The sequence below is a fragment of the Globicephala melas genome, chromosome 11, assembly GCF_963455315.2.
Source record: "Globicephala melas chromosome 11, mGloMel1.2, whole genome shotgun sequence".
Taxonomy (NCBI): domain Eukaryota; kingdom Metazoa; phylum Chordata; class Mammalia; order Artiodactyla; family Delphinidae; genus Globicephala; species Globicephala melas.
In genome coordinates, this window is record NC_083324.2 from 97,351,684 (window position 1) to 97,928,399 (window position 576,716).

At 45.7% G+C, this 576,716-nt stretch overlaps 6 protein-coding genes and 1 non-coding gene across 26 annotated transcripts; 2 read left to right on the plus strand and 5 right to left on the minus strand.

The window, feature by feature from the left end:
- Positions 1–67,772: 67,772 nt before the first annotated feature.
- On the minus strand, positions 67,773–83,867 carry SNRNP48 (small nuclear ribonucleoprotein U11/U12 subunit 48). The gene is made up of 9 exons (XM_030881479.2): positions 83,661–83,867; positions 80,828–80,941; positions 80,518–80,578; positions 79,082–79,156; positions 74,290–74,478; positions 73,709–73,830; positions 71,776–71,864; positions 71,296–71,460; positions 67,773–68,381 (listed from the first exon to the last, which is right to left on the minus strand). Exons 1-9 carry the CDS (start codon positions 83,814–83,816, stop codon positions 68,333–68,335), a joined length of 1,020 nt encoding a protein of 339 aa, XP_030737339.1. The 5' UTR covers positions 83,817–83,867; the 3' UTR covers positions 67,773–68,332.
- Positions 83,868–87,483: 3,616 nt separating this feature from the next.
- Positions 87,484–130,006, minus strand: DSP (desmoplakin). 4 transcript variants are annotated; one of them, XM_060307791.1, is made up of 24 exons: positions 129,684–130,006; positions 117,598–117,697; positions 116,098–116,246; positions 115,219–115,393; positions 112,101–112,229; positions 110,283–110,333; positions 109,224–109,385; positions 108,604–108,708; positions 106,647–106,742; positions 106,193–106,318; positions 105,499–105,651; positions 104,165–104,319; positions 103,237–103,363; positions 102,259–102,460; positions 101,580–101,806; positions 100,746–100,912; positions 99,934–100,072; positions 99,228–99,421; positions 97,998–98,160; positions 96,825–96,908; positions 96,157–96,264; positions 95,482–95,580; positions 94,216–94,713; positions 87,484–91,415 (listed from the first exon to the last, which is right to left on the minus strand). In XM_060307791.1, exons 1-24 carry the CDS (start codon positions 129,875–129,877, stop codon positions 88,179–88,181), a joined length of 6,840 nt encoding a protein of 2,279 aa, XP_060163774.1. In that variant the 5' UTR covers positions 129,878–130,006; the 3' UTR covers positions 87,484–88,178. The 4 variants fall into 4 exon arrangements, with proteins under 4 accessions (XP_060163774.1, XP_060163772.1, XP_060163773.1 ...); XM_060307789.1 differs by having other exon boundaries at positions 92,419–94,713; XM_060307790.1 differs by lacking the exon at positions 129,684–130,006 and adding an exon at positions 129,570–129,588 and having other exon boundaries at positions 92,419–94,713.
- Positions 96,669–96,770, minus strand: LOC115866250 (U6 spliceosomal RNA). Its single transcript, XR_004044610.1, has one exon. It is a non-coding gene; the product is annotated as a U6 spliceosomal RNA (small nuclear RNA).
- A 67,032-nt stretch (positions 130,007–197,038) lies between the features above and the next one.
- Positions 197,039–317,871, minus strand: RIOK1 (RIO kinase 1). 6 transcript variants are annotated; one of them, XM_030881486.2, is made up of 17 exons: positions 227,487–227,785; positions 223,902–224,106; positions 220,899–220,989; positions 219,949–220,018; positions 218,724–218,766; positions 215,692–215,784; positions 214,250–214,362; positions 214,058–214,138; positions 212,936–213,022; positions 212,388–212,525; positions 211,869–211,972; positions 211,545–211,651; positions 208,784–208,849; positions 207,655–207,774; positions 206,768–206,821; positions 204,756–204,923; positions 197,039–203,690 (listed from the first exon to the last, which is right to left on the minus strand). In XM_030881486.2, the coding sequence occupies exons 1-17, from the start codon at positions 227,555–227,557 to the stop codon at positions 203,580–203,582; spliced, it is 1,722 nt and encodes a 573-aa protein (XP_030737346.1). In that variant the 5' UTR covers positions 227,558–227,785; the 3' UTR covers positions 197,039–203,579. The 6 variants fall into 6 exon arrangements, with proteins under 6 accessions (XP_030737346.1, XP_060163643.1, XP_030737347.1 ...); XM_060307660.2 differs by lacking the exon at positions 227,487–227,785 and adding an exon at positions 317,850–317,871 and having other exon boundaries at positions 197,040–203,690; XM_030881487.3 differs by having other exon boundaries at positions 197,040–203,690; positions 224,018–224,106.
- Positions 227,601–271,543, plus strand: CAGE1 (cancer antigen 1). 7 transcript variants are annotated; one of them, XR_009565768.1, is made up of 12 exons: positions 227,601–228,285; positions 231,873–232,396; positions 242,867–243,925; positions 245,977–246,126; positions 248,002–248,112; positions 250,038–250,118; positions 250,331–250,438; positions 266,761–266,865; positions 267,460–267,530; positions 268,620–268,688; positions 270,015–271,036; positions 271,432–271,539. XR_009565768.1 is itself a non-coding variant. In XM_060307654.1 (12 exons), the coding sequence occupies exons 1-12, from the start codon at positions 228,273–228,275 to the stop codon at positions 271,474–271,476; spliced, it is 2,400 nt and encodes a 799-aa protein (XP_060163637.1). In that variant the 5' UTR covers positions 227,601–228,272; the 3' UTR covers positions 271,477–271,543. The 7 variants fall into 7 exon arrangements, 6 of the variants coding, with proteins under 6 accessions (XP_060163637.1, XP_060163640.1, XP_030737342.2 ...); XM_060307654.1 differs by having other exon boundaries at positions 270,015–270,078; positions 271,432–271,543; XM_060307657.1 differs by lacking the exon at positions 231,873–232,396 and having other exon boundaries at positions 227,601–228,331; positions 270,015–270,078; positions 271,432–271,543.
- On the plus strand, positions 282,077–301,974 carry SSR1 (signal sequence receptor subunit 1). Of its 2 annotated transcripts, none has more exons than XM_060307663.2 (8): positions 282,077–282,317; positions 285,034–285,146; positions 288,318–288,405; positions 289,704–289,966; positions 291,887–291,963; positions 292,727–292,805; positions 295,071–295,164; positions 295,436–295,630. In XM_060307663.2, exons 1-8 carry the CDS (start codon positions 282,239–282,241, stop codon positions 295,507–295,509), a joined length of 867 nt encoding a protein of 288 aa, XP_060163646.1. In that variant the 5' UTR covers positions 282,077–282,238; the 3' UTR covers positions 295,510–295,630. The 2 variants fall into 2 exon arrangements, with proteins under 2 accessions (XP_060163646.1, XP_030737348.1); XM_030881488.3 differs by lacking the exon at positions 295,436–295,630 and adding an exon at positions 300,929–301,974 and having other exon boundaries at positions 282,086–282,317.
- Positions 317,872–326,107: 8,236 nt separating the features above from the next.
- RREB1 (ras responsive element binding protein 1) lies at positions 326,108–476,466 on the minus strand. 5 transcript variants are annotated; one of them, XM_060307515.2, is made up of 13 exons: positions 476,408–476,466; positions 396,978–397,095; positions 393,308–393,433; positions 392,489–392,701; positions 388,534–388,623; positions 387,664–387,827; positions 359,300–359,444; positions 358,573–358,709; positions 345,072–345,261; positions 341,129–344,021; positions 334,502–334,666; positions 328,411–329,226; positions 326,108–327,147 (listed from the first exon to the last, which is right to left on the minus strand). In XM_060307515.2, the coding sequence occupies exons 4-13, from the start codon at positions 392,657–392,659 to the stop codon at positions 326,636–326,638; spliced, it is 5,283 nt and encodes a 1,760-aa protein (XP_060163498.1). In that variant the 5' UTR covers positions 392,660–392,701; positions 393,308–393,433; positions 396,978–397,095; positions 476,408–476,466; the 3' UTR covers positions 326,108–326,635. The 5 variants fall into 5 exon arrangements, with proteins under 5 accessions (XP_060163498.1, XP_060163497.1, XP_060163496.1 ...); XM_060307514.2 differs by lacking the exon at positions 476,408–476,466 and adding an exon at positions 461,638–461,759; XM_060307513.2 differs by lacking the exon at positions 476,408–476,466 and adding an exon at positions 460,159–460,257.
- Between the last annotated feature and the right edge of the window lie 100,250 nt (positions 476,467–576,716).

Consider the following 576,716-nt stretch of genomic DNA (forward strand, 5'->3'; position numbering starts at 1 on the left):
TTCACATAGTCACCATGCTATTATCACACCTAATAAAATTAACAATAATTCCTTGATATCATCTAGTAGGCTGACTATAATTAAAGTTTGCTGATTGCCTGAAGGGTGTGATTTTGCGGTTGTTTTGTTTGAATCAGGGTTCAGATAAGGTCCACACATTGCATTTGACTGCTATGCCTCTTAATGCTGTTTTATTCTCTAACAGCTCCTCTCTGTTTGGTTTTTGTTTTTTCTGTCTGTCTTGGTCACTGTTTTTTAGGTTTTTTTAATTTTTATTAGAGTATAGTTGATTTACAATGTTGCATTAGTTTCTGCTGTACAGCAAAATGTATCAGTCATACATACACATATATGCACTCTTCTTTAGATTCTTTTCCCATATAGGTCATTACAGAGTACTGAGAAGAGTTCCCTGTGCTATACAGTAGGTCCTTAGTAGTTATCCATTTTATACATAGTAGTGTGTATTTGTCAATCCCAGTCTCCCAATTTATGCCCCTCCTCTGCTTTCCCCCCGGTAACCATATTTGTTTTCTACATCTGTGACTCTATTTCTGTTTTGTAAATAAGTTCATTTGTACCATTTTTTTTAGATTCTACGTATAAGCAATATCATATGATATTTGTCTTTCTCTGTCTGACTTAACTTCACTCCATATGACAGTCTCTAGGCCCATCCATGCCGTTGCAAATGGCATTATTTCGTTCTTTTTTATGGCTGAGTAATATTCCATTGTATATGTGTGCCACAACTTCTTTATCCATTCCTCTGTCGGTGGACATTTAGGTTTTTTCCATCTCTATTTTATTTATTTTTATTTATTTTTTTAGAAGATGTTGGGGATAGGAGTTTATTAATTATTTTAATTATTAATTAATTTATTTATTTTTGCAGTGTTGGATCTTCGTTTCTGTGCGAGGGCTTTCTCTAGTTGTGGCAAGCGGGGGCCACTCTTCATCGTGCTGCGCAGGCCTCTCACTATCGTGGCCTCTCTTGTTGCGGAGCACAGGCTCCAGATGTGCAGACTCCGTAGTTGTGGCTCACGGGCCTAGTTGCTCCGCAGCATGTGGGATCCTTCCAGACCAGGGTTCGAACCCGTGTCCCCTGCATTAGCAGGCAGATTCTCAACCATTGTGCCACCAGGGAAGCCCCATCTCTGTTTATTTTTAATGTCTTTGATTTGATGAGGAAACAAGGTCATTTATCTTGTAGAATGTCGTGCATTCTAGATCCGGCTAATTGCTCCTTTGTGCTGTTTAACTTGTTCCTCTAGCTGTCGTGTTTCCTGTAAGTTACTTGTCTGATCTAAATGTTTGAAGAGATTCAGGATCAATTTTTGGACAGAAATATTTGCTGAGTGATGCCGTGTCACAAGGTTCAGAATTCTGGTTGCCCCACTTTGAGAACTGCCCAGACTGGTTATTAGATTCACAGAGTGTCAGCCCGAACTCTCCAGCATGAAGTTCTTCACCAACTTTTCAGCTAAAGACTTTAGTATCTGTAATATATTGTCTCCAAAGATCACCACCAGTAATTCCTCCCACCTCTGGCCCCAGAATTGTGGGAACAGGTATGTGTCTGTCTGGGTTCAGAATTGTTGTGGAAGAGTGACTGCCATGTGGTTCCCATTCTTCCCTCTTTCAACCAGGGGTGCCCACTGCCGACTTGCCGTTGCACGTTGGGCATATGGAGTGGAGATAACTTATCTCCTTAGTTCGTAGTTCCCAGGTCAGTAGGAGTTGCACTTGAGGACCTGGTTTAGATCACAAAATCCTAGACTTTGAGATGATGACAAAATGGAGACATTCGGGGGAAACTGAGTGTATTTTGCACGTGGAAGGGATGCAAACTATTGTGGCTAAGAGGCAGACAGTGTTAAACTGTTCCCAAGGCTGGCCATGCCTCTCGTCAGCACTGGAGTCTGTTTCCTCTCCCTCTGCACCTGGAATGACTTTGTTTTTTGCTTCAACCAATAGAAGGCAGCAGAGGTGACACTGTGTCCCTTGTGGGTTTAGTCCTTAAGAGACCCACCAGCTTTGACAGCTTCTGCCTCCACCCTCGTGGAAACCAACCACCACGTGAAGAAGCTTGGGACAGTCTGTGAATGAAGAGAACCCCCTGGAGGATACTCAAGGCTCCCTGGTGACAGCCCCCAATGTCAGTGGAGCCATCTTGGACATTCCAGCCCTGGCTGGGTTCCCAGAAGAATGTAGCTACGTTAGGGACCCCAGCTGCCCAACAGGATGGTGGTTTGTGATGCATCAGCAGATAGTTGAGATCGATGACGATAGATAGATAGATAGATAGATAGATAGATAGATAGATAGATAGGGACATCAATCCATTGATGACCTATTGCCTGGACTCATTAGGGGTTGCAAAATGGGATTTTCTAATTTCTTCTTCATTGAGTAACTGGAAATCTGCTGAGAAAGGAGACGTTTTCCCCAAACGTCTTTATTTTCCCTGAGAGGATAAATATAAGAAAGGAAGGACAAACACTTGATGCTTTCCTTTCCTTTTGAATTTTCATTGGGCCCTGTAATTCCAATTGACCGTTGACGTTCGTGGGCTTTTTGCTTTTACTGTTTTCATTTTCTTTAGTGTCATTATGAGCCCTTGGATGTTTATAAGTTTAACCTATTTCGATCCTTTGCAGTTATTAGCTTTACTGATACTCAAATTTTCCCTTCTTTGGCCCATGGCAGCCTCCTCCAGTTGGATCTGTGTCCTTGTGACCTGACCCCATTTGTCTTGATAGCTTCCTTTCCTTCTGGCGTAACAAGATGACCCAGGTTCACCATATACATTTCCTGCCCCAGACCTGGAGTCGGCCATTTCTCCAAGGAGTTCTAGTTCCTTTAGTGCGAAGTGGAAACTATTTATTCTTAATTTACATTCCATCCCAAGAAACTTAGAAATTAGATTTCCCAGCCCCAGATGCTTAGAAATATCACATTAGAAATGGGCTGCTAAATCTTGTATTCAACATCGAAAATTTATGTGATCAGGAGAAACATACTTAACCCTCTATGGCTGTTCTTCTCATTTGTAAAATTAGGGTAACGATGGTACCTATCTCATTTTTGTGAGCTAATACTTTAAAAATTCTTGGAAATAATACCTGGAAAGTACTGATAAGTACTGGCTGCTATTATTATTGTTGTTGTTGCTATTAATTTCTCCTATTTAAGGAGAGCTCATCACTCAGGATTTTCACAGGTATTTGAACATTCTGTGCATTTAACATGTTCTTTTAATTAACTGCCACTTTATTTGCATATGCCTTTATTTGCATATAGATATTTGTGGACCGTATGTACAGTTCCTCTGTGTGTGGTCTTACATACGTCTTGTTATACCTTCTGTTTTGCTTACGTTTTTAATTCGTCATGTTTCTGAGATTTATTATACATATATAAGCGGACCTAGTTCATTTCTTTCTGAGTTCCAGAAAGATTTACAGGCATGTACCTTCTTTTTTATGTTCTCCCTTTGATGTCCATTTAGGTTGATTTAGCCTTTTGCCTTTCCCAACAAAGCTATGACGAACAACTTTATATTCCTTTGTGTACCTATGTGAAGGTTTCTTGGAGATGTGTACATAGAAATAGGAGGACCTACTTGGAGGATATATGTGGTCTCAATTTCATTTAACCCTGCCAGATTGAATATCTCTTGGAATGCTCTTTTGCTAGTCTAGGTTAAACTGATAAATTTCTGGTCTTAACAATTTGCCTGTTTTTCCTTTGGGGATGTCTGCCTCTTGCAGATGGTAGGAATTCCTTATTTATTCTCAGTAGGAATCCTCTGTCAGTTATGTACATTAAGAAGCACTGACGTATGCCATTATTAGCACAGTGTTAAGGCAGACTGCCGTGGCGCAAACACTTGGCTCCCCCAAGGTCACTAGCTTTGTGACTTTGCTCAAATTCCTTAACCCTTCTGAGGTTCAGTTTCCTCATCTATAAATTGGGATGGTAACAGTGACCTCCCTCATGGAAAACTATGAAGACTAAATGAGTCAAAGCATGCAAACTACTTAGAATGGAATCTGCACAAAGAAAGAACTCAGTTGTCTTTTGGAAATTTTAATATGCCTACAAACATTTCAGACATACACAGACATTTTCACTAATTTTTTTTTAACTCTGTTCTAATCGTTTGATCCTACCCTTATACTCACTCAACTCCCCTCATGCTCCCTGATGGAATTTTGTGTTCTTTGGGTCAAGAACCATGTCTTGGTAGATTTTTGTTTCCAAGTGCTTAATAAACAGCCTATCCCATAAAAAAGAAAGAAAGAAAGAAAGAAATGGGCTGCTAGAGACATACACTCATGGCTGTGAGAGGGAAAGCTAATAGCCTATTAATAGGAGAGAAAACTGGAAAAAAAATTATGAAAGGCAGACATAAGAACTCAAAAATTTCAGCCATCTGGCCCAGCTCCAAACTTGCATTCTCCAAAAAGAGATCTTTGGTGTTCCCATTTGAAGCTAATCTCGTCTTCCAGCCTTTCCTTACATTTTATTTATATCTCTATTATAATATTTATCAAGTTGTTCTTGTCTAGGTCTGTTTGTCTAGATTAGTATCCCAGACGCCCATTCAAATCATCTAAGGAGCTGTTTATTTTTAAAAATATTCTAATTGAGATATCATTGACATATAACATTGTATTAGCTTTAGGTGCTCAGCATGGTAATTTGATGTATGTATATATTGCAAAAGGATTACCAGAATAAGTCTAGTTAACATCCATCACCACACATAGTTATAATGTTTTTTCTTGTAAGGAGAACTTGGAAGATCTATTCTCTTAGCAACTTTCAAATATGCAGGGCAGGATTATTAACTGTAGTCACCACGTTACATCCCCAGCACTTAGTTATCTCATATCTGGAAGTTTGTACCTTTTGACCCCTTCTCCCATTTCATGCAGCCCCACGCCTTCTGCCTCTGGCAATTGCCAATCTGTTCTCTGTGACTATCAGTTGGGTTTTTTTTTTTTTTTAGATTCCACATATAGGTGAGCTCATACAGTTAAAAAAGAATAAAATAAAATTTAAAAATGTTATCTGGGTCCCATTCCCAGAGAGTCATATTTAACTGGTCTGGGATGGGGTCATCTATATATTCTTTTTTATTTTAAATATATTTATTTATTTATCTTTGGCTACGTTGGGTCTTCATTGCCGCGCGCGGGCTTTCTCTAGTTGCGGCGAGCCGGGGCTACTCTTCGTTGCGATGTGCGTGCTTCTCATTGTGGTGGCTTCTCGTTGCGGAGCACGGGCTCTAGGCACGCTGGCTGCAGTAGTTGTGGCACGAGGGCTCAGTAGTTGTGGTGCATGGGCTTAGTTGCTCCTCGGCATGTGGGATCTTCCTGGACCAGGGCTTGAACCCGTGTCCCCTGCATTGGCAGGCAGTTTCTTAACCACTGCACCACCAGGGAAGTCCCCTCTACATATTCTTAAAACTTGCCAGATGATTCTGATAGACAGCCAGGGAGGGCTGAGAGTCACTGGTCTAGCCCGTAACCCTGGAAGGGCGGAGACCTGCCAAGTCATCCTGTATCTCCCAGTGCCACATTACCCAGAACTGCCATTCAATAAATGCTTGTTGTGAGTAGGAATCTTGAATCAAAAATGGTTAATCAGGGAATTCCCTGGTGGCCCAGTGGTTAGGACTCTGTCTTCCACTGCCAAGGGCCTGGGTTCAGTCCCTGGTTGGGGAACTAAGAATCCTGCAAGCCGCATGGCGCGGCCAAAACAAAACAAAAAAATGGTCAATCATTTACAAGGTAACAAATCGGAGAATGTGTCCCGTCCCATCCCCTCAAAGGACTGGACCCAGAGCCATCTGAGAAATCTGGCTATTCAGAGCAATGTGTTCAGATAGCTCAGTAATTTTTACTTAGGAAAAAATTACTATACTGTATCGCTGAAGGCTTTATCCCGAAACATTAAATCTCCAGTTAGAAGGGTAGTTTAGAAAGACTCCCACAGGTGCAGTGTTGGGATCCACATGTAGACAGTATAAAGTGGGAGGCATGATCATGTGGCTTGAGGATGAAGCTACCGTGATGCGACTGATGACCAGCAGTAGGTTTTCTGAGCCATGGTAACTGTCATGGTGGCACGTAATCCCAGCTGCCCCTGAATGTGGCTCATTGGAACTCCTGGTGGGAAGGGAATAAATGTAACTTGTGCAGCACACATTTCTGTATTCCCTCAGCCCCTAGCAGTGTGTTAGACGTAGGACATAATAAATAAGTGTTAAATCTTTTAGAAAGGAACTGCTCGTGTGCCTTCTCGTATGAGGACCGTATCTAACCTCAGTGAGGGCCACATATTTTGACTGTTCTCATTAACATGATACAGCTACAAAGGCATTGAAAATATGATCCTTTCTATTTTAGGCATAACAAAGAACTACAATTTTCTCTAAAAATAACCTAGATTGGAATTTTCTTCCACCCATGAGAGCGCTATGTTTATGAACACACAGTCCCAAGACCTGTGTCAACAACATTCTAAAACAATGCTTCACTTTGATAATCACATATAATAAGCATTTGGTTCCTTAAGCTTTCGTTAGTTTGGGAAATTTTTTTTTATCCTAACAAAGCGAGGATCTTTTTTTTCCCCATAAAACACAACCCATCTGATCAACAGCAGTCCAATCCTGGGTGCCTACAGAGGGACAAGATGTAAATTATGGAGAATAGCACCCCATGCCCTGAAACTGGCCCAGGCCAAGAGGGTCCAAGACTCCAGCATAAGCGCCATACATATCAGACCTGGTCCTGAAAACAGCCCTATTTTCAACGCATATATATATATACATATATATATATTTCCAATCCCTAGATGCAGAATAGCTTATGATAAACTCTAGAGCTAAAGTAAAGCCTTGAAATGAAATTGAGCAGCTGTGGCCTTTTAGAAGAATTTTCTGGAGCTATTCTGTGTGTGGATCAAGAACATGACCTGGAGATGAAACTTGGTGCAGTCGCTGTGGAGAACTGTATGGAGGGTCCTCAAAAAACTACAAATAGAGTGGCCATGTAGCAATCCCACTCCTGGGCATATATCCAGACAAAACTATAATTCAAAAAGATACATGCACCCCTATGTTCATAGCAGCAGTATTTACAATAGCCAAGACCGGAAACAACTTAAATGTCCATCAACAAATGAATGGATAAAGAGATGTGGTGCATATATACAAGGGAGTACTACTCAGCCATAAAAAAATGAAATAATGCCATTTGCAGCAACATGGATGCAACTAGAATTATCATACTAAGTGAAGTCACAAAAAGAAAGGCAAACATTATATGATATCACTTATATGTGGAATCTAAAATATGACACAAATGACTTATCTGTGAAACAGATAACAGAAACAGACTCACAGACATAGAGAACAGATTTGTGGTTGCCAAGGGGGAGGGAGGGTGGGGGAAGGATGTATTGAGAGTTTTGGATTAGCAGATGCAAACTATTATATATAGAATAGTCCTACTGTATAACACAGGGAACTGTATTCAATATCCTGTGATAAACCATAATGGAAAAGAATATGAAAAAGAATATATATCTAACTGAGTCACTTTGTTGTACAGTAGAAATTAACACAACATTGTAAGTCAACTACATGTCAATAAAATAAATTAAAAAACAAAAGAACTTGACCAATCTAAAGTCCAAGTCACATGATGCAGAATGAGCTACTTCTAAGTGGAGAACGAGAGCTTTATTTATCAGTTATCTATCCTTCAGGAATCCTCAGGAAGGTGAGCATAGATTTGCCATGTGACTCCCAGACACTCTCTTAAAAGCAAGTCCTTATTTCTTTAGTGCCCTTCAACCAGGTGAGGTGTTTGACAGGTGTAGGAGCTGTCACGTTACCTGGTAGGGTGGGGCTCAGGCTGCTATACATCCTGCAGTGTATAGGACGATCCCTCACACCAAAGAACTGTCTAACCGACTTACTGGTAGCACCTCCTCTGAGCTTAATAATTAAGTTGCTTAATTACTGAGTTGGAAATTAAGACATTAAGACCCCCACTGCTTATTTGCCTCTTCTGCTGTATTTAGTACATTATTGAACAGACAGCCAAGCCCACCTGGAAAAAGGAGGGAACAATATATTTATCCCCCAAGGAGAGGACCATCCACTGGTGGGACATACTCATCAGGATCTGTCTTTAGCTGAGGCCACAGTTTAGCATTTAGAGACATTTAGGGGATATAACACTTAATTCCACCTTCTACTCAGCCCGTAGTCTGAATTTGAGGATGGCGATAAGAAAATCTAGAAATTAGCTTCAGCAAAACTATGCCAACAAAAACAAAGTCAAACCAAAAGCAAGTCCAGCACTAGGCAAATGTAATGGAGACAGTCTGGAAAATTATCAGATGAATTAAATGACTGAATGCAACGACTATTTACATGAAAAATACTTTTGGTAATGAAGGAAATTGGTCTAAATTCTCTTCTATGGTTGATAGTTACTAAATTGTTCTGCTTATGAGGCAGAAGCTCTTGGTTTTTTGGTACCTTCAGTTTGTACCTAAAAATAAAAATGAGCGCCTATAAAATCAAATGGAATTGCTGTCAGGAAGATACAACCCAAAGTGCAAGTCTTGAGATGCAGCGCTTTTGAGAGACTTGCCTCTGTTGGAATCCTACATTGTTTTCACCTGGTTCAGGCACAAATGAGGAGGAATGTCCCCAGGGCGGCCTTCAGGTGGGAAACACATCCAGGATCCCAGCTAAATTCTGGGTTTTAAGGCAGTGCCCCAAGTGTAAAGAGGTGAGGTGCATTTTGACTAAAGTACTCGAAGTCTAAGAATGTTATAAAAGTCTGCCCAAAATATGTAAACAAACACATCTTCATGTATTCATCGCATATTTGTTGAGCCCTCCTGCATACCTATGCTAGGATGGCAATAGAACTAGAGGCTTTTTCCCAGCATGCATTCTGATTCCATCGAGCTGAACAAAAGGATAAGGAATGGAGGATGGGTGGCGACGGAGCAGACTGGCAGAAAACAGGAGAGAACGGACCAAGCAGGATGCAGGTGGATTGACTGCTTCCATAATACAAATCGCCCTTGGAAACAGTCTTCCAGTTCTCAGCAAAGGCAGGTGGTTTAGGTATGTCCATAGGAAAGCCAGCAACATCTCCTGTTTTCTGGCACCTATGCTTTGAACAGCTTCTTGGTGCCCTAAAGGGTGTCCTTCAGCTCTTCCTTGTTGCCCTACGAGATTCTGTGTTACAGAGAATCTCTTCCTGATTCTGTGTCTATCGTAAATACAGCTGTTGAAATACTCTTCCAGGATATATCTGAGGACATGGTGGAATTGGGATAATACTTTCCAGGACCAGGATATAAACTGCAGGCCATAATAAGATGGCTGGGATGCTCTATGAGGCAGAATCTATTATCTGTGTACAAGAGGCTGTGACTGAAATGAATGGAGACCCAGCACAGGGCACTTCCATCTTTGGAAGTGTCTGACGTTACTAAATGCTCTGTGAGTCCAGGAAGCAGCATGGAGTCCATGTGCATGTTTCCCTACAGAGTTCAGGAATCAGGAATGAAGCTGACTCTCTGGGTCTTCCATTGTCCTGGGTAAAAATGTCACAGTTATTGTAACAAAGGGCATCATCCTAGACACAGAGCTTCCAGAAATCTCTGCAGACCACGAGCACTATTTTGCAGAGTAGGGTCATAGCGGAAATGCAACTCAGAAGTTTGGGCTCTCCTTTTTCTGGATATGTTAACTAGTTATTTTGGCAGAACAAGGCCTTCCTAAATGCTGAATCCTTTGGGGGAAATAGAAGAATATTCTCAGGACTTGAAATAGTTTGGTTAAATGCCTAAAATTGGTGATGGGGGTTAAGGCTGTCTTGGATTAAAGGGGCCTCTGCCCCTTCCTACTCCCTCTTTAGAAGGGACAGAGAAAGACAGAAAGGGAGTGATTTAATGGTACAGGAGATACCATATACTTCTACTTCATGACGAGGTTTTTTTGTTTTTTGTTTTTTTTTTCACTAAAGACAAAACATCTCTCATGGCAGGATGTAGTTGCTTTCACTCTTACTGAGGCCATTTAAAAGCAAAAATATTCAAACAATTAAGCAAAGATACAGCCAAGGGGCTGTGTCTACTACTTCAGCAGTGGCATCTGGGAAGGTTTGGCTAGCAGTGAGAGGTCATCTGGGTAGGAGGTAGCCCAGTAGGTCTGCACAAGGGAAGATCTCGCTTTAACACACACACACACACACACACACACACACACACACATTCTCTCTCTCACTCACTCTCTCTCTCTCTCTCTCTCTCTCTCTCAGTCTATTTCCTGTCTGCTGTCCCACTGGCCATTTACCCAAGGCAGTCTCTACACCGTAAAATTAAGTTATCACAGACTTGTAGTTCAGATGCCTCAAGACCCAAAACAATTGGAGGAATGATCCCATCAGTTAACAGATTTCACATCCACTCCCCTCCCACACTTATCTCAAGGAAAAGACAGCAACAGATATATGTGGTTGGCCAGCCAACTGTCAGCCAAGTTAGCCTCCAAAAATTTTTTTTAATTTACTGGTTAATGATTCTACACATAGGCATACACAATTACCTATAGATTCTGAGAAGAGATACCCATTACGTGATTGTTTTCCTGGAGGAAGGAGCCTAAGGAAGAAGTCCTCAGGTTATGTCCCTACATTCTGATGTGGCCCCTCTCGACCTGGCTTCCAGCCTATATTAGCAGAGATTCGACTTGGAATTCAAATAGGTCAAGGATTAGACTGACCTCATCCACTGTAAGTGTTAGCTGTCCTGGCTTGTCTCAGGTTCTTGAGAAGAGGGTAGTCAGGTTCCATGTCCACTGAGTTCTGGATCCATCCAAGTTTGCATCTTGGCTGCTTAAACTTCTTTGATATTTAGAAAGGTCTCACATCCCACTGGCAAGTTCACCTTGGTCAAACCAAAGGTAGGTGTAGGAGCAGAGAGAAATTGTTCCGGAGTCCTCTTATGAAGAGCTGCTGCACCACTGTGGTATTGGAGGCATCAATTTGCTGATTTGGAAGAGTTACATTGGAAGAGACTAATCCCAAGGTAGGGGTAAGCGGGTTCTTCTCTTCCTCCTGCTGATTTAAAGAGGTCTGTTATCAGAGGAACTTGAAAGGAAAAAATGGGAAGTGGGTCGTGTAGCTGACACTCGCGGCACACCACGCCACATCCTTTGTCCACCTAGCTTTGGCACATCTGTGATGAACGGGTCTGTGCATACAATTTCTCAGAGCCCCTCTACTTTGCTGGTTTTGAGTTTTCTCTAAAACTATGGAAATCTGCTCCAAAATCGTTTCAACTATTTGCAATCCACATGTATGCTGGAGTTAAGACTCCTAGGGTCAGCCTTCAAATAACTGGGAACCGCGGCCAGCGTATAAATGGCAGGCTCCCCAACTCCTGGTGGGACAATTTTGAGTTGCATTTCACACAGTTCATCAGAGGTCCCCACTGGGATGGACCCTTCCTGTCTCACTTTCCCCACTCCCTCATTTCTGCTTCCAGGAATCACCTCCCGAATCAACTACGTGCACCCGAGCGTCCTTGGCCCTGACTCTCCTTCAGGGCATCACCGTCACGGCATCTCCAGGAGTGTGGCATTTGTTCAGGGTATCAGCTGAGACTCCTCCAGTTGAAATTGGCAGGGAATCCAACAAAATGTATATATATATATATATATATATTTTTAATAAATTTATTTTTGGCTGCGTTGGGTCTTTGTTGCTGCGCAAGGGCTTTCTCTAATTGCAACGAGCGGGGGCTACTCTTCGTTGCAGTGAGCGGGCTTCTCATGGCGGTGGCTTCTCTTGTTGCAGAGCATGGGCTCTAGGCACGCAGGCTTCAGTAGTTGTGGCACACGGGCTCGTAGTTGTTGCTTGAGGGCTCTAGAGTGCAGGCTCAGTAGTTGTGGTGCACGGGCTTAGTTGCTCCGCAGCATGTGAGATCTTCCCGGACCAGGGCTCAAACCCGTGTCTCCTGCATTGGCAGGAGGATTCTTAACCACTGCCCCACCAGGGAAGTCCCCAAAATGTATATTTTGATAGATTGGAATGTATTGGCTCATTTACCTGAAAAATCTAAGGCTAGAGTTGATTTCAGGTACTGTGATGTAGAGATTTAAAATATGACATCAAGATACAGAATCGCTATCTTTTTGCTGTGTTCTGCTGTCCTCCGTATGTTGGCTTTATCCTCAAATAAACTCTCCCTCTGTGGTCAGAAGGGGGCTATAGCAGTTCCAGGCTTTCTCTTACTTAAGCTTCAATTCCAGCTAGAAACAGCAGCAATATCTTTCCCAGAGATTCCAGAAGTCTCACTGTGTTTCTTTGGCTTCGCCTGGGTCATGTGCAGATGGGGAATTGGATGCCCCAACTCTACATGTGGATATGTAATCAAGGGAGTGGGGAAGGGATGACCTCCCAGAGGGAAGTCACACATGGCTGTCAGAATAAAGGTAAATGGTTGCTGAGTGGCAAAAAAACAACTGAAATCTATTACCGTCCACTCCTCTGGGCTGACCAGAATGCGCGCATGTGCACAGCCCCACACACGCACGTGCATGCGTGCGCGCGCACACACACACACACACACACACTCTTCCTCCCATACTTTGTAAAGTCGCCACGTCTACTTAAAATACATTCACCACTTCTCCAAAAGAAGATCATCTAAATCTAATCTAGCACCAAGCCTAGAATCTCTGGAAGATATGCAGTCTTATCAGTCAAGGCAAATTGTCTTGCCTTGTAACCTGATAGTCTACAGCTAAATGATCATTTTAGCAACCCCTGACACACTCAATACTATACAAAGGTGGGGAGAGAACAAGATAACTGCTGTGAAACCACCTTTTGAGAAAGGCAAGAATTGGAAATAACTCAGTGTTCACCAATCTAAAGCACATGTCCTGTCCAGCTGGACAGGGGTAGCAAGGCTCCCTTCCTGGCACTGGACTTTGATCATCGGTTAGTCAATCTGGATAGCCCTGGGAGACCCTTCTTCACCTATTTTCTTCCATGGCCCATGCTTTCTCCCTCTTTTTTTTTAGGGAAGTATAGTTAATTTACAATGTTGTGTTAGTGTCAAGTGTATATCAAAGTGATTCAGTTATACATATACATATATATATATTCTTTTTCAGATTCTTTTCCATTATAGGTTAGTACAAGATATTGAGTATACTTCCCTGTGCTCTACAGTAGGTCCGTGTTGTTTACCTATTTTATGTATAGTAGTGTGTGTATGTCAATCCTGAACTCCTAATTTCTCTCCCCCCGCCCCCCTTTCCCCTTGGTAACCATAAGTTTGTTTTCTATGTCTGTGAGTCTATTTCTGTTTTGTAAATAAGTTCATTTGTATCATTTTTTTAGATTTCACAAGTATGCGATATCATATGGTATTTGTCTTTCTCTGTCTGACTTCACTTCATATGATAACCTCTAGGTCTGTCCATGTTGCTGCAAATGGCATCATTTCATTGTTTTTTATGGCTGAGTAATATTCCATTGTGTATACGTACCACACCTTCTTTATCCATTCCTCTGTTGATGGACACTTAGATTGCTTCCATGTCTTGGCTATTGTGAATAGTGCTGCTGTGAACACTGGGGTGCATGTATCTTTTTGAGCTTTGTCTCTCTTGGAAGATCTCCTTGCCTGTTACTGTCCATAGTCACATCTGAGAAGGTCTTAAGAGGTAAAGCCTGACTCAAAGGCTATACCCTATCAACTCATTTCTTAGTGACATGAATTTAGGTCTGGGGAGTATCTTCAAAATTAAGCAATCACCAATTGTACCTGGACTAAGCTTGTACTTTTATTGTAAGCCCTCGCTGTAGACCACAAAAAGGAACCAGTACGCTCCAACACCTGAAACTGTTCCTACCAAATCTCCTGGTGTTACCCTTAGTTGTCCGTGGTGTGAGGGTCAGCACACAGCAGGCAAAAATGTGATCAGCACTCACTACCACTTAACAAGTACTGACACCTTTACAACCTGGGAAAGAGGATTCCTTATGACTTCCACTCAACATTAACTCAGCCAATTCCCTGTTCAAGAACCTGCTACTTGCTAATTCTTACTCCTGGTACTAATTTATCTATCGCTCATTTATTCAACAAATATTTCTTGAGTACCTATTATGTGCCAACCATTTGTTGTTAGTTCTATGGACACAGTGGTAAATCAGGTAGACAAGATGCCTGCTTACATGGAATATATAGTTAGAATTCAATCAGTTCCAAAAGGCCAAATATCCAACCCAAATAGGCGTACGCAAAAAAAAAATGTAATTTATTAGCTAAGATAACTGAAAAGTTCAGGGGTAGTACTGTCCTCAAGCGTAGCTGGATGTAAATGCCAGACAGTGTTGCCAGGACCCAGTTTCTCTTCATCACACAGTTACTGGACATAGCCTATTCTGTGTTTTGGCCTTATTTTCAGACAGTCTCTCTCTTCCTGATCACAAGATGTCTACAGAAGATCTAGACTGTATATCTTCCAGGCTTTCAGCCCAATAGGATTTCATTTTATTTACTTTGATTGAGTCATATTGGGTCCCTGGCCAGGGAACTGAGACACCCTGATTGGCCAGACTTGAGTCATATGTTCTGTACCTCAAAGGAGCCAAAACCACCAAAAGTAGATGGAATGAAAGTGGATTACGGGTGGTTCCCCAGAGCAGTACTGGGGTGTGGTTATCAGAGAAGAGTGAATGGATACTGAACGGCAAAACCCATCCACCAGATCCAAAGGAGTGTGGATGTCCTGACTCATGTACACATCCGACCCAGGGTCTCCAGGAGTTGACCAGGAGTTGGTGGTACTCCGTCCAGCTGAGAAATATCTGAATCAGTGATTCCTAAGAGGCCAGGAAGTACATGAAGTTCAAGTCCCGATTCTGGAAGCTGTTGAAAGAAGGTATGGGCATTGCATATGCCAAAGAGCCTGCCAACTGCCCTGAGCTTGTCTGCAGAGCCCTCTCCACTCATCACTCCCTGAGATCTGGGTGAGGTTATGTGTCCCTAAGATTCAGTTTTACAAAGGCTTGGGCTCTCAAAATTGCTCCAGAAGATTGGAGATTGGAGGGGAGGGGAGAAGAAAGGCTGTAATTCCATATTACCCGACTTCTCAAACTTACTGCCAAGAATTACTCAAAGCTAGAGAATAACAGGATAACAAGATATGGATATGACACATCTTTTCATAAAATATATTTTGCTCAATAAAAAATAATTTAAAACATGACTTATATAATAAACAGATGTATAATGGAATAGAATGCAAAATTTACATTCATTTTTAGATCAACCATAACACTTCAAAGACATTTTCAAGCTTGCTATGAATACTCAAAGGAAAATAACTTGCATAATGGAGAGAGAGTAAAAAACAAAACAAAACAAAAAAACCTCTTTTCCCCAGACAGAGATTAGGAAGCATGATCCTTATCTAAGAAGTTAATCCAGTCTCTCTAAGTAGAAAGTTCAGCATACTGGCAAGGTCTTTTTAGTAGCCAAGGGAGCAGCCCCTGAGTACGGCTGAGTAATGGCCCTGTTTATTATCCCCAGCAGACTCCCTGGGAAACAATTTGAAATCCAAAGTGAACTTATTCCTTTGTGAATAAGTAGGCCTTTCAATTACAGAACCATGAGGAAAGTATTAATCTCTTTCTGCTAGGCAATCAGGAAAATAAATATGCACTTTCACAACTCACACCGGTGGCAGGGCACAAAGGAGAGCTGCCTTGGAGAGTCCGCCAGGACTGTCTCATAGAAGACTCTGACACAGGATATGGTGAAGCCATGGTATCAAAGTCTATTGCCTGGGCAAGTCTGGGGGCTTGGAGTAGCAAAGACCCAGAGCCCCTAGGATGCTATTTCTAGACTGACTTACTAAGGCTTTGGGAAGGTACTGCTGGGAGGAGAAAGGTGTATTCTGGGGCATAACAATCCCTGTGATTGGGTTTCCCAAATAGCAGGCAGAGAGTCGAGGTGGAGCTTGGAGGGAGGAGGCATAGGGCACAGAGTGCTGGGGGCCTGAGGGCAGAAACTGGGTGCCTCAGAACAGAGCCCCCTGCCGGATGCTGACTACCTTGCATGCTTGTCCTTAGACCATGGGCAACGTCAGCACACGGTTTGCAAGTCTTTTCACTATATGTTGCCATTCCCTTTCGTTTTCCCCAGTCCTGCAATAAAAGTTGATCTGCCCAGATAGCAACGTGTGAAAGGCTGTAAAGAGAAGCTCCACAGAGCTACAAAGAGGGGTGTGAGGCCTGTCTTACTAGAGTAGAAACAGATGGAGAAATGAGGTGGCCGCCCAGCTCCCAATTCCCACTGTGATCATGTTGGCCCTCCTTTCTTCTTTGGGAATGTTGCTTTGCTCTAACAGGTGGTCCACATGTGAGATGCAGGGTGCCACCCCCATGTCACATGAGTCCAAGGGGAGCTCTGGCCCAGGGTGCAAGCCAGGTCAATCAGAAATCTCTCCCAGTTTTGATCAGCAGAAGCTAGAAGAAGCCCTTTCCTCTCAGAGGGAAAAGAGGGGAAGATGTGTGTGAGAGCGGCAGCCATGATTCAAACCCTAAGGAGAAGAATAATTTAGGAGAACGAAGGGATGCAGGAAGAAGGAGGGGAAAGAGGGAGCCCTCGTTCTGGGCATCCCTGCTCTTTCTACCGTTTGCTTATATGATTCAATGTATTCCACCTTTTCCTAGGCTGGTTGGTATTGGATAATTATCTCTTAAAAGCAAAGATCCTGTTCAATCAGTGTCCTTTACACAACATGCACACATGCATGCTTACATACACACACACTCATGCACACTGCAGATAATGGGTGTCTGAGACCAATGGTGAAGTAATTAGAGCCTAAAGTAGAAAAGATGGCAATATAGCTTTAAGAAGTCAGATGAACACCTTGGGAACAGATAGGAGACATCCATCCCTCTTTCCCAAATATTATGAAGGGGAGAGATTTTTTAAAGATGGGAAAATTGATAGTTTAGGTCTGCAAGTTCCAGAGCCGGAACTAGAACACAAGCTTTGGGACATCTAGACTAGAACTCTTTCTACAACATCAAGTGGACTCCACAAGTTAAAAGGAATTTTGAATGGTAATAAAAATGTGTGTTTATAGTAATAATTTCTCCAAAAAATGATAATAATCATTAAAATATACCTCAGGCTAACTTTTACATCTAAGGCTTCAGAGTAGATTTGGAGTTTTACAACATGGAATCATCATCTAAGTAAACTCTGACATTCCTGAGAAGTTGCTTAGAAGAATCACCTTTCAAATATTAAAACCAAGATATCGATCTCTTCCTGAATGTTTCCCAGGAAATCAGAGCTCAGATTCTATTACAGAAGAAAGGTAACTAAGGGAGGCTACTATGGATTGATTTATGCCCCTCCCCAAATTTGTATGTTGAAACCCTGACCCCCAACATGATGGTATCTGGAAACGGGCCTTTGGGAGGTAATTATGGTTAGAGGAGGTTATGAGGGTGGAGCCCTCATGATGGGATTAGTGCCCTTGTAAGAAGAGGAAGAGATCTCTGTCTCCCTCTCTCTCTCTCTCTCTCTCCCTCTTTCTGCAGTCTAAGGACAACCCAACAAGACAGCCGTCTACAAGCCAAGAAGAGAGTTCTCGTCAGGAACTGAATTGGCTGGCACTTTGATTTTGGACTTCCAGCCTCCAGAACTGCAAGATATAAATGTCTGTTGTTTTAGCCACCAGTCTGTAGGACTTTGTTCTGGCAGCCAAGCTGACAAACACAGAGGCCAAGATCACAGATACTGCAACCCCCTGTCCCAGGTTTCCTAATTTCCAGTCTGGATTTCCAGGAGGCTATCACATTGTCAGGTAAGGCTCCAGTCTACATGCCCCCTCTTCTTTGTTTCAGAAAGGAAACAGATAGAAATGGATTGTCCCTGAGGGTCTGGATGTGGTAACCTAGGAAGGTCCTTACAGAACCCTGAGACACATCTGGTATAGAACCTTGAGTCCTCAGTGGCCTTCTTCCTAATAATTCTTTACGTAGCTAATAACTTGAGCAGTTAGATTTTTTTTAAATATGAGACATTGCTATAGACAAGATCCATTCTCATGGGAAAGGAAAAATCTATAAAATTAGAGCCACAACCTCCCAGTGCAGAGTTCCTGGTCACCAGCCTTTTCAGAACCTGTCAGAATACTACCTTATATACCAAAAGGATGCTTTTTATTCTATTGTGGAGAAGTGGGAGGTTGATTTTTTTAAAAAAAAGGATTAAGTACTAAACCATGAACAAATCACTTTAGTCAAAAGTCTTCTTTTTAAGACATGAAATAATTAGAATGGTATGGGTAGCCTGCTCTGCTAGCTTAAAGCTTGAGTCACTCTCCTGACCTTGAGTGCTCGTTCGGAAGTGCAAAAATTATTTCTGAAAATTGACTGCAAACACAAGCAACAGAGGGGTAATGAACCATGAAAGTAATTCATTAAAAGAGTTCCCACTTAGTTGCACGTTTCCTATAGTAAAACGCTTTTAGAAAATTGCTCACATTATAGACTCAGATGCACTATTCGTTAAATCTTAATTTTAAAAAATTACAACCATGTACAGTTACCCTAAGATGCTGGCATCAGTGCAGTGTCCCATCCCCATCCATGAGAGCTAGTTTTCTGAGAGCCTAGGGCGTGGTTTAATTTGGAGAAATGTTAAGGCAAAAATAAGATGGGAAGGGAGAAACTGCAAGTAAATATATGAATGCCATTATAATAAGATTTTATACTCACAAAATGTAAGCATAACAACAACATAGGGAGTAAATAAATTACCAGTGATATTTTTTTATTGTGGCAAAAAAACACATAACATGAGATCTACCCTCTTAACCAATTTTTAAGTGTACAGTACAGTATTGTTTGTTTTTTTTTAAGTCTTTATAGAATTTGTTACAATATTGCTTCTGTTTTATGCTTTGGTTTTTTTGGCTACGAGGCATGTGAGATCTTCACTCCCCAGCCAGGGATCAAGCCTGTACCCCGCAACCCCCTGCCCACATTGGAAGGCGAAGTCTTAGCCACTGGACCGCCAGGGAAGTCCTAGTACAGTATTGTTTACTACAGGCATAATGGTAGTCCAGCAGATCTGTAGAACATTTTGTTTTGCAAATCTGAAACTCTGTACCCATTGAACAGCAACTTCCCATTTCCCTCTCCCCACAGCCCCTGGAAACCACCATTCTACTTTCTGTCTCTGAATTGTATTACTTTAGGAATTCATATAAATGGAATCACACACTATTTATCCTTTTGTAACTGGCTTATTTCACTTAGCACACTGTTCTCAAGGTTCATGCATGTTGTAGCATGTGTCAGAATTTCCTTCCTTTTTAAGGCTGAATAATATTCCAATGTGGGTGTACACCAGAATTTTTTTTATCCGTTCATCTGCAGATGGACATTTATGTTGTTTCCACCTCTCGGCTTTTGTGAATAATACTGCAATAAACATGGGAATGAACTATGTTTCCCAGATCCTGATTTCAATTCTTTTGGAGAAATAACCAGAAGTGGGATCACTGGATCCTATGGTGGTTCTGTCTGTAACTTACCAATGATACTGTATACATATGAAATCTTCATTTATGGTCTTCTGCTCTTAAGTTTCATTTATCGTGCTCTTAATCTTTTACAATCTCCCTTCTTCTGGTTTTAGTAAGATATTTGTTTTCTTTATTATGGATAATGAGCATGCAAAGTTTTTTGCCTTTTTTGTAACTAACGTTACAACATGGAATTTTTCATTCTTGCTCTGATTCTACAGACACGGAGTTACTTGGATGTTTGAGAAGCTTTGCATAGCCCTTATTCCCCCCGCAGCATGGGTGAGTGGGTGTTTCTTCACATCCTGTCCCGCTGCCTGAAGTTACACAATTTGACCTGCCCAGCAGCCTTTCAAGGCAAATCAGGAGCTGTCAGCAGCTCTGATTAATACCGCAGCTCCCCCCTCCCAAAGAGAGCAGAATTTGTTTCAAGTCCCAATTACATGTTCCTCATCTTCCTTTCTTTCTCCCGAGTTTTAGTGGAAACTTCCTGATCTTTCATTCACTTTATCTTCCTTTTCTACTCCCAACTTCCCAATTTTGTCCTTTTCTAACTCATAAACATGAAGAACAAAGTTCTTGCAGTTGAAAAAATGGTCCGCAATAGTAAACCCCTGTGTGATGCAATAGTGGTGACGAAGGAATTACTCCTCTCCTCTGAAACCATATTTTAAAGAGGTCGATTGAAATGTGGCAGCAGCGGCAGCTAGGGGGCTCCACAAGCACCCGTATAGGCTACTTATTAGGGGTTAACTCCATTGCAAAGATCTCGAGAACCCACTGATAACAGAGGTGCAGACATTGTGCAGATTGTATGTACCAAAGATGGCCACAATGGTATCTCGCATCCCACACCATTTACTTGCAACTGACTTTGACATTCCTCCCACAGAGAGGTGGCGGTCCATGTTTCCAACCCGTAACATGGGCAGGTTCGTCACTCTAGTGAAAGGGGTGTTGTGTGACTTCAGAGACTAGGTCGTAAGAGGTGGTAAAGACTCCCCCTGGTTCCCTTGGGACACTTGCTTCCGGAGGTCTGAGTGACCATGTCAACCGTCTATCGGCCACCATGCTAGAAGGAAGCCCACATTAGCCCATGCAGAGCTACCAGAGGGAGCATCTCTGAGAGTGAACAAAGAGAGATGTCTGGCCAGCCCCAGCTGTTCCAGCTTCAGCCCCTGCCTGACCCCAGCCACCTGCGAGCCTGGAGTCAGAACCACCCAGCCATTCCTTCCTGAATTCCTGACTCACAGAACCCACAAAAGATAAGCCACTGAATTTGGAGATGATTTGTCACACTGCAGTAGGTAACTGATACAGAATTATTTATCTTTTCTCCTTTTAAAATATTCTTTCACCTAGTCTTTTTCAAAATTGCGTATTGAATGGACTTTATGCTCACTCAAGTAATTTTTATTAGAAAGATATTTAGGGCCTTCCCTGGTGGCACAGTGGTTAAGAATCTGCCTGCCAGTGCAGGGGACACGTGTTCGAGCCCTGGTCCCGGAAGATCCCACATGCTGTGGAGCAACTGGGCCTGGGTGCACCACAACTACTTAGCCTGCGCTCTAGAGCCCGCGAGCCACAACTACTGAGCCCGTGTGCCACAACTACTGAGCCTGTGTGCCACAACTACTGAAGCTCGCACGCCTAGAGCCTGTGCTCCACAACAAGAGAAGCCACCGCAGTGCCCATGCACCGCAACGAAGAGTAGCCCCCACTCACCGCAGCTAGAGAAAGCCCATGCGCAGCAAAGAAGACCCAACGCAGCCAAAAATAAATAAATAATTTTTTTTTTTAAAAGGTACTTAGATATGTATTGTAAGGGTTAAAACAGCCGACCCTGGAGACAGTTCTGCTGGACTAGAAATCTAGGTGCCACTAATTAACCACAGGACCTTGGGCAACTTACTAAACAGGGTGACAATTGTGATTACTTCTGCCCTCATCTCCATGTCAGCAGGCGTCCATCGTGTATCGACCACGGAGTTTGTGCGGAACTACACCTCCCCCAGCTCCATGGGTAGGTTTTGGTGGATCTATGGAGCCAATTGTGATAATTGCATCCCCTGGCACGTAACTACCTCAAGCCTAAACCAAGCAGTGCAGGATTCGCCTGGCCACAGAGATTAGTTGGAAGCCACCCAATCACAGCAAAGCCAGCAGAAGTGGTGAAAGTGATTCTTTCTCCCCAAATGCAAATGAGGAAACATGTGGCCCTGGCAGAAGAAGGCAGCCCTCTTGTGATCCTGACAGAAGCCAACCAGCAAATGAAGCTGACACACAGAAAGGGTTGAGCCAAAGTAATTACAGACACACTGAGCCAGCGTCCTAACCAAACCGTACCTGAAGCTCACGCTACCTCTGGCCTTTTCAATCATGTGAGTTGACAAATCTCTATTGTTATTTAAGAAATTTTGAGTTGAGTCTTCTGTGCTTTAGCTTTACCCTTCTGTGCCTCAGTTTCCTCCTATACAATATGGAGATAACAGTAGTAACTTCTTCACTGATGTGTGGGGAGCAAAGGCAATAATTCATGCAGTTTTTTGACTAGTGCCTGGCACAAAGAAACGTGCTTAATAAAGTAATATATATGTAAACATAAAGCTAGGACTAAAGGGGTGCAATTTTACAGTGATGCAAGTTTATAATTTATAGTTCTTATGCAACTATAAATTAAAAACAAGTTTATAAATTAAATTTGAACAAGCAGAGGCACTGAAATTATGTGGCAGTGCTTGATCTAGGATATGCTAATACTGTCTTATAGTGTCATAGAAATTAAAATAGAAAACAGAAAATCTTCATCGAGAACTCCTGAGTCTCCTAGAATACACACACGACTCTAACAGAAACCCAAATGTCAATTCAGTACACACCCAGGACATTCCTACCGAATGAAGGAGCATAACAAATGTGATTTGAAATCGTTTCTAGGGAAATTAAACCAGTTGAGTTTTTAAAATTCTATCCAGAAATTCCCTAAATCAAAATGTCACCATTCAGAACAGAAAAAGCCTCAGAAAATGAACTTCAAAAAACTGATTGAAAAAAAAAAAAAAAAAACTGATTGATAGAAAATCCAGTTTCATGCTACATCTACCAGCGGAAAAGGAGTTGTTATAATCCTTAAACAGAGTTTGTTATATTAATCAATTTAACACCCTTTTCCTTAGTGAGAGAGGAAATAATACTGGCCCTTTCGATTTTTTCACAGTTTCATAATAAGTCATTACATTCAGAGGATCACCTGGCAAACACGATCCAGCTAAAGGCAGCTGAAATTCTCTGTTATGCCCATGGCTCTAGAGCCAGGAGTTACTCATGCTGACTCAATAATGTTGATTTTGTTTATTTTACTGTCTGTGTGCTATATACTAAGGCTTCGGCAGCTGGGAAATTGTGTAACTTAAGCTATTTTTTATCCTATTTACAAAGCTGCATTCTACTGTGTTCTTTTCTTTCCCCCAACTATAGCTGTACTTGTTATGAGAATTCTCATGGTGAAAACTCCCAGTTAAAGACAATTGTGGGGCTTCCCTGGTGGCACAGTGGTTGAGAGTCCGCCTGCCGATGCAGGGGACACGGGTTCGTGCCCCGGTCCGGGAAGATCCCACATGCCGCGGAGCGGCTGGGCCCGTGAGCCATGGCCGCTGAGCCTGCGCGTCCGGAGCCTGTGCTCCGCAACGGGAGAGGCCGCAACAGTGAGAGGCCCGCGTACCGCAAAAAAAGAAAGACAATTGTGATATGGATTAGGGTTACATTTGATGGGAGACCAACCTCACCCATCACTCTTTCGGCAACACTGTAATGGAGAAGGAGTTATGTGGTCGATCGGGAACACTGGACGGAAAGAGATGGGGCCTGGGGTACTGGAGTACAAGTAAGATACCGTTTTGGCAGCAGGTCCTGGCTTGAGCCAAGGCTGCATGACCAGGAAGATTCAGACCTGCACAGTTAATAGACGGGTAGCGCCTGTCCCTTGAAAATTTATTTGCAGGGAGGCTGAGACTTAGCAGAAAGCACAGAGACTTAGGCAGACAGGTAACCTGGCACTAGTCAGATCTGGGCCTCTCGGAGGTGTCTGTGACTCCCTTCTGGAGAGAGGAGAAATGTTTACAGGAATCCTTCTTTCTGGGTTTTTTTTTACAGTGCAATCCACAGGAATGGGTTTCATCCAGATGCATCAGAACAATGCCTGAATTCTCTGCCTGTTTCCTGGGTGTCAGCCATTCCTGTCCCAGCTGTTCGTTGCCATATAAATAAACTATCCAAAATGTAGTGGCTCAAAACCTCAATTATCACTCACAGTTCTCTGAGTCAGGCATTTGGGCAGAGGATCCAGCTGGGCAGTTCTTCTGCTGCTTGTGCTGTTGCCTGGGGTCACTAGCGGCTGTTCAGCTGGAGGCTGGTCTGGAGAATCTAAGAAGGCTTCTCTCATATGCCTGGTGTCTTGACAGAAAAATCTGGAAGCCTGGGCTCAGCTGGATCCCTCTCCCTCTCCATGGAGTCCCAGGGCCTTTCCATGGGGTCCTTCCTGCAGGCTGGAGGGACTTCTTCCCTGGCAGCTCAGCCCTCTAAGAGACTGGAGTGGAAGCTGCAATACTCCCCAAGCCTAGACCTGGGAGTTGCCGTGGTTCCCTATGGTACTCGGTTGTGGGAGCAGCCGCAGGGCAGCCCAGGTTCAAGGAGAGGGGAAGGAGATCGTGCCTCTCAACAGAGGTCCCAAAGAAATGGCAGCCGTCACAATACTCTCCCTCCGCTGAACAAGACCTGGAGCTGTATGAAGACAGGCACCAAGCACATGTTAGCTCAAGGTTACCCACGATGGAACGAAAATTGAGGTGGATCTCACTCCTGAGAAGCCGGGGGGTTGGCCGCGGCCAGAGCCCACATCTGTGGATCTCACTGGGATAGTCTAAACAATCAAAACTATAGTGAGGTACCACCTCGCGCCGGTCAGAATGGCCATCATCGAAAAGTCTACAGATAGTAAACGGAGAGGGTGTGGAGAAAAGGGAACCCTCCTACACGGTTGGTGGGAATGTAAGTTGGTGCCGCCACTGTGGAGAAGAGTATGGACGTTCCTTAAAAAACTAAAAATAGAACTACCATAAGACACAGCAATCCCACTCCTAAACATATATCTGGAAAAGATGAAAATTTTAATTCAAAAAGATACATGCACCCCAATGTTCACTGCGGCACTATTTACAATAGCCAAGACATGGAAGCAGCCTAAGTGTCCATCTACAGATAAATGGATAAAGAAGATGTGAGATAGATATATAGAGATATATATATATATATATAGCATACACACACACACACTCACAATGGAATAATACTCAGCCATAAAAAAGAATGAAATATGCCATTTGCAGCAACATGGATGGATCTAGAGATTATCATACAAAGTGAAGTAAGTTAGACAGAGAAAGACAAATATCATATGATATCACTTATATGTGGAATCTAAAAAAATGATACACATGAACTTATTTACAAAACAGAAATAGACCCACACAGAAAACAAAATTATGGTTACCAAAGGGAAAAGCGGGGGAGGGATAAATTAGGAATTTTGAATGAACAGATACATACTACTATATATAAAATAGATAAACGACAAAGACCTACTGTATAGCATAAGGAAGTATACTCAATATCCTGTAATAACCTATAATGGAAAAGAATCTATCTATCTATCTGAATCACTTTGCTGTACACCTGAATCATTGTAAATCAACTATACTTTAATTAAAAATTAAAAATAATAAAAAATAAATGGTCAGCCAGGTCTTACCCTTATGCTGCATCTGTCATTTTCCACTGCTCATTCAAATTTTCTCTGAGTTAAATCATGGCTCTCTCCTGCAGTCTTTCATCCTTTAGAGGCTTAACCAGTGGAACAAGTCTCTAGTGTCTTCTAAAAAGCTTCACAAATATTCAAAAAAGATTTAATGAGGTCTCATTAGAAAGGCAGATTTTTTTGACCACAAAAAAAAAAAAAAGAGAAGGAACTTCATGTTTGAAAAATATTTAAATATTGGGTCAGCTTCTGCAGAGAGCTTCAAAGAAAGAATGTTATGTCTAAGTCAGAATCTGAACATAAAAGTTCGAAAGATAACATGATAATGCTCGCTTGGCAACCCCATCTTCCTGACGGAAACGCAAACAGGCAAAGGCAGAGACTTTTTTCAAGATGGATTGTAAACACTAGGCCCTACCGCCATGCTAATTTGAAGATTATTTTATTACTGTGTACTTTTCAAGGCTAAATTGGAAACATCTGTCTTCCTGACAACTAAAAGGAAAAAGATTACAACGGAGGCTGAGATGGCAAAGTCCATTTTAATTGCCTCATGCTGAAGATGGGAGCATCTCCTGGGTGCAGGAAGCGTCTCCTTTCATGCACCCCAGTATTTCACGAACTATAACTAAGAACCTACCACAAGTACATAATGCGCTCCTATTTATGAAACGTAAGTTAATTCTCTAAGTTGCTTTTGAAAAGAAAACATTTTCCCGAAAGCATCTGGAACCAGATGACCACAGGCCTTCCTGACTTGCATGTTCGAGTCAATCATGTTCTATTCCCTCCACATCTAGATGCTCTGATTCTGATTTGCTTCCTCATTTCTTTTTTTTTTTTTATTTTTTGTTTTTGTTTTTGGCGGTACGCGGGCCTCTCACTGCTATGGCCCCCCCCCCCCCCCCCCCCCGCTGCGGAGCAACAGGCTCCGGACGCGCAGGCTCAGCGGCCATGGCTCACGGGCCCAGCCGCTCCGCGGCATGTGGGATCTTCCCAGACCGGAGCACGTACCCGTGTCCCCTGCATCGGCAGGCGGACTCCCAACCACTGCGCCACCAGGGAAGCCCCTTCCTCATTTCTTGAATCACAGGAAGGTGTGTCTTTTCCCAGGATCACCTTCTCCAATAGTCCTCAAGGGCCTCATGAGAATTATGCACGTAACCAGATTGTTCCCTAGGCTTTCTCTCTGGGCTCCAAGTGAGCTCACCTATAGTCAGGGCCGCTGCTTGCTCTCTCTAGACCCTCCCATCCGGGGTCCGCTGCCCCGTCCACCCTTCTGCCCCACCACTGGGGCGTTCCCCCACTGCGATGTCTCTGCCTCCCCAGCCCCGAGTGCCACTGATCTTGGAAGCCCTCACCTCCTACTTCGCAGAAGCCTTCCACACCTCCGACCTCTGAGGATGTCCTTCTCAGATCTCGGGGAAATGCTTTCTGATCCTCAAGGCCAGTCCACCCTCAGACACACTTCCCACACCAGAACTGCTGTGCTCCTAAATTAGATACAGTTGTTTTCTTTATATTAGAGCCCGTTTCTTCCCGGCATGCACAGGCACCAGAAGTTGGGGTGAGGGCTGCTGGAGGGGGAACCACTAGGTGGTGAACTGGTCAAGCACAGCCTCACCCTATAGCTGGAACCACTGTACCCTGGTCAGTCGAACTGTGCCACTCAACCTGTCAACTCTTCCAGCCTTCCTTCTCACCCATTGTTGATCTTTTTTTCTCAGGAGCCAAGATATCCTTCCTAGAAATATGGCGTCCTTTAGGGACTCCCCAGTCAAGAATGGCCATTAGACTCCTGGAAGAAGACCCCTAGCTTGAGCCCCATGTTTTAGGGGTTCTGCTTTAGCTTTTAGGTGTGTTCCATCTCATAGGGCGAAGAGTCCACAGGCCCAAGGGAAGAGTCCAGGCACCCAGGATCCTGGAATCCCTGCCCAAATGGCCCCAAGATCACTTCTAGAGTCTGCACACCCTCTTGTCTGGGGTCTGTTCTCCCAGGGGCAGGCTGCACCTCCAGGACATGAAGCCTAGATCTGGGAGGTGGCCCAGGGGCAACTGTTTGGGGGATTCTGAGGAAGAGCTTAGGAATGAGGCCTAGAGTGTCCACACACATAAACTTGAATCTTCTTTTGCTCCATCACAGATGGAGCTGATGTGCAGGGAGAAGACAGGCAGATCTCAGGCCGGGGACTTTTCCCCTCACTTCATTTCCCTCACTGTAAGCCTAGGGAAAAGGGCTTTAGTGGAACCACTTAGAAAACATCATGTGTGTCCCCTGCTTGCGGTACCCAGAGGACCAATGTCTGACTCATGCCTGATAAGTCTAAACAGGGCAGAATTGGGTGGTTCCTGAACTGTGGGCAGAGGCGGGGACAGGCTGCTGCTGGGTTTGGTCTTAGCAACCTCGCAAAGGATGTTTAAGGGCCAAAGGATGGGCCATGAGATCAAGCTGGGGAGGGACTGGCTTAGATCCTGCCCTGAAAGGGCTTCCCTAGAGGAGCAAGGGGACCCTAACAGAAAGAGACCAGAATATTACAATTAGACACAGACCGTGCATAAATGGTGGTGTGTATGTGACAGGTGAAAAATAACCCTATTTTCTCTCTCATCCCCATGACCTGGGCTGGGAGAATCCAGTGAAGGCGGAGCTGCCAGCCCACAGCTCTCACTCACTGCGCCTCTCCCCCAACCCCTGAGGCTTCCCTGCCTGCAGGTCGCCCTTCACCCCCTGCTAAAACTGGCCAACGATCACTGAGTCTCAGACTCGGCTACTCACACACCAGGTCAGAAGTACCTGCAAGCCCTCAGTGTCTGGTTTCTACATTTAAAAATTATCCAAGTCACAAATGTATTCTCCTACAAAATCAACAATTCAAAGATTTATAGAGTAGAAATGAAAAGTCTCCCTGCACCTGCACCCCAGTCACGTGTCCCTTAGCAGGTGCGACCTCTAAGAAGGGTCTGTGCGTTTCTTCCAGTTTGTCCTCATCCATGCATTTACATACACACAACATAAACACACACACACCCCACACACACCCCACACATACACAACACACACACACAGTTTGTATATTTCATAAATGGGATTACACTGCCACCTATTCATTTCATCTTACAATAGTCTTGGCGTTCCTTATAAGGATGTCCTGTGGTTTACTGATTTAATCAGTCCTATTCTGAATGCAGGTTGTAGAGCAAGTGGTATAGAGCACAATCTCGCCAGCCCACCGGGAGTCAGATCACATCACAATTCCGCCTCCTGGTAGCTGTGGGACCTCAAATAAACTGCTTCACCCTGTGTGTCTCGGGCCCTTCATCTGTATAATGGGGATAATAAAAGTACGTACAGGGGTGTCACAGAACATTAAGTGAGTTCATTTATGTAAAGTGCCCAGAAAAGTACCAGCCCACAGAAGGTCTTGTATAAGTGTTAGCCGTTATTCACAGTAATAGCTATATTTCCAATTTTGCAACGAGAATATTTTAGCAAACAACTTGTAAACGTGTGAGTATTTCTATGGGGCAGATTTCTCTTCCTAGAAGTGGAATTGCTATATTAAAAAGCATACACATATTAATTTTGCTCAACCCTACTAAACTGTGTCTCCAAAAGGGAGAAAATATGTGTGATAGTGTGTTTTTATTAGCACCTGCACCAGTACTGGGTGTCATCTCTGAGACTTCGGCAACCCATGGGTTGAAGTGGCGTTGTGATGATTTATTTGTACTTTGCTGGTTACCATTAAGGGTGAGAATCCTTTCACAGATTTGTTTCACACATTCGTCCCACCCCGTCCCCTTTTTCTTCTTCTGTGAATCCACGAGCCATGGCTTTTGCCTGTTTTGTCACTGCATTACTTTTCTTTTTCTTATTGATTTGTAGTTGCTTTCTCTATATCATGGCTATTAGCCATTTGTGATTATATGTGTTACAAAGATTTTTCACCCAGTAAGTCATCTGCCTATTATTAGTTTGTCATGCAAAAGTATCACATTTTTGGCGGTCAATTCTGAAAATCTTTTCCTTTGGCATTTTATGTCTTGCTTAGGAAGGTTTTTTCCCACCCTAACATCATGGAAAACAGTCCTCATTGCTGGAGGATAATTTGTACCAAGGAAATAATGAAAAAAGGTTTGGGTTGAGATTTTATCTGGAAAAAAAATGAAATTAAATAATTGCTTTTATAGTATATCTAGCAACATTTCCATTACAATTTCAACTTCAGCTAGTTTTCAAAATGAACTAGAAATAAATCAAGTTTTACAGAGGAGAATAATTTTTCAGATAAAATTCTATTATTGTGCAACATAGTCTCCAGTTTTTACAGAACGGTCATTTTTACAAAAATATTTGCAGGTGTCATCAACTCTCCCAAAGGTTTCTCTGCATCCTTTCATGTCTAAATCATCCCATTTTGAAGAATCTATCCTGATTATCTTGTAAACTTCCCCGTCTTCTTTCCTTAACTGGTTCCATGCTTCCAGAGTCTTGTTTGCTGACAGCTTTGCACGAGATCTGAGCAGTGAGCTGCCAACATGTTCACCAACTTCGTGGAAAATTCTACCTCTTTGGCCAGATTTGCATTGTCATCATGCAGTCTGTTTATTTCGCTCGAAAGTTTTGAGTGTCTCTAACACCAGACTCTAATCAGAGATCTTTGGTATCTGGGACAGATGTTTGAGCAGAGGAAGATTTTACTGTGGCCAATTCATTACTTACGATTTTCAGCATGTGTATAGTTTTGCTTTCTGGGGAACTCTATAACTTCAGGAACTCAGATCATGAGTCCTGGGACAATAAGGACTCCTTTGCCTGCCATGCCATTCAATTCACCCAATACTGAGGGTGTGTGTTGGGCACTATTTTAGACACAGTGAATAAGGTACTGTGTTAGGGTTGTCCAAAGAAACTGAACCAATAAGATACATATAATATTTATATTAAATATAAGTATATTTATTATGAGAAGTTGGTTCATGTGGTTATGGAAGCTGAGAAGTCCCCTGATCTGCTCTATGTAAATTGGAGGCCCAGGAAAGCCAGTGGTGGATTTCCAGTCTGGGTCTGAAGGGTGCGCACCCCAGTCGGAGGGAAAGAGAAGACACATGTCCCAGCCCTGCAGTCTGGCAGAAAGAGTGAATTCTCCCTTCCTCCGCCCAAGTGTTCTACTCAGGCCCTCGCAGGTTGGCTGAGGCCCTCTCACATCGGGCGGACCACCGGCTTTACTCAGTCCCCTGATTCCAGTGCTAACCTCTCCTGGAAACGCCCTCACAGGCACGCCCAGACATGATGCTTAACCAGCTATCTGGGCATCCCATGGCCCAGTCAGGTTGACACGGAAAATTACCCATCGCAACATCTTTGGCAGTTGTGTTTCCTATAGCTGCAGCATGTATCCCCTTTTCTACTGAAGAACTGGACACACTGAACAACTACCCCCTTAACCTCCCCCCTCCATCCCCTTCACACACACACATACACCAACACCACCTGGCCCACTTCCTCCTAATCGTTCCCATGAGAACCTCAAAAGGTTGTTTCCAGAAACATCAGGGACAAACCAAAATGAACACCTGTGAGAAAGTTAAACCCTGGTCTGGACGAGAGGAAAGTTCAGAAGTGAATGATGTAAGGAACACATGGCCTCATCCTCTCACCTGACAAATGGTGGATGGCAACAATCTGGGAAGAAGACGGACCCCGCTGCCTTCCAGCTCTAGAACTCCATGACTCAGCATCGGGCTGTCTTGAGCCAGGACTGACTCATGTTAGCCCAAGCTCCCCAATATATTATGTGAAACAACTGTGTCAGAGCCTCTGACAGTACCAGACACGATGGTGAGGGAAGAAGATGAAAAGACCATGGTCCATGCTCTCAATGATATTCCAATACAGTTGGAGAAGAGGTAACATTACAGCAAAGGCCGTGAGGGTCGCTCCTGAGTGTGTGAGGGTGGGGTGGTGGATTCACACTGGGTTCCGTGGGGTCCCAGAGGCTCCAGGAAGGTTTCCACGAGGCCACCACAAGAAGAGCCGGGCTCTGGGCTGCCCCCCCCAACCCGGACTTTGCTGGGGGTAACGACTTTCATCAGGTTTACATTTGGGGTGTGATTAAAGATGTTATTTAAAGAAAAGATTGCTTTTAAAGATTAAAAACCTGTGATCTAGAGCAAGGGTCAGCCTAGGGACCAAGTCTGGCCCATCCTCTATTTTTGTAAATAAAATTAAATCGGAACCCAGCCGTGTTCATGTATCCATCGCCCATGACTGCTTTGTGCTCCAAGAGCTGAGGGGAGTCGTTGAGACAGAAACCGTATGGCCCACAAAGCCTAAAATATTTCCCCTCTGGCCTTTGACAGAAAAAGGTTGCCAATCCCCGATTTAGAGGAAAGACATCTGGAGTCGGACCAGCTCAGATAACTGTTCATCCGTGGAGGCAGTGAGTCATGAGGCAGAGGCAGGACAAAGCCCCAGTGGCCAGAGCTCCCTCCCACGATCACCCAACATCACCATTAAGGTTTCATTCCCTCAGCCACCAACTGCAGTGCAAATCCGTCTGCCCTCCCCAGGGACGCTGGGCAAATGGCCTCTGTGCCCTCCTGTCCCACCCGCGCTGTCCTCGAGGTGATTCACTGCGTGGAAATGAAGCATGGCTTCAGGGCCTCTTCTGCAGCCTGGTGCCAGGTTTTGCATTTTTTTCTTTTTTGTTTTTGTTTTTGTTTTTTTGTTTTTGCGGTACGCGGGCCTCTCACTGCTGTGGCCTCTCCCGCTGCGGAGCACAGGCTCCGGACGCGCAGGCTCAGCGGCCATGGCTCACGGGCCCAGCCGCTCCGCGGCATGTGGGATCTTCCCGGACCGGGGCACGAACCCGTATCCCCTGCATCGGCAGGCGGACTCTCAACCACTGCGCCACCAGGGAAGCCTGCCATTTTTTTCTTAAAGAGGGCTCCAAAAACATGGAATCTGCTGCCAGTTCTCTTTAATACATTCCAGGTAGTACCTGCCCTGTCCAGCAGAGCCTTTGCCTCTCACCCCTTTAGACCCGTGGAGTTCAAAGGACAGTGAGCTCTCCACCCCCTCTCCCCCGTAGGGCAGGCCCCTCCCTGCCAACCAGACCCCTTACTGGGGAAGGGGGATTGTTCCCCCACTGATGACTGAGGCTAGGTGGGCGTGATGATTCATCTTGTGTGTCAGCTTGGCTGGGCTGTGGTACCCAGACATTTGATCAGACATTATTCTGGATGTTTCTGTGAGGGTGCTTTGTGGGTCAGTCTAACATTTAAATTCATAGAGCTCGAGGAAAGCAGATTGCCCTTCCTAGTGTGGACGGCCCTCACCTCATTAAAGGCCCACATAGAACAAATGCCTTCCTCCCCTGAGCAAGAAGGAATTCTGCCAGCAGACGCCCTTGGACTTGAACTGCAACCTCATCTCCTCCCTGGGGGTCCTGCCTGCCAGCCCGTCCTGCAGATTCTGGACTTGCCAGCCTCCATGATGGTGTGAGTCAGTGCCTTAAAATACAATACATCTCTCTACATAGATATCTCGATGTGTATCTCTCTACACACATCCTATTGGCTCCGTTTCTCTGGAGAACCCTGACTGATCCCATGGGTAAACCAGGCCTGGCCTTCCTGTCCATCCACACAGGGTCAATTTGGGGCAGGAAGTGGGAGGTCCAGAACATTCTCTGACCTGGCATTTCAGGGCCAGGCACTTTGAAGGTCACTGGGTACTTGCTTTGTTACCATTAATAAAATCAGCGCTTAGACCCCATTTGGACCCCTTAAGTCTGTTCTCCATCAAATAGAGAGGGGAACGGGACCAGCAGTTAGCACCCTTAACCTTCAACATTTATCACAGTCAGTTTAAAAGGGATCTGAAATTCATCCAGTCAAAGGTGTAAATGGGGCTTCCCTAGTGGCGCAGAGGTTGAGAGTCCGCCTGCCGATGCAGGGGACAGGGGTTGGAGCCCTGGTCCGGGAAGATCCCACATGCCGCAGAGCAACTAAGCCCGTGTGCCACCAATACTGAGCTGGTGCTCTAGAGCCCGCGAGCCACAACTACTGAGCCCGTGCGCCACAACTACTGAAGCCCGTGCACCTAGAGCCCATGCTCCACAATGAGAAGCCACCACAATGAGAAGCCCAGGCACCGCAACGAAGAGTAGCCCCTGCTTGCCGCAACTAGAGAAAGCCCACGTGTAGCAATGAAGACCCAACGCAGCCAAAAATAAATACATAAAATAAATAAATAAATAAATAAATATAAACTTACTGGGTTTCACTGCTTCCTGTCCCCCAAATCACTGTCATTTTCTACTTGCGTCTGATATTGAGGTGACCTGCATTGTAAACTCAAGCTGGAGTTCAACCCCCCTGTTTTTGCAGATTCATTTATTCATGTGCTGATTCACTCAACACATTTTCACTCAGCACCTATGTGTCCAGGCACCGTAACAGGTGCTGGGCCCCTGGAGTCAACTGGCCTGAGTTCACATCCCAGGTCTGCCCCTAATTAGCTGTGTGACCTCAGCCAAGTTACTTCATCGTAAAACGAGACAAACACTGGATGAAACGGGTCAGCAGGTGAAGGGGTTAAGGCAGCCTGAGTGGCTATACGCTCTCAGTACCAATCAGCTGTTACTATTTTGGATGCTGATAAGGGAACAACTTTGGTGGCAGGAGTTTCTGTCGGCTGGTTTCTGCTTTCAGAGTGAAAGGGGCAATGGTCAGGCGGTCATTTTGAGGGAAGCAAAGAAGATGTGAAGAAAGAGGGAAGTGAACGGGATGGATGGTAGTGATTGGGGTCCATACACCCCTAGCAGCACTGGGCTGGGGTCTTGTGATGTTCTCCAGGGCACAGCGTAGGGGCAGAAGGAAGACCTGGATTACTCCCAGCCGGGTTTCACCTGGGTGTCATGGAAGGTTGTAGGATCCAGGGACATGGGTGATAACATGGCCATGTGACAGAAGAAGCATACGCAGGAGTGCGGTGCCCAGCCTGATGCCATAGAGGACACCAGGCTGTTACTTAACTAGAAGGGGCCTCCCCATGGCTCAGGGCACAAGGAGGGCAGCATCACTTGTATTTTTCAAATTGAACCCGCCTCAGGCTCTAACACACCAGATTAGTAGAAAGTTAAATATCCCCGGCTTGCGGTTTCCCACCAACCTCCTATCATTGTCCAAAAGCGCATGGGCTTATTAGTGTCTCCAAGGCCAGTCCCATCCAATCATGAAGCAAAAGCCAGACAAATGCCCTTGGGGCTGAAGGAAACCACAGTCACCCCCAGAACGCAGCTGTTCCAGAATTAGCTGCCCGGCCAGGCAGCGGGGATCACAAGAGCTACAAGCAAATAACTCATCTTGTCTGATTCAAAGAAATCATTGATGCTACTGTGGGTTTCAAGATGGAGCAATTCTTCAAGCAGAATCCCACTTTCCAAGGATAACTCTACTCCCCAAACCAGCCCAGATCCCCAAGGTCCCACTGCAAACACACACCCTGTAGCTGGCAGTGAGGTGTCCCCACCCAGCACTACTTCAGGACCATCTTCTCCCCATGACACCCTAGATCATCCCACTGAGTCCAGGACCCCTTCTCCTCGTGGCTGGGGGCTGAGGAAGGCCTTGGAGAGATCTCTCCGTTGACCTGACTCAGGAACCTTCTCAATCGGTAAAGATCCAAATTACATTCAACCTCAAAAGAGAAAAGACTAGAGTTTCCGTTGCTTTCCGCAAGGGAAGTTCTTTATCTTCCTCTAGTTTGCTGAAGAGAGGGATGGGTGGCCTCAACCAAGTCACCACAAAGGCCTGCCCCACCTCCACAGGGCAGAAAAATAACTGGCAATGGCAGCTTCTCTCCACGGGGAAAAAAAAACCCACTAAACTAAAAATTGATTAAAGCTCAACAATAATAAACACTGCAACTAAAAGATGGGCCAAAGACCTGAACAGACACCTCACCAGAGAAGATATACAGATGGCAAATAAGCACGTGAAAAGATGCTCCACATTACACTGTTTACTTTGCAGGGAAATGCAAATTAAAACAACAGTGAGACACCACTGCATACCTTTTAGAACAGCCAAAATCCAGAACACTGATGACACCAAATGCTGCTGAGGTTGTGGAGCAACAGGAACGCTCATTCATTGCTGGTGGGAACGCAAAAGAGTACAGCCGCTTTAGAAGTCACTTGGGTAATTTCTTACAAACTCACATAGTCTTAATATACAATCCAGCAATCATGCTCCTTGGTAGTTACCTAAAGGACTTGAAAAACCTGCATATGATGTTTATAGCAGCTTTATTCATATTTGCCAAAACCTGGAAGCAACCAAGATGTCCTTCCATAGGTGAATGGATAAAAAAAACTATGGTACATCCAGATAATGGAATATCATTCAGGACTAAAAAGAATCGAGCTATCAAGCTGTGAAAAGAATGGAAGAACCTTAAATGCCTATTCCTAAGTGAAAGAAGCCAATCTGAAATGACCACGTATTATATAATTCCAATTATATAACATATCAGAAAAGGCAAAACTATGGAGACAGTAAAAGGATCAGTGGTTGTTAAAGGTTAGAGGGGAGGGATGATTAGGTAGAGCACAGAGGATTTTTAGGGATGTCAAAGTATTGTATATGATAATGATGGATACGTGTCATCATACAGACGGTCCCTGACTTACGACGGTTCGACACGGTTTTTCAACTTTACGATGGCGCAAAAGCAAATACACATTCAGTAGAAACCATACTTCAGATTTTGCATTTTGACTTTTTCTGGGCTAGGGATATGCAGTGCGATCCTCCCTCATGCTGTCAGGCAGCAGCAGCTCCCCATCGTCCATGCGATCACGAGGGTAAACGACCTAACCGGTACATTTAGACCATTCTGAGGCCAACCATTCTGTTTTTCACTTTCAGTACAGCACCCAATACATGACATGAGAAATTCAATGCTTTGTTATAGTAGAGGCTTTGTGGTAGACGACTTTGCCCAACTGTAGGCTGATGTAAGTGTTCTGAGCGCATTTAAGGTAGGCGAGGCTAAGCTGTGGTGTTCAGTAGGTTAGGGGTATTAAGTGCATTTTCAACTTGCAATGGACTTATTGGGACATAACCCCACTGTAAGTCAAGGAACGTCTTCTGTCCATTTGTTCAAGGCCTTAGAATGTACAACACCAAGAGGGAACCCTAATGTGACCAATGGCCTTTGGGTGATGATGACGTATCAACAAAGGCTCCTCAGTGTAGGAGACTTACCACTCTGGTGGGCTACGGGGGAGACGGTGCATGTGTGGGGAAGGGGGTCTAGGGGAAATCTCTGCACCTTCTCAATTTTGCTGTGAACCTAAGATAGCTCTAAAAAAAATAAAATCTTGAAATGTTTTAAATAAATAAATGATTGATTAGTAAAGATACCGTTGCCATTGCTTTATTCAAGCAGAAGTAGATGAGTTAGAGAGAGTATATTTCTTCTTTCAGAATTAGATTTACCTTGGACAATGGTCCTCATTCATTCAACCCACAAGTAGTTACTGCATGCCTACTATGTGGCAGGCACTGCTCTAAGCACTGGGGATGCAGCACGGAGCAAATAAACCAAGACCACTGCGCTTGTGAAACTTACAATCTCATTAGCTATGTGAGGTCATGAAGCGCAACAGAGGAAAATATCAAGTTGGGGAGGGAGCGAACAGCCCAGTGGTCCATAGGGTGGTCTGGGAAGGGCTCTCTCCTAAGATGACTTTTGAGTAGAGACCTGGAGGATAGAAGGAATGCTTTTCAGGTGGAAGGAGCAGGGAGGGCTGAGGGCAGGACCCCACAGAATGTGCTTAAGGAGGCTGGAGCAGGGTGACGGAGGGCCACAGTGACGGGAGGTGAGATCAGAAGCTTGGGGTGAGCACAGAACGTGCAGGGCCTTGATGTGAGAACTTTGTATTTTACTCTGTGTCATATGGGGAGACACGAGATGGTTTGAGCAGGGAAATGATATGGTCTTGCTTCCATTTTAAAAGGACCATGCTGGCCCCTGGCTCCTACATGGAGAAATAAGCCTTAAGGGGGCAAGTTAGAAATATGGAGACCTTAGTGGGAAGTTTTTTCCAATAGTCTGAGGGGGATGTTGGCTTGGACGAGGCTGATGGTAGTGAGAATTGGTAAAATGCTAGATAAAGTCATTAGGATTTGCCAGTGGGTTGGATGTGAGTACGAGAAAAAGACTGAAGGATGAGCCTTTGGAAAGATGATGTGGCAATTTACCGAGATGAGGAAAACCAGAGAAGGGCTGGTTGGGATGGGGAGTTGGGAAGAAACCAAAAGTTTGATTTTAACTGTGCTTGATTTGAGATCCCTATTAGACATGCAGGGTTGATGTCGAGTCTGGAATTCAGGGGAAACGGCTGGAGTGGTTTGGAGTGGTCAGCATATGGATGGCACTGAACATGGAGGGACTGATGAGACGGCCTAGGGAGTGGATGTAGACGGGGAAGAGTGAGCCATGGGCATCCTAGTGCTTAGAGCTCAGAGATAAAAGGAAGAACGGGCAGTGTACACTCGGAAGGGGTGGCCTGTGACATAGAAGGGAGAACCAGTGGAGAGCAGGGTCTTGGAAGTGGGGAACATGTTTCAAGAATGGACTCAGCAACGATGTCAACCACACTTGGTCAAGATGAGGACTGAGACTTGGTCATTGGATTTGGAGAGTGAAAGTCACTTGTGGCCCCGACCCAGCAGTTTAGATGCAGTGTTAGAGGCAAAAATCTGATTGGAAAGAGACCCAAGAGAGAACAAGAAAAGAGGAGTGAGGACAGCAAGTATAGAAAACTTTTTTTTTTTACATCTTTATTGGAGTATAATTGCTTTACAATGCTGTGTTAGTTTCTGCTGTATAACAAAGTGAATCAGCTGTACATATACATATGTTCCCATATCTCTTCCCTCTTGCGTCTCCTTCCCTCCCATCTTCCCTATCCCACCCCTCTAGGTGGTCACAGAGCACCGAGTTGATCTCCCTGTGCTATGCGGCTGCTTCCCACTAGCTATCTACCTTACGTTTGGTAGTGTATATATGTCCATGCCTCTCCCTCGCTTTGTCACAGCTTACCCTTCCCCCTCCCCATATCCTCAAGCCCATTCTCTAGTAGGTCTGTGTCTTTATTCCTGTCTTACCCCTAGGTTCTTCATGACATTTTTTTTCTTAGATTCCATATATATGTGTTAGCATACGGTATTTGTCTTTCTCTTTCTGACTTACTTCACTCTGTATGACAGACCCTAGGTCCATCCACCTCACTACAAATAACTCAATTTCGTTTCTTTTTATGGCTGAGTAATATTCCATTGTATATATGTGCCACATCTTCTTTATCCATTCATCCAATGATGGACACTTAGGTTGTTTCCATCTCCGGGCTATTGTAAATAGAGCTGCAATGAATATTTTGGTACATGACTCTTTTTGAATTACAGTTTTCTCAGGGTATATGCCCAGTAGTGGGATTGCTGGGTCATATGGTAGTTCTATTTGTAGTTTTTTAAGGAACCGCCATACTGTTCTCAACAGTGGCTGTACCAATTCACATTCCCACCAGCAGTGCAAGAGGGTTCCCTTTTCTCCACACCCTCTCCAATATTTATTGTTTCCAGATTTTTTGATGATGGCCATTCTGACTGGTGTGAGATGATATCTCACTGTAGTTTTGATTTGCATTTCTCTAATGATTAATGATGATGAGCATTCTTTCATGTGTTTGTTGGCAGTCTGTATATCTTCTTTGGAGAAATGTCTATTTAGATCTTCTGCCCATTTTTGGATTGGGTTGTTTTTTTGTTATTGAGCTGCATGAGCTGCTTATAAATTTTGGAGATTAATCCCTTGTCAGTTGCTTCATTTGTAAATATTTCCTCCCATTCTGAGGGTTGTCTTTTGGTCTTGTTTATGGTTTCTTTGCTGTGCAAAAGCTTTGAAGTTTCATTAGGTCCCATTTATTTTTGTTTTTCTTTCCATTTCTCTAGGAGGTGGGTCAAAAAGGATCTTGCTGTGATTTATGTCACAGAGTGTTCTGCCTATGTTTTCCTCTAAGAGTTTGACAGTTTCTGGCCTTACATTTAGGTCTTTAATCCATTTTGAGCTTATTTTTGTGTATGGTGTTAGGGAGTGTTCTAATCTCATACTTTTACATGTACCTGTCCAGTTTTCCCAGCACCACTTATTGAAGAGGCTGTCCTTTCTCCACTGTACATTCCTGCCTCCTTTATCAAAGATAAGGTGACCATATGTGCGTGGGTTTATCTCTGGGCTTTCTATCCTGTTCCATTGATCTATCTTTCTGTTTTTGTGCCAGTACCATACTGTCTTGATTACTGTAGCTTTGCAGTATAGTCTGAAGTCAGGGAGCCTGATTCCTCCAGCTCTGTTTTTCAATCTCAAGATTGATTTGGCTATTCGGGGTCTTTTGTGTTTCCATACAAATTATGAAATTTTTTGTTCTAGTTCTGCGAAAAATGCCAGTGGTAGTTTGATAGGGATTGCATTGAATCTGTAGATAGCTTTGGGTAGTAGAGTCATTTTCACAATGTTAATTCTTCCAATCCAAGAACATGGTATATCTCTCCATCTCTTTGTATCATCTTTAATTTCTTTCATCAGTGTCTTATAATTTTCTACATACAGGTCTTTTGTCTCCTTAGGTAGGTTTATTCCTAGGTATTTTATTCTTTTTGTTGCAATGGTAAATGGGAGTGTTTTCTTGATTTCACTTTCAGATTTTTCATCATTAGTGTATAGGAATGCCAGAGATTTCTGTGCATTAATTTTGTATCCTGCTACTTTACCAAATTCATTGATTAGCTCTAGTAGTTTTCTGGTAGCATCTTTAGGATTCTCTATGTATAGTATCATGTCATCCACAAACAGTGACAGCTTTACTTCTTCTTTTCCAATTTGGATTCCTTTTATTTCCTTTTCTTCTCTGATTGCTGTGGCTAAAACTTCCAAAACTATGTTGAATAAGAGTGGTGAGAGTGGGCAGCCTTGTCTTGTTCCTGATATTAGTAGAAATGCTTTCAGTTTTTCACCATTGAGGACGATGTTGGCTGTGGGTTTGTCATATATGGCCTTTATTATGTTGAGGAAAGTTCCCTCTATGCCTACTTTCTGCAGGGTTTTTATCATAAATGGGTGTTGAATTTTGTCGAAAGCTTTGTCTGCATCTATTGAGATGACCATATGGTTTTTCTCCTTCAATTTGTTAATATGGTGTATCACATTGATTTGCATATATTGAAGAATCCTTGCATTCCTGGAATAAGCCCCACTTGATCGTGGTGTATGATCCTCTTAATGTGCTGTTGGATTCTGTTTGCTAGTATTTTGTTGAGGATTTTTGCATCTATGTTCATCAGTGATATTGGCCTGTAGTTTTCTTTGTGACACCCTTGTCTGGCTTTGGGATCATGGTGATGGTGGCCTTGTAGAAAGTGTTTGGGAGTGTTCCTCCCTCTGCTATATTTTGGAAGAGCTTGAGAAGGATAGGTGTTAGCTCTTCTCGAAATGTTTGATAGAATTCGCCTGTGAAGCCATCTGGTCCTGGGCTTTTGTTTGTTGGAAGGTTTTTAATCACAGTTTCAATTTCAGTGCTTGTGATTGGTCTGTTCATATTTTCCATTTCTTCCTGATTCAGTCTTGGCAGGTTGTGCATTTCTAAGAATTTGTCCATTTCTTTCAGGTTGTCCATTTTATTGGCATAGAGTTGCTTGTAGTAATCTCTCATGATCTTTTGTATTTCTGCAGTGTCAGTTGTTACTTCTCCTTTTCCATTTCTAATTTTATTGATTTGAGTTTTCTTCCTGTTTTTCTTGATGAGTCTGGCTAATGGTTTATCAATTTTGTTTATCTTCTCAAAGAACCAGCTTTTAGTTTTATTGATCTTTGCTATCGTTTGCTTCATTTCTTTTTCATTTATTTCTGATCTGATCTTTATGATTTCTTTCCTTCTGCTAACTTTGGGGTTTCTTTGTTCTTCTTTCTCTAATTACTTTAGGTGCAAGGTTAGGTTGTTTATTTGAGATGTTTCCTGTTTCTTAAGGTAGGATTGTATTGCTATAAACTTCCCTCTTAGAACTGCTTTTGCTGCATCCCATAGGTTTTGGGTCGTCGTATCTCCATTGTCATTTGTTTCTAGGTATTTTTTGATTTCCTCTTTGATTTCTTCAGTGATCACTTCGTTATTAAGTAGTGTATTGTGTAGCCCCCACGTGTTTGTATTTTTTACAGATCTTTTCCTGTAATTGATATCTAGTCTCATAGCGTTGTGGTCAGAAAAGATACTTGATACAATTTCAAGTTTCTTAAATTTACCAAGGCTTGATCTGTGACCCAAGATATGATCTATCCTGCAGAATGTTCCATGAGCACTTGAGAAAAATGTGTATTCTGTTGTTTTTGGATGGAATGTCCTATAAATATCAATTAAGTCCATCTTGTTTAATGTATCATTTAAAGCTTGTGTTTCCTTATTTATTTTCATTTTGGATGATCTGTCCATTGGTGAAAGTGGGGTGTTAAAGTCCCCTACTATGAATTTGTTACTGTCGATTTCCCCTTTTATGGCTGTTAGTATTTGCCTTATGTATTGAGGTGCTCCTATGTTGGGTGCATAAATATTTACAATTGTTATATCTTCTTCTCAGATCAATCCCTTGATCATTATGTAGTGTCCTTCTTTGTCACTTCTAATAGTCTTTATTTTAAGGTCTATTTTGTCTGATATGAGAATTGCTACTCCAGCTTTCTTTGGGTTTCCATTTGCATGGAATATCTTTTTCCATCCCTTCACTTTCAGTCTGTATGTGTCTCTAGATCTGAAGTGGGTCTCTTGTAGACAGCATATATATGGGTCTTGTTTTTGTATCCATTCAGCCAGTCTGTGTCTTTTGGTGGGAGCATTTAATCCATTTACATTTAAGGTAATTATCGATATGTATGTTCCTATTCCCATTTTCTTAATTGTTTTGGGTTTGTTATTGTAGGTCTTTTCCTTCTCTTGTGTTTCTTGCCTAGAGAAGATCCTTTAGCATTTGTTGTAAAGCTGGTTTGGTGGTGCTGAACTCTCTCAGCTTTTGCTTGTCTGTAAAGGTTTTAATTTCTCCATCAAATCTGAATGAGATCCTTGCTGGTTAGAGTAATCTTGGTTGCAGGTTTTTCTCCTTCATCACTTTAAATATGTCCTGCCAGTCCCTTCTGGCTTGCAGAGTTTCTGCTGAAAGATCAGCTCTTAACCTTATGGGGATTCCCTTGTGTGTTATTTGTTGTTCTTCCTTTGCTGCTTTTAATATGTTTTCTTTGTATTTAATTTTTGACAGTTTGATTAATCTGTGTCTTGGCGTGTTTCTCCTTGGATTTATCCTGTATGGGACTCTCTGTGCTTCCTGGACTTGATTAACTATTTCCTTTCCCATATTAAGGAAGTTTTCACCTATAATCTCTTCAAATATATTCTCAGTCCCTTTCTTTTTCTCTTCTTCTTCTGGAACCCCTATAATTCGAATGTTGGTGCGTTTAATGTTGTCCCAGAGGTCTCTGAGACTGTCCTCAGTTCTTTTCATTCTTTTTTCTTTATTCTGCTCTGCAGTAGTTATTTCCACTATTTTATCTTCCAGGTGACTTATCCATTCTTCTGCCTCAGTTATTCTGCTATTGATCCCTTCTAGAGTATTTTTAATTTCATTTATTGTGTTGTTCATCATTGTTTGTTTCATCTTTAGTTCTTCTAGGTCCTTGTTAAATGTTTCTTGCATTTTGTCTATTCTATTTCCAAGATTTTGGATCATCTTTACTATCATTATTCTGAATTCTTTTTCAGGTAGACTGCCTATCTCCTCTTCATTTGTTAGGTCTGGTGGGTTTTTATCTTGCTCCTTCGTCTGCTGTGTGTTTTTCTGTCTTCTCATTTTGCTTATCTTACTGTGTTTGGGGTCTCCTTTCTGCAGGCTGCAGGTTCGTAGTTCCCGTTGTTTTTGGTGTCTGTCCCCAGTGGCTAGGGTTGGTTCAGTGGGTTGTGTAGGCTTCCTGGTGGAGGGGACTAGTGCCTGTGTTCTGGTGGATGAGGCTGGATCTTGTCTTTCTGGTGGGCAGGTCCACATCTAGTGGTGTGTTTTGGGGTGTCTGTGGACTTATTATGATTTTAGGCAGCCTCTCTGCTAATGGGTGGGGTTGTGTTCCTGTCTTGCTAGTTGTTTGGCATAGGATGTCCAGCACTGTAGCTTGCTGGTCGTTGAGTGAAGCTGGGTGCTGGTGTTGAGATGGAGATCTCTGGGAGATTTTCGCCATTTGATATTACGTGGAGCTGGGAGGTCTCTTGTGGACCAGTGTCCTGAAGTTGGCTCTCCCACCTCAGAGGCACAGCACTGACTCCTGGCTGCAGCACCAAGAGCCTTTCATTCACACGGCTCAGAATAAAAGGGAGAAAAAGGAGAAAGAAAGAAAGAAAGAAAGAAAGAAAGAAAGAAAGAAAGAAAGAAAGAAAGAAAGAAAGAAAGAAAGAAAGAAAGAAAGAAAGAAAGAAAGAAAGAAAGAAAGAAAGAAAGAAAGGAAGGAAGGAAGGAAGGAAGGAAAGGAAGGAAGGAAGGAGGAGGATAAAAGAAAAGAAAATAAAGTAAGATAAAATAAAAAGTTATTAAAATAAAAAATAATTATTAAGAAAAAAAAATTTTTAAGTAAAAATAAAACAGCAAAAAAAACCGGACAGATAGAACCTTAGGACAAATGGTGATAGCAAAACTATACAGACAAAATCTCACACAGAAGCATACACATACACACAAAAAGAGGAAAAGGGGAAAATATCATAAATCTTGCTCTCAAAGTCCACCTCCTTAATTTGGGATGACTCGTTGTCTATTCATATATTCCACAGATGCAGGTACATCAAGTTGATTGTGGAGCTTTAATCCGCTGCTCCTGAGGCTGCTGGGAGAGATTTCCCTTTCTCTTCTTTGTTCGCACAGCTCCCAGGGGCTCAGCTTTGGATTTGGCCCCACCTGTGCGTGTAGGTCGCCGGAGGGCGTCTGTTCTTCGCTCAGACAGGACGGGGTTAAAGGAGAAGCTGATTCGGGGGCTCTGGCTCACTCAGGCCGGGGGAGGGAGGGGCTCGGAGGCGGGGCGGGCCTGCGGCGGCAGAGGCCGGCGTGACGCTGCACCAGCCTGAGGCGCGCCGTTCCCGGGGAAGTTGTCCCTGGATCCCGGGACCCTGGCGGTGGCGGGCTGCACAGGCTCCCCGGAAGGGGGGTGTGGACAGTGACCTGTGCTCGCACACAGGCTTCTTGGTGGCGGCAGCAGCAGCCTTAGCGTCTCATGCCCGTCTCTGGGGTCCGCGCTGTTAGCCGCGGCTCGCGCCCGTCTCTGGAGCTCCTTTAAGCAGCGCTCTGAATCCCCTCTCCTCGCGCACCAGGAAACAAAGAGGGAAGAATAAGTCTCTTGCCTCTTCGGCAGGTCCAGACTTTTCCCCGGACTCCCTCCCGGCTAGCCGTGGCGCATTAACCTAGAAAACTCTTTTGAAGAGGTTCACCACCAAGGAGCGCAAAGAAATGGGGTGGTAACTAGAGAGAGGTCTAGGGTTAATGTAAGGTATTTGGTTTTTCCTTGGTTTTGTTTTGTTTTGTTTTAAGATGGATGATAAATGACTTAATAGAGAGAGAAGAAATGACAATGCCAGACAGAGGGAACTATTTCCAACACTGTCTCTGCGTGAGTGAGAGAGGAGAGTTTCAGCGCATAGCAAGAGGTAGTGTTCGTATTTTGAGCACAGAATAATTCCTCTCCTGCAACAGCGGAGATGCCTGGGAGTTTCTTTTCAACTTTTTGCCATAAGGTGGCAGTAGACAGCTTCGTATAAACCCAACGAGCCCTAGAGAACACCTCTGGGAAAATGGCAAAAGCTGAAGCCAATTTTAAAAAAATGTAAGACTCGCTCTGAAGGAGCACACTGCCCTCCAGCCTTCCAGCTTCTTGAATAGCATCTTCTCGGTCAGTCCTTCCCTGTCCAGTCTCGCCCTAAGTAGGTCCTCAAGGCTTTCTGGAGGAGGTGATACCCAATCAGACCCAAGGATGCGTGGTGCTCTCCGGGGAAGAGCACGGGGGAGGGTAAGTGCCAGGCGGTTACTCAGGCAACTGCAACTGGGACTGATCTGAGAAGCAGGCTGAGGGCAGAAAGAGTAGGATGGTGGCAGGAATCTAGCCAAGAGATGCTTGCCCACCCTCCCCCCCACCCCTGGGACTAGAGCAGGGTGGTAAATATAGAAAGGACAGGAGGGCTTAACACATACTTAGGAGGTAATAGGAAAGGGACACCTGGAGACTGGCTCTCAGGTCTCTATTGTGGGTGAACAGGAGGACGCTGGCGTGAAAAGGATGCAGACAACCAGAACGGGGGTGGCGGAGCCAATTTAGAGGAAAGGTGACAAGCATGGTTTGGGACAGTGGGGTCTGAAATATGTGGAGAGTATTCAGGGAAGATGTGCAATTTTACACATAAACATGGTGCCTGGAAGAGAGGGCTAGGCGGAACTCAGTAATTATTGTGAACATAGTTAAAATACAAGAGAACTGGTTACTGTCAACATAGTTAAAACCTAAGAATAAGTGACATCTGTTGGGCAGAGCCTATGTAATAAGAAGGAACGTCAACACTGAGAACAATCAATATTTAAGGATGAGCAGAGGATGAAAATCTCTCCAGAAGGAGAGTGTGGAGTGGGGATCCAGGCCGTAGTGAGTTTCAGAAAGGGAGGCTGTATTTGTCTGCTAGGGCTGCCATAACAAAGTACCACACACTGGGTGGCTGAAACAATAGAAATTTGTTTTCTCATGTTTCTAGAAGCTAGAAGTCCAAAATCAAGGGGGTGGCAGAGTTGGTTTCATCTGCGGCCTCCTTGGCTTGCAGACAGCCGCCTTCTCCCTATGTCTTTACATGGTCTACCCTCGGTGTCTGCATCCTAATTTCCTTTTCTTATAAAGACACCAGTCATCTTGGGTTAGGGCTCACCTTCATGACCCCCTTTTTTGTAATTTTTAAAAAATTTCTATTGGAGTATAGTTGATTTACAAGGTTGTGTTCTTTTCTGGTGTAAAGTGAATCAGTTATACATACACATATATCCATTTTTAAATGCCTCTTAAAAGTTCTTGTCTCCAAATAAATAAGTCACCATCTGAAGCACTAAGGGTTAGTACTTCAGTGTATGAATTTGGGGGGGACACAATTCAGACCATCACGGTGGGTATGATAGAGTCAAACACAGCACAGAGACGCAGTAATTTAAAGATGCATAGTGTCCTTTGGGTTTGGTGATGCAGAAATCATGGTTGACCTCAGTGGTGCTTGCTAAAACCAGATGACAGTGGGTTATGGGAAGTTCTTCAATGGAAACCAATACTCTTTGGAGAAAAGTGGATAAAGGCATATCCCTAGAGAGTTTGGAAGAGGAACTATTAATATCTCTGCCCACTTCTTTCATTTGGGAAGCAAGGTATTGATATAAGGGTATTGGGTACCAAATAATTGAAATATTATGAATACTATGATCTCTAGAGTAGAATAATTTCATTTATTGAGCACTTATTATGTGCTAGAAAAATTCATTTTAATCCTCACAACAAATCTATGAGGTTGTGTTTGTTATCTTCATTAACACGTTGAGGAACTGAGGCTTTGGGAGTTTAAGCAATTTGCCCATGAGGACACCACTTCAGATGGCCTAGCTGGGTCTCAAAGCTGTTTGGAAGCTCCAAAACCCTCGTCCTTACCCACTTTGTTATATTGACTGTATTTACAATAGACGGCAAATTTGAGACAGGTTATTTACTAAAAGTTTGTAAGTCATTTGCTTAGATCTTAGAATACATTTTCCCATGGAAATGTGATTGGTAGTGACTGAGTTCCCACCAGCCCACAAATGTAGGTTTAAAGTATAATGTATGAAAAGATGTTTTTTATAAACTACCAACAAAAGAAACATCTATGGCCTTCTGCCATACTAATGATTAAATAAAACAGCAAAACAAGAATATCGCTGAGTAAGAAGTTTTTACAAGTTATCTTAAGTGGCAGGACTTGAAAATGTCAATTAGGAAGTAAGGAGGAGAAGATTCTGGAGCGTTTTGTTTTTGAACATTTGGATTTAAAACCCAATTTATCTTTATCGTGTCCAATTTACTTCAAACACGGTTTCCCTCCACTTTCCTGAATTCAAGTCATTCATTCACCACGATTGGGGAGTTTCTTAACGAATAAATGTAATTTTAAGATGGTTAGAAATTTTTCTTGAAAATTAGTTCATATTTGTAAAATTTAGAATAGTGCCTGGCATAAAGTAATTAGGTTATAAGTGCCAAGTACTCTTCTAGGTTCTTTGAATGTACTATATTAACTCATTTAATCCTTATTAACAATGCTACTGTTGCCCCTGGCTTATATTGGGGGAAATGGGGCCCCAGAGAGACAAGGAACTTTCCCAAGGTAACACAGGTAGCCAATGGCAGAGCTAGAGTCCAAACCCAGATTTTTAATGCCTTTAAATGGTAGGAAAGAGGCTAATGAAGATGTGTGTATCCATTTGTGAAGGTTAGTTTTACGTGTCAACTTGGCTAGGCTAAGGTATCCATTTGTTTGGGCAAACACCAGTTGAGATGTTGCCATAAAGGGTTTTTTTTTTTTAGATGTGACTTACATTTAAATTAGTAGACTTTGGGGAATTCCCTGGCAGTCCAGTGGTTAGGACTCACGCTTTTACTGCAGTGGCCCGGGTTCAATCCCTGGTCAGGGAACTAAAATCCCACAAGCCATGTGGCACAGCCAAAAACAAAAATTTACATCAGTAGACTTAGGATAAAGCAGATTACCCTCCCTAATGTGGGTGGGCCTCTTCTAACCAGTTGAAGGCCTTGAGAGCAAAGACTGAGGTTCCCTAGAAGCTGCCTCTAGACTGCAACAGAGGAATTCTACCTGAGTTTCCAGCCTTCAGACTCAAGACTGCATCCACTCTTGTGCATTTCCAGCCAGCCTGCCCAGCAGCTTTCAGACTTGCTAGCACCAAAAACCTGTAGAAGCCAATTCCTTAAAATAAATAAATCTCTCTCTCTCACATTATACCTCCCTCCTAGTGGTCTGTTTCTCTGTTATCTAGCCTGAGCACCCTGATAGCACACAGGTCATAAATATTGCCCAAGGTCAGCAATAAAGCTGTGAGAGTGAGAGGCAGACACGAAAGGGAAAGCTCAGCATGTGCGGCTCCCCTGCCTCAGGGGAGGACTCACGGGGAAGGGCTCCCATTGGCTCACGTTGGACTTCGACCCAGACAGCCTGGCTTCCGCAATGATGGCTTCTCTTGTTGCAGAGCACAGGCTTCAGTAGTGGCACGTGGGCTCAGTAGTTGCAGCACACGGGCTCTAGAGAGCACGCTCGGTAGTTGTGGCACGTGGGCTCAGTAGTTGTGGCTCATGGGCTCTAAAGCACAGGCTCAGTAGTTGTGGCGCACGGGCTTCGCTGCTCCGCAGCATGTGAGATCTTCCCGGACCAGGGCTCGAACCCGTGTCCTCTGAATTGACATGCGGATTCTTAACCACTGCGCCACCAGGGAAGCCCCTACTTTCATCTTTATTCCTTCCTCCCTCATGATTTTTGTCAGCTTCTTTGATATAATTTCTATACAATAAAATTCATCAATTTTAAGTATCCAGTGTGATGAGGTTTGACAATTGTACAGTCATGGTACCAATCACCACGCTCATGCCACAGCACGTTTCCAGCTCTCCCAAAAGCTCCCTCGTGCCCCTCTGCAGTCAATCCCCACCGCACTCCTGGCAAGCACTCTGCTTTCTGTTACTGTAGTTTGCTTTGTAGAGAATTTCATATAGTGGAATCATACAGTACGTACAGCTTTCCACCTAAGCTGCTTTCACTTAGCATTATACGTTTGAGCTTCATCCATATGGTCGCTTGTGTCAATACTCCCTTCAGTTTGCTGAGTGCTCTTCCAGTGTCTATAAATATACTAAATTTGGGTGCCATTTACCAGTGGCACGTTTGGATTGACTCCAATTTTTGTCTATTGCGTAAAGTTACTATGAGCGGTCAAGTACAGGCCTTTGTCTGGACATACGTTTTCAGTCTTCTGGGTCAATACCCTAGAAGTGGGATTGCTGGATCATGTGGTAAGTGTATATTTAACTTTGTAAGAAACCGCCAGACTGTGTTTCCAAAGTGGCTGTATATGATTTTTAACTTACAAGAGGAAGGGGGAAAAGAAGAGCTATATCTTGCTATTGTTTAGGAAAGATCAAGCCCCCATTAAAGGAGGAAAAGCAGTTTGGGATTAACAGTGGGGTCTTCTATGTGCTATTCCTTCCCAGGGATCACAAAATCCAGAGCTGACTGTACCTTGATTTCTGCAAATTAACATAACGCGAGATGGAATGACTACGCTCAGACCTCAAATTCAAGTACACCAGAGAAAACGGATTCTGAAGTCTTTCTTTAGATCAAATTCATTTTGACTTGGTGCCCACATTCCCTGGGCTGGAGGGGAACTTGACCTCTATCCCTAGTAGGGCGCTCTTCCCGTCTACAGGGAAGTGAAAAGGTGGCAGGTCTTCGCTGGACCAAGGCAATGGGATGGGTCCTGCAGTGCTTGGTCACCAGCACCTCTGGGACAGCGAGTGACCAGTCTTCGGGTCACCTGACTGCACTGGAGAGTCACTAGGCTATTTCTGCTAATCTTAGAGGACTGATGACAGGAAGCCCCTGTTGGTCTAAGCAGATTCCAGATGTCAAGCACCCTAATGCGCCTACGAAATTCTTGGGGCACGGGGACATTTGACAAGGCTGGGGATACTGTAGCCTGTTCCCCTCTGAGACGTTGCCGTCCCTGAGAGCAGGACACAGTTCCCAAAGAGGTTTGTAAATGAAAAGCAGAAAGAAAATTTCTGGGCGATCAGGTCTCCTTTCCACCCAAGTAACCTCTAGCTACTTGGAGAGGAGAAAGAAAGCCACAAGGAAGGAAAACAAATACTACAAAACATCCTGCCAGAGTATCGTTTGTTAACATGGTTCATAGTAATTCCTGTTTTTAAAAGATGACAAAATGAACACACAAAACTACTAGAAATACTGTTGCCAAATGAAAAAGGATTAACCTTTTTCTCACATTCTGCCTTCGAGACGAAGACACGTTTTAGGAGACGCCCCGCCCCGCCGAGTGGCCTTCAAATCGCTCCCCCAGAATCAGCCAGCTTCCTCAACCAGGCCTGGTGGAAGCCGAGGGGGGAGGCGAAGGCAGGCAGCCCCTCCTCAGAGCAGGGTGGGGTCATGTCCACGGCCACAGCAGACCGGGTGGGGCTACGGGGCTTCTCTCAATAGACTCGTCCTTTTAATCTCAGATGTTCAGCTTTTTCATGCAACAGAGAGTAGAAGCCAGACTCAGATGGAGACGATGAGGAAACTACAGGTACCAGGATGGTGAGGCTGCGTCGTGCGGTGCAGGAGGCTAATCCAACTCCACGCTCACGGTGATGACTGGGACTCATGCGGGTGAGACTATCTCAATGGACAGTCGCTACGTATCTCTGCCAACCATTGTGGATGGACGGCAGTGGGACCTCCCCTGGCCAAAGCACTGGGTGTCATCCGCTGGAGCATCTGACTCTACTCAACCTGCTCGTGGTGAGGGAACCATCACCTCCATTTTGCCACAACCAGTGACAGTGCCCAGAGCTCAACCCCAGAATCACCCAGGGACTCACCAGCTCATCCCAGCAGATGCGTCCTTCCTCCTGGCACACCCTCTTCTCCTGGCTTCGTGATATGACCTGGTTTTCTGCCTTGTCTCTGGCCACTCTTCTCCCTTGCTGGCTCCCACCCCTACCAGACCTCTCAGTGGCGGCGTCTGTCCAGCTCAGCCCTCCCCCTCCACTGTCCTGACAGCCTCGTGTGTAGGTCACCTGCTGGGGGCACCGTCTTCTCCTGAGCAGCCTCTCTTCTGCCGCTCTACAGTTTGGATATCACCTGTAATGATCTGTCCGGGTCTCACGTGCTCATTCCTCCCAGATACTGTTTCTGGGAGGGCGGAGTTAGGCGTTGCTGGGCAATAGGACAGAGCTGCTCAGCTGTGTCTTGGATACTCATTTCTTACCTCGATTAACAATCAGCTCTTTCCTTTGTTTATTGCAGCTGGGGATTTTTGCAGACTCTTATTATCCTTTGGTTGTTCACACTACTAGGTTTTAGAGGAAGGTTTTAAGATTGATTGAAATCGACAGAGGGAAGTCCGAAGGTCAGAAATCCAATGAACGTTTTTTTTGTTTTGTTTTAAAATCTCATGAGAAGAAGTATATGTTTCTGTTGTATCACAACAAGCCTATCTATAATTTTCCTTTCCAGCCCTTATCACAGCTTATATTTATTATATGTATGTATTTGGGAAGTTATGTTTTAATTTCTTCTCCATCAGAAACTCCATCAAGGACCTACTGTATAGCACAGGGAACTATACTCAGTATTTTGTAATAGCCCATAAGGGAAAAGAATCTGAAAAAGAATATATATGTATATAACTGAATCGCTGTGCTGTACACCGGGAATTAACACGACATTGTATATCAACTATACGTCAATTAAAAAAAAAACAAAAACTCCATGAAGGCAAGTACTATATCTGCCTTGTGGCCTCAGTCATTATCAAACTGCCTGACATATGACAGGAGCGCATGAAGTATCTGCTGGGTGAATGAATTATTTAATCAGCCAATCAGTCAATCAATCTACGACTCGGGCCAGGTTATCCCTTCTCACTCACTCACAGTAACAGTCAGTCACGCCCCCTACTCTGACTCTGGGGAGTCTGTGTCAAGTTAGCCTTGACGGGCCTATTTGAATAATAAGTACTTATGGTAGGCTGGATACCCTGCCACAGGCCAAGGTGAATGGATTTAAAGTTTGAATCCTTCATGTCTTTCTGTCCCCATGCAGCTTACAAACTAAGCGACAGCAGCTAATAAGTGCTAGATTAAAAATACAGGCCGAAATACACTCTAGTACCCACAGGGAACGGGGTACGATTTGGCCTGAGAAAGGAAAGGAATTCCAACAGATGCCACAACACAGACGAACCTTGAGGACGTCACGCTAAATGAGCCAGACGCAAGGGATAAACACTGTATGTTTCCACTTAAATTGGGGACCCAGAGTAGTCAAATTCAAAGACAGAAAGTAGAATGGTGGTTGGCAGAGGGTGAGGGGAGGGGGGCACGGGGAGTTATTTTTAATGGGTATAGAGTTTCAGTCTTGCAAGATGAAAACAGTGCTGAAGATGGATGGCGGTATGGTTGCCCAGCAACGTGAATACACTTATGCCACTGCACCGTACACTTAAAACTGGTTACAACAGTAACATTTATATTTTACCACAATTAATAAAAAGCATAGCCCAAATGCTGTGGGAGCTCAGAGGAAAGGCTTCCGTGCCTCCCAAGAGGGTTCTGATGCCAGGTGCTAAGCCTAGTAGAGTCTTAACTAAGATCACGTGGGGGAGGGGGGCTTATGAGCTTAATGAAAGATGGCGTAAAACGAGAAGGAAAATGTCTTCAAGTGTTTTTCGTGTGAAAGGACGTTTGGAAGCTCTCCCTGAGCAGGCTTCCAGCTTCTGCACGGCAATCTCAAATCTGCTCTTGTGTCTGGGCCACCACCTCCATTTCAACGGGGATCCCAGGACTCCTCAGTTGTCAAGGGAGTCACCAGGCAGGACAGAGCTGCTCAATTACATGAGCTGCTTCCAAATCATGGGGTGTGGATTTTTACCCCCATTTTTAAAAAGCAAATTTCATATTACTGCCAACTCCAATCAGCACTTAACCACACAATGATCTCAAATATCCCAACTGTTCCAAAAGGATGGAAACATTGACCCTGTACGGAGTTACGCGGCTCTGAGGCAAATGGGAAACACCGAATAAGGGATGCGTCAAGGGGAGTGATGGAGGCCTTGTGGGTCCCTTTATGAGAGCCAGGCTGTGGTGGGAAGCGTTATTTAGAGTCATCTCCGCGGAGCCTGATAAACGCCGCTCTTACCTATCATCTCTTTTTGGCTTCCTCTCTCCCCCACCCGGCATGGGCCGTGGTTAGTTCCACCAAGATGGTTCTGGGTTTCCACAGCCGCAGGAGCTGGAGTACCCTGGTTAAAGGGGCTGCCCCACTGGCGTGAACCACCAACACAGCTCGGTCACTCTGGACGCTTCTCACAGCGAGGGAGCCGAAAGCCATCAGCGGCGATGGTTGCATCTGATTCCACAGCACTCCAGTGACGGGATTCCCTTTTAGCTCGTTTTTAGCGTTCAATGCCTCAAAAATACAATAAAAATTTCCTTCTAAGGCGCTCAGTCCTATTAAGAAGCACAAAAGAAGCCACAGATTTACAACCTGATCAATTTCTTTAGATATAAAATCAACGTTATCATCTTTACTGAACTGGAGGTCTCTTTTTTCTCCGTTTTTAATACATCTAGGATAAAATCTGAGCACTTACCACTTTTCGTAACGGAGCAAAGGCTCCCTGTCTGCCTCGCATAAAAGCCAACACTACGGCACCGGCTCTTGAGAAAAGAGCCTTCTTGTAAGCTTGGCCAACAACGCGCTTAAATCCGTCTCCGTGACCCAGCGCCTGGGGCGAAATTTAAGGAGATAGGGGAATTTCAAACTTGGAAGCTGATTGGTTAGTTTTCAATCATTCCATATAAGGTCCTCATGCTGTTGGAAGCCAGGTTTTCCTTATTGAAGGACCTCTTGCTTTGTAAAGGGCTCCAGTGGCAACGCTTCTTTCCTTTGAGTTCCAGGAACTGAAGGTTCTTGGTTCCTGAGTTCCCGTCTTGCACATGTGCAGTGCTGTCTCTAAAATAACTCGAGGTTTGATTAATCAACCTATTTAAGGAGCCAAGAACCGTTTAAGCTGGGCAATGTTTTACATGTTGTTTCACTTTTACATGGGAAAAAGCTTTTTTAGAAAAAATTTATTTTATTGAAGTATAGTTGATTTACAGTGTTGTGTTAATTTCTACTATAAAGCAATGTGATTCAGTGATACATATATATTCATCTTTTATCAAATGAAAAAAAGCTGGAAGGTTTGTTTCCCTCCTGTCTTTCCTTTGCCATTTGTGGCGCAGCAATCTTGGAGGTGCTGGGATCAGGGAGATAAGAAGGCAGCAGGCAGAGAAGAACCAAGCCTTCTAAGACTCTGCTGGTGATTGGCCTGTTTTTAAATAATTAGGAGACAGAGTACTCTTCCCACAAACCATCTCAGTATTGCCGAAAATAGCCAACCATTACCGTTCTTGATTAATGACTATCTCATCCGCCAAATATGGTACAGCACTCTAAGTGGGCGAGCAGCCCGCCATGGTTCATTGAAAATATGTTTTTAAAATAGGTGATCCGTGTTTCATTTGATGCTGGATCCGTGGATGAGGAATTGAAGTACCACGAGTTACCACACAGCCAAGGGGTACCCCAGAAGTTCGCACAACCTGAGCTGCCCCAAAGACTGTTGTGCTCTACAGCTCCCCAGCCAGCCTGGCAGGATGTCTGGGCATTGGAAGAAATGAGTGTACATTAATTTGTCCAAATCCCATTGTTTTTAACAAATGCTTTTATCTGTGCATATGGGAATTCCGTTGTTCTAATAACCCAGGAACTTCTGAAAGAATACCTGGGTCAGGTGACTGAGCAACTCCAACTCTTGTGAGTTTCAGCTGCTCCTTGGAGATCTTTTCCTTCAAGTATCAATGCCTCCACCACTAGTGTCTGCTGCTCCTAGAGCACCCAGATCCTTGCTTACTCTTAGCATAGCTGAGACGGGATGGTAAGAAATTTTTAAAAGATTATAATACAACATAGGGTCAAACAAAAGGGAGCGTATAATTAGCAGAAAAACAGTTCAGCTTCAGGTAGAAAAACAGAGAGTGGAGTGAAGGTTACCAAGGGCGACGGGGTGGGGGAAATGGGGGGATATTGGTCAAAGGGTACAAGCTTCCAGTTATAAGATTAACAGGTTCTGGGGATCTAATGTGCAGCCCCGTGATTATAGCTAATAACACTGAAATACACTTGAAATTTGCTAAAAGAGTAAATCTTAAATGCTCTCACTACAGAAACGAAATGGTAATTATTTGAGGGGATGGAGGTATGAGCCAGCGCTATGGTGGTATCCTTTTGCAATACATAAATGTATCAAATCAACACACTGTACACCTTAAACTTACACAACGTTATATGTCAATTATACCTCAATAGAGCTCGTAAAATATTTTTTTAATTTTTAAATTAAAAAAATTTTAAATGTTGGGTTAACCAAAAAGTTCATTCGGGGGCTTCCCTGGTGGCGCAGTGGTTGAGAGTCCGCCTGCCGATGCAAGGGACGCGCGTTCGTGCCCCGGTCCGGGAAGATCCCAGATGCCGCGGAGCGGCTGGGCCCGTGAGCCATGGCCGCTGAGGCTGCGTGTCTGGAGCCTGTGCTCCGCAGCGGGAGAGGCCACAGCAGTGAGAGGCCCGCGTACCGCAAAAAAAAAAAAAAAAAAAAGTTCATTCGGGTTTTTCCATAACATCTTATAGAGGTAAGGACATTTTATCTCACGTATTAAGAAGTCCAGGTGTGGGGCTCTCCCAGGGTTAGTTTATTCAGTCTCAACAACGTCATCAGGATCCAAAGTTCTCCCCACCCTGAAGTCTTCAGCCTGTTGGCTCCTCTTCTTCTGTTGATTCCACTCGTGATCAGAAATGGTTACCAGAGCCAAGCATCACACTTCACACAGCCATGTGTTGAGGTAAAAAGTGGATTTTTTTCCCCACAAGATATCTCTTTTTAGAAGCAAGGAAAGCCTTTCCCAGGAAGCCCCCAGGGAACTGACTCTCATGTACCGTTGGCCAGAACCTGTGTCACATTTTCAGTCCTAAACCAATCACTGGAAAGAGGGATGAGATCACATGACTAGCTTAGACCAATGAGGATTTACCTCTGAGCTCAGGGAGGCCCTATCCCTGAGCACATGGGCTCTGTAAGCAAGAGAGAAAGGGTAAGGGATGGGTTTAGATATGCAACAAATGGTGTCTGCTAAGTGACCTTAATGATCTCTAAGGGTCTTTGCAGCTCCAACACCCAGTCACTATGTGAAAAAGCAACATGAAATCCTGGCTAAGTAGTGCTCCTTATTTCTAATGTAAGATGTCAGAGGATTTCTCTCTTTACACAAGGCTCAGATCTTCCACCAAGAATTTCAAAGTCATCAGATTCATTCAGGAGCCCAGTCCAGGACTGGTACTTAGCTCTATACTAAAAAAGGACACAGAGGCACTAAATAGGGTAACCGAGGATGGGCTGTGGTAACAAATTAATCCTGAACTATCAGTAACTTAACATAATGAAAATTTAGTTCTTCCTCACGGGGCACGTCCAATGTGGTTCAGTAGAAGGCTCTGCAGTCACTCAGGAACCCAGGCTGACGGAGGCTGTACCATCTTGTGATGCCACCATATTAACATAGCTTCAGCGTTTAATGGGACATGGAATATTCACACCTGCTCATAAGTGCCTCTGATTGGAAGTGACACTTGTTCCCTCTGCTTACAGCCCATTGGCCAGAACTGGTGATATGGTGCTAGCAAAACTGTGAGCTATCGGGGAAGTCTTCCCACATGCCCAGGAAGTAGAGGAAAATCCTGTATGATGAGCACAGCCATCATACACACTTTCTATCGTATACACTTTCCTTCTCTAATCATCAGAATCTGGACACTTTACCTGAGCATTTCTAGGTTCTAGTTCTACACCGACAACTGAATTGCCTTTTAGCTTTTTTTTGCCAAGCAGCCTTTCGGCTAAGATCAAATGTCTACATTGACATCTGCCATTGGAATTATCAATGATTTTGTATTTATACCTGATGACTTAATTTTTAAAGCAAAAAAAAGAAAAGAAACAAGAAAGAATGAAGGAATGAAAGAACTCCTTCAGTTTCATTTGCATGTTGTTTTTTTCAAGTCACGAACATACCATGTGAGTAGATGACCAAAATAAATGAGCAGCAAACTGTGAAGCTGCAGTGTCCATGAACAGTCTAGGACTGTAGTCAAATAATTGTATATTAAATAAGTCTAAGTTGACATATTCAAATACAAGTAGTATTCAGCTCCATAGTAATAAGGCATAAAGCGTGGGCAGTCCATGTAATTATAACTCATATTAATTCTAGGCAAACGGGGTTCTGAAACCAAGTCTCTGACACCATCTGGGTGTCCTGCAGCACAGTTCTGACGCTGACTACCTGGGGTGAGCATCGTACTCCACAGGCGTCAGGGCTGAGTCCACAATACAACCCTCACTTCAGACTCCAGCCACAAGTGGGGTCCCCAGGCCACCTGCACATCTGATCAACCAGCTATATGCATTTGGGGGGTTCCCACAATCCCCTCAGTCTCAATAATTTGCTAGAATGACTCACAGAGGTCATTTAAAACTTTACTTGTGATTACAGTATATTATAATATAAAGGATAAAATTCAGAAAGAGCCTAATGAAGAGATGCACAGGGCAGGGTCTGTGGGGTCTGGGGGAAAGCAGAGCTTCCATGGCGCCTCCTCGTGGAAGCTGGTCATACCACCCTCCCGGCCACATGAGTGTGTTCACCAACCAGGAAGCTCCACCCAAATCGGTCTCCAAAGCTTTTATCGGAGCCTCATTACTATGCATGATTGATTAAGTCAATGGCCACAGGACTGAACTCAATCTCTACCCCATCCCCACTCCCTGGAGGTCAGGCTGGCCCAAAGTTCCAACCTTCTAACCATGTGGTCTTTCTGGCGACCAGTCGCCATCCTGAAGCTTTCTAGGGGCCCACCTTGAGTCACCTCATTAGCATAACAAAGACACTCTTGTCTCAGGAAATTCCAAGCATTTTTGAGGCTTGGCCAGAAACTGAGGACAAAAACCAGGTATACCTTTATTACAGCAAACAAACAAAACTATATCTTCAATTTTTCTCTTCACGCTCTGTTCATTTTACAGTATTTCTAATCAGTGGTGACAATGACTGTCTTCCTAAGAGCATCAGAGACCCAAGACATATTATTGGGAAGGATCTTAGAAAGTCCCTTTTTTTTAACAGATAAGGAAACTAAGACTCAGAAGTTACAGTACTTGCCTAAAGCCACAGCTGGTTGGTGAAAGAGTTGCGATTAAATCTTGAGTCTTCGTTTTTGAAATGTGGGCTTCACAGTCGACCATAACATCGCTCTCTTTTTTTTGGCCGAGCCACGCGGCTTGTGGGACCTTAGTTCGCCGACCTGCGATCAAACCAGGGCCACGGCAGTGAAAGGGCCAAGCCCTAACCACTGGACCACCAGGGAAGTCCCAACCATAATATCTCTTAATGCCATGTAGCGAACTCACATTTTTTGAGGGGTTCAACTCCTCCAATCCAGAGTTCCCTAGAAACCTACCTCCAGAGCCCAAAGTTAAGCTTCTCTTGGTCACATTTGGTACCAGCCCTCCATCCTCCAGCCCTAACTGGCCTGCAAGCCAAGTAAGGCACTCTCCCCACCCTCAGGCACAGGGTGGGGAAAAGATCCAGGCTCAGCTTCAGGGAGGATAGAAGGTTGGATTCACAGCGGTTTCCTAAAGCTGCGGAATCATGGTGGAGGGAGGGGACCTCCGTGCTCAGGTAGGGCAAGTACCAGGTCCCAGCTGGCTCTGAGAAGAGCTCTTTACTTCCTGATGTTCCAGCCCCCAACTTCCATCCCCGTCTTTTCATGGAGGCAGAGAGATGACTGAGAGAAGAAACCTCAGTCCCTGTTCCAGCCCTAGAATGACAAAGCAGGCTCAGAGCCAGACTAAACAAGGGTAGCATGATTACTGGGATATCAGAAAATCCCCCTCAAAAAAAAATAAAAAATAAAACCTTCCCCATCATCTGCATTCTGAGACTTTCAGTTCCTTTAAGGTAAACAAATCCTTTCATTCTATGAGAGATACGTTTCAAAATTTCAAAACCCAGCAGAGGGAATATATTTATGCAAACTCTCATTAGAGTGACTGACTGCTATCTGATTTGGGGTTTTGTCTGCATTTCATTTTAAAGTCAGAGAGCATTAACAACCACAAGGACACTGAGTACATTCAGTGCATCCCCAAATTATACATTGAGCAGATCACAGCAACACTGCATGTGCTTGTATTTCATTGCTAATCCCTTGCTCCTGCTTATGGAGGAGATGTTTAGGAGAGTGAAACGGGCTCTGGGGGGAGAGGCAGGAAATGTATATCAACTGTAAATTGACTAATAAGGTCTTGAATTGCCTAATAATCAAGAATGATTGCCCAACTGCCTAATAATCAAGAATAACCAAGAATCCTCATATATCATTGCCTTCTTCCCTGCAAGACCAATGAATAAAGGAAGATATGAACTTCTAACGTAAGAGTAAAACTCAATATCAAAATTATTCAGAAATGAACTCATCTAAACATGTTTTTAAAAGCAGAAACCTACCATTTTATTCACGTAGGTCTTTTACCAAAAGAAATCCTTTCTGCTCATTATATATCCCTTCCCCTCTAAGAAATAAATGAAATAAAATTTCTTCTAGACAATTCCAGCCTCATGTTCCCCAAACCACTGATCAAACAATTGCCTCAAAGATCAGAATTTCTTAAGACCCTTGAAGGAGGATGAAATGTATTCGACCCTGACTGCGTCAAGCCAATGGATCGGGCGGGAGTTCTCCACGGCTATGAACTAGGACCAGGCCGGCTTCATCAGAATCACCTGGGGGCTCCGTGACAAAGAGACTGGGGGGGCCTAGTATCTACACGTATAAATGTGCTGTGCTCCTGTTTGGGGCACTCCATTTGATCTGTAATATATCAAAATTGTTATTAAAAAACAATTGCCCTTCAAGGGATGCATAGTTTGTCTCAGCAAAACTGACTTTTTAAAAACTTTATGCATTTTTTCCTCAGAATAGTACATTCATCTAACACTTGGCCATCCTTAGATGGAAAGACCATAAAAAGAAACATTCACTAAGTATCTGTAATATGGCTAAACTCTGCACCAAACGGAAAATTCATAACTTTTGACCATGTTAGCCTTTAATTCCGGAACGAATGCCTTGTTTCCTTGCCAAATAGATATTAAAGAATGTTAGTACATCAAAAGAGTGATTATCTTCAAATGCTGATACTGGGAGTGAAAATAAAAGAGCAAAGACAAGTGCCACCTCTCTCCCTTTTTATGTACTAACAACACTCTCTAATGCAGACAAATAGATCCGTATAGTTATTCAATACCACCAGGCTACGGGTCAGAAGAGCAGAGCAGCTACATAATTCACAGGGCCCTGAACAAAATAAAAATGTAGGGCCCCTTATTCAAAACGCAGGAAAACAAAAAAGGCTTTTCCTTTCTTCCATGATCTCTCCTGACCTGTCATGGTGGGTTTTATTTGTTTTTAATGTCACGCTCCGACAGGCATGAGGACGGTCACAGATGGAGTGTCGGACACCCACCGGACACCCCGTCCCCGGGGGTAAATGTGCCCAAGCTCCCCCCGCCGAGCAGGGACGAGGAGTGGGGACTAACGACCATCCCTGGGAGGTGGGAGGGGGAGGGGGAGACGCTTCACCCCGTCACGTGCTCCATTAGCCCATCTGACTGCACTCCGAAGACACAAATTCAAAGACAAATCATTAAGAATTCCAAGACGGCAAAAGCAGAGCATTGGATCCCAAGCCCAGGCTCCCTTCTGAGCACAGACCTGAGTGGGACATGTGAGAAGCGCCCCATAAGAGCCCCCAGGTTATAGGACTATGCTGCATGGTACTAGGACATCCAAAAATTTGTCAAAATAAAAGCTGCAGGATGCTGTCACTCACCTTAAAATACACACACGATTTATCATTCTTTTAGAAAAGAGAACAAAACCGAGGCTTTCTGATCAGGGGTGGGCAAGTTATTTTACATAAAGTGGCAGACAGTACACATTTTAGGCTTTGGAGACCACAGCATCTCAGCCGCAACTACTCAGCTCTGCCCTTGTAGCTCCAACCCGGTCACAGACCATATGTAAACAAATGGGCATGACTGTGCTCTAAGAAACATTTTTTATAAGTGCTGAAACTTGGATTTGATATGATCTTCATGTGTCATGAAATAGTATTCTTCTTTTGATTTTTTTTTTTTTTTTGCCCAACCATTTAAAAATGTAAAAACCATTCTTAGCAGCTGAGCAAAAACAGGTGGCCAGCTGGACTTGACCTGTGGACCGTAGCTTGCCAACCCCTGCTTTAGAGTATAGTAGATTCAGTGTGGAAAACTAAAGAAGCCTCTAATACTCCCTCAAATCTGTAAGTGTGTCACTTCAATAGCAGGGTCAAGAGAAGCAATATTTATGAGTATTCAGAAAAGGGATTGGGAATAAGAGTTAGGAAGCTTGGATTCTAGACCAGGTTCTGCTATGCACCAGCTAGTGCTATGGATTGAATTGTGTCCTCTCCAAAATGCATATGTTGAAACCCTAGCCCCCAGTGTGACTGTATTTGGAGATAAGGCCTATAAGGAGGTAATTAAGGATAAATGAGGTCATAAGGGTGGGGCTCTGATCTGATAGGATTAGTGTCCTCATAAGAAGAGGCATACATAGAGGTGGTGTTTTAAGGTTTCCATAAAAAGTGAGAGCTGGAGTAACCAGGGAAGATTTCCAGGTGGGACTGAAAGGATGAACACGATTTCCTTTAAAGGAAAGAAGAAATTTAAGTCAGGAGGAAATGAATCGAATGTATTGGTGAAAAAGTCAAGAGGCCGGGGCTTCCCTGGTGGTGCAGTGGTTGAGAATCTGCCTGCCAATGCAGGGAACACGGGTTCGATCCCTGGTCCGGGAAGAACCCACATGCCGTGGAGCAACTAAGCCCGTGTGCCACAACTACTGAACGTGCGCTCTAGAGCCCACGAGCCACAGCTACTGAGCCCGTGTGCCACAACTACTGAAGCCCGCACGCCACAACTACTGAAGCCCGTGCGCCTAGAGCCCGTGCTCTGCAACGAGAAGCCACCGCAATGAGAAGCCCGCGCACCGCAACGAAGAGTAGCCCCCGCTCGCCACAACTAGAGAGAAAGCCCACGTGCAGCAACCAAGACCCAACACAGCCAAAAATAAAAATAAAAAATAAATTAAAAAAAACAAAAAAACCCCACACACGTGCTTTAAACTGCCTTACAGAGTCAAAGAAGAACCCAGAGTCCTTCCAGATGGAAAAAAGTGAGACAGGAAAGCCTGCCATGACTTGTTAATAGGAAAGCCTCAGTGTTAAGTTCCTTCCCTGAAGGAAACTGGAATTGCTGTTAATTTTCTTAACAGTGTCTTCTGAGGAGCAAAAGTTTAATTTGATAAAATCCAACCGAGGGATTTTCTCTTTTATGGTTTATGCTTTCTGTGTCCTATTTAAGAAATCTTTGCCTAACCAAAGGTCACAGAGAATTTCTGCTACGTTCTCTCTTAGAAATTTTATACTTTAGTTCTTACATGTAAGTTTACGGTTCACTTCAGACTGTTTGTATATCACTGAAGGTAGAAGCCAAGGTTCACTGTGCTCCATGAGGATGTCCTGTTGTCCCAGCACCGTTTGCTGGTAGAACTACCCTTTCCTCGTTCAATTACCTCAGTGGCTTGTCGAAAACCAACTGATCACATATCTGTGTATCTGTTTCTAGATTTTTTTTTTCTGTTCTATTCATCGACATGGCTACCCTGGTGCCAGTACCACTCGGTTTTAGTTACTGTAACTTTGTAATAAATCTTGAAATCAAGTAGTATAAGTGTTCCAACTTTATTCTTTTTCCTCCCTAAACTGTTCTCTTTCAGATCCACTGCATGTCCATATAAATTTTTAAGTCAATTTCTATCAAAAAAAAAAAATCCTGCTGGCATACTACAACATTGGGTGAACTTTGAGGTGAAGCGTGCCAGCTAAAGATTGGTACTTGCCGTCTGCCTCTACGAGGATTAGGTCACAAGCAACTGCAGCCACTGACCTTCAACACGCCCTGAAAGGAGTTCAGGGTGGAGATCAGGAATGAGGCCCTCTGTGCTCCGAGAAAAACTGGCAGAACAGGCCTTCAGATAGATATTTTCAGAAGATTTTATGAGCCCACTTCTTGCATTTCCTCATATTTGGAAAAGCACTGAAGTCATTCATGGTGACATCTGCTCCTCGTGACCAGCAGCCAGCATCTGCCAACATATGTGACTGCACAGAGTCCCCTTCACTGAAATCACATATAATGCTGACCTGTCCCCCTACCTCTTTGGAGCAGTTTCTCAGAGCTATCTGAGATGCTCTCAGGCTATAGTCTTCATTTTGCCCCGAATAAAACTTAACGCACAACTCTCATGAGATTTTTTTGTCGACAAATAAGCCAAACACAAAAGGACAAACATTGCATGGTTCCACTTATGTGAGGTCCCTGGAATAGTCAGATTCATAGCGAGGGAAAGGAGAATGATAGTTGCCAGGGGCTGGGGTGGGGAGGGATGGGGAGGGATGGGGAGTGTTTAATGGAGACAGAGTCTCAGTTTGGGAAGCTGGAAAAGTTCTAGTGATGGACGGAGGTGACGGTTGCACAACAATGTGACTGTACTTACTGTCACTGAACTGTGCACTTAACACTGTTTAAAATGATGTATTTTATGTTATGTATATTTTATCAGTTTTAAAAATGCATTATGCTTTCAAGAAAGAAAGAAAAAAAAAAAAAGCCTGCTGGGAATGTACCGCAATTGCATTGAAACTTGTTCAATCTAGAGAGAACGGGTACCTTAAACATGTTATCTTCTCATCTGTGAGCATGGTGCTGTTACCAAACCAGGTTTGTTTGCCCGACACGCAGCCAGCCAAACGCTGAGATGCTGAGGTCTGCAGTGGAGAAGAGGTTTATTCACGAGGGGCCGGGAGAACAATTCAAATCCACCTCCCCGAAGGCCAGGGCTTGGGATACTTACAGGATAAAGCTGAGGCATGGGGAGCGTGGGAAAGGTGACTGGCAAGAAGAAAAAGGTGAGGTCATCGTGGTTATGCGCAGGCGCCACTAAGCTACAGGCTTCTCCATGGGACTCACACTCAGAAAACTGCAGCATCTACACGCTCCGAGGGTGGAGTTTTCAGCTCTTTGACGTCAAAAGGTCACCGATTGGACATTCACCCAAGCTGGAGGGTCTCAAGGGTCCCAACCCATCTTAACCAGCTCGAACTTGAATTGGACGCAGCTGACACCAAGTTCCTGAAAACCAACTCGGGCAGACATCTTACTGTCCAGGCTACCTGATGCTTGGAAGGCAGGGAGTTTTTCTTAAAGTTAAAGCCAGCTTGATCAGTGAAGGCAGTTACAGTTCATTATTTATTAAGCAAGCTACAGTTTAATGGGTCTAACTGATGACTACCCTCAGTTTCAGCACCTCTTCATTTATGTCTTTAATTTCTCTCAGGAAGATTTGTGGTTTTCAGCATGCAGGTCTCACACATACTTTATTAAATTTCTTCCTATGTATTTTATGCTTATTGATGCTATTTCCAATTTTCATTACTAGCATATAAAAGTTATAATAGATTTTTATGAATTGACCTTGCTAAATTTATGAGTTCTAGTAGGGTTTTTTTGGGGTAAATCTCTACATAGGTGATTATGTCATCTGTGAATTTAGACAATTATTACTTCATTCTTTCCAATCTATACACACTTTCTTTCTTTCTATTGCATTATTGTACCAGTTAGGACCTCAGTACAATGTTGAATAGAAGTGGCAAGAGCAGACATCTTTGCCTTGCACCCAGTCATAGGAAAAATTATTCAATCCTTCACTTTGAAACATCTACAATGTTTTGTAGATGTCCCTTTGCAAGGTGAGGCAGTTCCCTTCCATTTCTAGTTTGCCGAGAGTGTTTTGTGTTTTTTAAGCCCTAAACAGGTATTGAACTTTATCGTGTTTTCTCTGCATCTATGGAGGGTCATAGGGTTTTTCTTTAGCACATCAATATGGTAAATTACATTGACCGAGGTATGTTTCTTCTTGAGTAAACTTAGGTAATTTGTGTATTTCAAGGAATTTACCCATTTCATCTAAATTGTTGAATTTACTGGCATGATATTCCCTATCATTTTAAAGTCTGTAGAATCTTTAGCAACACCTCCACAGTCATTCTTGATACTAATTTCTTTTTTTCTTCCTGGCTAGAGTCATCTGCCCAGAGGCTTATCACGTTTATTCACCTTTCTGAAAAACTAGTTTTTGGTTTCTTTCACTCTATTGCTTTCCAGTTTCCTATTTCACTGATTTATGTTCTTTATTGTTTTCTTCCTTCTGCTTAATGTGGGCTTAATTCAATCTCTTTTTCTATCTAAGTTGACTCAAGAAGAAACAGATACCTTGAAATAGATTCAGTATATTAAATTCATAGATAAAAACCTTCCCACAAAGAACACTCCAGTCCCAGACGGTTTCACTGGTAAATTCTACCAAATACCTTTTAAAAAGGAACAGTATCAATTATTCACAATTCCAGATAAAAAAAGAGGAAGGAAACTTTCCCAGCCATCATCATCTTGATACCAAAACCCAGACAGACATTACAAGTAAACTACAGACCGACATACCTCATGAACGGAGACACCTTAACAAAAATTTGGCAAATTTTTGCAAACAAGTGAATCTAGCAAGACATTAAAGAAACACTATCCTATTTTTCCCCGATCCCACCACCCTATTCCTTTCCCCTTCTCTCTCTCCTACTAAAAGCCCAAGTCCATCTTCTAGTTAGTAAAGTCATTGAAATCATAATGAAAAACAATATTATGAATTAAGTTATACTATATGAAACTGCTGATCATTCAAATGGATTTGACCTACAAAGGCAGCAATGTCACACAGCTCAACATTATGGTAACTCCGAAGTCCTTGTTTTTGACTTTTCAATCTGAATTTTATATACTTAGAAATTAAGTACAACGGCACTAAATAGGGCTTCATACTGGCAAGCGACCCGTTGATTCTCACCTTATAAATTGGAGAGCTTCTTCCACACCTGAACCTAGCAGCCAATCTGATCTAAAACCAGTCAACCTTTCTGGAGTTGTCAGTTACTTACTCACGTAATCAAGGTTTCCTTTCTATTTGGAACCCACCTTGGAATCCTTCACCTGGGTTTCGCAGATACTGCTCTTCAGACATGAGATGTTTAACATTCAATGCCAAAGTTTCAACTGAATAATCTGGCATACGATAGACTATACTATACTACTAGCAACGAGAAGGAACAGACTACTGACACACACAGCATGGATCAGTCTGTGAAGAGGCAAGTACTGTGTTGTAGCACTCCACTTACATGAATTCTAGAAAAGATGTATCTAATCAACAGTAACAAAAAGAAGATCTGTGGTTGTTTAGGGCTGGTGGTAGAGAAACTGATTGGGAAAAGGGGTATAAGGGAACTTCTGAGGGAGAAGGAAATGTTCTCTGTCTTGACTGAGATGAAGGATACATGGTGTGGGGGGGTATCAGTTTGTCAAAACTCAATGAAATGTACACTTAAAATGAATGTATTTTACTGTATGTAAACAGTACCTCAATCAACTTTATTTACAAAAAACAAAACGACAGTATATTTTTAATTAACAAGTGAAACACATATACTACCTTATTTTTTAAAAATTAATGCATAATGAATAAAGCTAAAGTTCCCTTTGACCACCCTCCCAATCCTGGTTTCCATCCTTTCTCTCTCCCATTTATACCTCCTCCCTCAAATAATCACCGTTGGGAGTTTGGGATGAGTTCTTCTGAACCTTTAGAAATATATTCACATACATATACAGCCAGAGAAGATGTACAGTATTGTTTTGTACATAGATATAACTTGTACATATGTTTCTGAAACTTGTTTATTTTCATTTAGCATGTCTCTGAGATCTAGTCATGATGATACAGTTTCTTTAAGTCCAGTACAGTAATCTATCGTGACTACACCACATTTTATTTAGCCAGGCCTTTCCCCTTTGGATGAATATTTGGGTTGCTTTTCCCTTTTACAGTTCACCTGTGGTTACCCCCTGGGGTGGCCACAGGGATCACAGGTGGTGCTCCAAGCATTCTTTAGCCTTATCTGTAAGGATTTTCTTTTTCTTTTTTTTTTTTTTTGCAGTTCGCGGGCCTCTCACTGTTGTGGCCTCTCCCATTGCGGAGCACAGGCTCCGGACGCGCAGGCTCAGCGGCCATGGCTCACGGGCCCAGCCGCTCCGCGGCATGTGGGATCTTCCTGGACCAGGGCACGAACCCGTGTCCCCTGCATCGGCAGGCGGACTTCTCAACCACTGCGCCACCAGGGAAGCCCAAGGTTTAATTTTTTACAGTAAGAATGCATTTATGTATTAGTTATATAGTTTAAATATTCACTTTAATTAAAGAATTTTCTGAAACATAAATTATCAAAAAAAGAATGAAACAAAATCAGTAATAGGAGGCAATCATCCATTAAAATATAAGGAAAACAAATTTCTAGGGCATAATCAATGTACTCATGGTTTGAGATGTAAGTATTGGTTGAAAAATAATGATCTGAGCACTGAACAGTTCATGTAAGCACATTCTCCTACTCAAAGCAATTATGATAAAAACATCAGCATACTGGTTACCATGGCATAAGCATAATTAATACACGCACAAATACTTCGTTTATATTTTTTGCTTTCTTCTTTTATGACTATGATGTCTTTCCCCATCCCTGAAATGAAAGGGGTGAAAAAAAAATTATAAATGACAGGCATTTTAATATCAAAGCTTTAAAATAATAATTCACAGTAATATACTGACATCAGATATAAACCAGAACAAGTTAAAACATGCCCTTAAAACTGATCAGTGACTTTTTTTAGGAGTAGATATAAAAAATGCTTCATTAAAACTACAGGACAAAATTGAGATGGGGATAAGGAAAACGGATTCTTTACCTGCGTTTGGAGTTACACTTTAAAATTAACTCTGACTATGTGTACCCGGTCGATGACCTGAGAGTTCATTGCAAACAGGATGCTAGAGTCATAGGAGGAGTTCAGATGTCTGATCTACTCACCCTGGCCCCCATCTCAGCTCCCACAATTCATTCCCTCTCAAGGGTGGCCCTCAAAGACTATCCTAGTGAGAAGTGTTTCCTGCTAATACTCAGTTTATCCTCTCTAAAGGAAGATTACTCATGTTTAGATTTTGAGGTTATCTAACATATGTAAGTCAATAGGGACTGACTGGACATGTCAAAAATTACTTAAGTGGAAGAAGCACTGACAACCAGAAGAAGTGAGACAGCACAATTTCTGATAGCTAATCAAGAGTTAACGTGTGCAGGGGCTTCCCTGGTGGCACAGTGGTCAAGAATCCGCCTGCCAATGCAGGGCACATGGGTTCGAGCCCTGGTCCGGGAAGATCCCACATGCCGCGGAGCAGCTACACCTGTGTGCCACAACTACTGAACCTGTGCTCTAGAGCCCGCGAGCCACAACTACTGAGCCCGCACAACTACTAAAGCCCGTGCGCCTGGAATCCGTGTTCTGCAATAGGCCACCGCAGTGAGAAGCCTGCGCGCTGCAACGAAGAGTAGCCCCCGCTCGCCGCAACTAGAGAAAGCCTGCTCGCAGCAACAAAGACGCAATGCAGCCAAAAATAAATAAATAAAATAAATATATTTTAAAAAAAAGTTAACGTGTGCATAATTATCACAGATTATCATGCATTAAATGAATCAAAAGGGTTTACTAAGTAAATATTTCATTTTTATAAGAGGACTAAATCATAGCTAGCTTTAACTCCATGAACTGAATGATAATAAGATGAGCAAAATTATTAAACCAGTAAGTCTTACTAATATCCTGATCACCACTGGCCCTGGAGAGGTGTCACTTAAAAGCCTACTGCTAGGGCTTCCCTGGTGGCGCAGTGGTTGAGAGTCCGCATGTCAATGCAGGGGACACGGGTTCGTGCCCCGGTCCGGGAGGATCCCACATGCCGCGGAGCGGCTGGGACCGTGAGCCATGGCCACTGAGCCTGTGAGTCCAGAGCCTGTGCTCCGCAACGGGAGAGGCCACAACAGTGAGAGGCCTGCGTAACGCAAAAAAAAAAAAAAAAAAAAAAAGCCAATTGCTAGACAAGCACTGTGCAAATAATACTAAATAAGACATGGACCTGCTTTCAACGAGCTCAGTCTAGTAGAGAGAGAAATAACTTATGTTCAATAAAAAGTAGGTGCTGGGTAGAGTGGTAACAAAATGGGAAAGATCAGCTCTGTCTGAATGAGTGAAAAAGGCTTCATGGACATGACTAAGCTGGGTCTTAAAGGATGAGTTTACCGAAGGCTTAAAGGACTCCCCAGTGGCGCAGTGGGTAAGACTCCGCACTCCCAATGCAGGGGGGCCCGGGTTCGGTCCCTGGTCAGGGAACTAGATCCCATGTGCATGCCGCCACTAAGAGTTCGAATGGCAGCGAGCTGCAGCTAAGGAGCCCACATGCCGAAACTAAGACTCGGTGCTACCAAACAAACACATAAATAAATATTCAACAACAACAACAACCACCAGGCAGTGGAACACGAGGTGGAAAGGCACGGACGAGGCCCAGTGCGGGTGGGGAGTTGTGAGGAATGCGGGCTGGCCAGAGCAGAAGTTGTGTAGTTCACGGGGCAGGGGCAAATACAAGGTAGGTAGGCAGGCGCCCTGCTCCGGGAGGGCTCGAGAGCTGTTCCGAAGAACGTGAACTCTACCACTGAGGAGTTTTAAGAGGTGCAAGTCCACTCTGGCAGCAGGGCGGGGATGGATCCACGTGGGACAAGCCTACAGAGAGAACAGTGAGGAGCACAGCCATCGTTTTCCAGATGACAGCCTTAAGGACAGAGAGAGGAGGTGCATGTGAGGCATCTTCACACAAAACGGACGACTAGGACCAGATGGTAAGGAGTAAAAGGGAGCTTCTAGCATGAGTCCTCGACTGCTGGCTTAGGTGAACAGATGATGGCCGTCCATTAACCAGGACAGGAGTACTGGCGGAAGAGGAGCAGACCAAGAAAAAGTCAAGTTCAGGCGTAGACCTGACAAATTTGAGATCCACGTAGATGCCCAGTAAGCAGCTGGATACAGGAACAGACCTCGGTCTATCTGAATTCACTATTTCAGTATTACTTTATATCTCCGCAGCTTTCAGAATTTTATCAGGAATACCAACAAGGGCAAAACTGACTGCCATTAAAGCTTAGACCTCCTCTCTGACTTTATAACATCCTTTATCTGATGAATTAGCAAGAGAAAGAAAGGATGAGAAAGCGAAACAAGAAAAGGAGGGAGGGACACAGAAAGGACTGGAGAAAGATCTAGGCAAACACCTTTTTAACATGGTTAACTTTCTACCTAGACATTACTTTCCCATCTCCTGGTGAGGAAACAAGTAATAAAAAAGGGAAACCGTACCAATCAGGCAGGTAGAGCTGTGGATATTTGAACTGAAACAGGATGAATGTTAAGAATCTTCATCAATTGTTTACTCTCCTCACCTTAATTTACTTACAAGCCATGTCCTCAGCATGGCCTGTGAGAGAAGGGCCTTTTGCTTCTCAAGCATCAACAATTCGACAGCGAATGACGCAGTGCCGGGCTTACCTCTCTTTCCTTCTTCTTGAGTCCCAGTGTTTGTCCTTCTCTTTGTTTCTTTTGCGTTTATGCGGGCTCCTACTCCGATCCCTTCTATGTCGTGAACACTCCGCATCCAGATAGCTTCCCCCAGACTGCCGTGAGTCTACTGAAGCCGACCGCCTTTCTTCATTCCTGAAACAGAAAGAACATTAAACAGTTTTAACTGTGGTCTCCAGTACAGACCAGCCTAAAGCTCAATATTCTGTATCAGACCAGTGACAGACAGAGACTAAATACGTGTAACCCTGCACTCCAGATAAGAGGGCGGGCAAAGAAACGTAGCTCTTAATGGCATGTTTCACAACTGTGGTAAAATCAAGAACAGTAAGCGTTCTGATGAATTACAGCATGCTACTAATGGTCTCGGAGGTGCTAAAGTTCAGTTGAACGATTACAGGTGACAGAATAAAAACAGAACTATTTTCACCAACTGACGCACTGACGTACTTCTCCGCATCATCCTCTGCATTCTCCTGCTCCTCCTGCCACTGGCTGCCGAGTTCCTCCATGTGCACGTTGATCACATCCCGAATCACCTACAGAGAGTTAAGTACCGAAATTCAGATAACAGAGCTACTCAGGGACTTCCCTGGTGGCGCGGTGGTTAAGAATCCGCCTGCCAATGCAGGGGAAACGGGTTCGAGCCCTGGTCCGGGAAAGTCCCACATGCCGCAGAGCAACTAAGCCCGTGCACCCCAACTACTGAGCCTGTGCTCTAGAGCCCGCGAGCCACAAGTACTGAGCCCACGTGCCACAATTACTGAAGCCCATGCACCTAGAGCCCATGCTCCGCAACAAGAGAAGCCACCGCAGTGAGAAGCCCTGTGCACCGCAACAAAGAGTAGCCCCTGCTCGCCGCAACCAGAGAAAGCCCATGCGTAGCTACGAAGACCCAACGCAGCCAAAAATTAAGTAAATAAATAAATAAATTTATTTTAAAAAAAAAAAGTTAACCATAAAATTGTAAAGAGCACTTAGCAACGACACTGATACTTGAGTTCAAGGTTATGAGACCAGAGAAGAAACAAGTGTTGAACCACCAAGGATTTGAGGGACTGTAAGACTCACTAGGGCGATGCCCGAGTAAGGTAAGTCTAAAACATGTACTTTAATTGTAAAAAGCACAGCATAAAACCAAGTGCTAAGCTGTCGGTACAGAGCATGAGTGCAGTAAGCCAGCAGATGGCTCAGAGCCATCAACACCTCATGGAAACAGTGAGTGGGCATCAAGTTTCTAAACAGCAAAACAAAAGGCACCACAGATGAGACAACGTGTATTAGGATACTGAGGTAAGAATAAATACGTGTGGTCAGATACACGTTAACAGACATGCTTGACTAAAACAAAAGAAAACGCTTGGTAAAATGAGGCCAGATTATGGAAGGTCTCTGAAATCATAAAAGGAAGGAAGAAATAACATGGGAACAATTAGAGATTCAATGAGGAAATTATTTACAGTGTTTAGGCAAGGTGATTCGTGTACCAAAATTCATCAACTCTACCCACTAAATGACATCTGAAAATAAGTCTAGATATACATCAAGAGGTTAATGTACTTAAATTTTATAATATACATAAAATTATTTTATAATATAAATTACAAATAATTTATACCAAGACATTTCTTAAGCCCAAATGTTTAGTAAAGTACATAAACGTACACTAAAATTTCTGCCAAAAAAGATATTCACTGAACAATTTCTTTGTCCATAAGCATTATTTCAATTACTTCTCACAATAACCCTGCAGTCTGTATTACTATAAAATGAAAAAATCTGAATCTTGAAAAGCTCAAATAATTTGCCCAAGTCAAAGAGCCAATGATAAATTGCAGAATCAAAACTCAAGCCCAGGTCTGTCTAAAGCCAGAATCTATGTCCTCATCGAGATGTAATACCACTTTCTCAAAAGCAGTGTTTTTGTAAGATTGCATAACCTTTTCTTTTTTTTTTTTTTTTTTTTTTTTGGTACACGGGCCTCCTACTGTTGTGGCCTCTCCTGTTGCGGAGCACAGGCTCCGGACGCGCAGGCTCAGCGCCCATGGTTCACGGGCCCAGCCGCTCTGTGGCATGTGGGATCCTCCCGGACTGGGACACGAACCCTTGTCCCCTGCATCGGCAGGCGGACTCTCAACCACTGCACCACCAGGGAAGCCCTGCACAACCTCTTTATAGAAGGGCTTTATACCCTGAAAAGCCTTTGTCTGGTAAAGGGTGGGTCTGAGAGTGATGGAGCAAATACAAAGCAGGTGTGGCCACCGTGGAGCCATTTCCACTCAGAAAACCTCTAAGGAACTGTGGACATCCACGGGACAGAGGATAAGTATCTAAGGGAAATCTCTGTGTTCGACAAAGCTCCATAAAGTTATGCCAAACATACCTCAGTATATGACTTCTTGGTTATGTGAACATTCTTAGCTCTATAGGACTGGCGTCTTCTTTTATAATCTCTCACTTCTGCCAGGATTTCAAGGTAAGATTTTGGACTTTTTCGACTATTATCTAATAAAAGAACAAAATAAAATTATTACATCCTCAGAAGCTATAAATTCTTATGAATTAGTGGGAAGGCACACCATAATCATCCGACATTTCAACACGCTTTAATGTACTGTAATAATAGAGCACTCAAAAATATTCTGAAAACTCTGTTATATAAGTGGACTGAGGTTTATATCACTCCTTTTCTCTAACCATTAATTGAACATAACAGTGCTTAGGTACAGAGATTAAAGTAATAGCCCAGCTCAAGGAACATTCTTACAGAAGTAAGGTATGCTTAATGTAACAATCAGAGAGCAAAATTTCAAGTACTAAGTAAACATCTTAATATATATGTGAATGACAGATGATACAAAACCATCCTATTCCAACTCAAAGTGGCCTGACAAGTCATCTTAATAACACTCAAAGGACGGAATGACAATTAAGAAATAGAAAACTATGATATTCGTCTCAAACCTTGATTGACTTTGGCAGCCAAGTCTACAAAGAGATCGCTGTCATTTTCAATAATTTGAGAATCTGACCGTTTTTTCTTTGTCTCCTCGATTACAAAATCATAGAGGGCAAGACGATCGGCTTGGGTTAGATCACAAACAAACCGTTTGTGATTCAGAGGAACTTCAACAGGCAATGAAGAATACATCCCTAGAGTAAAAATAAAATCACAAGGATAAACAATACATGAAGCTTTGTGGATTTATGATCTACTATACTTATCTTTAAACATGCGCTGTAATAATGCAACATTAAATTAACACAAGCAATCTGTTTTCATAGTAATCCCTAAACATACAAAACATCAATCTGTGTGATAACGGTCAACATTGACTCTATCCTGAATGCTACATCCACAGAATGTTTGCTGTTGTGGACGTTTGCTATTCTTTCCAACAATGTTAAGACAGATCCCATGAAGGCAGGCAGTAATAACTATGAGACAATTTGCTAAGAAAAAAAACTTTGAAAAGGCTACCCATACTGTAAAGGTAGATATTAACTTTCTTTCTGTCTATATGCTTTTCCCCATAAAAGCTGGGAAAAAAATGTTTTTAATAGGTAATACACATTACAGTCCCTTTGAAGATAAATTATAGAAATATGAAAAATGTGTAAAAAATATCATTTTTTATGAGAGACATCAAGCTAGATGTTCCATAGTCAAAATGCATCCCATTTGTGCAATGACTTAGAGCTAGGGACCAAGAAACAGTTAAGTAGCAGAAATCCCAAGAGAGACCAGAGAAAGACAGACTGAGACTAACCCTGATTTAATTTTCGGAAGCAGCAGCATATTGACTTCACCAAATTAAGTGAAAAACGTTAACAATACCCCCCCCCCCACCAAAGTCATAGAACTTTCTAAAATCTGCTCATTAATGAAAAAAAGTAAATACAATACCTTGATATGATGTATTAAACATTGAAGAAAATTTGTTTTGAGATTCAAATTTTCTCAAAGAAACAAAAAAATTACTGTAACTGTAAATAAAGCAATTTAAAATGATTCTTTCTAGACTTCATTATTCACAAATGCAAACAAAGAACATGAGCTACTAAAGGAATCCTTTTAATGTTTGCTAGTTACCCTAAAGTAATAACTCAGGTTCACAGAACAATGTAAAATCAGTAGCTCTTCTCAAATACTTATATTTGATAAAGTTTAATCTCACTGACTTCCTAGGTAAAGAGGCAAAACAAAAATTCAAATGAGAGCACCCTATGAACTAAGCATTACCACACAAGAAAAGAGATGACTTTACATTTGTCTACAAATTAAGACGAGGGCTACACTGAATCTGAGTCCGTGGTGTAACAGCTACAGATAAGCATCTGTACTAGCAGAAGGCTTCTGAACTAGTGCGGAAGGAGGGTTCCCTCCTTTTCAATCAATCTTACTCTAATTCTGGTAGACGCTAGGGAAAGCCAGATGTTAAAACATTTAATTTTATAATATAAAAATGAGATGGCTTTGATAAACCGAATTTATCTGAATATAGGTTATATATTCTAGGAGAAAAATACAAAAGATTAGAAAACACTGATGTATTATAAACAAGCTCCACATAAACCTCTCTCTGCTCTTTTTAAACAAAGAAGTATAATTTCCTCCTTAAAATATTTTGGAGTTTTCTTTATTCATCTTAAATTCCTGTATGGTCAAGACTGATAGTTAAATTCTTTGAAATTCAACTAAAATTCCAAATCAAGACTATAATATTGTGACAGTGATTAAGATAAAGTTTAGAAATTTGAGTGATACTTTTAAAAGGATATCATTTGCAAAAAGGATACTGCATATCTTTAAATAAGGAGTACATTCAGGTTCCTAATTCCTCTTTATACTCACCCCAATTACTGAAAAAGAAAAAGTACAGGAAAAGTTAAACAAGCTGCATTCAAATCATTCAGAACATAGATATTTCCGACACACAAAAAAATAAACACACTTAAATAAGCTTACATTTCCACAAAATGTAGAAGTTCAAACGCAAGTTTCTATACAATTTAGAGGTATATCTGAATGAGCTGTAATCATACTAATTCTGTGACCCTCTATCTACCTTTTTTTATAGTAGTCTTTAAAAACTGTGGTCAAATATACACATGAAATTTACCATTTTAACCATTTTCAGGTGTACAGTTCAGTGGCATTTAGTACATTCATACTGTTGTGCAACCATCATGTCTATCCATCTCCAGAACTTTGTCATCATCCCAAACTGAAACTCTGATCTACTTTTTCAATAACTTGAACTCTCATTCTTCTGTGTTAGTCCTTTCTGCCAACACAGGACATCTCAAACGTGTGAGATACAATATTAAATATTAATATTAAATAATAATATATTTAACAATATTAAACATTAACTCGTGTTAAAGGTACAAATTCAGAATTTTGCAAAGAATTCATACAGAGTCAATTTCCTAACGCTGGAGATGAAGAAATGCGGTCCTTGGAAGTAAAACGATTTGCCAACATCTCACAAGTGGTAGGAACAGATCAGGTCTAGAACCATAATCTCCTGTCTCTTTGGGGTTCTTTATCATAGTACACTGACGTTCAAATCACGGCCACCACCCAAACAGATGCCATGAAACTGAAGTACAGAAACTTGAATTTTTAATATTGAAGGAAAAGGATAAACCACCAACTATATAAAATGACTGTTTATGACTGAAATTAGTATCTTGGTTATAAAATTCACCAAAGTAACTATATCCGAAAAGAAATAAGTAGATCTAATGGCTGTTCAAGCTTTGACAAAGATTAATGAATTGAGAACTCTATACCTTGAGTTTAGACCTGATGTGACTGATGAAATGAAAACATAAAAAACTGACAATTTAGTATATAACAAACAAAACATTAATGAAATGGAAAATGTAAAACTATTAATGTTAGTTATTCTTCCTTCAAAGTAAACATCAATAAGAAAGTATTAAAGAGATTTTTGTCCTGGGGTAAAAAATTTTAGATGTGTAAGACATAAGTGCGCCACAAAAATTAATCTCTATTGAGAAATTGCAGAACTCTACACAGATGAAAAAAAGTTTTAAAAAGAGGGTAACAGATCATATAACATGTTATTCTTAACAATGAAGTCTTAATTTAAGATAATACAAAAATTCAAAATCAAATAGAAGTTCCTCTTAACTATCTATTGAAAGAACTATTCATTCAAAGTAATTATTTGCTTTTGTAAAGAATTAAACTCAATGTGCAAATCTGCAAAATTCAGAACTTGGCTCTCAATCCAGCTTTCCTATATTATAGCAAAGGGGTGTTAATTCACTTCTGTGTGTCTCTATTTCGTCATCTAATATGAAAGAGCAAATACTTGTTCAACCTATCACAAGTTTGTTGTCAAAGGGAAATGAAATGAATAAGAGAGCTTTGAAAAATAAAAAAACTCTCTTCTAAAATATAAAAGCACTGAGAACCTTTAGAACAAGCACCCCAGAACTTTATCATCTCTATCAGACAGGATTTGTTTCCTGATCTGTAAAAAGCAGAAGCTGGATTAGATTATCTCCAAGTTCTCTTTCAACTCTAAAATAAATTTAGTAAATCTATCTAACTAGCTAAGGTCAAAAAAAGTCCTTTAACTAATAACCCCTCCAAAAAAAAAAAAAAACAAAACCAAAATCCTTTACTTTTTTAATTGGTTCAAAAAAGGCTTGACTGACTATAGCTCAGTAATTTCAAATAAGATGAGAGTCAAATGTCTCCCTCAAAGAATAAAACCTGCAATTTAGCACAGAAAGTACTAAATGAGATCTTCAAAACAGGAAATACAAGCAATATGCTTCTGGCTGTTCCGAGGAACCAATCTAATGCACACTAAGAAGACTTCTTCCTTCTGCAGCCACAGGGCAACTGAGGGAGAAATGAAGCCCAGATACTGGCTTAGAACAATGGGATTAAGACCCTGAACATCAACACAGGAGAAAAGAAATCCTAACTATGGGCTAGTGAGTATCATTCAGCTAAAAAGAAGAGTGAGGGAGAAAAAGGTAAGATGTCCAGAGAAAGCTACCTTCAGGAGGCTTAAGGAAGTCAACTGAGAATTCTTATCAGAGCCAGTCAGCTTTGGCTGGATGGTCTACCCAGAGTCAGAAATCTGTTAACTGCATTTACTTGTTTTCTTCTATGATTTTGAAGGATTAAGGTTTCTTTCAATTTCCTAGAAGCTCAAACTTAAAAATTCTAACCTAGTCTCTGCTGAAGTTAAGTCCCAGGCAGAAACTCTTAAGCCAGCCTGGGCATGCAGGGATCCACAAACCCTCTGAAATTGTATATAAAACCGCTGTTTGTGCTTCACCGAGGAGTAGCTGTGGGGACAGATTAGCCCGAGCCTTTCCTCTTACGTTGCATTTCGACATTCCTACATTTAACACTGGGTTAATTCTCAAGAGAGAGGGGAAATGTCAGGGTGAGACAGTCTACTCAGTGGGATTTATTTACTAAATAATCATAATTAAAAAAAAATTATCTACGAGGCAATCTCACCTATTAGGTAATTCCAAAGCATGAATCCCTAGCTAAAACAGTGTTCTGGTGAGATTGGTGTATCTCAGTGGAATATATCTAACAAATGAAGCTGACACCAAGCACTGAGTCTAATGTCAAATATAAAACTTAGCCTTTCTCATAACTGTTCTCGTAAGATTTCTCTTGAAAATTAGTAACATGTGCTATGGAAGAAAAACAGTTTTATTAATTAGTTCAAACTTTGATGCCACTTACTTTGATTATAATAATCACCATCGTTTCCAACTGCATCTCTAGCTTGTTTAATTATCTGGAATTGTGAGTCCTTATCTGTCAAAAAAATCCATAAATACAATATGAATCGTCAGTGTCCACAATGAAATTAACTGGGTTCCAATCCAAGCTCCTTGGGCACATTGAGAAACCTTCCAGAATCTTAACACCCACAGTGCTGCCAAGGTACTCTGAATGCAGAATTCTTTCAGATCTACCTAGAATCCAGTAAGTAACCAGACTTCAAGCAATTCAGAAAACACTATAATCAAGCATGCAGCAGTAGCTGCTACAAATTTTATCAACCAATATAATATCTAACATTTCTTGAATCCCAGCTAAGTGTCAGGCAGTATTCTAACCGTATTACATATATCATTACATCATTTAATCCTCATAAGGGTGCTATTATCATCATCTGCATTTTATAAAGAAATTTAGGCAACTAACAGGTTAATTACCGTACTGAAAGTCACACAACTATTAGTGACAAAATTACTTGACTCAGGGCATTCTGATTCCAAAGTCCAAGATTTTAACCTCTATGTATGCTGTGAACACTTGGAACACATTTCCATCCTCAGTTCTATCGTCAAATTACGTGTGTGGCCAGATTTTTGTTATAATCAAAAAGGAAGGCATCTGTCCTATTGTACAAAGCTTTGGAGGATTTTCATTGCCTATTATAAGCCTGGTCTCTAAATTTCAGATTGAGCAAACTAGTGTCACTATAGGAAATATCCTTCTTGGGACTTTCCTGGCAGTCCAGTGGTTAAGACTTCGCCTTCCAATACAGGGGGTGCGGGTTCGATTCCTGGTTGGGGAGCTAAGATCCCACATGCCTCGCAGCCAAAAAACCAAAAGAACATAAAACAGAAGCAATATTGTAACAAATTCAATAAAGACTTTAAAAAACGTTCCACATCAAAAAAAAAAAATCTTAAAAAAAAAAAAGAAAACCCTTCTTTATCAACCAGAAGTATACATATAAAGTCCATTCTTTTGATAATTCAAAAATGAAACATTAGGACTTCCCTGGTGGCACAGCGTTTAAGAATCCGCATGCCAATGCAGGGCACACGGGTTCGGTCCCTAGACTGGGAAGATCCCCATGACAAGGAGCAACTAAGCCCGTGCGCCACAACTACAGAGCGCTCTAGAGCCCACGAGCCTCAACTACTGAAGCCCACGCGCGTAGAGCCCGTGCTCCACAACTAGATAAGCCACTGCGACGAGAAGCCCATGCACTGCAATGAAGAGCAGCTCCCGCTCGCCACAACTAGAGAAGGCCCGCGCACAGCAACGAAGACCCAATGCAGCCAAAAATAAATAAAAATAAATAAATTAAAAAAAAGAAATATCAATACCTATACAGGTACAGCTACACTAAGATATTTTAAAATTATATTAATACTTACTCAAGGTAACTGAAGGTATCTTCGCATTCTCATAGAAAAAGTCAGAATTATACATTTTACCCTAAACAATAAAAAAAACAAAATCTTAGTGTTTTTCAGTATCATATGACTATTTTAAGATTTGAGATAAACCAACAATAGATTAATATCATTTAAACATTTCTTGCAATAATCTGAAAAATGAGGCAAGTACCATTGCATCCCTCAAATGACTATTATTTTGTCAGAAAACATCACACTGTACCTTCCAAATACTGTGAATTTATTAAGGCATGAATTACACAACATACACATAATAGATATATGGTACCTCTTCTTCTTTGGTATAGCCCAGTTTCCTCAATCTACAAGATACCATGTGCTTTGCTAGAGACGACTTAGGCATGCGATGATTGGAATCATAAGGGCATATGGCAACTTCATCCTATAAAGATCAAACAGAAGTAAAGAAAAAAGGTACATAATTTTTAAGGAAATAATTATACCATTAAATGTTTTTATATCCTCTTCCGTAGGCCTCTCCCAACGCCCCTGTGTGAGTGTATGTACACAGAAAAAAAAAAAAACCCTCCCTCATTCTCACTCCCCCTTACAGTCTCTGCCCCTCTTCAACCCATCAAAGCCCAACTCTTGGAAGATGTGTTTACACTCACTGCCTGGACAACCTCACCTACCAATCAGCTGGTCTTTTTTCCTCCTAACGAACTCTGAAATCCTTCCACATAATCCATGCCCACTGCCATGTCCCCATGCAGGAGATCTTCACCTCCCTCCTGGGTTACAAGGGCCACTGCCTAACTGCTCTCTCCACTTCCGGTCTGGCTGTTCTCCATTCTCCACACTGCAGCTAGCTTGAATCCCAGGCCTGCCACTTACTGACTGTATGAACTTAGTCAAGGTACTGAACCTTACTTTGCCTCAGTTTCCTCATCTATAAAAGGGGTGTAACAGCAGGACCTCTCTCACAGAGCTATGAGTTTATACATAAAGCAATTTGGACTGGACCTCGTAAACATTCAATAAATATAAGCAATTATTATTTTATTAAAAGGCAAGTATAATCATGATATGCCTTGGCTTAAAATACTTCCATTCGGGGCTTCCCTGGTGGCGCAGTGGTTAAGAATCCTCCTGCCAATGCAGGGGACGCGGGTTCGAGCCCTGGTCCGGGAAGATCCCACATGCCGCGGAGCAACTAAGCCCGTGCACCAACTACTGAGCCCACGAGCCACAACTACTGAAGCCCACGCGCCTAGAGCCTGTGCTCCGCAACAAGAGAAGCCACCGCAATGAGAAGCCCGCGCACAGCAACGAAGAGTAGCCCCTGCACACCGCAACTAGAGAAAGCCCATGTGGAGCAACAGAGACCCGACGCAATCAAAAATAAATAAATTAAAGAAAAAAACAAAAACTTCCATGCCTCCCCCACTGTTCTCATTAAGAAAAAAAAAAAAAATCCAGATTCTTTAACACGGCTGACAGAAGGATCTTTAAGGTCTGGCCCCTACTGACCATCATTCCCCTCCTTCCCCATAGCCTGTGCTCTTAGCTATCCTTAACTACCGGAGGTTTCTTGATCTGCTCACCACACCCTTGTCTCTGGATTTCTACACATGCTGTTGATGCTTTCTCTGTGCTTCACTAGCTAATTCAGCTCACTTTAATTTATCAGCTTAGAATTCACTTTACCCAGGAAGTCCTGGCCATCCCCTCACAGCCTACAATAACCGGCACTACAGCAATTCCAACCCAGCCTTCACAGACTTTATCACATTACAATTTAGCGGCTGATCTCTCTGTATTCCCCCTCATCACCACCACCAGCCGCTGAGCTCTGTGAGGATGGGAACTGTGACGCTGTTCACTCAACTTCAGTATGAAAACACTCCGGCAGAAAAGTGAAGATTCACTGCCTATCTGGACTGCACCTGGTCTAGGAAGTATGAATGTCACTTACCAGGATGTTTAAGCCAGTTCCTCTCCTGAATATCAGACACTGGTTTTGCAAAGGTCAGATACACACCCACAGCCGATTGTCCGAATGTTGGAATTTCGAGAGGAGTTTTAGAGCAGCAGCGTACCAATTAGGCACAGGGACTCTCAGAGCAGAATGCCTGGGGGTTCAAATCCTAACTGCCACCTCTCAGCAATGTGTCCTGGGACAAAGTATCACCTCTTCTGGTTTGTTTCCTCATCTGTAAAAAGTGGCTAACGGTACCTACCTCATAGGGTAACTATGAATATTAAAGGAGGTAATTATAGTAAGTGGCATATACAAAGCTCTATTTAACTGTTAATAAAAGAAATCTAAATTTACTAAATCGCTGGGTAAACAGTGGTGTGGAAAGGCTTGGCAGGCCCCACTCAACGGAATTCGCAGCTTCAAATATACCTCTAAACAAATAATAAAAGTGTTGCTGCTGTTTTCTCCTCTGGCCGGGCAGCACGCCGGATCTTAGTTCCCAGGCCTGGGGTTGAATTGAACCCGGGCCCCCTGCAGCGGAAGCGCGGAATCCTAACCACTGGACCGCCAGGGAATTCCCAAAAGTGTTTTTTCAAAATGGTAAACCCAGAAAGAATAGTCGACCGCATGAATAATGATGCCACACTGGAGCACTTCCCTTCCTCCCATCCCATTAAAAAGAAAAAAAAAAATCAGGATTGTTCACCCCAATACTCCTGCCTACATCTCTTCCTAATGTCGAGGAGAGCTGCTAATACCGACTCTAGGTTGACATCCTTTAATAATCGTGGAATCGGTGCACAGTCTGGAGGCTGAGAAAGATGACCTGCACTCCCAAGCCCTCCCGACACCGAGTCTGGTGGAAGTGCGGAATCCACGCGACAGATGACAGGGCAAGCCGCCGCCGCCTCCGCGAGCAGCACCCCGAACCCGCCCGCTTATCTCCTAGTCACACCCCAGCCCGGCTATCCGCTCCGCTCTGCACCCGCCGCGATCCCTCGGCTCCTTAGGGCGAGGTTCCGCAGGGGTGCGCAGCCCGGGGGTGGGTGCGAGCATCCCGGGGGCGTCGGGCGCTGCAGGCCGGATCCCGCGCCGCCCACAGCCCTGCAGACGCGGGGCCGCGGCCGCCGCCCGGGGCTCCGCAGGCTGAGGGCCCCCGGGAGGACCCCGCGCCCCTCACCTCGGCCGCCTCCTCCTCCCCGGGGTCCAGCCGGTCCAGGCTCCAGCCCAGCGACGCCGTCACCTCCTCCAGCGTCCGGCAGCAGCTCTCCACGAACTCGCTCAGCTCCTCCCGCAGCCGCCGCCGCTCCTCCACCGGTGGAGGATCGCCATCCATGGCCGCGGCACGACCACTTACCCGCCTGCCAGCCCGGAAGGAGCGGCCCAACTGCCGGCGGCGCGCGCGGGCCTCTGGGAGCTGTGGGCGGGGCCACGTGACTGGATCCGCCAACAGGGAAGGGCCCCGGGAAGGGCGGAAGCTGTTCTGAGAAGTCTCTTCCGTCCCTTCCCGACGTCGCTACCTTCGTAAGGCTCGTGGATGCCTTTGCACTTGGCCTTCCCTGAACGGCGTTCCCCGCCCCAATTTAAAAAAAAAAAAAAACGCTTATATCTACAGAAAAGTTTAAAGAGTAGTACAATGAGCATTCGCATAGCCGTCCTCCAGTTCATTAACTGCTTAACATTTGGCCTCTCTCCCACCGTCTCCATACACACAGCCCCGCACACTGATTTTTGACGAATTATTTGAAAGTTGCGGATACTTCACCCCCACAGACGTCTGTATGCATCTCCCAAGAATAAGGACATAGCCCGACATAAGCATCATATATGATCAAACCTAGAAAATTAATGATTTCATAGTATCATCTAACATAATTCGTATTCAAATTTCCCGAGCTGCCCCCGAAATTCCTTTGATAGCCGTTTTTATTATTTTTTTCAACCCATGAGCTATAATCGGCTCTTTTACTGCAGAACAGTCTCCTCCACTCTCCTCTGTAACTTGTCACTGAATTTTGTCCCGACTCCCCGCCAGTTGTCTGGTAGAATGTTCCTCCTTCTGGACTTGTTAGATCTTCCCCTTACGACTAGATTCAGTGTTAAGCATTTTTTGCAAGACGTGTGTACCTCTTTATCACACCTCATAGAGGACACATATCTTAGATTCTCCTGCTGTCAGTAATGCTAAATTTGATCACTCGGTAAAGACAGTGACTGCATGGCTCCATTGTAACTGTACATTTTCCTCTTGGTATTTGGTAAGTAATCCGAGGGATGCTACTTTGAGGCCATGTGAACGTCCCGTTCCCAGCAAACTCACACAATCCTTCACTGAATCTGTGATTACATTACTGATTGCATACCCGATGATTCTGTAACTCTGTCATGCTCCCACGTTTATTAGCTGCCATTCTTACCACGCCTTCATTTTTTCTATTGTTTGTTTCACTATGGAATCACGAGTTTGGTTTTTTAAAAACCATTATTAAAGGTTTTAAAATTCGTTATTACATACTCCATTACCATCATAATTCTTGTTTTATAAGCAGAAAATGTGTTTGCAGAAATTATAAAGTGAATACAAAATACTGATATTTTTGAGAAAATTGAATTGGATCAAATCAGTAATAAAAATTTTTCCATGGTTCCATGGACTTCTGAATAGTAAGATCACTGGTATTTGACATAGCCTAAATGATGCTGTCAACACAAAGTGCACAATGCAAGAGGCATCTACTAAAGACTATGAGTATTTGTTATATGGATTCAGCCCATTAATAATCAATGTCCATTTCCATCCTGTATCTTGGACTTAATTTTTTTTTTTAACCATCATAATTCTTGTTGATGCTCAAATGGTCCCAAGTTTGACCAGTGGAAACCACTATAACCACCTGTGTCTCTTTGACACATCCCTGTTAGTCCTCAAGTACTTCCCTGCTTTGATTAACCCAAGTTTACTCTGTACATTTCCTACCCAAGACCTGGAACCAGCCCTTTTGGTTTCCCCAAATGGTTTTAACTACCAGAATCTAATCCCTCTTATGTTTTTTTTTTTTCCAAGCCTGATGCCAAATCTTTACTTTCCTTTGCACTTGCTTCCATCAGGCAGTATACAGTGGAGTATACTTTTGTGAACAACTATTCTCAAAGGCAAATAGCACAGTTCTCACACACACACACAAATAAAGGTGATAATATGGAAACAGGCCAGTAGCTACAAGTGGATGTGTGGCGAGAAGCAGTCTATTCATACTCTGCTCACAGCATCCTTACTTTTTGTTTGCCATTACATAGTTTGCCAAGCCTCCTGGAAAATGTGAGTCTATTTTTGGGTGTGAAGTGATGACTGTTGTTGAAAATTTACATATACAGTTCCCTTGTCTGTGGATGTACAGTATACGTGAACCAGATCAAAACTCAGCCCGGGTCAAGTATGCCCTCTCTCCAGGATCCAGCTCTCTCATTTCACAGCTTAATGACAACTCCGGCAGCAGCTTGGAGGGGGTGTACCATATCAACCTGAAGAACTCCTTTCCATTGATTCATGTTAATCTGTCCAATCACCATTTTCCTAAAGAGGTCTCCTGACCCCCGTTCTAGGTTAGGCCTCCATTCTGGGCTGAATTCTGTCCCCTCCAAAATTCAAAGTCCAAACCCCCAATGTGACTGTATTTGGAGAGGTAATTAAGGTCAAATGAGGTCATAAGGGTGGGGCCGTCATGTGACAGAACTAGTGTCCTTCTAAGTTGAGGAAGAGATGCCAGAGCTCCTTCACTGCCTGTTAGCCCGGAAGAGAGCTCTCACCAGAAACCAACCCTGGTGGCATCTACCTTGACCTTGGACTTCTGACCTCCAGAGCTATAAGAAAATCAATGTTTGTTTAAGCCACCGGGTCTGTGCTATCTCGTCACAGCAGCCCGAGCTAATGCAGCCCCCCCAGCTCTGGCCTAAGGATCCTCCTTCATTTCCTTCAACATAGCATTTCCCAGGCACTTTCCTTCCTTTTAAACTACAAGGGCTATTTTTGCACCAGGTACTTCTCCCATTAGATCCACAGCTTCTGGACCATGTGTGGCACACAGAACTCAATATTCAGTGAATGAAATTAATAACAAATCCTCCAAATTGGGAGGGGGCCAAGAGGAAGAAAAAGAGAGGCGAGGTAAGGAAGAAACGAGTGCTGTTTTCACCCTAAGTACCAAAAGCCCCCCCCCACCAATAAGTTAAGGATTATCTAGAGTATGATCGTTTTTGTTCTACACAATTAGCATTTCATTTGTCTTCCTAGTTTCTACTGTACCATCAAATGTGTCTGATTGTATTAATACATGCTTCTGATATATGAAAGTTGTCCCACTCATTGTTTTACATGTGTCTTCTGTGCCCATCCAGACTGTACGCGCCTTGAAGTCAGGGTCTTATAAACTCTACTGAATCCTCATTGTACCCAGCCCAACACTAGACATACCAGGCATTGAGTAAAGTATTATTAATTTAATAGCAAATGTCCGAATTTCAAAAGTTTTCTTTGATCCAAAGAATAGGCTTATATTTCGTTGTCCTTCAACAGAGAACCAAGAACTCTTCAGGAATCAGTTTCATAGATTCAAGGTCAATTCCCTTCTCTTTGGGGACTAAAATGCAACCATGTAGTTTAAGGCTACCCAAAATGGAATCTTAGCCACTTCATGTTTTTTAAAGGGTATGACAGTGACTTCTCCCCATGCTATTCACTGTCCAGAATAAGCCAGAAGTGGGTATTGACCTCTTGCCTGGCCTCCTTACACAGGCTTCTTTCAAGGACTCTACCTGGTACATAAATGTTGAAAAAACTACCTTCAGAAGACCAGCTTCTAACAAGAACTCAGAACTAGAACAGTTTTTTAACGGTCTTCCTTAATAGATGTTTAGTAAACAGTTTCAGACACATTTTACAATAAAAAGCTTCTGCTAAATGCCCTTGTGTGTAGGAACATATTATTAAATCAAAACGCAAAAACTTCAAACGTCTAAAACTTTATTGCCAGAATAGCAAACTTCATAAAGACACCTTTGAAAGTACATAGAAAATGACAAGCAAAATGAACAGAAAACTTTGACTAAAGGACAGCAAAGATTGCTACTATCATGCACATACAGTCAAATTAATACCAAACCAAACAGGTACACTTAAGAGTATATGGGTCATGCAATCCGAGGAGACGCATTCCAAAATGCTGGGGTTTGAGGGGGATTCTTTTTGTGTGGGGGAGTGGGGGGATAGGGTAATTTTCTCCTCATACAGAAAATGGAAATATTTAGATGAGACGCAGACTGATGACTACAAGGTCAATTTCATTTTTATCTCCAAGAACAGAAATCTGGGTTATAGGCCATAAGAAGTTCAAGAAGCATCACTCAAAAATCTAAAGACAGAAGAGAAGAAACAGACTCTAGATTCAATTTGTGTTTTCCTTACAACTGATTACTACTTCCTATACGCTACATCCAGTGTATGACATTGGTTCAGGTAAGCTAAGAAGATAAAAAGCCAGAACAGCCTTTACCATTTGATTCCCCCCATGGCTACGTTTTCTTAAGCCTAGAAAGTTCTATCACTATCCTACAAGCACAAGGTTTTCTTTCTCTATTATTTAGTAAAGTGAAAATTCATATAAATGAAAGCCAAGGTCTAGCAACCATTTCCAACCGACTACTAGTGCCCAATAGAGCTGTTGCTAATGGAGTAGGAGTAGGTGTGGGAAGAATTCCCCGTCGCATCGAAGCTTCCTCTCCGGGACCCACTGCGGGAACCGGACCGGGAGCCAGAGCGGGAGCCAGAGCGGGAGCCGGAGCGGGAGCCTGGGGCAGAAGACATGTTATAAGGGCTGGGCAGGCCCTTGGAGGAGACCGAGGCGGCCTCCAGAAGGCGCAGGCCGGTGATGTCTTCCACCATGGAGCGATTCATGGCATCCTTATAGGATATCTTCAACTTGGTTTTGGGGCAGGTCAGGATCTTGCTGTAGTTGCTGGGGTCTTGCAGCCTCTGCGCTGCCCGGCCGTCGATGTACCCCTTTCTGATGGCTTCTTCCATGCTCATCCTCCCTTGCACCTCGGGGTCAACCAGGCCCCCCGTGAGGTACTGGAACTCCAGGAAGCGCTGGCCGGCCTCATAGGGGAGCCACTTTTCTTTCACTGCCTCTGCTGCCGACATCTTCTTCTTTCCCTTCACGCCTTCAAAGCCGAGGAAGGCTTTCTGAGCAGGCTTCAGCCTGGTGGCCATGTCCTGGTCGAGCAGGCCCTGGGAGACGGCGTCCTGGAGGGGCAGCTTCTGCCCCGTGGTGGGGTGGATGATACCGCCCGTGCAGGCCTGGGCCTCCAGAAGCCTCTGCCCCGTGATGCTGTCAACGATACCCCGCTCTATCCCTTCCGTGATGGAGATCTTCTCCAGGTTTTCCGTGTCGAAGATGGCTGCAATGGGGCTCGATTCTTCCAGGGTTTCGGACAGAGACCTGCTCTTTATGGTTAAATTCCTGACGCTGGAGACGGTGGAAATCTTGCTTAAGGACTCATGTCGCGAGCTGCTGAAGACATCATCGCTGACGCCACTCCCGGTGCCACCGCTGTTGCCGACACCATTCTTCAAGGAGATCATATCAGCAAACTGAGTGAGGCTGAGGCTGCCGGACTTGTACTGGTCAAAGAACTTCCTGTCAACGAGGCCCCGGTCAATCGCATCTTGAACGTCATACTGACTGCCCGTCTTCCTGTCTACCAGGAGCGCCCGGGTGGAGCCGTCTGATCCAGTGATGGTTATTTCTTCCCACTCGCACTCCTGCTCACACAGTTCTTTGAAGGTTTCGTAATCTATGAGGCTCTTCCTGTAGGCCTCCTGGACAGACATCTCCTTGTTGGTTTCCGGGTCAACTATGACCACTCTGCGCTTCCTGAGGGTATTCTTTTGGGATGTCTGCACCTGTTTCTTCTTTTCTTTCAGGGGCAGAAGACACAGCCCCGTTTCCTCATCCTTAATGCACCTTTCTTTCAGCTGCAGATACGTAAGGTTTTCTTCAGTGTTTGGGTCGAAGAATCCTTTTGTATCGTCACTTGGATCCGAGAGAATCTCACTGAGCTCCTGATTGAAGTAGCCCCTCTTGTACGCTATGTCAACGGGCAGGCGGTGGCTCTCCTTCGGGTCGATGATCCCACCGGTTGCGATCTGTGCTTCCAACAAGCGAATGCCGTGGCCCTTTTCGATGAGTTCCTTGTTCATGGCTTGGAACAAGGAGATGGTGTTTCCTGTTTCAGGGTCGTTGTAGCCGGTGACAGCTCGTTCCGCAGACAGGAGCTTCTCCTTGAACTCGATGCCCACCAGACCTCTTTTGTAGGCTTCCTCCACCGGTAACCTCAAGTTGCTAACAGGATCCACGATGAAGCCAGTAGCTGCTTGCGCTTCCAGGAGCTCCAGGGCAGTACCAGGTCGGACCAAGCCAATTTTCATGGCCTCGTAAATGCCAAGCTTCTGTTTTGTGGTCTCACTGTAGATGCCTGCGATGCAGCTTGAACCCTGAAGGAAATCCTTAATTCTCTCACCAACCTCATCATAAGAAATCTGACCTGATTCCAGTTCATTGACAGTGGATGGTCTCAATATACCGGAATCAACCAGCTCGGAGATGGGCACGGGTTGTCTGATTCCCTGGAAGGACATACTTCTCTTCTGTACTGACAGCAGCAGCAGACCGGTGTGCGGTTCGATTCTGCACCTTTCCCTCAGCTGCATGTAACTGACCTTCTTTTTGGTGACCGGATCCATGAAGTTCTTCTGACTATCTCGGGGATCGTTCAGGGACCGATACAGATCTCTGTCAATCAGCCCACGAGCCAAGGCTGTATCTTTCGGCAAAAAGACGCTGTTCACAGGGTCCACCACACCCCCTGAAGCAATCTGGGCTTCCAGCAGACGCATTCCGATTTCCCGATCAATCAAATTTTTCTTGATGGCTTCGGACACAGATACCGTCTTGCCTGAAAATGGGTCATCAAACCCAGTGACGGCTTTCTCTGCTGTGTATATCTGCTGGCGGTCATCGAAGTCGATGAGGTCCCGAGCTACGGCGCTGTCAACAGTCAGCTTCTCATTCCTGTGGGGATCAATTATACCACCAGTGGCTGCCTGGGCCTCCAGAAGCATGACTGTGGACTCTGGGGTGATCAATTTCTTTCTCTTGGCCTCTACCAAAGAATATTTCTCCTTAGGGGAAGTGGAAACTCCAGCGATAGCGCCTGCTCCCCGAAGGAAAGGCTGGATCTCAGAAGCAACTTCTTCCACTGACTTTTTCCCCTGCAGCAGTTTGTCCAGGGTTGTTTTGTCGATCAGCTGGCACTCGTACAGCTGCAGCGCCGTCACCTTCTTCCTCAGTCCGTCAAACACCAGCTTCGAGGAGTCAACGGACCACTCGTACTCAGTCTGGGTCTCGCGGTGGGACCCATACGGGCGCTGCCTGAGTTTGTCGATTTCCCTCTGAAGCCGGGAGCGCTCTATCTCCAGCTGGGACTGGGTCTCCCTGCTGGAATCCTCCAGCTTCCGCTGCCACCTGTCCTCGATCCTCTTGATCTCCGCCTGGAGTCTTTCAATCTCACTCCTAAGGCTGTTCTTCTCTCTCTCGCTCTTTTCTCTTTCGGACTCTATCTTCCTAACAGTCTCCTCTTTGCGGGAACACTGTGTTTTCCACTGGTTCAGGTCGTTCTGGATCTGCTGTTTCTCACACTCCAGGCGCTGTTTCACCCTGCTCTCTGCCTCGAGGGTCACTTTGGCCTGATTCAGCTCATCCTCCAGCCTCTGCAGCCTGGCCTTGTCTTGCTCCAGAACTTTGATTTTCACCAGGAGGCTCTCTCTCTCCTGCACCACCTGAGAGCACTGATTATTGGATTCCTGAATCCTATTAGATGCCTAGAATGCAAAAAAAAAAGAAAGAAATGGGAAAAAATAATGATGTGATCATATCACAGGGCCATTATCATTTAACTTCTTTTCCTATATTTTTAAAAAAAGTATATTTACTTATCGGCCCTTTTCTTTTCCTTGAGCACACTGTTAATTTTGTTATCTTACACGTTCCTGAAAAAAATTCTGTAGATACATGTTGCCACTTTGATAAATGGCTGCTGTACTTTCTATATTTTTCCACAGAAGGAAAAAAGGAGCAGCTGTAGACCTGGCTTACTCTTAATAGTAATTATGGTTTGAACAGATATGGGGAGTTTTATTCCAGGTTATCCCACCTGCTGTACCTACACTTCACCTGTTACAGCTATACTCACATGTTTAATAAAGCAATACAAATCTACAGACATACGCACACCCCTCACCCAGCCCCACACAAATATTGTCTACAGAAGTCAAACGTATTAGAAGTTCAAGAGGTTGAGTGTTTTAATTAGGGGTTAAAAGAAGAAAAGTCAAACAAAAAGAAACATATTAGGGCCACGATGGAAAGAGCAGAGAATAACGCATGCAGAAAAATCACAGAAGCAAGCAAGAAAGCGATTTTCAAACTGCACAGAAAACCCATTTAATGTGGCTTTTATTTAGGAAAACTTCAATTACAAACGTTACGTCACAGCTCACAAAGAGCCACCTTCTAGAAGACAGAGTGGAACACTGAGAGGAAGTGAGCTCAGATGTCACACCCCAGCCAAAGTTGGAAGAGCAGAGCCAAGTGCGGGTTACACAGGGACGGGCACTCGCTGTGGGAGTAGAAGAGAAGGGCAAATGGCACTGAAATGACCCTGAAGTAGCGTCTGGATTAGGACAGACAGCAGCACAGCATCAAAAAGAAAAGTGAGACGTATGCAAGCATCCAGCCCAGCAGCAAGAGCACAGCCCAGCTGGGAGGACCGTGGAGGGAGTTAGTTGAGACGAAGTGAAGCGGTGATCAAATATTTGTGAATACCTCTAATGCCTGCTTTTGGAATTTCTCAATTTCCTGTCTCAAATTTCCCCTCTCTCTCTGTAAATCATTAATCAGGCCCTGCAGCTCCAGGGTCCGGGTGTTGCTGATCTGCAGCTGGCTCCGGAGCTCCAAGATGGTGGCGTTTTTGTCATGCTCAGCCTCGCTGCGGCCCTGCTGGAGGTCATCGTACTCCAGCCGGAGGTTCCGCAGGTCCCCCTCAAGCAGCAGGTGCTCCTTGGTGAGGTTCTCAGTCAGCGACTGCAGCCTCTCGATTTCAAGCCTGCTCTCGTTCAGGCTCCTGCTCTTGTCCTCAACAGCCTTCTGGAGATGCTCGCTCCGCACATGCGCCTGCCTGGCGTTCTCCCGCTCCTGCAGCAGCTGCTGCTGCAGGGCCTCGACCTGGGAGGCCAGCCTGCGCAGCTCGTCCTGGGTCCTCTGCTTCTCCCGCAGGTGGCCGTCCAGCACGTCCCGCTGCTGCTGCAGCTCGTCCTCGCTCCTCTGTTTGACGATGGACACCTGCTCCAGCTGCTGGGTCAGGCTGGTGACCTGGATCGCCTGCTCCTTCAGGGACGCCCGCAGGGTCTCCAGCTCCTCCTCTAGCTTCTTCCTCCTGCAGGAGTCCTCGGAGGCCGCCCGCTTCAGCCACACCAGCTCCTCCTCTGCCTTCTGCTTCTGCAGCTGCAGCTCCTTCAGGGAGCTCTGGCAGCGGGCGATGTCCTGGTCCCTGACGGCCCTCTCCTGGGACACCCGCTCGTAGTCCGTCCTCAGGCATATCAGCTCCTGTTCCTGCACCTTCAGTTTGCTGACTGTCTCCGTGGCACTGCTGTAGGCCTTCTGCAGCTCACACTGTGCCCTCTGCCACTTGGCCTTCTCATCCTCCAGACACTTCCGCTGCTTTGCTTCCGTCTCTGTCAGCTGCTTTAGCCTCTCTATCTCCTTGTTTTTATCCTGGATCGTCTTGGCGGCATCATCCAGAGACTGCCGGTACCGTGTGCTCTCTTCCATCCGCACCTGCGTGACCTGCTTCAGCTCCACCTCCAGCTGCTGTTTCCGCTGCGACATCTCCAAGCCCGCGGCCTTTTGCTGCTGGACGTTCTCTTCGACCCTCCTGAGGTTCTCCGTGGTCTGGGCTAGAGCGTTCTTCAGCTTTGTTACTTCTTCCGAGAGGCTCCGGTTTTCCCTGGTGAGGTTGTCTATCTGGGCTCGGTAGCCGCTGGTGTCCTCCTCCTTCTTCAGGGTGAGCTGGTGGATGGTCGTCTTGGTGATGTTGATCTCCGTCTCGAACTGGTTCTTTAAGCTGATGATTTCCTCATCGTAATTGCTCCTTACCTTAGCCAGTTCATTCTCATATTCCCGACGGTGCTTGGCCTCCTGCTGAAACTCAGCTTTGAGTCTTTCGATCTCCTTGTTTTTGTCCTGGATGGTCTTGGCAGCCTCCTCCAGGGACTGCTTGTGCCTGGCGCTGTCCTCGGAGCGCTGCTGGATGACCTGCTTCAGCTCCATCTCCAGATGCTGCTTCTTCTGCAGCATCTCGGAGCCACAGGCCTTCTGCTGCAGGGCATCCTCTTCTGCCCGCCTCCGCTGCTCCGTGGTCTGCAGGATGCTGTCGGTGAGCCGGACAATCTCAGCCTTCAGATCTCGATTCTCCTTCATGCATCTATCGAGCTTGTTTTGGAAATTTTTGGAATCATCCTCTTTTTGCATGGATATCTCCTTGATGGTAGTCTTTGTGATGTTAATCTCTGTTTCATACTTGTTCCTTAAATTACTCATCTCCTCATTATAGTGGTTTCTTACCTTTGCCAGCTCATTTTCATATTCTCTCTTCCGGGTACCCTCCTCCTGCAGAAGAACCCTCAACCTCTCTATCTCGAACTCCTTCTCCTTGATGGCTTTCTCAGACTCTATTTTCTGCCAGCCGAGGCTCTCCTTCTCGCTCTGCCTCGCTTTCTGCAGCTGGTCATATTCGTTCTTCTGTTGATCAAACCTGTCTTCCACGGTTTTCCTGCTTCGCTTTTCATGCTCGATCTCGTAAGTCAGCCGGGTGATCTTCTCATTGAGCTCTTTGATTTGGCTGTAGCACTTGTCTAGATTTTGCTTGGCTGACTTGCCATCCAGCTCAGCCTGTCTCTTCAGCTCCTCCAGGCTCACGAGCTTTGCTTTGAACTGGGAACACTCCGCCTGGTATTTCTGCAGGTTCTGATCCAGGAATTTGTTCTTACTGCAGTTTTCAGAGTTGGCGTCTCGGGCCAGCCTGAGCTCCTCTTCCAAAACTTCGATCTTGGTATTTTTCAGCTGTGGAAGGGAAATCAGAAAGCGTGTTGAAAGAAAGATGCCTCACATCATAAGAAAGAAGTGGTCCTTCCTCCCCCCAAGACCAACGTGCTTTCTCATTTCCTGTTACACACCTGCACACACACAGACAAGCACGCACACACGAGCACACATGTAGACACTGATACAAGGCAAAAGCTACTAGACAAAAAATTCAAGACATCTGTATTCTTGTCATAATTCTTCCGTCAACTGCTTGCGTGATCTTAGTAAGGGATCTACCCTCTCTGAGTTTCAGCTTCCTCATCTGTGAATGAGGGAATTTCTTCCAAGACCAAAAGCTTATGATCTCCTAAATTATGTTTCCTTTATTTCCAGGTATCAAGTAAGTTTCCATATAAACTCAATTCGAATATTAGAAATGAGGAGTAAATTAAACAGCCATTCGACATGGAAAATTCAAATCCAGCCAGTCCTGGATGTTCTTCTTAATTTAACACCAAGAGAGAAAGAAAGCAAATTCCTTGACCAAACATTAAATGAAATTACTGGGGGTTACGGCAAGGAAAAATAGCTATAATTTTGAAAATACTACCTGAGTGCATTCTGAGCAGTGTACTGGAGAATAGGACTGACACCTGATTTATGAATAAACTATATCATACTAACTGTTTAGAGGAAATACACTTTTGCCAATGAGTATGTCCAAATTCATGTTATAACGAGGCAGTAATAATTAAGTTCCATTCTATTTTCTTTTTTGATCCTCCAAGGAAATAAGTAAATTACCTTCAGATCTTCCAAACTCTTCAGCATCTCACTTAAGAATCTGTAATAGTCTGCAGACCTTGTAAGAAGTTCTATGTACCGAGCATGCATCTCTGCCGCCTTGGAGAAAAGAAGTGCAAGGAAAAATCAAAGGCACTGCGTTCAAAAGAAGTCCTACGCGAGCTGCCCAACTGTTTTCTAAAACAATCCAATAGTGAAATTATATTTTAAGGAGTGAATTCCCTTCTTTCACCTGTGCTAATTCCGAAACCCAATAAAAGAATAAAGTACAATAAAACAAAGGGCCAAAAACCTTACACTTCATCCTCACCACTCCAGGTGTTCCCCCTAAACCATCTGATGGGTGATGTTCTCTGACACCTTTGAGAAGAAGTTGTCTTTTAGAAATCGACTGGATATTTTCCACTCTTTAAATGTCCCCCTCACTAAACCCAGAATTTAAGCCCAGTTTCTGCAAAGATTCTAATGTATGAGCAATAGACCCAGACTTCTCACTGATCATTCCCTAAAATGCATTATGCTGATGACTTACACTAGAGAGAGGATAACCTATTAAACCTTTTTGAATGGATACCCTATGGCAAGAGATGAATTCAGGGAGGGTAGGAAAGACAGAGAAAAGAGAAGATGCAGAGGGAGGGGCGAGCTCTAAGAGATGGGTAATGACATATCTACCTCTTGCAGAATCATCCCAGAAGGAGACTGAACAATGGTTCTCTTGATAGGTATGTTCAGTAGAGTTTCCAGTCCTGAGGTGTATGACGCCAGCTGCAGTTCATAATCCTGCAGAATAATAATGTTTCAGAAAAACATACTTAATTGACTTAAAAGGAGTCACTGATGGCTACAGTTCCCAAGCTTTAAATCACCAAGCTGTACTTCTAATGTCCAACCCCAAAGGCCATCACGTGCTGCTAGTGTCCAAGCATCATATGACATTATTAAACCAAGCAGCACCACTTTATATGCAAAATGGAGATCTCTGCACACACCACCAGTCTAAAGGATGAAGACCGGCCCATTCCCGTAGATATTGCTAATGTATAATCAATTCAAGCTAATGGATAACAGCATTTACAGTTTGTTCACGAGAGATTATATAAAAACCATAAACGTTGTCCTCAAGAAGTCTGTAATCTTTAAAGTGAATCAGAAAATAATGTAGTTGATAACATTCTTTTATTAAAAAAAGTATGGAACACTTCATGAATTTGCATGTCATCCCTGCACAAGGGCAGGCTAATAATCTCTGTATCATTCGTTTTAATATATGTGCTGCCGAAGCAAACATGGTTAATAATATTCTTGATGAAACACCAACATTCTTTGTGAAACGTACATACCTTAATTGAATTTGCACAAAGTTCGGCAAGTTTTTGTACTTCTTCTGATTTGTCTCGTTTGCTACTTATATCACTGTGCAAGTTCTATACAGAAAAGGAAATATTTATAAATGTTAAAGTGTAGACATATTTAAAATAAATGTTTTTTTCATTCTTTAACCACTGTTACTTGTTTTTTTTTTTCCCTCAGTTTATGACTACATGTTCAGACCCCATAGTCTCACAGTTAAACCTTAGGAGATGAGCATGTTTTCTATTCAGAAAATAGAAGAAAGATCTTCAAGTTCTTATGATCTAAGAGGTTACTATCTGGCTGGCACTCTCTTCTGGTCCTATCACCTCAATTTATAAAGATACTTTACTATGACGGTCGTTACATTATTTCCATGTTCACAACTGCATTTCTTTGTAAATTTCTCAATTGCTTTTCCTCTGGACACTATTTAAGCATTCATAAAATGGACTAGTAATAGTAATTATTTATCATTTCATGAAAAGATACATGCATCCCCATGTTCACAGTGGCAGTATTTACAATAGCCAAGAAATGGAAACAACCTAAATGTCCATTGACAGATGAATGGATAAAGAAGATGTGGTATATAGACACAGCTGGAATACTACTCAGCCATAAAAAAGAGTGAAATAATGCCATTCGCAGCAACACAGATGGACCTAGAGAATATCATACTAGGGGCAGTAAGTCAGAAAGACAAAGACAAATACCATATAATATCACTTATCTGTGGAATCTAAAATATGACACAAACGAACTTATTTATGAAGCAGAAACAGACTCACAGACAGCAAGAACAGACTTGTGGTAGCCAAGGGTGGCAGGGGGAAAGGATGGACTGGAGGTTTGGGGTTAGCAGACGGAAACTATTATACACAGAATGGACAAACAACAAGGTCCTAGTGTGTAGCACAGGGAACTATATTCAATATCCTGTGATAAACCATAATGGAAAAGAATATGAGAAAGAATGTATATGTATGTATAACTGAATCACTGTGCTGTACACCTGAAACTAACACAACACTGTAAATCAACTATACTTCAATAAAGTTTTTTAAAAATTTATCATTTTAAACCTAAGTACTGCTACGAAAACCAGAGGAAAACACAGGTTACACCCAGTGACATCTATGCAATGACAAATTGCCTTATACCTTCTGCTCATTCAAAAATCGCATGACCATGCTGGAATCTCCAAACTTCATGGATTCTAAGTTATCCTGGCAGCGTTTGGCATCACGGAGCCATTTGCAGAAAGTCTGATAGTTATCACGGTAATTCCTCAGTTGCTTGATTTGTTTCTCCAGGTTCCATAATCTGGGGCAAACAGAGATAATAAAATTATTAAATATCGCTATTGCTCTGCAAAAGTATTTAACACAGAGTTACCCCATGACCCGGCAATTCCACCTGGCACATACTCAAGAGAACTGAAAACATACATCCACACAAAAAATTATACATGAATGTTTGTAGCAACACTTTTCACGGTAGCCAAAAACTGGGAGCAGCCCAAATGTCCATCAGTTGTTGAAAGAATAAACACAATGTGATACAGTCATACAATGGAATATTATACAGTCATGAAAAGAAATGAAGTACTAACACGTGCTACACCATGGATAAACCTGGAAAACATTATGTTCAGTGAAAAAAAAACATTCACATATTGTATCTTTCTATTCATAGGAAATGTCCAGAATAATTCGCAAATCTATAGAGACAGCAAGTAGAATGGTGGTGGTTTGGGGCTGGAGGGTTGCGAGGAAATGGGGAGGGACTGCCAGTGGATATGGGGTTTTTTTTTAGGGTGATGAAAATGTTCTAACTTAGATCGTGGGGATGGTTACACATTCTGAATATACTAAAAACCAGTGACTTGGACACTTTTGGTGGGTGGGTTATACGGCATGTGAATTATATATCAATAGAGATGTTTTTAAGAAGCACTGCTCGTAAAATAAACGATAAGCAAGATTCAGGAGATGTTTTTAAACCCTCATTTGCAGTAAGGCATTTCTTTTGTGTAAGATTTAATTTTCACAAACTCTTGGAAAATGCTCCCTCAAAGGAGCTACTCCTTCCAACAGTCATAATAGGAGTTTACAGGGCACAAAAGAACTTGATCAATGGCTTCCATTATTTCCCTAAGAACATGAAGGGCCTCTGACACAGGTTGGTTCAAGCTCGGCCACTGGATGTACTCTCTTCCTGTTGTCAACAAAGCTGCCCACAGCCAGTGCGTGAAGAGAGCTCCCAGGATGCTGAACTTACACACAAAACAAAACCACTGTTTTTTACAGTGATGACTTCAAGTGACATTATCTTGGGAACAACCAAATGTAAGAAAGTAGGAAAGAAAGTATGGAAGGAGGTTGGCACACCTGTAGTCTATCTGTTTATCGATTCTTTGCCAGCGATCTGTCAGCTGTGTGACTTTTTCACTGAACTTGCCCAGGTCCAGGTCGTACATTGGATACTGCTGTGAAGTCTGGCAGTAGATCTGCTGGGCTTTCTGCAGTTCTGTCTTCATGGTGGCCAACAAGGACTGCTTCAAGTTCAAGTCGTTTTTAATTTTCTGTCACAGGAGGAAAAAAAAGTACAAATTAACCGCATTCCCGCTTGATGCTACACCACAAGGAAAATATATCTACTGATTGCGTCTCCTATATCTGTGCCAGTGACCTAGTTCCTTGTGCCAACTCGGTTAAAAAAAAAAAAAAAAGGACTCGATGTGTAAATTAGTTTGAGAAATGCTACATATCACACTCCATTCCGTTCCTGAAAAATTATAAAATCTATTAACCTATTAAAGGTTCTGAGAAGTACTACAGTACCAGCTTAACTGTGGTTAACTCGCGTTCCCCAGACTAATCTCACCACAAACGGACTTTCTCACGTAGGTCCTGCCAACACGCTCTGGACAACAGTGCTCTAGAGATAACGGCTGATGTCAACCACGTGTGGCCAACGAAATCCAGTAATCCTCCAAACCCATGAAGACTTAGTGAGGCTCTACCACCGGGGACTGAGTAGTCCTGTATGCTTTCCCATAAGCCGGGCCGCTCGCTGTTCAACCCTTCTCCTTACCTTCAGTCCGCAGCGGTAAGCTTCCACTTTATCCAGATCTAGGCAAACAGTCTCCTCTTCAGTAAGCTTGGCTTCGTAAACCTTCAGCATGTCTTCCGTCTGGAGGATGGCCTGCAGGAGTGCTCTCACCACGCACAAGCTGTCGAGTGCCAAAGAGGCAAAAATAAAATTGCCGGCGACATAATTAGACTTGGAAACTCTCTCGGGCTCTCGCCACTCTTTGTAAAAGGGAACAATATGAAAGCAGATAAAAATTTACCCTGCTTATTTTATAAGTTACGGAGCAATACATTTTTTCCCTCTTTTTTTTTTTTTTTTTTTTTGCGGTACGCGGGCCTCTCACTGTTGTGGCCTCTCCCATTGCAGAGCACAGGCTCCGGACGCACAGGCCCAGCGGCCACGGCTCACGGGCCCAGCCGCTCCATGGCACGCGGGATCCTCCCGGACCGGGGCACGAACCCGCGTCCCCTGCATCAGCAGGCGGACTCTCAACCACTGCGCCACCAGGGAAGCCCTCATTTTTTCCCTCTTTCATGACTCAGAACACCATCTTGCATCAATGGAAGAATTCTAAGTTCTGGCCTTTAGAGGATGCCTTGGCTGGAAGAGACAGTGGAGTTCAGAACAATGGGATTGGCACCCTAGGCTGGAGGACCCTCTCTCAAAAGCACAGAAGAATGTGAGTGAGGCTCCAATGAAAAGAGAACCCATAAGGCAAGTGCTCCAGCAACCAGCACATAAAGCAAATGAAGTCTCAGAAAACGAAGCTTGAGAAAAGCCAAATATCTGAGGTCAGTGTCAGTCGCGTTTACCTATTTAAGTAGCCGTCTGTGACACCATTGATATTTTCCAGTTTCTGAAACAATCCGAATACCTCATTCTGCAAATAGCAATATTTTTCCGAACCTCTGAAGTTAGCCAGCATGTCCTTCAGCTGGTTGAGAACTTGAGCAATTGCTTGAGAATCATTCTGTAAGCCCTGTCCGAAAAGAAGGGAAGCGCTTCTGATTTAGCTGTATGCTTCTCACCGTCATTCATGTCCTCAAAAGGCCCACGAAATGTGAACGACTCAAGTGAGAGTTGACCTTTCATGTCCTTCATCAGGGAGGCCTTACCAGCACTGGGTAAATGTGACCCTCTTCCTTAGAATATATACCTCGTAGATTCCAGCGCAGTGCCCGGGCCTGGCTGAGCGGAAGAGATCACTGAGCTTGACACTGAAACGCCTGGGCTGCAGTCCCAGCTCGGCCGATGCCTTGCAGCTCTTACCCCACCCCCTACTGTCTACAAGTAAGATCATTCTACCTGTCTAGCCCACATCATAGGTTGTTTCAGGCAGAAGCCAAATGAATGTTTGTGAAAACTTTCGAAATCTACAAAGCACTACATTGCAGAAAAGGAAAAACACTGCAGCCGGACTGAGTGGCCCACAAACTAACAGCAAAGGTGGTTGAATCCCCAGCCTGGTATCTTTCCACAGATTCGGCAGCATGGGAAAGAAAAAAGGAAATTGTGCCAGAAGCCTCTTTTCTTGAAAATGAAGGTTTCTTGCCTATAAATATTTAAACCAGGAGGTCTTTTTTTAACTACTTCACAGTTAAATATAAATACACCTAGAATCAAGCAAAACATTAATGGACACCTACCTTTAGCTCGCTTATCTTCACTGTGATGTGGTGCGAAGACCCTTGATCTGCCAGAAGGATGTTTTTAAGGGTCATTTTGCTCTCACAGAGCTCCATCTGCCTGCGAATCTTCTGGAGCTCCATCAGCAAGCACATTTCCTGCTTGTCATCTTCTCTGTTGGTTTCAGTTACTTTATTATGGTTGACAGCTTGGCAGGAACCAAGATGAGTGATTTCAGTTGTGGTTACTGTAAAAATGTTAGGACAACAAAAATCAGAGACTTCTTGGCTAGAAGGGCGCAAGGCCTCAAGAAAACATCCATGCTGCATGAAAGTGTCGCTACTTCCTTTGATTTGGTTCTGAAAACCTAGCATCTCAATGACTTTTGATATACGATCTTTCAAAGGAGTGATTCTGCAACTAGTTTTTGGCAAACTACGTACTTACTGTAAAAATGTTAGGACAACAAAAATCAGAGACTTCTTGGCTAGAAGGGCGCAAGGCCTCAAGAAAACATCCATGCTGCATGAAAGTGTCGCTACTTCCTTTGATTTGGTTCTGAAAACCTAGCATCTCAATGACTTTTGATATACGATCTTTCAAAGGAGTGATTCTGCAACTAGTTTTTGGCAAACTACGTACTTTCTTTTGAAAACGGCATGTATGGTGGCTACAAAGAAGGACTGGCTCTAAACCAACCTGTCTGTTGCTGCGGGTAGCCGGGGAGCTGTATGACCAGGGTCTGGTAGTGTTTCTGGGCATCCGTGAACTGGGTCTGTATTTTCCTCTTGTCATCATCTCCAAACATCTCTGAGCCTTGGCTGTCTCTGATGAAGTCTTGGTAGCGTAACTCAAGGTCAGATATTGTCTTCAGGTAATCTTCCTGCCGCATCGTTTTCAGCTGGAAATAAACCAGGCGGGGAGTGTTTCTTGGCCCCAGAGCGTGGCCAAGAAAGCTTCCTGGGAAATGCACTACTCTGGTGGCGCTTGAGGCAACGCCCCTCAAAGACCCATTAAGGCAGAAAAGGTCTTTGATGATTTAGAGCTTGCGCCTAAGAACCAAAGCAGTGGGTTGTCAATTTTCTTCTTCCTATGGAATTTTCTTCCTCAAAGGAAATAGGACTCAGAAGCCCCAAATGTCAAGCAGATCACAGCAAAGCTGCTCTGACTGAAAAGAGTTAAAGGGGTAAAGGGAAGCCCCCAACTTACCCATTCCCTGCCCCTCTCCTCCCTGCTGTCCCTGTCATCCCAAAGGACTCCCTCACCTGGATTCTTGGGCCACTACCTGAAAACCACTGATCTAGGGTAACTAATGCTTCCAAGAATTCAACGCCCACCTTTTACTTCTGTGCTATCCAGTCAATACCTATGCCCTCACTTTCCATTACATCTAAGGAGAGTGGGACCCTGAGTACCACAGGACCTCATGCCTTTCCCACAGGGACTTCTGGCTTGTCCGGTAACTTTAATTAGTACTTCTGTTTGTCTCTTAACCGGCCGGGTGTGAATCCCTCCCATCCTGTGTTGGACGGACTAGAACCTCTAAGGAAGGCTCAGCCGACTCTCGTGTTGACACACAAAAGCATCAGCTGCACAGCTAGGTTTGCCTGGTAGAAACCGCACGTCAGGGAGCAGCTGGGGGGCCCCTCCAGGCAGCGGGTGGTCCTGAGGACGTACCTTGGCGATGGTCATGGTCTTGATCTTCTCGATGTCGATCATGCAGTAGTGCCAGGACACCAGGCTCTTCATGTTGATGTAGAGCTGGTTCCACAGGGCCAGGATGGCTTCGTAGTACTGCTCGATCCTAGGAGGTGCAGAGGGAAAAAGCACGCTAGCCCGGCTCTCCAAGTTCATCCCAAATGGGAAACCTGGCCACGCTCCCCCAAGGGCACAGAAAACTCAAAGAAGAACTAACAGAGCAATGGGTGAATGGAGCATTTGCAAAACATTCAACATTTCAATGGATTTAGACTAATACCCAAAAGTACATTCTCCATGACCGACATGGGTTTCGATACATTGGAATCATTTCGGTCAAAACAGGCAGTACAATTTGTGGTTGTTGAGTTGTTTGTCAACAACTTTTTAATTGACGGAGGTCTGGCGCTGTGCAGGCAACAGTGAGAAATGGGTCTCGGGTCACAGACGCCTGCTGGAGCTTGGACACGGGCTCACAGGGTTCCCTCACCCCACCCTGAGCGGGCTGAAGACTTCCATCATAAAAGGTTTGGAAGAATGTGCCCTAGACAATCTGTCAAATGAATGCGCCACCTACTGATGGCCAAATATTGATGCCAAGTGCATTTTGTATTTGTGGCTACAGGCCAAACTACTGATGGTCTAAAAAGCAGAAGAATTTCAAAACACCGTCTTTAAAGTGCATGGCCAGAATGAGCTCCTTTGCTGTCAGACATTCTTTTTCATCTTCCCAAGACAACCACAGTATCTGCAACAGAAAACCTCAAGACAAGGCAAAGGGACCTTCACCGGGTCCCCCTCTGGGGGGAGGTGACAGCAGTAAGAAGCGGTATGTCTCGTATCAGCCTCTGCCCTATTTCTCCCCACCCGCGTTCATGTCACAGCCAGAAGGAAGTTCAAGACGTACTTGCTTGAGAGGTCCACGGCCAGGGTGTTGGGCGGAGGAATGATGAGGCCCACGGAGGGCACGAGCATGTCCACGCCGCCCGGGCCAGTCACGTGCCACTTGCTCCGTTCGTTATTGTCCTTCAGGATACACTCGTCCCCTTTGTGGACGATTTTCTGCAAGGCAAGCAGCACTGTGTTTTGGTTTTATCCACAAGCCCACGTTTTTATCTTTTTGCTCAAGAACAGAAGCAGCAGCAGTGATGATGTGCTGTTTCAGCTTTGCTCTTAGTATTTTTTGCCTCAATTGAAGCTGATCTGGACACAACCCAACAGGACTGATGCTTTAAATAAGACAGGTGAGCCTACAAGGTGTGTCTGAAGGGAATTAGGTAGAGTGACTTTCCAGGGGACAGCCAGGGGAGTCCCCCGGTGAAGTGAGCCATCCTTCTGGAAAGCAAAAACTCAACCCCTGGCTTTTCTACTTTTGTGAGTTTGCGTTTTATATCGTAGAGTTCAGTGCGTGGGAGTCACTTGTCTCATTCATTTGCTCTTAAAATTGTTAAATAAAAACAAAAAAATTTTGGTATCAGGTCCCCAGAAAAATAACTTCCTAAATTAACTCCAGCATCTAAATAGCTTCTTTTCTAAATTAACTCTATATAGCTTCTTAAAATGGGTATTTAAAATATGCCAACTATCTTAACTACTAAAATGTAACAAGTTCGACATGGAGGTATCTCAGTCTCCCTTTGGATTTCTTACTTCTCTCCACCCAAGTTCTAAAACCATTTCTGCATGGTAGAATAAACTCCATTGTTTTATAATGTCCATCTCACCAACTCATCACATTTTTATTTCTTAAGTCCTCCATAATTTTTATAAGAAAATAGAGGGAATTACATAGATAATGACTAAAACCAAGTCATCTTTCTATATAAATGTTTGTATTTACCACTGAGCCTACAGAACTGATGCGGCTCATTTAATGCATAAAATCCGCAATGACATTCCCTTTACATGCAGCATAATGGCCACGTGTCTCTTTTTTTTTTATATTTCAGAAATTTAAAGAGGGATCACAGATGCTAATTGCATATTGGAAGAAAAGAAGGCTTAAGCCTTAAAACAGAATTAGAATAGTTTAAAAATAACTATTGTCCTACTTATTTGCAACTATCATACAACTCAGAACAAAAATCACTGCATTTTTTCAACAGCTTGCCACTTTGTATACAAAAGAAAGACATTTACTAGGGTGCTCACTGAAACCTAAATTAAATTCTGCCCTGGACAAAAATGCATCCGTAAAGAAAGGGAGAACTTTGGCAGCATTCTGATTAGCCGAGTACACACCTGGTCCTGTTTGTAGTCACAGAGAGCCCTGACAATAATGGGTTTATTGCTTTTGTAGTCCGGGTTCCGAGGTTTCAGCTGCACAATCCTCTTGGACTTGTTTACCAAGTTCTGCACCTGGCGCTTGTTCTCAAGGATTTTCTCCCATTCTTGCTGCAATTGCAAATAAAATCATACTCGAACACAGATAATCTCTGAAAGTGAGATAAGACCTTCAAATGGCATTACTATAGCTATCATGACATTACAAATTAGATACCGCTGTAGCTGCATTAGCTGTAAAAAACCACCCATTCATCTGTCTGCAGGGACCACAGGTACCTTTCAAAAGAAGCCGCTACAGAGGCAACACAGCCACGAATTAGGTGGGCGGGAAAGAACATCACTTTGCAAAAAGGCTATGCCGACAACATGTGAAGTACGCTTTTCCGAAGGGATTTTCATGTTAAGTCATCAGTGCTCTCTCCGGTTTTGTTCTGAGCACCCATAACTACTGAAGCAGAAGTAACGTGCCACAGCAGCTGATCGTGCAAAGAAATGTATTTTGAGAAAAACCACTGAAAATGAAGACAACGCTTGCCTGAGCTTTGGGCACTCGCGGCTCTACAGAGCAATACAAACGCAGATAATCTGAACTGAGTCGGTGGGCGCATTTGTTTTATTCCCGGGGAAGGGCCTGGGTCTGAGACAGTACCTCTAGCACCTTGATCTGCTCCAGCAGACGCTGCAGGGGCATGTTCTTGTCACACAGGTACTTCTTCCTGACGGAGTCTTGAAGGCCCTTCAGGTAGGCTTCCGTCGACTGGGCCTCTTCAAAAAACTGTTAAGGATGCGGGTGACCCCGTGTCAATTAAAAGCAACTCAATACGCAGCATCACCTACTATTTCAACTTCAAGGATTATCTTCCCTACGAGTCTATCTGATAGGTGGTTAAAGGAAAGAATTTGAGCAGAAAGTACATTAACTTATCTGAGAGCAAGAGGCTACTTGAATGATTGGTGACCAATCTGTGCTCCTCTAAACTAAAAACCAATAAATAGTTTTCACACCATAGTGTGAAGATTGTTTTCAGTGCTTTTTCAAACACATTCGGAAGAGAAGCTGTGAAGACCCAAAAGACAATTAAATGATTACTAGGTATAAAAACCTGAAAGTAGGCAGCATTTTCTTTGAGATGAACATCAATGCATTTGGTGATCTGAAGAATCCAGCTCCACTGTGTCTGGAGAGTATCCATATATGCCTGAAACAAGAAAACAGCAGCTGTCTCTCCACCGTTCAGCCATAGAGAGGCATCCGTTATTTCATAGATAGGTGAGCCTGAATGAAAACCATGAAGCATTTTTTATCTAATTCCAAATCAAGCAAACTTTTTTCTAAAACTTGAAACCAGAATTTCCCAACAGGGCACTCTTGCTTTGGTAGAAATTAAATTTTAAAACCAATTTTGGGAATTCCCTGGTGGTCCAGTGGTTAGGACTCAGCACTTTCACTGCCGTGGCCCCGGGTTCAATCCCTGGTCGGGGAACCAAGATCCTGCAAGCTGGGTGGCCAAAAAAAACAGAAAAAACCCCAAAAAACAGCTTTAACAAATGGATATGATTAGGAGTATTAGTCAAAATATTCATCCAAATGGCATGGCTACTGACCAATCAAAACAGACCAGTCAGAACAGGGATAGCACTGGGGCAGCAAACCCTGTTCCTGTACCGCTGCTGGATCATGCGGAGGTCCAAGGTGAAACAGAGCAGGACACAATGGTCCTTGCCCCCCATGTCCTCAACCTGCCTTCCGTCTGTGAAAAAACTTTAGCCAAAGAATAAGTTTAATCAGAGAAGTGAGAAAATGCAGAAACAAAGGAACAGTCCAACAAGACTAAATAACAATAGTTTGTTCATTAAGCTTAGTCAAGGACCTTTAGTTCCTCCTCAAGGGCTATAGATAATATTCTGAACAATATCCTGTGAGCTGTCTAATAGAGACTGAAACCCACACCAGGTGGAAGAAGTGAACTACATGATGACCAGACTGTAGCCATGACATGAGCTGCCACAGTTCTAAGAACTGGCCTCAAAGAAATGGGGACAAACCGATCCTGGAACTAAAGACTAACTGCACTTAAAACAATCAAGATGACGCTGATCAGACCACGGCACGACAAATTTTAAGATGACTGTCAGAGCTGACTGTGCTGTTTCGACAGGTAGCCCCCAACCCGCATCGATAAAAGCTCTTGGCGCCTGATTGTTAAGTGGGGGGAGGTGGCCTTTGGACAGGTTGCCGGCATCCAAAATAAAGGACACTTTCCTTTCCACCAACCTTGCCTCTTTCTTAGCTTTTTTTTTTTTTTTTGCGGTACGCAGGCCTCTCACTGTTGTGGCCTCTCCCGTTGTGGAGCACAGGCTCTGGACGCGCAGGCTCAGCGGCCATGGCTCACGGGCCCAGCCGCTCCGTGGCATGTGGGATCTTCCCGGACCGGGGCACGAACCCGTGTCCCCTGCATCGGCAGGCAGACTCTCAACCACTGCGCCACCAGGGAAGCCCCTTTGTTAGCTTTTGAGCAGCAAATAGCTGGACCGCCCCTACTTTCAGTTACAAAGGTACCTGCCATGAAGAGGGCCTGTGGGGGACGAAGGCAGTGATGCTTACCAACTGATACGGAAATATCTGGATTTTTTTAAACAATCAAAATGGTCATACCAGTGCTACCAGCTAATGTCAGCCTTGAGCACAGCCCAGAGATGGCAGTCTAGGGCAGAGGTCAGCAAACTACAGCCCAAGGGCCACATCCGGGCCACCACCTGCATTTATAAATAAAGTTTCACTGGCGCACGGCCACAACCGTTCATCTACATGTTGCTATGGCTGCTTTCACACTACAATGGCAGAGTTAATTTCAACAGAGACCAAATGGCCTGCCTGTCTAAAATATTTATTATTTGGTCCTTTCCAGAAAAAGCTTGCCAACCCCCGGTCTAGGGTATTGATAAAATCAACTTGTCACGGCTTTATGCTGGGTCAGAACCGCTCATCTGTATAGTCTTAATTTTTGAAAAGGGTCCCCTATTTTCCCCTGATAAGAATATAAATCTCACGAAGCCCACCTCGATTTTGTCTGAAGCCGGATGCTGACTGAGGACAAGTTGGTCACTTTCTTGTTTAAGCTTATTGAGCTCTTTTTCCTTAACTTCCAGCTGACTCATGCGTATCTGCGAATAAAAGAAAAACAAGTCCTGTAGAACAAGTCACCGGCAGCCTTCCATCCCCCCCGCCATTGTTAAAGGAAGTCAAACACAAAACTGCATTTTGGAAATGAACAATGTCAAAGAACTGCATTACGTGTTCCTCAAGAACCTTAGCATTTTTAAGACCAGAAAGATGTCTGAGATCATCCAGTAAGCAGCTGAGGCCGGACTGGTGACACGGCTTGTCTGAATTCACCCAGGTGAAGGGACAGAGCTACAACACATACTGAGATTTTCTAATTCTCGGTTCTAAGCCACCACACTCTGCGGTACACACACTCGAGGATGTCTGACCGAACCAATCTCACCCCGTCTGCTGTCTTCTGAGATGCTAAGCCCTGCACTGCCTCTCTTAAGTCACGGAAAAGCCTTCAGAAAGGAATGGTTCTTCACGACCACCCCACTGAGGCTGCATCACAGGTGGCCGATTAAACGATCACAGGTGCTTTCATCAGCACCGCACGACCCCCGGGGCTTACAGAGAAGGCCTCCTGCTTCTGAGCGATGTTGGTGTTCCTGTCGCTCCAGTCGTACAGCAGTTCCTCCTCTTCACAATCATTGATCCACATGATCTCTTGGGACGTGGCCTGAATGATGTTCTGCAGCTGTCGCAGGTGGTCCATCCTCTCAAAGGATATTTTCTGCACAGGAAGGTCAAAGCAGCGTTAGGACAACAATATGCAAATGAATGATGCTCCCTGCAGATTTCACAGATAAACCCTCGGTGATCCCTTTTACCAACAAAAATCCCAAGAATTGGTCAAATGTTCATCTTTTGCATTCCCTGATCAGCTGGTAGGTGAAAAGGACTCACCCAGACTTAGGATGAGTAAGGGGTCAATTTTAGATTCAAAGAAATAGCCTAATCCAGAAGGGTCTTGATTCAGACACTGGTGTTTGGCTTCAATAATTAGTTTTAGATTATATAGAGAAAACAGATTATTAAAAAAGATAAATCAAGCTTTTTCTGCCCTCTCCCACATCCCCAAAAGTCAAGGGGCCATCATCTTGGAAAATAGTTGTGTCACCACTGGCCATGTTATTTAAATAGTATCACTGCCAACAAGGAAATACTGGAAAAGGGAAGACAGGGTGACACAAATAGGCAGAAGAATGGACATATCTCTCCTTATGAGTCAAGTAATTGATTCAGTTTGTCATAAAATGGTGATGATGGTCTGATAAACCTCTCTCTAAGGAAAACAAGTCTTACTTTTGCTTATACTTCCTAAAAAGGCTACAGTTCACAAGTGGAAAAGCTTTATGGCTTTAACTGCAAGTACTTAACAAGTGCTAATTATGTGACACTTAAACTTGCAAAAACTAAGTACTGTCTTCAGAAAAAAATTCTTTTCAAATTTCCTTCTAAAGGGAACACAGCAGTAGAAATAAAATCAGCATCTATAAGCCCCTTGGTACACTTCCAGGCACTTCCTGGGTCCTTAGGGATAATGCCAAGCAGGTGCCTTATCCCCAGGTCCACATTTATACAACCGAATTGCACTGAACACAGAACCTTCAGAAATAAGTCATCTTACCAGCAGGTTTTCATACTCCTCCTCCAACTGGTAGATTGCAGATTTTTCACGCTAGAAGAAGACCAACAGTGAGTAATTATTTAATTCCCCTTGAGGGTTTATATAGAGAGAACAGCCCTTCTAAATCTCCTTCTGTCAAATACATACTAACTTCAGATTCCCTGGTGGAAAGAAGAATTTGCTCTATGAAATCTTTCACCCACAGGGACCTTTCTCAGTTGATCTAGAGGCAAACCTCACTGGCCTGGTGGTGGCATCTCTAAAAGGAAAGGGCTCATCACTGTCGCTTAAAGAATCACTGTTAAACAAACTTTTAAAAGTTTGAAAATATCATTTAGGACTCCTCAGATCTTAGAGAAAAGAGGGAGAGATCTGATCAGATACTCAGGTAGACAAAAGTAGGCAAAAAAAAAAAAAAAAAAGGTGGAAAAAATGGGGATGAGCATCTCCGGGCCACGTACAAAAGTCAGTGATTTACTTTTTTTTTTTTTTTTTTTTTTGCGATACGCGGGCCCCTCACTGCTGCGGCCTCTCCCGTTGCGGAGCACAGGCTCCGGACGCGCAGGCTCAGCGGCCATGGCTCACGGGCCCAGCCGCTCTGTGGCATGCGGGATCCTCCCAGACCGGGGCACGAACCCGCGTCCCCTGCATCGGCAGGCGGACTGTCAACCACTGCGCCACCAGGGAAGCCCCAAAAGTCAGTGATTTAAATGGCACAAATGAACTTATCAATGAAACTGAAACAGACCCACAGACATAGAGAACAGACTTGTGGTTGCCAAGAGGGAGAGGGGTGGGAGAGGGCTGGAGGGGGAGTTTGGGATTAGCAGATGCAAACTAGTATATACAGCATGGATAAACAAGGTCCTACTATAGAGCACAGGGAACTATATTCAACATCTTGTGATAAACCGTAATGGAAAAGAATATGGAAAAGAATGTATATATATATGTGTGTAACTGAGTCACTTTGCTGTACAGCAGAAATTAACCCAACATTGTAAATCAACTATACTTCAATTCTTAAAAAGTCAGTGATTTAAAGTGTAGAGATCGGGTGGCCAGGTACTTAAAATCAGATGAATATTTTAGGCTGTAATCTTGGACCCAGCTTCAAGTCAGTCCTTTCAGCAAAGGAAAAATGTCAGGATGAGACACGATTTCCTTATTAGAAATACAGTTTAATTACCACATAGGAAAGGCTTCACCAAGGACTGCACCGAGGATTCACCAAAATAAAACTAGAGGATTGTCGCATTTTCTCTATTTGAAGAGACGGTCTGCTTTGTGCAGAAGAGAACTACCACCCCTCAGAACATGCATGTACCAGTGGCATAAACGAGTGTGTGTGTGTGTGTGTGTTTAGTCCTGGAGGGTTAGCGCGATCCCTAGTCGGTCTTTCTGATTCCACATCCCCATTTATGAAATGGGATTTTTAAAAATTTCTAGGGAAGGATAAATTAGCAGTTTGGGATTAACAGATACACATTACTAGATATAAAATAGATAACCAACAAGGACCTACTGTATAGCACAGGGAACTATGCTGAATATTTTGTAACCTATAAGGGAAAAGAATCTGAAAAAGAAGATATCTATGTATGTATAACTGAATCATTTTGCTGTACACCTGAAACTAAGACAACACTGTAAATCAACTATACTTCAATTAAAAAAAAATGCCAAGATTAAAAAAAAATGTTCCAGTCTGTTGGGGAAGAAATCCCAGACTCATGTTTCAGCCCAAACTGCCTGGGATCAACTAACTACAGCATCCTTCAGTACACTCTTGGAAGACTCTACAATGTTCCAAAGTACCAGGTCGGCTTTAATCTTGTCCAGCTGCCAGCGGTAGTCCCCGATGGCGTTGTGGATGGTCCTGTGGCTGCTGATGTGCTGTTCCACCGAGGCCAGGTCCACGCCCCAGGTTATCATGTCCATCTCCGCCTGCCAAGGGAGAGAGAGCGGGCCCTTCAATGTCTGACCCCCCTCACCTACAGCATCATCAGGGGTCGGGTACATACACAGGGACATACAGAGCTTCCACTGAGATACAACTGAAGCTGTAAACAGTCAATATTTTTGAAATGAAAAAAAATTGTAAAGGCTTGGAATTCCCAAAAAGCTAGGGAGGGCTGCCCAACTCAGTAATAAGCTGGAGGTCCCCTCAACTTATGTGTCCCTAGCTCAAGATGGGCTGAGGAGAGATGAATCCAAAATGAGATCCTTAAAACCTAGATCGTGTCCTCTAAAAATCTACCTGTGCACATGCAAGTGGCCTGTGTGTATATACAGCTGTGGGTGTGCACCTACGTATGATACAATGTTATAAGATACTGATAGACGTTTCAATATTCAGTTATTTTTAAATGTGCATTAATAATAGTTCATTAAGCTCAGTCAGGTACTACTTCCCAAGCTAAACAGTTGACCCAAGAGAAGTTTTCATTGTTTATTTCTTTAAATTGTGTTGAGCAATGTGATTTTTGACTCTTTAAATCCAGAATTTAGCATTGCCTTTCGGGATGCAAAACTCCCTATGACCCATTTCAAAGAGAAGTTACAATATATACCCAATGCCTTCATTTCAATGAATGTGGGCAATATGAAGATGGTGGATTTATGTTAGCTTTTTAAAAATGAAATCTAACTTTCTAATTTGAGTCTCCACTACTTCAATTTAAGAATGCCACACAGTAAGAATCAAACATATTATTTCACAAGATTCGTACTGTGGCGAGTCTATTGTCTTCCTTTTGCGTGAGCTCATGTAAATTTCCAAATCACCTGTGTCATCTCTCGGACATGCTGAGGGCAAACATTCCAGACTGGTATTGCAGCAAGAACATTACACACATTGTTCTAAGCCACATCCATGTTCTCATGTACTTGGCGAGCCTTCAGAAAGGGCAGCCACCAGACAACTGCAAGTTACCCAGGACTCTGACCTTTCTCTCCCGTGGCTCATTTCGACTTTAAAGCAGAAACAAGCGAGTACACTGGGAAATTAATGAGATGACCAGGCTCCCGAACCCACCTCTCATTACCAGCCAGGTGTACAGTATCTGCCCCATCCATCAGCAGAAACACAAATCAGGGAAACACAACCCTGGCCCAGGAGCTGTGTGACTGCGTAAGGACTGTGCCTCTGGGGACACTTCTCCCTTATCAGCTGGCCCTACAGCTCAGTCCCCTGGGAGTGAGAGGAAGAATGCAGGCTATGCTTAGGGAAAGAAGGGATAAGAGGAACGCTAGAGCAAACAAGCAGCAAGTGATAAAACTGCTTTTAATCCCTTTGAAACCCTGGGGGCTACCTGATCTGAAAAGCAGCGGCTCATCAGTTGCATCTGTAAGAGGGGTGCACCCCACCCCCTCTCCCCACCACCCGCCATGACAGAAAACTGCGTCCACGTGATAATGCCGTTTTCCAAAATTTTAAAATGCTGAGCTACAAAAGATTCTTACAAGGCTACACCCAACATGAATACAGAAAATGACAAATTATGAGCTGTCATGTTCTAGAACTGTCAGAGTGACTAAGAAGAAATGAGGGAATTTGCCGTTTCATAAGTAATCTGGTTCAAAGGCTGTTTCACCTAACGTCTGTCACTGGTCACTGACCCTCCCCATGCAGTCCAAGCCCCATGAGCCTGGCCCAGCCTTCTCTCCTGGCTCCATTCCGCAGGGACGGGAGTGCCAGCCCTCCCCCACTCCCATCTGAGCAGGGTTTTAGCACAGCTCATGCAGAAAAATTTAGCATTTGGCTGTATGTATCTTGTTTTCTTCAATAATATTCCTTTTCAGGGCTGTGGGACATAAGCTTTGAACCTCATTTTCTGGCATGCTGCCAAAACATAGTAAATGTTCCAGAAATGTGTGTTCAAAGATTAGAAGGGGCTTGGGAAACATGCAAATAGGTTTGTATTTAGGTTTCTGGGATTACAACTGACTCTCCTCCTCTACAAACCCCACCTTCTTGTAAGTGCTATAAAGTCTTTATAATACGTGGGAGAAAAGGTTAACTGAATGAAGGAATGCACACATGCATGTTTAGCTGCATAAGCCTTCACACGTGCCAAAGAACACCTACAAAAATCTTTAAGTGGCTGAGAAACTTCAGAACCACTGCTAAATTGGCCCAACAACAAGTAATGAAACCACTCTCTCCAACAACGACAACCGCATCTCTGCACAACTGATCATTCTAACACGCCCGCCTCCTCACGAGAAGGACAGCTCATCAGGATCGCGTTTTCATTACAAAATTCCCATCTACATTCATTACGGCACATAATTACTACATAAAACAACAAACCAATAATTAGCACTGAAACATCCTTTGTAGAAACTCCAGTGCTAGGGAAAGGCTCAGCACCTCTGATGCCAGTATCTCACTTCTCTCCCACAGAAGTGATGTCATGATTGCACAAGACAGCTGACACTTCAAAAATATAATAAGGTTAGGCAACCAACGAGACCAAACCAGAAGGTCCAGTTTTACTGCGTGTCCAGCTCCTCCAATTTGTTAATATTTTAAATGAACCTCCACAATGTTCCCTTTTTTTCTCTTAAGCACCTCTCAGTAACACCTGAAGAGCTCAGCGATGAAGTTTTTTGGCGCATGAACTACCATAACAGATCTTCCAGCTGTGAACGGTGAGAACTAGATTTTCACCATCTAGCAATTCAGTGATACGTGTTAAATATTACCTACGTGATAAAGTACGACTATAAAGCAATGAGGCTGGTTCCCTAAGCCACACGGGGAAGAAAAAAATCCCTGAATTTTCACTTATTTCAAAGTAAAAGAATATGAGGAAATGCCGAAAACAGCACGTGGTTGCTGCCAGCTGATGTCCCGACCCCCATCCCGCCAGGTCTGCACACCTGGCCAGGATCTCTGAGAACCAACCTCCTCCCACCGGAAGCCGCTTACCCTCTGCTGCCGCATCCACCCCAGACATTCGCTGGTGAGGCGCTTGGTGACTTCATCCCACCCGGAGCCACTCTGGCAGGTGTACCCTCCACCTCCCTTGGAGCTGGCCCTTCGGCCTCGAGGGACACTGATGGCTTTGTAAAGGGCTCGCATTTGCTCCTGGAGCTGCAGCAGTCTGAAAGGAAAGGAAAACAATCACACCACTGCCGGAAAACAGCCCATGAAACATGTCCTGGCCAAACGGCCCCCTCAGTGTCAGTACAGAGATCACAAATGTTTTACTCATAGATTTTTTTTTTTCTTGATCACATGCAAAGCCTTAAATATTCTGATGCTCCAAGCCTAAAGCATCACAGCAAGTGTAACTGCCTTCGCCCAACCTGGCAGCATCCTGTACCTTCTCACAAGTTCCACCCTGGGAATTTCCTAGGACCATGCGCCCTGGGTAGTGTGATCTCAAAATCAGACTACACACCTCTGCTTTAAACGGCATTTTCAACTCTGTGAGTCTCATTTCTGTATGCATTAAACTGAGCTGGACTTAATTTTAGACTCTTCAAAGTCAATCGCTGTGCCAAAGGTCTTTGCTGCCCCCTAAGTGGAAGCACAGTGAACGTCTCAGAGCAAACTCACTCTTCAAAAGAAGCACGCCCTCTTGGGCAGGTCTGTTTAGTTCTTCGCATGGCAGCTTTGTGATTCCACGACAGATGAAGGTAGTGGGTTTGGTCAATTTGTATTAGAGACACATTAAGCTCTAATACCAAGCAAGGGAGCCCTTTCTGGGGAATATCTGTGCTTTCTTCAGGGAAGACCTGGGTCAGGGGATTGAGTGCAACTCCACGAGGCCTGCGGGCACCACGCTCGCTCTGTGGGCAATACCTTTTCTGATAAACATCACAGGGCTGGCCCATCTGCCGCATCTCTCTAATCAAGCTATCGGTAATTTCCATCTGATCGTTGGCCTGGGCAAAACACTCGTCCAGTTCTCTGCTCTGCGCCAGCTGTATCCCATCTCCGTACTTCAGTTCCTACAAGAAAGAAGTCACATGAAGGAAACACATAATACTGGAGAGAAAAGCTTCACGCGTATTACTAGAAGCAAAAGCTTCCGCTATAAACTTAAATATTTAAGTCCCCTGCCCCGTTCCACGGAAGTGCAAAAAGTCTCTAACTGTAAGTTGTCTTATTAATTTGAAATAGGGAGGTAAATTAGGGAGATTCATGAAGCAAAATTTGTAGCCTATATTTTAAATTTTCAGACCCCTTTAAAAGCATATTCACAGAGTGCTGACCTTTCTCTTACTTCAGTGTTAAATGCCTATCTTTCTTATTTTCACAGGACACTCATCTAACTGTAATTTCACTGTGATAAGAACACTGTACCAGATGAGGTCTTTTTTTTTTTTTTCTGGTACGCAGGCCTCTCACCGCTGTGGCCTCTCCCGCTGCGGAGCACAAGCTCTGGAAGCGCAGGCCCTGGAAGCGCAGGCCCAGCGGCCATGGCTCACGGACCCAGCCGCTCTGCGGCATGTGGGATCCTCCCGGATTGGGGCACAAACCCGCGTCCCCCGCATCGGCAGGCAGACCCTCCACCTCTGCGCCACCAGGGCAGCCCCCAGATGAGGTCTTTTTTACACACAAACTGAGCTCTTCCTGCAACTTGTGGGAGATAACTTTTTGGTTCTTAAAAAGAAAGCTGTCTAGTTAATTGTATTGAGCCAATCAATTTCCTGCTTTTGATGATGGGTGATACTTAGTGAGATGGCCACCTTTGTGGGGAGCTGGGTGACGGATACTTGGAAAATATCATGGGTCTCGTGCCTTCTAAGCCTGTTTCAATAAGATCCTAAGTTATCTCTGTAACATCAAGAAATACTGTGAGCTTTCACGAATGTTACCATTTCCCCTCAATTTTCAGTTGCTTATTTATCCATATTTTGTAATGTTTCTCATGTAGAATTGTTCTCACAAGATGGTAAATTTTCCTGAAAAAAGACATTCAATTGATGGTGTACATCACAACCCATGACAATCCAGTGACATAAACATGTCAGGTTGCACCTCTAGGAAAAGAAAGCATTACAAAATCAGAGAAATGACAACAGGTTGTTGCAATTCCAAAAGGGTGTTAATCCGTAGTGTAAATATTTGTTGGGAAAAAAACTATGTGAAAACTGGTTCCCATTGTTAAGCCAACATTGCAAGTAAGTTAGGAAGATAGACATCCCACTCTCGTCTGTTTTGAGAAAAAGCATCTCTAAACACTAGGAGGGCGGGGAGAGAATGCACAGGTCAGGGCTCTGAGTCTAAGTTAACCAGGAGCAAAACCAGGTACAAAACCAGGTGTGGACAGTACTTTAGGAGAAAAAGAAAGCTTACCGGCTGCACGATCAGCTCGGCCCGCATCAAACAATCCGAGCAGTTCTGCAGAAGCTCCTGGATGGTGTTCTGGTTCTGCCTGGACATCGTTCCGGTTTGACTGATGAGCAAACACAAAGAAAGAAAATATGAAAATTTTTTTTCAATTTTGAACTCATTTTAAACTTTCAAAACAGCTGCAAAAACAAGACAAAAACACTTCAGTAGGCCCTTCACCCAGACTGCCCAATTGTTCACATTGGCCATGTCTCTTTGTTCCCCTCCCCCCTGTATGTGTGTATATCTATGTATAGTATATATACATTTTTCTGAGCCATTTGAGAACAATCACGCTTCTTTATCCCAAAATATTCCAGCATGTATTTCCTAAGAACAAAGCCATTCCATTATATAACCACAGTACAATTACCAAAAGCAAGACATTTAAAAATGATGGAATACTATTTTCTAATCTACAGAACTTTTTCAAATTGTACTAACCTTCACACCAAGTTTTTTTTTTTTTTTTTTTCTGGTATAAAATCTAGTCCAGAAATATCCTTTTGAGTTGTGAAAACACATTTCCAGCATCTTCTCTGTCACCCCTCTCCCTTCATCCCACATCAATGCCATCACCAGTCCTGGGAAAGGTGGCATCAGACCCAGAGCTGCAGGGTTTCTTTGACCAGTCTGGCTGAGGACAATTGTAGGAGACGAAAGAAAAGCTTATTCTGCAAAAATATTTTCTGCAACCAGAAAAAGCTGATAATGGTAAAGGAAGGATGGGGTAAAGAAAGTGATGGGAAATTTAAATATCTTTAATGCAAAAAGAAGCCACTTTTCCTTTCAGGATGACCCCAGAATATTATCCTGTACAATGATGCTCACCCACATGTGTATATCAAATGTAGCGCTATTCTGGAAGACAGGTAGCAGAAACCTTAAAACGACCGTGGTATTTAAGAAGAATGTTGTAGATATTCTACATTTTAAAGAAAGAGATTACAGAAATTCAGTTTGCTCCAGATACAAGTAAAAAGAGTAATCTATCATAAAACAAGTCTTACTTTTTAATTTGCCAGGATACATTATGCTACAGCACAGCCCGCTACGGCTTAGTTTAAGAGAGATTTAAAGCACATTAAATTATTAACGTTCAGGAAAGGTCTTATGAATGTCCTACAAGAAAGCTGAGTTCCTCCAGGGCTTCTGAGCTACCAGCCAGGCCGGCTTGAGCTTTCAGATAAAACAGACGCCTGTTCAATGTACTGAACTTTCTTTTATGTGTGTCTGTGTCGGGAAGGGTGTCTGTGTGCGTTTTAAAGAAAGAATTTCTGGACTTCCCTGGTGGCGCAGTGGTTAAGAATCCGCCTGCCAATGCAGGAGACACGGATCCTGGGGGCCTTCGAGTCCTGGTCCAGGAAGATCCCACATGCGGCGGAGCAACTAAACCCGTGCACCACAACTACCGAGCCTGTGCTCTAGAGCCCTCGAGCCGCAACTACCGAGCCCGTGCTCCGCAACTAGAGAAAGCCCACGCGCAGCAACAAAGACCCAAAGCAGCCAAAAATAAATAAATTAATAAATACAATTTTTTTTCTAATTTTTATTTTATTTATTTATTTGCGCCAGGTCTTAGTTGTGGCATGCTTGTGGGATCTAGTTCCCTGACCAGGGATCGAACCCAGGCCCCCTGCATTGGGAGCTCAGAGTCTTAAGCCCTGTGCCACCAGGGAAGTCCCAATAAATAAATTTTTTAAATAAATAAATAATGAAGAAAGAATTTCACTGTTTAAAAAAAAACGTTTGAAAAGCACAGGCTGTACTAGGCAGAGATAGGGTAAAGTCACAAGAATGTGGGAAACTCCTCCCACCGCCCCTTGATTCCGCCTCATTTCACATCGGACAGGCGCTTTCTCTCTCTGCCGGCCAGGCTTCCCTGCAAGCCAGCCCTGGCTGAAAGTATGTGGGTGAGAAACCAGCTCTCCTGGGAACCAGTGCCAGGTGAGGCCGCAGCTCCTCCAGGCAGGCCCTGGCACTGCCCACCCATCAACACCAGGGCACCGCGCACACACACACACACCCCCCGCATGAATGCTGCCCTTCTCTGCCTGCCACTCAGAATCAGACCGGAAACCTGGCACACTTCTCGGATTGCTGAGATGTTAACAGGACTCCATCCGTTGTCAAAACTTGTGCAAAATTCCACTTGACTTAGAACACTTTCCAAAATGCACCCATTATAACAGGGAGGAAAGAAATTCAAGAGACAAAGGGAAAAAAGAAAAAAGAGAGACAAAGGGAGAAATACAGAAACATCACTGAGAAGTCTAGGATGGGTAAGTAATTAGGGAGGTCCTGTGTAATTAGATTTGTTTTCTTTAATGAAGGGGCATGAGAGGCCCTTTCTTCTGAAACATTTAGTAATTCTGGTCAGCAGTTGGGTTCAGAGGGTGATTCCCACAGAGAATGCCAGTCCCTTGCATACAAAGGAAAGGGCTCTCTCTTAGCACAGTGGAAAGTCAAGAGTTTCTGAAATGATTTAATAACGTGTGCTACTGTAAAAACTAACACAGTGAGTGCTAAGACAGAGGGAGATGGGGAAACTGGGTGAGGTGTAGGAGAACTCCCTCTATCTCTGCAGCTTTTCTATAATCCTAAAATTATTCCAGGATAAAAATGTACAAAAAATAAAAAAGAAGCAGAGAGGCCAAACTCACTTGTGAATGAAAGTTCCAAAGTGTATACACAAGTCTTTTAAAAATGAATTTATGACATTAAATTCATTTGCCAACAAAATATGAAACTCTTCGGCTCTTTTTACCCAACTACTAGAGTAGTTAGTTACATGACACTTAGAAATGAACTAAGGAAAAAGAGGTGAGGCAATTAAACGCTGGCTTAAAATATTGGTGGACTTGCACTTAAAAAACAAAAAGGTAAAAAAAAACAAAAACAAAAAAACACCAAAACGGTAACTTCATATGCTGTTAATGATACTGGAAAGAATTATTCATGCTTCACCAACAGGCCTATGTTCACCATACATGCCCTTGATAGCCACTAAAACCCTATGTGTTTGCCTTGGCATTTTAGGAATAGATTAACAACCGTCTTCACAAAAATCTAATCTTTCTAAAAGTAAAAAGAAAGAAAAGCTAAAGTGTTAGAACAATGTAATGAAGAATCTTTGGTATTGTGATTTGTCTGTAGGAAAGTATGATCTAATTAATCAAATTTCCTTAGGCACAACTTTTCAAGACTGTGTCTGGTCCTTAAAGTAAGATCTACATGTCCCGTTTGTCATCTCTAAGCATCTCACTTCAGTCTGAACATCCTTGGGAAACAGACCATCAAATCGAGCAGGTGGAAGGACAACTCAGGCCCCTGAGGTTTATTGATGAGAAAAGAGAATCCACCTTCACATTTCAGCTTGCTTGTCCCCGCCCAGTGAAGGATCCACACAGAAATGACTGTACTTAAATCAAGAAGGAAGTGTCCGTGGAGAGGATTTCGACTCACTAGACACTCACTCAGATGCTGTGCAGGGCTGGACCCTTCAGCAGGAGAGCCAGGAGAGCATGCTTCAGGGAACACGGGCATGTTGTGTGTCATTCAGAACTTTTTAAGTCAAAAATCATATTTTTTCACATAATTTTAGGTCTTTTGTCGTTTACCTCAGAAATATTCTAGATCTCAGTTTTCTCATCTTTTGGGCTAGGTGCTAGCTAAGATTTCCTTAGCTCCTTTGATCTGTAACTTTATTTTATGAGACCACTAAACTCACTCCTCCTACTGAAAATAATCTAGAAGTCTATGTTCTGTGTAAAGGTAATGAAGTTTCCTCTTCACACAGTGCAATTTGGGAAAATGCAAAATTCCATCATAGCGGAAGAAATCATTTTAAAATAAATACTTATTTAACAAGCATATAAGGACTTTAAAAATCCCTAGCCTCAAAGAAATTTTCAACACTGGTACGTATTGGTATTAGGGGTGCAGAGATTTTAAGCCATGTTAGGAATTGAACTAACGAGGTCAGAGTTCAATTTTTAAGTCCCATTTCCGTGTCATGGAAGATGAAAGAAGTCATGCAAAAAAAAAAGAAAGAAAGAAAAGAAAGTTCGTTTGGGTCAAATCAATCAAAAAATATTGACTTCTAAACTAAAATTAATAGCTGGCCTTGAAAATATAACATTTGTCCTTAAAAGTCTTTAACCTTTCTGAAATCTTCTCTTATTTTCAAACTTACAAAGACAAATTATTCGTACAACAAAGAAACTGACTACACTTTTTTTGAAAATTCATTCTAAAACTTGTTTAAACAAGTAAGGGTTCCAACAGTTTACATAAAGATCCCTTCATCAGAGGCTAAAAGGAAAACATGGTCTGGGCCACATGAACGTGTGAACAGTATTAAAGAGCTTCCGATGTTTTATTTTACTACCTCCAAATAACAGTCTTTTCTTAAAAAAATAAGACCCCAAAATTAACTGTGAAGCCACTAGTTTCACACTTTTCCCAAGAATATTATAGACAAAAATACAAGACAAATACTTTGAAGAGAGTCTTGACGCATTACAAGATATTTATTAATAGCTACTCTCCTTGCTTTATGAAAGTCATTTTACAATCATCTATTCTGTTCATTAGACACTTGGCCGGTGCCACGTAACTCTGGATTTATTTTTGTATATACACTGGGTTGGCCAAACAGTTCGTAAGAGTCTATGGAAAAACCAGAAGGAACTTTTTGGCCAACCCAATACTTTCTCTCCCATTGGGTTCCTTCTTTCCTTCCTTCCTCTTTCCTTTGCCCCTTCTCTCTCTCTCTCCCCCACTCTCTCTCTCTTCTTTTGGTTCATTCCATCAACATAAGGTCCTGGATGTGTGCCGGAAATTATGTCTCACGTGTATTCGGATTCATGGAATAATGACCTTGGAAAAAGTCAATGAAGACTTGATGGAAATGATGATAATTATGTAATGCATTAATACTGATCTTAAAACTTATTTGCATTCATATTGATCTAAAACCTATCTGCTGAGCTCCTTACAATGTTTCAAACATGTTCCATACGTTATTTTGAGTTTCTTTAAAAGATCTTAAGTAAAAAGAAAAACATCCATGGAGTTTGTAAAAAAAAAAAAAAATTTACGTCTTCATTTAAGGACAATACCCTACCTCCAAGACTCACTAAACACATCAGTGGAAATGTCACGTATCAGAAGTTACACACCAAGTGCTTCCGCCTCCACAGAGTTTTCCTGGCACATCTCTGCCCTCCTTCTGAACGAATTATTTACACACCTGTCTGCCCACACCTGGAGAGCAAAGTCTCACACCTTAGTCACTTTCGGCTCCTACGTGCACCTAACAGCACAGAGTTCCTCACCCAGAAGGTCCTTAACGTATGTTTGTTTGGTTTAGGAAAGTAGAAGAAAAACAAAGGCAAATCGAAGACTGATATGAAGATATTACTACTCATTACCCTGATTTCCAAAGCTCAATCAGGTAGCGCATCTACTGCACCCCAATTCCCCACCAATAGTGGGAAAAAAAAGGGGGGGCTTCCCTGGTGGCGCAGTGGTTGAGAGTCCGCCAGCCGATGCAGGGGACACGGTTTGTGCCCCGGTCTGGGAAGATCCCACATGCCGTGGAGCGGCTGGGCCCGTGAGCCATGGCCGCTGAGCCTGCGCGTCCGGAGCCTGTGCTCCGCAATGGGAGAGAGGCCACAGCAGTGAGAGGCCCGCGTACCGCCAAAAAAAAAAAAAGGTTTCTCTATCAATTTTAGGAAGAAGGCCTCCTCTGGACCTTCATCTTGTCCTCACCCAGGAGCTTTGGAAGCGGTACTCTAATAAAAGTTCCACTGCCTTTCCATGTTTGCTATTTTCACAGTTTTTGGTGGCTTGGGTGGGGGCCGGGGAGGGCAACCTGATCACAGATCATTAACTTCATAAAGAGTTTGGGGTCCACCCCGTTCTCAGCCACTTCTGGCTGGACAGCCTGTGACTCGGAGCAAGTTAGTAGACCCGCGGGGCCTTGGGTTTCTGCAGGAACACAGTCACCTCTCGGGGCTGGCCTGATGTTGAGAGAAGCAGCCAGTGAGGTCTGTAAAGCCCGGCAGAAACTAAATCCTCGCTGCGAGATCGTTCGTACAGGGGAAGCTGCTGTTGTGATATGATTCTTAGATTTTGCTTTTATTTTTCATTTTGTGTTTTTCGCCCCAGTTCATGATTTTGCAGTTCACCCAGTTCACAATTTTAAGGATATCCTGCAAGCACACTGGAGGTGGAGTGAGAAGTGAAAAAAAGGAAAGAAGAAGAAATGATGATTGGGTATTAAGTGTGAGGCATTTGAGACTTTCTCAGGTGATTTTTAATTCCTAAAATTATCTACGAGACCTAAAAAAAAGTTTGAGACAATTCAAAGACAGAGACACATTTTAACTGTGTGAAAGACATCTTTTTGAAGGGATAAGAAAATTCAGAAAAAGATGCTTTCCTTTCCTTTATTAAATGGGGATGAATATTTGACCCTTACAAATTCAAGGCCAAAACAGGGATTTCTGTTTTGAATTCCTTCCCTATGTGAAAACTTACATTCATTCTGATGCCTAAAAAAAATCGTTTACAAGTTGTCTGGTTATCCACCAAGAGGCCAACTCATTTTTAATTTTTTTCAGGTACCTTACGATATTACGTTTGCATGTCACACATTTGAATTCCAGGCAAAAAACTCAGACCTATGGCCTGCAGCCTCTCACTCTGGTGTCCTCATTTTCATGAAATGCAGACTTCATATTCCTGAGGTCTCTGAAGGTCCTGGACCCTCCCAGCCCAAGGTGCTGGTGGTAAGGTGCTCGTGATGGGGCTGTCCTGGCATTTTATGGCATGCCGAGGCTTGGGGTCCGTGGGGCAGTGGCTTCAACATCAGAACCACCCCTGCCCATTTTCCCAGGAGGGCCAGAGGGAGCGGGAGAAACAGCAAAGGGCGGGGCGGCAGGGCCCCAGGCACCAAGGCCTCGGGACTGAGGCGCTTCTTCCAGAACCTTTGAAAAGTCTGGAAAGACTGGCTGGCTGAGGGCTGAGTTAACACTCCCCGAGACACACCCAAGCCCTCCTCAGCTCCACCCGAAGATGTCAGCGTGGAGGCATCAGCACTTTTTTGTCTTTCCCAAGACATTTCAGGCGCCTGGATGACAATGAAATTACGCCCATGTTTACAGAAAAGATTAACTACTTGCCGGAAGCTGCTCTGTAGATGTGCCTGACATTCAGCAGGCTTAACGCAGCATCCCACTGTCCTTCATTCCTCAGCAGATGGAAACTCTACAGGAGTGTGAATGCAAGAACACAATGGCTATGAAATATTTCCTAGGAATGCAACAATTTAAAAAGAAGTAAAAACTCCTATTGGATAGAAGAGTTTACAAGAAGAGGTGAATTCTAATAACCAAAGTTAGATCTTTTCTTGCACCATTGTGGTATACTGGATTCAAATGCAGCTCAATTACTAACTTAGCTGCTTGACCTAAGCCAAGTCATCTAACTCTTTTAACCTCAGTTTCCCCACCTGTGAAATGGGAAGTTTGTCGTGAGGCTTGAGATAACAATATACTTGGCACATGGAGGGTGTTGGCCAGGCAATGGTAACTATTATTAACCACTAGATCTGATGTTTGTATAAAATATATAACCTACTCAAACTTAGTCACTATGTAAGTGTTACTACTGCCATATATTATTAAGCTACACTGAATCTTACTTTGCCATCGTTTCCCAGAAAAATATTTAGAATAACCATTCTGAGTCAGCCAACTCTAAGCCTGTTTTCTCACTCTCCCTTGCCTCTCTGATCCAGTTCTGAGCTGAAGCTGTCACTCCATCACATCTACCTCCTGTCCCACTGCCACCAACCTCGACCAGACTTTCACCTCCCTCCTTCACTGGTATAACTGCTTCCTTAAGGCAACCCCTCCCACACACTGCTGGCCACAGCAACAATCCTATGGCTTCCTGCGTCGGTCTTATCTCTCTGCTCCTTCAAAGGAGACCTTCACTGGCTCGGATGAGACCTGCAAGGGTTCCCCTGTGCCTAACCCTAACCCACCACCGTGATTCGAGATCTCCCAGGTTCTGGCCCCAGCCCGTCCTTCCTCCTTCCGCCTCACTGTTTCCCCACTTAAGCGAATGCTCCAAAAGGAGACCACTCTCTAGGCCTTGAAGTTGCACCTGCTTTTCCACTTCTCACACTTTTCTCATGCTCTTCTCTCCTCCAGGTGCACTCTCTGCCCACTCTCTTTACCAAATGAAATTCTCCAAAGTCCAAGTCAACACCACTTCCTTTATAATAAAGTCTTACTGGTGCCGCCACTACAGATGTTATCTTGTCCCCTTACGAAGCCTCTGAGTCGTGGGTACCGCTCCTGTGCATTACCCGTTTGTATTATAGTACTCATGTACTTATCTTCCTCTAAAGAGCATCTGCTCCCTTCCAGAAGTCTCTGTATTTTCACCTTTGAATCTCCCCGACATCTAACACACAGCAGATGCTCAGGAAATATTGGCTGAATGAATGAATGAATACATGGACTTGAGGTACTTTCATCCTGTAAGTACAGGGCTGTCCAGTCTCATACACAAGTACATGGTCTAAACGCACAGGATGCCAGAGGGCAGAGGGAGGAGCCCCTGATTCTCATGCCAGCTCGGCCATGGTGGACTCCGGGACTTGGGGCAAGTCTTAATTTGTCTCTAAAGTGGAAAAGTGAGGTTTCTGTCCTCCTCAGGACCCCCTTCCACTCTAAAATTAAATGTAAATGCGCCTGTTTAACTTCATGCTGAGAAACAGGCTTCTTTTAAAAGGTAGTTTAAAGCAAACTTTAAAATAGGTATCAGATAGTGATCACACATATTCCGCTTTGGAAATCAAGAGTTCTGGAGAAATGTAAGCATTACCATTTTAGGCACGTATTTCTGAAGCTTAGTGACTGTATTTGGTTTGTAAGCCTCCTACGAATTCCACACTTTGATCAGCGGAAGATCTAACTGGGGGACTTTGTCACTTGGCCACCAAATTTCACTACAGATTTGTAATTTCTTTTAACTACAGGAATAAGACCAGTGTAATTCTGCCATCATTGAAAACAATATAGCATCTCATACAAGAAAAATCCAAAGTTTAAATTTTCAAAAATAAACATCTTAAATTATCAAGCATGAAACATGTACCAAACTTTAAAATATCAAGGAAAGCAGCGGAAGAAGGTAAATAAAGTCGTTGCAGATCCCATGCAGGGTAAAACGACGACACAAAGGACAGGTGGGGGAACGAGGGGTGATCAGAGTGAGAAATATCCGCTCCTAAGCAGTGACAAGTGTTACTAAATAAAGGACAAAGGCAAGAGGCTGTCAAGTCACTTCCAAAGGAAAAATGAGATCTGGGCTCTGTACACACTCAAATTAGCTCATTTAGGGAAGGGCTAAATGTACACATTGATCATTAAAAAAATCACCAATCTGATTCAGCCAATAAAGTGGGAGTTTTAGAAATAAAGGAGTTTAGATGCAACCAGTCGTTTTCATACTGGTTTTTTAGGGGTTTTTTTTTTTTTTTTTTTTTTTGGTTTTGTCGCTTTAAAAACAAAACACCTCTATTTAGAAAAACTTTCGGTCAGAAAAGTGCTTTTAAAATCCTTCATCATCATTCACTTAGCAGAGGGCAGTCGAGTCAGAGCTGCCATCCTGCTTCTGCCAAGTGCGTGCCAGGGCCAAACAAACCCTTCCACACAAGACGCTAAAAACCCTAGGAAAACAGGTGCGGTGCGGACACCGACCCTCTCCAGTCAGTCGTCCTTATTTTAAAATGCAGACCTCAGCGTTTGCGGGCTACTGTGTATTGTGACAACGCTTCGTTTCTAAGGGCAAGTAGCACAAGCGCAGGCCGGGACAGGCCTGGGGAAACTCCAGTACCTGGATCCAGAAAGAACGCCGGCCACATGCTGACTCAAGCCCCCAGCCTGCCGCCCCGCGGCCCTTGGCAGCTCGACAGCAACGCGCAGAAAAACAACCTCCCTCCGAGTTAGGTCACTTTTCACTAGAGTCTCTTTCCCCTTCCCGGGGAGATGTTAAAACTTGACAGGTTTATCAACAGCCTTTAGGTTGGAAAAACCGAACACAAGAAATGATGCTATACTAGGAGAAAACATCAAGCCTCGCCCAAATTTAACGTTCGGTGAAGCATCCTTATAAACCGGGTATCTTTATGCAGGTCATTAACCCAGATATTAATTACAAATTTACTTCTACAAGAAGTCAAGGGAGTGAAATATTCCATTAACAGCCATGTTTATTGTCAACTTAAAACATAGGGACGCTAAGATAACAGAAGCATATTCAAAAAAAAAAAAGGAACAAAAAACCCAAAAAACCACCTGGTTCATAAATGCAGGAAAGAAGCAACCTTGCAAATTCTGACTTGGATTTAAATGTGTGGATTCAAAAGCATGTGCTTTCCAAATACTGCAAGACTGGGAGGGAAAAGTAAAGTTTCAGATTTAAATGGTTGGCCAACTTTTCAAACAAACTTAAAAACCAAAGTGTAAACGAGCAAAAATTTCTCCCCAGTCTCCCTAATGGTTTGGCGTATTTTTTCCTGGAAACCCCCAGGTGCATTTTGTTCATTAAAGAAAGGGCTCCAAGATTGAGACAATTCTTTGCTAGCTCAAAAAGAGAAAATAAATTTTCAAGGTGCTCCGGGAAGATAAAGAAATGAATAAATCGAAGCAGAAAGCAGGTTGCAAGTCGAGTAGTCCGTCCCGGCCCCCCAAACTGCTGGCAAAACAAAAAACCCCTGGAGTGTATTCAGTTTGCTCCTCCCCAGCCTAAGGCCACAAGGCTAGGTCGACAAAGTTCTGGAACTCAGGCCTCTTCCCCCGAAGCCCTACAAGGGAAGGACTTGCAGGGGGCGGGAAAGGGGGGGTGAGAGCCGCAAAATTCTCACGGCTCACGTGGGAGAGTCCGGCTCCGGGGACCGGGTAGATGTACGTTCATTATCTTTCTCCACCCGCACCCGATTGACCTCCCTCTCCCCAACCTGGGTTTCCCGGATGATTCGGAAAGGCAGATCCCGCCCTCTTCCCAGGGCGCCCCCAGCATCGCGGGCCGGCCGGGATGGTACGCGGAGCCTCCCCGCCACGGGCCCCTGCCCGCGCTATCCCGCTCAGAGCGCAAGACCCTGCGCCCGCGCTCTGCCACCGAGACACTGAGAATGTTCCTCGGATGCTTTTTAAAAACCGGGAAACAAAGGGCGCAGGCGCGGGGCCACAGGTGTGCTCGCTGGCGGGGGCTGCCGCGCGGCTGATCCGGGCTGGGGGGACAGGCAGCCGCTCCCGCCGGGAAACTTGGTTTGGGTAGCAGGCGAGGCCGAGGCGGGGCCTTCTCGACCCGCAACCCCGAGCTACCGGGACGCGCAGCCTCTGCACAAAAGCCCCCGGGTGGCCGGGCAGCCCAGGCGCCGCTGCGGACGTGGTCTCGGGGTGACCACGAGCTTGCGATGAGCCACTAGCCAAAGCCGAGAGCCACGTCCACGCTGGCCACCCGACAGGCCGGAGGCCCCGCTCCCCTCGCTGTTTTACTTTTGGTTACAGTTCGAGAGATTGGGTTTAGTGGTCGCAGCCACGCCCGCCTGACCTCCCACCTGCGGCCCGGGACAAAGGCGAGGCCTCGCTGGGGACAGTCCCGGATACAGCCGGGACCCCCGCCGTCCGCCGCGCCCTGCCTGCACTCTCGCTGGCTGGCCTTGGGCCCCGGCACGCAGGAAGCGAGAAGGGGGGCCCGAGTCCCCGCCGGCAGCGAAGGAGACGCTCCTCTGCGGGTTGGCGCACATGCCCACCCGGTCTGCGCGGTGCGCCGGGACACTCGGTCTTGCCCCAGCGCGAACAGGAAATGCGTGCATGACCTCGGACAAAGAGACTGTCCCCTTTCTGGACCTGAGCTTCCTCGTCGGTCAGAGGTCGACGGTCCGTCCCGGTCCCAGGGTGCCAGGGGAGTGTAGAGACCCCGGCCCACGCACACCGCGCGCTCCGGGTCGGCCCGGTACCCACCAGTAGCCGTCCGAGTTCTGGTCGGTGACCGTGCAGCGCCGGGAGTAGTACATCCTGCTGGTGCCCCCACCACCGCTGCTGCCGCCCCCGCCCCCGCCGCCGGTCATCTCGTAGCGCAGGTCGGGGCCGGACTCGGCGCGGGTCATGTGGCCCAGCGTGTTGATCCGCGGGCTGGAGCCTCCGTTGCAGCTCATGTTGGCTGGCACTCGGAGCGCCGCTCAGCGCCGAGGCGAACGCGAGGGCGGGCCGGCTCGGAGAGAGCGAGGGGCTCCCAGGAGAGGCCCAAACCGGGGACTGGGCTGGGGGCGCAGAAGGATCGCGAGGACGCGCCTCTCCACCGCGGCCGTTCTGGACACTGCGAGCGCGGCACGGCGGGCGGGCGTCGGGCGCCGGGGACAGCGACGGGCCGGGAGTGGAAGCGGGAGCGAGGGCTGCGGCTCTCAGGGCGGCGAGGACGCAGAGGAGCAGGGCCGTGGCGGGGTGGTGGTGTTGGTCGGCTGGGGCTCGAGTCTCCTCCCCGCTGGCACCCGACGCTGCCGAAGCCACACCTGGCCGGTTTCTTCCCAGGGCGGGGTGCGGCCGCCGCGCCTCCCCGCCCCATCGGGTGTCACCGACTCGCACCGGCCGCCCCTCCCCACCTGCGCCACCGGCCCGCGGCTCCGCCCTCCGCGCCGGGGCCTGAGTAACATGCAAGGGGCGGAGGCCCGGCACCCGCGCGCTCCCAGCGCGCGGCCGGCCGAGGGGTGGACATGCGCTGGCCGGGGCGTGCGCTCCGCGCGTCGCCGCCGTAGCCAGGAAAGCAGGGCCCCAGCTTTTGAGGATTTCTACGGCCCCCGGGTGGAAATAGGCTAAAAAATAAGTCATTCGATTGGACAGTTACTTATTAAACTTTTACTTCTGCTTATCCCTGAAAACGGTGCCAGCCAAGCTTTGGCTACGAACAGTTGAGGAGAGAATGCTTAGATGATGAGGTTTTGTTCGGAGACTCTTTTTGAATTTTCTTTTATTCCAGTAATTCAGAAGATTGCCTCAGAAGCATGTTTTCCGACGTGTAAAACGATTTTTACCCAGAACCACCGCTTTCTGGAGAAGTCTTCACCGTAAATAACTAATTTCTTTAGCATGAAGATAAAGAGGAATCCACTACAGTCAGTTCCCATAGGGTAACCATGAAACTATAAATCGCAGTGTCTTTTATTTTGCCTGGTGATGGTCAGTCATTTTAAACGAGAAATGGCAAAGACTTCCACCCCAGACCGCTTCCAAATTTTATTTAAAAACCTTGGGGGCTTCCCTGGTGGCGCAGTGGTTGGGAGTCCGGCTGCCGATGAGGGCGACGCGGGTTCGTGCCCCGGTCCGGGAGGATCCCGCGTGTCGCGGAGCGGCTGGGCCCGCGCGTCCGGAGCCTGTGCTCCGCGGTGGGAGGGGCCGCAGCGGTGAGAGGCCCGCGTACCAAAAAAACAAAAACAACAAAAAAACCTTGGGACCACTCCTCTCTTGCGTGCCCCTGAGCAGCTTCTCCCCCGACCCATCCCTTTTGAAACAGCTTTTCCCACAAGTCAGTGGTGGTGGCCTTCCTGGGACTTCAGTCTACCTGAGAGCAGCAGAGAACCCTGAACAGAGATCATCCACTGGGTACAGTTGAGTAACTCAGAGCCAGAACATTCCAGCCACCTGATCGAGGGCCCCTCCCAATTAGTGGCTGCCTGCGAACAACACCGCAGTCTCTGTGACTCGGGTTTAGATCCAGACCCAGTCACAACATCCATAAAAAGCTGTTTCTATAATTTGGAAAAACTGTTCAATTACTCTTTAATAAACACCATTTAAAGATCTTTATAATAAACATTTGTCATCTCCCTAAACAATGACAGTTAACTCACTTTCTTATAAAGTATATTTCTGAAATGTTTATAAACTGAAAAGAACAAAAATCAAACTATATTTGCATGTTGTAAAGGGAGGGGAGGGAGTTCTCTAAAAGGTCCCAGATTATAGCACCCCAAGTTACACCTCAAATTTTAGGCAGAAATCTTTAACAAAATGTCTTTTTCTCTACAATGGTCCACAGAGTTGACCAGCCTAAATCCAAGGAGTCAAAGATACCATGAGATGAAAGTTTGCCACTGTTAGCACTCAATAATTCCCATCATTTTCTCAGTTTCCTCTTCTGGTAAAGGCTAATGTGATAAAGTGTTCAAATGATTTCACAAACACTGATGTATAGACAAGAGTGGTGTTTCTTCTGAAATTGAATCAATGGCTGGAAGTCAGCATCTGCACAAATGGCCCAGATATTCACGGGTCGGTGGAGGGGAAGCCTTTTGGGGTGTCAGTCCATAATATACAAAATACTTCTATGCACCTCCTTTGTTCAGCAAGTAGTTATAACCTCCTATACAGAAGGACCAATGCTAGACTTTGGAATATACACAGAATGTCCTTGAAAACATAGTAAAACTTCAATTTTAAAAATTCAGGGATTCCTTCAGTCCAATAATGTGTAAATAGAAGGTCATACAATTGCACAGTAGAATCCTCCTTAAACACAGCACACGTCTATGAGCCACCTCCCAGTGGTGGCGAAAGCTGTGCTCAGCCAATGGGTCCCTCTGAGAGCTCCCACTGGGTAGTCAGGAGCCCAGGCACTCACAGACCTAAACATCGCCCAGACCCGCAGAGCTGTTTACAAAACAGGGGTAGAGGTGAAGAGCACAGCCCACCGTTCCTTCCCGGCCTACCTTACTGCTTCCTGTTCTTAAGATGTTCCCAAGAAGGCGACCGACTTCCAGCTAGCCAAACATGCCGGGTCTGGGAAGACGACGACTTTCATTTACCTTTCTCTAAGGAAGACAGGAGGATGAAATAAAAGATCGACATGACAGATGGGATCCAGACATACACGCATTCGTTGTCTAAATTGACTGTCTCACAAGCGGCCCCCAGTGAAGGCTGAGGATCAGAAGACCATCCTCTGACATGAGTGCTGCAGTTTACTTGGGAAGAGCTCCATCTCCTCAGGCGCTAGATGGAAATGATACTTGTCCTGCCAACTTTGCAGACCTACAGTGAGGATCAAGTCAGATAAAATATGTGAACATTCCTGAAGCATATAAAGCAATGGCGCCACTCATTAAACCGAAAGCTCTTTGCTGGGTGTGAAATGTTTAGCTCTAGTGCTTCTCTTTACCCCACCTGTGACTCGGTATAACTCCCCCTTGGAGACATTTAACATTCATTCAAGCAGTTATTAAGCATCTACTGTGTCACACAGCAGGCTCACTGCTGGTCACTCTCTGTAGGATATCTGTGGGAAAACAAATAATTGCAATATAATGTTAGGTCTGCTGTTATAAAGGTAGGTCTTCAGAGTCGTGGGGCACAGCAGAGGGGTTGAAAAGTAGCTTTTTTCTTACAACGAGGTTTATACAGTTTAGAGTCCACGGTCTGGCAAAGTCCTCGCTAGCTGCCCTAAGGTCAGCTATTTTTTCCCTACCACTTGTAGATACCTACCCTTGTCCTTTTAGAGACACATCACTGACAAGTCACTTTCTCTCTGGCTGGACTTAAAAATGACCTTGCAGTGAGGAAAGAGGCATCAGTTGTATCCTGAACATAGTTTTTAAATGAAACAGAGCACCTTGATTTCAGTGAGATTAAGAAGAATCATTTACTTGCTCAGAATCCTATGGGAAATCTCTCCTCTTTGTTGGTAAATGATAATGCTTTACCATAGAAAAGATGTACAGCCCGTGAGCTAAAATACCTGTTCTGCCGGCCAGGGAAGCAGTATTTTTTTTTCTTTTACCTTTTTATCTTTGGCTTCACCGTGCAGCTTGCGGGATCTTAGTTCCCCGACTAAGGGATCGAACACAGGCCCCAGCAGTGAAAGCGCCGAGTTCTAACCACTGGACTGCCAGGGAATTTCCAGGGAAGTAGTATTTTAACAAATTAGAACTACAGACACTAGGATTGGAATTGTAAAAATAAATAAATATATATATTTTTTACTTCCTTATTTTTCCATTTGTATGAATAAATTAGAATCTTCCAGAAATCATAAAATCTGTGTTCTCAATATTATAAAAATACGATTGATCTCTCCTAAAGTTGTTGAAACTATTCAAAGCTTTGAATGAAGAAAGCAGTTTCATAAACCACAGAAATTCCATTTCAGAAATGGGAAAGTGTTTGTGAAATATATACATTAGCCCAGAACTCTCTTTATTTTCCTTGGTTCAAGCGTCCTTCAGGGACAGAAGAATTTCTGTTTGTAGTAGTTTTTCGTTTTTGCCAGAGAAGGGTGATTAACTTTTCAGAAATTGAATAGCTGAAAGAAACATCTCAAATACATTTTCTGTTTCTGTACTGATGAGTTGTCCCATTGTTTTGGCACAGATAATATCCAATAAATCATGCTATCCTTTGTGGGGTTTTTTTAAATTTTTTTAAATCTGGGGTGGTTAGTTGTTTGGGTTTTTTTTTCTTTTTTTAAATAAATTTATTTATTTATTTTTGGCTGTGTTGGGTGTTCGCTGCTGTGCACGGGCTTTCTCTACTTGCGGCGAGTGGGGGCTACTCTTCGTTGCAGTGCACAGTCTTCTCATTGCGGTGGCTTCTCATTGCAGAACACGCGCGGGCTCTAGGTGCGCGGGCTTCAGTAGTTGCGGCACGTGGGCTCAGTACTTGTGGCTCGCGGGTTCTAGAGCACAGGTTCAGCAGTTGTGGCGCACGGGCTTAGTTGCTCCGCGGCATGTGGGATCTTCCCGGACCAGGGCTCGAACCCGTGTCCCCTGCATTGGCAGGTGGATTCTCAACCACTGCGCCACCAGGGAAGCCCTGTGGTGTTTTGGTTTTTTTTTTAATAGACTTTAAAAAAATTTTTAAATTTATTTTTGGCTGCGTTGGGTCTTCGTTGCTGCATGCAGGCTTTCTCTAGTTGCCGCGAGCAGGGACTGCCGTTGGTTGAGGTGCGCTGGCTTCTCATTGTGGTGGCTTCTCTTTGTTGCAGAGCACGGGCTGTAGACCATGGGCTTCAGTAGCTGCAGTGCGTGGGCTCAGTAGTTGTGGCGCACGGGCTTAGTTGCTCCATGGCATGTGGGATCTTCCCGGACCAGGGCTCGAACATGTGCACTGGCAGGCAGATTCTTAACCACTGCACTACCAGGGAAGTCCATCCTTTGTGTTTTGAGTATGTTTTTTTTGACTACATTTAATTGGATAGCATAGATATTGGAGATTCATCTATACTTTCCTGCCAGATCTTTTTCATTAAGAGCCCAAGTTTGCAAGATAGGGAGGCTGGAAGTTAAGGGCGTGGATGATGGCATGCACAGGTATGGGCTACACAGAAGACACCTACACCCTTAGCCAAGTGACTTCTAACCCACCAAGCTAAACAATAACTCACCTTAATTTTGTTGGGCAAGCACACAGTCACTGAATAGCCAAATAAGCTAGCCTTTAAAATATACTCTCAAAGGAGTTTTTTAAGCTTATGCTTGTGAGGGACTGTCATTGTGAGTAGATTGTCCTTCTACCACGTTGGGATTGGAACACGTACTCAGGGTTTACATTACTGCTGGTAAACCCTGTTATCAGCCAATACCACATGGATGTATATTGTGCTAAGAGCTCCATGAAGAAAATTATGAATTGCTATTCAGCCTTTACCAAAAGAATTAAAAATATGTATTCCATAAAGAATTTCAGAAACGAAAGCTGCCTTCAAGAACTTTTATACGAATTGTTTTCAAAACATTGAGAGTCTTGGAACTCCTTCTACCAATGAAACCCAGTAGCTAAAACAGATCATGGTGGGGGGCAGGGGGCAGACTGGTTGTACCCTGCTGGGAGCCCAGGACCCACCCACTGCACCTGGGCTCTGGAGCATTTCCCTGACAGAACAGCCGTATAAACCAAAAGCCACATTTTAATAAAAGAAAATAGCGAGTCCCAGAAAGGTTAAGAAACTTCCCTGAGTTAATGATTGGTATTAATTTGAAACCAAGAAACTATCTGATCAATTGTTATTTTCCTACACTAGACACATAGGATGTCTGGAAACACAGTGACTATAAAGTAATCAGCATGCTTTGCAGAAGGTACATCAAAAAAACTACTCTTATTATTATTTGTTTGTTTGTTTGTTTTGCGGTACGCGGGCCTCTCACTGTTGTGGCCTCTCCCGTTGCGGAGCACAGGCTCCGGACGCGCAGGCTCAGCGGCCATGGCTCACGGGCGCAGCCGCTCCGCGGCATGTGGGATCTTCCCGGACCAGGGCACGAACCCGTGTACCCTGCATCGGCAGGCAGACTCTCAACCACGGCGCCACCAGGGAAGCCCTGTTTGTTTTTTTAAAAAGGCTTTTTGAAAGTAGCAAGGGGCAGATGCTGGAGGTTTCCATACATGCGATCCACCCCTCTTCTAGAATTTTCACATTAATGGCAAACAGCAGCCCCTGTGGATGGGTAACAAGTGGGCGAGGGCGAGGGCGAGGCAGGGCTGGAGGGGGGAGCAATCCTTCATGGAAGGCAGCTACAACCATCACCAAACGGTGTTTAGGAAAACAGTCCTGCCCCAAAGGGTGCAGGCAAGTCCTTGTAGGGTCTTCCCAGCAATCCTTCCTTAGCCCCAGCTTCCCTTTAGCAAGAGCTGGGTTCAAGAAAAAGTCATGCAAAATCAAGAGGAGAGTATAGAGGATTGTTTCTTCTGCTGTAAATCAATGCCCTTGACAACAAATATAACTTGATTTGATATGTGCGTGTGTGTGTATTTTTAATGATTTGTAGTATTTAAACTGAAACATTTAAACCTTGCTGACATCAGCCAGAAACGTTTCACATTCAGGACAAAGTTATAGCACAGTTCCGAAGCAGTTTCAGCAAACCTTGAAGCCGTTCTGTCTTGCAGAGGTGGGTGTGGAGAGCTACACTTTATTCTCTATTCTCGTTAGACCTGCCTGACGGCCCCTGGGAGTTGTGACTGCTTAGCAGTTTGGCTCCAGGCAGAATCTAGGACAGCATCTGCAGTCCTTTCCCACCCAGGCACTCAGAAGAGGTGCCAGCTGTCATCTCTAAACAAGCTTTTATTTTTCTTTACTGAATAAGGAATAAAAAAATTTAAGGATTTAAAACTGGAATTACTGTGTTCTTAAAACAAAAATCAGCATTCCTATTTAATGTATCCCTGAGAAAAAATGTAATACACAAGAGGAGGGTTTTTAAACCTCTTTTTTAACTACAGAGGGACTTGGCTTATAAGAGGGACTTAATATTAAATACATATTACCATAAAAGGGGAAATGGACAGTAACACAATCATAGTAGGGGACTTTAACACCCCACTTTCACCAGTGGGCAGATCATCCAAAATGAAAATAAATAAGGAAACACAAGCTTTAAATGACACATGAAACAAGATGGACTTAAGTGCTATTTATAGGACACTCCATCCAAAAACAACAGAATACACATTTTTCTCAAGTGCTCATGGAACATTCTCCAGGATAGATCATACCTTGGGTCACAAATCAAGCCTTAGTAAACTTAAGAAATTTGAAATTGTATTGAGTACATTTTCCAACCACAATGCTATGAGACTAGGTATCAATTACAGGAAAAAAACTGTAAAAAATACAAACGCATGGAGGCTAAACAATACACTACTAAATAACCAAGAGATCACTGAAGAAGTCAAAGAGGAAATCAAAAAATACCTAGAAACAAATGACAATGAAAACACGACGACCCAAAACCTATGGGATGCAGCAAAAGCAGTTCTAAGAAGGAAGTTTATAGCAATACAATCCTACCTCAAGAAACAAGAAACATCTCAAATAAACAATCTAAACTTAACCTAAAGCAATTAGAGAAAGAAGAACAAAAAAACCCAAAGTCAGCAGAAGGAAAGAAATCATAAAGATCAGATCAGAAATAAATGAAAAAGAAATGAAGGAAACAATAGCAAAGATCAATAAAACTAAAAGCTGGTTCTTTGAGAAGATAAACAAAATTGATAAACCACTAGCCAGACTAATCAAGAAAAACATGGAAAAGACTAAAATCAAATAGAATTAGAAATGAAAAAGGAGAAGTAACAACTGACACTACAGAAATACAAAGGATCATGAGAGATTACTATAAGCAACTATATGCCAATAAAATGGACAACCTGGAAGAAATGGACAAATTCTTAGAAAAGCACAACCTTCCGAGACTGAACCAGGAAGAAATAGAAAATATAAACAGACCAATCACAAGCACTGAAATTGAAACTGTGATTAAAAATCTTCCAACAGGGCTTCCCTGGTGGCACAGTGGTTGAGAGTCCATCTGCCGATGCAGGGGACACGGGTTTGTGCCCCAGTCCGGGAAGATCCCACATGCCACGGAGCGGCTGGGCCCGTGAGCCATGGCTGCTGGGCCTGCACGTCCGGAGCCTGTGCTCTGCAACAGGAGAGGCCACAGCAGTGAGAGGCCCGTGTACCGCAAAAAAAAAAAAAAATCATCCAACAAACAAAAGCCCAGGACCACATGGCTTCACAGGCGAATTCTATCAAACATTTCGAGAAGAGCTAACACCTAAACTTCTCAAACTCTTCCAAAATATAGCAGAGGGAGGAACACTCCCAAACACTTTCTACAAGGCCACCATCACCATGATACCAAAACCAGAAAAGGATGTCACAAAGAAAGAAAACTACAGGCCAATATCACTGATGAACATAGATGCAAAAATCCTAAACAAAATACTAGCACACAGAATCCAGCAGCACATTAAAAGGATAATATACCATGACCAAGTGGGGTGTAACCCAGGAATGCAAGGATGCTTCGATATATGCAAATCAGGCTTCCCTGGTGGCGCAGTGGTTGAGAGTCCACCTGCCGATGCAGGGGACACGGGTTCATGCCCCGGTCCAGGAAGATCCCACATGCCGTGGAGCGGCTAGGCCTGTGAGCCATGGCTGCTGAGCCTGCGCGCCCAAAGCCTGTGCTCTGCCATGGGAGAGGCCCGCGTACCGCAAAAAAAAAAAAAAAAAAATATATATATATATATATATATATATATGCAAATCAATCAATGTGATAAACCATATTAGCAAACTGAAGGATAAAAACCATATGATCATCTCAATAGATGCAGAAAAAGCTTTTGACAAAATTTAACACCCATTTACGATAAAAAAATACTCTCCAGAAAGTAGGCATAGAGGGAACTTACCTCAACATAATGAAGGCCATATATGACAAACCCACAGCCAACATCGTTCTCAATGGTGAAAAACTGAAACCATTTCCTCTAAGATCAGGAACAAGAGAAGGTTTCTTACTCTCACCACTATTATTCAACATAGTTTTGGCAGTTTTAGCCACAGCAATCAGAGAAGAAAAATAAATTAAAGGAATCCAAATCAGAAAAGAAGAAGTAAAACTGTCACTGTTTGCAGATGACATGATACTATACGTAGAGAATCCTAAAGATGCTACCAGAAAAATACTAGAGCTAATCGATGAATTTGGTAAAGTAGCAGTATACAAAATTAATGCACAGAAATCTCTTGCATTCCTATACACTAATGATGAAAAATCAGAAAGATAAATTAAGGAAACACTCGCATTTACCATTGCAACAAAAAGAATAAAATAGGGCTTCCCTGGTGGCGCAGTGGTTGAGAGTCCGCCTGCCTTTGCAGGGGACCCGGGTTCGTGCCCCGGTCCGGGAAGATCCCACATGCCATGGAGCGGCTGGGCCCGTGAGCCATGGCCGCTGAGCCTGCACGTCTGGAGGCTGTGCTCCACAACGGGAGAGGCCACAGCAGTGAGAGGCCCGCGTACGCAAAAAAAAAAAAAAGAATAAAATACCTAGGAATAAACCTACCTAAGGAGACAAAAGACATGTATGCAGAAAATTATAAGACACTGATGAAAGAAATTAAAGATGATACAAACAGATGGAGAGACATACCATGTTCTTGGATTGGAAGAATCAACATTGTGAAAATGACTCTACTACCCAAAGCAATCTACAGATTCAATGCAATTCCTATCAAACTACCAACGGAATTTTTCGCAGAACTAAAACAAAAAATTTCACAATTTGTATGGAAACACAAAAGACCCCAAATAGCCAAAGCAATCTTAAGAAAGAAAAACAGAGCTGGAGGAATCAGGCTCCCTGACTTTAGACCATACTACAAAGCTACAGTAATCAAGACAGTGTGGTAGTGGCACAAAAACAGACATATAGATCAATGGAACAGGATAGAAAGCCCAGAGATAAACCCACACACATATGGTCATCTTATCTTTGATAAAGGAGGGAAGAATATACAATGGAGAAAAGACAGCCTCTTCAATAAGTGGTGCTGGGAAAACTGGACAGCTACATGTAAAAGAATGAAATTAGAACACTCCCTAACACCATACACAAAAATAAACTCAAAATGGATTAAAGACCTAAATTTAAGGCCAGACACAATCAAACTCTTAGAGGAAAACATAGGCAGAACACTCTATGACATAAATCACAGCAAGATCCTTTTTGACCCACCTCCTAGTGAAAGGAAATAAAAATAAAAATAAGCAAATGGGACCTAATGAAACTTAAAAGCTTTTGCACAGCCAAGGAAACCATAAACAAGACGAAAAGACAACCCTCAGAATGGGAGAAAATATTTGCAAATGAAGCAACTGACAAAGGATTAATCTCCAAAATATACAAGCAACTCTTGCAGCTCAATATCAAAAAAACAAACAACCCAATCCAAAAACGGGCAGAAGCCCTAAACAGACATTTCTCCAAAGAAGATATACAAATTGCCAACAAACACATGAAAGGATGCTCAACATCATTAATCATTAGAGAAATGCAAATCAAAACTACAATGAGAGGGGCTTCCCTGGTGGCGCAGTAGTTGAGAGTCTGCCTGCCGATGCAGGGGACACGGGTTCATGCCCTGGTCTGGGAAGATCCCACATGCTGCGGAGCGGCTGGGCCCGTGAGCCATGGCCGCTGAGCCTGTGCGTCAGGAGCCTGTGTTCTGCAACGGGAGAGGCCACAACAGTGAGAGGCCCACGTACCGCAAAAAAAAAAAAAAAAGAAAAAGAAAAACAAAGTACAGTGAGGTATCACCTCACACCAGTCAGAATGGCCATCATCAAAAAATCTACAAACAGTAAATGCTGGAGAGGGTGTGAAGAAAAGGGAACCCTCTTGCACTGTTGGTGGGAATGCAAATTGATACAACCACTATGGAGAACAGTACGGAGGTTCCTTAAAAAACTAAAAATAGAACTAACATATGACCCAGCGATGCCACTACTGGGTGTACACCCTGAGAAAACCATAATTCAAAAAGAGTCATGTACCCCAATGTTCATTGCAGCACTATTTACAATAGCCAGGACATGGAAGCAACCTAAGTGTCCATCATTGGATGAATGAGTAAAGAAGATGTGGCACAAATATACAGTGGAATATTACTCAGCCATAAAAAGAAACAAAATTGACTTATTTGTACTGAGGTGGATGGACCTAGAGTCTGTCATACAGAGTGAAGTAAGTCGGAAAGAGGAAAACAAATACCGTATGCTAACACATATATATGGAATCTAAAAAAAAAATAAAAGGTTCTGAAGAATCTAGGGGCAGGACACAGACATAGAGAATGAACTTGAGGACACGGGGAGGGGGAAGTGTAACCTGGGATGAAGTGAGAGAGTGGCATGGACATATATACACTACCAAATGTAAAATAGATAGCTAGTGGGAAGCAGCCGCATAGCACAGGGAGATCAGCTCCGTGCTTTGTGACCACCTAGAGGGGTGGGATAGGGAGTGTGGGAGGGAGACGCAAGAGGGAGGGGATATGGGGATATATGTATATGTATAGCTGATTCACTTTGTTATACAGCAGAAACTAACACCACTGTAAAGCAATTATACTCCAATAAAGATGTTTAAATAAATAAGACAAAAAAATACATCTTGATCTCAGAATTATCATTAAAGATAAATGTTGGGGCTTCCCTGGTGGCGCAGTGGTTGAGAGTCCGCCTGCCAATGCAGGGGACACGGGTCTGTGCCCCGGTCCGGGAGGATCCCGTATGCCGCGGAGCGGCTGGGCCCGTGAGCCATGGCCTTTGAGCCTGCGCGTCCGGAGCCTGTGCTCCGCAACGGGAGAGGCCACAACAGTGAGAGGCCCGCGTACCGCAAAAAAAAAAAAAAAGATAAATGTTAAAAACATGGCTGTGTAAATCTAAAATTTTTAGACATTTAAAGAAAATGGGTGTGTTTACATAGACAGAAGGCAAAATGAAAAGTTAAAAAAGGCAATTTTTAAGCCATATATATATAGTACGGTCAGTTGTTTTATATTAAAAGTTATGTGTTATAAGAGACATACTATCTAAGGCATAGATGTTATCAATGAAGACCTATTTTTTAGTATATACATTTCTAATAATAGTTCTTTTAAATAGAGCTATGCAATTCTTAAAGAAAAGGATAGCTTTTGTACCTAGTTTTGAAAATGAGATCCCTAACACCTGAATGTTAAAAATCTGGTATTTATCAGTATGAGAAAGGTAATTATAATCCAGTTCATTTGTACAGGAACTGACAAGGTTTTACTTTTTAATTGTGAAAAAATACACATAACGTAAAATTGACTCTTTAAACTGTTTTTAAGTGTACGGTTCAGTGGCATTAAGTACATTCACAAAGTTGTGCAACTATCTCCACCACCCATCTCCAGAACTTTTCCATCATCTCAAACAGAGACTGTACCCATTAAAGACTAACAAATCTCTCCCCCTACCCACCCTCAGCCCCTGGGAACTTCTACTATCTGTCTCTATAAATGTGACTATTCTAGGTACCATATATAAGTGGAATCACACAGTATTTGTTATTTTGTATTTGGCTTGTTTCACTGAGCATCATGTCTTTAAGGTTCATCCATGTTGTAGCATGTGACAGAATTTCATTCTTTTTTTAAGGCTGAATAATATTCCACAGTATATCCACTGCACATTTTGTTTATCCACTCATCAGTTGATGATGGACATTTGGGTTGCTTCCACCTTTTGGACATGGTGAATAATGCTGCTGTGTTGTTTTTTTTAAGTAGTAAAATTATTATAGACTTTTCCTTTAGAACTTCCGCTCCCCCCAGAGTTAATAACTGTCTTCTTTTTTTTTTTGCTTTTGCTTAGTTGTTGGTAATTATCATTAATTTATTCCCAAACTCTTCCTGAGTTGAGTAAATCTCTTCACAACACAAACATTCTTATCAGGTATTCTATAAGTTTCATCTGCTTGAAGATATCCCTCCTGGTCGGGGGATGAGGGTGGGTGAAATGGGTGAAGGGTGTTACAAGATATAATCTTCTAGTTATAAAATAAATAAGTCATGGTGGTGGAATGCACAGCTTGGTGACTATAGTTAGTAATCCTGTATTGTATATTTGAATGTTGCTAACAAAAACAGACATAATAGATCAATGGAACAGAATAGAGAGCCCAGAAGTAAACCCACACATTTACAGTCAACTAATCTTCGACAAAGCAGGCAAGAATATATGACGGAGAAAAGACAGTCTCTTCAGCAAGTGGTATTAGAAAAGCTGGACAGCCTTCTGTAAATCAGTGAAGTTAGAACACACCCTCACACCATGCACAAAAATAAACTCAAAGTGGTTTAAAGAATTAAATATAAGACATGACACCATAAAACTCCTAGAAGAGTTTCTAGGAGGCAAAACATTCTCTGTCATAAATCATAGCAATATTTTCTTAGAGCAGTCTCCCAAGGCAAAAGAAATAAAAGCAAAAATAAACAAATGGGACCCAATCAAACTTAAAAGCTTTTGCACAGCAAAGGAAACCACAAACAGAACAAAAAGACAATCTACAGAATGGGAGAAAATATTTCCAAATGATGTGACTGACAAGGGGTTAATTTCCAAAGTATACAAACAGCTTATACAACTCAATATCAAAAAACCCAAGCAACCTATTCAAAAAATGGGCAGAAGACATACATATGGCCAACAGGCACATTAAAAGATGCTAAGCATCACTAGTTATTAGAGAAATGCAAATCAAAACTACAATGAGGTATCACCTCACACCAGTCAGAACGGCCAAAAATTTACAAACAATAAATGTTGCTGGAGAGGGTGTGGAGAAAATGGAGCCCTCCTGCACTGTTGGTGGGAATGTAAATTGGTGCAACCACTATGGAAAGCAGTATGGCGGTTCCTTAAAAAACTAAAAATAGAGTTATCTCATTATCCAGCAATCCCACTCCTGGGCATATATCCAGAAAAGAAAAACATATAATTCGAAAAGAGACATGCATGAGCCCCAGTGTTTAGCAGCGCTATTTAAAATAGCCAAGACATGGAAGCAAACTAAATGTCCATCAACAGATGAGTGGATAAAGAAGATGTGGTACATACATACAATGGAATATTGTTCAGCCATAAAAAAGAATGAAATACTGCCATTTGCAGCAACTTGGATGGACCTAGAGATTATCATACTGATTAAAGTAAGTCAGAGAAAGATAAATATCATATGATATCACTTATATGTGGAATCTAAAAAATAATACAGGGACTTCCCTGGTGGCGCAGTGGTTAAGAATCCGCCTGCCAATGCAGGGGACACGGGTTCGATCTCTGGTCTGAGAAGATCCCACATGCCGCAGAGCAACTAAGCCCGTGCGCGACAACTACTGAGCCCGTGCTCTAGAGCCTGCAAGCCACAACTACTTAGCCCATGCACTTAGAGCCTGTGCTCCTCAACAAGAGAAGCCATTGCAATGAGAAGCCCGTGCACCGCAACAAAGAGTAGCCCCCGCTCGCCGCAACTAGAGAAAGCCTGCGGGTAGGAAAGAAAACCCAGCGCAGCCAAAAATAAATAAATAAATGAATTAATTAATTAAAAAGAGAGAACTACAAAAAAATTTTTTTTTAAATACAAATGAATTTATTTACAAAACTGAAACAGACTCACACACATAGAAAAAAACTTATGGTTACCAAAGGGGAAGGAGGGGAATAAATTAGGAGTATGGGATTAACAGATACATACTACTATATATAAAATAAACAACAGGATTTACTATATAGCACAGGGAGCTATATTCATTATCTTATAATAACCTATAATCAAAAAGAATCTGAAAAACACACACATATATATAAAACTGAATCATATTGCTCTACACCTGAAACTAACACAGTATTGTAAATCAACTATACTTCAATTAGAAAAAAAAGGTGCTAAAAGTAAATCAAAATTCTTCATCACAAGAAGAAACTTTTTTTTTTTTTTTTTTGCGGTACGTGGGCCTTTCACTGCTGTGGCCTCTCCCGTTGCGGAGCACAGGCTCCGGACGCGCAGGCTCAGCGGCCATGGCTCACAGGCCCAGCCACTCCGCGGCATGTGGGATCTTCCCGGACCGGGGCACGAACCCGTGTCCCCTGCATCAGCAGGCGGACTCTCAACCGCTGCGCCACCAGGGAAGCCCAAGAAGAAAAATTTTTAACTAGGCACAACCACCTATTGTGATCATTTCACAGTATATACAAATATCGAATCATTATGTTGTATGCCTGAAAATAATATAAAGTTATATGTCAATTTTACCTCAAAAATATATTAATTTTTTAAAAAAAGATATTGCAGCCTCAAAAAGAGAGAAAGAAAGAAAGAAATAAAGAGAAAGAGAGAGAGAGGGAGGGAGGGAGGAAGGAAGGAAGGAAAAAAGGGGGAAAGGGAGAAAGAAATCCTCCCTAGAATCTTCTGACTTGCTCTAATCTGAGCCCATTGCTCTCCAGACCTGTTTCTCCACTGTTGATGTGGAAGTTTCCTCCATCTTCCCACTAAGGGTTCCCGTTGCCTGTTGAGTGTTGGTTGGACATTGTCTTCTGTTTGTGGAGTTGCCATTGAGAGGTCAAAAGCCACTCTGGTTCTTTGTACATTTTATGAAACCTTCAGTAATCAGGATGTTCTATCATTTCTAGAACATAAAACTTGTGGAGGAGAGGGTTCAACCTAAACACCCTTCTGGCTTGGTCCCCAGTGCAGGAGAAAACAAGTATATTAGGGGTGGCAGAGAGTTCCTGTGGTAGATCAGCAGTCAGTAAACATGGCTGTTATGGGAAGAAAAGGAAAGTGGGTTGTTTTTTTTTAATTGAATAAATATGGTAAATGAATGAATGAATTGCCCTTAAGAATAGGAGAAAGGAAGTCCCCTTTCTTCCCTCCCTCCCTCCCTCCTTCCTTCCTTCCTTCTTTCTTTCTTTCTCTCTCTCTCTCTCTCTCCCTCTCCCTCTCTCTCTCTCCCTCCCTCCCTCCCTCTCTCCCTTCCTCCCTCCCTCCCTCCCTCTCTCCCTTCCTCCCTCCCTCCCTCCCTCTCTCTCTCTCTCTCCCCCTCTCCCTCTCCCTCCCTCCCTCCCTCCCTCCCTCCCTCTCCCTCCCTCCCTCCCTCCCTCCCTCTCTCTCTCTCTCTCTCTCTCTCTCTCCCTCTCCCTCTCTCTCTCTCTCATCTGTAGCCCTTTCCACAAATGGTTCCTTCATCTGGAAGAATAATTTCCCCCACAGACAGTCAGACCTCTTTCCTGAAAATGAAACACACACAGGCAGCCTGCTCTGGCGGCACCTCCCAGGCTCCACCTGCTTCCTCCTAGTCAAGTGAAAGCGGAGTGACAAGGGGAGGTCCACCAGGCCAGCCCAGGTGACAGAGGAAGAGTGGCCACATCTGGCTCCATCCCACCAGGCTTCAACTGTGCTCTCCACTGCTGGGGGAACCGTCCAGCTCCTTCCTCCATCTCTCTCAGTCTGTCGGCCCTGTGTCCCACCCCCAATGGGCTCCCACGGCACCTCATCCAATTCACCTTTCTCCTTGCAACTTCAGCAATTTAGCTGCTCAGTTCAGTTTCACATTTCTTGGATTAATCCATTTCTGCTACCCACCCTAATCTAACCACTATTTATCTTGCCAAGTCGCCGAGAGAAAAAAACCCAGCATAGACCTCAAATCACCTTTACTCCTTGTCTCCATTGATGCCACATGCTCCACACTCCTTGGGGATCCAACCCTCCAACTTCAGCATGTCTCCTCTCCAGCTAAACATTCACCTGCCATGATTTTTTTTTAATTAATTAATTAAGTTTTGGCTGCGTTGGGTCTTCATTGCTGCGCGCGGGCTTTCTCTAGTTGCGGCGAGCTGGGGCTACTCTTCATTGGGGTGCACGGGCTTCTCATTGCAGTGGCTTCTCTTGTTATGGAGCACAGGCTCAGTAGTCGCGGCACGTGAGCTCAGGAGTTGTGGCACACAGGTGTAGCTGCTCCGTGGCATGTGGGATCTTCCCGGAGCAGGGCTCGAACCCGTGTCTCCTTCATTGGCAGGTGGATTCTTAACCACTGCGCCACCAGGCAAGTCCATGCCATGACTTTTAAAATGTCATCTTGTATATTTCAAAATCGTCAGTAGGCGTGGTGGTAAATGGTTTACATGACCACATTAAGAATTCATAGAGAATAGAGAAGACACTGCGACAGCTATGCCCTCCTTAATCATTCCTTTATCTCTCTTTATTTCCTTGGTTGTTATACTCGTCAGGGACTTGACCATGTCCTGCTTAGAATGAATTGTCCCGTCCCTTTCTCAGCTCCACACCACACGCCAGCACCAGACTAACCTTTGGAAAGGTTCTCTCCTCATATCACTCACCATCTCAAAATCTCACTGACTCCCCACTGGCAGCTCCCCAGCCTGGCATCCAAAGCCCTCCACAACTGTGTCCCAATCTACCCTCTACTCACACTAGGCTTTCCTGCCTCTGTACTTTTGATCCATGCCCCTCCCCCCAATGCAACACTCTCCCACCTTCTCCGTATATCTGCTAGATTCACCTTAAGCCTTGCTTCTCCGTGAGACCCTCCCAGGTCACCAAAGCCCATGGTTCATTTCTTAAATTCATCCAACCATCTATCCATCCTTCCTTCCATCTTTTCATTCAGCAAATATTTTTTTTTTTTAGTACCTATTATGAGTCAGGCATTGCGCTGAGTTCTGGGGAAGCATAAATAAATGTCATGCTTCCCGTGCTGATGGGATTGAGAGTCCACCATTTAGTTTGCACACACCTTGTACCAGATGTAGTACAAGGCATTTAAAACACGTTGTTATAAATTATCTTCACAGTAACACTGTGAGGGAGGCATTAAATTACTGATTTTATTGACAGTAGAACAGAGGCTCAGTGGGGTCAGGTTATCTGTCCATGGTTACTCCGACGGTAATTAGCAGCGTCTGTAACAGCCTGCCCTGATGCCCGGGCTCCTGGGTGACACTCCTTCTCACCTCTTCCCCCACCTCTTTCTCTTTCCCCTCTTCCCACTCTTTCCTCTGAGTTCAAAGCATTTGGTAATTGATCAAATACTGTATGTTTTCTCTTTGCATTTTCTTAACTTTAATTTTTTGTGTGCTTATGTTTCCCCAATTAGATTTGTAAATGTCGAGAGACAGAGTAAGTTGGAAAAGGATGCTGTTAAGAATATTGCGACTTTTACAGAAAAGGATTCATATATTCCAGTTGTAACAGCTTTGTAATGTCAACACCTCAATATTTTATGCAGCTAGAAGGAAGTCATTCATGAGTTAAACATAGATCACTAACACTTTCAAACAGTGACCTCCAAACTTTTAAATTATGAGGACCACTTCATTATTAAAAATTGCAAATCTGCTCATAAACAAAGTTATGCTTCTTTTAGCAACCGATGGAGGAAAGAACGTAGTGACAAACACTGCCGTGCATTTAACGATACTTTGAAACAAATTTGTACTTTATGAACCACAAGCACATATTCTTACTTTTGAAAAATAGTAGATGTAGGTGTAAAACATGATGTATGTGGTTATAGATGATGCAAAACCATGACGAAACTCTTCACCTCCTCAGGCATGCACGTCCCAGAGACTAGAAACCACTGATCTACGAGTTTGCTGACCCTGAGCTGAGAGTGGGCAGGATGGGTGGCACCTTGTAAAGGGGCATTCGTCCCTTCTGAGTCCGGAATTCTCTTTGGGGCGGAATGTTAATGTAGGGCAGAGCTCTGACATTTCTCTCTCTTCCACACTCAACAAGAATACAAAGTGGGGGCTTGCGGGGTTGGGGGCCGGTGTCTCACCTCACAGATTACACAATATAATTACTACAGGTGTTAATGGCATTTACAGTAGTGGGTTCAGTGCGATGAATTTAAATACAATTGAGTGAGTTCATTTTGCCTGCCTCTTTCCTCTCCGCAGTCCAAGCCTCAGAGGAATCTGAGCTGACAGATACGAGTTCAGTCAAAGTTGGAAGTGAGCCAACGGTCAAGGTCAACCACTAAGAGGATGTTTGCCACGGGAAGAAGAGAATCACCCTCCACCCCTGTGCCCTTGGGCGAATCTTATATTGTCACTCTTCTTTGTGACATGGCCATGAGCTTGCAGGAAATCATTTGAAGCAAAAAACTGACAACTTATTGCACAGCTCGAAAAGGCTATTCATTGTAAATTAATTACCCTCCAATAAAGATGTAAAAAAAAAAAAAAGAAAGAAAACGCTATTCAATATGTTTTTCATACATCTATCAAATACTTCCTTGAAGAAGCCTAGAGATCCTTCTGACATGAGACTTTAAACCTCACAGCAATGCACAGACGTCGGTGGTGACTCTCACTCTTGGCAGTAGAGCTAAAAGGACAGGGGCAGCCTAAATGTCAGTCAGCTGTTACTCCCAGGAAAAGCCGCCCCCCACCATGAAGGACTGCAATGCATTGTTGTTAATTAACTGGCAAAGAGATTGGGTTTAGTTTAAAAAGTGATAATGATTTGGATTCATGACAATCTAACCAATCCAGAGTTTGTCGTGATTTATTCTAGAGAAACATGCACAATACTATTATCTTTATCCCAAAATGCATTTAGAGTTCTTATTATGTACATGGCATAATTAAAAGCAGTAATATTTTATTTTAGGAAATTAGGTGTTTCTTGAACTCTGAAGGTGAAATCTATAAATACTCTATTTGGGCTCCCAAGTCTCCCCGGGTGTGAAGAACAGACCTCCCCCTTGGAAAATTCAGCCTCTAACACAATGCCTGGCCCATAAAAGGGCTCAGGAAATAAAATAATGAATGAGTTAATAAACAAGACGCCTGTGGCTTCAGCAAACAAATGTATAAACACAGACACCCTCATTCAAGGAAAACTCAGGCTCGACCCTCAGGCTGATCATCAAAAAGCCACACAGGTTAATAGCTGGTTTTACTATCGTTTTCCCCTTCCAGGTCTGGATTCCTTAGTCTTTACATCAAAAGCACAAGTAGAAAAGGAATCCTCCAAGGTTGTACATCCCTTTTGTGTGATAAATAGTAAAATCAATTCAGGACTTCTCTGGTGGTGCAGTGGTTAAGAATCTGCCTGCCAATGCAGGGGACACAAGTTCAATCCCTGGTCGGGGAAGATCCCACATGCCGCGGAGCAACTCAGCCCGTGCACCACAACTACTGAGCCTGCACTCTAGAGCCTGCGAGCCACAACTACTGAGCCTACAAGCCACAACTACTGAAGCCCGTGCACCTAGAGCCCATGCTCCGCAACAAGAGAAGCCACCACAATGAGAAGCCCGTGCACCGCAACAAACTAGAGAAAGCCCAGGCACAGCAACAAAGACCCAACGCAGCCAAAAATAAATAAATAAATTTATTTTTAAAAACTGGGGCTACGCTTACTGCAGAGCCCAAACCAATCGGCCAGATAAAAAAAAGTCTAGGCTCTGCAGGTCATACGGTCATCTAGCCTGTATTTTCCTAAATGTTTTCTTCTCTGGTATCATTAAAGACCTTATTCACCTGCTGGTAAACAATGAATACAGATCAGTGGTCATTAATCAAGGTCTTGGGTCACTTAATAGGATGGCTCAGTGGGTGTTTTCTATTGGGCTGAGCGCCTGATGGGTCATCAGGGTGACCAGGTCGAGCACAGCTGCATTCTAACCACGTTCTGTCTCAGAAGGATATGCCCCTCTCGTTCTCTACCCGCACTTATGGCTGAAGAAAGCAAAACACGTGGGAACACAGGGGCCATATCCGTGCCTATTAGGCCTTCAGATTTGCCTGCTGCCCTCCCCCGCCCCATGAGGCCTGCCATCCAGCACCCCTCTTTCACTGGCATCGGTGTCAGGACTGTAAGAGCCATTAGCTCCCAAAGCCTTCACTGCCAGCATCCACCCTTTACCTTGTTCTCCCCAATCCCGAGAATCGGCGGAAGAGACAAGTAATTCCCATTTACGGAAAAAAAAACTCTAAGAGGCTTTTTATTATTTTTCATACTCCCAAGTAAAAGTCTTTGCAGCACTGCATGAAAAAGCAGTGAGATTTTCAAGTTAAATGTATCTGCATTCCACAAGAGCACCCCCAGCTCACAGAGACAGTCCCACCTCTATCCCTAATACGTGTCGGATTCTGCGCAAGATTTCATGAATAAAAAGGAGTTCTGCTGCTTTTACAAGTTTGACAACAGGAGTCCCAGCAGCTCGGGAGTGGCAAGAGTGGCAATGTCCAGCCACTCAGCTCTGCGAAGGCTCTCGCTGTGCTGTCCCCACAAACACCCTGGTGCACTCCACCCCAGCCTCTGCCAAGATACCCAGGAGAGACAGCAGTTCAGCTCAAAAGGCAGTAGAGGGCTTCCCTGGTGGCGCAGTGGTTGAGAGTCCGCCTGCAGATGCAGGGGACGCGGGTTTGTGCCCCGGTCCGGGAGGATCCCACGTGCCGCGGAGCGGCTGGGCCCGTGGGCCATGGCCGCTGAGCCTGCGCGTCCGGAGCCTGTGCTCTGCGGCGGGGGAGGCCACAGCGGTGAGGGGCCCGCGTACCGCAAAAAAAAAAAAAAAAAAAGGCAGTAGAGCTGGCCTTCTGTATCCGTGGTTCCACATCTGCAGATTCAACCAACCGCAGATCAAAAATAAAATTATTCTTTTAATTCAAGAAAGTTCCCCAGATCAAAACTTGAATTTGCCATCCAACAACTATTTACAAAACATTTGCTTTGTATTTACAGCTATTTACATAACATTTACATTGTATTAGGTATTAAAAGTCATCTAGTAGTTAAAAAAAAAGTCATCTAGAAATGATTTAAAGTACACGGGGGGATATGCGTAGGTTATATGCAAATACTACACCACTTTACATAAGGGACTTGAGCATCTGTGGGTTTTGGCATCTCCAGCGGTCCTGGAATGAATCTCCCTGATACCGAGCCCAAGGAGAGACCCACCAAATGTCATCCAAATCTGATCCTGCAAACAGTGATGTGAAAAAAATATATATATATGCAGAAAAAAGGAAAAGGGGATGCGAAAGGAAAACGAGCCAAAGTGACCAACCAAGAAATGAAAGAAGACGCACCTGCAGAAATACAGCTGCTAAGGAAAGGCCAGCCTCTGTGGAGCAGGGGAGAAAGAAGCTGAATCTGACCAACGTAAAGGGAGTCTCACCAGCTGTCCTGGTGCCCCCCTTCTTGTACAGTCCAGAGGAATTGTTCTATCAACTATTTTGTAAATGCAAGATTTTAATTGTTCTAGAAATACACTGTTAAGAAGTAGGATACCCACTCTATGCCTTAAAAATTTTTTTATAAGTATAAATACATTTTTTAAGAAGTGAGTTCATCGGCTGGTTGGTTGTTTTCAGTACCACCAAAAATTAATGAAATATCAGTTTAAAGGAGGCTTTGATCATAGGCTGGGGCTGGGCGGAGAGTGTGCTGGCAGTTTTTAATGTAACAAGAAGCATAGCCAGATGGCAACTGGAAGTCATAACCATGCATTTAACTTGTAAACATTTCCTATGACTTACTTTATCTCCTTGTTGTCTTTTGGTAGAATTATGTATAAAACTGTTCCCTGACCCTTGCTCTTCCTAATAGAATTGGGCGCTCTCTGTGACAACTTTGTTCTCAGCCCAGCTTTTCCTAATAATGCTGTTAAAGTGCTGTGAAAAATTGGAAAATTTTGAGCATGTAGTGTATATGATATTAAATGATGACCTAGTAGAATTTTAGTTAACAAGTTATCAATGTTTTAAAATCATGGTCTATATTTTTCCAGCTGTATTGAGATATAACTGAGAATAACACTGTGTGAGTTTAAGGTGTACAATGTGGTGATTTGATACATGCATATGTATCAAAATGATTATCACAGTAGGGTTAGTTAGCACCTCTATCACCTCGTATAATTGTGTGTGTGTGTGTGTGTGTGTGTGTGTGGTAAGAATATTGAAGATCTAGTCTCTTAATAACTTTCAAGTATATAACACAGTACTGTTAACTATAGTCACTATGCTGTACATTACATCCCCAGAACTTATTCATCTTATAACTGGAGTTTGTACTCTTTGACTAACATCTCCCCATTACCCCCACTCCTTAGCTACTGGTAATCACCTCTCTGCTCTGTTTCTATGTCTGTTTTTTTAAGATTCCACAGATAAGTGAGATGATGCAATATTTGTCTGTCTGACTTATTGCACTTAGCAGAATGCCCTCAAAGTCCTTGCAGAACCTCTTTTTAAGAACAATTTGTCTCCAAATTTTAAGCTGGAAAGTCAATAGAATAACTGGAAAAAAATTATATAGCTTTTAAATTTTTCAATGCTTGCATTAAGAACTATATAGAAATTGATCATCATGCGTATATACTGATCACCAAATGAAAACCAGTAAAACATCAATTAAAGAGGAAGAAAGTCTGAAAACACAAGGCCTGGTAGAAATCACAGGTAGAGAGACAGGGGCTCCCGACCCAGAGAGGTTCTGTAACTTGTCTGACATCACAGAGCAAGACATGAGTCATGCCTTCAGGGTCCGACCCGCCCAGCCCAGGGTTGTGTCCATTACCCCACGTGGCTTCCTTGAGGCAACTCATCATCGTACAGTCATGCATGGCTCGCAAAGCCAAAGAGCCAAAAATGGGTTCAAATCTAGATTTTCTCATTTGCTAGGTTGCCGATGGCAGTGATTCCCAACCCACACTGTGTATCAGGTCATCTGAAGGAGCTAGGAAAAAAATACAGTTTCTCGGACTCCTTTTCCAGAGAGTCCGACTCATTCGTTCTCGGGTGGGGCCCAGGCATTTTAATTTTTAGAGAAACATCCTCAGGTGCAGCTGATTAGATGAAAATCAGTGCTCCATGGCTCTGGTTCTCCCCCCTGGGCACCCACTGGAGTCACTTGGGGGAGCTTTAAAAGCGACATGCCTGAGTCCCATCTTCAGAGAGGCTGATTCACCTAGTCTGAGGCTCAGCCTCAGCACAAGAGCAGGTGACTCCATCGTGTAGCCAGGGACGAGAACCAGTGCTCATGGGCTCCTCGAACCAGGAAGCTCTAGTCTAAGTTATCTCCCAAGGAAGTTTCAGGGACCTCATCATTGCCATTCCTAAAATTCCAGAGCTGTCAAAGCGCAATAAAGCCTTGCTGATAGACTTGTCTAAGGAGGCTTGATGTTAATGGACAGGTGAGAAGGAAAGGGCAAGCTTAAGAAATAACGAGCGTTTAGTGTGAAAAGGTCCCGAGGGTAGATTATGCAGTCAGTCAAGCAAACATTACAACGTTATTTTACAAACGCACAGGTGGCACTTTTGGGGGCAGTAGAGGCTACTCTCCAAAGCCTGGCATCTCCTTATTTCCGAGGATATTTCGAGAGTGGAAATGAGCAAATTCTACCCACCTTAACTAATTCCTATCACAAGCAGAATCACTCTTGACCGAGTCTCATGGCAATCCTGCCACAAGGCTCTGGAGAACAGGATAATTCATTTACCAGATGCTGTGCCCCGTAGGTGAGCAACAAAGGATGCTACAATGAAGGCTATGACCCACCAATGGGAATTCATACCATAGAAGAGCTATTTTCCTGAATGACTAAGAAAACTGATTTCCCCATTAAACGTTATTTAGCAAGAATGATAAGTGAACAAGTAGGCTAGCAAAGCTGTCTAGGCTGCATAAGCCACATCTGGAATAAACATGGTGGGGAAGACATTTATCAGCCTATTAACAGGGCCTATTTTGGCATGGAGGGACTATGGTGATTTTTATTGTCTCCTTTATATTTTTCTATCTTTCCTAAATGTTTTATCAAGTATTACTCTTTTTAAAAAATTATTTATTTTTGGCTGCATCAGGTCTTAGTTGCAGCACGCGCGATCTTTCGTTGTGGCATGCGGGCTTCTCTCTAGTGTGGCACAGTGGCTCTCTAGTTGTGGCGCATGGGCTTAGTTGCCCCATGGCATGTGGGATCCTAGTTGCCTGACCAGGGATTGAACCCGCGTCCCCTGCATTGGAAGGCGGATTCTCAACCACTGCACCACCAGGGAAGTCCCCTAGAGTAGGTTCTTATACATTTGTTGAACAAGTGAACTTCCTCTCAAAGAAGAATGGTAGCACTTTATAACGATAACATATGTTTATTTACGTGGAGCCATTTTCAAAGCATGTGAGACTTGCAGCTCCAAATGGGATCCCCAGAATGGCAGAACTGACAGCTCCTGGGAATTTCTTAGAAATTCAGTATCTTAGCCTCCTGCTTCCTCCCTCTGTTCCCTCCCCCTACACACACCCCACTGAATCAGTTTTAATAAAATCCCCAGGCAACTCTCATGCCGTTCAACTTTGAGAAGAATTGGTCTAGAGCATCGTCCCTCAACCTTGGCTGCACTTTAGGAATCAATGGGGACTCCAAAATACAGATGCCTGGGTTCCAGCCCCCAAGAGTCTGATTTAATCAGTCTGAGAACCAGAATTCTTAAAAATGCCCCAGTGTGCAGCCAGGGATAAGAACCATTTGCTCAGCATCCTAGCTTGAGAGCTTCAAAACTCCTGCAGTATTTTGTAAGCCAGTGTCTCACCTTCACAGTGATTTCTCTCCTCTTTACTACTCAACCTTCCCTTATCGTATTACTTTTCCTCTTCCAAAAAATACCTCCTAGTTTCCTTTGTCAAAAAATTTTGCAGTTTACAGAGGACAAAACCTCACGCTGGTCAAGTAATTTGACCATGCTCATATTTCCGGCAAACCATGAAACAGGGATTCAGACCCATAGGTCTGTCCCCAAGGTGTGTGTGTGTGTGTGAGTGTGTGTGTGAATAGATTAATTATGGTAAAACACAGATATCATAAAATCGTCCACTTTCACCATTCTTAAGTGTCCAGGTCAGTGGCATTAAGTACATTCACATTGTTGTACAGCCAGCACCACCATCCATCTCCAGACTTTTTCATCTTCCCAAACTGAAGCTCTGTCCCCATTAAACACTAACTCCCCCCTCCCTCCCCCAGCCCTTCTTCTTTCTGTCTCTGTGAATTTGACCACTCTGGGCACTTCATACAAATGGGATCACGCAGTATTTATCTTTTTGTGGCTGGCTTACTTCACTTAGGAGAATGTTGTCAAGGCCCATCTATGTTGTGGCACGTGTTAGAATCTCCTTCCTTCTCAAGGCCAAATAATATTCCATAGTACGTATAGACCACATTTCATTTATCCATTCACCTAGTGATGGCCACTTGGGATACATCCACCTTTTGGCTATTGTGAATAATGCTGCTGTGAGCATGGGAGTACAAATATCTCTTTGAAATCCTGCTTTCTTTGGGGTATATATCCAGCAATGGGATTGTTGGGTCATACGGTAATTCCATGTTTAATTTTTTGAGGAACCGCCATCCTGTTTTCCACAGGGGCTGAACCATTTTACACTCCCACTAACAGGGCGCCGGGATTCCAATTATCCACATGTCTGCCAATACCTGTTTTGGGGTTTTTTGATAGCAGCCCTCCTGATGGATGTGAGATGTGTCCCTGAAACCCATACCTAGTCTTTCCCTTCTAGAATTTTTCTTCTTAACTCAGTAGCAGTAGCACACACACAACGGAAAGACCTTGATCACAGTGCAGGAATGCGCGAGGATCCACGCCCATTCCATCCCTCTGCCCTCAGCTTGGTGTCTTTAGGTTGGCAGCGTGGAATCATACAAAGCCTCCGCCTCGCTCTAGCCCCCGACCTCCTTGATGTCAAAGTATGCTTCCCCCTCTTTTCTCTTTTCTACACTCTCAGGATTCTCTGTAAACACTCCGGAAACATTTAGAAAAGAAAACAAATCATGTTTCGGGACAGATCAGCCTATTTTAACTCCATTCATTTTAATGGGCATGCTCTTTCAGGAAACCTGCTCGGACTTGATCACGGGAGCTTGGTGTAGGCAAATTCTCCGCCCGCCCTTCAGAACCTGGACAGAGGGTGTGGCTCCCAGGCGGGCGGGAGGGTGACTCACAGCGGCTCACCTCTCAGCGGCGGGGGCTCCACCCTGGGCGTGCCGTGCTGTCCTCCTCCCTGTCTTCCCTCCGTGGGCTTCAGCCTCCCAGGCCTTCCTTGCTTCCAGGCTCCCTGGGAAGCTGGGGCTGGAAAAACATGGTGATGAATCACAGCCCCTCTGACCCCTCCAGGGAAGGCAGCAGCAGCTCCAGAATGACTCGTGGAGAATCAGGACCCAAGCTCCCAGCTCAGAAGCCGTGACAGTTTCAGAGCAAATTATTGTTCAAAGGTCTCCTGACCAGAGCTGCTCGCTCCAGAAGGAGGACCACTGCCAACCTGGACCAGAGCAAGCCAGCTGTAATCAGGACACCGATGGACTTAATGTGCCCAGCAAGTGCAGTCAATTAGGCTTGGGTGCATGCCGACAAGCTAAAAAGCACCCACAGCTGGTTGTTGGGAACGAAATTGGTGCAGCCGCTGTGGAGAACAGCATGCAGCTTCCTTAAAAAACTAAAAATAGAGTTACCATATGTTCCAGCAATCCTACCCCGGGCATATATCTGGACAAAATTCAAATTTGAAAAGATACATGCACCCCTATGTTCACAGCAGCACTATTTACAATAGCCAAGACATGGAAGCAACCTAAAAGTCCATCGACAGATGAATGGATAAAGAAGATGTGGCACATATATACAATGGAATATTACTCAGCCATAAAAAGGATGAAATAATGCCATTTGAAGCAACATGGATGGACCTAGAGATTATCATACTAAGTGAAGTAACTCAAAGACAAATATCATATATCACTTATATGTCAAATCTAAAAAAGTGATACAAATGAACTTATTTACAAAACAGAAACAGATGCACAGACATAGAAAACAGATTTATGGTTACCGAAGGGGAAAGGCGGAGGGGGGGATAAATTAGGAGTTTGGGATTAACAGATACACACCACTATATAAAATAGGTAAACATTGGGGCTTCCCTGGTGGTGCAGTGGTTGAGAGTCCGCCTGCCAATGCAGGGGACGGGTTCGTGCCCCGGTCCGAGAGGATCCCACATGCCGCGGAGCGGCTGGGCCCGTGAGCCATGGCCGCTGAGCCTGCGCGTCTGGAGCCTGTGCTCCGCAACGGGAGAGGCCACAGCAGTGAGAGGCCCGCGTACCGCAAAAAAAAAAAAAAAAAAAAGATAAACAAGAACTTACTGTGTAGTACAGTATCTTGTAGTAACCTATAATGGAAAAGAATCTGAAAAGAATATATATATGTAAAACTAAATCACTTTGCTGGACACCTGAAACTAACACAACATTGTAAATCAATTACTTCAATAGAAAAAATAAAAAAATAAAAAATAAAAAATAATCACCCAGTGTTGGAATCATAGACTTGTAGCATTTTAGGGCTGAAGGGGATTTTTCAATCTATAACATCAAGGAATTTCAGGATAAAAATAATGTGCAGTATTGATCTTACCCAGAGTCGCGACGGAACTGGCTTACACTGTCTCGTCAGAACCAACTGTTAAATTTTCAGGAAATGTGTGAACCAGTTAATTTCAAGTTGGTAGCTTGAAACGGGCCTTTGGTGGGATCCTCACACCACAGAAATTGACAAACACTCCAAATCAGGGCTTCCCTCTCTCCCCCTCCTCCACCAAGAACTGGGTGTTTAGAAATTTACTAGAACATCATTGATCTTACACAAGCCTTTTATTTATAGATAAGAAAACTGAGCCCCAGAGAGGGGAAATGACTCATCTAGGGTCACACTATAAATTAGTGTCAGAATTCAGAATCCAAATCCTTTCTGTCCTGGTCCAGTGAATGGCTACCTAAAGCACAGCCCTGTTACCCACAGCCCAGAGTCCTGCCAAAAAATAAAGCCATGTTAGAGGGTGTAATTGCAGTAAAAACAGGGAGTGAGAGGTGAATAGCTACCTTGAAAACAGGTTCTCAGGGGAAGAGATTGCTCACTATGAGGCCCACCCTGGAATTTGCTCTAATAGTTTAAGCTGAGGGATGAGCACTGTTTTTGTCATATTTGTGTGGAATGCAACAGGAAGACTTGGACACAACGGTGTATTTGTGATACCGTCAACAAGAAGAGGCTTGGTTGCCCTTGAAAAAAAAAGAGGAGGGAATTCCCTGGCGGTCCAGTGGTTAGGACTCTGTGCTTTCACTGCCAAGGGCCTGGGTTCAATCCCATGTCAGGATACTAAGATCCCGCAAGCTGCTCAGTGCGGCCAAAAAAAAAAAATTAAGTTAAATTTTAAAAAAAGAAAAAGAAAAAAAGGTGGCATGTTTGGAAAACTTGGGATAAACAGATTGACCACAAGTAAGAAGAAACTAAGATTCGTAGCCTGAAAATCCATCATTTTGGCTGCATTACCAGACTTGCTCTACTGTTTCCTGTGACGCACGTGGCTCCCAAACAAAAGCAAACGGACTTTGATGCTCACAACTTTATCCACAGTGTGACTTTCCTGTCCTTTCACAGCTGAACTCAGAGCCCTGGTTTAGGACTTTTATGGGCAAAAGGAGAGAACACATGCCATAAGCCAGAAGAGCAGGCAGGGGAAGGACAGATGCAGGAGGTGTAAACCCAGACTGGGGGGAATATTCCAATTGGGTCTCAAGAGCTGGGCTCAGAAAGGTGCTCAGAAAGGCCCAGCACCCCCCGCTGCAGAGGGCAGGGAGCCTGGGAGAAACAGAGAGGCCTCTGCTTTTTCCTGGTTTAATCAGTGACAGCAGAGCAGGGACTGGGCAGCCCCACTGCACAGGATGAGGAAAAGCGGAAACAGTATACTTCCAAAGCAGGAGGGAAGAGGCGAACATCTCTAAGGGGCTGTGGATTCCTTTCCCTCCACGCTCCCTCTGTAACCCCTTGTGGTTGCTCTGGTCAACCCAGCCTCACTACTGATATGCTCTTCCAAAAATCACTGCTGCTGCCTCATCATTTTCCAGAGGCTCCTCCGTCCCGGCTCCCGGGGCCACCGTCGTGCTCACTCCCTCTGACTCTGACAGCAATGCCCTCCGCTCTCACACACCCCCCCCACCCTTCATCGCTCTGCCTACGTGAGGCTGCACAGCTGTCACCTCTTTAACCTATGATTGTCCTCTCAGCCCTGAGGATAGCCACAGTCTCACCTGAAGAGTGACATGACTCCTGGTGTCACTGGTGGCAGGACAAGAGGTCCCTCACAATGGGCAAAGGAAAAGAGAACTCAGGTCCTGGGTGGGCAGCCCTCCTGCCCAGACTCCAGATGCCGGCTGTAGAGTCAGGGATGCCTGTGTGAGGGGTGCAGATGGGAGCCAGTCACGTGGAAATATCCAGTCCTTGGAAGGAGGATGCCCGGCAAGGACCCCCTTTGAGGCTGGGCTGTGGAGAACCCTGCTCTCTGGGATGAAACCCAGGAAGCTGGCTGTGCTGGACTAGAACCATATACCTTGCAAATCTGATATTCACTGTATCGTTTCTGTTCTCTGTTTAGTACTTGGAAAAGTCTTTTTTTAATTTACGTTTCAGTATGTCACAGCAGTAGTAAGAAGAAAAAGGGAAAGGGTTGTATCTACTCTTTGGCCAAAATATGACAGAAGTGGCAGCGTGCTACATCATCGAGGCTCTGGGTGTTGAAGCAATTTTTTATTTCTGTCACCTCCTCTTTGAAATGCCTCTTCCAGACTTCCGAGCCTCTCACCCGCCCTAATTCTCCTGCACCTGCCTTTGGGGTCACCTTTCCCCCTTCTCCTCCTCCCCTAAGGGGGCTCTTTCCCAAAGGGATGCTCTGTGCCCTTCTGCCTGCCTCTTCATTCTGCCCTCACAAGGTCATCTGCTGTCAAGACTTCAGCTGCGACCTCCATGAGGATGATCCCAAATGTTTATCTCTAGCCTTGACCTTTCTCCAGACCAATTTCAACCTTCTCCTGGGCCACACTGCCTGGACAGGTGATTGCTGTCATAAACCAACATTTCCAAAACGGAATTTCTTTCTTTCAACCCAAGCCCCCAAATTTCAGAATGACCTTGGACAACCTCTCCATTCTTCAGCCTCACATCTAGTTACCAAAGCCTATCAACTCCATGTCCACTGATCTCTCTACCACGCCCGCCCTCTTCTTTCCAGCACCCGTGTCCCCACCCAACCCAGGCTGCATCACCTCTTCCCTGCACTGCTGCAAAGCCCCCTGACCTGGACTCCCCACTTCCAGGCTCTATAACCACTTGAAATCAACCAGGTCAACCTTGACAGCTTTCCCTTCATCAAGCCCAGGCGAGGATGTCTTCTCCTCTGCCTGAAACACCTTGCTCTGCTTGCGTTCAAGGACACAGATGGTGCCCCTTCCCCAAAGTCTACCACTGCCTCTCCCCAAACACTACCTGCAGGCCTGTTTCTTCTCCCTAGAAAGCTTTTCCTTGCAATGTCACCTGCCCAAAGTTCTTTTCTCCTAATCCAAAATCTGCTTCAAATGACACGGCCCGCTTGGATTCTTCTCTGATACCCTCACCCAGGTTGCCTCACTGTCTTGCCCCAGAGTGCGGCAGGGCTCCGCGTGGTACCCACCGCTTTGCCCACAGCATCGCCTGTGCTCCCTCTTCCTTTCCCCACCTTAGCGATGCCTCCATCTCTCACTGTCCGAGCCAGAAACTTGGAAATGACTCCACATTCCTCCTTCTCCCTCATTCAACACTCAAGTCCTCTCAAATCTGCGTCTGAAATCTCTCTCAACCTTCCTCGCAGGTGGTAGCTCAGGCCATCCTCATCCCGGGAGCAGGGGCGGGGTTTCCCAAGCAGCAGTGCAATAGGCAGCCCCAATCTCCACCCTGCTCACTACCTGTGTGACCTCGGGGAGGTTACTCAGCTTTCAGCTTTTCTGAGCCTCAGTTTCCTCATCTGCAAAAGGGGTTCAAAAAAAAAAACTCTCCAAAATTTTATACACAAACACACACCGAGAGAAACTAGCAAAAGCCAGACACAAAAGGCCACATGTTGTGTGATTTCATTTACACGAAATATTGATTACAATCAGAACTCTACCCAGTCAATGCGGGTCCTCGGTTTTCTCATCTATAAGATGAGGTTAGATCAACTGACCTCTAAAGTCATATTGATTTCTGTTTTTTGATTCCTTATTTATAAAAATGACTGTTAGATAGGCTGATGGAAGAGAACCCGTATAGCAATCCCCGGGGAGGGTGTGGTGGTCCCTCCATTTCAGTGGCACTGAGATAGAGTGGGGATGACCCTGGAGGTTTGGATTCTTCTGCTGGTTTGAGCATTTATCTTGGGAATGATTTTAGGGGTCATTAAATCCTCCAGACCTTTGTTTTTATTTATTTATTTGGTTGCACCAGGTCTTCTTAGTTGCAGTAGGTCAGCTCCTTAGTTGCAGCTCGCAGGCTCTTTTAGTTGTGCCTTACCAGCTCCTTAGTTGCAGCACATGGGCTCCTTAGTTGCGGCAGGTGAACTCCTTAGTTGCAGCTCACCAACAACTTAGTTGTGGCATGCGATCTCTTAGTTGCAGCATGCATGTGGGACCTAGTTCCCTGACCAGGGATCAAACCCAGGCCCCCTGCATTGGGAGCGTGGAGTCTCATCCACTGCGCCACTAGGGAAGTCCCCAGGCCTTTGTTTTTACATCTCTAAAATCTGGGAGTTCCAGGAGGTGGCTTCTGTGGTCCTTCCCATAGAAAGTGTGAGTTCCAACCCATCTTCACTTTCTGAAGGCAACCTATATTCACTCACATTATAGATTCTAGGAGTTTTAATAAAATTAATGTCATTAATGTTTTTCTGTTAAAAAGACTGAGGGAAGGGCTTCCCTGGTGGTACAGTGGTTGAGAGTCCGCCTGCTGATGCAGGGGACACGGGTTCGTGCCCCAGTCCGGGAAGATCCCACATGCCGCAGAGCGGCTGGGCCCGTGAGCCATGGCCGCTGAGCCTGCGCATCCGGAGCCTGTGCTCCACAACGGGAGAGGCCACAACAGTGAGAGGCCCGCGTACCGCAAAAAAAAAAAAAAAAAAAAAAGACTGAGGGAAGTACATGGAATAATAATACACTGTATGTGTCAAAAACAATGCAGTAGATTTACAAATACTGATGTGGAAGATGTCCCATGAGTATTGCTAAGTTAAATAAACTGAGTTTCAAAACCATTTGTATAGTACAATATCATTTTTTACAAGAAAACAATGTGTGCGCATGCCTATGCACACCCAGATCTTCTCTCTCCGTCTTTCCCATCTCACTGTGCACCACAATCCCCTCAGCTGCTCAAGACAAAAAACACAAGGATCAGTCATCCTGGTTCCTTCTTTTCCTTCACACCTTACCTCCCTCTCTTCACAGGACACGGGAGAAGCCACATGGATATCGCTCTTGAAAAGTCTTATGGGGCTTCCCTGGTGGCGCAGTGGTTAAGAATCTGCCTGCCAATGCAGGGAACACGGGTTCAAGCCCTGGTGGGGGAGGATCCCACATGCCGTGGAGCAACTAGGCCCGTGTGCCACAACTACTGAGCCTGTGCTCTAGAGCCCGCGAGCCACAACTACTGAGTCCGTAAGCCACAACTACTGAAGCCCACGTGCCTAGAGCCCGTGCTCTGCGACAAGAGAAGCCACCGCAATGAGAAGCCCGCACACTGCAATGAAGAGTAGCCCCCGCTCACCACAACTAGAGAAAGCCCGTGTGCAGCAAGGAAGACCCAAAGCAGCCAAAGATACATAAATAAAATAAATAAATTTATTTTTTAAAAAAGTCTTATGATCTGGGGAAACAAGACAATGCACAAAAGCAGATTACTGAATAATTGGCCTAGACGTCATAATTGGAAGAGAGAGAATCCTGATGGCTGGATGGTCAGAGAAGAGGCACAAAAGGCTGAGTGGGTCAGGCTGGAGGAGCAGACGCATGAGGGAATCGGGGGGAGTGAGCGTGTGAGGGGAGGTGGCTGCCATTGACCAAGGCCTGGCAAAGGTGCCTGTGTTAGTCTACAGGGGCTGCCGTAACAAAGTACCTCAGACTTGGTGGCTTTAACAATAGGAAAGTATTTTCTCACAGTTCCGGGGGCTGGAAGTCCAAGATCAAGGTGTGGGCAGGGCTAGTTTCCCCTGAGGCCTCTTCCCTCTGTGTGTGTCTGTGTCCTGACCTCACTTCCTCTTCTTCTACAGACACCAGTCTTATTGGATTAGAGTCTCTCCTACTGACCTCGTTTTAACTTACTTACCTCTCTAAAGACCCTAATTCCAAATACAGTCACATTCTGAGGTCCTGGGGGTTAAGACTTTACTATATGAATTTTGAAGGGATACAGTTCAGCCCACCACGCTGCCTACACCTGAAGCATAATAAATGGTGAGAAAATGGTTGAAAAACTGAATGAGTGAAGCAAATTGTGTTTGCTTTGTTTGTGGAAACGGTGGGAAGTTAGTGGGACACTTACAGTAGGAAAGATCATGGAGGGCCTTGAGCACTGGAGCGAGAAGTCCAGCTCAAGCTCTAAGACACTGGAGCAAAGGAATGCCTGGTGGTTGATACTGTTGCGGGCACATTAGAAGGCGCTGGTTTGCCTTGTGGGTTGGAGCAGAGGTGAGGCTGGAGGCAGGGAGGTCAGATGAGAGGCTAATTCAGTCATTCCAGGTGTGGGGCCACAAGGGCCTTGACCAAGGTGGTGGCCACAGAATAGAAGCTGGAGACGGATGGGTGTGCCTGGTGGTTGTTCCAAGCACCTGCACCAGCTGATGCAACTGTGAGGACCACATTCCACCTTCACCTGGAGAACAATGAGTCCTCTAGAAACTGGAAGGACAGCGGTTACCAAAGCCATGTAAGGTGAGCTCATAAGTCTGGAGACACCAATGATTCCAGATAATTCCTTTTGATTCAAGGCTCACTCAATTTGTTTGGCCCCACCCTGGCTCTGCAGCTGGGTGCTCTCTCCTCTACAGGATGGGTGGGTTACACTAGAGCAGATTCTTCTTGATTCACAGAGGCATTAAACTCACTTCCACTGTGTCTTGGATTTTGTTGTCATCTCCCTGCATCACATCACTTACACCTACCAGGCTGTCCTCTCTCCTCTTCCCTATTTCTGAAAATCCTCTCCATCTTTGAAGTCCCAGTTTATACACAGCCTTGTCCACACAGCCCTTCATGATTATTACTGTTCAGGTGGCACTCTCCCTTGGCTGAATCCTAATCACACATACTTGTACCATAAAATCCACCAGGATATTAAATAATGTATTATGACAATGCTCAAGATGTTTGGAACATTCATGCAAACTCCCCCAGGAGATTCTAAACTCCTTGAGGTTGTAAATTGGGGACTTCTTACGTATTTATTACCTGCCAGATCCAGTACATATTAGGTGCTCAAGAAATTAATGCTGAGACAGTAGCCAACACCCCAGAAGTCCATGGAGGTTTTTCCCTTGGCCCAGGAAGTGGGGTTAGTAACAAAAGTAGTAGAGATAAAATTTAAGCATATTATTTCAATCCACAGAAATAGCCTTTAAGTCACAACTGCACCAGCTCTCCCCTTACTTCCTTAATACAGCTCAAAAAAGCATCAGCCCCAAGGCAGAGGAGTCCTTATACCTCCAAAAGGAGCTTCGTGGGTCGAAACACAAAGCTGACTTATCCTCACGTGCATAATGTTGATAAAAGGGTTGAGCGACTGACTCTTGGCAGTCTGCATCCAAGGAGATGATTAACCTGTCCTTGGAGGCAGGTAGGACCAACGCCTGTGATAAGGATCATACAGAGGGCCTGAGGGGAGCTGGTGCCAGGGCAAACTTTGGGGTGGAACACTGCTGTTTGAATACTACTTATAAGAAGAGGACAAAGGGGAGTTGGCAGGTATTTTTGCAGAAAGGTAAAAGCCGATCCTCAAATGCACATGGAATTGCAAGGGGCCCCAAGTACCCAAAAGAATCTTGAGAAAGAAGAACAAAGTTGGAAGACTCATAATTCCCAATTTCAAAACTTACCACAAAGCTACAGTAATCAAAACAGTGTGGTACTGGCATAAAAATAGACATATAGCCCAATGGGATAGGATAAGAGACTTGAGATAAATTCATGTGTCTGTGGTCAAATAATTTTCAACAAGGGTGCCAAGTCCATTCAATGGGTGAAGTCTTTTTAACAAATGATGCTGGGAAAACTGGATATCCACATGCAAAAGAGTGAAGTCAGTCCCCTATTTTACACCATATACAAAAATCAAGTCAAATGGATCAATGACCTAAATATCAAATCTAAAACCATAAAATCCTTAGAAGAAAACACAGGGGTAAGTCTTCATGACCTTGGATTTGGCAATGAATTCTTAGATATGACACCAAAAGCACAAGCAACAAAAGAAAAAAAAAAGATAAATCAGACTTCAAAATTAAAAACTTTCATGCACCAAAAGACATTATCAAGAAAGTGAAAAGATAACCTGTAGAATGGAAGAAAATATTTGCAGGTCAAATACCTGATAAAGGTTTAATATCCAAAATATATAAAGAACTTCTAACGCCCAACAGCAAGAAGGCAAATGACAAAACTTAAGAAATGGCCAAAGGATTTAAATAGACATTTCTCCAAAGAAGATATGCAAAGAGCCATCAAGCATATTAAAAAATGTATAATATCATTAGTAATTAAGGAAATGCAAGTCAAAAGCACATTGAGATACCATTTCACACTGATTAGGTGGGCCATTATCAAAAACAAACAAACTAAACCCAGAAAATAATGTGTTGACAAAGATGTGGAGAAACTGGAATGCTAATACATTGCTGGTGAAAATGTAAAATGGTGCAGCCACTTTGGAAAACAGTTTGCTATTTCCTCAAAAAGCTAAACATAGAATAACCATATCATTCAGCAATTCCACTCCTAGGTATATCCCAAAAGAATTAAAAACAGGTGTTCAAACAGATACTTGTCCACCAACGTTTATTGCAGCATTATTTGCAATAGCCAAAAGGTAGAAACAACCCGTGTCCATCAGCAGATGAATGGATAAACAAAATGTGTTATATATATACTATGAAATATTATTCACCCATAAAAAAGGAATGAAGTTCTGATACAACACGGGTGAACCTTGAAAACATTATGCTAAATGAAATAAGCCAGACACAAAGAGCCGAATACTGTATGATTCCACTTTTATGAAACATCTAAAATAGGCAAATCCATAGACACAGGAAGTGTAATAGAGGTTACTAGGAGCTGGAGGAGGGGTCAATGGAGAGTTTTTTTTTTTTTTTTTTTTTTTGCGGTACGCGGGCCTCTCACTGTTGTGGCCTCTCCCGTTGCGGAGCACAGGCTCCGAATGCGCAAGCTCAGCGGCCATGGCTCACGGGCCCAGCTGCTCCACGGCATGTGGGATCTTCCCAGACCGGGGCACGAACCCGTGTCCCCTGCATAGGCAGACGGACTCGCAACCACTGCGCCACCAGGGAAGCCCAAGAGAGTTATTTCTTAATGCTTACAAAGTTTCTGCTTGGGGTGGTGAAAAAGTCTTGAAAATAGATAGTGATCCTTGTACAACATTGTGAATGTACTTTATGTCACTGACCTGTACACTTAAAATGGTTAAAATGGCAAATTTTCTGTTAAATATATTTTACCGCAATAAATTTTTTTTTATAAAATAAAAGAAGAGTTGGCAGATGTGAGGAGCAGAAGCAAGGTGCAATGTGTACCCGGCACTCTCTGGAATGGGTAGATATTGGGAGAGTATGTGGTAATGGCCAGGCTTTTATTTCAAAGACATTTTGTGTTAGATGCCAAAATCTGCCTAAATACACAAAAATCATAGGCAGAGAAGAGTTGTTCCAACAAATTGGGAGAAGCAAGATTCACCCTTGGAGTCAGCAGACTGATCCACAGGCTTTTGGGGCCACCCCAAGATGCTGAGAAAATGATCTCTTAAGTTCACTTTCTATGCCCAAGCTTTATTATTCTGGCGGCACTTACTTCCTTTGCCATGTTAAATTAAAAAAAAAAAAAAACTCAGATGACAGATGCTCAAAAGCTTGCTTAGCTAGAAAATGTTTAATCTTCCAGCATCTCTTATGTCAAAAAAAAAATAGGCACTATGGCTTCCATAGCCTTTTAATTTACTTTTCAGGATAAGATATGTCAGTTTCCTATTCAGCAGAATGTTGAATTCTGTTACCTTAAGAGAAAGCCACTTAGAGTCACGTTCCGTCCTCCCCTGACCCCGCAGGACACTGGCTCTGGGGCACTGCAGTGTTCTGATCCATCTCTAGAAAAGCATGAGCATTGAGATAATGTGCGTGGCAGTGCTTGGCACACAGAAGATGCTCAAAATACGTTTGTGATATATAGAGAATCCCAGCTCCCTATGAGATGGAGAAAGAAGTACAAAGAGGTGATTGTTAGGAGAAAAGAAAAGGACATCCCTGGGATACTAAAGAAGTTTAAGTTCAGCTTTTAAAGAGGGACATGTTTAAAAGAGAGCACATAGGGTCCTTATGTACTTCAAGCCTCTTTGAATATCTCTGCAACTTCATGTGGATGATTCTAAACCTTCAGTTGGATCAGGAAACTGATTTTCTGGGCTCTCCAATTTTGAATTTAAGAGTGAGCTGCCTGCAAATCAGACATGTCCTCAAATATTTAAACCTCCTAAGTGAAAAGGTCCTCCTGAAAAGCACAGGTAAAGAAGTGTGACTGTAACAACATTTCTGCTTAAAAATGAAAAGTGAGCCTTTAAAATAGATACATACTTCTGTATAAGTGACATTTGGTTGGATCTGACATGATGGCTAGTTTGCTCGATTTTCCTTTATTTTGGTTTCTCTGTTCTGCTCAAATTATACTATGCAGATACACCACACAGCTGCCCTAAAGACTAATTGCTAAGAGACAGCTCTTTCAGGGAAGTAGATTCAATTATCATCAAATCTTTAATTACACAGTATATTATATACTTCACATGTATAATTATTTATTTTATGGCATCATGCCATCCTGTAGATAAACAAAGACTGAGAACATCTACTAGCTTTTCTGGGAGTGTCCCTAAAAGTGATTTACTGGGACTTCCCTGGTAGCACCGTGGTTAAGAATGTGCCTGCCAAAGCAGGGGACATGGGTTTGAGCCCTGGTCCGGGAAGATCCTACATGCCGCAGAGCAACTAAGCCCATGTGCCACAACTACCGAAGCCTGCATGACTAGAACCTGCACTCTGCAACAAAGAGAAGCCACTGCAATGAGAAGCCTGCGCACCACAATGAAGAGTAGAGAAACGCCGCAACTAGAGAAAGCCCGTGGGCAGCAATGAAGACCCAATGCAGCCAAAAAAATAAAAATAAAAATAAAATAAAGTGATTTACCACAAAGATACCTACAATAACATGACTAAGTACAAATAAGAATAAAACAATAGGATCGTGGGTAACTTAAACATGACTAGTTAAAATAAAATAAAAGCTAATAACAGAAGAGGCAAAGTAAAATCATAAATATGTAGGCTATAAGGAATTATAGAGTTGCCATAATTAAGCCTCAATTTTTACTTTTTGTTTACTACCAGCCAAACTGAAAAGGAAAATATGGTCAGTTACATAGTCCTTATTCTTAGGAAAAGAAACTTCCTCAAGGGAAGCTTAGCTCTTTGAAAAATTTGGTTCTAAATTATATACCTCATACACAATTTCATATTAGCTTCCACCTGCCCCACTCATGACAGAGTAGAAACTATATCATACATTCTTAGAGCAAAAGCAGTAAAGTAAAACTCTGTAGTAAAGGTTAATAAAGAGGTTCTCAAGCTGGGATATAGAGTTTGTATCAGTTATCTGTTGCTGTGTAACAAATCTTCCCAAAGCTTAAAACAGCCACCATTTTATTTGCTCATGATCCTGAGGGTCAGCAAACTGGGCTGAGCTCAGCTGGGCACTTCTACCAACACTCAGGCCTCACACTGCAGAGGTTCTGATAATGGGATGAGGCCCATTTATCAGCAGCAGATTAAAAAGCTCCTCAGGTGATTCTTATATATTGCCAAGCTTCAGAGTCACCAGCCTCATGCACAACACTAAATCACAACTGAGTGAAGGCTCTTCTTCCCAGGTGAGGTAAAGTCAAAAAGGACTTGGAGAAGCCTGAGACCTAGATTAGCCAAAACAGTACTGAAAAAGAACAAAGTTGGAGAACTCATACTTGATTTCAAAATTTACTATAAAGTTACAGTAATCAAGACAGTGTGGCATGGCATAAAGAAGATGTATATATCAAGGGATCAGAATAGAGAGTCCAGGAATAAACCCTCACATCTATAATCAACTGATTTTCAACAAGGGTGCAAAGATCATTCAATGGGGAAAGAAGGGTCTTTTCAACAATATGCAAAGGAACGATTTTGGACCCCCTTTTTCCATCATCTAAAAGAAGTTACTCAAAATAGGTCATAGACCTAAATGTAAGAGCTAGAACTATGTAACTCTTAAAAAAAAAAAAAAAAGGATAGGATTATACACCATGACCAAATGGGATTTACCCTAGGAATGTAAGGTTGTTTTAAAACCCAAAATTCAATTAATGTAATTCACTATAGTAATAGAAAAAAAGGACAAACACCACATGGTCATCTCAATAGCTTCAGAAAAGTCATTTCTCAAAATCCAATTTACATTCATGATACAATTGCTCAATAAACTAAGGATAAAAGGAAGCTTCCACAATTTAACATTATACTTAACAGTAAAAGACTGAATGTGTGGGCTTCCCTGGTGGCGCAGTGGTTGCGAGTCTGCCTGCCGATGCAGGGGACACGGGTTCGTGCCCCGGTCTGGGAAGATCCCACATGCCGCAGAGCCGCTGGGCCCGTGAGCCACGGCCGCTGAGCCTGCGCGTCCAGAGCCTGTGCTCCGCAGCGGGAGAGGCCACAGCAGTGAGAAGCCCGCGTATTGCAAAAAAAAATGACTGACTGTGTGAAGGAATATGATTCAGGCTTAAAAAGGAAGGAAATTCTGACACAGGCTACACCATGCATGAACCTAGAAGTCATTATGCTAAGTGAAATAAGCCAGTTACAAAAAAGATAAATACTGTATGATTCCACTTATATAAAGTACCTAGAATAGTCTAATTCATAGGGACAGAAAGTAGAATGGTTGGTGCCAGAGTCCGAGAAGACAGAGGAACAGGGAGTTATTGTTTAAAGGTACAGAGTTTCAGTTTGGGACGATGAAAAGAGTTCCACGGATGATGGCGGTGATGGTTGCACAACAGTGCGAATGTACTAAATGATAATGAACTGTACCCTTAAAAATGGTAAAAATGGTAAATTTTACGTTATGTAATTTTATATTTCACCACAATTTTTTTTTTTTTGTGGCTGCGTTGGGTCTTTGTTGCTGCGTGCGGGCTTTCTCTAGTTGCGGCGAGCGGGGGCTACTCTTGATTACAGTGTGCGGGCTTCTCATTGTCGTGGCTTCTCTTGTTGTGGAGCACGGTATCTAGGCTCACAGGCTTCAGCAGTTGTGGCAAATGGACTCAGCAGTTGTGGCTTGCGGGCTCTAGAGTGCAGGCTCAGTAGTTGTGGTGCATGGGCCTAGTTGCTCCACGGCACGTGGGATCTTCCCGGACCAGGGCTCGAACCCGTGTCCTCTGCATTGGCAAGCAGATTCTTAACCACTGCACCACCAGGGAAGTGCCTCACCACAATTTTTAAAATAAAAATAAGTAAATACAACAGTGAAAGAATGAATGCTTTCCTAAGACCTAGAACAAGGCAGGGATATCTGCTCTCATCACTTTTACTCAGCATTGTCCTGGAATCTCCAGCCAGTGAAATAATGCAAGAAAAACAAATAAAAGGTATATAAACTGGAAAGGAAGAAGTAGAAGTGTCTCTATTCACAGAAAACATGATCCTGTACGTAGAAAATTCTAAGGAGTCTCCAAAAATGTACTAGAATGAATAAACCAGTTCAGCAAGGCCACAGGACACAAAACCAATACGAAGTTAATTATATTTTAATATGCTAACAATGAACAATTCAGAAATGAATTGTTTTTTGTTCATTTTTCAGAAATGAACAATTTCATTCACAATAGCACCAAAAAGAACAAAACACTTGGGAATCAATTTAACAAAAAAGTGCAAGAACTATGCACAAAACTCCTAAAACATTGCTGAGATATTTACCTGAACGTCTGATCAAATGGAGAGGCGTGCCATGCACATCAATTAGAAGGCTCAATTATTGTTAAAGAGGCAGTCCTCCCTAAATTGATCTAGAGATTCCACATAATCCCCACGAAAATCTCAGGAGGGCTTTTTTGGTATAATAGAATTTGACAACCTGACCCTACAAGTCACATGGAAATGCAAAGAACATAGAACAGCCAAACAGTTTTGAAAAAGAACTAAGTTGGGACACTTACACTACCTGGTTTCAAAGCTTTCTATAAAGGTAGAGTAATCAGGACAATCTTTTTGTTTGTTTGTTTGTTTGGCCGCAACGCACAGCTTGTGGGATCTTAATTCTCCAATCAGGGATCGAACTTGCACCCTTGGCAATGAAAGCACGGAGTCCTAACCACTGGACTGCCAGGGAATTCCCTGGGACAACCTTGTATTGGCATAAACATAGACATATGGGTCAATAGAACAGAATGGCATGTCCAGAAATAAGCCCTTATGGTCACAATCAATTGCTTTCCAACAAAGATGCCAAGGCAAAAAAAAAAGTATAACTTTCCTCCCACTATACGCAAAAATTCACTCTTAGATCTAAATGTAGGAGCTAAATAATTATTATCTACACTAATTCCAAAAATCTACCCCCCAAAACCCCCAACTAACTAGCTCTTTGCTTTACTTCACTAGGGCAAATGACAAAGGTTAGAGATGGGCCAAATATTTTGAATACCATTGTCTGTTATTTTTGACACCTTTACCAATATTTTCCTCTCTGAGACCAGATTTGTCAAGTTGAGTGCCTTGGAAGAAAACCCCACCACATTACCCTGATGGACGTCTGCATAGGAAAGAAAGGTAATGGAATTTTTAAGTTGATCCCCAGGGTACTGAAAAATCCTAGACGGGTTCTGAACTCAGATTCTGTTCTAAAGAATCGTATTTTCCATCTAGAGAATTTGATTGCCAGTTGCGCTAATAATTTCTCAAATTTAGCTGTGATCATTCACCTTAATTTAATCTGAAGATGTAACAAGGAAAGGAAGACCTCCCCAGGGGTGTTCGCCACTGAGTTCCTTCGGCCTTAAAAGGCTGAGAGGGTCTACAAAATTCTAGGTCAGCAGCTGTGATTTGGGGGATTTCACAGACGGAAGAGCCCCAGTTTGTGTCTATCCTGACGGCCTGGGATGCTGCTAGTCAGGACCAAGCCTGCTTCTGTGAAATGCCTCCGAGGCAAGCAGTCCCTCATTAATCTTAAGACTCAGTAGACCTGAGAAATGAGCAGCTCTCTCTAGGGAGCAGCTGTAGGTTTGCCCATGTGTTCTGGATTCCTTCCAGCTTCTGGGTAGGTTTCTTTCTTGCAGTTCAGGAATGGGTGTGGGAAGCCGCAAGCTTCAGCTCTCCACCAGGGAAAGCGTATTCATTCACCTGCCAACACAAGCAGCAACTTGCGGGATCAACACTTCACTTCCTTTGTCTAGAGATTTGATACAAAGAAAATCAGGTCCCCTTCCCATGAGGCCAATGTAAAGCAGCTGTATTAAAAACAAGGATATACACCCAAAACACAATTTCCATCTCTCTCCCTACCTACCCACAGATACTCATGGAAGTTGAATTTCAGACTAGCCATGCATGTCTTTTTAGAAGATTAGCTTCCCTCCAACCAAACCAGCCAAACCTAAAACGTCTATTTCAGGTAGTAGTGACCATCCTTTGTTTTAGAATGTGTCATGCTCCCATTAGAGACATTAAATCTTTCTCTTCTCATGAATTAAACTGTCACAATTAAGAATTGTAACTCAACATTTACCAGCCCTCATATGCCACTTCCTACCTGAGAATTTCATAACTTTCAAGATAAAATGACAGCTCACACAGTAGGAAAAAAAAAATACTGTGTGAGTCTGAGCAAGTCATTACAGACATTTCCTGCTTATGTCTAAAAACCACTTTGTGAGTCATGGCCATTTACTCACCTCCATCGCTGTGTGTTGTCAGGTGTGTGATGGCAAACCTGCTGCCTGACATTCTGTAACTGCCCCGCCCCAGGGAGCTGGGGCTCACGGACAGTGGTCCCCCTCCCACCACGGAAGTGCGGGGAGAAACACCTGCTCCTCTCAACCTTGGGTCGGTGAATGATGTGGACCTGCCAACGACAAATGAGGCTTCTTCTGACTCATCCGTGCACAAAGCTGCTTTATCTCCCTCCTCTCACCCTTGTGCCCTGCCCAGTCTTTCCTTCAGACAAGCCAGGGATGGAAATGAAAGTGGGCACCCTGGGCCCAGAGAGCTAGGAGGCTGCTGAATCAGGAGCCCGCCAGCCTTGCAGCAACGGCCCCAGTAAATGCCTCACGCCTGGGCCACGCCTCTCATTGGGGACCGCAGAGTCCTTAAAGCACTGGCTTATGAGTCCCATGCAGGCCCTGGGAAATGACTGGGCTATTTTCAAAGTCTGGGAAGCTAAGGCACAGTGGGGTCACGGTCATGATGGACATCACACAAGAAGATGATTCAGCGAGAACTTGGGACTTCCATGTTATTTTTAACCCTTCCTCCCCCACCCTTTTTCCTGATATTTTCTGGAACCGAATTCGTATTTTCAATGGATGGGGAAAGGGAATAACAACTTTGTACAAAATATAATCTACAAATAGCAATCCAGTGCTTTAGGACAGCCCAGAGAATCTCTGTGTGGCTTTTAGAATAGCTTTGCTTCCTGAACTCTCCCGGGAGCGTCTCCCCTTTCTGAAAGCTTTATTTCTTACAATGCCAATGTCTTTTAGAAGGCAGTCACCTCAGGTTTTAAGATGGTTTCTCAGATTTTGATGTGCAGAAAAATCACCTGGAGATTGTATTAAAATGCGGAATCTGGGGCTTCCCTAGTGACGCAGTGGTTAAGAATCCGCCTGCCAACGCAGGGGACACGGGTTCGATCCCTGGTCCGGGAAGATCCCACATGCCGCGGAGCAACTAAGCCCGTGCGCCACAACTACTGAGCCTGCACGCCACAACTACTGAGCCCACGTGCCACAACTACTGAAGCCGATGCGCCTAGAGCTCCGCAACAAGAGAAGCCACGACAATGAGAAGCCCACGCACCGCAACGCAGAGTAGCCCCCGCTCACCACAACTAGAGAAAGCCCATGCGCACAGCAACGAAGACCCAATGCAGCCAAAAATAAATAAATAAAATAAATTTAAAAAAGAAAAAAATGCAGAATCTGATCCGATAGACCTGGGTGGGGCCTAAGCCTCTGGATTTCTAATAAACTCTCAGCTGCTGCTGGCGGTCCAGTGATTACACTTTGAGTAGCAGGGGGCCAGCCAGAGAAAGCCACCTGTGGACACTGCCCTCTTGAAAAATAAGACTTAGAGCACATCCATGGCTTCCCTCAACACCAACTTTCTGGGAGCTTAATTGTCTGAGTCTTTAATTATTCTGAGTTTAATTATCTTGACTCTTAAGCGTCTGATTTGCAAACCATGCTCATGTTAGCCCATCACAGCACCGGATGGAGGTAAGGAAGTCATGGTTTAAAGCCTGTACAAACTAGGGAGATGGTTTTATCTCTGATCGTACTTAACATAGTTAATAGCATGCTCCTTCGAAGAGTACTACCAGGTAAAATTGTTTGCTAAGCAACATTCCAATGCAATAGACTGAAAAAGAGATTAAATTAATAGGAGGTCATTTGAGAGTGAAGAGAAAAATTACCTTTCAAACCAGCCATCCAGTGCATCTCAAGAACATAGTCCAGGCACATAAGAGGTTTTACTACATACATTTAACAGTGTCTGAAATGACCTTTCACCTCTGTCAAGTTATTCATGTGCCCAGTGGTTGTCATGGCAACGCTGATAACCAGCAGTGGCTTCTCAATGCCTATGGAATGCCGGAGTCATCCGAGCAGTCTCATTTTCTAGTCTTCCAGCCTGCCACCCTATAAACTAAGAGACAGTTGAGGCCCTAGGGCACAATTTCTAAGTAATTAGGTGTACTGCAGAGTCAAGGACCTTCCCAGACCTGAAACTTCCACCCACAGCCTCCAGGACCAGGAGACAGTCACCCAGGGAGGAACCTTGCCTGTGCTCTTCTGGCCCAGACAGCAAGGACAGAGACAAACGTGCGTCTGCTAACATCTACTGCCCACCAGCACCTTGGCCCGCGCCTCGCTGAGGGGAGGAGGGTGGAGATGGTGACAGCAGCGTGCCCAGCATGCTCCACTCCCCGAGTCCCCCCCCGCTCCCCCAGCTCCAGCTTCCCCTAGACAGCAGACTTTCACTCTGTCCACAAATTCCTACTGCCTGACAACATAAAACTTCACTCACCTTTTGCTTTAATATTGGGAGATATTTCAAATGTACTGAAAAGTACAGATGATTTTGCAAATATGTATATACTAGCTTTATCAATTATCGACATTAAATATTTTTGACAGAAACAAATATCCAGGTAGAGTTGATATTCCCTGAGTATTTGTACCCAATCCTTTCTCTCCTTCTTTCCAGAGCTTTGCTATTTGTCATTCCCATGCATATTTTATATCAAGACTTCATATGTTAGTGATAATACAAGTATGTTATGTTTTGCATGGCTTTATACAAATGGCATCCCACTATGTGCAGCTTAAAAAATTTTTTTTCACTGAAAATTATGTTTATGAGATGTATCCATGTTGACACATTAACTCTAATTCATCCATTTTAATTTGCTGTATAGTATTCCACTGCATGAATAAAAACAATTATTTACCTACTCTCCTGTTCATGGGCACTGAAGTTGCTTGAAATTTTCTCTTACAGATAAAGTTGCCATGAACATACTTGTAAAGTCCCCTTGTGTGCGTGTCCTAGATTCATTACCTATAAGTAGGGATGCTGGGACACAGAATAGCACAGCTTTCCTTTTACTAGATGCTTCCAATTTGCTTTCCAAAGTGTACCAGCTTACAATTCCACCAGCAGTGGGGAGAGTTCCTATCTTTCCACATCTTCACCAACACATAGAATAATCAGACTTTTTAGTTTCTGCTCATCTAGCAGGAATAAAATGGTATATTCCTCCCTCTTTAAAAACAGCCTCTTGAGATATAATTCATAGACCATACAATTCATCCATTTAACGTGTACAATCTGATGGCTCTGAGTTTATTTACAGAGGTGAGCATCCACCACCACAATCAATTGTAAAATATTTTCATTGCCCCAGAAAGAAATCCAGTTCCTTTAGTTGTCACCCCCATACGTCCCTCCCCATCTCCCCAGGCCTAGGCAACCACTGACCTACTTTCTGTCCCTATAGATTTATCTGTTCTGGACCTTTCATATAAGAAAGAACCACATTTTCTTTCTTTTCACAAATTCCTACAACTTGACCACAAAACATTTTGCTTAGTGTTTTTCTGTAATTTGGGGAAAGATTCAATATGTGGTTGGTGCCCATTTTAATTTGTATTTCCCTAATTACCAGTAATTCTGACAATCTTCATATGCTTATTGGCCATTTGGGATTCTTCTTGAAAATGCCAATTTACATTCTTTTATCCATTTTTAAATAGGATTGCTTGCCTTCTCCTTGTTTAATTGTAGGACTTAGTTACATATTCTGTACAGGTGTCCTTTATCGGTTCAATATGTTGCAGATATTGTTGGAAGGCAATGCTCCCTGGATTTCTCAGTGTTCCCTGCACTGTCCAGACCTTTTGGAGCAGCAAATATTGACATGCTATAAACGTAGAAATGGTCTCCTTTCTCCCCAAACCCATTTTTCTCTTCATTTTCTAAAGGTGATAAACCCAGAGCCATTTGTTTACATTCCAAATGGTTGTAAAAACCCAGAGAACTTCCTCTCCTCTCCCCAGAGTGGAGTGGTTTAGTTTAGAGAGCAAAGGTCTCTCCCTCTACCTCCAGAGTGCAAGGGAGGGACAGATGTGCCGGCAGCACCTATACTGGTTCTGAGAGCCATAATTCTCCAGCTCTTCCCTGTGTTACAAGCTCCTGGACCTGCAGGACACATCTGCCCTCACTGTGTTGCCTGCTGGGAATTGGCAGTAAGACTGATAATGTCAGCAAATCATTGGTCTCTTCTCTGATCCAGAAACCTCATGCCTCCAGTCAGGATACTAAATGAATAATAGATATAAAAACTTAACTGGTATCCTCTCCTGGTCTGAAGCTTATCTTTTCCCTTTGTTTAGGCTGTCTTTTTTTTTTTTACATTGTAGTAAAATATACATACATAAAATTGACCACTTTAACCATTTTTTAGTGTAGGTTTCATTGGCATCAATAAAGTCACAATGTTATGCAACTCTCAACCCTATTTATTTCTAGAAATGTTTCATCTTCCAAAACTGAAACTCTGTACCCATTGAATACCAACTCCCTCCCCATCCCCCCTCCCCCAGCCCCCCTTCTACTTTCTGTCTCCATGAATTTGGCTACTCCGGGACCTCATACAAGTGGAATCACACAGTATTTGTCCTTCTGTGACTGGCTTAGTTCACTCAGCATAATGTCTTCAAGGTTCACCTATGTTGAGGCATATGTCAGAATCTCCTTCCTTTCTTTTTTTAAAATTCTGGGAAAATACACATAATAGGGAATTTACCATCTTAAGCCTTTTTAAGTGTATAATTGAATGAAACTAAGTAGATTCACATTGTTGTATAACTATCACCACCATCCATCCCAGAACTCTTTTCATTTTGCAAAACTGAAACTCTGTATATCCATTAAACAATAACTCCTCCTTCCTCCCTTTTTAAGGCTGAATAATATTATACCCATAGTACGTATACAACACATTTTGTTTATCCACGTATCTGTCAGTGGACACTGGGGTGTTTCCACGTGTTCCCTATTGTGAACAATACTGCTGTGAACACGTGTGTACAAGTATCTGAGTCCCTGCTTTGTTTACGCTTTTGATGAAAACAATTTTTTTTAAGTTTTACTTTATTTTTTTTAAGGTTTTTTTGTTTGTTTTGATGTGGACCATTTTTAAAGCCTTTATTGAATTTGTTACAATACGGCTCCTGTTTTATGGCTACAATGCATGTGGGATCTTAGCTCCCCAACCAGGGATCGAACCTACACCCTCAGCATTAGAAGGCAAAGTCTTAACCACTGGACCGCCAAGGAAGTCCCTTAAGTTTCAACTCATTCACTTTTTTCACCCTTTCCTTTATGGTCTGAGGGTTTTTTTTGTTTTGTTTTGTTTTTTATATCCCATGAAACATCATTTTTTGAGTATACTATTCTTGCTATAGCGGCCTGCCTGTTTCTGGTTCCTGTTGCCCTGAAATCAGAATGCTAAGGCTGTTCACCCCCAACCCAGGCTCTAGGCCAACGCTGCCCAAATCAAAGCAGACAGAGCCTGCTGGCTGGTTTCACACAAAACCGATTCCCTGGACCCACTCATTGGACCCTTCTGTCTGCTCTCCTTAGGCCCAACCCCAGGATCGGAGCTCCAGCCTCACGTCTGGCTCCTCTTGGCCGAGTCCTGTCCACTCTCATTGGTTCTTCTAATGAACAATCTTGTGCCTCAACTTAATCCCGGAGTCTGGGGCCTTGTTGTGTCCTGTGCCTGGTCCCCCAAACTCCCCCGAGATCATCTGGTTGCCTGAGTTCCACTCAGCTGCTTGAACCAGGGATCTTTCGTAACCCGCACCCCAGGCCAGGGAAGTCTTAGACGGCCAGGGTCTTGGGTCACTGCCTCTCCCCCATCGCTGTTTAGACTACAACCAGAGATACTTAACATTCTTCATGAAACCACACTGACCATTATTCATTCTGCTTTTTTTTAATGTGAAAATGAAATTCATGAAAGGAAAGCTAGGGCTTCCCTGGTAGCGCAGTGGTTGAGAGTCCGCCTGCCGATGCAGGTGACATGGGTTCGTGCCCCGGTCCGGGAAGATCCCACGGGCCGCGGAGCGGCTGGGCCCGCGAGCCGTGATGGCCGCTGAGCCCGCGCGTCCGGAGCCTGTGTTCCGCAACGGGAGAGGCCAGAGCACTGAGAGGCCCGCGTACCGCAAAAAAAAAAAAAAAAAAAAAAAAAAAGGAAAGCTCACTAAAATGGAGTTGGGAGGCCGGAAAGGGGTAGTCTCACTACCGTACCACCCTGCATCATTACAGATCGCAAGGGGAAGAAACTTCCCTTTTTTTTTTTTTTTTTTAACCATGCTGCATGGCTTCCGGGCTCTTAGTTCCCCCACCAGGGATCAAGGCTCGAACCCGGGCCCCAGCAGTGAAAGTGCTGAGTCCTAACCACTGGACCTTGAGGAAATTCCCCGGAAGAGTCTTACCTTGCATCTCCGGCAGGAAGTCACACTTCTTTACTACCCAGCCGGAAGAAGAAAGATTTCTCCTCGCCTGGCAACAGCCCAGCCAATGAGAGACTGCCACAGCTCAGCCAATGGAAAGCCACTATACTTCGAACTCCCAGTTTCCTCCAGGACTGGAGGGCTCTTTATTACAGCGTCTAGCGCTGTTGTCTCCAGGGCCCTGATGCTCTGGTCCGGTCTAGGAGCCCCTTATCTCCACGTGGACCTCCTGGAATCTCTCCGTTGTACGCCTTGGCAGAGCTGCTGGGGCCATTCCCACTGTCAAGGACTCACTCAACAGAAACTTTTTTTTTTTTTTTTTTGCGTTACGCGGGCCTCTCACTGCTGTGGGCTCTCCCGTTGCGGAGCACAGGCTCTGGACGTGCAGGCTCAGCGGCCATGGCTCAAGGGCCCAGCCGCTCTGCGGCATGTGGGATCTTACCGGACCGGGGCACGAACCCGCGTCCCCTGCATCGGCAGGCGGACTCTCAACCACTGCGCCACCAGGGAAGCCCAAAAAACATTTTTTTAGGTTTTTTTTTTTTTCTTTTTTTGGCCGGGCCATGCGGCTTATGGGATCTAAGTTCCCCAACCAGGGATCAAACTCGTACCCGCTGCAGTGGAAGCGTGGAGCCCTAACCACTGGACCGCCAGGGAATTTCCTTCAACAAGATTTTAAACAAGTATTTATTGAGGCACTAACAGGTGGCCAGCCCTGAAGATGCAAAAGTAAATAAACAACATAATTGAAATCAGGTTCTCAAAGGGTTCTTTGTACACCTGTGTTCACAGCAGCACTGTTCACAAAAGGTGGAAGTAAGCCAAGTGTCCATCAGTAGGTGAATGGATAAACAAAATGTGGTCTATACACACAACGGGAAATCATTCGGCCTTAAAAAGGAAAATCTGGCATATTCTGCAAAATGGATGAACTGGAAGAAAGTATTCCAAGTGAAATATGCCAGTCACAAAAGGACAAATACTATATAATTCCGCTTAAATGAGGTGTCTCAAATTCATAGAGACAGAAGGTAGATGGTGGTTGTCAGGGATTGTGAAGAGGGAGGATGGAGATTTAGTGTCTGATGGGGACAGGGGTTCGGTTTGGGGAGACAGATGGTGCTGATGGTTGTACAGCAACGTGAATGCACTTAATGCCACTGACCTGTGAGAACTGCAAAAACTCTCCACGTGAAAGACTCCATTCAAACCCCTCACTATGCGACCCGACCAAACTCTAGTAGGTCTTCTGGCAGCCTCAGCCCCCATCCCTGGGAAGCCCGCACACCTCCCACGTCAGCGTTCTTCTCTGGAAAAACACAAAGCTGCCAGAAGAAATTTACCATTTGTTCCAGCCAACGCCTTACCGATAGGCCTCTGACCTCCCTTTCTTGGAGCATTTGCTGAAAAAAAAACCCCAAAACTTAACAGTTGTAAATATTTCCTCTGTCCTTTTGAGATGTGTGTGTTTCTGCTACAACCCAGGACGATTTTTCTCAAAGACCTCAAAGCCATTCCTTTCTCTTTTTTTTAATTCTATTTTTATTTTTTTATATAGGCGGTTCAAAGCCATTCCTTTTAAGTGTCATCAAGAAGGACAGGGCCACTGGCTCCCATTCGCTGTAGGAGGGCAGAAGCCTCACTGAGAGCTGCCGATTAGTGGACACAGCTGGCCTAATGGCGTTTACACTGACTAACTCTCTCACCAGCTTTTTTTTTTTTGCGGTACGCGGGCCTCTCACCGTTGTGGCCTCTCCCGTTGCGGAGCACAGGCTCTGGACGTGCAGGCTCAGCGGCCATGGCTCAAGGGCCCAGCCGCTCTGCGGCATGTGGGATCTTCCCGGACCGGGGCACGAACCCGCGTCCCCTGCATCGGCAGGCGGACTCTCAACCACTGCGCCACCGGGGAAGCCCTCACCAGCTTTTTGTAACGTTTCACTGCCCTGACTCTGCTTGAGTCCAGCCTGCCGCTCCCCCGCACTCCTGTTCTCCCTTGACAAGGCCCGGTCATCCCTGGCAGGTCGAGAGGAGCTCAGCTGTTTCCCCTTGATGTGGGAAAGCGTTTAACCAGATACGCTGTCTGAGAGAAGCCAGGCGCAGAGCTGCGGAATACCATCATTTGTTTAAAGGGGGGAGGGGCAAGTTTTATATACATATTTGCTTGTGTGCACAAAATCTGTGAAAGTCACGCAAGAAGGTACTATTGCTTTTAAAGTTTACATTTGGAGAGGGGAATTGAGTAGCTGGGGAGATGAAGGGGAGTGAGATCCTTTGAATCTTGAAACATGTGACTAATAATATTATTTCCAGGGGGAAAAAGTTTGAATAGAAACAAAACAGAATGAGTAGGGCCAAAATTGAGAAGGGAAGTCACAGAAATGCAAAATTCTTTTATCTTTTTAATTGAGATATAATTCACATATCTTGAAATTCACCATTTTAAAGTGTACAATTCAGTGATTTTTAGTATACACAGAAAGTTGCGCAACCATCACCACTGCCTAATTCTGGAACTTTTTCATCACTCCAGAGGGAAACCCCTTATCTGTTAGCAGTCACTCCCCGTGTCCCCTCCCCCGAGTCCTTGGTAACCGTTAACCTGCTTTCTGTCTCTGGATCTGCCACCTATGGACATTTCAGGTGAATGGGATCATACGATACGTGGTTCTTTTCGACTGGCTTCTTTCACTCAGCAAAATGTCTTCAGGGTTCATCCATGTGGTAGCATGTGTCAGAATTTCATTCCTTTTTACTGCTGAAAAGTATTCCATGGTACGGACATACCTATTTTGTTTACCCACTGATGGACAGCTGGGTTGTTTCCACTTTGGGGCTATCATGAATAATGCTGCAGAAATGCAAAATCTGAACCATACTAAAGTCCAAGATTTCCTGATACTCAATATAAAAGCTGGGCAGCGTGTCCAGCTACAAAGTGGATGTTTTCTGTGCGCATTTTAATACACATTTACAATACATTCTGGCGCAACTGTGAAAAGGTCAAAATTTCATTTAAGTCAAATCTTCCCTTTCCCATCCCTTGCATTCTCACCCACCTGCCTTGTTTCTTCCGTCCTTTCCTTCCCTCCTCTGTCTGCTGCTACCCTCTCTCTCTCAGAATTCCGTGTCCCTCCCCGTTCTCCCTCCCGAATAACTAACCTTTCTTCCTTTACTGGGCATTTTTTCATTCCCCCTCTTTGCCAACATGTACAATCATCGTTTCCAAATGAATTCAACCTGGAAAAAAAAATCTAAAAGCTGGCACCCGGGAGCTTGCTTTGAATAGTCACATTTGCCATTAGCGCTTTATCTGCAGGCCAAGAGGTTTGCTGAAACCCGCGCTGCTCCCGCAAGTGTGAACTGTGGTCTTTTTAAGCCCAGGTTTACTGAGCTCCAGAGACTCTTGTAACAGAGATTACGATCAGCAGCAACTGGACAGTGTTTGGCTGCAGATAAGATCTGGAGAAGCAGGAGGGAGGTCACACACACATACACACACACACACACACACACACGCGCGCACACACACCCCTCCAGAGCAACCTCTGTGCCTGGAGTCTCTCCTGGGAGTCAGAGTAAACACCAAAGATAAGGGCTTAGACTCTTCTGCCGCCATCTCTGTCCCTCCGGCCTCCAGAGAGAATTCCTAGGAAGATAGGCCTTGTTTACCAGAGAGGCGTCCTTGGGAGTCAAAGATCAGAGCTTCAGGTCAATCCTTGCTCAGAAGCTTAGGTCATCCTGGTAAAACCTGAATAAAACTCGTTTGGAGTTTTAAATTATGTCATTGTCCCCTCAGGGGCTAAAATGCTCTTTAGGGGAACACAGACACGTATCTCTTTAAACTGTATCCCTGCCTCTGTATTCGCCCTGTGGGAGCGGCCAGCATCCTACCCCCCGGACTCCTGTCACAGTGCTCACTGCTCTCTGCCCCCTCCCCTCGCCCTGTCCCCTCATCCCACACAGCGACCCAGGCTGACCTCTGCCCTGACATCTCCCTGTCAGTCCCCCTCCCCCTGTCCGCCCCCACCCCCCACCCCCGCACCTGGTACGAGCAGGACAACATCTCGAGCCTCAGCCTGATGCACGGACATGTAGGACGTGGCCCAGTGGGGTCCGCATCTGCCCATCACTGTTCTCTCCCCCAACGCCCTCTACCCCAGCCAGGCAGGTTGACTCGCTCTCTGCTCTGAGCACCCCAAGCGCTTTCCAGCCTCTGCTCAGACCACACTCTACTCTCTGTCCACAATGCCCTTTATATTTACAAAGTCCCCACGATGTGCCACGGCGGGACTTCACGGGGATGCAGCCAGTGAGGGCGGCAGGCAAGGATGCAGGCTGTTGCGAACGCAGTGCGAGCAGGGGTTTGCGGGGGGCAGGGAAGAATGTCAGGCACACTTAACTTCGTGCTTTCAACAGCTGTCAGGGAGACAGAGTTACACCCATCCCAGAGCAGAGGAGGCCGAGGGCTGGCACACAGCAGAGGCCACTCTGCTGTATCTCGCTCCCAGGCCGTCTTCTCCACCAGCCTCCCCAGGCCAGACAGACCTAAGAACAGAAGCTCCTACCTTCTGCCTTTCGTTTTGAGAACAACGGCCTAAGCCTCGTCTCGGCAGCGTTTTTAAACTTTGTGCGCGTGGCGCATCTCGTCTCCCCGGCTGGCTGTGTCCCTGTGGGCAGGGCAGAATTTCATATACACGCTTTTGTACAGGGTAGGCAGCCAATAACTATCTGCTGAACGAATAAGCGAGTGAATGTACTCCTAGCACCTGATTATCTATCCAAAATCATCTGTCCAAAAAAATAGCTCCACAGCACGGAGAGGATTGCTCTTCCCTACTTTACGGGGCGTGCTGAACAGATTAATTCATTTGTGTCCCTCATGAGGCCTGAAATCTTCAGATCAGAAATACTAAATCTTTAGCAGACTCACAGATATAGAACACAAACTAGTGATTACAAGTGGGGAGAAGGAAGGGGGGAGGGGCAAGATAGGGGTAGGGGTGTAAGAGGTACAAACTATTAGGTATAAAATAAGCTACAAGGATATATTGTACCACATGGGGACTATAGCCAATAGTTTCTAATAACTATAAATCCTTAAAACTGTGAAGCACTAAAAAAATCATGAATCACTATATCCTACACCTGTAACTTATATAATATTGTACAGCAACTGTACTTCAATAAATAAATAAATATATATGATTAAGAAACCCCCCCACTAAATCTTGGTGGCTGAAAAAAAAGCTTAAAAAATAAAATATATTTTATCTCATAATAGGGGGCCTTGATTACCCTTCCTTAATAACCATGAAGGCCCATTTAACTGAAAGCACAAAGAGCGGAGAGCATAGGATGTGGGGGGAAAATGTATTTTTTTCCCTTTAAATGTCATTTCTCTTTTTTGCAGTGTCTAGAATGACTACTGAGCCCTGGGCGTATCCTGCCCAAATCAGAAGAAATGTATATACGGCAGTGCACAGCTCAGAGCTGGCCTCTTCCCAGAGGCTGGAAAGCCCAGTTCCTTCAAAGCCAGGACACCAAAGCTTTGCAGGAGCTTCTCACTCAGCAAAAGGCTGAGGGAGCTCCACCCACACCCCAAGCATCTGCCAGCCTTTGTCTCTGGGAGAAAATGCTGCTGAGTCCTGACAGAATCTGCAAGGAGATTAAAAATAATTGAGGGAGATGCCCAGCTCTGCTCTCCTCCCTTCCCCTCTGGGCACGTGGCCACCCGCTCCCAGGGGGCCTTGGGGGAGAGCGGGGCTTGGATGAACACACCCTTCTTCTTCCAGGCTGTCCTCATCTGTTTGGGGGACACTTAACCCTTCATCTTCCTCCCGTCCCTCTGGTTGCTCCTGCTTGCCACGTTTCCTGTGTCCTCCACCTTCTTCCACCCCACGTGCACTGTCCTGCCTGCCTTCAATGTTGAAAGCAATGTTCTCTTCCCGCGTCTACCCCTCACGCTCTGTTGGGCAACTCACTTATTCCTATCATGTCAAACCCTCCTCTTTGCCCCTCCCCCAAGTGGCAACTCCCACATCGCCACATCGACTTACACACTTGCAAACTCATTATTCCCCCAAAGTATCTTGTTCCGTCTCCCCAAACCTGATCATGTCCTGATTCTCCATCTTGGTGGCTTGTGCCGCTGTCTCCCCTGGCACCATCAGCGCTGGAAACCTGGGAGTCAGTGAGTTGCTCTCCTCCCATCCCTACGGCTGCATCTTCATGGGGCTGTCAAGTCGAATCCTCTCCATCCCGAGTACCACTGCCTCCGAAAGGCCCACTTTCTCGTTAGCCTCCAAAGTGGCTTTTCTGTCCCAGTCTCTTGCCCGGTCCAACTTCCACATTGTGGCCAAAAGGATTGGCATTTCTAAAATGCCAATCTGTTATGTTCTCTTTCTATTTAACATGCCTTCAGTGGGACTGCACTGCCTAAGGCAGTGGTTTCTAAACCTGGTTAACAGACCTGAGAGCTTTTTTTAAAATGGAGACTCAGAGGACCCAAGAAAGGCCAAGTCAGGATCTCCAATGAGTGGTAAGAGGGTAGCCCTGCCATGGACCCGATTTTGAAATCAATTTAAATTCTTCTGAAGCACCTTGACACCAAAACTCACCCTACTCTTCAGCATCCTTAATGATTTCATTTCTCACCGGGACGCCCTTTCTCTGTCCGAGCTATTCTGCTATCTGGACACCCTCTCCAGCCGAAGGCTTCCTGTGCCCCCAGGCAAAATCAATACCATCCTTCTCTGGGCCTCCTATGGACTGTGTAGTTGGGAAAACCCCTACTATATCACGTTTCACGTGGTACCTCTGGTGCATTTTTTAAGAAGACGTCTCTCTCTCCAGCTGGACTCCAGACTAACTCCCTGAGACAAGTCTTAAGTAGCTTTGCATCCCTCAAGTCCCAGCACAGGGCTGGCACACAACTGGTTCTCAATAAATATGTATTAAATGCATGACTAATTGAAGAAGAATACAAGGAAACACATTCTTTCCATGTTCAGAATTTTATAGAGATGAAATAAGATGAAGAACCGCCAACAATTTTTTGTTCCTGAAGTTTTAAAATTTCTGAAAGCCCAGAAACTTGCCATTTTCTGCCTGAAGTCTCAAATCTCCACATCATCACTACAAGTCTCTTTTCCCAGGATCCTCAGCCAGAACCTCCAAGCAGTGGTTGTCCGAGGAGAGGGAGACATTATCGAGGGTACAGACAATAAGGGATGGGTTTGCCTGCAAAGATTTTAACGACAATAATAAGCCAATTAGAACTCCCTCTGCTTTTTATTACCACCATGTGCTGCCAATTCTAAGCAATGTGAGTGATAAAATTCTGCTGGTCCTTTGCCCACCAAGTAACCCTGTCCTCTTGTGATCCTTTTTTTTCCATTGTCATAAGTGAAAATATGTATGATCTTTAAAGTTTTATCAATTAAAAAGAGAGAGAGAAAGAGACCTGAAATCTGTCCATGATGAATTAATACTACCGCTCCTTGACCTTCCTTGGCCTGCTTTGAAAAGATTCTTAAGGTAAAATAGAGATAAAAGAATTACGCATTCATCGAAATGTAATATTTTTACTTCCTTTTACTTTAATAATAATAATGTAATATTTTTACTTTATTTTTACTTCCGTAGGGGCTCACACCAACGAAATAAAAGATCTCCAGGCCATCTCTGCTGTTTGTATATCCTTCATTAAGCAAACAGTTGTTAGAATCTGAGATGCAGTTCAGGGTAAAGATACATGATGAGCACACACAACTCATTTCATTCCTCCTGAAGTGCTAAAAACCAAAGAAACAAAACCGGCCCATGGCCAGGGAGAATGAGAGAGGAGACAAAATAAAACTCTGGAAGCTGGAAAACAGATGGACAGTGGAAGTGACTTTGCCGACATGAAAAGACTGAGTAACCAACGGGGGAAGCTGAGAACAGCTTGACTTACAGCCCAGAATCCTTAAAAGATGCGGGGAGTGGTAGCACCAGGGGTCCCAGGAGCCAGCAGTAAAGGAGGTGTGACTTCCCTCCTCAGGAGGTCGAGGATGAAAGCTGTTTAAGCAGCAGTTAGAGCCACGGATCCCCTCCCCCACTCCACGACTGCTCCTCCCCCATGGCAACAGCGGGGAGATCTATTGCCAGGGGAAGGTGAAGGAGAGGCTCTCTGGACCGGGGGACACCAGGCACAGTTAGGGGTCAGGAGACTGTACTGAGGGCAGAGGATGGCTTGACCGTTCACACACTGAGGGATGAAGCAATCAAAGCTCCCCCCCTGCGCGAGGCTTCCCGACGCTGGCAGCCAGCATGTGTGTGTTTTATTCCATAAGAAAGCAGTAACATTAAGGGCAGTAGCTATAGTACAGATCTTGTATTCTCTCAATAACATATCATCAGTAGGTTTAGAATAATATTCAATTCAGAAAAAAAAAAAGAGGGAGAGAGAGAATGAACTATATGGTTAGTGTTGATTTTCACTGACTTTCTATTTACTTGCAGGGAGATTCGTTCGATGGGGGCATGGATGTCAGAGAATCCAAGGTATGCAGATCTCTGTTTATTGTAAAAATTTACTGCCCTCTGTTGGGACCTCAGACTGGACTCTGTGTGGTCAAGGCCTCCCCAAGAATGGAGCTTGAAAGGTCATAAACCAGAGCAAGGAGGGCCCTGGATGGTGTTTCATTCAGCTGTTTACATTTCCTACTTCAAAAACCCAACACCACACAACCCAGAACAGACTCACGGATGCCTCAGAGGCCTCTGAGCAGCTGCGTGGCCTGCGGAGGCCGGGAAGGAGCCCCAGAGCAGCCCAGACACTCACGTGGGAGGGACGGTCAAACTGCCGCAGCTGGACTGTCGTCCTCAGAACCAGAGCAGGGCTGACCATCACATCTAGGACTTTCCTCCTTCCTCTGGTCTTCTTGGAATTGTGTGTGGCAGAGAGCATCTAAAACCCCTCCAAGAGGGCTTCCCTGGTGGCGCAGTGGTTGAGAGTCCGCCTGCCGATGCAGGGAACGCGGGTTTGTGCCCCGGTCCGGGAGGATCCCACATGCTGCGGAGCGGCTGGGCCCGTGAGCCATGGTCGCTGGGCCTGCACGTCCGGAGCCTGTGCTCTGCAATGGGAGAGGCCACAGCAGGGAGAGGCCCGCGTACCGCAAAAAGTAAAATAAAATAAAAATAAAACCCCTCCAGGAAAGATCCTTACGGGCCATGGGAAAGTGGATCCTGTTTCTACATCTAGGGTATAGAGTCTACGACAGCCCCGCCTGGAGCTGGGGATGACAAAGTGGGCCTCGGCCAGGAGGTGCCTCAAAGCTCTTCCCACGGCCTGATCTTCCTCATCTTTCTTGCCTGCTTCAAGGAGCTGGTCTGAAGAAGGGGACCACCACCAGTAAGAGCAGCTGGAGAGGACAGACAACCAAATCCCAAACTGCCTGATCCTCAACCACCTCCATCCACCTAGCGGGCAACCCCAGCTATGTCGGGCTGGACTCTGTCTGCAGGTTCTGCTACTGGGAACGTCCACAGACACTGGCCTCGCACATTCCTAAAAGGCCAGATGGATCCTGCACCACGCCCGTGCACAGGCACTGGGTGCCCTTCTTCATTGTCCTCTATTTTCTGGGGACACATGGGTTTCCATCACGTGCAGGCGGTGCTCACGCTGCCTCAATGTGACGCAGCTCCGGCCAGCATCCAGCTCCAGCGGCCTCAGGCAGCCTCACCCACGCCCAGCCTCCAACAGCTGTATCCAAAGCACCCCTCATGTGTCTACTCGGATTCTTCTCCCCCTCGATCCTCACGGTCTGGAAAACAGACTCCTCTGCATGCTGGGATGCTGATACTGGCTGGCAACGTGCCCAGCATAAGGTGGTTGGACTAGGACAGCCCACTGAGGCTGGGTGGGGCCTCCCTTGGGCTTGAAGATAGAAGCAGCTGAAATTTCAAACCCCAAATACAACCATTCGGAGATCTTTTCTGTTACTTGCCTTCTTGTAGGGGCTTGCCCTTCCTTTGTAACAAAAATGTTTTCCCATTGTTAAGATCCTTGAAGGATTTTTTTCTTTTTTTCCTGGACTCCTAACAAGCCCATTCCAGTCAGAGAGCTAGATTTCCATCTCTGTGACACCTTGAGAAACTGCCTCATCCTGGAGAACTGTCCCCAGAGAACCTACTCTCTGTTCCCTGAGCCCAGACTCCAGAGGCAGGAGGATTTCAGCCCGTTCTGGGCCATCCCAGGGCCACAGAACCATGCCCCAAGGTCAAAGGTATTTCAGAGAGATGCTGGGAGAGTGAATCCAGCTAATGGCCGAGACTGCTCACTGCTTTTCTGGCCACTTTCTTCCCTGGCGAGCACAGGCTAAAAGCAGCAAACAAGGCAGACTCGTTCATAAACTGGGGAAGAAGCAGCGAAGCTCCTGCAGGAGGGGACAGAGACATCCTAACCAGAGTGGGCTTCCCGGTGAAAGCAAGGGCCACCGGCTTTCCACTTTCCACTGAGCCGGGTAACTAGATGCTCCACAGGCTGCCATGAACCTAAAACCAACCAAACCAAACAAGAAGCAGCCAAAAAGCAAAACCAGAAAAACGACCATCCCCCAAATCAACCCACGGCTCTCCTGCAGAATCCTAATTACAACATGGCCGGCCTGCCCAGAGACACTCGGGTCCCAGGGGGCGGGGAGTCCAGCGCTCAGCTGATCTCACAGCCGCAGCCCCAGCCCTGCCCCTGGGGTGAGCACGCACCCCTTCACCTAGCTGGGAAGGCGGGCCTCTCCTGCTCAGGTGCTAGGGTGGGTGCCGAACCAGCGCCACCTGAGCCTCCAAGCATCACGCAGAGATCCCAGGCCCCAAAACAGGGAGTGGTGATGAGGCCGACTCCGCCCACCCTTTTAAGCTAGGGCGGGGCTGGCACAAGTGAAACTGCCCAGGCTGGGAGTTTGGCTTTCGGACTCCTCCACCCTCCCCTTTCTACCCATCTCTGCGCTTCCCACCTCACCCCTCCGGCAGTCCCCTGCCCTCCGCCTTGTCGAGGTTCCTTCCACAGAAATTCACCATGTACATTTGGTCCTCATCTGCTCCTTTTCCACTAGTTTGCTTATAACTAGATTCCCCTCCCGCATCCCCCGCCCTCTGGCTGACCAGGGATGGAACCCGTTCCCCCTGCAGTGAAGGGCGGAGCCCTAACCACTGGATCACCAGGGAATTCCCACCCCTCGTCTGCTCCTAAAACCCTATTCCAGAAGCAACCTGTTGGTGGTGAAGGTCATTTTCTCCTCACTTCTCCAAGGGCTGTCCATGGACTTAGACCACTCGCTCTGGAATTCTCCGTTTTTAAGTTCCCAGTTACCCTGTTGGTAAAATAAAACGTATTCCTTCTGGAAGAGGGAAATGGAGCAAGAAAGCGACACTGCGAGGGAACTTGCCTTAGCATTTCCTCGAATTCTTAGGGGAAACCAATATTAATTGAGTACCATGCTCATTTCAGATGAAGGAGCGAGTTCAGAAAGTTTGATTTGCCCAAGTTTGTCCAACTAGCAAATAGTGGAGGTGGAATTTGAAACTAGGCTGACTTCAAATGCCAACCAGGTGGCATTTGAAGTCAGGCAGTCTGACTTGCAAGTTCAGTGCTTAGGCCTTAGCAATCACCCTCGTTAAGGAGATGAGACAAGGGCTTATGTCAAATGACGTTTCCAAGCCCAACACATGAGGAAATTCAGCCAGGCAACAAGTATATCAGCCTATACGTTGTTGCTGTATTCACGTCTCCCTTCCTCCAAACGGCTTTGTTCCCTTTATCGATAGTATTGAATATGCTGTTTACTAAAGACCATTTAACAGTTCTTCATAGACAGGGTATAAGTTATAAATAAAAAGGAGGGCTTCCCTGATGGCACAGTGGTTGAGAGTCCGCCTGCCGATGCAGGGGATACGGGTTCGTGCCCCGGTCCGGGAGGATCCCACATGCCACGGAGCGGCTGGGTCCGTGAGCCATGGCCGCTGAGCCTGCACATCCGGAGCCTGTGCTGCGCAACGGGAGAGGCCACAACGGTGAAAGGCCCGTGTACCGCAATAAATAAATAAATAAATAAATAAATAAATAAATAAATAAATAAAAAGGAGTAGCAGATCCTGGACTAAATTTCAGGGTTTCTTAATTCAAATCTGAGACTTTTTCAGTTAGGACACATGGGCTCCTACTAACACCTACATAAATATGAACAAAACTGTAAATGAAACCTGTATCCCACTGGTATAATGGCAGTCCTGATACAATGTTGTAACTTGATGTGAGCCATCCCAGTGCCGTCAGCATCCTCTAAGAAAACGTCTTTAGCCTCTGTCCTTCATTTTATGTGGAACGGCACCTATTAGGAACCAAATGAGAATAATAGCCAATACTTATATTTTAGAAATATTTAGTGTGTGCTAAATGACTTGTCTGCATTAAATCTCATTTAATCCTTACTGCAATATAATGGACACAGTTATTCTGCAATTTACAAGCAATAATCCTGCTACACTATCCTCACTAGCAACTGACTTTAAAATAAAATATGATTATGATGGTCCTGGTGTGGACCAAGGAAACCTCGGGTTATACGTGAGGCACCACTTCCTGGAGTATCGATAGTACTTGATGGTAATTTAAAACTTTTCCCCAAAGTTCTTAACAGAAATTTATTATGAATGCAAAACTCACATGGATTTTGTCTTTTAAGCTAAAATCTCTTAAGCTTTAAGAGATTAAAAAAAAGAGGGCTGCCTGGAAGTGGAGTGGAAGGCATCCTGGGGCCATGTTCTTCTGTCTCGGTGAATCCCTTTCGGTAGGAAAGTTTGAGGAGCAAACCAACAAGCGCACAAAATACTGTGGGGAGAAAACAAGTATTTAACGTCTCCTTTTTAAAGTTAATTAATTAATTAAATTTTGGCTGCGTTGTGTCTTCGTTGCTGCTCACGGGCTTTCTCTACGTGTGGCGAGCGGGGGCTGCTCTTTGATGGGGTGCGCAGGCTTCTCACTGTGGTGGCTTCTCTTGTTGTGGAGCATGGGCTCTAGGTGCACGGGCTTCAGTAGTTGTGGCACGCGGGCTCAGTAGCTGTGGCTCGCAGCCTCTAGAGCTCAGGCTCCGTAGTTGTGGTGCACGGGCTTAGTTGCTCCGCGGCATGTGGGATCTTCCCGGACCAAGGGCTCGAACCCGCGTCCCCTGCCTTGGCAGGCGGATTCTTAACCACTGCACCACCAGGGAAGTCCTAATGTCTCCTTTTACTTGTTTATTTTTAAAAAGCCCTATTGTCCCTCATACACCGTATATACGATCTGTATTTAAGCCAATTAGAATGGCAATTTTGCCCTCAGAAATAATATATTTTTGAATGTGAAATATTAAAACTCTCTTGTAGAAGATGGGTTGAGATAGATTCTGGGGAACATCTTGCTCATTCCTTCCTTTGTATGTTGCTGTGTCCTATACACCACATATTCACATATGTCATTTAAAATTTTCTACCCCACAAGAAAAGTAAACATAGGTGAAATTAATTCTAATTTATTTTATTTGACCCAATACATGCAGAATATTATTCCAACAAGTAATCACTATCAAACAATTACAAAGTTACTTTATATATATATATATATATATAATTTTCATACTAAGTCTTCAAAATCCGGTGTGTATTTGACACTCTCAATCCAGACTAGCACCACTGCAAAAACTTAACCGTCACATGTGGCCCGTGTATACCACGTGGAAAGTGCAGCTCAAGAACGATCACAGGCTTCATCTCCCCAATGTCATCGTTTCACAGATGAGGAAACTGAGGCCCAGAAAGATGAAGTGAGCGTCACAAGTTAATAACAGGTCAGATTTCCAGTCTAAGGCTCTTTAGGAGTCTTTTTGTGTGTGGTTGATATTCTTTGCTTCAAGTATGTGTCTAATTTTAAAGTAAAACGAACAACTCCTGATTAAATGAATTACAACTTCTAGGAAATGTTATTGAGGAGCTCTTTCTTCAGGAGCTCTTGCAAAGGATTAATTTAAACATCAACCACCAAACATGCACCTGCTGTCGTAAGGATCCATTCATTTAATCCTTTAAGGAGAAGGTAAAGACATGAACTTGACTAGTCTTATGCCTCCTGTGCAATCAATAGTCCACGGGCCATTCCTGCAGCTCGCAGGACATTAATGATAAGAACTTAGGCAAATATCTCCCTCCAGAGGAGCAAAAATTATTGCAGGACAAGGAACAGAATTCCCATCGTTAAATTCAAACGGCACATAGTACAGAAAATAAAATTGCCTTATGAGACTATGATACAGGTAAAAAGCAAGCCTGGCCTGTGGGATATAACTGGCACCTTAAACCCACTTACTGTATTTTAATAAACAAACTGTTTTAAGAGATGTAATTCTAACCTGGTCCTTTGGCCTCTGAAGGGCCTTTTCTAAATCATTGATATGCTACTTGTTTTTTCACTCTGTCAGTTGCTTTATTAATTTTATATAAAGCCAGAAATCATAATCAGAAATAGATAACACACAATGTGCAGAATCCATGAGAAAAACTTCTTTGAGCACGAAATTTGAGGCCTTTGGGCATCCTGATAAAACCACAGCACTTTGTTTAGCAATACCCAGGACTCCGGTAAAACACAATTTTTCTTTTTTTTTTTTTAACAATCAACGGCTGTTATTTATTTGCCCTCACACGTGCTTTCTTTATTTTTCATCCTGTATTCCTCTTCAAGCCTTCATCTGAGACCCCTTTCCTTCTCTCTGAAAGTTTTTTTTCGTTTTTTCATGCCATGCCTCGCAGCTTACGGGCTGTTAGCTCCCCGACCAGGGATTAAACCCGGGCCCTGGCAGAGAAAGCGCTGAGTCCCAACCACTGGATGGCCAGGGAAGTCCCAAAAATACCTATTGGCAACTCCTTTCAATAAGAGTCATCTGTGCTACACGGTTTATTTTTTTTATTTTTTATACTTATTTTTGGCTGCATTGAGTCTTCGTTGCTGCGCGTGGGCTTTTCTCTAGTTGTGGTGAACGGGGGCTACTTTTTGTTGCGGTGCGCGGGCTTCTCATTGCAGTGGCTTCTCCCATTGTGGAGCATGGGCTCCAGGCACGCGGGCTTCAGTAGTTGTGGTATACAGGCTCAGTAGTTGTGGCTCGTGGGCTCCAGAGCACAGGCTCGGCAGTTGGGCACACAGGCTTAGTTGCTCTGCGGCATGTGGGATCCTCCTGGACCAGGGCTCGAACCCATGTCTCCTGCATTGGCAGGAGGATTCTTAACCCCTGAGCCACCAGGGAAGTCCATGCTACGCGTTTTAAAATAATAGAATTGTAAAGGAGAAATTTGATGTCTACCTGGTCCAATTCCCGCAATCCACAGACGAGAAATCCTCTCCCAATGGCAGGTGCCTTATCCATTCCTGCAGCTTGCCCCGGCTAGCCTTGACCACGCTCATGTGCCCGGCAGCAGGAGGGAGGCTCCCAACATCACCGCCAATATTGGTATCATTTACCTACTGACAATCCTGCCCACCCCTGGGGCTGGGGTCCTGTTTCATGCCCTGTTGATTGTGCTTCACTGTGGGAGTTGGTCAGCTTCTCAAGGAAGCAGAGGCCTAGTTCAAATTCAGAACCATCCCTTGAGGAGGAGGTCAAGATGGTGGAGTAGGAAGTGGAGCCCACCTCCCCCCACAAATACATCAAAAATACATCTGTTGGGGCCTCCCTGGTGGCGCAGTGGTTGAGTGTCCGCCTGCCGATGCAGGGGACACGGGTTCGTGCCCCGGTCCGGGAGGATCCCACATGCCACGGAGCGGCTGGGCCCGTGAGCCATGGCCGCTGAGCCTGCGCGTCCGGAGCCTGTGCTCTGCAACGGGAGAGGCCACAACAGTGAGAGGCCCGCGTACCGCAAAAAAAAAAAAAAAAAAAAAAAAAATCTGTATCTGGAACAGTTCTCACAGACCACCACCAGAACCATCTCTTAAGATCAACTTGTTTTCAGAACTTTCAGTCCGTATTTGGGAAGAGTTGGGAAAATGCGTGACTATAAGGCTAGGCTCCTATCAGGTCTCCCATTCTCCTACGTTATGGTGATTTGGGATTGAAGAACTCATCAGCCAATGCACTGTTGCCCAAGCACTTTGGATAACAGTCAAATGGTCTCACGTGGTCAAAGTCAAAACAACAATCCAGTTTAAAATGCACCCGTTCCACTGGCTGGAGAGCTGTGCTGATGCCGAGGGTCTGAGGACAGAAGGCTGTGCAGAGGCAGCGCTGTAGCCCCCGGGCGTAGATCGGTCACCTTACAGTGGGCGCCCCCGGTCACTGAAGGGAGGGCTAGAGGGCACAAGTCAATGCACATCAACCCCTAGTCTTCATTTTTATCATCATGGGGGGGTGGTGGTGGTGTGTGTATCCAATTGATGTCACAGCTCCACCTTTAAGAAACACAACGTATTATTCCCTTAAATATTTATTGAGCATTTACGGTATTTTAGACACAATTCTAGGTGTTGGGATACAAGACTGAACAAAGATAAAAATCCCTGCCCCTGTGGAGCTTACATTCTAGGAAGAGGTTGGGAGGTGAGGGAAGACACACAATACGTATGAGAAAACTCAGCATGTAAGTACAGGCAGAGCTGGGACATACCGTGGGCTTGGCTACAGACCACCAAATAAAGCGAGTAGCGCAATAAAGCAAGTCACACGGATTTTTTGGTTTCCCAGTGCATAAAAAAGTGATGTTTACACTAGACTGTAGTCTATAAGTGTGCAATAGCATTGTGGCTAAAAAAAGTGATTAAACAATCCTTTATTGCTAAAAGAAGTTAACCATCATCTGAGTTGTCAGAGAGATGTAATCTTTTTGCTGGTGGAGGGTTTCAAAGATTTTGAGAACTATCAAAGTATGTAACACAGAGTCACAAAGTGAGCAAATGCTGTTGGAAAAATGGCCCAGACAGACGTGATCAACAGAGGGTTGCCACAGACCTTCAATTTGTAAAAACCGCAATTACCTGTGAAGCGCAATAAAACGAGGTCTACCTGTAAGTTAGTTAGAGGAGCTTTAGAAAAACTATGCAAAGCAAAGGTAATAAGGTGTGTAGGGGCCTTAGTTAAGGGGGCAGACTGCAAATCCAGACAGAGTGGTTAGGACAGGTCACTGAGAAGGTGACATATGTTAAAACAAGGGGTCAGGCTTGGCAGCACTAAAACTTCTGTCAGCATTTGTTCAATATACAAGTTCTCAAACTGCCTTCACATTCAAGTGACATTTCAAGTGACATTGCCGAGCTGGGCCAGTACCAGAAGCCATCACAGTTCTACCTAGACCTACTTCTTTGGCCCAGATGATTAAACCTTGATGCCTGGGCAAAAAAAGTTACTTAAGAATAATGGGCTTCCCTGGTGGCGCAGTGGTTGAGAGTCCGCCTGCCGATGCTGGGGGCGCGGGTTCGTGCCCCGGTCCGGGAGGATCCCACGTGCCGCGGAGCGGCTGGGCCCGTGAGCCATGGCCGCTGAGCCTGCGCGTCCGGAGCCTGTGCCCCGCAACGGGAGAGGCCGCAGGAGTGAGAGGCCCGCGTACCGCAAAAAAAAAAAAGAAAAAAAAAAAAGTTTAAAAGAATAACGAGTAAAATAAAAATATAGATACTTGTGTAATACAGAACTACTATCTGACAAGCCCTGTTTTAAGTACTTAATATATTTACTTTGACTCAGTAAAAAAAAAAAAAACACCTTTTTTTCTTACAGAAATTGTTACAGAGAGAGCAGTATAATAAATCCCTACACAGCCATTCCTCTGCTTTAGCAACTACTCACCTCCTGCTAGTTCTGCTTCATCCACCACTTTCCTTTAGGAGTCGGTCAAGGATGGAGAATTTTGAAACAGTCGCAGGCTTTCTACCCATCTCACCCATAAAGGCTTCAGTCCATACTCTGAGAGAACCACTTTTAAATACAACACCGCTATCACATCCAGTAAAATGAACAATCCCTTACTACCATCTAACACCTCCTCCATTTTTAGTTTTCCCTATTTGTCTAAAAAGAAAGCCCCAAACAGTCCATCTTTTTACAGTGGGTTTGATCTAATCAGGGTCCAAGTGAAATCCACAGCATTGGGAAGTATGTCTCTGAGACCTCTTTATCATAGCTCTCCCTCTTCTTTTTTTCCCCCTTATTCTAAATTCGGTTGACTATATCCTCCCAGCATCATTTATCCTGTTCCTGTGAGCTGTATACTTTGTAAACTGCTGATTACAGCTGGCGGCCACATGGGTTGAGGTTCAACGTTTCTGGGGGGAGGCAAGATACTTTCTAGGTTCTGTGAACCTCTTTTCACATCACTGCAGGAACACCAAGGGGTTGGACTGTTCCATCTTGAATGACGGAGTCCAGGTTCACCAGCCTGATCCAGCCCTTGCCAAGCTCCCCGTAGCTCTCCTGTGTCCTTCACAGTAACTCCACGAGGCAGGCACTACTCTTTATCTCCACGTGCTTGTGGCATCTGCCTACTTAACGGGGTCAGGTCCTCAGACCCAGAAGCATCCAACCCCACAACGGGGCTTTTCCTACTCTTCTCCATCCTGAAACACTCCCCCCAGTGCCGTCTGGAACCCACGTGGGGTCAGACACCAGCAAGAAGCCTCGTATCCTCAACGTCTTCTCTGAGGGTTCCCCTCTCCTTGCCCCATTTAAACTCTGGCTCTCCGGAGGGCACTGACGTCGTCCGACACCACTCACCTCCCCACTACATTACAGAGGCGTCCGTGTCACCTCTCTCCCAGCCCACTGAAGATTCAGGCATGTCACTCACTGACACTCTAAAACTAGGCCCTGTCCTAACACAGATGGTCCTTCCAAAACCCTGGCCTCAGTTCCTTGACCTAAACCTCTGATGCTCCCCTATGCAGCCACTCACGCCCACGGCTGTAGCGCAGATGCTACCCTCAAGGGCAACCCCCATGCGTACTTTAAACAGCCCATCCTCTGCCTGCCCGCCTCTCCAGCTGCTGCACTGGGACCCCAAGGACCCACCACTTTTTCACTGACAAGCTTAGGACTCCAAGGCAGCTATGCAGAAAATGTGTAAAGGTTAAAATTTCACCCCGAGATGATTAAGTTGCTCGGCCTTCAAATTATTAAGGTGCGTTGATAAGAGGGGCAGAAAGCTCTCAGAGAGCTAGAAATAGCTGTGCTCACACACAGATGATGCCCTTGCCATTCTGGGAAAAAAGGAGAGAGAAAGGATTTTGTGGGTGTGTGGCTACTCCAGGCGGTACGAGGGCCACCTCCTCACGACCGCGGGCTGCCAGCAGTCAAAGCAGGATGTGGAGTGACACAGAAAATGAAGGAAAGCCAAAAAGCAAAAATTCCGCGAGTTCAAGTCTTCATTCTCTAAGTTCAAGCCCAGAGGTTCCCACAGCACCACCAACCGTGACTAAGATCTCTGGAGAACACAGACCCAAGAAAGATACCTTTTCCTTCGGAAACTAGCTTAAATGATTTCAGACACAACACTATAATTTCCCCTGGAGCACTAATAAAAGCCCTGATGTCCAAGGTAACACAAACCCAAAGGATATGGAAGTTAAAAACTCCAACCAAGGGCTTCCCTGGTGGCGCAGTGGTTGAGAGTCCACCTGCCAATGCAAGGGACACGGGTTCGTGCCCCGGTCCGGGAAGATCCCACGTGCCGCGGAGCAGCTGGGCCCGTGAGCCATGGCTGCTGAGCCTGCGCGTCCGGAGCCTGTGCTCCGCAACGGGAGAGGCCGCAACAGTGAGAGGCCCATGTACTGCAAAACAAACAAACAAAACAAAACAGAACTCCAACCAAAATGGATTAGGAATGTAATAACCTAATCCAATTCAAGAGACAGAACATGGAGAGCTCTTGTTTTATGATCACCAAAGGTTGAAAATCTTAGCCATTTGATGTGGTCACAGGAAATCTTCACAGGAGACCATACATACCTTGACCATACCAGCAGACCATACCTGCTGATTCATGCGACCCTTTCATCATCAAAAAGTAAACCCCAGAAGTCAAAGTCAAGCTCTGAATGAATGTTCCTGGTCTTTACTTATATGTGTATAAACAACCAAAAATTAGAAAACCTGTCAAGCTCTTGAAAACCAAAAGGATTTTTAGAAATGTCAACATTCAGAGCCCATGACGTTTGAGATGTCCTTCAAGTGAATTTTTACCAGCTTCTAGAAGAACATCTTCATCTCTTCATTTTGAACCAAAAGGTGAATGAAATCATAGCCACAAAACAGGATAGGCCTGCAACCAAGAAACAAGCTGCTTGCACAGAATTCAGCAGCAACCCATGAAAAGGAGAGCTCTTCTCCAACAAGTCTTAGTACCAAACTACAAAGTTCTTCAACCGATTGAGTCCATCTTCATCAAGGAGTAGAGAAAGCTAAAGAAAAAGTGATGTCAGCCCCAAACGTGGATTCGCATTTGATCAGACCTAGGCAGCCAGCTGCCACTGTGCCCCTCTTCACTCCAAGGCCAGGCTCAAATGCTGGAGCTCCTGGGCCAGGGAAAGTTCTGTTCCTAAACTGCTTCATCAAAGGAAGAATACGTAGAGCCGCAGAGGAAATAGCTGTGATTTTGTGCTTCAACGAAATCATCCAGATTCCTCACTGTAAACTTTTAGAAACACCTGCATTTTTGAAGGGATTAGAAAATCAACAAAATAGGACAGAAAACCAGATACATCAACAACCGACAAAATGATGTCCCAGCCTTTGGATCAAGAGACCCCAAAGCTCATCTCTCCAAATGGAAAGTCACTGCACAACCAATAATCCAGGGACACTAAAACCTGTCAAGTGCTCAAAATTCTATTGCAGTTAAAGCCAGAAAGTAGCCCTGTTAAGTTTGCCTACAAAGACGCTCCTTCCTCCAGACCTCCTGGCAAGAAACAAACATTGAAACGGTTTCAGACCAGTTTGGCAAGAATGTTACCAGTGGTTCCCACTCAGCCACAGCTACAGCCCAGAATCCAGACGGGGAAACAGCCACATGAGCAAGCTGCCAGAAAAAGGCTCCTCAAATCAGAATCCCCCCCAGTCCCAAATCCCGGCACGTCACAAGCCACTTCCTCCCGGCAGCAGGTAATGAGTGTCCGTCCTACCGACACCACTTTTGCCCAGAGAAACTGAATCTAAGCCTAGTGATTGCATTCGATTCACCAAAGATGGCACTGCGGAGCCCGACCACCTGATTCAAACACGCCTGGCTGGAGGTAAGACTCAACCCATGAGAGAACCGGGGGGTCCTGAAGATGAATCCCCCAGGGTGTACTGGATGGCTCAGCCTCCTTTTTCGTTTTCTCTTTGGTTGTGTTAACTGTAGAATATTTTACAGGACATACAATTGTGTTTCACTGAAATTATACTTCATATTTTGAACTTGTTTCAAGTCAGGAAGAGAGGCTATTATGAACGTAATAAATTTGACTTAAAACTTTAAAAGCTCAATTGACCCCGCCACCCCTTCAATAACCCACAGATTCTCAAACAAGCAGGTGCAAGCTTCAGTTTAAGGGAAACTAGGTTTATCTATGGAAATTGCCTTTGATTCAAGGACTAAAATCGGCATTTCTCACGGCACATCCAGTTCACTGTGCCTGCTTTACCTAGAATCCAACCGCTTCTCTCCAGGTCTACTGCTACCATCCTGGACCAAGCCTCTGTCACCTGTCACGTGGGTTACCACGGTACACACCCAGCCGCCTGCCCACCCCCACCCATCTCCTAGTCCATTTTCCCTGGAAGCCACAGGGATCGCGAGGCTTTCAAAACAGAAGTCAGATTACACCATTCCTCTACTCAAAACCCTCCAGGCACATACCCCCACCTGATCTACTTCCCCCCGTGATTATGATGCTCTAGCTCCCTGTTTCTGGAACATTTCAGACACACTTCTGCCTCGGGGCCTTTGCACTTGCTGTTTGCTTTGCCTGGAATGCTCTTCTCTCCCGATATGCACATGACTCACATCCTTCAAATATTTGCCCAAATATGGCCTCTCAGCATGGCCTGTTTTAAACCTGCGCTCTCCCACCACCCCATGCATTCTCTTCTCTACATTATTTCTTCCCCTCTCCCGGAATATATTACCTGCGGATAGACTACTTTTTACTTATTTTAATGCCTTGTCTTCCTATTAAAACGCAAACCAGCTGAAGGTAGTAACTTTTGTCTGCTTTATCCAGTAGGCCCGCCCCTCCCTCAATAACCCGCTGACTCTCAAACAAGCAGGTGCAAGCTTCGGTTTAAGGGAAACTAGGTTTATCTATGGAAATTGCTTTTGATTTACTGCTGTATCCCTCGCACCTAAAATACTCAAATATTTGATGAATGAATGAACAGACCTCATAGTTGAATGTGAAATAGCTTATAAACTAGGAGGTCCTAGCTCAAAAAAGAATATGAAAGATGAAGAGTAACTTATTGTAATCATCAATACACATAGAACAAAGTTGTGATGAACGATTATATCAACAACTGAATTCTCTAAATCAGTGAAACCCCCTTTTATAGAAACCGTGGCCTTATAATCAAATGATTTCAGATGGGTCTTTGGCACGTTACAAACAAAGCAAAAACAATTTGCCCAAGTTTGTCCAAAGTGCCTTTACATAACTGCTCAATACATTTAAACAGTTACGATGCTTCAAAAACCAAACTGCAGGAGAAAATATATACAAAAGTAAAATTGTATAAAGTTCTTCATTAAAATAGTAGCTTAAACAATCCTCTATCAATACCATAAAGAGCTAGGGACTAGACCTAGACACTAGAGCTTAGAGCTTTTTACATGATTACATGAAAACACGTGAATCCGTCCACGAGGACACTGCAGTAATAGCCATTCAGTTAAAATCAATAACCCATCCTCCAGATGCAGCTCAGAGAGCAGGTGATGGGAAATCACTGTATATCATACAGTTCTGGTTCTATTTGCCCCTTTTCGTCTTGGCTGTCTTCTCCTTTCTTTTTTTCACATGTTTAGGAACTTTGTTTTTTCTTTTCTCTCTCTGGGCTTCCTTGACCATCTTTTTTCTTTCCTGTAAAAACAAAAACAAAAAGTAAAAATATTTGCAAATTTAATTCATTCTGAGTATTCATATTATTACAACTAAATTTTTTTAACAAATTAAATTTATTTTTGGCTGCGTTGGGTCTTTGTTGCTGCGTGCAGGCTTTCTCTAGTTGTGGTGAGCGGGGGCTACTCTTCATTGCGGTGTGCGGGCTTCTCACTGCAGTGGCTTCTCTTGTTGCAGAGCACGGGCTCTAGGTGCGTGGGCTCCAGTAGTTGTGGCACATGGACTCTAGAGCACAGGCTCAGTAGTTGTGGCGCACGGGCTTAGCTGCTCTGCAGCATGTGGGATCTTCGTGGACCAGGGCTCGAACCCGTGTCCCCTGCATTGGCGCAGGTGGATTCTTAACCGCTGTGCCACCAGGGAAGCCCCAGAACTAAATTTTAAAATATATGTAAAAAGATAAAAAGTGAGCATCACAGAAAAAAAATTGAAAATGATAATGGTTTCGTGGTAGAATTTGGGATGAAAATTATCTTTAAGATTTCTTAATAGAAATTTGAAGATAGCCAAAGAGAACATGTGCTAGGGAGTTGGGTATGTCTCTCAGAAGTCTTGGAACCCTCACTCTATAAGGTTTAAAGGATCAGGCTAAGACTAAAGAGTAACAGTTAGCCATCACGGATTGTTTCATCAGTAGCATCTCTTATGTCCACGGCCAGGAGTGGAAGAAACAGAGATTCTGGAAACAGGGAGCTGGGCTGTAACGCCCCTGAAATGGTTTTTTGGTATTTCACCATGGGGCAACTCCAGCATCATTTGTTCTTCAAGTGCATGACAATCACTTTTCATCAATGCACTGAAACTAGTGTGCCCTCTCTTTAGGCAGTGCCCAAGGAGCTCTTAGTAGAAGCCCAATCCCTAGCTGATGTTACCACCAAAAGCAAAGTTCACGCTTGGGAACTAAAACTTCAGGTGGAGGGACTTACTGACCAATGTGTTCAGCAACTATGATCCAGATATCTGAGCAGAGAGCCTAGAGGGGCTGTGCAGTCGTACTGACAAACAAGGGAATCTAAGTTTGTGGCTAACCTTTTTATCAACTTCAAGGTCAGCGGTGGGCTTTTTGGAGCAGGCGTTGTCCTCCTGGTCTTCAGAGTCTGTGTCAGAACACTGAGAGCTTCTGGCATCTTCTGAATCAGAACAAGTCTTTTCCTTAACTTGACTTTCCTTAATTTGATTTTCTAGGAGTGCAGGGACCTTGAAAATATCAGAGGACCATGTTATTCTAAACCAGTCAGTTATCTATTGGTATTAAATGTGTTAAGGCCAAAAATCAGATTTCAGCCTTACAGACAGACTTTGAAAAATGACCTCCTGTATTGAAACATCAAAACAATGGAATCAACGCCAGGGAGGACGCCTCAAGGAGCCGTTCCCGGACGGCTCAAGGACGTACCCAAACACAGGGACTGGGGCTTCACTGGGTGACCTAGATCAACAACAGGACCGCTCTACCTCCTGCAGGAAATCAGGAGGGTCGAGCCGGGATTTGGAAAGAGGCGAAATACACATAGATGTAAAAAGTGAAGTTACTTGGATAACTTCACAGTGGATTTCCTACGAATTAAATTTCATTTAACACTTGTTAATCCAATCAAGAGGGAACACAATATTTAAACAAGAGAAACATTCATTTTTTCCCTGAAATTTAGCAGTTTTTAAAATAATTAATTAATTAACTTTTTGGCCACGTTGGGTCTTTGTTGCGGTGCACGGACTTCTTATTGCGGTGGCTTCTCTTGTTGTACAGCACAGGCTCTAGGTGCAGAGGCTTCAGTAGTTGTGGCACACAGGCTCAGTAGTTGTGGCTCACGGGCTCTAGAACGCAGGCTCAGTAGTTGTGGCGCATGGGCTTATTTGCTCTGCGGCATGTGGGATCTTCCCGGACCAGGGCTCGAACCCATGTCCCCTGCATTGGCAGGCGGGTTCTTAACCACTGCGCCACCAGAGAAGTCCAAATTTAGCAGTTTTTAAAGCAGGAGGAAGCATTTTTAAAACCACGAGGTTTTCTTTTCATAAGAAAAAAACAGATCTTTAAAAGGCGATTGTACAGAAAGGCTTTCCAGCCAGTTATAGCTTCCTGCTCTACAATTCAAAGCACACCTACCCCATCACACCTGCTGCATAAAACCCAGAATTCTCCTAGTCCAATTCTTCCCACAAAAAAAACACACTCAATTTTCAGAATGTAAACCGTGATCCTTCATATTCAAGCCTTTCATTAAGAATATTAAAAGAAGTGGGACTTCCCTGGTGGCCCAGTGATTAAGAATCCGCCTTCCAATGCAGGGGACGTGGGTTCAATCCCTGGTCGGGGAACTAAGATCACACATGCCGCGGAGCAGCTAAGCCCACGCGCCACAACTGCTGGGCTTGTGCGCCTCAACTAGAGAGCCCACATGCCGCAAACTACAGAGCCCACACTCCCTGGAGCCCACGCCACAACAAAAGATCCCACATGCTGCAACTAAGACCCGACGCGGCCAAATCAATCAATCAATCGACTATTTTTTTTAAAAAAAGAATATTAAAAGAAGTACGAACTACCTTTATTATTGCTTAAATAAGAATCAATTCCTGCCGTTTGAAAATGTAAGACAAAACAAAGTTAGTTTAAGAAAAAAACACTACAGGAATCTGTACTGTGAGACAGCATGACTAGCCCTTCAACAGCCTGTGTGCTGGGATGAGACCAGATCTCACTGCTGCTTTAAGTTGGTTGTAGAAACATCAACAAGCACACGGTTATTCGTTAATAATTTCACAAATGAAGAACAGGATACAAAAAGAATCGATGCCTCAGCTACAATAACAGAGCAATTCAGGGGCAGAATGAAGAATAAACCATGCATTTCCACATTTCAGTCTCATGGTTAAGAAGAATGAACATAAAAAGGGCATTTCTGAAAATGCCCATGGACTTCGAAAGCATCTGTACTAGTAACATTATGCCACTGTTAATTCAATAACACCTGACATGAAATTTTATATCCTTTGAAAGAGTTTTCAAGTAAATGAACAGTAACACATGTTCTGCATACCTTCTGAACTCCTGACAAATCCTTCTTCAGTCCCGTGACAGTTTGGTATAGAATCTTGAAACCAAAAAGAAAAAAACAAGAATCAACATAAAACTGGACACGGAAGTACACTGCAATACTAAGAAAGAACACTGTGGTCTAAATGATACCTTGTGTGATTATAAAAAGTGCCTAACATTTATCTCATGGGACACAGAGAGTGTGTAGCATGGGTGTGGTTCTCACCCACAGGCACAGCAGGCGTCAGCAGACTCTGGCCCACAGGCCAAATCTGACCTGTGGCCTGGTGGTTTTTAAGGATAAACAGTTGCAATCAATTTGATGACAGAAAGCCCTAACTCTGAATCTCAACTAAATGTAATGTTTTCTCCTCTCCCCCAAATAACTCTATTCTTCTCTCATTAGTAGACCTGTATCATGAAAAGTTGTGTGTTTTCAATTATTATTAAAGTATTTTTAATTTCATCAAAACTTTGGGGGACGTTTTTTCTCTCTTGTTATATAACAACCCACATAATAGCCTCAGTTTTGCTTCTTGGCCTGCGAAGCCTTAAATATTTACTATCTGGCCCTTAAGCAGAAAAAAATTTTCCAGACTCTGAAACACATATGTTAGTGGAGCTAGTATAATAACCATTTATAGCCTAGACTTCTATACAAATCTTCCTTTTCCTGCAATTATAGTCTGTTGGACTCATTCAAGTGTGTCCTTTCCTTTCACAAAGACCAGGGGATTGATCCCCTTTACAAGCAGTGTGCGCAGAGGGTTTGCTAATGTGAAGGGAATGAGCCGTCGCACTAGCTTAGAGGCCGACACTCAAGACGGCGGGTCTGGGCCGGCAGCTTCCGCGGCGAGCTGACTTGCTGAAGACAAACCAGCGACTCACGTTGTCCTGCTGGGCGTTCATGGCCATGTCCTCTTCCTTCAGTTTCATCATTATATCCACATCCCTCTCATAGTTCTTCACTTCATTCAAAGTTCTAGGGATGTAAGCTCGCTTAAACACCTACCGGACGCAGAGGGAAAGTACAATGGAGACTCGTTCACGTGCTTCTCCCGCGCACTCAGCATCCTCACCCCATCAGGTCCCAGAGGAACTCATCACCATCGTCACCCTCAGCTCTGATATACGGTTACCCTCAGAATAACCCTTCTCTCCCCTCGTCTGTATTCCATGGAGCCTTTCTGAGGGGAGAGAAAGGAGCTGCCGTGAGCAAGCGCCCCCTGGCTGTGCCTGACAGAGGAAGGGGCTCTTTCCTGGGAGCATCGTCTACCCTGCGCCACAGCTGACGCGTACGGGGTATCTTATACTCCCCCATCACACCACACACGACGGCTGTGAGAATTATTGTTATTTTGTAAAAGCCTACTATGGATCAGCTTCACAAAAAAAATATACCGACTCCCAAGATTTTAAAAAAGTCTTCCTTTTTACCAAACACGAGTCTTTAAAATCTACAGTGTGACTGAAAGCAACATTTAAATCACTTCAAAATTCCCATTAGCGGGCTTCCCTGGTGGCGCAGTGGCTGAGAGTCCGCCTGCCGACGCAGGGCACGCGGGTTCGTGCCCCGGTCTGGGAGGATCCCACATGCCGCGGAGCGGCTGGGCCCGTGAGCCATGGCCGCTGAGCCTGCGCGGCCGGAGCCTGTGCTCCACAACGGGAGAGGCCACAGCGGTGAGAGGCCCGCGTACCGCAAAAAAAAAAAAAAAAATTCACATTAGCAAACTAAAACAGGCTCTTCCTTTTTGAATCACGTCCTCCAAGGGGTTCTGTAAAAATGTTCTCCACGCAGGACGAGGGGCTAACAGGTCACTGAGTGGAAGGATGTAATGGGATGTAAGTTACACAACCTCGTGCAGCTGAATCGTGTAACATGTTATGTCTCAAGGAAATATCATCATTTAGAAAAACTGCTTATCTATTAAAATTAAGATCATGCCCCAGCAATATAAAAAAAAAGACCTCAAGACACAAGTGTTTCCTAAGTCAGTAAACAGATAATACATCTTACCTCTTCATCCACATGGTCTTGGCTGGACCTTTCCTCCTTGGTCCTTTGAGATGCTATTTCCATGGCCTTGGAAAGAAAACAAAAATCACTTTCCTTTACGTTCAACCCACATCCATTCCCCAATTTTCGTGGAAAGCTGTTCTAGCCTCTCTGGGTACAGCCCTTCACCCTCCGTGTCCTCCAGTGGTACAGGTTAGCTCTCCACGGTAGAACTCACCAAAAAGGCTGTCATCGAACCCAGAGGTTAACAGTATAAATCAAACTCGTCTAGCCTCAGGGCATCCCTAGACTCTTCCTCAAGAGTAACACTGTTTTGACTAATTTTTAAACGATTAACAAAAATATCTATTAAAGGAAAACTGACACCGAAAGAAAGAACCCTTCCTCAATTCTTGAGCTGTCCACGAAGGGGATCACAGAGGAGCGGGAGGGTCCGCTCACCTTGAGTCCACGGCTCTAACGCCGCCGCACGACAGAGCCCCAAAGAAAGCTCTTTGAGCAAACGATGACTGACACTAAGAAGGTGACAAAGATTCTATAGGTTCTTTTGGCTTTTGTAAAACTTCAGATGTGTTCTCTAACCTACTTAGAATACACAGAGGAAAGCAAACAACAGTGGTACTAGAGTTTTTTAAGTTCACACATTAAAATTAGTGCTAAAGAGTTTAAGAAGGGGGCTTCCCTGGTGGCGCAGTGGTTGAGAATCTGCCTGTCAATGCAGGGGACACGGGTTTGAGTCCCGGTCTGGGAAGATCCCACATGCCGTGGAGCAACTAGGCCTGTGAGCCACAACTACTAAGCCTGCGCGTCTGGAGCCTATGCTCGAGGCCGCGGTAGTGAGAGGCCGCGCATCGCGATTAAGAGTGGCCCTCGCTTGCCGCAACTAGAGAAAGCCCTTGCACAGAAACGAAGACCCAACACAGTCAAAAATAAAATAGTAAATAAATAATAAATAAATTTTTAAAAATTATATAAAAAGAAAGTTATGTTTAAAACAAAAAAGAGTTTAAGAATAAAAGTGATGTGATATTTACTTATTCAATTAACGTGATTATTTCCTCTGTGCCAGGTACTGAGTAGCTACCAGTGATACAGAGTAAAATCTTGTCCCTTAGGAGTTCACAGCCTAGCAGAGGGTGACAAAATTAAAAAGAACTTAATGTGATAAGCAGGATACAGTGTGACTACGTCCGTTACAGAGTTAGATAATATAGAAAATATACCTATGGAAACAATGATTTCTGCCTGATTTCTCCTCGAGAGCTTTCTGAATTGAGCTTTGAAGTTCCCTAGGCAGAGCAAGACGAGCGAAGGTAGAAATGGGAAGGCATTCCAGGGAAAGGGGAGAGTGTGAAAAGGTGGGATGAACCTGAACACCTGTTCAGGGGCCATGTGTTCAATATTCTACGACTGAGAGGCAACAAAAGCAAAAACAGATAAGCTGGACATCAAAACTAAAAACCTCTGTGCATCCAAGGGTGTGGTCAACAGAGTGAAAAGGCAGCCCATGAACGGGAAAAAACATCTGCAAATCATATATCAGACAAGGGGTTAATAATCTCCTAAATATATAAAGAACTTCTATAATTCAACAACAAAAAAACAATCTAATTAAAAAATGGGCAGACCTGAATAGACATTCCAAAGAAATACAAATGGCCAACAAGCACATGAAAAGATGCTCAACATCACTAATCATTAGGAAAATGTCAATCAAAATTGCAAGACCCCACCTCCCACCCATCAGCTACTCAAAAAACAAAACAAAAAATAAAACCTGAAAATAACGAGTGTTGGTGAGGATGTAAGAACGTGGAGAAACTGGAACCCAGGCAGCCTGCTGGTGACAGTGTAAAATGGTGCAGCCACTAGGGAAAACGGTATGGCGGTTCCTCAAAAACTAAAAGTAGAATGACCATATTATCCAGCAATCCCACTTGCAGGTATACACCCAAAAGAACTGAAAGCAGGGTCTTGAAGAGATATTTGCACACCCATGTTCACAGCAGCGTTATTCACAACAGCCAAAATGTGGACGCAACCCAAGTACACATCAAGGGATGAACAGATAAACAAAATGTGGTCTATACACACAATGGAAGATCATTCAACCTGCAAAAGGAAGGAGATGCGGTGTCATGCTACACCACGGATGAACCTTTAGGGCATTACGCTCAGTGAAATAAGTCAGCCAAAAAAAGACAAATACCGTATGATTCCACTTGTACGAGGTACCTAGAGTAGGTGTCATACACATAAAGCAGAAAGGGCTTGGGAAAGGGAGGGACTGCGAGTTAGTGTTTAACGGGGACGGAATTTGTTTTACAAGATGCAAAAAGTTCCATGGATGGATGGTGGTAATGGACACACAACAGTGTACTTAATGCCACTGAACCACACACTTAAAAATGGTTAAAATGGTAAATTTTACGCTGTGTATATTTTACCACAATTTTAAAAGTTCTGTGATGCAAAAAGGCCTCTGAGAAACAAGGGAAAGGAATTAATGACCCAAAGCTAACAGGTTTCTTACTATACATTCACAAATTTGACAGCCTGTGTATCTTGCTGATGGTTAAAGTCAAGAAACCTGGCTTTACCATCGGCTTTTTACTACAGCTTGATTCCCCATCTGTGAAATCAGGAGACAGTCTCTGGAAGCTGTCATGATGAATAAAAGTCATGCCTAATAGCCCTGAGTCCCTCAGAAGTGCAATCGCTACCGCTATTGTCTGTTCCTCCCGTCCTGGCCCCACCTCACCTTTGCCAGATACGCGTCCACGTTCTCGTGTGTAACTGATGGATCCGTGACGAATTCAAAGAGCTCTCGCACAGTCATCACGGCGACCCCGTGCTTCAGAAAGAAACCTGTCACGGGAAGACATTCGTGAGAGCTTTGCGAGGGAAGAGGTTGTTAATCCAACCCCTTCATAGAAAAACAAAGAGATAAAAATACCCCATGACCCACACTGGTGTCAGTATCACTGCAGCAAACGATTTAGTGCCAAGATTCTCTATCAACGGTTTACCAGAGTGAAAAGCACCGGCGCAAACAAGTTGCGGGACAATCCCAGTGTCCACTCACCGTTGACGTTGGCGCAGTCCTTCCTCAAGAACTCCAAGGCGTGCGGGTGGTCATGCTCCACGGACTGAGAAACGTCAATGATGCACACGCCTCCGCCCTGGTACCTGTGGGCCAGGTGCGCCGGGGGTGAGCTGCACGCTGCCTCCAGGCTGGCATGAGGGCCGGGCACGCGGGGCTAGGGCGCACCACGGCTCGCCCACACTCTCGTTTAAACATTTCTACTTTAGTAGCAATGGAAATAACTAATAAAATGAATGAGGTGGGTAAGAAGAGCCACTTTGACTAACAAGAGATGAAAACTGAGAAGATTTCCCAAGTCCTTTAGCTCTGCTAACGATCAGAGTGGTCAATTCTGTGACTAAGGCCACCAAAGGCAGGGAACACATCCTATCCTGTGACCCTGTGGAAGCCAACTCTACAACTGGGGAATTTAGCAGGACTTCTTGGACGGGGATTTAGTTCATTTCCCCAAAGGACACGAGGTGACTGCTGGGAGGTGCGCGTGGGCCACACACTCACAGCATGTTGAATTCACTGAGATCCGCGTGCACGAGCCTGGCGTCCTGGTACATTCTCCTCATGTACTCGATCACCTGCGCATACAACTCCCGAGCCTTGGATTCTGATAACTGGACGTTTTTCAAGAGCGGCGCTGGCCTTGAACAAAAATAAAGTGAACTCAGATAAACGGACCCAGAACAAGTCTTCTTGCTTCCTAACATTGTTACCCGTTCTTTTCTTCTACCAATCATCACTGAACAATGTGCTTCGCTCCAGAGATACGGTTCTATCAATAAAAAGCTGTCCACAAACAGATGCTTTTCCAGCTGACTGTACGAGACATTCCCCAAAAAACAAGGTGAGCTTTGTTATTCTGAAGCATTTGGGACTTAAAAACAGTAGAACAAATTAGTGACTCTATGCACTAATAGAGTGGGAAAGATTCATTAAAAGTATTACAAGATGCAAGGAGCTATTTAAATGGGAAATATTCACATGTTGGATAATTCAAAGCACTTAAAAATACAGTTCTGGGCGTGTAATTATTAGGCCTCCTACACACTCACATGTCGTCTTTGCCAATGAAACTCATGACGAGAACATGACTTCGCAGCAGGATAGGTTCTGGGCACGGGATCTCTGCTGTGTTTAGCCTGTGATATGAAAACAGATAAACGAAAAGCTGAAACAAGTCATCTAACGCACCTAATCTAAAACAACTTACAACAGCTGCAGTGCACAAGACTAGCAGTGCCGTGAGGAAACAGCACCCAGGCCTCCCGTGATTTTCAGCGGCACCGTTACGCGTCACCAAGGATGGCAAAACACCAGCAATTCAACTAGGACATCCCATAGCCTCCATGGCATAGTTCGATGCCAGAGATGTCAAACTGTGAAGAAACGGGCGCCTTAGAACCGATGAAATACAGCAGATATGTCTGCAATTATCTTTTGAGTTGATCAGTGTCAACAATGATGAATAAAAATAGTGAACTCATAGCCAGTCGCAAACTGAGCATAAGGAGATTTCAGAAGGACTTCCAAAACAAGTGACCTTTGCTGAATACTGCTACAATATCCAGCGTATGGCACCTAGGTATAGCATATATAAAAGGTAAAAGATATTTGAAAGGGAGAAAAAAACCTTCCAATTTAAAACTTCAATTGAGGAAACTTGATCTCAGTTGCCTTTACTTGATACAAAGGTGCCAATGCAAACAAAGAATATGGAAATGTGTCCAAAATGGGACTGAAGAAGAGGAAACTACGATAAAGAGCTTAGGGCCTAACAAAATTGCCTAAAACTCCAACACCTATAAAAAAAAATGACACGTTATTCTCACCACCTGACTGTGTCACTTCCCTGCTTCAAATCCTGTAACGGCTCTTTATCATCCTCAGTATAAATTCTAAACCTTTTCACACGGCTCCCAAGGCTTTTCACATGACCCAGCCTTGCAGAATAAATGTAAGTCGGGGCACAATTCTCCTGCAATGGGTTCGTAAAACAGGAGAGAGAAGGTAGCTCCCATTCGCTTGGAAATGCATTTCCTCTGCTCACCTCTGCAGATCTAACGGAGCTCTGCGAGACCCTACCTTTGGACAGAACCACACCAGGCCCTGCTGGGAGGAAAGCTCTGAGGCTGACATGCAGACACAGCACAGACACACACACCCCGGACAGTCACCTGATTAAGTTCCTCATTTCCTTTTCTGCCCACGTTTTCACCATTTTTCTGGGGTTGCCTTTACAGTAGCCGTGACGAAACCTTGAATGAGAAAAATATTTGCTATTTCAATCATTCCATTATTCTAGTTTTTATTTTTAGGATACAGAAATCAAGTCACCTGGGGAAGAAGAAAAAGAACCCTGAGCTCACCTGAATTCCCCACTGACATACTTATCCCGGTCTTTGAACACCAAAATAGAAGTTTTATAAATTTTGATTGCTCTGCTCTCTCCGTTTGCTGTGCGAGCATGATATACATTAGCCTATTTTAAGTCAAAAACAAAGAAACTTAAGTTTGTGTTAAATAACTATACGTAGTATTTCACTTTTGCAATCTATTTGAGTCTATCCTCAAAGGTTAAAAAAAAAAAGTCAAGTGAACTGAAATTCTGTGCATAAGGAACACCATCCTCTTTTGAATATGTGAATTAAAATATAAAACATCACACCAAAAGGTACAGTAAGTATACCTCCAACTTACATGTATAGTAAAGGCCAATTTAAACACACATGAGACAGACACAGAAAACAAACTTACGGTTACCAAAGGGGAAAGGTGGGGAAGAGGGGGATAAATCAGGAATTTGGGATTAACAGATACACACTACTATATATAAAACAGATAACCAACAAGGACCTACTGTAGAGCACAGGGAACTCTACTCGATATTTTTAATACCCTATATGGGAAAAGAAACTGAAAAAGTATATTTATAAAAATATATATAAATATATGTGTGTATGTGTATATATATAACTGAATCTGCTGTACACCTGAAACTAGGACAACACTGAAAATCAACTAGACTTCAATAAAAAATAAATTAATTGAAAAAAATAGGTATTCAAATTAAATAAATAAATATACACATACATACATACATACACGTGAGAAGTGGTTTCAAACATTTTTGTATTTCAAGTACGTGGAAAATATCTGAAGACATTCTTACATCTCATGATTTATAAAGTGAATTTTACTGAGAACTGCTTCCCACAGAATGAGTTGCTAGTAGAAAAGCAGCATGCCATACATAAAGAAAACAATGAGAAGGACATTTCTTGGCTAACAGAAACTAGACCATGACCCCCTGTCCCAGCAGTAACCGTCTGACCATCTGAACTCACTGCTGGGCACACCTGGATGGACTCCATGACCCAGGACCAAAGTCCATACATGCACAACTTCCTACCCCTCCATAAACATTAATAAAGCCATTTAAAAAAAATTTTTATTGGAGTATAGTTGATTTACAATGTTGTGTTAGTTTCTACTGTACAGGAAATTGATTTAGTTATACATATACATATATTCACTTTTTTAGATTCTTTTCCCATATAGGCCATTACAGAGTATTGAGTAGAGTTCCCTGTGCCATACAGCAGGTCCTTATTAGTTATCTATTTTACATAGCACGTAATAAAGCCATTTTTAAGAAACGGCACTAATTAATCTATCCTGGCTTGTATATGGGGTTTTTTTTTCTTTTCTTTTTAAAGGCACGATTTATTTACTAAGTGCCTTAGTTTCATCTGGTATCTGAAATCAGAAAACTAACATGGAAGCATCAGGCAGCCCAAGAATTGCTCACCTCTTTTCCTGTGCTAATGCAGCCATTGATCTCTGAGATGACTCCTCTCATCAACATCTTGAACAATATCATCCGTGTTCTGGGATCCAACACCTAAAAAGAAATGCAAGAAATACGAAGGTCAGGGAGGACCAAATATTTCTCACCGAAGCGCTAGACAAGAGACTGAAGAGCAAAGGCTCTATGCAATCCTGCTCCACTAAAGAAGAAGCGCTAGACAAGAGACTGAAGAGCAAAGGCTCTATGCAATCCTGCTCCACTAAAGAAGAAGCGCTAGACAAGAGACTGAAGAGCAAAGGCACTATGCAATCCTGCTCCACTAAAGAAGAAGCGCTAGACAAGAGACTGAAGAGCAAAGGCACTATGCAATCCTGCTCCACTAAAGAAGAAGCGCTAGACAAGAGACTGAAGAGCAAAGGCTCTATGCAATCCTGCTCCACTAAAGAAGAAGCGCTAGACAAGAGACTGAAGAGCAAAGGCACTATGCAATCCTGCTCCACTAAAGAAGAAGCGCTAGACAAGAGACTGAAGAGCAAAGGCTCTATGCAATCCTGCTCGACTAAAGAAGAGTCACTGTGGCGGTGCTTTTGTTCACTCTCAGTTTTAGTGAATAAAATGTGAGGTGAGACCAAAGGAACCAAAGAGACAAGAAACCAGCAAGTTCATTCAGTCGTGCAATCAAAGGCTACCAAGTCCAAGAGAAGCTGAAACTGACTCTAGACCAATGTTAGCTAACAGAAATACAATCAAACCAGAGGAAATTGTCTTTTCCAGTCCTCGGTAAACAGGTGAAATTAATCTGAATCGATTTTATCTAACCCAATACATCCGAAACGTTATCATTTCAATATGTAATCAATATAAAAAGTTATTAGGGAGAGATTTAACACGCTGTTTTTTACACAAACCCTTCAAAACCTGGTGTGCGTGTGCATTTCTAGCACGTTGCAAGTCATGCTAGCCGCACCACACAAGCTCCATGGCGGCTGCACTGGATAAGAAGCTTTAAAGCGGCAACCAGCATCCTACAGTTCACAAGTCAAATCAGCCACAGCCTGTTTTTCTATAGCCTGAAAGCTGAAAATGGTTTTTAATTTTAAAAATATTTATTAAAGGGACTTCCCTGGTGGCACAGTGGTTAAGAATCCGCTTACCAATGCAGGGGACACACAGTTCAAGCCCTGGTCTGGGAAGATCCCACATCTAAACCCGGGAGCCACAACTACTGAGCCCGCGTGCCACAGCTACTGAAGCCCTGGCGCCTGGAGCCTGTGCTCCACAACAAAGAGAAGCCCCTGCAATGAAGAGTAGCCCCTGCTCGCCGCAACTAGAGAAAGCCCACGCGCAGCAACGAAGACCCAACGCAGCCAAAAATAAATAAGTTAAAAAAAAATTATTAAAAAAATTGTAGCCCACAATGCCTAAAGTATTTATTATTTAGCCCTTTAAAGAAAGAGTTCGCAGACCCCTGCTAGAGATGAGTAGATCAGGGAAAGGCTCTCCTTCAAAGTCAGAGCAGTCAATCTTGAGTACAAAGGACCCTCAAATTCTCTTTAACAATCAGAAGGCAACGAATTTAAAGCCTGAGGCTGTTCACACAGGAAACTAAGGCAGCTGCACATTTACATGCAATTCCCAGGGCCAGCGCCAGCAGCTCCTTGGGCGCAGGCAGCCCTCCAGCTCCAGGCAGGGGACAGTGAAAGTGGCCAGAACTAACTATGGTTCAGGGCCTACCCTTCAACGAGGTGGCTGTGGACGCACAAGGAACCTAAGGTTAACAGAAACAAAACAACCTTGTAAGACTGGAGGACTAACAGCAAACTACAACCACGGCAACTGGAGCAGAATGAAAGGAAAGTGCGTAAAGAGGCAGTAACTGCCGCTGCTCCTCTGCGCGCGGGGTAGACAGAGGGCAAGTAAGCTGCGTGAGCGGGAATCTGTGCAGAGACCTGGGCTTCTGCAAGATCGCGGGGGAGCCAGGCGAGAGGCCCAAATAGCTGAAAACAAAATAGGGGAAGAGACACAGGAGAGGCAAGTCAACTTACAAATACAGATTTTTAAAAGGCAGTTTAAGACTCAAGGTATACGCTCTTGTTCAAAATTAATTTCCCAAGAGAAAAAGGATTTCAGGGTCTTCGAAAATGAAAGCTGCCTCATCTCTCTGAGTTGGACCACACTTCGTTCTCAGTCACAAAATACACAAAATAAACAAATCAGAGGAAAACAAAGACACAGATCCCAGACCTGACCTGCTCCTGCCAGACTGAGGGTGGAATTCCTCATTTGCACAAATGGGTTGGAGCTCAGGTTGGGTGTGACTCCCTTGCGATGGAGGTGGAGAGAATGCGTGCTTGTGTCTTAAACCAAGAACCTGTTGGGCGAAGAGGCTACTATTCGAAACGTGTGTGTGCATATATGTACGGGTCGGGGAGCGTGGTAAGCAGCAGAAGCAACGTTCTGACCTCTTTTATCACTCTCTTCACAACCAAAATCTGGGCCAATCCTAATACCCAATTACAACCCTCTACATGTGGGAAAATCAGGGGCTGATTTTTCCCCATTCGTGAATAAAGAATAAAACAAGCATAACTTCTAAACCAGGTAAGGGATTCTAATTGAAAATGTGAAGGCATTATCTGTCTACCCCCCTCTCTCTCTCTCTCACACACACGCTTTGTGGGTGATACCTGACTCACCACCTGGAAAGGCTCACAAAATCCCTGCAGACCTTGTTTAAGACAAAAGAAAAGATTTCTGGTCTTACAGTCAATTCTGCTTCCCCCCAGAAGATGAAAGCATGCGTGGTGGCTTCACAGGGCCACAGAAGGGGGGCATGATTCTAATTTATCTATGAATAGTCCTATTAGAAATAAAGCAAAATGTAGCTCTCTAATCTCAAACAAGGAGCAATTTTACATAGAAGCAGTTCTAGGTGACATTAGCATTAAGCAGGAAGGATGAAAGCAAATTACGACTCAAAGACAGAAGAAATGCTACTTCAAAATAAGAGCTTGCAACACATTCAACTGTACCTGTTCTACAGTTGCTCTGTCCGACTTATCTTTGATGCGATACCTAAGGCAGAACCAAAAAAACAGAAGCGACATTCAAAATTCAGAGAAGCCAAAACCAAAAGTTTCTAAATGTACATCGTTCCATGAAATTCCTAAGCAGGTAGTTCCTTCAATAACACGCTTCACGACCTCATCATAGTTTCATCACTTTGTGAAACTTCATTTCCCCTTAATAAGCAGTTCCGTTCCCTAGGGCAAAAGGAGCGTATCTGCAGTAAGAAAAAAAAAACGCCATCCATGTTTCAGAAGCATTAAATAAGTAGAGCAGTGGGATAAAGTGAACCATGTCGGAAAAAAGAAAACATCAAGTCTGTAACTACTGTCCTTAGACCTTTAATGATTCTATTAGTATAGAATTAAAGTCATATACAAGGCTTTCTCTTCAGAGGCCTTTTCTACAAAGACACAAGTTTTTATCATTTCAGGACAGTTACTGCATTAAAACGCAGGCTCTGATGGCTTCGGCTCACACTAAGTGACTCAATTCACAGACTAACCTAAACTATTAACAAAGATTCAAACAGTCACTTGAATGAAATAGGAAATGCTGTTTCTCAAAAAGCTGGTATCCCTTGGGCATAACAATAAACTAGAAGAAAACTGGTTTTTAAGTTCAGTTCTAACACTGCCATTTATATGATCTTAGTGTCACTTTCTATAATATATTGTTAATGCCTTAGAGCCATTGGCAATAGGAGGTTAGCCAGATCTTAAACATTTGGCTTTGGGAACAGAGTTGTAAATGAAAACTGTTCTCTGTTGTATCACTATTTAGTTTAGTTTTAAATCTGCCCTTACATTTTTAAAAATATTCCATGGAAGGGAACAATTCTTAATAAGTTCTAAAAAGGGAACATTTTTATACTCTAACATTCTAGTTCAAACTGTAATGTACAAACACTGTTCCCCTCCTCAGAGCACATTTGTGAATTTCACAAGATTATACTTTTAGCACAGATTTCTTAAGAAAACTCATTTAATATTTTCAACCTAAAACGGCATAGGATACCCTCATTTAAACTTAAAAAAATAAAAAAAAAAAGAATTGGTTCAGGTACACAAAGGAACATCCTTTGCAAAAGAATTATGACAAAGATGCTACTACTTTGTCTAGAATTAGTTCCTACCAGCCAGGTTTAGTTTTATTTATTTATTTATTTTATATACTTGAAGTATTACTTACATATCTGCTTCCTTTTGTCTAAACTTTCCCGTGACTTTGTTTATGACAGAATCAGTAACGTTTAGTTTTTCTAAAAAAAACAAAAAAACCCCACAACATAAACAACATGTAAGACAAAAGTTTCTGACTAGCATACTTTCCACCTTCTCCATTTTCTAAATATTTTATTATACGTAGTATCTATTGTAGTAATGAAAAAAGTGTTTAATGTTTTTAAGGGCAAGCGCTAGGTTATGCTTCCTTACTATCAAGAGTTGTCACTTTCATCACCACAGCCGTCATTTCTGAGCCATAAGAATCTAGATCCAGAAATCTCTCAAAACTACTTTACCTGCGTATGTTGAATTTCAGACATTTTTTAATGTTTTGTACGACTAACATAGATAATATAACTGCCTGTATTCCAAGTTAATTCTAAAAATGTCAGTTTCATTTCAAATTATGGGCCTATGATAGGCAAGATGAGATATGAGAGATGCTGTACCAGGTCTGTAATAGTCAGCGTCTACGAGAGAAAGATGACCCTGCATTTCCCAAGTGGCTTCAAATCCACATTCTGATTCCTCGCTTTCAATAGCTCACTAAATGATTAACGCCACACAAAAAGTTTTGAGTAAAACAAAACGTAATTATACCTAGTGTTTTCAACATCCTACTACGAGATAATCTTACTACAAAATCTAATACAAAACAGACAATAACTTGAATGGGTATCTGTAACTTCGTATTTCTACAACAGGAGAGAAAACACAACTAAAAATGTATAAGTTAAAGTCTTTCCTTGAAGCCATGTTTTTAAATGACTAAGTTTTTAATTTTCTCTAAGCATTGGTATTTAGTCAGTAACACAGAATATATCCATTGCCTAATCTAATAAAATTTTATAACACTTTGTGGTTTTTGAAGAATTTTCTCATAGCCCAGTGAGGAAATGTATCTTAAAAACTCACCTAGATTAATTTTATTCTCAAATTTCCGTAAGACCTTGTCTGATGGAGTAGACATTTTGGCTGAATTGCAACTGGGAGTCTGTCGATTTGCCTGGAAGAAATGAGTTCCAGAGACTAAAGCTCTAATTATAAGTACAAGCCTAAGGTTCATAACGTTTTCTCCCTTAGTATTAATTAGTTAATTAATTAGTTAATTAATTAATTTATGGCTGCGTTGGGTCTTTGTTGCTGCATGGCGGCTTTCTCTAGTTGCGGTGAGCAGGGCTACTCTTTGTTGCAGTGCGTGGACTCATTGTGGTGGCTTCTCTTGTTGTGGAGCACAGGCTCTAGGCACGCAGGCTTCAGTAGTTGTGGCACGTGAGCTTAGTAGTTGTGGCTTGCGGGTTCTAGAGCACAGGCTCAGTAGTTGTGGCGCATGGGCATGTGGGATCTTCCCTGACCAGGGATCAAACCCAGATCCCCTGCATTGGCAGATGGATTCTTAACCATTGCGCCACCAAGGAAGTCCCATAGTTAACTATTAAAGTATCAATACTTAGGGGAGTACCATAAGGGAAGGGAAGGATCAATCAAATTTGCCCAAGAAGTTTTTTAAAAAGACATTTGAGGGTTTCCCTGGTGGCACAGTGGTTAAGAATCCACCTGCCAATGCAGGAGAGACAACGGTTCGAGCCCTGGTCCAGGAAGATCCCACATGCCGCAGAGCAACTCAGCCTGTGCGCCACAACTACTGAGCCTGCGCTCTAGAGCCTACGAGCCACAACCACTGAAGTCCGTGCGCCTAGAGCCCGTGCTCTGCAATGAGAAGCCACAGAAATAAGCCCGCACACCACAACGAAGAGTAGCCCCCGCTCGCCGCAACTAGAGAAAAGACCGCGTGCAGCAACGAAGACCCAATGCAGCCAAAAATAAATAAAGTAAATAAAAAAAAATTTGTTTTTTTAAAAAAGGCATTTGAAATAGGACAAAGTCACTGGCTAAAATAAAGTCTATATAATCTGCATTTTTGCTTTTGTTTCTAACCTCTCTACAACATATTTTTCATTATTATAAATAACAAATTAAAATTAAACGCATTTTTCTAATTTGACTGGTTTCTAGATTTAAAATGTGAGAATGTTCATTTACCCCCAAGTGTATAATAAAGAGCTAAGACCAACGTTAAACTGGTTCCAGGAATTTCATTTTGGGCTTAGTGTCTCAAGAGAGGGAAAGATTAAGTACAAGGCTTAGCACTTAGACTGGTGCAATGCACAAACTGAAGTAATGGGAAAAAAAGGGAAGAGAGGGGAGACAATATCCAGAACCTGTAAATAAGAGAACAGAGATTAAAAGGGCCTGTCATTGGGCTTCCCTGGTGGCGCAGTTGTTGAGAGTCCGCCTGCCGATGCAGGGGATACAGGTTCGTGCCCCGGTCCGGGAAGATCCCACATGCCGTGGAGCGGCTGGGCCCGTGAGCCATGGCCGCTGAACCTGCACTTCCGGAGCCTGTGCCCCGCAACGGGAGAGGCCACAACAGTGAGAGGCCCGCGTACCGCAAAAAAAAAAAAAAGGGCCTGTCACAAGGACTGATTCAATCCTGGTATCTAAGCGTGAACTTGGAGGCTGAGTAGTTTCTTATTTACAGGGAACTTAAAATTTGTTTTCTATTAAATATAACTTAAAATAATACATGTTCACAGTAGAAACCACAGGTAAATTTTTAATTACCTATAAGCCCAGTGCCCAAAGATTAACAGTTAACATTTAAGCATATATATATTTTCCCCCTAGCTTTATTAAAAGAAATTCCACTCTATGTTGAAATTGCTCAGTCTCACCAATGAATCAGTGAAGGAGTTGCCAAAGCAATACCGCATGTAAGTGTGAAATTTCTTTGGTTATTCAAGAACGTATGCATTCTAGGCCACGATATAGCTGTTTTAATTTTCAAAGAAATAGTTCTGCTTCCCCCCCTCCCTATCTTCATGCTCCAGGAACCTTTATGTTCCAGGAAGATGCACCATCTGGACCCTCTGGTTCTGCACATTCCCAACACTTAGTCCTTGCAGTTTGAGGGGCAGGCTCTATGCGGCTTGGCAACCTGCATTCTGCACTTGGTAGAAGATGGCAGATCGGGAACATTTCTCCATGTCATTAAGACAGTTTTCCATGGCAACAGACTTTATGGCTACATAATATCTCGCTGTGTGAACCAGTCCCACTGGAAACGACGAATCAAGGTCGTTTCCAACATTCCTCTGCCAGAAACAACAATCCAGGATCATTCTTGTAACAAAGTCTTGGGACCCTCCTAGAAGAACTGTTGAGTCAAAGCACTTATTTTATTAAGCTTTTATCACACACCAATTTATCCTCCAAATAACTGTACCCATTTATTTGACCATCAATTACATATTTTGTGTCTCTGTCAGTTCATAAGTGAAAGAAAAAAATCTCTACATACTCTCTGCTTTTCTTTAATTACTAATTAAGCTGAAGTTTTTCTCTGTTTCCTAACCATTTGTAGTAATCTGCCTTTTTGTGTCTTTTCCCAGGCAGATTTTTAGGTTCATTATCTTATGACAATTTAAATAACTTTTTAAATTTACTGATTATAGAACAAATGTACATCATTATCATAAATATGGAAAGGATGAAGAATGAAAACCAGTAAAGGCTAGGGCTATGGTGCAATATAACCTGGTGAAAACCTTTCAGTTACTCAATTCTAGAACCACAAAAAGTCCTTTTAAAAAAGAAGACATAGGGCTTCCCTGGTGGCGCAGTGGTTGAGAGTCCGCCTGCTGATGCAGGGGGCACGCGTTTGTGCCCCGGTCCGGGAAGATCCCACATGCCGCGGAGCGGCTGGGCCCGTGAGCCATTGCGCTGAGCCTGCGCGTCTGGAGCCTGTGCTCCACAACGGGAGAGGCCACAACAGTGAGAGGCCCGTGTACCGCAAAAAAAAAAAAAAGAAGACATAAGCAAACAATGCAAAGATGTACAGGATGGTTCATCAGATACCTGCAGGTTACTCCCTCCACCTGAGGCTGAGCACCTGACCAGTTTTCCAAATCCATCATCGTAGTCCCAGTCATCATCGTCGTCATAATCCTCCTCTTCCTCCCTTTCCATCTCACCTTCACCCATCTTCTCATCCACGTTATTCTGAAGGTCTTCAAACAGAATATCACCTTCCTCTTTGACAGTCTTCAAGTCAATGTTTTCACTGGAAATAACAATGTTTTGGCATGTTTACACATACTCTAATTGGACTTGCATATGTATTTATTTATGATATAGTAGGCTACACCTATACCAATAAATCTAAAAGGTTCCCTTACAACATCTCCCAATAAACTCAAACGTAACACCAAGTTCTCCTGTTTCTCAGGTTTCTGTTCCAGCTGTTCACTTATTCTCCAGGTCCTACCACGGAAGAAGTACATAAGGTGGTTAAATCCACCCCTGCCTTAATGAAGTTAGAATTTATATTATTATCTTCTCTGCTGAATGAACTAACTCTGATGTGTACACCAGACCTGAACTTCAGGAAAAACCATTCACAGAGCTGCTTTAAGAGGGGGTGGGGGAAACTTTCTGACCAAACTTGGGAATAAGTCGAAAGCCTTATTTCAAGCCTTACCCTGAACTCAGTTATCATTCTGCAACAAAAGGAGCCGTATCGAGACTTGTGTTACACAAAGAACTTCAAATCACCCTTGCTCATGAAGGGAAGGACGGTGAAGAGAAGCAGCACAAATGAGAGAAGAAAGCTGGGTATAATTAAAGAGGAGAAGCGGAGACTGTCAAACCCAGAGAACTGGCCCAGAGTAAAGGGAGCACAACTAACAGGGTCTTTTTATGCCACGTGAGAATTCAGACGAGTGTTACTGTATCTTCTTAGTTTTTCAAGAGAAGCCAGATCTCTGGGTTTTTGGGTAAAATCTCCCACTTACCTGGTATATTCAATTTGAACAAACCACTGTGCACACCAAACACAACATGTCTGCAGGTCAGATGTCAGAGGCAGTACTACCAGTTTTGAGCCCTCAGGTGGAGAACGAGTACAGAAACCACATAAAACACATGATGATATGCCCTACCAGATTAAACACAGGCAGACAGTGGTTTAAGTAAATTCAGATGATCGATCCTGACTCATTAACTAGCCATGGCTTAGAGGGCTCCAAATCTCCACGGATATGGGTGGGAAGAGAACAAATAATCAGTAAACCCCTGTTGTTGACTAGGATTTCATAAACACAATCCAGAAGTCGATCCTTCAATTGCCAATAACCTAGAGCGGCATGATAAAGCTATACCTTCATTTGTACCACGGCTTCCCCCCCTTGGCTGGACAATCCCTTGTTGAGGGCGGTTGTCCTGTGCCTCAAGGATGTTCAGCAGCATCTCTGGTCCCTGCCTTCCAGACGCCACCAGCGCACCCCCCCCCCCCCCGCCCCGCCAGCTATGACAAACAAAAATGTCTCCAGAGTCCCAGGAGTGGGCAAAATCCGCCGGTTTCTATCTTCACAGTGTCTAGTGTACACTCATGACCGTTAACTACTCACCAGCCACACTGGCTGTGTTTCTTCTGCCCACTTAACTTAGTTCCTAAGGTCTTCTGTACGCTCATCTGAAAACGTAGTTCTGGATGCCCTTCTCATTTCTCTGGCTAAATCCTACGTATCCTTCCAGTATTGACCTGCTATCTTTGCTCAGGAAAGTCTGCCCTGTTCTTTACCCACTTCTCCTTTGTACTACTTACCTAAATCTAATACAAATAATTTGTCTAATTATTCGATATGCTTCCCCTGGTAGAGTGCAAGTTCTGTGTCATTCAGGGGAGTATTTACCAAGATATCACGATCCACTAACAAGAGATCTGACAGGGCTTCCCTGGTGGCGTAGTGGTTGAGAATCTGCCTGCTAATGCAGGGGACACGGGTTCGAGCCCTGGTCTGGGAGGCTCCCACATGCCGCGGAGCAACTAGGCCCGTGAGCCACAAGTACTGAGCCTGCGCGTCTGGAGCCTGTGCTCCCCAGCAAGAGAGGCCACGATAGTGAGAGGCCCACGCACCACGATGAAGAGTAGCCCCCACTTGCCACAATTAGAGAAAGCCCTCGCACAGAAACGAAGACCCAACCTTGCAAAAATAAATTAATTAATAACAATAATAAAAAAGAATAAGGTCTTTGAATGCAGAGAATGTGCTTTAAAAAAAAAAGATCTGACGCACAGAAAGTGATCAATCTATATTTACTGAAATTAATAAAATCTATGTGTAGTGAATCCTTACTATAAAGTAAAAACCATTTTCTTGGAATTCCAAGATGAACTCTATGTTTCATTTTGCTTTCAAGTAGGAGTTATCCTTAATTCCTTTTGCCTCTCACTTCACATCGAACCTACCGTTACACCCTGTCCCTTCGCCCTCCAAAACATCCCTAGCTTGATCCCATCATCTTTGAACTCAATTACCTGAGTACTTTTGAACTGTGTCCACCTTTGCCCTCCAAAACCATCTCCTCCAGAGCAGAATGATTCCTTTAAATCATACATCAGGTGATGTCACTGCCCTGCTAAAAGCCCTCCTGTGGCTTTCTATAAGACCTAGAATAATATCTCAAAACCTTACCATCACTTGTAACGCTCTTCATGCTCTGGCCCCTTCTCACTTCTGTATCATTACCAACCAATCTTCTCAACTACATGCACTGTGCTCTAGGCACAATGGCTTCTAGATCTTCCTTTCACAGCCAAAAGGGATCCCACCGTAGGGCCTCTGCACCTGCTGTCCCCTGTCCTGAATTGCTGTTCCTGCTGCTCTTCCTGAGTCCGTTAGATCTGGACTATTTATTTATTCATTCACTCACTTTGGCTGCACCAGGTCTCGGTTGCTGCACGAGGGATCTTTGTTGCTGCGCGCAGGATCGTTAGTTGCAGCATGCAGGATCTAGTTCCCTGACCAGGGATCCAACCCAGGTCCCCTGCATTGGGAGCTCGGAGTCTTAACCGCTGGACCACCAAGTAAGTCCCCAGATTTGGACTTAACCCTTCCCTTACAACAAAGCCACTACTTAGGTCTATCAACTGATTTTAATTGTTTGCATAGTAAATACGTCATCTGGGTTTTTTTTAAAAAAATATCTCTATGTATCTAATGGTGTGCCCTCCCTCCCAAGTAGAAGGCAGAACTCAATAGCAGCAGGGCTTTGGTTTGTCTTGTTCATCGCTATCTTTAGCGCCGAAGACAGAAATAGGCACACGATAGGTGCTCCAATATTTTTTGAACGCTAAATGTAGTTAAAGCTCAAACACCTGTTACCCAATCGCTCTCTCCAACTCTGCCTCTCAGCGATGCTAACAATCTGGGAACCCTGGACTCTCCGGACAGACAAGCGGCTTTCATTAACTCTGCCGGCACCTGAACAGAAAGACCTGGCTGGGATGGAGAAAGCAGCAAAAGGCTGTGAAAAGAGCCCCGAGTGATGAATTACCAGTCTCCCTCCAAACCACAAACAAGCGTCAACTCCCCAAAGGGACCGCGGCGGCGGAAGAGCGAGCACCGTGCGCACAGCGTCGGTGTACTCACGGCTGCCTACCTGTCCGAGGAGTCGGCGTCGTCAAACTGCCCCGGAACCACCCGACTCATCAGCAGCCGCCGGTAGTCCATGACGGAAGCGCGCCGAGCCTCAGCGCCACCAGCGGCCGCTCGCCCTGCGCCGGGGCAGGAACGGCACAGGGACGGTTTTATCCGCCGATCCAACGGCCTCTGCGCGTGACGTCCGCCTAGCAAACCGCTCAGAAGCCCCCGCGCCCAAAGCGCGCGCCACGTGCGGGAGATGGAATTCCAAGCCTAGCAACCGAGCAACCCGGACAGGAAGCCCCGCCCCGAACGGAATTCGTCTTCCCACCGGAAGCCCCGCCCCCGCGCCGGGCTGAGCGCCGGAAGTTCGCGTCCCGCAGGACGCGAGAAAGACACGAGGTGTGGGCAGTTCGTGTTCCCCTCGTTCCCCGCCGAGGCTGGGCTGACTGTTCCTTCCGGAGCTTTTCGAGTCTGCTCCCCGCTTTGTGTCCTCCCTTGGAAGGAGTCGTCAGCTAGCCCGGGGCTGCTGGACGTGGGGGTCTCACACCGAGTAACCTCCCAGCTCTGCGCATGGAAACTTCGAGAGGGTCAGAGGGCGCGGGAGCCGGGCGGGCGACGTTGCGGCCGCGAGGGGAGGGAGCGGCCGGGCCGACGTCACACTGGGACGTTCCAGCGCTGCCGCATCCCCGCTGCGAAGTGTGAAAAGCCGTGCGTGGGCAAGGTTGAAAGCGTTCTTCCCCCTCCTTCGTTACCCAGTACGGAGGGAGGCCGCCCGAAATCCTTACTGTGGAGCCGAGCAACTATGGTCCCTGGAAGTGAGCACACTTGTGCGACCTGAAAAGTTTGTTGCGTTGTTGTGAGGTGAAAATAAGACAGTTGCTTTTCAGAAGTTTAAAATTTGACATACGACTGAAAATTTAAGGCAAAAAAAAAACATTTGAGAATTTTTGCCAGTACCCCCAGTGACACCTCTTTTAACACCCATTCTAAAACAGCTTAGGAGTGTCTCTGGAATATCTGTCCAAACATTGGAACAAGTTTTTCGTTGTTGTTGTTTTTCAGTCTGGCATAAATCGGGTCAGGACAGAATGAAAGATGAAAAAAGGAAGCCTAACTTAAAAAAAAAAAAAAGAAATTGGTAGATTATGCCGTATGAACAAGGTTGTAAGAGTGTTATCATTGGGAGTTCTAGGTTTGCAAACAAAAAATTTTGAAGGAATAAGGCCCTGGCGGTTTTTTTGTATTTGGAAAACAAAAGAAGGATGTTTCAGACCCCCTTCACCACAGCCCAGGCAGTATTTATGTATTTGGAAGACAGAGGAAAAGGCAAGCATAAAGTCTGGCCTCTCACCAATCCTGCCCAGCCGGCTTGGCTCCCTGACTTTTTTTATATTGATCCTTAAGCAAATGATGACAGGTTTGAAAAAGTTAAACCTCGGTGAATTACTTACTAATTTGGTAATTCAATAAAATACCCCAGGGGAGTGGTTAAGTGGCTGCAGATTGAAAAGTTTTAATAGAAATAAATCATTTAAGTGCAGGATTTATTCGATATATTCTCTGAACAACACTGGTTGGTTTGCTGTAGGGGATATTGAAAGACCGTAAATGGGCTTCTCCTGAGGTCTATATAGTATGTGAGTGCAGACACTAACACCCTTGAAAGAATGGTGAAGACTAAAACAGTCAACAAATAGGTGCTGACTTGTGAGATGGAAGTTTAGACTAAAGACGTTGTAGGAATTTAAAAACTGGGTGAATGGGTAGATAGGAAAGTTTTAGGAGGGAGAAGCACTTACCAGGGCAGACTACTGAGATGGTAAGGAGCGTGATCTATTTGCAGGGAAGGAAGCCTGATCTGACTTGAGCAGAGGAGGACTGGAGAGGTAATGTGGGTTCAGGCTATGGAAGACCTAGGAAGTCAAGCAGAAGAATCTGGACTCTGTGTTTGGACCTGTTTTCTACTCCCATCCCCTGACGGACCTGAGGAGGTCATGAGAATATGGACCAGTATGATGCCGTAGGGAGGGAAAGAAAGCATGGGTTATGAAGAACGTTTTTTAAAGGAGAATTGGACAGGACTTGGTAACTGAGTAGCCCATGGGTGATGAGGTAGAAGGATGCCAAAGATGTTTCCTGGTTTTCAAACCCAAGTGCCTGAGAGAATAAGTGTGGCATAGGGAAGGGAGGGAAAACTGATGTTCAGTGTTGGATTTGACTTGATAATGAGGTATTAGAATAGAAAGTATCAGGTAAGTAGAAATACAGTGTTTTGTGGACCCTAATAGGTCTCGATAATATTTTGTAAATATCTTTTGATTAATTGAGAGATCCCTTCACCTTCTGGGTCCCAAACCTTTTAGGGAATCACTGGATGGTAGCCACACATACTGACTTCTTTTTGTCCAAATTAATATTTATTACCATGCAAAGTTATCATGACTTTGTAACATACTCAGACTAATTTTATATTTTTCCAATGACTTCACAAATGATATTTTAAAATTTAGGGTAGTGAACTTTGTTGCCTTCTTAATATGAGGAGGGAAACGGAAAACAGCTTTTTGTTTGTATATCTTTGTTGCTGTGCGCGGGCTTTCTCTAGTTGTGGCAAGCGGGGGCTACTCTTCGTTGCGGTGCGCACACTTCTCATTGCGGTGGCTTCTCTTGTTGCGGAGCACGGGCTCTAGGCACGGGCTTAGTAGTTGTGGCACATGGGCTCAGTAGTTGTGGCTTGCAGGCTGTAGAGCTCAGGCTCAGTAGTTTTGGCACATGGGCTTAGTTGCTCCGCGGCATGTGGGACCTTCCCAGACCAGGGTTCAAACCTGTGTCTCCTGCATTGGCAGGCGGATTCTTAACCACTGCGCCACCAGGGAACCCCCCAAAATTCTTAAATTAGTGTACAAGGAAATGTGTATAAAGATGTTTACTGCAGTGCTGTTTTTAATAGCAAAATTAGAAACAAATATCTAACAGAAAGGGAATAAAGTGTAATCCTTTAGAATGAACTAGATCTACATGTATTTACATGGCTAAGTCTGAAAAGCAAAAATTTAAGTGAAATAGACATTTATATGGATATATATAAAATATGTTATTTATATAAAAATTTAAAACAAAATAATGGTGTATATACCCACAATTTGCCCAGGGTGCTGCAGGATATTTTGAAATTTGAAGAAAACAGTGATACTGGACATCTGTTGGACCCCAGAAGCTACTAGCTTAAGATAGTTCACTATTTCAGTATAAAAACCATACTATAATCCTTTCTATACTGCCTTGTTTGCAAAGATGGGTTTTTGGAGGTTGCTGTGATAGAAAGCAAGTACTTCCTGAAAATCAATGTGAAGTCGGAAGTGAGGGTTGGATTCCAGCTTAATTCCAAGGTTTGAGACATTGTGCTGTGCTTAGTCGTGTACCCAACTAGCAGGCAAGTTTGGTTGTTTAAGAATGAAATAAAATATTTTTCTCTTTCAGCTTATGTGTATTTTTAAACAGCTACTAAGTTGTTAGGAAAAATAGTTAAATTGTTTGAGCTTAACTACTTAATAAATGGAACTGTTAAGTATTTCTTTTGGTCTAGGGATGCTGTGAAAAAATTACAGACTTTAAGGTGTCACAAAATGAGAAAGTCTGGGAACTTGATATGTGTTATTTAGGGTACTTAAATGAGTAGTAAAATTAGAAAAATGTGGATGGGAAGAATTAATACTTACCAGCTTCAGTATAGTAGTTCTCTCGGGGGAGGGGAAAAGGAGGGAATTTAGGTAGAAGGGAAGGGTCATTTATTAATTTTGTAACACTTCTTTCCATTTTGTCTTTATTTGCTTCTGATTTTTTAAAATGTATTAAATATGGGTAATTTGTCATATTGAGAAACAGTATAGCATAGCATTTAGAAATAGTATTCTGGAATCCCAGATGCACTGCTTACCAGCTCTGTGACCTTAGGCAAGTGACTTAACATCTCTTATGTTTCAGTTTTCTTATCTGTAAAACAGGGGTAATAACAGTACCTAGCTCATGAGATTGTTGTGAGATTAAATGAGTTTATGTGTGTTTGCTATTATACTATGTGCTGTGTGTTTGTATTGTTTTGAAACATTTTAAAATTACAGTACAATGAAAGAATTTTGAAGATGCCTTGGAATTTGTTGCAATGGTATTTGACAAGAATGATATATAACAAGCTTTTTTGTTGCAGTCCCTTGATGACTTTTTCCTCCACGTAAAAAAGTTTTGTTGTATCCGCTAGCACAAATACACTCAATGAAAAAGGTTGAAATATATATAATTCATAAAAGCCTCCAACAGTTGATTTCATAAATGTAAATGTAACTGTTAAGTCATAAATTTCAGGTCAGCTAATTCTTATTTTCATCTTTCTCTTTCTAATGAGATGTCAACATTGGAAATTACTCACAGAATGTACTAACTCAGCCAGTTGACACCAGCATTTCTTCCTTCAGACAATTTGAACCCCTTTGCAAATTTCATCAGCCAGAAGCATTTAATAATGAAATGGTAACATTTCAAAATCTGACAGAAGGCTTATCTTATACAGAGGAGCCAGAATTCCAACGTCATGTGTATAATTATGCAGAAGACACCAATATACAGGAAGATTCATTTAAGGAAGAAAATCCAAAGGGAACTAGCACTTCCACAAATAAAGATCAACTTGTTCTTAAGTGTGTCAGACAACCTCCTAGAAGGCCACCTCTAATCCACTGCAGTGGAGAGATGCTGAAATTCATGGAAATGTCACTGGCTAATAGTACTGCCATGGAATCTTCACTCAACCCTAGTCAACCTCAAGTCTTCTTGTGTGAGGAAAATTTACACAGTGATGTTGAACAAGCACTTTATAAGGAGAATAGCTTTAACCTGCTTGATCTGAGAGTTAATTATAAAACAGAGGAGGTAAGATTTTTAATGGTTAGTACAGCCTGTAGGGTATTAAAGGATGTGTTTTTAAAAAACAAACAAAAAACACTGTATGTAATCTGAGATTTTTGTAAGTAGTGCTAAATCATCTGATCAGCATGAGGGACATTGCTTCTCTGGGGAAAATGCCTTCTGAGATCTTACTCAATTTAGAAACAATTTTTTCTAATAAAATCAAGTACATACTTGGGGATTAGTTCTACCAAATGATAATTTCTTTGAGGGTCAGGGCTCTGTCTTAGTTATCCTTTTATGCACCCTAGCATCTGCATGATGCCTTGAATATACTAAGCTTTTATATTTGGTGAATCATATTGATTGGAACTCAGAGTTTACAGTAAGGAAAAGGTTAGAAGAGGAAGAAGTACCGAGGTATTAATTAAATTATTTGACAAGAAAAGTTTATGGTTTTTCTATCATGTGGGATTTCTACTGACAAGCAAAAAATGTTTATCTTTCTACAAAAGTGAAAACATTAATTTGTCTTTGAATTGTTGATTCTGGGTATGTAGTATCCTAGGAGCACTGAAGATGCCAACAGTATAAAGTCTATGTACGCTCTGAATAAAAAAATAAAAAATTTAAGAATTTGTGTGGGCAAATAGATAACAATCCAAGAATAGCATAACCAATGCCTCATCATTGTGAGTTTGGTGAGAAAGCTATGGCTGTTGTGTATCATTTACAAGTATAAGCAGGTTTTTTGTTCATTTATTTGGAAGGAGCATTTAAAAGAGAACTTTATTTACCTGTTTTGAGTTCTGGAAAAGAACATTTTAAAAAGCAGTTTAATTAGGGTTTTTCAAGATTGTTCCTTCCTATTTCCCATTGCATTTAGCCATTCAGTCAGTCAATAAAAACTTTCAGGCATCTATCATGTCTTAGGCCCTGTGCTATGTGTTGGTTATAAAATGGCTGAAAAAGAAAACCCAAACCAAAAGGATGTGGGTTTTGTCCTCGTGAAAAGAACACCCTAGTAGAGGAGATAGACTTAAATAATCACATAAGTAAATGTAAACCTTCAACTGTGGTAAGTGCTGTGAATAAAAGTTACATATAAATTGTATATAATGTTATATAAAATTACATATAAACTTGCAACTATGATAGGTGCTATGACTAAAAGTAAGATGGGAGTCTTCCTGTCCTGGTCGGGGAGTTTGGGTAGGGCTTCCCTGAAGTGTAGTGGTAATTGAGCTCAGCTCTGAAGGATGAGTGGGAGTAGTTAGGTAACAGTGGGTGGGAGAGCATTCCATGCAGAAGTAACAACAAGTGCAAAAACCCTGTGGCTGCAGGGAGCATGGTACCTTCATTCATGGATCTGAAGGAAGCTTAATGTTGCTGGGTTGGAGGGGGAAGAGAGATGTTGTTGATGAGGATGGAAAGGTAACATGGATTAGATATCAAGGTCAATATCAGGACCTTGTAGGCCTCAGTAAGGATAGTTGTCTTTATCTCAGAACAATGAAAAAAACACTAAATATAAGGTTCCAGTATCCCTAAATTCTAGAAAGTTATTTAGCCCACCCCTTCAGAGATCTTTTACTGGGTTGTTACGTCATGTTCATTTCAGTGTTTTCTTACTACAACTTACTGTCCTTTTTTAAACCCCCCAAACTGTATTGTAGGCAGAAAGTCAATCATGAGGTATGTTCATCTGACTTTCTAATGTTCACAGGAGTCATAGCATAGTGAGGTAATGGTTTAATGAGGAATAAAAAAGTCTTTATTCAAAAGAGGCCTCACAAGAGAGTGTCGTCCACATCATGGTGGATTGAGCCCTTCAATCTACAGCTAGTAAAACATCCACAACTCAACAAACATGCATCTGCTGAACATACCAGGGTGCTGGAGAATTCCACGCAGCTGTACATCTAAAGGAGGGTGGACTGGAATGCACAGAGGAGGCAGAACCGGGGGAACAGTGGAGGTGGTGCCTGCAATCCTGGTCCCCCAGCCATGGTGGCTGAGCCCACGGCCTCAGAGAACCCAGTAGCAGCAGGAGAGGCGGCACACGTGACTCAAGCCTCCTGGCCACAGTAGCACTAGCCAACCATAGGTGACTAGGCAGCAGTGGCAGTGGGGCCCACAACCTCATCTCTCCAGCTGCAGAAGCACCCATAACTCTGCCCCCCCAAATCCAGCCCGCAATGGCAGCACCCACGAACTTGACACCACCAGGCACGACAGGGTGCCCATGATCCCCACTGTCTTCCCCTCCCCCCATGTTGGCAGAGCCTGCGACTCAGGGGATCTTGGATGTGGCAGAAGCGCCCACCACCGTCCCAGTGCCCCAGCAGCAGCAGCAGCAGCAAGGCACCAACCACCCTAGAGGCACAAGCAGCAATAGCAAGGGCACCTGTCAGAGGCCATGGAGGGTGGAAAGTGCCAGCTCTCAAATGTAACCAGAGGTAGCACAGGTAAGAGAAACCAAAAACTTGTGTTATGTATGCCACCTGCTGGAAAACAAAAGAAAGACCTCTAATTGCTAACCTATTGAATCATTAGAATCAAGAGAGGGAAAAAAACTTTATCTAAAGAAGAAAGGTATTTGCTACTTCAGATGCACTGGCAGAGGAGCAACTCATCAAGCACCAAGGAAGAGAAGAGCCACAGTAACACTGTATCGCAAAAAGAAAATGATAATTCTTCAGAAACCAAACTTAAAGTCATGGCATATTGAGATCTAACTGATAGAGAATTCAAAATAACTGTCATAAAGAAACCCAAGGAGCTATGAGAAAATCAGGCAGTTCAATGAGCTAAGGAATCAAATTAATTAACAGAAGGAATATTTTACCAGAATATTGAAACTCTAAAAAAGAATCAAATTCTGGAGCTGAAGGACTTAATAAACAAGATGAAGAATGCATTAGAAAACCTTGGAAATAGAGCAGACCCTATGGAAGACAGGATTAGCGAGCTTGAGGATAGAAATCTAGAAATGATACAGGTAGAAAAAGAGAGTTAGTCTTTAAAAAATAAGGAAATTCTATGAGATCTATACAACTCTTTCAGGAGGGACAACAGTAGGGTAATGGGTTATCCCAGAAGAAGAAGAGTTGAAGAAGGGAGCAGGGAGTTTACCTAAAGAAAGAATAGCTGAGTGACTATCCTGATGGTTCAGTGGTTAAGACTCTGACCTTCCACTGCAGGGGGCATGGGTTTGATCCCTGCTCAGGGAACTAAGATCCCACATGCTGTTCAGGGCGGTCAAAAAATAAATTAAAAAAAATATATATATATATATACCCGTGGGCCTTTTCCCTTTGGGAAAAGGCACAGGGGGGAGAAAGATGGCGGCTACACAGGTACTTACTTTATTACTGTTCTTTAAAGTAAACTCCAGTGTTTTGTGCATGCTTCTGTATATAAGGTATATGTCACAATAAAACAAAAATAAGTGGAAAAAAAATAAGATGATGTCTTCAAGTGAATAGGAAGTTCAAAGAACACTTCAAGTTAATTTTCTTTACCTGGCTTAATTTTCTTGGAGATAAAATAAAGATTTTTCAGTTTTCAAAATATTAATCATGACCAAATTGTGATGACAACAGAGATTTATAATTGGAGCATGACTCTTTGAATTTTTGCTCATTTTAATTCTAAAATTAACTGCTATAAAGAGCCCTGTTGGAATAAAGATTTTTTCAGAAAAAAATAAAAATAAAGATTACTGAAACCAACAGCATATCAGGGATGTAAAAAGATTAAGGTTTAAAAAATAATAATAATAGCTGAGAATTTTCCAAGCCTGAGGAAGGAACTGTACATACAAATCCATGAAGCCAAGAGAACATCTAATCACCTCATTGCAAAAAGGTCTTCTCTAAGACACATTATATTAAAACTGTCAAAAGTCAATGACAAAGAGGTACTAAATACAATGTGATACCCTGGATTGGATCTTGGAACAGAAAAAGGACATTAGTGGGAAAACTGGTAAAATCTAGAGTTTAGTTAATAGCAATGCATTTGTGTTGTTTTGTTTTAATTTTAACAATGTGCCATGGTATATAACATGTTAACATTAAGGGAAACTAATACAAATTTTATCAAAAATACAAAAAAAAAAGAGTCAATGGCAAAGAATTTTAAAGGCAACTAGGGAAAAAAGGATGGTTACCTACAAAGGAACCCCCACTAGGCTCTCAGCAGATTTTTCAGCTGAAACTCTATAGGCCAGGAGGGAGTGGAATAACATACTCAAAATACTGAAAGATTAAAAACTGTCAGCCAAAAATACTTATCCAGCAAAGTTATTATTCACATATGAAGGAGAAATAAAGGGTTTCTCAGACAAAAGCTGAAGGAGTTCATCAACACTAGACGTGCTTTACAAGAGATGTTGAAAGGAGCTCTTATGCCAAAAACAAAAAGGAAAAGTACACAAAATTTCGAGTAAGGTGATAAATAGAATCAGAAAATTGCAACTCTATGTTAGAATAGATTGTTAACACTGTAATATAGCAGAAATATCAAGGGAGAAAAAAAGCAGAAAAAATAACGATACCTACTTCAATTTGGTAACAGACTCACAACATAAATAAGGATAATTTGAGACAACAAAAACAAGAGGGGAAGAGGAAAAGGACAGAACCTGTATAGGCAAATGAAGATAAGATGCTATCAGCAGAAAAAAGACTGTCTTATCTATGAGATGTTTTATACAAACCTCATGGTAACCACAAAACATAAATCTAGAGCAAATACATGAAACATAAAAAAGAGGAACATCATAGAAAACCACCAAAAAAAAAAATAGACAAAAACACAAAAAAGAAACAGTGGAGATAGAGAGCAATCAGAAAACAAAAGATAAAATGGCAGTACCAAGTCCTCATCTGTCAATAATCATCCTAAAAGTAAATGGATTTAATTCACCAATCAAAAGACATAGAGTGTTTGGATGGATTAAAAGACAAGACCCTCCTCCCACAAAAAATATATATATGAAAAACAAGACCCAACTATATACTCCCTCCAGGAGACTCACCTCAGCTTTAAAGATAAACAGGCTCAAAATGAAGGGATGGAAGATGATACTCCAAGCAAATGGGAGCTAAAAGAAAGTGTATCTATATTCATATCTGACAAAATAGACTCCAAGCCAAAAAAGGTAACAAGAGACAAAGATGGACATATAAAAATAATAAAGGGGACAATTCATGAAGAAGATGTAACATTTATTAATAGGTATGCACCTAACATAGGAGCACCAAAATATATAAAGCAATTATTAATGGACCTAAGGGAGAAATTGACAGCAACACAATAATAGTAGGGGACTTTAACACCCACTTACACCAATGGATAGATCATCCAGACAGAAAGTCAACAAAGAAACATCAGCCTTAAATGAAACATTAGACCAGAGGTATTTGATAAATTTGTACAGAACATGCTGTCTAAATGCAACAAAGTACACATTCTCAAGTGCACATGAAGTTTTAGCAAGGATACACCATATGTTGGTACAAAGAAAGTCTCAATAAATGGAGGAAGATTGAAATCATATCGAGCACAATGGTATATAAAACTAGGAATCAACTAGGAGAAGAAAGCTGGAAAAATCACAGATAATGTTCATGACTGAACAACATGCTATGAACAACTATTGGGTCAATGAAGAAATCAACAGAGAAATAAAAAGTTACCTGAAGACAAATGAAGATAAAAATACTACATATAGGGATGCAGCTCTTAAAAGAAGTTTATAGCAATGCAGGCCTACCTCAAGACAAAAGAAAAATCTCAGGGAATTCCCTGGCGGTCCAGTGTTTAGGACTCCATGCTTTCATTGCAGAGGGCATGGGTTTGATCTCGGGTTCAATCTCTGGTTCGGGAACTAAGATCCCACAAGCTGCATGGTGCAGCCAAAAAAAGAAAGAAAGAAAAAAGCCCTCAAACAATCCAAACTTACACGTAAAGGAACAAGAAAAAGAAGAACAAACAAAGCCCAAAGTCAGTAGAAGGAAAAAAATAATAAAGATCAGAGTGGAAGTAAATGAAATAGACTAAAAAGACAATGGAAAAGATCAATGAAACTAAGAGCTGGTTCTTTGAAAAGATAAACAAAATTGACAAACCTTTAGCTAGACTCACTAAGAAAAAAAGAGAGAGCACTCTGCTAAATAAAATCAGAAACAAAAGAGACTATTAACAGCAGATATCACAGAAATACAAATGATTATAAGAGAATACTAAGAACAGCTATACATCAGCAACCTAGGAGACATGGACAAATCCTTAGAATCATACAACCTTCGAAGACGAATCAAGAAGAAATAGAAGGACTTCCCTGGTGGTACAGTGGTTGGGAGTCCGCCTGCCAATGCAGGGGACATGGGTTTGATACCTGGTCTGGGAGGGTCCCACATGCTGTGGAGCATCTAAGCTATGAGCCACAGTGCTGAGCCTGCACTCTGGAGCCCGCGATTCACAACTGCTGAGCCTGCATGCCACAACTACTGAAGCCCGCACACCTAGAGCCCAAGCTTTGCAACAGGAGAAGCCACTGCAGTGAGGGGCCCGCACACCGCAGCAAAGAGTGGCCCCTGCTTGCCGCCCCTAGAGAAAGCCTGTGTGCAGTAACGAAGACCCAATGCAGCCAAAAAATAATAAAAATAAATAAATTTTTAAAAAAGGAACTAGAAAATCTGAATAGACAAATCACTAGTAAAGAGATTGAAACAGTAATCAAAACCTTCCCCCCCAAAAAAGTTCAGGACCAGGTGGCTTCACTGATATATTCTATTAAACATTCAAAGAAGATTTAATACCTATTCTTCTCAAACTCTTCAAAAAACTTGAAGAGGAGAGAACATTTCTTAACTCAATCTATGAGGCCAACATTACTCTGATAACAAAGTCAGACAAAGACAGCACACAGAAAAAGAAATTGCAAGCCAATATTTTTGATGAACATAGATGCAAAAATCCTCAACAAAATATTAGCAAACCAAATACAACAATACAGGAAAAGAATCATACACCATGATCAAGTGGGATTTATTCCAGGGATGCAAGGATGGTTCAACATCTGCAAATCAATCAATGTGATACATCACATTAGCAAAATGGAGGATAAAAACTGTATGATCATCTCAATAGATGCAGACAAGCATTTAACAACATTCAACCCCCACTTATGATAAAAACTCTCAATAAAATTACTATAGAAGAAACATACCTCCATATAATAAAAGCTATATAAACCCACAGCTAACATCATACTCAAATTTGAAAACCTGAAAGCTATCCCCCTAAAATCAGGAACAAGATGAGAATGCACACTCTTGCCACTCTTATTCAACATAATATTGGAAATCCTAGCCAGAGCAATTAGGCAAGAAAAAGAAACGAAAAGCATTCAAATTGGAAAGGAAGAAGTAAAACTCTCACTATTTGCAAATTACATGATTTTATAGATAGAAAATTCTAAAGACTTCACAAAAAAACCTGTCAAATAATAAATGAATACAGTTGCAGGGTACAAAACCAACATACAAAAATCTGTGGTGTACCTATATATGCTAACAATCAGCTAGCAGAAAGGGAAATTAAGAAAATCTCATTTACAATTGCAACAAAAAGATTAACTACCTAGGAATAAATTTAACCAAGGAGGTGAAAGATCTGTACACTGAAAACTATGACATTGTTGAAAAAGACTGAAGAAGACATAAATGGAAAGATGCTCCATGCTAATAGAGTAGAAAAATTAACATTTACCTACAACAATCTACATATTCAATGCCTATTATTCAGTTCTTATCAAATATTCAGTCCCTATTAAATCCCAAGGATATTTATACAGAAATAGATCAAACAATTCTAAAATTTATGTGGAATCCCAAAAGACCCCAAAGAAACAAAGCAATCCTAAGAAAAAAGAACAAAGGTAGAGGTATCACACTCCCAGATTTCAAACTATATTACAAAGCTATAGTAATCAAAACGGCATGATATTGGCAGAAAAATAGTTACATAGATCAATGGAACAGAATCCAGAGCCCAGAAATAAACCCACACATGTATGGACAATTAATTTATAACAAAGGAGTGAAGAATGTACAATAGAGAAACAATAGTCTCTTCAATAAATGGTGTTGGGGGCTTCCCTGGTGGCGCAGTGGTTGAGAGTCTACCTGCCAATGCAGGGGACGCGGGTTCATGCCCCGGTCCGGGAAGATCCCACATGCCGCAGAGTGGCTGGGCCAGTGAGCCATGGCCGCTGAGCCTGCGCGTCCAGAGCCTGTGCTCCACAATGGGAGAGGCCACAACAGTGAGAGGCCTGCATACCGCAAAAAAATAAAAATAAAAATAAATGGTGTTGGGAAAACTGAATGGCCACATGCAAAAAAAAAGAAAAAAAGAAACCACTATGTCACACCATACACAAAACTCAAAATGCATTAAAGACTTGAATGTTAAACCTGAAACCATAAAACTTGTAGAACAAATCATAGGCAGTATACTTCTTGACATTGGCCTTAGCAATATCTTTCTGGATATGTGTCCTCAGGCAAGGGAAACAAAAGCAAAAACAAACAAATGGGACCTCATCAAACTAAAAAGCTTTTGCACAGTGAAGGAAACTATCCACAAAATACAAAGACAACCTGACGAATGGGAGAAGATATTTGCAAATCATATATCCAATAAGGGGTTAATATGCAAAATATATACAGAGCTCATACAACTCAACAACAAAAAAATCCAATTAAAAAATGGGCAGAGAAGCTGAATAGACATTTTTCCAAAGAAGATGTGCAGGTGGCCAACAGGCACATGAAAAGATGCTCAACATTGTTAATTGTTAGAGAAATGCAAATCAAAACCACAACAAGGTTATCACCTCACACCAGTCAGAATGGCCATCATCAAAAAGTCTACAAATAATAAATGCTGGAGAGATATGGCCCAGCAATCCCACCACTGGGCATATACCCAGAGAAAACCATAATTCAAAAAGACACATGCACCCCAATGGTCATTGCAGCACTATTTACAATAGCAAGGTCATGGAAGCAACCTAAATGCCCATCGACAGACGAATGGATAAAGAAGATATGGTACATAGATACAATGGAATATTACTCAGCCATAAAAAGGAACGAAACTGGGTCATTTGTAGAGATGTGGATGGATCTAGAGACTGTCATACAGAGTAAAGTAAGTCAGAAAGAGAAAAACAAATATCGTATATTAACGCACATATGTGGAACCTAGAAAAATGGTACAGGTGAACTGGTTTGCAGGGCAGAAATTGAGACACAGATGTAGAGAGCAAACATATGGACACCAAGGGGGAAAGTGGTGGGGGTGGGGTGGTGGGATGAACTGGGTGATTGGGATTGACATGTATACACTGATGTGCATAAAATGGATGACTAATAAGAACCTGCTGTACAAAAAAATAAATAAAATTCAAAAAACAAATGCTGGAGAGGATGTGGAGAAAAGGGAACCCTCCTATACTGTTGGTGGGAATGTAAATTGGTGCAGCCACTATGGAAAACAGTATGAAGATTCCTCAAAAATAAAGAATAAAACTACCATACGGTCCAGCTAGTCCACTTCTGGGTATTTACCCAAAGAATACGAAAACTCTAATTTGAAAAGAGATATGCACCCCTATGTTCATCACAGCATTATTTACAATAACCAAGATATGGAAGCAACCTAAGTGCCTGTGAATGGATGAATGGATAAAGAGAATGTTTTACATGTTTACAATAGAATATTACTGTCATATAAACAAGATGAAATCTTGCCATGTGCAGCAACATGGATGGGTGGATCTTGAGGGTGTTACGCTAAGTGAAGTAAGTCAGATGGGGAAAGACAAATACATGATTTCACTCATACATGGAAAAACTCAAATGAACAGAATAAGTGAAATGGGTAAAGGGGATGAACTGTATGGTGATGAATGGAAACTAAATATTTGGTGGTGAGTATGCTGTAGGGTATACAGAAGTAGAAATATAATGTACACATGAAACGTACATAATGTTATAAACCAGTGTTACCTCAATAGAAAATAAACTTTTAAAAAAGACTTTGCAGACTAAGGTGATGGACAAATCTGTTTTAATTCACTTGAAGTCAAAGAAAGTTATATGTATTCAGAAAAGTTTGTGTCATAGAAAATGGTGAGAGTACCCAAGTTTAATTTTTCCTCTGTAAAAGTAAGTGTAATATATATCTCTATCATATACCTACTGTTTGTGCTCTGCTGTGCTATTAGGTGCTGTACATACATTCAGCAATCAATACTTAAGTATTTTTGTTAATTAGACATCAGTATTGGAAGTAGATGTTGTCATTGTTATTTTAGAACAGAGAATACCAAACTAGGGATCTTGGATTCAAGGCCAGACCTCAAAGCTCATGACCTTTCTACTCTTTCATACTTATTTTATTTACTATAATTTACAGATTGCACATTCTTCAAAAGGAATACAGAATTCTACGGATATTCCTGAGATGTCAGTCAGGCACCAAAAGGAAGTCGCAGTGGAGGGGAGGGAGAGTCCAGAGATTGTCTCAACTTGGTCTCCGAGAGGCATTTCTTGGAGTGGTGGAGCATCTTGGGAGGACTGCATGACACCCGACAGAGAGCAGAGCTTGGAAAGCTCACAGCCTCTGGAAGAGGACATGGCTTTAAACGAAGTCCTACGAAAATTAAAGCATACTAACAAAGAGCAGCAAACTCTGATCCAAGACCTACAGCGTCGTAACATGTATTTAGAGAAGAAGGTTGAAGAACTGCAGAAGAAGACAACTAAAGAGCACGTGTTCGTGGACATCATCAATAAGCTAAAGGAGAATGTTGAAGAATTAATTGAAGACAAATACAGAGTAATGCTAGAGAAGAATGATACACAGAAGACATTGCAGAATTTGCATGAGATTTTAGTTAACACCCAAAAACATCTTCAGGAATCCAGGAATGAAAAAGAAACCTTACAGCTAGAGTTTAAGAAGATCAAGGGCAATTATGTTAGTCTACAGGAAAGGTACATGACTGAAATGCAACAAAAAAATAAAGCTGCAAATCAGTGCATGGAGATGGACAGAGCCTTAAGCAAGAAAGAAGAAGAGGTAGAGAGGCTGCAGCAACTCAAAGGAGAACTGGAAAAGGCCACCACTTCTGCTCTGGACTTGTTGAAAAAGGAAAAAGAGACCCGAGAACAAGAGTTCCTGTCTTTACAGGAGGAATTTCAGAAACGTGAAAAGGAAAACCTGGATGAAAGACAGAAACTGAAATCTAGACTTGAGAAATTGGTCGCTCAAGTTCAAAATTTGCAGTTCATATCCGACAATGAAAAGGCTAAGAATACAGAACTCCAGCAGCAGATCAACAAAGTAAAAAATGAAAACTCAAAACTTCAGCAGCAGGTTGCAAGGAGTGAGGAGCAAAATTATGTTCCTCAATGTGAGACAGCTCAACTCAAGGAGAACTTAGAGGAAGGAACAGAGTCAGATATGGCAAAGGTATTATCACAAATTCAGAATCTCTAATGCAGAATTTCAGGAGTTTCTAGTAGTCTTCTGATGCATATTTGGGCATGGCCCATATACAAATTTGTTGGTAGAGAGTCATTAACAAAAAAGAGAGAAAGGAAAATGCACCACAGGTTTGGAGAAGTTTCTTTGGTTCTTGGGTACTCACATTAAACAACAGCCATTCCTGGCTTCTTGTGATTATTTTGGTAGTGGTGAAAATTAATGTGGGAATTTTGTGGGTTCCTATGACCAATCATCCGGAGCATCCTTTGAGAAAAGAATTTTCTAAGTGGGGGTCGCAGTCTTTTCATACCACATCTACCTATTCAACAAACTAAATAATTCAATTGAATATTTGGTTTACAAGGTAAAACAAACCTGTATTGTATCACATAGTAATTTTGTAACGTTATAAACATTTTTATTGAGATGTAGTTGACATATAACATTATATTAGTTTCAGGTATACAACATAAAGATTTGATATTTGTATAGCAAAATGATCATCATGATATATCTACTTAACATTCATTAAAAACGACATGAGAGCCTCATATCAGTGTGTTTGGAAAGGCTGTAATTTTGTATTTGCAGTTCAAATGGCTTTTTTGGCAGACAGCCTAGAAGCATGGCCTGGTAGTGGTAATCTTCACAAGCCAGAGCATATCTGTTCTATTTCAGTTTTGTAGGCCTGCCTTAAAGTATTTATAGTATGAAATCTTATTAACTCTGACTACTTAGAAAGAAGGCTAATCTAAACTACAAAAATGTATGTTTATTTTTATATTTGTCGTAATAACTTAGGCTGAGCTGAGCTGTTGCTTGAAGATGTCCTTAGGGGACTCTCTTTCATGAATCTGTAATCAGTATAAGTATTGCTTGCAAGTAAATAATTCTATTATTTTTAATGACTCAGAAAAATATTGTTCTCTTACTAAAAAATTCTCTCTGTGATCTTTTCTCCAGAAAGAAGGAAGGACTATCTAAGCCAGTGTGGTTCTCAAACTTTAGCATTCATCAGCATCAGCTGTGAAAATGCAGATTGCTGGGGTCCACCCAGATTTTCTGATTCAGTAGGTGTGCAGTGGGGCCTGAGAATGTGCATTTCTAAGAAGATTCTGGATCTCACTGATGCTTCTGGTCCAGGGATCACACTTTGAGAACCACTAACCTAAACAAAGATGACCTTTAGTTTAGCTGTTAGTCAAATCATGGCAAGTTTTGAATTAGTAAATGCTGAGTAAATTACTGTAACTGTGCAGAAGTTTATCCAGTATACAATTTTTTTCTTGAGCTTTCTTCTTTAAAAAGCAATGAAGTTCCTTGTTCTATCTTGACTAATCAATTTCTTTACTCTGCTTTTAGTTTTGCTTTTCATTACCTTTAGGTCCATTTTCCCAAAGTGTGTTCTGGGAGTATCTTTGAGGTCAAAAGCATTTTCATGGTAATAAGTACGAAGACATTAATGCCTTTTTCACTCTCATTCTTTCACAAGTGTACAGTGGAGTTTTCCAGAAGCTATGTGACATGTGGTGGTGTAATTGCTTTTCAGGGCTGATGGAATGTGGGAAGCACATATGAGAATCCAGCTATCATCTATTAAGCTAGCATTAAAAATATTTGCAAAAAGTGTAAACACTGCCACTCTTTTCACTAATTTTTCATTTTGGAAAATGTGCCAACTTTGTATTAAATTGTTACTTACATTGACACATAATAGATTTATTGTTATTTGAATTAGTAAACAAATATTTTTGAATGTTCTCAGTTGTAATTTCAATACAGTAAATACTGATATAACTGATAAATATAAATATTGTAATTTCTAATACAATAAGTATTGATAGTTATAACCTAGTAAACAAAAAGTTTTGGGGATCCTCATTAATTTTTAAGAGTATGAAGGCATCCTGAGAATCAAAAAGTTTGAGAACCACTGCTCTGAGTTTTTAAGAGTGGTATTTTATTCAGCATTTTACCTAAAAAGTAATCCAGATTCTTTGTCTTTATTGTGACAAATCTGAATTGTGTACATGTAGGATGCAAAGATGATACATTCTAATTTGTTCCTGAATCACTCACCTTGTGAAGGAGAGAGCCCGAATCCCCCAGACGTGAAGAGAACTTCACAGCTGACTTCCAAAATTCGCAGTCTTCTGGCTCTGATGGTACGACTTCTCATGTGCCAGGTACTTATAAAAAATCATATTTTTTACTGGGAGAAGAAATATCAAGGTTGGACAATTAAGTTGTGAAAGAAAAAAAATGGAAGTACAAATACAGATCTTTAAACCAACCAATCAGCCCTTCCTTCTTCCCACTGCTTCTTTCTTCAACACCTAATTCCCACAAATCTATAGTAAGATAATATGATAAGATTAAAAAAATAAAAACTTGAGGCAAAACCCTTCCCTCAGTGCTTTCCACATTTCAGGAAAACTTCCTCAGAGTAATAGTCTTGTGCTTCAGGGCAGCCTGTGATGAGAGATTGTTCACACAAATGAGCTGTTTACCCGATCTAAAAATACAGCTTTGGGGCAGGGGTCGGGCAGTGCAGAGCTGTGTACGTTAATTAGTAGAATGAAAAATGAAGTTAGTGTCTGGTGAATTCAAGGCATGGCTTCACCACCTCACTGCTGTGTGACCTGGCCAAGTAAATTTTCGTTTTTCATCCTTAGCTGAAATGATATTTGCTGCTGCGCTGGGAGGTTGCAAACACTACATTTGAATGAGAGAACCTTTTAAGGGCATATATGATGCTTGATAGCTTCTCAGTTATTGAGCTGTCTTTCTTCCTCTTCCCTCTGATCATTGTATATTTCTTTGAGCTTCAGTGCACTCCTCTGAGCCAAATTTGGGGACATGAGTTTGCGATGTTCCTGATCCAACACAACCTTTATTCCTACTTTCTTTTAGCTAAAATTTGCTGCACACTAGCATTTATTGAATGCTGGAAACCAAGCTAAGCATTTTTAGCAGTGATCACAAAGTGGTGGCCCATAGACTGCATCCACCTGAAGTTTTGTCTTTTAATATGTGAATTTGAATATGGCACAAACTCTTTGCTGTAACCTTTTCCACCCCACCTTGCCCCTTCAGACATCTGCTTTCTTATCATATTTGCTTGGCTTTTCTCGTCTCACTGGAGGCTGCTGTTCTTTCTCAGGCTTATTTGCTGGCTGCTGCTTCTCTACAAGACCTCTCAGTCAGGGAGTGAGTCATCAGCCCTCTTCTTAGTAGATCTCATCCCAGGCCAAACAAATATCTGTTTGCTTAAGCCTTCAAGATCAGAGACTCGATATGTCAGATGCCCTCTGCCTAATGCAGGGTAAGCCCTTACCAGGCACTCAAAAACTATTTGCTGACTTCCCAACCTGTCCTTGGAGGCATTTAAGTTGAGTCTGCTTTTCATGGGTTATCTCATTCAAGTCTTACACCATTTTTTACATTATCAGACTTTTCTTTTTCTAACACGGAAAAACAAACCAAGGCTCTGAATTATTGAGTTTCTTGTCCAAAGTCGAGTGGTTAAGTGACAGAACTCAGATGGTTAAGTGACAGACAGCTCAGATACAAACCCAAGTAGTCTGACTGTAATGCATGCACTTTTGACCCTTAGGTTATATTGGTACAAGTATCTTCATTCTTGTGGAATGTGGGTGCCACTGAAATATCTAGAGTTTCAGTATTGTTGAGGATGTCTGATTGTTCTGGTGTCAGGTATAACAATTTGTCTAAAATTTGGATTTGTAAACTGACTAGGCTAAGAGCAGATGTATGTATAAGTATATAAGCATGTGTAGTTACTAACTTCCCAGTGATTATACTAATTTGTCCCAATAACAATTTACATACAAGTGTGAATCTATATGAATTCTTTCCACATTAACTCTTTATTAGATGGCTTATGATGAGTAATTGAAGAATTGAGTTCAATATGATTTTATCTCCTTTTGTTTAGCCACTTATTTTGGAAGGGAGATTTATTTCATTTGTGTTCTTTCCTTCCTCCTTTTAGCTTTACTGATAACTTTTTAATATAGCTTCTCAAAATGTTACCTTAGGACATCACCAATCCCGATGCCAGACATTTCAAAGAGAGTGAGAAAGTTAATGATATCATGCTACAAAAATTGAAGAGTTTTCATCTTAAAAAGAAAAAATTAGATAAAGAGGTACTGTATGTATTCTTCATTCTAAAAATTGTATCATTTTTAGTGAAAAAAAGACAAGAAAAAGGTCATGTAAAAGTATAAAGAGGCTCCTAAAATTTTGGATTTTTTTTAAAGAATTATTTTTGGGGACAAGATTAGCTTTACTTTGGCCCTCACTAAGGAGATACACTGTTCAACATTTGACTTGTTTTATAACATAAGTATGTATTAGAAAATCTCATTCATCTACCAAAAAACTGGTATGATTATTTTTTCACTTTTGTATGGTACTACTGATTCCTGAAGAAGAGAGTATTTTGACATTTCTATAGTGATTACAAACTTTATCACTTGGAATATTGAATACATTGAAAACAAATTTTATTTCTCAAGTGGGACAAAGGTAAGGGAAGAGGCTCTTGGAATTTCTTCAATCATTCTTTTCTTGATGTAGTGGTGCAGAGATGGAGAGAGAGAATGAAGAGAGTCAGTTATACAGAGAAAGTGGTAACAGGACGTGAAGGTGTGTGCTTTTAATCTGAAAGGAATACAGAAGTGACTAATTTATCTGGCTGAAGGAATAAAAATGTATTTAAATCTGGGATTCAATTTCAGTGCTGCATTATCAGGAAATGACTTCTCTGAACTGAGGTGGCTAGAAAATTTGTTGCAGGTATTCTGCGGAATCTCTGTCTCTTAGCTAACCTCTAGAGAAAAGGACTAAGGAATAAACAGACATGCAAAGAAATTACTGGCCTCCACTTCTTAAACTAGTCTTCAGAAATAAGCCCAGTTGAGGATTCGAGCAGGATGTTACAAAAATACCATTTCAGATATTTATGTTCTCTTGGTAAATTTCTGTGTCATTCCTGTAATACTGGCAGATGAAATAATATGATGCGTGTAATTTGATTCAGTGAAGGGAGTTGCAGGGAAGAGGAAGTGGCTGGGGTATTAACGATACAAGGCTGACCGTTAACTGTTAGTAGTTGAAACTGGATAATAGTTACATGGGCGTCCATTAAAGTTTTTCCTCTTTTTTGGAAAGTGTTCATAGTAAAAAAAATATATATATTCTGTGCAGCCTTCACTAATATTTGGAGGAGTTAGAATATTGAATGTTACGATTTATTGTTATTACATGGAACAAACAAATGAACAAAGAAGAAATGACTATAAATTGCATCTAGAAAAAGTTGGCTAACTTTTTTTCTTTAAAGAAGAATTTTAATAGCCTGGCTGTAAAAACAATTGAATATTAGGATAAGCTCTCTGGAGATCCCAAGCCCACACTCAGGTTTAATGGTTTACTGGACTCACAGGACTCAGCACATAGTTGTTCTCACAGCTATGATGTGTTATTACCGTGAGAGGATACAGAGCAAAATCAGTAAAGGGAAAAAGCACGTAGGGCGAAGTCCAGAGGAAACCAGATCCAAGCTTCCAAGAGTCCTTTCCCAGTGAGTCACACAGGGTGCACTTCCCTTTCGCCAGCAGTGACCTGTGCAGCATGCGTGAACTGTTCCCGGGGATGCTTATTGGAGACTGAGTGTCCAGGGTTTTGATTGGAGGCTGGTTGGGTAGGTGCCCTCTGCCTGCCACGTACCAAAATTCCAGACCCTCCCGAAGGACAGGGGTGTTCAGCATAAATGTTCTTTGTACAAATAGGTTAGGCACAGTGAGCCTTCATATCAGGAAATGATGGAAACCCTCCCCCAATCCAAGTTCCTAGATGCCAGTCAGAGGGCAGTCTGGCGAGCAGGCCTTTCTAAGGACAGCAGTCTCAGGCCTGCTGTGTGAACTCTCTGCTACACAAGAGCTTTAAAAACAAGACACCTTTGGAGGCCAGGGATTGGACTGTGCATGGTTTGGTGACTTTATTATAAATGTTATGGAATGTAGTTTTATTTCCTCTCCTCTGAAATAGAAAATGCTTTTTTCCTTAGCTACTGAAACATAAAGACAGAATCACAGCTTTCAGAGAGTTAATTGCTAATGAAAAATCATTTCAAGATCAGGTTACAGAGGTGAGTTAAACATTCACTATGTACTGTCTTTAACATACAAAAATACAATTTTAGATACTTAACATTGAAGTCATTCTGACTCCAAGTTCTACACATCTGTTATTGAAACCACTGGAGATCTCTCTGATGGTTAAACTAATAACATATTCATTGTCAAATGTTCCAAGGAGTGTGAACATACTGGAAGTGAGTACAAATATGTTTCATCTCAGGTTACAGACTTGGATTCAAATGAAGCCAAGAATGTCGGAGAGGTACCTGTCTTACTGGGAGCCAAACTGGATCAGTACCACAACCTAAATGAAGAGCTTGATTTCTTGGTAAGAAACACCTTTTGTTGCTTTGCTAGCATTTTTATATACAACACCATTTTATTAACAAGTTCAGGAAATTATCAACCTTCAAAAATTTTGCTCATTGAAATGGTCACACACTGGCATAGTAGCAGCATTATTCACCCACAAAAATATACAATTGAAGTTTGCATTTTCAGGTTTTGAAATTTTAAATATTGTCTCACCTGATTTCTGTTTAATCAGAGTTTTTTTCTTTCAAAATGCAGAAATTTTCAAATATGTGCAGTTTTTCATAGTGGATGGGGCACATTTATATTGTTGCATATGCTACCACTAGTCTTACAGCAGCAGGTGTCTACAGCAATCATGATTAAGGGATGTGCTTTGGAAAATGGCACTCATACTTTAGATGGCATCTAAAGATAAAGGCATCACAAGGAAAATGGTAATTATGTGAGGGGATGGAGGTGTTAGCTAAGCTATAGTGGTAATCATTTTGCAATATATAAGTGTATCAAATCAACACGTTGTATACCTTAAACTTACACAATGTTATATCAACTATATCTCAATAAAGCTGGAAAATTTAAGATAAAGGCAGATAAAACAGGAAAAATACATGGGAAGAACATAAAAATATCTTGGTATCTAGAGAGTTACAGCCCATTTGGATCCCACCTTAATTAAAAAGTGGTTAACATAATTTATTTTTTAATGGAGAAGTCTATTATCATATTTCTGAATTATTAAAAATCAGGGAATTCCCTGGCAGACCAGTGGTTGGCACTCAGTGCTTTCACTGCCGAGGACTCGGGTTCAGTCCCTGGTCGGGGAACGAAGATCCTGCGAGCTGAGCAGTCTGGCAAACTAAATAAATAAATAATTAAAATTAATTAATAATTAATGATAAATTAATTAAAATCGGCATTCTGTACTAAATTCATTACATACCCATTCATCTTTAAGAGAGAAAAAAAAGTCCAACGTGGTGAGGGCTTAAAGGTTTCTTCTTTTCTAATTCGTTCATTTTTTTCATTAAATATGTAATTGTTGACTTCCCACAGAAAGGTTAAGCAGGGCTAGTCACTATGAAGATAGAAAGATAAATCAAACATGAGCCCTGGGCTTCCCTGGTGGCGCAGTGGTTGGGAATCCGCCTGCCAATGCAGGGGACACGGGTTCGAACCCTGGTCCGGGAAGATCCCATGTGCCACGGAGCAACTAAGCCCTTGTGCCACAGCTGCTGAGCCTGCGTTCTAGAGCCCGTGAGTCACAACTGCTGAGCCTGCGCGCTAGAGCCCGCGAGCCACAACTACTGAAGCCCACGCGCCTAGAGCCCGTGCTCCGCAGCAAGAGAAGCCACCTCAATGAAGAGTAGCCCCTGCTCACAACAAGTAGAGAAAGCCCACGCACAGCAAAGAAGACCCAATGCAGCCAAAAATAAATAAAATAAATTTATTAAAAAAAAACATGAGTCCTGCTTCCAAGGAATCTAGAAAAGTAGATGCAATACATAGGTAATTATTTACGAGGACTAAAGGGAACATTTTTTAAAAAGAGATACACAGTGACAAGCATCCGACAGAGGAGATCAGAGGAGGAACCGATGGCGTCCTGGTGGGAGAAGCACAGAGGACGGTGACCGGACTGTTAGTGGGCGGATGAGAGGAGGGCATGCAGTGAGCTCTGGCTCCATCACCAGTTTCAGTGCTTCAGGCATAAAAAGGATGGGAGTGGACCTTGATCTTCCCCGGGTGGGAAGCTGGAGTGAGGAAAAGGACACAAACGGAAGCGCTCAGACACACTGTGTCGCTTTTAACATGTGCTGCAGACTTTCTTGTACAAACCGTATCTCAGAGAAACCAAATAATTGATGAGGGAGAGGTCTTCATGGAAGAATGTAAGCTATTAAAAGCAAGAGAAGACACACCTGCAGAAAATTACATTTTGCATCCCTGAATAAAATAAGGAATCCAGGCAATTACAATGGCTGCCAAAACCTGTAAGTTCAAGGCTCATAGGAACCCGTTAATGACCAACACCAGAGCCCCCTCGTCTGCCTCAACCGCACGAAAGGTGAGACATGCCCCTGACGGGATGCAGGAGGGAACGGGGCACTGTGCGTGAGGTGTTCTCACCTGAACCGCCTGTTTTTAAAGCAAGCTTCTAGACCACACGACCAGCTGACAGGATAAAGAACCGTATTAAGTTGACCATGATAAAAATCCAGAACGTGAGAAATTCTAACCCATAACAATTGGCACAAGGAAGGGGAGGGAGAAGAGCGGAAGAGCTGTTCTAGACTCAGAGGTTAGAGACTTGAGACAAATCAAGCAGACGCATCGTGTGTAGATCCTGGCTTGAACACACCCACTTCACAAAGGTATTCGTGAGGTAGCAGCAGAAAACCACTAATGCAGGGGACACATTTTAATAGATGTGATAGTGGTACCATTGTGTTTTTAAAAGCCCTTGTCTGTTAGTGATACATACTGAGAAGTGTTTATGAGTGAACTGACATGATGGCTAGCTTTGCTTTAAAATACTCCAAGAAATTTAAAAGGTCGCAGAGTGAGAGTGGGGGGTGGGAAGTTGGAGACAGATGAAAAAATACTGGAAAAATGTCGATAATTGTTGAAGTTACATGGAGGTTCGTTATACTACTCTCTACTTTTGTATGTGTTCTGGAATTTTCCAAAGTAAAAAGGGCTTTAGTTTTGTTCTTTGGTTTTGAAATGCCGAAGTGTGCTCTAGAAGGCTCACTCCTCATTCTCCAAGGAACTCTAGGCCAGGAAGACTGGGTCTGCCAGAGTTAAATTTGGTGGCTTGCACCTCCTCTCATGCTTTCTCAGGTACTGCTCCTGTGGTCCTTCTGACCCCTTGCCTTTGGTTCTTCTTCACAATTCTGATCTTGTTGGCTGTTCCAGGAACCTCCTGACCTCCTCCATCCTGAGACAGGACCCCAGCTTTGCCTTCCTGCTGGCTCTAGCCAGCTGGATGTTTAACTTTCAAGTGCAAACTGTCTCCTGGTCCTATAAGGCCTTGGTAAGGTACACCAAAGGCAGGTATTTGGTCAGAGGGAAGAGGCAAGAGTCCAGTTAACACTACTGACATTCCGGGTTCAAGGGGGGCTAATAAGATTGACCCCTCAAGTTCCTCCTAGATCCCATCTTCTGTAAAATAGGAACCTTTTTATAAAAATAAGATATTCTTTTTTAATTTTTATTTTATATTGGACTGTAGTTGATTAACAATGTGTTAGTTTCAGGTGAACAGCAAAGTGATTCAGTTATACATATACACGTAAAAAATAAGATATTCTTTAACCAGTATTATAGAAGATATCCTTTAACCATTATTGTAGGATAGTTGAAGATTAAAAACTAAAATACTATCCTAAAATATACCACTTCACTATAACACTCGATATATTACATAAAACATTTACCTAATTTGGACTTCCCTGGTGGTGCAGTGGTTAAGAATCTGCATGCCAATGCAGGGGACACGGGTTCGAGCCGTGGTCTGGGAAGATCCCATGTGCTGTGGAGCAATTAAGCCCATGTGCCACAGCTACTGAGCCCATGCACCTAGAGCCTGTGCTCTGCAGCAAGAGAAGCCACTGCAACAAGGGAAACCACCACAACGAGAAGCCCCTGCTCACCACAACTAGAGAAAGCCCATGCACTGCAACTAGAGAAAGCCTGCGCGCAGCAACGAAGACCCAACGCAGCCAAATAAATATATGTTTTTAAAAAAGCTATTCTCTAACCAGTATTATAGAAGATATCCTTTAACCATTATTGTAGAATAGTTGAAGATTAAAAACTAAAATACTGGCTTCCCTGGTGGCGCATTGGTTGAGAATCCGCCTGCCGATGCAGGGGACGTGGGTTCGTGCCCCGGTCTGGGAAGATCCCACATGCCACGGAGCAGCTGGGCCCGTGAGCCATGGCCAGTGAGCCTGCGCATCTGGAGCCTGTGCTCCGCAATGGGAGAGGCCACAACAGTGAGAGGCCCGCGTACCGGAAAAAAAAAAAAAAAAAACTAAAATACTATCCTAACATATGCCACTTCGCTTTAGCACTATATATATTACATAAAACACTTACCTAGTTTGGGCTTCCCTGGTGGTGCAGTGGTTAAGAATCCACCTGCCAATGCAAAGGACACGGGTTCAAGCCCTTGTCCGGGAAGATCCCACATGCCGCAGAGCAACTAAGCCTGTGCGTCAAAACTACTGAGCCTGTGCTCTGTAGCCTGTGAGCTGCAACTGCTGAGCCCGTGTGCCACAACTACTGAAGCCCACGGACCTAGAGCCTGTGCACCACAGCAAAGAGTAGCCTCTGCTCACCGCAACTAGAGAAAGCCCGCACGCAGCAATGAAGACCCAGCACAGCCAAAAGCAAAAAACAAAAAACCCATTTACCTAATTTATTATTTTGGTAGCCTTTGAAATTACAAGTTTGTTAACTTAAAAAGAAATACTCAGAAGGAAGCTTCATATATATATATATAATTATTTTTATTTTCATGCTATGTCCTATAGCCATAAAAGTAAGAAAACAACAATTATGTAAAGCAGAAAATTACTACTCTAGGAAAATATTTCTAAGTATTCCAAAAGAAAATAACTGTAGTCCCTTGTCTCATGATCCCTCTGAACTATGAACCATACCTGTCAGCTCCTGGATTTGGGCACAGTATTACCTTGAGTGTACTTTACATTGGTGTTACTGACCAATCTCCTGAGGAAGGGTCTGGGTTCACTAGGATTCAGGTCATACAGGTGAGAGGGCTGTCCCACCAGGTGGAACCCCAGCTCCTTGGTTTCCAGAGAAGATGTCAACCTTACCACCTATTTCCTTGTTTTCCCAAGCTCCCTGGGCATTCCTCTGATGCTCTGACCCTATTCCTCACCTTCCTGGTTCTGATTTCCCTAAATCCTATTCTAAAGCCAGTGCAAGAAACAATATTTGCGCTGCAGACCCTTTTCAGAGGATATAATCTCAATCTATCTGCCGACCAGCTCTTAGGAGGAGCGTGTGTAAGGACTCCTGTATCTCTGAAGGGTTATGTGTGCCATCCTGTCATTCCTCTAGCAGTAACCCACAGTAAAAACACATTTTACATCTTGATCAGATACCTATATGCCCACACACAGAAGTAACACCAGTTTCATATTCTATCATGTTCTATTCCATTTTCTGTGTGCGTGTTGTTTATATATTCATTTCAATACTTATCGAGTCACAACCTGGATCATGTTTGTTACCAGAAAGCTGCTGCTTGGAACACGCTATCTTGGCCCTCACAGAATTGCTTTTACTGAGTTGTGTTTTGGTGTTTTATGCCCTCAACAGTCCTAGGAAACATCTTTTTCCATTTGTTCTAAAAAGATTGCTGCTTCCCTTAGTGCCACTTGGATGAGAGCGTCCTTTGAGACTTCAGGCATACTAGGAAAAGCTTTTCTTAGAAACAGGTGTGTTTTCATCGCATGAAAATGAAAATCATGTAACTGACCAGGTTCCTGTTTGCTTTGGCTACCAGGAAGTTTAGTTCCCAAAGCATGGTGCTGTAGCTCGGTGCTTAACTGGCTTCATATCCGTCTGTTGTTCTTTATCTGTTCCGTACATTCTGGTTTAATTGGTTTTTTTTGTTGTTTTTTTTTTTTTTTTTTTTTTTTTGCGGTACGCATGCCTCTCACTGCTGTGGCCTCTCCTGTTGCGGAGCACAGGCTCTGGACGCGCAGGCCCAGCGGCCATGGCTCACGGGCCCAGCCACTCCGTGGCATACGGGATCTTCCCGGACCGGGGCATGAACCCGTGTACCCTGCATCGGCAGGCGGACTCTCAACCACTGCGCCACCAGGGAAGCCCTGTTTATTTTTAATTTATATTTTATTGCATATATTCAATCTCAAAACCTTTGTGTAAAGAATTGGGGAATCAATCAATCAGCCAGCCTTCAGATATCCCAGTCTCCAGGACTGTTCATAATGATGACTGATGCATTGCTGTCATGGTATTATTTCTACCTTGACACACTTTTTCTTTTCTTTTCTTTTAATTAGAGTAAAATTGCTTTACAATGTTGTGTTAGTTTCTGCTGTACGGTGAAGCGAATCAGCTATATGTATACATGTATCCCTCCCTCTTGGACTTCCCTCCCCACCCCATCCCACCCATCTAGGTCATCACGGAGCACCAAGCTGAGCTCCCTGTGCTATACAGTAGGTTCCCCCTACCTACCTTGACACACTTTCTCTGTGAGTTGACACTAGCAGAGTGTAAGACAAGCAAAAGCCTCTTAGGAAACCTGGAATCATGAACTAGGTAGAGTCAGATACCCTGACTGTATAGGCCAGGCTGTTGTACCTCAGGTCACAGCAGCCCTCAGTGCCCCTCTCAGGGGTGTGATAGGCACAGTGATGGCCTCCCAAGATGTCCATGCCCTATTCTGGGAACATGCAAAAGAGACTTTGCATCCCTTAATGAAACAAGGAAGCTAGCAATTATGACTAAAGGGACGTTGTAGGCACGATGAAATCAAGGACCTTTAGGTGTGAAGATAGACTATCAGGATGTGCCCAGTCTAATCACAACTATCCTTAAAAGTGGAGAAATCTTCCCAGCAATGTCACAGAGAGACGTAGCATTGCTGGCTTTGAAGACAGGGAGGGACCCAAGCTGAAGAAATGTGTGCAGCCTTTGGAAGCTGGAAAGTCTCCCCTAAAGCCTCAGAAAGGGACCAGCCCTGCCGACACTTTGACTTTAGCAGAGTGAGACACCTGTCAGACTTCTAAGCAACAGAACTATAAGGTAATAAATGTGCATTGTTTTAAGCCACTGAGTTTGTGATCATTTGTTATAGCAGCAGCAGGAAACTAATACATGATACGCTGACCTCATTTTCTTTAGTGATTTGGATTTCAGTGTCCCATAATATATTGGGGCAAGTCCATATATTATCAACATGGAACTGTATCCACAAATCTATAATACGGGGGACCACAGAGGGGACCCAACCTAAGAACTCCTCCTCTACAGGAATTCACATCTGAGCAGCCCACCTGGACCCAGCAGACCTCCTCCCAAACCAGCAGCCACTGCTCTGCTGCCTCTCAGTGCCTCCTGTTCTCACAGTGTAGGGGGGCAGCTTTCCAAGAGGACTTCCTCCACTACGGTCAAGTGCATGTTGCTTTGGGCAGGGCCAGGCATGGTGCTCTTCCTCCACCAAACTCCACCCTGCCCTTGGAACCCGCTTCTCCTAGATGACTGACAAGGCCCATCCCAACTTCTGTGGGTCTGCATCTGCACTACGGCCCCGGCACTCATGGGCAGACCCCTCAGGAAAGGGGACCGGGGGGCTGGGAGAGAGTGCTGCCACACCTGCTCTCATCCCTCAGGCACCCCAGGGTTGGAGGAGGTCTTGTTAGACCTTGTTTATTAAAAAGTGCCTTTTTTTGTTAATAGATCTTTATTGGAGTACAATTGCTTCACAATACTGTGTTAGTTTCTGTTGTACACCGAAGTGAATCAGCCATATGCATACATATGTCCCCATATCCTCCCTCCCACCCTCCCTATCCCACCCCTCTAGGCAATCGCAAAGCACTCAGCTGATCTTCCTGTGCTATATGGCTGCTTCCCACTAGCTATTTTACATTCGGTGGTGTATATATGTCAATGCTACTCTCACTTTGCCCCAGCTTCCCCCTCCCACCCCGTGTCTTCAAGTCCATTCTCTATGTCTACATTAAAAAGTGCCTTTTGATATGCTTTCAGAAAAATGTTTTAGAATTTTCCAGTGATTTGATTTTAATAGACTGTCTTCCAAAACTTTTCTATTTTGAAATACTTTTTTTAACTTTAAAATAAGGAGCTCTTAATGAAAAGACAAGTCATGGACTGTGAGAAAATATTTGCAAATCACAGATCTGATAAAGGACTTGTATCTAGAATATATAAAGACTCCTTGAAAACAAACAACCAAATTTTTTAAATGGGCAAAAAGGTTTTAACAGACACTTCACTAAGAAGATACATGGATGGCAAATGAGCCCATGAAAAGAAACTCAGCATCATTAAGAGGCAAATTAAAACCACAGTGAATACCACTACACACCTGTTAGAATGTCTGTTAAAAAGACTGGCCATACCAAGGATTGGTGAGAATACAGAGCAACTGAAGATCTCATCCACTGCTGGTGGGAATGTAAAATGCTACAGCCACTTCGGAAAATGTTTTGGTGGTTTCTTAAAAAGTTAAACATGTACTTAACCATCATTCTACTCCTAGGTGTTTTATTTACCCAAGAGAAATGAAAGCCTATGTTTATACAAATGTTCCTAGCTGCTGTATTTATAATAGCCAAAAACTGAAGGCAACTCAAATGTCTATCAACAGATAAATGGATAAACAAATTGTGGTACATCCATACACTGAAATACTACTCAGTAATGAAAAAGGGGTGAGTTGGAGATTGGTTCAAGATGGCGGAGTAGAAGGATGTGCCCTCACTCCCTCTTGCGAGAGCACCGGAATCACAACTAACTGCCGAACAGTCATCAACAGGAAGACACTGGAACTCACCAAAAAAGATACGCGACATCCAAAGACAAAGGAGAAGCTGCAGTGAGATGGTACGAGGGGCGCAATCACAAGAAAATCCTAAAACTTCTGGGTGGGTGACTCACAAACTGGAGAACACTTATATACCACAGAAGTCCATCCACTGGAGTGAAGGTTCTGAGCCCCACGTCAAGCTTCCCAACCTGGGGGTCCAGCAACGGGAGGAGGAATTCCTAGAAAATCAGACATTGAAGGCTAGCGGGATTTGATTGCAGGACTTCGACAGGACTGGGGGAAACAGAGAGTCCACTCTTGGAGGGCACACACAAAGTCGTGTGTGCATCGGGACCCAGGGGAAGGAGCAGTGAACCCAGGGGAGACTGAACCAGACCTACCTGCTAGTGTTGGAGGGTCTCCTGCAGAGGTGGGGGGTGACTGTAGCTCACTATGGGGACAAGGACACTGGCAGCAGAAATTCTGGGAAGTACTCCTTGGCGTGAGCCCTCCCAGAGTCCGCCATTAGCCCAGCCAAAGAGCCAGGTAGTCTCCAGTGCTGGGTCACCTCAGGCCAAACAACCAACAGGGAGGGAACACAGCCCCACCCATCAGCAAACAAGCAGATTAAAGTTTTACTGAGCTCTGCCCACCAGAGCAACACCCAACTCTACTCATCACCAGTCCCTCCCATCAGGAAGCTTGCACAAACCTCTTAGATAGCCTTATCCACCAGAGGGCAGACAGCAGAAGCAAGGAGAACTACAATTCTGCAGCCTGTGGAACGAAAACCACATTCACAGAAAGATAGACAAAATGAAAAGGCAGAGAACTTTCTACCAGATGAAGGAACAAGATTAACCCCCCAGAAAAACAACTAAATGAAGTGGAGATAGGCAACCTTCCAGAAAAAGAATTCAGAATAATGATAGTGAAGATGATCCAGGACATCGGAAAAAGAATGGAGGCAAAAGTCGAGAAGAGGCAAGAAATGTTTAACAAAGACCTAGAAGAATTAAAGAACAAAGACCTAGAAGAATTAAAGAACAAACAAACAGAGATTAACAATACAATAACTGAAATGAAAAATGCACTAGCAGGAATCAGTAGCAGAATAACTGAGGCAGAAGAATGGATAAGTGACCTGGAAGACAAAATGGTGGAATTCACAGCCGTGAAACAGAATAAAGAAAAAAGAATGAACAACAAGAACATTTGCATTATAGGGGTCCCAGAAGGAGAGGAGAGATAGAAAGGACCTAAGAAAATATTTGAAGAGATTATAGTCAAAAACTTCCCTAAGATGGGAAAGGAAATATCCACCCAAGTCCAGGAAGTGCAGAGAGTCCCAGGCAGGATAAACCCAAGGAGAAACACACTGAGACACATAGTAATCAAATTGACAAAAATTAAAGACAAAGAAAAATTATTGAAAGCAACAAGGGAAAAATGACAAATCACATACAAGGGAACTCCCATAAGGTTAACAGCTGATTTCTCAGCAGAAACTCTACAGGCCAGAAGGAAGTGGCACGATATATTTAAAGTGATGAAAGGGAAGAACCTAAAACCAAGATTACTCTACCAGTCAAGGATCTCATTCAGATTCGACAGAGAAATCAAAAGCTTTACAGACAAGCAAAAGCTAGGAGAATTCAGCACCACCAAACCAGCTCTACAACAAATGCTAAAGGAACCTCTCTAAGTGGGAAACACAAGAGAAGAAAAAGACCTACAAAAAACAAACCCATAACAATTAAGAAAATGGTAATAGGAACATACATATCAATAATTACCTTAAATATGAATGGACTAAGTGCTCCAACCAAAAGGCACAGGTGTGCTGAATGGATACAAAAACAAGACCCATGTGCATGCTGTCAACAAGAGACCAACTTCAGACCTAGGGACACATACAGACTGAAAGTGAGGGGATGGAAAAAGATATTCCATGCAAGTGGAAATCAAAGGAAAGCTGGAGTAGCAATACTCATATCAGATAAAATAGACTATAAAATAAAGAATATTACAAGAGACAAGGAAGGACACTACATAATGGTCAAGGGATCAATCCAAGAAGAAGATATAACAATTATAAGTATATATGCACCCAACATAGGAGCACCTCAATACATAAGGCAACTGCTAACAGCTATAAAAGAGGAAATCGACAGTAACAAAATAATAGTGGGGGACTTTAACAACTCACACCAATGGACAGATCATCCAAACAAAATTAATAAGGAAACACAAGCTTTAAATGACACAATAGACCAGATAGATTTAATTGATATTTATAAGACATTCCATCCCAAAACAGCAGATTACACTTTCTTCTCAAGTGTGCATGGAACATTCTCCAGGATAGATCACATCTTGGGTCATAAATCAAGCCTTGATAAATTTAAGAAAATTGAAATCATATCAAGCATCTTTTCTGACCACGAGGCTATGAGACTTGAAATCAATTACAGGGAAAAAAATGTAAAAAACACAAACACGTGGAGGGTAAACAATACATTACTAAATAACCAAGAGATCACTGAAGAAATCAAGGAGGAAATCAAAAAATACCTAGAGAAAAATTACAATGAAAACATGACTATCCAAAACCTATGGGATGCAGCAAAAGCAGTTCTAAGAGCGAAGTTTATAGCAATACAAGCCTACCTCAAGAAACAAGAAAAATCTCAAATAAAGAATCTAACCTTACACAGAAAGGAACTAGAGAAAGAAGAACAAACAAAACCCAAAGTTAGTAGAAGGAAAGAAATCATAAAGAGAGCAGAAATAAATGAAAAGGAAACAAAACAATAGCAAAGATCAATAAAACTAAAAGCTGGTTCTTTGAGAAGATAAACAAAATTGATAAAACTTTAGCCAGGCTCATGAAGAAAAAGAGGGAGAGGACCCAAGCCAATAAAATTAGAAATGAAAAAGGAGAAGTTACAATGGACACCACAAAAGTACAAAGCATCATTGACTACTACAAGCAACTCTATGCCAATAAAATGGACAACCTGGAAGAAATGTACAAATTCTTAGAAAGGTATAAGTTTCCAAGACTGAACCAGGAAGAAATAGAAAATATGAAGAGACCAATCACAAGTAATGAAATTGAAACTGTGATTAAAAATCTTCCAACAAACAAAAGTCCAGGACCAGATGGCCTCACAGGTGAATTCTATCAAACATTTAAAGAAGAGCTAACACCTATCCTTCTCAAATTCTTCCAAAAAATTGCAGAGGAAGGAACACTCCCAAACTCATTCTATGAGGCCACCATCCCCCTGATACCAAAACCACACAAAGGTACTACAAAAAAAGAAAATTACAGACCAATATCACTGATGAATATAGATGCAAAATCTTCAACAAAATACTAGCAAACCGAATCCAACAACACATTAAAAGGATCATACACCATGATCAAGTGGGGTTTATCCCAGGAATGCAAGGATTCTTCAATATACGCAAATCAATCAATGTGATATACCGTATTAAAAAATTGAAGAAGAAAAACCATATGATCATCTCAGTAGATGCAGAAAAAGCTTTTGACAAAATTCAACACTCATTTATGATTAATACCCTCCAGAAAGTAAGCATAAAGGGAACTTACCTCAACATAATAAAGGCCATGACAACCCACAGCCAACATTGTCCTCAGTGGTGAAAAACTGAAACTATTTCCTCTAAGATCAGGAACAAGACAAGGTTGCCCACTCTCACCACTCTTATTCAGCATAATTTTGGAAGTCCTAGCCATGGTAATCAGAGAAGAAAAAGAAATAAAAGGAATACAAATTAGAAAAGAAGAAGCTAACTGTCACTGTTAGCAGATGACATGATACTATACATAGAGAATCCTAAAGATGCCACCAGAAAACTACTAGAGCTAATCAATGAATTTGGTAAAGTAGCAGGATACAAAATTAATATACAGAAATCTCTTGCATTCCTATACACTAACAACAAAATATCAGAAGGAGAAATGAAGGAAAGAATCCCATTCACAATTGCAGCAAAAAGAATAAAATACCTAGGAATAAACCTACCTAAGGAGGTAAAAGACCTGTACTCAGAAAAGTATAAGACACTGATGAAAGAAATCAAAGATGACACAAACAGATGGAGAAATATACCATATTCTTGGATTGGAAGAATCATATTGTGAAGATGACTATACTACCCAAGGCAATCTACAGATTCAATGCAATCCCTATCAAATTACCAGTGGCATTTTTTACAGAACTAGAACAAAAAATCTTAGAATGTGGATGGAGACACAAAAGACCCCAAATAGCCAAAGCAGTCTTGAGGGAAAAAAACGGAGCTGGAGGAATCAGACTCTCTGACTTCAGACTATACCACAAAGCTACAGTAATCAAGACAATATGGTACTGGCACAAAAACAGAATCATAGATCAATGGAACAAGATAGAAGCCCAGAGATAAACGCATGCATCTATGGTCAACTAATCTATAATAAAGGAGGCAAGGATATACAATGGAGAAAAGACAGTCTCTTCAATAAGTGGTGCTGGGAAAACTGGACAGCTACATGTAAAAGAATGAAATTAGAACACTGCCTAACACCATACACAAAACTTAACTCAAAATGGATTACAGACCTAAATGTAAGACCGGACACTATAAAACTCTTAGAGGAAAACATAGGAAGAACATTCTTTGACATAAATCACAGCAAGATCTTTTTTGATCCACCTCCCAGAGTAATGGAAATAAAAACAAAAATAAACAAATGGGACCTAATGAAACTTAAAAGCTTTTGCAAAGCAAAGGAAACTAGAAAGAAGACGAAAAGTCAACCCTCAGAATGGGAGAAAATATTTGCAAATGAATCAATGGACAAAGGATTAACCTCCAAAATATATAAATGGCTCATGCAGCTCAATATTAAAAAAAAACCCAACCCAATCAGAAAATGGGCAGAAGACCTGAATAGACATTTCTCCAAAGAAAACATACAGATGGCCAAGAAGCACATGAAAAGCTGCTCAACATCACTAATTATTAGAGAAATGCAAATCAGAACTACAATGAGCTATCACCTCACGCCAGTGAGAATAGGCATCATCAGAAAATCTACAAACAACAAATGCTGGAGAGGGTGTGGAGAAAAGGGAACCCTCTTGCACTGTTGGTGGGAATGTAAATTGATACAACCACTATGGAGAACAGTATGGAGATTCCTTAAAAAACTAAAAATAGAACTACTATACGACCCAGCAATCTCACTACTGGGCATATACCCAGAGAAAACCATAATTCAAAAAGACACATGCACCCCAATGGTCATTGCAGCACTGTTTACAATAGCCAAGTCATGGAAGCAACCTAAATGCCCATTGACAGACGAATGGATAAAGAAGATGCGGTGCATGTATACAATGGAATATTACTCAGCCATAAAAAGTAACGAAATTGGGTCATTTGTAGAGACATGGATGGATCTAGAGACTGTCATACAGAGTGAAGTAAGTCAGAAAGAGAAAAACAAATATATATTAATGCATGTATGTGGAACCTAGAAAAATGGTACGGATGAACCAGTTTGCAGGGCAGAAATAGAAACACACATGTAGAGAACAAACATAGGGACAGCAAGGGGGGAAAGTGGCGCGGGGTGGTGGTGGTGGGATGAACTGGGAGTTTGGGATTGACACGTATACACTAATATGTATAAAATAGAAAACTAATAACCTGCTGTATAAAAAAATAAAAAATGATAAAAAAGAAAAAAGAAAAGAAAGAAGAAGGCGTGAGTTACTGATACATGTGCAGCTAGATGAATCTCAAAATAATTATGCTGACTGAAAAGAGCCAGATAAGAGTAAATACCCCTTGGTCCAGTTACATAAAATTCTAGAAAATACAGAGTAATCAGTCACGACAGAAAGCAGATGGGTGTTTGCCTGGGGCCGGCATAGAGTATGCGAGTGAGGGAAGGACAGACAGGCAGGAGGGAGGGGTATCTAGAGGCAAGAGGAAACTGTGGTGGCGGAGGGTGGGGGTGGGGCGGGTGGATATGTTCATTATGTTGATTGCGGTGATGGTTTCACAGTTGTATTCATAGATAAAAACATATCAAACTGTACACTTTATAAATATATGCAGTTTATTGTATGACAGTTATGCTCTTAAAATGGTTAAACCTTATACTCTTTAGCAGAAACTTAAAATTTTGGATTACTTTTCACTGTAATCCCCCAAACTGGCTTTTATGGAGCAATTCTTTTATCGCTAAAATAAACAATCTTTAAGAACTCCTTTGCCCTTATTTCTTTAATCTGAGGCTAGCAAATTTTTAAAAATCAATCTGAGGGGGCTTCTCTGGTGGCGCAGTGGTTGAGAGTCCGCCTGCCGATGCAGGGGACACGGGTTCGTGCCCCGGTCCGGGAAGATCCCACATGCCGCAGAGCGGCTGGGCCCGTGAGCCATGGCCGCTGAGCCTGCGCGTTCGGAGCCTGTGCTCCGCAGCGGGAGAGGCCACAACAGTGAGAGGCGCGCGTACGGCAAAAAAAAAAAAAAAATCAATCTGAGGACTTAAAAGGGTTATTACTTTGATCTTGAAAGCCAGTAAAGAAATTCAAGATGTGCCATTAAGTCTGTAATTAAAAGAAACAACAACAACCAAACAAAAAACCAACAGAAGTGAGAAGGAATTCCACGTTGCTTCAGTAAGCTGTCAGGAGGTATGTATGTAAAGCTGAGAGAGGAGCCCCACCCTCCAGGATGCCGTGAGGAGATGCAAAGGAATGGAATGGGAAAAGCCCAATGCTAATAGTTGATAAGTAGAGATTTTAGTCTTTTCTACTTCTAGACACGTCCTTTAAAAAATCTTTATAAATTCTCTTCACCTTGGGTCTGTTAAACTGAGGTGACATCTATACTCCCTACCTTAAATAATGTGTGTTGTCAGAGGACTGGGACCCCTGATTTGATATTGTCCCCATTAATATATTTATGTAAAGAGAAAGAACAAGAAAGCTGCTGTGTCTGCAGCAAATTTGTTTTGCCATTGCTTCCTCCAGGGTATCTCACTACAGACACGTAAGCATATGTAAATAAGAATATTTAAATAAGCAGTAGAAGACTGATGGCCATTATTATCATTGTTATTTAACGGGAACATTTCTGTCCTTTTCTACAATTGCTTTGAAAATTAAGGTAACTGTTCAGGGACTTGTGAATACCTTTTCCTGATAATTAATCCTAGATGTCACTTTTAGAAATACAGTTTTTAAATTGTTAAAACTTTTTTGCAAATAAAAATTGGACCATAAGTCAGAATGTGACATACATTGAGCAGAACCTTAAAAAAAACACCTCTCATTTATGGATATTTGAGAATATTTATCAAACCTGAAAATGCATCATCAAGCCCAACATCAGTGCTTTGCTTCAGAGAGAATCAAATATGTCTACATTGTTTATATCTGGAAAGAAGGTAATGAAAATTTGGGGCTAGTAAGTATTTGTATTCACTAACAGGCGTTTAATTATTTGCAAAGCTGTTTCATGGTATTAAATTGTAGAAAAGCTGAAACATCGTTTTAATTTCTGCTCATCAGTTCTAAGTGCAATCAAACTAGGACCTGGTTCATAGCATCTCTTGATTCACCTATGGTACAAATTAGGTTAAGAGAATATTGGGATAAAGTATAGCTCACTGTTCTGATTTGTTCTTAGCATCCACACATGGTTTCCATGGAAGTTTCCAGGTTAGTATTTTTACCGGTGTTTCTCCATAGATTGCAAAATTGGGAAATCTTCTAGAGTCAAAAGAAGACCACCGCAACAGACTCATTGAAGAAAATGACAAGTATCAAAGACATTTAGGCAACTTAATAAATAAGGTACAAATTTTCTTACATAAATATTTGTCTTTTTAAAACGGTGAAATATTAAAACGGTAGAATTTTGGTGCTAAAAAGGATCTGAGGGATGATGTAATACATTTGTATTGATTCCTTTCACTTCATAATGACCTTCCATTAGCCTTTTAGCTGAAAGCTAGCAAAGCACATTGTGTGTATCTGTCCTTGTGCTGTCAGCATTTTCAGGTCTTAGTATTGCTACTTCATTTTGAGGGTCACTCTAAATCTTGCCAACATAGTGTTATAGTTTACCTTTTAAAAACCGCATTAACTGTAACCAAGTGGGCTGTAACCCTGGGTTGGTACATACGCTACATGTGTGGGTCATAGCTGACTTGCTACAGTTGTCCGTTTGTTGACACTTCACTTTTTCTGCATGATGAACAGGCACATTACAATTCTATTTGTGTTCATATTCCTGATTTCAAAATGTAAGGAAGATGTTCTGCCTATTGTAAAACTTTCATTCATGGGAGTCATATAATTGAACTTGTACAGATTCTTAAAAAGCAAAATTAAATAAGTATCCTAGAATTTATCACAGAATAATTGTTTTAGCTAATGTTTTTCAAGGTTACATCATGCGAAGAAGTTATCGAATGTGCTGACCGAAGGCTCATGATACCGAACTCCCAGATTGCACAGTAAGTTGAAAACACTTAATTTTTTTAACTTTGTAAACGTTTGCTGATATTTCGCTCTCTGGCTTGCTAAGTTCATTTTTCAGACTCCTAGAAAGAGGAAAATGTGCTGTTTTGTAAGTCAAGACCATTCATTCTTCAATGATATGTTTAGTGTGCCGAATGTCTGGACTACTTGAACAACCAGAATTTCATCTTCCTTTCTCAGAACTCCCTTTGACTTGGGGGGAGGGGGGCGAGGTTAAGAAATTACAGAGGGCATCCCTAGTGGCGCAGTGGTTGAGAGTCCGCCTGCCGATGCAGGGGATACAGGTTCGTGCCCTGGTCCGGGAAGATCCCACATGCCGTGGAGCGGCTGGGCCCGTGAGCCATGGCCGCTGGGCCTGCGCGTCCAGAGCCTGTGCTCCGCAACGGGAGAGGCCACAACAGTGAGAGGCCCGCGTACCGCAAAAAAAAAAAAAAGAAATTACAGAGAAACATCCAAGAATTTTAGAGGATATTTCCATAGTATTCAAGTAAAGTAACATTGCTGTGCTTAGAATTTATTCACAAAAGTTTTTGAATGCACCCCCAAATGAATCATATCAAGTACCAAATAAACTTTCTCATTAGAATGAGATTCAGGAACTGCCCTGGTGACGCAGTGGTTAAGGATCTGCCTGCCAATGCAGGGGACACGAGTTCGATCACTGGTCCGGGAAGATCCCACATGCCGCAGAGCAACTAAGCCCATGTGCCACAACTAGTGAGCCTACGCTCTAGAGCCCGTGAGTCACAACTACTGAGCCCGCATGCTGCAACTACTGAAGCTCGTGGGATTAGAGCCCATGCTCCGCAACAAGAGAAGCCACTGCAACTAGAGAAAGCCCGCGCACAGCAGCGAAGACCCAACGCAGACAAAATAATAATAATAATAATAATTTGAGTTGCTTGGAAAGAATTCCAGATTCCCATAAAGCAAGATGGATGGATGATGTATAGAGAACTAGACCACCATGAAATTTATCTACTCAAATCCTCCAATAAAACTAGCAAAATGTTAGCCTAGAAAAGTTCATTTTAGTCATAAAATTCAGTTGTTTCTTCTTTCAGTTTAGAAGAGAGAAATAAACATTTGGAAGATTTAATTAGAAGGCCCAGAGAGAGCATCAGAAAACCAAGGTAAGTTGTTTCTTTTTCTAAATAATAATGTCTTTAACTTTAGAATATATGCATAATAATGTTATACATTTAAAAAAAAACCTTTTCCTTATCTCAGTTTAAAATAAATTATATAAAAGTGCTTGGTATTTTGCCTAGCATAAAATAGTTTCTTTGATAGATGCTTTTTGTAGGACCTGAATGGGAAAGCCTGGTTACCTGCTCTCATGGAACTTATGATTATCTCTAAGAAAAATACTATACAGATTATGAGCTAAGATTTTGTCTACAATAAAACAGCTTACCCTGATGTAAATATATAGCAGACCAGATCTTATGATCAGATTTTCTTACACTAATGTGAAATCTTATAATCCGTTATTTTAGAAGACTCTCAACTCTCAGTATTTGATGCTACAAGATATATGCACAAACCCTATGGAGTTGGTTCAGACCATAGTAGGATGTTAAAGTGGGACTCTTCCTGAGCTACTTCTTAAGATGCTAATTAAATATTTATCAATTCCCAAAACGAGAGTGAGTTTGCCCGATGTGCAGAGGTTCTGAGGGAAATTTCAAAGAATCTTTTTCATGACCCATATCCCTTGACCAGATCCAGTATATGAAACGTCTGGAGTGTGGGGAAAATTGCAGAAGAGATTTCTTTGACTCTGTCGTGTCATGAGCTCCCGTCACCCCCAAGTCATTCTACCTCTTTTACCTAAAGCCTTGTTAGGGGGTCTCTGGGAGATCACCTAAAGAACTTTGAAATGTGTTTCCTAAACACATTTAGGAAAGGGAGGATCAGTGACGGAGAAAATTAAAGCAAGGTGTGGCAGGCAGCACGACACAGGGGCTGAGTTGGGTGGCCTGTTCTCCCTGATTGTCGTCAGGACAAAGAATGTATGTGACAGTTTCTTAAGAACCACGCAGGTGAGATCTGAGTCATCTTGGGCTTGGCTGAAGGCTGCCTTGTGGGATGCCAGCAGCAAGAAGGGGAAAGGGAGCAGCACATTCTTAGGGGCTGGTGCAGCAGTATCAGATGACCACCGGAAGAGAGGTGCCTCAGCCTGGGCCCAGGGAACCGTAGGGCAGGGGTCCCTGGCAGCGGCAAGCTCCCAGAGAAAGAATCAGCCAATCCCGGAGACTGTGAAGCCACCCAGCCAAGTAAAAATGTCTTATTGCTTTACTTCTCCTCCCTCCTTCTGCAAAGGGAGGAGGTGGGGAGTGAAGAGGGTGCAGAAATTGACCTTCAGGGGCAGGTGGTGTCCACCAACTACAAGCCGTAGCTTAGGGAGAGGGATGAGTTCTCCTGAGTGAAGATTAAAGGATCGATTCATATTTAAGACTGGGCATCGAACTGAGCTGTGCTGAATTCTTCACAGTGAGAAGGAACACGACAAGGAGCAAGGTTGGTTGAGTTTCATCTTCCTTGGTTTGGTTGCCAGCTGGCAGAATTACCTTAGAGCAAAAAAAATCACTGGGCCTGCTGCATATTCAGCCAACAGCAAAGGGGAGGAGCTCCCCTGAGTGAAAAGAGGCTAAAGTAGGGACTTCCCTGGCTGTCCAGTGGTTAAGACTCTGAGCTCCCACTGCAGGGTGTGTGGGTTTGGTCCCTGGTTGGGGAACTAAGATCCCACATGCCAGGGATCCCACGTGCCATGTGGTGTGGCCAAAAAAAAACACCCCCAAAAATAAAAAAAAAGGCTAAAGTGGGGAGCAGACATGAAAGTTGCATTTTCATTATATCGTGGGTCATGTTTGTTCCGAATACCATTTGCAAACAGAACTATGTTTTGAAAATCAAAAGCCTTTAGAAGGTTTACACTATTATTTGCAAAGTGATAGTTTAACTATGATTTTCTCCCTAATATGAAAGAGTATGATCTGATGCCTGGCATATTACAGATGCTCAGTAATCGCTAGTTTAAACTGAATGTGAATCTTCTCTGAGTTGATGAAAGAAACTGTGGAATATTTTTTTCTGGAATTATTTTACAATAAGAAAATTTGCTTCTAAATTCACACATTTTACTAGTTCAGATATTTGTTTACTTATACTTGGCCTATCTTCACAGTAGATTGGAGGCCCATTTATATAGATTTAGAGTGGCCTTGAAGCAAAGGTGTGAGGTGGAGTGGAAGAGCTCTCAGGCCCTTTCTAGCTGAGAAGACCGTTTCTTAGAGAACTTCAGGCTTGCATCAGCCTTCAGCCCCGCACCATCCATGAGCCTCCCCTTGACCGCTGGGCCTCAGTCAATTCAGCATGCAAACACGCTTTAGACCACCTCTGCATCGTCTCAGAATTCTGGTGCTGCTTTTGCCAGTTGTCTTCAGAAGTGGAAACAGTGAGAAACAGGGAGAGAAAAGTGAGCACTTTAATAGTCACGTCTTGTTTGGGCCTCTAGTTCCTTTTTTTTGTCCTCTAGTTCTTTATCACTTCAAGGAGATTCATTAGGTTTTCAAGTCATAGCCAGAATCTTATCCTAAGTAAATCAGGGAGAATGTTAAAACGTAACAAGGCTGAGGCTCAGTATTTTTATGTAATTGCAGTTGAGAATGATCCGTATTCTACATACTGAGGAGCTTTATCTTAATCTTTTAGGGTCTCTTAGGTCTATCGCAAATGACAATTTCTCTTTGAAAAGTGAGGAAAAGAAAAATTTTAAATAATGGCATCCTTGTTCACTATGTTGCTATTTTAGTCCTCACCCCCCCCCAGTTGTTCGTTTGTTTTACATTATTCTCCTTCTGTTTCCCGCAGACTGAGAAGGCATCCGAAGCCCGTGACCGTGGTAGATCATACTGATGATCATTATAAAGAATGCTGTATTCCCATGTAATTGTCAAATTACACAAAATTAAAGATGAGTTCCTAAAGTTATGCTTCAGTCATGTTCAGCTTAGCTTTCCCCTCTGCCCTCAGATGAGGGCCTCTTTTGCCTCTGATTGTAGTTGGTTCTGTAATTGGGAGCCTTAATTTCATCCCCACAGCTCCTGCTTCATGCCAAGGCCTCATCATTTTCATCTGGCCTGTCACAGTCATCTCCTTACTCGTGGCTCTGCCCCCAGTTCTGCTCCACCCTCCACAGAGTAGACAGAGTGACTGTTCAGAAACAAAATCTGGTTATACTCCCCCGCTACGTGAGACCCTTCAGTGCTTCCCAGTTGCATTCAGAATCAAATGCAACTCCTCAGCTGGCATCCAGGTCCTCTGTGGTCTAGCCCTTGCCTTCCTATACAGGCTTCTCGGTCACTGCTTCCTCCTCATCATACACCCCAACCACATCTAACACTTGCAATGTTTTGCACGTGCCATGTTACCTTTGTGCCTGCTGGCTACTGCCCGGGTAGCTCCCCCACCTGGAATGCTCGCTCTCAAGTCCTTTTCTCCCCGTTACTTCAGTTCCCGCCTCACAGACATCTGCCAGCTGGAGCTCCGTCTGCTCCACGAAGCCTTTCCTACCCAGGTGGAGCAGACTTGCTTCCTCCCATGTGTCCTCATTGTACCCTCTGATAAAATAGCACCTATGGTATGTCATTACAGTTCTCTGCTTGCACGTCCCCTGACCTCACTAGAACTCTTCTAGTGCAGGAATTCTCATATTCATTTTGGCATGCCCCAAGCACCTACCCCATAATCGGTACTAGATAGGAGTCAAATATTAGACAGACTCGGGACCCAGGCCCAATGCTATCCTTACTGGAGTAATTCCTAGTAGAAGGTACACCTGCTGCCGCCCTGTCCCACGCCAGGCCATGGGTATGGGTTCACGAATACCATGGCCCATTTGTGACACAGCTTTGCAGAAGAGGGGGTACAGTCAAAGGGCCTGTCTCTATCTGTCCCACTGAGACCCAGCTGTTGTAATAGTTGAGTTATGAGGACACCTTAATACTACCAATTCTTAGTTATGCTGTGCTGCTGAGTCACTTCATGAATTGTTCAGATCCTTGCTTCTGTTCCTTCTTCATTCTGCCAGCTGGCAGCCATACCAAGGAAGATGAAACTCAACCAACCTTGCTCCTTGTCATATTCCTTAATAGGAAAAAGGTTGAAACAAACAAAAATATTGATTAAAATATAGTATTAGTATTACCTGTGGAGTTTGTCTGTAGGTTTTCCTTGTGCCCCTTTTCCATATGTAGTTGAGAACTTGCTGCTTATGGAATAGGAATTCCATATGTAATCAAGAGTCAGCTCTTCTGTCCCTGAATGTCTTTCCTGAAAACTGAAGAAACAATTTTTTCCTTTCATTTTTATATGCCAGACATCTTAGAAGGAAATAGAAATGATTTAGATTAAACAGGACTGAAGATTAACAATTAATCATTTTTGTTAACCACTCCAGGAGCAGAGTCATTACTAAGTATAGCACCCAGATCCGTCCATACAAGTGATGCGTTAAAAGCTGTGTAAGTGGTGAAATTTTACATTCCAAAAAATGTGATGACTATTCTTCTAATTTCTTCCTGTGAACAATCAGACATATTCTAACATAACATAAACAAGTGAATGCAGTGGCTTCTTTTCCAAATATCTGTCGATTTTCATTCTCACAGAATACCACTCTTGTATTGCCAGGCCTTTAGTAACATATGAAAATTTCCTGTGTCTCACCCCAACTCTTTTTTCCTCTCTGGGCAGGCAGGCTCTTCCTACTACCAACCAAATTTAAAAAGACACTAACACTGAAATCCCTTGGAATTAAAACCCAGGTGAAAGGAGGTTTTGCCCTTATAACTTCCACCTTAACGTAGTTTTGAGGAATTAGTTCTGAGTTTAAACAAAGGAACCAGAGATAGCTAATTTTGTAAGATGTATCAGAAAAATGAATGTACATAACATATTGTCCTTTTGATAAATCCCAGAGCCAGGATGAAAGTATAATTATTGAATCAAGATATACCTTGAATGGAAGGGAAGAAATTATTCTATCTCACTGAAATTAGTTTTGCACTTAAATTAGTCAGGTAAGTGCAAGAGGGAAATATTGGAGAATCTATATCTGGCCCCAAAGGAAGTGCTGAATAAGTAAAAGCTATTACTATTGATGTTATTTTTGTTGAGGAATTCTATAAGATACATTTTATTATGAATTTTGAAGCAAAATTTGTTAATTTCTCTAATTCAAAAAGTTGCGATACGGTTTAAGACAAACCATGAGAAATGCACAGTAAGTTGCAGCTATAATAGTGTTTCATTTGAAAAATTAAGCCCTGAGAGCTTTGGAAGTGATTCAGGTTTTAAAAAGAGACATTATTATTAGTTTCATGGAATTCTCTAGGGAAAGTTAAGATATGATAGGAGAAAGACAAACATTAAGATGGTTAATGCGGGGGGAATTCCCTGGTGTTCCAGTTGTTAAAAATCCACCGTCCAGTGCAGGGGACGTGGGTTTGATCCCTGGTTGGGGAACTAAGATCCTACATGCCGCGGGGCAACTAAGCCTACGCGCCACAACTAGAGAGAAGCCCGCGTACCACAACGAAGAGCCCGTGTCCCGCAACGAAGGATCCCACATACCGCAATGAAGATCCTGCGTGCTGCATCTAAGACCTGACACAGCCCCCACGCCAGAAACAAACAAACAAAAAAGATGGATAATGCAGCGTCTGGAATCTGCACACGAACATGGTGAAATCGTTGGACTGGAAGGATTAACACAGTTTGTCCATAAGCAGGGCTGTGTGCATAAGTGCTACATTTGCCATGTGCGCTATTAGACATTTATGATCTTTTACCTACAAGTTGTCTCACAGTGAACGTACCTCCTTTGGTGCACAGCTCAAGGATGCAGCATCTAAGTCAGTGCTTCTTGGAATAAACATTTAGTGACGTTCAATAAGCCATGTGACAGCCTCCGTGTTAGAGGCCAAAGGTACAACGAAAAACCAGGCAGAGATCACCAAGGACCATGTAATCTAGTGGGGGATATAGATAAGAGACTCTTTCCTAGATTGGTGCATGGGTCTAACTGTCGGGGGTGCTCTAGAAGCATAGATGAAATGGCCCTGGACTAGGGGAGAAAACCTCAGGGCAGATTTCACAGAAATAATGACACCTGAGCCAGATCTTCATCACTGACTAGGTGTTCCCCAGTAGATAGAAGGGGAAGCTCTTCCCACACAGCACAGAGGCCTGAGGTATCCTGTGATACTCTCTGAACCACAAGTAAAATCTAAAACCCATGTTCTTCACATGGCGGGAGATGAAGGTGATCGTGAATTGTCTCATGTGCTTTGTGAAGAAGTGCGAACTTTGTCCTGAGAAGCTCTGAAGGCTTTTAAGTGGAGAAATGATGGGGTCCATTATGCATTTTGAGGGAATTCCCTGGCAGTCCGGTGGTTAGGATTCCAAGTTTTCACTGCCAGGGGCCTGGGTTCCATCCCTGGTCAGAGAACTGAGATCCTGCAAGCCACGTGGCCAAAAAAAAAAAAAAATTATGGGACTTCCCTGGTAGCGCAGTGGTTGAGAATCTGCCTGCCAACGCAGGGGACACGGGTTCGAGCCCTGGTCCGGGAAGATCCTACATGCCGCGGAGCAACTAAGCCTGTGCGCCACAACTACTGAGCCCATGTGTCACACCTACTGAAGCCCACGCACCTAGAGCCCGTGCTCCACAACGAGAAGCCACCACAATGAGAAGCCTACACACCACAATGAAGAGTAGCCCCCGCTCGCCGCAACTAGAGAAAGCCCACGTGCAGCAACGAAGACCCAACGCAGCCAAAATAAATAAATAAAATTTTTAAAATTATGCGTCTTGAAAGATCACCCTAATAGTGATATAAAGGGTAGGTTGATGGTGGGTGATGCTAGAATCAAAAGTACCAGATAAGATACTGCTACAGTGCTCCATGCAAGAAAAACCGAGGCCAGAAACTAAAATAGTGACAGAGGAAATAATGAGGAAGTTATGGATGCACAGTGATTTCAAAGGCAAAGTGAAAAGGACAGGTAACTGTTAGCTATGGGAGTGAAGGGCAAGGAGTCTGGGAGTGAAGGGGGAGAGGTCTAGGAAGCCTGGCACGGGTCTGGGTGGTCGTCTTCACAGAGGTAGAGAGCACAGGAGGGACCACTAGTTTGCAGGAAAGATAGGATGAGGGTGAGGTTGCTGTGAAACACCCGGGACATACTTAATAAGCAGTTAAATATATGCTGAGAAGGATCCAGTAGTCAGGGAGGTTCTGAAGACGAGGAGAGAAGGGTCATTGATGACCGAGGTCTCAGAGGTGGAAAGAGGGCCTCGGGTCCCCAGAACAGCGTAGGCTCAGACACCCCTCCCTCTGAGACTGGAGGTTAGGAAGGCAGCTCTGAGCTGTGCACGGTGTTGGAGACCCCGGCGGAAAGCTTGGCCCTCTTCCTGCAGGAGGAGGCTGGCGTGGCGGGAGAGGCGAGGGTCTGAAATAGCTGCAGCCCCTGCTCTCAGGGAGCAGAGCGTGGGCTCTTGCCACGGGGTACTAGGAGGAGGTGCAGTTTCCTCTCCACCTCACCGTTCCTCTATTTTTATCCACTTTCTTCTCCTCCCGCCTTGTTCCTTGTTTCCCTGACTATGACCCATTGCATCTTCTTGAGAACTTGCTCCATTGATCATTCTTACTCTCTCACACCTTTAATTTACAACTCTTTGTTGAATTCTTACCCTAGCCTTAAAAAAATCCTTCCTGCAACCCTCTTTTCCTCTAAAGCTATCATGTCTTATCTTAACCAAGTCTTTATTGAATTTGTTACAATATCACTTCTGTTTTAAGTTTTGGTTTTATGGCCCGGAGTCTTGTGGGATCTTAGCTCCCCGACCAGGGATCCAACCGGCACCCACTGCCCTGGAAGGTGAGTCCCAACCACTGAACCGCCAGGGAAGTCCTGTGATTCATAGTGTTTCTGATAAATATTTTTCAATATTGCTGGTCTCAACTTGCTGCTCTCATTTTTAAAGGCTGCATGATATTTCATTATATATAATTGAAATAACTTATTGACTTATATTTTGTGGACAGGGTTTCCAGTTCTTACTGGTAGCCCAGAAGTCACTGCCTTACATGCTTTGGCCCCAAATTACGTGCATTTGCCTTTGCCCACGTGGTTTCCTCGTCCTAGAATGCCCTTTCCTGCCCCAACTAAACTCTCTTCTCCACCTCCACCACCGAGCTCCTCATATTTGAAACATGTGCATCTTCCAAGGCTTAATTGAAATGTCACCTTCATCCTTATCTGAAAGTAATACGTATCTCCTCTATCTGTGGCTTTCTAAGGGTTCTTAGCACGTTCTTCCCTAAATTATAGCTCGTGGGTGATATCAGGCCGCAGCACAAAGAGCACTCGACACGGAATCATAAGACTTAGGTTCCAGGGCTTCCCTGGTGGTTCAGTGGTTGAGTCCACCTGACAAAGCAGGGGACACGGGTGTGAGCCCTGGTCCGGGAAGATCCCACATGCTACAGAGCGACTGGGCCTATGCACCACAACAACAGAGCCTGCGCTGTAGAGCCCGCGCGCCACAACTACTGAGTCTGCGTGCTACAACTACTGAAGCCCATGTGCCACAACTACTGAAGCCCGTGTGCCTAGACCCCGTGCTCTGCAACAGAAGCAATTGCAATGAAAAGCCCGCGCACCGCAACGAAAAGTAGTCCCCGCTCCCCGCAACTAGAGAAAGCCCACGCACAGCAACGAAGACCCAACGCAGCAAAAAATAAAATTAAAAAAAAAATGACTTAGTTTCCAGGCTCCTCCATGCTAGCTGCTGTGAGAACTGAGTTCATTGTCACAGCATTTTAAGAAGGATTACAGGACTGCGCTTATATCAATGTCAAAACGTCAGTATTTTGTACATTATGTCTACAGTTAAAAGACTGTAACATTTGCCTGTGTAAATATAACTCTTGGGACGAGTGAGTGAGAGGTAAGCTGTGAAACTGGACAGGGGTCTTCCCGTATTTCGGAAGCGCAAGCTTGCAACAGCAACTAGAATACACGTTTAAGAAATCCTAGCGAGCACGCTATGGTGGAAACTCGACGGTTCTGTAGCACAGTTGGGGATTCCTATAGGGCCAAGGTCAAATATGTTACGAGAAGAGAATTTTCAAGATTTCACAGCACAGCTACCCCGCTGATGGGTTCCGCTTCAGTTTGGACTAGAGGAATTGAACATACCTAATCGAAGACCTTGGTGCTGGGAGAATAGTGTTTCGGGAAACTCTGTTTTCTCCCTCCTGTGTTCCTACTCTCACTCCCCGACCACATTCACAACACCTCTGACGCGGGAGCGTGCTGGGTTTTCCCCCACAAGCTATTCTCTGCGACACCAGCTGGGGGTCCCACAATGTAACTCAGTCCGGACACTACCTGAAGGTAGCATCAGATCCCACAAGACTGCTCCCGCCCACTTCAGATGCCAATGGCAAGTCCTGGTCGTCACCTGTGCCTCTAATAGATCAGCTGTAAATCAGAGGCTCCCATGACCCCTTCCTCCGAGTCCATTAATTTGCTAGAGCAGCTCACAGAGCTCAGGGAGACACAGGCATTTAACAGTTTATTAAAGGATACAGATGAACAGCCAGATAAAGAGAGACATAAGGCGAGGTCTGGGAGGGTCCTGAGGACACGATCTTCTGTCCCCCTGGAGTTGGGGTGTGTCCCCCTTCCAGTACTTGGATTCTGTTCACCAACCTAGAAGCCCCCTGAATCCTGTACTTTGAGAATTTCTACGGAGGCTTCCTGACATCATCATGATTAAGCATTAACTTCATTTCCAGCCTCTCCACCCTCTCTGGAGAATGGAGGGTGGGGATGAAATTTCCTTCCAGTGAGGTGGAAGGAAAACCAGGAGAGTATGTTGTCCTCCAGCCTCGAGAAACAGGTGTTAAAAAAGGGGGTGGAGGGACTTCCCTGGTGGTCCAGGGGATAAGACTCCGTGCTCCCAATTCAGGGGGCCCAGGTTCAATCTCTGGTCGGGGAATTAAATCCCGCATGCACACCGCAACTAAGATCCTGCATGCTGCAACTAAGACCCGATGCAGCCAAAATAAATAAATAAATATTTTTTAAAAAAACTTTTAAAAGTGGGGAAGGAGGCTCAGATGAGGACTTTCGGATTCAGCAAGATGAGATATGTTAGTGCAGTGCTGAAAATAACAGCCCAGTGGAATAAGCGGAGAAGAAAATCGAGAGGTGAGATAGGAAAGTTTTACTGTGTCTGAGGCAGACAAGCGAGGCTGTTGCTGAGGGTACCAGCGGCCACGGAGAATTTTTTTTTTTTTTTTTTTACTTTTTGGCCGCACCGCCAAGCATGTGCGATCTTAGTTCCCCAAACAGAAATTGAACCCACGCCCCCTGCAGTGGGAGCGCTGAGTCTTAACGGCTGGACCGCCAGGGAAGTCCCAGAATTTTGTTTTTTAAGATGGGCAATATTACAGTATATTTGTATGTGAACGGGAGCGATGAATCGGAGTAGAAATTCATGAGGTAGAGGAGAGATGGCTATTTTCAAAATCACACGGTTTTGAGCAGGAGATGAGATCCAAACCACAAATGACGGCTGACCTTTGATAGGCCCATATAAGTTTTTTCTTGGAACGGAAAGGAGGGCAGAGCATGAGTGTACAGTTGGAGGAAAGCGGTGAATGTGATTTTGTCTGTTCTTTTCCGGGAAATACGAGCTGAGCAAGGGTGGGCAGGGGAGTCTGTGAGTCGTGAAGGAAGAGGACCAGGTTGGGGACAGTCTCCCCTCCCACACCCCCATAGTATTCCTTTTACATAAAGATCACAAAAGAATTTTTTACTTTCAGAAGTAAAGTACAAAAACCATAACTCTTTTTTTAGCCCTTGCTAGGTGAAAGAACACAGAAGTCTTTGCTGGCATATAATAAACACAACTTTTTTTTTTTGCTTGACAGTTTTTCATTTCTTATTAGGTTTTCAAATGAAGTTAGATTGCAAATTTGTGGGGAAAGATGTAACTTATAACAAATTCAACAGATATTTTCTGAGTTACCACTGGTGTCAGGCGCTGTTCTATAACATTGACTAAAGGCACAAAGGTCCCTGAAGTGTGACAGACAGGAGATGTAATAAACTATATATTGTGTTAGAAGATAAAAAGTGCTATAAAAAAGAGAATAGAGAGTACAAGGGAGGGGCTGGGGGTTGTAATTTTAAACTGGGAATGAGGGTGAGCCTCATTGAGGAGGTGACTGTTGAGCAAAGGTTTAAGGACATGAGGAAGTTCCTTAGCTACTGGGTTACCTGAGGGAACACCCAGAACAAAAACTGGGGCTTAATAGACACATTTGCTAATGATGCTGAGGGAAATCGTAAGAAATTCAAGGAAAAGAAAGCTCTGCTCTTACAAATTCCAAGGAAGTAAAATGACAGAAGTGGAGAATCAAGTGTGGGTTTGCCTGAGCTGTAAGAATGAGAATAACCGGGATGTAGTATATTTCTGGAAAACACAGATCTACAAGGAGATAGATGCAGAGGTGAGAGAGAAAAAACATGGAGAGGGGCAGCAAGGGGGAGAGCTCTGGGTGGGCACCCAGGGAACGCTGCTCATTACAGGGAGAATGGAGATCACAGTAGTGCAGAGTTTGTGGGCACCAAGATCAGGGCTACCGCTTTTGATTTTTGTACTAATTGGACAGTCACACAGGTCTCTCTCTGTTTTCTGTTCGTACGTTTTCATTTTCACATCAGTCCCGTCCTGAGCAGGCACACTTTGTTCCTGTTGCCCCTTTAGTGGCTGGCTGTCTAAAATTCAAGTCCCAAGTAAAATCTATTAGTAATCATTTAATAATAAAACTGGAGTGGAAGTCCCAGTTTAAGCCTAAACTGGATTATCCTCATATGTTCAGGCTCTATCTAAACATGTTCTGAGAACTGAAGAGACAGGCCTACTAGGAATCTCTTTAACATAAGGAATGAGGATCTTCTCTGCCAGAAACTAGCCCTCTGAAGGGAAGAGGGAGACAGCCCTGGTCCAGTGAAAGAGAGAAGAGGTGATTCTGAGTGTACAGCATGATTACATGTATATATCTCCTACTGCAGTCCACAGCAGATTCTTCCCGGTGCTGGGAGACAGCAGCAAGTTAAATAGTAGGACGTGTTTTTCAAAAAAACCCTGTCAGGCATCAGGAGCTCAGAGCAGGTCTGATTTGAAACTCATGGAAAAGAAAGTGCCTCAAAGTTGGGGAGGGAGAGTCTTCCCACGCCTGTAGAGAACTCAGCAAGGTTCAGCCACATCAAAGTGGTGTGCGCAGTCGTGATGTCTTTTCGCACAGAGTGGCAGCTTTGGTAGCCATGCGCAAGCGTGGAGGCAGCAGCTATAGTGGGAGGAGCCTTCTCAGGGAGCCCCTCCCCTTCTGCCAGGTGCGTTAGGAGGAGCAGCCCTGGCGGCACTGGTGGAGCGGAGCTGAATTGGTTCAGACCAGCACTGTCAGGTTTAGCAGACAGAATTAGATGGTGCCTGCAGCAGCCACAAGCTACCTTTCCAGGGGCCCCGGGGCAAGGAGGCCTTGAGCAGAGCCAGTGCAGGAGTAGAGCAGCAGAGGTCCTAGACCAGTGGAGCACGCAGTCTGGAATCAGACTGCCAGGTTCAAATCTTGCATCTGTCATAGACTAGCTTTTAAGCCTTGGGGAAGTTACAAAACTTTCTGTGTCTCAGTTTTCTTCCCAGTAAATAATACCCAGCTCATAAGGATTTTCAGAGATTAAATGACAGGAATTGGCAATAGTAAGCACACCATGTGTTACCTTATTTGTTTCATCATTCGTATGACATCTCACGCTGGTCTAGCGCAACAGTACCTGGAATTCACATTGTTTAATTGCATGACATACCAGATTACTGGCAGCAACCCGAAATGCACACTAGATGAGAAGGAAAGTGTCCAGCCATTGCCGCCCCCATTCTGTGGTTCCTAAATGCTTACTCTGTTCCAGGCCCTGTTCTAGGTGACTTATAGCTCTGGAATGTCAGGTAAGAAGTTAAGAACTGTCACTGTTTAACTGTGGGCGAGGGTGTCTGCAGAGGGGGGACAAGAGTTTGCACTGTATATTTTTTATGCTTTGGGTTTTTTTTTCTTTAACTGTTATATATATTCCAAAACATATGCTTGCTTTTCAGTGCCACACACTGGCAGTTCATGCTCTTTATAAGGCCACTATTTAAAATTACACTAAGACTTTATTGCGCCGGTCATCCGGCGGATCGTCATTCAAATAAAGTAACCACTAACGACGCTAATTAATTGGAAGGGAGGGGCGGAGGGCGGGGCGAGCGGCAAACCGCAGGTCACCAGCCCGCGACTGTGACTTAGGCGGACTCTCGCGGGAATCTCAGAGGCCCTAGCAACCGGCCACGTGACTCCCGGGGCCGCCCAGCTTCCCCAGGCTCCGAGCCCAGCAGCCACGTTGGCGGCGTTTCTCTGCCAGGGAGGGGGAGTGGCGAAGGCCGTGCGTGGTACGTGCCCCACTCCTCCCCGCCCGAAGCCCGGATGAAGAGTAACGCCATTACCGCCGGAGCCGCCGAGAGTCGTTGCGGACGGGGACTGGACGCCGGAGCGGCCGCGCCATGAAGCCCTTCTCCCGCCTGCTGCTGCTTCTCCTGCTGGTGTTACCCGCCACTCTTTTGCTCCGAGGCCGCCCTGGAGGTGAGGCGAGGGGAGTGGGTGGCGGGGCTTGGGCGGGTGGGTGGGAGACGCCGCGACCGCAGGTTTGAAGCTGGAGGCGGCGGCGGCGGCGGCTCCGGCTCCTGGGTCCGGCGTCCGCCTCGCCGGCCTCTCTCCGCGGCCCCCGACCCCCGGCTCGCAGGGCGGCCCCCAGCGCGCCAGAGCCTGCCTGGCCCCCGCCTCTTGCACTCGAGCGCTGGACGCTGCCGGCGAGCTTGCTCGGGGGCGGCGGGCGGCTTGCGGCTCGGGCTTGCGCCTGCAGCCGCGGCCTCGGCCGGAGCGAGGAACGAGGGGCGGCGGACAGGCTGTGCCCGAGCGCGCTGCGGCCCCTGGCGCTCCAGCGGCCGCCGCTCCACCCCGTCCCCGCCCCTCGGCGCTGGGCTGACGTGTCTTTAGCGTCCGCGCCAGGAGTTCTCCATTCATTTGCTGAAAGCCTTGTTTTCTGCTAGCCTGAACTCTGAGCCGTGCTGCTGGTCCTCTCCCCGATTATCAGCACATCCCTCTGTGGTCCCAGGTGTGTTGATTTCCCCAGAACTCACCCGCCTGTCTAGCCTTGCTCCCAGGCGGGCTGAAGAATCCCTGGGCATGTCCGGTACTTGAGCCCTCATTTTGCTCTCCTTTTTTTGTAATTATTTTTCCCGTTTTGTTTTGTGGAAGCATCGCATTGTCCTGAAAAAAATGTAGTCTCCTTTGAACTGTACGTGGTTTTTTGTTTTTTTTTTTTTGCGGTACGCGGGCCTCTCACCGCTGTGGCCTCTCCCGTCGCGGAGCACAGGCTCCGGACGCGCAGGCTCAGCGGCCATGGCTCACAGGCCCAGCCGCTCCGCGGCATGTGGGATCTTCCCGGACCGGGGCACGAACCCGCGTCCCCTGCATTGGCAGGCGGACTCTCAACCACTGCGCCACCAGGGAAGCTCGAGCTGTACGTGTTTTATCTAGGTTTATTCCAACAGTTAACCTGGTGTGAGAATAGATAGCAGGACGTCAGAAATGTGGAAACTTGGCTTCGTAACCCTGGTTCTATCGTGAACTTCCATTTTCTCCTCTGTGGAATTCAGTCTGACCAAATGATCGCTAGAGTTCCTTTTATTCTGTAACTTTAAGCAAGCTGTGTGGCAAAATGAACGATAGTGACAGGTATCCACGAGTTCTTTTGCAAAGAAAAGTGAACTGACTGGCTTCTGTTTAACGGGTAGAAAACCAAGTGGGAGAATTAACCAAAACCGTTAATTCATTTGCAGGTTTAAATAGGAATGCTTTTCCTTTAGGAGTTGCTTGCTGGTCGATGTTTTCATTTTCTTTAAGAATATTTGGAAATCGTACTTGTCTAGAATCTAAAGTATATTTTTTCAGGCTTTCTTTTCTTAAGAAACATCAGTATCTAACTGGGTATCTTTGAACACTTTTTGTGCAGAATGGCCTGTCTTTCAAAAGATGTTTTCTCTTAATTTTTCCAATGTAAAAGTGTAAGTTTTTTTTAGGCACAAAATTGTTACTGGTTAGCATTAAAACATTGTTTTATAAATGTAGGGTGAAAGCCATTGTATATATTGAGAAGTCTTGAAATTTAACTGAGTACAGCTTTATTATGTCAGTTGTAGGTATTCTTACCGGTTTTACAAAATGGTTTGTAAATTATAAATGCACTGTTTAGTCTGTTCAGCCAGCAACTGAAGCTGATTTTCAGTTCATAAAGTGTGGTTCAGTGTTCTTTAATATTTGGCATAAGTCTTAACGGGCAGTAAGAACTCAAGGAAGTGGGAAAGACTTAAAATGCAGTCCCCTTAGTATATACTGTTTCTCCTGAGTATTACAGCATGTGCACGTGCTTCCTTTCCCATGTTTTTTTTCCCTCTACTTAATTGCCACATCATCATTCTTTCTGAGAAATGTTGGAAGAGTCACTAGAACTTTGAAATTTCTTTTGAGGGTCTTGCCTGAAATAGATTTAATGTGACATGTAGTTTTGCCTATAAAATTATGATGTATAGTTTCTTGGCGTTATAGTTATGCTAACTTTCACTATGATGTTAAGTGTAGGGGAAATAAAAAGTATCTTAAAACATGTTTGAAGTTGTATGCAAAAATAAATGCATGCTTTCTCAGCTCTCAAACTTGAAATTACCAATATAGTTTTTACTAAACCAAATGTGTTTTATGAGAGCTAGTTTTCACTATGGATGTCATACAGATATTTGTTCCTTGGAATTACATGCTATCGAGTACTAAGAGTTTTGAGCTGTAGTCAACTCTAATAACAGGATTTCTTGCCTAGATATTTAGATTGCTCTTTTCCTTTAGACCTGGATTTTTTTGGTTTGTTTTATGTGGTTAATGATAGATTAAATTCTGGAGTTTCTTATTTTTAAAACAAACTTACTTTCTTTAATATGCTTAACAGTTGCTTGACTTTCTTTATCTGGGCTTTAAGGCATCTTTAGTTTTAGCAGTTCATTTTTCCAGTTGCTTTTTAAAATTAAACAGCATTTCCCACTAAAATTAACGTGCAGTTGGTAAGACGAGCAGTAAGATAAAATCACATGAATATTCTTAGACACGTTGTAATTTGGCATCACTCGAGTGAGCTGGGAGATTGAGTTATTCCGAGGGAAAATTTTCGTTGCCTATATACCTGAGATTTAGAAACATTGGTATTCCGGGGTAAAGGTTAACTGCTTGTTCTTTATTTTATTGTTAGGCTCATTGGCAGCGGCTCAAGATCTTACAGAAGATGAAGAAACGGTGGAAGATTCTGTAATTGAAGATGAAGATGATGAAGCAGAAGTGGAAGAAGATGAACCCACAGATTTGGTTAGTGCCGTATTTGAGTTAATACATATATATAGTGTATCTATATATGTATGTATTTAGCCCTTATATAGACAAATTTGGTATTAAAATTCTTGCTTTTAGAGGTTTATTACTGGGATCAAAGTGGATTGAATTTGGGAGAATGGGGCCAGTCATTGAGGATGATCCGTAAGTATTTTCTGGCGCAAGGAGGGAGACGTGAAACAAAGAACAGTTCAAGGTGATATGAACGTGGGTCTGTGAGGGTAGCATTATAGTAGGACCACTGGACCATTTGTTGTTGGGTTTGGGATACAGACTACTTTGCTTTCTGGTCTTGGGCAACTTATCTTTCTGGGTCCGTTTCCTCTTTCTTCTTTTTTTCCTTCACTCAATAAGCAAGTATTTATTGAGTTCCTACTGTGTGCCAGGCACTGTTTTAGATTTCCCTGGTGAACAAACCAGAGATTCTCTCTGCTCTCATGGAGTTTATGTTCTTGGGACAGTGTGTATGCATTTTGGTGGCAGGGGGTGAGGAGTGGACAATAATATATAAAGTATGTTCTGTGAAGATTCCGCTTAGAAGGAGGGCTTGGAGAAGATCTCTTAGAAGCTAACGCTGAGACTTTTACTATAAAATTATAGTATGACAGTAAGAATATTGGGCTAGAATCAAGATCATTGTGGCATGCTTCTAGCTCATTTTATTTTCTCTCTTAGACTACTGTAATTTATCCTACATAGAATTGGTTTTTAACCACTTTTAAACTCCAAAATCAGTTCTCTGTGAAATCTTAGCAACAATATTGTCTTTGATATCAGAAGGTGAAGGCCATCAAGTGTGGACTCTGTCGGATTTTCTACATTCTACTTCTGAATATATTATTCACTCATCTTTTCTGCATCTCTCCTTTAGCAGTGAGTTGTCTTTACTCTCTTCTAAGGCCGGCCCTACCACCGCCACCTTCTCCCCATCTGGGCTTGTGAGATCTTGTTTATTATCCTCTTTCTTTCTGTAACTTTAAGCATTGATCCTTCTCGGTGACTTAATTCTGTTAAGCTGCAGATGTGCTCACATCCTCCACTTTGTGTTCCTCCACCTGAAGTTGCTACACGTTTTCTTTTCTTTTTACCAGCACAGTTCTTGAAAGAGGAAATTGTACCACTTTCTCTTCTGCTTATTTCACATTTGTTCTCTAACAGTGCTTGGTCTGGTCCCATGTATCTAGTAAAACTGTTCTTGGTAACTCACCAGTGACCTGACTGCCAAATTCCTGGCCTGGAATTTCCTGGAATTTCCATTCCTCCCCTGTTTGACCTCTTTAGCATTTCCTGAGTACCCCTTCCTTGAGTGCCCTCGTTGACCTCTGTGGCACCCCCATTGGTTCTCTCTGTTCAGCGGCTGCTGCCTGGTCTCTACTACCTTCTCTCCCCTGCTCACTCCCTTAATGTTGATGACACCTGTGGTTTTAACAACCACCGCCTTACATTGATGACTTCCAGATCTCGTTTCTAGCCGCCTACCTTACCGAGCTCCATTCCTCTGTTTCCAGCTCTTTGTGGGATAGCACATCTGGATGTTCCATAAGTACCTCAAATTTTATCTGTCCAAAATGGAATTCAGCATTTACCATCCATCTTACTTCCATAAATTAATTCTGTTTTCATAAGGCTCCGGTGCTTCAAGCTTTTACCTTGTTGCTTTCATTTCTTTTTATTACACAACCTGTTAATCAAATCTTAGGGATGGTTTCTCAAGTATATCCTTTTCTCCTTATTTGACAGCTTATGGTTCCTACCTTCCTGTTCTGGTCTCTTTTCCTGTTTGTGGGTCTCTTTTCCCAAAAGTAGAAATTCACTAAGTCTTTGTAAATGAAGGTATCATTAAAGATACTTAAAATATAACTTATAATACAATCGAACGAATTGTACAACAGTCACTGAAGAAATGTTTTGAGTGCCTTAAGCATGAGATGGGTGTGGAGAATTTTTAAAATGTAAGACAGGCTTGGCTCTTGAGAGGTCTGTATTGGGAGAGAGAGTATTTACATAAATGAAAAGTTAAATGCCAGTAAACAGTGGTGCCCTTAAGCATCTCGATTTATTAAGGGCCTGGACATTTCAAATACATGAGTATCTGTAATTCTCATTGATGCCTGGAGAAATGCTGCACTGGGGTTTAAAATTTTTAGTTAAAATTTGTTGATATTTTTAAACAATTTTTTTTTTTTTTTGCGGTATGTGGGCATCTCACTGCTGTGGCCTCTCCCGTTGTGGAGCACAGGCTCCGGACGTGCAGGCTCAGCGGCCATGGCTCATGGTCCCAGCCGCTCCGCGGCATGTGGGATCTTCCTGGACCAGGGCACGAACCCGTGTCCCCTGCATCGGCAGGCAGACTCTCAACCACTGCGCCACCAGGGAAGCCCATGGGGCAATTCTTAATTGGGATGGAAAGACCAATAACCAGGCCCTAGCCCTAGCACGGCTCGGCAGAATGTGGATGCGGGACAGAGCCAGCTCTGCCCCGCCCCGTGTTGTCCCTGGCTGCTTTCGTGCTGCCCCCGCAGTTGCATAGTTGCAGCAGGGACCTGTGGTCCTAAAAGCGGACGACACTTGCTACCTGCGTCCTCAGGCCAGCGCCTCCTTTGGAGTCTCCTTCCCTTCGCCCTTTGTCGGGGAGGGGTGGCATGAAAAGTGTATATGAGACTTATTCTTTTCCCGGAAGGTAGTATTCCTGGCATTTAAACTAAGGGGAAAAGTAAGTACTACCCATTTTAACCAGAAACTAAATGTCCCTTTGAAAAATATTGTTTTTAAACTTCTTTCAAACTTTACAGAAAATTTACCAACCCGCAGTCTAGAACCTCGCAGTTCAAAGTGTTATCTAAGTACCAGCTTCATGGGCATTTCCTGGCATGGGCATTTCAGATACATACAGAATCTCAGGCTTCACCCTATACCTGAGTCACAGCTGCAGAATCCCCAGGGGATCAGCATGCATGTTACTCTTTGAGATGCACTGCTCTTGAAGTTTTATTTTCACTGATGAGTTACAATGAAATTCATTCCACTAGTAATCCCAACACAGCCTTGGAGAAGCAATGTATATATTGTCCCAAATCTAGTGAAGTCATTATTCTTAAATGATGTTGTTTTTCTTCCATAGTAATCTGCTTTTAACATTTTTCTTAGGCTGAAGATAAAGAGGAAGAAGATGTATCTGGTGAACCTGAAGCTTCACCAAGTGCAGATACAACCATCCTGTTTGTGAAAGGAGAAGGTGAGAGGGGAATGTTGGTTGTAATTCAAATACAGGAATTTTATAAATGGCTAGCTCAGTTTTGGGGGAAGCATTAATAATGATTAAGGTCTTTATTTTACAAGTATGGCGTAGACACATTTTGGGGAAAAACCCACTTACATGTATGAATACCCATATCTGTAAGGTAGCATTTCTGGCATTTAAACTACGGGGAAAAAATAAATACGATCTATTTTAACTAGAAATCAAATGTCCCTTTGAAAGATACTGTTTTTAAAGTTTTTTCAAACTGCCACAGTAAAATAACATTGATATTTTGAGTGTAAACATTAGTGAAATATTATATCTTTACAGTTAGGCCTTGATTAGAGCCTGTGTTGCATTAGAAGAAAATTAACTAATGGCTTATATTTATTGAGAACTATGTGGCAGGCACTGTTTTCAATATTTTGCATGTATTATTCAATCCTAGTAGGAACCCTAAGAGGAGAGTTATTGTTGTTGAACTGAGGTTTAGAGAGGTTACGACTTGAACAGGGTTACTCAGTTAGTAAACAGATTCTGAAGACAGGATTCAGACCCAGATGTGTCCGACCCCAGAACCTGTACTTACTGGATGAAGCAGCTCTGTAGACCACAGGATAATTATCGAAGACTTATTATTTGAGGTTATTCATTCTCTAGGTCTTCTCAAGCTTTCTGTTTTATTCCCACATACATTCTGGCTCTGTGCCTACAGAAAGTATGATTTGAGAGGTTTTTGTTGTTGTTGGTTTTTCCCATTTATTTTTGTAGCTGCCTCCTCGGGTCACGTTTGTTTGCATTTGACTAACTGCAAGTAAGGATTGCCTGATTGATGTTTTCTTTGTTACGTTTTGATAGATATTACAGTTTTCAGATGAACCTCTTAGACTTTACCTTTGTGTCATTTTCCTCTCCGTTATCTGCACAGATTGCAGATACTGAGTTGGAGGTGAAGGTGACCTCACCAAGACATGTAGCCCCACTGCAAGATAATCTTACTCCTGAAAGTATACAACTCCTTCTTAGACATACAACTCGGAAGTGATCTGGTCTGAAATTGAGGTGCTCAGTTCAACTCTTAAGTTGGAATGCTGCCATGGGGACAAGGGTTTCAGCTTACACACGAACTCCAAGTTGCTAGTTAGTGGATGGCTGGAGTGCTCTACTGAAAAGGGTTCTGAAACCAAATCCATACATAGCAGGAAAGGGTGCCAGAATCCGTTTGTAATGTCTGCTTATTTTGTACCCCGTGAATGTTTTCTAATCTTCCTGTCTCTCTTTTTGTTTCTTAGATTTTCCAGCAAATAACATTGTGAAGTTCCTGGTAGGCTTTACCAACAAGGGCACAGAAGATTTTGTCGTTGAATCTCTAGATGCCTCGTTCCGTTATCCTCAGGACTACCAGTTTTACATCCAGAATTTCACGGCTCTTCCTCTGAACACTGTAGTGCCGCCCCAGAGACAGGCAACTTTTGAGTACTCCTTCATTCCCGCAGAGCCCATGGGTGGCCGGCCCTTTGGTCTAGTCATCAATCTGAACTACAAAGATTTGAACGTAAGGCCCTCTAAACCACCTTCTTCTTTTTTTTTTTTTTTTTAAGTTAAGAATGGATGAGGACAGTTGACATTGTTTAATGAATATTCTTATATTTATTCATTCAGGTGCCTATTTTGTGGTTGAAAATAGGCAGCAGGGAGGCAAAGATAAATTGTACACCTCTGTCTCCAAGTCTATAATAATCCAGTGGGGCAGATGGTTGTAGACAGACAACATCACAGCATAAGTGATACATACTAGAGACAAGTAAGTGCAGGGGTAGGAAAGTGAAAGTGACTCCAGCTGGATCTTGAAAAGGAACAGTGAGCCGCACAGTGGGATCTGCTACTTCTTCAGATGTTAATATATATTAAGTAATTTTTGTACCTCCTTTTGTTGCTTGCATTTTGCCCATTTTACTGCTTCTGTTGGTAAGTTTTAAGGACTTTCTGTGACTATTTTTATGTCATTTTATACACTCATAGAGAAAATGTAACCAAATTATTTTTAGGATGTTAGTAAGGTTTATGGTTTATGAGAACCAAATAGCCTAATATAAGCTCTGCTGTCTTTCTTAGGATATTTTACTATCTTTCTATAGAATACATATATCCAATGAATGAATGAGAGAAGCCCACTAGAATTTTACTGCTGGGAGTTGACCTCTAGATGCCAACTATCACGTCCTCCTTCAGATAGAAAGCACATGTAAACCATTCCCTGTTGAAAAAGTTTTCTGAGAAGGAAATTTCATCCTCTCTTGGAAGCTTATTCAACCTTTTCATCACCCCAGTATCAACATATTTACATCTGAGTTAAATTTCTCATGCTGCAGTTAAGTTTTCCTTTTGTGTCTTTTTTTAAAACTACTTAGTGGAAAGTGGGAAAGAATTTTCATCTTTTTTCTTTTTTTGGGGGGGGTGCATACTGCACTGCTTGCGGGATCTCAGTTCCCCGACCAGGGGTTGAACCCAGGCCCCTGCAGTGAGAGCGCCGAGTCCTATAACCACTGGACCGCCAGGGAAGTCCCCATCCTTATTTTCAGAACAATGTATTAAGCCTCCTCAACTTTATAGTTTAGTAGCTTGAAGGATTGTGTATTTCATCAAGTTTTCAAGCAGAATTAAACTTAATCCAACAAGCATATATGTAGCTTCAGTTCCATTTTGAATGTTTGTTTCATCTTGGAATTGTCACTAGAGGAATGCTAACTGAAAGATCTTGGAATAAGACTTAAATCGTCATAGTTCAGCAATAAGTGGTGCCAGTTTTGGAAGAGTACTGCCTTGATGCTTCACACAAAACACAACACAGCTGTGCGTTGTCCCAGTGATTGTCATGTATTTGAAAACTGAAATTGTGTTGAGCTGATAGAATTATTTGGAGACCACCACAGAAAGAGATTTTGATACTGAAAGTCATTAACCCATTTAATATAAACTGATTTCCAATCCATTGCCAATTTAGAACATGAATTTGACTTTTGTTCAAGTCTAGTTCTTAAAATGATGTTCTCTGGAGCTCCTGTGTGCATGTTCATGGTCTTCCTTTCTTGTTTGGAGGATTACCTACAACAGAAGCCAGGGCTTCTAGCTGAAGAGTGTTCTGTGGGCTCTGTTTCTTTCTGCAAGTTATCCTGTTTTTACTTTACTTCCCTGGTTTCTCACACCTGTCATCCCCGTCAAAGAAAGTGGGGACAACTTTAGCAAAGTTGGAGGCCTTTTTTATTTTTGAGGAGAAAGTAACGTCATAACGTTGAGTCCCTGACATTGAATTGGTGCACTTACGTACGACTCTGTTGAGTCTTACTGACGTTCTAAGTGATGAGAAAGCGGTATGGTGTCTGTAGGGTATCTGTAGGGTAACAGTTTTAAGAAATCTTGTAAGCTTTCATTCTTTCAACACATTTCCGATTCTTGTGATTTATTTTTTTAACAGGGCAATGTTTTCCAAGATGCTGTCTTCAATCAAACAGTTACAGTTATTGAGAGAGAAGATGGGCTAGATGGAGAAACGTAAGTGAAGGTCGCAGTGTGTAGGTCTTGGTCTCAGAAGGTAGGGCTGGGAGGCTTGCTTCCGTCACTGTAGTTTTTAATGGTGAAAGATTAGGTGTAGATTGGGTGGAATCCTGACTACTTAAATTCATACTTTAGATGATTCTTACAACTATTAATACCAAGTTAGGAAAGATAGTTAAAACTTAACAAAAAATTACTTTAGAAAGTTTGCATTTTGTTCTTCCCGTCTTTAAATTGTTTTCCACCCCGTCCTCTTAAGTTGGTCATCAGCCTCATCTAAGTTGCATGGCTCCAAAATTACTATTGAAAACATAAACCATAAGATTTTATCTTGAAAAATGTGTCCTTTGCGAATGATGAATCATTTTTCACTATATACTTATATAGTTCACTAAAAGTAACTTTCAAATAAAATTGTGCAAAGTCTAATATTTGAGGAAGACAGCACCTAATGCAGCTGTTTAACAGCTTTGACTATAACAAATTATGAAGTAATTCATTGTAGATCATATGCCTTTTTTGGGGGGTGGGGACTGACTGCTGTTAAAGGTAAATTTATAAAACTGTTACCTGGATCTACATTTAATTTAAAATATTTTGTTCCTTTTCCCCACAAATTATTTGGAAAAATTATATTTTGTTAGAATTATTGTTGTAATTAACTCATACCTCTTAGGAGTTTAAGCACAATTATAGTTTTAATTAGCTGTGGTATTTTTTATGAACTAAAGCCAGTTTATATTTTCTCTTTTTATATCAGAATCTTTATGTATATGTTCCTTGCTGGTCTTGGGCTTTTGGTGGTGGTTGGCCTTCATCAACTCCTAGAATCTAGAAAGGTAAATATCGATAAACAGCTCTTATAGCCTTACTTCAAAAATGGTTACAGTACTGAGTACAGTCTAGTTATTTGTGGCTTCTTGCTCTCACTGTGGGTTTGTAGTACCTTTTTTTTTTTTTGGCGGTACGTGGGCCTCTCACTGTTGTGGCCTCTCCCGTTGCGGAGCACAGGTTCCGGACGCGCAGGCTCAGCGGCCATGGCTCACGGGCCCAGCAGCTCCGCGGCATGTGGGATCTTCCTAGACTGGGGCACGAACCGTGTCCCCTGCATCGGCAGGTGGACTCTCAACCACTGCGCCACCAGGGGAGCCCTGTTGCACCTTTTTAAAATAAAGCCTGAATGAAGTGAGAGTAGCACGGACATATATACGCTACCGAGCGCAGGGTGGTTGGCTGGTGGGGGGCATCAGCATAGCCCAGGGAGATGGGCTCCGTGCTTTGCGATGACCTGGAGGGTGGGGGGCCCGGGGGGTCGGGGCTGTGTGGGCATGTGGCTGATTCGCTTTGTTGTGCAGCAGAAACTAGCACGTTATTGTGAAGCGGTTGCACTCCAGTGAAGACCTATTTTTAAAAAATAATAACAACAATAAAAAGAAAAGCCTGTTCCCTGGTGGCGCAGTGGTTGAGAGTCCGCCTGCCGATGCAGGGGACGTGGGTTCGTGCCCCGGTCCGGGAAGATCCCACATGCCGCGGAGCGGCTGGGCCCGTGAGCCATGGCCGCTGAGCCTGCGCGTCCGGAGCCTGTGCTCCGCAACGGGAGAGGCCACAACAGTGAGAGGCCCGCGTACCGCAAAAAATAAGCAAATAAATAAAAGCCTGAAGAGGAGACCTTGGGTGTCTGATTTGGATTTGTTTAGACTTTGCTGCCACGTGCACTTGGTGTCCTTTGTCTGCATTCTCCAGGATGATACTTACCTTCTCACTGTTACGTAACTCTATAGTCTAGATTTTTTATTCCTAAAACTCAGACATTAAATTTCATTCTTCTGTTTATCATACTCTTTCATGGATATGTATTTTATTTATAAGTAATGCAGCTTTTATGTATTTGCTTTAATACTCTTGACTATAGGGCTGACTTCTGATTAGCAATTAAATGAGTCTTCATTTGAAAAAGAATGAATGAATTTGGCTGTATTTAAGTCAGAATTCTGTTTTGTGTTAGAGTTGTAGAGTGGCAACATTGAAGCACCTGGTGTAATCATGGTTTCCTGTCTCTGAACATGGTAGCTAATCCTGCCACTGTATCCTCATGTCCCTCTTCTCCCCTACCCTGCCAAAAAAAACCCAACCCCCAAACAAAATAACCCATACTATTCCTCGCAGTATACAATGTGATTTGTGTCCAATACACTGATGTGAACTAGACCCTAAACAATTGCTGGACATTTTGGTTAATCTTTATTTATTAAGCAGTAAGTCAGGCAATCAAATCTATGTAAAATTAGCAGTAAATGTTATTAATAAATCCTTACTTTTTAAAAGAAAAATACTTAGTGCTTGAATGTTAATTTTCATAACTTTCTTTACCTTGTTTTCATAATAATCAGCATTTTTGCTATAAGTTTATGTATTAGGTATAAGCCAGTTTTTCAGTTATCTCTGTGTATTCAGAGTCCAATTTTTGGACTGTAAAATTAATATTCTGTTTCTTATGTAAATAATTAGGTGGGTTTTTTTGTTTTGTTTTGTTTTTTTAAAAGAATAGGACCAGTGGAATTGAATCACCTTCTTACTTTCTAGCAGTTTGGCTGCAAATACTCAAGGAACAAAGTTTGAGGTTGTTAGCTTAAATGGGATTGTGTGTTTCTGTTTTGTTTTATTTATGCCAGCTGTTTAAGTGTATTTAGCTAATAATGCAGGGATCTGCCTGCATGCAACATTTCAGTAATTATCCCAACTTTTGTTTAATGTGGAAATAAGTTTATTCTTTAAGATTTGATTCCCCAAATGAAAATCATTGTAAAAGTAGAAGTTCTTACTTGGTCTACCAATTGTATAGTAACATATGAGGCTTTATAGCAGAGGAAAAGGCCGTTAGAGACTGAAAATAAGTAATTGTGCAGATTTATTCCTTATTCTTTATAATTAGTGTAGACATGATTTTCCTGTCTCATTAAAAAAATATTTGAGGAATATGTTTTAGGACTAAAAGAGAACATGTTTATTAATATATTTAAGTGGGTAGCTTGATGGGCGGTTTTAATATTATAGTAAATAATATAATGGAACTCCTTTACAATAATGTTTTTATGTTCTCTTAGCGCAAGAGACCCATACAGAAGGTAGAGACGGGTACCTCGAGTCAGAGTGATGTTGACATGAGCTGGATTCCTCAGGAAACTTTGAATCAGATCAGTAAGTACGCTTACAGGCTCGCCTGGGAAACTTTTCTCTTAAATGGAAATTAAGTATCTTAGATTTGGCAAAAAATGCTTGGTCAACACTCATCTTTTCATGGCTGTACGAATCTAATATGATGAGCAATGAATGCATCACATTTTTATTCTGTGCACTGTATTTATGCTTTAATTTAGAAATGCTTCCACATCTGCAGTTTGTATACAAATGTGTGAACTCTCTATATTCCTAACCTTTTTCCTGTCTCTCTTCTTTCCTGTTGCTTCAGTGCAGAGTAGGAGAGGTGAGGCAATTCATCTTTTTAATGGTGTTTGTTGTGGTGTTGGGAGCTGTTGTTTGTGAATACTTTACAGCAAGTTTATTGAATAAGGGAACAGTTTTCTATCACCATATTTATTAGAAAAACTGCCACCTACCCACTCTTTGTGAAAGAATAACCACAGTACTGCCTGATAGTTTACCTAACATATATTTCAGTTTTTATTATATATGCAGTTGGTTAAATATTAATCTTTATAGAAGAATATAGATTTTTTTCTCAGTTGTAATTGGACTTTTTAAAAACATTTACCATAAAAGCAGTATGGCTTCATTGCTTTTTTTTTAAACAACTTTTAAAAATTTTATTTATTCATTTATTTTTGGCTGCGTTGGGTCTTCATTGCTGCACGTGGGCTTTCTCTAGTTGCAGTGAGCGGGGGCTACTCTTCGTTGTGGTGCTTGGGCTTCTCATTGCAGTGGCTTCTCTTGTTGTGGAGCACGGGCTCTAGGCGCACGGGCTTCAGTAGTTGTGGCACACGGGCTTCAGTAGTTGTGGCACACGGGCTCAGTAGTTGTGCCCCAGGGGCTTACTTGCTCCGCGGCATGTGGGATCTTCCTGGACCAGGGCTCAAACCCGTGTCCCCTGCATTGGCAGGTGCATTCTTAACCACTGCACCACCAGGAGGTCCTGTCCTTTTTTTGGGTTGGTGGGGGGAAGAAAAAAAGTTCAGAGATAACCTCCTGGCTCCACGAGTCCCATTTTCCATAAATAATTGGTACTTACGTGTTAGTCTAAGTGTTTTCTATACGTGTACCAGCTCATATGTCTATTGTGTCTGTGTGTGTTTACACAGATGGCATCATGTGACACATAGTTCTACAACCTGAGTTCTTGTGCCTTGGATGTCTTTTTTTGATAATTATATATTTACCTTATTCTTTTTAATAACTACGTAGTATTCTTTTACAATTCTTTTATATAAATGTGTCAGAATTAAGCCTACTCTATATTGAAGGATGTTTGTTATTTCCAGTTTTTTGCTCTTAAGATTAATACTCTAATGAATATTCTTAATATATAAAATTACGGGCTAATTTAAAAAATTAAGATGTAATTGACATATAACATTAGTTTTGCATGCACAACATAATGATTTGATATTTGTATAAAATGTGAAACGATTACCACATCACCTAGCCAACAGCACCCCACACAGTTACAGATTTTATTTTTCTTGTGATGAGAACTCTTAAGATCTGTTCTCTTAGCAACTTTCAGATATACAGTACAGTGTTGTTAAGTGTAATCACCATGTTGTATATTAAATACTTGTGACTTATAACGAGAAGTTATAAGTATTGACCCCTTACTCCTATTTTGCCCACTCTCCTACCCAGGATAATTTTTTAAAAATTAATTAATTTATTTTTGGCTGCGTTGGGTCTCTGTTGCTGTGTGCGGGCTTTCTCTAGTTGTGGCAAGCGGGGGCTACTCTTCATTGTGGTGCGCGGGCTTCTCATTGCGGTGGCTTCTCTTGTTGGGGAGCACAGGCTCTAGGCACATGGGCTTCAGTAGTTGTGGCTCGTGGGCTCTAGAGCGCAGGCTCAGTAGTTGTGGCGCACAGGCTTAGCTGCTCCGTGGCATGTGGGATCTTCCTGGAACAGGGCTGGAAACCGTGTCCCCTGCACTGGCAGGCGGATTCTTAACCACTGCGCCACCAGGGAAGTCCCTAGGATAATTTCTTAAAAGTAGAATAGCTAGGTCTAAGATTATGCACATTGTAATTTTTATGGAAAGTGTTCCATTTCCTTCCCGAAAGGTGGTGCCAACTTACATTCTCAGTAATGTGTAATATTGCCCGTTTCTCCTCCCCTCTTACTAATCATTCTCACGTGCTAAGTATAATAAAATGTTTTAATCTGCCAGCATGTTACAAAATGGTGTCTCATTTTCATTTGCAGTTAGGGATGCGGTTTGGCTTCTCTGTGCATATTTGTTGGCTACTTATTGTTTCCCTGTGAATTGGCTGTTCAAGTGCTTTCCAGGTTTATAAACGGACTTGGCTTTCTGTGTTGAAATGCAAGTGCAGTCTGGTAGGTGCTTTAGTAAGAGCATAGGAGGGGCCTTCTCCAGGTAGGAGAGTAGGGAGATCATTCACAGAAGGGGTTGACATTGGCTGATTCTTGAGTTCTGTGAGGGGGAGTCTTTTTTATGTGCTCTGCTACAGCCTTCTGACTTCCCTTCTAGCCAAATGGCAGCCATCGGATACTTAAAGCAGAGAAATAACAAATTCATGTTTTTTTAAAGAAATTATGTGATAGTCTCATGGAGGCTGGCTAACAGGTGGGAGCTAGTGGACCCAGGGATACCAGCTAGGTGATTGCAGCCAAGCATATGAGGACCCATTAGGGCCTAAGCTGAGGCAGAAGTGAATGGGAATAAAAGGGAAGAGAAAGATACTTCAGAAGTGGAGCTGGTTGGGCTTTCAGTGGCATTTTGGTAGTTGCAGGAAGGGAGGAGTCAGGGTGCTCTGAGTTTGGGCAGCTGGATGGCAGATGGTCCCATTAACAGCAGGGACTCTAGGAGGAGGAGTGTCTGTGCACAAGGAGAGAGGGGTGTGCGTTGGATGTGCTGGGTGCGAGGAGCCCGTGCAACACCAGTGAGCGTGTGGAAGCGTGTTCGGAGCACAGGCGGGCCAGGATGCGGAGACACTGGCACAGAGCCTAGGCGACAGCTGAGGGTCTCTGCAAGGACAGGCTTCCCACACCAACCGGCATTCCGTGTGGCGGGAAATGGAATTGGGCGGAAGTGTAGACCATGGCCTCTACAGTGCAGCAGGATTGCTTGTGTAGACTGGGAGATTGGTTTCATAGTATCTTTCTCCCTGACCTGTTATTCATGAACTTAAAAGCTGAGAATTATTACACTTACAGAGCAAAATTCCAATCATGTATAACTGTACTTTCATTCAGTAAGTATTACCTACAGTGTCATAACACTATGCTAGGTTCTGAGTGTTATGTTAAAAAGAAGCTAAGAATATATGTATTACTGTTTTTCAGAGTTTACATTTCTGCTTGAGGAAAATAAAGCACACATGTGAAATAGTATGTGATTATGTGCTAGAATGAATAATGTGGACAACTTAAAAGTTAGGAAAGGGGGATCGTATTTAGAGTCAAAGGAAGTCTTTTGAAGGAGAGAGTATCACGTGTCTCGGGTGATGAGTCTCGTTCAGAGTGTAAAGGAAGAAGGGTGGTTTGAAACAATTTGAGCCCATTACTAAGAAGTTTTTTCTTGTATGTTTTGCATTTCAGAGTAGGGTGCTTCAACTTCCCTGAGGTCTTTTAACTGTAAGTGACAGGTTAGCTGATTTTAATAGAAAAATTATAGGATCTTCGCTAAATGCTGTTTCATATGTGTACATAGGGAAACCTTCATCAGAGGCTGTAACTATGAAGTCTTCTGGGTAATGTGACTTTAACTCAGGGATCTGTTAGAAAACTGTGACATGTATCTCATTAAGTAAAAAGAAGTCCATCTGAAAGTTATTTATATAATATTTCCCCACAGGTGAGGTAGGAAATTAGATTATGCAGTCCGAGAAAGTGGAAAGGGACCAGTTTAACTTTCTGCTAACATCTTGCCTTTCTCTTTTCTAATATGAAAAAAGTTGCAGTGAGTTACCATTTTACTACAATTTAGTCTTTTTTTAAATGGGCAGGGAGGCATTTTCGGATCCGCCCCATTTATTCAATATGCGACATCATGTTTAAGGTTTTCTGTTCTTTTTTTTTTAAACTTTTTTAGGGTTTTGGGGGGTCAGAAGGAGGCGGTTTCCTTTGATGACTGAGAGCACCATTATACACATTTCGTTGTTCTTTGCTGAAATGAAATGCCACTTTCTAGGCTGTTGAGGCATTTGGAGCCATTTTCCCCAAAGCTGGATGACTCCAGGCTGCTCTCTGTCTCGTTTGCCTGCTGCTTAACTCTGATGAGCTAGACATGGTGGGAGGGGAAGGTTTAGACTCACTGTTAAGGTAAGTTGGATCGGCTGTCTTCCTGATGGAGTGAAATTCATGTGTGTTGGACGAACAGGCTTTGCAGGTTCTCCGAGGCTCTTCTTTGCGTATTCCTGTATTTAAAACCCTGCTGCAGGGGGTTGACATTGTTGGGAGTCAGTAATGACCATTTCACATCCATAGTAACAGCTGTGTCCACACAGGTGGCTGTTAGATTGTGAAGCATTTTTTGAAAAAAAAAAAAAGATTATTCAGCTGCTGCTTGTATTTAAAAATTATTTAGGAGTAGAAGACGCAGTAATTCGTAGGCAAACCTTTCTGAAAATTTGATGAAAGTTGTAGGCTTTCTTTGTCAGAACAGTGCTTCTTTGCTCAGCTTTAGGCACTGGAGCCCCCAAAACACATCATTACCAACCTACTTAATAAAGCGCTGAGGCCAGCTCTCACGTGATAGTTCAGTCATTAATTCTTAAGCAGTTTTTAAAAAAGAATTTTTAGCTTCTAAATATTCTTTCTAAACATTTACTGTATATTTTTTTAAGCTGGAAAAATAATTGTAATGTGTAACTTATTCCGCAAGGAACTTACATTCCTAATAGGTTAGGTGCTCCTAGAAAATATGAAAAAGACAATGGTCAGAGAGAAGACAGTCTTTCACTTTTTTTTAAAGAAACTTCTAGATGACTCCTTACTGGATGGAAGTGGAAGAAACTCACCACCAGTTTATTTTTCGCTTAATAGACCACACTAAGACTCTAACATGAGAGAAAAAAGTAAAAAGATACTGCTTACATGTGTAGGATGCTTTTAATATTGATGTACTGTATAATTTCTTTTAACCTGCTGCTCATTTCAGGTAAACTTATGAAATTACCAAAAAGTATGCAAACTACATGGCGCTGCCTTTATAAATATTAAGTCTTTAATTTAATTTGTAACCAATATAAAATTTTTATGCTATCTGTAAAGAGTTTACTTATGCATGTATCACGTATAAACATGCTGAGCTGTAGAATTCAGGAAGATTTTGTATGGTAGCTTCAACATCACAGTGATCAAGATTAGATCTTTTCCCACCCTAACTGCAAAAAGATTTAACTGACATATAATGAATGACACATTAGTTCCAGGTATACAACATAATGATAGATAACTTGTACACATTGGAAAGTGGTCACCACAGTAAGTCATCATCTGTCACCATACAGAGATACCAAAAATATTTTTGTGTGTGTGATGAGAACTTTTAAGATTTACTTAGCAGCTTACAAGTATGTAGAGTTTCATTTTGAGTTACCTCTTGAAGGATTATTTTAAAAGGTTAGTGAAAAAACCTATGCTAGGTAAGAGGCATTTATTATTAGATGGTCTTCTTGCATGTGTGTCGTTTTCTTAATGGTAAAGTTGAAGGAAGATGCTTTTGAATTGAACACATACATGACAGCCAGGCAAATCAGAACTTTCTCTTTTCTTCCAGATAAAGCTTCACCCAGAAGGCTGCCCCGGAAACGGGCACAGAAGAGATCGGTGGGATCTGATGAGTAAATGTTCTTTGTGCAACAATTCGGTCTTTACTTAACCCACCCTAATGTTTTTCGGCCTGATGGGAATTAGTGCAGAGAAGCCATATCACCGTAGGAGGCAACTACTACTTATGTGTGGACTGAGCAATCAGAGTCTGTGGCGGTAACATTGCTGAAAATGCACTGCATTTATTTTTCTAAAGTAACAAATTTGGTTTTTTTAAAACCATTAAAATCTGTGTGAGTGTGTGTGTATGTATGTGAGCAGTTGGTCTTACCAGAATCATTGTTGAACTATCTGAAGCATGCCTTTAGAATACTAACTATAATGCTATTGTCTCTTCCTTTTGGACATTTTCTGGCATTTCCCCCCAAAACTCAGCATTTGCCCAGTATGACTGTAGACGTCCTGCCCTGGACTGTTTTTAAAGAAAACAGTGTTTCTCCTTTAGAAAAGCGCAAGTCCCGCTTGATGGCGCAAATCCGCATGTTGTCGCTGTTCTACAGCTAGTGTTCTAAAGGCGCGAGCCGGCCAGCTGCTTTTTAGCCGTAGAACTGTTGGTATTTTGCTGCTGTTTACTGTAATGCGCACCTTCCGAAACCTGCCCAAATAAGGTCAAGGAATTTGGGGATCTCTAGCACCAAAATTGTGAAACATGAAAATTCTGGTTTTGATATATAAAACCAACTTCACTCTCTTTTTTTATAAGAAAAAAGGTAACATATGTGGAAACTGAGTTGTCCACTGTTCTATTTCTGACCCAAGAGATAAAGCTCTGGGATTTTTAGACCACTCTGTTTGTTTTTTTAAGAGAGCATTTTTCTCTCCTTAATAGAAGCATCTTGCTTTAGAAGAGTTGCCTTGGTCTACAGACTAAGCAAACTTCCAACTAATCCTAAACCTGTTAAAGAGTTCGATAACTTTTAATGGTTAACAGTTGTTAACCGATTGTTTTTTATCTAATCTTTGGGGTATTTTGGTTGTTTTTTTTTTTTTCAAGTTAATCTGAAGAACTCCAAAATTTTAAGCACTTAAGATATCAGAACCAAAATTAATTGGGCTTCATAAAATCCCTCTTAGTTGCCCTTGCCCTAGGTAGTAAATGAAGTTTGGCGTTACTGTCAGGCTGGATAAGCAGCAGAGTAAAACAGTACGCACACATCCAAGGCTTTGCCCTCTGTCTTCAAGTCATATTCTCCCACGTACATTTAGGGAATGGTAAATGAAATTTTAGTAGCTGTGTAATTCCTGATCTGTCTTCATTATAATGAACTGATCCCTCTTTGCTATAATCCCCACCTGCACCCACTCCCACACAAAAAACAATGAAGCAACACAAGTGAAAAACCTTTCCAAGTTGCGTAAGTCCTCATCTGAGCCAAAGACAATGACAATAAAAACAAGTTACTGTAGTGCTTCCCTGGTGGCACAGTGGTTGAGAGTCCGCCTGCCGATGCAGGGGACACAGGTTTGTGCCCCGGTCCGGGAGGATCCCACATGCCGCGGAGCGGCTGGGCCCGTGAGCCATGGCCGCTGAGCCTGCGCATCCGGAGCCTGCGCTCCGCAGCAGGAGAGGCCACACCAGTGAGAGGCCCGCGTACCGCAAAAAAAAAAAAAAAAAAAGTCACTGTAAAGCTGTTAACCGCTTTGCAAGTAGGGCTAAGGTGTCAAATTAACTATATTGGCAATGTTAAGCTAAAGAAGCTTTCTATACCTGTAATATAAAGTGTTTTGAGTTTTTAATTGGGCTGTATGATCAGTAGTTTATTTTGGAAAGCTCTGTGAGCTCTAAGAAACTGCATGGTTTTTATTTGATGTAATATAGGAGACCCTCCACCTTCTCAAGGAATATTGATATATTTCAAAACATTTTTGTGAATGTCCAAATTTGTGAAATTACTAGGACATAATGAAGTAAGGTGTAATCAAAAAATTTAAATGACCTCTGCAGAGCATTTTATTGAATTCCTGGTGATACTTAGGCAATGGGAAAGCCACGCTGAGTTACAAGTGCCAGGCCTTCTGACTCCTGAGTAATCTGCCTTATCTGTACTAGACCTTCCATATCTGAGGTTCCAATTAGCGCACGGAAATTATCTGTCATGTTTTATTTTTTAGCACAGATTGGGAACACTAAATTCTTGAGTCCTCAGATGCCAGGGGTCTCTGTAGTGTCAGTGTTTAACAGAAACTAACTCCATAATGAATGGAATTCAATTCCACACATGGTTTGTTCAAGCACACTTACTTAATAAGTAGCCTGTTTTTTAAATGTCTTTTTAAAATGTAAATATTTGAAGTTTTTATTTGTTTTGATATATTAATTTGCTACACCAACTATGGTTTCAGAATTCATCTTCTGAACAACTTGGTTCCAGAGTCTGTAAACTGAACTGAGAATCTTGTGTATTAAACCTGTCACTGGGACGTGTGAGAATAATGTGTTCATAAAGCATGGATCTCACCTTGGTTGTGCAGCTGCATCATTCATTCCATGGTCTTACGTAGTAAGTGACTTGTAAGACTGTTCCTGCCCCCTTGAAGAGGGAAGTGGCACCTCCAAGGTAGAAGCCTGAGGAAAACAGAAATCAGAAGGAAAGGATCATTGACTTGACTCTAGTGAAGTTTTTCATTTTAAATAAGCTTCAGAAAATAGTGACTTTGATAGGAGGAAAAGGCAAATTTAGATCTTAAAAAAAAAAAATTTAAAAAGCCACTGACCTGAAGGTGTATTTGCAGTTCATGAGCCTGGAAGTGTGTTTTGGCTCTGTTGGGAAGAAGCAGACGGTGGTGATGTGATGTTGAAGCCTCTCCTTAATGACTGGTGCTATTTTGGAGGTACAGGAGTACACAAATGTAACAGTATGTGAGGCCCTTATATAGCATTCATCTTTTGTGGTACAATGATATCCATACCCTTGGGATGAAGGAAAATTTATTTGGCTAGAGCATTTAAATAACGTAATTTGTTTTTTAACCAATGAACTTGGCAGTACACATCATTTCTGCAAGATTTTGATAAATTACACAGTTGCATTTGAAGACATTTCCAGATACACTTGAAGTAATTTACCACAGTTTTGGATGGCATCATTTATAAGCTGTAAAATGAATAAATTTGCTCTAATTTTATTAAATAAAATCTTACTTTTCTTTGAACTAGTATCTCCAGCTTAGTGAAGAGCAACCTGACACATACACAAGACCCTGGTGATTCAAGTGAATGGAATGTAGGTTCTGTTGTCAGGCTCATCTGTGTTTGTAAGATCATCATCCTTAGAAGAGAAAAGGAGGCAAGAACAAAACTTGGGGACTGAACATCTAAATAATTTCTTCAGGACTCTTACTCCTTTTTCATGTCCACAAAAGGCTGGACTTGTAGTTAATTACATAACCTGAAGTTTTAGAGTTTTTTTCCTTTGAGATTTTGGAATCATAAAGGAATATGATCAGGGTTTGGGTACCATTTAGCTGCTTTTTTATTTTTTTTAAGGCAGTAGGAAAGGAACTCATTTATTAAACATCAGCCCTGTACTGTGTTCCATTGGGCCTTTCCATTTATCACCTCATAAACCTTCACAACAACCCACTGGAAGAAGGTGATACAGTTCATTTTATACACGTGGGAAAACCCGAAACCTCTGAGTTTAAGAAGCTTGTGCGTACTGACTGGATCCAGACCCGTCTTACTCTGGATCTTAAACGTTCTCTTCCCTGCACCAGGTTTAAGATGGAGACTTCATAAAACCAGGCACTCGGGCAGCTTCAACAAATACTTGGCTTTCTAGAACCCAGCAGCAGCAAGTTCAAATTACCTCACGGCTATTTCAGACTCATGGTTCAGAGCAGCTTCTTCAAGGTGGCTTTTCTAGTTTTGATTGAATTTTCAGGGACTGAAGGACCCCCCTTCGTGTTAGAGGTGAGAGTGATGAGCTCCCTGTTCTTGGGCTATACACACACGGGGATGGAGCTGGGAAGCGGGTTAGGTATCTGTCGAGTCTTCCTGTTCAGACAGCGGTTTCCCTCCGTAGGGCACAGTGGAGCATTGAAAAGGAAACCTAGCATCACCTGGAGAACACAGGAAGGACAGCCCTTATTTAAAGTTCAGAAATCACAGCCAGAGATGATTTGGCTGGGCCCTTCTTGATCCCCTGCTGCCCCTCACGTGGGTTTCTGTTACGGTACCTGTGAACGATTGATCACCTCATCCCGTCTCGTTGGCCTGTCTGCTGGGCCGTGATCTTTTGTCTTGCTGGCCTTTTGTCCCCGGCTTCTAGTTCACAGCCCTCACGTGGAAACCTAACACAAGGGTTTGAAGAAGACAAGAAAACGTGGGCCAGTGTTTACTGGCCGTCTTCCAGAGGACTGGACTCCTGATAACCCAGTGTCTACTGTTGGCAGTTCTGTGAGGTTGAACAGAGAGAGCTGGGGTCGTGTGTGGTGTGCCGGCCTGGGGATCAGGACGGAGTCGGCCCCGGCCGGGAACCAGTGGTGACGGTGAGAAGGCAGCTCATCTCTGGCGTCTCGGGGTGTTTTTTACATTGAGAAATACCTGGAAGTCCCAGTTTGATTCGTACCTTTGCCAAATACAACGTTAAGTGATTTTTCTCCTTAAATCTAGTTTACTTAGCAAAAAGAAATAGGACTGAGGTGTCGAATGGACTCGTGTCGGTCTGCTTGGGTTCAAATCCCAGCTCCCTCTTCTGAGTTGGAGGCACTGGGCTTCAGCCTGGGGTGCCTGACCGCCGGGGTTACCAGGTGCCGAGGACACGGCCTGGCACGTGGGTGAGCGATGCCACAAACGCCGTGTCGCAGGAACGGCCTGTGAAGCGCGCACAAGGCAGGTGCGGGTAGTGCCTTTTGGGCTTCGTTGTGGAGTGATGGTTAAACTCGACCGAATAGAAAAGTGAAACAGTATTCGTTTTCAATGAAAGAGTAAACGCCTTAAGATGGACATGTAAGGGGGCCAGCTCTAATAACGGGTCTACTAATGAACCAGCGTTACGGGGCTGCCCGGGGTGTTACAGCCTGCACACGCAGCTCCCCGAACACCTGGGGAGGCTGCACACGTTCCAGTAATGCCATCGCCTGCCGTTCAAAAAACATTTATGAAACGCCTCTCAGAATTTCTTACAGCCTCAGACTGAGCCACCCAAGATAATCGGTCTTGACGTGTTTTCAGAAACCCATTGGTCCGATCATGCACCCGAATCACATTTGTCAAACAGGTGCTCGAGCTCTAAAAGCACGTTACGGAGGAGCGTGAGGACGTGCTAGTGGGCAGCGGCGCTCGGGGAGCAGATGCGCGTCAAGGCGCCGCGCTTCCGCTTCGCACGCCTTGTTCATCCGCCCGGCCCGCCGGCTCCGGCCTGGATCCTGCAGATGGGCCGTGCCGCGGGGGACGCACAAGGTACCTTACCGGCTTCTGGTCGCGCCACGTAGGATTTGCTTGGTGGTTCCTCTCTGAGGTAGGTTCCTTCGGTGGAAGTCAGGGTACCTGTCAAGCGTACGGGAACGCCCGGCCGCCGGCTCCAGTCTCCCGAGTACGCGCCGCCATCGCCCGCGGGGCGGGGTCCTTGGCGCCCCGGAGAGTGGGCAGCAGGCCTGCGGCGCCGGGCACTTGAGTGTCAGAGTTGCAGTACTTTCCGGTCTTGCGTGACTTTCTCATCCTGTTCACGACCGAGTGACCGTCTCACAGTTAAAGCACTGCTACGTTTTTAAAATGTGCCCCTGCGAGGGGTGGCCTCTGTCCCCACGGAGTGGAAGCTTGACCCGGAGCAGCTGAGGCTGCCATCCTGAAGCTGCAGGGCGCACGGTGGCGCGAGGGTGGCTCCAGCGGGGGACCTGCCTTCGTCGCATTCCTCCCGGACAGCACACCTGGTGGCGCCTGAAGACTCTCCTTTCAGGGACCAGCGGCGAGAGGTTGTGGCCGCCCCGCCGTGTCTGTGCCTCGAGGGCTTTCCCGCGCCCACTGCCCGGGGCGCCTCCGTTCCTGGCACCAAGTCCCGTCTGCAGCTCCTCGGGAGACTCCCGGCCTGGCCTCCGTCCCCTCGTCCCGGCTTCTGTCCTCCCGTGCCCCTGGGCGGAGACCTTTCCGTCCAGAGTCCGGCGTGTCCTCTTGCCCCTCTGGCTGTTCCGGTTCCGGTCCTCCTGGGCTTCGGGCTTCCCCTTCACTGGGCCCTCAGTCTTCTAACTGCTTTTCAACCCAGCTTCTGCCCCAAAGGCCTCTCCTGGGATCTCCGTTCCCTCCTCGCCAGCCTGTGCATGTCCGCTCCCCGGCCTTGACCTGTGCGTCTAGCTCCTGGACGCCGGCCCTTGGATTCCCCCTGCCCTTCTAACTGCCCGTGATTCACTTTCACTTAAATGTTTTACTGTAACCCCAAACCGACAAGGCACAGATACGTTTATTTCCTCCATGAATCTCTGAGTCTGACTTCTTGTCCTTCTTCAGTAACATGACTCCTGTTTATCCAACATTAAATCTTCAAGAGGCCCACCAGGTACATTGATTTGCCCTTAAGTATTTAATACATTCTTACTAATTCACCTCTGCTATGAATTAAATTAGATTTCAGTTCTCTCCATTTCAAAATCTTAACAACTTAAGAACTTTAAAGAAGTCCGAATCTATTCAGTATAGGCAAAATACCGCTGGTTCAAAAGACCCCCTTCTTTTTACATTTCCTACTGCACTGCAAGAGGTCTTGGGTGTTTGCTATTTTAATTCTAGCGGGCAGTGTATTTTAGTCAGGCTGTTTATGACAAAACGTTCTTCTGCAGTGTGGGTTTTATCTGGTGACTGTGAGAAAGTTATCTGGCCACCTTTAGGACTGACTAGTTAATGAAACATTTGAGAAAAGTTCCTGCTCAGTGAGTTATCGAAATCACAGTTTTTCCAGTTTGGTAAACCCAAGAACACCCTTTTTTCTTGGTTATTTCCATTGGTCCAACCTACTGCCTAAACTCGTCTTCAAACGCATCTTTTTAAAAAAAATTAATTTATTTCTGGCTGCGTTGGGTCTTCGTTGCTGTGCGTGGGCTTTCTTTTTAGTTGCGGTGAGCGGGGGCTACTCTTCATTGCCGTGTGCGGGCCTCTCACTGCGGTGGCCTCTCTCGTCTTGGAGCACCGGCTCTAGGTGCGCGGGCTCTAGAGCGCGGGCTCTAGAGCGCAGGCTCAGTAGCTGTGGCGCACGGGCTTAGCTGCTCCACGGCACATGGGATCTTCCTGAACCAGGGCTCAAACCCGTGTCCCCTGCATTGGCAGGCGGATTCCTAACCACTGCACCACCAGGGAAGCCCCTAAACGCATCTCTTTATTTGCATATCCCTAATTAAGGCTGATCTTGAAAGGATTTGCGTTCAATACAAAATCATTTGTAAAGTACCAGTGCGTTTTACTGCTAGGTCTTCGTCTTTGCGAAGCACAAAGTGCATCTAAAATATTAAGCAGAGAAAGGAAGCTACGATCTTGATCTTAATTTCCCTCTGGAATTTGTAAAAAGCTTTACGTATTTTCAACCTACAAAATTTAGACATTTCAAGTAACAAGTTTTGTCTTCGAATGAAGAAGATTTAAGATGAGCTTTACATGTGCTGTTTGGCTGTGAGCTCTTTAGACTTTTCAAATGATGGTCATAAGACACACCCCCCCGACACACACACACACACACACACACACACACACACACACACACACACACACACACGTGTGCGCATATTAAGTTTCGGTTCCCAGTAATTAGAGACTGCATACTCTGACCGTTTAAACGTTTTTAAGTAGGCAGAGATGCCTCTTTGGTTTAACTTCATCAGTATATCACTGAGTCAGTACCGAACATGTCCTTCTTTTCATGATTTTGTTGTAAGTGGCAGAGCTGAATTAACGTGTTCTTCATAGAAACAGGAACTTTGGATTAGAAGCTGTGCATACTCTGGCCTTTTAGTCTTTGTAACTGTAATATTTTTAGTCTTCTCTGCTGAAGGGAAATGAATCAAAAAATATTAGGGCAGTGAGAACCAGCATTTTAATTTCTTCTCTACAATATGGCTTGAAACACTCAGTACTCAGTAAATTTCAGATTAGTCCAGAGTCTGAAAAGAAATACACAAAATGCTAGAGCAGCTTTTGTGGTAGAGTGGTGGATTTTTTTTTCCTTTTCAAAGTGTTTGTAATGTGCTTATATTTTAGAATGGAAGAAATAAATACAAGTGTTAAATTTATTTGAGCCTCCTACGATGAGTATAATAATCGCGATGGCTGTGGGCAGCTTGGCTGTAGCCCAGCAAGAAAGTGAGCCCATTCGAAAACTTAAGATGTTTCTGTCGCTTTACATACTCAGAGAAAATCAAGACAGATTGGTAGAAAATCCTCAAAAGATGTTTCCTTGGACGGCACCCAGGTTTGCTTCTCATCTGTTACGCCTTCACATTAATAAACCACCTGCACCTCCATCTGGGCCTGTGTCAGCCTGTGCTCGGCACTGCCGGCCCTCCCAGCCCTGGTGCCCACACGGCCCCACCCCCCGCCGTGGCAGTGACTCCCTCTGCCCAGACGCCCCCTGCATCGGCGCCCCCCACAGCCTTCCATCGTCAAGGGCGCCTGCCTCCCGATGCCTCGCACCACCCTGGGCGTCGGCCTCGTCCCTCCCCGCTCCCTGGCCCTTCCGCTGCCCGTCACCCCCTTTTCGAAGCTTAAGCTTCAGGACAGCAAGAATTTCCAGTTACTGGGTCCCCAAGTCTTGGAATGGTACCTGGCATGTGGTAGGTGTTTAATAAATACGAGTTAACCTCACAGCCCTGCAGTGAAGTAGGCAACACCCCCGTCTTGCAGATGAGGAAACTGAATGTACGAGTCCAATGACGTACTGAGACGCGGTTGACTGTGAAGTGGCAAAGCTGAGACTGGAACGCAGGCTGGTCTGTGTCCAGAGCTTTCACAGAATTCTGTTGCCTCCCTCGTAATACAGAGGTTCTCCCGGTGGCCGCCCAGTCGCCATTCACTGAAAACCCTGGAGAAAGGAGGTCGACTTGCCGGCCTCATGTGCGCAGTGAGGATTCTAGGGAGGGACCGGGGCTGCAGCTCCACCAGGAGGCATTTACCAAACAGAGCCAAGGAAACTGGCAAGTGAGTGCCCAGGAGTTGCCGGGAAGGTGGCTCAAGTGAAATCCCGTGGGTGAGTTCCAGAAAAAGGAAGTGAAACAACAGGGGTGTCACAGCCGAGCTTCACACAATCAAGTTAGTTCCCAAATCGTGAGTGAAATGTAACCTTAAATAGTTTTCGTTAAACGTATAATCCAAGCTTGGCAAATTATATCAAGTTGAGACAATGAGATAAGCTATCAGAGGTGACAGCTCCAAAAGGAGAGTTTCAAGTCCGGAGGCTAGCTGTGTCATTAAGACTTAAAAAAGAAAGTTGCTAATTTTCTTATAAGGGAATAGTTCACTATTTGCATCATAACTTTAAATCAGTAGTATTCCTCCTCTGCAAGAATCCTCCAAATGACAGGGAAACATTTTCAAGCAGAACCCTAACTCCCAGGCCCCCTGAAACCTGTCTGCGCGGTGTGTTCTGCTGCCCTCTGCTGCACACGGGTGGTACAGCCATGACGGTTCATTCCCAAGGCATCGCCAGAAAGACTCAGTTGTCCTCCCCTAAAGCAAGCCAACTACTCCAGACACTGCAACCCACAGGCCTGGGCATCCTGTGCTCCACTCCCGCCCCAAACCAAACGTGGGACTAAAGTGAAAATAACTGCTTTTGCTAAGACGTCAGTGAAGTGACTTGGATTCAGCTGAGTGATCATGTCACCTGGAGAGCTGGCCACACACAGCACGTGCTCTCTGGAGCCTCGTCTCCCAAGAGGAACTTGGTCTCAGACAAAGCCACTGCCCGTCTGCTCTGCCTGCATCACGTCCACACACACACGTGTTTACTTCGGATGCACTCGTGAAATACTTTCTCTCATTGGACAGGAGTATGATGGTTAACAGCCCTTGTTTGAATCCAGGCTCACCCACTTAGCAATCTTACACAAGTCACCTAATTGGTCCCACCTGTTTCTTCTTCTCTAAAATGGGGATAATTGTAACTAAAATTATTAGTTATTAACGTTCAATGAATGTAAAGCCCTCACTATACGCCAGGTGTTTGGCTGGATTCGTTAAAGATACTGCATGTGAAAAGAAAGCTGACCCCAGTGCCTGGCCCAGAGTAACCTAATTTTCACTGCTAGGAATGTATTGTTTTTCCTCATTCCATAAACAATGTTCATTTGTCAGCCAACTGAATACCATCATTATCAACTTTTTTTCCCTAGAACTGTGAAATTCTGTTTAAAAGGTGTGGTCCTGATATTTTTCCTGTACTTAATAGAGCCTCATATAATATTCGAGCTGGAAAGAATCCAGGTCATCTAGGCCGGCTTTCTGGCCACCTGGGCAGGTGGCCGATCCCATCTGTGGACAGCTCAGCTAGCAGACAGTTCTCGCTGGAGCCCAGATCGACCGCCTTGCGGTCTGTGTCCTAGTTCTGCCTTCCGGACCATCTTTAAAAAATCTGCTTTCTCTCCCTTACGCGCGCGCGCGCGCGCGTGCGTGCGCGCGTGCGTGCGTGCGTGTGTGTGTGGACCTCTAAATCTTTACCTATTTTATTGAATAATGGAAATTAAAGGGTCCAAAATGATTGCTTGAGATAAAGGATGAAATCATTGCCATTCCTTCACCCTCCAAACGAACCACTTCAACACTTATTTCTTGCTCTTAGGCGGCATTCACCAACCTTGCTGCCCATAAGATTGGGGATGGAGGAGGGGGGGTTTGCTTAGGGCGCCGTGGCCAGAGCTGCCGATTTTCGCTCCGGGCCGGCGCCCAGGAATCTGCATTTTAATACCCGCCAGCGGTGCTCCCACAACTGCACTGCAAAACAGTCGCCAGGAGAGTCTGGGTCTCGCTTGATGGTCCTGCTGGCTGCAGAGCGGTGAGCCGGCCTGCCCTGCTTGCCCTCGGGAAGCCCTGGACTAGCTTGTGGCAGGACAGCGCACGCGCCACAGCCAGTGGTGTCAGCCTGGACCTGAGTGGCCCCCCTGTCCTTGTACATAAATGGGGCTGCTTCACTGCCCCCCCGCCGTTGTCTCCTCTCGTGTTGGATGCCTGAGGCCAACTGAAAATGGTGGTGGGACGCGGCCCTGCCCCGGCCCTGGTCCCCAGTGGGTGGGCTCCCCACGGTCGGTGAGCAGGGGACACACGCAGCGCCCACGTGGTGGCCGTGCCTGCGGTGCCACCGCTGGTCCAGTCCCCCGAACCCCGGCCACGAGGCGCCACCGGGACCCTCGGCGATGGTCTGGTCCCTCCCACGGCCTGCAGGAGCCGGACCCAAACCTCTCGTTGCGCGTCTGCGTCTCCGTCCGACCTCTGAACCCAAGCCCGCACCGTCCCCGCTGAGCTGCTCGGTCCATCCCCGCCCCCAGCCTCGCACGCCCGCCCTCCGCCTACACGGGGGCGCCGGTGCCCTGCCCTCACCTGCCCGTCCGGCACCGAGTCTGGGAGCAGCCTTTAACTTTCATAGTTTGGAACTTGGAGAGAAGCTGCGAAACACTGCAAAGGAATTCCCCACACCCTCCGCCTTCACCCAGATCCTCAACTGCTGACTTTCGCTACAGACACACCTGCACGAGACGCGCACCGTCCCTGACCCCTCCCGGGAACAGGCACGCTCTCTGACCGGGGGACGAGCCACACTGCTGCGGTGACTGCCAAGCCACAGGCCACGGCCAGCGCTCAGCACCTGGCCCAGCACCGCCCCCGGCCCGTCCTCCTGCCTCGGGAGCCCGTCCGGGTTCACGCGTTCCGTGCACTTGTCACGTGTCCGTGGTCCCCTTGGGTCTGGACGATTCCTCGGCCTTTCAGGACATGGGCGCCTTGAGGCAGTGCGGGCCTTGTGTGCTGCGTCCTCGTGACTGCGCTCAGGTCACGCCCTTTCGTTAGGAGCCACGCGGCAGGGCTCCCGGCCCTTCCTGTCCATCCCTGGGACGTGGGTTCGGACCGCGGGCAAAGGTGGGGCCCTGCGTGCTTTCCCGGCCCCTCCTCCTCGAGGGAAGCTTCCCGGCACCGGGGCTAGGTCAGCGGCCTGGCCCATCACGCCCCGGGCACCGGCCGCCCTGCCCTCCCTCGGCCTCCCAGTCCAGACCTGGCACAGAGCGGGTGCTCCACAAAGGTCCGCTGAGTGAACGAAAGAATGAGGGAGACTCTCTGGGAGCCGCTCTAGGTCCAGAGCAGAGCCCCCCAAACCTCTCCGCACGAGCCTGGGTGCGTTTCTGCTTTACGCCTGGAGCATGGCTACGCTTCGGGCTTCGCTTCATGCCGGATTCTCACTCAGAGCATGAAAGTCTGACTAAATCCCAATAACGATTTCTTCTGGGAGTCGCAGAATAGACTAATTTTAGAAAGTGGACCCCAATCCGAGACTTCTCCATTTGTTTCTTCATGGGGGCGGGGTGGGGGGAAGGGGATTCTCTGGGGCTTTTTTCATTCGCCCTGGCCTCCCTGCGCCCCCGACCCCGCAGGGAGGCCGCCCAGGAGCTGACCGTCTCCCTTTGATGTTTCAGACGCAGGAAGGGGGAGGCGCACTGATGTCGCCAGCTCCCCCGCAGCGCTGCCACCCCTCGCCACGCGGGCGGGGCCCCGCCACCGAGGCTGCTTGCTGCAGAAAGACGCCGGCCCCCCTCCTGCACCGCTCTGCTCCTCGTGAAGGCTGGGGCGGCGCTGGCCCCTCGGCGGGATCTGCGGAGGAGCCACCGCCGGGCTGGCTGGGTGGCAGGGCTCAGCGGCCTCTGCAGAGCAGCTGCTGTGCGGTGTCGTCCTCTGCCCGCGGGAGGATGGGCCACCGTCCCCACCGGCGAGGACGCGTGAACCCGGGGACCCACGCCGCCGGGTCCTCCGTTTGGCCTGCGCTTCCCCGTCACGGGGACGGTGACCCGGACAGGATGTCAGCCCGTGATGTGGTGGCTGGAACACACACCTTAGCGGCCGCCGGTGTCGATTTAGGGGATGTTCAGAGACGAGCCGGGCGGGGATGAGTGATGCTTCGTGTGGGCACGCGCCCAGGTGACGGGGCCCTTCCTCCAAGCGGAGGCCCGCGTCTGTGTGTTGGGCTCACAACTGGCTCTTATGCTGACGTGAACTGAGTTGAACTGCACTGAATCGAATTGGATGGAAATAAATTGAACTGAAAGGCTACCCACAAGCATCCACCTCTTGCTGAGTGCCAGGCCCCCGGGGTCAGGGATGCACGGGACCGTCCCTGGTTCCTGTCTTTGCACCAGCCAGGCCGTAACTGTGCAGCCAGAGCATGCCGGGCCGGGGGCGGGCTGGGAGGGGGGCACGAGAGGCGTGGGACTGTCGGGGGAGATGCTCTGAGCTGAGCCTGCAATAGCAGAGCAGGGGGGACGGTGCAGAGACACACTCGCACGGAGGAAGCGCATCTCAGGGGTGGCCCGTAAACCTCACGTGTGGAATCACCTGGAACATCCCCCAGACCTACAGCAGAGTCTCGGGGAGCTTGGCCCAGGGATCTGCATTTTCAAACAAACTCTACAGGTGGATTCAAAGTTTGAGACTCGCTGAGGGGAGGGGGTGACAGGGGGCCAGGCAGTGCTTTTCAGGGGGTGGGTGCGTCGGGGTCATTCCCGAGCCAAGAGACACTTCAGAGCACGTCGGCCCCCCTGAGAGGCTGCTAACTCTCTCCCACACTGCGCCTCCGCCCTGGAGTCTAGGTGTTTGCTTTGCTGATAAGCTTCCCAGTGGGTGAGGCTGCAGCTGGGACACAGGTTTGGAAGATTCCAGCCAGAGCGAAGGAAGCCCCATGGTTCTTCTCAGGCTCTGGGGAGCAGACGGTCGTGATCTTTGGGGCACTCGGATATGACCAGATGCACCTTCCTTCTCTCCACACCCATCCCAGGTCTCAGGCCCAGGAGCACGGCGCTCAATACAATCACGAAGTGCCTGGTGCTCCCGGACCTGAAAGTGAGGTACCCGAGCCACGCTGCCCAGGGGCCCCAGCCGGGCAGGCTGGAGGTCTGAGATCCAGGCGTCGGCAGGGTTGGTTCCTCCTGAGGCCTCCCCCTCCTTGGCGCATAGATGGGCATCTTCTCCCCGTGTCCTCACACGGACCGTGCACACACATCCCTGGTGTCTGGGTCCAAACTTCCCCTTCTTATAAGAAGACCAGTCAGATCAGATTAGGGTCACCCTAACTTAATCACCCTTTGAAAGGCCCCTCTCCAAATACGGTCACATTCCGAGGCGCTGGGGGGGACACAATTCAGCCCATAACAGGCAGCATTTCCTTAGCTATGACCCTGATCATATACATGGTTAAGGGCTTTGATTGTCTACGTACCATCTCTCAAGTTGAAGCTGCCCTTCCTTTCCTCGTGGTCCAATTAGCTTTATCTTCAGATAAACATGTAGCATTGGCAGAAATTTTTAGATTTCTAAGCAGCTTTTTGGTGAGCCTCTAACTCTAGTATCAACACAAAATTAAACCCTGGGCCCAGAGCTTCCCAGCTGACGCCAACCTTGCAGTGTGACAATGCAGAAGGCCTTGCCCAGCACCCCTGGGACTCCAAAGGCAAACCAGGACCCTCATCAGCGAGCGCCCCTCACCCACGCCCTGGGCCTCTGGCGTCTCCCGCCTCCCTCGATGATTCCTCGCGGACCGCAGAGGAGCCCAGGCCCCGCCAAGCCAGCGCTCGGGTGGGGAGCCACTGTCGGAGGGAGGGACACGGCGCAGGCTTGGCAGCAGCAGTCCCAGCTGCGATGCCCCCTCCCCGACTCAGGGTCCCCGCTGCCTTTCAGAAAATGAAAGTCTCCAAACGAATAGATGACGGATGACAATTTTGCGTAGCGTGTGGAAGCACTCACAGAGGTCATGTCCGGGAGACTATGAAGCCTTTCCTCTATAATTAGAAGGAGGAGGAAGGCTTTTCCGTCCCCAGCTCCGTGTGACTACGGCTGCCACCGCCCCGGTCACGGCACCCTCGAAGGGCCTCCCTCTCCCCACATGTCCCTGGTACAGAAGCTGAGGGTCTACTCGGTGAAGGCCGAAGGTCTCAGGGAGGCCTGGGAACTATTATTTTAGGCGGCTTCTATGCACTTGAAGCTCTGTAGGTACCTGATGTTTTGGGAAATGGGCACTTAACACCCATTCTGGAGATAAAGACATCAAATCCAGAGAAGCCGAGTCACCGTGGGGCTGGGATTTGAACCCAGGTCTGTCTGGCTCCGAATCCCATCAGCTGTCCCTGTGTCACCCTCAGGACACTCTAGGCTGGGCAGGTCCAGCCTTCAGCACAGTAGGAAGCTCCGGGGAGCTTTAAAAGCTCTCCGCGTGGAGCCCCACCCCCCAGAGACCGTTTAATGGGCCTCAGGTGAGGCCCCATCGCCAGATGGAACAGTCCCCAGGTGACCGTAATGAGCCGCCCAGGGAGAAGCCCGGCCTGCCACGCGCAGCACCTGCGAAGGTCGGAGCCACAGCATATGCTCCCTGCCCCCCCGTCAGTGGGTGGACTCATTCACTGAGAACTCGCATGTCCACGTGGCCCGGGCAGATGCCCCAGTCCTGGCGCTGACCTGCTTGACGGATGAGACCCAAAACTGTGTCCCAGACAACATGGCCGCAGGGCCTGCCCACCCGGGCTCTGTCCCCATCTGCAAAACGCACACCCCAACGTGCAGGCGCCGGATTGAGGTTTGGAGGGGACACAGGATAACTGCCCCACGCGTCCTCCAGTCTAGCTGAGGAGACACAGCTCAGCTAAACAAAAGAAATGGGGAAAAAGGACAAATACATTCCACCATATAAAAAGAACCAAGCAAGTGCCCAACTGGGGGGTGCCCCATCGGGTGTGTGGGCCCGAGCGACGGTGGGCACAGGGAGGAAGAGACAGGTGTTTGCTATCGAGAGATGGGCTGATTGTGAGCCCTGCCTGATCGCGCGCGCGCACACACACACACACACACACACACACCCCACAGCACCCCCCCACACACACACCCCCACCCCCAGCTTCAGCGCGAAGTAGGTTAATCTTTTTGCACGGCCAGAGAGAGTGCCGTTTCGCGGCTCTGCAGGCACAGGGAGCGTGGTTTCTTTGCCCCAGGGGTAACCCCATAAAGCTGCTTGGAACCCCCTTTCTTCTCTCTCTCCCCCTCCCCAATGACCTCAGTGATCCCCAGAGCTTCAGCTCCTACACAACTCAAATCCGGCTGCAGCGCTCACCTGTCCCCTGAGCTGCAGACGCCCCACCTGGATGCCTGCCCACTGGACGCCCGCAGTGGGCCCCGCAAACTCCCCCTGCTCCTGGCGACAGCCCCATCCCCAAGTCCTCCTCTGCGGAACTTTCCATCCGGGCAGCTCAGGGACAGCCGACTGGCCCTCTGCTCCAATACTGGCATGTGAACCAGAGGTGGGCATGAGGCTCCGGCCAGAACGGGTCACTCCCGGGTCCCTGGTGAAAAGGAGCAGCGGAGTGGCTGAGCTGGGGAACAGGAGGGGGGCGGACGGGGGTCAGAGCGTGGAGAAGGCGGCTCTAGCACCGGCCCTGGGGTGCCTGCACCGCCGAGCGCCAGGAGCCCTCCCGGTGCAGCCACTAACACTGTCCCATGTCTGCATGAGCCGGTCCGAGCTGGCTTCTGTCCCTTTTTGCCATCAAAGGCTCCTCGAACAAGATGAGCCCACGGCCTCCAGGCCCAGCGACCAGCTCCTGGCCGGCCCCCCGGCTGCCGTGGTGGCCGCCCCGACCCGCACCCCGGCGCCTCGTCCCCCCGCGGCGCCCGCGCCCCGCTGCACCCCTCCATCCCCCTCCAACCCCCTCACCTGGGTCCGGACGACTTCAGCCATTTCCTCCCTGGGACTCCCGGCTCCGCTCCGCCCTGCGCTCCGCCGCGGGATGTTTCTAGAACCAGCTCTGATCCGACAATCGACCTTCATCGACCCCCTCCTGCCTCCAGGACCGCGCTCTCGACCACAGCTCTAATCCGCGGGCTCACGTGCGCTTCTCGCTGTCCCCGCCAGCGCCCCGGCCCGGGCCACTCAACGGCGTCGTCCCCTCCGAGGGCGACTGGCCTGCGCCTCCGTCCCCCCAGGGCCCCCCCCAGACCCCGAGGCAGCGGAGTCTGCGCCTCCCTCACCCTGCGGCTTCCTACCAGGCTCCGCAGGCCCCGGGCGCCCGCAGGTGATGCCTGAGCGAAAGAAAGAGGGATCCACCCACCACGTGCCTCCCGGGCCCTCCCCGCCCCGCCCCACCAGCCCCGCCCCGCCCCACCAGCCCCGCCCCGCCCCGCTTCCAGCCTCCCTCCGGGGCTGGAGATCAGCGTGATATCGATGGGAAGCTCACCTCCTGGAAGCCAATCCGCACGCCTTTCTGGCTCCTTTCTTTCTCCCCCAATTAAACAAAATCTTAAAAAACCCTGCGGTATGGGGGGGATGACAAGGTGGAGCACCAAGGACTTGGGGGGAGTGAAACTAGTCTGTCACCTACTGTGATGGCGGATCCACGTCGTGGACGTTTGTCCAAACCCACAGGACGTCCGCCACCGAGAGTGAGCCCTCGTGCCAACCGCGGCCTCCGGGGGACAGGGACAGGGGCCGTGCAGGCTCATCCGCTGTAGTGGACGCCCCCCGCCCCGGCGTGCTGCGGGTGTGAGGATGGGGCCGGTGGGGACAGAGAGTAAAACCTTCCTTTCCGTTTTGCTGTGAACCTAAAACTAGTCTTAAGGGAAAAAAAAAAAAAAAGACAATACGTAACAGGAAAAACTGGCTCGGGTGCAATTCAGTTTCAGTAAAGATGAGGTGCTTCCCTCCTTTCCTGTTCACGCCACGCCTCCACCCACCTCTGCCCACACCCCGCTGCCTCTGCTTCCAGGCTCCACTCCCACTGAGGCTGACGGGCTCCTTGTGCCTTCACTCAGGGTCACCATGTGGGCACCTTTAGCCCCCCCTTCTCCGGCAGGATCCAAACTCTGGAGAGACAGCACTTAACCTCAGGGGGAGCAGGGCTGGGCCCTGGTGCTGGTGAGCGGGGAGGGAAAGCAGGTGGGAATGATCTGGAAGATTCCAGAAGGACGTGGGCCAGGCCGCCGGCCCTGCTGCTGCCTGGTAGGGCCCTGAGGCCCAGAGCTGGGAGTACGGCGTCCCGGGGGACAGGGTACAGGCCACCCGGGGCAGATGGTACTGTCACCAGGGGTGGGGCTGGGCTGTGGAGGACACGGCAGGACGGCGGGCAGCTCCCGGCCACTGCGACTGTGCAGAGCCCGGGGAGAATTAAGCGGGCGCTTGAGGCTGGGGGACAGCTGCCAGCGACCCGCGGCCAGTCGGCTGACACACAGCCCTGGGTTCTGGGCCCCTGGGGAGGGGTGGGAGTGCTTAGGCAGGTGTTGCTTAGGCAGCTCTGGAGATACCTCTAGCCATCTCCCGCCGTCCCGGTGGACGCCGGCTCCCCACCGTTCCCCGGAGGCCGCGGCCCCTTGGTCCTGGGGGAGGCCTGGTTGGGACGCGGGGGGTGTGTACGGTCCACCCAGGGGCTGCGGTGAGGCCCCGGGCGCCTGGGCGCACCTGCCCCCCGCCAGGGTCCCCGTGCCCGAGGGAGCCCATCTTAAACAGCAAACAAGCAACACCACGGAGGTGGGGAGGAGAGAGAGAGGGAAGGAGAAAGGCTCTCCCTGCGTTTCGAACAAGGCTCCCCCCAACCCCACGTCTTCGTTTTGCTCCGGGTCCCGCAATTGCCGGCCAGCTCTGGCGAAGGGACAAGCAGGTATCAGAAGACAGGGGCCCGGAGGTCCAGGAGGGAGGCGCCTGCTCCCAGAACTCAGAGCTGCGGTCGGGCCCATGCAGCACTCACGCAGCTTCGCTTCCTGGGCCGGGGCCTGGTTCCGGGGTGCGGTGGGGTCCCTGTGCCGCTACAGGTGGGTGGGTAGCTACACGGGCTGGAGAAGAGGGCAGGCGGGGTGTTGGAAGGAAGGTCCTGGCGCATTTCCTAGATTTCAGAGTTATTCCAGCCCAGACGACGGCCTCGGTGTTCCTGACGGCACAGCCAACGGGCAGGAGCCCGGGACTGTCTGTCATTCCTGGGACAATGGTTTTCGAACTTTCCTGGGCTTCAGAATTCTCTGGGAATTCCCTCCTGAGAAAAATTTCTGAATCAGTAGGTCTGGAATTTTTAACGAGCGACCCAGGAACTCTCTTTAGTGGGCCTGGGTTGTCCACACCGAGGAGCTGAAGGGCCTCCCGTCTTGGAGGTTCTGCCCCGGCAGACGCCTTGTGGAGCAGAGATAAGCCAGACCTGCAGAGCCCTGCCACCCACAGAATCCTGCCCCCTAAGTTCTGGTGTCACTTGCTTTGCAGCAAAGAAGCTGGAACAGTCAGGAATGCACGGAGTAACCTTGGGAACACACGGGCAGCACCCACATCGCATCTGCTTCCACGTCTGAGAAGCAGGTGCTCCCAGTTTTCTGTAACTGCCGTTTCAGTGGACACCGCACAGCATCACAGACCCCCACGGCACCCACCTTCTGTTTTAATATTTTTCTGGTGGGCAATTTCATCCTAACAAGGCCACCCATTAGCCAGCTGACCTGGGCAAGTCATTTCACCCTCGTCTCTGCTCCAAGGCGATAAGGATTTTTTTTTCCTTCCCAGTTCACTGGACGTGGGTGAAGAAGAGACACAAAACCCACAGGAAAACAAGTTGCAACGTGCAACGTGCTGTATAAACATGTCCGAGAGTGAGGAAGGAATGGAAGTCGGGCCCGACTAAAACAGCAGCATTCAATAAATAAAGACAGCACTGAGAGGCAAAATGATCGCTTTCACTTTTTTCTCCATATTTTCCTGCAGCTCCCAAATTTTCCAAACTTTTACTTAAAAGAGCCGCCCCCGGCCCTGGACCAAGGCAGGCTGGGGAGCTGCTGCAGCCTCGCTGGCCTCCCTGACTCTTGCGGGCGAGGTGGAGGCTGCCCGCAGCCAGGCAGGTACCTCCCTCCCTCCTTGGGCTGTGGCTTCCTTCCCCGAAAAGCAAAACGGGAAAGGAGTGCCCGCTGGTTTCTTATTTAGGACACTGACTTGGCAGCCGAGAATTGGAGGGGCCTGTTTTGTCATCGTTAAAGAGTAACCTTCAATTTCAAGTTTAAAATAAACCCGGTCCTCTCCCCAGGTCCCAGCCTCCCCGGGAGCTGCTGGTGGAAAGGGGGCCCAGGCGGCCTGGCACCCAGGCGAGGAGCTGGCGGCGGGGCCGTGCGCTGGAGGGCCCTTCTCACTCCTTGGCTGCTTCAAGGAGCCTTTGGAATCTGAGAGTCGGGCACCAATGCAGAAACTCAAGCAAGATTTCTGGGTGGCTTGTGTTCAGGCTGTGGCTGGAGCAGTGCCTGGTGGGAGGAGACGCCAGAAGGACCCAGAATCCACACAGTCCAACACCTGGCCTGGGCTTCGCCTCCCTCCCGCTGAGGTGGGGACCAGACCCTCACACCCTCCCACGCAGGTGCCGACTGGGCAGGTCTGGGAGAGTGACTTTCTTAGTGCTGGATGTCCTGAGACCTGTCAGGTCACGGCGCCCCCTCGTGGCTCCTCTTCCCTTGGACTTGCCTTGATTCCGTATCTTCCTGGTCTAGTCCGTTTGTCTCCCACTGTTACAAACCTTCGTTCCACAGGGAAAGGAGTCTTCTGTCTTTTTCCTCACTGTGTTCTCCATGCTGAGGACAGTGCCAGGTGCACGGCAGCGGCCCAGGCTACACCTTGTTGAATAAAGGCACCGTCGGGGTAACTGGATCCTGGGAAAAAACAAGCAAAACACCCCCAAAGCTCCATCCAGTTCAAGGCCTTATCCATGTTTTGACGGCTACAAAAGTAAAACTGATTTTTAAACATAAACTCCTTTCATTTCCCCATCTTCTAATAGGGATGGTAAATCGCGAAGGGGGTTTCTAACGGGAGCAAGCCGAAGGTGAAGCACGGCCTTGGGGGAGATGGCCCTTGGTTCTCTGGGGTCACCTGTGCTTGACTGGGATTCTTTGAAGAGACAACAGAAGAGAAAACCCAAGCCCACGGGTTTACCTGATAAACGCATGACTCTTGGGACTTCCCTGGTAGTCCAGCGGTTAAGACGTCACCTTCCACTGCAGGGGGTGTGGGTTCGATCCCTGGTCGGGGAGCTAAGATCCCACATGCCTCGTGGCCAAAAAAATCAAAACCTAAAACAGAAGCGATATTGTAACAAATTCAATAAAGACTTTAAAAATGGTCCACATCAAAAAAAAATCTTAAAAAACAACAAAAAAGGAAGACCGGCACCCCCCCCCACCGCCCATCATTCTTGATGCTAAGGTTCCTTACGTAACTCACCATCAGAGCCAAAATATAAACTCTGCCAGAAATGCCCACTCTGCATGTGCCCACGGCCTCCCTCTTCCAGGACAGCTGCCTGGGCGAGAGGATGCCAGCCAGCCTGAGAGTCCTCCCCGTCTGCCCGGGGTCAGCAGAACGGGAGACTCAGCCTGGGGCGGGGGTGGGTGCCTGGGGGTGAGGTGGCCTGGGAGGAAGGCCCGCAGCTCATTCCCCGGGGGGAGGGGGCCCCGGTTGGCTCACAACTCCAAGCACGGGAGGTGACAGGGCAGATGAACTTCATCTCCTCTTCCTAAGTAACAGGCTTATTACTCTTTTGATAAATTCCATCTTTCACCTCCTCTATCCTTCTTCCAGCATCACCCAGACCCCCAGGGGTTGCACCCAACACACGCAGACATCGGTGGGCAGAGGGGCATCTCCCTGGGGTCTGCACCCTGCGTCTTTGGCATCCTATTCCACAGGGGCTGCCCCTTTGCCCTTCACACTGACCACGCGCAGTCCCAGTTCCCTGCCAGGAACGACCCCATCTACGGGGAAGGGGAGGGGCTCTTAAGTGTGCTCCTCGGTGGCTAGCGGCAACCCCACGCCCACGAGGGCTTGTCTCCTGTGAGCTGCTTGTTTATGTTACAACCATTCCTGAGTTATTTGGTTGTTTTATTAACACCGGTCAGGACCCCTCACTGGACCTCACCAAAGCCAGTCTGTCTCCTGGGGCTGCTGTGTGTATGGGGGGCCCGGAGACCTTCAGGGCCAGAGCAATCAACTCTTGTCCTGCTGGCGCTCAGAACTGTAACAGGGTCAACTCGCTGGAAACATTTTCTGCAGTCAGCTCCCCTGAACCCAGGTTCCTCCAGGGCTGCTTTGAGATCCACTCCCAGCTTAGAGGATTCGGGACTTTGCCCTTTTGCTGCTTTACGATGGCTGATCCCCCAAACGTGGGTTCTGACCTGCTCTGTCCCCCAGCCCTGGGGTCACCCTCCTTTCCAGGCCGCTCCCCTGTCCAGACTAACTCAGGACTCCTCTGAGTTACAGCAGCTCTCCACCCGGGGACAACTCAATCCCGTGTAACCAGGCTGGAGGAGGAGGAAAGACAAAGTGGATCCCGGGAGCGGCTGGCCAGAAACACAGCCCCTGGCGTCAGTGGTCGTGAGCAAGGACCGAGCTGCTGCGGCCGCGGCCCCGGAAGAGACCACCCTGGGGGAGCCAAGATGAGGGCATGAGGCAGCTTTGGAGATGCCACCCGGGCGAAGGCTCTCATGGGTGCCACGGGTGCCAAGCTGGCGGCGAGCAGGCCTGAGGTTTCCCCCGATGGCCACGGACACCGATGACCCGTCCCCAGCAGGCTGCGGCCTGGGGGTGGGACAAGCTGACAGGATCACAGCAAATCAGAGGACGGGCCATGTGACCGGCAACCTGCCGTTTTTAAAATATAACATTTATTGCTTAGATGGTTTGATACAGAACAGCTTTTCTTCTCATTCTGAATTTGGAAGTACTGTACAACTGAATACAAAGAGGAGCGAAAAGTACCAAAACCAAACCTGTGATTCTGTTCATGTGGCCTAAACCAGTTTTGTGCATAACATGGAGCAGCAGCTTCTAAGTTCCCTTTAGAAGAATATGAACTGTACACATTTATTACTGTTTCCTGTTTAATGCATGGGCTGAAATCACTAGGATCAACTTCCTTCTGGAGGAAAGAGAGGAACAGAGGGTGGAAAGAACGGCGAAACTTCCTGAAACCGGCATCTGACTGTCACATAGCTTCCCCAGGGCTGGTGGAAAAAACAGCCCTTTGGGTTTTTTGTTTTGTTTTCACAGCCGGGAGTTTCATGTAGTGATTGAATCTCAGCATCGTGTCCATAAATCAAAGAGAAAAACAAAAGAGAGAAACTTGCACCTCAAAAAACTTTTCAGAAGATCCATATATATATATTTTTTTGTAAAAGCCCTGAGAGAAGGAGAAAGAGAATCAAACAAATGTATAGAAACAAATTAGCTGGACATGCAAACTAAGCTACGATTCACCCAGAGTTTAAACAAATCACAAATTTCACAGTTTAATATTGGGGGAGGGGACAGAACATCAAACAAATGATACATCTCTCAGCCTCACTAGTAAAATGTGGCAAGACCTTATCGACTACGAGGGTGCAGACAAGGCTAAATAAAGCTTTCAGTCGATGGCGACCACTGCGAGCGGCGGCCCCGGCTGGGCTGCGGCCTGGCGCCCGCTCCGTCTCGCCCCAGCGCAGAGTTAAGTCGTGGCCGCTCCCCACAACGTTCCGAATTTTAGTGTGGAGAGCTGCGAAGAAAAACAAAACACAAGCAACCCCAAGTAATAGCAACAACAAAAATAACAACAACAATCGTCATAAGAAATTAAGGGATGAATGAACTGGTTTTAACTAAGCACACCACGCTTGGTAGGAAGTGATACTGGGTGGGGGAATCATTGGTTCTGATTCGTGCTCACGTAGAGTGAAGAAAACCTTTTGAAATTGGTTCACACATCCCTAATACAGTTAAAAGTCATATATACCTCAACCTTTTTCCTTTCACATGCAAAGAGATCACTTTTTCATCATGTCAAGAACACACATAGCTTCCTTTGAAGCCCGGGTGGTTGGCTTTTGGCTACCAGGAGTTGGTGAGGAAGTGGGAGGAAGGGGGTCCTTGTGGTGGACGCAGGTGTAAGGACAGAGGAGCCCTGGGGGCCAGAAAGGGCGAGGGTCCCGGGAGGGGTGGCACGGGAGGCCTGAGGCACTGAGGCTGGGGCGTCCCGGGCGTCTGGCGGGAGGACAGGATGCTGAGCACAGCCCAACTACAGTAGGATCTGTTTCTTTTCACTGCTGGCAGCTACAGTAAGGGGGTCTATTGCCTGCAAATGATGCTCACGCAAGAAAATCCCGCCTCTGTGCACCCAGGGGTTCAGGCGATTCAGAAACTAAACACAACATGTTTATCTTCGAGCACCAACCCCAAATCACAGGAAGGTAAACATACACCTATTTTTCCTCTTCAATCTCGCATGTGCAGTTTTATTACCAGTAGTAGTATTTCATCGCTCTGCGAAGGACAGGAGCACAGGCAGGTGAGGCCTGGGCTGGGCTTGGCAGGAAGACCGCGAGGGACAGGTCCTGCTGCCTGGCTTTCCCGGAAGCCCAGGCACGCACCTCGCCTCCTCTCCCCTCCCCGGCTGCCCTTCGGCCCCGCAGGCGGGAGGACCACACGGCCCCTGCTGGGTTCTGCAGTCACGGAAGAAAGGCTTGTCTAAGTACAGTAGAAGAGCCACTGCCCGGAGAGCCAAGGACAGCTGCGGGCAGACGCTCACGCGGGGACCTGGGGGCGGCCCAGGTCTCCCAGGACAAATATTGCCCATTTGTTTCTGCTGACTGCAGAGACCAGCAAACTGATGAACTACAAATAATAATAATAATAATAATAATATTATTAATACATATACCGAAAAGGGGAGGGGAAATCAGATACATGACACCTCTGCATGTTTTCCATCAGTTCAGTTGCCAGGGGAACTCTTCTCTGTCTTGAAACTTGAACAGTAATGGCATATCTAACGCTGAGAGAGTGGAAACATGTACGAGGTTGAAGCTAGAATCTTTCCTGGTTTTGGCTTGAACCAAACTGGAAACCTTCATCAACCACATCCTGCAATATATCGAGGACCAAATTACAGCTCCACCATGTAGCAAACAGAAAAAAAAAAAAAAAAAAAAAAAGTCTAGTTGAGAAAGGAGCATCTTATCCACATTTCCTCTGGGAATTTACATGAAATTCACATCACTTTCTTCCAGTTATTGGCCATGGGTATCCAAGGGCATGTTTTTTTTTTCCCTTCTGTTTCCAGCTCACAGAACAAATGTTACTATCACAGAATTGCAAAAACAAGTTAACACACACCAAAACAGAAGGTAAAGTTAATGCTTAAATGAAAAGGTCCTCTCCAAATAATTCATTAAAATATTTGTTTTGTTTTTTAAGAAGTCATTTCGGGAAACACAACACCCAAGACGACACCAAAGGGCTGGTAAGTAGTTAAGGCACTCGAGTCGAACGTGCTGCATCTCCGCATGGGTCTGTAAGGCTATGGCACTGAGCGAGGCGCCTGCCTCTCTCCCTACCCCCCTCCCCCTCCCTCCCCCACCCCGAGAGCTGAAGGGCACTGAGGAAACCTCGGGAAATATAGACTCAGGACATTTTGCTCTGCTGGCTTTCGTCTGTGTGCTGGGGGGCAGGCTGGGCTGTCATTCCAGGCCCAGGAGCGAGGCGCTGTCGGCAGCGGCCAGGAGGGGGTGGGCGGGCCTCCTGCCGGGCAGCTCCAGCAGGTCCTGCACGAGGGCCGCCGGGCTCTCCCGCTCAGGGTCACCCGGGGACGCCTGCTCCTTGGGGCTGCCCGCGGCAGCGGCCCTAGGAGCACTCCTGCTGGCCTCAGCCTGGCCGGCACCCGCCGTCCGGCCCGTCGCCCTCTCCTCCCTGCGGCCGGCGTCCTTGGGGGCCAGGCTCTCCTTCCGGCTGCGGGTGACGGCCACGTGGTTGCTGGCGAGCAGGGCCGAGTCGGCCTCACTCTCCGACACGGGGTTGGTGCCGCTGTGGGTGGACTCGCTCTCGCTGTCGTCCTCGCCTCGCTCCTCCTTGTCGCTGTCCTTTCCGTGCTGCTTGGGGTGCCGGGCTTTCTGGTGGACCCGCTGGTGGCGAACCAGGCTGTGCTTCAAGGTGAAGGTTCGCTCGCAGGTCTGGCATTTGTACGGCCTCTCTCCTGGGGGATGGAGAGAGATTCACGGCTGTCAGCAAGGCCACCGGCACCCACCTCCCTGATCCGCATGATAGCAAGCGAAGGCCCTAGGGGGACGGCGGCTGGGCCGGGCCGGGCCTCCCTCCCGCTCACAGGAAACCTTATCTGTCTGAACTGGCAAAATGGGGAGGGAGGAGAGTGGAGGCCCACACAGCCCTATCTCCTCGTCCTTCAGCCCAGGGTTTGCACACCTGATCCAGGAACCAGAGTCCCAGAAGCGGAACCTCAGGGACAACAAGACCGGCCTGAAAGAACCCAGCAGTGGCGTCCTTCCCAGGGTCGGGCACCATCGCCAGGGACCCTGTAGGGCGGCACCTCCCAAGTCGAAGCTGCAGGTATGCTGTGTTCTGACTCAGAGCAGCTGGGGCTTCCCCTCTCGCCTGCAAACACGGAGCTGAGAGCAGCTGAGAGCACCACCTGCCAGTACCCCGAGAATCTCTCTCTGCTGGGAGCCAAGTTCCGGTGCCCTCAAGTCCCAGCACAGGGCCGTGGGTGTGTGTGGGGGGCACATGTGCACCTTGGCCGCTGGGAGGAGAGGGAAGCTGAAACCAAGACACAGAGGAGCTTTCCTGTTTGGTGGGGGAAGAATCGCTTGTATCTTCTGGCTTCATGAGGACATCCAGGGGGCCTTTCTACCAAAACAACAGCCGCTGCTTTGGGGTTTGCAGCCTCAAGCCCAGAGGCGGTGGATTCCAGGAGGAGCAAGGACGTGCCCAGGCAGCAGCCAGATGACCGCCCCACTCAGCCCCATCAGCCCCGCTGCTGCAGAGCCAAGAACAGACAAGGTTCTCGCTGCACAGCCGACCTAACACCTGTTGGCTGACGACGAATCCCGGGTGCCTCCCCACACAGGCCTCGGGCCGCGAGCCCCACGGAGCCCCACCACACCGCCTGCTCCGCCGGCCACACCCACATTCTTCTAGATGCTTCTACCAGGCAGGGCAGCCATCATCCCCATTCTAGAGACAGGACCACGGAGGCTCAGAAGACTAAGGGGCCGATCAAAACGCGCTGGCAAACACCACTCCGCCGTCCACTGCACCTGTGCCCTCCTAGTGCTAAGAGTGGGACACGCCCTCAGAATTCCTAGCCCACCCGGGCTCTCTCCCTGCTCGGCAAGAAAGCCCTGCTGCCCACGGTGGCTGGAAGACGGGATCCTGGCTGGCTCGCCGCCCCCCCCCCCCCCCGCCACCTCCACCAGCAGCCCTCCCCGCCCCCGCCCCTCACCTGTGTGTGACCTCATGTGCCGGGTCAGGTCCTGCAGGGACCAGAACCTCTTGCTGCACACACTGCACACCTTCTTCCTCTTGTCCGCCTTGCTGGCCGCACTCCTGGGGGAGTCTGTCTTTGGCTTCTTGTCGTCCTCACTCTTCTCCGAGGGCTTCCTCTCGGCCAGGCCCTCCCCATCCCCATCCGAGGGGCCCTCGGCCTCGTCGCTCTGCTTCTCCGCAGGGGCTTCAGTCACGGCCTCCGCCTGGGCGGGGGGCTCGGTGGCCGGGGGCTCGGCGGGCCTCTGTGGCAGCTCGAGGGCAGTGGGCGGTGGCGCTTCAGGCTCCTGGGGGGCTGCGCTCCTGTCCCCGGGCTCCTCGCGGCCGTGGGCCTTGCGGTGGCGGTTGAGGGTCCCGAGGAACTTGAAGCTCTTGCCGCAGACGTGGCAGGCATGGCGGGCGTGCCTGTGGTCCTGCGCAGCCGGGTCCCCGCCGCCGCCCGCGCCGGCCTCGCCCTCGGCCAGCTTGAAGCCCATCAGCTTGCTGGCGAGGTTGAGGTCTAGGCTCTTGTTGCTGACCGTGTCCTCCGCGGGGCTGTCTGCGTCCTCATCCCACTCCCCCTCCGCGCGCTCCTCCTCGGGCTCCGCGTCCTCCTCGGTGCCCCTCTCCTCCCCAGCCAAGGGCGTGGCTGCCGCCGGCTCCGCCTCCTCTGCCGCCGACTCGTCCGGGACCGGGCTGGGCTCGGCTGCTCCTTCCGGTGTCGGCGGCTCCCTCTCCCGGGAGGTGAGGTCCAGCACTTCGCCGCCCGCCGATGCCTCAGCGTCCGACTGGCTGTCTGCAGAGCAAGCACGGGGCAGGCTGAGACCCAGGCCACCAGACACGCCCCTTCCGAGGGCTCGCTCGTGACCCACCCCCGGGGGGCCTGTCTCCCAACCCCCGCCAGGACTTCTCTCACACAAATTCCCCTCACCCCTTACGTCCCTCAAGGGCCAAGACAAATCTGGGGTTAATTTTTAAAAGGCAGAAGGAGCAGCCGCACACGGGTGCACACAGGCTGGGGTCACAGGGTAGCTGCGCCTGCAGCTCCCGGCCTCCCTTCCCCGCCGCCCCCATGCCGAGCCAGCCCCCTCCACGGGCACACACAGGGATGCTCGGGGCCCCCAGGGGCAGCCAGACAGAGCGACGGCGAGAGAGGACAGCTGGCACATTCCAGAGACTCGCAGCACAAGGGAGGTTGAGGAAGCTGAGCCGTAGAAGTTATTTTCCAGTGCAAAGAGGTTGTGTACACATGCAGCCTACACAGGCCTGCCCCCCAAACACGGTATCTGGGAGCACCTCACAGGAAGTGGCCCAAAGCGAGTATTCTGTGTATGTGGTACACATGCTCCCGCCTGACGGCGGGTTTCCAGTAGAGGTCCCAGGCAACAGGAGACGCATGCACACCTGCAGCCCCCCCGGCAGCTGTCAGGACCCCATGTAGGGAGCGGAAACATTTCCTGTCTCTCAAGTGGTTCCTACCTGTCCAGTCTCCACAGCAAAACCAGATGTGGACAGGCCACCAGTTTCTATCAGCCTTCTTAAGGGCTGGCCTGGTGGTAACAGTATCGACACCAAAGAGATGACGGTATTTATCAAAAGCACCATCTCCTCTCTATTCTGGTTGGGCAAAGTCTTAGCCAGTATTTTATTATGTGCTCTGATAGTGAAGCTAAAGCTTGCTGAGCCCGACTATTAACTACAGATGCAATGACCAATGGACTACTGTGGCATCAGGCTGATAAAATTCGTTATTTCATGGCACATATGTGACATGCACCTCCCTCATCATGCCAGGTCTCCGATCACAAGTTCACACATCTAACCTGAAGTCTCACCTGATGAGAGCAGACCACCGCCACACCGACCCAGGCCCGTGGCTCTGAGTCACAGGCTCCACGACTCGCCACCAACGCAGCCCTGGGCTGGGGGCGAAGGAGCTGCACCAACCCTGCCACGGTCATACTGCCTGGGGCTCTCGGCTCACCTACAGCGGTCTACGCGGCTCTCCCACTTTACTTCTCTTCACTGGTTTTATTCTGACTACTTTTTGGCAACCACTGTTTGAGTATCTTTAAAGGTTTCAGAAGGAAACAAGTAATTGTGGGGTGAATATAAAATTTCTGAAAGAAATTTTGACAATTTAAATGATTTCTGACAATTATCCAAAAGATGAAAGAAGATGACCCCTGAGACATGCACACCAACATCGAGGCCATATTCCAGGGGAAAAACCAGCTACTCATTTTCTTGAATCACGCAAATGGAGAGCACCTATTAAATGGCTTTTGGTATAAACTCCACAATAAAAAAAAATACAGAATGCTTGGTTTCCTATTTGTTGGTTCCGTGGGTAGTTAAAGACAAAAAAAAGACAAAACAAAAACAAAAACAAAAAAACGGCGAGGGGAGGGTTGATCTCTGGTTACTCCCTATTTGTCCCAGTATACTCTAGGCTGTTTCACTTAATTATTAATATTTTTCCACCAAAGAGCATGGATTATTTAAAATTTCAACTGTAGTAGGATATATTTAAGATGATAAACTTTTGGGGGAAAATTCAGTGAATTCTGAAATCAAACCCAAGTAAAAATACTACGATAATACACTAAGATCAGATCGTTCTGACTCCTGGGCCCTCCCTAAGTGTGGATAATGGAGAGCTCACCCTAAAAGCAATGGGAGGCCAACTCGCTTCCTCCGAGGAGTGGAGAGGGCTTGTTGCGTTCTACCCAACGTCCACTAGGGGGCGGGTTTTAGCAGGGCAGCCGGTGCCCTTCAAGTTCCCAGCAGCACCAAGGGCTCTTCTCAGCAATTCTTGGGAACAACGCACTTAGCCCCCCTCTGTCTCGTGAACACCCGCCTTAAGCGCCTGGTCCTATCTTGACCTTGTCCTCCGCAGCAGCTCACCCTTCCGAGTGCAGGTGGTGGAGCTGATGACTTTTGTAAGCAATGCGGCTTTAAAAATGTGTTGATTTGGGGACTTCCCTGGCGGTCCAGTGGTTAGGACTCTGCGCTCCCACTGCAGGGGGCCTGGGTTCGATCCCTGGTCGGGGAACTAAGATTCCGCAAGCTGGGAGGTGCAGCCAAAAAAAGAAAAGAAAAGAAAAGAAAAAGGGGAGGGGAGAGCGGGGGAAGAAAACTGTGTTGATTTTCTGTCCCTGTCAGCCAGTCCCTCATTCGTGATGCTAATCTAAGAAAACTGCTAGAGGAAGCAGACAGAATCTGAAGGCACTAGTAGATAAGAAGCCCAAAGCTCCTCCGATGCGATGCGCAGTGTGGAGACTTCCACGTTAGCGCAACAATTAAGTATCTACTGCTTCCTAGAAATGTCGCGTCACCCAACTGAGGTGACAATGTACTGACCTCAATGCCTACCTGGCTGGGCAGGGGCACAGCCTCCACTTTATCTAGACCAGCACTCCCCGTGGTGCAGTCCATGCCCGTACGTGGCCTTCTGGGCCAGCAAGGGTGCCACCACTGAGGGACAGTCTTCAAGTGTCCACGCTGGGAAATTAATTCCCTGGCGGTCCAGTGGTTGGGACTCGGCGCTTTGACTGCTGTGGGCCCGGGTTCAATCCCTGGTTGGGGAAGTAAGATCCCAAAAGCCGTGCGGCGAGGCCAAAAAAAAAAAGTCCACGTTTACACTGATTTGAAAAGTCACATGCAGGTGCCCACAAATAGGAAGGCTCCTACAGACATCATCTGAGGAAGAACCAGGAGCATCCCCTGAGGGCAAAGTGGGCCAGGGTACCTCTGCCCACAAGAAAGTGAATCAAAGTTTCAGCCTAGCTTTGAACTATCAATATGTCCCTTTCAGCTAAAACTGCCCCCATCGGAGCATCTTCAGCATGCCTTTGGGGGAAAACCTAGGGCGCATTTTTGTGAGACCTTATGTGATCGAAAAAGTCAGACCTACGTTGCAAAACATGTCCTGGGATTTTAAGAAAATGCAACCTAGGCACATAAACCTAGAAATCCCTCAAGAACTGCCTTGGTCATTTCCTGCCTTTGTGTTTTTACGGTCTTTCCCCAAAGCCTCACTTTTAACTTCATGGGAGGGAGCCGGAAAGGAAACCTTCACTCCCTCCATCATGCTCACCTGGTTTAAAAAACTTCCCCTTGAAATCACTGAAATCCACCTCCCTGACCCTCCTTCTCCCCATCTTACCTCTCAGCCCTCTTTCTCACCACGGATTGTGACCACAATTAAACCAAGCCTATATTTTTCTCTTTGCTGGTTTCACGTTACAACTCTCACTGAACTTTCTTTTTCCAGAGGCTTTGTCCCTTAAAGGAAACCTACACAACCTCCGGGCAGGGTCAGGGCAAGGAGGGCGCTGATGGGACTTGGAAAAACAAAACTCATAACTGCAATTTAAAAGATAAATTCACCCACCATGAAGATGTGGGCTGCACCGAAGCTAAGATATAAGTTCCGATTGGCTTTGCGCCTGCAGGAGCCCTGGTTTTGGTGTTCCTTGATCATACAGATCAAGATGCTGAACTCAAAGTATGTTACACTTTAAGACTTGTCTGCCAGCGTGGGAAACCAAGGGCTCCCCGCGGCCACCTCAACCATCAGCTTCTTTCCCTCCTTTGGGACCGTGATGGGCTGTGAGAAAATGGGCTGGGTAGAACGTGATGTGGCAGCTGACACTCAAACACTGAGAGGGGTCATCCCAGTGAAGGTGCGCTCTGCCAGCCTCGCTGCCCGTTTCCTGGGGTTGAACAGCAGATCACCCAGCAACCTCAGGCTCGAGGGCACCCAAGTCACGGCAAGATTCCGTGGGGCCTGTACGTTTCTCTACTCAAAGATCCTGGCGAGTCACGTGGACCTGGACGCTGGAGGGGGCGTGGCAAACTGGCCTACACTTCTATACCCTGAGAGGGTCTGGGTTCACCACAACCGAGGGCCTGGCCGTTCAAGGGCTTGTTTCACTGGGCTCTGTGGGAGGTGTGGGGAAAGAGCAGAGGTCTCTGCACCAGCTCCTCTTCCTGGAGAGGCTGCCCGCTCACTGCACCCCTCTCCCCCGTAACTGGGACAAGGACAAGGGGGCCGGGGCTGGGGTTGAAGCCCGACCCTCCAGTCCACACTCACTCACAGACAACACAGCCCCCCAACCCACCCAAGTCTGAGGGGGAGAAGCCCGGACACAGTCACAACTCTAGAAAAGCACATTTGGGGGGAATCTCCTCGGATTCAGAAAAGGGGGAAATGTCAAGCTTTCCAGATTTGCCAGACTGAACCCATACCCGCAACAGTTATTCAGCACTGGCCAACCAGCCCTGTGTCTGAGTAACCCGCAGCAGCCCATTTTCTGTTTTATTTGTTTTGGGGGGTGAGGGACACAAAACCCCGGCAGCTGGAGATAATGGAATATACTGAATAGAGGACACGAGTAAATACAGAAGCTGTAAGGAAAAAAAAAGGTGGCAGGAGACGCACGGGGCAGCTGTTAATTGCTCTATAGGGGCCGGAGGAAGGAAGCACATATCAGCACATGAGAAGAATACCCGGATTCGGGTCAAGCAGAGATGTGATTAAAGAAAGGACATGCAGAGTGCTTTTTCAAACAAGACGAAGTTTTTTTTACTGGGAAAAGAGTTATTTAAAAGAAAAACACCCCACCCAGCCCGGCCCCTCCCTGCTGAGGGTGGAGCGTCACTAGTTCCTGCAACACCCTGGCAGCGAGCGGGCCCATCCCTGGCTCTGCAGGATGCGGCAGACGCTGGGGTTTGAGAAAACAACACCCGAGTAGTTTCACATCCCTTTCAGACGTGTTCCTATGCAGAGCTGGACTGTGCACCCTCCTGCACAGCCCAGCTCCACAGGGCAAAGGGCAGGAACAGGCGTCTGGGGTGGGAGGGGTGGGGAACAGATCTTCTCTAGCAGCTCAGAGAAGCAGCCTGGGGGCGCTACCATGGCCCCCATACCCGTCCTGCTGCTGGGATGCCAGCAGGAGGCCTCAGGGTCCTGCAGAGAAGGGGAGGCCGCCAGCCGCAGCGCAGAGGCCGGGGCGCGGCTAACGGGCTCCTGCGGCGCCCTCCTCTCCATCACTTGGAGGCACTACCTGTGCTATCATGGGCTCCAACATCACTCTGTTTTGACTGGGGGATAAGCCCGTTTCTTCTCAGGGAACAGGCGGTAACTCCGTGTTTGCGCAACTGGTGGCGTTCACAGTTAGATTTGGTGGAAAAGAAGGCACCGCATTTTTGACAAGGGAAGGGTTTCTGACCTGAAGCGGGAAAAAAAATACATGTTTATCTGGCTTTCTACTGCAACAAAAAAGAAAAATCGCTTTCCATTCATTCTCCTGGGATCATTGGCATTTGTCCACCCCCCCACCGAACCCCTTTCTTTTAAGAAAATAAACAAAATACATTAAAAAAAACAAAACAAAACACTGAGAACAGTAGCAACTCAAGTGATCACCTTCCCTTATCCTGAGTGGGATGAAAGATTTGTCTTCAAAATACTAAAAGTTAACAATGAAACCAAGATACATATCTGAAGTAAAACAGTATTACAATTACAAATCTTACGTAATAACTACAACAACAAAGGTGAGTGAAGGGATCTGAGCACAGCAGGAGAACACCTATGTCCACCACAGAGAGAAGACGCCTGTGATAGTTTCCAGCCTGGCAAGTACCGTGGACGTGGGGAATCGAATGGGATGAAGGGCAACGCCCGGGGCCTCCTGGAGGAATCCTGAACCCTCTGGATGTCTCTGGGGTCCGGCCCTCCCACCTGGACTGCAAGTGCTGAGTTCTGACTTGCCGGGATGCCTCCTGTCTGACCTCTGCCCAAGGTCACCGTGGTCCTAGCTGGCAAGACAGGGGAGGTCGGCTTGGTGCACGAGGGTTCTCTGTCCCCCTTGCTCTAAGCTCTTGCTGGTGGTGCATCAGGGACCAAGGTCCCGAGTCTGATCAGAGCCGCGTGCTCCACTCAGCAGCCCGCGTGTGAAGCTGAGTCACTGAGCGGCCCCTAACCCCACCAGCCCCACAAGTAGGCCAGCTGCCTGTCCCTCCCCGGCCATTATCTGCTTCGACCGGCCTACTCTCCCCTTCTTCCATTTCGATTCCTTTTGCAGGCTCCTCAGTACCTGGTCCTGTGTCTGCATGGACGGACGAGGGGGCGAAGCCAGGGCAGACCACGAGGACAAAGAGAAGGAAAGAGGAGAGACCAGGGAAGGGAGTGGGCGGGCACCAGGACAGAGGAGGTGTGGTTATCAGCTACTGCATCACTGGGTTCTTCTGGTTTCCCCCCAAGTGCCACATTCTAAGGTTCTGGTTTCTGATTTTACAGGGAAAAGGTTTCGTGCACCGACAAACAGGACTCATAGAGCTGCAGCCAGCACGGCTGTCTCATAACCCCAAGGCTGCCACGATCACACACACCATCAAGACATGTCAGGCAAGTCAATCAGCGCGGTTCCCTGGAAACACTAAGAGGGGGTGGGGCTGGGCTTCAGCCTTCCATTTAGGTTTAGATGAGCATTAATGGACCCCAGAACCAGTGCAGGCGCACAAGTCCAGGCACCCAGGGAATGAACAGCGTGGGCCTGGAGCCCCGAGTTCTCAGGACAGGAAGGACTGGCACTGCCAGCCGCACAACTCTGGGGCGCCATTTGCACGGAGCACACCGCGTGTGACCCCGAATCCCCACACTCCAAGTATGAGCATCAGCAGTAACCAAAGAAAGGGGACGTCCACCTCCACCTGAGCCATGGTTCCAAATCACTGGTAGGGTTTTTACGAACACAGATGCCTAGAACCATCAAACACCACGGAATTAGAAGCCTGGAAAGGTGGAATCAGACACTCAGAAACTGGACCCGTGCACCTCTAAGGAGCTCCACTTGGGCCTGAGAGGATGAAATGGAGAACCCGACTGCTCCACAAAGCTTGTAGGTGTTTTGCACTAAATTTATAAAAATGCTCACATTAAAAAAAAAAAAAAAAAAAAATCACGCTTTTTGCGTGAAGACTAGTTGTAAAGTATTTTAATGCTTTTTTTGTGCACCCTTCTCGCTTTTCACTAAAAGTTGAACATGATGTTTAATAATTATTCAGGCTGTGTTAAGTAAAAAGAAAATACTTTTCCTTTAATATTTCACTGTCAAAAGGCAACATCACAGCTTCCCTGAGTCAGGCCAGTTTGGAAAACAAGAGAACCAGGCTCGAGAAGAAAACAAGTCAGAAGCTGTGACTGTGAACTGTGATCTGGCTCTTGATTTCAAATAAAGCAGTTAGTTTCTTGCTTCTTCCTCTTACATGATTTGCTCTGTAACTTTCACACTGGTAAATGCGTCACTTGTACAGCTGGTTTGAATAGCCAGGCTGATGTCTCATGACGATGAGGAGTCATGTTAAGGTTAAATGTAGAGAACGATTCAATGACCTAAAAGTACTGTATCCAGTTAGGAAGATTCCCGAAGTGACAACTAACAGCAGTCTTTAAAAGTTCCCATTTCACTGCATAAGTCGCACATTTTACATAGCAGTGTGCTCTCCAGACTGCATGGACAGAGGAAAACAAGAGCGCTTTGACTATTTTATGATCATACAGGTTTCAGAAAAACCTTGCTGACTCGTAATCTACGTGGAAAGTATCCAATGATTTTATTCATTTGGTAGCAGCCACAGAAGACTGTTCCAGCAGCGGTGTTTCTAAACGCACCTGTGAGCACAAGGAGCACCTCTGCACCCAAAGGCCCGTGACGTCCTTCCGCCCCACCCTGCGATGTCAGCCAGTAGTTTTCACTCTCACAGAACAGTCAAGAAACGAAGAAAGAAATTCTTCAGGAGACGATGCCGTCTGGCAGGCACTGGGCAGGAAGGAATAAAGGACGAACAACCAGAGCAAGTCCAATGGCCCGGCCTCACACCCTCAGACGCCTCTCCGTACCCCGCCGCCCGCCCCCACCCGGGGCACAGGCCTCTCTCTGTCTGTCTGTCTGTCTTTCTTTCAGGATGTGGCAGATGCAGGGCCGGCCAGGTAAACGCATTCAGAGCTGCCCTTTAAGAAAGTTGGAAGCAGCCAAACACGGCTGGTGTCAGTGCTTCCACACTGAGGTGTGTACATCTCACTGGTCTCAGCTCCGCCGCTGGTTGCCTGTGAACAGCGGGTGGGAGAGGTGGGTGGGGAGGGCCCCAGGCTGGCAGAAAAGGGCAGCGAAGCCCTCAACCATGAGAGAGTGAGCAAGGCAGGGGGCCACGGATGTCAGAGCGGGAGGGCACCTCAGCACCACAGGTGCCGACCCCTCCGTTCCACGCGGAGGAAGGTGAGGAAGGGGCTGAAATGGACCGTTTCCTGGCACTCTCTCCTCTACTTGTGGCCTCAAAACACACGGGACGCTCACGAGGGGGAAAGGCAGGAAGAGTGAGCCGTCTTCTCCTAAAGAGGCAGCACTGTTCAGGCTGAGAAGGGAAGGAGCCAGGACGGTCCTCCTCCACAGGATGCCATGGGCTAGCGGACGAGGGGAAGGAGGAAACTCAGCTGTGTGTGGAGATCACGCCAGGATCTCACGAAGTTCGCCAGCAGACGCCAGCTTCCTCCTAAGACATGATTCCTAGAACCTGAGCCACGCAGAGAAAGGGCTGAAACCACGTGCGCCTTGCCTGAGCAACAGTGAACCCCCGGCTGGGCACTTAACACCTGGGCTACTTAATGCTGCCCATTCAGGGGGCGGGGTGCACTGGAAACATGTCTGTGAGACGACGTAAAGATGCTAGAATTCTTCGCATGCGCTAAGAGGCTGGGAAGAGGCCGACCCTCAAGATGCACAGTTTGCTTCAAGCCAGTTTAAAACTGGACGCCACTCAACAGCTTCCGGCTGGAATGCAGCTAGAGCTTAACACTGCCACCCCGGCCCCCAAGCCTCTGCCCTGTGTGACGAGGTTTTACAGGGTCATTTCAGAGTCCATGTTTAGTTTCTGTTACATGTGAGCCTCAGTCTAATTTCAGCATTACGGAGGGAGCACCTCATAGGAAGCCACGAGCCGGGCACTTGGAGATCCCACAGCAGAGCCGTCTACCGGGAAAACCTCAGCGTGCAGGAAGGCTGGGCAGGCCACATGATTTCTCAGGCTCCGTCCAGCTCCAGCACTGTACCAGACATAGCCGAGGGCTGTATAAAATTACTAAATGGAGCTAATGCTGAGATTGTTGCTGGAAGCTGAGGCTGTGAAAGGGCAAAGGAAGTTAACTGAGCCCTATGGGCGCCAGCGTTCGTCCAGGTCTAAGCGTGTGGTTAGCACCATCCCACGGTCACAAAGTCTCTGGTCAACAGCTCGTGGTCCACAGCCGTGTTCCACCTTGTCTCAAACCACTTCCCAATCTTCTGCGTTCGCACGTGTCAGGATACAGGGGGGCAGAAGAGGCACGCCCCCTGCATCCTCAAATGGAACCTGACCCTGGCTCCCACCCCCAGCACTACTGCGCGTCCCCCGAATGCCTGCAGGCAAATTACTCAAGCCTCCCTAAACTTCAATTGCATCATGGCAAGATGGGGATGACATGGCCCTCGTGGCCCGGTCACCAATACTAGCTCTGGAAGGGTTCTCTACCCGCCCGAATGCGCCCCTCAAGAAAAAAAGCCCGCGACCCCACGGCAGGAACACACTATGTGAGGGACGGGGTGGAAGCAGACACGGCCGTCAGGGGACAGTGACTGTGGGGGGAGAAGCGGCAGAACATGTTCACACCTACACCTGCCCCCGCCCTCCCCCCGTCCCCGTCTCAGACTAACTCCCATCTCCTCTGCTCCGTTCCGACGCCACCAAATTTTAAACCAACGAGGTCGCTTCGGCGTTCAAAAGGAGCTTCTATCGGGCACCTGCAAAGACACGGCGCGACCCTTGAGCGCACGTACGGGCTGCTCAGTCCTCTCAGGGAGGCCGCTGGCGTGCAGGGAAGAGGACAGTGGCACCCGCCCAGCACAGGGCTCCCGGCTGGAGCAGAGGTGGGGAGGCGGTGCTGGCAGGGGAGCGCTCCTCATCACGCCCAGACCGCCTGCTTGCTCAAAAGCGGCAACGGGAATACTCACTTCTCCAGAGACTCTGCAGGAGACAGACAGCTGCCACAAAAAGGGCGGCAAGAGAGACTGCTGTGCAGGGCACCTTCTCTCTAAGAAGCATCTTCTTTCTGAACTGCTTTCTTCCTTAGAACTGTTCCCTTACTTTGTCAGGCTTAAATGATTTCAAACGGAGAGAAAATGACAGTCTGAAAACGCAGCACAGACTCTACAAATCTAGGAATTCTGGTTCCTGTTATTTGAGTCCTCCGTGGACAGACACTCCTAACTGATGCCTGGGTTTGAGGCCCCACCACGCCGGAAAGAGACGCCGTGCCCACGTGGCAGCCAGCCTCAGACAGACCCTGCAGCGCACCCTCCCCTGCCCTGCCCGTCTCCTCTGCACTCTCATTGCCCAGGACAGCTCTGCCATCCCCTCCCGATGTCCCAACTTGTTAGGAGAAACAGCCTTCCACGGAGGATCCACCCTGCGTGAAGCCTTTCTACCTGGATACAGAGCGTGGCTCCCACCCAGCCCCTGCCATCTTCCCCTCTCCACACCGTCATGAGCCTCTGCACTACCTGGGGTTGCCAGATTTAGCGACTCAAAATACAGGACGCCCAGCTGAAATCTGAGTATCAGATACACAACAAATAAGTTTTTAGTATATCCCAAACAGTGCACGGAAGATATTTATACTAAAAATTATTTGTTGCTTATTTGAAATTCAAAATTTAACTGGCATCCTGTATTTTATCGGGCAATCCTATACCATACAATTCTTTATTCTGTTTTAGGTCCTATCAATTAATATTTGGGTGGTGATCTCCAAAAGGCTAAGGATCTCACCCAATCTGTCCTTAGTTCAAAGATGTAAATTTTGAATACTCAGCTTGAATATTCAGTAACTCATAATTAAGATGATCTTAAGATGACCCTAAGTTGTAGGGTCATCTGACTACTAACTCCCTGGTATAAAATTATTTAAAGTGTATTTCTTATCTCAAATTTCTCTTTAAAAATCAATGCACGACAACATTTGAAAAATACTTTTGGGATATCTTTTTGGCAACTTAAGTCTGTTACTTAGAATATTTTAATTGCGTGTTTCTCTCTGCAACAGCCAACAACTTTAGTATAGATAAAAAATTTTTTAAATTCTAAAGCTACTCTGTCACTGACGCTCACAATGAACAGGGGAAGAGGTAATGGCCTTAGTGAACTGAAAGGTAGCTGCAAAATTTGCAGTATTTCCCTTTATGAATACACAGCAGTCAAAAGAACTTCACAGAAGGTCTGCCATTTTAAAAGCTGCCTTGAATGCAAATTCTTCTGCCCAAGTCCCTGTTCCCCTAGCTGCCTCCTGTGCATAACCAAGCAGATAATGCCTCGACCACGTGAGGGATGTGATGGCCCAAGACCATCTCACCTAAAAACACCCTGCCTGACCCTTCCCTTCACCAGCAGCCCTCGGAGGCCCAGCCAACGGAAACAGGCCATTCTGGTTACACGAGCACACAGGGAAAAACTCTCGGCCCCATCAGGCAAGCCCCTGCTTCTGAGACTGAGGAAGAAGAGAAGCTAGGAATGGGGAGGCGGGAAGAGGGTCCCTCCTTCGACCCCACCCGTCGCCGCCCCTCAGCCCAGCGGCTGGGCCACAGCCTGCCCGGCCCTCTTACCAGTGTGCGTGAGCATGTGCCTCTGCAGGGAGCTGGCCCAGGGGAAGACCCGGGGGCAGTGGGGGCAGCTGATCCTCTGCAGGCAGCTGGCATAGGAGCTGCGCTTCGCCCTCAGCAGCCTGTCCTCCGGGGGGCTGCCCTGCTCGTCCTCGCTGGGCCCGCTGTGGTCTGCGGCCACCTCGTCCTGAGCGTCGTCCTCCGCGCTCTGCAGGAACGGACTGAACTTGTTGGTGTCCGTCGTAGCCAGCATCTTCTCGATGCTGGCGAACTCCCCGCTGGAGTCCAGGTCCACCCCGCCGCTGGTGCGCAGCCGGCTCCTCGTGCCCTTTTTCCGGCCCCTCTTCTTTGACAAGCCAGCTGGTCCCTGCTCAGTGGGCGAGGCTGCCTCTGGGCTGGTGGCAGCAGGGGAGGAGTCACTGGATCCTTTCCTGCTGGCGACATCGGTGGTGGCTTTGGAGACGGCGCCCCCTACAACATCTGCAGCTGCAGCGTTACTGCCAGCGCTCGCGGGCCCCGGGTCAGCCACCTTGGTTTTCAGCAAGGTGGGGGCCGAGGACACGGATGAGATGATCTGGGCAATGGAGGCCAGTGGGGGCAGCTCCTCTGTCACGGGGGGCTTTGGCAAAAGCAGGGGGGGCTTGGGGCGCAGCGGCCGCAGCAAGGCTGGGCTGCTTACGAGGGTGGAGTTGCCCAATAGCGGGGAGCTGTTGACCAGGGCTGAGGAGTAGATGGGCACAGCGAGTTGAACGGAGCCCTGCAGGGGCGGAGCCGGGGCTTCCGGAGTGCTGGCGGCAGAGGCCGCCGCTACAGGGGCCACGGGCTTTTCCAGGACCCCGCTGGGGCCCAAGGTCACCGGCAGGGTGGGGCAGGCTGGTGGACAGGGAGAGGCCTGCTCATTGCTCGCGGGCTCCTGCTCAGGCTTCTTGGCTTCCCCGGGAGCGGCCGCGTCCTCGTCTCCTCTCCTGAAGTTCTTGGGGATGGACAGATCGATGGGCTCCATGGAGCAGTCGTATGGGGCCGAGGCGGAAGGGCTCAGGAAGGAGGCCGAGTTCTCCTGCTTCACTTGGACCAGGGCCAGGCCCTTCTGGGAGAAGTCCAAGGGCTCGTTGAAGTCCCCTGCGAAGTTGCTGGCGGGCTCCACTTTGACTGCGACGTGCGGGGGCAGCGGCTGGGCGGGGGCCCCGTGACGAAAGCCGTTCTGGGGCTCCAGGAAGGCGGCCAGGGGCTTGCGCTCACCCAGGGCGGCGCCGCCCTCCTCCACCCTGCCCGGGGCCTCGGTGGGCGCGTCGGCGGGGCCCAGGCCGTCAGCCGCCAGAACGTAGCTCTCGATGTCACGCTCGGGCACGTGCAGGTGCTGTTTGAGGACGTGGTGGATGCAGTTGCGCTTGGCCGAGAAGGCGGCGCTGCACTCCTTGCACTCGAAGGGCTTGCGGGCCTTGGGGCAGCCGCCCAGGCCGCGGCCGCAGTGCGCGCGCATGTGGATGCGGAGGGCACGGTAGTGCTTGAGGTCCTCGCCGCACAGCCGGCACACCGTGTCTGGGGAGCAGAAGGCGTCCACCATCTCGGCCGCGCTGCTGGTCACGTACTCGATGTTCTTCTCGATGTCCTTGCGTGTGGCCTTGAGGTGCTTCTTGCGTAGGTGGCGCTCGCAGTTGGCCTTGACCGTGAAGGGGTAATGGCAGATCTTGCAGATGTAGGGCCGCTCGCCGCTATGTGTGCGCAGGTGGCGGATGAGCGCGGCCTTGTCGGCGGCGATGTAGTCGCAGATGTTGCACTGATAGGGCGAGATGCCCAGGTGGGAGCGCACGTGCGCGCGCAGCACCCCCGAGAAGGCAAACACCTGGTTGCAGAAGCGGCAGGGGTAGAGCACCTTGCGCATGGCCGGCGTCTTCTTGCCGCTGGGGGCCGTCATGATGGCCTTGAGGTCCCCCTCCGTGATCTCCTGCTTAATCTTGGCCTCCATGCTCAGGGGTAGGAGGGCCTCGATGATGCTGTCCTGCTCCAGCTGCGTCTTCATCTCGGCCTGGCCCGGCAGCTCGAGGCGCGGCTGCTGCAGGAAGAGCTGTGCGGCTGTGTTTGGCTGCGCCCCCGACTGGGACTGCAGCAGGTGGGCGTCGGAGGCCGCCTCCACGGAGCCCCTGAGGAGCTTCAGCGGCGGCGGGGGCAGGCTGGGGCTGATGCAGCCCGGGGAGGCCTGCTGCGCGTTGACGAGGGGTGGAGGCGTGGAGGTGGCCACCACCGTCCGTGGTGTGACCAGGGGCTTTGGCTTCAAAGGGGGCATGTGTTTGAAAATGGCCTGTAGAGGGGCAGCGGGGGCCTTGGACAGAGGCGGAAGACTGATCTGAGGGGGGGCCGAGGCTGCCATCTTCAGGATCTGCTGGATGTCTGCCAGCTCGATGGCTGACTCCCCAGAGATGGGCTTGACCACAATACTGCTGTCAGGCTGGATGATGAAGCCCTTCTGGAAGGGCTGCAGGGACAGATGCTTCATGCTCTCCTTGGTGGCCGGAAGGACGGTAAGAGACCCGCCCAGGGAAGCAGCTTCGAAAGGAGACAGACTCAGCAAGTTGGTGCAGCCAGGGTCCTGAGGTAGCTGACACTTGAGTGCCTGGAGCTGTATTGCTTGGTTGTCATCCGGCAGCGGCTCCTCGGCCAGTGCAGGCCTGGCGTCTTCGATATGCTGCAGGCCCAGCATGGCCAGGAAGACCTTCTGGTCCGGGGCGTCGCCAGGCAGGGCCCTGGACTGCAGCTGTTCCCGTCCCTGGTCGGCAGTTACATGGGTCTGCTTGTGCAGGGTGAGCGAGGAGAGCATGGGGAAGGCCTTGTCACACGTGTCGCAGACGAAGCGGTGCTGCTCACTGATGCACCTGCGCAGGTTCGTTTCACACCAGGCCTGCACGGAAGCCGGGCGGGCGAAAGCAGGGGAACAGAAAGGAGCATTTAGAAATGATCGCCAAGCTGCGCAGCTGCCCCGGCATCCGGCCCTTCTCCACGGCACGTAGGGTGCCCACCTTCCCCTGCTCCCTAACTCCCGGACCGAGTAAGGAAACCAACTAAGCATCTTACGAATCCTTTCTGCTCGATGAATGACGCCGATCCCCAGGGTGTCTCGGCAGATCAGAACTGAAGTACGGTTAAGTAATAACACCACAGAGGTAGGATGAATTCTCTCTTTAAAAATGGGGGCCTTGCAAGCCTAACTGACGGCAACTACCACCATCAGTGAAGAACTGGCTTTCTCTGTGACTGTGGGGGAGGAGGCTGCCTGGGAAGGGGCACCATGGGGGAGGGGGCTACATGAGCGTACACACGTGGGTACGTACACACATGGACATATGCATGTGCACACATGGACGTATGCACATGGTCATGTACACGTGGAATAAGTCACTGAGTCTGGGGCTGCTGTGATGGAAAAATTTCACTGTTGATATCGTCTACCTCAATTTTTTTAAATTGGAAAAAAAATGGGTTCCAAAGTAGTTTTAGCAGGTGTTTTATAAGCAGAGCACAAATACAGCTCAGGCTAACACTGACCCAAAATATTTGAATAGAAGCTACAACACTAGAAATATTTAGCTGTGATATCGATATTAAAGAAATACTTAAAAAATACAAATTCAATTCACCTAGGGCTGTGTGGGGTAGTGAACAATTCACAACTTTAAACCCAAATGCCCCCAAATGGGCAAAGTACCGATGAGCTACACTCATACGCCAGTTAACATGAAATTCAGCACACAAGATAAAAGGCCGCCAACCCTCGTCAACTCAACAACTCAATGAAATGGGAAGGGCCGAGCTGAATTTCAAGAGAAAGGTACTATTAAACAGAAAAAAACCAAATGACAGCATTTTAAGGAAAGGAAGCCTCAGGTGAGGAAATTCAGTCCAGCTGTGTGGGCCATGGAGGTGGCTGCCAGTCATGGGCCAATCGGAATACCTGAGAAATGCGAGGAAACCTCCTACAGGAGAAGTCGGTGAAGCCTAAGTCGTGGAAGCCGGCAGGGATGGAGGGGTTGTTCTGGATGAAGGGCCTTCCCACTGCGTCCCTGGGAAGCTGCTTGTGGACCAGTGCGTTGTGGCGCAGCAGTCCTCGGTGTGTGCGGAAGGTGACGCAGCAAATGTCACATCTGCGGGAAGAAGACACAGGACGTAAGGAGGCGGCCATGCCGGGGCGTCCACCTGTCCGTTAGCCGTATTGTGTTTTCTGTTGCTTCATTTCAGTGGAGCAAAATAAAAAGCATGTGACATCAAGAAGCCAGCCACCTCATGGTGAGCAACAAAAGACTCTCCCTTTAAGAAAAAATTTATGTCCTAGCAGCCTCTGGATACCCAGTCTTTGCAGACGGCACAAGTGAGAACAGAGCAGAGAGGTGGGACCTGAGGCCACTTGCTCTTACCTGCGTTACACGATGTGGAGGGAACACTTCCCTCCCCCAGCTCCATGCATTCGGATTATCAAAAACATCTAGAAGCCCAAAAGCACAAACTTCCACAGCAGCTGGAGCAGTCACGCCAGCATCCCTGATATGTGACTGGGATAAAATGATAATCAAATCCTCCAACTGAACTGGTAGCACATGACAGCGATTATGTATTTAATTCTGCTATTGTTACCATCTATCTAAGAAATAACCATAGCTCCCGAATGCTGAGCCCACGCTAGGTGCGAGGGCACCCCACGGGGGTAGCGCACGACCCGGCAGGTGGGTGGGCATTCTCATCTTCATCTTCCAGAGGAAAACACCGAGGCTCGAAAATGTTCAGCAGCGTGGTGGAGGCCACACAGCCAGGAAGAAGCAAAGACAGTGTGAGCCCTGTTCATACTCCCACCCTCACCTACCATGAAGCCATCTCCCTATCCTAGAAAGACTCTTTCCAATGCGGTCCACAGAAAGATGAAAGACTATCACGCTTCACTTCAGAGATGACTGCATACACCTGACCCGTCCTGGGCCACATGGACATGTAACAAACACCACTTTCTAACGGTGGCTCCGTTTTCTCCATGTTTCACACCAGTGCCGCCTTCTAGGTCTTCACTGAGAGCCATCTTAAAACCCAACAAACATTAGGACATCACCCACATCCTCTAGACCTGCACTGAATACAGCGGCCGTGAAAGCCCTATTTAAACGAATTAAAATGTCCTTAGTCACAGGAGCCCCGTCTCACGGGCTCAGCCGCGACAAGCAGTGCAGGCCTGGCGCATTTCCAGGATCGCAGGAAATCCCATGGACAGCGCCTCTTTCCAACTGCTTTACACATACAAACACATCTGCCCCTCACAAAAGCTCTACGGCAGGTCTTACCCCTGTCTCACAGAGAAGGAGTCTGGGGCACAGAGGGGTACAGCGACCTGATTGAGCTTACACTGCACACACCTTAATGGAAACTTTTTTTGCCTTGAAATTCTTCTCTAGAAATCAAAGAGATAACGGCATCACCCATGAAGCAGCTGGGCTTCACGTGTAGCGCCGAAAGACCAGTGCCAAGTATGTGCAGCCCCGCTCCCTGTGCTGGGCCGTGGCTGGCACAGCAGCGTGCTCCTGTGTCCCCACCTCCTCGACACCCCCCCTCCCCCTGCTGACGCGCCCGCATCTCGCCACCAAGATTCCTGTCATCATTCAATTAAATTTAGCATGCTGGGTTCCCACGAGCCACTCAAAACACAAACCCCTTTTGAGGGACTTCTGGTTAAGCTCACCAACTGTGATAAAGGCTCTGGGCAGGGATGGCCGCAGAGAACCCAGACGCCTATAGGTATGGAAAGTTCTCACGCGGTGGGCCTGCACAGCGCAGCTTCCATCTCTCCCCGGCCCTGCTTCCCACAATCCCTTGCACTGTTCAGATTTTCTCTCCCTGCACCTCTTCCTCTTCCCCTCTGTCCTGTCTGGGCCACAAGCAGGTGAAGTTCAGGGAACTGTCTGGAAGCTGGTCTGTGCCTTCCCTGAAAGGTGAGACTGAGAGGAAGTTAAGAAAGAAAGGACAAGTGCAAAGGCAGCGGGGAGCTGCCACCCAGTGGGCCCTCAGGCATTTTCCACCTGACGTCCATGATGACTCACTCTTCCTGAGTTAACAATTAGCACTGACGACATATATTTTGTGTAGAATATTTGCAAAGTGTTTATAATTAATTTTTACCAGCGTTGGGACATTGCAACAAATACTTAAGCTCAATTCATCCTAGCAACCCAGCCACTGTGTGACCATCCCATCACAATGGAAGCAGAGGCCTGGTTCTCGCTCACCCTCAGAAGACAGCAGGGCTCACTCCGTCTGGCAGAGAAAGGGTCGTTCATCCAAGTTGGGTAAAGGGGTGGGGTGGGGGGACCCTCATTAAAAACAAACATTCACGCACATTTACTATTTTACTCAACCTAAAACATATTCCGTTGATCCTCATTATTTGCAGAGTCTGTGTTTGTGAATTTGCCTACTTGCCAAAACTTATTTGTAAACCCAAGTCAGTATTCGCGGTGTGTTCTTGGACAGGCAACGCAACAGAGAACAGAGTGGGAAGAATCTGAGTTGCCTGATGCACACGTTCCCTGCTGGGGCTGGACAAGGAGACGCTCTGCCCTCTCATGTAAGCTCCTACTGTAAACACGTGTCCTTTCCGCTGTCTCTTTAGTGCTGCCACATTTCTAGCATTTTAGTGCTTCTTCTTGATGAGTCTGCTATTTAAAACGGTCCCCAAGGGCTTCCCTGGTGATGCAGTGGTTAAGAATCCGCCTGCCAATGCAGGGGACACGGGTTCGATCCCTGGATTGGAAAGATCCCACATGCGGCGGAGCAGCTAAGCCCGTGCGCCACAACTACTGAAGCCCGCGCGCCTAGAGCCCGTGCTCCACAACAAGAGAAGCCATCACAGTGAGAAGCCTGCACGCACCGCAATGAAGAGTAGCTCCCGCTCCCTGCCACTAGAGAAAAGCCCGCACAGCAGCGAAGACCCAACGCAGCCAAAAATAAATAAATAAATAAATTTTAAAAATAAAATGGTCCCCAAGTGTAATGCTGAAGTGCCACCCTGCGTCGCCAAGAGCAAGAAGGCTGTGACGTGCTTTGCAGAGAAAACACGCGTGTTAGATGAGCTCCGTTCAGGCGTGAGCTGGAGTGCTGTCGGCTGTGAGTTCAGTGTTGATGAGTCAACAGTATATACTACACAGAGTGTCTTTAAACAGAAACACACTTAATAAAACAAGGTTATGTATCAATTAGTTCATGAAAATGTGACCAGAGGCTTGCAGGAAACTAACCCTGTGTTTCCTCCAGGAACAATGGTTCAGTGCCCACTAACTCTCTGTCTGTGGGGACTTCACGGAACGTACCTACTGGGTAACGAGACTCCACTGCACATTCAACTCGCCCATTTTTATGGGGGCCAAGGACTTAGGCTTGAGTCTAGTTCCACTGAGTGAAGATCCATGTTGTCATCACTGTGTGAGTCACACTCGTAACACAGCATCTTTGATTTCTGGTTTTAGATGCTTTCAGGTAGAGCAAGAACTTAGATTTTTGCAAACCAAACTAAAGCAGCATCCTAGGTTCTTATGATTGTTTCTTCAACTGTTCACAGCTGTCTTGCCCACCCTACATTTGACAGCAAAACAAACAAACAAACAACAGCAACAAAAAAACCTGTCCAATCTGGATTATGTGCAAGTATGCCCAACTCAGTTTTCACAGACTATTCTTTAAAAAAAAACAACCAATATTTCGCTGGCTTACAGAAAATTTAATCAAATTACAGCAAATAATTATAAGTATTACTGACATAAACAGGTTGGGGAGAAATCATACTGACCCTCGGCAGCCTGCATGTCAGCTGCAGAAGGTGAGCAGGTGCGCCTGAGCAGTGGGCTGCACGCTTCTTGAGCTTTTAACCTTGAGCTTCTAACTTTAGAGTTAAAACGTTTTTGAGCATTTACCCCGTATCGGCTTGCTGTTGGTGAAATGTGTGTGTTATGTATCTTTATGTATTTATATGCACACATATATAATGTACCAGGTACACTATAAAATATAAAAACAGAAAATTTTAAAGGATGAGTGAAGAAAAGTCCCATTATTTTGCCTTTGTGCCCCAGAGATCTTTCTGAACACCTTCCTCTTTTGAGACTATGGCATCAGTGCAGAGTCTACTGGCCATGAGTATTCCACATGAGGGCATCACACGTGGGTTGTACAAGGGAATGGAGAGTGTCTCGGAAGGTGGTGATAAGGATTACTGCCCTTCTATCGTAGCCATGAATTTTCAGTAACGCTGAGTTTGCACCATTTATCTAGACATATCCATCTCCTCCTTCATTCTCTTATTCACCTTCAAACCCTTCCCATTTCTGGTATCTGGTACCAAGTTTGCGCTCCATACACACGTGGCAGAATTACCTGGCACCAACCACAGGCTGTGTCCTCCGAGGAAGGCAGGTGTGGAGCAGTGGGAGTATGGGTGCAGGGACCAGGGAGTCCCAGCTGGGAATGGGGAGTCAGAGTGTGTGACCTTGGACAACTTGTTTCATCTGTATTTCAGCTGCCTGCTGTGTAAAATTTCCCAAACGTGCCTGAGATAAGAATCCCCCCATGACCTTGTTAAAAACCAGATTCCTGGGGCCACTGCAGAAGGACTGGAATCAGAATAACTGGAGGAGGAACCCAGGAATCTGTATTTGTGCAAGCACACCAGGTGCCTCTTACATCAGACAAGTGTGGAAAATAAATTAGAGAGAATCAAGCAAGAGGATCTCGAAGTTATGAACAACTGAAGCGACACGCCTGGGCGAGCTCATTCCCTTTCTGCCATGAGTCTCCGTTTTCTTTCTCATCTGTGTGTGGGGATCTTTAGAGTTACTGTGAATAACAGGTAACCAAATGCTCGGAGAACTACAAGGTCCTAGACCAAATTTAACCATTACTTTATGGCGCTAGGTACAAAAAAAAAATCAGGAATAACCCATTTCCTGGCAATTACAGCAGACACAAAAATGCAGGAAAAATGGAATTTTAATTTCCAAAGGCTGTATTCTCTCCTTTCGCTCTCGAGGACTCCACAGAACAGCAGAACTTCTCCACGGCTGCCGTTCAATCTGGAGACTCACTGGAGAGACGTGTGTTCCTCCTGGTCCTGCCTGCGCTGCAGCCCGGCTTCCTCATCACCCCGTTCCCTTCTGGAGCCACAGCCTGCACGCGCATGCACTCAAGCCTCCTAATGCCGTGAAAACGAGCCCTCCATCCACCACATCACACCTCTGTTTCCACAGGGTTTCAATCAAGGTGCTCCTATTTCACTTCTGAAAGGATATAGACTTTCATCTTACAAACAAACTTCTTGAAAAGTGGCAGAGAAAATTAAACTCTGCCTTGAAATCAGAAGCACATCAAGAAGCTGGTTAAAAAGAAGGAAAGAACCCTCGTGGGAAAAAACACTGCCCCCCATCTCACGCTTGGACCTCTATCTGCGGACAGACTTTAAATGAAACCATCGTGGAAAACAGTCACCCAGAGACATTTAGATTGCCTTTGTCAGGCAGAGACACTCGGTTCCTCCTGAGGCCCAGTGGAGGTCACTGCAAATCTGCAGGTGATGCTGCTGGCTGCCGAGCTGGGGCTATCTGCTAACTCGCTTCGGTCTGTCACCTTCATTAAGGCCACAGCCATTGATCAGGTGGTCCCTACCACTCTTCCCCTCGACCCCGGTTTGGGGGAGCTTTCAACCCTGCCAGGAACTCGTGAACAGCACACTGTAAAACATTTAGATGGAGTGGAGCTGACTTAAGAGTCACGGCAGAGTGACTGGAGGATGATTTCATTTTGCAAGTGCTCTGACGACGTGCCAGGGGGAAATTTTACAGATCCGAGAGGCTGCTTTCGGATTTTCTGGCAACGGAGATGGCCTTAAGTTGCAAACTGAGGGTAACTTTTCCAAATGGAAACTAACTTCTGCTGTCAGTAAGATAAATGCATTTAATGGGGGAAAGTGTATCTAGCTGTAGGGTTTAAAGAAGCTAATAACATTCCACCCACTCTTCTAAGAACAAAACTTTCCTTTTTTCTTTTTAAATCACACATACCCAAATAGATTACCGTGAAGAAAACAAAAATTCATTATTTGAAAAAACTCTCAAGGACAATTTAAGTAAAGGTGAGCTTACTTACGAAACGCAGGGATGAATGCCAATATGGACATCCTGCCTGCCCTTGGCTTACAGAAGGATGATCCCCTATATGTGAGCCCCAAATCGTTCTAATCACAGAAACAGTGTTTCTGTACCCAAGGCAGTTCACCAGAGCCCACTTCACCCAGAAAACACTTGAATCTCAGCACGTGTTAGCAAATGCTTCTATGAGAAAGGAAGCACGTTTAGTTCAGAATGCGGGGAGAGCGACCTGCTCCCCTGACTGCAGGGTTCCACCTCCCTCAGGGCGGCTCTATTCCCCAGGCAGGGGCTCCAGCACTTCAGTTTACTCGGGGTGGGTGGTAAGGGAAGAGCTGAGGTTTGGGGCCGTGCAGGGTTGGAACTTCTGGAACCGGAGGGGAAAAGCTGCTGTCTGCAGCTTATCTGCTCTGCCTGCCGTGGCAGCACCTGCAGTGTCACTGAGGGGGCTTGGGGAGGTGTGAAGCAGAGACAGGAGGGGCTGGGCGGGGGGTCCCAGGGGAGAGAGATGCCCCCCCCCAACCCAGCAGCAGGCAGGGGAGTGAGCCAAGTTTCCACTGTGGCCCCCCGGTATACAAAGGAACAGATGGCAGGACTGGGGGCTGCCAGTGCTGGGGCTGGAGGGAGGCACTGTGATCCCAGAGCACCTTCACCATGTGCTTGATCTGTAGCCTGTCCTGTCCTCTCCTTCAGAAATCAAACAAACTCACACAGTCTCTCAGCACACGGGCTCTGGCCTTGACGTTGGCCTCGCCGGGAAGAGCACACTGTGAACGTGGTCAGAGAAGGCTGACTTCCATGAGAGTGGTAAACTGCACTGATCTTGAAGCTACCCTGCCAGCCACAGCTCAGGCCAGGGATGGGCCAGGCAGCTCCGGGAGGTCCAGGAAGTGCTCTCCTTTGTTAGCTGGGGCTTTGTCCTTTCAGTTCTCAGAGGGCTTCAATGCAAATGAATGAGGTTCTTGTTCATGCCCAGATCCACGACTAGTCTCAAAAAAACAAACGTCAGGATCTTAGAGTCACTGAGTCGAGGACTGACACGTAGCATGGCACACCCAGTGGGGCAGGGCACCACGGAAGCCGTTCTTTACAACACATGCCCTTCCTTCTTATTTACTTTTTAGAAGAAAACTGCAGAATTCTGGGCTGGGGTAGGAATGTGCTAATGATACCCATGCTATAATGGCGTGGGCACTGTGCAGGAAGTAGGGGTACAGGAAGAAGCTGTCAATGGAGCAGCTCACAGTAGGGCTGACAGTGACTTAGCAGGACTAACTCTCACAATTAAAGGCATCAGCCATGAAACAAGGAACGTGTGACCACTAACCAGAGTGGGTTTCCCAACTAACCTTCCTGAAGGATCTACAATGGAGGGGAGCTTGCGCACACACACACACACACACACAAGACTGAGTCAAACCAAGGTAAATGTGAAGGCAAAATCACCAGCAAAAGCATCTACAGAAATGGAAAAGAAGGCCACCAAAAAGCTTAAAAAAATATATTTTTAAGCCTTGTGGCTAAGCAATTCTGGGACTAACTCCTCCCAGGGTTTGCTACAGTAATACTGTGTCATCTGGTGACCCCTTACTTCCACATTGTTCTATCATGTCTCCCAGTTAAGGGACAGACAGACAGATGACCCCCACTGCCACATGAAAGGGTTAAAAAATTTTTTTCACTATGCTAAACATATTTTTGAAAGATTGCTTTGGCAAATTTCAAACATCAGGAAACACATTTCTTTAGAATCTCAGGTTTCCCCAACAATCTAAGGGAAATGATGTGCGGTTCTATAATTTAAAGGTATCAGGACCTTTCAAGCTTCTAATCATCTGGGTTTCTGTACAGTTGGATCACAACATTTGGGAGGCAGGACTCAAACCAAATGTAAACAGCCATTCAGCTACCCAGTCTTTACAAAAGCAAAATCAGATAAAAGTGGCTACTTACAACGATAAAGACTAAAGGCCAAACTGCTTTCATGTTCTCTGTCAAGGAAATGGTACCTGGAGAAGCCCCGGAACGTGCTTCCTTCTCTATTTTACTGGAATGGGATTCCAAGAGAGCGACACCAACCCATAACTGTAAGTGTCACAAGGGTTAAAATACTAAAAACAACACATGTTCTAAATAACAGTATCAGAAGTAAATGTTCATTGATTGTTTGTTACAGTCTGGGGACTGTGGATGCTCCCTTCATCCTCACACAGCCCCTAAGTCCATTTTCCAGACGGGGAAACTGAGCCCAAGGTCACGGAGATGCCAGGCCCCAGTCAGGCTGCAGCCGGCACCCTCACCACCCCTCTGCTGCAGCTGCTGCGCTGAGTGTTCAGAGGATGGTTACTGCAGGTGTCCCAGCTCCTTCTACAACCCATGTCACATCCTTAATGCCTGGGCCCTGGACAGTGGCTCGACTGGGAGTCTTCCCAACACTCCCCAAGCAGCAGCAGGCCCGGCCCTGTCATCAGAACCTGGGAAATACCTTGCTGAGAAAGCGGCAGTCACCCTGGCTGCTTCCTTGAGATACTGAATTTCTTGCTCATTACAGTGTTTTATCGAGGGACTGACATTCCTTTTTAAAGGGATTCCATGCTTCATTTTCTCTGTTCTGTCTATGGAGGCAAGAGGGGCGAGTGCAAACAGCTTCTCGTCAGAGCCCCGCCCGGTTCTGACCCTCCTCTCCCCTGGTGCCCACCCTCCCTGCCCTCCCCCGCTTCCCAGCCGCAGAGCTGACAGCCAACAGCTGCACTAATCTCTCCCAGTTGCTGGGAGCAACAGTGACGGCCTATGAGAGGGCCCTGGCCAGGGGCAGCCTGCCCTCCCCACGCCCAGGAATCCACCGGGCTGCACACACTGCGTCCTGACGCCCTGCTAGGTCTGTTCGACCGAAGCAACGCAGCGGGAAGCCGGGCAGGTCCAGGGACTGCTCAACGGGTGGCTGGGGTGAGCCCAGAAGCCGGCGGCAGTGCCCACTCCACGTGGCTGAGAGGCCCCTGGGCAGGGTGCGGAGGGGCTGCCCAGAGAGAGGCCTCCAGCTTAGGGGGCGGACCTCCTCCCTCAGCCCCCAGCATCGTTTTAAATCTGCCCTCCACCTGGCTGAGCCTCAGACCCCTGAGGCTCTTATACGAGATGCTGAAGAGTGTTTTGTTATACCCTATCCCTATTTTTAGGATGACATTTAACAAGTGTGGGACCAGCGCCATGTCAGTCAGTCTTAGGGTCTCCCTGCAGGTGACGGGAGTGTGTAGAGGGGGGATGGGGCACAGGGCAGGCAGTCGAACGTTCCTTGGAACACTTGAGAATCCAGAAGAAGAAGGTCCTGGCGACTCTCCCCACCTCTGGCAGCCCACCCTCCATGCCTGTGGGCACCTGCCGTCCCCTCCGTGCCGCCACGTGCCCGCAGAGCCCACTCAGGTCCCCACCTTCCAACGCCCCATGTAGATTTAAGGGCATCACCATAACCTTTTCCTCACAGACAGCTAGGAACGGTAACTGGACTGGACTGAGGAGGGCCTGCCCGGGCAAGCGCCCCAGCATCCAATGTAAAAGGCCGTGGGAAGCTTTCCGCCAACCTATCCGGCTCCCTGGCTGCCTCTGCTTGGACAACAGGCTGCTGGCCTGTCTGGCCCTGAACTGACCCACTTCACTCTGTTATAATCGCTCTTACTCTTTTGCTGACAGCCCTCGAGGGGCCCTGTCTCCACTGTCACCACTTTTTTCTTAAGTCTGGTCAAGGGCCTGGCACACAACAAGCACTCATTCATTTGCCGGATACATTTTAGCTGAACTAATTTAAAAATTATTTATTACCCAATCTCCTTTAATCAAGAAGCCACATAAGATTATACAATAACTTTTGCCAAATTTCGCCCCCAGCTGCAGTCACAGTGCCACCGTGACTACCCAGAGGTCCCCCCAGCCCAGCCCCCATTAGCCAGAGACTAGTCATTCAGACACAAAATGGGGAGGGGGGCGGGGTCTGAGACAAAGCCCTCCCAGCTACAGGTGGGCTTGTCCTAGGCTCGCACCTACACATGGGCTGCTGGGGGCTTGGAATGTGCCTCTTCCAATTGAAATGGTGGGCTGCGATCATGCCCCACACACCAGATGGCAAAGACTGTATGAGAATGAGAATGTAAATCACATCACTGACGGTTTCTGTACAGACATTATATTTTGGATATATTAGTATTCCAGCAAAGCATGATCAATTTCGCTATTTTCTTCTTCCTTTTTTAGAATGTGGCTACTTGAAAACTTAAGGTGGCCCTCGTGGCTCTCCTCCTGTTTGCATTGGTGGCTGCTGACCTGAACTTCCCTCCCAGCTAACTTTACTCAGGGCAGCGGACAGCCTGTTACTCTGTTCTATTCTTATAACCAGGCACGATATTCAACACCCAGACACCCTCACACAGGGATGTCCTCTCTGCATCCACCTGCTCACTGAACACTCTGTCACCTCCAGTCCCAAGTGCCAGCTCCCAGAAAGCCTCGCTTCTCCCGTCTGGGGGGCTGGACAGAAGGGCCAAGTCACCGCGGGTCTGGTCACGCCAGGGTGAAAACAAACCCGACACTCGGAGCCAGAATCACTACAGTGGTCTGTGTCTTCCTTTTGCTCTACGCTTACACTTCGTTAACTTGAAACACAAGGCACTGCAGGAGAAAGGCCTCGGCGTTTACGTGAATTTGGATTTCCAATGCTTTTTATTAAGGAACAACGGGCACCTTGCCAGCTTTGGGGGTGGGCGGTAAGGGCAGGAGAGGGAGAGAAAGAAGCCAACAGCTGTTTCAAGTTATAAACTTTCTGTCTAAACTGGTAGCATCCCACTGTGGTTCTGCTGCCTTTGGGGTTTGCAAATGGAGTTGGTGCCTATTTTAGCTCTGGGTTAACAAGCAGTCTCTCCCACCAGCTACTGTCACAGTTCACTGCCTGGCGGGGCCCTGCCGGCTCATGCCTGTCCCCATGGCATCCTCTGATAGCAGGCCATTATGTGGAGGGCAGAGCAGAGGGGAGAGAAGGGAAACTAACTATGTTCTGTAATTAACTCCTTTGGTTCCCAGACACAAGACCCACCCACACAGCAACAGCCGCCAGACAGGGGATGGCATGCTTGCCCCCCACCATGGATGCAAGGCAACCTCTTCTCACGCCACTGCCGGGAGGGGCCGAGCCCCCCACCAGGCTCAGGACTCCTCCAGTCTACCCTCCCCAAACAAAGGATGCTATTACCAAGTGGGCAAGGGAGGACCTGAGGTTTAACTTCACAGCCTTGGAGTCACGGCAAGTGAATTATGCACCAAATCATGTAAAACAGTGAACCAGTATCCAAGGCGATTCCCGTCTCCATGTTCTCCAAGTAGCCAGCCCGGCCTGCCCCCAGATTAGGTGCTTGTCCAGAAGGCCCCACTCCAGGAGCACCCACGCCCTGGTGCCAGCCAGCACTGAAGAAGGGGACACCTGATCTTCCTCTATCATTGCTATACACTGTGCTGTGCAGGCTCCAGCTGCCCAGAAATCTCTCTTGAGAGTTAAGGTATTTTCCCTGTCGGACAGAATCATCTAGAAGAGGGTAAATGGGTAGTTCCTAAGATGGTATCTGATCACAGCATAAAACACAAAGTGAAAGAAAACCTAGGGAGGAACCCAGAGAGGAGCAGTGTGTGGACTCAGGCACTCTGCAGTGCTGGGTCAGAAGCGCTGACGGGGGTCGGAGGGTCGGGGGTCGCAGCTGCTATTCCTGCCTCTGCCCACGACTCACCACGTGAGGTTTGTCTGGTAACTTCACCTCCGCTTGCTCAGGTCCTGCATCTAGAGAACTATTTCAATAGTTACCACCCACCACCAGCCCGCATCCTGGGATGCTGTGGACGTTAATGAAACCATGAAGTCAAGTTCCTGAATCTCTCAGAATGACAGGGCCTACAAAAGGAAGAGCCAAGCGCTTTCTCTTGGTAGACAGAAGAACAGCTGTTAAGAGGCAGGATTCCGAGTCACAGAATTTCAGGCCTGAAAGGGAACACGAGGGCGATCTGGTCCAACTCTCCTTCAAGGTTCAGATGCAGCTGGTCCAGGCCCCATGTGAGCAGAGGTGGGACAGGGACCCAGGGTTCTGACCACCAGTCCCTGCCTGCCCGTCACATCCAGGAGTTTCCCAAGATGGGGCAGTCACCTCAAGACATGCTCTAGCACTTCAGCTGCTCAGAGTTTAATCTCTCCATAAATTCTCTTCTCTCTCTAATGGAAAAATGTCAAGCTAACGTGATTAAGGATAATGATTACTTGACACGACTTTATGTTACTGGACAATTAGGCTTTTCCCCCAACACAAACATGTTTAGCTGCCTCAGACCTTTTCACTCCTAAGTCACAACCAAACATGTGCCCCCAAGAAAGAAATGTGGTCCACGTATTGGTGAGTCAGACAAACAGATGTCCAGATTTCTACGCTCCCAAGCTGTCTTCTGAAACCCAAAGCTGCAACCACATATGCACTGGCCTCTGCGCTGGGAACCTTCAGCTGTGCCTCTCAGGACGCGCTACTTTCAGGTCTCACAATACCAGCGGCTCCCCTACAGCACCTTAAAAATGATACAGTAGCAGTTTCAGAGAGGAAGCGGGTACCTGCTCAGCAGGAACAAAGGGCTTTCTGCCTGATAAAAACGCAGGGAAGAAGGTCGGGGAGGAAAGCCGAGCTCCCCCCACCCCAGCCCCAAATTCTGCCGGAGGTCCGCCTGGGACCACTGAGAATCAGAAAAACTATGTGGAGCCTGGACCAGCGGAACCATCACCTTTGCTGCTACTGAGACAGGCTGCATTCAGGTCCCGTGTCCTGCATGACAGAACTCTGTCTTGCCCCCAAATGCTTTCCTAGGCTTCTGTGCTACCAGTCCATTCCAGACGCCCACGAGCACCTGATCTGCCCTCCCCGTCCTTAGCACACACACGGGCGCAGCTAACGACCATTTGGGCTGCAACACCATCCGTGAAGAAAATGTGTCTGCTGCCCAAAGCCCGGTGCTAGGAGGCTACCCGTGGGCGGGGACTCATGGGGATCGCCCGGGGGCCCCGCCAGGAGTGCAGGAAGCACCGTGACGCTGGTGAATCCTCCTGGGGCTGCAGCCACCTGCTCTGACCCCTCTCAGCCCCACTTCCACCCCCGCAAGCACTCTCATCGGCCTCACTAATGGCCTCACAGCCCAGGCTGGAGTAACAGGAGGCAGGTTGCATCACACATCACAAGGAGGCGCCCCCAGAGCACAAGCCTGCCCCAGCCCCTCTCCTACCTTAGCGGGTTATCTGAGTGGGTCTCCATGTGGGTCTCCAGCCCGTACTTGCACACGAACTCCTTGAAACACAGTGGGCAGTGAAACACTTCATCAGCTTTCTTCTCCATGTCACCCGACTGCCTGTCCTCTACCATCTTAGGGGAAAGAAGAAACATTAAGTCACAAGGGAGGGCTCCCACGTAGTTTGTTTCAGAGAAGCCAACACTAAATCCAGAATCTGAAAGGGAAAGGACGCCTCCCTCCTAGGCATTAAGGATGCTACTGACCAACGTTTCATGTAACAAAACCTCACCGAACACCAGCACCCACCCACCCACCCTCAACTCACTCATCCATTCAACAAATATTCACGGAGCACCTAGTACCTGCCAGGCACTGGGAATGAAAGTGTGAGGACAAAAGAGTCCCTAATACTTAGCAGACAAGAGTCCCTAATACTTAGCAGAGCCTCTTCCATTCTAGCTGGAGAAACAAAAAACCCCGGGAGCAATGAAACAAGCTCCCCAGATCATCAGTGGGCTCAGCCGGGGGGCTCTTCCTTCCACAAAGGAGGAGCAAACCGGTACTTTTTTCTCCAGAGACCTTACGAAACAGTGCAGGGAAACAGAGGTTAGAAGCTTGGGATGGGTGTCCACCAAGCCCCCAGACTGCGAAAATAAAGGCTGGAGGGATTTCTGCCAAGAGTCCCTGGGGCAGGCACATCTGTGCTGGGGGCAGAGAGGACCTTTTTAGCAGGCGCTGGGTCTTCCTTCTCTGACTCTGTATCATGACTCAGTTTCCTTTTGGAGGACAGCCGCCTGCGCTTCAGTGGGGACGGAGGGGCTGCAGCTGTAGCGCTGCTGGGGTCCTTCTCATGAATCTTCATATGTCTGGAAAGAACACACACACAGACAATGTGATTTAGCAAAAACTGAGCTGGTTTATTTAAAATGCTTTATATTTTCTATTTGGGCACTGGTAGTTAAATTTTCCTTAGTTAAGAGATACGGGGTATAATTTATACAGTGACTTCTTTTTAAAAACCTTATAATCTCCTTGAACCCCTCGTGAAGCTCTCACAACGAAGTGCTATCCAAAAACGTGGCTCAGTGCCTTGCTGTCTGTTGGAAGATATTCATGAACTTCACTGGCACTAATAAGATAAAAACAAACTATTTGATGATCTGTTCTACTTATTCAGACAAGCTGTACTATTTTAGGGCACATAATTCTATAGACAAAAGAAGTCCCAGGTACCACTAGTTCATAAACCAAGAAACCACTCTGTGGTCCCAGAACCCACCCCCTGTCTACCAGTAGAATGTGTTCTCTCTCTTCTGCCTTTGGAAGCATGTTGGGGGTCAAATTTGAGAAGTGCTGACCGAGCACATGTCCGAAGTGCCTGAGACCTGAAAGCCTGCCCATGCTCTCCAGGGTCTTACATGGATTTGCAGATCATGAGAGTAGCTGGGACAGTGGGATAAGTTACATGTTGCAACCCTGACATCTACAGGACTAGGAATACACATACAAGAAAGTATTATATTAGTATGCATATGTCTGTTCCAAAAAAAGAGTTTTATGGGTGACCTGACTTAAGTGACCTTACATTATCAAGTTCTAAAGCAAACATTCTAGGAACCAGGTCCCAAGAGCTATAGGGAAAGAAAGAATGGCATTACAAAAAGATAGTCTCAATTTCCTTGCTTTGTGACATAAAAGGTTTACTCTTCCTAATGACAATCATCATCGGCATCATCAGCTCTGACCGGGGTTAAACTGTGCCAGATGTGGGAATGTAGCCGCAGCTTTTTATAAATAACCCTCTGATGGGATTATCTTACTGGAGACGTTCTCAGGAATGGGAAAAGACAGCAAGTTTTCATAAACGATCCTGTCAGACTTCTAAAAAGAAGCTCTGCTCAGCTCAAGCTCACGTTCTGCTGCAACTTCTGTACAGCTGGGCTGGGGATAAAAGGGCTGAGAAGCTCACGAACCACAAGCAGCGACAATTCAGGCTCTCAGGCCAATGACGCAACGAGACGGCTGGGCAACACCCTTCCCACTCACAGCCTCTGCCCCCGACACCCGTGAGCCCTCCTTCCATGAGTGTGTGGAGCTAAGAGCTACGATTCCCCTGGTTCTGGCCCTACAGACATACTCTAGAAGGCGGAGGGGTCCCCACGTCAGCCCAAGACCACACTAGCCTCTGCCCGAAGAGCACCAGCCCCGTCATCCACCAGTAGGCGAGACGTGGCCTAACCTCTGAGAAATGGGATTCAGGGAAGGAGGCTCAGGCCAGCCCTCTGTTCTCTTAGGGGGAATCAATGTGGTGAATCAGAAAGATCTAGTGGGAGAAAATGGAAAAGAATCACAGACAACCATCATGCCCATATCCACATAATTCCTTGCTTAGATTATTAGGGGAGGATGCTTTATTATTAGTTCTTGGTCACCTAAAGCCTTGAGAAAGTTAATGGAGACAAACAGCCTCGTTCTATGTACCCCCTCTACTTCAAGGCGATTGGGAGTTAAGGAGACCATCGTTTAACGTCAGTGTTTGGAGAAAAAAAGAAAGGCTGGCAAGTTCCTTTCGACATTTATTGTATAGCACATTCCAATTTTAGAAATGTAAAAAAATTTTTAGGCATCTAAGAATTGAGGAAGTATGATAATACTATGGGATGTAAATTAGTACCAAACCCATCCTTTCAAGAAATCACTCAAAATGAATTTTAAAAACAATATCCTGGAGGAATTGAGGAAGATGGCAGAAGAGTAAGACGCGGAGATCACCTTCCTCCCCACAAATACATCAGAAACACATCTATACGTGGAACAACTCCTACAGAACACCTACTGAACGCTGGCAGACCTCACACACCCCCCCCCCCGCAAAAGGCAAGAAAGTCCCCACGTACCTGGCTAGGGCAAAAGAAAAAAGAATAAACAGAGACAAAAGCACAGGGACGGGACCTGCACCAGTGGGAGGGAGCCGTGAAGGAGGAAAGGTTTCCACACACTAGAAGTCGCTTCCCAGGCGGAGACGGCGGGTGGCGGAGGGGGAAAGCTTCGGAGCCGCGGAGGAGAGCGCTGCCACAGGGGTGCGGAGGGCAAAGCGGACAGATTCCCGCACAGAATATCGGGGCCGACCGGCACTCACCAGCCCGAGAGGCTTGTCTGCTCACCCGCCGGGGCGGGCGGGGCTGGGAGCTGAGGCTCGGGCTTCGGTCGGAGCGCTGGGAGAGGACTGGGGTCGGCGGCGTGAACACAGCCTGCAGGGGGTTAGTGCGCCACGGCTGGCCAGGAGGGAGTCCAGGGAAAAGTCTGGACCTGCCGAAGAGGCAAGAGACTTTTTCTTCCCTCTTTGTTTCGTGGTGCACGAGGAGAGGGGATTAAGAGCACTGCTTAAAGGAGCTCCAGAGACGGGCGCGAGCCGCGGCTAACATCGTGGAGCCCAGAGACAGGCATGAGACGCTAAGGCTGCTGCTGCCGCCACCAAGAAGCCTGTGTGCGAGCACAGGTCACTATCCACACCTCCCTTCCGGGGAGCCTGTGCAGCCCGCCACTGCCAGGGTCCCAGGATCCAGGGACAACTCCCCTGGGAGAACACACGGCGCGCCTCAGGCTGGTGCAACGTCACACCGGCCTCTGCCGCTGCAGGCTCGACCCGCACTCTGAGCCCCTCCCTCCCCCCGGCCTGTGTGAGCAAGAGCCCCCTAATCAGCTGCTTCTTTAACCCCGTCCTGTCTGAGCAAAGAACAGACGCCCTACGGTGACCCACACGCAGAGGCGTGGCCAGACCCAAAGCTGAACACCGGGAGCTTTGCGAACAAAGAAGAGAATGGAAATCTATCCCAGCAGCCTCAGGAGCAGCTCCACAATCAACTTGATGTACCCTGCATCTGTGGAATACCTGAATAGAGAATGAATTATCCCAAATTGAGTAGGTGGACTTTGAGAGCAAGATATATTATTTTCTGAGTGTGAGTGTGTATGTGTATGCTTCTGTGTGAGATTTTGTCTGTATAGCTGTGCTTTCACCATTTGTCCTAGGGTTCTGTCCGTCCTTTTTTTTTCCTTTAATACTTAAAAATATTTTTTTCGGGCTCTCTGGTGGCGCAGTGGTTGAGAGTCCGCCTGCCGATGCAGAGGACGTGAGTTCGTGCCCCGGTCTGGGAAGATCCCACATGCCGCGGAGCGGCTGGGCCCGTGAGCCATGGCCGCTGAGCCTGCGCGTCCGGAGCCTGTGCTCCGCAACGGGAGAGGCCACAACAGTAAGAGGCCCGTGTACCGCAAAAAAAAAAAAAAAAAAAAAAAAATTTTCTTAAAAATTATTTTTTATTTTAATAACTATTTTATTTTATCTTACTTTATTTTATTTTATCATTTCTTTCTTTCTTTTCTTTCTTTCTTTTCTTTTCTTTCTACTCTTTCTCCCTTTTATTCTGAGCCGTGTGGATGAAAGGCTCTTGGTGGTCAAGCCAGGAGTCAGTGCTGTGCCTCTGAGCTGGGAGAGCCAAGTTCAGGACACTGGTCCACAAGAGACCTCCCAACTCCACGTAATATCAAACGGTGAAAATCTCCCAGAGATCTCCATCTCAACACCAGTACCCAGCTTCACTCAACGACCAGCAAGCTACAGTGCTGGACACCCAATGGCAAACAACTAGCAAGACAGGAAGACAACCCCACCCATTAGCAGAGAGGCTGCCTAAAATCATAATAAGGCCACAGACACTCCAAAACACACCACCAGACGTGGACCTGCCCACCAGAAAGACAACATCCACCCTCATCCACCAGAACAGAGGCACTAGTCCCCTCCACCAGGAAGCCTACACAACACACTGAACCAACTTTAGCCACTGGGGACAGACACCAAAAACAACGGGAACTACGAACCTGGAGCCTGCCAAAAGGAGAACCCGAACACAGTAAGATAAGCAAAATGAGAAGACAGAAAAACACACAGCAGATGAAGGAGCAAGGTAAAAACCCACCCGACCTAACAAATGAAGAGGAGATAGGCAGTCTACCTGAAAAAGAATTCAGAATAATGATAGTAAAGTGATCCAAAATCTTGGAAATAGAACAGAGAAAATGCAAGAAACATTTAACAAGGGCCTAGAAGAACTAAAGAGGAAACAAGCAACGATGACCAACACAGTAAATGAAATTAAAAATACTCTAGAAGGGATCAATAGCAGAATAACTGAGGTAGAAGAACGGGTAAGTGACCTGGAAGATAAAATAATGGAAATAACTACTGCAGAGCAGAATAAAGAGAAAAGAATGAAAAGAACTGAGGACAGTCTCCGAGACCTCTGGGACAACATTAAATGCACCAACAGTCAAATTATAGGGGTCCCAGAAGAAGAAGAGAAAATGAAAGGGACTGAAAAAATATTTGAAGAGATTATAGGTGAAAACTTCCCTAATATGGGAAAGGAAATAGTTAGCCAAGTCCAGGAAGCACAGAGACTCCCATACAGGATCAATCCAAGGAGAAACACGCCAACACACATATTAATCAAACTATCAGAAATTAAATACAAGGAAGACATATTAAAAGCAGCAAGGGAAAAACAACAAATAACACAAAAGGGAATCCCCCATAAAGTTAACAGCTGATCTTTCAGCAAAAACTCTGCAAGCCAGAAGTGAGTGGCAGGACATATTTAAAGTGATGAAGGTGAAAAACCTACAACCAAGATTACTCTACCCAGCAAGGATCTCATTCAGATTTGATGGAGAAATTAAAACCTTTACAGACAAGCAAAAGCTAAGAGAGTTCAGCACCAGCTTTACAACAAATGCTAAAGGGACTTCTCTAGGCAAGAAACACAAGAGAAGGAAAAGACCTACAATAACAAACCCAAAACAATTAAGAAAATGGGAATAGGAACATACATATCAATAATTACCTTAAATGTAAATGGATTAAATACCCCCACCAAAAGACACAGACTGGCTGAATGGATACAAAAACAAGACCCATATATATGCTGTCTACAAGAGACCCGCTTCAGACCTAGGGACACATATCGACTGAAAGTGAGGGGATGGAAAAAGATATTCCATGCAAATGGAAACCAAAAGAAAGCTGGAGCAGCAATTCTCATATCAGACAAAATAGACTTGAAAATAAAGACTATTACAAGAGACAAAGAAGGACACTACATAATGATCAAGGGATCGATCCAAGAAGAAGGTATAACAATGGTAAATATTTGTGCACCCAACATAGGAGCACCTCAATACATAAGGCAAACACTAACAGCCATAAAAGGGGAAATCGACAGTAACAGAATCATAGTAGGGGACTTTAACACCCCACTTTCACCAAGGGACAGATCATCCGAAATGAAAATAAATAAGGAAACACAAGCTTTAAATGATACATTGAACAAGATGGACTTAATTGATATTTATAGGACATTCCATCCAAAAACAACAGAATACACATTTTTCTCAAGTGCTCATGGAACATTCTCCAGGATAGATCATATCTTGGGTCACAAATCAAGCCCTGGTAAATTTAAGAAAATTGAAATCGTATCAAGTATCTTTTCCGACCACAACACTATGAGACTAGATATCAATTACAGGAAAAGATCTGTAAAAAATACAAACACATGGAGGCTAAACAATACACTACTTAATAACGAAGTGATCACTGAAGAAATCAAAGAGGAAATCAAAAAATACCTAGACAAATGACAATGGAGACACAACAACCCAAAGCCTATGGGATGCAGCAAAAGCAGTTCTAAGAGGGAAGTTTATAGCAATACAATCCTACCTTAAGAAACAGGAAACATCTCAAATAAACAACCTAACCTTGCACCTTAAGCAATTAGAGAAAGAAGAACAAAAAAACCCCAAAGTTAGCAGAAGGAAAGAAATCATAAAGATCAGATCAGAAATAAATGAAAAAGAAATGAAGGAAACAACAGCAAAGAGCAATAAAACTAAAAGCTGGTTCTTTGAGAAGACAAACAAAATTCATAAACCATTAGCCAGACTCATCAAGAAAAGAAGGGAGAAGACTCAAATCAATAGAATTAGAAATGAAAAAGGAGAAGTAACAACTGACACTGCAGAAATACAAATGATCATGAGAGATTACTATAAGCAACTATATGCCAATAAAATGGACAACCTGGAAGAAACGGACAAATCTTAGAAATGCACAACCTGCCGAGACTGAACCAGGAAGAAATAGAAAATATGAACAGACCAATCACAAGCACTGAAATTGAAACTGTGATTACAAATCTTCCAACAAACAGAAGTCCAGGGCCAGATGGCTTCACAGGCGAATTCTATCAAACATTTAGAGAAGAGCTAACACCTAACCTTCTCAAACTCTTCCAAAATATAGCAGAGGGAGGAACACTCCCAAACTCGTTCTATGAAGCCACCATCACCCTGATACCAAAACCAGACAAAGATGTCACAAAGAAAGAAAACTACAGGCCAATATCACTGATGAACATAGATGCAAAAATCCTCAACAAAATACTAGCAAACAGAATACAACAGCACATTAAAAGGATCATACACCATGATCAAGTGGGGTTTATTCCAGTAATGCAAGGATTCTTCAATATACTCATATCAATCAATGTAATACACCATATTAACAAATTGAAGGAGAAAAACCATATGGTCATCTCAATAGATGCAGAGAAAAGCTTTCGACAAAATTCAACACCCATTTATGATAAAAACCCTGCAGCAAGTAGACATAGAGGGAACTTTCCTGAACATAATAAAGGCCATATATGACAAACCCGCAGCCAACATCGTCCTCAGTGGTGAAAAACTGAAAGCATTTCCACTAAGATCAGGAATAAGACAAGGATGTCCACTCTCACCACTCTTATTCAACATAGCTTTGGAAGTTTTAGCCACAGCAATCAGAGAAAAAAAGAAATAAAAGGAATCCAAATCGGAAAAGAAGAAGTAAAGCTGTCACTGTTTGCAGATAACATGATACTATACATAGAGAATCCTAAAAATGCTACCAGAAAACTACTAGAGCTAGTCAATGAATTTGGTAAAGTAGCAGGATACAAAATTAATGCACAGAAATCTCTGGCATTCCTATACACTAATGATGAAAAATCTCAAAGTGAAATCAAGAAAACACTCCCATTTACCATTGCAACAAAAAGAATAAAATACCTAGGAATAAACCTACCTAAGGAGACAAAAGACCGGTATGCAGAAAATTATAAGACACCGATGAAAGAAATTAAAGATGATACAAATAGATGAAGAGATATAACATGTTCTTGGATTGGAAGAATCAACACTGTGAAAATGACTCTACTACCCAAAGCAATCTACAGATTCAATGCAATCCCTATCAAACTACCACTGGCATTTTTCACAGAAGTAGAACAAAAAAATTCACAATTTGTATGGAAACACAAAAGACCCCGAATAGCCAAAGCAATCTTGAGAACAAAAAGTGGAGCTGAAGGAATCAGGCTCCCTGACTTCAGACTATACTACAAAGCTATAGTAATCAAGACAGTATGGTACTGGCACAAAAACAGAAATATAGATCAATGGAACAGGATAGAAAGCCCAGAGATAAACCCACGCACATGTGGTCACCTTATCTTTGATAAAGGAGGCAAGAATATACAGTGGAGAAAAGACAGCCTCTTCAATAAGTGGTGCTGGGAAAACTGGACAGCTACATGTAAAAGTATGAAATTAGAACACTCCCTAACACCATACACAAAAATAAACTCAAAATGGATTAAAGACCTAAATGTAAGGCCAGACACTATCAAACTCTTAGAGGAAAACATAGGCAGAACGCTCTATGACATAAATCACAGCAAGATCCTTTTTGACCCACCTCCTAGAGAAATGGAAATAAAAACAAAAATAAACAAATGGGACCTAATGAAACTTCAAAGCTTTTGCACAGCAAAGGAAACCATAAACAAGACCAAAAGACAACACTCAGAATGGGAGAAAATATTTGCAAATGAAGCAATTGACAAAGGATTAATCTCCAAAATTTATAAGCAGCTCATGCAGCTCAATAACAGAAAAACAAACAGCCCAGTCCAAAAATGGGCAGAAGACCTAAACAGACATTTCTCCAAAGAAGATATACAGATTGCCAACAAACACATGAAAGAATGCTCAACATCATTAATCATTAGAGTAATGCAAATCAAAACTACAATGAGATACCATCTCACACCAGTCAGAATGGCCATCATCAAAAAATCTAGAAACAGTAAATGCTGGAGAGGGTGTGGAGAAAAGGGAACACTCACACTTTTGGTGGGAATGTAAATTGATACAGCCACTGTTGAGAACAGTATGGAGGTTCCTTAAAAAACTACAAATAGAACTACCATATGACCCAGCAATCCCACTACTGGGCATATACCCTGAGAAAACCATAATTCAAAAAGAGTCATGTACCACAATGTTCATTGCAGCTGTATTTACAGTAGTCAGGACATGGAAGCAACCTAAGTGTCCATCAACAGATGAATGGATAAAGAAGATGTGGCACATATATACAATGGAATATTACTCAGCCATAAAAAGAAACGAAATTGAGTTATCTGTAGTGAGGTGGATGGACCTAGAGTCTGTCATACAGAGTGAAGTAAGTCAGAAAGAGAAAAACAAATACCTTATGCTAACACATATATATGGAATCTAAGAAAAAAAAAAAAGTCATGAAGTACCTAGGGGTAAGACGGGAATAAAGACACAGACCTACTAGAGCATGGACTTGAGGACATGGGGAGGGGGCAGCGTAAGCTGTGACAAAGTGAGAGCATGGCATGGACATATATACACTACCAAACGTAAAACAGATAGCTAGTGGGAAGCAGCCGCATAGCACAGGGAGATCAGCTAGGTGCTTTGTGACCACCTAGAGGGGTGGGATAGGGAGGGGAGGAGGGAGAGAGACGCAAGAGGAAAGAGATATGGGAACATATGTATATGTATAACTGATTCACTCTGTTATAAAGCAGAAACTAACACACCATTGTAAAGCAATTATACTCCAATAAAGATGTTAAAAAAAAACAAAAAACCGAACATCCTTTTCTACAGCCAATAGGCTACTTGTGCAGATAAACATAAGGCTACGATAACGCGTGAGGATACTGGAAATCAGAGACTGACAACTGTAAGCAGTTCACTAGCTCATTTCAAGCTATCAGTACATCTTTCCTATCAATATGACACTAACAGTCACAAGACTGATGCTTTATTATCTAGCTCCTGGGATTTATGACAGAAGCTGTTTTCACAGAGCAGAGGAAGAGGGGGACTGGAGCGAGCACTCAGTGAGGATCTGCTGGGAACTTCACCCAGATTATGATTTCCATTTTGCAGATGAGGCCGTTGGGGTGTGGAGAGGCTGACATGCCAGGGCCTCACAGCTAGGATGGACCCAGGTGTGCCAACTCCAAGGTCTGTGCTTTTCCCCCAAATTGCCTTTAAAGGCCGAGCCTTTGCATCTCTGTTCTAGATCACGGATCACAGGCTGGACACTCAAGGCTATTCCCTGAACCCTGGACACTTCTTCTCTGAGTGACTGTGGCCCACAGTCTTGCAGTTGGTACCAAACTCTAATCTACATTCAACAGGAGAATGAAGGGCCCACAGGTCAGGTCTGGACGCTCCCCCCTCCAGTCCTGTGTCACTGCTAACAGCAGGGGGACGAGACCAGGTCAAGGCCGTCTCTGGGGCTTGGTGGCAACATGAGGCTTCTGAACATACCAGCCACTCCGGCTACCCCACTGAGTCCAGCTGGAGCCTCAGTTCAAAGCTCAAGCAATGCTCCATTCTAGGGTTAAATGGTGCTTGTTGGCCAAGACACAGGGGGTTCCCAGTCTGTCCTTCCACCTATGGGATGGCCAACTTCTGGAGGCTCGTTTAAGAACTTGATTCAGTCAATAACTGAGCTGCCAGGCGCTGGGATCTCCGGGCATTCCTGAATTTGGATGTGCTCTGCAGTTAAAGACACTCCCTAACCTGACCCCTTCTCGTCTTCCCTCCAATAGCAGGAGCGGCCACAGAAGTGTCGGTTTCCTCCCCGATGCTCACAGGAAGTGGGGCGAGTCACCATGATGAGCCACTAATGGCCTCTTCCCTGCAGAGTGTGGCCAAAAACAGAGAGGAGGGTGGGCAGGGAGGAGAAAATCCAATTTCTCTTCTTTAGAAGACCTGGGTGTTTTTCTTTCAGGTTTTATTTCAAGGGCTAATTCACCTCATTTCCATGTACCCTAAGAATCAACAAATTACAAAGAGCCTCAGGACTGGAAGGGAGGTGAGATGCTATCCCACCACCCACGCAGCACAGAACGTCCCTCAGCAGCGTGCACTGGAGACAACGTCATTCAGTTCGGATTGAATGCTTCCAGCAACAAGGACATCTCCATTTTCAGCAAGGCCAGCTGTTAAAACCATCTTCCCCATGTCGAGTCAAAACTTCCATCCTTCCTTTAAACGTCTGTCTGTCCTCAGGGGCGACACAGAGTTAGTGCACCTTTTCTTCTGCAGGGCAGCCCTTCAGATAGTTCAAGATGAGGTCTGTGTCTCTCCGAAGTTTCTCTTCCCAAAACTGAACAATTCTGGCTCCTTCAGCCAGCGTCCCCTAGCTCTGCGCTCCAGTCTGCTGGTCGCTACTCATCTTGGAATACTCTCCAGTTTGTGAATATCCTTCATGAAATGTTGGATCAGAGGTGAAAACCAATTTGGATGTGGTCTGAGTGCAGGGCACACAGAGGGCTGGGACGACCACGTCCTGAGGTTGTGTAAACAGAGCTGGGGTTCTCAGGTGTGTGGGTTTGGTTTTGTTTTGTTTTACTCTTTGGCCGCACTGCACAGCATACGGGATCTCAGTTCCCTGACCAGGGACTGAATCCCCTGCAGTGGAAGCTCAGAGTCTTAACCACTGCACCAGCTCGTGCTCAGACCCCTGTGATTCCTTTATTCAGACTGCTGTCAAGCCTTGCGCCCTCCATCCTGCACCTAAACAGTGAACAGCTCTTCACTTTCCAGGTGGGCAAGGATGAGAAATATGCAGCATTGCTGTGGACAGAAAGCTGGCTCTCAACGCTGTCGATGGTACTGAACACTGGTAACCACCTTTCTGCAAAGTAGCTGAGTGACGGGGATCTGAATTTTAAATACATATGCCCTTTATTCCATTGATTTCACTTCTAGAAATTTGTCTCGAAAACTAATGATTGGACAAAAGTGCAAAGATTTATGCACAGGGGCTGATGTACCATTATACCCACAGATGGATATACTGCAAAAATGACCCACAGGACTCTTGAGTGGCTGGCCGTAACGTCTTACACTGGCCACCCTGCTTTCCCTCTTGCCCTCCTGTTGTTCATTCTCTACAAGGCAGCCAGAGTGAACTTCTAAAACATGGATCAAATCAGACACTCCTCCACGTAAGTGCCTCCGATGGTCCCCTCTTAGATCTGCCTACTTCTTGGGCCTCCTCTGTCGGCACCCTACCCCGATCCAAGGTGCTTTCAGACGCAGCGCTCCCTCCAGGTCCCTCAAAGGCGTCCAACCGGTCTGACCCTAGGGCTGGTGCACTTGCCGCGCGCCCTCTACCCAGGCTGCTCCGCCCCCGGCCTCCCAGGGCTGGTGCCTGCTGTCACAGCAAGCGCCCCAGCCCACTCAACATAGATGCTCTCCAGCCTTCGACCCAGCTTTACTTTCTTCACAGCGCATACCAGTAACTGGGAATACCTCGTATTTACTCGTGTGACTGTCTCCTCGGCTCAGACTGAAAAGAAGTTTCATTATAATCTTGCCTCTCCTGCTCTCTGCACTCGCCCCTGGTGGTGCACAGTGAGTGGTTAATAAATAGCGGCCAAATGGCTGGCTGGATGAGCAGGCGAATGAATCAGTAACTGCTGAATGGATGCATGGAGGGAATGGACGCATGGATGAAGTGTATGCAGAAAACCGGCTACACTGGCAGCACCACTACCACATATGTCTTCAGGTTCCAAGACAACTTCTCACTCACCTTACTAGGATTTAATGTTCACAAACCTGATATGAGATGGTATAGAAAGCAGTGTCACAGTGAAGGGACCTCGATGAAGAACACCCCAAAGATCAACACTGAGGACATGGGGTAGTTTTTTCTCTTATTGGAATTCATCTGTATTTATGCATTCAAAACTACACATATTGGGCTTCCCTGGTGGCGCAGTGGTTGAGAGTCCGCCTGCCGATGCAGGGGACGCGGGTTCGTGCCCCGGTGCGGGAAGATCCCACATGCCGCGGAGCGGCTGGGCCCGTGAGCCACGGCCGCTGAGCCTGCGCGTCCGGAGCCTGTGCTCCGCAATGGGAGAGGCCACAACAGTGAGAGGTCCGCGTACCACACACAAAAAAACAAAAACACAAAACTACACCTACATCCACAGTAGAGAGAGGTTGATGTAAAATCAAAGTAAACATCTGTTTTCTGCATATAATCCTAGAAATTTCCTTTGGAGGCATGCCACATCGACTGCAGAAATCCTGCCACATCGCGGTCTAAGGAAGGCATTTTATCAGAACTCTTTCAGGAGTCAAGGGAAATTTTCTCCCATTCCTAACACTGCACTCCCGGCCCCCTCCTGGGAGGTGGGGGGACTCTTCCAGTAATGAATAATGACAAATATTGCAGATGTTTTTAAAACAAGGGGAAAAAAATCTCAATCTGAGTACTTTTTAGGAGCCCACTTTGAATTCTGGGGTGGATGTATATTTTCAGCTCAAAGTTTCCCTCCTGTAAGTGTTATTATTTAACTTCTAAAATGTGAAAAGATCCATTTTAGCTAGGGTGGGATGTCTGTAAGAATACTGAATATATCACAGCTAAAACAACTACACCTGTACAAGAGCTGAATGCCAGTCTAGTAACTCAGAGCAGACAGACCAATTCCTAAAACACATCCCTCCCTCCTCCCCCAACTTCCTCACTTCCAGTTCCAAATACAAGAATTCTCTACTGACCTTTCTTAGGTGTGATTTGGAAATGGAGGTAAACCCTTAACCATTCAAGCACTGGCTTGCTCTGAGAACGAAGCAGGAATTTAGTAGGTGAAAAAGCAAATTCAGGTGGGAAGATGGTGTAGTAGGTGGAGAGACCATGTGACGGCAATGAAGCCTTGGGGTGGTCTCAGAGCATCGAGACGTTTTAGACGGTGCCAACTAATAACCATCTAGTAATCACGGAGACCCCACTAGTTACTTAGGTATGTTAGCTTCAGATTCCACACCTACAAAATGGGGAGAATACTGCCAGTCTTAGAGAGCACGGGCTTGCAAACTGTGGTCCTCCAACCAGAACCACTGGCATTTACCCAGGAGCTTGTTACAGATGTAAATTCAGGCCTGGCTGAAGACCTGCAGACTCAGAGACTCTGGGCCAGGGCTCGGTACCCTGGGTTTCACTCCACTGATACCCATGCCTGCTCAAGCGTGACAACCACTGGATCCCAGTTACATTCTTTAACCGTTCGCACTGTTCACAGGTCAGTTAACTGCCGGACTACGATGTTGACATTTTTTGGATATAAGCATTAAACCTCTCCCAGGTTCACTCTGCAGTTTACCTGCACAAGTTTACCAGGTATAAATATGTAACAAAAACAGGGAAATTTAACCTCATCTTGGGGTAAAATCCCTTGAAAAACTTTCAACAAGTTTAAAGGACTACCTAGTAGAAGGTGTCCCCATGGCAGGTCTCAAACCTTCTTCAAGCTTTCCCATGTCTAATTTATGAGTGAAGGTCGAAGTTCAGGCAACATCCAGACACTTCTAGTGTCTGCTCACTTCTCAGACTGAATTTCCACGTAGGTTTTACTGATCTAGGGGCTGAATCCTCTGAGTGAATGGCATCATAAGGAAGGTCACTCTCAGTAAACAGGACACAAACCGTACACAAAACCAGCACCCAGCATGGCTCAGGGCCCCGCCGGACTGAAGTCAACAGGTTCGCACAGGTTTTTACAGGCTGATTATAGACACCTCCCCGTCCATTCCCCGTGCTAGCTTTGCTTTTACAACAAAGCCTTGTGATAACCAAAGAGGGAATGAATGAGATTAAGAGGCATTGGACCTCTACAACCTATTTTTTGGGCCAAAGCAAAGTAAGTCTCCAGAAAGATTTGTGTGCGTTTCCCTAACAGATGTTTAGGGGAGGAGTTTCAGGGTGCGGAGCCCAGAGTGACGCCTATAAGGCAATCATGCCCTGTGCTGGCAAACGATGGGCTGGGGAGTGAAGACAGAGGTGGACAAGGGGCCGGCGGGGGAGCTCTTCCCTGTGTGGCTCCACCTGTGAGCCCAAAGGCACCTTCTGATGATGCGGGTGTTGCTCAGGTTCAGTCATGCTTATCCACAGGCAGGTCACGCCGGCTGTGCCAGGGTGTGGAGGAAGGTTTGATGGTGGTGTAAGCAGCCTTGGAGACTGAAGAGACAGCTCCCCCGGGAACGTGCAGAAGTCAGGCCTGAGAGAGGCGCAGACCTCAGGGAGGCGTCCCCCACTGTCCGCAGGCCGGCTGCGGGAATCCTCTGCCAGAAGCTCCTGGTGGCTGCCCCGGACACAATGCCTGGAGGCTGCAGCCCGCCCCGGGCCTCTGCCACGTGGCTGGTGGAGGCTGCGACACAGGAGGTTCCCTCCTCCTGCCCCTGCCTCCACTGAGGGGCGCAGCATGGCACGTCAGCCTGCCCCCACAGTTCCTCTTCCCCTGACTCTAGGGAGGCGCATCCCCAAGCAGAGAATCTCTCTCCTCGTGCTGGCTGCAGCCTTGCGCTGTTGCTGCCAGTGCGAGGACTGTTTGAAACTGTGGGAGAAGTTAGGGAATCTTAATTCGAGGCAGAATGTATCCGTGGATCAGGTCCCAGTTTCTCATTAACAAATAAATGCCTCTGCACTTTCCCCCTCCAGAGCTCCCCAGCCCAGAGAGGCTCTCCAGCCCGACTCAGGGCTCCAGCTCTGGCTGGACCTGATTTCTGCTCCCGTCTCTGGGTTCCTTCTCCATCTTAGTCTCGTGGGAGACCTTGGTGCAAACACTTCCTCACTGACGGACGGGGCTGGGGTCACGATGCCTGAAGAATATTTCCCCTCCCGTCCTCGCTCTCCCGGCCGTCCTTCAGGCAGGAGTAAGGCCACCTGTGGCTGCTGCGTTTCTTCCCTACTTTCATGTTGACACTGGGAGCCACTGACTTCAGAACAGAATCGAGGGACACGCTCTCTTGTTAGGGACCACCTACTTAGACAACAGAGGGCCCGTGCCACTCACTCTCAAGCCCCGTCCTTCTCTCCTGACTTTCAAATCCAGTGCAGGGAGCTTGGCAGTCGGCCCACGTCAATAAATATCAACTTGTAAAAAACTTTTATTCTAGACCTTGTTCCTAACAGCCATGCCTTTGAATCCGAATACCCTGAACCCTCTTGTACTTTTCCCCGTTTGTCTGCCCTTGTTTTCCTAAAATAATCTTTCATTTGTTATAACACTCTCCATGCATTATTTGGCTCCTTTGTTTTCAATACCCACAAAGACACTGAGTACCTCTTTCCATGTAAAATTAAAGATTCTGAAAAAAAAAAACCAAACTGAAGACCCCAGAGGCTGGATGAGCTGACTGCTCTCTCATGCAAGGAGAACTCTCTCATTCACATAGAGTTGAACGAGCCTGCCAGGCCCATCCTGTGTTAATGCCCGCTTTCCCCCTTGACAGCCCCTAGGTATTTCCGGGCAGCCGTCATGTTGTGCGGACTCTTCCCTTCCCTGGGCTAAACACCTCCATTTCTTCAACCTTCCCATACAGCCCGGGGGCCGTGCCACACTCTGAGCTGGCCCTGTCCCGAGAATGACTCGTATCTATGGTCTTGGGTGAGGGAGGCCCTCCGCCGGGAGCCATCACCTCTGAGGGGGGCACCTGCCACCGCCCCCCCAAGAAGGCCCTTCGGTGGCAAACAGCTACAAAGCCAGTCAAGCCAGTTTCCAGCTCAACGCTTCGCAGTAGAATGGAAACGCGCAAGGCACCAGACCTTTCCGCAGAGCCCAGCTACTCACATCCTTTCTGGGCAAGGAGGAAGAGAGGACTCCCTGGTAATAAGGGGGTGCCACGGCACCATTTGCTGCTCCCCATCCTTTTCCAAAAAAGGAACGAGCAGTGCCTGCACCGGGCCACTTGAGACGGCCTGCCACGCACCACAGGGGGAAGGCAGGTGTGGGCGTGGGTGCAGGAGGTCACCACCACCGCGGGGACAACCATCCTCTACGCCTCAGGGGCCAGCAGAGACAGAGAGAAAATGAACAGGGCTCCAAAGACAAACTTCACCTGCGAAACAAACTAGATCACGGGGCCCCTGCCTGTGACTGCAGTCCCTGCTATCTAAGTGGGATAAAGGCTGGCCAGGGGTGACACACAGGACCACATGATGTGCTGTGGGGGAAGGAGCCCGGGAAGGAGGGTCCAAGATGTGCCTGGACCTTGGCTATACTCCGTGCCATCGCAGACCTCAGTCTTCTCACCTGCAAAACCGGCACAGCCTCCCGAGGGCGCTGAGTTATATAAGCTCAGAGAGTGAGACTGGAGTACAGTCGCGGCATCCCAGTGAACCCATTATGCAACCGCATCTCCGGTTTAAGGAAACACAAACTCTCTCCCCACTGAAGGCCAACAAGCTTTCCATCAACCCAGAGCCCTGAAGGAAGCAGAGGAGAAAGGCCACCAGCACACACACACGCCCCAAGGGAGAGAGTGGGTATCCAGTGCGGTAAATACACGTGCTAAGATTTTTGTGCTACTTGTTCACTTTTTTTTGGGGGGGGGGCGCGGGGTGCAGACTTTGCTGCTAATCACCTTCCTTAACAAATCAGAAAAACGTTGACAGTTTCGATGTTTGCTAGCACCAGCTTGTTCAGCCCAAACAGGTTGGACAGGTTGAATATTTAAACAAAGGCGGAAAAATGCAAGGTATAAAGCAGGACGTGCTGCGTGGCCTGCAGCCAGCACCCTGCAGGTTTAAGTTTGTGATCTAACGCTGGCAGTCAGACTCGCCCTCTCCCGCCTTCCTCCTCACCTTGCTACTTTCACATTATAAAACTAAATGGGACCCACACTCGTGATCTGCTCAAAGTTCTTGGGCCATCAGACGAGGGGAGTGTGCAGAGGAGAAGAGGGCAGAGGCCAGCTCCCCGGGCCACATCCCACCCCAGCAAACACACACCTTGCCTCCCATGACCCGATTTCCAGCGTGCACAACTGCCAGGTTGCTCAAGTGTGGGCAAGCAAGGATGCTCCAGATTTTGATGCCATTTACCAGTTTTACCTGGTGCAACTGAGCTTTCGAAATAGTTTGACAAGATAGGTCAAAAATACCAAATCAGCTGCACCCAACATTTCTTCTGCGTTTGCTTAATCTCCAAAAACAAACTAATAGACAAACACGACCTCTGCCAAAACAGAAGAAAAGCTAAGCTGTAAACCTTAGCATCCAGGTGGCCAAACGGTAAGAAACAATTTAATTCGGAAGCAGATCGTAAATGTGAGAAACAGGGACACAAGGACAAACGCCTGGCTGGCGTTTACCACCTCCCTGCGCTCCAACGGTCCTATGAATAAACCCTCTCCAGTGTAAGTGAACTTGAACTGGTCCTTCAGAGGAAAACGCAGAATCAAAAGTGAGACACAGCACAAGGACATTTTTCAATTAGCCTTTCAAAAAAGATAAAATAAAATAAGCTGTGCTGGGGTGTCCCTGGTGGCGTAGTGGTTAAGAATCTGCCTGCCAATGCAGGGGACACGGGTTTGAGCCCTGGTCCGGGAAGATCCCACATGCTGTGGAGCAACTAAGCCCGTGAGCCACAACTACTGAGCCTGCACTCTAGAGCCTGCGAGCCACAACTACTGAAGCCCGCACGCCTAGAGCCCATGCTCCGCAACAAGAGAAGCCACCACGATGAGAAGCCCGAGCACCGCAACAAAGAGTAGCCCCCGCTCGCCACAACTAGAGAAAGCCTGCAAGCAGCAACAAGGACCCAATGCAGCTGAAAATAAATAATTAAAAAAAAAAAAAAAAAGCTCTGCTGAAAGGGTTAAAGGGGTATTAGAATAGAGAAAACACAAAGTAGAAGGAAAAATATTTTGGAGGATGTCAGTCTAGCAAACACAAAACAGGCTGCACAAGGGAGTGTCAACTGAAATGGGTCAACTTCCAGCTTTGCTATTTTCTTACACTTTGTATCTCATGTGAAGAATAAAATTCTGTGACAAATCACTCTGACCTGTTCTTTTTCTCAGAGAAGAGTGGTAGCTTTCTACTACGTAAAGATTTCTAAAATGTAAAGTAAGAATTCTGAAAAGGACCACAGACTCTCATCTAATAGTGTAAGTGCAAATCCACACAAAAAATGTAAAAACACAACAGAACAAGCAATCCAAAAAAACAGAAGTGTTCAAATAATAATGAGGATGTGCACAATTCAGAAAAGGTGTACGGCACACAAAACCCTGCTCTCACACCATCACGAACTTAGGACGCAGCCTGAAATCCTCATGGTCGAAGGGCACAGAGTCTATTTTCTTGGTTTTGTAAATACTCATACTTACCGGCACGGAGGAGTGACTAGTGGGTTAAACTTTCCTCAGGGAGAAAAGAAAGGAACTTCAATTTGTGAAATATCTTATGTAAGCCAGAGGCTTGGGTATATATTATATAGCATTTAATCCTCATAACAACAACTTTTGTGAGCAAAACGTCACCCCCATTATAGATGAAGAAACGGAGGCCCTCTTCCCCATTCCGTGGAGCATCCTTTATCAGCCATAGCCAGAGAGGAAGGAAGAGCGCTCAGAGGACCCACAGAGAGGCCGCCTTTATTTAAACAACTATTAAGTTAAAAGAAATGCATACAAATTTCAATTCCAGCCAATGAGATGTGAAGAAAGGCTAAAAACGTTTAAATATAGTCAAACAAATAAACTCATTTGGTGAAAAATTAATAATGCTACTGGCGGAAGTGGTAACTCAGACATTTTGCTGTGATAAATAGATTTACAAATGTTTACTCTCAAGGGGAAAGTTCTCAGCCTTTGAATAATGTAGACTCTCAAGAGAGTGAAAAGCATATTAAGTGGAATGATCAGGGAATGGGGTATTATACTTTAACGACTTTCTTTTTTCTGGTTAAAAAGAAAAAAGTTTCATCCCTTGTAACAGAAAAGGTTTTCTAAACTGTACCCGAAGTACGTCTGACGATTTCAGTACAGGGTACTAAATATACCGAAACTGCCTTGATACCCAACTGCTATCATGAAACTACCATATAGTCACCGAACACCCACCAGATGTGAGGATCACATGTCCAGCACAGCTCATACAGTTGTGCTGACCATGTACACGACATTAAAATCTCATTCACACAAACCCAACAATCTTTAGAGGGCTGCGATGTTTATCATCTTCTAAGTGGACCTGAATGTGTAAAGACCTCTGAGCGTCCCAGAAAGGTATTTTCTTCTGATTTGTCTTCCCCCCTAAGGAACAGATACTTAGTTATAGATAAGAAAAGTGTTATTACATAATCATTTTCCCCTTCTTTTTTATAGAAATATTTCCAAGGAAACAAAATTTTCAGTCCTGGGTAGGGTGACCCACAGATTTTTATCCTAAAATAATTTCTTCACATGTGAGCTGACCCAATCCCTTCCTTCCCTCCAGGGAGTATGTCAGGAAGCAGGCAACTGTGATTAAGACTCATTTCAAGATGGGACTAGCTGAGCCTCTGCATGTGCACCTCCACTCTTGAGAAGTAGCAGGTACAAAACTAGTGACAGGGCGCCCTCAGAAACTCGGTTACCACCATGACTGATTTTCACAAGGCCCTTCCTCTCGCTGCGCTTGGAGGGTAAAGGAGTGACCCTCCCGAAGCACTGTCCTACGTCTGCTCCTTCTGTCCTTCAATGCCGGCCACCTGTTCCGATACCCAAGTTCAGCTGTACATGCCAAGGGCTGGCCGTGCCTAAGCATCTGAGAGTAGTGTGCTAAATTCAGAGCCTCCGCGGTCTCATTCGTCATGGAATAGGTCACATTTCTGTGCAGCGAATGTTTTTTTCCAGCATAATAGGAACACATAAGCCTCTGTTCCTGAAGACTGTCCATTATCCAGCAGCATCCTCAGGGCCTGTGTCTCCTGTACTTAGCAATGGACAAAGGCATGCCCATTGCAGGAGGAAAGCAAAACAAGCAGATGACACTCCAGGGATGTCCCTGCCTCACCTTCTAAACACACAGCTGAAATGATAATACATCCCTGCTCTCTGGAGGATGTGTTATCCTCCAAAGGATATATCTTCCAAAGAACGGAGAAGTTAGGAAAGCTTGCTCTGGTCAGGGTCTCTCTCCTGTGTGTCCTCAACGTGACTCCAGGACTCTCTTTACAGCTTAAAAGTCTAGAGTTTGTAAGATGAGGAGCAAAGTGGAAATTAATTTCCTATTTTCCAAGGCAAAAGAAAAATACCCATTTCAGAGGTCTGATTCTTTCCAAATGAGATCCATTGCAACCCTCTCAAGTATCATCACTTCTTCATAGCTCTGCTGTCCAGCACTTTTTGGAAAGTTTTGCAAATTGCAAAGCTCAGTGCCCTTTTTCCTACACTGAGCTCTCCCAGAGGGCGTGCTCTGGCTCAGTTTCCCAAGTTTGTTTTGGAAGACAAGCACCTCTCAATCCAGATTTTCAACCTAGGAGCAACTGATAAAGAGTTCTGGGAAGTTAAAGGCTGGAGCCACAGTGATGTTTCCGTGATGCATGTTTTGCACTGTGATGGCAGCCTGTTATTCTGCTCAGGAACTAAGCTGTGGTTAGAAAGGTTTGGGATAAAGGATTTTCAAGCCTCAAAAACATGAGAATCCGCAGTCAGGGAAGTGTTAACTTGAAAAACTGTACCAGATACGGTAATAAATCGAGATGGTCTCTCCCCCAACCTTTTTCAAAATGAGCTGGAATTGGCATCACTTTAGTGTCCCTAGTTACCAAATATACAATCAGTTTTAAATATCATTTAAATGTATTTACTGGAATTAAATTATAAGTTATGGGCTGCATCAGAGCTACAGTGCAACTATCAACATGACAGCACATAATTTAATCTGCTCTCTGATTCTGTGAAGTTTGTTTTTCTTTTACTAATATGATAATTCTACTGGATTGATTATGTGTTGATGGTCCTCTCATGAAACTAAGGTAAAGGAAACTCTACAATAAGGCCAATTAGCCTAATAAACAAAGAAAACAAACACACTTATAAAAGGACTAGTGGCCAAAGGAGATATAGTGAGTTGCTTTACAAAGTGGGTGACTGCAAAGAGTACCTTGTTATCAGCTAGGAATAACCTGAAGTTGAAAAGGACATGGTACTGGGGTCCATGTTGTGAAACGTATAATGAGGCCCTCTGGGTGCCGAAGCAACAAAAGTCTGGGGTGGAACCAGATCTGCCTCCTACATGCGGTGCTCAGCGATAAACCTGGGGAAGGTGGGGCTTATCCAAGAGAACGTGCACACGGAAGTGTGCAGCATGTATGCGTGTGCAGATGACCTTTGGAACAGGGTGAGCAGGAGGCCAAGGGAAGGGGCACTAGGAGTCCTCAGACCAGCCTTGTGGAATCGGGCCTTGGAGAATCGGATCTAGAAATCTGCATCGCAGGGACTCATGTCACAGCAGGGGTCTCACTGAATCTGCACCCCCAAAGGGGGTGTACTGAAAACCAGAGCCCAGAGCCGTGTCACACGAAACTGACACAGGAAAGGAGGCCCAGGGCAGGTTAGAAACAAGGCAGAACAGGGACTCGGGGGTGGGTGCACCAGCCCGGGCTTAGCATGGGCTCCAGAGCCCCGACCTGTGAGCTCCTGGCTCTACCGATGGCAGCTGCGGCCGCAGACCCTGAGAAACAGCAGCAGCCAAAGAAAAATGAGAAACAGAACTTTGGTCGTGAGCACCACACACAGTCCACTGACTTCCTTCCAGGCTCTGGCAGTCAAGCACGGATGCAGCTAATCACAACTTGGGTTTTCACTCTTGTTTTTTAATCCCCACACACACATCCCAGGGCAGCTCTGGCCCCTGATTAATGTAACACAAGTATGTGCTCAGGAGAGATCACAGCTCACCGTTCGACTATCAGATTCTGGAACAGATCCACCAGGACAAATAAATCTAACTTTACTCTTCCTGGCACATTTTTGTCAGTGTTTTCACATTTTTATAATTTTTGTTTTCAAAAGTACAGATTCACCAACAAGTGAAGGTGGTAATGACTATGACTGATTACCGAACACCAAATGTTCTTTTAACCCATTGTTTGCAATTTTCTACAGGGAAGACAAAAATAAATGCAGTGTGATAAACTCAAACATTCTAAATAATTTTTTTGGTATTTAAATTACAGGGTTAGTATAGCAAAAGGTGAAAGAAAAAACAACCTTTCATTTATGTTCTGGCGTCATATGCATAGTCAATCGCCATCCCTCCCTTCAGTGGCACCACCACCATCACAACACTAGTGACCACTTATTTAAATCTATTTATAAATAGTGATTAACTAACATTATCCTAAGTGCTTTGCATGTGTTAATTCATGAATCCTCACAATGCTCCCATTGGTACAGATATCACTGCCTTCTACAGATGAAGTAACCAAGACACAGAGAGGTTAATTAACCTGCTAGGGTCACACAGCTAGGAGTGCACACCTCTCAAAGATCAGCACAAGGGTGCCTTCAGCTCTGAAAATACAAACTCAGGAACACCCCTCACCCAGGACATTTCCCTAGTACATGGTAAGCCTTCACAATGCTTTCACAAACACTGCATTTGAATACAAGTTCTAAGTGAGGTTTTACCATGCCATTGTGGTAAAGCATAAAAAAATCGAGAGATTTCTGAAACGTTCTGCAGAATTAGGACTGGAACTCAGCCCCCAACAATTAGTCCTCTCCTCCAAATCAAGATGACTCACAATAAAATCAGCACAAAATCCAAAATTAGCACAAACATCCCTAAGGCCTGCTTTAAAAAAATACTTATAAACAGTAATTTACAAACAACTCCAATATGCATTGTGCATAAATGAGAAATGCATCTTAGGGTAATATCAAGGGTTGGGCTATAAAAAATTCAACATAATTCACAAACAACACACTTAAAAAAAAAATCAGTAAAAAGCGATTCCATGCTCATGAAATAGAGTATACTATGCTAGTAGGATGGCTCAAATAGTTTGACATTGAAAATAATACTCTACAACAACATGAAATTATTCCTAAAGAGGGTAAAGCTTGAAAGAGTGCTTTTTTTCTAATACGCAAAGTGACACGAAAGCTGTATCAATTATTCCTCATGGCCTCTAAGCCTGACAGCCTATGCTCAAACCTCGGCACTGACTTTGATCTTAAGCAAGTTTCCTTATCTGCAAAATGGGATGATAACTGTACAAACCTTACATGTAGAGCACATAAAGATAAATGAAAATCAATGAGGAAACAGAAGACTTAAACAGTGTATAAACCAGCTGGAACTGACACTACATTGAGAAAACACTCCACCCAACAACAGCAGAATACATGCTCTTCTCAAACAGACGTGGGATGTTCTCCAGGACAGTCCATATGCTAGGCCATAAAGCCAGCCTCAATAAATTAAGAAAAAATTGAAATCACAGAAAGTATGTTCTCCAACTATAATGGAATGAAATTAGACATTAATAATAGAAATAAATTTGAGAAGTAAATATGTGGAAATTGAACATACTCCTAAATAACCAAAGAAGAGATCACAGGGAAATTAGAAAATACTTTGAGATGAATGAAAAAGAAGACACAACATACAAATATTTATAGCATGTGATGAAAGCAATGCTTAAAGGGAAATTTATAGCTGTAAGTGCCTCTACTAAAAAAAATTCTCAAATAAACAGTCTAATCTTCTACCTTAAAACACCAGAAAGAGAAGAGCAAGCTAAACCTAAAGCAAGCAGGAGGGAAAAAATCATGTTTAGAGTGGAAAATTAATGAACTAGAGAACAGAAAAGCAACAGAGGAAAAATCAACAACATCAAAAGTTCTTTGAAAAGACCAATAAAATTGTCAAATGTTCAGCTGGATTGACTAAGGAAAAGAATTGAGAAGGCTCAAATTATTAAAATCAGGAATGAAAGAGGAGACATTACTACTGACCTTACAGAATAAAGAGGATTGTAAGGGGACACTATGAACAACTATATGGCAACCAATTAGATAACTTAGACAAAATGGCTAAATTTTTGGAAAAGACATTAACTACTGAAACTGACTCAAGAAGAAACAGAAAATGTGAACAGACCTATCACAAGTAAAGAGACTGAATTAGTAACTTAAAAACTTCTCAGAAAGAAAAGCCCAGATGGCTTCACTGATGAATTCTACCACATATTTAATTAAAAAGAATTAATACCAACTCTTCACAAACTTTTCCAAAAAACAGAGGAGGAGAGAATATTTCCAAATTCACTCTCGGAGGCTTATATTACCCTGATATAAAAACCAGCAAAGGACATCACAAGAAAACTACAGACCAATATCTCTTTGCCTATAAATATAGGCAAAAATCTTTAACAAAACACTAGCAAACCCAATCTATCAACATATGACAAAATGACTATACATTGTGCCCAAGTGGGATTTATCTCAGGAATAAGGTTAATTTAACATCCAAAACAGAATAAAGGACAAAAACAACTTGACCATCTTGATAGATGTAGAAGAAGCCTTTGACAAAATCTAACACCTTTTCATGACAACACCACCAAGCAAACTAGGAATAGAAAGGAACTTCTTCAAACTGATAAAGGGCATTTATGAAAAACCTACAACTAACAGCATACTTAATGGGAAAAGACTAAATCTTTCCTCCATAAGATCAGAAATAAGACAAGGATGTCCATTCTTTTCACTTCTATTGAACATCACACTGGAGGGTCTAGCCCGGGCTAGCAGGCAAGAAAAATAAATAAAAGCTTTCAAAGGAAAAAGGAAAACTCTCTCTACTTGCAGATGACATGATCTTAGATATAGAAAATCCTAAGGAATCCACCAAATAACTATTAGAATGAATAAACAAGATCAGAAGGGTTGCAGGAAACAAAACCAATATAAAATTTGAATTGTTATTTTTATACACTAGCAACTAACAGTCAAAAAACAAAATTAAAAAAAAAAAAAAAAAACAAAATTAGAAAACAATTCCATTTACAATACCACTAAAAAGAATAAAACACCTTGGAAAAAATTTAAAATAAATATAAATAAATATATTTATAAATAAATATAAAACTTGCACTCTTAAAAATGATAAAACATAGTGGAAAGAAATCTATCAAGACTTAAATAAACGGAAAATATCCCGTGCTCAAAGATTTAATATTGTTAGATGGCGATGCCCCCAAACTGACTTACACATTTTGCAATCCCTATAATCTTCCCAGCTGCTTTTTTCTGCAGAAACTGATAAGCAGACCCTAAAATTCACACAGAAATGCAAGCAACCCAGAATAGCCAAAACAATCTAGGAAAAGATCTAAGTTTGAAGAGTCACACCTCCCAATTTCAAAACTTACCAAAAGCTATAGTAATCAATACAGTGTTAGGCCTCAGGATAGACATACCTTTCAATGGAACAGAATTGAGAGTACAGAAATAAATCCTTACACTTATGGTTAACTGAAATTTGATAAAGCTGGTAAGATAATTCAATGAGGAAAGAAAAGTTTTTAAATCGTTCAAAAGACTGAACTTGGATTCCTTCCTTATACTATACACAAATATCAACTTAAAATGAATTGTAGACTTAAATGTGAAAACTAAAATTATGAACGCATGGGGACTTCACTTCACACCTACTAGGGTGGCTGTGATGAAAAAGACAAGTGTTGGCAAGGATGTGTAAAGCTGCAACCGTCACACACTGCTGGTGTGAGTGTAAAATGATGGAGCTGCTCTGGAAAACAGCTTTGCTGTTCCTCAAAATGTTAAAACATGGAGTTACTACACAACTCAGCAATTCCCCTCCTAAGTATCTACCCAAGAGAAGTGGAAACACATGTCCACACAAAACTTGTACAACAATGTTCACAACAGCATTATACAGAGTAGCCAAAAAGTGAAAATGACTCAAATGTCCACCAATTGATGAAGAGGTGAATAAAATGTGGTATGTCCATACGATGGACTGTTATATGACAATAAAAAATAATAAAATACTGATAGATGCTACAACATAGATGAATCTTGAAAACATTAATGCTAAGTGAAAGAAGCTGGTCACAAAAGACCGCATGCTATATGAGACGTCCAGAATAGGTGAATCAACAGAGGAAAGTAGATGAGTCTTCTCCTAGGCCTAGAGGGTGGGTAGTAATGAGAAGTGACTGATAATGGGTATGAGGTTTCTTTTTGGGGTAATGAAAATGTTCTAAAATTGGGTAGGAGAAAGCGGGGAAACCCCCCAAGAAGGGAACAGGCAATACCTCTAGGATCAGATTTTGAGGGGTCAAATACACAAGCGACAGAGGACTTTTTTTTTTTTTGCAGGTGGGATAAAAGGAGAAGGGAAAACAAAACGAATGGCAAACAGAAGGCAAAATGATACTAACAGGCTGATGTGGAGGTAAAAAAGTAAAACACTAAAATGTAAACTATATTAAAAAATGATGACAGTATTCACTTCCTCCTTTGTACCCAGAAACACTCCTAGGAAGAGATGAGGGGCAAAGGGGATTGGAACTTATATAGGAAAAAAAAAACCCCACTTCATCAAAATTCTTTAAAATAGTGATACCTTTCATGTCATACTCTACCCTACTTCTAGGAGTTCAGACTGAGAACTCCATAGGATTCAAATTATTGCAGCAATACTCAGAAATGCAAATAAAAATAATAAATAGCACTGGCTGAGTGCCTGCCATGGGCTAAACTCATTATCTCCAAATCCTCATTAAAAATCTCATTTTAAAGAGAAGGAAAGTGAGGTACCAAGGTTATGCAACTTGCTCAAGGATGGAAAATTTACAAGTAGCAGAGCTGAGATTTGAAATCAGGAGCCTAATTCCAAAAATCCAGAAATTTACCACTATACCAGTATGTCCCAAGTACACCATCAGTGGATCATAAAATGATTTCAGTTGGAATAAACTGGACCATCTCGTTTGAGTATTTATATATGATAAAATATCAATTTCACAACTATATAAAGTCTTCTTTTGAGTAAATATGTAAAAAACAATGTTAGTCAACTCTTTAAAAGAAATCAACATAACGCCTAAAAGGGAATACGGAAAAATAAAAACAGCCTGACTTTTTGAGAAGGTGAAATTCTGAGTCCCTTTAAAACGTTTTCCTGGATTTCCAATGTTCCTAAATGTGTGTGTAAAAAAAGAAAGCATTAAAAAAAGTCTGTTCTAACCCTTAAAATTAAGTAATCGTTCTGTAAAGTGCATTTTCCATTGGTTCCTCCCACATTTTTATATATCCACCACTGAGCTCCCTCCCACTTCTGAGTGAGCCTCTTTCTCCCTCAGGAAGTAGATTCCTGACATTTATCAGATTTTCTTTCTCATTTTATCCTATCTTATCCTGAAGCTCTAGGACCAGCCCACTTAACTATTTATTCAACTGCTCCAGAAATTTTTCGCCCTGCAGGGTATCTGGTAGGCATATGCAAATAGTTTTAAAAAGGCAAGGGTTCCTCTGTGTCTGATAAGCTGCCCACCTCTGGCATCTAAGCAAAGAAACTCCAATTGGTAAAGGGTCACCCTGAAGATTCCCCCATCGGCCAAAGACCTAGCCCAGGTACTTCTGTTTCCTTGAGCAGACACCTCTGACACACTGGAGACTGTACACGGCAGGCACACAAAATCATCTCTGGCTTTTCCATACAGTGAACAGAACTCTTTGTGCCTTTAGCTAAGATGGATGGAAGGCCACTTTGCTTTCTGTCAACCTCCAGGCTCTAGCCAGCAGGCAGAGGCTGCCCTCACTCACCTGTGCATGTTCCCATTGGTGGTAAAAGACTGGCCACACACAGAGCACTTGTAAGGCCTCTCCCCAGAGTGCACCAGCATGTGGCGGTCCAGGGAGCTGGCCGAGCTCAGCGACTTCCCGCAAATGCTGCATGAATGGTCGGCCCCTCCAGTGTCTGTGTTGTGCTACAGAAAGCAATGATCGCAGTGGTCACTTAGGAAGACGGGTCAAAATGAGGCGATTATGAAATGCACATTCAGAGCTTTATTAAAAAAAAACTAACACTTCTCAGCAATTTTTTTCTTTTTCATTTAAAATATCGTCCCGAACATCAAAATCTATTGAGACCATAGGCAAATAAATATTGTGTTCTATCAAACCCAAGTTACTAAATGATGTTACTATTCAGTACCATGTTACGATTTGAATATTGTCAGTCCTTCACTGTTCTAGATTCAATACTTGTCATGAACCAGCCACAGCAGGCAAGGGAGAAGGATAAATCTTACAGTAAAGAAAAAAAGCCCAAAGAGATCCCAAATCAAGGAAATTCCCTGCTACATGATGTAAGTTTATAGCAATATATAGAATTAGGGTCTACAACTATAATCTCACTGTACTGTGAGGAGATTTGGTTCACAATGGCAAGTCACAGATGATGAAAAGTCTTCTGTTACATGTGGTTAGTTAATTAGATGTTTGCTAAATTCCAAAAAGATATTCTGTGTTGACCTGGGACTTTGTCACAATAACACGGACACACAAAAATTATTTCATAACTGCCCCTCAAAATTAAGAATATTAGATCTAAATGAAACAGCCACAATCCGTCCATTAAGATAAAATCCCATCCCCTCTCTTAACAAAGAAAATACAAAAGCAGCAGCAAACCTGGCGAATGTGCATAGTTAACTGATGCTGTGTAGTGCAAATCTTCTCACACAGGGGACAGTTATAGGAAGACTTCTCCTCTTTTGTTTCCTGAAAAGAGAATAAAAGGGAGAATCCATTTCAGCTCAGTGAGCTAGTGCCTCTCATCTGTGTTATAAACATCTGTGTCTGACAAGCTGTAGCAACAGAGCAGCTGAGAGCATAGGCCCTGGAGCCTGGCTGGGTATGAGCTTGGGAGAGTGGCTGTCCCGTCTGCCCTCCGTTTCCTCATTTGTAAAATGGGGAAAATAATAGCATCTGCTGCATCACGCGGTGATGAGGATTAAATCAATCAGCACACAGAAGGCACCAGAATGGTGCCCCGTACAGGCTAAGTGCTCAATAAATACTAGTGTTCTTGTTAGACACCATTTAGTTAATCATCAGCGATGGCGAAAAATTAAGCATCAAGTCACAGCTGAGCTAGAAAAGGGATGTATTTCTCCTCAATTCTGACCCAGGTTCCAGTCACTAGTTTCTACCTGGTCTTGAGTCCACCAAGACACACGAGAGGGAAGAGTTCTCACGTCAAAAACCCACCCTCCCGAGGGTGGAAGGCCCCAGTACCCACCAGTGTGCCCATCGGACATCAACGGGATCCTTTTACTCGCTGCGAGCACCTAACTGCTTATAAATAATAAAAAAGAGCGAGGGAGGGTGCAGTCTCTGGGAGGTGACAGGAGGGAGGGCTGGACCCTCGGGCACCTTTCAATCGACCTCTTTTCACTTGTACTCATTTGAATGCATTTCTGTTCCCTGAAATGATACCAATTATTGAACACTTACTATGTGCTAAACTCCGCACATACAGAATAGTGTTTTTTCACACAACTGTGAGAAACAGCCACTACTATGGATCCCATTTTCGGGATGAGGAAACGGGTACAGAGAGGCAAGTAACCTGCCCCAGATCAAAGGACTATTAAGTAGCAGAGCCAGGATTAAAACTCAGGCCAGCTGCTCCAGAGCCCATGCCCCAAACCGCCAGGCTGTGTAAGTCTGACCCAAAAAGGATTAAGCCCAAGGCACAGAAAGGGAACACCCTTGTGGTTGGCTCATGAGAGATGACGAAAATAAAAGTCACCCTGAAGACCATAAAAACAAATGGCACCAGACGGGGTGGAGTGGACGCATGGTGGGTCTAGCGCGCGGCTCTACAGTGGGTCCCTCTCGCTCTTCAGAGACCAACAGCCTCACTGTAAGCAACACACACCTGCTCCCCGTCCGCGACCCTGGGTCTGAGAAACAGGTACGCCACACACTGTTTCACTCTCAAATTGAAAAACAATCACAGATGTGAATTCTAAGGAAGGTGATCAACCCAGAGACAATTTAAAAAACAAAACACAAAAAAACGCTGCACCCTCGCCCAGTCGTCATCCACTTCCACTCCTCCCCGAGGCAACGTGTGTGTCTGCGGGGAGGAGGGTGTCAGACCTTCTCATCCCCACTCTACGACAGTCACAAAGGAGCTGGCCAAGAACCACCAGGCAGAAAAACCAAAACCAAAAGTAGTAACAACAAAGTGAGAGCACTCGTATAAAAAGGAGGGATGCCTCACAGCTGGGCCCAAACTCGGTCTTTGGGGTATCTTTGTTAAATTATTAGGTTAGTGATAATATATATTAAAAAGTGTTTTGTTTTCTTTTTTTTAAAAAAAGAGATTCATCGGTAGGATGGAAATACATGTTAAAAAGTCAGGCCTCCAAGTAGCCAGCCTCTTGAGGATTTTAAAATTCTTTTTAAAAAAATCATCTTGCGTTCCCCTGAGACAGATTCCAGACACGCTGAGTGGCCCCTGGGGCTAATGGGATTGATTCTGGGTTTACGGTTAACTGGAGCCTCACCATTCTCAGAGGCGGGCAGCGGCACGCTGCAGACCATAGCACAGGTCCAGGACATCCACAGGTCCAGGACATCCACGATGGTCTGGGAGAAGGAAGTCTCCAGACTCAGATTTAATTTTTAAAGACAAATCAAACAGAGAAGGGAGCATCGTGATGCTGGAAGAGGACCTACTGGAGAGTGCTGAATCCAGTGGCTGTGGCCGTGCTGGTGGAAGGAGCACACTTCCTGAGCTGACAGACAAAATTAGCAGCTAATGTGATAACTAACCATTCCATAATGAAACTATCTGGCACCCTTGTTGGCTTCCGGCTGTGGTTAATCTGCCCTGGAACTCTGCTAGCTGCTGGGCTTCTCCCCAGGGCTCCCTTCTCAGCCCTCCTGTCCATCCCAGGTAAGGACAACGCACTCTGCACTCTCTCTCCCGCACTGCGCTTGTTTTTTTTAATGCACTGTCTTTCCCATCCTACCTCTAGCCCAGACCTCCTTTCAAAAACTCAGCCAGTGCCCTAAGGAACCCCAGAGGACACAGGAAGTGGGTGGAAAATGGCCCAGGCACCCCTGTGGAGTCAACTCCACTTACCATGCAGGGATGGAGGTGCCGTGGGCCCCCTCTACGGCTCTACCTACTGTCTGAATCACTGGGAAGGGACCAGAGCCTGGACTTGGGCCAGGTCTGCCTGTGTTGGGGCGATGCTGGACTCTAAGGAAGAGCTCGGCACCTGGCGCAGTACCTGGTTGGAAGGAGGAGGGGGGTGTATATTGTGAAATAGGGGCATGGATGGAGGGATGGACAGATAGATGGATGGATGGACAGTCACATGAGAGTGGAAATAAACCTTTTCTTCCCAGAGCTAGCACTCCTTCTCGGCTCAGGCCACAGTCAAACAGGCTGAGAATTTTCTCAGGTACCCATAGGAAGAGAGGCACGTGGAGACAAGGGAAAAAAGAGAGAAAAAGTATCAATGCCCCAACCCTAAAGCATCATTTAACTCTGCCAAGTCTTCAGCCTTGAGAAAGAGGTGGAGAAACAGACACTCCTGTGCTGCTGGAGGGATTTTAGGCAGGGACAGCTTTTCCTGGAGGGCACATCGTATCAAAAGCTGTAATTCATGTTGTACGTCTACAAATTTATAGACGACCATCACACTATGCTCAGACAATTCTGTATAAGGACAGTCACTGCGGGATTGTTAATAAAAAAAAGAAAATTCACTCACAAAAGCCCAACAGGCTTACCTTCCTGTCCACCCCCAGTCCCTGGACAAACTCAGAAGACTGCCTTCTCCCGAGGGTTTGGCGGGACCCCATTGAAGCAGTGAAGTCAAACATGGAACGTTCACATCACGTGGACGCGGAGTGGAAAGGGGAATGGCTCACCTCAGTCCTTGAGCTTCACGCACCGGCGAGCATGCTGCTGCAGGACAGCAACACCTTCTCAAGTGCCCCGTTTGTACATTAATTAAAAGACTCATCTTATTTCCCAAGGGAGGAGACATGGCCTTTCATAACATCCCTGCCCTCCTATGTCCTCTTCTCCACCCCTCCTGATCTCTGAAAATTCAAGAGGAATAAATGGCATCTTGAGTGGAATTCTCGGGAGCCCCATTGTGTGCTTTGTCAAGGATGGAAGCTGAAGAGCAGCTCCAGCACAGCCAGGACTCATCACTACCTAATCTGGAGACACTTAAAAAAAAATCAAGGAGGTGGCATCAGAAACCCAATTAACCAGCTGCTTGAACGAGGAAACAAATCATGCCACAGGAGAGGAATAAGCCGAGTTCTCTGCCTCGCCTGTCCCGTGGAGAAAGCTCGCATTCAAATCAAATCACACGGCAGAGAATAAGGGCGCTTTCACCAATACTGACACCACAGCGTGGAAAATTTTCTCTACAAAGGGAAACTGACATAAGCTATGAGAAGTTAGCTCTTGAAAAAGGATTATGGCCTCTGGGTATATCCATTCAGTTCTGACCACATCTGAGTTTCTGGCTTAGGAAGCTGGGGCTCAAGGGGACATCCTTCTCCCAACACTCTCATGGATGCCACAGCCGGGCACACTAACGCTTACCTGGTTCCTTCGGCCAATACGATTTGGTCCCGGAGGCTTCGTGGGGGACCTGATGCTCTGGGGGCTCCCACCATTCTCGGCAACCTTCCCTACGCTCATTACCGCTGACATCATGGTGTTGATGGAAGACAAATCTGAACCTTCCAAGCCAACGGGCGAACTTGACATCATTGGGACAAAGGTTTAAGCTTCTAGGAAGCCTCGGCCACAGAACTGAAAATCAGAAATTGCTGATGTGATCAATGGGAAGTTTAGGCTTCTGTCACAACCAGGTGGCAGTGGCCATGGCTGCCACCACTGCAGTCGGGTTAAAACCCCTTCTTCAATTCAAGCTGACACTCATATGACTCCTATGACTTAAGCTTTCATCTAAACCAAGTGCTGTCATACCAAACCGATAACCTTGCTTCCTTTCTGAGCATGTGCCACCGACGAAGCTGCCCAAGGCAGGTCTTTCTGCCTTTCCTAAGCTTTCAATAGGGAGAGTGGGAAAGGCTACAACAATTAGGAAGCCGAGGAGCTGCCATCTGGCCAGCACCCACCTAAAAGCCTAACTCACTTACTGCTATGTGCATGTTCTAGACCTAACAACTAAGGATGAGAAACCTCAGCTTTCACTTAAACTCCAGGCTACAATACCGTGATTTTAATGGGGAGCCCGAACTGTTAAGACAACTGAGAAGCCAACGCTATCACCCAACACTATAACCAAATTTCAAATCAGCATAAAAAAGACTGTTTCTTAAAACATGCAAGTACATAATATAGCTGTACCCCAGAAAATGGACAGAAGAAAACCCAGCCCCCACTGCCAATCACCTCCATTTTCTGCCCCAACTGATATACTGTGAGACCTTCCCCTGCTGTAGCAATCGCCCACGTGGAGGAGGAAATGAGGTTGGGTTCACTTCTTTTTTTTTTCTTCTCTGGTATCACTCGCTGACACTGGAAGGGAAGCAAAGGCAAAAAGGTTCAGTGAAGAAAAAACAGAAACCATTTGTTTACTCTAATCTCAGACCACTATATTCTCAAGACTACAGGGAACAGTGTGAGAGGAGGCGGCTAACTCTTCTTTTTCTTCCAAAACCACGTTCTGTGGTTGTTTTTCACCCTTAACTGATGTGCCCTACAGTGCTGTCACCCTCACTCCCAACAGCCAAAACGATTCTGTGGTATTTTATTTTCTGAAGCTCATATTTATATCCATACAGCAAACTTTCTCTCATACTCTACTCCTGTCTCCCACAAGGACTCTCAAGACTCCCACTTGACCATCTCCCGCCTCCCCCTAAAATTGACCAAAGATAAGGCAGTAAAGGAGTCAGAGTCTGAAGGCTAAAACCTCTAAAGGCTCAGAGTCTAGGAGGGACTAGGTCAGACCTTAAAGAAACTTGGTAATACAAATAGGTTGACTAAAGGGAAAACTACAGCCCATGTACACATCAAACTTTACTTCTCCAGGCCTTTTCTAGTTATGCTTCTTCCATAGAAGTACTATGGCTACAGGTACGGCCAGAAGTAAGTCTCCAGGTCAACTGTTTCCCTTATTTTATCTGGGAAGATATTCTCTAGCCACACAGCCTGTTATGCTCCAGTGTGCATTAAATTTTTCAAGTCCACAGCTGTCTCAGAGATCAAGCTAATTATCTCAGGAGCGAAGTGAATATTTAGAAACAACACCAGAAAGAATGTGATGTCTTGTGGTTCCTCCTCCACCTCTAGGAGAAGTGACCTAGGATGTGACAAACGGTAACACCCAGAGCAGCTGCAAACGTGTCCAGCAGCAGAGCAGGAAAGCCTGGGGACATAACTTTATTAAGTGATGCTGCCATCAGCTGAGAAGTCCCGAGCTAAAACCTTACCCAAGAGCCAAAGAGAAGCTCAGGAACAGTACTTTCCTTGTCAAAAGACAAAATGTGCCTTCCTTTTAGTAGACATTTTGAAGATATGACTCTAATACTTTTCCAAATGGTAAGTCAGAGGACTAACTACTAAACATACAACTTAAGACCACTGATCCAGCCTCACCCCTCACATGTTTCCCATTAAAAGAGGAAATCTTGGGGCTTCCCTGGTGGTGCAGTGGTTGAGAGTCCGCCTGCCGATGCAGGGGACACGGGTTTGTGCCCCGGTCCGGGAGGATCCCACATGCCGCGGAGCGGCTGGGCCCGTGAGCCATGGCCGCTGAGCCTGCGTGTCCGGAGCCTGTGCTCCGCAACGGGAGAGGCCACAGCAGTTAGAGGCCCCCGCGTACCGCAAAAAAAAAAAAAAAAAGAGGAAACCTTGAGCCGGCAAGCCGCCTGCCGCAACTAAGACCTGGTACAACCAAATAAATAATAAATTAAAAATAAATAAATAAAAATACACATTAAATTAAAAAAAAATAAAGAGGAAACCTTGGTCCAAAATTAAAACAAACAAGAAAACAACAAACCCCAAAGCTGTTGTCTTTCCATGAAGTTTCCTCCATATATGGAAGACCATTTAAACTTATTAAAAATTGTACTTTAAAACTTCCAATTTTGACTGTCTTTGAAAGTTTATTTGGGAGATTCCTCTCTAGGAAGAAACATTCAACACGAGTACACACATACGGAAGTATACACATACCTCATTTTCTTTCTTAAAGGATTTCTAACAAAAGTATCATCAGTTCCCCAGAATTGCTGTCATCAATCAGTATATGATTAGTTCCTTGATTCAAGTAAGGGGACACCTTCTATACCAAAACCATCTCATTCTTTTAAATATATATCCCCCATAGTTTTAATGTACATCAAATTATAAAATAAATGACTAGAAATCTTTATTGTAATTACATTATGTCAGTAAAAATAAAGTTAACCTTTCCACCAATTTATAGTGGGAGTTTAGATGATCTTGCTTTTGTCCTATTACTATACTTAGAGAAGAAAAGTGTGGTAGAGTTTTTCAGACCAGGAATTGATTAGAGAAGACACCTTTTAGATAAATATAAAATTATAAGTTATAGAAAACATATTCTAATTCTTTCACTGAGTAGGGAAAGAAAATGGAAAAAAGGGAAATAGTCAATATGAAAATTAACAAAAAATATATTCATCAAAAAGAGCCAAAGTGCCAATAAGAATTTTTGTCACAATCATTATAACATCAAAGATACATTCTTGCAAACTACCTAAATGTCCTAAATATAGAAAACCCAGCAATAGTCACAACAGTTAACCAACCTAAGGGCTGAAAGTTGCAGGGGCTTATATCCCAACTGGAAAAGGAGAAAAGTCATGCAAACTTGCTATTTCCCATTTTGTCTGGACAGGAAGACATTTGCTAAATTTATTTCCCCTTTGGGATAAAGTGTGAAGTGTGACACTACCCACTGAGGACACCAAGATCACCTACATTCACTTCCTTTTCCTTGTTTAAATGTAAGTAAACAGTAATATTTTTTTTTAAATACAGACTCTTCTCATCTTTGATCAGAAAGAGCAATTAACAAAATGAAACTCCCAGTTACACTGTCTGACAAGAAGAACAGTCACTGGACTCGTCCCTGAAAAGCTGTTTCAGAAGCAAAACCCAAACTAGCCTCTCAGACCTGTTCGAAGATTTTCCTCCAGTTTGCGCTTGTGTGTTATGCGTGAGCTCTCCTTTAGGGAGGATGGAGCAGGAAGAAGGGCAGGGACCTGGTTGTAAAACAATGCAGCCCATTGTTCCCGGTCAGAAAACACAAATCCACCTTAACATTAAGGTGCATTTATGCACTAATTTAACCAGAAGCCAGCAGCCAGAATTAGTCCATTCTACCTACCCCACGCCCGACCGTGGACCACACTAGAGCAGTAATCCAAACTGACCAACCTAAACCTTCTGATACTCAATCTCAGGGGGTGAAAGATAGGTTTAACAGTTTAAGGTCCATTTACAAAGCACACTTTCTTTATAAATACTTATAGTCCGTATACTTTCATTCTCTCCTCTGCTCCCTGATACCATCCTACACATCAGCTCCATCACTGCAAATTAAAAAATAATAATAATAACCATAATAAACAAAATAAAAATCACTGGCCCCATTCTAGTACAATCTCCTCCAGCTGCAACCAGAGAGGAGTGGGAACCCAGATGAGGCCCCCAAATCACAGACATGAAAGGAAATCGTCATCTCTATTGACATGGCCAAGTGGACTGGCCTTGTGTTCCAGTTCTGAACACAAAGAGTTCAAATCTGCGGGTGGGAAGGAAGAAGCAGGGAACGGGGGTGCCTGCAGCGTTGCTTCCTGTGAGCCAGGTCCTCGGCACGCTTTCTGGGACTTCTCATCCCACACCCCCGGCTCTTAGGTGCGGAATAACTAGCAGTTCACAGTGAGAGCTTCACCTTGGTTTTGTACCAAAACCTCAGGAGGACCCCAAGCAGAGGGTGGACCGCTCAACGGGGACATGGGGAGGGGAGGGAAGACAACATTCAAAGTTACTGTGACTCAAGGAGTGTCAATAAAGTTTAACTGACCTGTTTATCTTCGTCTTATCAAGCTGGCTCTCCTTACTGAGGAGCTGGCGCTGGCTGGGCCCAAGCGTGGGCAGGGTCACACCTCAAAGCCACCACCTCTGGAACAGATTGGAGCAACCTACAAAAACAAGAAAAGATGACATTAAGAGGGAGTCCAGACCAGACAGGATCCTGTCTCTGTATCATTTTCTCCACTTATACCACTGGGAGTCACAAATTAAGGACAACAGCATTTCCCATCCCCTGCCTGCACTTATAAGCAAGCTTCCAGCAACTAGGTCAACTACACCCGAGCAAGAGCAACTGGAATCGAGTGTGGCGTGGACGGAAGGAACCCCCAAAGCACATGCCCCAACAACATCGAGGGCGTCATCACGTTGCAAATGGCCGAGACCAATGGCTTCAAGCGAAGCTTTGAGCATCTGAATGGCATGCTGACAGCAGGTGCTGATGGACCGCCATTTTAAAAGGAAGAGAAGAAAAGACAACACTAAGTGCTATCAGAAACAGAAGGAGAAAAGAAGAGAGTTGAAAGTAAAACATATGGAACTAAACAGCCCCTTAAGTAAAGCAGTGACTATTATGCCTCTTCCTGAGTGGTGGGGAAAATGTCCACAACAGTTCAAATAGGACCAAAGGTGTATCTTTTCCTTTCTGTAGGGAAGATACAGAAAACTCCTCAAATTACACATGCCCTTTGAGAGTTTGAGAAAGTCTGCTCTGGGGTGCCAGGGGCCTCAAACCCCCGACCTGGGAGAAAGCTGTGTCTGGCCCTCTGCAAACTCAGAGAGACCTAGAACACAGCATTTCCCAGAACTACACGTCCAGAGAAGATGCAAGAAATGTTTAACAAAAACCTAGAAGATAAACAAAATTGATAAACCTTTAGCCAAACTCAACAAGAAAAAGAGGGACAGGATGCAAATCAATAAAATTAGAGATGAAAAAGGAGAAGTTACAACGGACACCGCAGAAATACGAAGCATCCTAAGAGACTACTACAAGCAACTCTATTCCAATAAAACGGACAACCTGGAAGAAATGGACAAGTTCTTAGAAAGGTATAACCTTCCAAGGCTGAACCAGGAAGAAATAGAAAATATGAACAGACCAATCACAAATAATGAAATTGAAACTGTGATTAAAAATCTTCCAACAGGGCTTTCCTGGTGGCCCAGTGGTTAAGAATCTGCCTGCCAAGGCAGGGGACACGGGTTTGAGCCCTGATCTGGGAAGTTCCCACATGCCGCAGAGCAACTAAGCCTGTGCGCCACAACTACCGAGCCTGAGCTCTAGAGCCTGCGAGCCACAACTACTGAAGCCCGCGAGCCATAACTACTGAAGCCCACGCGCCTAGAACCCATGCTCTGCAACAAGAGAAGCCACTGCAATGAGAAGGCCACGCACCCCAATGAAGAGTGGCCCCTGCTCACCGCAACTAGAGAAAGCCCGCGTGCAGCAACAAAGACCCAATGCAGCCAAAAATAAATCAATAAAATAAATAAATTTATATTTAAAAAATCTTCCAACAAACAAAACTCCAGGACCAGATGGCTTCACAGGTGAATTCTCTCAAACATTTAAAGAAGAGCTAAGACCCATGCTTCCCAAACTCTTCCAAAAAATTGTGGAGGAAGGAATACTCCCAAACTCATTCTGTAAGGCCAGCATTACCCTGATACAAAAACGAGACAAAGATACTACAAAAAAAGAAAATTACAGACCAATATCACTGATGAACATAGATGCAGAAATCCTCAACAAAACACTAGCAAACAGAATCCAACAACACATTAAAAGGATCACACACCATGATCAAGTGGGGTTTATCCCAGGGATGCAAGGATTCTTCAATATATGCAAATCAATCAATGTGATACACTAGATTAACAAATTGAAGAAGAAAAACCGTATGATCATCTCAATAGATGCAGAAAAGCTTTTGACAAAATTCAACACCCATGTATAATTGATTCACTTAGTTATAAAGCAGAAACTAACACACCATTGTAAAGCAATTACACTCCAATAAAGATGTAAAAAAAAAAAAAATTCAACACCCATTTATGATAAAAACTCTCCAAAAAGTGGGCACAGAGGGAACCTACCTCAACATAATAAAGGCCATATATGACAAACCCACAGCAAACATCATTCTCAATGGTGAAAAACTGAAAACATTTCCTCTAACATCAGGAAGAAGACAAGGATGTCCACTCTCACCACTATTATTCAACATAGTTTTGGAATTCCTAGCCACAGCAATCAGAGAAGAAAAAGAAATAAAAGGAATCCAAATTGGAAAAGAAGTAAAACTGTCACTGTTTGCAGATGACATGATACTATACATAGAGAATCCTAAAGATTCCACCAGAAAACTACCGGAGCTAATCAATGAATTTGGTGAAATTGCAGGATACAAAATTAATGCTAAGAAATCCCCTGCATTCCTATACACTAACAACGGAAGATTAGAAAGAGAAATTAAGGAAAGAATCCAATTCACCATTGCAACAAAAAGAATAAAATACCTAGGAATAAACCTACCTAAGGAGACAAAAGACCTGTACTCAGAAAACTATAAGACACCGATGAAAAAAATCAAAGATGACACAAACAGATGGAGAGATATACCATGTTCTTGGACTGGAAGAATCAATATTGTGAAGGTGACTATACTACCCAAAGCAATCTACAGATTCAATGCAATCCCTATCAAACTACCACTGGCATTTTTTACAGAACCAGAACAAAAACTCTTAAACTTTGTATGGAGACACAAAAGACCCCGAAGAGGGCTTCGCTGGTGGCGCAGTGGTTGAGAGTCCGCCTGCCGATGCAGGGGACACGGGTTCGTGTCCCGGTCCGGGAAGATCCCACATGCCGCAGAGCAGCTAGGCCCGTGAGCCATGGCCGCTGAGCCTGCGCATCCGGAGCCTGTGCTCCGCAACGACAGAGGCCACAACAGTGAGAGGCCCGCATACCGCAAAAAAAAAAAAAAAAAAGATCCCGAAGAGCCAAAGCAGTCGTGAGGGAAAAAAATGGAGCTGGAGGAATCAGACTCCCTGACTTCAGACTATACTACAAAGCTACAGTAATCAAGCCATTATGATACTGGCACAAAAACAGAAATATAGATCAATGGAACAGGCTAGAAAGCCCAGAGATAAACCCACGGACCTATGGTCAACTAACCTATGACAATGGAGGCAAGGATATACAATGGAGAAAAGACAGTCTCTTCAACAAGTGGTGCTGGGAAAAACTGGACAGCTACATGTAAAAGAACGAAATTAGAACACTCCCTAACACCACACAAAAAAATAAACTCAAAATGGATTAGAGACCTAAATGTAAGACTGGACACTATAAAACTCTTAGAGGAAAACATAGGAAGAACACTCTTTGACATAAATAACAGCAAGATCTTTTTTGATCCCCCTCCCAGAGTAATGAAAATAAAAACAAAAATAAACAAATGGGACCTAATGAAACTTAAAAGCTTTTGCAAAGCAAAAGAAACTACAAACACAACGACGAAAAGACAACCCTCAGAATGGGACAGAATATCTGCAAACAAATCAACGGACAAAGGATTAATCTCCAAAATATATAAACAGCTCATGCAGCTAATATTAAAAAAACAACCCAATCAAAAAATGGGCAGAAGACCTAAACAGACATTTCTCCAAAGAAGACATACAGATGGCCAAGAAGCACATGAAAAGCACTGCTCAACATCACTAATTATTAGAGAAATGCAAATCAAAACTACAATGAGGTATCACCTCACACCAATGAGAATGGGCATCATAAGAAAATCTACAAACAACAAATGCTGGAGAGGGTGTGGAGAAAAGGGAACCCTCTTGCACTGTTGGTGGGAATGTAAATTGATACAGCCACTATGGAGAACAGTATGGAGGTTCCTTAAAAAACTAAAATAGAACTACCACACGACCCAGCAATCCCACTACCTGGCATATACCCTGAGAAAACCTTAATTCAAAAAAGAGTCATGTAGGGCCTCCCTGGTGGCACAGTGGTTGGGAGTCCGCCTGCCGATGCAGGGGACGCAGGTTTGTGCCCCTGGTCCGGGAAGATCCCACATGCTGCAGAGCGGCTGGGCCTGTGAGCCATGGCCGCTGAGCCTGCGCGTCCGGAGCCTGTGCTCCGCAACGGGAGAGGCCACAACAGTGAGAGGCCCGTGTACCAAAAAAAAAAAAAAAAAAAAAAAAAAAAAGAGTCATGTACCACAATGTTCACTGCAGCTCTATTTACAATAGCCAGGACGTGGAAGCAACCTAAGTGTCCATCAACAGATGAATGGATAAAGAAGATGTGGCACATATATACAATGGAATATTACTCAGTCATAAAAAGAAACGAAATTGAGTTATTTGTAGTGAGGTGGATGGACCTGGAGTCTGTCATACAGAGTGAAGTAAGTCAGAAAGAGAAAAACAAATATCGTATATTAACGCATATACGTGGAACCTAGAAAAATGGTACAGATGAACTGGTTTGCAGGGCAGAAATAGAGACACAGATGTAGGGAACAAACGTATGGACACCAAGGTGGGCAAAGTGGTGGGGGGGGAGGGGTGGTGGCGGTGGGATGAGTTGGGAGATTGTGATTGACATATATACACTAATATGCATAAAATAGGGGCTTCCCTGGTGGCACAGTGGTTGAGAGTCCGCCTGCCGATGCAGGGGACACAGGTTCGTGCCCCGGTCTGGGAAGATCCCACACGCCGCGGAGCAGCTAGACCCGTGAGCCGTGGCCGTTGAGCCTGCGCATCCAGAGCCTGTGCACCGCAACAGGAGAGGCCACAACAGTGAGAGGCCCAAATACCGCAAAAAAAAAAAAAAAAAAAAAAAAAAAATGCATAAAATAGATAACTAATAAGAACCTGCTATATAAAAAAATAAAATAAAATTCAAAAATTCAGAACTACACCTCCAGCCCATTCTGTCTCTGAAACAGTCTCCAAAGAGTGCAAAACTGGAGAGAGTAAAGAAGTAAAGTGACTGCCACACGGACAAAAACTTGTCCCTTTTGGAGTGTCTGCAGAAAAGCTGCCCAATACGTCACACGCCCACTTATCATCCTGAATCTTACTTTGTCCACACAGTTGCTGAGCACCTAAGGCGGGCAAGCTCCTCCCGAACGGGTCTGCTGGGGGTGAGAAAGCTCCACCAGCCCTTCCTATCAGGAACAGCTCCTCAGTGATTTCTGACACCACAACAGCTTCTCTCTCTTCACACCTCACTGCTTCAGTTCTCCTGCCTTTTCTTTGTGTCTTTCTCTTCTGGAAAGTTCTTTGGATTTTGAATAAAGTATCAAGAAGCAAGGAATAACTCACAGGGACAGCCCCAGAAAGGCCAGAGACACCACCACCACCCCCCGCCTTTAACTTGGAGGAACCCTTATTACTACCCCAGCAATTCCCGCTGTTTCTTGTGGGCAAGACCCTCCTTGAGGATCTGATGAAAATTATGGACCCTCCCACAGATAAAAGGACATACTACACCCAACATTTTCCTTCAGTATCAAGGGGGTCAGGGGCCCCAGAAACTCATCCGGGATAAGTAGGATAAGAATCCCAGTTTTACTTGATATATAACCCACCTTCCTTGAAACTGTGAATCAAGACCATTTTACTAAAATTCCCATGAGGTTTCAGAAACGCACAAAGAAAACATCCTTTCAGATCATCCCCACCCATCTAAATTTAAAGATGCGTGAGGTGAAATTATATACTGTTTGAAAAAAAAAAAAGCAAGCAAAGTTTCCCTATGTTGGGCTTCCCTGGTGGCGCGGTGGTTGAGAGTCCGCCTGCCGATGCAGGGGACACGGGTTCGTGCCCCGGTCCGGGAAGATGCCACATGCCGCAGAGCGGCTGGGCCCGTGAGCCACGGCCGCTGAGCCTGTGCGTCCGGAGCCTGTGCTCCACAACGGGAGAGGCCACAACAGTGAGAGGCCCACATAACGCAAAAAAAAAAAAAAAAAAAAAACCACAGAGAGACAAGTCTCTGGAATTAAAAATTTCCAGAATATAACTAAGACTCTCATTGAAATATGGACCCACTCCCTCCCCTCACTTAAAAAAGATACTTTAAAAAGTCCACCAAGTAACTTCCTCAATCCACAAGGGGAAGCAAGGAGAGGAGAGGGCCAACCTGACAGACTTGACCCTGAAACTTCCATCCTCTGATCTTGGATGTAAATGATCTGAATATCAAGAATGTCTTTCGATTAAGCTGAGTAACAAGAGTCACTACCCTGTTTGTTTTGGGTTCCACCAGGCCTGAGGGATTCACACAACTCCAAGAGTGGAAAAGTACAGGACGGTTCTTGGAAGAAAGTTCAAGATACCCCTTAGCTCTATCACCACCACCTCAAAAAAAGAAAAAAGAGAAGAGAAGAGAAGAGAAGAGAAAAGGACCCATGAGGAGAGGCTGTACCCTGGAGACAGAACCTCCAGGAAGCTGGAGGGGTGGGTCCCGGGCTCCTGAGGGAGGCTGCTGCATTTCTGGATTTGCATTCCCACACAGGCTTTGCCCAGATCTGATGGAAGCAGGATGGCCTGAAGAGGGCAGAGGTCCCTCTGTGAGGATGATGGGGAGGGCAGGCCAGCCCCAGCCCCAGAGGAGATAAGGGACAATGTTATGCGAAGCCAGAAAGAAAAGATTAAGGATCCTGTCTCCAGGTCAATGAGATAGCAAAGAAGAGATGAAAGATAAAAGGGAAGATGGTCTAGAAACAAAGCTTCCCAGCTTGTGAAAACCCGCAGGGTTCTTGAAGTGAAATCTAAAATCTGTCCTAAGGCCCCCAGGAAAAAGCTGGGATGCCTAGGATGACAGGAGAAGCCCACAAACCAGACGGTGGGGACCTTTACAACACCGAGCCAGGACAGAGGTGGTGCGGAGCCTACACAGATGTCCACAAATACTTGGGATGGTTGATCCCCTGATTGAAACAGCCGGTTTGGGCCAACCCAGGACCGGACCGGCTAACAGTGTGAGTTTAGAGGAGTTCAGATACTAAAATGGTCTGGGCTACTCGGGGGCTTAACAAGCAGCAAGGACATCTCTCTTAGGATGGGCTGACTGATGCAGGAAGTCCTGGCTAGGCTGGGGATGAAACCCAAGCCGGCTAGTGCGCACCATGGCCATGCCTGCAAAGCTCGGGGCAAAACCGTCTCCTCTAACCAGGACGGCCTCGCGTGTGCTCTGAAGGCTGACAGCTGTGACTACGGCTCTGAGTTCCAGGAAGTTGATGTGTTTCTTGGCTGAGAGTTCAGTCTATGCCTTGGGTAGGGCGGCAACCCATGCACGGCCCCCTCCCCCTCGCTGGCACAGGCTTTGCTCAAAGGGAGCCTTGGAGTGTCACGTAGAGCATTCGAGCGGTACAGTGGGGCACCGTGAGCTGCTCCAGCCAGCCCTGGATCCTACCCGCAGGGGGAGCGCGGATGCACCCCTCGGCACCGGCCACGTGCAAGACAGCAGAGCTGGGAGGTGCGTGGAGGGCAGCAACCCGGGGTCCCACGGCCGTGTGTGTGGCCCCCGGGTGGTCTTCTGGGCTCTGCCTCCACAACATGCCCCCTCTGGATGGAGGACTTGCTGACCCACGTTCACAGTGCTCCGTGCTCTGGCCTCAGTTTTCCTCTGGCCTTCTCTCTCACCGGCCCTCACACTCTCTGTTCAGTTTCTTCCCCCAGAACATACACTTGCACCCCTCCCCTGATCCCATCCCTCAGGGGCCACTGTTCACATGAAGCCTCCCGGATTGCCACCAGGCGAAGGCTCTCTGTTCCAAACTCTACCTCTGCAACACTCGCACTGAAAGACTAGAATGAAGACTAATGATGAGAGCGGCTAACACTTTCTGAACACTGTCTGCCACAAGCTAAAGTGCATCATCTTACTCGATCCCTGTAACAACAACCCTGTGAGGGTCAGTCCCACTGCACAGCCCCCAAGACCACGGTGGGAGAGCAAAGCGAATCCAGATTCTAAACTCTGCTCAGTTTCTGTTGGACAACAACTCCTAGCGTGGGGCTTGAGAGAACAGACGCACTACTCCCTGTCACATTCTCGGACTTCTAACAATGGTCTTCTGAGTCACCTCTGCCCCTCCAGTGCGCGGCTTCCCATTTCTGCCTGTTTCTAGGCAGGAAGAAGGTGCTCTCTGCTCCCACCTTCACCTCTGGCAGGAGAAGGACTGGACTCCCACCCCAGACTAACAAGTTCACTGCACGGAGTCTGCGTCCACGCACGGCCCCTGCTGAGAAAAGGGATGGGGGTCCATGTTCTACACCCTGTGGTTCTCCAAGCAGGCAACTGGAAGGAAGCCACCAGGCTCCTGAAATCCCAAACATCCCAGTCCTGTGGGAGAGGCTGGATCCCACTGATCCACTGACAGGAGCTCGAGCTCAGAAGTGACCTGAGTCCTCCGGGGCCTTCCGCTTCCACAAGAACCGATTGCAGACTTGGAGTCCACGCTTTGGGGTCCTCTCCTGGGGTGTGGAGGAGACACGTGTGTAGGAAGTACTGGGGGGCAGGAGATGGGGAGCACAGATGGTGGAGAGTGAGTCGCAGAACTGCACAGATCAAAATTAAGCAAACAGGGGCTTCCCTGGTGGCGCAGTGGTTGGGAGTCCACCTGCCGATGCAGGGGACGCGGGTTTGTGCCCCGGTCCGGGAGGATCCCACGTGCCGCGGAGCGGCTGGGCCCGTGAGCCATGGCCGCTGAGCCTGCGCGTCTGGAGCCTGTGCTCTGCAACGGGAGAGGCCACAGCCGTGAGAGGCCCGCATACGACAAAAAAAAAAAAAAAAATGAAGCAAACACCATGCGAAGGTTGGAGTCTTGCCTACAAGAAATGGGGGACAAAAAGGCCTCCGTGTCGGGGAGCCCCACAGGGCCCTGCTCAGCATCAGAAGGAAACCTTACAGTCTCATCTACTCAGTGAGAGGTTAACTACTACTGACCCTCGCTCCAGCATGGCCACCCCAGAGTCGTCCCGTCCGATGGCATCACAGACCTTGCTTTAGAAATGCAGTCTCAGTAAATGTGAGTCAGTCATGATGCTGTACACCTTAAACCAACTCAGTGCTGTACATCAATTATATCTCGATTAAACTGAGAGAAAGAAGAAATGCAGGTTCTCGGGCGCCACCCAGAACTGCTGCATCAGAAACTCCCCTGGGGGCGGGCCCTGGAGTCTGTTGACTCCCAGGGGATTAGATCCAGCTTTGAGGACCAGTGCTTTACATAGAATTCTGGAAGGAGGGTGACACAAAACCAAGGATCTCCCTGAAAAACATTCCTTCTATGAGGATTTGGAAGAAGCCGCTGGCTTATCATACTCCCAGGAGCAAAAATCAAGGCACTGGAGCAGAGACTCAGACCCCAGTTCTAACTTTAGCTTTATTTACCACAAAGAAATTAAAAAAAAAATTAAAACAATAAGGGCGGAGGGAAAGGGATAAATCTATGTGGGGCTATTTTAGCTTCCTCAGGAGCGGGCACGTGTGGGACGTGAGCTTCAGACAGGGCAGGGCCAGCCTGCAGTGCACAGAAAGCAGAACCACTCAGCCTGGGCTCCCCCTCCAGGCAGCTCTGGATCCTCAAAGCCCCCTCTCCAGCATTCACCAAACTTGTGTCACTCACAGAAAAGCTCCTTCCGGGGTGCTGAAGGATGGTCTTCAAAGTTGAGGCCTTTGGCCGGGATCTCCGGTGGCCCTGGACACCCTCACGGTCCCCCCAGGCCACTCCCCTTCTCTGCTGCTCCTGGCAGTAAATGTGCTGCAGGGGCGGGAAGGCAACCCCAGAGCACCCCCAGCCTCAGAACTAGCTCACTGTCTACTGCGGTTTCTCTCTTAATGTGACCCACGGTGGAGGGAGAAAAATGGAACGGAGACTGTTCCTACGGCCTAGAGCGGCTGCCCCTTCCTGCTCAGGCTTCAGGGGCCCCAGCGGGTACCAGGAATAACACAGGCTGCTGATGCTGCCTTTCAAAGGGAACGTCCAGTGTCTTCACGTAAAGGAACTCTCTAATATTCAGTAAAGTGTGTGGGGAAGGGGTGCCATCAGGGAGAGGGACAGTCTCTCTTTTAAAAATAAAAAGCACTTGGACATTTTAATTGCTACATTACCTACAACTTCAGCAGGGAGGCGAGTGCCGACTGGGAAGACAGGGTTCTTGCTCACCAAGCCTATCTACGTGAGTCAGAGTAAATTCACTATTTAAAATAGGAACCGCTGGAAAGGTGGGGAGATTTCCTGGTACATATGCTGGACGAAACCGTCCTGCGGTCCCCACTCTCCTTCCTGCATCCCTCTGTGAGGGCTCTTGGCTTCTCTGGAGGGAGGAAACGGGGCAAGGTCCCAATTACACGCCTTCCTGCGAAGAGCTGACTCCACCCCTGCAGCTCTGCCCCCCACCCCTATCTCATCGCCCCACCAGGATCTCATCTCACTGCTGCCAGACTCGGAGCCACGGCTTCTGCAGCTGCCGCATGGCAACCATTTGTTCTCAGTGGCCTCTCTTCAGGGAGGGGCCTGGCGGCCCATGGGCGCAGCCCTGTCCCTCTCCCCAGGTGAGCCAATCTTTTCCCGGCCACCAGGATCTGGTATTTCATCACCTTCTTGCCCAACCTGGCAGACACCTGTATGGTTCTCTACTCTGCAAGGAAGCTGGTGAGAAAGGGGGTGCGGGAGCCCTCAGGCTGAGCAGAGGGGCACCCTCACCTACCCCCGGGGCAGGGCAGGGCCTTCACCTAAGGCAGGAGATGTCTCACAAGAGCACCCTGCGGGGGGGGGGGGGGGAATAAGGGTTAGGGTCCCTGCCCCACCCCTAGATCTGCTCTGCTGGCTTATACGGAAGTGTGGGGAGAGGCCTCCACATCTTATCTTGGCTGAAGAATTTTTAAATAGAAAGGAAAGCTATTGCTAAAAGAGAAAACAGGATTTTAGTCAGGGTGTGTCACAAGTCTAGTGTTTAGCCATTTATGTGTCTTTCAGAGTATCCCTTCTCTAATAACTACGGGGTATTATCTATTGGGGCATAAACTCTGGGCCAGAAGATGTGTTAGGCACTTTACATATATTTCCTCCTCCCCCAAATCGTATCAGGTAATGATTAGGTTATCTGCTGGCTATTACACAGCTCTGCAGGGGCAGAGCCAGGGTTCTAGCCCAGGTTGCCCGACTCCGAAATTCCTGCACTTTCTGATGCTACAAAAAGGATCATGGAAAAATCATTCGGAGAGGGGCGATTAGCAAGCTGGAGGACTGGGAAACCAAGCCGGGGGAAAACAAGAAATGGCTGAAGGAACTGTAGGCACCTGCAGGCCTGGTGCGTGGAAGAGAGGGCACATTCCCCCGTGTCCACCATGACGGGAACGGGGTTTGGGCAGGAGGCACAAAGAAACTGGTCTGGGGCCCCATAATTCTTTATACCAGAGCTGTGAATGACTAGAGCTGCCCACAGAAGGAATGCGGCCCCGTGAAGTAATGAACTCGCTGTCTCTGGAAGTGTTCAAGCAGAGGGTGGATAACCACAACCTGGGCCTGCAATGGGTGGGAGACCAAGTCAGACCAGCCTTCTGACTTCCAGATTCAGCACTTCTAAGAGGACAGCCCCTTTTTCATCCTACTGTAAGATTCAGAAGGATGCACCGGGAGAATACACCCCAGCAGCACAGCCTAAGGAGCACACGACGTGGAGTCTTCTGTCTTGGACTGGAAACTCAGCTTGCCACCAGTGGAGCGACTTAAGTCTCTGAGTCTCAGTTCCCTCATCCGGAAAATGAAGCTAGTAATACCAGCCCTCCATACTTTACAGTACAGAAATCAATCAAAGGAACATTAACTGAAACACTTTACAAACGGCACGGCACGCCCAGTGTGAGCTACTGATGCCACGCTATTCGCCTCCCGACGCTCCAGGTTAGCTGGGCCCTCGGCTGGCCCTCCCCCAGCCCCTCCATCCGCCTCCGGCATCCCCTCTTGGACTGCCCTGCCTCATGGAGGGCAGGGCCCAGTTTGCTGATCTTAAAAAAAAATTCTGTTCCAGCCCCCAAGTTTAACAATGAAATATAAATATAATTTAGCTTATCACAAATGCAATCCCATCGACAATTAGGAGTAAAACAGCTGCTGCCAGCTCGCAGGGCTGCATGGCCAGCAGGAAATAAAACGCCTCCGGCTTCTGGTCACCGCTGAAACAAATCCTGGTCAGCCTCACATGTGCTTAATCAAGGAAGTCTGCACCGCGGGCTCCCACAGGACCCGAGGGCTCTTCCCCACCCTTTCCTGCATCTCTCCCCTCCCAGCTCTAGAACCCGAGCACAGTGCAGCTGACACCCCGCAAGCTGCCCCAGCCTCTCAGCAGCTGGACCCTAGTGATTGGGTTTGCTCTGGACACTCCTCTGACGTGGGCCTCAGCGCCTGCAGTCACACTTACAGCTTGGGGAGGAAGCTGGGGTAAAGTTCAGTAGCAGTTTGCAGAGTTTTAGGCAATATCCTGCAACTCTTTCACAGGCCCTGAGGTCGTGGGGCTGTCTCTTCTCTCCAATAGGCTCGGTAAAGGGTCAGGCTGCAGAAACAGGATTCTCTACTTTTCCCTTGAGGAGGGGCTGGATGCCAGCTGAGCACCCCCAGGACAGGTGGTTACCCGAGCATCTGGGCTGCACATTCCCAGAATTCAGGGCGGGTTCAGCACGACACCCCTTATAAAACCAAGATGACTCTGTGGAAGATAAAAGTGTTGTTGGAAATGCTTCTAGCTCAGTGGAAGGAGGAGATCACATCTTTCCTCACCCAGCGCATCAGAAAGGCAGTCAGCTGGGGTCAAAATTTCACGGTGGGTGAGCAGACATTACAAACTGTCAGCTGAGAATGACTCTGAGTGTGCTGGGCCCAACGACCACGGGCTCCAAGGGCTGCCCGCTATGCCTCCTAACGGGTGACCATTTTCCCCTCTATTTTGCCTCTAAGAAAATTATTCACCACTCTATCTATGAAGAAAAACAAATACTCTGAGATACAAGACGTTGATAAGTGTTTATCACAAGCCAACCAACCAAAAACATTAGCAAGCAAATGGTGTTTCTTAAAGCAAACTGAGCACAGGCCCAAAGCTGCTACGGGCAGGATGGGGCACTGGGAGGGAAGAGGGGCGCGTGCGGCCGAGGTCCCCCTCCCCGAGCTCTAAAGAGCTGCCGGGCAGAGGCACCTGGGGAGGAAGGCAGTAGTGGACCAGCCGGTCCTGGAGGAAGCCTGGGCTCTGTTTCTCCCCAACAGCCAGGAGGGTGTGGGGTGTCTTGCTGAACCAAGGGCCGAAGCCCGGCGGGTCTGAAACAAGTACACTGTGCCCAAAGCACGTCTGCTGTCTGCATCTGCCTGAGCTCACGCGGCGGCCCTGACCAGGCCCAGGCTCTTCAAGGTTGGGGTCCCGTTTTACAAGCCCCACCCTGAGAAAGCGATTACCCCTTCACAAGCCATTAAACTCACCCTAAAGTGACAAAGAACAGGAAGGAAATTCCAAAAGGGGAGATCCGCACCAGTCGGACAGATCCCCTCCCTTAGGCTCTCAGGCCCAAGCGAGAACCCAGCCAGCGGAGGAGGGAACCTGAGAGGAGAGCACACGCCACTGAGAAATCAAGGAAACTGAGCCGGCCCCCTGCGCTCCCCACTGGCTAGGCCAGCCTGACACTTCCTCCCGGTCCCCAGGGTCACACACCTCCACAGGGAAACCTCTGGGGCACGAAGATCTGGAAACCCAAGCTAATGCCCATTTAACTTAAGCTGACATTACACTACCAACATTACAGACATTCCTAGTCACGTGGACCGCTGTGGTTGAAAAAGACTGGCCTCTACCAATATTTCCGTGGTACAGAACTGATCTTGTGCGTTTGGGAAACCACTCCGCGCTTCTCCAGGAGAGTTCTCTAACACGCCTGCAACCATAAAGCTGAGGTTTCCCTGCTCACCCCCTTCACTCGACTTGAATGCCTGCGATAAAGGCCCCCTCGTGTTGTTCAAAAAGAACATCCCTGCTCTTCCCTTTTATCTTCCCTTAACAGTTTGCCATCCAGTGATAGAAGGGGCCTCGCCTCCAACAGTCCCGGCCTTTTATCTCCCGCTGACCTGACCATGCAACAACATGAAGCCAGGGGCTGGGTTTCCTGCAGCTCGCCTAGAGGGGCTGTTTGACTCGTTTAAAATATGACTGGCCTCCAAAACCTTGGAAGGATGCCGAGCAACACCCACCCAGCATCCATTTCAGCTCGGGCTTTAAAAGCCTCCAGGTGCAGTGGACCAGCTCCCTCCCAACCCCACCCCCACGCCTCCCTGTGGTACAGTCTCACCGCTTCCAAGGAGAGCTCGCTTTCCGGGCTCACGCACATATCTGCTTTCTGTCCGCAGCAAACCTAAGAGCTCTCTTCATCAAAGTCCAGAAAACCCTAGAAGTTAGTTACGGTAGCTTCAGTTGAAGTCTGAGTTTATACTGCTATTATTAAAGTAATTCGGTAGCGTTTAATAACATCCTTAACCACTGGAACGCAGGGAGCACACCACGTGCTTCCCTGCATAATAAGCAAGTGGCCTGGGATACACCGGACCCCTCGTCTGCAGAGTGAGGACAGGCCATGACCTCTGACGTCCTTCCCAGGCCTAACTCTCGTATGAGACTCAGCTCTGCCGGGATGCCTGGGTGTTCTTAGGCCTGGTCTCTAAAGACCTCCACCTGCCTCATGCTACAAGCATTCTCGTGAATATCCAGGACCAAACTCCACCTCTTACGGAATCAAGGCAGATGTGGGGCTGTGTGCCACTTACGGGGTGGGACGACCAGAGGGCGTCCAACACACCAGAGCACAGAGGGCCCTGACTCCCCGCGTTCAAGGCCAGGACTTCCATTTTCTTGGCATCACCATCAGCACATGTGAAGTTAATAGGTTCCGAGGATGATAAGATCAGATGTTTGAAACAGTCCCCCAGAGCTCCTTGCTGGGGTATAAGGAATCTTTCCAAAGCCAATTAATGAAAAGAAAAAACTTTCTGGCCTAAACACACGTCCCCTAACCCCTCACAATCTCAGAGACAAGAGGGAGGGGCCGGAGAGAGGTGATGGAGTGGTGACATACGCAAGGCAGTGGAGAAAATGGGGGCGAATGAGTGCCAGAAGCCAGGTTGCGCATTAAACCCACAACAATTCCTGTGCCAACACTCCAAAATGGAGCCGGTACTTTTAGGATCTTTTTTTATGAGGCGAGATACCAGAGTAAAAAAGAGTGTGCACAGCCCAGAGCGGCCACACTGCCCCCGTGCAACAACACCAAACACGCTGCCTCCTGTATGGCCCCTCTCCTGTCGCCACAGGACTGGGCTGTGTCACTGGCCCATCTGAGAACAGGAGGCAGCTGACCAGTTCAGCCCCACCGGCCGAACGGCAAGCGCTCCACGTCCTGAACTTCCTCCCAGCCATGAAGTCAGGAACAACCTGTACAGACAAAGAAAACAGAAAACTTGCGAAACAACGGCATCTACCGTGCTCCCTGAATATGCCCGAGGAAACTTTTTCAAAGCCCTTTAAGATGCTTCATTACAACTGTGGAAAGAAAACGCAGTCCACTGCACCCAGGCACGCACATGTTCACACAAACCCAATTTCATGCTCTGCCAGCCCCACGACGAAAATGCAGAAGTCAAAATATAACTCGAGAGAGTGGCCCTGGTTACTTAACAGATCGGAATTATAACTGACACTTTTCCAAAATTATATGAGAGGCCAGGGACATCCTGGCAGGTTTCCAATCTGGAAACAGAATTTGCCTAAGGGGGAAAAAATAAAGGTCTAACAGATTATACAATCTGCTACCTAGCCACAGTGAAAATGCTGTGCTGTTTAGATGGGGATGTGAGGGGAAAAAAAAACCTCACCGTCTCTTTATTCTTTGTAGTTAACCCCTAATGCTATGCCGTAGCCAAGGCAGGAATAACCCTCTCAGGGCTTCACCACCAAGAAACTACTAATCGTGGGGATGACTTTTTTTTACCCTATCAGCCAAGATTCATTTAATGGGATCACAGTTTGGAAGACGGATATGCAAAGTAATTCCTAGTTCCGCTGGCCTTATGTGGAGATTCTGAAAGTACCATGCAGTCGGTGCCAGTCGCATATCCTGTACAACCCGAATTTACAGGCAGATGTTATTATTCGCATTCACAACATTAGGCAAATGCTGTTTTAATTTTTTTAGCTTGAAGAAAGGGAAAACAAAGGGACACATTAATCCATCAAAGTTGCCAGGCCCTGAAACTTTCACAGCTTCTTCTCACTTATCATTTCGACGGCTTCAGCCACCAAACAGCTTTCATTTAAAAAAATGAGTGTCTTTAGTTTCCCGCAGTTTGAGTTCCAGGCCCATCCTTGCTGCTTTCAGCGTGCTAGAGCCAAAGCCGGGGCGAGTGCACAGAAAATGTGCGTTCTCTGCAGGGGTTAAAATGAGTTAAGAGGCTCTATGCTATTTTTGTACCCTGGATGTAGGGCAAGATTTGGTATCATTGTGAAACCCTGAAACGGGATGATGCTCATTCGCAGACATCAGTCTACTTCAAGCTCCAGATGTTAGAACCACCAAGAGCTGGAAGATAGAGCCCCCGGCCTCAAAGGCTGATACTCAGGCTGGGGAGATAGAGTAGACAGGACACAAAGAGATAAATTCCAATCCAAGCGAAAACGGATTATGAGCCACAAGCTTGAAAGGCTGCAGGGCTCCCCAGAGGTAAGTCATCAAGCGTGAGGGAAGTGGGGCAAAAGCAAACCTGAGCTTGGAGGAAAGATCCGGCTTTCAGAAGACAGGGCATTCCAGTCAGAAGGAAATGCATGAGGGAAAAGCATGGAGACCCTAGAGGTACATCCAGATGGGACACCGTGCCATGAGAGCACTAGCTCCTAAATGCCTACATTTTCACCCTTCTCCAGCAAAATGAGGACTTACTGAGATTCTCACAATGCTGAATGCATTCATTTTTTTAGGTTAAAGTGCCCCCTTTTAAGAGGAAATGATAGGTTTCCCTGGTGGCGCAGCGGTTAAGAATCGCCTGCCAATGCAGGGGACACGGGTTCGAGCCCTGGTCCGGGAAGATCCCACATGTCGCGGAGCAACTAAGCCCGCGAGCCGCAACTACTGAGCCTGCGCGCCTAGAGCCCGTGCTCCACAACAAGAGAAGCCCGCGCACTGCAACTGAGTAGCCCCCACTCGCCCCCACTCACTAGAGAAAACCCATGCGCAGCAGCAAAGACCCAATGCAGCCAAAAATTAAATAAATGAATAAATAATTTTTTTTTTTTTTAAAAGAGGAAATGATAAAGACAGTAGGTGGTTGGGACTGTTTTTTAACGCCCTTACTTGGCAAAAGAAAAAAATGGCAATCCCCTGTGTAACTGCCAGAGCTTTGCCTTCGGTCTCTGGCCCATGCAAACAAAACCCTTGGGAGCCATCAGACTACACCAGCCCACTATGCAAAAGGAGGAAGAGTGGAGTGGGGGAAACGGCAAAGATGGGGCTGGCAAAACGATGCTGAGGTCAAGGCTCCACCTCAGAGGGGTGAACTTTATCCTGTGGCTGTGGGAACCCACTGAAGCCCCCACCACTCTTTTGGAAGAAAACCTCTGGGATGAAATAATCGTAACCATATTTTCAAAAACTCTTGGCAGCAGTTTAAAAACGTGACGATTAGAGGCACATAACCCAGATAGGAGGTTACTGCAATACAGTCTAAGGGACAGACATGAGGAGCACGGGGTCAGGAGAACATCACCGAGGGACAGACCAGGCTACCAGGAGTGAGGGCGAAGGTCAGGGAGGCGCTGGGCTTCCTGCGCTGGCAATAGACTGGGCCACAAGGCAGTTAACTTCGATGCAGGAAAAATTCCCAGTACAGGAGAGAACAAAGAGAATACAGCAGGAAGGGACTGGTTACTGAGTAGCAGGATTAAGCAAGGAGTTCTGTTTTAAAGAAATCCAAAGACTGTCCCTAGCCAGAAAGGAGCAGATGGGAAAAAGGAGAAGGTTCTGGACGAGGTGGGCAAGGAGGGCTGGGGGCTGTCAGGCACGGGAAGATGAAACACTTGCGGTTGAACGGAATACATAACATACGCAGACATATAAATGCACGTATTCATTGTCAAATGGGCTGCTGACGTGGGGGGAAAGTGCTTAAACAGCCTTAACTTACAGGTTACAAGTCCACACAAAACTGTAACAAATACAAAACAAGACAAAACCGAAATCCATCCTGCTCTCCCTTTCAAAGAGCCTAGCCTATAAAACGAACACGTTAGATGCTGGGTAAAACCTTTTATTGAATCGATACGGTCTAGAGCGGCGCTGTCCAAAGACGAAAAGAATCTCTGTGCTGTCCAGTCCGGCAGTCTCGAGCCACGCATGGCCGCTGAGCACTAATGTGGCCAAGGGACTAAATTTAAAATTTTCATTTCAGTTAAATTTAAATAGCCACATGTGCCTAGCCAGCTGTTGTACTGGACAGTGTAGGTCTTATGGTATTCTTTTTCCCCAGTAATCTTGAGTTACTAGATGGTGGTCCTTAATTCATTCGTTTGCTTCTCACGGTTTTCAAGCCCTAAAGCAGGAATAGAGATGCTCTAGTATAGTTTTAACTGGAAGGCATGGGAGGGCAGTGAGTGAGCTGACCCCAGAAGTAACTTACTTTGCTATGTTTCTTTATTCTTCCCAGGGTTTATCAGAGTTTCAATGTATAAACGGAAATAACCCACGAAACCAACAACAGAGCGATATCTCCTAAGCTAGGCTCGCTTCTTCTAGGTGAGTCATCAGCTCCCTGCCCTGTCTACCCAAAACCTGCTCAGGCCTGGTCCCACCTCACTCGTGAAGGTCAGTGTGTGAAAACATGGGAAAATGTTAAGTTGGACCAAGGTTAGAAAGCAATCTAGTACACTTAGGCATTCTATGTTACAACGTATTCATGGATAAGTCTGGCAGAGGCCACCTGAAATGAGATACGCATCATGGGACTACAGTGAGTGGTCCTTCAAAAATAAAAGCATAATTTAATGTCACTGTAAACTTGATTTTTGTAATTTAAAGTTATTTTTTTTAAAAGATACAAGAAAGAAAGTAATCAAACTGCATTCCTTTTCAAGCTGTTTAACTGTTCCCTCCTTCCTTCTCTCCCTTCTGACCTTACCACCTTTCTTTAGTCACAGCCCAGTGCCCAGCACACAGTAGGTTTTTATATAGTTCATCCTATAAATCTGGGCCACCTACTAGGGGTGATATGATCAGGTTGATAAGCACTGCTCTACAGACAAGCGCAAAACTCATACCCTTGAAACTATGTAAAATTTATGTGGTATCATTTCTTTTTTTGGGGGGGAGTCCATAAATTTGATCAGATTTTCAAACCTTCCTTTTTCTTATGAAGATGAGATTTACCATGTAATTCACTTCAAATAGTGTCTGATACATGGCAATAACTCAATAAAAGTTAGTGGCATCAATTCCCCCAATAAGCTCCCAATGCCTGCTATAAACAGTTATAATTTTAGGCAGAATTCGTCCTACAGAGAGGAGGTGGGGAGAGATCATTGTGAGCCCCCCGTCTATGTCACTGGGTTTACATGGTTTTGTTCTGTTCCCATTATTCCAGAAATAACTGATGGAATCAAGTTAGTTTCTTGATGATATTAGGTTAAAACAGTGCATATAATCACTGAAGGCAATGAGGAGGTCTTCTCTAAGATCCACATAATAGGTGTAAATGTGGCCCAAGCACTAGCAATTCCTGGGAATCTCAGAGGAGACCTAGAATAGAGGGTGGTCTTGTGGAGGATGTTTGTTTTTTAATTAACAAAAGGTAATGGGGGCATTAGTGAGCTTTTAAATGGGAGCCAAGAACTTAAACTGATTCCCTCTGTGGCGTCCTTACTTAAATCGCAACGCATGAATAAAATGCACTGGCTGTGAAAGGGAGGATTGCATCAACTGTGAAATTCAAGAGTCACAACCAGGGGAGTGGGAAGAGTGACTGTGGTGACTGAGGTTAGAAGGTGCTGGGCTGGGGGGCGCGGCTAGCTTGGTCCTTGTTTTCTCATGTGTCCTTTGAAGGTGAAAACTAACCAATTTTTTCTGGCCTTCAAGCTGTCAGAGGATTAAAAAAAAACTCAGTCTGAAAAAATAAACAAATGAGACCTGTAATCTCCTTTCAAAAGGTGTAGTGGGGGGGAATGTCCCACCTAAGGCCCTTAAATATTTCCTGATGATTGTTACCTCAATTAGTAACTATCCATCTACTACACGACTGGGCAGGGCAGGGGATGGCGGGAGTCGGGGGAGGGGGAGAAGAGATGTTCCAGGAGCTCACCACCTAGGTGAGAAAAGAAGAAACCATGAGAAGGTAAGAGAATTTAGTGTTGTGTATGCAGTACTAATTTTAAGTCCAGAAAAACCACTGGCATGTAAGTGGAGGGGTGTCCGAGGTGGAAGAGTGTCTGGAGGAGCTGATACCTAGGGGGGACCACGAGAAGCCCCGGAGCCAGGTCCTGCTTGCCCAAGGTGTGCGGGGCGGCAGTCGCGGGGAGCTGAGAAAGCTGGGCCAGGGCAGCAGGGGGTGTCAGGGCAGCAGGGGGTGTAGGCTGGGCCTGGGGCAGCACCAGAGGATGATGTCAGAGTTTTAAGGAAACCTGTTTGAACAAGGTATGGGACAGCGGGGGAGGGAGACCGGACTGAAATGGGAACAAAGGGAATAGAGAGGGAAAGATAAACCTGAATGCCTTTCAAAGAACTGCCGAGATCTGGAGGGAGCTGAGCAGGAAGTGGCTCCTGCCACAGGCTCCATTTCCTGGGGCACTAGCACAGCGATGGGAAGAAGTTTTCCACTGTTAAGGGGGTTGGGCTCAATTACTTTTTTAGACACTTGGCAAGTGAAGAAATGGAGTGGATGAGGAAGGAAGGTCTTGGTACCTCGGTGAGATACTGGGACTCATGAGTGCAGCGGGGAATTGACCCCTCCACAGAGAGGGGAGGCCTGAACTGGGTGAGTGGGGACTCGGAGATGAGAGGGTCCAGTACGGAGCATGCAGAACACCCACTGTGAGCCACAGACCTAGGAACAAGGGCTGGTAGGAATGAGGTCCCCAGGAAGGGGGGGAATGTGGTGTCCAAATAGATGTGAAACCACTAGCAACGAAGGGGCATAAAACCCCTCTGAGTCCCAAAGATGCAAGAGTAAAGCGAACATAAGGGGGAGCTGAAGAAGTTCACAGTTGGACGGTCCTCATCTTGAGCACACAGTAGGCACTCAGTCTACGGATTAGTAATGTCAAGAAAGTAGGCAGCAGCGGGTCAGAAGCTGTGAGTAGGAGGAAGAGAAAAGGGGAACTGATGGCTTCAGGAGCAAAAGAACCCAGGGAGCTGGCGGGAGGGAACGCAGTGGCTGAACGGGGGTTGGGCAGGGAGAGGGGTGCTCTTAGCTTAGGTCTTTACAATCACATGACCTCAAGGTGCTGGGGAACAAGAATGGGCCCAGGGGAGGAGCCAGGAGGCCCTTTGGAACCCCCTCTTCCTACTCTGGGTAAGTCTGGCATCCTGTTTCCTACTCTGGATGGCTGGCTGAGGAGAAGGGAGGAAAACCGTGTTATTTCAAATGGTTGCATCTTTTATTCCTACTATTTGAGGCAAGCCTGGTACGTTTCTTTCAACAGATGCCCGATTCACACATGTAGCTACTTTCCTCAGCAGTAAACAAGTGGATTCTATCTACAAACAGCAAGGACACCAGGTCTGCGAGGGGAGAGAAAACCTTTTCCAAACGCCCAACCCATCCCAAATGGCTTTCACGGTGTTTTTCTCACCAGGCTGAACTTTGCAGCTCTAAACCCATCAGATGCACCTTGGTGCGGAATGCAGCCAGGAACCTGCTCAGGACCCAGTTGTTGTTCTTAAGAGGCACTCGGCCCACCCCGGGCATGGGCTGGGGCTTCCCGAGTTCTCAGGGTCAGCTGGTCCCGGCAAATCTGCACGCAGGGCCCAGTGATTCAATTAGTGTGAGTTCAGTTGCTCTTTTTTAGGTCAGTTCTTTCTTCTTTTGTTTAGATCTGACTCAAGATTTACTTCAATTATCTACACCTCTGTCAGAGCACCTAAACAAATTAACCTGTTGAACGTGATGAAGGCAAAGGAAGGGATGAAGGGAAAGGAAAGGAAGAACCTGGGTCTTTAAAAAAACACACAAATGGTCTCCTCCCTCCCCCTCCACCACCTCTGTTCTCTTAAATTACTCAAGTAGACAAGCAACTGTTTCTCACAGGAAAACGCTAGACTCCAAGTCTGAATATGAAAACCCCGTGGTTAAGCCCTGGCTTGCAGAAAACTAAAAATTTCAGCAACCCTGGAATGAAATGTTATGTTCAGAGCTATACGAAGCATCGCAGCTGTTCCCAACCAACATGAAAACTGAAAGGGGTGATGCTATCTTTATCCTCTACCTACAGGCAAAGCTGGTACCACCCTGGGCCGGGCTGCCCAGGAGCCGGCTCAGTTCTAGGCTGCTGAGCACAAGAGACAAAGAAGGCAAAGGAACACAGGGGCCGGCAGAGCGCACCTAAGCAACAACACACAACAGAGCCACCGGGAAGAAAGAAAATGCAGTTAATCATTAAAAATCTGAAAAGGATGCAAGGAAACGGAACTGCCTGAAAAGCTGTTCTCACTGCCATTTGGAAAATCTGTTTCAATCAATCAAAATTCAAAAGGTTAGATCGCACCTAACTTGACCTGGATCTCCCAAGTGGAAGGAGAACCCTTTAATCAATTTTCTTGGAAGAAAAAACACATTTCTCTACTCAAACTCAGAAAGCGTCTTTAGACCACCTCATGGAATCAGGCCCCAGATGCGCATCTCAGAGAGGACAGGTGATGGAAAATGAACGACTCCAGAAGAATCAGGAGGCAAGGGGACGAGAACAGGGCTTTGCTCACAGCTCGAAGCTGACACACAGGCTAACTGAAGGAAACATTCTCCAGCGTGACTGGCCGTCTCACTCTGAGCAAGCGTTTCCCGCTAGCAACTCCGTGCTGCCCCTAAGAGCCCCAGGCCACCGCCCGGCCGCGCAATGCTCAGGCCCGGCCAAACTGCCGGCAGCCCGCCACACACATAAGCCACCAACGAACGGAGCTGTGGTGAGGGGCTCAGCTCGCAACGTGAACTGCCACCGACACACCACACTTCCTGCTCATGCCGCCAGACCATCTCCATTCAAGAAAAAGTGAAAACGACCACAGGGTGGCCACCGCAGGGCCAGCGAGCAGGATGGCACAGCAGCTGAGGCGTGGGCTCGGGAGCCACGTCGCCCGGGTTCAAATCCTGCCTCTCCCACTTGCCAGCTGTGGGGGCACCACCCTTAGTTACAGAACCTTTCTCTGCCTCGGTTTCCTCAGCGGCAAGGAGGAGACAACGGTAACACCTCCTTCACACAGCTGCTGTGGGGCATGGGGGTTATGTGTGCAAAGTGGGACGGAGAGCACAAACTGCCCACACGCGTATCGGCGCTTCAGCGCTGATTCCCTAATTATCAGTCCAACGGGCGCTACAGGTATCCTCTTCACCCTGGGCCGTGGCTCCCAGACTTCAGCAAGCAGCCCGAAAGCGTATCGTAACAGATTTCCGCCTCAGAAGGTCTCGGGCGGGGCCTAAGAATGTGTGTTTCTAACAAGTTCCCAGGTGATGCTGAGGCTGCTGCTGGTCTGAGGCTCACACTCTGAGAACCACCGCCCTACGCACCGGTTAACTCCTGTGTTCTATGCTTCGGGCCTAAGCCTTACCTGGTTTATTTATCGGCACAGCGAGCCTGAATGAGAGAGAGTAAGGAGAGCAGCAAAGCAGTTTACTGCTCAGAGGATATCCCAGTGTTCTTCCACACGGCCTAGCACCCCTGCACCTCTGCATGCGGCAGATTGCATGACAAATCCGGCAATGGGCTATGGGCAAGGATGACACACATCACTTGCAGGCTGAAGCTTTTAAAAGCTGATGTGTGGCCTGCTGGCTCTCTCCTTACTGTGGCGACCTGGAAGCATGCGCAGTGGCGGGCAGAGGGCTACAGGACGACAGCAGCCTGGACCCTGGGTCACTGCTGGGAAGGGAGCTGCTGTAGAGAGCTGCTGGCCTGCAGCAGATTTCACATGAAAAGCAATGACGTTTTGTGCGTTGAGCCATTCAGATTTTAAAGTTTGTTTGACAGCTTAGCTTAAGCCCACTAAAACACTTCCTGTCACCGCTATAAAAAGGGCCTTCGCATCAGTCTTAAGGCCAACCTACGGACACAGGTGTGAGGTATTTTACACCACAATCAGTTAGCGAGGGTTCCTACCCTATTCTCATTCACTTCAGTTCATCAAACAGATGAGTTTGTTTTTTTTTTAATCCTCCCATTTTGGGTCTGTTTTTCACCAGATATAAAAATTCTTCACTGCAACATGATTATGTAACAGTTGCCAATAATTTAGAAAGCTGAATATGCTAAGAAATATTGAAAATGTGAAAAATAAATACAATGAAGGACTCGGGTCAAAAGTCCCATGAAAAAACCTGTGTGTGCGCGCGCGCGCACACACACACACACACACACACACACACACACACAAAATCCCTTGACTCTAAAAGGCAGGCCAGAAGGAAAGGTTCCCATTTTATTTACTAAATCATGTGCAAACTGACATCGTACTTTGCCCAAATAGGAGAAGGTGATCTCTTTAAGGTACAAGCATCACCGTTTAACCGCCAAACTGCTCTTAAAAGAAAAAATCGTCATTTCTAGTTAACTGAGGAACATCTGCAACTTGACATGCAGGTAATGAACTGTTCACAGTATATTACGTTCCAGATTATGTGGAATAAAACATGATAAAGATTCTGTTATAAAAATTACCATTAACCCCACACACACGGCCCAAACAAAACGTAACCTAGAACAACTCCTCAACTTGAACTAGAAAATTCATGAAATACACAAAATGAAAAGAATTGGGAGGACTTCCCTGGTGGTGCAGTGGTTAAGAATCCACCTGCCAATGCAGGGGACACAGGTTCAAGCCCTTGTCCGGGAAGATCCCACATGCCACGGAGCAACTGAGCCCATGCGCCAGAACTACTGAGCCTGCGCGCCACAATTACTGAGCTTGCGTGCTAGAGCCTGCAAGCCACAACTACTGAAGCCCGCGAGCCACAACTACTGAAGCCCACGTGCCTAGAGCCCGTGCTCCGCAACAAGAGAAGCCACCACAGTGAGAAGCCTGCGCGCCGAAACGAAGAGTAGCCCCCGCTGGCCACAACTAGAGAAAGCCTGTGCACTGCAACAAAGACCAAATGCCGCCAAAAATAAATAAATTAATTAATTAATTTTAAAAACAGAATTGGGGAGAGAGAATTTTAAAATATGTAACAGAATCACATAGGTCCTTTTGGTCTATGGAGCAAACAGCACTTCTCAGGAGGGCCCTCTTTGTGAGACGGACTTCAATTGAGTGGGATCTACAACGTCTCTCAAAGGTGGGGGGATTTCTTGCTAGAATTCTCCCTAGCCCTTTCTACAGAGGGCAGGAGAACAAACCCCTCGTGGACACACACACACACACACACACACACACACACACACACACACACACACACACACACACACACACACACACACACACACACACACACACACACACACACACACACACACACACACACACACACACACACACACACACTTTAAAACTCATCTCCGAAGGAGCTCAGTGGCTCTCTGCTCCCCAATTAGCACCGGCAGAGCTAAGCTGGAGATGAAGGGCCCTGCTGCCCTGGCCTTCTCAAGTTCCTAGGCCCTTGAGCGCCTCATTCTCTGGGTGTGTCACATTCCACCTCTTGAGGTACTTCCACGTGGCCAAAAAGAAAAAAAAAAAAAAGGTAAACACTCAGGTAATGCATTAGGTCACATATTATAATTCAGCTGTAAAACCAGAGTTAAACTAATTAAAAAGGCCCAACACGAATTTCTCTAATATGCTTTACGGTTATTTGGCAACTGCTGGGTTTTATTGGTGAGTAGATTTTTTTTTTCTTTTTTCATTTCTTTCAGGAGACATGAAAAAGTCATTAAAAAAAAAAAGGAAAACCTGAAAATTTAAACATCTCTATTTTAAAAAAAAATCTCATGCCATACTACCTTGAAGACACTGGGGAGAACGATAAAGTCTCCATGTATACCCTAACACTGGGTCACTTCTCTACTGTTCATTGAGGAGCTAACCCTGGGGAACCTTCTCTTAGGATAATAGGAATAACGTGCAATCAGATAATAGGTGGCTCCGTTACTAATCACAGAGCTAAAGAAAGCTGGCAGTGCATCCTGCTAGTATCCTCCTGCAAGGCCCCTGAAAACTCCCTATTGTTCAGCCAGTTAGGGAATGTACACATTATAGCTGGCTCATAATGTATCCGCACACCAGAGCCGCTGTGTGTACGTCTGCAAGAGAGACGTAATAGGAACGTCCACATTTAGAAGATGAAAGCCATAGAAAAAGCAATCTCATGTGATTTTTGCAGTCTAACTTGCTCAGTTTATTTCTTCCATAATCATGTTCCTAATGAGAGAATCAAGCTATAAGTAAAGTCCTAGGAGTTTATAATCATGATGCTTTTTATACAGCCAAACGGCCCTTTCCATTGCTTATACCCAAAGAGGTCTGTGGTGAAACAGACCACCACTGTGGTGGTGACTTCTTTCTATCCACTGTCCACGTGTCCTGGACTCACGCGAGAGCGTCACAGGATGGTTCTCTCCACCCGGCAGCCCCACGGCCAACGAGTAGGCACAGGACTGCAGCGCACTCACTCCTGCCACCTCCTCCAACTTGCGCCAAGTATTAAATCTCAGGCCATACAAATGTCACGTCCCCGTGGCGTGCAACTTTTATGCAGACCTAAGGCTACGACCAAAACCAGTTCTTGGCTACATGACTCCCGAGCCGGCACGTCCCACGCACTCTGAAGCCAGCTCTCTCCGTGGACTCCTCAGCACAGAGACTGCCCGTGCTGCCGCTCGGGGGCTGGTCTGCAGATCATATGACAGCTGGAATCCCTCGGACACAAGCAGGCATTGTCCACTTTTCCTTGAAATCTCAAAATCCTGGATAAGACCAGCAATCAAGTAACACTTCAATCCTCCAACAACCTTAAATCAATTGACCAAATTCTTCTCTTTGGGTTTCAACCTCTCCCTTTACAAATAAAGCGATGATGTCCAATAAAAGCCATTTTCGTCAGCTTTTGAAGCAGACCCACAGCACTTACTTTAAATAAAAGGTTAGGACTACGAGATTGGGGGAAAGCATTTAAACAAACAATGAACGTTATGGACAGAGCTGCTAATAACTGCCCCACAATTTCTGTGGTGCCTTCAGAGTGTTCTGGGGGCGTCAGAGCATTAACTGAACGCTCCCTTCCTTCTTCACGGCTGGCCTCCAGACCCACAGTTGACTCATGGAGGCTGAGCTCCGGGCAGCCAGCAGCTGCTCAAACCCAGGCCTGGATGCTTCCCTCCCTACTCCTCCAGCCCCACCATCCCAACCTCTCAACAGGTGTCGCTGAGGCCAGCCCACTGGTGGATGCCATAAGCACATCATCTCAACCGAGCCGAGCAAGGAGCTGCAGGTCCTCACAGGCCATGACACAGAAGGAGGCCAAGCCCTTCCACCCTCCACCATGCCCCTTCCCTCCAGCAAGCCCTCTCTGCGCTGTCCACACTCCAAAAAGCCAGCACGAGACCCGCTCCTTTATTCCTGGGAAGTAGTAGGTTTTATTACTTTTCCATCTGCTGTGAGCGTCTAACATCCAGAGAACTAATTCTTATTTCTCATATGCAATTCATATAGATTTCCCTTCCCTGACAGAGTCACAAACAGCTCACCATAAGAGAATGCTTTCCACCTTCAGCATGGCAATCAGGAGGTATATCGTTTCCATGGATACCCAGAAGACCAAATTTCAAAACTAATTACATTTTCAAAAGGAACAATTTCTCTTAGTAAAAAACAAACAAACAAAACCAAAACACAAAACCTATTTGATTCAGGAGCAGGAAAGTCTATACCAACCATTTTGTTTGTTAACTATGCATTACAGCAAATCGAAGTGCACAAAAAGCTTAAATTTAGTACTATTAGAAGCTAGTATGTATTTAAAATACGTATATGAGTATGATTATTAAAACTTAGGCCTAGCAATGCTCTATGCTTAAGCAGATAAAATTAAAATTTTACAGCTTGTGAATTTTAGTAGCTTGAGAACTACTAGTATGTAATAGCTACCCTGGGAAGTTTTCAACTCTGGGATTTCCATGAAAATGTCCAAAAATACTTACTGATGCCAAGGGAGATTTTTGGTGTACCACCGCAGAGTCCCGCAGGGGTCTCCACCTATAAAATGGAGCTACTGAGAATACAATTAACAAGAAACCTAAAAATATATAATCATCTCTGCCAAGTGAGCACATTCAATTTTTCAAGTTAGGATGAGCCCTCCTGCCAAAGCAGCCACACGGACGCTCCTCCAGGTGACACGTTCAATTCTGGGCACAGACATTATTTGTGGAAGAATACACACTAAAACAAAGGCAAACTCATAAAAACAGGCCAAGTGATCTCTGAAGTCCCTTCCAGCTCTAAATCCTATGGTTCTTAGAATGAGCCTATAGTTGGGATGAGGGGGGAAAAAAACACTCCTTCCTTCCATTTGTCATCTGATGGCTTAAGATTAAATTTTTTTAATATTTAAGTTTTCTGAGGCCTCCCTTACACTCAGAACTCCTTTTCTACAGAGACTCCGTCTCCCAGGGTATCTATGACTTCTATGGTACCCACCAGATAGAGGGTCTTCTCTAGCCCCTGCTTTAAAAACTCCATGACAGGACTTCCCTGGTGGCACCGTGGTTAAGAATCCGCCTGCCAATGCAGAGGACATGGGTTCGATCCCTGGTCCGGGAAGATCCCACATGCCGTGGAGCAATGAGCCCATGCGCCACAACTACTGAGCCTGCGCTCTAGAGACTGTGTGTGGCAACTACTGAACCTGAGAGCCACAACTACTGAAGCCCACGCGCCTAGAGCCCGTGCTCCGCAACAAGGGAAGCCACCGCAATGAGAAGCCTGCGCACCACAGCAAAGAGGAGCCCACGTGCGCCACAACCAGAGAAAGCCCGCGCGCGGCAACGAAGACCCAACGCAGCCAAACAAAACAACCTCCGTGACATTCTGTGTATTATTTCAATTAAAAATATGAAAGAACAATTCACATTAGGAATACAGAAAAACGACCCTCGTACCCTCGTGATGGTATTTGGACACCATTCGAACCTGTTAATGCATCACTTTTTTTTCCTGCAAATCTGGTCAAAATAAATAATATTTTGGTATGTACCTGGACCCACCGGAATTCTGATTCTAATCCTTCACGTTAGCTCATAAAGCAGCTGCACATCACTGAGGAGAGTTGTGAGGGAAGTATCGAGAGGTTATACAACTCCTGGGTGTACATCACTATGCAGTATCTTTCTAACTTGCCCACCTCCTTAAGCAGAGCATGGTGAATCAACACATGATTAACTAACCTTCCTGGGCGATGACTCAGGATCACTACAATGAACAACTATTACACAAGGTGCCTTCGGAAACTAGTGTCATAACCCTCCCGCTTCAGTTCTGCTCCTATGCCACATGGGCCTCAGTCAGCCATGCTTTTTTTTTTAACTGAAATTTGTATTCCGGAGACGCACTGAGAGCATGTGGATATACATGCAGTTGTAAGAACCAACAAAGAAGGCCCCTCTGTTCGTGCTGTCTGCGCTCTCCTGTCTTGCCCCCGGACATCCCTTCTTGCTGCTCTCAGTGTGTCTCCTTCTGATGGCTCTTCTCCACCCTCAACCACCAACTTTGGCCTCTAATTTCTTGTGGACTGGAAAATGGGAGACGAGGTGGTCAGGGCCGTTATCTACAGTGAGAATAAATAGTGGTAAAGTGTGGGCCCAAAGGACCATCACGAACCAAGGGTAGGAGTGTCGGCACCGGACCTCCTCCGCCGGCCCGGCTTCCGAAAGCTTTAGCTTGCATTCCCCCTCCGCCACCCCGCTGGTTCTCCCTCACGCCCAGGCTAAGGATTCTGGACCTCAGAATGCCAAATAAGTGACCTCCACAGAAGTGATATATTACTTTTGAGTCAACTGAATACTAGCTAAGCAACTGCTGTTTCCATAACTGGTAATTGGTACTCTGGCAGTACCCAGTGTCTTACTCTGAACATTACCAAGCATTGTTAATAGCCTGAAATGAAAACACAGCACCTAAAAAAATATTTTAATTTTTTTTCCTGGACTCACTGATATTTTTAAGGAAGTTTTAACTTTGTACTACTTGGAACAATTCAATTATACACGCTAAAGGAGTAAAGTTCTAAAAAAGAGACGATAAAGAGCGTAATGAATGTGTCTCAGAGACTTCAGTAAATGAGAAGCTGCCACTCTGTTCTTCTACTGCATTAGGAACTTCTCAGACAAAGAGGCTTGATGGAGGCAGACAGAAAGGGGCTTATCAGCTTAAGAAACGGGAAGGATGGTACAATTAACTGTCACACGGTCAGATATAATTCACTCTGACGAGGCCAATGAAAGACAACAAGGCAGTGAAGGTCCCCATCTTGTCTCTTTACATAATACCCAAACACCCCAGAGTGGCAAACCACCTCTTCTTTAAGGGCTATCAGTACATGTGGCCTGAGAAGAAAAGCAATAGCCTTTGGAGGGAGGGGGGAAGGAAGGAAAAGAAAAGAAGAGCAGGAAAGGGAAGAAGTCTCTTATCTGAACCGCAAATGCCTCGGGCAGCTCACTCACTCCAAGCTGAGGTGCTGTATCCTAGGTATTCCTGGGGAAAAAGAAAAAAAAACAAAAAACAACTGCATTTCTTTCTCAGTACAGTCTCCTTTCCGCTCCACAGACCCAGCCCTGCCAAGGGGAAAACGGCTGCGCTCAGCTCTGCGGACTCCGAGCTGATGCTCTGCCCTGGCAAGGCGAAGGTGAAGTGTTGTAAACGCATGAGGACAGCTCGGGGAGGATGCGGCGGAGGAAACGCGAAAGCAACTTCTCCACCGGTCACCGACAGTACAGGCTACGGGGCAGAGCTCACCCTCACAGGGTTAAAAGATGCTCCAAAACAAGCAGTTGAGAACCCCGGGGACCATAAAATGCGAAACGCGTGTGGTGTGAGAGATACTAAGAAAAACAAGGGTTCTATTCTAAAACAGATGTACAAAGAGAATTCAGTCTCTCCTCACGTGAGGATACAGTTTCTTGAGTTTTCACAGTGCCAGACAGACTAGGATCAGAAACATGCTTCAAACAGTGTAAAGATGGAAAGAAAAAAAGCCTCCTGCCTCCTCCCTCCAAAAAAGAAAAAAGAAAGTAGCGACACACCAGAAATAGCCTGAGCCTGCTTCTAAGCACGGGCTCTGCATCAGGAGAGGCTCCCCTGCAGCGTGTGTTGTAGTGAGCTCCAGCATGACTATATATGGTATGTTTACGGAGGGATTAGACACAAACACCACGCAGAACTTACGTCAGACCAGAGCTGGCTTTTACAGAGCTCAGTTTCTCCAAGTTGACGGCCACAAGACATCCCCAAGTCCCAGCAAACTGCAGACGCTTTACAAAGCAACATCTCATGACTTAGGGGCACTTGGAGCGCAAGGACTCCCCCGCGCTGCCCTCCACATCCCCACCCCGACCTCGCCGCCTCCTCTCCCCCCCCACCTCCCCTCCTACCCCCCATGCAGGCCGTCCACCCTGCAGTCCCGCAGAGGCATAAATGCACACTCAAGAATGTCTCTGTTGAATGGGGCCTATGTTACATGACTAAGGGCACAGACATGGATTTCTCCAGAAACAGCTGGCAAGGCTGAGGCCTCTTGCACAGGCTCCTCATTGCCACAAAGTATTTTCATCACATCAAATGTCCTGCCAGAGAGAGGGAGAGCCAGACACTGAAGTGGGGAGGGGGCGGGGGAGCAGGGGATAATGTGAAGATGTCTGAAAGTCCTGGGAGAGGAGCAGGGGAATAGAGGAGGTCAGAGGGGGAGAGCGGGAGGGCCAGAGAGAGGGAGAGGGACAGAGGAGGGGGACAGAGAGAGAGGGACAGAGGAGAGGGACAGAGGAGAGGGAGAGGGCCAGAGGAGAGGGACAGAGAGAGAGGGAGAGGGACAGAGAGAGAGGGAGGGAGAGGGCCAGAGGAGAGGGCCAGAGGAGAGGGAGAGGGCAAGAGAGAGAGGGAGAGGGCCAGAGGAGAGGGCCAGAGAGAGAGGGCCAGAGGAGAGGGCCAGAGAGAGAGGGAGGGAGAGGGCCAGAGGAGAGGGACAGAGAGAGAGGGAGGGACAGAGGGAGGGAGAGGAGGAGAGCAGGAGAAGGGGGAGGCTTCATCACTGCTTTAACAGTCTTGCCCAACCTGTTCTGCGGTGCGCTCTGTTAACTCCTTTCTGGCAAATGGATGCGCACAGCAGCCCTTTCCTTCTTCTTCTTTCCCCCACAGCCAGGCTGCAACTGAAGGCAGACTTGCAGAGAAAAGTCCCAAAGAAAAAGGCTAAACCCATTCCTGACTGGACTCAAACCCATAATTTGTATCCTACAGCAGGAGACCTTCACTGCCAGCTCCCAGGGCGTCTTCTCCACCAACTTCCCAGGCCTCTCCATCTCTTAACTCTCCTCCTCCCCTCGGAAATATGGAAATCGAGGTTGGGTCCTGAACACAGCTAAGTGGAGGTAAGGGTGAGGGAGGCCCAGTTTTTACCCTCCAGAACAAAGCACTACGGGAGAAGGAAGCAAAAGGTGGTTTTTCTTCTTGCTGTTTTTTGCTTGATATTAGGCATTTACGGGGTTAACAGACAGCCTGCAGACCAGAAATTTACCTGCTTAGCAACAGAAGCATCAACTAAGCCACACTGGTGGTTTTGACACAGGAAAAGCAGTTTCTACCTGGTGAAAATACCTGGTGATGTTTCAGTTGCCATTTTAAGCAACACACATATTAATCACGTGAGAAGGGCAGTCAAGAAACCACGGTTAAAGGGAGAAAAAGTCCAAAGAGAGTTTACCCAGCTTAAAGGGGGAGATCAAAACCAAGCATGAAAACGCTGGACCGAGTAAGGAAAACATGCTCTACAAGTTAACAGCAGACTCCAAGGTAGAACGCTGCTCTTGAAAACCCTGAAACCCTTGCCCCCTAACTTGCCCCCTAACTTGTTTGCAGCTGCTTAGTCTTTACGTCGACCTTAAGGACTCTTCAGGTAGTAGGAGACAATGCTCACAAAAAGACAGATTTTCCCCCTCTGAATGGTGAGATGAAAAGGAAGGCATGAATCTCACAAACGATTACACTTTCTTCCTTTAAACATACCTGTATGTCTCAAAATTCAAGTGCAACCCGGGGCCTCCATGTCTTCTTTTAAAGACGAGTGAATACAATCCTTGAAACCTAAACATCTACTTTAAAATTCAACTACAGAGAGCTTCTTCATTTTCAGCAAATGGCTGTTTCATTTTTGGAAACTCCAAGATGTCAGGGTTTGTAGAGTTGGTTGCTGTAGGATGTTTACTGCTGTTTTAACAGAAATGTGTCTCCTTAGCCATAGCAAGGCCTAAAAGCAATTAGGACTAACAATTTGGTCCAGCTGTTGAATATGTAAAGCACAGTATAAAAATATGTTAATACATCCTTTCACCTAAAATGCAATTAAATAAAACGTAAAGGAGGAATAACGCCAATGCATGCATACATAACACATAAATAATTACAAGGCCAAAGAATGAGAGAAACAAAACAGAAGTGAGATTCTGAACACTACTGGTATCATTTGGGGATGGAACCCCGTTTCAAGAAACAATGATAAACAGTCATTTCTAATGATAATATTCAAATATTCTAGAAAACCACATTGTACTTGTAACGGCTTCCCTTAAAATCTAAACTGAAGATACTGGATGACAAAGAGATTTTGTGTAAAGCTTAGGAGATATAATGATCTAGGAAAAAACCCAACTTTCTAACTTTGACCCAGTTTAAAATAAAATTTCAAAGGCACATGGTTCTACAATATTGTAAAAAAAAAAAGAGAGAGAGAGAGAGAAAGCACATAGCCACAAAACTAATCTCTTCCTTTAATAAAGTAAAATACTTGCACTTATTCAGAACCTCTATACTAACAGTTAGAGCAAATTAAGCCTTATTTCTGAAACTTATATTTGAAAAATGTAAGCTGGGTCAAAGAAACTAGTGTGGACAAAATGGTGGTATTTAAAGCAAAAATCTGGCCTGTGCAGAAGCAATGAAGAAGAAAAAAAAAAAAGGAAAAGGGAAAAAAAAGGCCGCAGTGATGCACTCTGGTCGCAGCCAGAGTGGGCTGCAAGGCCAGTTGTATCTAACAGTTGTGCACGGGACGACAAATGGTGCATTCATAAGCTGCGAGAGCAGAGACTGTTCAGAGGCTGTAAAGTCTGCACTCGAAATGATGAGCGTCCGACTCTCCTGTTGTTTCACAGTCAAGGAGTGCAAAAAAAGATGGATTCAGTTAGAGGCACAGGCTCCCTTCAGCTGTGGCAAAATGGTGAGCAAGAGGGTCTAGATAAAGAGGCCCAAGTACCATTTACCCTCTTCTAACAAGAGCTGGGCCCGATGATAACTGAGTAAACACCTCTACAGAAGATAACACGGCAAGAGCGGTGGGGGGGGGGGGGGGGGGGGTGGCGGAGGCCCGGCAGAAACCAGAACGGAACGACATCTTCTCCAGCCCTTTCTAAAGAAATTATTCAGCATCCCTAAATCCACAGCCACCGACCACGGGATTAAACGTCAGTAGCTTTATTACCTGTGTGTGACCTTACCTCTCCGTGGCCTTAACAAAAGAAACATCTGGTCCCAGTTATTCGGCATCCCTGATAATTCTGTCAAAGCGCCAATTTCTTAAAAAATTAATTAGTGGCATTTACACCTGCCAGTGCAGACGGCCTATCGGGGTCTAGCACAGGTACCACGCTATCTCGCTGAAAAGGAAACTCAGGGTTGCAACAGACAAGCATCGGATAGGAGAATTTCAAGGTTTGTGTCATTTCCTAACTCCATTAAAAAAAAAAAAATCCCAGTGGCTCAAATGTATTCGTAACTTGTTTATAAATACAATTTTGAAAGCTGATTATTAGGGTTGTTCATTAAAATCACCCTGGAAGCTTTTTCAAACGGACGAGGCCCAGCCTCACAACAGACCTACTGAACCTGAATCCGCTAGTCTTAAGAATCACTGGACGCTGCAGCCCAGCGAAGAGTGATCACCCAAGAAGGCACACCAAAAACGAGACAAGTCAGGGCACAGGGCTCACCGGAAGTGCTCTAGGTACTGAGCTGCTCCTGGGGACGGACGAGGGCCCCGGGTGGGTGAACCAGCCTCATGATGGCACAGGGGTGCAGGCAGGGACCACCCGCACGCCCCGGTGCTAGCTCCGGGCAGGCCTGCGGGGACACAGGGCACACTGCGCAGGGCCCTGGTGGCAGGCGGCCTTCAGGCCCCAGGAGCAAGGCCCAGCGATCCCACAGGCCCTGCCGTCCCCCCACCGGGTCGGGGGCGGGGTGGGGGGGGCATGAAGCGCAGAACGTGGAGCCGGCGCCCGGCGCAATGGGCTCATCGCTACTACGACCACGTGGACCACGGAGGAGCCCGGGGGACAGAGGCCCGCGGTCTGCCGCCGCCGCCGCCGCCACTGCTGCGACGGGAGGGGGTGGGGATTTAAAACCTGAGGCCACGGTGGCTTGTTTGGTTCCGTGGTGCCCCTCGGCCTCCATCCGCAGAACGCGGGTCACATGGGAAAGAGGCAACAGCCGCCCAACACGGCGGAAGAGGACAGAAAGGACCCGACGCCGCGCTGCCCCGGGCGTCCCGTCCCACAGAAGCTGCCCCTGTCCTTCCTCCTCCACTCATGCCTCCCCCAGCCAGGCTGCATCCCCTCTTCGTCCTCTTCATCCCCGGCCGCCTCCGCCTCCTCCTCCAAAAGGCTCTGCGGACACACTTTCAGCCACACGCTGTTCTCATTAAAACGGCCATCAGGTAAGCCAAACCTTTTAACGTGGACTCCTTCTGGGCAACAACTACAAGACGCGAGTGGGCACGCTCACGCCCATGCAAAACTTCGGGAAACTTAAGTGGTCACAGGCTAAGTGGCCTCAAGCGAACACCAGGGGGAAAAACATGAGGGAGCACTTCATTCGGGGCGCACATGTGTTCAAATCTCTACCTGAGAGGAACCCATTTCTAAACAACGAACTCAACTACTAGACGGGCTCTTCGAAGGCCTCCAGCCGCCCACGAGGTTGCCGCCTGGCCGCCGCGGCCCCAGGAGAGCGCGTCAAGGTTTTCGTGGAAGCGACGCCTGCGCTGCCCACGGGAAGGCGGCCTAGCCCCGCCCCCGTCCCGCCCCAGTCCGCCCCCGCCGGCCGGCCGGCCAATCGGCGCCCGCCTCCCTGACTGACGGCCCCGCCGCCCGCTCACGGGGCGGCCCCGTGCGGGCGCCGAGGTGGGCGGACGGCGCGGAGGCCCGGGTTGTACCAGCGCCCCGCGACCCCGCCGTCCGGCCGTCGACCGCCCGCTTCCCACAGGCCGCCGCGGCGGGACGGGCACGGGCGAGTCCCGGGACGACGGCCGCCGCGCGCTCTGCTGTGCGAACGCACTTCAGCTTAGACGGTCCCAGTGCACGAAGGCTCCGCGGCCCGAGGAGGGCCGGCTGCCCGGCGGCCCGGCCGCCTTCCGCGGCGTCCTCCCAGGCCCCTCCCCGGCCCGGCCGCCGGGAGCCCAGAACCGAAATCCATACAGACAGCCTCGATTCGGTCGGTGCCTCCCTCCGGGAAGGAGACACGACCCTCGGGCGCGCTCCGCAGCCCCACCCTCCGTGTCTGCCACGGATGCCTAGGGGGCAGCCTGCAATGAAGGGCAGGAAGAGAGGGTAGTTCTTACTGTCTCTGTAGTTTTTAAAACGTGCAGATCCTTTTCACTGAAAAGAAGCACAAGTCACATTCCTATTTTCGGAAAGAAGACACAGGGGAAAGTTTTAGAATATTACATGATTTCCGAGACGAGAACGTTTACTCTATATTTGGCGATATTTCATCTAGCAGGCTTCACTGTGCTAACTCCGGAAATGAAATTAGTGCTCAGAGGGCAATCCCAAACAATCTCTGAGAAAGGAAAAAAAAGGAAATCCCTGTAATATCAGATCGTCAGAATAATCACGATATATGTTATAGTACTTCTTTGGGGAGACCTTGAGAACCTTTCATCCTAGAAGGCAGTCCTGAAAAAAATTTTCTTAAGAAAAGGAAAGAATAAACTGTTTTAAAATCACTTGTCTTGCCATTCAGAGGGAGCATCTGAAGAAATCTCTTTTAACCCCAGGACAGAGAAAGGCCAGACCAAGTGTCCTTGTCTTAGGCCCACAAAACCATAGAGAGGATATTGAAAGTGTGAAACTTGACCCTAAATTCTCAATAATTAAAAAAAAATTCAACATCCATGTGACCTTGGACTCTCTCATTTTCATCTGTCTCTTGCAGTACACTCTCTTTGCGAGCCATTCAGTACACTGCAAGCCCTGATAAAAGTAGTTAATGTTTACTGAAACCTGGGCATGAACTGTACTAAACCTGATAGGAGTGAAAAGGCAAAGTTCTGTTAACAGCATCCATGCACAATAAAAAAAAATTTTTTTTAATTAAAAAAGAGGGGGTGGAGGACCAGGAAAAGAGGAAACTTTTTTTCTTCTTTCTAATTTGAACTTAAAAATCTCTCACTGATGAATACATCAATTATACATCCCCCAAAGAGGCTTTTTATCTTTGTTGTTATCTTTCTGGAAAATTTTCAACACAAATATAGTTCGATCATTTAAGATTTTTCTTAATTTATAGACCTTAAGACTGAAACCAATCTGTTTATATCGCTTGTTCTCTGACTTTTTTGGAAGGCCCAGGTACTTGATCAGTAACCAGTTTTAATGATACTACTCTCAAACTTTATTCATTTGAATAGCTGCTTACAAGTTGCAGCTAAAGAACTGTAGTTCATGCAAAAATAAATTTAACATTTCAATGGATATCATCTAAAATATTTTTTCTTCCCTTGACTTTTTACTTTTTCAAATGTAAAAACAGTTAATTTCAGTCTGATCAGATCTTTTAGTCTAACATTTCTTACACCATTACTGTCACTCTAAGTATATTGTTGTGTATTGGAACTTACTGATATTTTTAACTTACTGATAATCTATCTTTTCCTCCCATTTCCACACTATCCCTTTTTCTCCCATTACCTCTGTTAAAATAATATTTCAACTTACACACACACACACACACACACACACACAGACTGTATCCTGAACAGGATGCTCTCAGGTGTTTAAAGCCAACTTTCTCTCTCCCCATCCCCCCTTGCTTAAAGGGCAGCAATAGAACCAGTCACCTTGGAAACAAACATCACCCAGTGTTTGCAGAACAAACAATGGTACCTTTTCAGCCAGTACCAGGCAGGCAGGCCAAGGGGCAGCCCAGCAATTCTGGGCCATACAGGAGTGTTAACATATTGCATTCATTCAGTGCACGAAAAAGTAGTTCAGTACTGAAAATGAAGCGTTTGAACCTCTCAAACGTGTGAACCTTTGGCTAGAAACCACAGTCAAGCCAGGGAGGTTGAAAAGTCCAATAAGGCTACCCAAAGTCAGAAGAAATCTTTTCATTATTTTTGGAATTGTTTTTACATACCTCATGAATAAGGTAAATTACACTCTTGTCACTGAAAATTACCTTCTCTGGCGACTAGGAAGAAGTTGCTTAAGATCTTAAAAAAAACAACAAAAAAAGCATGTTTTATCTAATTACTTCTACAAAACCATCATGTCATTTTTTAAAATGTGCTACTAAATATTGGTTCCTAAAACATGTATATTGCTTGGCACCTAAACCCTCATGAATTTCTAGTACTGATAAAGAAATCTGACTTTAAGCTAGAAAATTAATTACCAATTTTTTAAACAGTGCCAAACATACATGAATCTATAAGGGCCCTAGATAATAACTCACTACTTTTTGACCTTGGATAACAACAATTACTAAACTGTCATTTATTAAAGACTTACAAGGGCTAATCATTTGGGGTAGCTCAAGTGTGAGAGGAGATCCTGTTGTTACGGTTTTTAAAAAGCTCAACTGGATAGTTCATTTAAAAGAACACACACAAGTGTTCTTCAGGTCCTTCAGAATGAAATTTTTAAATGTTAAATGTAATTAACAATTTCCTCCTTATTCTGGGTGTGTGCCGAAGTTTTCCTTCCCACCAATTAAAAGAGAAGGCTGGGCGCAACTGAATTATTTGGACAGGAGTTTGATGTCAGTTAAATACCACAGTAACTGGCATTTTCTGTCACCTCCAGACTGAGGGACAAACGCCTAATTAACATGGACCAACGTGCAGCTTAAACTGGAAAAGTGCCTGTCCTTTTTCTTTCTTTTCTTTTTTCTCAGATTTAGGTCTTTAACATCCTTGAGTTAAAGTGCACAATGCTATCTGACTGAGGTGTAAAAGTCTAATTAACTAATAATGCTGTTTTTGCAGCGAAGTAAATCAGTTAACATTATTAATCTTCCTGACTGGGCCTGAGGGAGGGAGGGAGCCTTTTGAAAGGGAGCTGAACGATCAGACTGGATGCCCTTGAAAATGAAAAGGAACCCTGCGAGCGATGACTGATAATCCTAAAAAACGACTGAGAAATACTATAAAATACCACCGCTGGGCGTAGCACCAGGCCATCCTCTGAAAACTGCAGCCGCGGCTCCAGGGCAGGGAGAGGAAGAGGAGGAGACTTCTCCCATCCTTTCCTTCCAGGACCACAGAGAGCAGAACTGGAGCCTTGCACTCCCTTCTCGGACACTGCACCTTTCTGAATCATTGCTTTTTTTAGTAGACCAAACAAAAAGTACCACCTAGAGCAGCTTGGGTGCACGAGTCCCACACTTTGGCCAGTTCGGGCTAGTTTCAGTTTATCAGGAAAACAACTAACTTAGCACTTGGCTGCTTAGCTTTTAGCTGCCTTGTTTTACTGCCTATTCAATACTCCAAAAATGTGCATGCGTGTCATACTCATGTTAGCAAACCATAAATGTATCGCATGAATGCCAGCCTCTGAAGAGGAAAAGCCAACAGCCAGACAACAACTTCCGAACCATAGCCTGGTCTGTACCGAAACAATGGCAGTGACTGCCGTCCACCTGTCCACCCTCTGCTCTGGATTCCCCCTCCCTGCACCCCGTTCCAGAAGGCGGCTCCTTCCCCCGGGGCCCAGGGGACAGGGGAGGCAGTCTCTCAGCACCCCCCTGTTCCGGCAGCCTCCCAGGCCTTCTCTGGAAAGCCAGGGACAGGAAGAGTCAGCACTGAGCTGAGCTTTGGGGAAGGACTCCCAGTGCCAAGCCACTCCTGTCCCCAGACCCAGAGGCGCAGGGAGACCCAGGGCGACGACCCCAGCCACACGCAGCTTCCTCCACGTTCTCAAAGTACATCTCAAAGAGGCAGAGTTAGGAAGAAAAAGGAGGCCCAGGTGCCGGGGTGGCTTTACCTTCTCCCCTCCTCAGTATTTCTATTAAGTTTCTGTTTCACTGTCCCCTCTCCTACAGAGTATGTGAAGTGATGCACACCTCTTAATGAAATTCTGTGGGAAACACAACAGATCTGATTGACAATGTGCCTTTTACAAGCCACCTGATAATAAAGCACTCTTGAAGGCATCAAGGTTCAGAACTCAATCCATTCTGAACTAACATATTTATGCTCTAATAGATTTAAATATCTTTAGAGAGTGTTAGTCATTACTTTGTGCACCATTATGCCTAAAAATCATCTTTTCTCCTGTTCCAAAAGGAAGGTAAGTTCAGAGGAAACTTTACTTACGTATTCCTAAGTTTAGTATGTACTCATAACCCCCTCCTCAAATAACATCTCTTACAAAAAGCTGGGTTATTTACTATTATCTCCATGTTGCCTAGTCACTGGGACCAGCCACCGAAGGGGGAAAACCCCAGCTGATTAAAAAATTCTTCAAGATAAACTAAACTAAAATCCTTAAGGAAGAATGTATAACTCACTTCTGTTTTCTTCAAAAAGATAATTACTAACGTCCATAAAACAGAGGCAAGAGAAGGCATTGAAAGACTCCCCTTGCAAATCAAACCTCTCTTAGAATCAGAATTGTGAAACTGCTTTGGAATTCTTGAAATGATGGTTGGAGGGTTTTTGCCCCTGGAAACCTTTGTGAGGTCATCATCCATCAAAAGTGACCATCGCCCTCCGTGGACACCTGGGAGCCTCATCGTGGGTGAGTGCTGGTCCCACCCCGTACAGATGGCCACAGCCCTGGAACTGAGGTCAGCAGACTGTAATCACACTCTCACCAGGTCCACTTCATGGAAGTAATTCTTCCACATCAGGCCCAGCTGATATGGGCTTACTGTGCACCCTGTTTTGCTAAGAAACGGTTGAAGATTTTCTAAAGCAACTTGGAAAGGCTATAGAAGCTTGAAATAAAGGTGACATTCAACATTTCTTGAAAATACAGACACCACATAAAACTTAAGCAAAATACCTGCTCCCAGCCCTGACTCCTTAAAAAGGTGAACCCTGGGATGATTGTCCTTCATCAGATAATACAGAGACATCAGAAATGAGGCGGCTTCTTCTGCCACCCACATCTTGGGGGACTAAGCAGTGCAAGAACTTTTTTCTCACAGCCCAAGACTAGTGTTATATGAGGCATCACTGTTGAATAACAATTACTAAGAGAAAAAAACAGGACTACAGGAGAAAGAAGATAAGGTTTTTGAGGAAGGTCACACTCCACTGGCAGGTCTTTTGGCTGCTGCCTTGCCATAAAGCAGCTTTTAGGATGCTTAGAAGTTCTCTAGTTTTATGGTACTTTTCCTTTATATAAAAAGACAATAGCTTCCAGCCTTACAAAGATTTTTCTGTTTGCTTTCGCGGATTAAAAAGAAAGAAAATGCAGCCTGGGGGTATCATTATGTCACCTCCCGAGAATATGATAAAAGAGATACTTCCCATTTTACAGATGGAAAAACCCGAGGCACAGGGTGTAACATCTTTCCATTAACCATAATCAGGGCTGGGCTTGGGTTTGGGACCTTAAGTCTTCTAGCTGACAAACCCAGCCCCTCTCTGTAGCAGATCATATGAAATTCTTGAAAAGGACCAAGGGAGATAGTTCATCAGGTGTGTTGAAATGTCCCTGACTCAATTCGCTTCTCCAACAACGTTCCTTCCTCTGAAATGATGAGGAAAGTGAGGTGGGGTGGGCCCCTCTGGAAACGTCAGCAGTGAGCAGTTGGCAACAAACTGCACCTTCCTAACTTGTCATTTAATGGCCCTCGGACCCTCCGCCTACACAGCTGTCCCTGGAGTTAGAGAATCCCACTTGCCCTGCAGAAGGGGTCTGATTGCTGTCTTCCTCACATTAGACCTTAGAGTGATTCACAGGTAGGCTCTATCTTCCTGAGGGCAGGGGCCTCCTAGGGGCTATTTCAGAAGCTCCGCCCATCAAGCATCGACAAGTCTCGTAAATCATACACATATATGTACTATTATTGGCCAAGTGTGTGAAGATGCTGTTGTAATTAATACAGAAAAATTCCACTGAAAGTGTTATTTTTAAGAACTTTTTGTTAGAGCTTCCCAACAGAGTCTAAAAACATACCTAAAATTATGTTTGCCCCAGAAACATTTTTTTACATTAAAAGAGGTCCTTATATTAGAAAAGACTGGGAATAACTGCACTAAAACGTCCAAATTACATGACACTGATTGAAGCAAAACATCCAATTAAAAATAAAACTACAGGTACGTAACATATCCCGTCAGCCATTAACATTCACCCCGGTGTCCTATACAAGATGGAAAACACCTTCTTCTCAAGAGAACTTGACCTTTTAGAAGGACTCTTTGAACTGCTCAATTTGCTTTTCACCAGTGATTCTCGTTTGTTTGGAGCAATAGGATGGCAGGTCACAGGCTAATCAAAAAATAAATACGTTTTGTCAGTTCAGCATTTTCCTCTTCAGAATAAATCAATTTCCGATTACCTATCCATAATTTACAGTAAAAATTTTAACCTTAGATTGGCTTCATTTAACATAGGACCAGTAAGTGCCCAGGGGACGCAAAATAACCAAAACATTAACCTCTGACCCCCCCTCCTCAAATTATGCCACATCAAAATAAAGTGATTTTCATGGCAAAGAACATTTGAATACGACAGAAAATACTTATCCCATTAAATTTTTAATAGGTATGGTATAATTTAAAGGCACGTACAAAACTGGGCTTTTTATTGTCTACAAATGTAAAAAATCTCAGTTTTTGTAATAAGCGTATGTATCCACAGGAAGCAGATATACAACAAGGTGATTTATGACTCATGAAAGTAAGTAATTTTAGTTTCTTATGTGCTTTACTAGCTTTCTCTTCCTTTAGAATTTTTCTATGATGAATACGAGTTAAATGTGCAAAAAAAAAAAATCTAATGGGAAAAACCTTTCTTAATACTTAGGGTTGTTGACACAGTCCGCTTACTAACATCCTTGGCAAAAGAATAATGGTGGCTCCCACCCCCCCCCCGCCCCACCCAATACAAAACACCAGGCATCTGGGCGTGGCAGGGTTGCTGACACTGAAGGGAACTGACCACGTAAGACGGAGGTTCCCGAAGCCCTGCCCCTGCATCTCTCCAGGCCTGATGTTCCTCACCTGTAAACTAAGGGGTGGAAGAACACAGTCTGGACGAGGACCTCGAGGCCCCTTCCAGTACAATGTTCTCACTGGAAACCAAGAAGATGAACATACAGCTTCGTCAAAATCTTGCTAGTCGGGCTTCCCTGGTGGCACAGTGGTTAAGAACCCGCCTGCCAATGCAGGGGACACGGGTTCGAGCCCTGGTCCGGGAAGATCCCACATGCCGCGGAACCACTAAGCCCATGCGCCACAACTACTGAGCCTGCGCGCTAGAGCCCGTGAGCCACAACAAGAGAAGCCACCGCGATGAGAAGCACGTGCACAGCAATGAACAGTAGTAGCCCCTGCTCGCCGCAACTAGAGAAAGGCCTGTGAGCAGCAACGAAGACCCAGTGCAGCCAAAAATAAATTAATTAATTAAATTAATTTAAAAAAAAAATCTTGCTAGTCGTGACACCACTTGACCAGGGTAGCTTTAAACTGATTTCACCAACTTTACCAACTTCAAACGCTTCATAGACATCACAGCCAAGAGAGCAATGTGGGATGAATAAAAAAACGCTTTTAAAAAGTTTCGGTGGCCAGCACATTTTTGGCGGGGCTAATCGGTATGGCAACCCTGCCCCAAAGGAAGGCAAACATAGACAAGAGGCTTGAAACCACCATGGCAATGCCACTCATCGAATGCTGGTGTGGTGCCAAACACTGGTAAGTATTTATAGTGTTTTATATCATGTCCTCCAATCCCATGACATAGATCTGATTACTCCTGAAATTTTACGTGTGTGAAAAAGGTCTGCTGAGGGCTTCCCTGGTGGCGCAGTGGATAAGAATCCGCCTGCCAAAGCAGGGGACACGGGTTCGAGCCCTGGTCCGGGAAGATCCCACGTGCCGCGGAGCAACTAAGCCCGTGCGCCACAACTACTGAGCCTGCGCTCTAGAGCCCGCGAGCCACAACTACTGAGCCCGCGTGTCACAACTACTGAGCCCGCGTGCCACAACTACTGAAGCCCGCGCACCCTACAGCCTGTGCTCTGCAACAAGAGAAGCCACCGCAGTGAGAAGCCTGCACACCGCAACGAAGAGCAGCCCCCGCTCGCCGCGACTAGAGAAAGCCCGTGCACAGCTACGAAGACCCAACGTAGCCAAAAATAAAATTAAATAAAAATTAAAAAAATAAATAAAGGTCTGCTGCAAAAACAAGAGATCTGAGGTGTGAGGTATTTGTGCCTGTGTGCCAAGTCACCCAACTGCTCTGTTGGAGTTGCCTTCACTAGGATGGGGCAAAATGACCCGCTCACTCCAGTCATTCCTTTATTCAATACTGACTGAGCACCCAGGCTGGGCCAGGCACTGGGCTAGGTGCCTGGGATCCTGCATGAACAGAGGGGAAAAGGAGCAAAAAGCCCTCATGGAGCTTACACTCCGCTAAGAGGAAAACAGATCATAATGCCTAGATCAGACTGGGTGCTTGACAAACACCCCCATCTTTAGAAATGGGAAAAGCATCAGAAAACAAATCCAAAAGAAGACATCAGCTCTAAGCCAGCCCCAAGCTAGAAAAGTTTTTCTTAATCAACAAATACACCAGCTTGGGCTCAAAGTCCTTATACTGGAGTGGCCTCAGGCAAGTTATTTAAACTCTCTAAACCTCAGCTTCCCCATCTGTAAGATGGAGATAACAACGACCTCAGAAGGTCGATGCAAAGGTGAAATGCCACAAAGCACAGAAAGTGGAGGGCACAGTGCCTCCTGTACCTTAAGGGTACCAGGTATGATTAGGAGCGTCTTCCAAACCTGCAAAATGGGGACAACAACACTTGTTTGCTTGGTGGGCTTGCTGTGAGGGCTGTGAAAATAACGCACGGAAAGCATTTACAAAGACCGCGTGTGATGGTACGTATTTGCTTCTTTAAAATGCCAGTGACACCAATGAATGGGGAGGTGGCCACAATGGCATCGCCAGGCTAGAGCTCAAGAGAAAAGAGCTGGGGTGGGGGTGGGGGGCACACCGGGGGGAGGGGTGGTGGTTAGGAGCCTCAGAAGGGCGTTTTGCTTCTAGCACAGGTGCTGAGTATGTCCCAGACCTCCCCTTGCCCCAAATTAGGGCAGGCGAGGGCACCTTTTGGGCTGTGGCAGTTACCACAACGGAAAGCCAAAGACTTGGAAAACTGGATGCGAGGGAAGGGTCGGCAGTCTGGGCTCAGGCCCCACCCTCGGCTGTAACACCTGGACCAGGGCACGTACTCACTCACATCTCAGGACGCACATGCGCCAGGAAAGCCTTTCCACCCTGGTTTCAGTAAAGCCAGGGTTAACGGATAAACCAATATGGCGACATTATGAATGTGATCCAGGATCAGTAAGCCAGGGTTAACGGATAAACCAATGTGGCGACATTATGAACGTGATCCAGGATCAGTAAGCCAGGATTAACGGATAAACCAATATGGCGACATTATGAACGTGATCCAGGATTCCAGTGGACAAGTCCCCAAAAGAGATAAGCCAGAACATAGAGGTCTGAACCCAAAGAAGTCTATGGCTGTAAAGAAAGGAAGTCCCCCTCCTGTGTGTGTACATCACTCAGTGGGCTCTGGGCGCTTCAGCGATCTGACTGCTGCTTGGTTCACCCTGTACCAGCTGATGGGGATGCGCCCTCTGCCTCGGGCCAGAAATCAACAGTGAAGGAACCCCAGCAGCCCCGCGAGGTACAACCGTGGCCCCGCTGCCCCTCCCGAGGACATTTCCAAAGCCTCATCAGGCCACCTGTCACTTCTCTGCTCAAAACCTTCGGACTCCCTCTCAGGGACGGAGGACAGCTCCAACTCTGCCCCACCCCCATGCCACCCCAGGGAGCCCTGCAATGCCAGCACCTTCCAGTATGCGGTCCTCAACCCCAAACTACACCTCCAAACCCAGCCTGCCCCTTCCCGCTGGGATCGCAGCCTTCCCACGGGTGCACGGCTCGGGGGCCACACTGCACTGCACCCTTTCACGACGTAAACTCCCAAAGGCAAGAACCACCGTGCTCCCCCGTGCCTAAACCTAGTATCCTAAACGTAGAGGCACTCAAGCAATGTGTTATGCTCAAATCCGCACCAACTATTAAAGAATCAAGACAAGTGAAATCAAGCTTCAGAGCTGCTCGGCTGGGAACTCTCCAGGTACCACGGTGTCATGAGGTCCCATGTAACCAAAGAACGTCCTTCAGACTGTGGATATGGCCTAAAGCTTCCTGGTAGTCTGACACTGGCTGCGTGATCTCAGAAAAAGTGAATTTCTCTAAGCCTCAGTTTCCTGTCTTTAAAAAGAGGAGGTCATACCTATGCCCCATCCATGGGGTAACACATGCAAGCACTCCACACAAGCCTCTGGGCCCGAGTGGGGCTTTCCTTCCCCAGTGAGTCCACCCTGTGCTCTGCAACAAGAGATGCCACCGCAGTGAGAAGCCCGCGCACGGCAACGAAGGAAGGTTCCTTCCTTCACAGACAGAAGGAACCCACTCAGCACTTTGAGACACTCCCCCTCCCGCCTGACTCCCAGCCTGACCCCTCAACCCCACCCCAGCTCATAGCATCCCACCTCCTCCCGCACGATTCCAGCTCCAGGGAGAGAACTCGGTAAGAAACAAAACGAAACGAGAGGTTGCCAACAGTTCATAAAATCGTTAACACATAAACATCAGTTTTAGGTGATGAAATTATTAACTTTAAGGTATGTGTTCCGTCCAACCTGCTCACTCTGCAGGGGCCTTCCCACATTTTTCACAGCCCTCTCAGCAAGGTCCCTCAGTCCCTGAGTACAGGCCTTGAAATGTATAAAGTCACACATATTAAAAATGGATCTGTCCTCCCTAGAGGAAAAGGCAGTGTGTCCCTCCACCATAATTAATAAACCACGAGCGTCTCTGGGGCCTGCTATCTACCTTCACCACCCGCATCTCTGTGGGCACAGAGCGCCTTTCCTGGCCGACCTCACCCGTAGAAGATGGAATCCCAGCAGAGGACTGGGAACACGGGAGGACAGTCCTCCAGCAGAGGATTGGGAACACGGGAGGACAGATAGAGCATCACCTGGGCGAGGGCAGATGCTACCCAGGTGAGCAGAACAGGCACAAATCCACTCCACTCGAGGCAGCTTCGCCTTTGTGAGCTGATTCTTCTCCCACCCGCGGCTTCCAGAAACCTTCATCCACAGGCTCGTCAAGACTGCACACTAGCTCACCCTCCCAGCCCGCATTCGCTGCCGGCTGACAAACTGAATAAGTAGCTCCCCCGACTCCCAGCATCCTTCCTCAGTATTTTCGAGGGTACAGAAATGAGTCTGTCTCTAATTCCCTAGCTGATGAGCTTAAGTAAGTACCAAGGAGTAAAACACAACCAAGGAAGTTTGAACATTGTTGAACTGAATTCTCTCTGCTGAAAATAAAGGTCCCACCTCTCAATGATCACTGAACACCACTTCAGACGGCAGCCCACATGTCCTGGGCTGAAAAAAATCCCTTGGAAAAAACGGGAAGAAATGTTCGGTTCCATATGGCATCAACGTCCAAGTTCATTCTGCTGGACGAGTCTCCTCTATGGCCTGATTTTTCTAAAGGTTTAGCAGCGTTCTCTCCGGGGCAGAGCTGTTCACACCACGGCCTGGCTTCAAAGCACTTCCTGGCTCACAACTGCCTCCACAACTGGCCATCTACACTGCCAGAGACACATCTCAACACTCCTTCCACTCCAACTCTGCACAGCACCCCAACCGTACTCTCTTGGTCTCACCCCACTGCTTACCCATCCTGTCCCCAAAGAAGCCTCGTGGTATCATCCTCCAGGGCCTGTACTTATACTGCTCTTCACCTAGAACCTCATTTTCCCTTTCCTACACGCTTCTCCACATGGCCAGCCCTTCACATCTGAGAACATCATCACTACCTCTTTTCCCGACGGCTTCCCACTGCCAGGTCCTCCGTGTGTCCTGGTGTCTCTGCCGGTTGTGACGCACTGGTGAGTGTCAGGGCTGGACCACGTCTTACGCATCCTTGCCTCCCTGGAGCCTAGTGCCTGGGGGAGGTATCGAGAAGCATTCCAATGCAGGAAAGCTGATGGGATTCCAGTCACGAGAAAGAAAAAGCCCGGGATGCTGGTCTCCAACCCAGACGTCTTTCACTCCTCTTCTGCTGGAGCCATCAAACTGCCACGAGCAAAATAACAACGGTACTAATAACGGTGGTAGGAGCTGGTAGCACACAAGGCTGAAATTTTCTATTTGTAACTAAATTTCAAAACAATCCTCCTCCACAGACCCACCGGAAACAGGAAACAGACCATCAGGCGCTCGGCGCAATTCGAGACCTGCTGGTTCCACAACTTGCTTGGGGGCTCCCACAAAAGGGTAGGAAGGGTGCACAACTGGACACCCTCACCCCAGAAACGTTCCACGGGAGACAGGGCATCCTCCGTCACTGTCCTCCAGTCCATGTAGCTCCTACTGCTTAAAAAGCAAAGCAAACAAACAAAACACCTCCTAGAGACTATCTCCGCTGAATATGGACAAATTCAAACATTAGGTTAGTAATTAGATCAATTCAATTGTTGCCCCTACATCCCTGGTAACACAGACCACTGGGCCTCTTAGATGGCTGATCCTGCCCCCAGTACTAACTCTGAGGCAAAATCTTGATGTTATATATTAAATAAAATGATAATAGCCTATTATAACAGCAAACAAGTGACCTGTTTTCCAGGCATTGGCCCTCCAGAAACCCAAGGCAACCCTCACCCCCAGATGCTCAGACCTTACAGCGTCCTGGCTTTTCCCAAAGTGGCCAACACACCATCCTTACTTTGAAACGGAGCTCAAGCACTTTTAGTGAGGTTAACAGTGGGTGTCTGCAAGAAAGAAGTTAAGGGGCAGGCGTGCGCCCCCCCACCCACCACACAGAAGACGGGCAGAAGCCTCCAATGCTGGCCCAACCTCTCCACTCCCTGGAGCCTCTCATGGGAACTTAGGGAAAACTGTCCCCCAGCGGGATGTTCAGGGCCTCTCCCGACTCTCTGCAGGGTCTCCCGGGCCCCGGGTGCTCTGGGGCAGCCATTCCCGCTGCCTGATTTGTCAGCCAACCGCACCTCCCCTCCCACTTGATCTTCCACAGAATTGACGGCCTAACTCGCTTTGTCAAATACCAGATAGAAGGACCTATTTCACGGGTTAAGTTTTAATCTACTTCCAGAAGCCAGCGGCCCCGTCGCACACGTGTCCCTGTCTTTCCCCTTGCTGTGTACCGCAGGGTTCTGCACACAGCAGGTCTTCAGGGGATATTTATTTGGTGACTATGTCACGTCATTGTGAAAGGAAGTTGAGCAGGGGCCACCAGCACAGGCTGTGGGGTCGGGCTGCACTGCATGATGCCTACTAGCTGGCTGCCTCGCTGGGTCTCAGTTTCCTCCTCTGAATAACGGGGATAATCACTGTACCTACATCACAGGGGCAAAGAGCTGTTGTGAGGAATGAATGAGATGACCCACGTCAAGAATTCAGGACAAGGGCTTCCCTGGTAGTGCAGCGGTTGGGAGTTCACCTGCCGATGCAGGCGACATGGGTTCGAGCCCTGGTCCGGGAAGATCCCACATGCCACGGAGCGACTGAGCCTGTGCATCAGAACTACTGAGCCCGCGATCTAGAGCCCGTGTTCTGCAACAAGAGAAGCCACGGCAATGAGAAGCCCGCATGCAGCAACGAACACCCAACGCAACCAAAAATAAAAAATAAATAAATCAAATAAATTTATTTAAAAAAAAAAGAATTCAGGACAAGGACATAACTGGTACGCGCTCGATAACCTTAGTTCACATTACTGCTTCCTCCACCACTCTTGTGCTGACAGTTCTTCCTGATGAAAAGCCTAACAACCTTAAGAGGGTGAAACGGGGCAATAACTTGAGTTTTGGTTTTTTTTGCGGTACGCGCGCCTCTCACTGTTGTGGCCTCTCCCGTTGCGGAGCACAGGCTCCGGACGCGCAGGCTCAGCAGCCATGGCTCACGGGCCCAGCTGCTCCGCAGCATGTGGGATCCTCCCGGACCGGGGCACGAACCCGCGTCCCCTGCATCGGCAGGCGGACTCTCCACCACTGCGCCACCAGGGAAGCCCCCTAACTTGAGATTTTTGACTTAAGAGTCATATATGGATGAAGTCTAACACGGGCAGAAAAGAAACTGAAAAGACAACATCTGGTTTATCTGATATAAAGCGAATACAGGTGGGCTTTGACTAGGGGTGCTTTTCATCAAGGGCAGCCTGTAATTCAAAGGTCTGCTGACCGGATTTAATTGCACTCTCGGTAGAGTCGTTTATCATATGAATAACCAGGTCATGGTTTCTGCTGCTTGCGGCTGGATTTCTGTGTCTTCCCTTTTCTGCAGATACAGGTGGCAGCAGGAGCAACCTGACTTCCCAGAGACAAGCCGACCAAAGGAGCCCTCCCCGAATTCCATCTGCCATAGAGATAAAACAGTGAAATAAAGCTGCCAGGCCACTTTGGCTGCGTTCTCGAAGTGTAATCATTTGACCATCCCCGAGCCCTTCAAGAACCAACACCAGGGATTGAATACACAACCGCTGAAAGAAAAAAATTACCCGACAGATAGCGGGAGTTGTCACCACTATCTAGCAGTTAGGGTGGGTTATCTGAAAGTGAGCTTATATAATATACACCTTTGTCACCACAAACTGGCTACTGAACATACTACCCACACCAATTCTGGACGCTCACCTCAAGGCCATCCCTAGTAAGCTATTTTTGCAACAAACGTATTAGATCTCCAAGTCCACGCTTCTGCTTGGGTCACGGTGAGGTGAGGGACTGCATTGTATGCATTGTACCTGAAGGTTTAAATTTTCCAAAAAGATGCGTAAACCCAGTTTCTCGAGTTCCCTTCCCGCCATCCCCTCACCAAGCTGTTTCAGCTAGAAAGAAGCCGAGGGGCAAGGTCCCTGTTGAGCGTTTTTCCCCTCATCAGCTCATCTTATCAAATGTAGGGCTGCAATAAAGCGTGCCATCTGTTACAAATGGGATGTGAGGCTGAGGTGATGTGGGAACATCCGTGCTTTTTCAACAAAAGATGTTAAATCATACTCTCCCCAAGGTGGGCAGCGCTCTCTGGGGGCCAGTGGTCGGGTTACCCGAGTCAGGACAGATCCCATATAAAAAGAGAAGCGGAATTCCCTGGTGGCGCAGTGGTTGGGAGTCCGCCTGCCGATGCAGGGGACACGGGTTCGTGCCCCGGTCCGGGAAGATCCCACATGCCGCGGAGCGGCTGGGCCTGTGAGCCATGGCCGCTGAGCCTGCGCGTCCGGAGCCTGTGCTCCGCAACGGGAGAGGCCACGACAGTGAGAGGCCCGCGTACCGCAAAAAAAAAAAAAAAAAAAAAAAAGAGAAGCGTCTGGGGAGCAGGCTGGGGCTCACCTGAAGTTTTGATGAGTCATTTGTATGACGTCAGAGAAAAGCTTTACCTAAATCCGGGAGCACTGCTAATGCTTTCTTGCAAGACGATTTAAGGAAGGTGTCCCAGCTCACGAGGACAAGCGAGGCAGGACCTCTCCAACCCCCTCCATGAAGCAGGAATTCCAGTACAGGAGGAAGTAAGGAGGGTGGCACTCCCCAATGGACTCTCTGGGGATCAGATTGCACAAGGCAGCCGGCCTGCGCTCCAGCTCCAAGTTTTTACCAACTCAGCGGAAAACACGCCACTTTCTAGCTCATTCCACAAAGATTTTGTTTGCCTTGAGAAAAAAAAAGTTAATTAACGCAGTAAAAACCCAAGGACTGCCTTGGGGCAATGGGGAGCAGGTCGGCCATCACCAGAGATGTTCAACCACAGGCTGGACCGTGGCTCGGTGGAGACCATCCCCGTGGAAGGATGAAATCTCTCCCTTTGGCACCCAAAGGAGATACACAGCACATTTTGTTTACTGAAGGAACTTTGTTTTCACACAGATTACTGGTCAAGCAAAACACTGTTGTCGTTGTAAGACATTCAGAGCATCAGTGAACACTGAGAAACTAAGAAATAAGTTGGAAAATCAGGTCAGGAGAGGAGTTCTGACCCTCTTAAGCAGAAGGCGGGGGCAATTCTGAGAGTCCTACCTCGGTTCTTACCCCGGAGCCTCTGCCCCTGAGCCCCAGGCTCACAAGTCAAAAAGATAAAGCATCACTAAAACAAACAGAAACTTAAATACGCTTAAGGTTTTAGTTGTATGCCTCATCTGAAAACCATTCAGAAGCTCCCGCCATCGCCATCGAGGAGAACTCTTCCATGTTCCTTTTGGCCTCAGGAAATTTAAAGGAGAGAAAGAAAGAAAGAAAGGAGGGGCGGGGAGGGGAGAAGGAAGCCATAAGTAAGAACCTAATTTCTGTTTCTCACTTTTATAGAAGTCCTTTGCATGCATTATCCATGCCAGGAATAGTATGTTTTGACCAATGAAAGCGGTACAAGTAGAGAAAATGCTGATAAAATTCACAAACATAACTTCTTTGAAGGGTAGGGAACGTACCTGGTTCACAAACCTTGCTTTATCCCGTGATCTGATCTCAGAGAAAGGCACCGCCAGCCACCAGCCACGGAAGCCTGAGACCTGGAAATCATCGGGCCCATCCTCCATCCCAACCCCCAGCCAGCCTCAAATCCTTCCTCTGGCCTCCATCTCTGTCAAACCCACCCAGGCTCCCCACCTCCACTGCCACCCACCCTGAGCCACCACTGCTTTTCAAAAGTTGTGCAAAACCAACCTTCTCAACGATCTTGCAAACAGAAGGTAAACAGTCACTTCCTTCTACTCTAGTTTATTCTCCACTCTGGGCAGGAGTGATCTTTAAAAACGCAAATCTCATCATGCCAGTCCTTGGCCTAACACCCTGCAAGGCTTCCCCGAGTTCTTGAGGGAAAACTCCAAATACCTGTGAGCTACAAGGAGCCCATCCACCTTGCCATGCATGTCACCCGCCTGGGTCTCTTCTTCCTCCACACTGATCTTCTCCAACCTCAGGGCCACAGCACCAGCTGCTTGCGCTCCAACTCTCCTTCTCTTCGTGTTGTGGCTCAGGGGCCACTCTGGGGGGATGCCCCCTCCCCCAGCATCCTCCTCCCCTCCCCCACAGTGCATGTCACATGCTCTTGTCATACTTAACACCCAGCACAGACGGAAACGACTTAGTGGTCCTGTGTCTCTTTCCATGTCTGGGAAGCTAGCAACTGTCTCTCTTTCTCATACTAGTACCCTTGGTGTTTATCACTGCCATCCCATCGTTGAAATTCAAATTTGTTGAATAAATAAAAATCTATAAATAAAGATCTATAAGTGGTTTAAAAAAAAAAAAAAAGAAAACCCCACTATGAGGTTTTCAAATTTGGGGGTGGAAAAGTGCCTGTTTTCCAAAGGGAGACTGAATCTGATACTGAATCCAACTGGATACAGTATTTTAGAAAAAGGGGGTTGTAAAGCTTTACTAAGCTCTCAAACAACGAACGGTTGCCAGAAACATTATTTTCATGATTTAAAAACAAACTTAATTTAGAGACGTGCAAGTTGAGCCTCCTTTAAATTATACTTGGTTTAAATTTTTAAGTAGGACAGTTTGATCCAATATAAGTTTAACTTACCAAGTCGTGAAAACCTGTTTGAGATGCTTACTAACCAATTTTATATAACTGTCCCTCAAAACAATTAAAAGCCCTAAAGTGGAGGGGAAAATGGTTTTTTTTAAAAAATCGGTTTTTCACATCAGAGAGGAACATATACAAGCCTCCTTAGAAATAAGATGAAGTTGGAATTATTATATTTGAATGTATCTGCCAAATCTGAGCCTAAGCTCTAGTTATCAGGTAAGCACGTCAAGGAATATTTAAAGGTAGCAATAATGTACTTTTTTTTTTTTTGCGGTATGCGGGCCTCTCACTGTTGTGGCCTCTCCCGTTTCAGAGCACAGGCTCCGGACGCGCAGGCTCAGCAGCCATGGCTCACGGGCCCAGCCGCTCCGCAGCATGTGGGATCTTCCCAGACCGGGGCACGAACCCGTGTCCCCTGCATGTGGGATCTTCCCAGACCGGGGCACGAACCCGTGTCCCCTGCATCGTCAGGCGGACTCTCAACCACTGCGCCACCAGGGAAGCCCGCAATAATGTACTTTTAATCAACTAGGATTTTACCTCGTATAAAGGATACCAAGACCTTCCAATTTAAAAAGAAAAAAAATGGTAATTCCTTATTCGAAAAGGAAACCTATCCACATAGTTACGAACATAAAGGTATAAACGGATCCATAAGCGAAACGCCTCTCTCTCACCCCATCCTTATGGTATCTCCCCTATTTCTGAAGACACAAGTACCTCTTTTAGAAGAAAGTTAAGAAAAGATTTTGCGATGATTTTGTGTATTCAGGGGTTTTTTGTTTTTTTTTTTAACTATGAAGTCTCAGCATAAAGGAACCTCCCCTAAAACAGTGAAAATGATTCTTTCTGTAAATACGATCTATACTCAACTTCCACCACGTACAAACATATATTGCGCGCGCACACACAAATAAAGCAAGATCTGTACCCTGTAGGTTTCTGGTTTGCACTTTATTTTAAATCCAAGGAGTTACAGAAAAAAAAGAAAAGTTAAATTATACACGGACCAACACTCCTATTAACTCACACCACTAATGAAACAAAAATCTAACTAAGCAGAGAAAGTGGGCCCACACACTGGAGTTCAGAAATGATTTTGGTCTTTGATCTGTGTGCCCATCTCTCCTATTTAATATAAACTTCAAACCAAGAGCCATGAAAAGTGGTTATAATTAGTAAGGGCCCCAGTGTGACAGCTTTTAGTGCAATCAGGCATTAACAACTTTTTTTTCTCCTCTTTAATTTTGACTAAATTAAGCTGAGCAAACTTTTATTTTAAAATTTCTGTAATTCAAAATGCTTTCCCACCAGTGTGCACTTAGCACCCAATTTCGGCAGGATGGGTCTGTTGGAAAACGATAGTTTACTTCTGTTTCCTTCTCTTAATTTGTACTGATACTTAGGACTTAGCTTCCAAATTATATGTGCCCTTCTCCAAAAATAACCTGCGCCTCTTCAGAAAAACTCTGGGTTTTTTATATTCGAAAATGGATCCAACAATAATTATTGAATGAGCATCAACTACACAACCCTTGAGCTAGGTACAAAAGATGGAAAAATATGATTTGAAGTTGCTGCCTATTCTCCAGGTGGGGAAAACATGCCAACGGGTAAATTACAACAGACAGACCCGGCCAGATGGGGTAAGGGTTATTCTGGATGGAGGACCTGATTCTCCCTGCAAGAGGCGGTATTTGAGATGGGTCTTGAAAGAAGAGTTGAGAAATGTTGTGTGCAAGAAGGGGATGGGGACAAAACAGAATGAACACTCCACGGAAAAGCAGAAGCAGGACGAACTCCTCCAGTGTGGCAGTGGCCTGCAGGGAGAGTGAGAAGGGCTAAAACTAGGAAGACAGTCTGGGAGCTGCCGGTGGAGGTCCTCGTGTGCCAAGTTGAGGAGTTTGGATTTCTTCCTGCGGACAACAGGGGGCCATGAGATGTTTTTCAGCAGCAGGCAAACCCCATGTGCAGCTATAGTGTTCAAGCCGAGTGGAGGGCAGACTGGAGGAGGGAGACAAAGGGGGCAGGAAATTGACTTGGGAGGCGCTTGTGACATGATGAGGGCCTAGGTCAGGACAGTGGGGCAGGCAACACCAGAGTCAGACTGGACCAGGGTTTCGAGGAGGGTCTGGTGACTCCTGGCAGCTGAGAGAGAGACCAGAGTCAGGGACTGGCCTGGGAGGCTGGGTGGATGGTGAGTTTCAGCTCACCTTCTAGAAGTGGGGGAGAGACTTTTCTTCCTGCAACTTCCCTCCAACACACCTGCAAGGGATCCCCAGCCTGGCAAAAGTTGTAAATGGAGAGGGGGAGCAGTGACCGTCCGGTTTACAGGTTGGAGGAGAGGGCGGCAAAGCACCGGAAGCACAGCTCTTACTACACCAGGCGTGGGCTGGCGAAGCCAGCTTCCAAGCAGGTCACTGACATCATCAGCCCGGAGGGACGTGAACGGGACCCTGACAGTCTGTCCTCGGGTTAGGATGTAAAGAAAGCTGGCTGTAAGCGTTAAACATTTCTCTTAGGTAAGTGGGAGCCCAGACCGTTCTGGAATCATCCCCCTCTCTTCCTGCCTTTTCTTCTTGCTCCCCTCCTGCCTGTAAGATGGGGGGTGGGGTGGACCAGGACAAGGGTCAGGCAAGTGGCACCTGTGGCTAAAAGATGGCTCCTGCCACTGTCCTAGACATGTCTGGCCCGAGGAAATGCAGTTTAATGTTTGTATACCACATTTTATTTTTCTTTCAGTCAACCACCTTTCCGTGTATCTGAGGTCCGCAAGTCCCCAAAACATAAAATCACCACCGTCTCTTCCCTTGATCCCTCCCCAACCTTCCCTGGTCAAGCAGCAGCCTGCCAGCCACCTGCTCAAGAGGAGATACACGGACAGAAGACCGGGCTCCCACCACTGCCCTATAAAAAGGGTGGAGAGGGCTTCCCTGGTGGCGCTGTGGTTAAGAATCCACCAGCCAATGCAGGGGACACGGGTTCGAGCCCTGGGCCAGGAAGATCCCACATGCTGCAGAGCAACGAAGCCCGTGCGCCACAACTACTGAGCCTGCGCTCTACAGCCCACGAGCCGCAACTACTGAGCCCACACACCTAGAGCCCGTGCTCCGCAACAAGAGATGCCACCGCAGTGAGAAGCCTGCGCTCCGCAACGAAGAGTAGCCCCCACTCGCCGCAACTAGAGAAAGCCTGCGTGCGGCAACAAAGACCCAACGCAGCCAAATAATTAATTAATTAATTAATTAAAAAAAAAAAAAGGTAGAGATTTATGTAAGAATTTTGCAAAAACTTAAGAAAACAAAATAAGGGAGACTCCAAGGGCAAAAAACATTAACTGTCAAGCAAGTAAGGGCTAATTCAAACACTGAGCAAAAAAATGGGGGGGGTATGGGGGTACCCTCCACATAACTTCAAACACAAGAGAGAAGTGGCAGATGGCAGCGCCGGAGCTAGTTACCTAAATAAGTGAAGAAGCACCACCTACCAGAGCAGCTCCCCAGCGCCAACGTATCTGGTTTGTTCTAGAAGCAGACGAGTTCTGGAACTTTTATTTACCACAGGGTTTTTAAATATATGTAACGCCACTTAAATGTTTTCCCCAACCCCCAATCTTCTGTGAAACCTTGAACTTGCCAACCACAGCACCTCACAGGCCTGTAAGGAGAGCTTACTCGCTCTACGAAATTCCAGATCCCCAAATATGCCACGTGCAGTACAGTGAGAACGCCAGGCTGCTTGCACACGTGACACAGGCCTTGACTCCTGTACCTTTAAAGCAGGCTTTCTTACCCTCCACCTACTGACATTTGGGACTGGATAATCCTTTAGCTGTGGGGCCTTCAGGTGCATTGTGCGATGGGCAGCAGCACTCCTGGCCTCGACCCACTAAAGGCCAGTCGCACCCCTCCCCCCCCCCAGCAAGGCAATCAAAAGCGTCTCCAGACTTTGCCAGATGCCCCCGGGGCGGGGAACCACCAAGCTGAGAACTACTGCTTTAAAGGGGGCATCCAAAGCTTACCACCTGCCTTTCCCTTAAAATCCATCCCTAAGCGAACTCCTTGAAGGAGAACTTGCTAGTCTGTTTGTCTCTAGGTGCTCGAAGCAAACATAAACTCTGCCTGAGTACTGCAGTTGTGCACAGTTCTGGAAAGGAAATCCAGAGTGGATACCCACAAAGCTTCCTGAGCTTAAAATACACCAGTTTCTTCCATATATAGATTTTGACTTTCTGGAACATTTATTTTATCCTTACAATGATCCCACGAGGTAGAAAACCTACTGAAAAGAATGCCTATAATCACGTTCATCAAGAGAAATGCTGGCAAAGGCTAAAAAGTTTCTTTTCCAATTGCCTTACATCTTCAAATTCAACCACAGCATTATTGTGAAAGGATCTGGTCTCATTTAAAAAGCACACACACAGATAAACAGGCCCTGTATATTTAATGCTCTGTCTTCTGAGGCCAAGCTGACTTGGAAAAGCAGGTGTTGTTTGGACTGAGGCTGGGGCTGGGTGTTCTGGGTCCTGGGCCTGATTTATTACTAGCCACCGGGTGGAAGTTGGCACAGCTGGAAAATGGGTTAATACACCCACCCAGCCCTCACCATGCTGCTCTGAGGATCAAATTCGAATCTTTGTTCAAGGCCTTCACAAAAGCAGGGTGCAGTTAACTTTGTGCAGTTAACTTTAGAGTCTGCCCTAACGAAAAATGAAATTTCACAAGTAGTGAAACCACTAAAAGCCTCCAACATTCTTAAAGCCATCTTACCCCGCAGTCTCTGAAAGAGGGGTTAGAGAGATGAGATACCAAGCTAGCCAGGGGAAAAACAAATAGAGCCATTTAAAAGCTTTATCTAATTACCCCCACTGAGACTTTTTCTCTGCAGTCTGGCTGGCTGACAAAGAATGTGGTGGGGCTTTTGACTGGGCTTTCTCCACCCTATCGGGACCACCCGCCCTCCCCGAGTCTGAAAGGCCCGCAGGAGTAGCCCGTACCCAGACGGTGGGACTTTACAGAGGCTTTCAAGTTCTATTAGCACGGCTTGCTTGAATCACACTGAACAAACAGTCTCCACCCTCTCCCACTTCTTTTGTCTAAAGCACCTATTCACTGGCAGCCACCTTTATTGATGGGCAGACTGGCTCACCTGTGCCCGAAGTACCATCAGAAACAAGATGCACCAGTAGCTGGAAGGGAGAGCTCCCTGCGCCCTCCTCCCAGGCTCCCCACCCCCACCACCCCCATCTCCACCAACCAACGCCAGCTACACTCGGACAGGGACACCCAGGGAAGGTGACGAGGGAAACAGAGACCAGCACAGTGGTGACCCTGTCCCAGAGGACAACTAACAGAAAAGGAAAACGTCTGTCACCCTCGCGCCCCATCTTCCTCACTCTCCCACCTCGGTCATCATGAAAACAACGCAGATGGTTTTCCTCTCTGTATTCTGCCTTCCATGGGAGCAGGGGAAATTAAAAATAAGTGACGCATTTCAGAAAGCACATCGTATGCCTGCCTCTGCGTTTCAGATGGTACACCTTTTACCTCTGATTTATGGGGAGGCCCCCAAGGGCGTGGAAATCACAGGCTGACCCCTGCTTTTTGAAGACAGCCATAGCTATTTCTACTCCAAAACCACTTTCTAAGTCTAAAAGAGAGAAAACTCACTTACCCTGCCTCCTCCCCCCACACCCCAAAAAAACCCATCTAATTTCTTAATTATATTTGGCTATAAAAAACATTACTCAACTTGGCCTGTTCAGTAGGTCAGATGTACACAAGTAATCTTGAGGAAGGGAAACTTGTGAGTTACAGTGAGCATGCCTTTCAACCAAGAGAGGATGGTTACTAACCATGGCTTCGGTCAGATTGCAACCCTTTGATCTCACTGAAAACCCCCAAGATCCTTAAAGTGTTGCTTTCGAACACTTGGTTCCAAAGATACTCTACACCTCATGTAATGATTTTCAAACAGATATTAGGAAGTGTTCTGAAATGAACTGAGACGGGGAGGTGGAGTGAAAAGGAGGAGCCCTATAAAATTAATCTAATCTCAGTAAAGGGGGAAGACCACTGCCCTGTGATCAGGAGACTACATTGCCTTCGTTTTACTGATACTCTATTGCGTTTCTATATTTTGAATACAAACCTGTTTAATAAAGAGCAAAAGAAGACATCACTTCATGGATTAGGTAGGTTTTCCAAAACGAACGAAACAATCTGTTATTAATCAGTGAAATAAGGTGATGTTACACACCATTTCCTTGGGAGGATTTAACCCGAACACACAGGTAGCAGGGAAGAAGTCCACCCAGACAAGCTGCCATCTGACACCAGAGTTGGTCAGAGAGCATGAACTTCAATTAAAAGACACTTACAAAAGAGAGATGATTTCAATGTGATAACAAAAACAAAACAAACTTAACATCCTACTTTCCTAGGTCAAAGGACATGGAGAATTCAGAAATTAATTAAATCTAGTTAAATAATGTAAAACAGAGAAGGACTCCCTTTCAAAAATGCTTTGGTTAATTTTAGCATCCTTCTGTTTCGCTGCTAAGCAACCCTTATCCTATGACCTTTTAAGCACCACCTACTTTTCAAAAGGATAATGAATAGAAACATCAAAAGGATTCACTTCTGACTACTTCTAGTGAGCACGTTTAATCAATTTCTGTAGGAGGAAAAATTTATATTAATTATGCCATATAAAACCCTAGACTGGTAGAATTTCTTCTTAGTTTCATTAACCAGGAAATTTCCTTCACTGAAGATAATAAATGATGTTAACAACTGAGCATAACACAGCGAGCAAAAACTTCCAAACTGATCTTAGCAAGTGGACCAGCACAGCAGTTCAAAATTGAGTAAAAATGCAAGCCACGTAATGGCAACTACGTAGGGCCCGGCATACAGCAGGGAACCAACCAATCAATAACTGTTGACGGCATGCCGGCTAAACTAGGTAGGTTTATTTTCCTCCTTCTAAAATAAAAGACCCTTCCATCAAAAGGTCATTTGTTAGATGATGCAGATAGTTAGGAATGGATGCCCCACCTGTGCCAGCTGAGTCAGACCCATCTTCCCCATCACACAACAAACACTTGTCTGCCATAAGGGCTGAGGCTCCGAATTTCTGATGAGAAAAAAAGTGGTATCTAGAAAAACGCAGAGAATGATATGCCAAAGAACGGTACACATCAGCAGCATTTCTTAAGAGTATCACATAACCAGCAAATCCTCTTTAAAAACAAAACATCCTAAAATGCAACCTGTTTAGCAGTATTTTTAAGAGTTATAAAACAGTGCAAGTTCATTAACAACCTAAAATGGACCACAAGGTAAACAAATAACCAAATCAAAGGACACTCCCTTTCTTTTGTAAAAGTGGGGGGGAGTGGGAAGGAAGGTGTTCTTTCACACATTTAAAACTTGATAAAAGCCATTCAAATGTTTAATTCATCAGTGTAACCAAAGCTCAAAACACATCAAAGCAAGCTCCATCAGCGGTACCCAGAAGCTCCCTCCAAAGGGTAGTGGCTCACCTTTACATAAATTGCTTGAAGAATAATTTGAACCCATTCCTTCAAAAGTTCTGTGTGACTCTTGAAGGAAGAACTAAACGTTTAAAAAAAGAAAGCGAGAGAAAAAAAGAAGTTTCAGCCAGGACTTCAGCCTCTAACTTAAGACTTCCGGGTTACATTATGTCTTAGACCCATACCTGCCTACTCAAAAAGGCACCAGACCTAGAGGATGCTTTTAAGGGCCATGGGAAGAAGAAGAAGAAAACAAAAACAAAAACAAAAACCCCAAAACAAAACAAAAACCATTCTTTTCTTTGCAGTTCCCTTTTCTCCACTTTCCACATCAATGAAATTTATTTCAGAAAACACTCACGCGCATGCACACACCACTGCCTATCTAAAAGAAAACGACCTCAAAAATATGGGATGCACGTGAACTCAGCCTTTGCACAAATCACCTCAAGCCTCCTCTTCGAGACAGAAATACCTCGCTATTTCCAGCATCCCTATCCAACGAGCAAACTTTATTTCCACTGGCTTTTAAACCTAAACGCTAAAACAAGCACGGGGTGAATTTTTCTTCTGGTGAAAACCATCGGACAGGTTTTTCAGCATATCCCAAAGTGATATTTTTTTATTCACCTTCCTATCTCTCTCCACCACCACCATCCCCAAAAAAGAAGCCGAAAAAACTCCAAAGTGCCCCGAATGTGTCCTGCTGCTGGCTCTGAAGCCGTGTAGAATTTCGTAATGGAATGTGAACTGCTCGTCCGGATCTGGGCTCACGTTCTATCTTCTAACCAGTAAGGAGCGAGGGAGGGCAAATCTGCTGAGCAAGGAGAAATACTTTCCTGCTCTTTTATAACCCATCGCGGATGCACCGCGGACGCTGGACGCGAGCTGCACGCGGCGCCTGTCAACCCGCCCGCCGGTCCCCGCGCCCCTCCTCTGCCCGCCCCCCCCACCCCGCCGGAAAAGAAAAGTGACCCCACCGAGAAGTGGGCTCGGCCGCCGCGCCCCTCACTCACGCGCCTCCCGGGCCCCGCGGGCGGCGGGGAGCGAGTCCCCACATCCTCGACGCGACCCTCGGCCCCGTCCAGAAAACACGCCGCTTCCAGGGAGGGGGCTGGCGACTGGAAGGACCTCCCCTGCTCCTTAGCAACCAACCATTAAGGTCGCAGTTTCCTAAGAGACCGCGAGCGGGGAGGGGGCGCGGGGGACCGGGCCGAGGCGGGGGGCTGGGGGCTCACTGGGTCTTCAGCCCCTCGACGCCGGCCCCCCCACCCCAGCCCCTGCTCGGCTCTGCGGGCCGGGACGGGAGGAGACAGAGAAGACCCACAACTCGCAAAAAAATTGGTCCAGCGGGCAGCGGACAAAAGTTTCCGAGCGCGCTCCACAGCTGGGCGGCGAAGCGGGCCCCGGCGGCCAGCCCCGCCTCGGATGCTCCCGGCCTCCTTCCTGTGCTCGTGACGGCGCCGGGCGCCGAGGTTCCCCCCCCCCCCCCGCCCCCGCGATGCAGGCTCCGCTCCACACCGATGACTCCCACGAAAACACGTACACCGCCAACGGAAGGGCAAGGGAACAATACGCGCGGACGCGACCCCCCCTGCCCAGTCACCCGGGGGCGGTGGTCGGCGTGACCACCAGCCACGAGCCGAGAACGGCGAGGGCGCTGGGCTGCCCGCGGCCCCCTCCCGGCCGGCGCCGTCCGCCCGGGAGGATCAAAGTCCGCAGAGCAGGGCGCGGCGGATGCTCCCACCGCGCGGCCCCGGCGGGCACCCCCAAGCCAGCACCCCAGGCGGGCACCCCGAGCGGGTACCCCCGGATACCTTGCGGCGGCGGGCGGGCGGGCGCCGTCATCTCCGCGCTCCTCGGCCCGAGAGGGACTCGAAAGTATGTAGGAGAAAAGTTTCCCCTCCCACATGGGGGGGAGGATGTCGGGGGAGAGAGGGCGGAAGATGGAGAGCAGCGCTGGTAAGATGTTTCTGGCCGGCGGTGCGCGCACCATCCGAGTCCCGGCGGTGCTGGTTAAAAATAAATTCCGCGGCGGGTGCGGCGGCGCGGGTCGGGCCGGATTCCTGCGCTCGGACGGCTAATATGGATGCGCATCAGGTCCTGGCGGCGGGGCGCTGCAGCGGCCGCGGCGGCTCGCGCTGGGAGCTGGTTGGCAGAGCCGGCAGCTCGGGAAGGGGAAAAGGAGCGGAGGAAGGGGAGGAGGAGGGGGAGGGGGAGGGGGGAAGAGAGGAGGAGCGGCCCGGCGCGCAGCCGGAGGGGAGAGGGCTGCCCAGCTCATCCCAGGCCGGCCCCACCGCCCCGAGCGCACGTAGCGCGGCGTGGGGCGCTCGGGTCCTCGGCTCCGGGAAACGCTGAGTTTCAAAAGTACAACGCGCTCTGCAGACTTCACCCTCCCCATCCCCAAAAGTTCTTTAAAAGGTCGCTCCCGCTCAGCCCCAGACATCTTGCTGCCACCCAAGGACCGCGAGCCGGAACCTCGGGCGCGTACTTACGGCCGGGCAGGGCGCTTGGCTCCCAGGCATGATGCAGTGGGGACCGGTGGGCTTCGGGGAGAGAACGAGGAGAGATGCAAACTTGTTCCGGAAAAGGAATCAAAATGGCGTTTCTGGATGTGCAAAGTTCATCAACTCCGCAGTCACTTCCCCTCCTCCTCTTCTCCCACAGGGAGGGAGGTGGGCGAGGAGCAGGCGACCCCGGCGCCCCAGCCGTCGTCCCGGCCCCCGCCTCGGCCCCCCGCCCCGCTTCCTCGCCCGCACGCTCGGAGACTCGCTCTCCCCCTCTCACCCTGATAAGTAGACACATCACGTGTTGCTCCTGCGACTCTCCTGGGGACGTGTTACTGAGCGGCGGCGGCGGCGGCGCTCGGGCTGGGGGGGGGGGGGACCGCGGTACCCGCTGGTCCCCACCGCAGCCCCCGGCCCGATTTTAGCGGGGTGACCGCAGTTTCCATCCCGGGATGGATGGAGGTGCAGTCCCCCCTCCACCCCCACCGCAGCCCCAGGTTTGCCCCGCGCCCTCCGCAGGCGCCCCGGGCCAGGGGAGGGCCGGGCAGCCCCGGGGGAAGGGTCCTGGCGGCCGCAGCTGAGCGCCGTCCGACCAGCACAGCTATCGCCGGCCGGCCACCCTCTTGGACCACCGCGCCCCCTCCCCTCCGGCCCCTCACTGCGGGCGACTCCCCGCCCCTGGCTTTCCATCACTTCGCTCAGTGGTTTGTTTCACTATTTTAACGGAGGACAGGGAAAGGCAGAGATGCCTGGGAAGCGCGAGAGGGGCGCCTCGGAGGCCGGGAGGGGGTGCCATGGGGGGCGGGGGTGCCTGGCCCGGCGCCGCCCCTCTTGCTCTCAGAGGCAGACGGGAGGGTGAACCCCACCCGTGCGGTTCCCTCTCCACGCGGTCCTCGCTCTGCATCCAGGTGGGACAAGCCGACGATGGGGCGGGAGATTAAGGAACTGGCGCTTCACCCCGCCCCCAACTTCGGGCTGTTTCTCTCCCAGGGCCGGTCCTTCTCGCTCTGGGGCTGCCGCCCCGGGAGCGTATTCTCCATCCAACAAATTCAACGCTGACTTGGCTTTTGTCACCTTCCCTTCCCCACACTCCACAGCTGATGCTGAAGCGGGGGGGGGGGGGCTGCGTTGCCCCCAACGGGCCGCCACTGTGTCCCCACCCCACGATGGCACGGCTGATGCTGTGTCATCCACGTCGCCCTCCGAGGCATCAGGGAAGCCACATGCAATATCTCTTTCTCTCAGAGGGCTCCTGTTTCAACTCTGAAAAGCAGGGGCCCTCCTCCGAGCCGCGCTCCGTCTCCACGGCTCCAAACACCAGCTTCGCCCAGGCTGCGGCGGCCCAAGTTATCACCGAGCCCAGAGAAACCAGGCCTGGGCTTTGCTTCCTCCATAAGGCAGCTGACATGTTTCCAACTGTTAATACTTTTCCTACTGAGCTTCTGAAAGGGGCCTGTTGTCAGCCTTTTGGAAACATCTTCAGGCAGATAAGGGTGATTGTGGTTGCAGAAAACAAACACCACCCGCCCCCCAAATTAAAAAGATGGGGGGCCTCTTGTCTAGTTGCAGAGAATGCTACTGCAGAATCATGCGTTTGAGGCTTGTTTAGCAAGATGATGTTACACATACAGAAAGCTGGCCACTATATACTGGCTGTGACCTTTGACCCTCTTTTACGCCAACTCTTCTGAGTACCCTTGCACACCATACAAAGTTGTAAGCCCAATCATGGGCCTTTAATTTGAGGCCTTTAGTTGAACTCTGGTGTTCAGGACTGCAGACAGAAGTGTCTACTTAGGGATGGACTAAATGGATGGGTCCTGGCCAACACAGAACTCTCTAGAACCAAGCAAAAGCAGCTGGACCATTACCTATGACTTGAGATAATCAACCACCCAAGAGGGAACTGATTCAGCTGGCTGTTTCTCTGACGTCCAGAGTCATCAAAATTAAGTTTTCAGAACCTGTTATGTTTCCCAGGGTCTACTGTTTACTGAGGAAAACTCAACCCAGGGAAACGTTAGCAGTTGCATTTTTCTAAGCCTCCCCTCCACCCCAACCCCATGTCCCCATTCAGGGAGTTACCTTTCCTGGTCTCCCCATTGAGGAGTAGGTTTTGAGTAGGAACCATATCAAAGTTGGAATTTTGCTTGTAATTTAGCTTATTCTGTAAAATCCATGCAAACCTGCAAAGCTACATGATTTTTCCTGACCTTGATAATGTCACCTAGGTAATACTGGCAACCTTTTAAGTTGAAAAAACAGTCTAAAAGTAACTTTTGAAAGTTGAATTCTAATGATACTGAGCTCTCTGTTCATCTTTTCTAGCTAATTCATAAACTTGGCAGTCAAACGAGCCGTCCAAAGGTCTGTTTGTCCATATTACATATAAATATCATTGACCCAACAGATATTTATTGAACATCTAATAGGTAAAAAAGAGTCATGCTATTAAAACCATGATGAGTTGCCACTTCACACCCACTAGGATGGCTGTAATAAAAAAGACAGATAATAACAAGTGTCGTCAGGGGAGTGGAGAGATGGAACTCTCGCACACTGCTGGTGAAAATGTAAAATGCTACAGCCACTTTAAAAAACAGCCTGACAGTTCCTCAAAATGTTAAGCATAGAGTTACCATCTGACCTAGCCACTCCACTCCTAGGCACATAACACAACACATGAAAACAGACATCCACACAAGAACTTGTACAAGAATGTTCATAGCAGCGTTATCCACAGCAGCTAAAAAGCAGAAACAACCCAAATAGCCATCAACTGATGAGTGGATAAACAAAATGTGGTACATCCATACGTGGAATATTATTCAGCCATAAAAAAGGAAAGAAGTACATACTACAACACGGATCAATTCTGAAAACACACTAAATGAAATAAGCCAGACCCAAAAGGACAAATATCGTTCTGATTCTGTTTATATGAAATGTCCAGAATAGGCAAATCTTCGGAGACAGGAAGTAGATTAATAGTTACCCAGGGCTGAGGGTTTGGAGGGAAATAGGGATTGACTGCTAATTGTGTGATATTTCTTTGAAGGGTGATAGAAATGTTTTAAAATTGATTGTGGTAATGGTTGAACAACTCTGAATATACTAAAACCATTGAACTGTATGCTTTAAATGGGTGAATTGCATTCTTTGTAAGTTATACCTCAACAAAGCTGATATATATATATTTCATATATATATATATGGAATTGTGAGATTTTATATATATATATAGGTTCTGTAGTGGAGAAGTGATACAAAAATGGATAATTTATGATCCATGCCTTAAAAGAGTTTACAGGCTAATCTCTGCATCCACAAGAAGTAATCATGAAATGCAAGCCAACATTTAATAAGAACCATTAAATAGGTACAAAATTCAGAGGTTCCAAGAAAAGAGAGCACTTCAAATAAGAGTCATTGGGGAAAATTTCACAGAAGAGAAAGCGACGGGGCTGAGCCATGGAGAATGGCTAGAAATTTCGTGTCTGGAGATGGGGATTAGAAATAGTAGATGCAAAGGCACAGTGGCGGCAAGTTATGAGCCCTGTTCAGAGACCAGTAAGGATTCCAGTGTGTTGGATGGTAACCCACACAGCAACAGCAGGTGATGAGAGTGAAAGTCAACAGGCTGAGGCTGTCCCACAGAGAACTCTGAACACCGTCCATGGAAAACCTCAGGGACCAGGGCCTGAACTAGGGTGGAGCGGGGAAGGGATAGAGAATAGCTGATTGGGAGCCGCTTCAGAGGAAGAACTGATAGAAAAGCAGCTGGTGGGCCGGGAATGGGGGGTGAAGAAGTGAGGGCCAAGATGATGCCTGGGCCCCAGCCAGATGGAGAGAACGAATGACTAATGAGAAAGTCAGAGGTAGGAGCCCATTGGAGGTGGAAGGGGACAAAGCAGGTGACATCGAGCTGGAAGTAGAAATAATGGAAACCATAGAGCTATGCCATGGAAGAGAATCGAGGAGAAAAAGGATGTGGATGTTGGAGAAGGCCCCTAGGATGAGGTGACACAGTCCGCTGAATCTCATGAGACGTGTAGGCGTCCCAACCCCACCCAAAGGAGGGGGCAGGGCGCTCCAGACAGAGGGATCGGTAAGTAGCAAGCACAGGGCAGAGAGGCGTAACACAAGGTCAGTTTCCAGAACTGCAAATACCTGACTCTGTGGCTGGACCAGAGGGAGGAAGGGACGCAGCCAGAGATGGAGCTGGAGAAATTGCCCGTGGGCCAGACGGCCGAGAGCTCCGGGCACACCGTGGAGCTGACCTGTGCTTTATCCGACGCCGAGCCCCTGAAAGGGCTTAAGGAAGAGGTAGACAGAGCCTCCCTCGGGGGACCATGGAGAAGGGTCTGGGAGACCTGGGATCGGAAGGTTAGTTAGGAATTAATAGAAGAGCCCACCTAAGAAATAATAAGGACCCTGTCAGCCGCTGGCTATAGAGGTGGAGGAGAATGGATTGGTTTGAGACAGACTTAGGACACAGATGCAATAGGATTTGACCAATTTGATATGGGAGAGAGGAAAAAAAAAAATCCCTCTGGAGCACTGACCACGGGGCGTGGCATCAAAAGAAGGGAAACCAGGCTTCCCTGGTGGTGCAGTGGTTGAGAGTCCACCTGCCGATGCAGGGGACGCGGGTTCGTGCCCCGGTCCGGGAAGATCCCACATGCCGCAGAGCGGCTGGACCCGTGAGCTATGGCTGCTGAGCCTGCGCGTCCGGAGCCTGTGCTCCGCAACGGGAGAGGCCACAACAGTGAGAGGCCCACATACAGCAAAAAAAAAAAAAGGGAAACCACTCCAGCATCGGCAGAATGACACATGACAAAGCAGGGGTTAAAGTAAAAAGAGGGGGACAGACAGAGGGACTAGAGGTGGGAGGTGGTAAAGAAGATGGAATCCCCTGGGCTTGGTCCCAACTGCTTTGGAGCGAGAAGAAGAGACTTGAAAAAGACAGCTTCCCCAGTCTTGGTTTGGGACCCGGGTTGGGGGGTGGGTCCATGCATCATGGCGGGGTGGGGAGAGTAGGGGGTGGTGTGTGGAAGACGAGAGGAGGCTGGACCCAGGAAAAAGGCCTGGAGAGACATCTGGGGGCCAGAGAGGATGGGAAGTAAAAGGCTAGAGGCTAACCCCAGGGAAATGCCTGCCATGAGGTGGATGCAGAGGAGGGGTGACAAGTGCTCTCGGGGTCTCTTTCCTCTAAAGGAGCAGAACAGCTGGGGCGGGGAGTGCTGCCTTAAAAAATTTTTTTAAAAATGTTGTCAATGGTTTTAAATCACAGAGACGTTAAAGCAAGTAGCTGAAAAGGGGGTGAGATCTGAGAAAGTTAATTGATTTGAGAGAGGAAGGCAATGGCCAGAAAGCGAGGGTTAAGGAGTGATGGCAGGAGAGGAAGTGAATGAAGGCCTGAAGGCTGAGAAGTTAGGTGACAGAAGGAGGGGCGAGAAGGGAAAGTAACGACAGCAACGTAGTAGGCAGCTAATACGTACTGAACACCTACTATGTGCCAGGCGCTGCTCTGAGGGCCCCCTGTGAATCATCTTGCTTAACCCCCCTCCAACCTGGCAGGTGCCTTATCACCCCCATCCTACAACTGATGAAACTGAGGAGTCCCAAGGTCCCCAGGCTGGGATGGCTGGGACCTGGCAGAGCTGAGCTAAACCCCGGGACCCACTCTTTCCTTGCTGTCATCACCCCTCCTGCTGTCAGTCAATCGAGAATTAAATAGTTTGCTAACAAAAAATGCCTACTTGATTGTCTTGACTAATCTGAATAAAAAACACTCTCGACTGGAGTTTGGCAGAAGGGCCAGTATTGTCTGTGCTGTCTTAACAAGGATTTAATTGGAAAGATAAGCAAATGACCAGCTTTCGGTATTGCTGATTTGGTTTATAACCATCCCTCCCGCACATAAACCTCGCGTACAAACCCCTTTCTGTTCTCCATAGACATTTATGTCAACAGGAAAGGAATGGAGATCCAGAGAGAGAGAGAGAATACAGATCTATGAAACAGAACACAGCTTTTGAAGGAAGGTGTGCATGCGTGTGTGTGTCTGCCTGCCTGTCTGTCTGTCTATGGCAGAGGAGGAATGGTAGGGAGATCAGCCTTGGGGAAAAAAGAGGGATAATTAATATTCTGTGACAGGAGGGAAGGGGAAAAGATGGTAGAAACTTAACTACTACATCAGGTTGTGGGAGTTACCATGCGATGGCTTTGACTACGGACAGCAGCAGGGCCGCAGAGCAAGGGCAGGGGGCTAAGGCTTGAAGCAAGAAGTCAGGAACTGGTGGTAGAAAAGTTCAGCTCTGCGTTAGCTTCAATGCCGCAGAGCCACGGAGGGGACGAAACATATGGTAGGGATTACTGACAGCGGGAAGCTGAAATGAGTAAAATCCATCACAAGAGGGATGACACCAGAGAGGGCCTGAGGCTGTGAGAATGGGGAGTGGCCAAGGGCCCTCAGGAAGAAAGGCAGCTTCAGTGACCAGGAGGGTGAGGCAAGGGGTGAGAGGAAGAAGGGGGTCTGAGGGTGGGAAACGGGGATGGAGACCTCGGGGGAGACAGAGAAGCGGAAGACTCTTGTGAGCTGGAGGGAAATCCTACTCGTGGGGCTGAGGAAACGATGCAGGAAGGACAGGACACGAGTCCTTGACAAAGAGGGTCCTCCACTCATGGAGGGACTGAGACTGAGGGCAGGAAGGAGACGGAGAGGAAAAATGTGACGTCGGTCACTTTGGCTCTCCTGCGAGAGGCTCTGCAGGTGGCGGGGATGCAGATGAGAGGAGGCGGGCGTTGACAGGTGACACCCCCATCAGAGGAGGCAGCACGGGCTAAGCCGTGTCCCCCCAGATGCGTACGCTGAAGTCCTAGCCCCCAGTCCCTCAGAGTGTAACTGTAGGTGGAGGTATGGCCTTTACAGAGGTCATTAGGTGAAATGAAGTAATTGGGATGGTCCCTAATCCAGTAGGACTGGTGTCCTTCTAAGAAGAGGAGATCAAGACACACACACACACACACATACACAGAAGGACGACCAGGTGAGGACACAGGGAGAAGGTGGCATCTTCCAGCCCAGGAGAGAGGCCTCAGAAGGCACCAACCCCACCAGCACCTCGATCTCGGCCCTCCGGCCTCCTCAACTGTGAGAAAATACGTTGCTGCGGTTCCAGCCCCCCAGCCTGTGTGGCTGAGTTACAGCAGCCCGAGCTGACTGATACGAGAAGGAGGGACCCAAAGACGACGGGGGGCCTGGCGTGGAAGGAGAGCGGAACACACTCCAGAGACGCCGCGGCCTCCCGGTCAACTGGGAGAACCAGTCTTCTCGAGGAAAGGCTTTGGGAGGAAGTGTCATATCTAAGGACACACGAAGTTTCCATCGGGGGGCAGAAGTAGGGAATGTGCTATGGAGAAGCCCGGGAATTCGAGTCTCTTAGGACAAGGAGTGCACAGTCTCAATGGATGGGGCGGCCTGAAAGTCGGGGCCTGTCTTGGCTAATGATTCCTCCATCCCAGCCCTCAGTCCAGGGCCTGGCACAGTGCAGGTTCTCGATGAACACGTTTGCACAGTATGCAGAGGTGGAATACACATGAAGGAGGGGTGGAAATGGGCTGGACACAGTGGGGAACGTAAGGGAAATTCCAATTGTGGGAGGAAGGTCTGCCTAGGATGGGCAAGGCGAGCAGAAGGCTTGAGAGGCAGTGGTGAGATGTCATTTCAAACGTCCAAATCCCCTTAGTAACGTAGCCAATTAGATGCTTCCTCTCAGACAAGCCGTGCAGCATCACAGGGATGGGCTGCCTTCATACAACCTCTGTTACCCTCAATACATTATGACTTTAGCTACCCAGATACCTCGGGGAATGCATTATTTCTGGTGTTTTTCCTTTTAAAGGTTAAATATTGGAGCAGATCGTTTTCTAAAATGTATTATGAACTGCCTCACTTTTTCTCCCTTTTCTGAAAAGTCAGAAAGCTAATATCTGCACAAAATGCTATTATAAACTTCAAATATTTTATTGGATTGTCCAATAAAGATAACTTTTTATAAGCAAGATTTATACTAGACCACAAGATGGTCGCATCTTCAAGAAACTGTTCATCTGAATAGGCAGGTACTAGCTATTTGCTAGCGTCCCCTAGGCCTCCGCAGTAGATCCCAGTTGGAGTTTTGCGTCTGCTTTTAGCTATTTTTCCTCCCTCACTGTCTGGCTGTGTCTTGTCACTTCTTTCTGACCTCAGTATGCCTGCCAGTAGCAACCTCCTCTTCCCTTTCTAACTGATGGTTTCTAATTTATGTGGTTAGGAAACTGGATAACCAAGATTGCGAGAAATGTGTCAAAAGTAAGTGTAAGGGGCTTCCCTGGTGGCGCAGTGGTTGAGAGTCCGCCTGCCGATGCAGGGGACGCGGGTTCGTGCCCCGGTCCGGGAAGATCCCACATGCCGCGGAGCGGCTGGGCCCGTGAGCCATGGCCGCTAAGCCTGCGCGTCCGGAGCCTGTGCTCCGCAACGGGAGAGGCCACAGCGGTGAGAGGCCCGCGTACCGCAAAAAAAAAAAAAAAAAGTAAGTGTAAGGACCAGCATCTCCTTTTGTTGCCCGGAAGCCAAATGTTGCTGATGTCCTGATTCTCAGTTGGGCTTTAGATTGACGCATGGTTAGCGTACTTCTCAACTATTAAAGTTGTTTCAAAGATATCAGAATATCAGGGAAGGTTAAATAACTCTTCTAAGTCAACCTTTCCTCCATGATGTAAGTTTATTGCTTATGGAATTTTTTTTTTTTTTTTTTTTTTTGTGGTACGCGGGCCTCTCACTGCTGTGGCCTCTCCCGTTGCGGAGCACAGGCTCCGGACGCGCAGGCTCAGCGGCCGTGGCTCACCGGCCCAGCCGCTCCGCAGCATGTGGGATCTTCCCGGACCGGGGCACGAACCCGTGTCCCCTGCATCGGCAGGCGGACTCTCAACCACTGCGCCACCAGGGAAGCCCTGCTTATGGAATTTTTTAATGATTTAACCTCACCCCTCCACAGAAAGGGCCAGTCATCCCTCCTGCCTTCAGACAACGTGGCAGGTATTAGGGGAAAAAACTGCTCTATTCTCACAGGATGCAGGTTCTTTCTTTCCCTAAAAGATGTACTCGCCGTTCAACATTTGTTTCTTTGTCGGATAGCGCTCTTTTGTCACGTACCAGAGTACAAATAAATGAAATAAATACTTCCTCAATAAGTAGTAAGTATCTGTACCTTTGTGGGTTCAATTGAGGGTGGACAGAAGCAAAGTAAAATTTCTGCAGTTTCAGTTAAGTCCACCCCCAAACGGTAGTCGTCAGTCGAGCTTACTGACAGTGCAGTAGTATTTCCAATAACTCTGGCCACTGGTCCTCCTGCTAACAGACTAAGTCCATATGTTCCCAGGCCAAAGGATCAGAACAGAGTTTTCAACTGTAAAAAGTGCTAAGGAGCTGCAGTAAATCACACAACTAGATAGCCATGAAACAGGCTGACAATTGCAAACACTGAAAACAATGTGTCTATCCTAATAGACAGAAGACTCTCTTTCTTTCCCTCAGGAAGAAATAAAGTCATATCTAGTGCTTGGGTGTCATTCCACAGTGACTAGGGTGTGGGGATGATTCTACCCACTGCCTCTAACTCCTACAAGGAATGGACTTAGCAATTTCTGGCACTTTTTCATATGCTCACCTCAGCTACGTAATGGAGTCCATGCTCAAAAAATAAGATATTTCAGAGTGTGTGGGCTGACTACGTTACTTCTTCACGTTACTAAAGAAACCTGACATGCACTACTCATTCATTCAACCAGCGACTGGTTGCACTGATGATGTTCCAGGCTCTGAGTACAATAAAGCTCACAGGTTCCCTGCCCCAGTGGGTCTTACAGGCTAAAGGGTTGTTATGTTTTAATGTCCCTATCTTTAACGTCTCTATCAGAGTCAAGGATCTGAAGCAACCATCCACAGAATGTGACAGACAATATAGGTAATTCAAATTTTAAAATGTGAGCTCTCTCCACGTCAGATCCGTTCCTCTTCCCCACGATTTATCTTTACACTATAGTTGTATGAGTTCTTCATGTTTCCTGTGCCTTACAGCCAACTCCACTGTGTATCAGAGCATGTTTTATTCCTAAACTGAAACCAAAGTTTCAGGCTTCAACTACTTTCTTTTTTCTCCAATTTCTCAGAAATTGGACTTTACAAAGCAAAACAAGGACTGCAAATATACTTGGAAGTGGCCCATTACAGTGTAAGGAGCATGGACTGGGCTGTGAGACAGCCCTGGGTACCATCCCGGCACCGTCACTGACCAGCTGTCACTAGTACAGTTGTCTAACTCTGGAGAACTTCAGTTCCTTCAACTTTAAAACGGATGTAATAATGAGGATCGAAAGAGATGATATGCATGAAGCATTCAAAAAGGCATCTGGCCGGGCTTCCCTGGTGGTGCAGTGGTTGGGAGTCCGCCTGCCGATGCAGGGGACGCGGGTTCGTGCCCCGGTCCGGGAGGATCCCACATGCCGCGGAGCGGCTGGGCCCGTGAGCCATGGCCGCTGAGCCTGCGCGTCCGGAGCCTGTGCTCCGCAACGGGAGAGGCCACAGCAGTGAGAGGCCCGCGTACAGCAAAAAAACAAACAAACAAACAAAAAAAACAAAAAGGCATCTGGCCCATGTTATGTATGCAGTAAACTGTGGCTCTTATTGTATATTTTAAAATTTTGATGCTTAATATTTACATGCTGCAGCAAACACGTACATCTTAATCCAATAAAACTGTTAAGGTTACATCAAGTTCCCTATGTAATCTTTTATTAAAAAAAAAACAGAATAGTCCACGTCAAGTTCATTATTTCTTGACTGCTACATGACAATCATCCACTTATCAATATGAGTATGTTTATATAGCTGGATTTACATATGTGAGCACGTATATACATAAAAGTACTTATAAAGCTGTTTAGTGTTACTGAAATTATATTATGATGACAACAGATAAGACAAAATTGTTATAACCAAAATACTGAGTTAGAAACTTTCTGCAGTCATTAAAACAATCTATTTCTATTTTATAGAAATAGATAGACCTGAGTGATGTGACTCTCTGATTGGTCAAGTTGGTCCTATTATTTCAGATTAATTTGGGATAACAGCTGATTTTCCCATGATTCCTTCAGTAGAGAACCCAAGGCACAGAGAGAGTACATAATATGCCCGACTTAAACAGCTAGTGGGTGGAGCAAGGTTTGGAATCCAAGTCCTCTGAGTCTATAGCCCAAGTTCTTTCTATTGCACTCTATAGGATGACAGGAAAATTTATGTCCTGATCAGGCTGTAAGTCTAGAGTTGCACAGAGAAACAAACTTTCAGTTTTGGGGAAAAAAAAAAAAAATAGGAGGGAGATGAGATAAGTACATGTAGATACTAAGCATGCAATACAGCTAGAATATACATAATGTACGTATGTTCCATCCTATGCCATAGTGCCAATGCAATGCTAGACCGGTCAATGGAATCAAACAGGAAACCTAGAAGTATTTGCTGTATGATAAAGGTGGTACTTCAAATCAGCAAGGGGAAAAGGATAGATGAGTCAACAGAACTGGAACAACTGAAAGGGAAAAAAATTCACACCAAATACCAACTTCACACTAACTTTACACCAAAGGCTAAAACCTATTCCAAATAGATTAAAGAATTGAATGTAAAATGGAAAAGGATAGAAGAATCAGAAGAAAAATATGTAAATATTTACCTGGTCTCTGGCCGGGTGGGGGTGGGGTGGGGGCAGGTTTGAAGGGTTTTTAGGGCAAAGGAAGAAACCATAAAGGAAAAGATGCACATTTCCATTTGCATAACAATTTTAGATTTAAATACATTAAAAAAAAATCTGCAGGCTAAATTGAAAGGGAAATGACAAACTAGGAGAAAAGCATATTTACAGGCAGAGCTGGTAAGGAGCCTCAGTATAACAGTATAACAAAAGCTACACTTTAGTAGGTGTATAAGATGTGTTAGCTTTGCACACAATATCTCATCATAATCCTATAAGGGAGATACAGTTAGTTCCACTTTTAAAATAGAGAAGTGGAGACAGTGAGTGGCTAAGAAGTAACACAGCCCGGGTCTCAGAGCTAATAAGCATCAGAACAGAGACATGAATGTAGACCTCTTTCTGAGTTTCATGCTTTTCCTCTTAACTTTTATGCTCTACCGACTCTTACAAGTCAATACAAAAAGAGCATCTCAACTGCAAAATGGACAAAGGATATGAAAAAGCAATTCACAAAAGCAAACATATAAATACTTAATAAACACATTTTAATGTCCAGCATCTGTAGTAATGAAAGAAACGCAAATCAAAGATTGCAGTTAAGATTTTTTTCCCCTATCATATTGGCAAAAAATATTTTAAAATTTCAACATCTAATTTGGGCAAAGCTGAGGAAAACAGATATACACTGTTGTGGCAATGATAGTGTTTCAATTATTTTGAACAGAAATTTGAAAATTTACATCCTTGAAAATGTGTACTTCTTTCAGCCAGCCAATCCACTTCCAATTAAAAAAAAAAAAGAATTCTAGAAGCTTTTCTAAAGAGATATATACAAAGATATTTGTATAAAGGTGGTTGTTATTAGATCACTTGCCATCATGAAAAACTGGAAACAAGCTAAATGTCTACTAATAGGGCTTTAGTACATAAATGGTAAAATAGTCATATGATAGAATAACAGGCTACCATTAGCAATCATGAAGTGTAAGTTTACTTAAGGTTGGAAAATGTTCAAAATACAGTAAGTGAAAAAATTATAAAGCGGTATGTGTTATTTTTAAGTTTTGTTTTTGTGGTTGTCCACATTTTTCAAATTTTTCAGAATGAATATATATTACTTTTACATCAGGAAAACAATTATTATTAAAACACCAATAAACCTGAACCAGAAGAATACCTAGTTTAAGATTACAAAGTTTAAATATGATTTCTACTTAAAACTTGTTATGTTCCAAGTTTTGGTATACATGGGAATTCAAAGTAGGAATCAAAGATTAAAAGGTTCCTGTGGAACCCCAACCAGATATAAAAGCAAGGTACAGATTTCTATATATGAAGAAACTGGTGGTTAGGCCACTAAAGGGTAGATGCCCTCCCCGACCCCACCCCATCCCCACGAAGGTTAACTGCTCTTCAGTATTCAAATCCATAAGAGGACTCATAAATACCTCATACAGAGACAGGTATTTTTACAGGAAATAATAACCTGTATGTTCAAGATAGGACTGACCCTTAATTTCTATCTTTCCTCTTAGGTAATATTAATATTGTAATTTGTAAATAAAGTTGTTCAAATTGTATGAATCTTCCAAGATAACCAGTATATATATTTTTTTAAAAAATATATATTTTCTTGGCTGCGCCATGCAACATGTGGGATCTTAGTTCCCCGACCAGGGATCAAAACTGTGCCCCCTGCATTGGAAGCGTGGAGGCTTAACCACTGGACACCATGGTGGTCCCCAAGATAACTGATTTTTAACTTAAAAACACTTAAACAGTAAGAACTGAAATATACTTCTCCAACATATAAAGAGTATTATCCATTTCAAACCACAGCCAACTAATATATTTCACAGGGAAATTATACTTCATAATGAGAAGCTAGAGGAACTTCTTTAAAAATAAGAACAAAAATCTCCAGGACAGAAAAAAAATTATTTAGTATTGTTTAGCAAGTTTTTCTGGCCAATGCAACAAGACATGAAACAGATTAAGAGATTTAAATACTGGAAAGAAAAAGTTCACATTATCATTAATTGTAGATATCATTGTGTAAATAGAAAACCCAAAGAAATAAATGGAAAACTATATTCAAGAGAAATCTAATCAAAGTAGCTATCATTATTGAAATCCTATATGATCAACACTGCAGTGCTATATTGAAGAGTCAAGCATCTAGTAAGTAGTAGAGCTGGGATTCAAACCAAGTCTGATCCATTCCAAACACTCCAACGACTGTGTTCTCTTCAATATGTTATTGTTTTGCTCTGTAAGTGAATAGCTATAACATATGCAAGTACACACACACACACACACACACACTTCCTATGTGAAAGCAATAACCATCAAAAAGTACAATTAAAAGAAAAAGTACAATTAAAAAAACCCCATTCACAAATCAACAAATTCAACAAAGTTTGTGTGTAATCAATAAAAGCAAAAAACAAAAAAAAACCACCTAGACATAGATATAACAAAAAGTAAAGAGAGATGAAGCAAGATTTAGATAGGAAGGCTAAAATTTTATTTTTAAAATGTATATTCTAAATTAATTTATATGTTAACTGCAATTCTGATCAAAACCCCAACTGGATAGAACATTTTATACAAAGAAACATAACAAAACAGTTCCCATGTGAGCCTAAAAGAAACAAACTGATGAGAAGAGTAAAGAAAATTTTGCTATACAACTACAGGAAGAAGGCGTATTAGATATTTAAACAATTATCAGTCTATAATTAAAGCATGGGGACTGTGCAAGAAAAAAGTAATTAACAGAATAGAGTAGATAAACTAGGAATAGATCTGTCTGATACACTTATTAAAAGTCAGTTTATGATACAGGAAGCACCAGTAATCATCAGAGAAGGACAGAATTATTCAGAGTAATTCAGTAACAATTGTTGGAATACTTGGTTAGCAATATGGGGGAAAATATCAAGGTAAATTCTTACCTCAAACCATACACCCAAATAAATTCCTTGTGGGTTAACTAGTTAAAGAGGGATGTCGTTTTAAAACCTAAAAATAAAATAAAAACAAAATTGGTCATACTCCCAGAGAGAAAAAAACGTATCATACCACTGGAGGGGGAAGAAGTTTTAAAACTCGAATGCAAATAAGGAATAGACAAATATAAAATTAGAAATAAAAGGGACATTAAAAAAAAAAAGACCATAGATAACTTGACCACATAGAAATATGAACCTTCTCTATGTCAAATTAAAAAAGCAAAAAACAAACCAGGAAAAACATCATTTGCTTTTTACAAAAGAAACATAAATTAAGGTAAGTAGTTAAACATTTTTTTTTTCTATTAAACTAGGGGGGAAAAATGCCCAAAGTCCACCAGGATATAGTGAAATGAGTAGACGTTTCACATGCTGAATTGCTAATGGCATCAGCAAACTGGGCAAAACCTTTTGGAAAGCTTTATTTATACACTTTATGTACATATTATTACAATCATGTTTTTTCTTTAAGTAAGTAAAAAAGACTGCAAAGAAATGTACCAAAATGATAAAGAAATAATGTTAGAGTGATGTGAATGGGTTATATTTTTTCTATTTCCCAAATTTTATGTAATTGCCTTACTTTATTATTGTACTAACTTAATTAGACTTATTCTTACCCATATGAACTTTATGTGTTACCTCCTCATATTACAGAATCTCAAAGCATTTTATAAAACCAGAAATCTGGGATCGGAGCCACAATTTTCAAAATCATCTAAAAAGCCATCATTCCACTGGAAACATAAACCTGCAATAAACAGGTCTTGTATTTTTTCCATTTACCCTGGAAAACTAATGCTTTTGTGGTAGGTGAGCGTCTTTTTCAAAAGCTGTGGGAGGCGCAGGATATCTCTGTAAAACTAAAAAATGTGTCATGGTGAGTTTGCCTTCCAGTGAAAGCACACCCCCCAGCAAACTGATCAAAGTAAGTGCCTCTGCTCCTGCCCATGTGCTTGGAAGAAAGATCTTCAAGGAATCCCAACCCACCCCAAGGTGCTACGACCTCCTTCCACCAGGATGGAGCTAAGAGCGGCCCAGATCACGTGTCTCTTATCTCCAGTTGCCCAAAGAGCCGCAGGGCTTAGCTAGAGCAGACCAGAGCAAGGGCTCAGATCTAGACCCCAGGCAACGGGGACGGGGAAGGGGCCTTCTCCTAGAGTCTGTTCTATCGCACAGAAACACAGCAGGGGGGGTTCAGCTCTGCATGCCACCAAACACCAATACTAAAACCACCACTGTCCCAAACCACCATGGGACACCACCCCACACCCATTAGGAGGCCTAGTACCAAAACCCCAGAAAACAACAACAGTCAGCAAGGGTGTAGAGAAAATGGAACCCTTGTGCACTGCTGGTGGGAATGCAAAACAGAAGAGCCTCTATGGAAAAACAGTATGGCAGTTCCTCAAAAACTTAAAAATAGAATTACCCCTATGATCCAGCAATTCCACTTCTGCATCTATACCCTAAAGAATTGAAAGCAGAATCTCAAACATATTTGGACATCCATTATTCACAACAGCCAGCAAGTGGAAGCAACCCAAGTGTTCACAGATGAAGAATGGATAAACAAAATGTGGTCTGTATGTACAATGTCATTCAGTCTTAAAAAGGAATGAAGTACTGACACAGGTTACAGCATAGGTGAACCCTGAAAACATTATGCTGAGTGAAAAAAGCCAGTCACAAAAGGACAGATGCTGGATGACCCTACTTACATGATGTCCCTACAATGACAAATCCATAGAGCCAGAAAGTAGAACAGGGGTTACCAGGGAGGGGGATGGGGAGTTAGTGTTTAATGGGGACAGAGTTTCTGTTTGGGAAGATGAAAAAGTTCTGGAGAGGATGGAGGTGATAGTTGCACAACAGTGTGAATGTACTTAATGCCACTGAACTGTACACTTAAAAACAGCTAAAATGGGGCTTCCCTGGTGGCGCAGTGGTTGAGAGTCCACCTGCCGATGCAGGGGACGCGGGTTCGTGCCCCGGTCCGGGAAGATCCCACATGCTGCGGAGCGGCTGGGCCCGTGAGCCATGGCCGCTGAGCCTGCGCGTCCGGAGCCTGTGCTCCGCAACAGGAGAGGCCACAACAGTGAGAGGCCCGCGTACCGCAAAAAAAACCCCCAAAAAACAAAAAAAACAGCTAAAATAGTAAATTATATGTAACGTCTGTTTTACCACTATATCTATAAAGACGATCACCGCACAAATGCTAAAGGCACCAGTCGCTTTCAGTGAATCTTTTATTCTAAGATGCAGATCGCTCCTGAGAACATCCCCCGGGACACAGCACGCACCTGTGGCTGGGGAAACGGGACGTACACGAGCCAGACCCAGGACAGGTGACAGAGGGTGGGGGTCACACTCGCTTCTCAGGCCTTGCAGTACTCGAATCAAAGCGGCACATGGGAAACCACAGGAAACCGAGTGCTGGCACCATAAAACTGCAGAGCAATTTCCTTATCGCCATCTCCGCAACTCAGAATTTTTTACGAAAGGCGTTTACAAAGGGCAAAGCTCTCAACCCATGGGACTCCCGGGGTTGGGCTCCCTGGGTGCTGGCAGAGTCCGTCCATGTCTGGCAGAGCAAGCCTTCCGGAGGGGCTCCCGGTGGGGCTGCAGAGGATGCCACCACATCATAAATTAGAGGCTGAAACAAGGCTGGCCGAGAGCTCTGGTCTGAGGACTTGCTTCAGCCCTCCGAGTGCCAGGTTTGGGGATTATTTTGAGAACTTCATTTAGCCATAGTCAGACATGTCAATTTGTAACTTGCCTAATTTAAGTCACCTGTCCCCCAGCCGCGGTCCCATTCAGCTCCTCCTGCATTGTTCTCTGGACAAAGCTCCAAGCACACTTTTCTTTTTAAAACCTGGTCCAACGGCTCTGTCTTCAGTCTTCCAAAGACTCTTTGGCCACCTACTGGATTTTTTCAGCGTGAGGGCTGGGCAGAAAAAGAGCAACTCACTGCCCTTGTTCAAAGGAAAGCGAGAAGAGTCGCAGACTAGAAGCTAGTCAGACTTTACCGTTAAGTACCCAGGGGGATTTGCAAGAGAATAGCTCAGACACAGCCCGTACTGCCCTCCTTTCAAGGAGAAAGCCAATTATTCCTCTTACCTAAAGAGTTGAGCAGGAGTGTGGTACCTAAAAGCTCCTATGACATCGTTATCCTGGGCACAAGGAGGGAAGAATCAAAAGTGGCAAAAATTCAAGTCGATTTTGTTCTAAGTTACCAGGAGGAAAAAGGTTTAAATGGCTTGTCAGTTTTTTCACATATAAAAAAAGGACTATCAGCTACTTTCACTTTCTCACGAACAGCATCTTGTCTTCTAAATGAGTCCCGTGTAAGGCATTTAGGGTAAAGCAGAGTCGTTTGATTAACAGACAAAGATGCGGAAAAAAGCCCACACCCCTCCTTTTTTTAAACACAAGCATTCTGTCAGATGTGGCCCTCGAGATCAGAGAGCAAAGTTAGAAAAAAACCCAAGTGACGACTCATTCAGGAAGAGCACACTGAAAATGAAAGATTCATTGATGAGTTTCTAGCTCTCAGACAGTGTCACAGAAGAGAAGCAGGTTCAAGGTGGAGGCTGAGAAAGGCTGGGCTACGCGGGAAGCAGTGGGGTCACTGGGCTGTGCTGGGAACTGCTGAGTCGTTCCAGCAATCTTGGTCACGGGTATGTAGAACACGGTCCCCAAATGACAATTTCTGAAAGCTGCATGGGGGCTGGAGAGGCGCTGGTAGTTAGGGACCGCTCCCCAGGTGCTAATCCTGGCAGGTGGTACGACCTCCAAGAAGGAGGCCTGTAGAGCTGGTTTCAAATGCATTCAGTCCCCGTGGGGAGGATCTCGGGCCCTGGAGGGTCTGGTCTATGCATGTGCACACGTAACTCACAATCCTCACGCATGTGCGGAGACTGGGGTCAGAGAGTGACTGGCTGGAGGTCCAAAGCTCCATGAAACCGGGACAGCAATTCAGGCCCCATCCCCCCACCGGCTCCCAGAGCTGAGTATTCTCACTTCTTGAAATCTGAAAGCCCTCCCGGGTGCTCACAGCAGCCAGAAGGCGCTTGACAAGGCCACGTGGCCGTGCAGGCACCACCAGCAGCTGCTGCATCATCCAGAGGTAGGGCCCGGATGCAGACTGCTCAGCAGCCTGAGGGCGGCCTGTCCAGTGGTAGAAGACGTCGGGGAAAGAGGAGAAAGCACCTCAGCCGTCACAGGCGGGCGTGCAAACACATGCAGGTCCCCCCCAGCCTCCCCTGCCTTCCCCTCTGGCTCCAGCCTCTCAAAGTTCTCCTCGTGACTCAAGTTGCTGGAAGCATGGCTTGTCCTTGCCTCTGTTCTCTTCCCTTCCATTTCCCCAGCAGCTGAGGATACCCCCCCAGACAGGCTCTCCTTAGCTTTACTGCTTTAATGCTGGTTGTAGTAGTGAGCTCCAGAGCTACAAAAGCTTGCACTGGAAACAGGTCTGGATCGTGAAGCTGGAAACAAACCACAGTTAACGTGTCCCGAGAGCCTTGACTCCACCTTGAGCCACGTGGTTTGCCTACAGGATCGCATCTAACGTTTGCCACCACCCTGGAGTCAGACACCTGCCCCCATTTTGCTGAAGGGAGGGTTAGCAGGGCTTGAATCTCCCCTTAGGGGACCCCCTAAGGTCCCCGCTTTACCACGGCTGGTCCTGAAATCACACCGGTGGGGTCCCTCTGACTGGCTTGGCTCTACTTGAAATAAGGATTCGGACTTTCTTTAAAGGGGCTGAAGTTAAAACAGACCAACAGATCAAAGTCGCTGTGTTCAGACAACCCCGAACTGCCCCGATCTGCTGAAGGCCACTCGCCCTGTGTGCGTGCCTTGCCTTAAGGATGGGAAGTAACAGGACCATGAAATGCCAGGTGTTGCCAGGGAGAAGCTGGCAAACCATCTTCCGAGATGCCAACTGAAAACACCCTCAGCTGTAAAGACCCAACTGGAATGGCTCTTCCTTCTTTCCCCAAAGGCAAACCAGGACATCGAGAAAGCTGAGGAAGGGCCCTGATTTCTTTCTCTTTCCTTCCTTCCTTCCTCTCTGTCTTCTTTCTCTCCTTCCTTCCTTCCTTCCTTTTTCTTTTTTTAGATTTTTTATTTTTTGGCTGCACTGTGCAGCATGTGGGATCTTAGTTCCCCGACCAGGGATCGAACCCACACCCCCTGCGTTGGAAGCGCGGAGTGTTTAACCACTGGACCTCCAGGGAAGTCCTATGGGCCCTGATTTAAACCACGGTGGAAAGGGTTACCAGCGGGTTGGAGGACCACTGTTCTGAGCACAGAGGTACTGTTTTCCTGCTGCACCACGAGTGCACCACAGCCCCACCAAGATGACGGGACAAAGGTTAAGGACGGCTGATAAGCTGGGCAAGAGGTGGGGGCTGAGACGTTTGAGGCGTGGCAACGCTGGGAGGAGCAGCCCCGGGAAAGAGAGGAATGAATATGAGAAGCCCTCGCGCAGCGAGAGGGCTTCGCTGGCCAGCTAGCTAGAGCAAGTCGTTTTTCAAGAGAAGAAACCACCCAGAGGAAACTGGTCAAAATGCATGTTTTGAATTCAGACAGATGATCAATGTTGTTTCCCACGCACAGCCTGCCGCGACCCGCTACCTCTGCAGGCTTCGTCGGCTGCATGGACAATGGATGTTTCAAATTATACAGCGACATGAGCGGAGTTAAAATGCAACTCAAAAATCTGGCCAGCAGAGGCCCTGATTCCATCCTGAAATGAAGACTATTTGTGGGTATGTATGCAAGTGTGCTCTCCATTTAGAAGAGACTTATTTCCAGTCCCTGAGGCGTCTGAAAGATTCCAGAATCGTGCACAGGTTTTTAGACTGCTTTCCGGAGAGGCTGATACATCAAGCAGTCACTATGCTGGGCTCTGACCACAGGTCACAGGCCTTTCGGGCAGTTGATGGAGAAGGTTCTCTGGGAGGGTACAAGGGGGAGGGGGGCGGTACATCACATAGCTCAGAGGAAGCTCCTCTGGGACCAGACATACCTACCATGGCGGCTGCCACGAAAACCCAAGTGGCCGAAACTGGCTTTGAATCCAAAGGTGCCCCCTAGATTCGGCCCAACACACCTACCAGGGTCCAAATTAAACCATTTACAGGCCCAGAAAGGTCACCTCTAGGAGACACTTAGGCAATAATCTGTCCTGGCAAAGAAAGAAGTGATTTGAAATCTTAATTGGCTGTGCAGAAAGAGGGTACAAGGAAACAGACCTTGCCGTGGTTACTGTATTGGTGTCTAGTACCCTCTGGGTGGGCTCGGCCGGTCAAACAGGTTCCACACTGTCTGAAACTCCTTCGTAGATAATGTCAGCCCGATGCACCTGGATGCTACCACAGTGGAAGACTCCCAACCTGGATGTGAAGGTTTCCTCACCGCTACTCTCCGCATCTGTGCGAGAACGTGGCACACAAGACGCGCTGCAAGAGTATGGCAACAGGCCCTTCCTCCAACGTGTACGTGGGGAGAGAGAAAGGGCAAATCTACTGCTTCCTTAAAAGAGAAAGACTACCTAAAGCAAAGGTGCTACAAAAATGCACAAACCCTGGTTCTATCTCTTATCAACTGACAACGTAGACAAATGATCTAACCTCTCTGAGTTTCGGTGTCTGCACTCATAAAGACATACGATGATATGGACCATCCAAGACTGCGATAAAGTTAAGTAACACACAAGCACTCAGCACAGGGCGTTGCCCACAGCGAGGAGTGATATCCATTCCCTCAGAGGTTCACCTTCTACCAGTTCCAGAGTTGCAGTATACACTGACCTCTGGTACGCTGCAAATCCTTAACGATTCTGATTTCTCGACACACTTCTATTATAAATCAGTTCCATGAGGGTAGAGACCTTGTTTATTAATTGCCATAATCCCAGTGCTAACTAAATCTCTGTGGTAGGAACACGCCGATAAAGCGGAGATGCCAACACTGTGTGGAACAATTCTGTGTATTTACTTGCAGGTTTGTGTCCAGGCAGTGAGGTAGACACCTCTTTGTGTACCATTATTAGTGCCTGGTATCAAAAGTCTATGGCGGGGACTTCCCTGGCGGTCCAGTGCTTAAGACTCTGTGCTCCCAATGCAGGAGGCACGGGTTTGATCCCTGGTTGGGAAACTAAGATCCCGCATGCCGCACGGCACGGTAAAAAAAAAAAAAAAAAAAAAAGTCTATGGTAAGAATCCTCCTAATACAGGGGTTCTCAAACTTTTTGGTCTTAAAATTATGGATGATCCCAAAGAGCTTTTGTTTGCGTAGTTTTACAGCTGTCAGTATTTTCCATATTAGAAATTAAAACCGAGGATAAAGTAAATTTATTATCTAAAATAATGATAAACCCATCACATCAGTATAAATAGCATATTTTTATGAAAAATAACCGTGTTCCAAAAAATAATTTAATGAGAAGAATACATAGCTTTACATTTTTGCAAATCTCTTTTAATGCCTGGATTTAGAAGGTGCTGGGGTTCTCTGCAGTCTGATTTTTGTTTTTTGGGTTTTTTAAATATTTATTTATTTGGTTGCACTGGGTCTTAGTCGCGGCAGGCGGGCTCCTTAGTTGCAGCATGCGAACTCTTAGTTGCGGCATGCGTGTGGGATCTAGTTCCTTGACCAGGGATAGAACCCAGGCCCCCTGCACTGGGAGCGTGGAGTCTTATCCACTGCGCCACCAGGGAAGTCCCTCTGCGGTCTGTTGTGATATCACACATCACGTATCCTCTAAGCCCAGAGAGAAAAAGAGTGAAAAAAGTCAACCTTATTATTGTTATAAAAATAGTTTTGACCTCATGGACCCACAGAGAGGACATCAGGGATTCCTAAGCTTCCAAACTAGACTTTGAGACCCACTGTTTTACCAGTGACGGCAAGAAAACACACTATCTGTTGGTACTATTAAGGGTGGTTTTATTTGACAAACATCTGAATTTCAAATTTCAAAACTAAACCCAATTTTTCATCATTTGCCTCTGTGTATATGCCCTCATTCAGCTGGAATCTGACAGATAGTCTACTTAACGTGATGACAAGGATATATATTTGAGTGTGTGTGTGTGTGTCTGTGTGTGTGTAAAAAAACTTCCCAGGTAGGGGTGCTGCAAACCCGACCTCTCCCAAACTGATCTCATTATCCTTCCCCCAAACCTGCTCCTCAGTGGTGAGGAACTATAATTTTTTCAATGAAGCATAGTTTCCCTCTCCCCAAAGTCAAGTCCTGCAGGCCCAGGCCTGTACTGGCTCTCAGATCGCAGCTCACACCGAGAAAGCCCCCTTCCCTTCAGTTTCTCCTAGTCCCTTTTTTCCAGGCACATCCTAAAAATCATGCTTCCCCCTCAGAGTCTTCTTTAGAAGAAGAGTCCAAAATTCTTCGTGTCCCATCAAGCTTAAACCACACTGCTGCTTGGTAGGTTCAGAAACTTCACAAGTGGATTTCTCTGTTACGTGGAACCAGCCTGTGTTAATTTTCATTGTATCATTGAAAGAAATTGGAGAATAGAATTTCATCAGTTGATGGTCATTTATAAAACTGTTTCTATTAAATTAGGTGTTGGCTTTGTGCCACCTGTATACAGAGAGGCGGAGGCTAAGACACAGCATTACAAAGCAGATGATTTGATCAATTACAGGGCATCTCACCACTTTGCATCAAATTCTCTTTGGGAAGACCCACAGAAGGAAGGTCTTGGTGCCAAGGAAAAAATCGTGTTTCTCCTGCACAACTGGTTTGTTTTCATATCACAAGGGCCCTGTGAGTCTCATTATTAATCATTTCCCCTATTTGCTTTGTGCTAAGCTGACCAAAGCCAGCTCTGAGGCCCACATCTAGCAAACGAGCTGGATTTCGTGACATTATTTTGTGTATCAACCTCACCCCAGGCTTTAGCTTACGTTTCTACTTTAGCCTTGATTCATTTCCTTGTTTATTCACTCATTCATTCATTCATTCGTTTATATTTTCTTTTTAAGTTATTTTTCCCCTCTCTTTTTAATTTTTCCCTCACTTATTTTAAATAATGTTGTACTATGCATATCTCTACGATCCCTTTTTGGAATGAAGCGGGGTATATATGAATAAGTAAACTGGGTAAAACTTCAACCTACTCCAAACCAAGCTTCCCCAGTGAGCCCTCGAGGAGATTGGGCCAAAATCAGTTGCGGGCATTTGTTTTCTCTGATCCATATTGTCAACTACATTTCTGGATACACGTGAGTGGTTACTTAACATTACACACTTCCAGCTACCACATACGTAACCCACTTTGAGGGTGTTAGTTTGCAGAGGCTCTCCTCAGATTAGAGGGAAGGAAGAACAACCCTGGGTAAGTTACATATCTTATCTTTACTCTCCACAAATACCTATGAAAAGCAACCACCAGGTGAGAAAACTAAGATGCACAAAGGTCCCATAATTTGCCCAAGGTGACACAGATCGCAAATGGTGACACCAGATTATGAAACCAGCCCTGTGGTACTCAAAAGCTCTCGGGGGTGGGTTCATCTGGTGAAAATTCAGGGAGCTGTCCCTTTATACTATGTGCACTTTTCTGTGAGCACGTTACACTTCAACAAAATGTTAAAAAGAAAAGAAAAAGGCCATGGGCTCTTCTGTATCTCAGTGTGAAGTCAATGTGACAAAATTCGTATGGAGTAGAGCAGAAGACAAGGCAGGGGGTCACAGCATGGGCCCTGATGTTACTGCCTTAACTGGTCCACACTCGTGGGATTATTTTTAATGAATGAAACAGTAAACTTAATGAACAGATTCTTTCTTAGGTCTCCTCCACTCACATGCCCATTCTCCAAGGACATTGGGTCAGAGGGTACAACCCACATCTGTGTGTCTGAGGCCTCGATAATAAGGTCGGGGGCCTAGAAGATTAAAAAGTGATAAAGACGTTCACAACGGTATGTACCTCTTCCTTTTATTATCTTTTTGTTAGGTTTTCTTCCTCTCCATTGAAAACCTGTATAAGAAAATGGAATATCCATAAGGAGATTTTCCACTTTGCTGGATGTGAAGCTCTCCAGCAGGCCTGGTAATAGTTCAGAAGAGTCTCTCTCATCATCCACTATTGTACGTTTAGAAACATCATAATTTTATCACTAGCCTAACTAACATATAATAAGGAAGGTAAATCTGCCTTTAAAAGGAAAGCCCTACTGGGACTTCCCTGGTGGCGCAGTGGTTAAGAATCCGCCTGCCAACGCGGGTTCGATCCCTGGTCTGGGAAGATCCCACACACTGAGGAGCAACTAAGCCCGCAAGCCACAACTACTGAGCCCACGCGCCGCAACTACTGAAGCCCGCACGCTCTAGGGCCCGCGTGCTGCAACTACTGTGGCCACATGCTCAACTACCGAGCCTGCGTGCCGCAAATACTGAGCCCATGTGCTCAGAAAGCCCTACCACGTGAAACATTTTGAAGTTGAAATTCTGAAATTCTTAGGGCTTATTCATGACATGATTCAGCTTGATAAGGGCGGTGCCGCCATAAAATCAGATCAAAGAGGTGGAAGGAAGGCACTGTGCTGGGTGCCGGTAACTGTGTTCTAGACTTGCCACTAACCAGTTACCTGGAACAAGTCTCTTAATGTGCAGGTTTTTCCTTCCCTCTTCAGTAAGATGGAGAAATTGAGCTGGATGATTTCTAAGGTTTATTCATGACCAAACACTACAATTCTGAAGCGGCTCAAAAATAATCATATTGAATTCCCTCTTTCTCTCTCTCTCTCTTTTTTTTAATTGGATAAAATTGCTTTACAATGTGGTGTTAGTTTCTTCTGTACAATGAAGTGAATCAGCTATGTGTATACCCTCTTGGACCTCCCTCCCACCTCCCCCATCCCACCCATCTAGGTCGTCACAGAGCACCGAGCTGAGCTCCCTGTGCTATAGAGCAGGTTCCCACTAGCTATCTACTTTACACATGGTAGTGTATTTATGTCGAACCTAATCTCCCAATTCGTCCCACCCTCCCTTTCCCCGTGTCCACGTGTCCATTCTCTACGACTACATCTCTATTCCTGCCCTACAGATAGATTCACCTGCATATGGCCCAATACCAGACACTAAACGTCCTCTCGTGAAAATTAAGGAGCTGCTTAGAGCACAGAAGGCCAACCCGCCTCTGCGCAGGGGTAAGCAAATGGTGTACTTATGGGCAAAGCTAGGATGTTCCTTCAAAAACCAGTTCTGGGGGACTTCCCTCGTGGCACAGTGGTTAAGAATCTGCTTGCCAATGCAGGGGACACGGGTTTGATCCCCGGTCCGGGAAGATCCCACATGCCACAGAGGAACTAAGGCCATGCGCCACAGCTACTGAGCCCACGCGCCTAGAGCCCGTGCTCAGCAACAAGAGAAGCCACCATAACAAAGAGTAGCCCCCACTCGCCTCAACTAGAGAAAGCCCACGCACAGCAATGAAGACTCAACTCAGCCATAAATGAATTCATTAATTTAAAAAACCAACCCAACAAAAAACACAGTTCTGGGCCTCCTCCAGTCCCTAGACATCCGTCAATCTTGTTATTGGCCATGAACCTGGCCATCGTCATATTAGCTCTGAAGGATTCTTACCTGGCGGGCCAGGCAGGGGCAACAGAACCAGGGGGCAGAGTGGGGAGGCCAAGTAAACGATGAATGACATCATAAGCCATTGAGAAGATCTCTTTAAACCTCAGAGTGATCTTAGTGACTGGACTGTCTGGGTCACTATCAGATGGAGAGTCATTCTCCTCTAGAAAACAGAAAATCCTATTTGATTGCATAGTCAGAAGCAGAACACAGAGTCGCTCAAAGCCAGGTTCTGGAGAGAGGTAAGCATTGTCTTCCTATCACAACCTGGATGCTGTATGACCATGAGCGAGCTTCTTTGTGTCTCTAAGTGTGTTCAGTCAATGATCAACAGAAGCCAATGAACAGGGTTCTTGTGAGGCATAAATGAAAAATTACCTGTAAACGCTCAGCACAGAGCCTGGCACAGGTTAACAATGGACAGAAGCCCCTCTATTCCACCCCACCATCCTCTCATCTATCCCTGGGCACCTGCTAAGAAGTTACGAGTTTGTCTGATACACTCTCATTTCCTGTATAAGCCCTCCTTTTGAGGAATCCCTACCTAAGCCACAGGGATTCTAAATGCTCCTAAGGCCTTGCTAAAGGAATGAATAATTTATAAGGCACAGGACACAATACCAAGGCACAGTTCGGATCCAAATAGACCCTTTAGGTCCATTTCTGCTAGTGTCCAGCTTATTCTGTAATTAACAAAGGGCAGGATTTTGCTTTGAGGATCCACAAAGAAAATGACAGTTCCGCATCAGATGTTCGACTCCGGGCAAGTTATTTAACCTCTCTGCGCCTCCGTTTCCTCTTCTGTAAAATGGGGCTAATAATAGTGGTCTACTCATAGATTTAAACATAAAGGGCCTGACGCATGGCACCTAAGAGGTGTCAGCAACCCTATATTAAACCTCTCTGAAATTGTCCATTAAATGGTAGGTGATCGATGAAAATCTAAGCTTACCACACCATCAATATTGTCACTAGGTCCCTGCCTGTCAGTACCACCAGGGAATCGTTTAAAATATGCAAATGCCTGCCTCCTCTTTTCCCCGGCTTGTCTTCTTCCCTTGGTCTAGATCAGGTCCAGGAACCTGCATTTTCAATGAACCCCCTGAGTCCCAGCAGATAATCACTGAAGCGACAGACACTGCCTGGAACACACTAGAGAAACTGGATCAGACGTTGGTGATTCCCCTCTCCCTCCAAGAAACGGATTTATGGTTTGGGTAAAAACCATTAAGAACACATTGGTTTTCTTGTTGGTTTCACTTTGAGTTTCTGCCTTCTGCGACACAAAATGAAATCATACAGAGCTTGGGGCTTCACCTCCCACGTGGGGCAGCACTGCCACGTGACCAGAGGGGTGAGAACTGAAACCAAAGGCAGACAAGTTGAGGGGAACCTATACAGAGAGAGAGGTACATATACATATGTATATTCCTTTCCCTTTCCTTTCTTCTTTAAAAAATGAGAACTCCTTAGAGACGTGTGTGACACGTGTGACAAAAGAACGGCAAATGAACAATGTGAGTTTTCACCCAGAGGATTGTCACTGGCAGTGGATGCAAGTCGAGGTGTGAAGCTGTGACTCCAATCTCAAAGGGTGTGGCATCTTTAGGACAGAATTTCGGGGAAAGGAAGAGCATTGGAAATAAAACGCGCGATCTCAAGCGCGTGATCAAGTATGGAACTAGAATGAGTTCATAGCTTGAAAAGAAACAACGAACTGAAAGCAGCTTGATATGCAAGATAAAATGAACCAGGCTGCCAAAACTCTCGTATGGGTTTCCACAACAGATGTCAATAGGATACAACCGTTTAAAATTATGCAAAATGGGAAAATGTTCAATCCCATGAAACCAAGTATGATGGGCAATCACCCAGATGGAAGTGTCCACATTTCTCGTCTGCTCCAAGAAGTATCTTATGCAACACGAGCACTTAATAATTCTTCATCAAAGATAACCATAATCAGCTCACAAAACATACTAAAGAAAAACACAATAATCTGTACACCCCCCCAAAAAACTTTTAAAATACCATTTACAATAGCATCAAAATGGTTAAGTTTCCCAGGAATATTATTACACATATTTTTGCATGTTATATATATATGGAGCAATGTATTTTTTATATATTATATATGGTTTTATACAGAACATTATAAAACTTTCTTGGGACGGTGAAGATGATATAAATAAGCATGAAGAAATCAGCGTTTGTGTATAATACTTATATAACATGGACTGACTATGTGCCAGACAGCATTTTAAGCACCCTCCACATATTATATGCAACACATGTAGTCATTTAATCCCCTCAATTATCCTGTAAGGTAGGTACTATTACGATCCCTATTTTACAAATAAGGAAACTGAGGCTCACGGAGCTTCTGCAGGGCCACGTGGCCAGTGAAGAGCGGGGTCGGGATCTGCACACAGGAAGGTGGGCGCCATTTTTTTTTTTTTATGGTTTGTTATTTTGGGCACCATTCTTTAAAGACTACACCCCGCCTTTCGATGTGGTGAACTCGCTGTTGTAAACATGTCAGGCCTACAAATTCAGTGCAGTCCTAATAATAACTCCAACAGGTTCTGTTAGGGAATTTGTTCTGTTTCTAAAATGTATATAGAACGGCAAAAAGCCAAGAACACCAAGACATGCTTAATGGAAGCGCATGCCCTGCCAGGCATCAGGACTCGCTGTGAGGCTGTGATAATTAAGGGATCGACAAAGAGACCAGTGGAGTTGAGTAGAGAGCACGGAAACAGACATAGCACAATGGCCACGTGGCTGATGACACAGGTGGTAAGTATTCCAGGTTACGTGGATACGTAAATAAATGGACAAATGGTACCTAAATAGACAAAAAACGAAGATAGTCTCCTACCTTAGAACATTCACAAAAATCAGTTTCAGATAAATAAAATACAATGAAATCACACGCGAAAGGCACAACGCTAGAGAATACAGGAGAATAGCTCCATGAACCTGGGAGAGGGAAGAATTTCTTCAACAAGATAGAAGGGACTTCCCCAGTGGCACGTGGTCAGGAGTCTGCCTGCCAACGCAGGGGACACGGGTTGGAGCCCTGGTCTGGGAGGATCCCCCATGCCGCGGAGCAACTAAACCCGTGCGCCACAACTACTGAGCCTGCGCTCTAGAGCCCGTGAGCCACAACTACTGAGCCCGTGTGCCACAATTAGGAAGCCCACGTGCCTAGAGCCCGTGCTCCACAACAAGAGAAGCCACTGCAATGAGAAGCCCGCGCACCGCAACGAAGAGTAGCCCCCGCTCGCCGCAACTAGAGAAAACCCAGGTGCAGCAACAAAGACCCAACGCAGCCAAAAAGAAAGAGAGAAAGGCAGACAGGCAGGCAGGCAGGCAGGAAGGAAGGAAGAAAGAAAGAAAAATATTGACCATAAAGGAAAAACATTGATAAATCTAATAATATTAAGAGTTTGTGAGCATGCAAAGGCATCGTAAATGGAATAATAAGACAAGTCAAGGTGGAAGGCGTTATTTGCAACACGTATAATCAACTAGAGACTCATTCCAAAATATATAAAGGAAGCATACAAATTAGTAAGAAAAAGACAATCCATAGAAAAATGGGAAAGCTCTTAAGAAAAAGGAGTATCAAAATGGCCAATAAGGGTTGTTATTAATCGGGGAAAAGCAAATTAAAACCACAATACGACACCATTTCATATTCATCAGACCGGCAGAAATGACAAAGTCTAAGGATACCAAGTTCTGGTGAAGATGTGAAGCAGTAAGAACTCCCAATCGTTGTCAGAAGGAGCACAGACTGAACCAAGCACTTCGGAAAACAGGCTGGAGTTACAGTAAAGTTAAAATTACAAATACCCGCGACCCAACAATCCACCGCCCACACCACACCACATGCACCCTAGAGAAACTTCTGCACAACGGTACTAGAAGCCACATATATATATAAATGCTCTTGACGGCCTTTGTCGTAGGACCCAAAAGCTGCAAACAGCTCCAATGGCCACATCAACGGGACAGGAACCCCAAACAACAACAGCGACTGAACCACAGGTCCAGGCATCAGCGTGGCTAAGTCTTGTGATTATATCGTTGATGAAAACAAACAGGTAAAATGTAATATACACCAAGCACTTGCAAAACTAAATGATGTCATTTAAGCTGTAAACTTCCTACGGACGGAAGAGGGAGGTGGTTTTAAAGCGGAGAACATTCTAAGGCTATGTTCTATTGTTGAATGTGGATGGGGGTTACATGCATGTCCACTTGCTAATTAAAACATATATATATATTTTTTTAATACTCTTCTGCATATATGCTATATATCAAAATTTCTGATTATCCTCTTAAGAAGGTGCAATACTGCCTATGTCCTGATTAGGAAAGAGGCCTGCTTTTTAAAAAGAAAAGCACGGGCTTCCCTGGTGGCGCAGTGGTTGAGAGTCCGCCTGCCGATGCAGGGGACACGGGTTCGTGCCCTGGTCCAGGAAGATCCCACATGCCACGGAGCGGCTGCGCCCGTGAGCCATGGCCGCTGAGCCTGCGCGTCCGGAGCCTGTGCTCCGCAACAGGAGAGGCCACAGCAGTGAGAGGCCCACGTACCACAAAACAAACAAACAAACAAAGAGAAAAGCACATCACAAGCAAACTTTCAAATGTAAAAAACTGGAAGACGTATTCCAAAAGATAGTCCATCAAAGACAGAATGAATGTTCGATTACAAGGAACCCTAAGTAAGAGTAATAACAGCTCACCAAAGTCTGATTATACCACAATTTTTATAAAAGTCAAAAGGTGAAGGCTGATAATTAACGTGGATGTTGGATTCGACGACACATTGGAGGAATTACCATCAAAATAATTAGAAAAGCGGTAACAAATGCAGAGCGAATACCTGATGATGGTTTAGTCACATTTCAAAGGCAAGCTATAAAATTTAAATATGCAAAACGAATACTTTTCATGATTCTTTTGTATTTCTTCATCTTCTGCCTTAAAAAAAAAATTCAGAGCCTTTACCCAGACCTAAGACTTTCCACTCTGACTGACACTAAGTCCAGAACTCTACAGAAAGTACCCATGATTTCCCTGAATGTCTAAACTCTAACAGCAAACAGATTTCTGCTCAGCCGAAGTTTTCTGAAAATGGTCTGCATTTGTTTTTACCAGGAGGCCACTTCAATCTTACCCACTTGTTTAGCTGCAAGGATTGAAACAAAATGTTTGCTTGCAAAACAAACACTGGTTTTAAAATTCTCCACTTGGGCTGCCGGGCAAAACACTTGTTTACTGAAACAAATGTTTTATTTGGAAAACGCCTGCCAGTGTGGACACTTTCCAAGAAATACACCAGGATGTACTAGGATGGTGATGTCACGCCCTTGATAGAAGTTGGCATTTTAGGGTAACTGCACAAAGTTTACTTTCAGAGAACAGAACAACAATGGGAAAACCAATCCGCTTTTTTAAAAAAATCCAAGGCCTAAAATGCTTTTACTGGGTCATTACATAGGCCAGTTCAATCCCCCCAAAGCTAATCTCTTTATACGATCAAATTAGTTTTATAAATGACATAATAAGTATCATCATCATCATCATTATTATTTTAGAGCTAAGCCTCTTCCTTTAGATTCATTCTATGCCTTCTGGCTCCCCTATGTGACATGGCATGAAAAACCATTTCCATCTCTTAATAAGATACGCTAGAACCCTGAAATGCCATTATTAACCACAAAATAGGATTGAGCATAGCCAAGTCTAACTTGAAAACCAGCCACGGAGATTTACTTTCTTAAGTACGTAAAGAAAACATCCCAAAAGATATTCTTGGGACCCTGTGGTTAGTTTCATATGGCGGCTCCAGTAAACACATTACATTTGACCAAATAGGATTCCGCTCCCCACCCCGCGCCCCAGAAAGCTTAGGAATTTTCATGAGTATTTTCCTGCTAAGGTTAGGCACTAAGAAATAAAATAGATCATTTTTATAGTCCATAATAATGGACTTTTAAAAAGTACATCCCAGGGCTTCCCCGGTGGCGCAGTGGTTGAGAGTCCGCCTGCCGATGCAGGGGACGCGGGTTCGTGCCCCGGTGCGGGAAGATCCCACGTGCCGCGGAGCGGCTGGGCCCGTGAGCCATGGCCGCTGAGCCTGCGCGTCCGGAGCCTGTGCTCCGCAACGGGAGAGGCCACAACAGTGAGAGGCCCGCGTACCGCAAAAAAAAAAAAGTACATCCCAAACTTTCAAAAAGTACATCCCCCATCTTTAAAAAACACCTTGCATATATCCTAGCATATGTATATTTTAATTTATAAACTGTATACTACTCTTAGGCATTACGAAACATATACAAGAATGCACAATGCAAAGGACTTAATAGACATTTCTCTAAAGAAAACATACTACTGACCAATAAGCACATGAAAAGATGCTCAGTATCATTAGTCATCAGGGAAATGGAAATCAAAGCCACAAGATACCACTTCAGATCCACCGGGGTGGCTATAATAAAAAAATGGAAAATAACAAGGGCTGGGAACGATGTGGAGAAATTGCAACCCTCGTGTATTGCTGCTGGGAATATAAATTGGTACAGCCACGGGGGAGAACAGTTCGGCAGTTCTTCAAAATGTTAAACGTGGAGCTACCACATGACCCAGCAATTCCAGTGTTAGGTAAATATTCAACATATACCCAAAAGCACTGAACACAGGGATTTCCACTGACACTTTTATACCCATGTTCACAGCAGCATTATTCAAAATAGCCAGTGTAGAAACAACCCAAATGTCCATCAACTGATGAACAGATAAACAAAATGTACTATACACAGTCAATATAATAGGATATAATTCAGCCATAAAAAGAAATGAAGTACTAACACATGACACAGCATAGATGAGCTCTGAAAATATTATGCAAAAAAATAAGCCGGACCCCAAAGGACATACATTGTATGATTCCACTCATAAGAAATATCTAGAACAGGCATACGAGACAAAGTAGATTAGAGAGTCAAGATGGACGTGGGGAGTTGTTGCTTAATGGGTGCAGGTTTCTGTCTGGGGTGATGACAAATTTTGGAAATAGACAGTGGTGATGGTTGCATAACATTGTGAATGTAATTAATGCCACTGAATTGTACACTTAAAAATGATCATGACAGCAAATCTTATATCTTTTTTACCACAATTTTAACAAACTGAAAAAAAAAAAAAAGGACAAGCTAAAAATACAATTGAGGTTCTAATATTTTCTTCTCAAATTCCAGTGGGCGACCTGGCACACTCCAGGGCTGGGTAGAGGCAGAGCTTCCAAAGCCAAAGCAAGAATTAGTGAATTGAATGTGGGACAGAGGGAATATTGGGGAGAGAATATACGAGAAAGCCTACAGCTCAAAAAGAATTGTATTTTTAATTCCAAAGGAAAGAGGACCTCATTCTGTAGCCTTTGCATAGAACTAAATGCAAACCACCTGTGAGTTCTCGCCATCCCTCACTCCCTCATGTCTGAGTCACTGCAAAAACACCAGGAAAACCCTCCTCACTTCTCCTGCAAAGCGTCCATTCGAATCTAGCTCACTCGGTGTGAGGGCTGAGGTTCTGCCTTACGAAGCAGACTATGCTTTTTCCATTGTCTTACCGTCTCAGGTAAGACCCAAGTCCAACATAAAATACTCCTTTTCAAAGCTGTTTTCAAAGTCATTTTCATCATTTTCCCCCCCTTGGGCTCAAGAGGATCAATTATGGGGAAAAGTGACAGGAAACAATAAAAAGATTAACAGCCCAACATCAAGAAGCAGCTCTACTGCCTATGCTGGATGTGTCGAATACGAGGCTGGCCCAGAACCAAGGTAATCAAAGGGAAAACACACACGAGTTTGAGGCCTCGGCTGACATTTCAGGAGGGTGAAGGCCCTGTTCAACACAGAAATGACAAAGCGAAGGGCACGGTGATGGAGCAGGAAGGTTCTGTACTAACACACAGCACAGAAATGTCCCACATTCAGCATCACAGGGTTTCACCGTAAGACAGGCACCTGTCGACTGCTGGACTGTTTACTTTAAAAGCTGGACTATTTTTCTAGTAAAATGTAAGAACTCAGCTTTAAAAGAAAACAAAATTGAGATATGTTAGACTCCCAGGACCATCTGAACTTTCATTTTCTGTAGATTAATGACGGAGCAACATGAATTAACTGCTGCTTTCCTTTGGCAAATCAGCTGAAGCTCATGGCTTCAAGGACAAACATGTTCTAAAACTGCAGTACAAAACTGTTGATTCATATCCTTCAAATCTCTCGAGTGACTGTACCTTATAAAAAATAACTCCGTGACTCTCAAAGTAATCCTTCAGAGAGAGCTCTCGTCTGAAATCTGTATTTCAATACCATCAGAGTGCAAAGTATTCAAAAATCTACATAAAGACTGCTTCTAGGACCTCCCTGGTGGCGCAGTGGTTAAGAATCCGCCTGCATTGGCAGGGGACACAGGTTCGACCTCTAGTCCGGGAAGATCCCGCATGCCGCGGAGCAACTCTGCCCGCGCGCCACAACTACCGAGCCTGCGCTGTAGAGCCCGCGAGCCACAACTACTAAAGCCCGCGCGCCTGGAGCCCGTGCTCCGCAACAACAGAAGCCCGCGCACCGCAACGAAGAGCAGCCCCCGCTCGCCGCAGCTAGAGAAAAGCCTGCGCGTAGCAACGAAAACCCAACGCAGCCAAAAATAAATATATTTTTTTAAAAGACTGCTTCTAAACAGAATTCAGTAAATTATATTGGTGTCATGCGTGGGCGCAGGATTGTGAATAGGTAGGTATCCATACAAAAGAAACCATCTTCGAAGTTCTTCGTGAAATTCTAATGGCCTTTGCCTGTTATTGCTACCGTAGGAAAACCTTCCACTGGTAATTCAGTCCTACTATGAAATCTTGGCTTTTAAAAGATGAGTTCTCCAAATGCAGAGAAACATATGAGGATTCTTGTTGAAAAGTGTTCCGTTTTAGTCCCAATGCTGATATTGCTTCAAAACTCTTTTCTCAAGGCCCTCTAGCATGCTATATGAAAAAAACGTTGCCAAGCTGGTTTTTAACACATCTTCACAGGGCTGATAAGCAAAAGTTTACTAAAGCAGTTTGGAATAAGATAAACTCAGAGCCATTCTGTAAGTTTGCTCAAATTCAGCAGCACTTTTTAAACGGAGGGTTGTTAAACAAGCCATCAATTCCCAAAGCTGTGAGAGAGAAATGAAGCATCTCTCCTTTGGTAAAACACGAACCCACAGCTTCTTTGGAACTGCGGCTGACATCCTGTTGGACTGAGCAGCTCGAAACCTGTTTTGTGGGTATTAGGAATGAGTGCAAACAGTAAGGGGTTGTGAAAATAAATTTTCTAATGGGGGGAAAAAAGTGAACAGCAATCATGTCTCCAGTCTTTCTTGTGAATCTTACCTATTTAACCTTAAAAATCGTTCTATTTACCATGTGATCATTGACATGCTCATAAATTTAGAGGTTCTTGCTCATTTAGAAGTTTTTTGCCTGTTAATACCCATATTTTCATAAATAATAATAAGATACATGTCACTAGGAGAACTAGGACAACAGCAGTAAATACTACCTACCCCTCAGTGTGATCAAGAGAATGTAAAACGTGTACAAAACTCTATACACGCCGCAGAATACACAAAACGAACTCTGGAGACGCTAGAAAACTGTGTAAATTACATGCTGTAAATTCTCATTTGAGCTCTTTCATTTTACACTCAGAGCTTCAAGAAGACTTTAAAATCTGTGTATCAAGATGCTAGCCATAATGGAAAAGGATATGAAAAATATATATACATATATGTATAACTGAGTCACTTTGCTATACAGAAGAAATTAATACAACATTGTACATCAACTATATTTCAATAAAATTTTTAAAAATTGAAAAGAAAATGATGCTAGCCCGATTCCTGGCTTCTTAAAGAAATCTCAAGCACAAAATCGCCTTCTCCCCCCTGTAGTCTAACTTCACAAATAGCTGCTGAAAAGGATGTTCTCGGACAAGCCCATCCCGCAGCCGGGCCATCCATCTACCTGCCACCTCTCCCCTCTCACATGAGTGCTCTAAGGGTCTGCATCTTATACCATCCTCTCTCACTCACAGTTTCTTGAGTACCTTGGGTTTCATTTTCTGGTATGTTTAGCATACTCCCTTATATTCTAAATGAAGTTCAAGGCCTAGATTCCATTGCATAACAACGTGAATGTGCTTAACAGTACTGAACTGCACACTTAAAGTTGTTGAAGATGGTCCATTTTATGTTATACGTACTTTACCACAATTAAAAAAAAACACAACCACCCTGATTCCATCATTTTCTACTGCTGTTTGGTAGGGGTAAAGTAAAAGGTCAACGAGAAAAAAACCCCACCACTGGCTTCTGCAGGGAGAGGATGCTGCCCCTCCAACCTCCACCATGAATTTTAATCATTAGTGTCTGCCTGCTAGTGCACCAGACATGTAATGATACGGACATGAGAATTTGTCTCTTTATAGCTTATAAACAGGAAAGGATAAAAAAGAGCAAATGACACCTTGCAGCCGGATAATCGGCACCTGGTTAACTGGAAGTGACAAAATGTTTGCTGCCGCTCAAAAGGACAGACATTTGTTTTTTGTGACAATAAAGCAATGAGATACACAGATAGACAAGTATTCCTTGGAAAAGGTGTGAACGGTCATCACCCTTTAGAAATCCAGCCCTGAATTCCTGACTCTCCATTCTCTCTAAACTGGACTGGTTCTCTCTAAACTCTAGACTGCTGTTTAGAGCTCACAGCTTGCCCCGCCTTACCTCTGACTACTCAGCTCCCTTGAAGAGGATAAGCCAATCAGTCAGTCTCCTCCCGAGAATATTGCCAAATACCAGGCCCGGGGTCTACGTATCCAAAGGTACAGGAAGTAGTCTGCCCAGGGCCCGGTCTATTGCATCATCTCGACATACTTCGATGGACAGAGTGTGAGTCAGCCCCGAACACAGCGCTTCAACCCCAAACCTGCTTCCTACCTAGCAGGGCAGAGCTCTTCTGACACATCCATCCAGGCTTGCAAACCCGTGCTAAGTTTGTAAAGCAGCAGGTCCTCTGGATATAAATACAACTTCCAGCATTGCCTATCAATGGCTGTCCATCAGATACAAAGGCACAAGAACAGGTTGAAACTAACACGTGAAAAGGAAGAACTCTTGCTCTCCTGGGGAGAGACGGGAGGCTCCCGGGAGGTCTCAGGTTGTAGAACACACTGACGGAGGCACTGGTTCCCCAAGAGGAATCTGTATCAGAGTGGCCTGTAACGCTTATATAACACACAGCCTGCCAGCCCGGGAGATTCTGATTCAGTGCCTATGGGGTTGTACCCCTTAATCTGTTGAGCCGGGTTTGGGAGCTACTGGGTAAAGTACTTGGGTTACCACAATGCTGATTCAGTAGATTGGCTCTAACTAAAGCCTCAGGAATGACTACCTTCCAGTGCTTTACAAGGAAGGAGGAGAATCTTTTTTTTTTTTTTTTTTTTGCTGCACGGTTTGAGGGATCTTAGTTCCCCCACCAGGGATCGAACTTGTACCCCTGTAGTGGAAGCACAGAGTCCTGACCACTGGACCACCAGGGAATTCCCAGGAGAATTTTGGAATGTATACATATGTATATAGGTATATATATAAATTCTAATCATGAATGTACCCTAAAATTCGTCCTTTGCCACCAAGTTCAAATTTAGGACCAATCATCGCTTACTTCTCTGTAGATGACTCACCCTCTACTTTCAGCCAAGACCCATCCATCCTCCCTAAATCACCTAAACCCAGCTGCCAATCACGGCTTCCAATTCCACTTCTGAAATCAACCCTTCAATTTACCTTAAACACTGCCTTCCTGTTCCAATTTCTGTTCATAGTACCACCTGCCAAGGCATCTAGATTTAAATCCGCAGTCATCTTGGATGCTTCAGGTCCACATCCAAACACTATAAAGTACTGTCAATTTTCCATTTACAACAACTCACGGGACTCCCCTGGTGGCGCAGTGGTTAAGAATCCGCCCGCCAATGCAGGGGACACGGGTTCCAGCCCTGGTCTGGGAAGATCCCACATGCCTCAGAGCAACTAAGCCCGGGTGCCACAACTACTAAGCCCACGCGTCACAACTACTGAAGCCCACGCGCCTAGAGCCCGTGCTCCGCAACATGAGAAGCCACTGCAATGAGAAGCCCAGGCACCGCAATGAAGAGTAGACCCCGCTCACTGCAACTAGAGAAAGCCCGTGCACAGCAACGAAGACCCCATGCAGCCAAAAATAAATAAACAAGATAAATAAAAGAAAATAAATAACTCTCCAAGCATCGCCCTCCAACCAAGGTCCCACTGATACAACCCTTGTCCAGGCCCTTGGGTCCCAGTGGCAATAGCCACTCATGGTCCCTGACCTCCCATTCCCAACAAAACGCACAAGATTAACCTTCCCCAAATCCAACAGTGACCACGTATTTTCCTTGCTCAAAATCCTGTCACAATTCCCCATTACCTGCAGATGAAGTCCTAACACCAACAGTGGCCCAGGCATTCAAGGTCCCTAACTGGTCTGTCCCTAAACCTATCATTCAAATGACAAAGTTCATACTTGATCCATCTCCAGGAGCAAAGACGATCCATTCAAATTCCCCCAATGTTCCCTGCGACTTCCTGCCTCGCGGCTTATCTTCCTTCTACCACTAGGAAGGTCTGTCTTTCTCTAGCTATTAAAATCATGTCCACCCTGTACGGCCTAAGTTCAAGTTCTACCAACTCCCTCGGGAGCACTTCCTGATGGCTGCCACCTCACAGCTACCCAGGACACGCCCAGCACTGCCACATCTGAGCCTTTGCTAAGTAAGGGTTTGCCCTCTCCCTTTTACCTTCCCTTTCACCCTCTGCCCTCTGCCCCTCCCTGGAAGTTCCTGAGCACTTTGCGCCTGACTTTTCATTGACAGTCAATTGTACACTAGCTGTCTGGCAAGATCTCCCTAAAAAAGAGCAAACCCTCATTCTTACACGGAAACAATACAGGTTCACTGCTACTATTTTAGAGAATAAATAGAAGGAAAAGAATGTTTTTAATCTCTCATTCTACTTCTCAACTCATTTTAACTTTCATCTATGAATCCACCATCTCTTCTTAGGCATACAGGCACATATTTTTTCCTGGTGTTTTAACTCCTGAACTGTTAAACTTCTTATATTTATCATCTAGCTGTAACCACCCCCAACTAAAACATATTAGACTTCAGTCTTTTTAGGAACATGAACATGCCTCTCTCCACTGTGTAATCTCCACGGTGCTTAAGTTAACACAGCGCTAGACAAAATAGGCTAAAATGTTTAAAGCACATGTTCACTGAAAACAATATTTTGGGGGTAGCAGTGAGTAAACAGTTACAAATGCATTGTCCAAAATAATCTATGTGGAAACCTGCTACACATAGGCAATTTCTTGAAAAGTGCCCCCCAAATTATGTAACACGTTTTAAATATACAAGAACACACAATATTAAGGACTCTATTGTCAATCCTTTCTTAACAGATATTTATTCCTTAATTTAACTTGCTTTATAGATCTGATTTATAACTAAAATGAAGATCACCCTACATAGAAATGTTTCATGAATGTAGAAGAAATTGAGGCGTGGGGAGAAGGGATGGGGGGAAAAAGGAAGTCTGCCACTTCATTTTTTACTTAAATTTTCAATTCATTTCTATAGCAACAATGCTGGTTTGTACCAAGATTTGACAGTCTCATTATCTCACACAGAAGGAAATCATGCTCCCTAACAGGGTGACCAAATCTAAGATCATGAACGTCTTCATTTTTTTTTCAAGTTTCCAGAAAAGTTCTGCATAACTCTGCCATTTTCATTCAAATGCAAGACTATCCAGGGTATGGAATTGGTCCGTTTCCAGCTTCAGCTGTTGTACAGTTCAGGAAAACACCATAAGCGAAAATAAAGACTTTTGCCAGTTGAACTGAAGATCCTCTATCTAGAAAGTAATAGAAAAAGTCCAGTCTACTACCCCAAAGCAGATCAAGCATTATTATTTTTACTCCCATTTTACTGAGAAAACACAACAAAGTTAAAAAATAAAATAAAAATAGACTAGGGATGGTTAGATCTCCACAAAAGTTTTCATCACAAAATAACCTCCTCTTTTACATATAAACGTAGACTATGATTCAATGTACCGAAATTCAACTGACCAGTTTTTGCTTCCTATGAATATAGACTCTTTCATGCAATATGCATCTCAATTTAGTTTTCTTTCTCTAGGGTTGCTTTGGAAACAGAAATTTACATTAAGTGCTAAGTCAGCTAGCTTTTCTTCGGCTAACTCTTAGGATCTCTCTAGAGGATAACACACCCCTCCTGGCTTCTTGAGTAAAACTCCAGCAGTTTCTTTGGGGCCTGAAGCTTCGCGGCTTTCTGGGCCTTGGTTCCGCAGCCCTAGCCTGCCCTCTGTAACTGAGGTCTCCTGGACCAAACCAGCAGAGGAAAAATGCGACAGCTCTCTGGAAAGGTGCTCAACAAGGGTTCGGGCTGCACTGCTTCGCAACCTCATTGCTTACTGTTATCTCTTCCTTGACTCCGCTTGCATCACCAGCACCCAAACCCAAAGCCCATCTCTTTAAAAGCTGGACCCTCCCTCTCCTAATCACATGCTCGGGGTGTGAGGTGCCGCTGGGCTCCGGAGGGAACTAACTGGACTGCTCTCATTTCTCCTGCTTTGAGGAGGGTTGAGTGTGGGGGGGTTTTTGCTGATTTTTTTCTTCTCCTTTTAATAAAGGCCTTTCCATGTTTGTTTCTCAGGCCTTCCTCAAATACAAAACTGTCACTGTCCCTGTCCCCTGCCTCTTCCGACTCGAAGGTACCAACTTCAAAGGGAGCGTTTGCTAAGAACGTTGGTAAACTTATGGCAGCCCGGGCCTGCATTTGGGAGACTCAAACTCTAACGCAAAGATGTTGAATTTATGTTCTCTGAGACGGCAGGAAAACAAACAAACAAACACACAAGAAGCAGGGCAAAAACCCACCTCCTCTCCAGTTTTTCTTTCACGTCTTGGTTCAGTAACAAGAAAAGTTAATCCGCTCCCTAGTGCAACTGCCGCCTCTTCACCCTCAGGCTCACCTAGAACATTCACTGCATCCTCCCATCCAAGCCAAGCTCGGTTACTGAGGCAACTAAGTTTTTCTTCCCAAAGGGTCACAGGGAAACACATCCCTCGGGATCCCCTGGTAACCGTCCACCGATAAGGCTGGGGAACCACAACGGCAAAAGACTCGCTTTCCAAGGCTTGCGCGGGCCTCCGCTGCCGGTATGGGGGCGGGGGAGGAGGTGCGTGCGGGTGCGCAGCGTCCAGTTACATTCCTGACCCACTTTCGCATCCCCTCCCTCCCCCTCCTCTTCCTCCTCCTCCCGGGCAGGCCGCGAGGGCACCAGCGCCCCGGAGAGCCACCCGCGAGCTCTCCCTAGGCCGCCGCGGGCGGGGTGCGCGCGGCGTCGGGCTCCGCGGGGGACCGGGAGGGAGGGGGAGAAGGGAGGGAGGGAGGGAGCCCGCCGCCACCCCCACCCCACCTCCACCCCGGCTTCCCCTGCGCGGCCCCTCCCCCGTCACATGGGCTCGCGAGCACCTGTTGGCGACCTCAGCCCCTTAGCGGAGCCCCTCCCGCCTGCCTGGCGAAAACCCCCGCGGGAGGCGATGGGAACACTGCCCGGTTCTCGCTCTGCAAACCCCGCTTCGCCCGGGGAGGGCGCGGGGGTCGCGGGGCGACCCCTACCCAACTGCTCAGCTTTACAAAGTGCGAAAGCGCCCTGGTCGCGCGGCTATCCGCCCGCCGCCGCTTCCCCCTCCCTGGGACGGAGCGGGGAGGTGGGGCGCGCCCGCCCCCAACCCGACTCCGCTGGAAACCTGGGCTCCGGGCGGGGATGCTGCCGAGTCCGGGCCGGGGCGGCGGGGGCGAGGGCAGGCAGCGGGTGGCGACGGGTGGGGTGTGTGTTTCGAGTCGCCGAGTCCAGGAAGGGGGCGGGAAGCTGCCGTCTCAGCTGCAACTTCTGAGCGTGCAAAGCAACTCAGCAACTTTGCCTGCGCCGCGCCCCTCCCCCGCGCCGCCGGCCGGGCCGGGGGCTGCGCTGTGCCTGGGGCCCCGGCGACAGGCCCGGCGGGGAGCAGATCGGGGTGCAGGCGAGCGGGCCGGGGGCCGGGCCCGGGCTGCAGAAGTGGCCCGGCCGCCCCGGGGGTAAGACTGGGGAGCGCCGCCTGGTCCCGGCGCCGCGCACGCCCCCCGCCGCCCCCACCGAGCCCGTCGCGCCCGCCGCCGGACTGTGCGCCGGGAAGGGGGCGGAGGATGGCTGCGGAGCCATGGAAACTGCCGGGTGGATAAATAAGGAGAGGGCCGCGCGGGGCCGTCCCGAGCTGCCAGCATCTCGGCGGCGGATGCGGCGCCCCGGGAAGCGCGGCCGAGCTCGCACAAGTGTCCCTCCCGCCCGGAGGGAGGCCGGCGGTGGAGACCGGTCCCCGGAGGGGAGAGGGCTGCGAGGTGGAGGGCAAGGCGAGGGTGAAGGTGACCCGGGCCTCCCGGGGTCAGCGGCTGTTTGTTCCGGTCCCGAAGGACGGCGCGAGGCCCCTGCCGGTCCTGCCAGCCCGGAGGCCTGGGGAAAGCCCCAACTTCGCGTCCAGAAAGATAGATTCGGAGGGGCTGAACTTGGGCATCAGGGGAAGATGGAAAGCCTGGGCCAGCCTGGGGTGGGACACCCCGGCCCCGAAGCCCTGCCCGCACACCCTCCGGAGGCGGATTGGCAAGATGGGGAAGGATGGAAACGGGCTGACTTGTGTCGGGCCCTTGCACTCCTGTACGGGGAGCCTGCACAGCCCGGCCCGGCCCGGCGCCGCCCCCTTCCTCTGGAAGCCGATTTACGAATCCTCCAACCTCCTCCCAGCACTCACAAACTTCATCTGACTCACTGTGGAGTTACTGATGCTTTACGCCCAAACCTATTGCTTGGGAAGTGCTAGGGATTTTTTTTTTTTTTTTTTGCGGTACTCGGGCCTCTCACAGTTGTGGACTCTCCGGCTGCGGAGCACAGGCTCCGGACGCGCAGGCTCAGCGGCCATGGCTCACGGGCCCAGCCGCTCCGCGGCATGTGGGATCTTCCCAGACCGGGGCACGAACCCGTGTCCCCTGCATCGGCAGGCGGACTCTCAACCACTGCGCCACCAGGGAAGCCCAGTGCTAGGGATTTTAATCGTGGGTTAGGAATTGAGTCACTTCAGGGTGTGGGGCTCTTTCTTAAAAAAATTTATTTATTTGGCTGTGCCGGGTCTTAGTTGCAGCATGTGGGATTTGTTCCCTGACCAGGGATGCAACCCGGGTCCCCTGCATTGGGAGCACGGAATCTTAGCCACTGGACCGCCGGGGAAGCCCCAGGGTGTGGGGCTCTTGAGAGGCAAAGGGGTGGCTTCGGGTGAAAGTCAGCTACCTGTCACCCCGCAGGATGATTTAATTACATGACTTCTTAATTTAAAGAACTTTACAAGCTGATTGAGGACAGCTGGACAGTTAGATTCTGATGCGAACCTGGAAGTTACTTTTTAACTGAACAAGGTCTATTTTGCACCAAAAACGAGTGAGCAGTACACTGGTCCCTTGGTATCAGGGGTATTGGCTCCTGGAACCCCCGCCAAATCCAAAATCCAGGGGTCCTCAAGACTCATGTAAAATGGTGTGATATTTGCATATAACGGATGCACATCCTCCCCTGTACTTCAGATCACCTCTGGATTACTTATAATACCTAATGTAATATAATTATAAATAAAATAAATGTTCTGTAGATAGTTGTTGGCCTTCAGCAAATTCAAATTTTGCTTTTTGGAACTTTCTGGAAATTTTTTTTTTCAAGCATTTTCTATTCGAGGTTGATTGACTCCAAAGGTTACAGGGAGGGCCAATTATCTTTTTTTTTAACTTCAAAATTTTTAGTTCTTTTACTTCTTAATGGGAAAAAAATACCCTTTTACTGTCTTCCTCTGGAATAATTGTACAAGCTCTAGGCTAAAGCGTAGCTTCCAGAGTGTTCCAGAGAACACCAGATCCTCAGTATGTCCATAGGTGATGTTTGAAAAAAGGTTCACGTTTCATCTATTCCAAGATGCACATATTTTCAAATTTTGACATCTCTAATGTCCTATTTGGTAGCATCACTGAGTCCTAGTTTAACTGGAACTGTTTTTTTAGTGGGACATGAAATTAGGAAGTTTGAGAAATGCTGAGTTAAACAACTATATTTGTTATACAACCAAGAAATGCAACAACTAGCTTTACAGCAAGGCCTTTCAGAGTCTTCCGTGTGCTAAGGTGTTTGGGAATCACCAAGAAGAGGTTATGCAGACTTTCCTAAATGTATCTGTCCAGTCACTGGTTTTGTGAGCATCGTTGCTGAGGACTCATTTTCCTTTCAGGAAATGCTGCTCTAGGGGTTGTCCCAGATTGGAACACAGTGAAGGGAAATGTTCACATTTCAAAACTGTGCCTGTGGATAATCTGGAATCTTTAAGTGATAAACTAAACTTAGTGACCTAACAAAAAAGAAAGAGCCCATTTAAGGAAATCATAGGCAGAACTGTTCCCATTCAGCTGTAGTAGAAACTGAATCGGGAGCATCTTTTCATCTAATTCAGGGGACATTTAGTTCATCAGAAAATGCATGTAGCTGATACATACAGCTGCTGTTACACTACCTCCTGCAATATTTTGATTTGTGGAAGTTAATAAAGATGCCTTATTTAAATTAGACTGGCACTAAGCTACTAACCAATTCCTCCAAAAAATTCCCCTCAAATATCATTACTGAAAAAATAAAGAATGGTGATGGGTACCTAGAAGTGTAATTTTAATTTAAAAAAAAGAAGAAGGAGGAGGAAAGAAAGGCATATAAAAATTTCCAAAGAGAGGAAATTTAACATAGGAAAGAAAAAAAATGCCTATCGTTCATCCCTTAACAAGGGTTAGAAGCAAGGTTGGACTTCCATCAGTGAATACAATATTCTACTTGGAATGTTTCAAATACAAATAATAACACTGAATATTTTTCAGTATGTAATATAAAAGGAACATTTTCATATACCAACGCAGTCGCCATACAATAATGCTACAAGGTAGATGGAGCAGTCACTTACCCTCAGATTGCAAACCCAAACATTCATTTATGTAACAAGTGTCTATCAAGTTCCTACCAGGTTCTAGACACTAGGCTTTGATTATAGAAAGATGAATATGAGAAATTCCCACTCTGTGGAAGTTTACGTCTGGTAGAAGAAATGAATAAGTAAAATAAATAACTGTAATACAGTATAGCATTGAGGCTTAGAAACTAGGTTAATGACTTACCCAAGGAAACTAAGGTCAGGATTTGGGTGGTTTTATGATTTCATGCTCTCTCCTGTAATAGACATGCTCTCATCCTTGCAAACAACATCATGAAGTTAGAGTATTTGAAATGAATTAAACATCAAATCAAATATGTTCAACCTTAAGAGCCACAAAGAAATGTAGGGATTACGTAGGCTAACCCGCTCATTCCACAGATTTAGCAACTGAGACAGAGAAGAAAATGGATTTGCTCAAGGTTGTATAGTTATGTAATGACCGAATTAAGGCTACAATCAAGGTTTTCTGACTCCCAGGTCTTTGCACTATAAGGTGCTGCTCTCCAGTAAGAGGTGGCAAGACAAGTCTTAGTAGAGCCTGTCTATACTGTTGAACAGTGCGTGGGCCCATCTCAATAAAGGCCCAGGGTGACTGATTGTTAAATCTGTGATAAAATACTCCATGGCTAAGCACTTATTTAAAGAAATATTTCTCGGAGGAACTGCAAGGGGATTTCAGCTATGTGAGTTCCTTAAAAACAGCCATGATCCTTAAAAGTTGAAGATGTATTTGATAAAAAGTAAATGTGGGACATTTGGGGAAATTTGAACACTGGCTGACTACGTATTAGAGAATCTCAAGGGATTATTGTCACTGGTTTAACCATGAGTGGATTTGTGATTGTGCTGTTTCAAAAAAGGAGTTCTCGTGTTTTAGGTGTATATTGTGAAATATTTGCACTGAAATTATATGACGTCTGGGATTAAAATAATCCAATTTTTGGGGGGTGGGGGTGGAGAGTAAATGAAAACTCTAAATCCATATGCTGAAACTAGGAAGCATATATGTGAGAGTTTATATTACTATTATCTCCACTTTTGTGTATCTTCAAAATTTTCCAAAATAAAAAGATTTTTTGGTCTCTACAAAAGAAACATTTGTCAGTGTCCTCCTCCCCCAACCTCCACCCCCAAGAAAAAAATCTCCTCCTAAGGTTGAAATACCTTCTTGTTGTAAGTTTCACAGTTATTTTTCCTAACAATTGAGTCAAGGTTAGGGAGAAACATGATCAGTAATTTTAATTGCTGACATTTGCATAGGCTAGCACCTTGTAGTTTACAAATGATTTACATCTACACAGATCTTCCCTCACATTCATGATTAGTTTAGGCCTGAAGTTGAAAGGCAAAGGATCTCAACTCTGTTCTCCTCAGAACAATGCCTGAAGCCCTGTCTGAAAATGAAATTTTCTTAACATTTGTAAATGGTAGTAAAAATTCGAAGGATTTCCAGGAACGCTGAAGCCAGGCACATGCTGAGCTGCTTCTGCCTTGCAAGAAGACTCTTTTCCTTTTCATTTTAGGTACACAGAAGGGGATGTGCTCCGATGTATTTCAGCCAGTTAACGTTCTTCCCAGGGAATATTAAGTCAATCCCAAAACCACATCACCGTGGAATCTATAGTATTATGAAGGGCCTCTCTGTGGCTAAGAGTGTGTTACTGTTTTTATTATAAGATTTATAGAGCTGGTTTATAATACTCTATTCTTAATTGTATGGGTAATATATTTAAAACATGTGGTAACTGCAGTTTTGGTTCTATTTTGAGTGGCTTTGGGTTCTTTCCCCGTTCTATTCAATAAGGTATATCTGTATCTGAAAACTATCAAAATATCACGAAGACAACACAACACATGTGGTTAATTAAAGGGGGTGGACGCCATGGAGGTTATAAGCAAGATCACTATCATTCAATAAATATTTTATTGGCAATACTTCTTGTTTTGTAGAGAGCTGAAAAACTAACATGGGTGGGATTTCCAAGCACATCGAAATGAAACCAATTTCAGGATGAGACAAACTTCATGTGTTCAGATGCTTAGGGGAAAGTAGTTTCATCTCATCTTGCTTAAACTCCAAAAACACTCTAAGGAGGTACTGAGCATCCCATCCTGCTCTCGGCTCTAAGTCAGGGGTTACCAGCTGGTGGCTGAATGTGCCCTCGCGGCTACTGAATTATTGCAAGGGATGCTTTATGTGTGTTAGATGTTTTCCATAGACCGAATAAGAAAATGATTGGCATAGAAAAGTACTCTGTCCAAATGTACGTGCTTGTCATTAATAAACTACAAATTTATTTTCAAAGCTTTTCTAAATTTACAGTATCACTTCATTCTTATGTATCTTTTAAATTAATGAGTAGTAAAAGGACAGCTACTGTCTTATATTTGGAAGGGGGCTAAAAAGGAGAACCAGCTCTCTAGGCGAGAGGCTCTTTGTCAGTTTGGTAAAGCAAATTCTCCCTCTAGCCTTTCTCTATGTAACACATAATACTCTTTTGTTGCTGTTTGATTATATAGTACATGACACAAGAGAGGAAATGATACCCGGGATGATTCAAGGCACTCATCCGATTTGTTTTATCATTTGGTATCAGAACTGGAAGTTCTAGGCATACCTTCTTTGCCACTTTTTTATACTTACCTAATAAACTCACTTTTGTGTCCAAAGCCAAGAAAAGTTTTCACAATCTGCACACCACCGGACCTGAATTACCCGGGATATAGCTCTCTGCAGGAAATTTTTACAGTAACAGGAACTGCAAATTGGGTGGTTCTTGTCAGAAACACAAATGTTGCTCAGAATGTCTTGGAAGGCTCTTAATACAGAGTAAATTTTTATGTTCTACATTTCTCTACTTGCTCTTTATCACTTTCCCTCCCTTTCTTTCTTTCTTGGACTTTAGTCTGGGATTATTATAGCAAGCAAGCAGATGGCATCGTTGCTGAGTGGGGTTCCAGGGTGAAGGATGATACACTGAGCTCCCAAATCATAATTGGAGGTGGGATTAGTTGGAAGAGTCTTATTTATTAACAAATCCTCCTCATTTCATTTATTCTCCCATAATTATTTGCCACTTACTAAGCCCTTACTCTGCACCTGGCCTGTTACGCTAATCTTCACAACAACCCTACCCAGCGAATACTCTTATTCTTTCATTTTGAAGACGAGGAAATTGACACTTAAAGAGGTTAGTGACGGAATTAAGAACTGAACCTAGGTCTAGGACTCCAAACCCTTAACCAGCACAGACTACTCACTTCCTTCCTCAGAGAGGAATTAAACTCTTGTGGGGCCTGCTTACCAGCTCTTGGGTCTAAAGCCTTAAGCACCTGCCTCTTCTTATCTTTAGAAAGGCAAGAATTGCTGTAAACTGAACCAAAATAACGACAGCTGTTTCCTTGGACCATCCATCATTAGTCACTTCTTCCTTCATCCCTTCCCTAATAGTAGGTTAGTAAGTGGCTTAAGTGTTACCAAGATCATCTGCACATTCTATGCACAGATGGCACTGGGCTAGTTATGACTTAACCTAATTATTCTGGCCTTTCTAACTTTTCACTCCTAGAAATAGTCATTAAAAAGGGGGGAGATTTTGAAAGACTTATTTAGGTCTTACTACGTTAAAGGAGAGGGAAATTATTTTCGAGGCAAATGAGTCCTCAATTTCCTACAGGAGGGGAGATTAGTTATTATTTGTCTAAGTAGAAGTTAATTAAGAGGATTTGCACACAAAAGCTATTAAGTCAGGAATGGCCTGTGGAAGCTGAACGGTCCCACTTTTCGACACATATGGTGGCTAAAAAAAAATGGGCCATCTTCTTGGTTGTAATTCATCCCTAGCCTCTCTTGTGTGTCTGGACGTGGAACTCAACTCTCTCGCCTTCTAAACTCTTCTCAGGACCTCAGGTCGTTTTACCATTGGCTGAGGACTGTATCTGATCGTCTTTTTTTTTTTTTTTTTTTTTTGCGGTACGCGGGCCACTCACTGCTGTGGCCTCTCCCGTTGCGGAGCACAGGCTCTGGACGCGCAGGCTCAGCGGCCATGGCTCACGGGCCCAGCCGCTCCACGGCATGTGGGATCTTCCCGGACCGGGGCACGAACCTGCGTCCCCTGCATCGGCAGGCGGACTCTCAACCACTGCGCCACCAGGGACGCCCCCGATCGTCTTTTTCAGTGTATCTCTTATTTTGAGATAGATGGAGGTGAAGCCTTTCTAAACACTCCTACTTTATTTTTTTCTTTTAATATTTTTTTGGCTGCGCCGCGCCTTAGTTGCCACTCTTGGGATCTTCGTTGTGGCATGTGGGAACTTTAGTTGCGGCATGAGGGAACTTTAGTTGCGGCATGAGGGATCTAGTTCCCTGACCAGGGATCGAACCTAGGCCCCCTGCATTGGGAGTGCGGAGTCTTAGCCACTGGACCACCAGGGAAGTCCCACCACCCCTACTTTAAATCCAATAGGATTGTCTACCAGAAATAAACTCTTCCCCTTCTCTTACTAGGAAGACAAAAATCAAATGTAGGCAGGAGGACGGGCTGGCATCTTATAATGTTTCCTGTGCACGGCATACATCATCGGCACTCCCTTGGTACAGAAATAAGAGGAAGCCACTTAACGTTTGGGAGTTGGGAGGAAGGGGCGTGTCTCAGCAAGGCCAGAAACAGCGGTTTCTGGGTCTGAGGGAGCAGCCCTGCGGAGAGCAAGTGCTAGGTGTCAGATAGCTAAGCCCTGCGCCGGTCCTGGGGGGGCAGTGTGTGGTGGGGCAGGCTGAACAATGGCAAGAGCAGAACCCTGCCTCTCAAAGCAGCTAACATCCCTCAGTGAGCCCAAAGGCTGCCTGCTTTATGGAAAGAGCTGAAAATCCAGCGTGAGGTTAGGCCCTGAGAATTGGCCGTCCGCCAGCGGCAGAGAGAGAAGCCAGGGTCTCCCATACAGGACACCAAGACAGCAAACTGGGTTTCTGCACGCCTGGGGCCTGACATGCCTGCCTGCCTACCTGCCTGGGATTCCAGCTCTCAGCCCTGCCTTGGGAACGAGTGCAACTTTTTAATACTGTTTGTCCTGTTGCCCGAATAACAAAGAGATGGACCCAAGTCAAAAGGTGTGTCTGTGCGTGTGTGTTCTTCCCGCTTGTCGGTTGGTTTACAGTTGCATTTTACACTGTGCCTGTACATTTCATGTTGAAGAAAAAGCAGCATTTCGAAGCACGGATTCAGCTGCTGAGAGACAGTTTGCTCTGGCTGTGGCTCTTGCCCAGAGGAAGCAGGTTAAACCCTTGTAGGCCTTATGTTGACTTGTTAACACTACCCGTGTCCGAGGTAGCAGGCTCTGATGGGTCTCAAAATAGAGCAGACACACATGGCTGATAAGATCCCAGTGGGCAGAGGTAACGTTACACCATCTATGACATAACTCCTAGAATAATCACTGCTGCCCTTTGCTCCAGAATCCAGCTCCAGCGCCTTAAAAAGTGGAAAGTCCTCAAACAGTTCGGGGCTTAGTGTGTGTGTACTTTCCTTGAAGTTGGTTAAACTTCCACTCAGCCTTGGAAGCTGATAATAAGCAGTTCACAGCCTTTGCTTTTCTTTCTTTTCCTTTTTTGCTTTAGAGGGACAGATCGCCAAACAAACTTTCCGGTGGCCGTTAAGAAGGACACAGTTCTTTGCCGAAGCGCGTGCCAGCATTTTACGATGCACGGCGCACAGAGGAAGCCGTTGGCACACACTGGGGCACAATCGGGTTCCTGAGCTCGAGCGACAAAGAATGTGGCTAATTTGTGCAGACGCTGCTTTAGAATAGTGATGGGGCAGGACACTCATTTAAGGAGCCAGGAAGTCAGGGCATCTCAGCGCATTGATTTTCCAGGCTGAGTGACGCTGGTGCAGGAAGGGGAAAGGTCCGTCTCAAAAGAAACTTCAGCGTCTGCTGACCCCAGGGGCCCGATGTCAGGTATCGCGCCTCTTCCCAGAAAGACCTGAATCTCCACGCCTGCTCTCCTGGAAAGCGGCCTCTTGGTGAGAATGTACTCTAATATTTATAGAGGAAACCAGGAAGTGGGGAGTCACAGCCCTGGCTTCCTGGTCCGGCTGCTGACTCACACTGTCATCTTTGAGGCCATTTCCTTCATTTCTCTGTACCTCAGTTTCTTAGTTAAATGAAGGCTGGAGGTGGAATTCCCCTAGAGGCACTGGGAACACCTAATTCATGTTTATGTTTCTTAGAGATAACTGGGATTAAGAGGTCCTAGGACTGCAGAGCATCATTACGTGGAAGATTACATCTTTATGGTCAACTCTAGGCATACACCGAATAAATGGCATTCAGTCCTAGGGGTCATCTTCCTGACTATCCACCTATCTACTTCATGACATCCCCTCCCCCTTGTTTTCCACACTGACCTCAAGTTATGTCATTTGCAGGAAGAGTTGTTTCTAAAAGGAAGGAGACTTTCATTTCTCTTGGCTTGTTCCAGAACCTCGTAGCCCATAAGTGCAGATGAGAGACCGAGAGAGAGGTTTTGGAGGAAAGGGCTGGGACGCTGCTAAGGGCACCTCATTCAGACACAACCCTCCATGTTCTTTTAAGGAGTTTTGGTTGTCCCTTTGTACTTGATTTTCTTTTCCCCTTTCAAAGCAGTTGACTTCATTGTTTGGCTAGGGTGAATACATCACTTCCTCTTTGGGGGTCTGTGTTTTGTCTCCTGCTGGGTCTGAAATGTCATGTAATTTGTTGGGTTTTGCTGGATTAGGTTGGGGGTTTGTTTGTTGGTTGGTGTTCCCACATTGTCACTGGTCCCCAGCACCCTTGCCAATTCTCCCTCCTGACGAATGATGGGAGAGAAATTTGCAGCCTTCAGCATTTACCAAGAGATATGCCTTTGTCGTTACTGCTCCCCTGGATCTGGTACCTATAAAGGGAGTTCCCCTGCAAGGGCAAAAGACCAACAAAACCCCACACAGCTGTTATCTTTTCTTCCTGCTGTGAGGTCAGGCTGCTCTGCTGCTTTGCTCGTTTTCTGAACTTCATTGAAGAGCCGCTCTCCATGCCTCCCATCAAGAACAGGGTGCAAACCTCAGGTTTTTCTCCTCTTCAGACGTATCAACCTTTCTGTGGTTTGTCATAGTTTCTCTGCTCTCATAAGTACATGTTGGTAGATACACTTGGAATTTATTAACTCACTCCCCAAGCTTTATTTACTTACCATGTGCCAGGCGCCCTAGATGCTGGGTGTGTGATAGGAATTAAGACTGAGCTCGGCTCTCTGAGAGTAGGGTTGGGGGCATGGCAGGGGGGTGGAGGTGCAGCTGGTGATGGGGAGGGTTGAGAAGAACCCACAGACTCATTAAGTGACAGTGCAAGGAGAAAGATTTCTGAAGGGGCCTGGGAATTAGTACTTATAATATTTGTCATATCAATAGCATGATAGCATTATTTATTATAACAAAAATATTTCCCTGTGTGCTTACCATGTGCCGAGCTCTGTGCTAGGTCATCTCATTTAATCCTCACTCAGCCCTTCGTGCTAAGTTGTATCCTCATCCTAATTTTCCAGATGAGGGAGTAGAGACCTGGGAGGCTAAGTCCTGAGTGCAGGGTTGCTAGCTAATTTCAAATTTAGGCAGTGAGGCTGGGCTGTGCAGAGAAAGTAAAGCTTGCTAGGGGCCCTTTTGGTCCGGGCCCTGCCTGTACCTGGGACAGCACTAGAGATGAAGTCGTCTCCCCTGTGTCTCCCTGGAAAGAACCTGTTTCTCGTGTTCTGGGAGGATGTTGGGTGGAGATGCTGTTGCTGTGTTTTGAAGCACATCGATGCCTTCGGTACTAGGCCCCTCTGAGACGCTGCTAACTCAGGAACGCCTCAGAGAGCTCTTGTCGGGCTTAGGGAAAACTTTGGGCAGTTCTGCCAATCCAATGAGGGGTACCTGCTTACCAAGGGACTTTTGGGGTGATACCAGCGGCTGAGTACTCCCCCTTTATCTATTTATTAAAAAAAAACTCTTTCTGGGTTTCCCTGGTGGCACAGTGGTTGACAGTCCGCCTGCCGATGCAGGGGACACAGGTTCGTGCCCCGGTCCGGGAAGATCCCACATGCCGCGGAGCGGCTGGGCCCGTGAGCCATGGCCGTTGAGCCTGCGCGTCTGGAGCCTGTGCTCCGCAACGGGAGAGGCCACAGCAGTGAGAGGCCCGCGTACGGCGAAAAAAAAAAAGGAAAAAAAAAGTCTTTCTAATATACTCAAGACTATTAAGATTACTGGGTACATACACCCCAGATGAGCATCCCTGACATTGATGTGCTTGCCAAGGTCATCAACACTGTCCTCGTCACTGTATTCAAGGGCACAACACGGTTCTTATTTGACCTGCAGCGTAATTTGCTGCCGACTGCCGTCTTTTGAATGAGTCTGTTCTCTCGATTTTCTGGTCCTCTTCCTCTCTCGTAGGGCAGATTGTTTGCCTCTTCAGTGTTGGTGCTGTCCCAAGACATGCTCTCTGGTCCAGGGCACTGGGGTTTTCAGAGCTCATTTATTAACAGAGCTTCGGCAACCAGCTTACGGGAATGGCTTCCAGGCCTCTCATCTCCAGACTGGATCTTTTTCTAAGGTGTGGAACGTATACCCACCAAGTTTATGTGTCTCACAGTAACTCCCAACTCAAAAGGCCCAACACCAAGCTTGTCCTCTTTACCCCAAACCGTCTTCTTTTTTAAAAAATGTATTTATTTATGGCTGTGTTGGGTCTTCGTTTCTGTGCATGGGCTTTCTCTAGTTGTGGCAAGCGGGGGCCACTCTTCATCGCGGTGCGCAGGCCTCTCACTATCGCGACCTCTGTTGTTGCGGAGCACAGGCTCCAGACGCGCAGGCTCAGTAATTGTGGCTCACGGGCCCAGTTGCTCCACGGCATGTGGGATCTTCCCGGATCGGGGCACGAACCCGCGTCCCCTGCATCGGCAGGCAGACTGTCAACCACTGCGCCACCAGGGAAGCCCCCTTCCCTGCATTTTGAAATTTCCAAAATGCAAATCTCATGATGTGACTTCCCTACTTAAAGCTCTCCAGTGGTTGCTACTGCTCTTAGGGTCAAATGTCAATGCTTTAACAGGGCTGATAAGACCCTATATGAGCTGGCCCCAGCTTTTGCTGTATTCCCTCACTTCACACTCATAATTCTCCAATTTAACAAGCTCCATCTTGCCTGTATTGTCTTTCGTATGTGCTAATCCGTCTGCCTGGACTATTCTCCCCTCTCCTCATACGGCTTCACCTGGTCTTATGGGCTGAATTGTGTCCTGCATCTCCCCCCATCCCAAATTCCTATGTTGAAGTCCTAACCCTCACTAACTCAGAGTGTGACCTTATTTGGAGATAGGATCTTTACAGAGGTAATCAAATTAAAGTGAGGTCAGTTGGGCGGGCCCTAATCCAATATGACTTGTGTCCTTATAAAATGGGGAAATTTGGATACAGAGATACGCATAGAGAGAAGACCATGTGAAGACACACAGGGAGAAGAGGGCTGTCTATAAGCCAAGGAAAGAAGTCTGGACCAGATCCTTCCATCACCAGCTCAGATGGAACCAGCCCTGTGGACACCTTGATCTTAGACTTCCAGCCTCCAGAACTGAGAAATAGTAAATTTCTGTTTTTTAAGCCCCTCAGTCTGTAGTCCTCTGTTACAGAAGCCCCAGCACACTAACACACCTGGATAATTAATTCCTGCTTATCTTGTAGATGTGAACCTCGGTATCACTTGGCTTTGACCTCCTAGAATGGCCAGGTCAGCCTCTTCTGTGCTTCCTTGCACCTGCCCCTCATTGGTGCCTCCTTCTTTCTCTTAGAGCACAGGCCACTCTCAATTAGTTGTTTTTTTTTGTCTGTGCTGCTAATTAGCCTGAGCCCTGAGAGGGCCAGCAGAGAACTATCTTACGTACCATTATGTCTCCAGATCTTTGCAAATGATAGGGGAGAGGCCTGTATCAGGTATTTACTGCTGCATAACAAATGACCCCACAACTTACTGCCTTAAGACAATGAACATTTATTATGTTAGGTTTTTGCAGGTTGGGAATTGGGGAGCAGCTTTGCTGGCTGGTTCCCTCTGGAGGCTGCAGTCATGATGTCACCAGTCATCTGAAGACTTGACAAGACTGGAGCTCTTCCTCCAGGAGGGCTCCGTCCTGTGGCTGCTGGCAGGGGGCCTCCAGTGCTCACCCGCCCACATGAGCTTCTCCAAGTGCCTGTCTGAAGGCCCTCATGACATGGCAGTGATTTCCCCCAGAGGGAGTGTTTCGAGAGAAAGAGCAAGGAAACTGGATGCCATGTGTGTCCTAATCTCAGATGGACCATGATTTCAGCCATGCTGGCCACACTGCATACATTAAAAGTGACTAAATACAGTCACACGTGACGGGAGGAAAGTTAGCCTCCACTCTTTGAAGCGAAAAATATCAAAGAAATTGTGGACCTTTTTTTTTTTTTTTTTTTGCGGTACGCGGGCCTCTCCCTGTTGTGGCCTCTCCCGTTGCAGAGCACAGGCTCCGGACGCGCAGACTCAGCGGCCACGGCTCACGGGTCCAGCCGCTCCACGGGATGTAGGATCTTCCTAGACCGGGGCACAAACCTGTGTCCCCTGCATCGGCAGGCGGACTCTCAACCACTGCGCCACCAGGGAAGCTGGAGTCCTTTTCACGATGATCTGGCCCATATCTCCTCAGAACATCAGCTCCTGGAAGGCAGAGCTGAGATGGGTCATGTTTAGCACAGAGCCTCGTACACATTGGGTGCTGAATAAATGTTAACAGACTGTGTAGGTCAATGTGCCATGTATGAGCCTGTGCACTTAATAGTCACTTCAGTTTACACAGCACAGGAGCTGGTGCTGCTGTCACGGCTGGGGAAGTTGGAGAACCACCGTGGCCCTCCTCCTTCCCCTGGTCCTGTCCCTCAGGCCCGTGTCAAATGTCACAACCTTGACAGCCTCTGGCACAGCCCTTTCTACTTTGTAATGTCCCTCTGCACAGATTGCCTTGTTTCCTTCGCCAGCAATCCCTAAGACTCAGGGAAGCCAGAGGTTTCTGGAAAATCAGAATGGAAGAGCTACAAAATGGTGGAAGAACATTGTTTGGTCAAACATCTTCACATCGCCCTCCACTTTACTCAGTGTATTAGAACAACGTGATGACGAGTAACAGAACAGGACTCGGGGCCAGGCAGGCTCCTGACTTCTACCCTGGGCTCTGTCCCTCTACTGAACAGGGAGGCTGGGAGCTTAGGGACATGGGCTCTGCAGGAGGACAGTCTGGGTGCACAGCTCGGTGCTGCTACTGCCTAGATGTTTTATTTTATTTTATTTTATTTTAAATTAGTTATTTACGGCTGCATTGGGTCTTCGTTGCTGCGCACAGGCTTTCTCTAGTTGCAGCGAGCGGGGGCTACTCTTCGTTGCAGTGCGCGGGCTTCTCATTGCTGTGGCTTCTCTTGTTGCGGAGCACAGGCTCCAGGCACTCGGGCTTCAGCAGTTGTGGCATGTGGGCTCTAGAGCACAGGCTCAGTAGCTGTGGTGCACGGGCTTAGTTGCTCCACGGCATGTGGGATCTTCCCAGACCAGGGATCGAACCCGTGTCCCCTGCATTGGCAGGTGGACTCCTAACCACTGCGCCACCAGGGAAGCGCCACCCCCGCCCCCCACCTAGATGTTTTAGGTCTCAGTGGGTCATCTGTAAAATGGGACTAATAATGGCACCTACCTCGTGGGATTGTCGTGAGGCCTAAATGAGATAATCCATGGGGAGCTTGGCACATGACGAGTGCTCAGTACACATTAGCTGTTATTATCCCATCCTGGCCTAGATTTTACTTCAGGCAAATTGAGATATTCCTTATTACCCACGTTGGCTGAAGATCTACATTTCCTCATTTGTATATCCTAACTCAGCAGCCCCAAATGATTAAATACATATATATGTGTATGCATATTTAATAATGATATAATATATAAATATAAGAAGGTATAAAACACATAGATATACATATATATTTGTTTCTCTGAAGTAGAAAGCTTGCTAGGAGCAGTCTGACAGTTAGATTGAGGTGGGGTGTGTGTGTGTGTGTGTGTGTGTGTGTGTGCATGGGCGTGCTCGCACTCTATTTTCTTGATATTTTGCAGAAAGTTTCTTATGTTCAGCTTTTGGTTGTGACACTGTATTGGTGGAACTACGTCTGTTAGATCAACTGATTGGAGTCTCTCTGAGAGAGAGAGAGAGAAGGGAGAGAGAGTCTTAGAGACTTAGAGAGAGAGAGGGAGAGAGAGAGGGAGAGAGAGAGAGAGTCTTAGATTTTGCCTGGCGAAAACTTAGGATTGGGCTGAGATTGGGTATGTGTTGCCTGAGTCATGGAGAGTGAAAGGTGAAAGGATGGGGCATGTTCTCCTGAACTATTTGGATAAGGAAAGACAGAAGGGAATTTTCTTTGGTGGGTATTAGCACCTGAGGAAGAAGTCACAAAATAAGGCAACAATCCCCAATTTGGGGGAAGTTTGCTGTCATGTTGTTTTCTGTTTTATTAATGACTCCACCTCCACCAATATTTTTCTATAATTGAAGCCAATTAAGGAAAATTTTATTCGAGGATAGAACTACATTACAAGTCCCAAAGATGATGATGGAAATCATTAGATTTATTCAGATGAGGGCCAGGAATCTTGGGTACCTTCTCCCCCAGGTGTTGTACCAGGTGTGACTGAAGTTCGCTCCCATAGCAACTCACCTGCTGCGTTGCCCTGCCGAAGCTCTTTCTCATGCTTCATTGTTTTCCCAAGCATTGGTGTTTTTTTTTTCTTTTAATTCTTCCAAAAGGAATTTGTCTTTTCATTAGAAAATAAAACAGCTACTTCATTTTGCAGGAATGAAGTCCAGCTTCCTACATAACTCCAGTAACTTCCACATAGACCTTAAATTTCCTTCCATTCTCTTATCCCCACGCAGATAACTTAAGACAGAAACTTCAGATATGGTCCCAGGCAACAAATGGATTATTTGTGCCATAGACCGACCAAGGGAAGGAACTCAGATGGCTTTATTTAACCCTAATTCCAACTTTATTTTACTAAGGAAATGTAGAGATGGTGGCAAGGAGGGCGGGGACAGTGATTTATTTGTCTGCTTTTAAAGTGCTGAAAGGCTCTTTTCCCCTCTCCTTCCCCTTTATCACTGGGCAGTGACTTTTCCTTTGCTGCTTGCGGTGCCGATGCCTCCGGGTGGGTGCTGCACGCTCCCTTCTGAGCCACAAAGGCAGTAAACGCAAGGGCTGACGTTCTTCAAAACTCTAACGCACTTGTTCGGGAGGAGTCTTTATGTCGAGACTTCCGCTGAATAACTTCTGTTGTGTTTTCCTAGTTTTTGCCTTGATTTCGCTTTGTAAGTTCTGGGTCTAGATTCCAGACATCAGATGGACCTGAATTCATCACATCACATCACAGTGGAGAGGAAGAGTGCAAGCCAGGGCCCACGATTTGGGCTGGGGGCCCTCACACGCGCATGCGTGGCACCCGGTAATCGTGTGGGTATAGTGATGACCCTGAACTCCTGCCCGTGTGCCTCTGACCGCCTCTCCTTACCGGAGGGGGCCGATCTCTCCAGTTCTCAGGGCACCTTTTCATTTCTTGGTTTTCCTCTCTGAACTTGATCATTTCCTTTATACTCTGCCCCATCCTGCAGCTCTTCATTTCTCAGATTCCTGCAGCCAAGGAGGAAGAGGATACAGAGCCAGGAGGGGGCAGGGGAAACTGCTCAGAAAACACTGGCCGAGAGGGCTCCGAATTCAGGGTCAAGGTTTCACTTCTTGTCCTTCACAGACAGGCGATACTGAGCTTAAGAGAGCTGCTTGCTTCAAGGGGGGTATTTTTTCAACATTAATATGTTCCAAAATGTGGACTGCCTCAGAAGCAAGGCCCTGGTGTATAAACTCATCAATATTGTTCAAAGTACCTCCATGTGCATGGCAGCTTAGAGTATATCTCCTGATGCCTCCTTTCCAGAAACACATGCCGAGCCTGTAATTCTCAAGTACCAGAAAATGAGGAGGAAAACCACACAAAATGGAATTGGAACACACAGAACAGATACGGAGCAATGACACCCCAACCTAGCGTTACAGGAGTCGTGCACATTTTATACCGGAATGGACCATTTTTACAAAAGCAAAAATAACTACATAACACTATCGGAATCTTTAAAGAGGCATTTTGTTACTTTTCAGTGATTTCTTGCTTGAAAGCTTTGTGTTTGTGTGTTTATTTTCCTCTGGGCAAACATCTTTTGCAGAGTGTGTTCATTCACTAGGTATGAATGAAATGCTTTATAAGAGAATCTCCTTACTGGCGGGATCGAAAGATCACTGGCCTTAGAACCATATAGACCTGAATCAGAATTGGCATTTTTGCTAGCTGTGTGATGCTCAATATATTTCTTGACATCTGGGAACTTCAGTTCCCTAATTTCTTAAAAAATGGAAAGTGTGGTTTATTATATTTAAGATTGTCCTATAAGGCACCTTCCCTAGTTTTTGAAAAGGGACCAACAATATCTTCCTTTCCAGATAGTCATTGTGAGTCAACTAAAGAGTGAATAAAAGTCGTCAGTGGCCCCAGTAATTCTTAGCTGATCTCAGTTCCCTTTCTCTTTGTATTTATTGCACCTGGATGGCAGGTGTCCCCTCTAACCCTCCCTGTACCACCGCCCCCAACAATGCACCATGAGCTTTATTTTGGGGCCTTTGAATTGCTCTCTAAGAAATGACTTACTGAATTACTTGGCAAGGCAAAATTAAATTCATAAAACCAACAACTTCTTTGGTTTGTCAGTATTTCATCTACTACTCAGTAAGGCTTGCAGAGAAACAGATGACAATAACAGATGTCTCTGCCATCAAAAGCTCTTGGTTTATCTGACTGAACCATATGAAACCTTGTAGGACAAACACAGCGGAACGTGAGCGGTTTCATAAGGTTCGACCTGATGGTTGGAAAGAGAAGGGGGACGTTTCCAGCTGAGGATCGGGGAAGGCTTAACTGAGCCCAGCACGGCACCAGGCCCTCAAGAGGCCACCCCTCTGAGCATCAGGTTCACGTAATGGGAGCACTCCAGCATGAGGGCTGTGTCCACACGCTTCCTTCTGAGCTACCTGCTCCCACTGATTTCTTGCTCTCAGCTCTCAGCGTTCCAGCCCGGCCTTTGGGACGGGTCACTCAGATGTGGGCACTGACCTTGGTCCTCCCTCCAGCTGGCTCAGGCTCCCGCTCTCTCTGCACCGTCTCGGGAAACTAAGACTCCTCGGTTGGACCTGGCTGCAGAACGCCTTCCTCGAGTCACCCGTTTGGGTATGTGGAGTGCCATCTTAGCTGCAGAGACGATATTTGCCAAGGTGGGGAGGGGATTGGAATATGGTCTGTGATCCAGGCGGGCAGCAGTGCAGGGGACCCCTCCCTGATCTCTTACTCAGAACAGGGTTTCCTCTAGGTGAGATGCCCTGCCCTTGGCATTGGGCCTCCTCAATGCTGGACTTCCCATTGCCTGTTGCCATACTTGCCACTGACCATCTTCTTCCTCTAGAGGGACTAGAGGGAAAGGGACTCCCTCCCTCCCTGCCTCTCAGGGGTCTGGCTCTCGCAGAGCCCCGCAGGAAGAGTGCCCGCAAGCTGCAGTGAGCCTCATGGGCCCAAGGCCACCCCCAAACAGGACACCTGCGGAGGTAATGGAGATAGAGGAGAGACAGATTTGTAGTCCATTAGTTCACCCATCGCCCCGTCCTTGAGCTCTTCTCTGGGCTCAGTGCAGGCCGGTTGCCATGGGGAAGCCTCACGGTCTGGGAGGGAAGCTTGGTCTGTGGGCAAAGGCTCTGGTACAGGATGCTGAGAGCTGGGAGACAGGTACACATGGATGAGGGGATGCCTGATGGACAGATACAGAAGGGCGAAGCTTCCAGGAGAAGGGGAATCTGGAGGACATGGGGAAGAGAATTTGTTTGTTATTTCATGAAGCAAGTGTTGATTTGGCCCCTACTTTGTGCCAGGCAGTGGACCTGGCACCAGAGGACGCAATGATAAGCAAATCTGGATTAGGTCCTGCCTTTGTGGAACTTAGTGTCTATTTGGGAGAGACAGATATCGATCAATAGGCACAAAGATAAATGGATACTTACAAGTGGTGGGAAGGGTGAGGAAAAGTGGGGAGAGTTTGTGAGAGGGGCCCTGGCTGGTCTGGGGGACGGGGACGGATTAGGGAAAGCAGAGTGTCATTTTGAATTGAGATTTGAAGAATGAACCTGAAGTTAGCCAGGTGAAAGAGGGTCCCTGAGAGCCTTTCAGACAGAGGGATGGTGCTGGTGAGGGCTCAGTGGTGGAGGGAGAGCCCTACACGCAGGGAGCTGTGACGGGAGCAGTATAAGGATTTGCTTAGGCTTTTTCCTAAGAATAATGGGAATCCAAGGTTGGGTTTTTGCCTAGGGGGCAGGGTGGGTGCAGGGCTGGTGACAGGATCAGATTTGAATTTTGAAAAGGCTTCTGGAAGCAGAATAGAGAATTACAGAGAACAAGAGTAGAGGCAGGAAGTCAGTATTTATTTACACATAATGGGAGCCTATTGTATGTATTGTTCTGTAACTAGCCTTTTTTTAAGTTATTTTGTCATATTGATCTATCTCATTCAACTAACAACGCTGCCCAATTTTCTATAGTGTCGACATACAGCCTTTGTAACCATTCGTAGTTTACTTAACTATTTCTCAGTTGCTTCTAATTTTTTATTTTTACAAACTCTACTGGCAGGAACATCCTTGACCACAGGTGTGGCAGGTGGCCTTCCAACATTGCCCCAAGATATCCACTCCTGCTTCTCTCACCTGTGTAATCCCCTCCCCTCGAGGGTGGGCATAACCCATGCATAAAATGAGATGGAACTCCTGCGATTGGCTTAAGGAACTTGGACTATCCTGGGCGTGCCTGTGTAAACAGGGATCCCTTAAAGGAGAGATTTGAAGAGTGAGGGGCTGGAGGGACTGAGAGTGACCTCTAGTTGCTGAGAGTGACAGCCAGCAGAACAGGACCTTCCCTCCTACAACTGCAAGGAAGTGCATTTTGCCGACTACCCCAGGGAACTTGGGCCTCCAGGTGAAAACGCACGGGGGTCCCCATCTTGCCTTCAGTCTTAGGAGATGCTGGAAGAGAAGCCCCAGCATTTACATTTTTAGTAAGTATTTTCAAATTGTTCCCTCAAAGGTCACACCAATTTAACATTCCCTCTAGTGGAGAATAAAAATATTTCCCCGTAGTCTTACTCACTATTATTGGTTTTTTAGGTTTTGCCAATCTTATGGGTAAACATGGCATCCCCTTTTTGTTTGAATTTTTACTTCCCTCATTATTACGGAAGGTGAGTCTCTTTGGATATCTATCCTTGCCTACTGTTATCCTTTGCTTTTTATTCTGTTGTCTTTTTCTTCTGTGGTAAAAAAAAAAAAAGTATAAAAAGAGGCTGGTACGTGCTAAGTGCTTGATAAATGTTAGTTACAAATATCATCAATGGGGCTTCACAATGATGGGAATTGATTGATATTTCGTTGTTTCCACTTATTGGCTATAATGAATGATGCTGCTGTGAACATTCTTGTACAACTTTTTAATTTTTTGTTTTTTGGCTGCTCTGCGCGGCAGGCAGGATCTTAGTTCCGTGACCAGGGATTGAACCCCTGCAGCAGAAGCACGGAGTCCTAACCACTAGACCAACAGGGAATTCCACCTTGTACAACTTTTTGTGTGAATATGTCTTCATCTCTCTAGAATTGCTGGGTCACATGATAACTCCGTTTAACATTCTGAGGAATGGCCAAACTCTTTCCCAGGGTGGTTGCACCACTGTACATTCCTACCAACAATGCACAAGGGCTCCAATTTTTTCACCTCCCCAGCGCTTATAATTTTCCTTAAAAAAAAAAAAAAATTATGGGGCTTCCCTGGTGGCACGGTGGTTGAGAGTCCGCCTGCCAGTGGAGGGCACACGGGTTCGTGCCCTGGTCCGGGAAGATCCCACATGCCGCGGAGCGGCTGGGCCTGTGAGCCATGGCCACTGAGCCTGCGCGTCCGGAGCCTGTGCTCTACAACGGGAGGGGCCACAACGGTGAGAGGCCCGCGTACCGCAAAAAAAAAAAAAAAAAAAAAAAAAAAAATTATGGCCACCCTGGTGGGTATGAATGGTGTACATTTCTGTGACTTTTTGATTTGCATTTTTCCCAATGAGTAACGGTATTGCGTGTTGGCTGTCGTATATCTTCTTTGGAGAAATGCATGTCCAAATCCTTTGCCCATTTTTTTCCGGTGGGCTATTTGTCATTTCATCGTTGCCTTCCATCGCTTTCTTGGAAGTAATTTCTTAACAATGGCATTAAGTTTTATTGCCCCAGATCTCTAATTATGTAGACCAGCACTGTTCAGCTGAAACACAGTGGTAGTCAAAATGTAAGCTAAATATGTAATTTAGATTTTCTAGTTGCCACATTAAAAAAACAGGCAGGAGGAAACAAATGGAATTCATTTTAATAATATGTTTTATTTAAGAATATGTATTCTTTAACCCCCAATATCAGAGTAGCATTATTTCAGGGTGTACTCTACACAAAAATCATTCACATTCTTTTTTCTTGTATAAAGTCTTTTGAGGGTATATTTTACATTTGTAGCACACCTCAGTTTAGAACAGTCCCACCTCAAGGGCTCAGTCGGTCAGGTGGGAATCGTCTACCATGTGGACAGTGCGTGTTCAGATTTTGCCCTAAGGTTTATGACAGTAAAGACTACAGTTTTGCCTGCTGCCGTTTCTTCTATTCCACATTTTCACTGACTTCATATTTTGGGATGGGAAGTTGAGAAAATTCAAACCGAGTGGCTTTTTACTCTGAGCAGCATGGGGTCAGTTTAGAGAACTTGAGGGCGGTATAAAGAGGGAATAAAGAAATACAGCAGCCGAGGAGACCGCTGTGAGGGAGGGCTGTAATTAGCGTGGTGGTCGTGGAGAAGGGCAGGTGGGCAAGGGCATTGAGGAAATAACACAGGAGGGGTTTAATTGATCACGTGGGCGTGGAGGCCTAGGGAGAGGGAAGAGTCGAGAATGATGGGGGCTTTAGTCTGGGTGAATGTGGGCCACTCTATCATAGAGAACTGCAGAGAACTGCAGAAGAAGGAAATGGTTTGGGGAAGATGGCGAGCAGTCTCACCCCACAGGTCCAAGATGCCGATGTGACAGCAAATGGAGCAGGCAGGTGGGCGTGGCCCTCGGCGGGGAGGGTGGAGCCACTGAGCAGGGCTCTGGACTTGTCCTTAGAGAAGTACTAGCTGGAGACCCAGAGTGAGAGGATGAAGAGGCGGTAAGAAAACAATCCGAAAGTAAACTGCCAAGGAAGAAGTAGGAAAATGAGAGTAGCCTGGAGTCTGAAGAAGGAAGCCAGGGATCAGTGTGCGATGCAAATAAAATAAATAACAGCAACAATAAAATGATGTTGTTAATCACATAGTGGCTCGTTACTCCCCTACTTTACCCACTGAACTCTTGAGAATGAGAAAATTCTTGTTTCATGTGTAAGAAAGTGCAAACTTCATACATTTTAGTAACTCTGAAAACCTGCCCATTCTGTGTCTTTGAAGACAGAATTTATTCCACACGCTGGGTCCTTGCTGTTTGGGGAATCCATGACGTCAATCCCGCCCACCAATCCAAAAGCCAGAGTGAGTTGAGTAAATCAGGGTTGCTTCAGCCCAGCTTGGAGGCCTCCGGTGGCACGTGAGAACCTTGGTGGTGTGGCCCCAGTCTGGTGCTCTGCCCCTGGCCACGCACAAGGCCTCACCCCCCCGGCAGTAGTCACTTCTCCCAGGGCCTTTGCATGGGCTGCTTCTCCCAAGCACTCTCTCCTGCCCACGCCCTTGCCTGACCAAGCAGCCGGGATGATCACTTTAAAACACAAATCTGATCATGTCAGCTGCTGGCTTGAAACCCTTAACTTCCCATGATGCATACAATAAAATCCAAACTGATGACCATACTCTATGGAGCCTTGTGTGATCTGGCCCTGGCCTCTGTCTCTGACCCCGGTCCCTCCATGCTGCCCCTTGCCCACTACATTCTGGGCTTTCCCCTGCTTCTCCAGTAGCACCTGATGCTTGTGGCTGCGGGCCATTTCCTCCGCTTGAGAAGCTCTTCCCTCCACCTTATCATTAGGTCTCAGCTTGCACATCACTTCCTCAGGCCTCTCTGGCCACGAGGTAACTCTGGCACAATCCTCTGCCCACCGGTGGAATGTGAGTTTCTAGTGAGGAGGACCTTGAGTGTTGGGTCCACTGCTCTATCTCAGCACTCAGAGCAGTGGGGGCCCGTGATAAGTGCTCAATTGCAGTTGAATGGATGGAGGTGCTAGAGTGCACCTCCCCCAGGCAGTCTTCCCTGATTCCTGCTCCACACCAGCCTGGTGTAGGCTCTGCTCCCATGCGCTCACATGGTGCCTGGGCTTCTTTTCGGTTACGGACCTTCTACACTGGGCTCTAACTGCCTTCCTGCTTGATGTCTCCCTACCCAGGGAACCTGGAGGCCCAGCATGGCTCATCTTGGTGGCAGCAGAGCTTCCTGCCAGGCATGGTTCGTCCGACAACCAGTATTTGTTAGATGTCGAATGAAGGAAGAGTCCTCTCTCGTTGTGACTCCGGGACATCGTGCTGGTCCCCATGGCTCCTCAGCTATTCTTCCAAAACAAAGGCCCCGAGTGCACCCCTCCCCCGGGCATGTCATTTCCCCACGTGTCTGTCCTAGACAAATGCCAGTGAATTTTCCTGGCAGGCCAGGTGGTTGAGTGCCCTGGGGGGATGGGCCAAAAGGTACAGATGGCTCTGGAGGCCTGTCCTGCAGAGGAGAGGGTAACGGCCAGAAACTGGCCTGGCTGGTTTTATCAATCTGCCTTTCAGTGAAATCGTATGGTGCAAAATGTAACAATACAGCTGCTTAACAATCACTGTCTGCAAAACCATTTTAGACAAAAGCAGCTTGCACTCAACCTGATTTTGGTGAAGCAATCACAAAAACTTGAAAAATCAAATGCCTGGGTTTAAGTGCCAAACGTTGTTTCAGAAGGAATATCACCAACGTTTAGCTTTAAAGAAAAACGTCACCCTTAGGCATTACCCTATTACCTTTTTATTAAGTGTGGTGCTAAGACTGGATTGGTGAAATTAATTAAACAATGTGAGCTGGGAGATGATTTGGTCCTTATTGCTAAGAGGAAATACAATAAAACAGAGCACATGGAAACAGGAAATTAAGAAAAGGAAGTCCAGTTAAATGAATGTCCTTTTGTATTTCTCCTTCCACCGTCCTTCTCCTCTCACTTCTGAACTTTTTGATCCCTTCTCCTCACCCCTCCTCCACCACTTCTTAGCTCCAGCTCCCCCAAAAATGACTGATGCCAAGTCACACTTCCTTGTTCAAAGTGAGAGCCACAGGCCTTGCCTCAGAAAGCTGGAAGGAATTCAGGTTATGAATTTCACTGTGACAACAGCCGGGGAAAAAAGTGGGTAGCAGATTGGAGCTGTGAGAGAGAAAATAATGAAATAAGACAGGTTTATTAGGTATCTAGTGTTGTATACAGGCTACAACTGCCCAGAGACAAACAGACCCCAAAACCGACAAGGCCCTCCCACGTGGTTCCTGCGGTAGTGCCAGGAGGGACAGGGTGTCCCGAACTCTGTCCCCTGGTTTCCGTGTGCTGTCACTCCGCAGAAGGCCCTTGCCTGGTGGACTCAAGGCATTTCCAAAAGCCGCTGGCAGCACAAGGGGCTTTATTATTGTTGCTTTTACGTTGCAAAGCACTTACGCCTTTGCCCCTCCCCGTCCATTCTGTGTATTTGTGTTTTGAGAAACTTGTGTTATTATTGCCTTTTGGACAGACTGGGGTGAGAGGAGGGTTCTCAGAGGCCCTAATCCCCACCCCGGGCAGAGTTTGCTTTTCCTGGACAAACGTTTTTGCTCCACCTTTGCTCTGGACTTTCGTTGTCCCTGACCTTGGCTGGAATGGATGTCCTCCCTGCTCTCTGCCAGTAAATGAGCCCGGCTGGTCAGACGGGCCACCTGATCGACCCTGAGCCCAGATACTTCCAGGGACACTCTTGGAAGCTTCTTCCAGAGTAGAGTCTGCGTCAGGCCGTGCGAGATCCTAACTTAATCCATCAACTTTCATATCTGCTCCCAAGCGAAAAAGGAGTCATGGTGCCTGCAAACGTTTTTATGCAGCTTTTAATGCTGCTAAGTTATGGGGATTTTGTTCCCCATTTCTTTCCTCCCAGAGGCCTAAGCTCCGCCTATATTTTTGTATCGGCTCTCCAAGAAGATGGCCCGGAATTGCCGATTTCTGTCTCGGGTACATAGCTTTGCCCCCATCTTTCCTCTTTTTTTTCCCTCCTCCTTCCTGGGTCTCAGCGGTTATCAGGGCATCTTGGACAGACCCCACCACTGATCATTGCTAGATGCTTCTCCCAGCAGCCTGCAACTTGCCTTCCCTGAGCGGGTGGCCCTTGGGAAGCTTGGGTTGACCACAGAGCCTCTGCTGATATGACCCCAGCTGGTAGCCTTTGAGTACTCTGTAAAGTGTTACAGGGTGACGAAGACAGATGGGCCTCCCTTAGGGAGCACAGAGCCCAGTAGGGCCTAAGAGAAGTTAAACAAGGTTGGTGACCCAAAGCAAGGTGGGATGAGGGCTATTTAGGGAGGTGCTAGTCACTTACTTCCTCACCTAGATACCCCTCTCCTTCACGGATGCACTAGCGGAAATGACGGCAGGGAGGAAAAAGGAATCGGAAGGAAAAGTCGACCGCTGTCATCCCCATCCAGCATGTTTGTCCCATCCACGCCCCGCAGCCTATCTCTGGGCCCTGGCTCCCACGCCTCTGTAACTGCGCCACCTTCTGCCTATCGTGGGTCACGTGGGCCCCCTTGCCACCCTCACACCCCCAGAGCGAGCCCAGTAGATCCTCCCTCGTGGCTGCCCTCTTCTTTCCTCACTTTCCTGCTTTCCCACTCATGTCCCCAGCTTCCGGTGGCCTCGCTCTAGTGCGTCCCAGCCTAGACGCTCTAACTCTGAGGCTGGCTGGCACGGCACGCCCTCGCGCGCCACCTCCCCTGTTGGCTCCGAGCCCTTGCTCTTCCTCAGCATGGTCTGCACCACCCCCTCCAGCCTCCTGGATGCACCTTCTCTCATCTGCTCCCTTTCTTTGCACCTCTGGTCTCCAGGCTTGGCACAATGTTTTGCAGAGATAAGCAGGTCCTTCACTTTGATGTGACTTTTACTCAAATGAGCGGGGCTAGGCTGAGAGGAGGGACACCGGGGACTGACTCCACCGTGTCACACGTTTGCTCAAAAGCTTACAGGGAATTTACAAATTTAATTTAATTCTTTTTTTTGGCCACTTGTGGGATCTTAATTCCCCAACCAGGGACTGAACCTGGCCCCCGGCGGCGGAAGCGCAGAGTCTTAACCGCTGGCCCAGCAGGGAATTCCCTAAGCCACATTTGTTAAACAAAACACACTTGTTGTAGAACAGTGCATGAGATGTGTATAAATGCTTCGAAAAGCTGCTAGAAGAATCTATACTAAATTGATAAAAGAAGTATTCTGTGCTCCCTTTTATATAGTCTTCTATAACAAGAAAGCACATAGAAGAGTGCTTTATGTATACCATTTTTTAATGGAACAATAAAGCCCAGCTTACCTTTGCTTACACCGGAATCTCTGGCAATCCTACCCTGGTTCTCGGTGGCTATCGACACCGCGATAGGACCCGCAGGGAGAGTCGTTCGCGGGCTCTGTCAGGGTGGGGTTAGCTGAAAACCGCGCAGTGTGCCTCTCAGGTTGTATGACGTGGAGGGTAAGGAGACCTCTGGGAAGCATTTTAAGATGTAGCGTGAGCTTGGCCTACTGGGAAATGGGAGGGAGCAAAACAGATGTGGACTCAATTAACTTGCCAATGAAGCAAACCAAACATCACCACCATGGGAACTAGATTAATGTTACTATTTTATTTTTATTGTTTAGGCTAACTTGGTGCGAACTTGTTTTGTTCGTGTGGACTTTACTTACCAGATGCTAGACACGTCACCATGGCAGGAACCTGAAGATGCTATTTTCTGGACTTTCCCTGGACCACGATAAATGCCTAGTTTCATAAACTCTATGCCTAATGTGTATACATGTCACTAATTACTAGTGTCCGGCTCTGTTTTCATGATTCAATTTCCATATCCTCTCGAATTACCTGCAGGTAAAGCCATGCATCTCATGTCCTATTGCCCAATTAGTTGTTTTTGTCAGTCTCACAAACAGAAGCGTTTCTGGTGTCCTTGGCCTTGACGTGAGGATTGCAAAAGGCTCTATACCTCATTTGTGTCTCTTGTCAAGTACATCGGTAGGTGTTACCTTTCCTTGGGATCCCATAGTCCTCTTTTTTAACCCCTTGTTCTTCCACAGGCCCCGTGGAGCCATCTCACAGCTTTGGAACTGGATGTAGAGATAACACTCCCCTTATGACTCAACCTGGTTATTATGGAACGAATACGGTTACTGTGTTTATGGAAAGCATCTTCTGACTTGAGGAGTGTTGTTCAGATGCTTATTCTCATAGGCTGTGTTATGCTGGGGTTCTCCCGGTCTTCAAACACCTCCTTTTACTGACACAGCTACCTCAGCTCCATCATGAAACACATCCGGCCACTGGAGATACTGAAACCTGTTGAAGAATAATGACTTCCTCGGTCGGTGATCCACGTGGGTATTTTCCATTCTTCCTAAAAGCAAAAAAAAAAAAAAAAAAAAGATGTTTATATAGCTGAGGAAACCTAGCAAGATATTTTGTTGACAACCAGAACTTAGTCATGGCCCCCAAGTCATCTACAGAAGACTTGTACTTTGGTTTGAAGCATAATATATAGCAACAAGTTAGCCAGAGAGAAAACTGTCATGTTGGCCTGAGCTGGTCTTTCTCACCTCCCTCTGCTGGGTCTTCAGACTCTCAGCACTGGTGCTGGCTACTTGTGGGTGGCTGGAGCTCCTCAGGAGGTGTTTGTCTCCTTGTGCAGTGTCTATGCCTAACGTTCCTCATGACTCTGCCCTCTGTATGGAATTCTCCTGTATGGACTCTCTTCCCCGAGAATCCCAATCTAAGCCTACTGTTCTGTGGAAAACCAGTCTTTCAAGACAAGGGTTATGGCTCAATGATGACTTTCCCTCAGAGCTATTTTTATTTTACTAGGAGATTCCTGGTAAAAGGACCAGTGCCCTCATCTAAGTAAATAGATCTCTGGTGTCGGGAATTTGAGGTATGTGGCACGACAAGTTGGGTGAATATTTTTGCCTGGGAGAGGGGTTCTCCTCCTCCCTAAATGTAGGAACGTTTTCCAAATCATCCTAGTTAAGTCACTTCATGTCCCTTTCCTCATCTATAGATAAATATCGATGATAATTTTATAAGAGTTTCCTGCTCTACCATTTTCTGATTCCATGAAATGAGTGATTTCCTGGTACCAGCGAGACAGAGGTCACTTATTTAATTTTCCTGAACACATACGGCGCAGCAATTCTTAAAACTTGCATTGAACGTTTGTACACCCGTGTTCACAGCAGCATTATTCACAATAGCCAAGAGGTGGAAGTGATCCAAGTATCCATCAGTGGATAAATGGATAAAAAAAAGTGGTACATACATGCAATAGAATATGATTCAGCCTTAAAAAGGAAGGAAATTCTGACACAGGCTCTACCATATGGATGACCGTTGAGGACATCATGCTTAGTAAATAAGCCAGTCATAAATGGACAAATACTGTGAGATTCTACTTATATGAGGTTTCCAGGTGAGTGAAATTCGTAGAGACGGAGCAGGGTGTGGGAGGAATGGGGAGTTAGTGCTTTTTGTTTTTGGCCATGCCAGGTGGCATTCGGGATCTTAGTTCCCCTACCAGGGATCGAACTCGTGCCCCCTGCATTGGGATTGCGGAGTTTTAACCACTGGACCGCCAGGGAAGTCCCAGGAGTTAGTGTCTAACGGGGAAGATGAGAAAGTTCTGGGGAAGGATGGCAGTGATGGTCGCACAACAATATGAAGGTACTTAATGCCACTGAACCGTACACTTAAACATGGTTAAAAAGGTAACTTTTGGGCTTCTCTGGTGGCACAGTGGTTGAGAGTCCACCTGCCGATGCAGGGGACGCGGGTTCGTGCCCCGGTCCGGGAAGATCCCACATGCCGCGGAGCGGCTGGGCCCGTGAGCCATGGCCGCTGAGCCTGTGCGTCTGGAGCCTGTGCTCCGCAACGGGAGAGGCCACAACAGTGAGAGGCCCTCGTACTGCAAAAAAAAAAGGTAACTTTCATGTTGTCTGTATGTCACCACAGTAAAAAATTTGCCTAAATAACAGCCTCTCCCTGCGCCTGAGTTCTGAGTCTGGAGCTCTCTCTTCAGGTCACCTTGGAGCACTCATCATGTTCGTGCTGAAGTTGAATGTTGAACATGGTATTAAGACGTGAAAGGCTATAGCTGGAAAGCAGACCATCTAGCCAAAACCAGATCTAATTTTCTATTTATTTTTTTCCCCTTTAGTATGGGAGTAAAACACATACTTAGTATAGATTGTTTTCTTTTTTTTTTTTTTATTCGCCACACCGCGAGGCTTGTGGGAACTTAGTTCCCCGACTAGGGATCAAACCTGGGCCCTCGGCAGTGAAAGTGCTGAGTCCTAACCACTGGACTTCCAGGGAAGTCCCAGTTTTTTTTTCTTTAAAATATTTTAGTCTGGTAGAATATATATAACATGAATGTACCATTTTAACCATTTTTAAGTGTACAGTCCAGTGGCATTAAGTACATTCACACTGTTGTGTAACCATCACCACCATCCATCCCCAGAACTTCTTCATCTCCCCAAACTGAAACTCTGTGCAGATTAAACACTAACTCCCCATCCCCTCCCCCAAACCTGGGGCACCCACTGCTCTACTTTCTGTCTCTTTGAACTTGATTACTCAAGGGACCTCGTGCAAGTGGAATCACACAGTATTTGTCCTTTCGTGACTGGCTTAGTTCACTTAGCCTAATATCTCTAAGGTTCATCCTCGTAGCCTGTGTCAGAATTTCATTTGTTTTTAAGGCTGAATCATATTTTGCTGTATGTATAGACCGCATTTTGTTTATCCATTCATGTGTCAATGGATATTTGGGTTGTTTCTCATTGTAGAGAATTTTGGAAAATATAGAGACAAATAAAAAGAAAAAAAAAAAGTTCTATCATAATCCAGTTGTCCAGAAGCAATCATTGCTAACACTTTGGCACGTTTCCTTTTAGTGGTGAACAGTGACATTTACGGTTAACTCTTCCCAGTCGTAAGGGATGGTATCTTCATACACGTCTCTTTGTCTGAATTTCTGGTAACGTTTCTTAGAAAGGGAATCACTGGGACTTCCCTGGTGGCTCAGTGGTTAAGAATCCGCCTCCCAATGCAGTGGACACGGGTTTGAGCCCTGGTCTGGGAAGATCCCAGATGCCATGGAGCAACTAAGCCCCTGCGCCACAACTACTAAGCCTGCACTCTAGAGCCCGTGAGCCACAACTACTGAGCCTGAGTGCCACAACTACTGAGCCCACATGCTGCAACTACTGAAGCCTGCGCACCTAGAGCCTGTGCTCCACAACAAGAGAAGCCACTGCAATGAGAAGCTCACGCACTGCAACGAAGAGTAGCCCCCGCTCGCTGCAACTAGAGAAAGCCCGCGCGCAGCAACAAAGACCCAACACAGCCAAAAATAATACATTAATTTAAAAAAATAAATTAATAAATTAAAAAAAAGGCCCACTTGGCCAATGGGTGTAAACATTTTTAGACCATTTGATGGATAATGCCAAAATGCCTTCCAGACATAACTTTGTAATTTTAACACGAGGAAACAGGAGCAGAAAGGCTTCCTTTGTGTCTCTCTCTTTTTTTTTTTTTTTAATTTATTTTTTATTTTTTTTTAACATCTTTATTGGGGTATAATTGCTTTACAATGGTGTGTTAGTTTCTGCTTTATAACAAAGTGAATCAGTCATACATAAACATATGTTCCCATATGTCTTCCCTCTTGCGTCTCCCTCCCTCCCACCCTCACTATCCCACCCCTCCAGGCTGTCACAAAACACCGATGTGGCTCTCTTTACAGTGAATAAATATTCTGATTAAAAACCAAATTTACACATTCAACTGAGCAATTTCTCATGTGCCTACTGTTGGTACCACACAAATAAAATATCTGGATACTTGATTGATTTCTTTCCCCCAGAGTCTATCAGAGATTTGGTGCCTTGAACATTTCTCTTCATGCAGGGGTGGAATTATTGCAGCTATGTGCCAGTCTGCATGGGATCTGGGATCAGAAACTGGAAAGGGCTGGGGGATTTGTACTGATTTACATGAGGTGATGACAGCCAGAGGGAGGACATGAGCTCTGGGACATCACGCGAGCTGTGTCCCGCCTCACTTCCTGCTGCCCTGAGAGTTAAGCTGAGATGGAGCGTCTCGTGCTCGAATGATTGGTGTGAGGTCTGTGCTGCGTGGGGGGAAGCCTGGGCACTCAGCGCTCACCCTCGGGAACTCTTTGAGTGATGTTACAGCAAGGCCAGCAACGGTCCTGGTCCTGATGAATCTTTCTCCGCAGTGGGCAATCACTTAGCGATACTGGGCTGCCCAGACGAGCCGGTTTCTTTCCAGAGGCACCATGGTTTTGTCAACAGAGCACCCACCCCATGTAGCACTGGAAGTCCAGCCTTAGCATCCATTAACTCTGGGACCTTGGGGAAGTTTCTGGCTTCTTGGAGTTTCGGTTTCCCCATTGGTTTCCTCAGTGAGCATCGATTCAGACAGCTGTATTAAAAGGACTTGGAAACCAGACGAGGTCTAAATAAATATCTGGTGTTGACATCAGTCCAGGGGCAACTATTCAGTGCTGCAAAGGTGGCAGCGTTTATTAACTTTGAAAGTAACTGTTTCTTGAAGATTTTATTAGCATTGTAACGGTATCACTTCGAAAAGAATATAGCCTTTCTTGCTCGCATTATCGCTTCATGCGTTTCATGGGGTATCATTTGACATTCACCCAGGTGTGTTACTTATCTCATTTAATCCCTGAGGCGACACCGTGAAGAGGTGCTACCATGTCTAAGACAGGCACGTGCTGTCCCGTGAGGTCTAGTGTCATCCCTGGTCACAGAGAAGAGGGGCTGAATTGCCGGACTCTTCCATTCAAGGCAGGCACATCCACTCCAACCCCTCCCCAGAATCTGAATGTCCTTAGATAGGATGATTCCGTGGGTACTTCCTGCTTTACCAGGTGTGAACCTGGGCCAATGACTGCAAATGTAAGACCAGGCAGGCTGGAGTTCAAGGAACACGAAGGTTCATTCCAGATCTAGATGCTGAGGTTCTCCGACGTCACCTCTTCAGGCAGCTTTGCTCTCGTCACCACTTCACATGACCCTGCTTCCCATTGCGTCCGAAGTAACACGAGGACAAGAACCGAGTCTGGGGCCCTCCTGCTGCAGCCCCACGCCGCCGGTGAAAGCTACCTCTTACTGCCGTGCCCCAAATAGTACGCTTCTTCTCTGCTGTTAATTTTGAAGGCAAGACGCTAATTGCTTATTAGTCATTCCAAGACAGTCTATTTAGAGCCATTATTACCCAGTTTGCAAACACACTTTCGTGATATGTACATATTGTGGCGTTTGACCCTGTAAATAAGAGTTTATTATTATCCTCCAATGTTCACACTGACACATAAAAAAAGCGACATGAATATCTGACATTTTCCCTCACTGTGGTTAGCGCTCACTAGCCATCTGTGTTCACAGTTTTCAGACTGTCCTCATGGGGAGGCAAGAAAAGGGTTTCTTTTGCTCTTTGTGAGTGGAACAGGGGAGCCAGTCGGGGGAGCGGTGAATGGTTAAGGTTTGAGTGCTTCTTCCATTTTCAGCTGCGTGGTGCCCCCGTGGAGACCCTTGCTGGGTTTTGGGGTGGAGTAACGAAACTTTGGTTCTGAGTTTTTGCAAAGCTGGATTACTGCCCAAACTTCGTTTCAGCATGAGATGTCCAGACAGCCCTCAGTGGACTGCGGCCATAGAAAACCATCTGCTGAGACGAGCAAGTCCAGAGTCTGCTAAATACCAGCAATTGTGCCGCCGAGAACAGTTCCGTGCTCTGTGAGGCCAGTGACGCGAGTCAAGGAGGTTATAGGCTGCTCAGCCACCAGGGTTTTGGAAAAGATTTTGGGGCAACTCACTGATCTTTAGTGGGGTCAGGGATTTTGAGGGAAGGTTAGATTTCCGAGCATGTAGTTAGCGCGGAAAAGACTGGGTTTGAAATCTCAGAGTTTGAGTGACGGAGCCTAGAAGCTCAGAGAGATACAGGCAGAGTGGAGAGAGCTCCAGGCAAAGAGAGATGGGGGCTGTAGTCCTGGTTCTGATACAGCGGGTGGGTGGGCCCTCTGTCCATCCTGGGGCGCCCCTCCGCCTCCCAGAGCACAAAACTGCAGCTCAGCAAGCAACAGCCCACGTTTCTCCAGCTGATTGGAGTCCAGGAGACCAGGAGCACAGACCACATATTTTGATATCCAGGCCAGGATGCCTTCTATCACTCAACATCATCTAATTTCAGTGATGCTTTGTCAAGTTTTCTCGACTCTCGTGGCAGTTTTCTTGGTGCTTCCGATATTCTAGTCTTAATACATTTCGTATTTAATGAAAGAGGTATAGCTAGGGACAGCCACAAAAAGAGGGAATACCAGAGCAGGCGTTTGAGAGGGTTCAATGTGGATATTGACCTTTGCCCCTTGTTATAGACGGAGTCGTGTCCCCCCCCCAATTTCATATGTTGAAGTCTTAACCCCCAGCACCTCAGAATGTGACCTTATTTGGAAAAAAGGTCACTGCAGATGTGATTAGTTAAGATGAAGTCATACTGGAGGAGGATGGGCCCCTAATCCAGGATGACTGTGGCCTTATAAAAAGAGAAATTGGGACACAGACACACACACGCAGGGAGAATGTCACGTGAAGGTGACGACGGAGGTCAGGGTGATATTTCTACACACCGAAGGCTGCCAGTAAACCATGGGAAGCTAGGAGAGCGGCCTGGAACCGATTTTCCCTCCTGGTCCCCAGAAGGAAGCTACCCTGCCAATATCTCAGTGTTGGACTTCTGGCCACCAGAACTTTGAGATGGTTGTTTAAGCCACCCAGTGTGTGGCGTTTTGTTATGCAGCCCTAGCACACAAATACATTCCCCTTACTCAGGGCTCTCCTCACCCACGCGCTTAATGATCTCAGATATTTATTTTAGTACTGAAAAGAGCTTGGTAGCTAAGGAAAAGTACCCCATTTAATTGTAAGACTTTTTAGTTAGGCTTTTGTTTTGTTTTGTTTTTTAAACACAAAATGAAAAAACGCCATCTCAAGCAATTTATTTGACAGTTTTTCTCAGGGATGTTATTGGCGTTATACTGTTCAGGCTACTAACCTAGGGTCATTTATCCCTCACTCCAGTCCCAGAGTTTATCTGCCTGCTTGATTTGTGTCAACCTACCTACCAGAGCATATGCTCCTTTTCTTTGGCCTCGACAGGGCCCACACTTCTGAGCCGTGTCAGAAGGGCTACCAGAGCCCCGGGGTCCTTTGTCTGTGGAGGAGTTGCTCTAAGTTCCCTCTTCTCATGGTGGGTCCCTCTGAGGTCCACTCTCCTGGCTATGCCTTTGGCCTGAGCTGACCACTCAGAAGCCATGTCTCAGGGGGAGTAGCGCTGCCCGCCCTGCAGTCAGGTTCTCACAAGGCTGGACTGGCATGTGACCATCACATGCTCAAGGGCCACTTGGGCTTTGTAAGTTAATTTGTCCACTCACCCAGAACTGTTCTGACGGCTTCAGGGGATGGAAGCTGTCAGGGGAACCATATGTAAGCCGGCACATCAAGAGGTACGTATCTTCCTGGGCACCGGGATACCCCTGTTCCTAGTACACGTGCTGCCTTGTGAGTGTTGGTCAGAACAAAGTGGGCTGGTACCCTGAGGACACCTCAGGACCACTCCTGCCCCAGAGAGCCGTTGAGTCCTCATACTCTGGGCAGACAAACCTACATCTGTTCAGACGGGTAGCGCTTCAGACGGTTTTAAATACAATTGATTAGGTTAACTTTTTCCTTTAGGTTAATTATATAGTTAGCTATATGAAATGGCCAGTTTTGTGGGTCAAAGGCAGCCAAGAATGGACATGTTCATAGAAGTCAACCTAAAAGATTTAAAAACTTTTAATTTAATTATAGATGAGCAAGGCGTTACAGAAATAGAGGCCACGTGCCCATCACCCAGCTTCCCCCACTGGCGGCATCTTACATAACATGGTTCACTGTCAAAACCGGGAAATTGGTACTGGCACCGCCCATCAACTGGTGTCAGGCCATACTTGGATTTCACCCACCTAATAGCTTCTGGGGGCTATTCCTAGTTACTTCCATGGTGACACACTGAGGAATCTTCTAGACTCTGTGTATTTTAGAGATGATAGGGCTTTTATTCTTATGTTTTTGCAAATATTACATTTTCAAAATAAAAATTCAAGCGATATAATGTGTGTAATTGTGTACGTGTGAAAGCTTCCTCTTTTCTCTCTCACGCAATAGAAGTAGCTATGGTTACAAGTTTGGTGTGAATCTCTTTTTATGTTTCTTGTATGGATCTATAGCTATACCTTTGTCTATTTATATCTATATCTCTCTATCTATCTATTTACATCAGATTTATATAAACCCATATACCTATGTAGCTATTTTTTTTTTTTTTTTTTGCGGTACGTGGGCCTCTCACTGTTGTGGCCTCTCCCGTTGCGGAGCACAGGCTCCGGACGCGCAGGCTCAGCGGCCATGGCTCACGGGCCCAGCCGCTCTGCGGCATGTGGGATTCTCCCGGACCGGGGCACGAACCCGCGTCCCCTGCATTGGCAGGCGGACTCTCAACCACTGCGCCACCAGGGAAGCCCTTTTTTTTTTTTATTTTTTTTATTTATTTTTTTATGTAGCTTCTTTTAAAAAATCACACTTGGTAAACATTTTTTTCTCACCAATATGTTATAAACATCGCTCTTCATCTGTACCACGCCTTCATGTATCTTGTTTCACTGAGTGAAAGACAAGGTTCTGAGACTGACTTCCTCGGCCCTCCTTGGCAAGTCCCTCCACCTTTAACCCTCTCCTTGAGCCCAGCCTCCGGTTCTCTGAATCCTCGGCCACCTTGTCCTTCCGTTTTCCCCAGGTGGGTCTACATTTCAGGTGGAAACTCCAGGACTCTCTGAGCGGCCAGCTTGCCTGCCTCCCAGCCCCCGGCCCAGCTGCCCATCCTCTCCACCACGGCCAGACGAGTGGACTGACCAGGCTGATCCCCTTCTCAACCTGCCGTGCCAGCCACATAATGCCTCTCATTTGCTAGACCCGTGTCTCCCCTAATATTATTAATTTGGGGCACATTTATTCAATCTTTACAGACTCGTGTTTCCTCCTCTGTGAAAGGAGAGGCCCGGATCATCTACAAAAGCTGTCTGGTCTAGAGCAGGGGTGGGAGAATTTTTTTCTGTAAACGAACAGGTAACAGATATTTTAGACTTTGGGGGCTATACGATTTCTGGCACAGCTATTCAACTCGGCCCTTGTAGCATAAAAGTAACCATAGACAATATATAAGTAAACAGGTATGGCTGTGTTCCAGTAAAATTTTATTTGTGGACACTGAAATGTGAATTTCACATTGTTTTTACATGTCACAAAATATTCTCTTTTTATTTATTTATTTATTTATAACTGTTAAAAAGTTATTCTTGACTCACAGGTAGTACAAAAATAAAGGTGGTCGACCAGATGTGGTCCACAGACAGTATAGTTTGCCAACCTTTGTTCTAGTGGAAAGAGACTGAACCTTGGGGTCAGACAGGTAAGGATTTGAGGTGCTTTTGTCATTTGCTGTGTGACCCAGACAGGTTATACCATCTTCTGAAACTTCAGACCTTGCAGAGTTGCTATGAGAATTAGGGATAACTGATGTAAAGTTTCCGACATGCAGAGGACACTCAGTATGTGTTAGTTCCTTTCTTTCCCTTCAAGATCTTTCCAAAACTGGAATCCAGCAGCCCAGAGCACAAAGCCCAGTTCTGTGCCGAAGACTTCTAGGCTGCCTTCAGCTCACCCTTTGCCCTCATTGCAAATGTACGTGAGGGTGCACAGAGCTCTTACGTTTACATGTGGGGTCCATGTGTCTCCATGACAACAGGGGGAAAATGACCTCTCACTGTGTCCATCTACAAAGAGGTTCTGAATTTTAGATTGTGAAATGTCTCCATTTAGCAATTCCTTAATCTTTTAATATTTTATAGCACTTTATAGTGTTTTTTTTTAAATCAGAAAGTTGCAATAAATTTTAAAAAATCTATGGGTTTTATATATTCTGTAAAAGAGACATTTCAGTAAATCAAAAATCCCATTATCTTCAAGTGTCCTGCCACAGAAGCCCAGGGGTTACTGCCCGTGGATGAGGAATCTTTCCAGACCTCTTCTGGACTGAGTCACTTCTCTGCCCATGCTTGGACATATCAACTCAGAGAAATTAAAATGATTTACATGGATTATTTCACCTGACACCCAAGACCAATTTTATTAGTAATTTTTTATGTGAGGAAACAGGCTCAGAGGGGTTAAAATGATGGCTGGCGTCACACAGCGGTGGGAGAGGCCAGGATGCAGGCCCTTGGCCTCTGGGTCTGGGGCTCTGGCTGCTACACAGCCTATATCCAACACTGCTTCTAAAGCTTGTATGTGGTCCATTCTGCTCCTTGGACATAGTTTTGGAAGTTGCAGTCTACATCTTTTTGTGAGTGCGTGTTCTGTTAGACCCTAAACAACTTATTACAATGTGATTTGTCAATTGGCATCCAATAAATATTTATTCATTTATTCAGACATTCAGGAAGGGTCATTTAGGCGTTGCTCTCCAGTCAGTAAGCATTTGCTGAGTGCTTCTGTGAGTGCAGGGGTGGTAGCAGAAATGCCGTATATGCTGGGACTTTCTCAGTTTTGCAGAATGTAGTTTTTTTCTTTTTTGCGGTACGTGAGCCTCTCAGTGTTGTGGTCTCTCCCGTTGTAAAGCACAGGCTCCGGATGTGCAGGCCCAGCGGCCATGGCTCACGGGCCCAGCCGCTCCACGGCACGTGGGATCTTTCCGGACCGGGGCACGAACCCGTGTCCCCTGCATCGGCAGGCGGACTCTCAATCACTGCGCCACCAGGGAAGCCCCAGAATGTAGTTTTAAGAGCAGGAGCCTCTGGCATTAAACTGACTTGGTCTAATTTCTCTTAAAAAGACACACAGATGGGCAACAGACACATGAAAAAATGCTCAACATAGCTAATTATTAGAGAAACAAATCAAAATTACAATGAGGTATCACCTCACACCAGCCAGAATGGCCATCATCAGAAAGTCTACAAACAATAGATGCTGGAGAGGGTGTGGAGAAAAGGGAACACTCCTGCACTGTTGGTGGGAATGTAAATTGGTACAGCCACTATGGAGAACAGTATGGAGGTTCCTTAGAAAACTAAAAATAGAGTTACCATATGATCTTGCAATCCACTCCTAGGCATATATCCGGAGAAAACTCTAATTCAAAAAGATCCATGCCCCCCAGTGTTCATAGCAGCACTATTTACCATAGCCAAGACATGGAAGCAACCTAAATGTCCATCGACAGAGGAATGGATAAAGAAGATGTGGTACATATATACCACAGAATATTACTCAGCCATAAAAAAGAATGAAATAATGCCATTTGCAGCAACATGGATGGACCTAGAGATTACCATACTAAGTGAAGTAAGCCAGAAAAAGACAAATATCATATGATATCACTTACATGTGGAATCTAAAAAAAGATACAAATGAACTTATTTCAGAAATAGACTCACAGACATAGAAAATAAACTTAGGGTTACCAAAGGGCAAAGTGGGGGCGGGAGGGAGTAATTAGGAGTTTGGGATTAACAGATACACATTACAATATATATAAAACAGATAACCAACAAGGGCCTACTGTATAGTAGGGATTAACAGGTACACACTATAATATATATATAAAATAGATAGCCAACAAGGACCTACTGTATAGCACAGGGAACTAACTATATTCAATATCTTTACTAACCTACAAGAATAACTGAATCACTTTGCTGTACACTTGAAACTAACACAACATTGTAAATCAACTACGCCTCAATTAAAAAGAAAAGACTGGGCTTCCCTGGTGGCGCAGTGGTTAGGAGTCCGCCTGCCGATGCAGGGGACGCGGGTTCGTGCCCCGGTCCGGGAAGATCCCACATGCCGCGGAGCGGCTGGGCCCGTGAGCCATGGCCGCTTCCGGAGCCTGTGCTCCGCAACGGGAGAGGCTACAACAGTGAGAGGCCAGCGTACCGAAAAAAAAAAAAAGAAAAGACTGACTCGGTCCAGGTCTCAGCGCTGGCTCGAGCAGGTGTCAGGTTCCTTACCCTCTACAGGTCTGTCTCCTCATCTGTCAGGTGGAGAGATGAGTATCCAGTTCCTGATGATGTAAGGATGTAAGTGCCTGGCTTATAAACAGTGCTTAGAAGACAGTGTCTATGATCAATAACATGCAATAGACAAACAAGGCTACACTGTGGTCAAAAGGGGTCCAGATCCCAGCGGCTTAGCCCTTTCTTCCCACATATGCATGCTCCACGTCCATTGTGGGTGAGCTGTGGCTCTGATCCAAGCCTTCTTTCTTTCGGACTCAGGCTGATGGTGAAGCTTCCATGGTTACACCAGGGCAGAGGGAAAAGAGCGTGGCAAAACCCTGACTGACTCTTAGCGCTGAATGTGACATACTTTACCTCTCACCTTCAGCTGGCCAAATCGAGTCACGTGGCCAAGCCCAATGCGATTGGGAAGAGAAACGGAATTCTCCTCTAGGCAGAGGCAGGGAATGTTTTTGAATGCTATTACAGTTTAGCACAATATATCTGCAAAACAACCTTAGGAAGCACGAGAGAGCGTGGTTCAGAAAAGACATGTAAGCGCTGAATAAACATGAATGTGGAGTGTGCTTTCAGGCTTAATTGCTTCTTTAAGAATTTTCTGAGAAAGGCTTGTCATTGTCACTCTCTTGTCAGGTTTATATAAAACCAGAGATTACTGTACATACACTCCCAACAGTTCTCAAATACCCAGAGTTCTATGCAAGCCAAGCTTCTGTTTACCTTCTTGAAGGCTTTCAGGGGCAAACACTGATCAAAGCAAATAGCTCCTTTTTGTCAGCCAATCTGGGCTTTTAAAATAAATTTGGAGAAATTAATGGCATTTTGGAGACTCATTAATTTAAGCACGCGCGCGCACGCATACACACACACACACACTATGGTCAACTCTTTGGATCCTGTATCCCTCAGGGTCCTTTAGTTACAAACAACAGAATCCATTCTTGAGGGGAAATCGAGTAATGGCAATTAGGTAGCTCAGAAAATTTCCAGGAGAGCTTGGCCCTTAGAAACAATGGCTGAGTTATGCTGATTGCACTGCCTGACTGTTCCGGGGAGAATTAACTACTCCAGTGTCGGGCCTGAGGCACTGTGCCTGGAACCTCTGTCAAACTGCCCCTGAAAGCTGGGTGCCTCCTTTCTCTGCCACTTTGCCAGAAGGGATTCTGGGAGGCTTCCTCCTCTTTCTTCAACTTTAACTTTTTACAACAATCTTTTCCAAATCAAAATCTCATGTGTTCACCACCTTAACCAAGGGATCAGACTTTGCAGCCCAGTTGTGAGAAAAGCTGGGATAGCAGGTCTCCTGCGAGATGCATTGTGACACACACAACATCACCTGTGAAATGCTCTTTTATCAGGATGCACGGAGTATCTAGTTGTGTGATGTTTGCAGCTGTTGGTAATTGTTGCCTAAATGCGTTAATTCATTGGGGGTTGCGAGATGGTGATATTCTAATCTTACTATTTCTTAAAAAATATTTAGTTGGAAAAATTTAATAGGGATACTCTTCCCCTTAGTACTTTTGGGTTACCCAGTTGTTCAGCTCATAATAAAAAGGCAGGATAAATGTTTGATTTTTGATGTCTCCCCTGTATTTATTAGTTTTCAAGATCATGAGTTGGGTCCTTTTCACCCTATCCTTCTCTGAAGGTGACCAATTAGTTTAAAAATATGTATCGTTCATCATGACTCCATAAATTAAAATGTATTGGATGAGTTTCAATCAATTGTAGTTATCATTTTTTTAAAAATTTATTTATTTAGTTTTGGCTGTGTTGGGTCTCCGTTGCTGTGCACGGGCTTTTGCGTGGAGCGGGGGCTACTCTTTGTTGCGGTGTGCGGGCTTCTCTTGCTGCGGAGCATGGGCTCTAGTTGCGCGGGCTTCAGTAGTTGTGGCATGCGGGTTCAGTAGTTGTGGCTTGCGGGCTCTAGAGCACAGGCTTAGTAGTTGTGGCGCATGGGCTTAGTTGCTCCGTGGCATGTGGGATCTTCCCGGACCAGGGCTCAAACCCGTGTCCCCTGCATTGGCAGACACATTCTCAACCACTGTGCCACCAGGGAAGCCCCGGTTATCATTTTTGAAGCTCCAGTTCCTTTATCTTTTGCTGGTGGAAGACTCTTCAATTTGCCTCCTGAGTCCTTTTGACAGGACCCTTGTGGTCTTTGTCTCCTCACTAGTTTGACAAAATGTTTTCAATTTTCTACATTTTGTGCCTCAGACCAGAATCAGTCATTTCTCCAAGAAGCCCTGGTTTCTTTTAGTGAGAAATGGCATTTCAAGACCACGATCTGACCATTAATAATGTTTGTTGATACTGGGTTGGCCACTGTTTCTAGGTCTCTTCAGTGGACAGAACTAGGAGATATATATATATATATATATATATATATATAATATGCAATATTATATACATTTTTAAGGTAAAATAAAAGATGAGATAAACTACTTCATGAGTTTATAACTGGTACTTCTAATTCATATTTATGACTATGATGATGAGTATTTTTCAACTTAAACTTTTCTATGTTAAATCGATATATCCTTTCTTTCATACCGAAAGCCCTGATCTTAAAAAATACAAGAGATGCTATCATTAGAATATCGTACAATGACTCATTTATTTGATCTCATATTGGACACACAATAGTCTCAGAATAACAGTACTGCTACCACCTCAAATGGAATCACTGTGAACGGTTCAATACCTTTTTCATATCTTCTTATTTTCCCCATTTTTAAATTGTTGTGCTGTATCTAATTTACCAGAGTCATTGCGTACTGTACTCTCTCTTCTTTAAACCTCACTTAGTGTTAGTACCACAAATAACTGTACGTTTAATGCTCATCACCAGTCCTTATTATGTCAGTGTCTCTCTGGCCATTTTGGTTGTCTGAAGCTTGTTCACTGGTAGATTTTTCAGAAAGCGCTTGTGAATGGCAACAATATTCCCTGGTTTCTTGCATGCTAAGTTTACGCCTTTTATACTTTAAAGCCAGTTTTTCTGGATACAAAACCCTTGGATCACATTTCTTTCCCTTGAGAATCTTAATACATTATTTTATTTTCTTCTGGCATCCAGCCTTGTTGTCAGAAAGTTTGATGAAAATTTAATTTTCTTGTCTTAAATGTCACTACCTGTTTTTGCCTAGATGCCCCAAAGGGTTTTTTAATCTCCAGTAATTTTTTCTAGAATATATTTTGGTGTTAGTCATTCTGGGTTGGTATTTTCAGCTACCCTGCGTGCTCTTTCACTATGTAGTTTCAATTAGTTTTTTTCTTATTCTGCTCCCTTGCTTTGGTTTTCTTCTTCAGTGTCTCCTGTTATCTTGTGTGTTAAGTCTTCTCTGCCTGTTGTCAACATTTATTACTTTCTTTCAGATCTTTTTAATTTTTCTTTGTTTCTTTTTTATTTTAAAATTTCCTTACATTTTTTTCCTGTTTGTCTTAAGGCATTATCTATTGTGTTTCTTCATTCTAATTTTCTCTTCATCTTTGAAATGATATCTTCTTCTAAATACAATTTTTCCTGAGTTCTGTCATCTCATTTCTGAGTTTTTCTTAGTTCTGATTTATGCTGTTCTTTTATGTCTTGTATCCTTTAAAATTTATTTTAGTTTTTAAAATTTTTTAATAGGAGGTTACAGTTTTGATATGTTTTTTAGACTTGTCTTTCTGGTGGGTTTTCATGATCTACAGAGATGTTTTTCAGCTTCTTAATCTGTCTTTTCTTATGATAATTTCATGTAGGATTTGATCTTGATATTTTTATGTTGCTCATTTAAAAAATTAATTCTCCTAAACTTTTAGAGGGTGGCACAGTTGAGAGAGTTTTTCTAATTTTTATCTTCTGTTTTATTTTTATCTTTCTAACTTTTGTCTTCTGTTGTTTTCATGTAACTTTCCTGCCTCTGTCCTTCCCTTTTACTTTTAGCTGGAGCATCCCTATCCTCTGTCTCTATCCACCTCAAGTCCGACTTCACTCTCAGCAGTTTCTCCTCATTGTGGAACCTGCCTTAACAGTTTCAAGAATTCCCGGGAGCTTGACTTCTCTAGACCCATTAGTCCTTCGTCAAAGCTCCCTCTGCTCTCAACCACTATTAGGTTGGGCAAAGCCCTGGTAGTTTTAGCTGCTGTTCTCAAATGGTCCCACAGAGCTCTCCTTTACATGCCTCCTGGCTGACTGGGCCTTCTGTTCTCAGGTCCAGGAGACACCCTTTTGCTTCTCTGTGCTTTCTCCTACATAGATGCTGAGACCATGCAGACTGTGTGACAGTTGGTGACCTTGTATTTTGGGGTTTGTGGGGAAAATGTCATCTAGTTTTGTTGTCGATGTTGTCCATGGTAATTTGGTTTTGCTTTATCTTTTTCTTTTCTTCTTTCCTTCCTCCCTCCTTCTCTCTTTCTTCCTTCCTTCCTTTTTCCTTCCTTCTGCGTCCCTTGCATTGGAAGGTGGATTCTTAACCACTGGACCATCAGGGAAGTCCCTGTTAAGAACATATGAAGTAAAATGTAAGAACACAAAACAGTATTATTTCATTACCTCCCTTTTATAAGATGCAATATATATGTGTATGGGGCAAGCGGCTGGAAAACAACACATCAACATGGTGGTAGTGCTTACCTGTCGGTAGGAGGATTACAGATGACTTTTATTTACTTCTTTATACTTATCTGTATTTTCTATTGTTTCTGAAACAAGTACAGACTTCTTACATAATAAATTCTTAAAGACTTTTGGGAAAACTTCTACAGGTAACCCTCCTTTATCCACTGCTGTGAGCTCAGCATCCCACTGTGGGGTTTCCTAAAGCATGGAATATATATAAGATGATTTTAGGTGGTTTGATGCAGATTAAGCGTTTCTTATTTTCATAATATATTACAAAAATATATTACAAAAATGGTAACACATATTAAAAAATAAATTAGTTTCAACAAGGGTGCTGAAACAATTGGACACCCATATACCAAAAAAAGAAAAAAAAAAGAGAATCTAGACACAGATCCTAACCTTTCCCCCAAATTAACTCAAAATGGATCATAGATCTAAATGTGAAAGAAAAAACTGTAAAGCTCCCAGAAGATAATATAAGAGAAAAGTAATTAGCACATCAAAACCACGATTCAAATGATAGTCAAATTTAAAAAAATAGGACTCCTGCAGTGCAGGGGAAAAGGACTGTCTTTTCAAAAAATGGTGCTGAGTCTGCAGGGTATCGTTATGGAAAATAAGTAATTTAGACCCCTGCTTCATCACATGCAAAAATTGCTTCCCATTATCCCAAATGTTAAAAAGAAAATGTAAAGCTTCTACGTGGTAAACAGTTTTTTGTTTTTAAAGAAAGGGGAAAAAAGCACACAGGTTTCTTTAATTCTTTCATCACAATGGCCCTAGCTGCATAAGGATTAAATAAGCACACAGCAGACAAAGTCGACAAATTTGCAACATACAACATCTGTCTAATCTTTTCAGACTCTTCATTTCTGTACCAGCCAAGGGTTCCTGGTAGAATACGTTATTTATAGCACGACATATGAGTGCTAGCAATAGAGTGTGGGCAAACATGACACATGGAAGTTGACTTCTAGGGGAGGGAAGCTTCCTTTAACATTGCCTTGTTTCCTGTTTTTGCTGCTATATTTGCGAAGAGTGTCTGAAGCATGTCATTTAATGAGTGCCTAGTCTGAAACCTTTTTTTTCCCAGACAAACCAGGACTATCCCTGACTTTTTTTTTTTTTTTTTTTAATTAATTTATTTATTTTTGGCTGCGTTGGGTCATCGTTGCTGCTCGCAGGCTTTCTCTAGTTGCGGAGAGCGGGGGCTACTCTTCTTTGCCGTGTGCAGAATTCTCATTGCGGTGGCTTCTCTTGTTGCAGAGCACGGGCTCTAGGCGTGTGGGCTTCAGTAGTTGTGGCACATGGGCTCTAGAGCGCAGGCTCAGTAGTGTGGCGCACGGGCTTAGTTGCTCCGCAGCATGTGGGATGTTCCCGGCCCAGGGCCGGAACCCGTGTCCCCTGAACTGGCAGGTGGATTCTTTTTTTCTTTTTTGCGGTACGCGGGCCTCTCACTGCTGTGGCCCCTCCCGCTGCGGAGCACAGGCTCCAGACGCGCAGGCTCAGCGGCCATGGCTCACGGGCCCAGCCGCTCCGCGGCATGTGGGATCCTCCCGGACCGGGGCACGAACCTGTGTCTCCTGCATCGGCAGGCGGACTCTCAACCACTGTGCCACCAGGGAAGCCCTGGCAGGTGGATTCTTAACCACTGGGCCACCAGGGAAGTCCCTACCCCTGACTTTTTCTAAGGACGGGTTGGTTGACTGAGGTAGGGCTTGCTGTGTGGTGACCATTGTGAATTCTGAGAGCAAAAGGAGGTGAACAATGACAGGAAAATCCCTAGCAGACCCCAAGCTCCTCTGTGAGTCAGGCTCATCACTCACATGTTTATCATTTCATCCTCCCAGGAACACCACAAAGTAAGTACCATCATCTTCACTTTACAGGGGAGAGTTTTACAATTCAGAGAGACGAAACGGTCCTGACTCATGGGCGTGCAACCTGTGCCTTTGTGCTGGTCCCCAAAGCTGAGAACAGCCCTGTGCTTGGTCTGATGCTCTATTACGACCGTCTTGAAATTCTTAATGATTTTTTTAAACAGGAGGCCCTGCCTTTTCATTTTGTGGATCCTAGAAACTATGCAGCTGACCTTGTCCTCCAGCACAAATACTTGCACGCATGGAAGGCCCATGTCCCTTTCTAGGGCGGCCAGCTTCCTAGACCTCAAGAGGGAGGCTGGGCAGCTCTGCCATGTGACCAGGGGTGTTTCTTGCTTCCAGAGGCAGAGTGTCTCTGGGTGGGAGGGGGAGGCGGAAGGAGCTGCCGCATAAGGTCTTCCCGACTCTGCCGGCTTCTCTGAACTCACAAGGGAGAGTTGGTACTTCTCTTCCTGAGCACGGCACCTTTGCTACGACAGTGACTGTGCTAATACCGAACGTGGTTTATACGACCTCCTTCTCCCCAACACTCCCCGTTCTCTCTCTCTCCCCGCTGCCCCCATAAAAGCAGACACTGAGTTACTCCTTCTGTACTGAAATTTATCCCTGAGCCACCCAATTGTCCTATGTCCAATTCCACCAGTTCTTCTGCCCTCTCACATGGTGCCTCTTGCTGGATTTTGGCTTCTGTGTTGCAGTGGAACTCAGATAACTAAACATCTTAGAATCATGCTCTGAGGATGGTCTCGCGACTGGCTCTTTCATGAGGGACTGTGACGTTGATTTGGGCTCCTCTGAGGTCTTTTTCCTTCACGTTTCTAGTTTCTCAGCGATGTTCCGCGTGGTTGGAATCGCTCCTGGATTGTACCCTCTGGTGCAGTTCAGGTCTCTGAGCTCCGCATTCCTCTCTACTCTGACTGCAGGGGTTCTGTGCCCACTGCCGCCTGGCTTGCATCTCTGTCTATGGCCCCATCCGTATGCCCCCCCTCCCCCCGGCCCATGCACTGCTTAGGACCGTCTTGCTTAGAATTCTCAGCACCGACCCCAATCTCCTACGGCAGTGTTGAAACCTGTTTGTGTGTCTCTGAGCCCAACTTTGTGTCCCAGACCCTGACCTCAGCTTTGCCCCCAAGACTCATCATATGACACCCCTCTCAGCATAGACATCTTTCAAAGTGAAACTACATAGGTGCTGGGCACGAACAAGGGGGCAGCCAACAGCATCCTTGTTCATCACACCTGCGGGCTACCACTCATAACACAGCCAAGTGTTGACGCTGCACACGCGCATAAACACTGAATACTTTCCCTCCTATGACAGAACTGTGAAGCTAGTCAGAGTGTCCCTGCGTAGGACAAATGCAGGAATGAGTACAGAAAAATGAAACAAGCAGAAAGAAAGCCCCCACCCCAAAGGGCATGCTGTCCACAGTGAGTTCCCATTCCACGAAACCTCATAGGGTGATCGATTATGTGGTTTGCCCAGGACGGTCTCAGTTTAAACACGGAAAGTCCTGCATCCTGGGAGACCCCGTGGCTGCAGGCACACCAGGGTAGATGGTTCACCTAAAACTGAAAAACAACTTTGAAAACACAATTTGGTTTAATCAGAAGTGATTAAATATTTAGTTTACCTGATGAAGCAATGATATTGTAAATCTCAGTGTGTGTTTATCAACCCAAAGGAGAATAACTTTTAGAGTCCAGCCTTTATAGAGCATGCCCATCTCTGGTATTAGCTAGCTGCGTGTCTGTTTTTTCAATGCTTCAGGATTTGATATCGTCTGGATTGAGGCCAAACACACAGGACTTACCTCCCTGGAGAGCCCAGGTGTTCATGGGTTCACATCTGGAATTTAACACATTGTCAGATAACTAAGGCTTCAGCCCTTTGTTTCTAGAATGTATACCACAAACTACTGCACTCTAGGAGGGACATTTTCTCCATCTCCCCATACTCAGGAAGTACCAGCTAGCAGGAACTCTCTATTCTGGAAAATCTCTGAGAAGAAATCAAAAACCAAGACGAGGAAACTCTCTTAGCACTTCTCCTGCAGACATGTGCACCCTGGATGATGGAGAATGTGGCATCCGACTCACGGACGGGGAGATTCATAGCATTTTGTTTCTTGTTTTTTCATCCTTGGGAGAAGGACATTGAAATGTCACTGAGACGTAAGATGTTATCAGTGAAATAATTCTTTCTCAGCAGATAACTGAGATTCAGGGAAAACTTTAAAAAACAAATCTGAAACTGCTGTAGTTGGGTTAGCTGCAGGGCCAAATTGGACTTGTATACAGGTGGGAGTGGCTCAGGCTGGGGAAACAGGGTGTGGAATTACTTTCCAGGTATAAAGGGATTTGTTTTCCAAAGAGTGATGAAAACCAACATCCCAGAGGAGGGCAAGCTCTTTGTGGGCTACAAGGCTCTGGGGGACAAGGGGTTACCTAAACCAGGTCCAGAAGGGATGAAGATGAGTGCCCGGGAAGTGAGACATGCCCTAGACACATGTGCACACACAGGCATGTATCTGACTCCCAAGGTCACATGCTTTTTACCCTATGCGGGGCCTCTCATTTTTTGGACTTCCCCCATGAACTGTCATAGCAATCACTAAATATATATATTCTTTTAATTGAACTAGTGAAATTATTTATTTTTGTTAAGGACCCCAGAGTCCCACAGACCTGGATTTGAATCTTAGCTCTGCCACTTGCCAGTTTCGTGTCCCCGGGTGAGTTATGAAATGCCCAATCCTCAGGTTCCTCCTCTGTACAATGGCATAACGCCTACCTTGTCTATCTCCAGATTTTTTGGAAGGATTAAAAATGAGAATGTACGTGAAAGTGCTTTGAAAACTGTAGACTTCTATGCAAACAGGGTAGCAAATCAGTATGGTCTGAATTGTGTTCCCCGCCCCCCATTCGTATATTGAAGCCCGAACCCCCAATAGGGCTATATTTGGAGATGGGGCGTTTAAGGAAGTAACTAAGGTTAAATGAGGTTGTAAAGGTGGGACCCTAATATGATAGGACTACTGCCCTTGTAAGAAGAGGAAGAGACCCCAGAGCTCTCTCTTCCCCTCTGCGTGAGCACAGAAGGGCAATGTGAGGACAGAGCGAGAAGGTGGCAGTCTGCAAGCCCGGAAGAGAGACCTCACTAGAAACTAACCCTGCTGGCACCTTGACTTGGCCTTCCGGAACTGTGAGAATATAAACATCTGTTGTTTAAGGCCCCCAGTCTGTGGTCCTTTGTAATGGCAGAGTCCAAGCTGACTGGCACAGAAGAAAACCAGTGCTTACACAGCCATTTAAATCTTACAGAATGTTTTCCTGTATATCTTTTTAATTTTATTTTTTGTTGAAAGGGTAATAAAATACTCTCAAGTAGCGTGTAGAAATCTGTTTTATTTAAATGCCTACATTTTTTGCATCATGAAGTGTTAAGAGTGAGTTTGCGTCTTGTCTTCCTGGTGCTTTGCCCCCTATGAAGCTGGTGGAAATGTCTGACCATAAACAGAGCAGCTAAAAGTGCAGAACAATTGCTATTCTTTAGAAGAAACTCCTTAAGCTTTTTACCCTAAATCCCCCCTTCTCCATCCTCCTGCATGTTATTAGAGTTTCTGGGACTGATATAATTTTTTTTTTTTTTTTTGCAGCTGTGATAAATGGTGTGCAATGCTGGTTTAAGATAAGAGTCTACAGTTTGGTGGAAAGAATTTTCAGAAACACGAATTCCCTCCTTCCTGCCTGAAACCGTGACGTCTTGGACTGGTAAGTCACGGACACAATTGCTACACTCTGGTTTGCTGTTCCCAGTGGTGTAGGTGAGTTTATCTGCCTTTCCTCCCTGACTCTTTGCTCCCTACTAACTCCTATCCTCTCCCACCCAACACCGACACCTGCGTCTCCCTCTTAATTATAGTAAGAACTGTAGACAGTTGGAGATCAGAGGGACCATCTCCTACCTTCACCCAGGAGAGCCTTGGAGTGCAGAAAGAAAGCATCCTTTGTCCCATCAGTAATGTGTGCCAGCTACTCACGCACTTTGGCTTATATCGACACTCTTGGGGTTACTAACTCATTGATGAAAAATAAGGCCTCTGGGCTTCCCTGGTGGTGCAGTGGTTGAGAGTCCGCCTGCCGATGCAGGGAACACGGGTTCGTGCCCCCGTCCGGGAAGATCCCACATGCCGCGGAGCGGCTGGGCCTGTGAGCCATGGCCACCGAGCCTGCGCATCCGGAGGCTGTGCTTCACAACGGGAAAGGCCACAACAGTGAGAGGCCTGCGTACCGAAAAAAAAAAAGGCCTCTTCTGGTCTTTTCTCTTTCCTTTATGAAATATATTCTAATAGATATTTGTACACCAACATTCACAGCAGCATTATTCACAGTAGCCAAAAGGTGGAAACAACCCAAGTGTCCATCCGCAGATGAATGGATACACAAAATGTGGTCTATACATTCAATGGAAAATCATTTGGCCTGAAAAAGGAAGGAAGTTCTGACACACGCTACACCATGGATGAACCTTAAAGACATTATGCTCTGTGAAATAAGACAGACACAAAAGGACAAATACTGCCCTTTGTGCACTCCTGTGAAGTAGCTAGAATAGTCAGTAGAGATGGAAAGTAGCATGGTGGTTGCCAGGAAGTAAGGGGAAGGGGACGGAGAGTTAATATTTAATGGGTCAGTTGGGGAAGATGCAAAAGCTCTGGGGACAAATGGTGATGATGGTAGCACAACAATGTGAATGTATCTAAAGCCACTGGAACAGATGCTTAAAAATGGTTAAAATGGTAAATGTTACGTATGTATATTTTGCCAAAATAAGAAAAATAAGAAGGGAAAGGTGGTGCCTGCCTGAGGGTGTTCCTCCCATCGAGACCAACCCAGCAGACCCTTAATGGCCCTGACCCTCCGCGCCCAGACCTTTAAACCCATAGCTCTCATTGACAGCTGACTGCCTTGGGCACATACCCAAAAGTGGAATTGCTGGAGCGTATGGTAATTCTGTGTTTGACTTTTTGAGGAACTGCCAATCTGTTTTCCACAGTGGCTGCAGCATTTTACTCTCTTACCCGCAATGGCGGGCATCTTTGTCACGGGTGTAGTGACTTACGGGGCACCTTCCGATGATCAATTAAAGCTATAAATAAATGACAGAAACACATTCTACAAAGCACAATGGCACATGGGCCATAATGTGCTATATAAAGGTGTATTTCCTTCACGTTTTCCCATCCAATCAGATGGAAAGGGCAAAAGCCTTGGGTTGGGAGGTTTAACACATAGAAATATTTGATCAAGGACAAACCAAACGCCTCATGCTCTACTGAAGGTGACCTTCTCTTCTAATAAATAAACTCAAGGGACATACGTGTGGCCTTAGCACCTGGGCAGAGTCCTGCGATAGAGCTGCATTCCTGGGGGGGGGGGGTGTTGAGGGGGAGAGCAGGTGGTCCCACTTGTGGCCCTTCTATGTGGCCCCTGTGTGGGCTGCTGGGGGTCAGCTGTGACCTTGAGGTTCTTAACACACATGCCTTTGGCATGGACCTCCTGACCCCTTTGCAGACAGAAAAACGGAAATCCACGCGTGGCAAAGGGGAAGGTTCATGATCTGTACTAGTTTCTATGGCGTTGAATCTGTTTCTCTTTTTCCTACATGGACTTCTTCTTTTGGTCTTAACGTCTCTTCTTCCTCGTTGTGGGTCTTATTTCTCTGGATGGCTGGGTGGTTGTCAGGCTCCTGGATAAAGAGTGTTCCGGCAGGACAGGTCTGTCGTGAGGGTGTCCGGGTACCTGCATCTTGAGCATCTTTTGGGAGGTGTCAGGGAGCCACTTGGTTGAGCTGGGTGGGACCAAAGCAGAGATGAAAACTGTTTTCCTCACTTTTTCACATATTTGCTTTTCTACCACTGGCTTTCCTTAGCCTTCTGGAATCTGGGTGAGTAAGTTAGCTGCGTGGAGGAAGCTTTGCTTTTGGGGGGGGTTTACCTTTTTCTTTCCACGCGTTTTATACTTAAGTTTTCACTGCTTTTGTGGCCAGGAGGGAGGGTAATAACTTCCGGGGTTCCGAGGGCTCTTTTCTTCTTTACAATTTCTCCAAGAATTCGCTCTTACGGCTGATGTTCCTTCCTCTATTTCCTCACTTTTCGCAAAAGGCAGAACATGTTCTGAGAGTGCGTAGGTTTGTGTGTGTGTGTGTGTGTGTGATTGGTTAAGAGCAATTGTTGGTATTTGAAATACTCTTTTGACCTTGATGTGCTGGCTCAGCAGCAATTTTTATTGTGTAAGCTGAAGCAAAAACCAGTCCATGTAAAAATCTATGTTCTCTGCAATACTGAGCACATTGTGCTCTTTATATGTGAAATGCCACCAACGGCAGCATAAATAAGAGATGATGTGAATCTTGGCAGGTGGTGGAGTGGTGACACTATGGTCACTGCAATAATGCTTTCTGGCTAGGATCAGACTCACTTCCTCTTTTCTCTTTGCATGTCAGTCCCTGAGACCTTACTATGTCCCTGGTTCCAGTGGCATAAGGAGAAGAAGAAGACAAATTCCTTGCCCTCAAGAAGCTTGGGGAAGACACGGAGGGGTAAACAGTGATAATTGCTACTGTAGATGTTTGGACCTGATGTGGAAAGGCTGCTTCTCTCTGTTTCATAGAGAAAAGGAGGGCTTTGAGGGAGCAGAGTGAGTGAGGGTTGGGCTGGAGCTAGACAGGGTTTCTCATTCTTGGAACTGTTGGCATTTTGGACCAGATCATTCTTCGTCGTGGGGACTGTGCTGTGCTTTGTAGGATGTGGAGCAGATCCTTGGCCTCTGCCCACTAGATCAGGGGTCCCCAGCTCCTGGGCCATGGACCAGTACTGGTCCGTGGCCTGTTAGGAACCGGGCCGCACAGCAGGAGGTGAGCGGTGGGCAAGTGAGCAAAGCTTCATCAGCCGCTCCCCATTGCTCGAATTACTTACTGCCTGAACCACGCCCCTCACCCCCAGTCCGTAGAAAAATTGTCTTCCACGAAACCGGTCCCTGGTGCCAAAAAGGTTGGGGACCGCTGGACTCGATGACAGGGTAGCAACACTCCTCTCCAGGTTATAGTAATTAAGATGCTTCCAGATGTAGACAAATGTCTGCTGGGGGACGAAATTGTCCCTGGTTGAGAATCACTGAGTCCCCAGGGAAATCAGAGAGGAAGAGGGCCTTCCATGCCCAAGCTTGGGGTGGGGTGGGGAGAGGGCCCCGCCCAGTAGGACACTCTCAGGTGGTTCAAAACTGGGTGGAGCTCAGTACATCTGGAGACTGGAAGGTAAATGGGCCAGGTCTTGACCGTCCCACATGAAGGGTGCAAACTAACCACCGAGGGGCAGGGTAGGCAACGGGGAACAGTGCCACACAGCCAACTACGCTGTCCTGGGTGTGGCCTACTGATGGGCGCCATTAGCAACGTGCACTGCCGGGCAGCTCCCCATTGTCACGAGTTAGTCTCGCTAAGTACGCGCTAAGCTTTAAACATCATCACTTCAAAAAGCTGCACAGAAAAGTTAGGTGCTTCGGGAAAGCCCAGGGCTCTTTGTTTCTGGCCGTGCTCTCTCGAGAGGGCTTCACGTGGCCTCACGGGAGCCGGCCAGGAGGGTCCAGTGGAAGACCACCCGCTAGGAAACATCAGAGGCACGAAGACTAGAGTCTGGGAGACCAGGTAGAAGGCAACAGAAATAATGAGGGCCTGAAACAATACACAACGTCCCTGGGGAGGGGAGGCGGGGCTGGCTTGCGGGCCCATCGGAAGGTGTAATCGGCCAGGCTGGGATGGCGGCCTGGGAGGGGAAGGCACAGTCACAGCTGAGCCTAGATTGTCTGGTTTGGACGTCTCCCTGGGCAGGTGCACAGAGCTGGGAGGCGGAGGAGAGCCAGAGCAGGTGCGAAGGGAAGACAAAGATGGTGAGAGAGAGTCACTAGTCAGGACAGCGGGGAGATCACCTCCCAGATGCCTGGAATCCGGGGTTGAGGGAAAAGGACGGGGTTGAAGATAAAGATTTGTGAGTGCCGGTAGTGGAAGCTGAGGGTGAGATTGCCCAGGGGGGTGGGTGGAAAGAGAAAGAGTGAGGGGGTGGGGGTGGATGGATCAGAGAACAGCAGCTGTTTTCCATTACTATGGAATCCTGCTATCAAGTCCTGTCTCCCATGCTCCCTTTCCAAACCCACAGGCCACTGGGATTTTCCCCTAACTATTCCCTTCTTTTAAAGTCTAACCCACTCGTGTTCCACCTAAACAATGACAATTCTGCAGACCTTCTGGGTCGGGCCACTCTGTACTTCTGTTAACTTTCCTGTGTAACTCCTCTGTAAGCTCGTTAAGGCTGGGACTCCATTTTCGTATCTCTCCCCACTTTCTCTAAATCAGTTAAACCCGGTAACAACTCCCCCTCTGAGGGCTGTGGGATGCTGAGTTGAAGATTCTGGGCCCAGGTGAACATTTTGACTAGAGGACAAAGTTCAGGTCCCCTCAGAAGAGCCTGACACCCATGTCCTTCCTGTCAGCACCTGGGGCTCGGGGCTGACTCACTGAACCAACATTCCTTGGGTCTGTGTGGTGACCCCTAACCCTGATGCCATGAGCAGCCTTAAAGGAGAACCTCCGTGGCCTTATCTCTGAAAACACCGCTTGGCGGACTTGTGGTCTATTTTACTAAAAATAAGGAATGGGTGAACACTTTTTCGGGGGGTTGTTGTTTAAATAAATTGAATAAAACCCAAACAAATAAAAATAAGCTGGAAATGGATAAACAATAAGGTCCTACTGTCTAGCACTGAGAACTATATTCAATATCCTGTGATAAACCATAATGGAAAAGAACATAAGAAAAAAGAATGTATATATATGTATAACAGAATCACTTCGCTGTTCAGCAGTAATTAACACAACATTCTAAATCAACTATACGTCAATGGAAAAAGCCAAGCTGGATGTTTAAGCAGCGTGTTGAAAAATAAAGCGCTGAACTCATTGTTTATTTTGGAAAAAATATTAAAACTCCGTTAATCCTGCTGTAGTTGGTTGTCAGCACCAGAAAGTCTGGTCCGAGGCCTTCCTTAGTGAGGCCAGCTGGAGGGACAGCTCGGAGGTGCTGTCCAGTGTTTCCTCTCCTGCTGGGCTTATCCGCCAGCAAAGGTGCAGCTTATCACCGTGGGTGTGTCCACCGGGCTGCTTCTGAACTTTAACCCACTGTTGCAACTGGGGTCACGGCAGGAGGGACAGGACCCAGGCCCCCGTGCGGTTCACCCGACTGTGGAACCGGTGTCAGCCCCGTGCTCCGACCTGCAGGCTGGTGAGGGGTGGCAGCCCCCCGCGGGCTGGGTGAGATGCATCGGGAAGCGGGGACTCCCTGGAGAGGGGAATGTGGTCCAGAGGGAGCGAGGCCTCCGTCAAGGCTTTCCTGGGCTCCGGAGGGAGCTGCAGCGTTGCCTAGGCTGTCACGCCTTTTACCTATCCATCCAGCCTGTCCGTGGCTTCTGAGTCTGCACTCTTCAGTGTTTCGTGCTGGGCCCTGGCTGATTTTGCTTCTTGTCCAAGTCGCCAGTTTAATAACTTCCTTCTTGCTCCATTCACCCTCTGATGGAGACGCAAAGCCAGCCACGTCTCCCCTTCTTCGCCCCGATGAAGGGGGCTTCTCTGCTCAGAAGGCGGGATCAGCCTGCACCCACAAGCACGCAGCCCCCACAAGCATGCAGCACCCAGGCGTGTTTCAGCGCGCAGCAGAAAGAGCGGGAGTTCCAGCCTCCCGAGGCCAGGCCTCTGTTTCAGGGCTGCACTGGGGCTGGGTTAGCTCTGTGTGCCGGCCCCGCCTCCCTCCCCTTACCTCTGCCACATGCCACTCCGCACTACCAGCAGCCCGGGGGGAGAGTGGTTTTCTTGGAACATACTGAGGTCTCAAACCTCCTTGGGGTAGAGGCATCAGAGCAGAGAGGGTGGGTGTATTCTTCCCAGCAACCCCAAAGCTGTCTCAACCTGGCCATGATATTTTGGGGGTTAAAGGCATCTGGAGAAGCAGGAGGGCAAACTTCCTCTGGGCGTGAGCGCTTCCATTCAGAATACTGTAATTTAAAATCGGTAGGTCCTACGCACTCTCCTGTTATTTCCATGTGTGTGCCAAGTTTATAAAGCTGTCAGTCTCCATAACCTCAAGTGCACGTAGCTTTTTCCTTTTACTTAATTCGATTTTTGGTGGGAGGCACACGTGGACAGAAAGAAAGGTGCCCCATGCCCAGCTTCTCCATCCTGGCTCAGAGATTTGCTGAGGCGCTTGGGGTGAAGCCAGCCTCGGGCTCCTGTCTTCGGGGCAGGGAGGACCTGGACTGAGGATGGGGGCAGGGCAGAGAAGAGGAGACTGGATCTTGGCTTCTGGAGCCCGCAGGAGCCACGCGGAGGGGCTAAGGGGCCTTTAACCCTTTCTTGTTTGTGCCAGCGAGCTTCTTCCAAATCGTCCTTCCACAGCCCCACCCTCCCTTGCGTGGGAGCTGGCACGATTGGGGGAAAGTGGATAAACCTTTGGAGAGGCAGAAGACAGAGGGGGCCGGCCGTAGGGAGCCGATCAAGGGACGCTTTGGGCTAAGCTTCTGGGAACTTCCTTCTTGCTCCCTTCACCCTCTGATGGAGACACAAAACCAGCTGCGTTTCCCCTTCCTCGCCCCGGTGAAGGGGCCGCCTGTGCTCAGCGCAGGAGCCCGCCGGCCTGCTGGGAGCTGTGGAGACACGTGGCTGCCCCAGAGGCAGTGAGTCAGCATCCGCCCTCCCCTGGAGGCCCCGCGAACCCACAAGGGTGCTCATCCCCTGGGGTTAATATTAACCGTCCAGGCAGGCCCAAGGCAAACCCAGGGAGGGGGCGTGGCATCCCAGGGTGGGCTGATGGGAAGATCCGGGATCCTGGAGGGCTCTTAACCAGGGCCCTTCAAATGGTCCAGCCCATCCCTCCTGAAATTCATTTTCTCTTTCCCTGCTGCCCAGGTATTTAAGTGAAACACCGCCTCTGGCTTGGCCCATGTTAGGGAAGGACCCGAGGGTCACAGTGTGTTTGTGATTTTTCAGAGGTTAAGAAGGGCTTTGGGGTCAGAGCTGGGTTAGAGGTCAAGGTCCATGGTTGATGGCTCTGAGGCCTTGGGAGGGCTCTTTTCTGAGCCTCCGATGAGGAGAACCAACTTCACAGTATGTACAGCACAGGTTATGTAGCAGCTATCATCTTTCTTTTCATGAATGACTGTTTCCCTTGCCTCTTCCCCCAAGATGTGGCTTTCCTGCCACTCTGACCTAATAGGGGAACTTCTCAACAATTCTGCCATGAATCTTGTAGATGGGATTTTAAGCACGGTAAGGGGTGGCTGGTTTCCCTTCCCTGGGTGGTGTGAGAGGGGAGGGTGGCTGTGTATACAGAGGTGGGAGCACCACGCAGGGGGTGCTGTGCTGGGCTGCACCCACTCACCGCAAGTGCTGCAGGAGCGCCAAAGCGTTGATTCTCCTGTGCAGGGGCTTTCCTAACCGATCCCGCACACACTGGTGGGCCCGAGATGTCTAGATTATGGAGAATCATCAGGCCTCTGACATTTGGAAAAGTGAATGCTGCCAGTTGTGAGCGAGTACTGCAGTCCTGGGGATTTGGGCAAAAGGGTTGATGAAGTGCGGCCGTGTTGTGTCACAGCTCCTGTCCTTGCCGGCTTATCACCCACCGACAGATAACCAGGCTTGGCCAGATGACTCACGAGGGTGGCTTAACTCCTTTCGGGATTGTTCATGGCCAGCTCCAGGGAAATTGGGGGAAAACACGCAAAAAGAGGAAGATTTGTTTGTTTGCTCGACAAATATTTACCGAGCGCCACGATGTGACAGCCTGTTCTAAACCACCGAAGATGCAGAGCCCTGAGCAAGACGGGCAAGTTCCCAGTTGTCAGGCAGCGTTCATTCCAGGGAGAGAGGACAATAAATAAATGAGGCGCGCAAGTAAATAAACAAGGGAACTCTGCAAGCCGTCAGCGCCCTGAAGATAGAGAACTAGGCAGGCCGTGGTTCTCACATTTGCGCGTGCACCAGGCTCACGTGTGGCCCGGCCCTACCCCACTGCTTCTGGCTCAGTGTGTCCAGGGAGGGGCCGGATAATCTGCCTTTCTAACGAGTTCTCAGGTGATGCAGACGTTGCTCGTCCCTGGAGCCCACTTGGAGAACCACTGACCAGGGTCTCCGTATAAAGCGGTGGAGCGGGGGCTAGTTTAGAAACAGCTCAGGAAGGGTCAAGGATGTCAGGATTGTTCCCTTGCAGTTGGCCGGGGGTGGGGTGGGTGGGTAGAGGGGGTAGGGGGTAGGGGGTAGGGGTGGAGGCTGTATGTTATTTGCAGCTCTTTTTGGAATGGACAGCCGCAAGGAAAGGAAAACAGAGTGTCTCTCTCATATCTCCCTCTACTTTTGTCCCTGTTCAGATGAGCATTTGGAATCTCATTGTTCTGGGGAGCTGGCCATCCAGCTGGCCTCAAGGCACGATGCTACCTTGCGGCCTAGAATATTTTCATCTCTTTGTTAGTTCTCACGAGGCAGCAATTGAAAGCAGATCTGAGTCTCAACATTTCAGGAACATCACTGATACCAGAGGGAAGGAGATCCTTGTTCTGCTTGTAACCAGCTCTAGGGCTCCCTGGGCCCCTTCCTACCAGTTACCCATTGTGTAGTTGTGTTTTTGTAAAATAAAGATAGGAAGCATCATAGATTAATAGATCAGAATTGACCTGAGGGCAGAAGATAGAACTTCACCTTTCTATCCTCAGGGTCTAGCAGCATGCCTGCCCTAACGGTAAGCCATGCCTGCTTGTCGACTGCAAACCTTCATTCAGTTACTTATTCACAACTAGACACTCTGCTGTTTGCTGGGGTGTAAAAGGCAAAGTCAGACGAGCCCTTGCTCTCATGGAGTTTATGGTGTAGGTCGGGGATGAGGACAGATGGACAGGTTGTTACCCTGTGGGGTGCTGCCTGAAATTCTATGCTAGCAGTGGGACAGGGTACTATGGAAACATATGGCCTAGGGAGATCAGGAAGGCTTCCTGGAAGAAGTGGCAGATAGCGTGGGGGTGAGTGGGGTGGAGAGCAGGAGTGTGCATCTGCGTAGGCCCAGAGGTAGGAGGCACATTCCCTGACTGGCGTCAGTTCAGGACAGTTGGGGTCAAGAACTGAGACTCGACCTTGAAGAGCATTATAGGGAGTGGTCAGCGTTAGGGCACATTGAGAAAGTGTCTTAGGGCTGGTTGCCCTACCCGGCTGGTTGCTATTTACCCTAAGTGTAAAGGCTCTGACTTATGTCCTGAATGGGAATTAGTCAAATACCCAGGTTGGGGAAACTTGCAGCGGTGGTGACTGGACTCTGCTTTGAGTTGGCTCTGTTTGCAGGTCCGGGTTCCCAGGTTTCATCTCCTCTCACCTGTTGAGTAGGGAGGGCTGGGCAAACCAGTTTGGGCGAAGGAAGAGGTTTGTTGAACTCTGCACCATCAAAGAGCCTTCTTGGGACACAAGAGACAACTCTATTACAGTGTGGTTTTGGGGGAAAGATCGTGTCCAAAATGGTTGTTGAAATATTAAAGTATAGTTTTAGTGCCTGGAGAGGCATAGCTGGTTTCCTGTGAGCTCTGTCTGTCTGCCTGCCGGGCACGTAGGTCCCGGCTAATGACTCTGTGACTTGGGCAGGTCAGTTAGCCTTTTTGCACCTGACTTCTTTATAGTTACAAAATGGGGATAGTCTCAGCCTCTGTGAAAGCCGGGGGATGCTGTGTATAGAAATGGGATGGTGTTTGCGAAAACACTGGGCTTCTGGAGGAAAAGTTCAAACGTCCAGGACGTGGATTGTTAAAGACGTTTAGTTGGCCTGGCAATGGTCACTGTATATGCTGTGTGTGTGTGTTTGTGTGTGTACTTAATGGTTAACTCTTCAGCCCAGAATGTGTATCTAGTTTATTTCTATAAAAATACTTTCTACTTGCTTTTATATAGACTTTCTTCTTTTTTATTTATAGAGAGAATAGTATGTTCAGAAACTTTAGGTTATTGAAACATCCCCAGTAGAAAGAGAATGGGCCAAACACAACTTTTCCGGTTAATTATCAATGTACTTGGAAAAGCAGCAGATTTTTAGGTAAAAGTTTGTGTTTTGTGTGAGAAGTGTGTACCGTCTCAGAAACTCTCTGAATCCCTTATTTTCCTTTTAGAAGTGCTCCTTCTTGTAGTGATTGAGATCCCCCGGCGCACCCCACCGCTCTCTGCACCAGGCTGCGCCCCCTTTGAAGAACTCGGGTCTTGAAGATTGAATAACTCCCTCTGTCCTGATGGACTTGTTTTCTGGCCAGGCTTCCTCCTGATGCAGGTGACCTGGATTTTCTCCCTTTCATTTGGGCTCTTTTGACCCTAAGAAATACTGAGGATCAGCCTGGTGTTACCTGGTCGCACGCAGAATTTTCTAGCTGTTCATGATGTTCTAGTTCTCAGGCTGGCTCCCAGGTTTGTTTAGCAGACATGAAAGAAACTCTCAACTCCGGACATAAGAGATCCTTTTCATGGGGTTTCTCTTTTTTTCATGCCTGATTTCCTTCCCATTTCTCTCTACCATTTTGAAGAATGGTATGGAAGGTGGAGAAAAGAACTTCCACATTAAAGTGTGAGCTATGTGCTTGGTGCAGGAAAGAGGGAAATTACTAATTCTAAGAGGCTGATGTCAAATGCAAATTAGAGTTTGTGGCTGAGAAAATGAACTCACCTTTTTTTTTTTTTTTCTTCTTTTAAAAACCCTGAAGTCCAAACTGCAGATTCCTAAAGGGAAGCTAAGTGCCTTTAATCAATCTTCGGAAGAAACATATTCACGCCAATTCCTGTTTTCTGTAGATGTCTTAAGGAAGTGTAATTGGAACCAGAGTTAAATTTCTGTATTTTCTTTTTTTTTCCCCCGATGGATGAAAATTAGAGTTTATTCAATATAGGTTATCTATGGCGTATTTTTTTGCGTTTTAACGACATTTTTTTAACCAACTGTATATATAAAACATGATCATTTTAACATGTAATAAGTATAAAATTATTAATGAGATAATTTATATTCTTTTTTCATGCAAAATGTTAGAGACCCAGTGTGTATTTCACAGTTACAGCACTTCGCAGTTTTGACCATCTGTATTTCATGCAATCAATTGCCACCAGTCATCTGTGACTACCTGTGCAACAGGAGAGCAAGGGTAGGTATAATCTAGGTTGAATGTAAGTATAGTTACAGTTTAGTTACCTTAAAATGTAAACAGGGCTTCCCTGGTGGTGCAGTGGTTAAGAATCCACCTGCCAATGCAGGGGACATGGGTTCAAGCCGTGGTCCAGGAAGATCCCACATGCCGTGGAGCAACTAAGCCCGTGCACAACAACTACTGTGCCTGCGCTCTAGAGCCCATGCGCCACAACTACTGAGCCCACTGAGCCCGCGCTCCACAACTACTGAAGTTTGTGTGCCTAGAGCCTGTGCTCTGCCACAAGAGAAGCCACCGCAAAGAGAAGCCCACGCACGGCAACGAAGAGTAGCCCCCCTCTCTCACTGTAACTAAAGAAAGCCTGTGCGCAGCAACAAAGACCCAATGCAGCCAAAAATAAATAAATTAATAAGTTAATTTAAAAAATTATAAAAAAGAATCTGGTCTTAAAAAAAAAAAGTAAAGAAAGCAGAGTGATATTCCAACATCTTCTGAGACAGAAAGACTTCATTGAAGGTAAACTCCAGGAATAATAGTGAACATCCACATTATTGGATATACTTTTCATTCAGTTTGAATTTAGGCTTAAAAAACATAAAGTAAAATGAAATTAATTTAAAACAGAAAAATGTAAGTTACAAAATTCAAGTAGAAAGTAACATTTGGTACATTTCTGTATTCTCTTAAAATCCAAACTTGGCTTCAAATGGAAGAGCATTGCAAGTTCAACATAATGCAGTTTATTTCAGAGTATATGAGGTTGGCTCATCTTGGAGAATCATTTCCTGTCTGAGCCAATATTGAAAGGCCAAGCGCCCAGACTAGAGCACCAGCCTCCTAGCTGGACTTCTCGACGTTAATCCTGCTTCCTCTAGGGCAGCCTTCAAACCACTACCGTGACTATATTTCCAAAAACCGGAGCTGATTGTGATTTTTCCTCTTAATCTCCTTCAGTGGCTTGATGGCTCCCCTGTTGCATCCTTTCCAGACTCCTTCACGTGCGGTCAGTTTCCAACTCTCTTCCCCAGTCTCTATCGCTCTTACCACGCCTGCCAAGAGTCCCCTCTCCTGCCTTCCTCCGTATCCTTCAGCATTCGGTCGTAGTGGCCTTTCCTCTTGGAAGCCCTCTGCATCTTCCAAACAGGATGTCACTCCTCTGGGCTTCTGCAGCCCCAGGGCTGAACTGCAGCATCACTGCCTTGTGGGAGATTTGAGGGTGAGGATGTGAGTGAGTCAGCCAGCTGAGGGTCTGGCTCAGAGCAGGTGGTCGCTATTTGTGTCGAATCAATAAGGCAATGAATGGAATGGGCTGAGGGAGAATTCATGAATGAAATATGAAAGCATCTCATTAGAATGGGGGGCCCTCAGGTGGGACCGCCGAAGCTTTAAGAAGAGTATTTATTCAGGTTGGCTGGTGCCTGACCCTGTGTGTTCCTGGACCAGAGTCCTTTCAAGGAAGATGGGTGACTGTGGGTGGGAGACCCCTCAGTGGGGAGAGTGGGTGGGGAGGGTAGTGGCAGAGTTTGAGGCATGATGAAAAGGGTGTCTGGAGATGTTGGGAGATTTTGGAAAACTGTGGGAATATGTAATGTATCAAGATGGAGCTGTTAGATTTTTGTGATTTTAAAAATCGCACATTTTGCCAGAATTAGAAGAGAGGATTTTCAGAAAGCAAAAGATATCTGAGGGTGATCAGGTTAGAAGACTAGAGTTTGATTTTGGTCCCTTTCTTTTTCAGTTTTCTATTAGATTGTTAGCCAGTTGAAGTCAAGGTCAATGTTCAGATTTCCCAATTATTTTAATTGTAAGAGTGATGCATGCTTGTGGTAAAAATAATGCACAGCTATACAGAAGAAAGATGAGAGTGCCCCCTCATAGGACTGCTACTAGCCTAGGTGGTACACTTGTGTGAATTTAGAAAAAGGCATTCCTGGGAATTCCCTGATGGTCCAGTGGTTAGGACTTGGTGCCTTCACTGCCGGGGCCCAGGTTCGATCCCTGGTTGGGGAACTAAGATCCTGCAAGCAGTGCGAAGTGGCAATAAATAAATAAATCAATAAAAGTTAAAGGAGGCAATAGGGCTGTCTCTCGGGGGAAAAAGTACTGTAGATGACAATAAAAGACATTCCTTAAAAAAAAAAAAAAAGAAGGAAGGAAAAAGGCACTCCTGCTGGCTGCCAGGAAATTATATAACGATAAATATGCAAATCCATGACATCTGCTGTATGAATGTCCCCGTGCTCGGCCCACGCAGCCGTGCGTGGCCACCTTGTCTCTGCAGGCCTCCTGCAGCCCACTCCCCTCTTCCGATGTGGCCAGGTCTTTATCGAGCCACGTACTCACATACATGTATGTACATGTGCACATATAAACATATTTACACGTAGACACACAACTCATATATATATAGAGAGAGAGAGAGGAGAAAGAAAGAAACGGCACCGTATTTTACATGCTGCTCGGTCACTTGCTTTTTTCCCTTGACAATGTATCTTGAATATAATTTACTATCAATTTCTAGTGGCTGCATGGTATTCCAGAGCATGGCTGTACTATACTTAGCCATTTCCCTGTAAAAGACACTTGGTTTGCATCCAATTTTTTTTTTGCGGTACGCGGGCCTCTCACTGCTGTGGCCTCTCCCGTTGCGGAGCACAGGCTCCGGACGCGCAGGCTCAGCGGCCATGGCTCACGGGCCCAGCTGCTCCGCGGCATGTGGGATCCTCCCGGACCGGGGCACGAACCCGCGTCCCCTGCATCGGCAGGCAGACTCTCAACCACTGCGCCACCAGGGAAGCCCCCTATTTTTTTTTTTATTACACACAATGATGTAACGTGTGTGAATATCGGAAGTATGCACTTATAAATCCAGGTAAAGCATACTCAACGTCCACATTTTCATAGGTAACGTGAAATTGTCACCAAAAAGTTTGTGCTGAATTATACTGCCATTTCTCTACCTCCCTGCCAACACTTATTATCGATCTTTTATATTTTTACCAGCTTGATGGAGGAAAAATGGCATCTCATTGCAATTTTAATGTTCCTGATTACTAGTGGGGTGGAGCATCTTTTCATGTATTTATCAGCTATTTGCGTTTCTTTTCTGAAATGCATATATTTATCCTTTGTAGTATTTATTTATTTTTAAATTAATTAATTAATTTTTGGCTGCCTTGGGTCTTCATTGCTGTGTGCGGGCTTTCTCTAGTTGTGGCGAGCGGGGACTACTCTTCGTTGTCGTGCGTGGGCTTCTCATTGCGGTGGCTTCTCTTGTTGCAGAGCACGGGCTCTAGGTGCGCGGGTTCGGTAGTTGTGGCACGTGGGCTCAGTAGTTATGGTGCAAGGGCTTAGTTCCTCCACGGCATGTGGGATCTTCCTGGACCAGGGATCAAACCCGTGTCCTCTGCATTGACAGGAGGATTCTTAACCACTGCGCCATCAGGGAAGTCCTATCTTTCATATTTTTAAAATTGACTTGTTTAATCTTTACTATGTATTGCTTTGTAATCATTTATTACATGTTTTTGTTTTCAACATACACTCAATTCCTGTTAACTGCCCTGGAGATAAATGATGAGAGGTGAGTGAGAAAGAATGTAGTCAATTAGAGAGATCACAGCATTTTGGAGCAGAAAGGGGTGGTGGAGATTATGTTGTCCAAATGCCTTATTTTACAGATGAGAAAATTAGTATCTCAAGAGGCAAAAGATGTCTCATAGCTGGATAGTGGCAAGTCTGAAAATTGTTTCTCGTTCAAGTATCTTTTTTTCCTGTTTGCTCTCTCTTCATGAAGCAGTGTTTATGAAGACTGTCATGGGTTATTCTTTTCTGGGTATCGTGTCTTCTAAGCAAATCTTCATTAATTTAACAGGAAGCACATGCAAATCTGTCTGTTGGCAGGGAGTGTAAGCTTTATTAGTCACATGGGAATGGCCCGCAAGATCCCTGTTTCCAGGCATAAAACTAAAGCACAGTTTCTTAGATATTTCAAGTGGATGAAATGAGTAGGTTTTGTGGGAAAAAGGGGCGTTATATGTTGGTGATGAAAAGGTATTCTCATTTTTAAAAAGGGGGAGGGGTGCTAATAGACCCGCTATTGTGAAGTTATATGTGTGAAGTTTCCAGGGCCTGTGCATTTTCGTTTTCCAATCCTTCCAGAATCCACGGTAAAGTGTCAGTAGAAATCATCTACTTCAGAAACCGCCTTCCTACCACATTTAAGAAAATACTGCATGTGATCTAGGGGTGCGCTTTCTGACATGCAGTATATTTGGCTTGCAGGAGAGACGGAGTGTGAATCTTCTTTTAAGGAAAGAAAAAGAGTCAGCCTTCAAGTCAAGTTAGAGGCCGAAGCTGGGACTTCCCAGTTCAGGATATGGGCAGGATGACAGAGTTTCCTCAGAGTTGGGGGGGAAAAGGCAGGGACTGATGGCAACACGTCATGCCCTGCACATGGCTGGAATTTGAGGTGGATGAGTTTTCTTGTCCTCACACAGCATTACAAGGAAGGGAGGTGAGATGGCCAAGATCAGGAACGTTCCCGGACCTGTTGGCTGTCTTGACCGGGATGGCCTGGGGCCACTCTTCCCTGCTCGTATTGGACAGGAATTTGGGAACGTGAAACAGTTATTATCTGAATACTTGTCTGCAGCTCTGGGATTGGGGGTCGCCCTGAATTCGCAGCAGATTCCAGACGCATCATGTCCCTTTCCTAAATCATGTGGCCACTTGAGCCAGTCCTGAGTAATTCCTTATCATCAGTAAATTGCTACTCAGCGCTTCTGTTGTTTCAGTTGTAACATAGGGATGCTGCTGCTGCTAAGACAGCTTGCTTGATTGAATCGGGATCCAGACAAGGTTTATATTGTGGGGTCGGTGGACACGTTTGTCTTTTTCTTTTCGGCCGCGCCGTGGGGCATGCGGGATCTTAGCTCCCCGACCAGGGATCAAACCTTCACCCTCTGCAGTGGAAATGTGTGGTCTTAACCGCTGGGCCACCAGAGAAGTCCCGATATGCTTGTTTTTTTTTTTTTTTTTTTTTTTTGCGGTACGCGGGCCTCTCACTGCCGTGGCCTCTCCTGTTGCGGAGCACAGGCTCCGGACGCGCAGGCTCAGCGGCCATGGCTCACGGGCCCAGCCGCTCCGCGGCATGTGGGATCTTCCCAGACCGGGGCACGAACCCATGTCCCCTGCATCGGCAGGCGGACTCTCAACCACTGCGCCACCAGGGAAGCGCGCTTGTCTTTTTTAATCTATAGGTTCCCCTGTACCTTTTTTTCCTTGCCACTTTTCAATTTTTGCTTGTTTTTGAAGAAACCAGGTCATTTTTCCTGTGGAGTTTCCCACAGTCTTCATTGTGCTGACTAATGCCGAGGGTGTTTTTTAACATTTTGCTATGTCACCTACATTTCTGAACCTCTGGTTGGCGGTGAGATCTGACCACATCCGAGCGTGATTTGTTTTGGCACAAAACCCCACCTGGGAAGCGGTCTCGTTCCCTCTCTGACCTCACCTACCCCTCTCCCCTTGATCATTCTGTTCTGCCCCCACCCTTGGCCTGAACATTCTAGGCGCTCTCCCTCCACCTCCCTCCAGGTGGCTGCACCACCTGCTTCTCGCCTCCTTCGAGTCTTGACTCAAATGTCCTCTTCTTGATGAGCACTGCCCTGGCCACCGACTGACCACACGTATCCTCAGACCAGCACTTCCGGTCAGAGAACAGTGCCTGACACGTGGTATGGTCCATATGTATGCATCAGATGAATTAAAGAAAGGGGACAACTCTTCCTCCAGTCTTACTCTACCCACGATGCCAATGGTAATCACAGCAAACGTGTACTGAGGCCCACTCTGTGCCAGGTATGCTGTGTGCTGAATGTGAAGCTTATTCCAATGTCACAACAACATAAGGTAGGTCCTATCATTATCATCCTCCTTCTACAACCAAGTGCAGTGGGCATGAAGATGTGCTGCCCAGGTCCTCCAACGAAAGGCTGGTAGCTCCAGCAGTGGGGAATGCAGTCAGCAGAGAGCCTCCAGTCGCCAGCTTCTAGTTCAATGTCATGTGTACCCGGGGCCGTCCACAGCAATAATGGATCCCAGCAGGAGTACAAAAGTCTGGCCACCAAGGGACGGCTCTGATGGACCACATATGCTCCCGATGTCCCCACGGGGCGGGCTGAGGCTTTGTTGAAGTTCAGCATCTCTCTCTGCCCAAACTTGACTTCTCCATTTCCCTCTCTGCAGGTGTCCGTTCTTAATAACTACCCTGCAAACCAAACTCCATCTCAGCATCTACATTCTGGAAACCCCAACTTGTGACACCAAGGAAACCAAAGCTCAGAGAGTGAGCTAACCTTCCCAAGGTCACAGAGCCGTGCTGGTAGAGGAGGGATTTTACAGAGCTGCGGTCTCTCTGATGGGATGCGCCGTTTCTAGAAGTACCGCACGCCTCCCAGAGCCCTGAATTCGGGGCAGGACCGTCGGTACTGTGGTGCAGCTCTGTTCTGGGTTTCGGTTGTTTTGGTGAGGCAGCCTATCAACATGTCATGTGTTTCTCTAGGAAACTGGATTCTTAGTCACAGATGGTGAACTACATTGCAACTTAGAAAGACAGGTTGTCGATTTCCTGTCCAGCACCCAGGAAAAGGTTCATGGAGGGGTCAGAAGTGTGATGCCTTCGAGGAGCGCAGTGTTGGCTGGGGCAGCAAGGGTGGGAAGAGGGCCGTGCTGAGACCAGGGGTGGATGGACATGAGGAGGGCAGGCAGGGGCCCCGTGGAGAGCCTGGAAAGTGAGCAGAGGACTCAAGTGTTGTGCAACTGGGAATCTCTGAGCTTCTTATGGGGGGTGTAATCTGATGAGAGTGGTGCTTTAGCAAGATAAACGTGATGCAGGGGGTGGGCTGGAGGAGGGGAAGACTGGGGCCAGGGAAATAGGGGAGTGGTGACGTGGGCCTAGGGACATCAGAGATGCAGAGACAGGGACAAAGCAAAGAGACACCATCAAAGGAAAAACAACATGGCTGGGGGAGGGGGTGAAGAAGGAAGAAGCAAGTCAAAGATGGATTCCTGCCATTGAACTTGGAAATGTGTTTAATTATACGAGTAATGGAAGAGATCAACAAAGCCAGCAGATTCCGTTTTCACCCATCAGCGTGGCGTTCTCGGTGTCTCCACGAGAGTACCCGAGGTATTTTGGCGTTTGTGGAGATAGATGTTCTTACAGTCTCTGGTGGGAACAGTGCAACCATTTCAGAGTTCTGACAAAAAACCTTAAAAACAGTGGTCTTTGATTTCCTCATTTCAGTAAATTAATGTAGGGGGAGTGGAAAAAAAAGATGAAAGGGGTCAGCGTGAGTCCCTGTGAGTCCCTGCTTTCATCCTTGGAGCTCTGGTCGCCTCAGGACCATAAACCTCATCTTATCTCCTGGCCCCCTGGGGTGGGTCTCTACCCGGTGTCCCATAGCACTGGTTACTTACTTTTTTTGTAACCACTGGCGTCATCTCGTGATCTGTTTATGTTTCGTTCTTCCCCTCTAGACTTTGGAGTCCTCGGGTCAGGGGCTGTGTCATGACTTTGTGTGTTTCTCTAATGACCTTGTGTGTCCCTCTCACCTCACACGAGAAGGCGTAGATCACGTACTTGGTGAGTGAGTGACTGAAGGTTAAGTCGTGAGCAATGGTTTATCTTCAAGACTGGCTTCCGGAACTTAGCAGCACCTGCAGGCGACAGGTGTGTGTGTGTGTGAGTGTACAGGGCAGGGAGGCGATTGTCACACAGCTTTACCAGTGCCCTAATGACTCCTAGAACAACACGTTTCTGGTTCCTTTGTTCATCTACAGGGTGTAGCCCACAGGGCTTTTCTCCATGTTTCCTTAAGAAGTACAGGCATACTGAGTTTTACAGCGCTTTACAGCTATTGCGTTTTAAACAAACTGAAGGTTTGTGGCAACCCTGTGTTGTCAGATGTTGGTTAGCTTTTTTTTTTTTTTTTTTGTGGTATGCGGGCCTCTCACTGTTGCAGCCTCTCCCGTTGCGGAGCCCAGGCTCCGGATGCACAGGCTCAGCGGCCATGGCTCACGGGCCCAGCCGCTCCGCGGCATGTGGGATCTTCCCGGACCGGGCACGAACCCGTGTCCCCTGCATCGGCAGGTGGACTCTCAACCACTGCGCCACCAGGGAAGCCCCAGCTTTTTTTTTTTTAAGGCAAAAAGTATATTAAATTAAGGTATGTACATTGTTTTTCTAGACCTAATGCTATTGGGCACTTAGTAGACTACAGTAGAGCGCAGACATAACTTACATGCACTGGGAAACCAAAACACTCGTGTGACTTGCTTTGCTGGGATCCTTGCTTTGTTACATGGTGTGGAACCCAGCCCGTGGCATCTCCGAGGGCTGCCGGTGTGTGTGCTCTTCTGGTCCCGTCTGGCTTCTGCTTTGGGTCCAGGCGGAACTCCCTTGCAGCTCATTTGCCGCAGAAGGGAAAAGAGCCCTTTAGAGCCTCGGTCCAGGGCAGGCGTTTCCCAGGTGGGACCTAAGCAAACCTTTCTTCTTTCTTTGGCTCCTCTTTGATCTATTGTTTCATGGAAATTGGAGGTCCCTTGAAGAATCCTCCCTTGTTTACCTACTAGCAATGAACCCTTAACAACAAACCACATTTTCCAGAGTCCTCCGGCGTTGAGCCGAGCGTCTGAAGGCTGTGGTGACAGCGCAGAGGAGGTGGGAGAGGTTATCCGGCTTCGTGTGGGTAGGTGTCCCCCTGCTGAGGATGCAGAGGCGGGCGGTGGGGACCACTGGTTCGTGACTGGCTCGGGAGGAAAGCAGGGCAGGGTGATAGCTGGAAGGAGGACAGATCAAGGGGAGATTTCGCATCCAGAAGACGGCGTTGTGCATGGGCAAAGCTAAAAATCCACGTCCGTGAATGTTTACTGGACTCTGGTCAAGGGAGAGCCACAGGGCACAATGATAGGATCCCAAGGGAAAAGCAAGCTAGGGGGTGGGGACATGAAGGGGGGCTCAGTGGATAAAAGTGAGGGCAGGGAGTAAGCAGAGAGGCACGAGGCACAGCTCTGGAGAGAGAGATAAGGCTCATGGTGTGACAGCAAATTTCCCCATGAGATGATAGAATCCATGTTACGGAGGCTCAGTCTGGTTGGCGGGTAGGGTGTGCCTCTCCTGGGCCTCCATTAGACTCACCTGGGGAATTTAAAAAATACTGATTTGGGCTCTTCTCCAAAACAGTCTAATGTAATTGGCCTGGGGTTTTGGCCCAGATGATTCTAATGTGCCAGCTGGTTAGGAATGACTGCTTTAGACTTTGGAAAGGGGGTGGTCCTTCTCCTGGATGTGGGGAGGAGAAGAAGGCCGATGGGGGCTTGAGGATAATAATATGTTTATCATAGACTTTCCTAGTTCTTTCAATCACACTTCTCAGTCTCTAAGTGCAGACGAATCCCCTGGGGGTGTTGCTGAAATGCAGATTCTGATTTGGTAGGGCTGGGTGGGTCCTGAGACTCTGCATTTCCCACACACTCCCTTGGGGTACCACTGCTGCTGGACCCCACTTTGGTTAGCAAGGCTTGAAATTGACAGAGGGTTTTGCGTTGATCCTCTTGTTTTATGTATGAATTACACTATGGCCTGTAAGACATAGGTCTTACCATCCTGATTAAAAGGTGAGGAAAGGAGATCAGAGAAGGGCAAGGAGAGAAGCAGAGGGTGGCCCCGGGCAGCGATGTCTGGTGAGCAGATACCTTACATCCGCTGCCCACTTAACGCATCTCCTCAGCTCACACACAGGAAGGGGGGAGCTGAGGTCTTCTGACTACAGGTGTGGAGCCCCTTTTTCTGCACTCCAGCAGCCTTCACCAGGACACGAGAGGACATTGTTATTGAAAGGGAGAGTGGGTAGGGATGGGAGCTTAGGGAGAAAGAAGAACCTCTGGAGATACTGCTGTGGGAATCAAGGGACTTCCCTGGCGGTCCAGTGGTTAGGATTCCGCACTTTCGCTGCCGAGGGCGTGGGTTCGATCCCTGGTCAGGGACTGAGGTCCCGCAAGCTGCACGGTGCGGCACCCCCCAAAATGGAGATGCTGTGATGGGAACTGGACAGTGCAGAGAGGCTGAGCAGGGGTCAGAGCAAACTTGTTGGCCTTTATGAGTCAGCAGGGGGTGTCTCCATCCGTGTCCTGAATGGAAACCAAGAAAGCACATGGGTGGACTCGTGCAGTCCGGGTGATGAGAAGGCTTATAATCTAGGACAGTTGTCATTAAACTTGAACCTGTATCAGAATCACCTGGAGGGCTTGTTAAACACAGAGCTGGGCCCCAACCAGGGAATTTCTGACTCAGGAGGCCTGGGAGGGCCTGAGAATATGCATCTATAACCAGTCCCCAGGTGATGCTGATGCTGCTGGTCTGGGGACCCCACTTTGAGAGCCACTGGCCACAGACGCCCTGAAGGACAATGCGCTCAGTTAGAGCCAGAGTGGGCTGTCGATCCAAGTGCCTTTTAGTGATGAGGTCCAGGCTGGGAAAGCTTAAAAGAGGGCAGAGCTGACGGTTTGCTGGATTTATACCACTCAACGTGGTATAAATTGGCCAAGTTTCATGCCATGTCCTCACGTCCTCCTGTGGCGTCCATTGGGCATGGAGGAAGTTGCTGGCTCTCCGAGTAATGGTGGTGACCTGGGGGACGTCAGACTTTTCAGAGGAAAGTTCGGCTTCTGGAAAGGTGAAGAAAAGGAGGGATGCATTGAGAAAGAAGGTTTGGGCGTTTGCCCTGATGGAGCAGAGTTACCGTCAAAGGGAGCAGCAGATGGCGTGCCTTGTGGGTCTGAGGGGCAGGATGGATGGGAGCCCCAGAAACTGGGGCTGAGGGGCAGACCAGGGGTGCTG

What these genes read in the sequence shown, in the direction of transcription:
- CAGE1 (XM_060307654.1), top strand. An exon ending in TTCAAGATCAGGTTACAGAG is followed by an intron (nt 250,119 to 250,330) that starts GTGAGTTAAACA and finishes GTTTCATCTCAG; the next exon opens with GTTACAGACTTGGATTCAAA. An exon ending in GAGAGCATCAGAAAACCAAG is followed by an intron (nt 268,689 to 270,014) that starts GTAAGTTGTTTC and finishes TTCATATTTAAG; the next exon opens with ACTGGGCATCGAACTGAGCT.
- DSP (XM_060307789.1), bottom strand. Translation starts at nt 129,877, where the DNA reads ATGAGCTGCAACGGAGGCTCCAGCCCGCGGATCAACACGCTGGGCCAC. An exon ending in AGAAGCAGGAGGCCTTCTCT is followed by an intron (nt 108,709 to 109,223) that starts GTAAGCCCCGGG and finishes TTTTATTCGCAG; the next exon opens with ATACGCATGAGTCAGCTGGA. An exon ending in GATTTTTGAATGAGCAGAAG is followed by an intron (nt 96,909 to 97,997) that starts GTATAAGGCAAT and finishes TTTTCTGTATAG; the next exon opens with AACTTGCACAGTGATATAAG.
- RIOK1 (XM_030881486.2), bottom strand. Translation starts at nt 227,557, where the DNA reads ATGGACTACCGGCGGCTGCTGATGAGTCGGGTGGTTCCGGGGCAGTTT. An exon ending in ATTTGTCAGGAGTTCAGAAG is followed by an intron (nt 204,924 to 206,767) that starts GTATGCAGAACA and finishes GATATTTTCAAG; the next exon opens with GTCCCTGCACTCCTAGAAAA. An exon ending in ACCTTGAAGTTGATAAAAAG is followed by an intron (nt 203,691 to 204,755) that starts GTTAGCCACAAA and finishes TTGTTTTTACAG; the next exon opens with GAAAGAAAAAAGATGGTCAA.
- SSR1 (XM_060307663.2), top strand. Translation starts at nt 282,239, where the DNA reads ATGAAGCCCTTCTCCCGCCTGCTGCTGCTTCTCCTGCTGGTGTTACCC. An exon ending in AAGATGAACCCACAGATTTG is followed by an intron (nt 285,147 to 288,317) that starts GTTAGTGCCGTA and finishes CATTTTTCTTAG; the next exon opens with GCTGAAGATAAAGAGGAAGA. An exon ending in GGAAACTTTGAATCAGATCA is followed by an intron (nt 295,165 to 295,435) that starts GTAAGTACGCTT and finishes CTGTTGCTTCAG; the next exon opens with TGCAGAGTAGGAGAGGTGAG.
- RREB1 (XM_060307515.2), bottom strand. Translation starts at nt 392,659, where the DNA reads ATGATGTCAAGTTCGCCCGTTGGCTTGGAAGGTTCAGATTTGTCTTCC. An exon ending in CACTCAGATAACCCGCTAAG is followed by an intron (nt 345,262 to 358,572) that starts GTAGGAGAGGGG and finishes TTCTTCCCGCAG; the next exon opens with ATGTGACATTTGCTGCGTCA. An exon ending in GCACATGCTCACGCACACTG is followed by an intron (nt 334,667 to 341,128) that starts GTAAGAGGGCCG and finishes TTCCCGCTTCAG; the next exon opens with GTCAGAAACCCTTCCCTTGT.
- SNRNP48 (XM_030881479.2), bottom strand. Translation starts at nt 83,816, where the DNA reads ATGGATGGCGATCCTCCACCGGTGGAGGAGCGGCGGCGGCTGCGGGAG. An exon ending in GATACCTTCAGTTACCTTGA is followed by an intron (nt 79,157 to 80,517) that starts GTAAGTATTAAT and finishes TTTTTTTGACAG; the next exon opens with ATAAGGACTCACAATTCCAG. An exon ending in GCAGAGGATGATGCGGAGAA is followed by an intron (nt 71,461 to 71,775) that starts GTACGTCAGTGC and finishes TTTCTGTTTCAG; the next exon opens with GAATGAAGAAAGGCGGTCGG.